This window comes from Perognathus longimembris, chromosome 10 (genome assembly GCF_023159225.1).
Source record: "Perognathus longimembris pacificus isolate PPM17 chromosome 10, ASM2315922v1, whole genome shotgun sequence".
Lineage (NCBI taxonomy): Eukaryota > Metazoa > Chordata > Mammalia > Rodentia > Heteromyidae > Perognathus > Perognathus longimembris.
In genome coordinates this window covers 32,837,086-33,413,801 of record NC_063170.1, presented here as the reverse complement: position 1 = coordinate 33,413,801, position 576,716 = coordinate 32,837,086, and the positions used below count along the sequence as shown (strand labels likewise).

Here is a 576,716-nt window from a genome sequence, read left to right as displayed (position 1 = left end):
CGGCCCTTCTGGCTTCAGGGCACTGCACAAGTCAGCTGCTATGAGAACCTGGGAAGCAGCCCTTATGGCTGCAGTTGAATTCTGGAGAAGCAGCTTGCATTGCAGGCACAAGAAAAGCTTCAAGAACTGAAAAAGGAGAAGCAGCTCATGCAGCAAGAGCCTGTACTGAAATCAGGAGCAAAGCAATCAGGTTTACTTCCACCCTGCTGCAGTGTCTCTCGATCACCCTCTACTGACAAATCTTAGTATACAGTTAGCTGGTAAAAGTAAGCACTTAAATGGACCAGTTTGTTTTTGGGTTTTTTTTGGGGGGGGGGGGGGCGGGGAGGTGAGGGTTGGCTTTTGGGCTTAAATTCAGGGCCTGGGCACTGTCCCTGAGTTCTTTTGCTCAAAGCTAGCTCTCTACCACTCTGAACTAGAGCAACACTCCCAGTTTTGTGGTGATTAATTGGAATCTCAAGGACTTTCCTACCCAGGCTGGCTTTGAAGCTCAATCCCCAAATCTCAGCCTTCTGAGTAGTTAGGATTACAAGTGTAAGCCACCAGCACCTGGCTAGCTCTATTTTTTCATATCAGGCCAGGATGGATAGTTTGTACCTGAATGGCATCTAATTGATAACTAGTAGGCTTCTTCCTCCCATGTACTCCTTTTTATACACATCTAAACTCCTATGCCACAAAATGTTACTTAACAAGATACAGATGTTTCGGGATGCTGATTGTTACGGGGTTAGAAATGTTACGGGTTCGAGGGAGGGGATTCCCCGTCCCTCCAAGAGTCCACCACTCAGAGACAGTCTCAAGCAAAAAGATGGGTTTATTTCGGAAGCAAAAAGTGAACTGCCGGCCAGGGATGCAGCACAGACTCAGGAGCTGCCACGGTGACTCTGAGCAGTCCTCAAATTGGAGTTTATAAAGATAAAAGCATAGCACAGATATAGGAGGTTGACACAGGGGGTAGAGCAAGCAACATTAACAAGCAAGCATGGCACAGACATAGGAGGTTGACACAGGGGATAGAGCAAGCAACAAACAAGTTAAACAAGCCATTTACAGAAGCAGAATTTTGTGGTCAGGTTGACCTAATCTACTCCCCAACATTTCCTACCATGTTTCCCTAATCAAAATGGAGTCAGGGCTGGGGATATGGCCTAGTGGCAAGAGTGCTTGCCTTGTATACATGAGGCCCTGGGTTCAATTCCCCAGCACCACATATACAGAAAATGGCCAGAAGTGGCACTGTGGCTCAAGTGGTAGAGTGCTAGCCTTGAGCAAAAAGAAGCCAGGGACAGTGCTCAGGCCCTGAGTCCAAGCCCCAGGACTGGCCAAAAAAAAAAAAAAAGATGGAGTCAGCTCTACAACACTGATAGCTCATGCCTGTAACCCTACCTACTCAGGAGGCAAAAATTTGAGGATCAATCTTCAAAGCCAGCCCAGGCAGTTAAGTTTGTCAGACTCCTATCTCCAATTAACCACCAGAAAACTGGAAGCAGTACTGTGGCTGAAAGTGGTAGAGTACTAGCCTTGAGCAAAGGAGCTCAGGGACAGTGCCCAGACCCTGAGTTCTAGCCCTATGAATACCGACAAAAAAAAGGTGTTTATTTTAGATATGAAGATATTCTCCTGCTCTCCTCCAAATGAGATAATAGATATTGTATCTACTGTTGGATACTTATATTAATTACTACTATTCAGTCAGGGTCCCAGTGAATATTCTGTTATATAAATACTAAACTGTCACATCAACTTGTATATAAAACAAAAATGGCAAAGATAAAAGTCACAAGAGGGGCTGGGGATATGGCCTAGTTGCAAGAGAGCTTGCCTCGTATACATGAGGCCCTGGGTTCGATTCCCCAGCACCACATATACAGAAAATGGCCAGAAGTGGCGCTGTGGCTCAAGTGGCAGGGTGCTAGCCTTGAGCAAAAGGAAGCCAGGGACAGTGCTCAGGCCCTGAGTCCAAGGCCCAGGACTGGCAAAAAAAAAAAAAAAAAAAAAAAAAAAGTCACAAGAAAGACAAAACAGTCAACAAATACAAATAATTACATATGTAACAGGAAAGTAGGATATAGTTTCTTTACTTGATCATAAGACCATCATATGACTTGATTTATATCTATGACTTTCTTACTCTACCCATTCAGTATTTCCATTCGTCTCAGCCAGAATTTACCTGGTTGGGGATCTTCTTGTTTTATGGGAATTCGATCAGCAAGACACAGAGAAGCCACATTTTAAGAGATTAAATTGGGAGTCTTTATTAAAAAGCCGGTAACTGCAAGTGAACTCCTGTCTCAAAGACTTCCAGCCCTGAATGCAGCTAGCATAAAGCTTATATAGGCCCAAGCCACTTATGGTGCAAGGAATTCAACCTAACAAAAGTGTTTTACATAAGTAAAACAAACCAGGTATAGGGAACAATTAGGGGCTTAGGGCAAGGTGCCAGGATGGGGGTGAGGACAAGATGGCCTTACTTAGACCCAGAATCCATATTTCATTCTAGTAGACAGAGCCAACTATGTACCAAATACCGAGTGCTCAAATTTCCTCCCTTTTTCAATTGCTCTGCCATTCCATAAAGCTTTGTGATAGCTGTGGAAATAGTAAAATCCCTGGATTCAAGAGATTTGTTTTCCTTGCCCCTATACAGAACAACCACCTAGTATACCCTTTATAACAGGTGTCAGTCACTCCAGTTAGTAAGCACATGCCTTTCAGTGGCCTTAGGAGCCCAAAATGGTCATGTGGTTATCTTATCTTTTAGTTCCATGGGACCATTTTAATTCCCCTGGGGATTGAAATCTCCAAACTCAAAGTTTCTGGGAAAAGAAGCAAAAAATTCTACAAGAGGATTATTATTTTGAGAGAATTTTGAGAGAAGCTATAATTTTGAGAGAAGCTACTATCTATTGGCTGATTTGGGGGACTATTTGTTCCAGCATTTTCTGCTGATCTCTAATCTTTTTTTTTTCTGCCAGTCCTGAGGCTTGAACTCAGGGCTTGAGCACTGTCTCTGGCTTCTTTTTGCTCAAGGCTAGCACTCTACCTCTTGAGCCACAGCACCTCTTCTGGCTTTTTCTGTATATGTGGTGCTGAGGAATTGAACCCAGGGAGGGCTTCATGCATGTTAGGCAAGCACTTTATGACTAGGCCACATTCCCAGACCCTCTAATCTAAATCTTATATGACAAAACCTGTCTTTAAAGAGCACTGTTTCTCCAGTGGTCCTGTAACTTATTCTTTAGTAAACTCTTCAAATTTTTAACTAGGCCAACTGCCCCAGGATAAGGGGATATAAGACCTGTGAAATCCATGATTCTGAGACCTCTGTTACATTTCCTCTCCTATGAAATGGATTTTGATTAGATGATTTGAGGAATGTCAAGATGTCGGTTGGATTCCATGTTCTGTGGGTGCAGAGCAATGTTATGTTGTTGGCAGAATGTACTGTCATTAGTAAGAAGCAGGATTCTTATTTTGGAAGGAAACAACAGCAAGAAAATAGGCAGGAGTTGGCCACCAACGACTTACATATCTGATCCTTGCTTCTCAGGAGGCTGAGACCTGAGAATTTTTTTAACAGTAGATAACATTTATTTTTTGATATAATATAATTAAATTGCAATGAATTCATTATATTTTTTATTAATTAAATTTTGTTGACAAGGTGTTGTGCAAAAGGCATACAGTTACATAATAGGGCACTGAGTACATTTCTTGTGATATCTTACACCCTCATTTTTCTTTCCCTTCCCTAGATCAGGTAGGCATATATATAATACCCAGTATACCAATATCATATACAGTAGCCACATGGCGTACATCAAAGGAAATACCAGAGCAGAGGGCTTCATCATATTTTCAATAAAGTTATTGCAGAAAACTTCTGCAATCTCACAAGGGACCCTATCCAGGTAATCGAAGCCTATAGGACACCTGGCAGGCCAGACCCCAGAAAAGCCACCCCAAGGCACATAATATTCAAGACTTCAGATCTCAAGAATAAAGAGCAAATTCTAAATGCAGCCAAAGCGAAGAAAGAAATTTTCTACAATGGGAAGAGGATTCGAATAACAGCAGACCTCTCCACACAAACCTACCAAGCACGAAGTGAGTGGAAGAACACTATCCAAGTTCTACAGGCCAACAATATGCAACCTAGGATTAAATATCCAGCGAAATTGGAGTTCACATTAGAAGGGAGAACCAGATCTTTCCACTACAAAAGCAATACTTGCAAAACTGTTTGGTGTAAATGAATTGAACACCTGGGGGGGAGGGAAAGGGGGGGAGGGCGGGGGGCATGAGGGACAAGGTAACAAACAGTACAAGAAATGTATCCAATGCCCAACGTATGAAACTGTAACCTCTCTGTACATCAGTTTGATAATAAAAATTTGAGAAAAAAAAAAAAGAAAATGGAAGGAGAAAAAAACACTCTTATCCTTGATCTCTTTGAATATGAATGGTATAAACTCTCTGATAAAGAGGAGCAGACTGGCAGAATGGATCCGCAAACAAAAAGTTGGCATCTATCGGCAGACAGGCTGCCAGGAGCGCAGAATTCATATAGTGGGAGACCCCACGGACACAAGGCAGGGTGCGGACGAAGACGCACACCAGCAGCGACGAGAAGTTTGGGTCCACACCAGGTTCGGACAAAGGAACCCAGCACGGCAGAAATCGGGAACCAGGGAAGCCACCACGACACTTAGCCAACCCCTGGAGGGCCAACACACACAAAGCAGCAAAAGTGAGTGCCCTCCCTCCCCCTCCCCCACCCCTGAGGGAACAAAGAACCCCCAAATCAGGCGGGGAAGCTCCCATCAGGCACTGGGAAGTCAGTTTAGCAGGGGAAGGGCCCAGCAGCACCAACACCCCACAGGTTCCTGAACTGGCAGAACCGGCCCCGCCCCCTTCCCAACAGGGGCCGGGAGATGGCTGGTTGTGCAAACCCCACCCGAGGCGCCTGGACCTCGCAGACTCTTACAATTAAAACCACAGGCGCTGGTGGGCAATACCAGCCCAGCAGGGTCACCTGAGCCTGATCATGTCCCCCACTCACAGCAGAGGTGAGGACTGAAGGTGCCAAGCCACACCCGGACAGTCGATCCCACTGGACCCCACACATACCGCCCCCCCCCAACGGACTCGTGGGAGGGCACAAGCACAACCCAACAACCCAGGACTTGCTCTGGGAGGCATATCCCGCCGAAGTGCCTGTTGCAGTGGATGCACAGCGCACAGGAGGGCGGGGCCCCCGGGGACAGCGCCCGCACTGGTAGGCGTACCCTGCACTGGTGGGCGGGGCCACAGCAGCAGCACCTGTTGCCGTAGACACGTCTACACAGGAGGGAGGGGAGAGCTACAAACCAAACCTGAGAAGCCATCCAGATCTCCAGATGCGCAAATCACAAAAAAACATAACTCAGTTCATCAAAGGGCAAGCCAACTCGCCAGCTCCAAAAAACAGCACGACTGAAGAGGAGATGGAGACTAAAAAAGCAAATGAGGCCATGTTAACAGGAATGATCGAAAGCGTCAGAAATGAAATCAGAAAACAATTCCAGGAATTTAGAGCGGAAATCTGGAAGGACACCCAGGAAGCCAAGAAAGAAATGGAAGCAAAACTGGATACAATGCAAGCCTGCTTTAAAGAAATGGAAGCAAAAATGGATACAATGCAAGCTGCCTTTAAAGAAAATCTCCACATCCTGAGAATTGAAATGCATGAAAAAATAGATTTAAAATACAACTCTTTAAAGGAAGAAATCTCCACGATCAGAGCTGATATGACAACCATAAATAGCTCTCTGACATCCATAAACTCCGCAATTGAAACCATAACACAAAGAGTAGACCATATAGAATCCAGAATCTCTCGCCTGGACGATGAAGCAACTGACAACAACCAGAAAATGACCACACTCCAAGAAAAGGTGAAGCTTCAGGGAAGACTAATCCAGGAACTAATGGACAAAGACAAGAGATATAATCTGCACATAATTGGAATAGAAGAAGGAGTTGAATACCAGAGCAGAGGGCTTAATCATGTTCGCAATAAAGTTATTGCAGAAAACTTCCCCAATCTCACAGGGGACCCCATCCAGGTAACCGAAGCCTATAGGACACCTGGCAGGCCAGACCCCAGGAAAGCCACCCCAAGGCACATAATATTCAAGACTACAGACCTCAAGATTAAAGAGCAAATTCTGAATTCAGCCAAAGCAAAGAAGGAAACTTTTTTCAATGGGAAGAGGATTCGAATAACATCTGACTTATCCACACAAATTTACCAAGCTCGAAGTGAGTGGAAGAACACCATCCAAGTACTCCAGAATAACAATTTACAACCTCGGATCAAATATCCAGCGAAATTGGAGTTCACATTCGAAGGGAGAACCAGATCTTTCCACACCAAAGAGGAGCTAAAGGAGTATGTGAATAAAAAACCAGCCCTACAGCAAATATTAAGAGGGGATCCCCACCCAACAGGGATCGTAAAAGACACACAGACAGAATCAGAAAGAAACTTCAATAGCCAAAGTCCAGCAGAAACACAAGCTCACTAAAGACAAGAAAAAAAAAAAAAGAAGAAAAAACAGCCCAACAAGAAAATGGAAGGAGAAAAAACACCCTTATCCTTGATCTCTTTAAATATAAATGGTTTAAACTCCCCGATAAAGAGGAGCAGACTGGCAGAATGGATTCGCAAACAAAAAGTTGATATCTGCTGTCTACAAGAGAACCACCTTACAGCAAGGGACAAAAACAGTCTTCGAATGAAAGGATGGAGCAAGATCTACCAAGCAAATGCACCCACCAAAACGGCAGGTGTAGCCATTCTGATCTCAGACAAGCTGGACTTCTCATTAAAGTCAACTCAAAAAGACAAAGAAGGACACTACATATTAATACAAGGAAAAATCCAGAATCAAAAAATCACGGTGATAAATGTATACTCACTGAACAAAAGAGGCCCTACATATGTCAAGCAAAATCTCACAGAATTACAGAGCAAGATAGACGCAAACACAATCATAGTGGGTGACTTTAATACTCCTCTCTCTCCAAGAGACAGATCCAACACCCAGAGGATTAGTAAGGGAGCTGAGGACCTAAATAACACCATTTCCCAAATGGATCTAACAGACCTATATAGAACCTTTCACCCTACAGAGACCCAATACACCTTCTTTTCAGCAGCCCATGGATCATATTCCAAAATAGACCACGTCATAGCCCACACAAAGAACCTCAGCAAATACAAAAGTATTGACATCATCCCATGTATTATATCTGATCACAGTGGATTAAAGGTAACCCTCAACAACAAAGGATACCACAGAGCCTATACACACTCTTGGAGGCTAAACCCCACGCTGCTATCCAACACTTGGGCCACAGATCAAATTAAAGATGAAATCAACGAATTCATAAGCCACAATGACAAAGAAAACACATCACAAAGAAACCTATGGGACACAGCTAAGGCAGTACTGAGGGGCAAGATCATTGCACTCAGCACCCACATTAAAAGAATGGAAGCAGAGCAGGTGAATACCCTCACGATGAAACTAAAACAACTGGAGAAACAAGAAATGACAGAACCTAAAACCTAGGAGGGGAGAGATCACAAAGATTAAAGAAGAGATAAATCTGATTGAAAATAGAAAGACCATTCAACAAATAAATAAGACTAAAAGCTGGTTCTTTGAGAAAATAAACAAAATTGACAGACCCCTTGCAAGACTCACAAAAAAAAAGAAGAGAAGAGACTCATATTCGTAAAATCAGGGACTCCACAGGAAAAATTACAACAAGTACACACGATATTCAAACAATCATAAGGAGCTATTTCCAAAACCTCTACTCAGCAAAAAACAATAATTTTACAGAAATGGATCAATTCTTAGAGAAGTACAAACTGCCCAAACTGAACCAAGAAGAAATAAATCAACTAAATAAACCAATAACTTACGGTGAGATACAGGAGGTAATCAAGAACCTCCCCACTAAGAAAAGCCCAGGCCCAGATGGATTCACCAACGAATTCTACAAAACCTTTAGTGAGGAGCTAATACCAATACTCCTCAAACTCTTCCGCGAAATAGAAATGGAGGGAGAAATCCCAAACTCATTCTACGAAGCTAATATCATACTCATTCCCAAACCAGGCAAAGACCCAACAAAAATACAGAACTACAGACCAATATCACTAATGAACACAGATGCAAAGCTCCTCAATAAAATATTAGCTAACAGGATCCAGAAACTGATCAAGAATATCATACATCATGACCAAGTAGGCTTCATCCCTCAGTCACAAGGGTGGTTCAACATCCGTAAATCAATCAACGTAATTCACCACATAAACAGAACTAAAATCAAGAATCACATTGTTATCTCAGTCGATGCCCAAAAAGCCTTTGACAAAATACAACATCCATACCTATTAAGAGCTTTGGAGAGAACAGGAATAGATGGAACATTCCTCAAAACAATAAAAGCCATATACAACAGACCAACTGCTAATATCATATTAAATGGAGAGAAACTTAAATCATTCCCCCTAAACTCAGGAACAAGACAAGGATGCCCACTCTCCCCACTTCTGTTCAACATAGTGCTGGAATCCCTAGCCATAGCAATAAGGCAAGAGGAGGACATCAAAGGGATCCACGTCGGCAAGGAAGAAATCAAGTTATCCCTATTCGCAGACGACATGATCTTATATCTGAAGGACCCAAAAAACTCAGTACCCAAACTCCTACACCTAATAAACCATTTTGGCAAAGTAGCAGGATACAAAATCAATCCACAAAAGTCAGCAGCTTTTCTGTACACCAGCAATAGACAAACAGAAAAGGAATTTACAGTAGCCAAAAAAAGAATAAAGTACCTAGGGATCAACTTAACCAAGGACATGAGGGACCTATTCAATGAAAACTACAAAAATCTAATAAGGGAAATCAAAGAAGACACAAGGAGATGGAAAGACCTCCCATGCTCATGGGTAGGCAGAATCAATATAGTGAAAATGGCCATATTGCCCAAATTGTTATACAAATTCAATGCAATCCCTATCAAAATCCCAGCCACATTCTTCACTGAAATAGAGAAACCAATCCATAAATTCATATGGAACAGCAAAAAACCTAGAATAGCCAAAGCAATTCTAGGCAAAAAAAATAGTGCAGGAGGTATCACCATACCAGACTTCAAGCTCTACTACAAGGCCATCATAACAAAAACAGCATGGTATTGGTATAAAAACAGATCGGAAGACCAGTGGATTAGAATTGAAGACCCAGAAATAAAACCACACTCTTACAGCCAACTGATATTCGACAAAGGAGCTAAAGACATACAATGGAATAAACATAGCCTCTTCAACTACTGGTGCTGGGAGAACTGGGCAGCCATATGCAGAAAACTCAAAGTAGACCCAAGCCTATCACCATGCACCAAGATCAACTCAAAATGGATCAAGGACCTCAACATCAGACCTGAATCCTTGAAACTACTGAAGGACAGAGTAGGAAAGACACTAGAACTTATAGGCACAGGAAGGAACTTCCTGAATAGAGTCCCAGGGGCACAACAAATAGGGGAAAGACTTGACAAATGGGACTACTACAAATTAAAAAGTTTCTGCACAGCTAAGGTCATAGCCACCAAAATAGAAAGACAGCCAACGATATGGGAAAGGATATTTACCAGCACAGCAACAGACAAAGGCCTGATATCTGTCATCTACAGAGAACTCAAAAAACTAAGCCCCTCCAAGCCCAATAAACCTATTAGGAAATGGGCAAAAGAGCTAAAGAGAGACTTCACAAGAGAAGATATAAAAATGGCAAAGAAACACATGAGGAAATGCTCAACATCCCTGCTAGTAAAGGAAATGCAAATAAAAACAACCCTGAGATACCACCTCACCCCAGTTAGAATGGCCTATACTCTGAACTCAGGAAACAACAAATGCTGGAGGGGCTGTGGGGAAAGAGGAACCCTTCTCCATTGTTGGTGGGAGTGCAAATTAGTACAACCACTTTGGAGAACAGTATGGAGGTTTCTCAAAAAGCTCAATATAGACCTACCCTATGACCCAGCCATACCACTCCTAGGCATCTATCCTAAACAGCCAAACCCAAAATATCAAAAGGACATTTGTACTTCCATGTTTATCGTGGCACAATTCACAATAGCCAAAATTTGGAAACAACCCAGCTGCCCCTCCACAGACGAATGGATTCAAAAAATATGGTACTTATACACAATGGAATACTACATAGCGATCAGGAATGGTGAAATATTGTTATTCGCAGGGAAATGGTCAGAACTCGAACAAATAATGTTGAGTGAGACAAGCCTAGAACACAGAAAACAAAGGGGCATGATCTCCCTGATATATGACTGTTAACAAAGGGAGACGGAGAGACAGTAGAGACCAAGTCTGTGAACACTGTATATGTGCTTGATACATTGTATATTGCATATGGGTCTACCTGACCTAGACAAGGGATGGAAAAACAGGTTGTAAGATATCACAAGAAATGTACACACTACCCTACTATGTAACTGCACCCTCTTTGCACAACACCTTGTAAAAAAATTTATGTTCAATTAATAATAAAAAAAAAGTTAATCAGAGCTGGGAGGTCCTAGAAGAATAGCTTGTAAGCATGCCTTTCTAATACCCATGTCTGTCTACTTTGCAATTGGGCAGGAACTTGCCACATCTGTGATAGTGGGTAGTAAAGCTGTTTGTCAAATAGGGGTATAGTTAAAAAATCCCACCCCCCGCCCCCCGCATCTGCTCAAAGCCTCAAGTGAATTTTGAGCTGGCATAACTGTTCAGGAAAGGAAGCTTGTGGACCTGAGATCATGCCTTTATTGAGATCTGTCTAAAGGCCTGCAAAGGTAATGTAGGCATTGTTAGGCCATCAGAGATCAATTTCCCCAGCCAGTCAGGAAAATGCTTCTGCAAACCAGAGTGCTACAAGACTACAAAAGACTACGTTGTAGCCCAAGAAAAGATCTGTGCAGTTGTTAAAAGTTAACTATTGTATGTAATTTCCAGTCAGGAGTAAAGCTCCTAATGGACATCTGATCCTGGCAACCCCTTGGGAAAGTAGGCTAAGTAAAAGTCATAGGTTCCTGGCTAGGTAGGGTCAGCATCCCTGAGTCGGCCTGAAGGTACAGAAGATGGATGATCTTCGCCCTTCAGCTCCCCTTTAAGATCAAGATACGGGAGTCATTTTTGAGAAAATGAGGCAGGATAACTTAGAGGCATGGAAAACAGTGGTAACAATATGAGTGGAGACTTGCACTTGTGAGAGATGGTTCTTTAACCAGTCTGTGCAGAAAGTTCCAGGTAACCCAGAAGGTGTGACATGCTATTGGAGCCACTGCCCCTGCCCATTCCATTTGGGTTGACATCAAGGATGGCCTGAGACATCTGGAAGAATCTACATCTTCATCCTGAGCACCTCTACTGTGGTAAAAGCAGATGGGACTTCATCACAAGCAGCTGATTCCTGCTGGATCTGCTGAAACTAAGATTTGGGGGGACATTCTGTGGTAACTTTCCCACTTGTCTGAGTTGACTGACTAGCTCTATTGACAAAATAGGATGGAGCACATGTGGCAGGCTGGAAAGTCGCTCCCAGGCGATGCCTGGGGTGGGAGGTGTGTCCAAGTGTATTAGGGTGTGACCTCAGAAGGGAGGGAGGTAACTGCCTCCAGGTGTGCCAGTTACCTAGGTAACTAAATGGAGATTTAAATAGGTGAGAGCATCTGCGTGGAGCTCTCCTAGGGGTGGACCTCACAGATATCACTGGCCAACCTTAGGCACTTAGAGGCATAGGAAACTGGATTGGCCCATGTGTTAAAGCAGTTTCATTTGTATAAAGAATTGGAGCTATAAAACTGATGGTCCTACTCACCCAGTACACACCCCTCAATGTTAATGAAATAAGGGTTTGACTAGGCAGAAAGAAAAGGGGGATGTTGTAGAGCTGACTCCATCTTGATTATTAGGTTAACCTGACCCCAAAATTCTGCTTCTGTAAATGGCTTGATAACTTATTTGCTCTAAAGTGGGGAATGAAGAGTTAAACCCCATTTCCAGGCAGCCCCGTTTTGTTTGTTTAAACTATGAGCAAACCCAGGGCAAGCTTATTAGGGCCCAGCCAGTCAAGAACTCTAACCACCCCCAGAATGCCTCGAGCCCTGAGCCAATCAGATTTGTACCCGTGTCCCAATCTTGCTTGAACACCTGATTGCTGTAACTTTGTTTTTTGTCTTGCTTAAACACCTGATTGCTGTAACTTTGTTTTTTGCCTTTATAAGCTCTGTGCAATCGCAGCTCGGGGCTTCCTCCTAACCTCCACTGTGTCGGTGGGTAGGAGGAGGCTCGCCTGAATAAAGACTTGCTTTTGCATTTCGGAACATCTGAGTCTCAGTGGCCTTCTTGGTAGTCTTCTCGCGACTTGGCATAACAGCTCTACCCCCTGCGTCAACTTCCTACATCTGTGCCATGCTTGCCTCACTTGTTTGCTGTACCCCTGCATCAAGCCCCTACATCTGTGCTATGCTTTTATCTTTATAAAACCCAATTGAGGACTGCTCAGGGGCACAGTGGCAGCTCCCAAGTCTGCCCTGTGTCCCTGGCCCATCAGCCCACTTCTCAGGGGTGTAGTTTCAGCTCCCAAGTCTGTGCTACGCCCCTGGCTGGGCAATTTGCTTTTTGTTTCCCCAATAAACCCATCTGTTTGCTTGAGGCTGAGTGGTGGACTCTTGGGGGGATGTGAAAACACCCCCCCACAACGATATTTTATCAATAGTGGTCTGTTAATTGTAACAAATGTACTCTACTAGTACAGGGCAGGGAATATGGGAACTCTCTGGTCTATCTTCTATAATTGTTCTTCAAAAAAATATAAGGGATGGGAATATGGCCTAGTGGTAAAGTGCTTGCCTTGCATACATGAAGCCCTGGGTTTGATTTTGTTGTGCCATGTCGCGAGACAACCACCAAGAAGGCCACCGAGACTCAGACATTCTAAAATGCAAAAGCAAGGCAAGGCTTTATTTAAGCGAGCTGCAACTCGGGCCTCGTCCTACCCACCAACACAGCGGAGGTTAGGAGGGAGCCCCGAGCTACGATTCCACAGGGCTTATAAAGGCAAAAAACAAAGTTACAACACTCAGGTTTTCAAACAAGCAAGATTAGGACACAGGTACAAATCTGATTGGCTCAGGGTTAAAGTGGGGTTCACGTGGTAAGGTGGGGTTCACGTGGTAAAGTGGGACCTGACTTCAAAGTCTGGCATTCATTTTTCCCTTTTTCTTTTTGGTACCTTGGGAGCCAATCATGGCTCCATTCTGTCCATTTCAATGGCTTGCATGTCTAGGGGATGATATAGAGGTAAGTCATGGGCCAATAGGGCCCAAAGTAGTATTCGTAAATAACTCTGGTCCCTTGGTTTTAAAGGGGGGCTGATGGGTGAAGATCATCCATCTTCTGTAACTTCTTCAGGCTGACTCAGGGGCGTTGACCTTACCTAGCCAGGAACCTATACCCTTACCAAGGGACTGCAGGATTACTGCCAACTGAAAATTAACTTTCAGCTATACAGACTTACCATTAGCTCCATAGTGTTTAGTATCCAAATGTAAGCAACAAAATAATACATAAACTTCTCAGCTGTGCTCTAAGGGTCAGGTGGCTATACCCGTATTCCTGAGCAAGCCCAAAACTACCTAAAATAAGGGGGTCACCTCCCTTTGGAGTGAGCTGCCAAAATAACATTAACACTAGCCAGGGTAGTAAGGAAAGAAGGCAAAAAGAAAATTATAACAATGTTCAGTTTAACTTTCTTTTCTTGAGGCGAAGGCGAAACGGCTGAGTGGGGTGCTTGGAGACCTCCCATGTTCCACCACGGTAGTCGTCGTCCAGGGCAAAGGGGTCAGCTGGCCTGGCGTGGAAGCAATGAACCCAAGTGGCGATGCTGTGTAGGGTCCCTTCCACCGTGGTTCTAAGGATTTGGGGTTATGCCTTCGGACGAACACCCAGTCCCCTGGTCTGAATAAATGGGGGGGGGGTAGGGACAGAAGCACAATCATATAATGCCTTAAGTTGGGGTCACATTCTTGTGCACGAGCTGCAATCGAGTTTACACAAAAATTCAGCATCATCCAAATCAGTAAGCAATTCAATCTGAAGGCTTTTTTTTTTTTGGCCAGTCCTGGGCCTTGGACTCAGGGCCTGAGCACTGTCCCTGGCTTCTTCCCGCTCAAGGCTAGCACTCTGCCACTTGAGCCACAGCGCCGCTTCTGGCCGTTTTCTGTATATGTGGTGCTGGGGAATCGAACCCAGAGCCTCATGTATATGAAGCAGGCACTCTTGCCACTAGGCCATATCCCCAGCCCCCTGAGCTATCTCCTTAACCTCCCTCTAGTGAGCTAGGATTAAGTCTAGAGGGCTAGATGGAGGTTCCCATGATAGAACGTTACCCATAGTTCTGATCAGATGTTCAGTCCAAAAGGCTACAGAAGACAAAACAACTATAACAATATAAAAGGAGGAAAATACAGGCAAGAACAAGAACAATAACAAGAAAAACTGGAGATCTCCCAAATTGGCCCACACAACCTCCTGAATGGGTGCAGAAGGAGTGGACTCAAGTTGAAAGCGGGGCTCCAGAGGTCCCCCTTCAAGGACAAGAACAAAAAAAACTGGAGATCTCCCAAATTGGCCCACACAACCTCCTGCACGGGTGCAGAAGGAGTGGACTCAAGTTGAAAGCGGGGCTCCAGAGATCCCCCTTTAAGGGTGGGGAGTCTGGGGCAACCCGCAGTCTCCCCAGGATTGCTGAGTAAGCGCATTTGCAACCCCTTCAAGAAATAAGCAAAAGCAAAACAGACAAACAGACGCATTACAAGACAAATGAACAGCGCTGTTTCCTTACCTTCGGAGTCTGGGGTCTCAGGGGTCTCTGGGGCGATCCCAGACGAAACCCCAAATGTTGTGCCAAGTCGCAAGACGACCACCAAGAAGGCCACCGAGACTCAGACATTCCGAAATGCCAAAGCAAGGCAAGGCTTTATTTAAGCGAGCTGCAACTTGAGCCTCGTCCTACCCACCGACACAGCGGAGGTTAGGAGGGAGCCCTGAGCTGAGATTCCACAGGGCTTATAAAGGCAAAAAACAAAGTTACAACAATCAGGTGTTCAAGCAAGCAAGATTAGGACACAGGTACAAATCTGATTGGCTCAGGGTTAAAGTGGGGTTCACGTGGTAAAGTGGGACCTGACTTCAAAGTCTGGCACTTCAATTTCTCAGCACCACATATGTAGAAAAAGCCGGAAGTGGTGCTGGGGCTTAAGTGGTAGAGGGCTGGCCTTGAGCAAAAAAGCCAGGGACAGTGCTCAGGCCCCAGGACTTGGAAAAAATAAGTCAAGTGCTCATGCCTGTAATTCTACCTACTGGGGAGGTTAAGGATTATGGTTCAAAGCTAGTCTGGGTAGGAAAGTTCATAATTTCAATTAATTACTGAAAAAGTCAGGATTGGAACTGTAATTGAGAGTGTCAGCATTGAGTGAAAGGACAAGACCTTGAGTTCAAATCCTATTATTGGAAGAAAAAATCTATTAAAGAGTTGGTATCATAGTTCAGGGGCAAGAGCACCTACTTAGCATATATGAATCCCTGGCTGTGATCCCCAGCACCACAAAGGAATAAAGGAAATCCATTAAAATAATGAAGTGTTGGGCATATCTATTCATTTAGGTCGGTTATGGGGCTTGAACTCAGGGCCAGAGCTCTGTCCCTGAGCTTTTCTACTCAAGGTTAACACTCTACCACTTTTAGCCACAGCTCCACTTCCAGTTTTCTGTGGTTAATTGGAGTGTCTTGGGGACTGTAGAGTTGAAGTAAACCCCATTTTTTAGGCAGTAGCCATTTTGTTGACTGTTCAAACTATGAGTAACCCAGGCCACCAATTATCCCGGCTAGCAGAACAAGCTTATTAGGGCCCAGCCAGTCAGGAAACTCCCTGCTTAACTCTAACCGCCTGGAATGCTTAACTCTAACTGCCCCAGAATGCCTCGATCCCTGAGCCAATCAGATTTGTACCCGTATCCTTATCTTGCTGGAACACCTGATTGCTGTAATTTTGTGGGGTTTTTTTTGCCTTTATAAGCCCTGTGAAATCTCAACTCAGGGCCTTCCTCCTAACCTCCTCTGTGTCTGAGTGTAGGACGAGGCCCGAGCTGCAGCCCGCCTGAATAAAGCCTTGCCTTTGCATTTCGGAACATCTGGCTCTCGGTGGTCTTCTTGGTGGTCGTCTCGAGACTTGGGCATAACAGGGACTTTCCTGCCTGGCTGGTTTTTGTAGGTTCCCCCCCAGCCCCCCCCTCCCGTCCTGGGACTTGAACTTGTATAGGGGTGTCAGACCAACTCCATCTCAGATAAAGAGAGCAGAAGCTGACTCCATCTTCACTAAGATCTCCCCCGCCCCTGAGCCTCAGGGTTGGGAGTGTGCCCTATCTGCTCAGAATCCAGGGAAGGTCCCCTAGCTGTGATAAGACTGTTAACAGCTTGACCACCTGAGTTGTGGAATGTTCAAGGTTAAACCTGTGCCCTTCCATCAAGGAGCAGCCTTACCCCTGCCCCCATTAGTAAGCATATCCACCTGCATCATGTGGGCCCCCCAAATTTGCATGCCAATTCTAACTAAAATGATAGGTTGGTTCAAACAGTTACTGTGAGGCAGACTAACTCCACTGACTACCAGCCTGTGACCTGGCATGCTATGTAAGTGTTGTAACTTCATTGGCCACCTGCGTGTGGCAGGCTTGACCATGTGGTATTTGCTTTTATAACCCCAACCTGAGCATAGCTCTTGGTTGTGGTTTTAGCTCCCAAGTCTGGGCTGTGGCCCTGGCAGGTCAGCCTGCTTTTGACTTCCCCAATAAGTCCATCTTTTTGCTTGAGACTGTCTCTAAGTAGTGGACTCTTGGATGGATGGGGAATCCCCTCCCCAGGACCCCATAACAGAACTCAGGGCCTGAACACTGTCCCTGGCTTCTTTTTGCTCAAGGCTAGCACTCTACCACTTGAGCCACAGCACCACTTCTGGCTTTTTCACTTTATGTGGTGCTGAGGAATCCAGGGCTTTGTGTATGCTAGGCAAGCACTCTACCATTAAGCCACATTCCCTGCCTGCCTGGCTGATTTTGAATGTGCTCAGCCTCTGATTAGGATTACAAGCATAAGCCACTGGTGTGCTCCTCTTTAATATTTATTCATTATCCCTGCAGTCTTGAGACCCTGAACTCTACTTCCCCTAAAACGTGCATGTCCCTGGGTTGCAGGTCCTAGTCACACCTGCCCTAAGGGCTTTGTCCTAGAAGGGGGAAGATTAGCCCTGAGCAGTCCAGGTTAGTCTAGGGCCTAGGCCACTGGGCTTGTGTGCACCTCCATGGGGCTGCCAAGCAGACTAGAGCCAGGGGCTCCTTTTCTGCCAGGCTCAGTGGACCACAGCAGAGGCCTAGTGAACTTGAAGCCATGTCTCAAGTGCATCTGGCAGTGTGCGCCCAGGCAGTGTGTGCAGAGTTGGGTGTTCCCAGCCCAGACTTGCCATCCAGCCCCATCCCAGATCTTGGATGGGCCCCGCGGCGCGAAGTTGGGGTTCAAGAATGATGTGGGTACAGGCGCTGAAAACAGGATGAGTCTGGAGGGGTGGCTCCAAGGAGTCTGGTTGACTGTCCTACACAGGTTTCCTTCCGGTGGCTGAGTAGTGGCACCCACCTTCACTGGAGCCAAGATGGCCTTGTGTCAGCACAAGCACCTGGGCAATGGGAGACCTTGGGGGCTCTGAGAAGGTGGCAGGAAAGAGTGGATCCATGGGGGAATCTCGCAGATCTCTACACATGCTTCACCATAGCCCTGGAAAGCCATGCGACCTCAGCCTGCTGAGACCCGAGGGGCAGGAGGGGGCACCCTCTTTACATTTAATGCTTTGATTAGGGACAGAAAATATATGCGTACTACTTTATTTTTTTTGGCCAGTCATGGGGCTTGAACTTAGGGTGTGTGCACTGTCCCTGGCTTCTTTTTGCTCAAGGCTAGCACTCTACCACTTGATCCAAAGCCCCACTTCTGGCTTTTTCTGTATACGGTACTGAGGAATTGAACCCAGGGCTTCATGTATGCAAGGCAAGCACTCTAATGGGGTCCCCCCAAGGGAGGGGACCACAATGTAATGGGGCCCAAGGGGGGGGGAAGTCCCCCATCCCTCCAAGAGTCTACCACTCAGAGACAGTCTCAAGTAAAAAGATGGATTTATTTGGGAAGTAAAAAGTACACTGATCGGCCAGAGTTACCCCACAGCCCAGACTTGGGAGCTGGGACCATAGGCCCCAGGCCACACTCCAGGTCAAGCCTGCCACTCGAGGTTACAACACTTACAGAGCATGCCAGGTCACATGCAGGTGGCCAATGGAGTTACAGTCTGTCTTATAGTATCTGTTTGAACCAACCTATCATTTTACGAGGCGAGCACTGTACCACTAGGCCATATTCCAAGCCCCTCAACCTAGGGTTCTAGTTAGAATTGGTGCATGGATTTGGCAGGGCTCACATGATGCAGGTGGATACGCCTACTCATGGGAAGGCACAGGTGTTTTTTTGTGTGTGTGTTTTTTTTTGGCGAGTCCTGGGGCTTGGACTCAGGGCTTGAGCACTGTCCCTGGCTTCTTCTTGCTCAAGGCTAGCACTCTGCGCCACAGCGCCACTTCTGGCCGTTTTCTAGATATGTGGTGCTGGAGAATCGAACCCAGGGCTTCATGTATACCTGGCGAGCTCTCTTGCCACTAGGCCATATTCCCAGCCCCAGAGGGCACAGGTTTAACCTTGAACATTCCTGGAACCTTCCATGCCTCAGGTGGTCAAACAGTTTACACAATCTCATCCTAGTGAAGGGGAACTTTCCTGGATTCTGAGCAGACAGGGCACACTCCCAACCCTGAGGCTTAGGGGCGGCGGAGAGCTTAGTGAAGATGGAGTCAGCTTCTGCTCTCTTTAACTGACATGGAGTCAATCTGACACCCCTCAACAACCAAAGAGAGCACTGGCCAGTTCTGACTTCCTTATTACACTACCACTAGGCTATATTCCCAGCCCCTACTTTATTTTTTTTAACAAGAAAAAAATAGGATTCCAGCTCACTGATTGTGACTGTAATGGGGACCCCCCCAAGGGAGGGGCCCACAAAGTAACGGGGTTCGAGGGTGGGGGAAATCCCCCATCCCTCCAAGAGTCCACCACTCAGAGGCAGTCTCAAGTAAAAAGATGGATTTATTGGGGAAGTAAAAAGTATACTGACCAGCCAGGGCCGCAGCCCAGACTTGGAAGCTGGGACCGTGTGCGCTGGGCAACACTCAGGGTTGGGTTATAAAGGCAAACACCACATGGTCAAGCCTGCCACACGCAGGTGGCCAATGAGGTTACAACACTTACAGAGCATGCCAGATCACATGCAGGTGGCCAATGGGTTACAGTCTGTCTCACAGTATCTGTTTGAACCAACCTATCGTTCTAGTTAGAATTGGCACATGGATTTGGCAGGGCTCACATGATGCAGGTGGATATGTCTACTCATAGGAGGGCACGGATTTAACCTTGAATGTTCCCTGAACTTTCCATGCTTCAGGTGGTCAAGCAGTTTACACAATCTTATCACAGTGAAGGGGAACTTCCCTGGATAAGGTGGGGGAGATCTTAGTGAAGATGGAGTTGGCTTCTGCTCTAATCTGACCTGGAGTCAACCTGAAGTTCCTCCACAGTTAATGATGGCACTGGCCAGATCTGACCTCCCTATTACAGTGACCATTGTTCATTAAAATAGTCTGTAATTATTCTTGGCTGGGAATGATTCATGACACAAATTATTTCCACAATTGCTTTATGTTGTTGTTTTTTTCTCCTTAGGTTTCAAGGGATAATTTGACTCCTAACAAAACTCAACCTTTGTCAGTAAGGATTTTTCCTTATCTATCCTTCTACCAGTGAGCCACACACCCAGCCCATGAATCTCTTACCTTCAGTGTCATCCCCACCAGGAAAGACAATGGCAATTCCTTCCACACTGTGCCAAGCAAAGAGCCAGGCATTAAAGGACAGAGAAGTGAGTTAGACTGGAATGGGAGAGAGTGCTGAAATTGTGACAGGACCACAGGCAGTCTTGGCCATGGTGGGTGAAGTTAGGTGCAGTCTTTGGGCAGTGCTTTCCCACTTACCTTTTAGTCACTTGTACTGCTGGGCTCTTCCGTTGTTTTCAGGAAACCATGGCCCAATGGAGGCCATGTGGGAGCCTAACCCCCTGAGGTGCCAGACTTTGAAGTCAGGCCCCACCACGTGAACCCCATTTTAGAATCAAACCCTGAGCCAATCAGATTTGTACCTGTGTTCTAATCTTGCTTGCACAGCTGATGTAACCTTGTTCTTTGCCTTTATAAGCCCTGTGTAATCACAGCTCGAGGCTCCCTCCTAACCTCCGCTGTGTCGGTGGGTAGGACGAGGCCCGAGTTGGCAGCTCGTTAAATAAACCCTTGCCTTGCTTTTGCATTTCGGAGTGTCTGAATCTCGGTGGTCTTCTTGGGGGTGGTCTTGCAACTTGGCACAATATTTGGGGGCTCGTCCGGGATAGCCCCAGAGACCCCGAGATCCCAGACTCCGAAGGTAAGAAAACAGCGCTGTTCATTTGTCTTGTCCTGTAATTTGTCTGTCTGTTTTGCTTTTGCTTATACTTGTAGGGCGCGAGTCAGTTTGGTTTTTGGCCGGAACTGACCAGGAGGGCCTCCTAAATGAGACTCAACCCGCCCACCTTGTACTTGGGTCTGCTCCTTCTGCTTATCTGGCAGGAGGTTGTGGGCCAACTCGGGTCCACTCCTTCTGCACCCTTGCAGGAGGTTGTGGGCCAGCTTGGGAGATCTCCAACTCATAGCTTTTCTTAGGCCTGTGTGTTTTCCTCCTTTTGTATTAATTGTTTTGTTTTTGTAGCCTTTTGGAAGAAATTTGGAAGTAAAATTGTCCTAAATAATTATTGCAAAGTGAGAAAAGGAGAATTATGGCTACCAAAATGTTTAATTGCCATTCCAGCTTCTTTGTAGGTTTTTTTGTAACAGTTTCCAGCAGGCCCACAGAGAAGCACAGGTGATTCCTACAAGTTTGTCAAGATCTAATACTGACCCTTAATAAGTTCCAGGTAAGAGAGCATGCTTAAAAACTACTTCTGTGTGGACCACCTTGTTGCTTATAATTGGAGTAAAGTGGCCCCTTATAAGACTCACTGATCTGAATCTGCGGTTCAAAGCCAGCCCGGGCAAAGAAAGGTCCCTGTGAGAGACTTGTCTCTAATCAGACAGCAGAGTGCTGGGAACGGAGTGGTGTGGAGCTCAAAAGTGGTACGGTGCTAGTCTTGAGCTGGAGAGCTGAGGGACAGCACTCAGGCCCTGAGTCCAAGACCAGTGGAAAGTCACTCCTCCTGGGACAAAAGTGATGGAGCATCCAGAGGCAGTAAGCCACTGCTTGGATGGCAGAGATGGTGTCAGATCCTAGAGTCACTACTGTTGGCCTTTCAAAAGTTAAAGCCAGGAAGTCCTAGAAGAATAGTTCATAAGCATGCCTTTCCAATGCCCATGTCTGTCTACTGGGCAGGAATTTGCCAGTCATCTGTGATAGTGGTTAGTAAGGGTAAGTTTGTCAAATGAGAGGATAGATTAAAATCTTACCCCCCGCATTTACTCAAAGCCCTGACTGGCAGTGAGAATTTTAAGCTCATACATGTGTTTAGTAAAGAAAGCTTGTAGACCTGAGATTGTGTCCTTATTGAGATCTGTTAAAGGCCTGCAAAGGTATATTGTTAAAAATTGCAAGATCTGTCAGCTTACCAATGCCCCCAATCAACAGATTACTAAAGGAGCTCGCCTCTGTGGGAATAGGCCAGGCGTGTATTGGGAAGTAGATTTCACAGAAATTACAAATATTTGCTAGTTTTTGTAGACACCTTTTCAGGATGGGTTGAAGTCTATCCAACAAAAGCATGAGACTGTGAATGTAGTGGCTAAGAAGATCCTGAAAAAAATCCTACCCAGGAGACTGAACTCCTTAGAACCACGGTGGAAGGGACCCTAGACGGCATCGCCACTTGGGTTCATTGCTTCCACGCCAGGCCAGCTGACCCCTTTGCCCTGGATGACAACTACTGTGATGGAACATGGGAGGTCTCCAAGCACCCAACTCAGCCGCTTTGCCTTCGCCTCAAGACTGAGACTAAGGTTATAGGTTCCTGGCTTGGTAAGGTCTACGCCCCTGAGTCAGCCTGAAGAAGTTACAGAAGATGGATGATCTTCACCCATCAGCCCCCCTTTAAAATCAAGGGACCAGAGTTGTTTTTGTGAAGATGAGGCAGGATAAACTAGAGGCATGCAAAACAGAGGTACAGAGACTATTCTTGTAAGAAATGGTGACAGGCCCTTTGGTTACTACATTGGGCCCTACTGGCCCATGCCTTACCTCTATATCATCCCCTAGACATGCAAGCCATTGAAATGGACAGAATGGAGCCATGATTGGCTCCCAAGGTACCAAAAAGAAAAAGGGGGAAATGAGGTGCCAGACTTTGAAGTCAGGCCCCACCACGTGAACCCCATTTTAGAATCAAACCCTGAGCCAATCAGATTTGTACCTGTGTTCTAATCTTGCTTGCACAGCTGATGTAACCTTGTTCTTTGCCTTTATAAGCCCTGTGTAATCACAGCTCGAGGCTCCCTCCTAACCTCCGCTGTGTCGGTGGGTAGGACGAGGCCCGAGTTGGCAGCTCGTTAAATAAACCCTTGCCTTGCTTTTGCATTTCGGAGTGTCTGAATCTCGGTGGTCTTCTTGGGGGTGGTCTTGCAACTTGGCACAACACCCCTCATTTTAACTTGGTTTCCAAGATGGACACACTCCCCCACCCCACAACCTTCCTACTACAGCCTACTAAATATACAGAAAGGTCAATGATAAAAAAGATGTAAATAGGTAGAAAAGACAAGAATGGAGTGACGTTGCCAAATGCCAATTTATTATCTTAATTTCCTGATCAAATTCGACCCTCTGGTGTAGCTAGATCCCTGTCCACCTCCACTCATACTTAGGGTTGTCCTAGAAGGTAAACAGGAAGAGCTCTCTGTCCCTGAAAGCTGTATTTCTTTTGTGTGTGTGCTGGTCCTGGGGTTTGGATTCAGGGCCTGGGTGCTGTCCCCATGATCCTCAGATCTCAGCCTTCTGGGTAGCCTGAAGGGTGTTTTCTTTTTCTTTCTTTTTTTTTTTTTTTTTTTTGCCAATCTTGGGGCTTCAACTCAGGGCTTGAACACTGTCCCTGGCTTCTTTTTGCTCAAGGCTAGCACTCTACCACTTGAGCCACAGCACCACTCCTGGCCTTTTCTGTTTATGTGGTGCTGAGGAATCGAACCCAGAGCGTGATGCATGCAAGGCAAGCACTCTACCACTAAGCCATATTTGCAGCCTCTGAAGGGTGTTTTCTAACTGTTCTAGACTGAATGATCAAACCATCCCCCTGCAGATGCCATCTTGTTTAGAAAACTGGGGAAGTCTCTGGTTGGCTGTTTTTCAGTGAGGTGTGTGATAGGAATTTCACAGTGGGTAGATGTGATGACAGAAAGGGAGACAGGAGTGTGGCTCTGCCTTCTACCACAAAGTCACATGGGGATATAGGTAAAACCCAGGGAATAGCAGTCTTCTCTTCCTTAGTGTTCTTTATAGGGTTTTGCTTATGTATGGCTCTTTTTTCACAAGTTCAACTCCAACCAGGTGCTAGCGTCTCACGCCTGTAATCCTAGCAATTCTGGTAGCTGAGATCTGAGAATTGTGGTTCACAACCAGTCTGGGCAGCAAAATCCAGAAGACTCTTATCTCCTATTAACCAGGAAAAAGCTGAAAGTAGAAGTATGGCTGGAGTGGTAGAGCACCAACCTTGAGCAAATCAAGGCAGGTGAGAGTGCAAGATCCTGAGTTCAAGCCCTAGCATGGACACGCATACACACACAGTTCAACTCTGAACAAATGAAAACATGTACATGGTCAACAAGTAGAGGATGACGCTCTTGTCTACCTCATCAAATAACCATAGGGATAATTAAGAGGACAAGAGACACTGAGAAGTTTGCCAGTTAATATGTGCATAATTCAGTAATTCCCTTTTAAGGAATGTATCCTAAGATAATAATGGGAAAAACATGCCAAGATAAATGTGTAAGGATACTTTCTTAATGCTGATTATAGCAGAAATCCCTCAACATTGCACTGGCTGATAAATTGCGGAGCTTATCTAGGTAAAAATGTATGCAGATTAAAGGGCCAGTAGCATTATAGTTTTGTTGATCTTTCACCCTCAATAGCTTTGATAGCCTTGGCTGCATCTCAGCCTGCTTCATGCCCTACAGTGGAGATTCCAAAATGATCCAGAGGAGCATACCAAGTGTGAGGGAGAGTGAGTGGAATAGTGAACCAACAGCCCCTGCCCCCTGAAGTCATGTGATTTCTATGGATTGTTCAGAGAGGACTACTCCTGAAGCAGTCTTTGTAGACCTTCGTTAGGCTGGATGACCAAAGACAGTGTGTCTAAATTCTTGGGTTTTTTGTTGTTGTTGTTGTTGTTGTTTTGTTTTGTTTTTGGCCAGTCCTGGGGCTTGGACTCAGGGCCTGAGCACTGTCCCTGGCTTCTTTTTGCTCAAGGCTAGCACTCTGCCACTTGAGCCACAGCGCCACTTCTGGCCGTTTTCTGTATATGTGGTGCTGGGAATCGAACCCAGGGCCTCATGTATATAAGGCAAGCACTCTTGCCACTAGGCCATATCCCTAGCTCCAGTGTGTCTAAATTCTTGAGCTCTGATCTTGGTGGTAAGACAAAACATTTCTGTCCAGCAATGCACATGGTCAGGAAATTCCAGCAACTGAGTCTGGTGTGGGTGCTGTTGTTGTTTGTTTTGTTTTTTGCTATTCCTGGGGCTTGGACTCAGGGCCTGAGCACTGTCCCCGGCTTCTTTTAGCTCAAGGCTAGCATTCCACCACTTGAGCCACAGCATCACTTCCAGCTTTTTCTGTTTATGTGGTGCTGAGGAATCGAACCCAGGGCTTCATGCATGCAAGACAAGCACTCTACTGCTAAGCCATATTCCCAGCCCATGGATGCTGTTGTTTTTGGAACGCAGCATCCATTCTTCAGTTCCCTGGTAATAATGGTAGTTTTCAGGTGGCTTCCAATCCCTGGAGTTCAGGAGAGGCTGAGCTATTCTCCCTGGAGTTAGGAGGGTGGCTAGGGGGAGAAGTCCTCGGGATCTCTGCCAGCATTGCCAGAAAGTTCTCTTCACAAGGGACATGCAAAACTAGGGCTACCTCAGGGTTGGTGGAGGGTTTCCATACCAAGGTATGGAAGCTTGTGTGCTGCTACCAGGGAAAGTGCTAGAAGCCCAAATTAGCAGCAATTGAACTCAGGCCAGGTCAGACAAGGAGAAAGAGGGGATTCTAGACTTTGGAAAGGATTATACTGCAGAGGCTGTTTGCTGAATGGACAGAAGTGTCCATTTCCAAGGCTTGCTGTAGTGAGATTAAAATTAGGCCAAGGAGAGCATTGGTGGTTCACACCTGTGTAATCCTACCTACTCTGGAGACTGAGATTGAGAATTGGGATCCAAAGCTACCCAGGTCAGGAAGGTGCAAGAGATTGTTATTTGTAATTACAAAGTCAGACGTGGAAATGTGGCTTAAGTAGTAGAGTGCCTAACTTAAGTCAAAAAGCCAAGCAGTAAATGCCACCACCAAACAGGTTGTTTTTTTAAATCAGAAGCCAATGGTCCAGTTAACTTCTTCAGATCTGTGTGAATCTATGATTGAGAAATGTACTATGTACAAATACAAGAGTGGAAGCACAGAAAGTCTCAGAAAGCTGTTGCAGTAAGGGTGGGGGTCAGATGAGTGCACAGATTAGTAGGCCAAGGGATGAAAGACATTAATATAAGTCCCATAACTAGCTACTGTTCTGAGTCTCAGCCTCCTCTTCCCAAAATAATACTTCATAAGGGTAAGTGTGGCAAGTGTAGTTGTTGAGAATCGTTTTCAGGCAGATCTGGATTTGAATCTAAGTCTGGGTAAGTACCAGCTGTGCAACTTTGTGCAACTAAGTCAGTTAATAGATTGTAGTATTTATTAAGCACTTGTTGCATGTTAACTAACAGAATATTCTAGTTTACGGGGGAGGAAACAGCACTGTCTAGAGATTCAGTCATTTGTCCTAGTTCCAGCAGCTAATGTGGGGTCACAGGGTTTTTCTAATGGCCCTGTTAATGCGTATAATAGCAACATTGACACTTTACAGTATGAATGAGAGGACACAAGAAGTGGCCTGGCACATAGCAAGTGCTTGTGAAATTATGATTAAAATTACTATTATTACATCCTTTGTGTTTTTACAAGTTTCTGCACGAAACAAGCATCATTTGGACAAATCCTTCGAATTGAAAAAAAAAAAGTCCCGAGGCGGGGAGGGGGAAGGCCGGCAGTTCAGAGCGTCAACACGGGCGTGGGCGTGGCTAGGGGGCTGGGCAAGAGCTCAAGAAAAGCAGACGGGGCGGGACCCAGAGTGAGTGGGCGTGGCCAGGGCAGGCGGCGCTTGCTCAGTGAGGCCCGCTCCACCCGGACCGCTACCTCCGCCCACTCCGGGCTGGCCAGCTGCAGGCGGCCGGGACGCCGAGGCGGGCCGGGCCGGGCTGAGCGAGTACACGGCCATGGCCCCATGGCTGCAGCTCTGTTCCGTCTTCTTCACTGTCAACGTGTGCCTCAACGGCTCGCAGCTGGCCGTGGCGGCGGGCGGCTCTGGTCGCGCGAGGGGCGCCGACACCTGCGGCTGGAGGGTAAGGTGGAGGACGACGAGTGTCCACACTGGCCAGGACGCGGGCAGGACGCGGCGCACACAGGTGCTCCGGGGTGGGAGCCTGCGCGCGCGTCTCGCAGCCACACCGGGCCTGGGGTCGGGGTCTCCGACCTCGGGCTGCGGGTCCTCGCTCTTCCGCCCGGGACGCGCGTACGCCGGCCCCCGCCGGGATGAAAGGGGCCGCCGACCTCCGGCTTTGTGTTGCTAATGAGGCGCGGCTGCTGGCGGGGTCGGGTTCCTAAGGGCGGTGGGGTGGAGGGCGACGGGGCGGGGGCTGTGCGCCCCACCCTTTGTTCCCAGCACTTCGCTCCGAGAAGGGTGCGTTTGTGGCTGAGATTCCCCCAAGCCGTGTGGACCTAGAGCAGGGGCCCTTCCGAAGCGAGTTTGGGGTTCTTCCCCCCCCCCCAGACCTCCAGTCCCCGTTTGTGCAAACGCTCGTGAGGCCAAGGAGGGGACTTGGATCGCTGGGGACGGTGCACCCCGTTTTCGCAGTCTCTTTGTTACTTGTGTGTGGGGCGGTCAGCCCACTCAGCCCCGTCTCAAACTTCTCACTCGCGGAGGAGCTGGGCTTCCCGTTCAAACTTTGGCTTCACAAATAGTTACACAGATCTACCCTTCACCCACAACCCCTTCCCAGCTGGTGCTAAGGATGCTTTTTTGTTTGTTTTTGTGTTTTACTGCCAAAAGGTTCCTTATCATAGCCAAGTTCCCCAGACAGGAAGATACTGGGGAGTCGCCCAGACTTTTGCTGTGTACTTAGAGCTCTCTCCCCAGAATTGGGCACTCCTTTGACATTGTCGGAATGGTGGGAGACGGAATATGAGAAGGCATGCCCGAGACCCCCCTCTCCCCTTTCTGGATCCCTTCCTGGGCTTGGGCAGCTGGAAGACCTTCAGATTCTATCTGCCCACTGAGTGCCTCTCACTGAGACCAGGGCAGCTGCCTGGTTTAGGCTCTCTTTTATGCTTTAAACCTTGTGCAAAGAACACAGGCGTTGGCACCAGCAGCCTGAAACAGAGCCTTGGCTCTTCTCCTGAGCAGGGAGAGCCTTAGTTTCCTCGCGTGGAAAGTGGGAGGAAATGGAGGATTTCCTAACTACCCTAAGGCTTGGGGAGGGGCGTGTGCTGGTGTGGAGTAGTTTTCTCAGACCAAAATTGACTGACTGACCTCTTCTGGGAAGCTCTGAAGTGCACACCTAAGACCTAGGACAGATATTACCTCAGGAGCACAAGCTAGTGCCTGCAGCTCACTTGGCCCACATTTACATAGAAGCTGGGTTCAGAAAGCCAGGTTAGGAGCTAAACAGCTGTCCTTAGTCCCTGGAACTACACTGTGGTCAGATAAACCTGTTAGTGACTATATAACTTTAGATAATCTTTCCTTCCCATTTGAGCAAATACCACATTTTCTTATTGTTTCATTGCAGTCAAACAGCACTGCTCTTTTATTTTTTAATAGATGCTTAGTTTCCTTAAGGCAATTACCAGTTGATAACCATCTTGCTGGAAGTTTAGATTTAGATTGATTAGATAACCTTATTCCAAGTTTGCATGTGACTACTGGCTTTGAATCAATCCAGTTGGCTCTCCCCTCTCCTTCCCTTTCTTCTTTCCTTTGGTCTTTTCCTTCTCTTTCCCCACCTGCTTCCCATTTTTGAGACAGACAGGGTTTAGATTGGCAACCAGTCCTCCTGCTTCAGTTTCCTGAGAGCTGGGGTTACAGATGTGTGCCACTGTGATGGACAATTTGCTGCTTAACCGAAGTAGTCTAGGTGACTTCATGTGTCAGCATGGACAGCCTGTGAAGTTTTCAGGCTGTGGATGTGGTAGTGTTCTGTAGAAGTCAAAGTGGTGGGGCTGTTTTGTCCACCTGTGGGAATGTGTTCTCCCTAAACCAACGTCCCCACAAAATTAGTGTTGGACCTTATCCTAGCCACCTAACTCTCATGCTGGCCTTCTTTTCCCTACCACCAGCTCCAGCCTTGGACCAACAATCTTTTCTTTGAGCCATCATCCCATCCCCCTCCTGGAAAAGCATGCAGGACTCGGGACACGTCTCAGATCCCAGGCAATTCCTAACCTAATCCCTGGCTCCTTGTCTCCTGGAATTCACCCTCTTTGCATGCCTACCCCTCTAGCCTCAACCTGTGCCCCTCCCACCTTGCTTTCTTGCTCCTCATCCCTTTATGCTGCCAGGACATGCATTCCCTTCCTCCTGGATGCCCTTTTCTTTCCTGAGACCTCAACACGAGCTCAGGTGATACCTCTTTAGGAAAGCGCTTCAGAATACAATGCTCTTTGCTTCCTTGTACTTTGAGAAAGTATGTGACATCTATCTTTCTCACCAGAGTTGGAGCTTGGTATTTGTTCACTGTCTCTTTTAAGAAGCGAGGGGAAGACCACAGCAGGTCTTCACGCATGTCTCTTGCCTTTTCCTTTCCTACTTCTCCACACTCCTCTCTCAGCTCCAGCATCACTTCCTGCAGGAAACTCTCCCTGCCCACACCTCTCTAGGTAAGATGTCCCAGAAGCTGCTATGTCTTGGGTCTCCACTTGGGACCTTTTAGCTCAGGGACTGGTTCAATTCAGTCTTGGCACTCAGTCTGTAGATGTCAGCCTCAGCTCTGATAATGCATACAATCTAGTTGGGTATGTGGGAACATGGAATAGGGTCCATTATGTGGGATACAACAGAAGTCTATGGGTCTGAGTTTTGCTCAATTCAAGAGAGGGACTGTGGGGTGCAGAATTCAGCCCCAAAAGAAGGGGCAGGGTCTGGATGCTGGAGAGCAGCTGAATGAGTGACCCCCTTGATCACCAGGGGCCATTTGTTCCAGGATCCTTGGCCCCTGTAGGAATGCATTTTTTCCCAGGCCGTGTAGCCCTGCTAACAGGCCCTTCAGAGCTACTCTCAGAGGAGTCAGGAGCTGGCCTGGTTTAAGTGGTCAGGTTTCATAACCTCCTATTATTTGTGGGGTAATTAAGAGGTTGATACCATCTTGAACACAGTTTAGTATTTTAGAAATGAGTTATGGGCATGCTTTCTCAACAACCAGAAAAAAAAAAAAATCTCAGAGCCCTGCCAGAGCAACTCAGTTGCTTGAGTAACATACTGTACCACCTCCCCCAAGTAACGATTTGTAAAACTTCTAGGATTTTAGCCCTCCACATTGATACTGGCTCTTAACTTCAGTTTCTTAATAGTGAAATGGGTTTTGTTTGTGGTGAGTAATCTTTTTATCATACCAGTTACTAGTGAGGAGTTTTCTAACTTCCTCTGTCCTGCTGGTGGAGAAGCATATATTTATGAAACAAAGAGTCATATAGATTTCTGTTTAGTGGGTTTTCCTGCAGTGGGGAGGAAGGGACTTTTATTGCTTTCTTACCTGAATGAGGTACACATTCTCTGGCCTATTATGTTTTCCACACAATTGCTAGCCCACCCCCCCCCCCCCCACCAAATAAGTAAAAGGCAGCACTTCAGGGATTCTGGATTCTAGCTCATCTTTACAATAAGGTGCAGATTTCCCATTTAAGGCAAACACTTCATCTCAAAAGGTAGGGTGGTACTTGGAAAAAACGAAATTCCAGATGGTTAAAATTTAGGTCCCTGATAAAAGTCCAATCCAAGAATTCTCGTTGGCTGTGGGCCCAGGCATGTTTATTTGATTCAGAATTGGATGTGTTTTCATTCACTTGCAGCTCATGGTTCCTCAAGGCCATGTCTGGTTTGCCTGTCCTGTGTCCTTGTCAACCATGTTACACATGTTCTGTGTGTCCCTTCTAAAAATCTTAGTTATAAATGGCTCAGCCCTGGGTTGACATTTTTCTTGAGATGTTTGTAAAGAACTACAATGCTTTTTTTTCCCAGCTGCTTTTGCTTAGGTGATTGGAATCCCTCCTGGTCACTTCAGTCTTTCTTGAGCAACATTTCCTCTTCTCCCCAACTCCATCCATCCAACCACCCACCCATCCATTCCCGAGTCCCTGAGGTGCTTAGATATTGTGCTAGTTATTAGCTCAAAATTTGTTAGTTGTTTGAATGAAATCATTGTTGTACATTTTTCCTTTCAAAAGTGCTTGGGAGCTTGCTACAATGCAGATTCAAGGCTAATGCGACCAGAATGAGAGGGAGATGGAGCCCAGGAATTGTCATTTTAACAAGTTCCTTGGAGGAACTTGCTGATAAGACCTATTGCTTTAGGAGGCAAGGCTTCCACAATCCCGAGAAGGAAGACACATCCTAAATATTTAAAATCAATCAGAGTTTGGTTTTAAATGATTTCGCCAAACTTAGGAATGCAGAGGCTTTGTCAGAGTTCTGGCTAATGAAAGCGGTCAGGCTGGCTGGCAGTTAAAGGGGGGAACCTGGAGAGCCATTTAGACAGGGTATCCTGGCTTGGGTGGAGGCCTCTGCTCTGGGACTGTAGAGAAGGAGCCTGACACATCAACTGGGTTCTCCCCAGGTCAGCTCCTTTGTCTGGAAAACCATCTCAGGAGGGAGTAAGGACAGGATCCAAATTAGACTCACAGTTCAAGATAAAACTTCCTTGCAAAGGAAAGAGAGACATTCAAAGTCTTTAACTTGAGTACTTTTTATGCTTCATTTGGACTACAACATGTTGGGTGTTTTCTCTCTCTCTCTCTCTTTCTCTCTCTCTCCCTCCCTCCCTCCCTCCCTCCCTTTCTTCCTCCCTCCTTCCCTCCTTCCTTCCATCTCAAGCCCTCCTTCTTCATCATTTCTGAACTTTTCATGTCTGTGTCCCAGCAGATATCTGCTTGTGTGTGGGGGCTGCTCCATTAACAACTTTATTTTCCTCTTTTATTCCCTACTGCTTCTTGGAGTTTCGGGTTCTGAAATCTTGGCCCCACTTGCCATTTGTAAGAGTGTGGGATCAGGAGGGGGCTCAGGTAAATTGAAGCTCGATAGATTTTACTGTGGAGCAGACAGATCTCTTTTTCCCCTATCTTCGCTAAATTTGGAGGGTCTTCTGCCCCCGGCAGCCCAGGGGTCTGTCCAGGCTGGTTCCAGCCAGTGGGATGCCTTGTCCTCCTGGGCTATGTTTGTCTTTGCTGCCAGGAAGTTCTGAATGGGACTGACATTTGATTAGGTGACTGATGGCCCTACAACAAACACATTGTCTCCTTGAGGCCCCAGGCCTTTGAAGCTCTTCCTGGTGGGAAGTAAAGAGACTATTTGCTCTGTTAAAATGCCTTGCTATTTCCTCTGTTTAACCACAGGCCACTTCCCCTCTGCCACTCTAAACACCATAGGGCCACCAGCTGATTGAAAAGACACAAACCCTGGAGTGATCACATCCTATTGAAACAGTCTTTCTGCAGACTGAAGCTAGGGCAAGACTCCAGAAAGTACAGACCCAGGGGGAGGGGAGAGATCTGTGAGGTAGCTAGCTCTCCCTGTCTTGTTTAGAATTGAGCCTGTTGCCATAATTCTTAAGTGATGACTTTTTTTTTTCTTTAACAAAGAAGGGGTGTCTAAATTATATAGGAAAAGTAGTGTGTGTATTCCTTACAAAAAAGCAGGTTAAAGTGATTTGATCTGCATACTTTCTCATTGTGTGAGTTAGAAGCTCTTTGGTGTCTGGGAAGGGCATGATGTCAGTTCATAGTAAGCCATTCTGGACTTGTTTCTCTTCTGTGCATTTGGTTTCATGTGCTCAGAAGTTCACACAAGAAGTCTGTAGCTAGAAAATTACCAAGAATGTCTCGAGGAAAACTCCCTTGTCCTTTTCCAAGCATCTTAACAGGTTTAATTAATAATACCCGGCAGGAAACTAACAATTGAACAATTAAAGTAATTACCTGTTTAATTTTTTTCTAATCTGAAAACTGAAACTCTGGTCCTGAAGGTGGCCTAAAACAGGCACAACTCTAATACTGTGTAGTAGAGCCTATTATTTTAACTCCTATAATGCCATTGTTCAAAGTATCCAGGATAAAAATTGCTTCTCTTTTCATTGGTTCCTTGTTTGGAAATGCTAGGGGGAAGGTGGATGTAGCTAATTAAGGCTACAACATTTAAAGGGGGGACTTAATAGGTACTAGCTGTCTTCAACAAATCCTGGAGTGTGACAAAATAAAGATGTGCTGTGAACACACAGTAATTTTTTTCTGAAATGGAAGTGGGTCTATAAATTTTCTGGTTTAACAGCATAAAAGAAAACCACCTTTATGTTGCATATTTATGAAGCATTTACTTTTATGGTGAACCTAATATTAAAAATAAAAATGTCCTGTTTGTACCTTAAGAGTTGAAAGGGCAGTAGACAGCAATCACAGATGGAAGCTTAATACATTACAATTTTATTGTACCTTCTTTCCAAATCGGATCTAGTACACACTACACATAACGCTTCTCATTAAAATTACTGCATTGTAGGGAAGCTTGCTCGAACTTAGCCAGAAAAGCCATATAGATTGAAACATCACCTTTGAAAAGGGGAAAGGAAATTGATAACATTAATTACAATGTTGAAATGGCTATTTACATTTCACACATTAAACACTTTGAATCCTCTGAAATCATGAGGGTGTAGAGCTTTAAATGTAATTCTTTCTTCCCTCCTCCTCTTCCCCAGATTTAAAAAGTAATGGCCTGTGAGTATATTTTAGTACTTGCCTGGTGTGTACACAGCCCTGGATTTGTTCTCTAGAACTGAAGATTTCTTTTAAATTATTTATTTTTATTTTTTGTGTTGGTCCTGAGGCTTAAGTTAATTTTTTAAAATTAATTTGTCAAAGTGATCTACAGAGGGTTTAGTTACAGTTTCATACGTAAGGCAGTGAGTACATTTTTAAATCAAACTTGTTACCTCTTCCCTCATTTTTCTCCCACCTTCCCCTAATTTTTTTTTAAAGCTGTACTAAAGCTGCAGGTAATGGTAAAGTGCCAGCCTAGCACGTGTGAAGTCCTGTGTTTGATTCCCCAGCACTGTTTTAAAAAGAGGTATTTTTTTAAAACAAATGTTCTGTTTTTTCCATTTTGTAGGACGCCCCCCTCCTTCCCCCCACCTGCCAGCTCCCCATAGTAACCCTTTACAAAATACTGGCTGTGGCCCCATACTTCTGAGATGGATTGTTGCATCAAGGGTGGGGGCAGGGGCCAGTTGATGGAATTTGGGAGAGGAAATGGAGGGGTACATTTTCCCAAAACAGGCCATATGGTTTTGAAACCCTTTCCTGGGATTTTATTCTGTCCAGGTGATTTCTGGTTTCTCTTCTCCTGAAATGGCTCCCCTTTTATCGGAGGAAAATACAGTGCAATGCACAGCAAGTGCAGGAGCAGTCCTCCCTACCGAGCTCCTGTTGAGTGACAGTTTATGGCCTCCTTCCTCTGGGATGTGCACATGTGCTGTGGGTGGGGTCCAGGCACCAGCCTTCCAGTTAGGACTTACTGTACCTGCATGGAATCCCAAGCTCTAAATTATTTATTTGGGGATGACTTTTGTTTGTTTTAGTTTTGTTTTTACATTTATTTATTGTCAAAGTGATGTACAGAGAGGTTGCAGTTTCATATGTAAGGCAGTGAGTACATTTCTTTTCCAACTTGTTACCTCCTCCCTCATTGTTCTCCCACCTTCCCCCTCCTCATCTCCCCCACACCATGAGTTGTACAGTTGGTTTATAACATAAAGTTTTGTAAGTATTGTTGCATTGGTTCATCTTTTACCCTTTGTCTCTCCATTTTGATGTTCCCCTTTCCTAGTTCCAGTAAGCATATATACAATACCCAGGGTACCAAGGTCAGTAACAGTAACATCAGGGTTAGAATAGCTACTCTGTCAAGTCTTGGTGACTTAATCTAGGGAACAGACAAACCATAGGATTAATTTCCTGTCCCAGAGGCTCCCCACTCAGGTAAGGCCATGGTCCAGAGAACCCCCCAGAGAAGCATGACCCCACTAACTGCTGCTCTGCATCCTGAAGCCCTAGATGATGACTGAAACATTGCCAGACAGCGTCTGAAACCCTGCTTGGAGGCTACCTTGAGAATTCTGGCTATTTTAATCCATGTCTTAGTTGGTTTCCAGCAACACTGGCATTGTGCTCTGCCTCATTTTCCCCTACTTTAGAGGAGGCTCATCTCCTGCTGTGGGCCTTTTAACTATGCCCATAAAGTCTGGATTTCATAGTCAGACTAACTCCCTGGATTGTATGTGTTACGCCATGTTGACAGAGAGGTGCTAAAGCAGCAGAAAGGGGGTTCTTTTTTAAGAAATTCAAGTAGAATGATTCAGGAGTTGAGACCACCAGGTAGAAGACACACCTCTCTAAGAGGACTTTGAGCAAGATCTCACCAGGAACTGGGGGACAGTTTGTGCAGCAAGCAAGATGTGGGCAGAACTAGAGGGAGGTGCATTGAAGTAAGACAATGATGTGAAAACTATAGGTGGGGATTAGACCAGAAGGTACCTTGAATTTTGCCTACAAATGTCCCTGTCAGGAGTGGTGAGGCTCCAAAGGTTTCTCCAGCGTGTGACAACTTCGTTGAGTGGTTATTGGGTGTCTTCTGTATGATTTCTAGAGCTTAAACTTAGGGTACAGAAACAAACAGTATAAGAAAATACCAGACTGACAGCCCTATTTAAAGTAGCACCTGCTGCTTACTGTGTCCCCTTTACCTCACTGTATTTTTCTCCATAGAACTTTCCCCCACAAGGTGTACAAAATATTTACTTGACTGTCTTTCTCCCCCATTGTATTATCAGCCCTACAAGGGTGAAGCCTTTGTTTTATTCCTTTGTGGCCTGAACTGAATGGTACAGTAAAGGTTCCATACATGTTTCCTGAATGGCTAAGTGCTCTGCAGGACATTAAAATGGGAAGCTAAAGATGGCTCTTTGCAAGAGGATGAGTTCCCTTGGTCTCTATAAGGAGGTGACATGTAAGTGATTACAATAAAAATTTCCTCTGTGATGGGCACTGTTGACTCACACCTGTAATCTTAGCTACACAATAGGTTGAGATCTGAAGACCTAGCCCAAGCAGAAAAGTCGATGAGAATCTTATCTCCAATGAATCAGCAAAAAGCTATACATAGAGTACAATAGAGCCCCAGCCTTAAGAGAAAAAAATGAAGCGAGAATATGAGTCCCCGAGTTCCAACTCTAGCACCAGCACTAAATAAATAAATAAAAACTCTTCTCGGGGCTGGGGATATGGCCTAGTGGCAAGAGTGCCAGCCTCATATACATGAGGCCCTGGGTTCAATTCCCCAGCACCACATATACAGAAAATGGCCAGAAGTGGCGCTGTGGCTCAAGTGGCAGAGTGCTAGCCTTGAGCAAAAAGAAGCCAGGGACAGTGCTCAGGCCATGAGTCCAAGCCCCAGGACTGGCAAAAAAATAAAAAATAAAAATAAAAATAAAAACTCTTCTCTGAAAGTCTCTACTGGCGAATTTTTTCTTTATGTTGGTTAGTCATGTGGGGCTAGGTGCTGAGAGTAGCTCAGTTTATTAATACAAACTGAGGGTTATTGCTACTTTTGCGGAATGCCCTTTGTGGATGAAGGCACTGCAGGTCTGGACTCTCCCATTTAGCAGATTGAGGTGAGGTTCTGTGGCGTGGGAGCATCCTTTGCAGAGCGTTGCTTTTGCGAGAGCTTGCACTGTTCCTATTTCTCTGCCCTATGGATGGGGAAAATATAAAAAGTCACTGCTCAGCACTAAGCATCTTAGTTTTGGACTTGGTAAGATATGAACTAGGTGCTGCCTTGGCAGCAATCCTTACTTTAGATAAAAACTGTCTTTTTAACAGAAGTGCCTGGCTCATTTTTGTCTTCCACTCCTCCATTGTGAATGTGTATCCTTTTTCCTTTTAAGTCCATTCAGATTCAGAGGTGCTCTTTGCCTTCTTTCCGGGCTGTGGATTTGCTGGCCAGCTGTGGTAATGAGTTTTTGCTGGGCTTTGATTTTCGTGCCTTGCCTCCCTGTGGGAGGAACTAGATATTTCTGATCTTACCTCTGCTCATATTCAGATCCAACCAAGCAATCAGTGACTTCCCGGGCTTTTTTTTGTGGGAGACTGTGGGAAAGTCCTGGTTGGCTGGCTATGAATTAATGAAATCCTTAGAAAGCTTCACTAAAGATAGCTCCTGTGGCATTGCCATTTTAATTTGAGGAAGAGGTCATGGAGTTTTACCAGAATTAAGCAGAAAAAAATGTAACATCTGGTTGTGCTAGCAGAAGACCGCTCCAGGGCCTCTTTCAGGAGCTGTGGGGCTCCAAGTATCCCAGATGCCAAGGAAGAGCACCACCCAGACCCTTTTTCTGGCCCCCGTGGACATGCTGCCTGTTTTATTGTTCACCTCCCTGAGTTTTGATGTCATTGAGACATGGAAATTCTACCTCCCATGTCTTTTTATTTGGGCAAATTTCTATATACTGAGCTTTCTTCTTTTTTACTTCAAAGGCTCACCCTTTTAAAAAATTGCATAGTTTTCAAGTAGATAAGAACTAGTGTAGCCAATCATTGCTTTATTTATTTATTTATTTTATTAAATTTTGTTGACAAGGTGTTGTGCAAAAGGTGTACAGTTACATAATAGGGCACTGAGTACATTTCTTTTTTTTTTTTTTTGGCCAGTCCTGGGGCTTGGACTCAGGGCCTAAGCACTGTCCCTGGCTTCTTTTTGCTCAAGGCTAGCACTCTGCCACTTGAGCCACAGCGCCACTTCTGGCCGTTTTCTGTATATGTGGTGCTGGGGAATTGAACCCAGGGCCTCATGTATACGAACGAGGCAAGCACTCTTGCCACTAGGCCATATCCCCAGCCCCTGAGTACATTTCTTGTGATAATTTACACCCTCATTTTTCTTTCCCTTCCCTAGATCAGGTAGGCATATATATAATACCCAGTGTACCAAAATCATATACAGTAGCCACGTGACATACACCAAAGGAAATTCACCTAGAACTTTAAACATAAGGTCAACAATAGAATTTGCTTATCCTTGTCTTATATGATCATACATACATAGCTGTTGAGCTACTGTGATCCACTGAGAGGTCTATTTTAGAGCTTTTTATGCTTAGTAGTTGTTTGGTTTTGGATACATAATGTAAGGTCGCTGACCCAAACCTGTGGAAATACCATTTGACAAGAAGATTTTTGTTTTGCAGACCTGGTCTCTATTGTCGTTCCCCACCCCCCCACCTTAACAGTCATATATCAAGGAGATCATGCCTCTTAATCATTGCTTTTTTTGTTGTTGTTGCCAGTCCTGGGGCCTGAATTCAGGGCCTGAGTACTGTCCCTGGCTTCTTTTTGCTCAAGGCTAGCACTCTGCCACCTGAGCCACAGCACCCCTTCTGTTTTTTTCTGTTTATGTGGTGCCCAGGAATCGAGCCCAGGACTTCATGCATGCTAGGCAAGCACTCTACCACCAAGCCACATTTCCAGCCCCAGGATTTTTTTTTTTAAGTTTTTAGATTACTAAGGATTCTGGTAAATCGAGAAGGATAATGATACATTGCTGGAGAAGATTCTAGGGAAAGGCACAGAGAAGATTTTAAAAAGACCTATGACCTTTAACAATAGAAACACAAGGTACAGTGCTTCCAACCCCTAGCTGGGTAAGTGATAGTGTAATAGGGCACATTATTATGCTTTTCAAAATTTATTTATTTATTTATTTATTTATTTATTTATTGCCAGTCTAGGGCCTTGAACTCAGGGCCTGAGCACCGTCCCTGGCTTCTTCCTGCTCAAGGCTAGCACTCTGCCACCTGAGCCACAGTGCCCCTTCTGGCCGTTTTCCATATATGTGGTGCTGGGGAATCAAACTGAGAGCTTCATGTGTAGGAGGCAAGCACTCTTGCCACTAGGCCATATTCCTAGCCCTTCAAAATTTATTTTTAAAGTCTGGGTCTAGTTTGCACTAAGAGCATGGAATTTTAGCTGAGTTCCAGTAGTTCACACCTGCAGCATGGAAATCCAGAGGTTCGTGGTTCCAAGCCAAACCTAGGGCAGATAAGCCATTGCGACTTTATCTCCACTTAGGCAGCAAAAAGCAGGGCTGGAGTCCTGGTTTAAGTGGTAGAGCATCAATTGAACAAACAAGCTGAGTGAGAGGGCCAGGCCCTGACTTCAGGCCTCAAACCACCACAAAAAGATGAGTATAGAATTTTCTTCATTAAGGTGCTGGGGATATGGCCTAGTGGCAAGAGTGCTTGCCCCATATACATGAGGCCCTGGGTTCAATTCCCCAGCACCACATATATAGAAAATGGCCAGAAGTGGTGCTGTGACTCAAGTGGCAGAGTGCTAGCCTTGAGCAAAAAGAAGCCAGGGACAGTGCTCAGGCCCTGAGTCCAAGCCCCAGGACTGGCCAAAAAAAAAAAGAATTTTTTTCATTAAGTATCAGTAATAGTTTTCAGCATATATTTTTTTGTAACTGAACAAAAAGAGGAAGTTGTCACCCTCCTCACCACCGTAGCAGGCAGCCTGGTCACCTATACCTGGGCTCCCTATACAAGCTCCTTTTTCTTCTATAACTCTGTATCTTGAAAACTTTCAATCCTACAGGAAAGTGGAAAGAACAGTATTATTTTTCTCTTGATCCATAGTAACCATGCTTCACCTCAGATGCTCATTCCAAAATGTCTTCATTCTGAGTATATCAGAGTCAGAATGCAGACAGGCCTCTCCTTTAATTTAGAACAGTTCCTTCACCTTTTAGTCCTTTATTACACATTCTGAAATATCTGGATCATTTTTATGTAGACAGTCCCACAATTTGGATTTTTCATTATTTCTTCATGACTAAGATTTACATATATATGTGTGTTGTCAAGATCCCTTTAAAGGTGATGATGTGACTTTGTTTTATTTTAGTTATCAATGGGTAACAAATACAGATACCATCTTAGACATGAGAAAAATTTATTTTTTCCCTACTTGAAATTATTACATGTACAGACTTAGTAACTGCAATTTAGTCTTGTGTTGTCTTTTTTTTTAATGCAGTGTTTCATGTTAATGTAAAACTTTTACAGAAAATGCAAGGTATCATGTGGTCTCTTGTCATAAACTCTTTCCTTGAAGTCTATTTGAAATTAGCTGTGATCTCTGAACATTAGCAGTACTGTTTAAGGCTTTTGCTGTTTACAAGGGCTTATTGCAAGCAGTTGTTGATGTTGCCCCCAGCAACTAAGAATGAGTTCCTCTTAAAACCTTTATTTGGCTTGGACAGGTTTATGGTTGAGTGTCTCCTCACACCCCAGTCCAGCCATTTCTTTCCTTTGTGTGAAGAAAATATTGAACTTTATTTTCAGGAAAGGCCACTTGACTCAAAGCATGTCCTCAAAGCCAATATCCAGCCTTTTAGTTCTGTGATTGTGTATTGCCTAAATTATTTTATTTGAGTCCCTCACCCATAAGTTTTATTAGTTTAACTCAAGTTGCTATCTACCTAATTACATGGCTATCTTTTTATTTGACCTCCTCACCCCCAGATTTAAGGGCCAAGACATGTAAAGTTAATATTGGTCATTTTTCAAAGTGAGTTAAAATGTCAAAAAAGCGACAAGTTGTTATTCTTAGAGAGTGCCAGGGAAACAGCAGAGACAAAACCTCCATCTTTTATTCATAAGTCCTGGGGGACTGTGAGGACTCAGACAGGCCTGTTTTCTAGGCATTTGTTCAGCTTTCAGCCCTGGGCCTCCTCCCCTGCTGGCCATGAAATGTCACGTTGAGATCAATAGTGTGATACTTAGCGTCTAGAGAATGGACCTTCGAGGTTCAGCTTTGCTTTCTTTTCTGGCATCTAGTGTGAGCTCTCCTCTTTGGCCTGATAATGAAAGAGCAGAAAGCAGGATGGGGATGCTGGCAGGGATGAGTACAGCCCAGTGAGCTGGGCTGGGGCTCCGGTATTGGAATGGACCCTGACACAAAGGCCATGTGAGGGGCACCTTGTGAGGGGTGGCTTCTTGGCTTTTCCTGAGTTCAATGTGCTCTGCGAGAAAGAGACACAGACACACACATAAGACAGAGAAACAGACAGAGATAGGGACTGAGAGAAAGGAGAAGAGAGAGAGAGAAAGAGAGAATCTGTCTAGCATGCTCTGGTCCAGAGAGAGAGAGAGATTTTGTTTCCAGGGCAACGCTCCCTCAGGTCTGGTGGGTTATGACTGCAGGGTGCATTCATCTGAGAAGTCACGCCAACTTGATCCCATGTAGAGGGGGCACAAGGGCAAAGTACTGAGACCTCACAGCTACTCAGTTCCACGTTTTCTTCACATGCAGAAAAATCAGATCGCATTTGCTAAAACAAGCCTAGGATTTGATTTAGAGCAATATTTTTTGATTGGGAGTGATTTATTTCTGGAGGCTTTCTTGGTTGTTAAAGTGGGGTGTGAAGCTATTGGCATTTGGTGGGTAAGGCCTAGGGGATGCTTCTAGATGTCCTAACATGTAAGATAAGAAGTACCTGATGCAAAATGTCCATAGCCAAGGTTGATTTAGGGCTCCCATTTTAGCATGGGCATTTTTCAGCTCCCTTAGCTTTAAATGCTTTTCAGCTTCCTTTCTGTTTAACAGAAGCTAGTGGCCCTATAAGTCTACTCAGGATGGATTGCCACTAAAATCTCTAGGACATATGAATAAACTCTTGTGGTGCTCCTTGAAGATATGCCCTGAATGTAATTACTATTTGAAATGTAAAAGACGATTTATTAGGGCTGGGAATGTGACTTAGTGGCAGAGTGCTTGCCTTGCATGCATGAAGCCCTGGGTTCAATTCCTCAGTACCACATAAACAAAGCCAGAAGTGGAGCTGTGGTTCAAGTAGTAGAGTGCTAGCCTTGAGCAAGAGAAGCTCAGGGACAGTATCCAGGACTGGCAAAAAAAATAAAAAGACGATTTATTTTCACCATAATTTGATCAAAGTAATCTAACCTGCACCTCTGTTTTTGTTGCTTGCTGATGGTCTGTGGATAACATTACATTTTTTTCAGCATGAAACCCAACACTTCAAATCCCTAAAGTAGTCTCGAATTTATGGTTAATAAAAGCATTTATTGTACTGGATGTCATCTGTTATATCACTCTGGGGCTAGAAACTGGCAAGCGGTGGACAGGAAATATTTTCATTTCAAATCGCTTCAATCTTATGGTCTAGGGGCAAAAGTGTCTGATTTCAGGAAAGCTATAATGAATAGCATAGTAATGAATGTATTTTTAGTTGATTAAGCAGGTATTCTCTCCCTTTCAAACAATCTCTCTTTAGTTTGGTGGGGTCTAAATAAACATGTGATATTAAATGATAACATTTCTTCTGTTGGCCTGCCTTTCCTTTGATCATCTTAAATGTTTCAGTGTTTTCCAGGAATCCTAAGCAGAGCCGGTGCAAACCAAGGGAGGTTGGCAAACTCAAGTTTGGACCTCTTTGTCACTGTTTCTTTGTGAGATTTTTCTGAGATAATGCTGCCTTTTTGAAATTCCCCTTTAAATATGGAATTTGGGTAGTTTGTTTACATGTATGAAAATAGAAAAATGAAAACTGTTAAAATTGTTTTTAGGAGTGGGAGTGATTATGGGAAAGAGTAATAAGGGTCAGGTTGATCCAATACATTGTTTACGTGTGTATTAATGACACAATGAAACTCCTCTTGTTCAACTAGTATATATTTAAAAAGAAAGTATAGCTCTCATGATAATAGTTACAAAAAGTGGAATTTGGTATCTTGGGATTATAAATTTAAGGGAAAAATCCCATCTCTGTCATTGCTTTGTTTTGAAAAAGTCTGCAGTTTTATTATGATTGGAATCCTGACTCATGCTCCCAACAGGTAAATTGTCAAGGCAAGAATGTGTGATGTGATGATACATGGAGGGCCCGTCGATCTTCCTCTCTGGCTGTCAGAGCCTTTGAAAGTCCTATCTCAGTCATCACTTCACCAGAGCTTCAGAGCTAGGCTCTGGTGTAGTTTCTTGTTTTCCACGAGGATTCTATGACACAAAGCCAGAAAGGGATTAAGATGAGAGGTCATGTGACCTGGGGTGGTCTCTCTCTCTCTCTCTCTCTCTCTCTCTCTCTCTCTCTCTCTCTCTCTCTCTCTCTCTCTCTCTCTCTCTCTCCTTCTCTCTCTCTTTGCCAGAAGCCAGAGCCTCAGAGTTCTTACCTTGCCTGTGTCTCAGCATTTATTGGATTTGCCTTGTCTTCTAAACAACTGGCCTACAAGGAAACAATGCCATGTTGCAACAAATGCAACACATAGGGGTGGAAAGAGAGAGACAGGAGACCAGATAGATAGCACTTTGCAGAAGACTAAATTTAACCTAGATTAGGCATTTACTCCAAAGATTCCCAAACCTGGTTGAATGCCAGTATCATCTGGGGAAAATACTTGAGCTAAAGGGGGACAATGCCAGGCCATACCCCAGATCTACATAAGTGGGATTTCTAAGGGAAAACCAAGAATCCAAGTTTTGTTTTTTTTTAACAAAAAATGCCAAATCTATGGTTGCCAACAGTAGCTCTGTGTGTGTGTGTGTGTGTGTGTGTATGTGTGTGTGAAGAGTTTGCAAAAGAATGTTCTATGTGCTGATGGTTGAGATGGATAAACAATTTTTTGTTTGTTTTTGTGCCTGCACTGGTGCTTGAACCAAAGCTTTGCACTCTCACTTGGCTTTCTCAATCAAGGCTGGTGCTTTACCACTTGAGCCATGCCTCTACTTCTGGCTTTTTGCTGATTAATTGAAGATTAAAGTCTCATGGGCAGGATTTTTCTGCCCAGGCTGGCTTCTAACCTCCATCTTTAGATGTCAGCTTCTTGATTAGTTAGGATTATAGGCATGAGCCACTGGCTAAGCAATTGTTTATAAATATTTTACTGACTGTAACTTGGAAGAGCATTCTTCCTTACTAAACCAAGTTATCACCTACGTGTCAGATAAGGTACAAATGGCAGCAGATAGCACCTAGGAAGAATTGTCCAGTTAGGAGAGACTATCACCTGGAATTTCAGAAGCAGATGTGGGCAAGTACCGAACTCAACATCAATGATGTCCAGTGGAACTTTCTGTGATGTTGGACATGTGTTTTCTTGTGCTGTCCAATTCAGTAACAGTGTACCACTCTCTTGTGATCCTTGAGTACTTGAAATATGTCTAGCCCATTTGAGGATCTAGAGTTTTCACTTTACATTTATTTAAACAACTGCAGTCAGCCACTGGTTATTCATATCTGTAATTCTAGCTAATAAGAAGGTTTAGATTTGAGGATTGTAGTCAGCCTAGGCAGGAAAATCCATGTTACTCTTATTTCCAGTTAATCACCAAAAAGCTGGAAGTAGAGGTGTAGCTACAGTGGTAGAGTGCTAGCTTTGAGCAAAAAAAGCTGAGATGATGCCCAGGCTCTGAGTGCAAGCTCCAGTACACACAGACACAGTCACACACATAGCACACACAGACACAGACACACACACACACACACACAGACACACACCCTATATGGTTAGAGGCTACCCTGTTGAACATCCCTGCCTCACATGCAGACATGGTGATAGTAATCGCGCATGACTTTGGCTCAGCCCGATGCACAGTAAGCCCAGTGGTACTTGATGCTTCAAGGACAATAGTGAGTCATCCTAAATACAGAGCAGGGGCTGGGAATATGGCCTAGTGGTAGAGTGCTTGCCTACTAAATATAGAGCAAAAGAGAACCTTGCAAGACTTGTCAATGGGTTTGGTAACTACAGAGCAAAAAAGAATCTTGGAATGAAGACTGGCCTAGGACCTGCTCAGGTTGAGGCAGTCCTGCCAAGTACAGAAATTTACTTTTTCTTTTTGAAAAATAGCACTGAGTTTGATTTGTGTGTGTGTGTGTGTGTGTGTGTGTGTGCGTGTGTGCGTGTGTGTGTGTGCGTGCCAGTTCTGGGGCTTAAACTCAGGGCCTGGGCACTGTCCCTGAGCTTTTGTTTAAGGCTAGCATTCTACCACTTGAGCCACAGCAGCAACCCTGGCTTTTCTGTTTGTATGGTACTGAGGAATGGAACGCAGGGCTCCATGCATGACTGGGCAAGCACTCTAGCACTAAGCCACATCCGCAGCTCTGTTGTTGTTTTTTGTTTAACCCAATTTATCACTGTTTGTCTTAAAATATGCAGAGGTTGGTAGAGATAGTGATTAATTGTGGGCTTTTTTCCCCTTCACTGTGATAGGATATTAAAGGAGCCATTGGAGAATCTTGGGGTGCCCTGTGTAGAGATTAGAGCAGTGTAGCTAGGTGGAGATTAGGTCAGAATGTGAGGCCTACCAGTCTCCCTGGATATTTTGTGATTAATAACTTACGATGGGCACAGAATGAGATTAATAAGGAAATAGCAATTAGACCAGTAGATAGTGAGCAGATAGCTTTCATTTTGGCCTGTTTGGAGTCAGGTTACTCTCCAAAGCTCCTTATCAACCCTATGGCTTATCTTCATTAAGTGTACTTTCCCAGTGGGGTGCCAGTGGCTCATGTCTATAATCCTAGCTACTCAAGATCACAGTTCAAAGCCATCCCGGGCAGGAAAGTCCATGAGACTCTTCATTTTCAGTTAACCACTAGACAACCACAAGTGGTGTTGTAGCTCAAAGTGGTAGAAGCACTAGCCTTGAGCAAAAAAGCTCAAGGACAATGCCCAGGCTTTGAGTTCAAGTCCCATGACTACCACCACCACCACCACCAAAAACAAAAAGACTAGTTTCCCAAATGTGCTAGGAAAGAGTGAGACTGAAAGTATAGACTTCTAGTATAACCCAAATGATAACAGCAGTAAGGTTACAGTGTGTAAAGGCATTTGTTGATCAATTTGCTTGGTGGCTAAGGAAAACATTTCATGAGCTATGGGCTTACCTAAGGAGGATGTTCCAATTTGATTTAAAAAATAGGACTTAATCCCCTTTCTGTGGTTGTCCTGGTGCTATTACTGTATCTCATCTGAGTACCCTGGATACTGTATATACTGGTATTAGAACTAGGGAAGTGATAGGGAATATCAAAATCGAGAGACAAAAGATAAAAAGATAAACAAGTCCAAAGCAATACTTGCAAAACCATTTGGTGTAAACCAACTAAACAACTCATGGGGGGGAGAAGGAAAGGGGGAGGGGGAGGGGGAGTGAGGGAGGAGGTAAAAAATAGTACAAGAAATGTACCCATGGCCTTACATATGAAACTGTAACCCCTCTGTACATCACTTTGACAGTAAATAAGTAATTATTATAAAAAAAATAAGACTTATTTGGAAGCCCAAAAGTTGGGCTTACAGAAGATTAATAGAACTGTTCCTTTATTTTTACATATTGAATGTATTTATTTTGCAGTGTTAGAGATTGAACCCAGGGCCTGAAGCACACTAGACAGAGTACTGTACTGCTGAGTTATATCTCTAGCCCTTCTTTTCTTTTCCTTTTTAAAAATGAAAACTTGGGGCTTGGAATGTGGCTTAGCGGTAGAGTGCTTGCCTAGCAAGCACAAAGCCCTGGGTTCAATTCCTCAATACCATATAAATAGAAAATGCTGGAAGTGGTGCTCTGTACCAAGTGGTAGAGTGCTAGCCTTGAGCAAAAAGAAGCCAGGGACAATGCTCAGGCCCTGAGTTCAAGCCCCAGGTCTGGCCAAAAAAAAGTGAAAACTTGACTCATTTGGATCAGCAAAAGGAGGGCATTCTCTTTCATTAATTAATTAATGAATTAATGTTTGTGGGTAGTAGGGCTTGAACTCAGGGTCTGGGCACTGTTCCCTCACTCAAGGCTAATGATAATGATCTACTTCTTTGAGCCACAACTCCACTTCTGGTTTTCTGGTAGTTAATTGGAGATAAGGGTTGGCTTTGAACCACAATCCTTAGACCTTAGCCTCCTGAGTGGCTGGGATTATAGACGTTGAGCCACCAATGCCTGGTTATTTCATAGTACTTTATTTTGTGGGGCTGGGGTTGAATCCCAAGGACTATATACATAATAAGCAAGATCTTTGTCCCTGAGTTACATCCCTTGTCCAAGAACATTGTAAACCATAGCATTTTACAGGTTTTCTTATATTGCCTTTGAAAACGGGTAACTTCAACCTTTTAAAAAAATTTTTTAAAGAATTTAATGAGCATTAAATACCAATTCATCCCCTCCCCAACCCCTGCCCATCATGGGGTTTGAACTCAGGCCTGGGCACCAAGGCTAGTGCTTTATAACTTTGAGCCACAATGCCACTTCTGGTTTTCTTGTTGTTAATTGGAGCAAGAGTCTCATGGACTTTTCCTGCCTGGGGTAGCTTTGAACCATGATCCTCAGATCTCAGCCTTCTGAGTAGCTAGGATTACAGACGTGAGCCACTGGCACCTGGCTTAATTACACAAACATGTCTTGCTGAAAATACATAATCATTGCACTGGTTTTATTTATTTATGGTAATTGTCACTTAAATTTGTTTCCTAAATTTCCAAGTATTTCCAAGGATGGATGTGGTGCATAAAACACATTTTTAGTGGCCTTATGATACTTTAATGTTGCACACCTCTCTTCACCATTTTATCAGCCTTTCCATGATCCTCCATTTTATGAATCATTTGGGCTGATTCCAATATATTTTACTGTAAGAATGTTGTGATGTCTTCATACAAATGGGTTATATACACACACACTCTTACACTTGCCATTTTGTTTTTTTCTTTGACATATTTTCCCCAAAGTGGAATTACTGTGTCAGAAGATTTGTAGCTCTTACTACATGTTTAATGAAGGGGCCAATTTACTTGGGAAGAATTGTGTTTTGAGAATAAAAAGGTGTGTGTGTGTGTGTGTGTGTGTGTGTGTGTGTGTGTGTGTTATGGGGTTTGAACTCAGGGCCTGGACTCTGTCACTGAGCTTCTTTTTGCTCAAGGCTAGCGCTCTACCACTTGAGCCAGAGCACTACTTCTAGTTTTTGAGTGGTTAATTGGAGATAAGAGTCTCACTGGGACTTTCCTGCCTGGGCTCGCTTCAAACTGCAATCCTCTGACCTTAGCCTCCTGAGTAGCTAGGATTACAGGCGTGAACCACTGGCATGTGCATGAGAAAAAGTTTTGGCATACAAATCCCAGCTGTAATACTTGCTACCCTTTATTGTAACTGGTTGTTCTTTTCTTACCTCTTCCTTCCCTTCCTCTCTCTCTTTTCCTCTTTCTCCTCCCTCTCCCTTTTTTCTTCTCTCCTCCCTCCTTTCTTCCTTCCATCTTTTTTTTTTTTTTTTTGCCAGTCCTGGGGCTTGGACACAGGGCCTGAGCACTGTCCCTGGCTTCTTTTTGCTCAAGGCTAGCACTCTGACACTTGAGCCACAGCGCCACTTCTGGCCGTTTTCTGTACATGTGCTGGGGAATTGAACCCAGGGCCTCATGTATATGAGGCAGGCACTCTTGCCACTAGGCCATATTCCCAGCCCCATCTTTCTTTCCTTGAGAATACACAGAATTTATCCCATAGGAAACTCCCTGACTCCATTTTTTCATTTGTAAAGTGGGTTAATAATAGCTTATCTCCCAGGGTTGATTTGAGACTCAAGTGAGATACTGTCATTAAAATATTAGCAGCCCTGGCCATTGCTGATAGTCTTTGTTGTCTGCTATTTTTCTATACACTAAAAATATTGCCACTTATGACCATTATTTACTCTGTTATTTTATTGCTACCGTTACATGTTTGATACTTGGTTTATTTGTGTGCTAGTATTGAGTCTAGAACTTAGGGCATCACACTTGCTTGGCTTTTTTTTTTTTTGCCAGTCTGGGGCCTTGAACTTGGGGCCTGGGCACTGTCCCTGGCTTCTTTTTGCTCAAGGCTAGCACTCTACCACTTGAGCCACAGTGCCACTTCTGGCTTTTTCTACATATGTGTTTCTGAGGAATCAAACTCAGGGCTTCATGCATGCTAGGCAAGTATTCTACCACTAAGCCACATTCCCAGCCTGCTTGACTTCCCCCCCTCCCCCCCAACTCAAGGCTGGTTGGTGCTCTACCACTTGAGCCACACCTTCAGTTCCAGCCTTTTGCTGGTTAATTGGGGCTATCTTGGCTGGCTTCAAACATCAGTCTCAGATCTTAGCCTTTTGAATAGCTAGAATTACAGGCATGAGCCTCTGGCACCTAGCTCCATAGTGGATTTATAAAGGAAGGACTGAATCTTTCCATTTGGGGATTTACCTTCTGAAATTGTTTATTAAACCTAGCAGTAGAGGGTTGGAGGCACAGCTCAGGTGGTAGAGCATCAGCTAATGAGTGAAATGAGTTTGAATACTAGTCTTAGACAAAAAATAAAAATCTTATAGTAAAGCTAAGTATGGATGAAATACGGCCTAGTAAAGTGTATTAAGGAAGATGTTTAAAATATAAATAGGATTTTACAATGTAAATTACTAATTGAATCTTTCTGACTTACAGCAAATTATGAAAATTGTTGAATCTAAGTATTACCATGGGACTTCTGTTTATATTTCTAATTTGATTCCTCACATCTCCCAGTTGTTTTTTTTTAAACATCTCAGCACTATTACTGATTGATTTATTTTTTTATTTTTTGGTGTTTTTTATTGGCCAGTCCTGGGCCTTGGACTCAGGGCCAGAGCCACTGTCCCTGGCTTCCTTTTGCTCAAGGCTAGCACTCTGCCACTTGAGCCACAGCGCCACTTCTGGCCGTTTTCTGTATATGTGGTGCTGGTGAATCGAACCCAGGCCTCATGTATACGAGGCAAGCTCTCTTGCCACTAGGCCATATCCCCAGCCCTACTGATTGATTTAAATACATTGAATTTTCTGCCTCGGGTTCCCTTTGAGCTCCAAATCACATTGGAGTGTTGACAGTCCTGTAGGCCTGGACCTTTCTGATAGCAACTGTCAGGATTATAGAGTATGTGGGGTTTTGTGGAAGGGGCAGGAGAAAGGCCCTGTAGATAAAAATTGATTAGAAGTGAATATTCATTTGGCAGATAATATGCATGTGTTAATTGAAGAAACGGAGTGACTGTTTCGTGATTATGTTCTGCATTTTTACCAATCTGTCTTCTTACTGGAGAATACTAACAGGGGTTTGAATAGTGTGATCCATATACATACACACACATATGCATACATTCTTGCCTCTTCCTTACCTGTTCTAAACAGTGAGTCCTTTCCCCAAATTCCAGGATGAAGCTAACAGGATGTAGCAGCTCTGGCTGAAGGAAATGGCAAAAAGACCCCAGTTGAGCCCCTGTGGTTCTTGCTCTTGTCCTTACCCAGATACTATCCACCTGCCCTGGTTGAACAGTGGTTGCTTTCATAGGTCCCTTGGGAAGGTCCTTGTACATAGTTACCCTATAGAAGAACCTGTGGCTACAGACCCACTCCTCTCTTCCCAGCATGGAGTCTGGAATTTGAGAATATGTAGGAGACTGGCCTAGAGGGAGATAAAAGAAAATGAAAGTGGAGATGTGCTTTAAGAAGATAAAGCAAAGGCTGACTGGGGCTGGGGATATAGCCTAGTGGCAAGAGTGCCTGCCTCGGATACACGAGGCCCTAGGTTCGATTCCCCAGCACCACATATACAGAAAATGGCCAGAAGCGGCGCTGTGGCTCAAGTGGCAGAGTGCTAGCCTTGAGCGGGAAGAAGCCAGGGACAGTGCTCAGGCCCTGAGTCCAAGGCCCAGGACTGGCCAAAAAAAAAAAAAAAAAAGGCTGACTGACCCATGGGCAGGATGGTAGACAAGAATGCCTGATTAGGCTATCAGGAAGATGGACACCTCCAGAAGGGTCTTTGACTCAGGCCAGTGCAGGAAATGGTGGTGAGTGGCTGGAAAAGAGGTCACTTGTTCAGAGAACTGCAGCACCTGTTCACCAGGCCTGGAGCCCTGATCTCTGGGGGGTTGGTGAAGAGCCTTATCTCCAGAGGTCATGCCCTCTGGAAACTCTGAGCTCAGACCGCAGTGCTTACATGTTGACACTGTTGCCACAGGGGTGGGTGGTTTTCAGCCAGTCCTTTCACCTACAGCAAAAGCTGAGCAAACAATATCTTGCTGCTCTGCCCAAAAATGTGAGAGATGTAGGGGTCATCAGCTTCTATCTCAGTACTCTTGCTTGCCTCAAATAGCACATGGCGATGGACACCTTCTGCAAACCTTTCTCCTGATTTGGCTTGCCTTTAACGGCTTACTGCTGGTGGTCCTCCACCAGCAGAAAGCTCTCTTAACTGCACAGCTGTGGCAAGACTCAGAGAAAAGGAAGAGGCAGCAGATAGTTAGTAGGGGACCTTGGAGTGCTATTGCTAAGAATTCTATCTTCAATCCTCCCCCATGCTGGATTACTGCCTTTGCAGAAGCTCTTGGATGTGGATGCGAATCTTGAAGTGGGCTTCACATCTGTCAAAACTGGAAAGGAGATAAACGGTTGGGGCCATCTCCCCCATAGTGATGTGTCTTTGCCCCTGTAGGCACAGGAATATGTGCCCCAAACAAATGGCTTGAGTTCCAACTCTGTATTCTAATTTAGAAATGCGATGCTGATGCCCCTTCTTCCCCAGTTTTCTCTCAGGTGACACTGGGGTGTCTCTTGCATCTGGATCTCACTATCTTGGGCACCTGGCAGCTGCTTCAGTTGCTCTTCGAACCTTCCAAAGTACTGGGCTCTGGCTGTTTACATCCTAGGTGCTCTGTGGCTAAGGGCTGGATTGTCTATGGAATACAGACAGTGTATACAACTTTAAGGCTCTTGGCTAAAGGGGATTACTTGTGTCACTGTCTTCAACAAATAAAGCCTGGAGGTGGCCGGATGCCATTGGCTCACACCTGTGATCCTAGCTACTCAGGAGGCTGAGATCTGAGGATAGTGGTTCGAAGCCCGCCAGGGCAGGAAAGTCCATGAGACTCTTACCTCCAGTTAACCACCAGAAAACCACTGTAGCTCTGTGGTTCAAAGTGGTACAGCAGTAGCCTTGAATGAAAACATCAGGGATAGGCTCAGCCCAGGCCCTGAGTTCAAGCCCCACAACCACCACCACCACCACCAAGAATAAAATTTTTGAAGATCTTAATCACTTGGCAGATCTGAATGGGGACAGCCTCCCCGTCTCCTGCTTTTGACACGGTAGGGATTTCAGACAGTTTGCCCTGATGTTTCTCTGACTTGTGGGAGACAGAAGGGGCATGCTCCTGGGACTGATTCCTTTGATTGGGTCACGATTTTTTTTTTTTCCCGCCAGTCCTGGGCCTTGGACTCAGGGGCTGAGCACTGTCCCTGGCTTCCTTTTGCTCAAGGCTAGCACTCTGCCACTTGAGCCACAGCGCCACTTCTGGCCGTTTTCTGTATATGTGGTGCTGGGGAATCGAACCCAGGGCCTCATGTATATGAGGCAAGCTCTCTTGCCACTAGGCCATATCCCCAGCCCCTGGGTCACGATTTTTGTCCTGGTGTCCTGATGAGGATACCTTAGCCTGGTACAGGGGAGATGAATAAATGTTTTCTAGTTCTGAGGTGATTCTGAACCTTGCCAAAGAAAACCACTTCAAAAAGGATCCTGCCCATCCTGGTGTAAGGTGGAGGAAGGAAGTGGTGGCTGACAGGGAGTTAAACAAACTTGAAGGTAGGTCACATTTTTGACATACCATTTTCCTCTGCCCAACCAGCAGCTGCTCTATACTTTGAAAGGGACTTAGTCACTCATATAAACTTTGGTTTGTGATAATGTAAACTGTTATTAGTATTATCTTTTTATTCATAATATATGCCTGACTCCCTGTCTGCCTTATTTATGCTCTGTTTAAAACACTCATTTACCTTTAGCACCCAGAGCCTCAGAAAATGAAGGCAAACTTAAGACCAGACAATCTGTTTACATATCACCATGGTTAAAAAGGACTCTGGAAAAGAAATCACTAGGTTGAGGAAGTCTCAGTCTCAGTGAAGCTTCCAGATTAAAACTGGAATGTAGTGTTTACAAAACATTTCAGCTTGTTCCAGAGGTGGTGGTTTTAATGCAGAAATACTTGATACTCACTAAAATTTTTAAAAATTTGATTGATTTATTTGTCAGCCATAGGGTTTGAACTCTGGGCCTGGGCACTGTCCCTGAGCTCTTCAGCTCAAGGCTAGCACTCTACCTCTTGAGCCACAGCACTACTTCTGGTTTTCTGGTGGTTAATTGGAGCTTAGAGTCTCACAGATTTTCCTGCCAGGGCTGGCTTTGAACCCAAACCTCAGGTCTCAGCCTCCTGGGTAGCTAGGATTACAGGCATGAGCCACTGGCATCCAGCTTTTTAATTTAATTTTTTTCAAATTGCCAGTATTAGGGCTTGAACTCAGGGCCTGGGTACTGCCTCAGCTTTTGGGCTCAAGGATGGCCCTTTACCCCTTGAACCACAGCTCCACTTCCAGCTTTCTGCTAGTTAATTAGAGATAAGAGTCTGACAGACTTTCTTGCCCTGGCTGGCTTTGAAACACAGTCTCAGATCTTAGCCTGTTAAGTAGCTAGGATTACAGTCATGAACCATCAGTACCCAACTCTTACTTGAAAATTTGACTGTCAGAGCCTCTGAGAGGCACTTGCTTTCCCCCATTTCATTTCATACCTAGTGGGTGCAAACACTTGCCACCAAGGACAGTCTGGAAGTTCAAGAAGTTCTTGAGGCCGAGGCTGGTGGCACCATGGTGATTGGCCTGTTGGCTTCCTCACCCAGAGGCAGGAAGAATGCCCAATTGGTTCTGCCTCAGGTGTTCCTGCCTAAGTTTTCAGCAGAGAGAGAGCAGGTTAGTGTGTGTGCCAAAAAAATCTAATAACCTTTTCCGTTTTTAAATAAAATGTCTTTCCCACCCTTTGTTTCTCCCTCTATAACTCCCCAAAAGAAAGAACATGCTAAAATTTTGAGCACATCTGGACACTGTTTTTGTAGAACTCTTACCCTGAATTCCTAAAAGTATATTGGCCCCCATTTTTCCAGGCAAATACTGGAATGACTCCTTTGTTTATAAGTACTGTGCTTGCCTATTTTAATGAAACTGTAAAGAAAGAAATTGTACTGAAGGTAGAATCCCTAGCGAGGCCCAAACATTGTCCTTTATGCTTCTTTTGAAGTCTTTGAAAAGTGCTCAGTTTATGGTTTGTTATTTTTGGAGGGGGTAGTGTGGAGAGAGGAAGGGATCCTCTCTCCTTTTGTATATCCCTTTTGGAAATGACTTTTTCTGCTTTCTGTGGCTGTTAGAGTGCTCACAGTCTCTGTCCCCTTGGTCTGCTCTGTCCCACGTAGCATGCTTTTGGTGGACATCATGTAGATAGGCGGTTTGTAGTGGGTCATGGAATCTATCCTCCCCTTGTCAGATAGTGTTTGTGTTCTTCTTGGGTGAATCTTCTAAAACTATTGTTGCTGGGAAACTGCTAAGAAAACAAGGATGATCTCTCAGTAATACCATTGGAGACTGGTTCTGCATATGTCTAGAAGTACTTTGGTAGGCATCATCTTAGAGATAAATCAGATTTCAGTGATGACTCCCCCCCCCCTTTAGCATTTCCTCTTACTTTTGGAGAAGGTTCATAACTGTGACACCAGACCAGAATTGATCCATATAAGCCCACCACTGTTATAGACTTGCAAATGGTGGCTATATAATAATGTCCAAAGCATAACGTGAAAACTTATGCTTGTATTAGTGCCCTCTTGTAAAAATTTACCGAAAGAGTTTGGACAGCAATTTAATTTGGTAACTTTAGGCCATATTGATAATGCTCTAGGTTTTTGAACTTCTCTTTTTTTGGTACTGGGGATTGAACCCAGGACGTTGGACTTGCTAGGCAAGCACTTTGCCACTGAGCTACATCCAAGCCCTGAACTTCTGTTTGTGTTGGGGTCTAAGAATAGGTGTTAGTTGTTTCTTTCCTTTTTGTTTTTGTGTTGGGGCCTGAACTCATGGCCTTGTGTTCTTACTTGCTTTTCACTCAAGTCTGATGTTCTATCACTTGAGCCACAGCTCCATTTCTAGCTTTTTCCTGGTTATTTGGAGATAAGTCTCAGGGGCAGGATTTTTCTGCCCAGGCTCTATCCTCAGATCTCAGTGTTGTCTGTGTGGGCTGGCTTTATTCCATGATTCTCAGAACTCAGCCTCCTGAGTAGCTAGGATTACAGGAATGAGCCACAGTGCCCAGTTTGTCTGAATTCTAGCTTTTAGACTGCTTAGAAGTACTGGGTTAAACAACTGACCTTATTAAGAACTAGTATGTGGGTGTTGCTTGCTTCAACATTTTCCTGACAACTTTCTTTCAAAAACCATGAAGAGGGGATGGGAATGTGGCTTAGCAGTAGAGTACTTCCTAGCATGCATGAAGCCCTGGGTTCAGTTCCTCATCACCACATAAACAGAAAAATCTGGAAGTGGCTCTGTGGCTCAAGTGGTAGAGTGCTAGCCTTGAGCAAAAAGAAGCCAGGGACAGTGCTCAGGCCCTGAGTTCAAGCCCCAGGACTGGCAAAGCAAACAAACAAACATACACGAAGAGCTTTCACTGTTTTAGTGATGGATCAGACAGTAAAGTGCAAAGCACATCTTGGGGAGCATGGTGACTTGGATCCCTCTGTGTTCTCCATAGTGTAGGAGACTCGAGTCCTGCCCTGGCAAGACTTCAGCTATGCAGGCTGCTGTACACAGCAGCTGAGCAGTGAGCCAGTGGCCTTCTTATTCACTTATTTTTTTTTCAAATATATGGAATTCTTTTTTTATTCTTCATAAATGCGTTTTCTGCTTTTCCTATAAAACCAGAGGATGAACATTGGGCACAGTGGCACATGCCTATAATCCCAGCACTGAGGAGGCAGGGAGCCGAGGATTAAGGCTTCAAAGCTAGCCAAGGCTAGTAATGAGACCTTATGTCAAAAATCAAAACTGATCAAATAGAGAAAATAACAATAAAACAAATGCAACATCAGCAACCAAAATATCCTAAGGGAATGAGTTTGTATAACAGCAAAAATCCTGAAAAAATTATTAACTTTTAAATAATCCATCAGTATAGTTATTGGCTCATATTTCCTTCCCTCCCTCCCTCCCTCCCTCCCTCCCTCCCTCCCTCCCTCCTTCCCTCCTTCCCTCCTTCCTTCCCTCCCTCCCTCCCTCCTTTCCTTTCTTCTGTTCTTCTGTTGGGGGCTTGAACTCTGGGCCTGGGCACTGTCCCTGAGCTCTTTTGCTTAAGGCTAGTACTCTACCACTCTGAGCCATAGCACTACTTCTTAAGATTTCATATAATCAAAAAGATGATCAAAACATTGTTATGACACTTTTTTTTTCCAGATGTATTTGATAGTTTTCTTGGATTGAAATAATTTGTTTCTTCCTGACCCTTGTTTTGAAACATTGTATCCTAAAAGTAAAATATGGAGATATCATAGTGAAGAGCTAGACTTTTGGGGGGTAATATTGTTCTAACAGAGGAGCTTCAGTAGGCAGTATTGATGTATCTACAAGCACTTCTGTTTTACAAAGACAGAAATTAAGAAGTTTACAGTAGACAGTAACTTGATTTGCTCATTTGTGCTAGGTCTGCTTGTGTATTTAATATCTATAGCCATTGCTGGCCAATCAGAGCATAAGAGAAACTGGATGTGGCATTTCAATGCCATGTCTTGGAAAATAGAGGCCTTAAATGTTAATCGAGGAATCTACACAGAAGTCTTTACTCTTACTTTAAGTGTGTTATGACACTTTTTTACTTGTAGCTTATTTAATATTCCTTATTTTAATTCTATTTTTTTCATACTTTGTTGTCCTTACTTTTCAGTCTTTTTCTCATTGTATATCCTAATTGTGGATACTCTCACCACCCCAATTCCTGTTTTTGGGTTATTTTTTGATGCCTGTACTGGGGCTTGAACTCAGGGCTTCATACTCTGGTGGCTTAACTTTTTTGTTCAAGGCTGGATGCTCCACCACTTGAGCCATATATCTCGACTTCTTGCAAAAAGCCAGCTCATTAATTAGAGATATGGCTCTCTTTAAATAGGCCTCTTGAATAGCTAGAATTACGGTGTGAACCACCATAATCTGCTAGCATAGTGGTTCTGATTTTTAGATTTTTAGTGAGGAGTTGGCAAAAGTTAACCTAAGTCTTATCTCTTTAGTTCTAGTGACTTCTACTTGGGAATATAATAACTGATTTGCAATGAATATAGACAATAGAGTCAAGATGTGAAGAAATAATGGGGGAAAATTAGAAAAATGCTAAGGGAGACTCCCACAGAATCTCTGTGACAATGCCAAAAAGTAGTGACAGTTTTTGTCATGTATGCAAAAATTGGAAGTGGTAACCCAAACTCTTCCTTCCTCTTTGTTAGGGAATCAAGGCTGCCTTGACAATGAGAGGTATGGAATGCAACCCCAGCTATTGTCTTTCTGTTTTGTCAGTGGCTCCTTCAGTCTTTAGGCATTGGGGTTGATTATTCCTTTGACTCCTTTCCAGGATCCCATTTTATTGTTTCTTCTCTCCACCCATATCCTTGTACATTGCCACCTTGCCTGCCACAGAGCCCTTCCCCTGACCCCATGATGGCCAAATACTGGTTTTGCTTGCATCTGTAATGACCACTTTGGATCTTGTCTGACTCAGTCTGAGATGTGTACTACATGCAAAGATGAATGAAACTGTCCATCTCATCTCCTTGAGGAGCAGCATTTATGGAAAGCCAGTGTGTGCTGATGCAGCGCTGTGCAATTGGTTCCAGGTGCTGATGTGTCTGTGTCCCCTTCCAGACTTCAGGGTCCTGGCTCCCTGTAGAAGACACTTCCCAGCCTTCCTCTGTTTTGTCTATTCCCTCTTCCCTACTCCAAAGTCTTTTTGCACTTGGACCTCAACTGTACCTCTTAACACTTTTTTTTCTGGAAAGTATAATGCTATTCATAGTTTCTTGTCTTTTAGCTCTGTTTTCCAAAATGGATTATAAAGTCCTAGAAACAAGTGTCATGCTTGGCCTTATTTTTCTCTCAGATTGTGTAAAATCAAACTGCAAGCTCTTTAGGCATCTGGGGCATTTTCTGAGGTTGCTTATTAGTGAGGAGGAGAGAACCTCAGGGTAGAGTTAAAGGTTGCCTTACTTGGGCTACATTTCTGAGATGGAGATCATTCTTTTCCTTTCCACCATTTCAACTCTTCACTTCTTCTGTAGAATTAATCCATCTTGGTGTTGTCCCAGTCTCTCCAGTCCTTTGGAAAGGGGGGTGGGTACTCAGGTTGTCAGTTGCTGAAATGTGATTTACTGTGTGTGAATGCGTGGGGTGGTGGTGGGGGAAACATTGTAAGACTGCTTTCTGGATTTGCCTATTTCCCTTTTTATTTTATACAGTTCTTTTTTTTGGCCAGTCCTGGGGCTTGGACTCAGGGCCTGAGCACTGTCCCTGGCTTCTTTTTACTCAAGGCTAGCACTCTGCCACTTGAGTCACAGCGCCACTTCTGGCCATTTTCTATATATGTGGTGCTGGGGAATTGAACCCAGGGCCTCATGTATACGGGGCACGCACTCTTGCCACTAGGCCATATCCCCAGCCCCTTTTATACAGTTCTTTACCTGAGGCCTGCCAACTAATCATCAAATCCCCTAGTTTTATGTAATTTTGAAAAAATGTTCTGGAAAATTATAGTAATTTGGTTGTCCTTCACTACAGCATTTGGGATACTCACATCAGTAGGCAACCAACTGAAATCTCAGCTTCTGTTCCCTGTATGCAGAGGCACGTCAGTGATGTAGCTGACACCTTTTCCACAGACACCACAGGATAAAGGGCCAGTGTCACTACTTATCATGACCCTTCCCTGTTGGGAAATGATGATGAATAATTAAAGCCGACTGGACCCTTGGAAAGGAAGAATTTGGCCCAGTGCTCTAAACTCTCACTTTATTAGGCTCCTTTTGTTACTTCCCTTAGGTCCCATGTGTTTTTCTCAAAAGGAATGGTGCTTTTTTTTTTTTTTTTTGTACTGGGTAGAGATTGCTCAGAACAAATGATCTGTGTACGAGGATCTGACTTAGGTCAAACAAGTCTATGTGAAAGGCTGGAAGGGTCAACTTCCAAATGATGGGTATGGGTTCAGGGTTATGGAGGATTGTGAGGTGTTTGTGTATGTACATCCAAGGGCTTGAACTCAGGGCCTAGACAATGTCTCTTACCTCTTGTACTCAAGGTAGTGCCTTAACCACTTGAGCCAAAACAGCTCTATTTCCAGGTTCTTGGTCGTTAATTGGGAGCAAGAGTCTCACAGACTTTCCTGCTCAGGCTGGCTTTGACTTGCAATCCTCAGATCTCAGCCTCCTGAGTAGCCAGGAATACAAATGTGAGCCAATGGTGCTCAGCTTGGAGGATTTTTAGAAGTTTCTTTAACTCATCATTATCACCACTATTATAATTTTTTAAAAAACAAGGTCTTGCTTGTAATCCTAGCTACTCAGAAAGCTGAGATCTAAGGATCATGGTTCAAAGCCAGCCTGGGCAGAAAAGTCCTATTAAGCACCAAAAAGCCAGAAGCAAAGCTGAAGCTCAAGTGGTTGAGCAAAAAAGCTAAAGGACAGTGTCCAGGCCAGCACCAAAAAAAGAAAAAAGAAAAAAGAAAAGGAGCCCAGGTTGGCTTTGAACTTCTGATGCTCTTGTCTCAGTGATGGGATTATAGGCATTCACCACCAAATTCAGCTCTTGGACTTGTAATATTTATAAAAATAATAAAGTCTTCTTCAAAAGAAAAGACTATAATTTTCATAGGAACTTGAAAACCTACTCCTAACAAATCTGTATATGAGAACCACTTGGGTAATTGGGAAATAGCATACAGGAGATGGGCCACCCATACCTCTGTCTCCTCTGTCTCCTGCCCACCAGGCCTTGGATCCTCTGTGCTTCTGTGGTTTTTCTTGTTTTGTTTGTTTGTTTGTTGGTGATGCTGGTATTAAACCCAGGGCTCCATGCATGCTAGGCAAGCACTCTACCACTAAGCCACATTCTCAGCCCCTTCTGTGGTTTTTCTACCTTAGCATTTGTGGGAGTGTACCATCCTGTGTCCTGAAGACCAGAGAGCCATTCTCAAGACAGCTTGCCTCACAATGACCTGGTTCCTCATTCTTACTTTGAAATCAACTCAACTGGAACCTTAAAGTTTTCCTTTAAAAAAAAAAGACTGGTAATGTGGCTTAGTGGTAGAGTGCTTGCCTAACATGGATGAAGCCTTGGATTCCCCAGTACCACATAAACAGAAAAAGCCAGGAAAGGTGCTATGGCTTAAGTGGTAGAGTGCTAGCCTCGAGCAAAAGAAGCTCAGGAACAGTGCCCAGGCCCTAAGTTCAAGCCCTAGCACTGCCCCCACAACCCCTCTCCCTACCAACAACAACAAAAAAAAAAAAAAAAGAAAGAAAGAAAGAAAGAAAAAGAAATTGCAGCCAGGTGCTGGTGGCTCATTGAAGCTACTCTGAAGGCTAAGATCTGAGGATGAAAGTTCAAAAGCCAGCCTGGGAAGGGCACAACCATAAGATTCTTATTTCCAGTTAATTAACAAAAAGCTAGAAGTGGAGTTGTGGGTCAGGTGGTAGAACATCAGCCTTGAGTGAAAAAGCTGAGACCAAGGCCGTAAGTTCAAGCCCCAGTACACACACACACACACACACACACACACACACACACACACACAACTTTTAATCTTTTCTGACAAGCATTTGTTTCACACCAACTTTATGACAAAATGTTACATGGGCTTCTAAGTTCTTCCATATGCTTTGATTTTATAAACATTTCTCCATGGGAAGCCTAATTGGTGTCTTCCTGCAAGAAAAGAGGTTATATAGCCTTTTGCCTGCCCCTACCCTACAGAGAGGAAAAGAGCCTCACCTTCAGCCTTGGTAGGTCACCAGGGGAGGAGATGTACCTCTATATGTAGTTCCATCTACCGTGCTGAGAGACAACCAGTTTGCTTTGCAGTTGACCTCTTGGTCCCAATTTGTGCCCAAAATACTATAGAGGGATTTCAGGGAGACTCATACCTGGGAAAGCTGCACTGCCTGCGTCACCCACAGAAATGGTTAAATCTTAAATCAGCTAAGATGTTCATACTTCACTGTTAAATCATTCTTTACCACTCCTTCTTGGAAAAATTAAAACTGATTACTTTTTGGGAAAAACAATTATTTCCTGGCCTGTCATACAGTTATTTAATTGGTGTGTCATTGTGTATGTGGTTGCATGTGTGTGTATTAATGGCAATTCCATGTGGTATCACTAGGAAGTTAGGAAAGTCTTCTAGAATGATTGCCTGTAGTTTAAGGGTGGACTGCTGGCTTCCATCCTAGAAAGTGGGGACATGTAAAGTTGGGTCATTAGGGTTTCCCGTAGTATATCCTTCCAATTACCTACCATGTTTAAATTAGTTTGGCAAAGTGCAATATTGGAAGTAGTAAAGAAGTCATTTGCCCTTTGGAACTTTTAATACTTATCAAAGATAAACCTGTGAGGGATATGGAATCCTCTTCATGATGGTGTACTTTGTTGAACTTCAGAAGCTTATTTTCCATGCTTGGATGAGATTTGCCAGTGCTAGAAGTCAAAACCACCCAGCAGTCTTCAGCTGGTAAAGATTAGGAGTTCTGGAGCTTTAGGTTTTTAATCCCCATAGTAGCTATAGGCAAATATTTAAAAATCCAGAACCGAATTCAGTGGTGTGTGTTGACCACAAACACTACACTCTGCAAAGGCCATTTAGCAGGAGTGGGGAAATCAGCTGTTTTCTTCATCATCTGGGTTTGTGTGTTAAGCTTGATTCAGTAAAACTGAATCAGACATGGCTATTGGCACCTGTATTCTGAAAAGTGATGGACATTTCTTTCTTAACAGGCTTCCTGTGATAAACAGCATAAATTGTTGTTAACTTTGATGTTGCTGCTCTATAAACTTTATGAGACCCTGCATCTTGCACAAAGTGTCAGGTTTTACTGATTGTAACAAATGCGACACATGAAACAGAACAGTTGGACAGCATTAATTCTATTTAAAACTAAGAGCTCCCAGTCATTCTGCTCTTGGATTTGGAGTTTGGTTTTAGTCACCGAAGTTTCATTCACTTGTTTCATTCAGCAGACCTGTTGGTGTTAAGCTATTTCCTTCAAAGAAGCAGGGCTGGTTGTCACACGGGCATGTGAAAGGCTTGTGGTCTTTAAGGATCCAGAGACCACCAAAACTTTCACCACCAAACTCAGAGATATCTGTTCCTCCAAATAACAAAGCGGAAGCCTAATAGTAGAAGGACTAGAGGATTTAGTGATTTGGGACTCAGCTCTTTTTCAGATCTGATCAGTGTCTGACAGCTTCAGGGTTATCCTCACATGAACAACCTTCTTGAGACTGTCTTGCATTTTGGTCCCCAAACGTGTGAATGGAGCCTCCCCTGTACCTTGGGGGGTTGCTGCACTGGGTGGTATCCTTTGTTCAAGTCCTACTAGTTAATTCAGGGCAGCTCTAGGAACAAGTGAACACTCAGCAAATGAGTTGCATGCTTCCAGGAAAAGCCCTAGGAAATCAGGTTTGGAGACCCCAACTTTGAGACTTGGTGCTTCTCTCAAATAACTAGGCTTGGCACAGCTAGGGGGAACTGAAACTTGTGAATTGTCCCAAGTAGTGGGCCAGACCAGAGGCTGAGGGGAAGGGGGTGGGAGAGGCTTGTTCACATGCTTGTTAACATTTGAGGGTCTTTGACAAAGGAAGTCTAATGCCTTGCCCGGGTCAGCCAGTGATTGCCCCCTGGGAGGCCCTGTTGTGCACAGGAAGTCAGACACTAATGATGTTAGTGGGAGGACAAAGGCGCCCAGCCCAGGAAGGGCCTAATTGCTGTGTCGGGCTCCCAGGCGGCTAGCCTCCAGCTGGAAGGGTCTGGTGGGATGCGCTAAGTGTTAACACCTGGAGGCTGACTTACTGGTGCTTTAAATTGTTTTTTATTGAGAGAGCTAGGGAAGCAGGAACAAACTTGTGTCTGTCTCTCTTTCAAACCCTGGCCACATCTCTGGGGCATTATTTCATGATGCAACATCCAAGAGACTAGATAGAAATGGTTCAGTCCAAAAAACTCAGGCAGTTGCTGAGTGTTGTTTAGCCTGAAGCCCTCCCTCCCTCTGTCCATGGTCAGGGTTTGGTGACTTTTGCTTCATCTCTGAGCTGGCTGATTCCTTCCCTCATGTCCAGAAAATTGTCTGGGAAAGGCAAGCTCTTGTAGAGAGGTGGACACGTGTTGGAAAGCTCACACTATTTTAGATGGGTGGTTGTAGTCAGAACTCGTGGGACAATGTTCCTGGGAGAATAGATGGAAGTCTGGAGCCAGTTAGTGTCCCAGGGAAGTGGGCTTGTGACTGTGAAAGCACCCAAGGGGGATCTTGGTGTAGATCCATTTAGAATTGTGGAATATACACCTGGAGGGGCCATTTGGAAGTGTACATCCAAAGGGAGTGGACAAGTACAGATGTCATTTCCTCCCTCATTCTCAACTGTGGTCTTTGGACTTCGTTTTTTAATCCAATCATGATCATAGACCTGGGGCCCCTCAGAAGCTCTTGGATGGCCTTAAGGAGTGCTAGGAACCCCCAGATATTGTTAGCAAATGTTTCTGAAGAGAAAAACAAAGGATTTTCCTCCAAAGGTGTCCTAGAAACCCAGTTCATTAATAATCACCCAGTCATTGATAGTTAAAAACAAGGAGCCCCTTGCCTTAGGTACTAGTCTTTCAGGCATAGAATTAGAAGCTCAGCTTGCAGTGGCAGGCATTTTGAGCAGATTGGCTGTCTTGGCATTTTTGTAGTTCAACAACAGGAAAGTTTGAAAAGGGAGGACATTGAAGTCTGTCTTCCTCCGAGAGGATGCAAGGAAGCCACGGGTTTGGGAACAGGGTCTAACGTTGGCTTGCTGCTTCCCCTTCTCATTTTAAGGAGTTTTTTTGTTTGTTTTTAAGTCCAAGACTGTCATTTGCACAGACTTAATTATGTCACAGACAGGGAGGAATATTGTTTTCTAACATCTCTTTCACTGTTTGGATTAGCACCAAAATGTGAATGGAATAGCCTTACATAATTTCCAAATGGTAGTTTACCTTGGAGAAGTGTGTGTGTGTGTGTGTGTGTGTGTGTGTGTGTGTGTGTGTAAACGCACCCATTTGCCTGGATCCCCATGGCAACATCACAGTCTCCCATTTCTTAGGCATGTGTGTACTGTGAGAGCAGAATTCCAGATGTGACACAGTGCTCAGAGACTGTCCAGTCCTCAGAAACAGTATTTGAAGTGGGCACAAATTGGCACTGTCTGTGTGGTCCTAAAGCTTTTTACTAGTAATTGTGTTTGGAGCTGAACATTTCCTCTCAGTTTAGGAATGACAATCATGTTTATAGATTTAAGTTTTTCTCTCTATTGGCTAATCACTATTTTTCATTCTTGGAAGAGTCTTTCTTGGGCTTCTGGAGTAGTCTTTGTTGCTTTCACAACTAAGTAAGATTGAGCCACTTGCTGATTTGTTGGGTGAGTATTTCAGTGGTTGCTTCCTCTTTGTACTCAGTGTTTACAGAAAACCAGTTAATCTCTGTGAGTTGTCTGTGTATGCTGCTTAAGCTACAGACTGGCTGCTTGTTACCTTGAAGATGCCGGTTTGCTGACACTTGGTTCTCATTTGAGTCCTGGGAGTGGTGTGAAGCAGAGGGAAAGGGCTGGCCCTCCATCTGCAGGCATGTTTTACAGTCTGCCTTTAACATTTTCAGAACTGGAAAAATGGAACAGTCCTATCTGTGAATAGTATCAGCCATGGGAGAACACACAGCTCAGATCCTTAATAGACTTACAGGAGAAATGAATTGGGCTTTGCTTTTGAAAATCAAGAAGGCCGTGGAGCTTTGTATCATTTTGTTTTCAAACGCATGAAGACAATTGTGTGAGTGCATGCGCGTGTATGTGTGTACACACATGTGTATGCATGCATGAGTACATGTATGCCTGTGTCTGCATGCCTGTGGTGCAGAGGCCTGTGCCCTGCTATCTCTGGACTTTAGTTGAACAGGTATGGTCCAGTGGCAAGGCAAAAAAAAAAAAAAGTAATGTCTTGCTGGGAGCCAGTGCCTCATGCCTCCTAGCTACTCAGGAAGCTGAGATCTGAAGATCATGGTTCCAAGCCAGCCCAGGCCGAAAAGTCCCCATGAAACTTTTCTTTCCAATTAACCACTCAAAAACCAGAAGTGGTGCTGTGGCTCAAGTAGTAGAGCACTAGCCTTGAACACAAGGAGACTCAGGAACAGTGCCTAGGCACTGAGTTCAAGCCCTACAACCGACTCAAAAAAAAAAAAAAAATCAGGAGCAGGGGAGGATATTTTAAGACATAGTAAACTCTGTGTGGGCCACTATCATTTTAGAAGTTTCTGAGAACCAAAACTGTGTAAAATATATGAACACATTTTTATCTTTAATGAATCAATTGGGGAGATTGATACAGGGGAGGGAAAATGAAAAGAGCTAGGGTTTTCAGTTTGATAAGCAGGACACATGGTAACTTGGTTTGCGCCCACTCCATGTTAGAGCTCAGAAACAATTGTCCCTTCAGCTTTCCTTTGGGGAGCGTGAAATTAGGAACATGTGTGTGCTGATTAGCAGCATGTCAGAGATGAATCATGATTATGGCTTTGGTCTGGTGCAGTGATCTTGCTTTGCAGTAGTGATTTCTTTCCTCCCCAAGCAAATCTCTTTAATTAGCTTAAGCTCTCCAAGGGTTTTCTTTTTGTTGTTGTTTTGGCCAATGGAATAATTACTTGAGGGAACCCCATGGCACTCCCACAGAACTCATGTGTTTCTTGCTAGATATCAAAGCCCCCACTTCTCCAATCAGACTATTGGCATCTATGTTTCTGAAGAAGGTTGCATCTAAGGAGGTGGGGAGGGAGGGTTGAGAGGGGAAAGAGGGAAAGAGAAAGAAAAAGCTCCCAGGAATGTGGAGGGAATATATCTTGAATAGATCCAGGCGCAGGCTAGCTTTGTGATTTATTTTCCTTATGTTTTGGATCTGCCAGCATTCTCTTCAGCTTACATCACCTGAGGTTTCTCTGAATTGTTGACTTTTTTCTTTCTTAAGTTAAAGGTTTGCACCCAAGTGAGGGGGATATGTCTGTTTATGTTACCACCCAAATCAGTCCAGAGTCACATGACCTGAGTTCTGCCTTCTTGACCCCTTCCCAAGTCCATTGCTCATGGTTTCATGCTTCACTCTGCTCTCTGTCATCGTTTTATCTCTTCAAGAAAACTTACAGACAGTAGAAAGTATAAGTTGGCCTTACTTTTAAGTAGTTACGAGTTATGCCTTCAAAAAAATCCTCATATGTAGAGGTGTGTGTGTGTGTGTGTGTGTGTGTGTGTGTGTGTCTATGTCTATGTCTGTGTGCGTGCACATATGAAGTAAGGAGGCCATCCTGGTGCCTCTTGCTGGGTGGCTAGAACTTTCCACCCGGGCCAAAAAGCCTAGAGGTGAAAAAGGCTGCTCACTGCATTGCTGATGCCTAGTTCCAGGTGAGCTGGGAAAGCGCTGCCTCATTGATGCAGATGTCATAGACTTAGGAAAGCCTTGCACAGAGAATGCTCTGATGCTGCCTTGAGTACCTCACTAAATGGCTTGAATCTCCCATCTCTGAGTAGCCTCTCAGATTTCCCCTATATGGAAGGCTGCTAGTACCTGAGCTTGAACCTTAGTATCCCCTAATACAGTATGCTTTGGCTTAGCCCCCTTCCAGACATGTGGTTTTTGTCTTTAAAAGCATTGTGTAAGCTTCATTTGGGCTGAAGAGTCCATTTGCAGCTGCCAGCCTCCAATAAAGACTTCTGATTGGATCTTTCAAAATGTGGCTTCTCTGTTTCTCGTGACTGGATTTGTATCTGATTTATTTTACAACACATACAAGTACTGGGGCTTGAACTCAGGGCCTGGTCTCTGTCCTTTAGATTGGCTCTTTACCACTTGGAGCTACAGCTCTACTTCTGGATTTTAGGTGGTTAATTGGAGATGAACCTCACAGACTTTCCTGCCCAGTCTGGCTTTGAACTATGATCCTAAGATCTAAGCCTTCTGAGTAGCTAGAATTAGGTGTGAGCTACTATCATCTGGCCTCATAGTTCTTTCTGATGAATACTTTTCACCCCAAGACTGTTCACTAAATCACTTAGTTGATTTGAATGCAGTTGTGTTAAGACTTTGCTGGGAAAGGGGCACCACATTTACAATGTTGTCCTTCTCCCCCAACCCCTTTCCCAGTTGTGGGGCTTGAACTTAGCGCCTGGGCGCTAAGCTCTTTTGCTCAAGCCTTGTACTCTGTCACTTTGAACCACAGCTCCACTTACAGTTTTTGAGTGGTTAATTGGAGATAAGAGTCTCATGGAGACTTTCCTGCTATCCCTCCTGAGTAGCTACATGAGCCACCAGCACCTGGCAATGTGCTATCCTTTTTGAAATGCATTTTCCAAAATAGCATTTGAATGATTGGAAGTGAACAGAAAGTTGGTATCTTCTGAGGGCTTAGAATCCCCCAAGGCTCCATAGGGAGTCAGCAATAGAATTGCTCCTGCCCTCCACGGCAGCCCCCAGCCTCTGTGGGAGGAATCCTAGCCCATGGCTGACTTTGTGGCCTTTGCTTCTTGCCAATATGGCTGGAGCATGGTATTGGTTTTGTCTTTTGAATTTTCTTCCTTTAGAGCACTTAAAAGTTAACCCACTCCCAATCCCTTCCTGGGTAAAAGATGTTTTTACCATCATGTTTCTGTTTGCTGCTTCCACTCCTGCTTACGTAGAGCACCAAACAAAAGAATTTTGTATCAGACTTCCGGGCCCTGGGTGCTTGCTTCTTTGTTCATCTTGGAACAAATTGAAATCTGCTCATTAGTACAGCAAACTGGAGTGGTTAATTAAGAATGTGGCAGGCTGGGAATATGGCCTAGTGGCAAGAGTGCTTGCTTCGTATACATGAAGCCCTGGGTTCGATTCCCCAGCACCACATATGTAGAAAACGGCCAGAGGTGGTGCTGTGGCTCAAGTGGCAGAGTGCTAGCCTTGAGCAAAGAGAAGCCAGGGACAGTGCTCAGGCCCTGAGTCCAAGGCCCAGGACTGGCAAAAAAAAAAAAGAATGTGGCACCCTGAGGCCACAGCATTGGCATTTATAGGTTTTAAGTAGCAGGCAACAAACAGGTACTTTTAATTGTCAGTTCATTAAATATAAAAAACTGGTATAAAGAAGATTTAGTAGCTAAAGCTTGGGATTGTTTCCTGAAAAACAGTTGACAAAACTGTTGGCTAGCTTTGTAAGTGGCCTTACCTGTTTTGTTTTGTTGTTGTTGAGGAGGGCTCTGATTCTAAGCTCATAAATCGCTGTGGAATACCAAGCCAGGTTCTTGTATGGATAGTCATGTAATCATCTATTTAGGCAAAAAACTACTATTTAATCAAGTGCTGACTATGTGGCAGGCCCAGGAATGTGAGGCAGGAGTCTTGGGAGCTACCCTATAGCCCCATCTTCAGACTCTCCTTCTCACTCCAACCTGGAGTTACTGGGCCTCTTCTCACCATTCTTTAGACTACTTGTCAGCACCGCCTTGCCATCTTGCCCTTATCCGTCTCTACCACATGTATAATCCCCAAGGCTTTGGGAGATGCACCTTATTTGAGCTTTTCTTGTCTCCCTCTGGCATACCCTTGTCAACTGCACTGCAGCTGAGCTTCTCTTAGGTTTTGTTGTTATTGTTATTATTTGTGTTTACCACTATACCTAGTTAATGTATGGCTCCTCCCAAAGGCTGAATAAGTTTATGTCTTGGCTTTAAAGGGAGCAAAGAGTATGGTTTAGAGTTGGAAAAGGGTGTGGGTTGTGGCGACTGGACTGCTTTCTTCTTGGTTGCTATCAGATCTCTGCCATCTAGCAGCAAGGAAGCCTTTAGTTGCAGTTTGGTCTTGTCCCTAAGGAGTCATGGATGCACTTAACATTCTAATAAGGTCACAGAACTTCTCGAAAGTGTCAACTCATGTAAAGAATTCTGGAATCTTATATATGTAGAAAAGAAATGATGGGAGGAAGAAGCTGGAGAAGGAAGGTGAACCAGGGACAGAAAGTCCCAGGAGATCAGGGCTGAGCTAGTTTTGTGTTACTGCTGGTTTATTCCTCAGTTTGGAGAGAGAGAGAGAGAGAGAGAGAGAGAGAGAGAGAGAGAGAGAGAGAGAGAGAGAGAGTGAGAGAGAGAGAGAGAGTGTGTGTGTTTCTCTATAGCTGTGCTTTCCCAAGGCCCACATATATCAGGAATATGGTTTCTGTGGGCATGCATGCCTTCCGGATAAATGTAATGAATATGTCTGTAGCACATGGATGTAATAGAGTTGTGGACCTGAAACCCTGGGCCCCATTAGATATATTCTCTATATTGTCTCTCACTGTAACAATTGCTCATTAAATACCAGGCCTGCATATGGTTTCTCCCTGTTTCTTCCTCATTAAGTGGAAACTTGAGCTGTGTCATTAGAATATTTTCTCATTTAGCACTTCAGAATTAAGATACTTCAGAGAATTCTGTAATTAGTACTGAAGGTACAATTGCAGAAGAGTAGATAAACAGTTAAATCCAAGTTGGTAGATCAGGAACTAACTCCAATGATGGATAAGCTGTATGTTAAGAAAAGATGGGTCAACAGGAGGATTTGGGCTCCTCTGTGGCTGCTGTAATTAAAGGGGGAAGATTGGCTGAGTTTTTAGCCCTGCTATTAAGAGTACAGATGGCTAATAGCCATATCACCAAGAGTTAAGAATTAGACTTTTAAGGTCTTTCCCCCACCCCCTTTTTCTTTTATGACCCACCCTGTGTATTCCAAGCACAGGTATGGGGGCAGTGAAGAATTTTCTCATTAAAAGTAACGACTTATTCCCACACTCATTCCTGGTCCGGGGGTGAAAAACCAGTTTCCTTAGACTTGAGGCATTGCCTATCTGTCCTGGCTTAATAGAGCTTTCTGATGAGGGTGTCTGGTAGGCGAATTTTATGACCAATCAGTGCTCAAAGTGGATCCAAGTGGAAAGGCTCCAGTTGGCAGCTCTGATCGCTCTTCCAATTTTCCTACTAATGAATTATTTAACCCTAAACATAGAGCAGCCTTCCACTGTTGTCTTAAGAAAAGTGTTCATGATTCCCATGGCCTGGAGATTAGGACTCTCTTGGTGTTGGAGGATGTTTCGAGATTGGGGTCGTGGAGTGAGTTCAAGGAGTGGTGGCTGATGCTTAGGGAACTGGAGTGGCCTGGGGTCTCTGCCCTGCTGAATGGGCCTAGACTCACTGGGATTTGGGGCTGCAGTAGTTGGTTGGCTTCACTCTGCAACATGTGTTTTGTTTTTCCACAGGGAGTGGGGCCAGCCAGCAGAAACAGTGGACTGCACAACATCACCTTCAGATATGACAGTAAGTAACTGGCTTCACCACGAAGAAGGGAACTGTGTCAGTAACATGTTTTATACACTGTACTTAATCAAGCCAAACATTGCAGATCCCTGGACTCCAGAATTTTCGGAACCTGTTGAGGTTTGTCAATAGTTAATGCAGCTAATGCTTTCCTGTTTAAGCTACTAAAGTATTTGGGAGCTTAAACAGGTCAAATGGCTTCCAGAGCATTCAGAAACATTCCAGATGAAGATCTTCCCTGAGTTTCTCAGCACATAGCTTTATCCTTAAGAACAAACACAATTGGGCTAGTAGGGCTCAACAGAGGACAAAGGGGCAAAACTCCCTAAAATGCAGGGCTGGAAAGAATCTGGGTAGCCTGAATCTGGTCTGAAGGGGGCATTTTTGGACTCCAGCCCACTGTAGTCTTAAGGAATTCCCATGGAGCACAGCCAGATGTGTTTTTCAAGAACAGCCAAACAGAATGGGCACTGGTGGCTCATGCGTATAATCTTAGCTACTCCGGAGGCTGAGATCTGAGAATTGCAGTTCAATGCCAATCTGGGAACACAAATCCAAGAGACTCTTAGGTCCACCTAACTACTAAAATACCAGAAATAAAGCTGTGGCCTAAGTGGTAGAGTGCTGGCCTTGAACAGAAAAGGCTAAGGTACTGGTGCTCACACACACGCGCGCGCACACACACATTTTTGTGAACATTTTAAAATACTTGCATTTATGTGAACTTTTTCTAAACATAGATTGTATACCAGGTAAATCCAATGTTCCATATTAGCCCAGGGTCTCCAGCAAATCATTTCTGCTTAGACCTGTGTTCCAACTCCATTCCCTTATCTAATTTTGTAATTGTGGCAGCTACCTTGAGTTCTCCATACTTTAATTTGCTAATTGAAAAAAAATATAGGCCAGGTGCTGGTGGTTCATGCCTATAATTCTGTAGTTGAAGTTTCAAGCCAACCCAAGCAGGATTAGCCAGCAAAAAGCCAAAAGCAGAGATGTGGCTCAAGTGGTAGAACATCAACCTTGAGTGAAAAGGCTAAGGGACAGTGCCTAGGCCCCAAGTTCAAGCCCTCAAATTGGCATGGTTGTGTGCGTGCGCACGCACACACACGCACATACACACACGTGCATGTGTGCACACACATGCACACACACAATTTCCTTCTCCTGATATCATTTTAAGGCTTATAAATTAGGTAATACATACACCTGTTCATCTTGGTGGTTGGCCTATAGTGAATGTTTTTAAATGTTACTAATTCATATTAGAGGTCAGTCAAACTGAGGTTTAATACAAGTAACTTTTTTGCCTTTTTTCCTGGCTCAGAGTTTTTCCAAGGATAAGATGAAGAAGAATGCTTTTTCTGACCAAGCATATAGGATCTTCTACTAACTAGCTGCTTTTATTTATATGAAAATATTTGTACTTATGGCCATAATTTATATTTTAAAATGACAAGAGGGAGCTTGACTCACATGTGATGACTCCTGACACCTGATTGAGCTCTTGGAGAGCTGAGTGACTCAGGGCTTAGGTTATGTGTGGGCCTCTAGGATCATCAATACTAAGGCAGGATTTTCAAGGTCATAAATTGCAATCTAACAAATTGAAGATACAAATGTGTATGTCAGGTTCACACTTACAGAGTTGCTGGCTTGAGGATATTTTTAATCATGACTCACAGGTGACATTCAGGCATTTCATGATAGTGATGTGTGTACATGCCCTGGGTAAGTGTCATAATGGTACTGAAAGATTTGAAAGTCGATGATACTTGATTCAGCTAACTAAAGGCATGTGTAAAGAATCTTTGCTTGAGTTAGAAAGTTAATTTCTTTTTTTTTTTTTGCCAGTCCTGGGGCTTGGACTCAGGGCCTGGGGACTGTCCCTGGCTTCTTTTGGCAAAAGGCTAGCACCCTGCCACTTGAGCCACAGCACCACTTCTAGCTGTTTTCTGTATATGTGGTGCTGGGGGATTGAACCTAGGGCTTCATGTATACGAGGCAAGCACTCTTGCCACTAGGCCATATCCCCAGTCTGAAAGTTAACTTCTAATATATACTTTGGTCCTGGCAGATTATGGATATTACATTCAAGAATTCAGAATTTTCCAGTTAACTGCAAATAAGCATTTGCCTCTAATTTAATATAGGTTTTGTGAAAAGATATCTAAACATGTAAAACTTAAAAATATCGTATTGTCTTCGTTGTACTAAATTTTTGTCCATGTGCCAATGCCTGCCTACTAGTCATTACTTTCTTCTTAACTCTTCACCATTCGATTATAATTTAATTCACAGCTTGTATTGACTCCTGGGATATGTGAAACTCAGTTGCATTTTGGTAAAACATCACTTGCATAAAATTTTTTGTAACCAAAATCCAAAACGTTGGACTTAATAACAGGATACAGGCAATATAAAAACATACCTGGCATTTTCCATCGAAAAAGATAGTTCTCTCTTTCATAAGGAAGTTCTTGTTATTGTTCATTTGATTGCTCACTAGTTCTGTTTTAAATAACTAGGAACCAATTACCAAGTTTTCACTAAAATTACTGAACTATAAAAAACAAAACGTGTGTGTGTGTGTGTGTGTGTGTGTGTGTGTGTGTGTATGTGTCTATCTGTCTGTGTGTCTATGCTGGTCCTGGGGTTTGAACTCAGAGCCTGGTCACTGTCCCTGAGCTTTTCTCCTCAAGGCTGGTGCTCAACCACTTAAGCCACAGCTCCACTTCTGGCTTTTTTGGTAGTTAATGGAGGTAGCAGTCTCCTGGATGGGCTTTATTGCCTGGCTGGCTTAGTGATCCTCAGAGTCTGCCTCCTGAGTATAGGTTATAGGTGTAAGCCACCAATGCCAACTCTAAAAATCTTTTTGTTGTTTTTAGCCCAGGCTGGCCTTGAACCCTCTCCTACCGCAGCCTCTGGAGTGTTGGTATTATAGTGTGAACCACCGACCTGATTTTTCTATTTGTCATTTAATGGTATGAAGAAAGATGTCTTTCCATTAAGTAATGAATGAATTTCACAAATCTCCTTGCCTCTCATGACCAGCATATCACATTTCTCCTTTAGGCTCTTGAGGGGGTATGCCTAAGTAAGTTATAGTACATTTTTTAAGTGCATAATTGTATTCATAGAAACCCAAAGAGTGTTACTTTTGACATTAGAAATGAACAAAGATTAAAACATCCAATGATTCAGTTCTGTTTATGCATCTTTGTAGAGCTATGTCTATTTTCTCTTACATTATAAGTAGGATCTTGCCTTTTTCTTTATTGTGAAACTAATCTCAACTGGAGTTTTTGCAGACTGAGTGCAGACAGAGCTTCTACTAGTAGTAACAATATACTCTGTGCAAATGGACAGTTGTGGGACCCTCAGAAGATTCCCTGGATCAGTCAGCAGTAGGGTCTTAAGACCCCTAGTCGATCCCCTATGACAGTAATTCCCTTATTTGTGCAATGTGAACATTAAACGAAATGGTGACATTTTTCTTCATAACTTAAGTTATGAAGTCATAATTTTTGCAGTCAGAATATACAAGGTGAGCTGGAAGCCCAGTGGCTCACACCTATAATCCTAGCTACTGAGGAGGCTGAGATCTGAGGATCATGGTTCAAAGCTGGCCCAGGGAGGAAACTCCATGAGATTTTTTATTTTTTTTGGCCAGTCCTGGGGCTTGGACTCAGGGCTTGAGCACTGTCCCTGGCTTCTTCTTGCTCAAGGCTAGCACTCTGCCACTTGAGCCACAGCGCCACTTCTGGCCATTTTCTGTATATGTGGTGCTGGGGAATCAAACCCAGGGCCTCATGTATACGAGGCAAGCACTCTTGCCACTAGGCCATATCCCCAGCCCCTCCATGAGGATTTTTATCTTGAAGTTGACCATCAAAAAATCTGGAAGTGACACTGTGACTAAAAGTGGTAGTGCACTAGCCTTGAGCTGAAGAGCTCAGGAACAGTGCCTAAGACCAGAGTTTATAGCCTCACCACTGACTCCTCCCCCTAAAAAGTAATTTTTTTAAAAAAAGAAAATAGAAGGTGATTGCAATTTTAATCAGAAGTAGAATTTGGTTTCATTATTAACATTCTTTCAGTTGAAGGATGTAAGTATAACCTTTCAAAGTCAAGCTTTTGTACATCAACTTGGCTTTTTCCTCAGGGTGACTCTACTTCTGAGCCACAACCATCTTTTTTTTTTTTCCTTCTGGCTAATAGGAAGTAGAATATTGCAGACTTTTTTTTTTTTTGCTAGCGCTGGTTTCAAACTTTGATGTTCAAATCTCAGCCTTCTGAGTAGCTAGGATTATAGGTTAGATCCATAAGTACCCACCTGGTAATATGACTGTTTTTAAACTTGGTTGGTGTTTAGGGAAGGGAGTGTGTATAATGTGGTTAGGCCACAAATCAGGACACAAGGAAGTGGGGGTGTTGGAGTTAAAAGTGGGGTGCAGGCAGGCACCTGTGGCTCATATCTGTAATCATAGCAACTCAGGAGGCTGAGATATGAGGATCATGGTTCAAAGCCAGCCAAGGTAGGAAAGTATATGAGATTCTTATCTCAAATTAACTACCCAAAAGCTGGAGCTATGGCTCAAGTGGTAGAGTGCTAGTTGTGAGCAAAGAAAGCTCAAGAACAGTGCCCAGGCCCTGAGTTTAGGCTCTAGAACTGACACACATGTGTGCATGCACCGCCCACCCCCCCTAAATTGAGGGTGCAATCTAGCATATAGGTGCTATGCTTCAATAAGGAAAAATAAAAAGGAATTTTATGCACATGCTAAACGGTTTAGAAAAGGGGATCAGTTAGGCTTTTTTGTCGTCCAATCCTGGGGCTTGGACTCAGGGCCTGAGCACTGTCCTTGGCTTCTTTTTGCTCAAGGCTAACACTCTACCACTTGAGCCACAGCACCCCTTCTGGCCTTTTCTATATATGTGGTGCTGAGGAATCGAACCCAAGGTTTCATGTATGCGAGGCAGGTACTCTACCGCTAGTCCATATTCCTAGCCCTCAGTTAGAATGTTGATTACATAGTTACCTGCATGTGGTAATAGAGGTGGATGACTTTTACATTGTTTTGATCTTATATTTCTTTGCATTTTTTCCAATGGACATTTTAGATGTAAATATGAAGTTTGCAGCTTACTTGCTGAGTCTCTTTGAAATGTGCTAGAAATTTTTCACTCCTAAACGCCCACCTTGCTTCAGTGGCGTACCATGCAGATTTGGACCTTTGGCATGAAGTCCTTTTTTTTTTTTTTTGGTCAGTCCTGGGGCTTGGATTCTGGACCTATCCAGAATCCACTGTCGGGCTGGGAATATGGCCTAGTGGCCAGAGTGCTTGCCTCCTACACATGAGTCTCTCGGTTCGATTCCCCAGCACCACATATATGGAAAACGGCCAGAAGGGGCACTGTGGCTCAGGTGGCAGAGTGCTAGCCTTGCCGGAAGAAGTCAGGGACAGTGCTCAGGCCCTGAGTCCAAGGCCCAGGACTGGCCAAAAAAACCCAGAAAACAAAACAAAACAAAAAAACAAAAACAGAATCCATTGTCCCTGGCTTCTTTTTGCTCAAGACTGGCACTCTGCCACTTGAGCCACACCACCCCTTCTGGCCATTTTATATATATATGGTGCTGGGGAATTGAACCCTGGGCTTCATGTATGTGAGGCAAGCACTCTTGCCACTAGGCCATATTCCCAGCCCTGTCCTGAAATTTAACTGGAGGAGGGTAGGTGATGGTAATGGTACTCTAAATAATTAATCACTCTGCTGCATATTTGTGTGTGTTTGTGTATGTGTGAGAGAAACAGAGAGAGAACAGAACAGACACACAGAGAGAGAGAGAGAGAGTGAGAGAGTGAGAGTGTGTGTACTGGGACTTAAACTCAGGACCTCACACTCCCTTGACTTTTTACATTCAAAGTTGTCCCTCTACCATTTGAGCCATGCCTCCACTTTTTTTTTTGCCAGTCTTGGGGATTAAACTGAGGGCCTAAGCACTGTTAATGAGCTTCTTTCACTCAAGGCTAGCCCTCTACCACTTGAGCCACAGTGCCACTTGTGGCTTTTTCTGTTTATGTGGTTCTGAGGAATCAAACCCAGGTTTTCATGCATGCTAGGCAAACTCTGTCACTATGCCACATTCCTGGCCCCTGCCTCCACTTTTTGGAAATGAAATTCTCATGAACTTTTATACCCAGGCTGGCTTTGAAGCGTGGCTCTCAGATCACAGCCTTCTGCTTAGCTAGGATTACAGATGTGAACCACCAGTGCCCTACTATGCTTCATCTTATATTTTCCTAAACCATAGTCAACCTTTAATGTCATATTTGGTGCTTTACAGGCACATTTTTTGTTGTTGTTGTTGTTGGTCATGGAGCTTGAACTTGGAGACTGGGTGCTGTCTTGAGGCTAGTGCTCTACCACTTTGAACTACAATGCACATCGCGTTTTCTGGCTGTTAACTGGAGATAGAGTCTCATGAGCACTCTTGCCTCGGCTGGCTTTGAACCGCGATCCTCATATCTCAGGCTCCTGAGTAGCTAGGATTACAGGTGTGAGCCACCAGTACCCAGTAGGCAAGTATTGTTAAATAACATGTTCTGTGTAATTTGGTAAGATGAAATTGAAATAAAAATTTAACTGTTCTCATTTTCCCACTTCCTCAGACTGTACCACCTATATGAGTCCAGTGGGGAAGCATGTGATTGCTGATGCCCAGAACATCACAATTAGCCAGTACGCTTGCCACGACCAAGTGGCAGTCACCATTCTTTGGTCCCCAGGGGCTCTAGGTAAGTGGTAAGTCAGCTCCACTGTGGTGAGCTGGGCTGTGTGTAGGCCACTTAGGCAGGCACGTCTTGATGAGCAAAAGCTAACATTGGGTTGTACTCACTTGCTAGACAGATACATAGCTTGAGTTTATACTCTGTGATACTTCTTGTGTTTCCTTGATTGTGATTGAGAGCTGGGTTTGATAAATAATGGTGTGTGATTCATAGCACTGGGGCCTTGGCTTCTGTATAACTAGAGGGGAGGTAGGTGGCAGTGCCAGGAGAGCTCGTGTCCCATCTCAGAACATAAATGTCTTTGGCAGCCAGGAAGTCTCTGTGGCTACAAGGACATGTGGACCCAGCATCGGCACATTTTATAATTTCTCAGGAAAATTCTGGTTTTCATGAGAACCCATGGGATCAATTAATTTTTAATGTTGGCCACAAATTGAAATTTTATTTATGTTGTGCATTTCCATCTCCAAATCAAGAAAACAGAAATAAACACATCTTAACCTAGCAGGATTTTACTTGACTAAATTTTTCTTCTTGAGTAAATTGCTGATACCTAGAAGAAAAGATTGTTCAATCAGGCCTGGGTTTTCCAAGAATTGGCCTTTTATGTTTCTGTTTTTGAGGGTGCAGGTCTCATTATGTAGCCGAGTTGGCTATGAACCTATAATCCTTCTATTATTGATATGTTCTACCATACCTGGCTTGAATCGACCTCTTCAAGGCACTTAGAGACAAGCCTTCTGGAGTCCAAGCTGCTGCTTTGTTCATTGTGAGGTGAAGAGGTGCCTGCCTCATGGTCCATTGAGAGCTATCAGAGGAAAGTAGTTACTGTAACTATCAGAACTTGGGTTTCAGACCTGTACCTCTGACTTGCCACTGATCATAGATGTTTTCAAGCCCTGGCCAGAGGGAAGTAAAATAAAGCCTAGACTTCTTCATTTGAACAGGAATAATCTCAGAAGAACTAGATTGAGGTTAGGAGCCATCATTGGCTCTATTTACCTGACTACATAAATACGTTTGGGTATACTCCCTGTAGTTTTTTTTAAAAATGTATAATTTTAACATTTAAAGATTAAAAAAACCAATCTCTGTGGATAAAAGGTTGATCCATGTAGCATTTATGTGGCCAACACTTAACTGGCTAAAGGTTTGTTTAAGGAATTAGAAAGGCAGCTAAGAGCTGGTGATGGAAGACTTACATACGGATGGTGAGGGCAGAAAGCTGTGTTTTTCCTGGGTTATAATTTATGGCTGGAGTAGATTGGTAAGTCCTGTTAGTTTCTATGGGGTTTTATGGGAAACTCCTTGGAAGGTAGGAAAACGTGTGGGTAAAGGGCACTGACAGAGCCAGGTTCCAATCCTGTGTCTGCCATTTTATTCCTTTGTGATCCTGTAGTCAGTTGCTCTAAAACTTAGCTTCTCAATTTGTTTTTACTGGGCCTTGAACTGTGGGCCTGGTACTTTCCCTTAGCTTTTCATTCAAAGCTGCCACTCTACCACTCTAACCACACCTTCCCTTCTAGTTTTTTGTTGGTTAATTGGTAAGAGTTTGTCTGCCTGTGTTGGCCTGGAACCTAGATTCTTAGATCCTTGAGTAGCCTGATTACAAGCTGGTGAGCTAACAGCACCCAGCTTCCTCATCTGTAAATGGGAATAATTGTAACTTCCTTCTGTGCTTGCTAGGAGGAGTCAATGAGCTTAATGATGAGAGAAAGAGAGTGCACACAAGAATGTCCCTTAAGTTGAGACTATTCTGTAAGATTGCCAATTACTATGACTTCGAGGAGTTAATGTCTTTGTGATAGAGGACTTACATTTGCTGCTCCTATCTTTAGCCCCTGATTTAGCTTCTGATTTTTAGGCTGGATTAAAAAAAAATAAGACTAGAACCACACAGGCTCACTGCAGCTGATTAAGTACTTGTGAGGCACATGACTTTTAATCATACCAGTAACCTCCTATAGTTCTGTGAAAATTGTACAAATTCAATAGTAAGGTTTTATTCAGAAGTCGTTTACTCTCCCTTCTTAATCTCAAAAGACAAAAATCTTATGAGATCCAATAAATCAGTTGGTCCAGAGATCTTGTATCTTGTCATCACATGTGAATCTCTGGCCATGGATGTGCTGGCTATCACATCACAGGAAGCTTTATGATTGAAGAATAGCATGGCTTAGTTCCTGTTTACTGTAGAAGTCTATACCCTTAAAATATGAGGCTCTAATTGTGGCTGTGCCTTACACTAGGCACCATGAAATGTGTGCTTTTCATCAAATAATTATAGGATTTGGAGGATACCTTGGAAAAAGATTTCCCTGGCCTTTGCCATCACTAATTTTTCCCACCTGGTTAATTGCATCCTGTGTCATTACTTTTGCCCTAGGAGGGCAAGGGTTGAAAATGTCTCCTTGTCTAGGGCTCAGAAAGAATGTGAAATCGATATCTTGCCAATTGTGGCCAGCTTCAGGGATCTCCAGCTGCAGTTGAACCATTCTAGTCTCCATGGGATACAGAGCCCAGGTGCTGGCTCTTGTGGCCATCAAACCTTAATCATTTTGAAAGTGTCTAGTGGGATTTGCAGTGGGGAAGCTTGTAGCTGGAGGCTGGGCCAGCGCCTTTCAGCAGCACTGTGGGCATCTCAGGACCTCTGAGGGCTTTGTGAAGACCCCACAGGGAAGCCCTTGGGTGTCTGACTTTCAGCATGATGAGAACAAGAACTGCTTGGTAAATCACATTGGCATTCGCCTACACCATTTAACCTGAAACCTAGAAGCCCCTTGAGTGCAGACACACACACTTTGTTGTGAGTTTGCTCAATCACTAAGTGAAACATGCCAAAAAATAGAGAGCCAAAACTTGAAGTTGAAACGTGACATGCAAGCATTTCCTAGTCAATACTGGGAGTTATTCTCAGTTGTTTAGTGACCTAGGAATTATATAGTCTACTGTTATGATCAACTGTTATTCCAGCCTTACAGTATCCCAGAAGCAATGAGTATTTGTGAAATGGCTAGGTAGAGCAGGCACTAATTATATAAGCAGTGGTGAGACAGAGGAAATCACCTGGCATGCCCCAGAAGAATGCTGGGAATGCACTTTACCATTGTGTGAACTCAGACATTCTGAGCACAGTAAGAAGCCCTTTACCTCCCACGTGTGGGTGGAGAGAATGGGAACCTGGGAGGAGGAAATTGAGTTCAGAAGTAATTAGGTCCCCTTTTCATAAAAGCATTCTGCTTTGCCTAGGCATCGAATTCCTAAAAGGATTTCGAGTAATACTGGAAGAGCTGAAGTCTGAAGGAAGACAGTGCCAACAACTGATTCTAAAGGACCCCAAACAGCTGGACAGTAGCTTAAAAAGAACTGTAAGTCACATCCAGACAATGTGCTTCTGAAGACTGCCATTGTTCCTGGGGTCTGAATGGCCCATTGAAAGGCTGACATTGGAGAAGGAGGAGTTGGGGGTCCATTCCTCCACTCCATTGTAGGAGGATGGGAAGGCAACCCTAGAGCTGCTCTCCACTTGCTGGGAAGCTCTTTAGCACCTCTCCGTGGTAAACACAAGTCCTCAGTTACATTCAGGAACCATCTTGGAAGATGTCTATGCTCTGAAGTGTTATGTGGGCTTATCCTTCTCTCCCCCCCCAGTCTGAGCTTTAATACGAACAAGCCATGGCTTCCTTGCTTGCCAAAGGTCAGACAGAGTTGGGGATCAGAGTTGGGTATCCAAGCCCAAACTTGTCCAGGAAATAGTGACTTAGTGATTCCCCTTGGGTTTTGATGGCTGGTGACAGGCTGTAAGTGGAAGGGTGGGTGGTATCTTCATAATACCATATATGTTTTTGTTCCTTTTTAGAGAATGGAATCTCAACCTTTTCTCAACATGAAATTTGAAACAGATTACTTTGTAAAGATTGTCCCTTTCCCTTCTATCAAAAATGAAAGTAATTACCACCCCTTCTTCTTCAGGACCCGAGGTAAGTGTACATTTTCCTGCCTGGTAGCTGTGAGGAGTTTCAATGATTCCTCAGCACAAACATGTCCAAGAGCCCACCAGATACTGGCATTGAAATAGCAGGGCAAAAAGAAAACATTTAGAAAAGACATCTAGAAATGTATTTTTGCCAGGTGCCAATGGCCCATGCCTGTAATACTAGCTACTCAGGAGGCTGAGATCTGAATGTGGTTTGAAGCCAGCCTGGGCAGGAAAGTCTTATGCTCCAATCAATCCAGAAACCTGGAAATGGCACTGTGGCTCAAAGTTGACAAAAAAGCTAAGGGATGGCACCTAGGCCCTGAGTTCAAGACCCATGACTGACCCCACCCCCGCCGTGTGTGTGTGTGTGTGTGTGTGTGTGTGTGTGTGTGTGTGTGTGTGTGTGTGTGTATGTATACCACTTAAGCCATTGCCCCAATTCTGGCTTTTTCTGTTTACATGATACTGAGGAATTGAACCCAGGGCTTTGTGCATGCTAGGCAAGCCTTCTACCACTAAGCCACATTCCCAGCTCTAAAAATATATTTTTAAAAACTAGGGTTAGGCCCTATTAACCTAACCAGAGACACCCACCCTCTTGGTTTGTTCTAGACCAGAACTGACAGTTAATCTTTTTGAGGATACTGTGACCACCATTAAGGCAGTCAGGTACCAAAACAGTGTGATTTTTGTGGGCTGGAGGTATGGCTAACAGGTAAAACATGCTTACCGAGCATGTAAAAGGCAAATGTGATATTTTTTAATTAAATTTTATTGACAAGGTGTTGTGCAAAGGGGGTACAGTTACGTAATAAGGCAGTGAATACTTTTTTTTTTTTGCCAGTCCTGTGGCTTGGACTCAGGGCCTGAGCACTGTCCCTGGCTTCTTTTTGCTCAAGGTTAGCACTCTGCCACTTCAGCCACAGCGCCACTTCTGGCTGTTTACTGTATATGTGGTGCTGGGGAGTTGAACCCAGGGCTTCATGACAAGAGCTCTTGCCACTAGGCCATATCCCAGCCTCAGTGAATACATTTGTTGTGATATCTTACACCGTCATTTTTCTTTCCCTTCCCTAGATCAGGTAGGCATATATACAATATCCAGTGTACCAAAATCATATACAGTAACCACGTAGGGTATGCCACAGGAAATTTACCTAGAACTTTAAAGATAACGTCAACAGTATAATCCTCCTGTGTCCTTCTATTGGAGTTGTTTTTGCTTATCCTCATCTTGTATTATCATGTGTACATAGCTGTTGAGCTATTGTGATTCAGTGATAGGACCTTTTTATGTTTAGTAGTTGTTTGGTTTTAGATATATAGTGTAAAGTAACTGACCCAAACATGTGGAAATACCATTTGAAAAGAAGTTTGTTTGTTGATTTTTTAAAATGTAGGAAAACACAAACCAAATGTGAATTTTAAAAACACAGGAATAAAAAGTATAAGTGGCTGATCACTGGTGGCTTATGCCTGTGGTCTTAGCTACTAAGGAGGCTGAGATCTGAGGATCAAGGTTCAAGGCCAGCGCAGGCAGAAAAGTCCTTGAGACTTATCTGCAATTAACCAGTAAAAACCCCAGAGTGGGGCTGTGGGGTTATGGTTTAAGTGGCGCAGCACCATCCTTGAGAAAATAAGCTAAGGGACAATCCCCAACACTGAGGTCAAGCCCCAGTGTGTACACACACACACACACACACACACACACACACACAGCCCAAGCCCATGACACACACACACACACACACACACAGCCCAAGCCCATGACACACACACACACACACACACACACACACACACACACAGCCCAAGCCCATGAGACTCTTCAGTTAACTACCAGAAAACCGGCAGTGGCACTGTGGCTCAAAGCAGTGGAGCATGATCAAAGCAGTGGAGCATGAATCTTCAGCTGACTCGGGAGCTCGGGGATAGTGCCGAGCTATAGTGCCGAGGCTGGGAGTTCAAGCCCCATGATCAAAAAAAAAAAAAGTAGATAAAAAAATTTAAGGAGTATTCCCAAGATGTTCTCTTTCTAGAAAGATGTAACATGATTGTACCAAGCTCTGTTATTCTTCCAAATTCTACTATAGTTTATCTCTATAACAACTTTCTGAGGAAAGAATCCTCTCTATAAGTGTGTGATGGGCGTATGTATGAGAAACAGGAAGAGAAAGCCTAGAGCTGGGATTTGAACCCTAAAGTCTAGCTGTAGAGTCCATATTCCAAATAACAAGCCATGCTGGGTTCCAGTAGCTCACCTTTCCCAGCTGTACTATACATGTTGTCTCCTTAATCTTCTAGACCTACTGCTTTCAAACTTGGTATCCAGTCACCCTGAAACCTGCAGTAGTACCTCCTGCTTCCTGATAAGTCTTTCTGACTGACAATCCAAGGATAGTCAGCTGACAGTCCATTTGAAATTCCCTCTGTGATCTTGTTATAGTCCTTTTCTGTTAGATTTTTGGTTTTCACTACAGCTAAAGCAACATTTCCCTTTTTAGAATTCTTTTTTACTTTGTGCCAATAATGGGGCTTGAATTCAGGGCAGGGACTTAGCTTTCTTACTCAAGAATGGTGTTCTACCACTTGAGCCACAGGTTCACTTTTGGCTTTTTGCTGGTTTAATTTGAGATAAGAATCTCATAGACCTCCTACCTGGACTAGCTTTAAAACAGTCCTCAGATCTCAGCCTCCTGACTAGCTAGGATTACAGATATGCACCATCAGTGCCTAGCTAGAAATTTATATTAGATTACTCTCAAGGTTAAAACAATCTCCTGGAGTTACTAGAGCCACTCCAAAATGCTTTTGTGCTAAGACAGCTAAAACAGACCCTCTGCTCGATAGAATCATGAACAGTTTCACTGCCCTAGGCCTGCAGCCTTGAGACTATGTAATGCCTGACAAGCTTTTAAAAGTGACTTTACATTGTTTCCATTCATGTGGTATAAACTACACTGCGTTAATATTTTTATATTAGACTATTTAAATTTTCATGAGATAGAACTGCACTGTGGTGAAAATCATTATTGGATTTTTATATATATATATGTGTATATATATATATATATATATAGTACCTTTGACAGCAGTACCATGTACCATACAGTTATATTTTATTAAATTGTTGGATAGAGATAATGTTAAATTGTTCTAAATTAAAAAAATTTCTGTCTCTTTTATTAGCCTGTGAGCTGTTGTTACAACCAGACAACCTGGCCTGTAAACCCTGTAAGTAGGCTGTTCTTATTTGTGTTGTCCTTGTACTGGTGGCCTGTCTGGGTTGCCTCTGGGCTGACTCTTGAGTCCTCCTCCTCCTAGTCTGGAAGCCTCGGAACCTGAACATCACCCAGTATGGTTCAGATATGCAGGTGTCCTTTGACCATGCTCCACACAGCTTCGGCTTTCATTTCTTCTACCTTCATTACAAGCTCAAGCATGAAGGACCTTTCAGGAGAAAGGCGTGTAAGCAGGTGAGCAGATGTAAAATGGATGTAAGGAAAATGGCCCTTTGGCCCTGGAATCTGAGTGGCACAGTATGAACTGTTGGCTCTGACGGTCAGTAGGTATTGAACAATGGTTATTGCTGGGTATATCTCTTTTACTGTTGTCCTGTTGTCCCTTCCTTGCTGGTTATATCTTCCTCAGCTGTTCTGCTGGTATGGTAGCGTGGAAAATACTAATGAATCAAATGAAATAACTATTTCTTTTTTTTTTTTTTTTTTGTATGTGTGTGATTTGTGGGTTTTGTCTGTTTTTTTGTTTGATACTGGGGTTTGAACTCTGGGCCTAACACTTGGCAAGTATTGTATCACTTAAGCCACTTCTCCAACCCTATTTGTTGTGGTTGTCTTATTTTCTGCACTACCAATGCTGACCTGTTATATGTGTTAACCATTCATCAGGTCTCACTGTGTGGCATATATTAGGCTTTCTTTTCCCTGAGTCCTTACCAGTCCATGAAACAAAGACTACTGTCACACTGTCACTGCCATCTTTCTCTACAGATGCGAAATCTCAGAATCAGGGAAGTCACTTGACTTGTTCAAGGTCATACAGAAACACCACTAATCGAGCCACAAGCAATTTATATACCGTACCATTGGTTTTTTTACCATAGACCAAGTTTAAATAGAAACTCAGCCATCAGAATCTGCAACGAAAGATGATCCGAGGAGTAGGAATGTTTTGTGGAAGTACATAAGATGAGCACACCACTCCCTGCAAGTACCAAGAGAGGGTTTTGTTGTTGCTTTTCAGTTTTCTTTATTGTTGTGTTAGAGTTGATATACAGTGGGGTTATCTTTACATGCATCCCAAAATAAGTTCATTTCCTATTGCATAGTGTCATCTATCTTCTCATTCTCTATCAACCCCTCTCTCCCCTCTCTACCTGAGTTGCATAGTCCACTTTCATCAGAGTCCGGGCCAGCCATTGAGCTCCACTGCTGCACCTTTCCACTCTTTTTTCTCTGATTCTGTGCCCTCCCCCAACCCTTCCTCAGTTGTGCACGTGAATATACTGTATTCAAGGTAAGGAATGCAGAGTCAACAACAACAAAAATATCAAATTAAGAAAAAAGTCCTTTGCTTCCATATCTTTGGAGTTTGTTTTAGTATGTATGTTATTTTATATACATATAAGGAGGTGCTTGGGTATTGCACCTTTGTGATTCTCTCCTCAGATTAGCCTTTTTGGTCCCACTGAATGTGGGTATCTAGCATTCTGTGTGCTTTGTCATATCACAGTGCCTTTCAGACCTAATTTCTTCATATCAGGGGCAACATGAGCCATTTGTCTCTATGATCTTGGCTTACCTCACTTCACATGATTTGTTCTAGTTCCATCCATTTCCCTAGAAATGACAATATTTCATTCTTTATAAAAAAATGGCTGTGTAAAATTCCATTGTATGTTGGTACTCTTACCTATTGTGAGGCATCTAGGTTGTTTCCCTATCTTAGCTACTGTGAATAGTGCAGCATTGAACATGGATGTACAGGTGTCCTTATATCCTGACTTGTGATGCTCAAGATAAATACCAAGGAATGATATGCCTGGGTTGTAGGAAAGGTCTATGTTGAGTGTTTTGAGGAACCTCCCAACTGCTTTCCCTAGTGGTTATACTAGCTTATATTTCCACCAGCTGTGAAGTGGGGTTCTATTTTCCCCACATCCCTGCCAGCATTTGTTGTTGTTAGAATTCAAAATCTTGGACAATATAGCTGGAATAAGATGGTATCTTAGTATTGTTTTGATATGCATTTCCTTTATGGCCAGGGATGATGTGAATTTATTTCTTCTTGTGTTTCTTTGACATTCTCACATCTTCTTTTGAGAAGTCTCTTCTTAACTCCCTTTCCCACTTAGTAATTGGTTTACTAGGCTTGGGAGGGGTTAGTTTCTTTAGCTCCTTGTATATATTGAATATTTGGCCTTTGTCTGATGTATTTCTGGTAAAGATCTTTTCCCAGTTGGTTGGCTGTCTTTCTAGTTTAGTAACCATGTCCTTAGCTGTGCAGAAACTTTTTATTTTAATGTAGTCCCACTTGTCAAGTCTCTCCTATCTATTGTGCCCCTGGGACTCTAATCAGGAAGTTCTTGCCTGTATCTATAAGTTCTGATGCCTCTCTTGCAGTCCTATCATTTGGGTCTGATGTTGAGATCTTTGATCCACTTTGAGTTGATGTGTTAGTGCATGGTGACAAGCAGGGATTATTCACTTTTAGTTTGCTGCATATGGATGTCCATGTTTCCCAATACCAGTTGAATAGGCTATGGTTTTTCCACTGTATATCTTGCGCCTTTGTAGAGCATCAGATGAATGTTAGTATGTGGTTTTATTTCTGAGTCTTCTAATCTGTTCCATTGGTCTTTGGGTTTATTTTTGTGAATGGATGTTGTAGTTGTTAAAGGCTTTTTGTGCATCTATTTGGGTTGATCATGTTGTGTTTGTCCTTGTCTCTGTTGACTTGGTGAATTACATTTATTGATTAGTGTATGTTAAACCAGCCTTGCATCTGTGGGATGAAGCCTACTTGATCATAATGTATGATTTTTAAAATTTGTTTCTGAATTCTGTTAGTAATATTTTATTGAAGAACTTTGTATCTGTGTTTATCAGAGAAATTGGCCTGCAGTTTTCTTTGTTTTGTTGGATCCTTGTTTGGGGATGAGTATGATATTGTCTACATAGAATTAGTTTGGATTGCTCCCTCTACTTCTATTTCATGGAAAAGCTTGAGGAGTATTGGTGTTAGTTCATTTTTAAAAGTCTTACAGAATTCAGTGGTGAATCCATCTGGACCTGGGATTTTCCTTGTTGGAAGACTTCTGATTATTTTCTTTATCTCCTTGCATGTTATTGGCTTGTTTAGCTGGCTTACATCTTCTTGGTTCAGTTTAGGAAGTTTGTATATTTCTAAAAATTCATCCGTTTCTGCCAGGTTTTCCTTCGTTAGTGAGTATTGGTTTTGACAATAGTCTTTTACAATCATTTGTATTTCTCAGATGTTGTAATATTTCCTGTGACATCTCTGATCTTGGTGATTTGAATTTCCTCTCTTCTTTTTGGTCATCTCAAAAGTGGTCTGTCAATTGTATTAATTTTTTTTTCAAAAGAAACAGCTTTCTGTTTAATTGATTTTATATATCCTTTTTTAGTTTCTATTTTGTTGATTTCTGCCCTACTCTTTGCTATATCTCTATTAGTTTTAGATTTGATTTTCCTTGTTTTTCTAGCCATTTTAATTGTGTCATGAGGTTATTTACCTGAGTCATTTTTGTTTTATTTTCTTTATGTGTGTGCAGATATGAACTTTCCTCTCAACAGTGTTTTTGTGATGTGTTTTCATTTTCTTGGAATTGAAGAACTTTCTAATTTCTTCTGTGATCCAGGGGTTATTCAGTAGTGTGTTATTCAACCTCTATATATTTGAGTGCTTTCTGCAGTATGTTTTGTTGTTGAGAACTAGTTTGATTCCACTGTGACCAGATAGGATGCAACAGATTATGCCAATCCTCTTGTATTTGCTTAGGTTCTTTGTGTGTTCTATGATATGGTCAGTTTTGGAAAATGTTCCGTGGGATGATGACAAGAATGTGAATTGGGTCATTGTTGGGTGGAATACTCTGTAGATGTCTCTTAAGTCCATTTGGGTTATGGTGTCATTTAGTTCAGAGGCTTCTTTGCTTATCTTTTGTTTGGTTGACTGGTCCTTTGGTGATAGCAGAGTATTAAAATCTTCCATTATTATTGTGTTGGGTCTGTTTTGTTCTGTAAGTCCAAAAGTGTTTAACAGATTTAGGTGCTCCATTGTTTGGTGCATAGAATTTGACTACTGTGATTTCCTCTACATTGATCATGCCCATTATTAATATGTAATGACCTTCCTTGCCTCTTCCTACTGATTTTAGTGAAAAGTCTGTTTTTATTAGATATCAATATGGCTATTCCTGCCTTCTTGCAGGGTGCATTTGCATGGAAGATCTTTGTCCATCCCTTCACTTGGAGTTTTTCTCTTTGACTGGGAGGTTCGTCCCTTGGAGACAACAAAAGATGGGTCTTATTTTCTGTTCCAGTCTGCTGTTCTTTTCCAATTGACTGGGGAGTTGAGTCCATTAATGTTTAGGGTTATTATAGAGAGATGAGTCATATTTCTTGCCCTTTTCTTGGTTTCTTGTATTCTTCTTTTCTCTTCCTGTACTTAATAAATTGTTTTTCTAATGATTTTTGCCTGATGTGTTTCCTTGAATTTGATTGTTTTCTCTGGATTGCTGTATTCTTTGTAATGCTGGTTTAGTGTTCATTGATTCTTTTAATTTCTGTTTGTTGTGGAAGGTTGTAGTTTCACTATTAAATGTAAATGATAGCTTCGCTGGGTACACTAGTTGGGTTGGCAGTTGTTGACCCTCAGGGCTTGGATTATACCATTCCAGGCTTTTGTTGAGGGTTTGTATAGAGAGATTTGCAGTGATTCTGATTTTCTTTCCATTGTAATGTATAGCTCCTTCTTTGATTTTGCAGCATTTAAAATCAATTCCTTGCTATTTATGTCTAATGTTTTTACTATGATTTGTATAGAAGTGTTTCTTCATGGATCTTGTCTACTGGGAAATCTATATGCAGGTGAGATTCAGCAGGTGAGATTTTCTCACCCAATTAAAATTGGGGAAGTTCAGGCTGGGAATGGGGCTTAGTGGTAGAGTGAAAGCCCTGGGTTTGATTCCTCAGTGCCACATAAACAGAAAAGGCCAGAAGTGTTTCTGTGGCTCAAGTAGTAGAGTACTGGCCTTGAGCAAAAGAAGCTCAGGGACAGTTCTGGGGTTCTGAGTCTAAGCACTATGACTGGCAAAAAAAAAAAAAAAATAGATTGGGGAAGTTCTCTTTTATTACTTTATTGAATAGGTTTTTCAATGCCTTTAGTTTCATATTCTTTACTCTCATCCATCCCAACTATGCATAAATTTGATTAGCTGAGTCTGCCAATTCTTGGATTTCCTTTTGCTAGGTTCTGAGTGTTTTTTTCCATACCTTTGACTTTTTGTTCTAGCCCCTCTATTTTATCCTCAAAATCTGATATTCTCTTTTCCACTTCACTTATTCTGTTACCTGTGGATTCCATGGTGATTAGTATTGTGAAAATTGAATCTTTTATGCTCCCAAGTTCTTTGTTGAGATCAGTTCTCATAGTCGTAATTTCCTCTTTTCATGATTGATTCTATTTTATTGCCATTTCTCTCTTGGAGTCCTGGGTCCCTGGACAGCAAGCACCTGGGTACATACATGGCTGAAAGGAGCTCTATTCAGTCTGCAGCAGGGGCTGGGAAGGTTGCATTTGGTACTTCGGGGTGGGCATGTGCTTTGGAAGGGGTGGTCTCCCACAGGTACACGAGTTGCATTTGGCGCCTGTTTAGCTCTCTCTCTTCAAGTAGCCAATGCTTGGCCTCCAGAGTGTGCACATGCTTCATGGCTCCACACTGGTGAGTGATCCACCAGCAGCTGGGCACTTAGACCAGTCTGCTGTAGAGGGCTGTGGAGACTAGATTGAGGCCCCTGGATGGGTGTGAGGTTTTGGAATGGGTGGGCTTCTTTGTATGTGTGCAGGATTTTGTCTGTGTTGTTTTCAAGCAGGGCCTGGTGTCCTTGCTGATAGCCAGGGCTGTGTCCTAGCAGTGTCCTAATGCATCCCCCTGCCCCCCAGTGTAAGTTCCAGTGACCTCCTGCTGGAAGCCAACAGGTGTGTGTGTGGGGGTGTGGATGGGCCCTGGCCTCTTTGTCCTCTTCAAGTGTGGTGCCCCTTCTTGGATGCGGGAAGGAGGGGTCAGGGTGAAGTTTTGTGGGTCCCTACCATGCTGAGAGTCCCCAGCAGGGTACTTACTGATCCGGGAATTGGTTGAGGACTGACTGGTGGTGCTGTGGCAAATCTCTGTGTCTGAGTGCTGCAGTCTCACCTTCAGATCCAGTATCCCAGGTGGCCATGGGCTGCTCCCTCTGCCAGGCTACTATCACCACCAGATCACTGAGCTGCCAAGCCTCTGAAAGCTCTGCTGCAGTTGGTTGTGAACTGGCCTGTGGTGACCTGGGAGCTCTTTGGATCTGGGTGTGGTGGTGGCATGCTACTGGTCTCTGTCTTTTTCTGCACTGTCTAGGCTGTGCTGTGGGAGCTTTCTGCATCCGAATCTTGGTACTGCAATCCACTCTCAGTTCTAGAGTCTCAGGCAGCCATCGGGCCACTTATGTGGCAGCTAGTTCGAGATGGGAGGATGGAGGAGGGCTATTTGTGTACAAGTTATGAGGTGTTTTTTTTTTTCCCATTTTCTGCGATTCTCTACTTGTTCATATATTTGTTGTTGCTGATATCTTGGGGAATAGTGAGTGTTAGGACTCCAAATCTCTGTTTGTTTGGTTAGAGGGACAATTCCCTATTGTTTAGCCACCATCTTCTTCCCATCTCCAAGAGAGGTTTTTTTGTTGTTTTTTTTTTTATCATTGTGGCAAAACTCAGTTTCATCTTGCACATTGTGATGTGTGTTAGGTACTGTTGTAACTTTTGCTGGCCCACTGGCTCTCACCTCTATCATCGAACCTCTTAGACCTTCTGAGTCTAAGCCCAAGACTGGCCAAAAAAAAAATTCTGACAAATAAAATACATCCATAGTGATGTTTACCCACTCTTTTGTTAAGTAAAAGTATGTGTCGTCAAATGAAATATTCCTGCTGAAGGCATTACCTGCTAAGCAAAGGAGCCCTGTGTTCTCCAGACCTTTTACCAAAGTGAAGTTCAGATCATGTGTAGCAGATATTTTCTTTCTTGCCTAAGTACATCTTCTGAAAATGCGATCAAAACTTGTCTTCTTGTGCTCTAGGGAAAGAGAAAAACTCTGATGACCTTTATCTTCAAGTGCTTTTTGTTTCTTTGTAGGAACAAAATACAGAGATTACCAGCTGCCTTCTTCAGAACATTTCTCCTGGGGATTATATGATGGAGGTATGTACAAGTGCAAGGAGCCCTATTAGTTCTGTAGCATGAAGTTTGTGAACAATTATTACTATTTTTTTGGTAGTCATATGGGAGTTTGAACTTGGCCTTGCACTTGCTGGCCAGTTATGCTACCAATCATACCACTTAAACCACAAATACCCATCCCTTTGGGCCTTAGCTCTATATCTGTCTGTCTATTTAAATTTTTATTTGCCTAAAGTAGTTACATAGAAAGGGGATTTCATTGTTACATTCCAAATACATGTTTACAATATATTCTAATTCTCTCCTTATCACTCTCCCTTCCCTATTTCCTGAAACAGTTTCAACTGTTTTCCTTGTTTGATTTTCATATCTGCAAACAGGTATTTTGGCTGTATTCATCCTCTTTCAAAATTATTCACCCTCTATTTTTCTTTTTCCTTTTCCCCTTCTCATCTCTCTCAGTTAAATTCAAAGTTCTGTGTTTATTCCTGTATAGTTATGTAAATGTGCCTTTTAGATATATATCCCACAAATATGAGGAAAAATACCTGTTTTGTTGAGAGTGGCTTGCCTCACTCATGTCATGGCTTCTAAGTATATCCAGTTCTCTGCAACTGGCATAATTTCATTGTTCTTTATTTTTCTTATTATGTGATATTCCCATATATATTATATGTTATATATGTATATATATGTGTGTGTGTTTGTATATATATGACATATATTTATTTTCTGTTTGGGTTGCCATCTTCTGAGGCTAAGATTCCTAGAGTATTTTTAGAAATGCTGGTTTAATATAATGAATTCCTTTAGGTTTTGTTTTTCATGAAAGGATTTTTTTTCTTTTATGCTGATCCTGGGGCTTGAAATCAGGGCCTGGCCACTGCCCCTGAGCTTTTTTTCCTCAAAGCTACAGTTTACCACTTGAGCCACAGTTCCACTTTGGCTTATTTTCTTTATTTTTTTTTAATACCTCACTCTTTAACAAATAAAGCAACAAAGAAACCTCACAATTAAATGACACCATACACCAAATGGACTTAACAGAGATATATAGAGTATTTCACCCAGTTGTGGCACAGTATCCATTGTAGCCTTTCTTGGAATGTTCTCCAAAACAGTTCATATCATGACAGTCTAAGCCAATATATGAAAATTGAGATAACTTCTTGTATTCTATCTGACCATAATAGAATTATAGAATTTTAAAAAATATAGAAATGGAGCTGTAGTTCAAGTGGTAGAGCTCCAGCTTTGAGCATAAAACCTCAGGGACAGGGCCCAGGCCCTGAGTTCAAGCCCCACCATTGATACCAAAATAATAAACAAATGAATAATACAATGAAGAAATGGCTTCTGATGCAGTTTTTATTTAAGCAATTGAACTCTTCATTTTCAGAATTTTGGTTTGGTATTTTTCAAAGTTTCTATCTCTTTATAAATTTCCTCTCTCCTATTTGTATTGTCTTTTTAGTTCATTAAGCTGTTGTATTCTCTTGTGTATTTGATATCTCTTGTTTATTCATTTGTCCAGTTCAAATTCTTTTTTAATTTGCCCAGTTTTGTTTTTTTAAAAAAACACCTGTTTCATTTCATTAACTATTCATACTGTTGTACTAAGTCAATGCTCAGACTTTGTTCCTTCAGTCTCAGTTAAGTCCCTAATTGTCATATTATTGGGTTTTTTGTTTTGTTGTTTTTGTTTGTTTGTTTGTTTTGCCCATGAGAGCTCATCTGTTCTTCTTTTTCATTTATTTTTGGCAATGCTGCGTTTTGAAATCAGAGCCTCTCTTTTTAGGCAGGTACTCTACCACTTCAGCCATATCTCCAGCCCTACATTGTTGGCTTTTTGAGGGAGACTTGTTGCTTTATGTGTGAATTTTGTGATCTTTCACTGGGGTTTACTCACTTGGGTCTAAGCTTTTTGAGAGATTTAAAATCTCCTGTATACTTTCAGTTGGTGCTTTCTTGCAGCTTCCTTAAGATGGGTGATGTCTGGGTGGTGGTGTATTGAATAGCAAGGTGGGTTTCAGTTGACAACGTCAGTTTCAGTCAATTTCTGTGCTGAAGACACTGTGTATGGGACTCTTGTGAACCTGGATGAGGATCCTTGGTTTCACAGGCTGTTACAGGTGAGAAACTAAGGCCTTATGTTTATGGTAAGTTCTAATGAACTTCCTGCTTCTACTCTGAGTTTTTTGGGTTTTTTTTTTTGGATGGATATAGGCTCCAAGGTATATCTTCATACTCTGTGAAGCCTTCCTTAATCAAGGTGGTAGCAGAAAAGAGATGGGAAGGATAGCCTTTTGGACTATTGCGAGGTGTTTGGTTGTATAGGGTGGGAAAAAGTATGAGCTAACCTTTGTGGTTTAATGGGAAGGTGGCATGAGATAAGTAGAGAAAAATTTAGTTGATATTGTGTTGGGTTAGGGAGTGTGGGAGGTAAATGGAGAGTTGAGTAGGTGTATACATACACATAAATAAGCCCCTGGCAGCTCCAAAGCTCTAGGAGAAGAGAGGAGAAAAACAGACACACAACAGCCAAAAACAAAACAACAACAACAAAAAAACCTTAAGAAACAAACAAAAAACAAACAAATGATGTTCGGGAAATGTAGTTACCAGGTATGAGTTAAGACTGAGGAGCAGGGGCTGGGAATATGGCCTAGTGGCAAGAGTGCTTGCCTCGTATACATGAAGCCATAGGTTCGATTCCTCAGCACCACATATATAGAAAAGGCCAGAAGTGGTGCTGTGGCTCAAGTCGTAGAGTGCTAGCCTTGAGCAAAAAGAAGGCAGGACAGTGCTCAGGCTCTGAGTTCAGCCCCAGGACTGCCCCCCCCCCAAAAAAAAAAAAAGACTGAGGAGCAGGAGTAGGATTGAGGAAGAATAGAATTCCACTTGAGGGCTGGGGATATGGCCTAGTGGCAAGAGCGCTTGCCTTGTATACATGAAGCCCTGGGTTCAATTCCCCAGCACCACATATATAGAAAACGGCCAGAAGTGGCGCTGTGGCTCAAGTGGCAGAGTGCTAGCCTTGAGCAAAAGGAAGCCAGGGACAGTGCTCAGGCCTGGAGTTCAAGCCCCAGGAATGGCCAAAAAAAAAAAAAAGAATTCCACTTGTGCACATAAAACAGGTATGATTGGGGAGGGGCTATAGGTTATGAAGCTGTGGTTCAAAAGCGAATACTAAAAGACAGGTAATAACATCTGATGGGGGAAAATAGATCTTTGTAGTATGTAATTAAAGAATAAATTGTAATTTGTCTTTATCAAATTTACTGAAAAGATAGATCATGCAGCAAAGCAAAAACAACACTCAAGACAACTGAACCAGAATAGGAAGAAAGGCAAGCATATTTATATATAACCAATATGAATTATTCATTGCTTTTGGTTTCCAGGGAACCAAAGCACTTTAACTGATTTATGCCCAGGTACTAGGCAGAATGTCCCAATGGCTCACATCTGTAACCCTAGCAACTTAGGAAGCTCAGTTCTAAAGACTGAGGTTCAGATACAGCCCTGGCAGAGAAGTTTGAGAGATTGTTATTTCCAATAAACCAGAAAAAAACAGGTGTGGCTCAAGTTGTAGAGCTCCATCCAGCCTTTAATGCAAAAGCCAAGTAAAAGCCTGAAGTTCTGAGGTCAAGTCCCAGTACTGGTGTGTGCATGCTTGTGTACGCACTCATACACACAGGTCCTTTGGGTTGTTCAACTGTGATTAATTCTTGATCCTGGATTCTAAGGGAAATGTTCTCAAGATAGTGACTTTTTGTTGCTCTCAGGGACACAGAATATTTTAGTTTCTCCCAATCCATCCTCACACAGCATACTATTCCCTATCTCCCAACTCCTTGAGCTGTCAGTAAGGCTTTCAGCTTGCATGTTTACTTTTCTCACACTTGAATTTGGCAACCCTTTGGTGAGGCCATCTTGTTTTACCTACTGTTTCAGTCTTTGGATTCCTCAGCCAGATGAGCTGGGTGCTGAATCAGGACATCTTGCTGCTTCTCTTCTGCTGTATTTGCTTCTCTGTAAACATCTGGATCTCCTTGAGCTTACAGTTTCTCCTTTCTTCTACTCTATTTCAGTTATTTGTCACATAGCATCTCAAGTTTATCCATGTGCCAGCCTGAACCAAGATCCTCTTTTTTATGCTTCCTGTAGTACTAGAATGACTCGCATATACTTCTGTACACAGCTTATTGGACCAAATGAGGTCTTGTTAACTTTTTCCTTGTCTGGCCTTAAGCTGCTCCCCCTCCCCCCCAATTTCTACCTCCTCAGTAGCTAGAATTATAGGCAACTCTTAATACAAGCCATGGAAGATATATGCAGTTATACTTTTTTTTTTTTTTGCCAGTCCTGGGCCTTGAACTCAGGGTCTGAGCACTGTCCCTGGCTTTTTTTTGCTCAAGGCTAGCACTCTGCCACTTGAGCCACAATGCCACTTCTGGCCATTTTCTATATCTGTAGTGCTGAGGAGTCAAACCCAGGGCTTCATGTACATGAGGCAAGCATTCTTGCCGCTAGGCTATATTCCCCGCCCCACATTTATATGTTTTGGTTCTTTTTTTTTTTTTTTTTTTGGCCAGTCCTGGGGCTTGGACTCAGGGCCTGGGCACTGTCCCTGGCTTCTTTTTACTCAAGGCTAGCACTCTGCCACTTGAGTCACAGCACCACTTCTGGCCATTTTCTATATATGTGGTGCTGGGGAATTGAACCCAGGGCCTCATGTATATGGGGCAAGCACTCTTGCCACTAGGCCATATCCCCAGCCCCTACGTTTTGGTTCTTAAAAAAAAAAAAATCTATACTTGGACCAGGCATTGTGGGACATGCCTGTACTTACAACTACTTGGGAGATTAGACTGCAGCCTGAGTCCAGACAGACAAAAACATATTGAGGCCCTATCTCAAAGAATAAGCTGGGTGTGTTGGCTCACTCCTGTACTCCTGGCTACATGGAAGGCATAGGTAGGAGGATCACAATCTGAAGCTACCCAGCCGTGGCAAAAAGCAAGACTTACCCGAAAAATAATTAAAAGCAAAAGGGCTGGAGAAATGGCTCAGGTGGTAGAATACTTGTGTCCCTGGGTTAGAAACTTCAGTACTGTGGAAAAAATATGTTTATACATAATTAATATTTTATCTTTTCTAGTTCAAATAAATATCTTTATGTAACCATATAGTCCATAGCAATTATTTAAAATTATTGCATTGTTTTCCTTTTAATTACAAAGATATATTTTAAGATTATTGTTAGCTTTAAAAAAGTTTTATTTTAGACCAGGCATTTTGGCTTACATCAGTAATCTCAGTACACAATAGGCAGAAGCAATAGGATCACAAGTTTGAAGCCAGCCTTAGCCACATAGCATAACACTGTCTCAAAAAAAAATCCAAGAGTAGCCAGGTGCCTAGCTACTTAGAAGTCTGAGATCTGAGGATCACAGTTTAAAGCCAGCTCAGGCAGGAAAGTCCATGAGACTGTTATTTCCAATCAACAACAAAAGCTGAAAGTGGAGCTGTGGCTCAAGTGGAAGAGGGCTAGCCTTGAGCACAAAAGCTCAGGGACAGTGACCAAGCCCAGAGTTTAAGCCCCAGGATTGGGCCCCTTAAATTAGCTGGAAGTGAAGCTGTGGCTGAAGTTGTAGAGCACTAACCTTTAGCAAAAATAACTGAAGGCAGTGCCCAGACCTTGAGTTCAAGCCCCTGGACTTGCATTAAACAAACAAGAGTTTGTTTGAACATTATTCAGTGGCCAAGCACTTGCATAGCCTATTCAAGTCTGGATTTGATCCACAGCACTGCCAAACAAAAAACAACGTTTGTTTAGTATTAAAACAATGAAATAGCTGGGCACTGGTGACTGGAGCCTATATCCTACCTACTCAGGAGGCTGAGATGTGAGGATTATGGTTGGAAACTAGTCTGCAGGAAAGTCCGTGAGACTCTATGTCCAAGTGGAGCTGTGGTTCCAGTGGTAGAGTGCTATCCTTGAGGAAAAAGTGCTTAGGGACAGTGCCCAAGCGCTGGGTTCAAGACCTAGGACTAATACCGCCCCCCCCGCCAAAAAAAAGGGAAAGAAATGAGCAATTTGTCCACAGCTCCACTATTGAAACACATGTCCTAACGTTTTGTTGGAAACACCTAGCTCTTGCATGCCTCGGGCTGGGATGGACACATCTGAACACAGTCATGGATGGCCTCTGAGGTATGGTGTGCTATGCCTGTCTTAAAACAACATTACCGTAGATCTTGCTATGTAAACCAGGCTGGTGTCAAACTGGATTCTTGTGCTTCAGCCTCCTGAGTGTTGTTGGATTAGTGTGAGTCACCATGTGTGGCTGAAGTTCATTTGAGTTTGTGAAGTAGTGATGAATATGAGTAGACATGTTGGCCAGTGGCAGCATAGTGAGTGACTTATAGACCTCAGCAGCTCTTTCACCATTTGCACCCATCCCTCACTGCCAGCTGATGAAAAAGTGAAGTCAGGATTCTCCACTTAGAAATAGTTTTGTTAAGGTGTTCCCTCCCTCCTTCCCTCCTTCATTCCCTGCCTCCCTCCCTCCCTCCTTCCCTCCCTCCCTCCCTCCCTGTACTGGTATTTGAACTCAGGCCTTGTATTGGTTGTGCCATACTCCAGCCCTTTTTGCTCTGGAGAGAGTCCCACCTTTTGTTGGCCTGATATATGGTTCTCTCATTTAAAATTCCTGTTGTATCTGGGATGTCAGGTGTGAACCTCCACATCCAACTACTAGTTGAGATGGGGTCTCATGAACATTTTTTTATCTGGTTGGTCTCACACAGTGACCCTCCTGATTCCCACTCCCTGAACAGCTAGGATTATGGGGAAAACTTTTAAAAACAGATAACAGTAATATATCACCTTCTTGTTCTGTTTTGCAGCTGGTGGATGACACTAATACAACAAGAAAAGTGATGCATTATGCCTTAAAACCAGGTAAGAATTGTTTGGTTTTAACCACTGCAGACCCCGGTGTCTGATCCTGTCTGTTCTCTGTACTTGCCCGCTTACATAAACAAAACACAACTCAGCTCCTCCCTCTTAAATGAAGTTCCATCAAATCTGAATTTTTTCTCACAATGGTGTTGGAGCCTGGAAGATCTAGACCAGTGTGGTGTCTGTCAGCTGGACTAAGAAAAAGGCAATTGTTCTTGGGGGGAAAAATGTTTTAAGGACAGGTTTCCTTAGGCAAAATTCTCACTCAGTAATATTTGCTGTCCCAGAAGACTTTGAACTGTTGAATTGTTTTCCATTCCTTCATTCCATTTCCATCATTCTTTAAAGAAAAACCACCAAATCCTTTCATAATCACCATTTCAGCCAGAGAAAGGTGGTTATGGGGTCATAGAACCTGTTAGGTGGCTTATGTTGAAAAAAATGTTTTAAGGGTTTTTTTTTTTTGGGGGGGGGGGTTGTTATTTGTTTGACCCTGTTATACTTCTTAAATTTAAAGCCTTTTTTTGAAATTCCCCAGTGCATTCCCCGTGGGCGGGGCCCATCAGAGCAGTGGCCATCACCGTGCCACTGGTTGTCATATCTGCATTTGCAACACTCTTCACTGTGATGTGCCGCAAGAAGCAACAAGGTAGATCTTGGTGTACTGTGTGCCCCTCCCTCCCCTTCCCCAGAGGTAGGCCAGGGGTGGATGCCAACAGGAAGAAGAGTGCAGCACCTGCTTCCTCCAGGCAAGCATCTGGGAAGCCTCATAGTCTCTTCCTTGCCTACTATAGTTTCCAGAATTAAAACATTCACATAAAAGTGTCTGAAGCCACTAAAAGGACAGATATAACTAAATTCTCATGCTCAGGATAGCAAGGGCATAACAGAAGTGTAAGGTATGAGCAAAGATAGGGAGGGCTTTACAAGAGTCAGGTGTTACCTGGCACTAGTGGCTTACACCTGAATTCCTACTCAGGAGGTTGAGAACTAAGGATGTCAGTTCAACACCAACCCAGGCAGGAAAATCCATGAATCTCTTATTTCCAATGAACTTCCACAAAAAGTTGAAAGTGGAGCTGTGGCTTAAGTGTAGAGTGCTAGCCTTGAGCACAAATAGCACGACAGTGCTCAGGCCCTAAGTTCAAGCCCCGGGACTGACACACACACACAAAAAGAATCAGGTGTCATATGAGAACTTCCTGGGAAGCTGGAGATTATTTATCTCTTGGTCTGGGTGAGGTTACACAGATGTGTACACTAAGACTTATGTACTTTCCCCTGGGTATGATGGTATACTACTGTAGTTCCAGGAACGTGGAGGCTAAGAAGGAGGATTACTTGACCCCCAGGAATGAAAGTCAGCCTAAGCAATGTAGCTAGATACCATCTCAAAAGACAAAAGAAGAAAGTTTACCCTTGTAAATTATATTTCAATGAATATTTTTTTTTAATTTTAAAAGATCATCCCTGTTGATGCTTAGTTTGTCAAGTAGGTAGGTACACTTGGTTGCAACAGCCAATCCCAGGTACTTCACTGACCAGAGTAGCCCTTGCAGCACTTCTTGGTTTGTCAAAGGTGAATTTCAAGTTAAGAATGATTTTTGTATAATCCTAGCTACTCAAGAGGCTAAGACCTGAAGATCAAGGTTCAAAGGTAGCCTAGGCAGTAAGGTTTGTTTGACCCTTCTCTGCAATTAATCAGCACAAGTGGAGGTGTGCCTCCACTTTTTGCCTGCAGCAAAAAAAAAAAAAAGCTAAGAGAGAACACAGTGGCTCTGGTTTTGAGTTCAAGCCCAATAATACTCTCTCTCTCTCTCTCTCTCTCTCTCTCTCTGTCTGTCTCTCTCTCTGTCTCTCACGCACGCATGTGCACACACACGGGGAAGAAAAGACCCGTTTTTGTTTTTGTTTTACTTTTTGATGTTTTGCTGCAGAAACCAGATGTACCATTCATAGTAATGTTCCCAAGGGGCTGATGAATTGGGGACCAGGACTCTACATGAATATTACGATTGTTTGTTCCTGAAATTATCACTGCATTCCAAGTCATATGAAATAAGACAAAATGTTGCTCATAGCTATCATCCTTGCCTTCTTCCCAAATTAGAAAATATATATTCCCACTTAGATGAAGAGAGCGCTGAGTCCACAGCATATACTACCACACTCCCCAGGGAGAGGCTTCAGCCACGGCCCAAGGTCTTCCTCTGCTACTCCAGCAAAGATGGACAGAATCATGTGAATGTCATCCAGTGTTTCGCCTACTTCCTCCAGGACTTCTGTGGCTGTGAGGTACAGAATCCAGTCTCTTCTCTTCTCTTAAGCAGCACATATGCTCCATACTCCCTCTCTACTATCTTTGCCATGCCTCCAGGCTTGCTTCTGTGACACCTGCTTTTTTCTTGTTTTTGTTTTTGTTTTAATTTAATTTTATTGTAAAGGTATTTTACCAACGGGTGACATCTGTCTTTTTTGTGGATGCCACTCCTGGGGCTGGAACTCCGGGCCTGGGCACTGTCCCTGAGCTTTTTTGTCCAAAGCTAGCTCTCTACTTCTTGAGCCACAGTTCCACTGCTGCCTTTTTGGTGATTAATTGGAGATAAGAGTCTCACAGACTCTCCTGCTTGGGCTGGCTTCAAACCACAACCCTCAGATCTCAGCTTCCTGAGGGGCTAGGATTACAGGCGTGAGCTACTGGTGTCCGGCAACACCTATTACCTAGTGCTATAGTTTCAAAATCGGGGCCCAACTTTCATTCTTCTTTTGGTTTGTTCTACTTATCACCAGCACCAAGTGTTTCATAATGATTGGCTTTAACCTTGACCTACTCCTGCTTGAAAATCTCAGTAGCTGGTGGGTAGTTCTATGAGCATTAATAATGCCAGTGGCTACTATTGCAATATGCAACCAGGGTGGGAGCTATCACCCAAGACATCCTGGCAAGTAAAAGAAGTTCCAGGGCTGGGGATATAGCCTAGTGGCAAGAGCGCCTGCCTCGGATACACGAGGCCCTAGGTTCGATTCCCCAGCACCACATATATAGAAAATGGCCAGAAGTGGTGCTGTGACTCAAGTGGCAGAGTGCTAGTCTTGAGTAAAAAGAAGCCAGGGACAGTGCCCAGGCCCTGAGTCCAAGCCCCAGGACTGGCCAAAAAAAAAAAAAAAAGAACCAAAACGTATAAATGTGGGGCGGGGAATATGGCCTAGCGGCAAGAATGCTTGCCTCATGTACATGAAGCCCTGGGTTTGACGCCTCAGCACCACAGATATAGAAAACGGCCAGAAGCGGCACAGTGGCTCAAGTGGCAGAGTGCTAGCCTTGAGCGGGAAGAAGCCAGGGACAGTGCTCAGGCCCTGAGTCCAAGGCCCAGGACTGGCCAAAAAAAAAAAAAAAAAAAAAAGTTCCAGTGAACAGTTAAAGGGAGGAACAGCAAGTAAGGACAGTTCCCTGAGGAAGGTGCAACAATTCCCTAAGAGAATCTTTCTGTCAAACCTTTTCTGTGTGGTAAGGTTGCCCTCTGGTGTAAATAAAGTGTATTTAAGGGCTTGGCCTAATCTCCTCCTGTGTGAATGCCACAAGCTTGACAGATCAGTACCTACCAGAAATCAACTGCAAGCTAACTGGTGGCACAGCACTGACTTCAGATACTGTAGACATATGTAGTGGGTTTCCTCCTAGTCTTTTTCTCTATAAGTGAACTCAAACATACAATATTGTACTTTGGGCACATTGAAATGATGCATTTCTTTCTCCTAATACTTTTACACAGTATTAACAATTCTATATATACTACAGTTTTAAATACATGATTCCTAATATTGATTTACTATAACTGAGTTACTCTGAATTGTTAAACTTCTTAGTAGTTCAATAGTCCCATTTCTGATTATTTCCAAAAGAGAAATTCGTGGAAGAGGAATTAATCAAAGGTAGGAATCGTTTTTGTTTTTGTTTTTGTGCCAGTCCTGAGGCTTGAACTCAGGACTTGAGCCCTGTTCCTAAGGTTCTTTTTGCTCAAGGCTAATGCTCTACCACCTGAACCCCAGTACTACTTCTGGACTTTTCTGAGTAGTTTATTGGAGATAAGAGTCTCACAGAGTTTCCTGCCCAGACTGACTTTGAATCATGATCTTCAGATCCAGCCTCCTGAGTAGCTAGCTGGTGAGCCACCAACGCCAGGCTGGAGGAATCGTTTTTAAATGCTTGTCATATATTCCCAGTTAGCATGAAATAAAGGAACTATAAGGCCAAGTCACAGTGGCTTAAATCTGTAATCCTTGTTACTCAGGAGGCTGTGATCTGAGAATCACAGTTCAAAGCCAGCCTGGGCAAGGGAGTCTGGGAGACTCCAATTTCTAATTAACCATCAAAAATCTAGAAGTAGAGCTGTGGCTCAAGGGGTACAGTGCCAGCCTTGATAGAGAAAGCTAAAGGGTAGCACCTAGGCCCCAAGTGCAAATACTAATACCGGCATGCACATGCGCGCACACACACACACAGAGGAGGATTGAAAGTTATTTTCAACAAGTAGGTAGCTGTTGGGACTTTCCTTGGTTAACATCGTAGAGCAGAAGGAGAACAAGTCATCTCAGAACAGTTTCCCCTTATGTTGCTGTGTCTTAGAGGCCATATTTGGTCTTAACTATAGGGAATTCATTTTTGAACACTAACACAGTTGGCCAGGAGAAGCAGATCAAAGTGTTCTGAGAACATGATACTCTCTGAGAGGCCACATGTGCCACAAAAAACAAACAAATCAGGCTCTTCCTCAATCCCAGGAGAAAAATAATGTTTGCTCACAAGCATTGTATAGATGCCACTGTTGGTCTTTATGAAGAAGGTACTGGTCTTTCCAGAGTGAGTTATTATCCACATGACCAGATTATCCATGTCTAGTTAATTGCCCTCCTCTAGCATTCACCACCTGCTTGACCCTGTACTTGGTCAGAGGTCCTCTTTGTCAGTCACCCTCTAGATGTGAATCACCTAGACTTGTGTATTCTAGAACACTTGGAGGTCATTCACCTGTACCTTTCTCTTACAGCTTATTATTAGCCTTCTCTACAGAGATTTCTCCTTCCACCTGGCAGCTTCACTCATATGCACCAATCCCAGTCAGTTTTCTGTCATTACCCTGTAGTTTTCTTACGAGATAGTCTGTAGTGACTTAGATAAGTTGCCAAAAGTTCAGTGCTTCTGATTCCTCACTTTTAGAGATGCAGTAGTGATGACACCACATGATGTTAAAATAGCTGATGAATGGCAAACCCTTGCAGAGGGTCAGATATTCTGTCACAGAACCATAACTATTTTCCCAAACACTTACAGTTACATGCTAATAATAGTTAAGGGGAAGATGATAGGACCTCCTCTAACATTTACCATCTTATTCCTACATTCTTTTTTCTAGTTATCAGAGTAAGTTGCCTTTTTATCTTTCCAGGTGGCCCTGGACCTTTGGGAAGACTTCAGCCTTTGCAGGGAAGGGCAGAAAGAATGGGTCATTCAGAAGATCCACGATTCCCAGTTCATCATTGTGGTGTGTTCCAAAGGCATGAAGTACTTTGTGGACAAGAAAAACTACAGACACAGAGAAAGCAGAGGAAGTAGCCACAGCTCGGTGAGAGGGGGCGAGCTCTTCCTGGTGGCCATGTCCGCTATTGTTGAAAAGCTCCGCCAGGCCAAGCAGAGCCCATCTGCAGCGCTCAGCAAGGTTATCGCGGTCTATTTTGACTACTCCTGTGAAGGGGATGTCCCCTGTGTCCTTGACCCGAGCTCCAAGTACAAACTCATGGACCACCTTCCCCAGCTCTGCTCCCACTTGCACTCTGCAGACCCCGGCCTCCGGGAGCTGGGCCCCCATCCTGGGACCGGAAGTCGCAGGAACTACTTCCGGAGCAAGTCGGGCCGCTCGCTGTACGTTGCCATTTGCAACATGCACCGGTTCCTGGAGGAGGAGCCTGACTGGTTCGAGAAGCAGCTGGTACCCTTCCCTCCGCCCGCGCTGTGTCGCAGGGAGTCAGTCCTGCAGAAGTTTGACTCGGGCCTAGTTTTGAATGATGTCATCTTCAAACCCGGACGGGAGCGCGAACCCTGCCCGAAGGCCAGGGCGGCCGTTCCAGGGGCCGCTGTGCCAGTGGATCTGGAGAGCAAGGCCGCAGGCCTGGAGGGGGACGCGGGGTCTGGGGGAGACCCTGACGCAGGGCCTGGGGTAGCCCGTGAGGGCCGCTGCGCCCTCTCGCCCCTGCTGCACGCCGTGAAGGCCGGTGGCTCCTCGGACATGCCCCGTGACTCGGGCATCTATGACTCCTCTGGGCCCTCCTCCGAGTTGTCTCTGCCTCTCATGGAGGGGCTCTCTTCGGACCACACCGAGACATCTTCCCTGACTGGGAGCGTGTCCTCCTCCTCGGGCCTGGGTAAGGTGCCCAGGGGGTTCCGGGGCCAAACTTAAAAAGGCCATTCCCCTCCCTCCCTCCCTCCCTCCCTCCCTCCCTTCCTTCCTTCCCTCCCTCCTTCCTTCCCTCCTTCCTCCCTCCTTCCCTCCCCTGGACTCCGACTCAGTATCTGAATATTGGTTTTGCTTGTGGGCCAGTGCCCCCAGCCCCAGGAGTTGGTTCCCCCCCCCCCTTTTCTGTCCCTTTTGTTGGTCGTGGGGCTTGAACTCAGGGCTTGGGCTCTGTCCCCGAGTTTTCTTGTGCAAGGCTAGTGCTCTACCTCTAGAGCCACTTTTAAGTGGTTAATTGGAGATAAGAAAGGCCGGCTTCCAACTGTGATTCTCAGATTTCAGCCTCCTGAATAGCTAGGCTGAGCCACTGGCACCTGGCTTCTACCCTTCCTCCCTCCTTCCTTCTTCCTTTTTTTTTTTTGCCGGTCCAGAGTCAAGCCTCAGGACTTGGTTTCTGTGCCTGAGTTTCTTTTGCTCAAGGCTAGTGCTCTAGCATTTGAGCCACTGCACCTCTTCTGGCCTTTTTTTTCTGTCTACATGGCACGGAGGGCTTCATGTATGTTAGGCAAGCACTCTATCGCTTAGCCACATTCTCAGCCCACTCAATTCATATTTCTAGTTTTTGTTTCTGCTTACCTTACTGGGAAGTGTGAAACCTGATGGTAACTAATATTGATAATTAAGCCCTTTGTAATTCTGTTCCTGCAACTTGTTTGATAGTTTTGATTTACTCTCTGGTAATGAAGATACTCTCTTATTTGAGCTCTATGGTGAGCTGCCCATACCCTGCTTGGGGTATTATACAATATTTAGTATGTATCTTCCTGAACTCCATAAACATGGGAATATTGCAACACATTGAGCTCCAAGGGAGCTTTGGATACTTTTATCTGTAGTATTTACTGCCCTCTAGTCTCCTTTGTCTTTATGACTACATATACTGACCCTGAGGTTCATGAGTACAGTATTCTTTCTATCGTAGGGCCCAGGTAGGAGGGCTGAGTAGGAGAGCCCACTTTCCCCAGAAGCCCCGGCAGGATATTATCCTGTAAGTAGTTGATGACATACACACAAATCTTTGGCTCTTAGGAAAGCTATCTCCCTCAGCTGAGGGAACTAATCTGTTAAGAGAGTAAGACTGCCTCATCTTGAGCTGGTTGAGCTGTCTCTTCATTTGTACTAACCATATAGCTCAAATGTTCTGGCATGGGTGTCAGTATCAGTGAAATGCAATGATTGTGTAATTCTTTCCTTTCTTCTCTCCTTAGGTGAGGAGGATCCTCCTCTTCCTTCCAAGCTTCTTACCTCTGGGATATGCAAAGTAGAACTTGGTTGCTACAACGACACTGATGAACTCCACACAGTTGCTCCTTTGTAATGAAGTGGAAGAGTCTAAGCATTGCCACTTTAGCTGCCACTTCTCTCTGGTTCCCTGGCTCATCTTTGTGCTTACATGGCCTCTTTGGACTGGAAGGCTCAAACAAGGATATTCTGGCCAGTACTTGCTCCCCTCTGCCCTACTCTCCTATGAGTTATCTTGGCAAAGGCTTCATACAGAGCTCTAAAAAGCATGTCCATAGGATCTTACAGCTACTTAATATGTTAAGTCAGTTTTTGGATTAAGAGTGTATTCTGGGAGGTAGTAAGGAAACAGGTGAAGAGAAACAGGAAGGATCATTCCAACTTCATTGAGCGCTGAAAATGTTGTTTGTTCTTTTGGCTACTTTGATTTGAAATGCTTTTAACATCATTACAGCACCAGAAACCCAGAGCCATTCTACTGAAATCTATGTCTTATTACAGATGTTGTTACCATTTGGTTTTAATGAGGATGCTACAGTGCTGTGAATCAAGGGTCAAAAAGTAATTGAATATCCACTCACTCCTATAAAATGCACACTGAATCCAGAATACATTACTGGGTGACATGACTAGTCAAGGTCTGGATTACGTGACCATTCCACTTGAAGTGGGTTTGCTGACCTGTAGAAGATGACAGAACCTCTTAGCTAGACCTGAGTAGCCATTATATGGAGCTGCCTAACAAGTTTTGCGGGGTTATATATACTATGTTGTAGCTCAGATGATAGTGTCTAGAAATTCACTCAGCTGGACTATTTTATTGGAAGTTTTAGATCATGCTTCAGCTGGCCTTCTGGTCTGAGCATTAGGGACTTTATAAATTCACTGAAATAACAACTGGGGAAATGGTGGCCAATTAGTCTGCTGAATTGTTTTGACCAATGACAAACCTCTTTTTAAGAAGGTAGAAAAAAGGGGACTATCAAAAAAGTAAATGTTATAATTTTTGTTGTTGCTGGTTGTGGAGCTTGAACTCAGGGAATAGGTGTTGTCCCTGATCGTTTTTGCTCAAGGCTAGCAATCTTAACACTTTGAGCCACAGCACTACTTCTGGCTTTTTCTGTTGTTAATAGGAGATAAGAGTCTCACAGACTTTTCTGCCCTGACTGGCTTCAAATCTCAGCCTCCTGAGTAGCTAGGATTACAGGTGTGAGCTACCGGTGTCCAGCCTAAATGTTGTTCTATTTTTATGAATAACTTTTCTACAGAATTTGTTTCCAAAGGGAAAATGTGTTTACATACCCTGTGTTGATTAGCATGGGTATAGTGATGTCTTAGTCTCCTTTGTGGAAATCCTGATCCTCTTCATTCCCTACAATGCCTGGGTCTGAGCATCCTTCTCCACCCTGTTTTTTCATGGGTGCTAGATTTTGGCAGCTTGTTTCCTGGGCATTCAGCCTGGGACTATGATTTTGCTCCTTCATCAGATAAGACCAGCAGGAAAGGTAGATCCTGAGGAAGATCCAAGATGGGGTGTTAGGTGAAATGATTTCGAGCTTTCCCTTCTAAGCACATGCTGGCCAGGTGGGTAAGAGAGGTTTAGGCTTTCTGTTGGAAAGAAGATGTTTTGTATATTTTGAATGCAAATGTCTTCCTTCCTGCTCTGAAAAGGCAGCTGCCAGCTTCTTAGGAGAACGTGCTTGTCTGTTCTCTGGCATCAAGTTTCCTGCAGCTGCTCTGAGGGAAAGACAGTGAGCCGTAACATTATCTCCCTGTAAAACTGAGCAAGCATCCCTGGAGAGGAAAGTTGTTCCATGTTGTCACTGTGGAATCCAAGAGGAGCACAAAGCTCCTGTCCTCGTAGGCTGCCCTGATTGCAGTCCTGAGTATACATTCTGTGAAAGAGATTAGTGGGCCCAGACTGCTAAAGGGTGAAAATTGACTTGGAACATTATCAGGGATTTTTTTTTAAACTGAGGCTAAGATTTGTTTTGTGTCCCAAGAGGAGCCTGCGAGCCACTTTTAGGGTAGATAGTCGGCTGCATGTGAAATGAGGTATTTCTGAGAAATGCATAGATGACCAGGAAGGGGGTGAGCATTAACTAGATCTCGAGGTGTGGGCAGAGCACCCACTGTATAACTCACTTGCTATGAAAATGGAAGGGAAAAAGAGTATACATCATGCGTACTTACTTTGAAATATGTTTCTAATAAACGTTAACTTCATCATGCCAAGTAATGAAACTAAGTATGTTTGTTTAACTCAGCATAAGCTGGTAAATTGATAATGAAGTTAAGCATCATTAGTGTCTTTTTTTCCCCAGTCTCTCCCCATCATGCTAGGACTGGGAATAAGTTGTCTTACAGCTAAGCAAAACATCTGTTCTAATCAGAGCTGCATTTTTTTGTCTCATAAATTGTCCCAGGCAATAGAAATGAGAACATAGAATTTAAAAAAGATTCTTCCCAAGTCACAGGTTTTTTGATGCTCGGGAAACAGAAATAGGTTCTAGAAACCATCTCAGAGAAGAAAGACCTTGATCTGAATGAGGGTTTTATGGATAACTTAGATGATGTCCCTGGGAGAAAAGAGCAGGGATAAGCAGAGTTTCAGGAAACCAAGAAGGCTGAGAAAATAAGGAAATACTTGTGTGCTTCAGTTTACCAGTGCTCTTTAGGAAGGATTTGGTATCCAATTCAAACACCTTTACTGGGAGAGTGTACAGGTTGGTGAGAGCCCATGTACTAGGATGAGAAATTAGCCACCAATACCTGGCACTATCTCAGTGGACCCTGTCTGTCCATGTCAGTGTAGAAGCTCCTCCAAAGGACCAAAACTGAGGCTTTTAAGATACACTGATTTCCAGAAAGAATTAGAAATCATTCCAGTGTAGGCTCGAGTATTTGGGTAGGACCCCAGCCAGGTACTACAGTATTTTGAGCCAAAAATGAGATGGGGACTTGAAGTTAGGATATGGAAGTTCTCGTTGGCACATAAATACTAATTGGAAATAGTCCCAAGTTAGAAGTTTTGTGTGTATATAAAAAGGTCTTTTTAAAATGACATGGGAATCAGTATACATTAGTGTATGGATATTTAAGTTCATATGTATTTGTCAGAGTTTAGTCTTGCTACTATATAAATTTTTTGTGTTTTTTAACAGCTTTAGTCTCAGGTATCCTGACTTCTATGCAAACTGACAGGAAGACTATCCCTCTAAAAATGTGAGGAGACAGGATTTTTAGAGCTTTTTTTTTAGTGTTTAATATTTTTTTCATTGAAAGAAACAAAAGGAGAGGGAGCTATTTCCTGGAAGAAAAAAAATGCATACCTCATGGAAAACAAACATGCAGACCCAGACCTCAGCACTAGATTGAGTTTCTCAGGAAGAGAGACTTCACTCTGTATTGGAAAAAGGTGGGCAGTGCCAATGTGAAGGTTACTGGTCTTTATTTTCTGTTGTTGAAGATTACTATCCTTGCTCATCAGATCCTTTGATTTCATGGAAGACACCCCTGAGCCCCAGGTATAAGAAATAGCTGTGTGGTGGTTAATGGAAATAACATACCTTCTAATGGTTAGAGATGGTAGGTCATGCTGGAGACTATGGCAAACTGAAGACCTTTCCAACCGACAAGGGGAAGCTCCTCCAATCAAATGAGCCCATGCAGTATTTTTTTTACCTCATTTTTCAAGTGAAGATGAAAAACTGATTATGTATTGGCAACTAAGCTTAAAAACTCTAGCATGAACTCAAGACCAACAGACTACAGAGATGGACTTAATTTGGCTTGCTTACTCCCAGTTTGTGACCTGTACTTTGTAACATATGAAATAAAAGCCATCCACAATAATGACATAGCCGGTGCCACTAGAAAATAAATGCTATTTTTCAACTGTCTCTTCAAAGAAATTTGATATGATTTGAATGTCTTTAAATGTTTTGAATGCTTCTTTACTTTTATTATTATATTTTTGGTCCATCATGGGTCTTGAATTCAGGGCCTTGGCGCATCCTTGAACTCTTTTGCTCAAGGCTAGTGTTCTACCACTTGAGCCGCAGCTCCACTTCTGGCTCTTTTTGTGACTAGTTAAAGAGTCTCATGGATGTTTCTGCCCAGGCTGGCTTCAACTGCGATCCCCAAATTTCAGCCACTTGAGGAGCTAGGATTATAGGCTTGAGCCATCTGCCCTGGGCTGCTTCTTTACATTTCGTAATACCATTTTTTCCCCCTCTATGTTTTAGCAAGGATTTATTTTAGTATAACAAGGTTAAAATAGGTAGAAATAGTAAAAGAGAATATTCTTTCTGAGCTGGGGAAGTATACTTGGTTGTGTCAGTCTAACAACCCCCAATCATTAGACAATGGTTTTGAGTAGGTAAGATGGGTGAGGCCCACCCAAAACACAGGTAACCTTCCCTCTGCCAGACTATGTTTCCATTATTTGTCTTTACCAATCCACAACAAATTCCCAGATTTTTACCATTTCAAAAGAGAAGGCAAATTTGGGTAAGTACTCCCATATCTCCTGATTTTGTAACTTAATATTTAAAAAGAGGAGTGGTGAGAATGGAGCCTTTTCTGCTCTTTCAGTTTACTTCCTGGTTTTAATTTTTGAGTCTCCCTTTTGACATTTATTGAAAACAATATAATTTTCCTGACTCTTCATCTTCCTGCCCTACTTCATTTCCTCCCTAAGTGACTTTGGCCTCTTTTCATCTTAAAAGGGATACAGAGAATTGACAGTCCGCTTTTTACTGAGAGTGACTGCTGGCCTTGTCTGGAAGATGGAGCCAAAGAGTTTCCCTGTATAACTTAGATGACGACAAGAGAAATTTAGTTGGGTGAAAATTCAGTTGAGAGGCCCGTGATCAAGGCCAGAAGACGGTCAGGCTCAGAAGACACCCAAGTTATTCTCTTGTTATTGTAGGGCTCTAACTCAGGGCCTGGGTGCTTGAGCTTTCTTGCTCAAGGGCTAGTGCTCTACCACTTTGGGCCACAGCTCTACTTCTGGTTTTCTGGTAGTTAATTGGAGATGAAGAGTGGCACACAAGACTTTTCTGCCTGGCTTGGGTTCAAACTGATCCTCAGATCTCAGCTTCCTGAATAGCTAGGATTATAGGCATGAGCCACTGGTGTCCCGCTCAAGTTATTCTTTTAACTAAAAAAGAAGCCAAAGGGTGGGTTGCCAGTAGCTCAAGCCTATAATCCTAGTACTTAGGAACTAAGAATCATGGTTCTAAGCCAGCCTCACCAGAGAAATCCAATAGACTATTACCTCTAATTAGCCAGCAAAAAATTGAAAGTGGAGGTATAATTAAAGTTGTAGAGCATCAGTTGTGAATGGAAAAGGCACAATATACACACAAAAGTCAAAGAGATAACTTGTTAAAGCTAAGTAAATTGTATTTCCTGTATGGATAGTCAGTAGGATTTTTTTTCCTAAAGGAATCATCAAACACTAGGAGATTATAAAGTCGATAGGCTTAATATAGTGAATGTTTGCTATACACAAGGTAGAATACATTTAATTACAGAATATGAATGGACATCTCGTAAATAACAAAAATCCAAATGCTTTGTAAAACCCACAGAGGAGCTTTCCTGTCTTTTAGCTAAAGTTACCTAAAACAGTTCTCTTTCCTCTTTTTGCGCACAAAAGATTTAAGTGTAAGATGATGTTAAAATTTACATTTCCACCTTTGGGCCATTTTTTCTTTCCCCTAGCTGATACTGTGTCAAGCAATATTATATTCTTCAGATTATTGGTATCAAAGTAGTCCCTTTGTCTAAAGCTACAGCCAAGAATTATCCCCCCTGCATCTCAAGTATCTGAAGAAAGGAGCCAAGGAGCAGTTCCATGAAGAGGGTTGTGGAACCTCTGTTATTAACCTGGAAGAGGAGCAATTCCAGGAAAAGTGGAATTCCTATTGCTAACCTAGGTTTAGGGGTATGAAGAGTTTAACTATGGGGTCTCCTTCATCCTCTAGCTATGTGCCACTGAGAGGTCTACGTGGTAGGTGCCCTGGGTGCTAACATCAAGGAGGTCACTGTGTCACTCTATACACCAGAGAGCTGACCCATGTGACTCTGGCTGGTTAGAACTGCCCGAAGTTTCTTCCCTAGAGGAGTTTTAACCGTACCCTTGCCACAAATTAATCTGCCGCAGTGCCTTGGCCCTGAGAGAGGCCTGACCCATTACCTCCCCGGTTCTGACACATCTTCGATGGGAAAATGAGCCCATCTCCAAAGTAAGCTTTAATAAGGAAAATTGTTAGTAAAAAGAGTTGAAGCAAACTTAAGAGGTTAGTTCAGTGGCAGAAATCCAGGGAAGCAGCTCCATTTATCCACATGCCATTTAGAGTTTGTTTTCTGCTTTCATACCCAGGACTGGAAACTAGTGTCAAGATAGGACTGCAGTAGGACTTCTCTCCTTTTTCTCCTTTCTTTCCCCTTGTCCAGCCCCACTTCTATATTCCTCTCTCATGGCCAGCCAGTCCAGGAGAGGAGACAGAAAGTTGACACTCTGCGGCTGGGGATATGGCCTAGTGGCGAGAGTGCTTGTCTTCCACACATGAAGCCCTGGGTTCATTTCCCCAAGCACCACATATACAGAAAATGGCCAGAAGTGGCGCTGTGGCTCAAGTGGCAGAGTGCTAGCCTTGAGCAAAAAAAGAAGCCAGGGACAGTGCTCAGGCCCTGAGTCCAAGCCCCAGGACTGGCCAAAATAAATAAAGTCTTCCTTAAAAAAAAAAAAAAAAAGTTGCCACTCTGGCTAACAGATTTAGAGACAGAAAAATTCCAAAGCTAAACACTTTATGTAGCTTAGGAAATTCTGCTCCTGGCTCACACATGCCAATTTCTGTCACAGGAGAAATGGATAAGGGGTTCCTCAATTTTCCCAGTTACCATGAAAATTAACAGGTCCTTGAGACCCATTCATGAAAAGCATTTCAGGGTGTCTCACAAAAAGGAACTTGACAATGAAAGGTTTAGCAAGGATTTATTTTACTATAACAGAGTTAAAGTAGGGAGAAATAGAAAAATAAGGTAACATTTCCTGCTCCCTATCCAGGAAATGAGAGTTAAAGACTCATAATATCTCTGTTAAGAACATTTTTAATTAAAATGCATAATGCTCGGGAGGATTTCATTTAAACTCCACAACCTACAGGGTCTTACTGGTACATAATTGTATTTTTAGGTGTTGGTGTCCAATTCTGAGTTTGTATCACTACATAAGGAAATAAGCATTTGGAGGAATAAGGCAGAGAATCTCCCAGTGTACTCTCAGTGTACTCTGTGTCTTCTGTTTTAAATGATCTGACTCTTTTTGGAGGTTTCAGACAGGCAGAGGATAAAAGCCTTTCCTGATGTGATAGCTGGAGTCCTGTGGATGCTGGGTCACCCTTACCATTTACTTAGCAGAAAATGAGCCAAAGGAAATCTGACTGTAAGCCAATAGCTTTGATTCTGTTTTCAGAATTCAAGGGCTAAAGCTTAGAAAAGGAGAGAAAGCCTAGACAATCTAACATGTTTCTTTCCAGGCATCATGACAGGCTGTGCCTGAATTATTCCAGATACACAGATGTGGATGATATTCCTGATTTTCATTGATTCTGTAACCTATCCTGTTGATCGGATAGTTCTTTGTATGTCTTCCTTGCAGAAATTCATGCCAGCTGTTTTCTTTATGGCATAGTGGGGAAAGAACAGCTGGTCATCTTACCTGTATTTGAAATTCACAGTGAAATCATCTTCCTGGTGTTTTTGCTTCAGTGGTAAATAATCCACCCACTTAAGCCACTCTTTACAGCTTTTGTCCAGGGCTTCATATTCCTCACTACTCTGTTTCTCAGCTTCATACTGGTTTAGTCACCCATACAGAACATGGAGGCCTTTTATACATCAGTGCCTTGTAATCTAGCCAAGCTCAGGTATCATTACAGGAAAATTTGTAAGTGCCTGGATCCTCTTTCAAAGAAAACTATAGTGGCACTTTTAAAAACTGGTATATCACTTATATTAATTCTGAGAATTAGTGGATTACCAGATGTTGGGTTATTTTCCCCTTTTCCTCTTGGTGATAGTCCTTTGTCCTAGCTTGTGGTTTGTTTTCTCTCCTTGGTGCTTATTGTTGATATGTGTAGCATCATTCTTGAATTTGAGGATATTATTCAACATTAGTTCTTCTGAGTGGCAGCTACCCCACACTCCCAATTTGAAGATCTATTTTTACCCATCTCTAGATTTGCTTTTATTTTGTTACTTACATTATTAAATGGTGCAGGTTTCAGTTTAAGCACTGGGGAGGTGATGCCATTTGCCAAGTGCCACCTTCCAATTGCAAACACATTTGAATCCCTAGGGAGAACCCCTTAGAAGTTTGACCAGTTGTCTTGTTCTTTGATTCTCCAAATTCAGCTAGGCCCACAGATACCTCAAGGGCTTTTCCATGTTCTCAAGGGCTGGAGCTGGGCTGGGAGTATGGCCTAGTGGTAAAGTGCTTGCCTCATATACAGGAAGCCCTGGGTTCGATTCCTCCGCACCACATATATAGAAAAAGCCGGAAATGGCACTGTGGCTCGAGTGGTAGAGTGCTAGCCTTGAGCAAAAAGAAGCCAAGGACAGTGCTCAGGCCCAGAATTTAAGCCCCAGGACTGGCAAAAAACAACAACAACAAACAAAAATAACCAAATCAAGGGTTGGAGCTGAGGCTCTCACTTGACCAGGCTTTGTGTGTCTTTTCATCAGAGTCTGACAGATGCGGGCTGGGGATATGGCCTAGTGGCAAGAGTGCTTGCCTCGTATACATGAGGCCCTGGGTTCAATTCCCCAGCACCACATATACAGAAAATGGCCAGAAGTGGCGCTGTGGCTCAAGTGGCAGAGTGCTAGCCTTGAGCAAAAAAAAAACAAAACAACCAGGGACAGTGCTCAGGCCCTGAGTCCAAGCCCAGGACTGGCCAAAAAAAAAAAAAAAGAATCTGACAGATGCATTCCAATCCTTGTGTATCTGTATTCATCATATAAAATGTCAGTCACTAGGATCCACAGGAGCAGTCTTCTATTTGTTGGCATAGTTGGAAATGGCTGCTTCAATTTTTAGACAAATTGATATTGGATTTATCGTCATTCTCAAGTAAAAAGCTTTGTAAGTCGGTACAGGGATAGAAATTTCTGTCAAAACCAATGTATTCATTTACAGCACAATTTTAATTTTTACTATTGGTTAAATTTTTTTCTTGTACTATGGAAGCTCCTTATTCCTATGTCCAGAGACCTGTGGAAAACAGCTGTTACTGATGTCATTATTTTTGTCTCATTTTTAAGTATGTCCTCTATGGGATTGGGAGAAATACTCAGCACTCCCAGACGGTAGCAGTGTGCTCTGTTTTTACATTGAAAATGTTAGTGACATGTCTTATTTGCATAGAACTCTGTAAATAGGTGTTAGTAGTCCACAACTGACATTTGCAACGTGTTTGTTAGAATTTTTGCATTCAATAAAATGTTTTAAGACGATAGTAGCTCATTATTTTATTTAGAACATCTGACCTATTCCCTACATAGGTGTGGGTCTGTGGCATGGCTTTCAGAAGGTTTGGCCTGGGGACAAGGATGTGAAGATAATCTCCACTTTTTGTAGTTTACACAGGAGTAACCTATTGACCGCCAGTGGGCAGTGGCCTCGTAGCACAATTAACTTGAACACAGAAGAAACGTGACTCTCTGAACATAAGGACTTTCTTTTTGGATTTGAAAACAGCAAACAAACAAAAACACCCTGAAATTTTGGAGCCACTCACAAATCAGAAGAAAAGATGCCGGTTTTGTTCTAGCAAAGCTTGCTTTTTTACACTAAGCCACATTCCCAGCCCATGGCCTTGTCTTAATGTTTCCCTCTCACAGAGCTCTGTCTGCAGACTGGATGAGAGATTCCTGTAGATACAAGGTTGGTTTGCCACATAGGCTCTGTCGAATCCCCAGTGTTGGGTGCCTATTAGTGTCCCATGCACCAGGCCATTGTGACAGTGCAGCACTTTGTTGTCCCAATGGAGCTTGGCAATTGGCATCTACCTTCAGGATGGGACTCATGAGGGATCCAAGCCTAGATGTTTTTTATCTCCTCAGCTCTAACTTCCTTCTCCATTGTTTAGCCATGCTCCTCAGTTTGTCTATTAATCCAAATGATGAGAGCAGAGGAATTGCTTTCTGAGAGGAATTGCTGGCTTTTTTTGTTGTTGTTGTTTTTGCGCCCATACTGGAGCTTAGACTCAGGGCCTTGCGTTCTTGTTTGGCTGCTTTGGTCAAGGCTGGCACTCATCATCTGAGCCATAGCTCCATTTCTAGCTTTTTGGTGGTTAAGAGTCTCTTGGGACTTTTCTGTCAGGCTTGCTTCAAACCATAATCTTCAAATCTCAGTCTCTTGAGTAGCTAGAATTACAAGTGTGAGTCACCAGTGCCTTGCAAAGAATTGCTTTTTTTGTTTTTGTGTTGTCCCTAGACTTGAACTCAAGGCCTGAGCACTGTCCCTGAGCTTTTTTTTTTGCTCACAAGTAACATTGTATCACCTGAACCACCACTACTTTCAGCTTTTTTTGTGGTCAATTGGGAGTCTCACAGACTTTATTACCTTGTCTGGCTTTGAACTGTGATCCTCAGATCACAGCCACCTGAGTAGGGAGGATTATAGGCACAAGTCCTCAGTCATACAGGGTCTCTTCCTAGGAGCTATGATTGCATGTAGATTTTATCTTGTTTTTCCCTTTCTCTTTTTTTAACGAGGTTGTATATAATCAGAAAGTTTTAGTATGAATGTATGTACTTTGCTGGTACTGGACCTTGAACTCACACTCTCACTTGTCTCCTTCCATCCCAAGGCTGGTGCCTCTACCAACTGAGCCACACCTTCACTTCTGGCTTCCTGCTAGTTAACTGGAGATATGCATCTCACAAGCTGGTTTCAAACTGTGATCCTCAGGTTTCAGCCTTCTGAATAGGTGGGATTATAATAAGCACATGTGCATTGGAGCCTGGATAATGGAATATTTGAAGGAGAAAAGGTGGTTGCTCAATCATATTTCTCTGCCCTCCTATGTTTTTTTTTCCTACCTGAGCCCAGGAACAGAGTCTTTCAAGAAGATCCTCCTATCTCCCCAGACTAGCCTCGAGGCCCAACATAGTATTGGGAGCTCTCTTACAATCCTTGTGGGGTAAACTTATGTATTGCTAGTCTACATATACTACTTGCAGACATGTTCCACTTTCTGGAATCCCTGAATTCTAGAACATAAAGTCAAGGAGTCTGCCTTTAGTAATAATAAAATGGCACATAGCTTTTGGCTGTGTACAGGAGACTCATCCACTGTGCCCACTTCTTACTCAGCAGACTGTGTCTTGTCTTCCAACCACAGCTCCCATCCCATTATGCCTGTCTGAAAATTTCTCCCATCCAAGTACTAACCAGGCCTGACCCTGCTTAGCTTCCAAAGTCAGGTCAGATCGGGCACATTCAAGGTGGTAAGGCCATAGACTGTCTGAAAATTTCTATGGTCAAGATCTGTCTTATCTTGGCCATAGTGGCTCCTCTAGCCTCATTTTCTTTTTTTGTATTCATAAACTTTATTTATTTTTATTTTTCCTTTATTGTCAAAGTGAAGTACAGAGGGGTTACAGTTTCATATGTAAGGCAGTGAGTACTTTTTTTTTTTTTTTTGCCAGTCCTAGGCCTTGGACTAAGGGCCAGAGCACTGTCCCTGGCCTCTTTTGCTCAAGGCTAGCACTCTGCCACTTGAGCCACAGAACCACTTCTGGCCATTTTCTATATACGTGGTGCTGAGGAATCGAACCTAGGGCTTCATGTATACGAGGCAAGCATTCTTGCCACTAGGCCATATCCCCAGTCCAAGTGAGTACATTTCTTGTTCAACTTGTTACCTCCTCTCTAATTTTTAGCCTCATTTTTCTATGTACCTTCATGAATTTCCAGTAGTGTGGCCTGGGCTTTCTGGCCTCTGGGCCTCTACCCTGCTCATTTTCCCACTTTATCAGGGCTTAGCCCAGGCCCTTTCTCATCAGATGCAGCCCTCTGGTGGAACGGCACTTCTTCAAATGTGTCTTGCCAAATCGTGCTAGCTATTTGCTCATAAGGGATCTGTCTCCCCCCAAATTTCAGATTATCTGCCTTGGCATCACCACTGTTCCCCAGACCGTGGCAGAGTGTATGGTGTGAAAGTAGACACTCAAAAATAATTGTTAAACCAGGTGCCAGTGGCTCATGCCTATAATCTAGCTACTCAGGAGGCTGAGATCTGAGGCTCCCGGTTCAAAGCCAGGACAGGAAAGTCAATGAGACTTTTATCTCCTAAAATTAACGACCTGAAAACCAGAAGTGGCACTGTAGCTCAAGTGGTAAAGTGCTAGCCTTGAGCTGAAGAGATCAGGGACATCGCCCAGGCCCAGAGTTGAAGCCCCATGACTGGGGGGAAAAAAACAAACAATAGTAACAATAATTGTTAAGCCTAAGGGAGCTCCTCCAGTGAAACAGGATGTAAGGGTGTCAGTGTAAGGTGCTCTCAGAGCCCTGGTACTGCCTGTAACCTGGGTATCTTGTGCTGAAGCTCTTCCCTGCAGGATCAACTGTCATTCCCAGGGCCTCACCTCTGCCAAGCTGCTGTGGTACTGCACAGCATGAGGCTGCTGCGAGAGTTGGATGTCTGCAAGCACTTAGAACACACAGCAAGTACCTAGAGACACCCAATGATTTAAAAACTTTCTCACCCCAGGGTCCTAGAGCATTCTTTATTCCTGATTTTATGTGGCCCAGAGGACCACAGGCATTTATTGCTTGAAGGAATGAAGAAAAGCTTTCCTCAAGTTCCCATGTTTATTTCTTTCTACATGGGTGACCCAGGCCACTGGGCCACAGGCGTGGCACTCGCTAGCGGGTCTGTGAACCTGAAGGACCTGCCCGGGGCTCGCGGAGCTCCAGGAGGCTCCTCGCTCTCCAGGAGGTCCTTGCCTCGGTTCTGGCTCTGGCCTATAGTCGTTCCGGAAAGTGTCTTCGGGGTGTCCTCCGAGCGTTCGGGGCCGGGAACTCGGAGCCCCGGGGGAGCTTTGCACGGCTTTCCCGACCCTCGGAACTCTCCACTGGAGACTTGATCCAGGGGCGGCGGACGTGTCAAGAGTTACCCGGAACAGCGCGCGTGCCGGCGTCCCGCCAGCCTCGCTCGCCCCAGGGGGGCCCGGGCCCGCCTCCCGGTCACGTGGCCTCCTTCAGACCCCGCCCCACCCTGCGGAGCCGCCCCGCAGGCCCCGCAGCCCCCGCAGCCCCCGCCTCCAGCCCGGCAGCCGACGCGGGCGCCCTGCAGCCGGGCCAGCGAGCCTGCGCGGGGTGCCCAGGCGAGTACGGCCGGCCTTCGCCTGACTCTCCACGGACCGCCCAGCCCGACCGGACTCGCCGCCGCGCTCGAGCCCACCTCCCGGCTGGCACCCCGCCCGGGCACGCGGAGCGCCCCGGGCCGCCGCGCAGGTGACCCGCACCCCTCCAGTCACCACCGGCCGCCAGCTCCGGCCCGGGACCCCAGCTTCAGTCCCCTGGCGGCGATTGGGTGAAAGTTCCCGGAGCCGTTTCCGGAGGGCGGCGCCACCTGTCCGGGCGCGCCCCTTTCCAGACTTTCTGTGGCTGGTCAGGGGGCGCAGGGCTGCGAGGCTCTGCGCCAGCGGACTCACTGCGGGGGGCTGCAGGGCCCTACGGCCAGCGGCCCACTGCGGGGACCCGTGTCTCAAGCCGGGGATCGGGAGAGGGCAGGCGAGCGACGGACGCCGAGGGGTGCAGGTGAGCCTGGGGTTGGCAGCCCGAGGCGCGCGGGCGTCTTCTGGGAGGTGGGTGGTCGTGGCCCGCGCGGCGGCGGAGGGCTGCCCTCGCCCAGCCCGCCGGCTCACCGTGGCCTTGAACATGGCAGAAACCGAGCAGCTTGTTGCTGGAGGTCTTGGCTTGCCAGGATTCATTGCCAGGACCAGGCTTGCATCCAGCACGGAGCAAGGATGTGAAGACTGCTAAACAACAGTTCCCCAGAATGTACTACAGGAACTTAATTTTAAGTGTTCCATGCCCTGCCCAGGTGTCACTGCTTTCTTCCCTGAGGCATGGAAAGAGGAGAACCTTGCTGGCTTCGTTTGGTGTCTCCAACTAGGGCAAGTTACACGGCTCAGTTTCCTCACCTATAAAATGGAGATTATAATAATACACCTTATTAGTAGATTTATTTTAATGCCTGTACTGGGGTTTGAACTGTAAGCCTTGTGCTCCGGCATGTCATTTCCACTCAAAGCTGGTACTGTACCACTTAAGCCATACCTCCCCTTCAGTCTCTCTCTCCTCTGGGTTGATTGGAGATAAATCTCACCACCTTTTCTGCCAGGGTTGGCTTATTCAGCAATCCTCAGGTTTCAAGCCAACAGCAGTGGGTATTATTACGAGATGCGTTGCCTGCAGTTTTGACCAGATTGATAAAAAAATAATCAAAAGAAGTTTCAAAAATGTTTAATGTCTGCTGCACCATATTTGATGCTGTTGAAACTCCCAGTCTGTCCTCTGTTCTTTTCAGTTTAAATTATGTGTTTAAATCATTATGTGCTCTGATGAGTGTTTCCTTGCCTTTGATTTTGTGAAAATCTGCCTCAGTGCTCTGATGAGTGTTTCCTTGCCTTTGATTTTGTGAAGATCTGCCTCACAAAACCTAAATGGTGCCCTAGAAGCAAGATAAAAGTTTGGTTATCCTCCCAAGCCAGAAAAGGCACACAACACTAAATTTAGGGGCCAGTGTGAAAATGTGAGACTTGTTGAATGGTGACATGTCTTTAGCAAGTTGGGTGGCGATATGGGGAAAATGAATCAAGCCTCTGCAGAACAGTGCTGAACATGCACAGTGTTTTTTTTTCCTCTCTCAACATGGCCTCCTTATTAGTATAGACCCATGGATACCAAGGATCTGCTGTACAAACTTCCGTGAGGTTAAGGTGCCTTCAGTAGTGACTGGCACACTGTTACTTCTGTGTGTGTTAGTTGCTGTTATTGTTATTCCAGACATCTCGATAGTTGTACACCCTCTCCCCCCACCAGCCTCTTGCTCTCAAGAGCTCTTTCCTTGGGCTCCTGCTACAGATCTGGCTTTATCTATCCAGTAGCATAATGTCCCCTTCAGAGTGCAAAACTTGAGCCTTGCAGGAACCCTTCCTATGCTTAACCAGCCTTGTTCAGTGTTTCTCAGAATGGGGATTAGAGCTGATCTTTGTCACTGTTAGGAAAGGGGGCGTGGACATGGAAGCTCTGGTGTACTGAATGTTTGACTTGCCTGAGTAGTGTGGGAGTCCAGTGGATGAGGTTTCACTGGAATTCCTTACAGCCTTGGGCCCTGTGGCTAGCTGACATCTTCTAGTCTGAGTGTGGAACTTGGTCTATTTACAGGCTGAGGAGCCTATCCATCTATTCCTCTTTAGCTGATTGTCCCTGTATCAGTGGAGTTTCCAGGGGCCACCACACCTCTGTAGTTTGTTTCTTTCATTCACTCCCTCCCTCTTCCCCACCCTTTTCTCTTTTTCTTGTGTGCCTGTGTCAGTACCCTTGAACTCAGGGCCTGGGCACTGGCCCTTAGTTTTTTCTCTCAAGGTTGGCACTTGAACTACACTTCCAGTTCTGGCTTAAATGGTAGTATGAGTCTTATGGGCTTTCCTGCCCAGATTGACATTAAACCTCTGTCCTCCGATCTCAGCCTCTTGAGTAGCTAGGCTTACAGGTGTGAGCCATTGATGCCTGGCTATATTATTTTTTCTTGATTCCACAATAGGAGTGCTGAACCTGGACCCTGGAATCCTGAAATTTACATGAGACACTTGGAGCACATGTGTGTGTTTTTCTTGAGGGCTCCTCTCTCCCTCATCCGATTCTCCAAGAGACCTGTGTGCCTGGGGGTGGGGTGGGGGGGTTTACCCTGTCCAGCGAAGGCCCTTTTTAGGGAGTGGAGATGGTGGAACACAAGTTTCTTTGAACCTTGGTCAGAACACACCTTCAAGCAGAACATTCAAGACCATCTTGAGAATATCTTGGAGAAAGGTCAGATGGGGAAGGAGGAAGCCAGGCTGGGGGTTTAGAGGCTGTTTGCCTGTCAGGGATGGGATGTAGCTGGTGGAAACTTATCAGTCTCAGGGCCTCTGCACTTGCTCATTCCTTTACTCAGCACAGCTTCCAGCATTTCTTTCTGTTCCCTGCACTTTGTAACCTTCAGCTCAGATGTCTACTGAGGAGAGGCATCCCTGACCACTCACATTCTACCATTGTGGTTTATTCATGGAAATTACCCAAGGTCCTCTCATTCATGTATTTATTTCTGAGATTTGGAGATGGCATGCTCCATTTAAAAAAAAAACTGAACATTAATAAGTCCAATCACATCATTGAAATTAAAAAATGACAGTGTTTACTGAACTAATTGTATATATATTTTTGCCAGTCCTGGGGCTTGGACTTAGGGCTTGGGCGCTGTCCCTGACCTTTTGTACTTAAGGCTAGAACTTTACCACTTACAGCAGCACTCAAATGGGTGCATATACACCCAAGCCCCAAGACATTTGTTTTATAATAGATAATGTGGTGGCTATTCACTGTCCCTTGGCTTTTTTGCTCAAGGTTACCACTCTATCACTTGAACCCCAGCTCCACTTCCTGTTTTTAAGTGATTAATTCCAATTAATCACTCAAGATAAGCATCTCAGAGACTTTTCTGCCTAGGCTGGCTTTGGCTCACACCTATAATCCTAACTACTCAGGAGGCTGAGATATGGTAGAATGTGAGTGGTCAGGGACGCCTCTTCTCAGTAGACATCTGAGCTGAAGGTTACAAAGTGCAGGGAACAGAAAGAAATGCTGGAAGCTGTGCTGAGTAAAGGAATGAGCATGTGCAGAGGCCATTGTCTCACACCTATAATCCTAACTACTCAGGAGGCTGAGATATGAGGATCACAGTTTGAAGCAGTCCTGGCAGGAAAGTCTGTGAGACTCTTGTCTCCAGTTAACCAGCAAAAAGCTAGAAGTGGAGCTGTGGCTTAAGTGGTAACCACCCTTGAGTACATAGCTAAAGGACAATATTTAGGCCCTGAGTTTGAGCCCTAGGACAGGCACACTTTATTTATTTTTTTTTGCCAGTCCTGGGGCTTGGACTCAGGGCCTGAGCACTGTCCCTGGCTTCTTTTTACTCAAGGCTAGCACTCTGCCACTTGAGCCACAGCACCACTTCTGGCCATTTTCTATATATGTGGTTCTGGGAAATCGAACCCAGGGCTTCATGTATATGAGGGAAACACTCTTGGCACTAGGCCATATTCCCAGCCCCCACATTTTTTAAATTAAAAAAAAATTGAACTCCCTAAGTGTTTTCCATATCGTCCATGCCACTTTACCCCACTATCAGTACTGAGATACCACTGCCCTCTCCATAACACGCCCTACCCATCTTGGCTGTTACAATCAAAGTGTGTGAGGTGGTGTTTCACATGGTTTTCATTTTCATTTCCATGGTGCCTGTTGATGTTGAACATTATTTCTTGTGCCATTAATCTTTTTTTTTTTTTTTTTTTTTTTTTTTTTTTTTTTGCCAGTCCTAGGCCGTGAACTCAGGGCCTGAGCACTGTCCCTGGCTTCTTTTTGCTCAAGGCTAGCACTCTCCCACTTGAGCCACAGCGCCACTTCTGGCCATTTTCTGTATATGTGGTGCTGAGGAATCGAACCCAGGGCCTCATGTATACGAGGAAAGCACTCTTGCCACTAGGCCATATTCCCAGCCCCTCCATTAATCTTTTGTCTATTAAAAAGTATCCATTTTATTTAGTTTTTGTGCCAGTGCTAGTTTGAACTCAGAGCCTCACATTCTTGTTTAGCTATTTTTGCTCAAGGCTAGTGCTCTACCACTGGAGCCACACCTCCACTTCTAGGTTTTTGATGGTTAACTGGAGATAAGAGTCTTTTGGTTGCTGGTACCTGGGCTTGAACTCAAAACTTCATCCTTGCTTAGCTTACTTACTCAGTTTGTACTCTACCTCTTGGGCATGTCTCCAGTCTGGCTTGTTGCTGATTTTTTGGAGATGAGTCTAGTGGACTTTTCTGCTTGGGCTAGCTTTGCACCTCGATCCTCTTGGGTTAGCTTCCTGAGTAGCTAGTTGAGTCACTATCAACTGGTAATCCTGGTTGATTTGTGAATTTGCGTACATTAAGGCTGCAGTTCTTTTTGAATTACAAATCAGTGGGTTTTGACAAATATACAATGACACATTCTCACCATCCTAATAAGTACATAGAAGAGTTCTATCACTCAAAATTCCTGAGAGTACCCCCTCCACCTCACTTTAAAAAAATTAGCTAGGGGGCTAGGAATATGGCCTAGTGGCAAGAGCGCTTGCCTCCTACACATGAAGTTCTCGGTTCTATTCCCCAGCACCACATATATGGAAAACGGCCAGAAGGGGCGCTGTGGCTCAGGTGGCAGAGTGCTGGCCTTGAGTGGGAAGAAGCCAGGGAAGGTCTTGCTCAGGCCCTGAGTCCAAGGCCCAGGACTGGCCAAAAAAAAAAAAAAAAAAATTAGCTAGTCCCTCATCTCCTAGAATCTGATGAGTGTTCCCTCCTGATAGTTTTACTTTCTCCAGTGCCATTGTTGTGCCAAGTTGCAAGACCACCCCCAAGAAGACCACCGAGATTCAGACACTCCGAAATGCAAAAGCAAGGCAAGGTTTTATTTAACGAGCTGCCAACTCGGGCCTCGTCCTACCCACCAACACAGCGGAGGTTAGGAGGAAGCCCCGAGCTGTGATTACACAGGGCTTATAAAGGCAAAGAACAAGGTTACAACAATCAGCTGTGCAAGCAAGATTAGAACACAGGTACAAATCTGATTGGCTCAGGGTTCGATTCTAAAATGGGGTTCACGTGGTGGGGCCTGACTTCAAAGTCTGGCACCTCATTTCCCCCTTTTTCTTTTTGGTACCTTGGGAGCCAATCATGGCTCCATTCTGTCCATTTCAATGGCTTGCATGTCTAGGGGATGATATAGAGGTAAGGTATGGGCCAGTAGGGCCAAAAGTAATATCCGAAAATAACTCTGGTCCCTCGGTTTTAAAGGGGGGCTGATGGGTGAAGATCATCCATCTTCTGTAATTTCTTCAGGCTGACTCAGGGGCGTTGACCTTACCTAGCCAGGAACCTATAACCTTAGTCTACTTTACCAAGGGACTGCAGGATTCACCTCACTTGAGTGAGCTGCCAAAATAACATTAACACTAGCCAGGGTAGTAAGGAAAGAAGGCAAAAAGAAAATTATAACAATATTCAGTCTAACTTTCTTTTCTTGAGGCGAAGGCGAAGCGGCTGAGTTGGGTGCTTGGAGACCTCCCATGTTCCACCACGGTAGTTGTCATCCAGGGCAAAGGGGTCAGCTGGCCTGGCATGGAAGCAATGAACCCAAGTGGTGATGCCGTCTAGGGTTCCTTCCACCGTGGTTCTTAGGATTTCAGTCCCCTGGTCTGAATAAATGGGGGGTAGGGACAGAAGCAGAATCATATCTTTTAGAGTCCAATTCATTTTCTCTACCTGTCCTGCACTCTGGGGTCTATAAGCACAATGCAATTTCCAATCCGTCCCCAGTGCTGCAGCTATTCCCTGACTTACTTTTGAGACGAAAGCCTGTCTGTTGTCTGACCCAATGGTGGATGGGAAGCCATACCTGGGTAGGATTTCTTCCAGGATCTTCTTAGCCACTACATTCGCAGTCTCATGCTTTGTTGGATAGGCTTCAACCCATCCTGAAAAGGTGTCTACAAAAACTAGCAAATATTTGAAATTTCTGTGAAATCTACTTCCCAATACACACCTGGCCTATTCCCACAGAGGCGAGCTCCTTTAGTAATCTGTTGATTGGGGGCATTGGCAAGCTGACAGGCCTTTAACAGATCTCAATAAGGACACAATCTCAGGTCTACAAGCTTTCTTTACTAAACAGATGTATGAGCTTAAAATTCTCACTGCCAGTCAGGGCTTTGAGTAAATGTGGGGAGTGAGATTTTAATCTATCCTCTCATTTGACAAACTTACCCTTACTAACCACTATCACAGATGACTGGCAAATTCCTGCCCAGTAGACAGACATGGGCACTGGAAAGGCATGCTTATGAACTATTCTTCTAGGACTTCCCGGCTTTAACTTTTGAAAGGCCAACAGTAGTGACTCTAGGATCTGACACCATCTCTGCCATCCAAGCAGTGGCTTACTGCCTCTGGATGCTCCATCACTTTTGTCCCAGGAGGAGTGACTTTCCACTGGACTTGGACTCAGGGCCTGAGTGCTGTCCCTCAGCTCTCCAGCTCAAGACTAGCACCGTACCACTTTTGAGCTCCACACTACTCCATTCCCAGCACTCTGCTGGCTGATTAGAGACAAGCCTCTCACAGGGACCTTTCTTTGCCCGGGCTGGCTTCGAACCGCAGATTCAGATCAATGAGTCTTATAAGGGGCCACTTTACTCCAATTATAAGCAACAAGGTGGTCCACACAGTAGTTTTTAAGCATGCTCTTACCTGGAACTTAAGGGTCAGTATTAGATCTTGACAAACTTGTAGGAATCACCTGTGCTTCTCTGTGGGCCTGCTGGAAACTGTTACAAAAAAACCTACAAAGAAGCTGGAATGGCAATTAAACATTTTGGTAGCCATAATTCTCCTTTTCTCACTTTGCAATAATTATTTAGGACAATTTTACTTCCAAATTTCTTATCTAGAAATGTATTCTTGATTTCCAAAGCCTTTTTAACACTAACACAACACTTTAGCTTTTATCTGCATCAGAAAAACTGAAGCTCACAGGCAATCTGAAACCAGGTGCCGCCCTTTGCTTACGGGCTGCTTGTTTCAAAAGAGCCTTTTTTTTTTTTTTTCTTCAGTCCCAGTTACTGCATGGCATGAAGACCTTTGAATTTAAACTTAGTTTTGCATCATACTGTAGTCTTGAACATGTTCACACTCACACATGCACACACACATACATTTTCAAAAGATCTTAAAGCGCGCTGAATAAGCATCGGCCGTACATTTTAAGACAAAAACCTTTAGCAAATGATTTTAGCATTCTCCAGCCTCATTTTCCAGGGCTTGATAGTTTTAGTAAAACATTTTTAGTCTTAGTAAAACATTTTAGTGCACCAAACAATTTTCTGCTTAAGAAGGCTGGGTGGGGGTCCCCCCAGAGTTCTTTTTGTGGACACTCACACTCTGATTGTGAACCATCGCCTGTACATCTTTCCAGTGAGCTAAAGTCAAGTCCAGGGGAGTGGAAGGAACATTCCCCATCATCCGTTTGTCAGTCAGGCACAGTGCAAGAAAGAAACACACAAAAATGAGCTATCTCCTTAACCTCCCTCCAGTGAGCTAGGATCAAGTCTAGGGGGCTAGGTGGAGGTCCTCAAGATAGAACGTTATCCATAGCTGATCAGATGTTCAGTCCAAAAGGCTACAAGAAACAAACAATTAATACAAAAGGAGGAAAACACACAGGCCTAAGAAAAGCTACGAGTTGGAGATCTCCCAAGCTGGCCCACAACCTCCTACAAGGGTGCAGAAGGAATGGACCCGAGTTGGCCCACAACCTCCTGCAAGAAGGAGTGGACCCGAGTTGGCCCACAACCTCCTGCAAGGGTGCAGAAGGAGTGGACCCGAGTTACACGTTGGAGATCTCCCAAGTTGGCCCACAACCTCCTACAAGGGTGCAGAAGGAATGGACCCGAGTTGGCCCACAACCTCCTGTAAGAAGGAGTGGACCCGAGTTGGCCCACAACCTCCTGCCAGATAAGCAGAAGGAGCAGACCCAAGTACAAGGTGGGCGGGTGGAGTCTCGTTTAGGAGGCCCTCCTGGTCATTTGGAGCTAAAAACCAAACTGACTCACGCCCTACAAGTATAAGCAAAAGCAAAACAGACAGACAAGACAAATGAACAGCGCTGTTTTCTTACCTTCGGAGTCTGGGATCTCGGGGTCTCTGGGGCTATCCCGGACGAAACCCCAAATGTTGTGCCAAGTTGCAAGACCACCCCCAAGAAGACCACCGAGATTCAGACACTCCGAAATGCAAAAGCAAGGCAAGGTTTTATTTAACGAGCTGCCAACTCGGGCCTCGTCCTACCCACCAACACAGCGGAGGTTAGGAGGAAGCCCCGAGCTGTGATTACACAGGGCTTATAAAGGCAAAGAACAAGGTTACAACAATCAGCTGTGCAAGCAAGATTAGAACACAGGTACAAATCTGATTGGCTCAGGGTTCGATTCTAAAATGGGGTTCACGTGGTGGGGCCTGACTTCAAAGTCTGGCACCTCACCATATTCCTGGACTATTGTGATACATGGCCTTTTGGGTATGTATTCTGTCTCTAAAAATTCAGTCATCATGGGGAACCAGCACCTTCTTTATAATAATCCCTTTACCACTGAATACTATTTCTTTCTTTCTTTCTTTTTGTTAGTCGTGGGGCTTGAACTCTTGGGACTGGGCACTATCCCTGAGCTCTTCAGCTCAAGGCTAGCACTCTACCACTTGAGCCACAGAGCCACTTCTGGTTTTCTGGTTGTAATTGGAGATAGGAGTCTCATGGTCTTTCTTGCCCCGGCTGGCTTTGAACTGGGATTCTCAGATTTCAGCCTCCAGAGTAGCTAGGACTACAGGTGTGAGCCACCAATTCCCCGCTACTATTCCTTTCTAAGGTTGATTGCTTATTCTCTTGTTGAAGAACATCTTTTGTAAATTATGAATAGAGTTACTATTGTAAACAGTAAATTATGAATATTTTATAAATTATGAATAAAATTACTATAAACATCAATTTCCCCCCCCCCCCCAAAAAAAAGTATCTTTTGGATTTGTTTGCCTGGGCTGGCCTTGAACCATCATCCTCAGATCTCAGCCTCCTGAGTAGCTAGGATTACAGGTATGAGCCACCAGTACCTAGCAAAATTGTCCACTTTAAATTTGAGTCAAAGTAAAAAAAAGCCAAATATTGTATGTTTTTGCTCATTGTAAGATAGTCCTAAAAACCACAAATATTCATGTATGTATATATATAAATACATACAGATACACGTGTGTGTACCTATATAGTTACCACATGTACATATGTATGCACGTACTGTGTGTGCACCCTCAGGATACGTGCTTTGTAATTACATAGCTTTGGAATAAGTTTGCAACCAGGAAATATGAATCAGCTGATTTTATTCTTTGGCCCTGTGATTTTTCAGATCACTTTGTCGATACGTGCATAAAGATAGTTAAGATTGTGTGTGTGTGTGTGTGTGTGTGCGTGTGCGTGTGCCTGTGCCTGTGCCTGTGCCTGTACCTGTACCTGGGGCTTGAAATGAAGGCCTGGGGGCTGTCCCTGAGCTTTCTTGTTCAAAGCTAGCACTCTGCCACTTGAGCCACACAGCTCTATATACACACATGATCAGAACATAGTACATGTCTTGTTACTGTTGAGTTGTAAGGGTTCTTTGTATATTCTGGGCTTAATACCTTGTCAGATAGGTGATTTTGCAGTATTTTCTTCGAGCCCGTGGTTCCCTTTTCCCTTTCTTGATTGTGTCCTTTGAGTACATATTATTAGTTTTGATGAAGCCGAATGTATCTCTTTTCCTACTCCTACTTTTGGTTCTAGAAACTTGCCTACTTCAAGGTTATGAATACTTATGCTTGTGTTTTCTTCTCAGAGTTCCTTCCTTCCTTCGTTCCTTGGTTCCTTGGTTCCTTGGTTCCTTCCTTCCTTCCTTCCTTCCTTCCTTCCTTCCTTCCTTCCTTCCTTCCTTCCTTCCCTCCCCCTTCTCTCTCCCCCTCCCTCCCTTTCTTCCTTCTTTTCCCTCTTCCCCTCCCTCTTTCCCTCCCTGTCCCCCTCCTTCCCTCCCCCTCTCCCTCCCTTCCTCCCCCCCCCCCCTTTCTTTACCTGACACTGCTCATTGGCTGGTGCTCTACCACCAAGCCACGCCTCCGACCCCTCTAGTTTTAGTTCATTTTTGTATGCAGTGAGGTAGGGTTCCAACTTCATTCTGGAAGAAGTGTTGAGATATTGTCTCCCTACATAGCCCTGGCGAAGTCTGGAACTCACTGTGTAGCCCATGTTGGCCTCAAACTCAAGATGCTCCTGATTCAGCTTTATCCTTTTAAGTGCTGAAGCTTTATCCTTTTAAATGTTACCTGTTGTCCAGTTATTCTAGAGGCTAAGCTGGGAGGATCCCTTGAACTCAGGCATTATGTAGGACTGCCTGGGTTAAATAGTATCATTGTCTCAAAAAAAAGAGAAGGATTAGTCTCCTTCACTGAATCTTGGTGAGAATCAATTGATATCTCCCAGTGTGCAAGTACTGTGTGTGCACCCTCAGGATACATGCTTTGTAATTACATAGCTTTGGAATAAGTTTGCAACCAGGAAATATGAATCAGCTGATTTTATTCTTTGGCCCTGTGATTTTTCAGATCACTTTGTCGATGTGTGCATAAAGATAGTTAAGATTGTGTGTGTGTGTGTGTGTGTGTGTGTGTGTGTGTGCGTGTGCCTGTGCCTGTGCCTGTGCCTGTACCTGTACCTGGGGCTTGAAATGAAGGCCTGGGGGCTGTCCCTGAGCTTTCTTGTTCAAAGCTAGCACTCTGCCACTTGAGCCACACAGCTCTACTTCTGGCTGGTTAAATTGGACTTTTCTGCCCAGGCTGGCTTCAGACCCTGATCCTCAGATCTCAGCTTTCTGAGTAACTAGGATTACAAACATAAGCCACTAGTGTCCAGCATAGCTGACTTTTTTCTTTTTTTGCTAGTCCTGGGGCCCAGGCACTGTTCCTGAGCTTCTTTTGCTTAAGGCACTTGAACCACAGCACTACTTAGGATTTTTTTTTTCTTTCTGTTTATGTGGTGCTGAGGAATTGAACCCAGGGCTTCATGCATGCTAGGCAAGCACTCTACCACTAAGCCACATTCTCAGCCATAGCTGACATTTGGGTAGGAGTTATGTTGATGGCATGGGTTTGGATATTGGGCTTGGGGTTGGGGAGGTGGGAAGGCCTCACCCTTTTGACAACCCTCAGCAAGAAACCTGGTACTTTATTGTCACTCGGCTCCCCTAGTTGCTGAGTCTGCAGAGGAGATGCTCAGAGCCCGCCCTTCAGCCTGCACAGACACGTATCCAGGGGTGTAAAAGAGCTCTCTTTCTTGTTGACAGCAGTGACACAGCACAGTGTGGTAGAGTTTGGGAGCTGGGAGGCATCTGTCAGCCCTGGCTGCCCTTCATGCTGGGATGAGGGAACAGAGAATGGGAGGTGCCTGGTGTCTCGATGCTCCTGCCTTCTAACTTGGAGGAGGTGAGTACCCTGGGGCAGGGTGGCCTACAGCCCTGAAACTGCTGCTGGTAGTTGGTGTTCCCGGTGGAGTAAGGCCCTTGTTCACCCTGTTTTGTCCGAAATATTTTATTGTAGGGAAGGTTTCTCCTGCTAAGATAATCTCTCCCTGCCCAGTTCTCTGCAGTTTGAAGGGTGGAATACGAATAAGAAGGAGCTGGGCATCGTCAGTGGCTCATGCCTATAATCCTAGCTATGCACAGGCTAAGAGCTGAGGATTGTGGTTTAAAGCCAATCCAGGCAGAAAGGTCTGTGAGTCTCTTATCTCCACTAAACTACCCAAAAATCTGGAAATGGCACTGTGGCTCAAGTGGTAAAGGGCTAGCCTTAAGCACAGAAAGTCAGGGTTGAGTTCAAGCCCAGGAATGGCACAAAACAAACAAAAAGAATGAAAGGGAATAACAACACGTATTAAAAATGTTGTTCACAACCCCCACAAGCACTTATATGTTCCAGATGTAACATTTTGGCATGAGCCAGAGGTTTTATTCTTCAGGACAAAGAAAGAAAAAGTGAAGTTGACTGCATTTGTATCATTGGGAACTTTGTTTTCTACCCTTGTAGAGCAAGTTTGAAAACTGCAGTTGAAACTTCAGGTCCCTACACTTCTAGCCCAGATACCAGCTTGCATTTTAAACAAGAACAGTGCTTGTGCACATGCTTGCGTGTGTGTGTGTGTGCGCGTGCACGTGTAATTGAAGTTATTTATTACTGCTTTTTTTTTAAAGACCATTTAAAAGGCAGCATTTTTGGTTTGTTTCTGGAGTGAAAAGGATTCTGTGCAATAGACATTGTTTTGAGATTTTCACAAGAGTGCAGCTTTTTGGGTTAGCTGATCTCCTTTACTTAAGCCGTTACCCTAGATGGTAGTGAAGAGGCTGTGCACAGAAAGCTAGGGGAAGAACATGATGATATAATCCACCCCCAAAGAAGGAAGTGTGCTTCACTCGTGGTTTGGTACCTTGACTCTGGCCCAGCTTCAGAAGACAAAGCTCCGTTGACCTTATGTGACCTCTTCACATGACAAGTCTCCCCAGAGGGCGAGGCGAACCATCCTCTCCTCTCTGCCTGGCTTTAATTTCACTGAAGTTCTGTGCAGTCTTGCAAACACAAGTGGTTTCCTTAAAAAATCATTCACAGTTCATGTGTTCTGGGCTGGGCAGGACCTCACTAATCCTTGGCCTGCTTTGAGAGTCAAAACATGTTTAGATGACTACTCAAGTCATGTGGAGGAGAGAGAGCTGGAAAATTGAGGGAGATGCAAACAGTCTGCGGGAGATGAGTGGAGGGTAGATGGAGATGAGAGCAGCCCTGTGCTGGGATGATAACAAATGCTCATGAAGAAAGTTAAAGGTTGGATGCCGATTTGCTCACGCCTCTAATCTTAGCTACGCAGGAAGCCAACCTGGGCAAAAGAGTCCTGGGAACTCCATTTCCAAATAATCAGCAAAAAGCTAGGTTGGAGGTGAGGCTCAAATGTGCCATCTGTGAGCAAGCAATCTGAGTGAGAGTGAGTTACTGAGTTCAAGTCTCAGTACCGACAACAACTACAAAACCCAAGAGAGTCAGACAGTGCTTTTGAAATTGTACAGAAGGAAGGAAAAAAAATGTTTAGAAGCAGGAGTGGAGGGGTTGGGGACTTAGCTCAGTGGAAGAGCACTTGGCTGCCAAGTGCAAGGCCTTTTTGGTCCTTAGCCCTGAGGAGTGGGATGTGGCTACGTGGAAGAGAAGGTCCCAGAGGGGGCTGGGAAGGTGGCTTAGTGGAGAGTGCTTGCCTAGCATGCATGAAGCCCCGGGGTCGATTCCTCAGTATCACATAAACAGAAAAAGCCGGAAGTGTTGCCATGGGTCAAGTGGTAGAGTGCTACCCTTCAGCTAAAGAAGCTTTGGGAACAAAAGAGGACAGCCTTGGGAGAAAAGCAAGACCCAAGCTCCTCTTAGAACCCCAAAGACAAGGAAACAAAGGACCTCTTCTGAAAATGTCCTATTATTTTTTAGGTGACTCTCTATTCTCGACCTCATATATGGGATATACAGGAGCACACCCAAGGGAAAGTGGAAGGAGGGCACAGCATGAGTGGAAAACAAGTGAAAAAAATAATATAGCAGAAGAGGCCCATCAGCTATATCGGACATTGATGAAAATGAACTAAGCAACGCATAGGCGGTAATGGGAAGGAGGGAATGAGAGAGAAAGAGGGAACAGGTGTTACTAAACAAAAGGAAAGAAATGCACATATCACCCAAATTGGAAGAAATGATTTTGTTGTTAAGTTCATAGAGTTTATAAGCTTTGTAGAGTAGAATGATGGTTTTCATTATTGTGAAGGTTAAAATATGTACTATGAAATATATGTAGTAACTTAAACCCAATTTAAAAAAAGAGAAAAAGCTCAGGGACAGTGCCAAAGCCCTGAGTTTAAGCCCTAGGACAAGCAAGAGAGAGAGAGAGAGAGAGAGAGAGAGAGAGAGAGAGAGAGAGAGAGAGAGAGAGAGAGAGAGAGAGAGAAAGGAGGAGGAGGAGGAGGAGGAGGAGGAGGAGGAGGAGGAGGAGGAGATGATCCTAGAGGAATTCGCTGCCTTATGACTGATCCATTACAGACATATGCCACAGTTAAAGATGGGACCTGTTAGCAATTAGGGTCCAAGAGATTGTGATGGAGCCCAGCAGTTTCTGTTGTCTAGTGACATTGTAGCAATAAGGAAAGAAGACACATTGCTTAAGTTTGGTTGTGATGATGTTGGTATAAACAAACTGCACTGCCAGAGTGTGTGTGTGTGTGTGTCTGTGTCTGTGTGTGCCTGTCCTGGGACTTGAACTCAGGGTCTGAACAGTGCTCAAGGCTAGTGCTTTACCATTCTCTCAGATTTTGTGCTCAAGGCTAGTGCTATACCATTTGAGTCACAGCTCCGCTTCTGGCTTATTTTTGGTGCTTAATTGGGGATAAGAGTTTCAAGGACTTTCCTGCCTGAGCTGACTTTGAACCATGATCCTCAGATCTCAGCCTCCTGAATAGCTAGGATTACAGGCAATGATCCTAGTGCCTAGCTCTGTTTTAAATTCAACAACCATCATGGTGCACCTGTGTAGTCCCTGTCACTGAGGAGGGGAGTGGGAGGAATGCTTGAGCCCCGGAATTTGAGGCCAGCTTGAGCAACATAGTAAGACATCATCCCAATCATCCCACACACAGATGGGCTATTGTAAAACAGTATGTTGTGGTATACTGGAAGCAGCTTCATGCATCTCATGTTTACTCAGTCTCTTGATGGCATTAGAGGCCCATGGAGTTAGTGTGAGTGCTGTCAGTGTGAGTCAGTGTGAGTATAGACTGTTGTTTATTCGCCCAGTCATGGCATCACCTAGCAATGGCAGTTTCTCAAACTGGATCCTGTTGTAAAGTGGGGAGTTACCTCATTGATGGATTGATTGATTGTGTGCCAGTATTAAGCCTTGAACTCAGGGTCTTGCCCTCTCCTTTTTAGCTGTTTTGCTCAAGGCTGGCACTGTACTACTTGGGCCACCACTCTAATTCCAGCTTTTTGCTGGTTAATTAGAGATAAAAGTCTCACGGACTTTCCTGCCTAGACTAGCTTTGAACTGAGATCCTCAGAACTCAGCTTCATGGGTAGCAGGATTACAGACATGGGTCACTGGTGGCCAGCCAGTTATTATTATTATTATTATTATTATCATTTATTGATATATGGTTTATATGTTATAAAACCAGCCTTTTAAATGTGTACAATTCAGAGTCAGGCATGGGTGGCTCATGCCTGTAATCCTAGCTGCTCAGGAGGATGAGATCAGAGGGTCACAGTTAGAAGTCAGCCCAGGCAGACAAATTCATCAGACTTTTTTTTCCAGTTAATCACCAGAAAGCCAGAAAGGAAGCTTTGGCTCAAGTGGGAAACTTAGAGACCACTTCCAGCTCTGAGGTCAAAGTCCAGTGCCAGCACCGGAAGATAAGTAAGAGTGTACATGTGTTTTAGCATGTTCACAAGACTGAACAACCATCATTGCCATTGAGTTCAAGAATGCTTTTACCCACCCAAAGCTTTTAATTTGAAGTAATATAAAATAATTGAAGACATTGTCTGCCTCAGTCCTATCAGCAAATAAGGATGCTGTTACTACTTTCAATTTAAAAATAATGAAAACCCTCTCTTCACCTTAAAATCTCCCTTTAATTTTGCCACCAGTTCTCATCAGTTTAGGTCAAACTTCATGAAAGAACTGTCTGGGGTTCTTACTGTATGTTTTCCTTCCATTGTCTATCACTTTAGAAACTGTGATAAAATACATGTAACATAAAATTTACTATCTTTACTATCTTAGCTTTTATTTTGGGAGGGTGGAGGCAGTACTGAGGTCTGGGCAGTACTGAACTCAGGGCCTGCATCCGCTAGAGAGGTACTCTGCTGTTCATCCATGCCTCCAACCCTTTTTGCTTTAGTTGTGTGCGGGAGGTGGACATTTTCTTTTTCCATTCAGTTGTTGATGACACTCTGGTTGCTTCTGGTTGCTTTTGGTGATTGTCATTAATGCTGCAGATCCATTCTTTGAACCTGTCCTTTCTGTCACACCTGGTTCCCACTCTTCCTTCCCAAACATCCTTCACCCAGATTTCCAGTGACTATTGGTTCATCTCAGTGACCCATACTTTGGTGCCATTAGATCCAGTCACCAGTGGTGCAAGATGAAGCTGGTCACATTCTCTTGCTTGAAAGTCTTTTCCTGGATCTCAGGTCCCTTTACTTTCCACATCGACTTTTGAGATCTCAGTAATTGACAAGCCCTCCTGCAGGTTGTTCAGGCTCAGTGCTGGGGTATTGGGTATCATCTTTGACTCTTGTCTCTCTCATCCTCATCCTGATCAGATTCACTGTATTTGCTTTCAAAATGTGGCCACTGCTCACCGCTTGTACTCCAGCTGCCCTGTCCAAGCCAGTGTTCCCCAAATGCCTTTGCTGATCCCCAGCCCCTGGCCTTCACTCCCTTCAGCTCATTCTTTACTCACAGAAGGGACAACCCTGAGTAGCTGTTGTTTTCTTTACCACAAACCCTAGATCCCTAGACTGGCTACAGTCTTCACTTGATCTGGTAATGTTTCTTTTCTGATGCCTTTTGGTTTTGTTTTTTGGTCAGTTGCGGAGTTTGATCTCTGGCCTTGACACTGTCCTTGAGCTTTTTCTCTTAAGGATAGTGCTCTACCACTTTGAACCACAGTCCCACTTAACGGTTTTCTGGTGGTTAATTGGAGGTAAGACTCAGGCTGACTTTAAACTTTGATCCTCAGATCTCAGCCTCCTGGGTTGCTAGGATTACAGGTGTGAGCCACCAGTGCTTGGCTTCTGATGCCTATCTTAGTTTACTGTTCCCCTCATAACCCAATTCCAGCCAATTTAGCCCAGGTGCTTCCTGATTGCCCACCTCAGGGCCTTTGCACTTGTCTTTCTCCTTCCTGAAAAGTTCTCCCAATGTCTGCAGGGCTCAACCCTTCACTTCTTCAGTCCTCCATGACCAACATTCCTGTCTGCCTTCCCTTCTTTACTTTTTCCCTTTACTGCTATATCATTATCTGGTCTACTTGTGTTTTATTATATATCTTGTTTATGGTCTGCCTCTTTCACTAAAGTTAATTCCACGAGGGCAGGGATTTTCCTTTTCTTTTCCCCTTTCCTCCTTCCCTTCCCTTCCTTCTTCTTCCTTTCCTTTCTTTCTCCTTTGTGTGTGTGTGTGTGTGTGTGTGTGTGTGTGTAAGTATTGGGATTTGAACTCAGAGTCTGGGTGCTGTCCCTTAACTTTTTTGCTCAAGGTTGACACTTTACCATTTGAATTACCCCTCCACTTTCAGCTGTGCTGGTTAGTTGGCTGTAAGAGTCTCAGGGACTTTCCTGCCTGGGCTGACTTGGAACTGGGGTTCTCAGATCTCAACCTCCTGAGTAGCTAGAATGACAGGTGTGAGCTGTTGGTGCTCATCTGGATTTTTTCTTGTTTTTGTTCCCACTGCATTTCCTGCATCTTGCTTGGCATAGGTAATGAATTCCTTGAACAGATAAAGGACAGTTTAGATAGTAGAGACAAAATGCAGTTGTTGCCTGCATTTGTTGAGTTGCTGGGTTTTTAATCAAGCCTTCATGTTTGCTAGGCAAACATGCTCTACTGCACAAGCCATGGGCCAGCCCTTTCTGCTCTGCTTATTTTTGAGATAGTGTATCACTTCCTGTCTCTTCTGGCCCTGACTGTGACCTTACACTTCATGCTTTAGTTGGGATGGCAGGTAGATTCTATTGAAATAGAATCTCACAAATTTTTGCTCAGACTGGCCTTGAACCTAACCCTCCAGATCACAAATTCCTGTGTAGCTGGCATCACTGGCATGGGCTACTGGCACTCACCACTTGTAGACTTTTAAAATATTGTTATTATTATTAAGTAGTTGTACAAAGTAGTTACAACTCCACAAGTCAGATTATAATGTTTCCTGGTCAGTGTCACCCCTTCTTTTGTTCTCCCCCTTTTCTCCTTCCTATCCCTACTCTCAAGTTGTCTAGGTCTTTTTAAACCTATAAATTATTACATGCACTTATGTACATGAATATATGTAGATATATTTTGTATTTTAAATATATATTTGAAATATGTTTAAAATAAAATATTTGTCATTTACATATTACATTTATTTAAATATGTATATGTAATATTTAAAATAAAAATATTAAAATATTTTTCTCATATATATGAATATGTAGACATATATATGTATATACATATGTGTGTGTGTGTGTGTGTGTGTGTGTGTGAGAGTGTGAATGACAGGGAAAGTGAGAGATGAGCTGACCTTCCAATCAGGTATTTCTTGCAAAAACCTTCTTTCCCTCCTCCCAAAAGTTGCTATTGAAGCCTAGTGGCAAAAGTGCCTGCCTCGTATACACGAGGCCCTAGGTTCGATTCCCCAGCACCACATATACAGAAAACGGCCAGAAGCGGCGCTGTGGCTCAAGTGGCAGAGTGCTAGCCTTGAGCGGGAAGAAGCCAGGGACAGTGTTCAGGCCCAGAGTCCAAGGCCCAGGACTGGCCAAAAAAAAAAAAGTTGCTATTGAACTCTTGATGACTTATTGCCTGTGAAGTAGCTGTGTAGTATTGTGGGGAGTTGAGGTAGCAGAGTTGATGTAACAGTTTTGGTTGACCTTGCCTGCTCAGTACTGCTGGGCAACACCCAGTTTGGGTTCTTGTCAATTTCAGGGCAGTGCCCAATGCTGGGCCTTTGTCCTGAGCAAGAGCTGTGGCCAAGCTGGGTTGATTATGGCTCTGGTTACCAGTCCAGGGCTGAATATTGGCCTAGGCAGGGGCTGGTGGTTTCCTCGGGTCCTGATGACTTGCTTAGAGTGTCAGGGAAGGTGATCAGTGATGTCTGGCCCCACAATAAGGATACTTCACTCATGGAGTAGAGTGGACAGGAGCAGTGGGGACAGGGCAGGCCTTTTGGATCCCCTGACCCTGTGTTGCTCCAGGCATCTTCCAACAAGGCCTCATTTCCCACCATGGAGCTAGTCTTCACTCCAAGAAACTAGTTTGTAGAAGTCAGCCTGGACAGTTATCAGCAAAACTATATCTCAGAAATAAAATAGAGGGCTAGAGGTGTGGCTCAACTGGTAGAGGACTTGCCTAGCAAGTCCAAGGTCTTAAGTGCAAATGGACAGAAAAGATATTTTTTTGGGGAAAAAATCACACCTGGGCGCTAGAGGCTCTTAACTGTAATCCTTGCTGCTCGGGAGGCTGCGATCTGTGGGTCACAGTTTGAAAACAGCCATGCAGAAACATCCATGAGATGCTTCTCTCCAATAAACTACTCAGAGAAAGCCAGAAGTAGCACTGTGGCTTAAATAAAGTGCTAGAGCCTTGAGGATAAAGAGGCTTAGGGACAGCACCCAGGCCCTGATTTCAAGCCCCAGGACCAGTGAAAGAAAGAAAAAGAGAAAGAAAGAAGGAAGGGAGGGAGGGGAAGAGAGAAGGAGGAAAGAAAGGAAGGAAGGAAGGAAGGAAGGAAGGAAAGAAGGAAGGAAGGAAGGAAGGAACTAGTTAGTCAAATCCCATCAATGGTGACTTCCTTCCCCACTTTCTCTTTGTTTTAGCTCTTAGTCCTGAGCAAGGTGAGATGTTAGACCGTCTTCCTAAGTGCCCTGTTGGGTCAGGGAGGCTCTAGAGGCAGAGCAGCGTTTCTGTCATCTCTGGGGAACCTGGAAAATGGACATTGTGCCTGGGGTCAGGTGCTGGCACTGCTGTCTGAGAGCCTTGATTTCTTTGACTGTGGAATGGGACTAAAATGATTGCATTTCACTTCAGACAATTGTTTTGAGGGCTCAGTAAGTTAATAAACCCAAGGCCTTGCCAGATGCCAGTGGCTCACACCTGTAATAATAGTTACTTAGGAGGCTGAGATCTGAAGACTGCAATTCAAAGCTCATGAGACTTATCTGCAATTAACCACCAAAAAGTAGGAAGTGGACCAAGTGGTAGAGTGCTCAGGGACAACACCCAGGCCCTAAGTTCAAGCCCCAGGGCTAGCACTAAAAATAAATAAACCTTGGTCCTTAGAACAGTACGTTACCCATAGGGGGAGATCCTCAATGAGGTGGCTGCTTTGGTTCTGATAAAAGAATGTTGAAAGTAGAACAGAGTAAAACAGTTTCCATTGGGTCCAAGAAAGTACCAGAGCTGTATGTCTCTACTTAATGATTCCTGGAGTTGGGCAATGATAGAGGCAGAGGAAGAGTGGAGGTTCTCAGGGACTGGGGAGTGGAGAGGAGGTGGGATCTACCGCCTCCTGGATACAGAGTTTCTGTCTGGGATTTCCAAAAGTATTCTAGAAATGGAGTTATGGTTGTGTGACACTGTGAATGTTGCAGATGCAGCTGAATTGTATGATTATAAATGGTTCAAATGGGCTAGAGATGTGGCTGAGTGATCGAGTTCCTTGAGGTCAGACAGATCCACTTTTGGATTTTTGGAAGTTACTTGGAGATAAGAATCTCACAGACTTTCCTGCCAGGGCTGGCTTTGAACTGGGACCCTCAGATCTCAGTATCCTGAATAGCTAGGATTATAGGCATGAGCCACTGGTACCTGGCTTAAAGCAATAAATTTTATGCACAATTTGCCACAATAAAAAAAAAGCTTAAGAGGAACTAGAGGATGTGAATGTGCACGAATACTATAACTGCTAGGTTTTGTCTTTATAGGTTTGAGTTAAATAAAAATGAAACACAGTGTAAAAATAGGCAAAGGCCAAAAAAGAATAAGTGGTGGTAAAGGTAATGGTAGTGGTTGAAGTGATAGTGGCAGGGGAGTTGGAGGTGACCATGGAAGTGATAATTGCATGGTTGTGGTTATGCTGCTAGTGATGATAATGGTGGTGGTGGTCTTTGGTGGTGGTTGTAGTGGCATGATGGTGGAATTGGTAGTGGTGGTGACAGAGGTGATGGTGGTGGTGACATTGTGGAGGTGGTGGTTACTATGACGCTAGTAGTGACTGTGGTGATCATGGTGATAGTTGTAGTTATGGTTTTGATGGTAACACTGGTGATGGTGGTGATGTGGTGAGAGTGATGATAAGTTGTAATGGTGATAGTTGTAATGATGGTAGTGGTAGTCCTGGTAACAGTGACAGTGGTGGAGGTAGTGATTGGGTGGTGGTGGTGATGGTGACAGTTATATGGTAGTGATGGTGATGATGGTGGTGAAGGTAAGAGGAATGATGGTGACGGTGGTGACTGTTGTGATGCTGACAGTTGCAGTGATGGTGATGGAGGTTTTAGTGGTAAAGGTAGTGACTGTGATAGTGGTCTTGGTGGAGGTTCCCCTGTGGTCTGATACAGCAGCTGGATCAGGCACAGTGCAGGACCCTGGTGAGGTAAGCACTGAGGAAAGGAGATGGTACATACAGTTTCCTCAGTGACTCAGATCTGGTCAGAAGGGCACAAGCCAGGACTCAGGCTCCTGTGAGTCACAGCTCATCTCCTAGAGAACAAAGGAATAGGGCAGGGAGGGGCTGGGTGGTGACTCAAAGGCCACTCTGAGGTGAGCTTCCTCTATCATCCCACTTTGGGGTGGAGCAGGTGAGCTCCCTGTTGAACCTAGTGGAGTAAGGAAACTGGGTCTATGCTTCCCCCAGAAAATTACCCTTTGATTTCCCCTGATTATTTCCCTTGATGGTTTTCTCTGCTCATGTATAACACTCTTGTTAGGTTTAATTCCACATACCTTATGTGGTTTTGGCCTATATAAGCTTTGTGCTGGCTGCATTTGGGGCTGCTGGTCTTTGGGACAAGAGTCCACCTCTGGCTCTCTAGTGAAGACTCATAATTTGGCCTTTTTTTTTTTTTTTTAATAATTTGGCCTTTTAATTGGTGGCTTCTCTGTTTCTTGTGACTGAGTTTTCTTATAACACTAGCAATTTGCCCCAAATTCTTTTTAGCACATGCATATGTTCACAGGTGTGCGCGCATGCGCGCACGTGTGTGTGTGTGTGTGTGTGTGTGTGTGTGTGTGTGTGTGTGTGTGTGCTGGTACTAAAGCTTGAACTCAAGGCCTTGTGCTTTTGGCTTTCTTGTTAAAGGTTGGAACTCTACCATCTGAGCCACACCTTGCTTCTGGCCTTCTGTTGCTTAGTTAGTGCTAAGAATACCAGGGACAGAAATTTTCTGTCTCCACTGGCTTTGAAGTTGATTCTCAGCCCTCAGTTTCTTGGGCAGGTAGGTAGGATTATGTTGTGAACCAGCAGCACCAGGTAGGACCTTGCTCTCTTTTAGCTTTTCCACTCATGGCTGGCACTCTACCACTTGGGCCACACCTCCACTTAGAGATTTTACTAGTTATTTGAAGGTTAAGATTCTAATGGACTTGTCTGCCTGGGATGGCTCCTGGGTCAATGGGATTATAGGTGTGAGCCGCCAGCACTGTTAAAACGCCTCTGTTGAAAACACACATAGCAAAGCTACATTTACTGCACATCTGCTGTGTATGGCTCTTGTGTCAGCTCTCACTTCTATTCTATAGGAGACACTTGACCTTGGGCCACACTGGGGGCAGAGCCAAACTGTACCCTTTTTTTGTTCTTCTTACTTGCCTTTTTCTTTCAAGGCTGATACTCTACTACTTGAACCACAGCTCCACTTCTGGCTTTTTAGTGATGAGTCTGCTTTGGCTAGCTTCAAACCGCGATCTTCATATCTTAGCCTCTTTATTTATTTATTTATTTATTTATTTTTTAAGTTTTTATTATAAAACTGATGTACATAGAGGTTACAGTTTCATACGTTAGGCATTGGATACATTTCTTGTACTCTTTGTTACCTTGTCCCTCATACCCCCCCTTAGCCTCTTTATTAGCTAGGATTATCAGCATAACCATGAAACCCAGATCATTTGGGACTTTTACTTGAATGGGATTGTGGGAATATGTAACCTTTCCTTGGTTGATAGTTCCCTAATTTTTTTTTTTAGAATTGTTATTATAAAGGTGATGTACAGAGGTGTTACAGTTACAGTTCTTTTTGGATAATGTCACTCCTTCCCTCACTGATAGTTCTTTTTATTTGGTGCCCATCCTGGGGCCTGAACTCATGGCCTGGGTTCTGTTCGTAGGTTTTTTTTTCTGGTCCTGGGGCTTGAACTCAGGGCCTGATTCTGTCCCTGAGCTTCTTTTTTTTTTTTGGCCAGTCCTAGGCCTTGGACTCAGGGCCTGAGCACTGTCCCTGGCTTCTTCCCGCTCAAGGCTAGCACTCCGCCACTTGAGCCACAGCGCCGCTTCTGGCCGTTTTCTGTATATGTGGTGCTGGGGAATCGAACCTAGGGCCTCGTGTATCCGAGGCAGGCACTCTTGCCACTAGGCTATATCCCCAGCCCCCTGAGCTTCTTTTGCTTGAGGCTGGCACCCTATCACTTGAGCCACAGGTGCCATTTTGGCTTTTTCTGAGTAGTTTATTGGAGGAGATAAAGTCTCACATACATTTCCTGTCTGGGCTGGCTTCAAACTGAGATTCTCAGATCTCAGTTTTCTGTGTAGCTAGGATTACAGGCCTGAGCCAGGAGCGCCCCAGCCCTGCCAACGTCACTAAGATTTTTTCAACGCTAGCACTTTACCACTTGAGCCGCAGTCCTACTTCAGGCTTTATTTACGTGCTTAATTGGAGATAAGAGTCTTATGAAATTTTCTGCCCAGGCTAGCTTCCAACCATGATTCTCAGATCTCAGCCTTCTAGATAGCTAGGATTACAGGCTTGATAGTTTTCTCTTGATACATGTGGCAATGAGAATGTCAGGCCTGAGGAGCTAAAGACCAGTAACTATGAGGAAAAGAATATTCAGTTAGCCAAGAGCTTGAATCTCAGCCCTTGAAATTCCATCTGTATTGCCAACTTGATGGAAAGCTAACTTATTTGTGGGGTCCCTCTTCAGCTTTTTCCTAGCTAATATCAACATCAAATCAAAATCGGTGGGAATAAGAATCAAGTACCAATATGTGTTCATTATAGTATGAGAAATCATTGTTTTGTTGATTTTTAAAGATCTGTATTACAAGTTTGTATTAAGAAATGTGATGGCTGGAGTTTGCTTTTCTGATTGGAGTTTAGGAAAAAATAAGATTAGACTGAACATGTTGGTGCACAACCATAATCCTGAAGTAGGAGTATCTTGCAAATTCAAGGCCAATCTTTTGTTGCTCCACTGTGAAAACACAAATAGCAGTTACAGTGATTGGGTGCCTGCTGGTTTGAAAAATCCCCAAGACCCTCTCTCCACTTAACCAACAAAAAGCTGAATTAAAGGTGTGGCTCAAGTGATAAAGCACCAGCCAAGCAAGGATGAATCTCTGAGTTCGAACTCTGATACCAGTTGTTTTTTTAAAAGAGGAAACTGTGTATAGTTACTATACATTAATAAAATGATTTATCTATACTTGAATTTGAAAATGGGAGTTTGTTCATTTACGAAAGGCTTACTGCAGACAGACTATTAAACAAGGAAGTCTGTCACAACTAACTTAGCTTAAAACATGTCTGTGAGACATACATAGAGCTGAGAGGATGGCATAAGTGGTAGAGTGCTTGTTTAGCAAGAATGAGGCCCTGGATTCAATCACCTGTGGGAAGGAAGATAGAGACAGAAAATAGAGTCAAAGTAGAGGAAGGAAAACGGACAGTAATTCCTAATGGGCTACTGTTATTTTGGAAGAGGGGGTGTTAAAAATGTTTTGGATTAGTGGTGATGGAATGCATCTGGTGGATATACTAAAAGCCACTGAACCATATACTTAAAATGAATTTTATACCTAGGTGCTGGTAGTTGATGCTTGTAATCCTAGTACTCAAAGCCATCCTGGGCAGGAAAGTCTGTAAGACTCTTATCTCCAAATAACCAGCAATAAGCCAGAAGTGAAGCTGTGGCTAATGTGGTAGAAGGACTACCTTGAGAGAAAAAGCCAAGAAAGAGCACCAGGCCCCAAGTTTTAAGTTCTAGTATTGGCATACATAGAAAAATTATTATTATTTTTTTTTGCCAGTCCGGGGGTTTGAACTCGGGGCCTGAGCGCTGCCCCTGGCTTCTTTGTGCTCAAGGCTAGCACTCTGCCACTTGAGCCATGGCACCACTTCTGGCCTTTTCTATATATGTGGTGCTGAGGAATCAAACCCAGGGCTTCATGTATATAAGGCAAGCACTCTTGCCACTAGGCCATATTCCCAGCCCACAAAAATGATTTTATGATATCTAAAATGTCATACAAAAATGCCTATAAACTATTGCAAGGAAATAAACTAAAATGGTAATGAAGAAAAGAAAGAAAGAGAGAAAGCAATCTTTGCTTCCTTCCCAGGCCAGTGTAGTCTCCTCCATACCCTAGCCCTCTTTCTGGGCCCTCCAGTGGCATCTTACCTAATCTCTGTCCCCAAAGAATATAGACTCACAGTGTCTGTCACTTGAGAAAATTCTGAAACACAAACATAACTCAAAGCCTAGCCATGTCCTCAAAAGCTTGCAGGACTTTCCACAATCTACTTATAATACAACAGGGACAAGATTAGGTAATGCTACCGTCAGATCTGTGGTTTACTGTGGTCTCTCTGGGCTGATAGGAAGACACCATGTTCACTGCCTGGGGAAGAAGCTCAAGGACAGTGTCCAGGCCCTGATTTCAAGCCCTGGGACAGGTGCATACGCACACAGGCACAAAATACTCAGATAGGCATGAGACCTTTTTCATGGCCATTGTACATGTCTGCAATATGCCTATAGACTTCTGTTGGTTGAGGGGGCTAACATCCTTGGCCCTAGGCCTCCATGTCTCCCATTCTGGGAGGTGAGTCTCATGGTCTCCTGAATAGAGTTAGAGCTTGTCTGGTAATAAATAATGTCAACCTGTTGGATCTGTTTTATGTAAACCCTGGGGCCATCCTGACTTTGTGTTTGGAAATAACTGTGCCTCAGGTCCTGTGTCTCGAGCATTCTTCTTGCTATTGGAGATAGTGATTTACGGCCTGAGGGTACTGTGTGCTTTGCAGTGGCTTGGAGACTTGCTCTACAGTGGTTTTGGAGTTGCTGAGTCCTCCCAAGGCCACCATGTTTCTTTAGCTGTGGGGTGATGGAGCTTTGGTAAGCCTGGCTGTGCAGCAGGTGTGGATTGTCTCATCTCAGTGGGGAGGCAGCGCTGTCCTCTTTAGTGTGCTGCATTTGCAGGGGCCCTGGTGGCTCAGTGCTGGTGAGGACATGGAGTGTGTTGTCTGGGTTAGGGTGAGGACCCAGTGTGGCAGGAGCTTGAGGAAGGCCCCTGCCTGTCCTTGGGGTACTCTGGGGAGACCCAAGGGGGAATGAATGGTTGAACTTGCAAAATGCCATTCCTTAGCCTGTGCTCTTTATCCTGAGTGGCTCTAATTTGTTGTCTCATAGACTCATATTTATCTTTCAAGACAGCACAGGGATCACCTCCTTCAAGAAGCCTTCCATCATTCTATCAGGCTGATTGGACTTTCTTCCCCTTATAACTATGTAAACCTTCATTATCTCTTTATCACTGTATGTTGCCACAGCCAAGTTTTAAAACTATGTTATTCTAAAAACACTAGGGGTATCAATGTAATTGAAGCTTGCTGTCATCACCAGCCAGTCTTATGACTCACTTAGGGTTGGGCACAGTGGCTAATTCATGTAAGCCCAACAGTTGGTAATCAGAAGCTTTGTGGTTCAAGGCCAGCTGTGATAAAAAGTTAGGGAGACCAGTGGGACATGGAGGTGTGATGTGAATGTAAAACCCTATCTGAAATTTAACTAAAGTAAAAAGAGCCAGAGGCTATGGCTCAAATGGTAGATAGAGCACCTGCCTAGCAAGTTCTAGGTCTTGAGTCCAACCTTAGCACCACACAGAATTAAAAATAAACAAAAATTAGGTGTCAGAAGCTCATACCTATAATCTTAGCCACTCAGGAAACTGAGATCTGAGGATTATGGTTTGAAGCTAGCTATGGCAGGAAAGTCTATGAAACTCTTTTTTTTTTTAAACTCTTATCTTTAATTAATCACCAGAAAGCTGGAAGTAGAACAGTGGTTCAAGTGGTAGAGCACTAACCTTGAGCAGAATAAGCTCAGGGACAGGCCCTGAGTTCATGCCTTAGGACTGACACAAACATTAATATATATATATATATATATAGTCTTTGTCCCCCCAGTGATAGGGATAGAACTTGGGGTTGCATGCATGATGTAAGCAAGTGTTCTGCCAATGAGCTACATCCAAGAAGAATTGTTTCTTCTTAACCTTACAAAATATATTTACATATGTATAGTATTGTGTGACATGTTGGCCAGTCAGCTTTGGAGGGATGAGTAGAGGCAGGCCAGCCATGATTCATTGTGTTTTCTGATTCCATGGCCAGTTTCAAGGCTCTATCCTGAGCAGTCTGAACATTGAGCAGGAAGGCGATGAGCACCATCTGCTCCCAAGCTGGAATGTGCTCACTCCAGAACGAGTCTGGACCAGGCAGGCTTCTGTCTCCTAGTGCAGTTCTTCCTCGTAGTGCTGTAAGGGGCAGTGTGTTCTGTAATAGGGCCTCTGTCCAACTTTGTTACCTTATATTCCACACTGAGCCATCATTCATTGATCCTGTGGCTCACTGTGAACATGCAGGCAGTGTTTCCCAGAGTGGGACCCTCAGTAGTCTGTATCCACGTAAGTGCTGGTGTCCATCGTGGAAGGCCTGGGGGTGGTCACAGGATGCTTGAAAACTAGTGTGGCCTTGAGCACTGTTTACTAAGGGGACATGGGGCAGGCCTCTGGGAAGGGACTGCCTGGGCTCAAGCCCGCATCCAGCATTGTGGCCCCTGTGGATGCCCCCATGATGGCACAGCCATCTGGGTCATTTGCTAGCCCTGGCTCAATGTAGTGACCCAGCCAAGTGTTCAGGGTGGTGGCTTTGCTTTCGCCAAGGGCTCTGGGTTTTGCTTCTTGGCCATTGTAGAGGTATAAGGTCATCTGGGGCAGTGGCTTGGGGCCTTGTGGTCCCAGGCCAAGTTGTCTAGTCAGCCTTTAGCTCTGAGTGGGTCTGGCCTTGAGGATGTTAGACAACAAGAGAAAATGTATCCAGTTGTCTCCCTGCTCTGGCTCTGATAAAGCCTGGGGGACAGACCCTGACTGTTGTTTGCTGATAAATGTTTCTAAGGCCCATATCCCCCACTCCCAGATCAAGGAGCTGTGGAATTTTGCAGTCTCCCCAAAGGACAGGTTCCTCCTGCCCCTTGAGAGCTGAAAAGATCTTGCTTGGTGAAGAGTCTTGGTTTAGTTGGGCACTGATAAAGGTTCCATCCCTAACCCCCAAACCTTTAGTGTATTTTTTTTAAAGTGATTCAGCATAGGTATCTGACATAGATTATTAAGTGCCAACCACATACCTGGCCCTCCATTGGGATGGGGTTGCTCTGGAAATTGAGTGAGCTCTGGAATCAGGTTGCATGAGTTTGAAGTCAGTGAAATACTCCACGAGTGTGTGTTCTTCAGTATCCTTCAGTGCTAGGTATAATAGTGGTGTCCCCCAACTCTGCCCCTACTTGCAGGTGATGGTTTATGCATGGCTTCCTAGACAGTACCTCTTCTAATCTGGGAGGAAAATCTCTGAAGCCCTGACAAGAATGAATCAGTGGTCCCTTGTGGCTGCGTTCTATAGTTTGGGGATGAGATGTGATGTCCCCTTGCTGTGGTAACTGTGTTGCAGATGAGCTTGGGACACTGAGCAAGCAAAGCAGTAGGTCAAGGTGCTCCGGGCCACAAAATGACCCCTATTGGTCCAGTTTCTCCCCTCACCCTGTGCTGCTCTATTGCAGTGGTATCTCTGGGATTCTGAGCTCAAGTCCTACTATCCACCCATCTCCTTCCAGAATCCACATTATCACTCTTTCCATTCCAGGCCTCACATGCCTCAGTTGATGAAGTTAGCACTGATGGAAGCCAGAGCAGTGGCTCCATATAGGCATCCAGATGCTAAAAATATCTATGTCAGGGTGTGTCCTTTACAAGTTAAATGAAAGTGTGCTCTTGGAATCTCCCTAGAACTGACTCTTTTCAGTGCTTGGGGTGCAAGCATCCTCAGAATCTAGTCCTGCTTGGAGATTATTCAAATGGTGCTTTAATCCAGGAGAAGGCCAGGCCCATGGTGGAGCAAATGGAGGTTGAGAGGCTAGAGATGTGGCCAAGTAGTCTTGTGATGCTCAGTGGTCAAGGAACCTGATATGGCCATGCTGGGTGGAACAGAGGGCAGCAGCTTAGTGGAGTGTGGTAGTCAAGACCCTGAACTGAGCCAGGTTCCAGTGGCTCCTATCTGTAATCCTCTCAGGAGGCTGAGATCTGAGGATCATGGTTCAAAGCTAGCCCAGGAAAGGAAAGCCTATGAGACTCTTATCTCCAATTAATCATAGAAACAGCCAGAAGTGGAGCTGTGGTTCAAGTAGTAGAGTACTAGCCTTGAGCAAAAAAAGTTACAGACAGTGCCCAGACCCAGTTAAAGCCCCAGTATGGGCTATAAATAAATAAATAAACAAACAAATAAATAAGTAAATAAGACTATGGCCAGAGTGTCGATTATTGAGTGGCTGAGGATGAAGAGGCCACTGGAGAGTGACAGCCCAGGCTCCTCACGAGACATGTGCTCAGGGAGTAAAATGGTGGGCGAATCCTCCACACTACTGGAGTGTTCCTTCTCTAGCTCTGCCTTTCTCCCCATCTTCCTCTTCCTCTCTCGTTCCCAAGCTCTTCAGCCTGAATCCTTAAATGTGGTATTGTGTGTATACAGGTGATATTTACCATTCCAAGTAGTCCTTGTGTGGTGAAACTTGGATTTATACTTGGAGATGCTATCTGTGTTCCTTGTTCTGGGCCAGGCCCCCCACTCTGGAGTCCTTGCATTAGAAGATGTTATGACCCATGTTTAGAAGATGTACAGACCCAAGTCTAAACATGAAATTCATCTGTGTGTCCTATACACATACATATGTGTACTGGGTCCAAGATTTTTAAAATCATTTTGTGAATGAAGCACTGTTTTGTGGATGGAATCTACTTGTGGTAATATGTTGGTGCTCAAAATACAGCAGATTTTGGAACACTGTTGCATTTCAATTTTTCAGATTATGGCTACTCAGCTTGTGACTGAAGAAAGGAGAATTAATTTTGGTGGACACCTGGGAGCCCCCTGTCCTATTTCCCTTCTATATAATGTAGCTTTTTTTCTTCTTTTGATGTTTGTGGTATTTGAACTCAGAGCTTCAAGCTTGCTAGGCAGGTACTTGACCACTTCAGCCACATCCCAGCTAATACACTTCTTTGTTTATTCAATAACCATAAATGTGCCAGTTATTGTTTACCTTGTAAATGTAAATGTTGATTCTTTTCTCTCTTTTTTTTTTTAAAGAAACAAAACCTGGACCTGTTATACCGTGTCTAAGGCCAGTTCCAGAGTGATGAATCAGTGCATTTGTAGAAGAATGGAAACAAACAATGAAAGGTAAAAGTAATATGTTAAATTGTATTTTTTGGCACACAAACATCAGTGAAATGCAATGCAGAACATCCATTACACCTGTGTAAGTCAGCGCTTTGGGCCTGGAGGTGGTCCTCAGTGGTAGAATTCTTGTTGAGCATGTGTGAAACCTCCATGTTTGATCCTCAGCTGTGGAAAAGACAAAAAGGAGATAGCAACATTTTATGCATTGTCTTTCACGTATCTTAATTTCTTTTGTCAAGGGAAGGTTGTTACTGTTAAGTAGGAAGGATTTTTTTTTTTTGTCGGTTATGGGAGTTGAACTCAGGGCTTGGGTGCTGTCTCTGAGCTCTCTCACTCAAGGCTAGTTCTCTACCACGTTGAGCCGCAGCTCCACTTCTGGTTTTCTGGTGGTTAATTGGAGATAAAAGTCTCAGAGATTTTCCTGCCCAGGCTGGCTTCGAACCTAAATCCCCAAATCGCAGCCTCCTGAGTATGTAGGATTACATGCATGAACCACTGGCACCTGGCTTTAGGAGGGACTTTTTCTAAGTGTTAGTAATAAGAGTTGGTATAAATGAAACTGATGTAGTAGAGCATTATATATTTCAATACAAAAATATGGTCATTTATTCTTAAGCGCTGTGACATTGGTACATTGTTGTGTCTATGTCTGTGAGTTGTCTGTCCTTAGAAAGAAAGTGGCAGACATGAGCTCTTTCTTCCCACTTGCATCTTCTTGGGTAATCACCAGTTTTCTTTTCTTTATGTCTCTTTTTTACCCCTGCCTTAAAAAAAGTCTTTCCAGGCACTAGCAGCTCAAACCTGCAATCCTAGCTCTCAGGAGACTGAGATCTGAGGATTGTGGTTTGAAACCAGCCAAAGCAGGACAGACTCTTAATCTCCACTAAAGTATAAAAGTAGCTGGAAGTGGAGCTGTGGCTCAAGTGGTAGAATGTTAGCCTTGAGAACAAAAGCTCAGGAACAGTGTCTAGTCCAGAGTTCAAGCCCCAGGAATCACCAAAAAAAGGATTTTTTTTTGTGCCAGGATTATTTTAGCTAGAATTATAACCAATTTAGTTTAATTTTACTACCTAAGAAGTACACGGATATATATATATATTCCTTGTTACAAATAAGGGTGGAATTCTTTCCCTTCCCCTTCCTCTGGGATGTTCATCTTTTCAGATCGCAGTCACCTGGTCTCAATTCCCAGTGGAGTCTGTAAGCCTCTGTCCTAACGGGGCCCCAGTGACAGCGATAACACCCTGGGCCCCTGTGTACCTAGCAGCTCAGGCCTCATTTTCCCTTCTCAAAAGCATCTAATCATCACCCATTCTAGGGGCATTGTGTGTGTGTTTGGGGGGGGGAATCCTTGGGACTTGAACCAAGGGCACAGGCACTGTCCCAGAGCTTTTTTTTTTTTTGTTGTTGTTGTTCTAGGCTGGTATTCTACCGCTTGAGCCATAGGTCCACTTTTGGCTTTTTTGGTGGCTAGTTGGAGACTTTCCTACCTGGGCTGGTTTTGAACCATGATCCTCAGATCTCAGCCTCCTGAGTAGGTAGGATTGCAGGCATGAGTTGCCTGCACCTGGGTTGCTTTGCCTTTTATCTCCAAGGGTATTCAAAGAGGCTGAGGTTAGATTACCCAACTTCAGGAGGTTTTATCACCACTGCCATCACCGGCAACAAGTTGTTGTTGAACATTCACCAGCTGTCAGTCCCTTGTGAATCACTAGACCTACCTATCTGCTTTACTTATAGTGGCCTAGAAGGTAGGGACATGTGATACTGTCACTGTTTCGTGGCCCTAGGTGCCAATCTAAGTAGTAAAAAGAAAAAGAACAACTCAGCTCTCCAGGGAGCCTCAGCTCCTGCCCAGTGTTCTCTCTGGGTACACTGGGTAGTAAATAGAGCCAGGCTGGCTAAGGCTCTCTTGGGGATGTGGTGTTAGGGCCAGCACACCTGTATTTACAGTTGCCATGGGCATGCACAACCAGTCCACTGCATCCCTGGTACTCTGTGAGGAGGGAGGAGAAGATGAAAGTGGAGGCCTTATCCCCTGCCAGTGCATGGATGTGGCTCTTGAGTACCTCCAGCACCTCTACTTTGTGTGCAGCTGGAATTAGCAGCCTCACTCAGGCTCACTAGATGGTTCCGTGGGAAGGGGTTTCCCAGGCAGAACATATTTGTCTGGAGTGTATATGCACTCTATTAGATTATGTGCACACACTGAGCTGTGGAAAGATGGAACATGTTCCTCTTGCTCTTCGTGGGCCTAACTAGTCACCCTGCCCTAAGATATTTAAGTTTAGATCTCCTTTGAAGATCAAGAAATTGTATTCAAGGCTGGGGATGTAACTTTGTGGGAGGCCCTGAGTGTCATTTTTGGTTGTTGTTCATTTGTTGTTGTTTTTTCTTTTGGTGTTGGTACTGGGGCTTGAACTTGGGTTTTATGCTCTTGTCTGGCTTTTTCACACAAGGTTATTCTACTTAACTACCACTTGAGCCACACTTTTGACTTGTGGCTTTTTGTTGGTTTGTTGGAGATGAGAGTCACAGTTTTGTCTGCTTGAGTTGGCTTCAGTCTGGGATCCTCAGCTCGCAACCTCTTGAATAACTAGGATTTCAGGCATGAGCCACCAGAGCCCAGCAAGACCTTGGGTTTGATGCTTTAACACTGGGACAGAGTACAATTTCCAATGCCTTCCTGAGCACCACTTTCTTATTTATTTCAGAGACAAAAATTGGGATCTGGAAGAGATCTTAGACTTGTATTTAATTCCTAATTACACTTTTAAGCAGCGAGACAGAGTGAGGAAGTGATTGCTCAAGTTCAAGTTTCAAATTCACTTGGGCTGGTGTGTGTGTGGGGGGGTCTGGTTCTACCTCTGGCTCTTGCCACAGCATCACAACTCCCTGTCATGGAAATGATTATCTTGTTTTAGAACTAGAGACTGTTTACTTGGGAATACTGGCAAGGAAACTAGCCGGTTCATGGATTAATTGATGGGTTAATTGATCAGTGAGCACTTACTGAGGATTACTGGCAAAAGGATTCATACCCTGTCCATGGATGAATTCCTAGGGAATTCAGTGTCTGATGGGGAAGGCAATTGCTGTCTGGATGAGTAGTGGCCAAGTGGGAAACTTTGAATCTCATTCGTCATTGGTCAGGATTCTGATGGTATAGACCTCCCACAATAGGTTGTTGAGAAATGTCTGGGATTAATCATAATAAAGTACCTGGCACTCATTTATCACCTGATAAAGGCAACAGTCAGTTTTTTGTTTTTATTTAGAGCCAAGAACCTAGGAAGATTTTTCTACCAGGAAATGATAGAGCTAGAAATGATAATCAGTAGAACTTTTTGACCAACATAGGTTTTTTTGGTGGTTTTTTTTTTTTTTTTTTTGGTTTTGTTTTCTTTTTGGTGTGTGTGCCAATACTGGGGCTTGAAATCAGGGCCTTGTGTCTGCACTTGGCTTTTTCACTGAAGGCTGGTATTCTACCATTTGAGCCACACTTTCACTTCCAGCTTTTTGCTGCTTAGTTGGAGGTAAGAGTTTCATGGAGAGTCTGGGAATATGGTCTAGTGGTAGCGTGCTTGCCTCGAATACATGAAGCCCTGGGTTCGATTCCTCAGCACCGCATATATAGAAAGAGCCAGAAGTGTAGCTATGGCTCAAGTGGTAGAGTGCTAGCCTTGAGCAAAAAGAAGCCAGGGACAGTGCTCAGACCCTGAGTTCAAGCCCCAGGACTGGCAAAACAACACAGCAACAATAACAACAACAATTGAATCTCACAGAGTTTTCTGCCCCGGTTGGCTTTGAACTTTGATGCCCAGATATTAGTCTCAGAGTAGCTAGGAGTACATGCGTGAGCCATTGATGCCTGGTTTCCTACACTGATTTTTCTGTTTAGCTTTCCTCAACTACTAGTCTCTGACCTGCATAGGACCAGGTCTTACCTCTTTTGTTTACTATTATTTTCTAAGGGCTTGGGATGTACATAGTTGGCATTCACTAATAATTCTAGACTGATGGGGTAGGGGTGGAATAACAAAATGTACACCCTAAATCCTTGAGGTAAGGTGTTTGGACAAAGCCACCCAGATAGTAGGACCACACATGATGGGCCACCCCACTTTTCCAAGGACAGGGGTTCTCTTGGAAGCCCCACCCACCAAGACTCCTCCCTCTGCAGGATGGAGAGTCTTGTAACCAAAGTTACTTTATTGTGGGCACTTAGTTTCCCAGTATGTATCAACCAAGGAATTATTTCTGGTTTCTTTCACTCCTAGCATCCAAGAACACAGACATTCTACCCAGTGAAGCCCCAGAGAGCCAGCAGTTTTTTACTCTCCACAGGGACTGTGGGTGGATAGTCATTTCTCAGTGCCTCAGTTTCCTCAGCTGTGTGGTGATAGCGTTAGGCAAGCAATAGTTCTGATATTCCCTTGGGTGCAAAGAGGAAAATCTCAAGGGGAGAGATCTGTGCCTTTCCAGTGAGTCCTTTCATCTGAGATAATTGGTTGGGTAGTTAGGACTTCAGCCATGCTGGAGAGGTGGAAAACCTAGAGTCTGTTGTTTGTTCATTCTTTCATTCACCAACCGGTGAACACTCCATTACCCCGGAGGCCTCAACCCTGTGGGAAAGTACTCAGGAAAGTGATCTGGCTTCCCCTACAAGGCCTTCCAATTACAGGCTGTCTATAGATGTGTTTTTCTCCAAAATAGAAGTCCTCTCTGGCTTATCTATTTCAAGATAGTTATCACATGGCTGCCCTATGGGTGAGGGGGGTTGGTTCCATAACCTTTGTGGATACCAACATCTAACATGCTCAAGAGTCTATGCAAGTGACAGTATTTGCATAGAGCGTATACTCATCTTCTTGATTATAGTAAACAATCTTTGGATTACTTATAAAACACAATACAATAGGAATACTACAAAATGGTTGTTATATTATTTAGAGAATAAGGGTAAGAAATACAAGTCTCTGTGTGTTTAATATGGGTGAAATGTTTTCAAGAATATTTCCGTTCCTGAGCTGGCTGCACTGGCAGATGTGAAACCTTCCATGAGCAGGTCTGAGCCGGATGTGAGGCCCTGCTGTGTGACAGTTGAGCTACTTTCCTGTCCTGGGGAGGAGGTGAGGCCTGGTGTCTGGCCCAGGCCTAGCACTTGGCTTATATCCAGCTTTGCTGGGCTGCATTAGTGGGGAAGCCCCAGGAAAGACTTGACACAGAGTTGAGATTTGTTCTAGTGAATTCTCCTGAGTGATGCTCTGTGCAGAGTCCAGCCCTGGAGGGCTGTGCTTTCAATGTTTCCCCTTATCGGCTTCCATCTTGTTGTTTGGCCAGAGCTATTTCAGTCATTGATTTCTATTAGTTCTTTCCTCGCTGCCCAAAGGCTCTGCTTCTCTACCCTTCAGAGGCTCAGCTGCTGACCTTGAGAAGCCAGAAAGTCACATGAAGGAAGAGTGACAGGGTTTGCAAGTCTCCTCCTCCCCACTGGCAGCTGGCACCCTGTGGCCTTGAGAAAGACACAGAGCCAACCGTCCGGTCAGCTCCTTAGAACATAGATTCCCTCCATATATGAAAAGACTTTGCAGGAAAAAAATAAAGAGATGAATCCCATATGTCTTTGTCCAGTGATGGCTGGAGCTCCGTGAAATAAGGCCCTCCTTTTTCTTTATTAGCATATGTTAGTGATCCAGGAGGACATTTCATTGTGACATTTTGTCACATGTTCACAATATATTCCAATCAATCTCTATAGCACTCCCTTCCCCACTTCTTCCTAAGCAATATCAACAGGTTTCATTGTTTTCTTTTTATATATGTAGGGGTGTGTGTGTGTGTGTGTGTGTGTGTGTGTGTGTGTGATACTGGGGCTTTCAGTCTCCTCAGCTTATTTGTTCAATGCTGGTTCTCTACTACTTGAGACTCAGCTCCACTTCTGGATTTTTGGCGGTTAATTAGAGATAAGACTCATCTGGGCTTTTTCTTCTTGGGCTGTCTTGAATCCTGTTCCTTAGATTTCAGCCTCCTGAGTAACTAGGATTTATAGGTAGGAATGACCAGCACCTGGCTTTATACATGCAATCTACTTTGGCCATATACTACCTTTCTCTTTCTCTGTCTCTGTCTGTCTCTCTCTTCTTTCTTTTGTGGTGTATTATGTCACATAAATAGTGTACACCAGGCCTGGGAATGTGACTTAGTGGTAGAGTGCTTCCCTAGCATGCATGAAAACCTGGGTTCAATTTCTCAGTACCACATAAACAGAAAAAGCTGGAAGTGGTGCTGTGTCTCACATGCTAACCTTGAGCAAAAGAAGCTCAGGAACAATGCTCAGACCCTGAGTTCAAGCCCCTGGACTGGCAAAAACAATAGTGTACACCAAATATATTTGAATTAAAATGCAAGCACAGTTAAAATGAATGGTTACATTCATGATGCAATAGATAAAAAACCCCAAACATATTTTTACAATATTCCTATTAATGTGTTTTTATAATGAAAGCTATAATAAAAGAATCTTGTTTTGAGCTTATATATTACTTTTACACATACAAGTCAAAAATTTATCTTTACAGACCAATCTACCCATGTCACAAATCAAAATATCTTTTTTTGTTTTTGTTTTGTTTTGTTGGTTTTGGGGCTTGAACTCAGAGCCTGAATACCATCCCTGAGCATCTTTTTCCTCAAGGCTAGTGCTCTAGCACTTGAGCCACAGCACCACTTCCAATTTTGAGTAGTTAATTTGGAGATAAGAGTCTTATGGACTTTCCTGCCCAGGCTGGCTTTGAACTATGATCCTCAGATCTCAGCCTCCTGAGTGGGTAGGTAGGATTACAGGTATGAGTGACTGGTGCCTGACTTGGATTATTTAAAAAAGGCTGGCTAGATCTTATTTGTGTAATAAATACCAAGCACCTGCTGTGTGCCCATGCAGCTTTGGTAAACGTCTAGACACATAAACTAGAGAAGGCTGCAGTGGGCACAGTGCCCTGTGCTGACACCAGCACATACAGCTCTTGGAGACAGCAGGTAAGACCTGAACATCTGCAAGAGGCTTTGTCTCTGGCCTACTCAACTGGTAGGGAGGGTGCTCAAGACCACGCGCCTCAACAGAGAGGCATCTGGTAGCACCTGTGCCCTGTGTCACCCCTTAATGGCTAGAGGCCACATGCGTCCTGTAAATCTCCCTCCTGGAGCATCTGTGAAAACTTCCTGCCAGGCAGGAGCAGAACTCTTGTTATGGAGGTACGTCAGTGTTTCCAGTTGCAGGAGCCAAATGTTAGGCCAGTGAGCAGTGGGAGGGAAGATATTGTGGGACAGCAGATCAAGCAGATACTGCTTGATCACCTGAGGTACTGCCTGTTAAGGTGTGTTCAGCAGGTGGTAGCTGTGTGATAATGGTTTATCTAGAGCATCCTGCTAGAGGCTGGATGGGGAAGTTCATTGCATCCTTTGAGAGCCACCTAATACTTCAGTTTTGATTTTTTTTTCAGTTTAATGGTGTTGCAATCATAGTAGTTTTATAATACTTGGCTTCAATCCTTATGTGGATCATGTTTTTGTTATGTTATGTCTTGTTTGCTTTAGAGCTGTTCCAGAGGAACTGCTCTGTCAGGCCCTGTGCTAAGGGTGGGTAAGCAGACATTTAACGTGGCCCCTGCCCACACACGTCCTGGTGTGTCTAGCTATTGCCCTTGAGATCATATGCACAGAAAATTCTGGTGGGCTATGATAATGAGGTAGGACTAAGTTTGTGAAGCTATTTGTGGTACTGGGGATCGAACCCTGGGCTTTTCCCAGCACCGTGCCATGGGTGAGTTTTTTCCCCTCCAGTCCTGGGACTTGAACTCAGGACCTGTGCAATGTCCCTGAGATAGGTAGATAGATAGATAGATAGATAGATAGATAGATAGATAGATAGATACATAGATAGATTTTTGCTCAAGGCTAGCACTCTACCACTTGAGCCACAGTTCTACCACTTGGACCACAGCTCTGCTTCCAGTTTTTTGGTGGTTAATTGGAGATTGAGTCTCACAGACTTTTCCTGCCTGGACTAGCTTTGAACTGTGTCCCTCAGATCTCAGCCTACTGAGTAGCTAGAATTATAAGCATGAGCCAGCAGCACCTGGCTCATGGGTGAGTTTTAGTAATGTACGCTCACTTTTTTACCTGACTTACATAACTGTGACCCCTGTGTACATCACCTTTATGATAACATCCACCTCCCACACACAGCACGAGAGCCTCCGCCTCTCCAGTGACACTGTGGAGCAGCGGGCATCACTGGCAAAGGATCAGGACTCGGGATGCTGCAGAAAGGGGATAAAAGGTATCACAACACATGAGTGTGTCATGTGTAGACAGGATGAATGTTGCTAAGTTATAATTGGCTGTTAGAGACCTAACAGCCCCTTTCTATTCTTTGCCTTCAAAAAAAAAAAAAAAAGAAAGAAAGCATTGGCTGCCTTGTATTTTCTGTAAGAGCTCTGTAGACATGATGGCCCAGCAGACATGGCAGAGGAGGACTCCACCTTTATTGTCTTTGTTATCTGCACTCTAGCCCTCACATACAGAGAGCCCACACCCTCAGCCCTTCTCTTGTTGATAAGAGTATGGTCAAATTTGAGTAGAGAATTCTGTGTATAAGGCCCAGGTAGGACATAAGCTCTCCAGGTTGGAATGCGTGGTAGAGGGAGAGTTTTGGGAGGGGCAGGTCTTCAGGTGTTCTGTGTGTGCACGCGCATGTGTGTCTGCGCATGTGTCAGCTTGTGAGTGTAGATGGTGAGTCACTGTACCAAAGCAGTATCATATGTGACACAATCAAATATACCTCATGCCAATTTGGAGGAGGCCTAATTTAAAGCCAAGAAAACCCATGCACTGGGTGCCAGCCCTCATACTGGGTGCTGTGAATTACACAAGCGGTTTCTTGTTATCTTTAAAGTCCAGCAGGGCACAGACCTTAACAAGCCAATTTTCAGTGGTAAATGTGTGACAAGGAAGTGTGAGAAGTTGTAGGAACTTGGAGGTGGATCTAATGTTTCTCTAGAGAGATAACAGACAGAAAAAGGAAGCTCAAGTGAAGGAAGTAATTTAAGAGGGAGCTCTATGGAAGGAAGGGCATATGCAAAGGCCCTGAGGCTAGAAAGGTGTGATATATACTAGATGAGGAGATAATAAGTAGCTCCGTGTGGTGGTTGAGTAATGGAGACTGAGGACTGAGTAAGCCCTGGCCTGGGAGGGCTGGGCCTCATAAGCCTTGTCAGTGAAGAGCTCAGACTGTGTTAAAAGCCCCAGAGGCCACTAAAACATTTTCAGTAGAAGACTAACATGATCAGATGAACATTTGGAGAAAAGACTTGTGCATAGATTGGGAAAAATATTTAGAGGACGATCAAATTCACAGCTGAGAGATCAGGTTAGGGATATTATAGCCATCCAGGAGAGAGTAGTAATAAATACCAGTTGAGAATGAGTGGGTAGATAGCTTGGAAGTTTTTGGAGAGGTAGAAATAAATAAAAGCTGTAGGTTGTAGAAATGAGATTGGATCTGTGGACTGAAGAAATCCATCTGTCATCCATCCATCCATCCATCCATTATCCATTTATCATCTACTCATATGTGCCAAATCCGTTCTGTGAGGCTGACACTGTGTTTGGGGAGGGGGATACAGCACTGAGCGAAGAAACAGGGCAATATAGATAGGTGGTGATTGGTCCTGTGTATACACCAGTGTGGCCAGCCCTGTTACTGATTGATGGTCATGATCTGAAACATGGCTCTCCTTTTCTTTTTCTTTTTTTTTTGCCAGTTCTGGGGCATGGACTCAGTGCCTGAGGACTGTCCCTGGCTTCTTTTTGCTCAAGGCTAGCACTCTACCACTTGAACCACAGCACCACTTCTGGCTTTTTCTATATATGTGGTGCTAAGGAATCAAACCCAGTGCTTAATGTATATGAGGCAAGCACTCTTGCCACTAGGCCATATTCCCAGCCCATGGCTCTCCTTTTCTTTTGCTAGAAAGAGGGGACTTGCTGTCACTGTATTTGCCAGGGCCTGGTAAGTGAGTGATGTTGGAGATAGGTTTCCAGTCATCAGAGATGATGGAGCCAGCTGTGCACCTGCTTGGGTGCTTTAAAGTTTAGTTGTACTGAAGGATGCTTGGAAAACTCACATGGACAAGAAGAGCATGGAAACATGTGGATCACCTTCCTTTTCCTCTCCCTCCTTTTTTCCTTTTGTGTGTGTCCTGGGGCTTGAACTTAGGGCCTGGGCCCTATCCCTGAGCTTTTGTGCTCAAGGCTAGTGCTCTGCCACTTCAGCCACAGATCCACTTCCAGCTTTTTGTTGGTTAATTCAGGATAAGAGGGTCATAGACTTTCCTGCCCAGGCTGGCTTCTAACCCAAATCCCCAGATCTCAGCCTCCTGAGTGTCCAGGATTACAGGACTGATATGGGTTAGCCAATTTTTTACTTTCTAATGTATCTAGGTGCATTTGTTTAGAAATGGACTCTCATTATGTTACCTGTCTGACCCCGAACTTTTGGACCTATGGGTTCTCCCTATGTCAGCCTCCCAAGTAGCTGGGAAGATGGAAGGATATGTTTTTAGAATAATCACTTTGGCTTGCTGAATCACTGTCTCTTATATATAGGACTTTTGTGCCTAAGAAACTTATGGATTAATAACTTCTTTTACTAAAATTGACAAAATTATCCTATTCTCATAGTTTTTTAGATGGTTAAAATATTATTTTTGTAGAGAACAATTTGTTTTCAGACATGTTAATTGTATCAGGTGCAAAATAATGAAATTTTGCTTCCTCTTCTAGTTGGGGATTTTTTTTCTCTCTTGTCTAATTAGATTGGCATTTGCTTCCTATGGCTTAGAGTAGGGCAGGCAGGATAATTTCAGTTTGAAAAGTTGGCAGCTAAAAGGTCACCATGCATGAATAGAATGCTTAGTATATGAAAATACAGTGGTATGGAAGGCCTCCATTGCCCCATGGCTTGGTTTTGTGATTCTCTGCAGTGGTTCCTTTGCTGACGATTTGTTAGGGTTGTTATAAGGAACTGAAGTACAATGCAGTTGGGATTCAGCAGCATAGGAAATGTAATGGCTCATGTAATTGGCAGATCTAAGTACAGATAGCTTCAGGCATGGTTGGACCAATGAGCAGTGTCATTAGGTGTTTCTCTCTCTCTGCTCTGTTTTCTTTGTGTTGGCTTCAGTTTGGTGAAAGCCACCCCAGAGCCTAGGCTGCCAGTGTCCTGCAGCTGTTGGATGAGTGCTTATCATGTCGCAGTCCTGCACAGCTTCCTGCAGGTGCTCTGATTTGTCTGGTGCATGAGCCTCTGAGTCTCTCCTGGAGTTCTGGAACTCAGGGTGGAGGATGAGCCCTAGCCTCACTGGGACCATGGTGCCTGGGGATGGAGGTGTGTCCCAGTGGGAAGGCCAACTGCTATTATCCATCTTTAGAGCATTGAATAGTGGGGCAGAAGTACCTGATGTCCAGGCATCTGGGCCAGAGATCCATTTTGTGGTCTTTGTTGACTTTTTTTTTCAGGTGGGAGGAAAAGTAGAAAGAGACTGAATCCTGACCAACCCAGGGGCCCAGCAAGTCTGACACAATCAGGATTGCCAGCCCTGATGAGTTAGTTGTTCCAGTGAGCTCTGCATAGAACAGGAGTGGAAAGGCACCGCATTAGCCAGTTCCTACAAGTCTGGGTGTCTCCCCCTCACTCTTGACCTTGTATGCAAAAGTCTTAGTTCATTATTTGTTTTGGAGATTCTGCATTGCCCCCTTCTTATAATGAGCTTGAAAGGAAAGACTTGTAACAGCATTTTATTTTGAGACAAAGTTTTACTGTGTAGCTCAAATTGGCTAGAACTGATGATGATCCTCCTGCCTCAGGCCCTTGAGTACTGGGATTACAGATATGCACTACCACACTCAGGTAAAATTGTATCTATGATGGGAAATTAAATATTTTGAATAGGTATTTAGAGAGAGAGAGAGAGAGAGAGCGAGCGAGAGAGAGAGAGCGCCCCTAGTCTGGGCGCTATCCCTTAGTTGTTTTTTTAATATTCTACCCACCTGAGCCATAGGTCCACTTATGGCTTTTTGCTGGTTAATTAGGGGTAAGCGTCTCATGGGCTTTCCTGCCCAACCTGGCTTGGAACCCTGATCCTCAGATCTGAGACTCATGAGTAGCTAGAATTACAGGTATGAGCCTGTAAAGCCTGCTAGTAACAGAGGTTTTTTTGTTTTTTGTTTTTTGTTTTTTTGTGCTAGACTTTGGGCTTGAACTCAGGGCCTGAGTGCTGTCCCTGGGCTTCTTTTGCTCAAGGACAGCATTGTACCACTTTATTCACCGATCCACTTTTTTTTTTTTTAATAGTTTATTGGAGATAAGAGTGTCACAGACTTTCCTGCCTGGGCTGCCTTTGAAATGAAATCCTCAGATCTTAGCCTCCCAAGTAACTAGGATTACAGATGTGAGCCACAAGCATCTGGCCTAGTAGCAAAGTATTATTGATAAAGTTTTACTTGATTTAATTTGTTGTCTCTTCAAATCCTTTTTCCATCTAGCTTTAATTAAGGTAGAAATCTATATGCACACGTGTGCCAACTGAAGGGCTGAGCTCGGTGAGCATCATGTGTGTATGTACCCCAAACCTTCGGGGAGGCACTTGTTCATGCCCTTGTGTTGGCCTTGTCCACCGTGTTCCCTAGCTCCCTTTCTTCCCCTCCATTCCTTACCTCCTCCTAGGAAAACACCGAGGCTGAGGAGGCCTGGCCTGTGACCTCCATGCCATTACCTGCTAACACTAGGATTTGGAGACACAGCCCCTAGGGCCAGGTCCAGAGGGCTGGGAGCCCTGTGGGCAGGGAGGCATAGAAGCCCCTGGCCCTCTGGAGACATAGGTTGGAGAATTTGTTATGATACAGGCTTGAGGCTACCTGGTAGCTACCTAGCTGCCACTCACCTACCTGTGGTCTCTGCCTCCTGGTATCTTCATCTCTGAACTTAGTTGTTCATTTCACCATCCTTTCCCTTGGAAAGTCCTAAAATCATTTAAGAGATGGCAAAGATAGTCGCAATGATGTAGATGCTGGAATTGGACATTCCTGTGTTCACATTCCTGCTGTTTTATGAGCTGCCCTGGGACACTGTGTCCTGGCAACTGGGCGTCACCATGTGCAAGTGTTCAATAGTGCGATGTCATGGACTGATGGCCTGTCACACGCTCAGCATGCTGCCTTCTAGAGGCTGCCCCAACCCACTCACACTTGATTCATGATGGGGAGTGGGTCAGAGCAACTTGCTCAGCAGAGTCTGGCCTTGTGGGGATACCTCAGAGGTCATGCTCACTTACACAAATGAAGTAGTCTTAATGTCACCAGGCAGTCTAACCTTACGGAGTCACCATTGTGTACAGGGCCCATCATGCATCACATATAGTACTGGGCTGCATTTGAAAAGCCAGCATCTGGTTGTGAGGATAGATAGGACATAAAAGTAAACCGAGGGCTGGGAATGTGGCTTAGTGGTAGAGTGCTTGCCTAGCATGCATGGAGCCCGGGATTCGATTCCTCAGTACCACATAAACAGAAAAGGCTGAAAGTGGTGCTGTGGCTCAAGTGGTAGAGCATCCGCCTTGAGCAAAAGAAGCTCAGAGACAATGCCCAGGCCCTGAATTCAAGCCCCAGGACTGGCAAAAAAAAAAAAAAAAGTAAGCTGATATTAATACCCCTGCCTCCAACACAAACATTTTAGTGTAACTTTAGTTTTACAATTTGAAATTCAGTTTTAAAACTATTAGTGTGTATTATATTAAACTGTCGGTTTATATTATATTAAAGAATGGGTTACACTGAGATACTAAGTTTAGTTTTAAAATGAATGATACTGTGGCATTTTAGAATATAGGTTCTTCCAGCTGTTGTCACTCATGCCTGTAATACCAGCTACCCCAGAGGTGGTGATTGGGAAGATCACAGTTTGAGGCCAGCCAAGGCAAAAAGTTGGTTAGACCCTATCTCAACACAAAAGCAGTACGTAGGTCAGGCGTAGTTGTTCACGCATGCCATCCCAGCCATGTAGAAAGCGTAGATAAGAGGATCCTGGTTTAGGCCTGGCTCCAAGCAAAATGTGTGAGACCCTATCAGAAGAATAAACTAAAGCAAAAATAAAACTGGAGGCATGACTAGAGAGTATAGAGTGCTTGCCTTTTGCCAGGTGCTAGCAGTTCACATCTGTAATTCTAGCTACTCAGGAGGCTGAGACTTGAGGATTGTGGTTTGAAGTCAGCCCAGAAAGGAAAGTCTGTGAGATTCTTATCTACAACAAATGACTCAGAAAAAGCCAGAAGAAGCACTGTAAAACATTATTAGCCTTGAGCACAAAGATGCTCAGGGACAGTGCTCAGGCCCAGAGTTCAACCCCCAGGATTGGAGACAGAGAGACAGACAGAGAGAGAGATAGATAGGGAGAGAGAGAGAGAGAGAGAGAGAGAGAGAGAGAGAGAGAGAGAGAGAGAGAGAGAGAGAGAGATTTCCTAGCAAGTATAGGGCTTTGAATTTGAACTCTAGTATACCACCAAGAAAGAGAGAGAGAGACTGAGAGAGGGAGGGAGGGAAGGAAGGTGAGAGGGAGGGAGAGAAGGAAGGGAGGGGAGGAAGGAAAGGAGGAAAGGGAGGGAGAAAAGGAAGGGAGAGAGGGAGGAAAGAAAAGCATAGGTTCAGATGTTAAACTGCATTGGTTCAAATCTTTTTTTAAATTTTTCTTTATTTTTATTATAGAGATGATATACAATGGGATTACATTAACATGAGTAAGATAATGAGTACATTTCTATCATACAGTGTCTTCTGTTCCCTCTCTCTCCCAGTCTCGCTTTCCCATCTCAACCCACGGGTTGTGTACTTCACTTTCATCAGTGTTTAGTGAGTTCCACTGCTGCACTTTTCACTCTTTTTTTGCCATTCCTGGGTCTTGGGGCTCAGGGCCTGAGCACTGTCCCTGGCACTCTACCACTTGAGCCACAGAGCCACGTCTGGCTTTTTCTATATATGTGGTGTTGGGGAATCGAACTCAGGGCTTAATGTGTATGAGGCAAGCACTTTACCACTAGGCCATATTCCCAGCCCACTTTTCCCTTGAGTTCCTACCCTCCCCCCACCCTCCTGAAGATATACATGTGAATAATACACCATACATAAGGTAAAGACAGAATCATCAAAAACTGAAAAAAAGTTATTATTTTTGTTTCCATGTCTTAGAGTTTGTTTCAGTATGTATATTATTTTAGATAAATATGAAGAGGAACTTTGTGTTTCTCTCCTAAGGGTATCCTCTTTTGGTCTTGCTGTATGTGAGTATGTAGAATCCTGTATAATTTGTCATATCCCAGTATGTTTTTTATCTAACTTCTGTATATCAGAGAGAACATGTGCCATTGGTCTCTCTGAACTTGGCTTACCTTACTTAACATGATTTGTTCTAGTTCCATCCATTTCCCTTCAAATGACATTATTTTGTTCTTTCTAATGGCTGTGTAAAACTCCACTGTGGATAAGTAACATTTTTTGGATCCACTCATCTATTGTGAGACATTTGGGCTGTTTCCATTGGCTATTGTGAATAATGCAACAATGAACATGGATGTGCAGGTGTCCTTATCATATCCTGGCTCATAATGTTTAGGGTAGAAGCCTAGGAGTATTATGGCTGGGTTGTAGGGAAGGTCTATGTTTAGTTTTTTTGAGGAACCACCAGGCTGTTGTTCAGAGTGATTCTAGTAGTTTACATTACTACCAAGAGTGCAGTAGGATTCCTTTTCCCCACACAACCCCAGCAACATTTATTGTTGTTCCAGTTTACAATGTTGGCCCATCTCACTGGGGTGAGATGGAATCTCAAGAGTTGTTTTGATTTGCATTTCCTTTATGGCCAGGGATGATAAGCATTTCCTCATGTATTTCTTTGCCATTCTTACCTCTTCTTCTGAGAGTCTCTCCTTAGCTCCCTGGCCCATTTAGTGATTGGTTTATTAGGTTTGGGAGGGGTTAGTTTCTTGATCTCATTGTATATATTGGATATTGGCTTTTTTCAAATATATTGCTGGTAAAGATCTCCCAGTTGGTTGGCTGTCTTTCTAGTTTAGTAACTATGTCCTTAGCTATGCAGAAACTTTTTATTTTAATGTACTCCCACTTGTCTTCTAGTTTTCTTCCTTAATTTCTTCTGTGGTCCAGATATTATTCAGCCACTCTCCATGTTTTTGAGTGATTTCTGCAATATTTTGTTGTTAAGAACTAGTTTGATTCTACTGTGGTCAGATAGGATACAAGGAATTATCTCAATCCCCTGTGTGTCCTGTGATATGGTCAGTTTTGGACAATGTTCCATGAACTGCTAAGAATAATGTGAATTGTGTCCTTGTTTGGTGCTCCATTGTTTGGTGCATAAAAATTGACCACTTTGATTTCCTCTTCATGGACCATTCCCTTTATTAATATGTAATGACCTTCCTTGTCTCTTCATACTGATGTTAATGAAAAAACTATTTGATCAGGCTACTCCTGCCTTATTGCAGGGTACATTTGCATGGAATGCCTTTTTCCATACCTTCACTTGGAGTTTTTGTTTTTGACCTTGAGATGGGTCTCTGGGAGATAACAAATGGATGGATCTTGTTTTTTGGTCCAGTCTGCTGCTCTACTTCTTTTGATTGGGGAATTGAGTCTGCTGATGTTTAAGGTTATTATGGAGAGATGTGTCATGCTTCCTGCCATTTTATTGATTTCCTGTATTTTTCTTCTTTTCTCTTCCTATGCTTAACTAAACTGGTTTTCTGGTGATTTTTGTCTAATGTATTTCCTTGACTTTGATTGTTTACTTCAGACTGTATGCTTCCCTTTAGTTTTTTTGTAGTACTGGTTTAATGTTCATGAATTCCTTTAATTTTTGTTTGTCTTGGAAGATTTTAGTTTCACTATTGCAGTTGTTGATCTTCAACACTTGAATTATACCATTCCAGGTGCTCCTTGCATTGAGAGTTTGTGTGGAGAAACCTGCAATGATTCTGATCTACTTTCCATTGTAATGTAGCTTTCTTTGATTTTGCAGTGTTCAAAATTAACTCCTTGTTTTTTAAGTCCAATGTTTTTACTACAATGTGTTTATAGGTATTTCTTCTTGGATACTGTCTAGTCAGAGTTCTGTGTGCCTCTGGTGGATGAGATCTTCTCTCTTAAGATTGGGGAAGTTCTCTGTTAGTATTTTATTGACTAGGTTTTCCATGCTTTTAGTTTTGAATTCTTCCCCCTCTTCGATCTTGACTATGTATATATTTGATCTCTTGGCTGAGTCTGCCAATTCTTGGATTTCCCTTTGTTATGTTCTGAGTTTTTTTTCCATGCCTTTGGTTTATTGTTCTAATTCCTTTGTTTTATCCTCAACTCCTGATACTCTGTTTTTCATTTCGTTTATCCGATAGCCTAGGTGTTCAACTGTGGTTTGCCATAGGGAAATTGCTTCTGAGTTCTTAGTTGGGATCAGTTCTCATAATGATAACTTTGTCTTTTAATGAGGTATGTAGTGTTTCTGTTTTTCTCTCCACATCTTTTTGGGAGTCCTGTATATTCTTCATTATTTTCTCTTTGCCACCTTGTAATTGTTTTTGGCTATCCCCTTTTATTTTGTTGGCCAGTTCTCTCATCATTTCTTTGATGGTTCTTTTGTCTCATCTCTTCTCCTTCACTCTCACTAGAGTCCTTCCCTGAATTGTTTTTGGCTTTTGGATTTAGTTTGTTGTCTTGAGTGTTGGTGAATCTTGTAACTTTGTGATTTGAGTTCAGGGATTGTTGAGATTGTTCAGGTTACTGTGAAGTGTGGTGGTGGAGTGTGATTCACTGCATAGCTCTCTGTCAGACTTTGTGTTTGGCAGTCTTTAGCTCTGAGTGGTGCAGATAGAGAAATATGTCCTGGTCAGTTGTTGGGGCTCTGGTATGCGGGGTGGTCTGGTGTTCTGGCCTAGGTTTAGGCCCAGTGGTGTATTCCCATTATGTGGTGCTATCTAGTGTCTTGAACTGGTTCTGTGTCTGGGGCAGGCAGATTCCCCTAGAGTCGTAGTGAGGAGCTTGTTCTGGCCCAAGTCCTGATGTGGCATCTTATTTCCAGAGGGGCCTGAGCAGCATTACAGTGCCCTGTTCTCATTTGAGCCTGGGGTAGAAGGGGCTGGGATAGGTGTAGTCCACAGGGAGGGTGGGTTCCCACATGAGGGTGTGGGAAATTGTTCCCACTTGAATCTTGGGCTGGTGCCTTCTTGGTCCCACACTGGCATCTACTGCCCATGTGGTGAGGAGCTCTTGGCCCTGGCTTGGCTAGATTGTACCCAGTGGGTGGCCTGTGCTTGGTCCCAGGCTAATTTCACTGGATGAACTAGTTTATAGTAGGCCTCAGGCTGGCAAGCTCTCCTCGGGCTGGTGAGGCTGGATTCTGGTCTCTGGGGTGGGCATGACCTTTGGGTGCAGGGAGATTATCCTCACTGTCCTTTAGCTGATCAGGTTTTTCTGCCAGCAGCCTGGGCTGAGGAGGATGCAGGGTCCCAGGGCCCACCCAGTATTGGTCCCAGTGGTCTTCTGCTGGAAGCAAACATGGGTGGGGGCAGCAATAAGGAAAGACTCAGGTATCTTAGCTCTCTTCAAGTGTGGTGTCTCTTCTTGGGCAGGAGAGAGGAGTCTGGGCCAAGCACTCTGGGTCCCCACCTGTGCTAGTGCCTTTGGCAGGGGTCCCTGTTAGGGTATTCACAGTTCCTAACATTGGCTGTGGGCTGACTGGCAGTGCTGTGGAAGATCTCTGGGTCTGGATGACATGGTTTCACATTGCTAGTCTGTGTTGCTACGTGTACTAGCTAGAAGCTTTCTGCGCCTGGATGTGTCTGGATGCTGCAGTCTCTCTGGCTGGTCCTGGGCAGCCTCAGGGCTGCTCTCATGGGTTAACTGCACTGCCAGCGCAGGATGGGGAGTGAGGGAGGGAGGCACTTTGCAGTTTTCTGTCCTTATCTGTTAGGTATAAGTTCTTCTTCATTCCTGTGATTATTTATATTTTTCTTGTTGTTGATATCTTGGGGATAAGTGTGTGTTAGGACCCTAAATCTCTGTTTGATTAGAGAGAGCTAAGGTAATTGCTTTGCCACCATCTTCTTCCCTCCCTCTGGTTCAAATCTTTTTTTTTTTTTTTTTTTTTTTTTGCCAGTCCTGGGCCTTGGACTCAGGGCCTGAGCACTGTCCCTGGCTTCTTTTGGCAAAAGGCTAGCACTCTGCCACTTGAGCCACAGCGCCGCTTCTGGCTGTTTTCTGTATATGTGGTGCTGGGGAATCGAACCTAGGGCCTCGTGTATCCGAGGCAGGCACTCTTGCCACTAGGCCATATCCCCAGCCCCTCTGGTTCAAATCTTGATGGTACCTTATGACCTGGTTTAAGTAGCTTTATTCTACTTGCATGTAAATGAGGCTAATAATAGGACCTACCTTGCTAGATAGTTTGGAGAATGAAATGAGAGAAGGTACTACACATCTCCTTGGCTGATGCCTTTTTTCCTTGAGGTTATTTTTCTGGTAGCATCTCATGTACTTTGCCTAGGGCCAGCCTCAGACCCTGATCCTACCTAGGCCTTGCACCTAGTTGGGATAGCATGTGTGAACCACTTACACTCTGCCTATACTCAGCTTGTTGTTGTTGAGATGGGGTCTTTCTAACCTTTTGCTTGATTGACCTCCAGCCTCTGGCTCTTAAGTGTCATAAATGGAGTTGTGCCTTGGTTTTTAAGATGTCACTTCTGGTAGAGAAGGTCACCAAGGTGTCCTGAGCCTTAGTCATAGGAAGAGTTGACCAACAACTCTGACAACAAGGGTGGGCGGCATCTTCTAGGATAGTGGCAGAAAGGGACCAGATGGCTCTGGGAGAAGTGGGAATGGGCCCTTCTCCTGGGTTTCTGTCCAAGGATGACAGTATATGGCTTTCACAGGTGGCTCATCATGGGGGAAAGGTAGATGGTTATCTGGGTAGTGGGTCCCCAGGAGCTGATGTGGGCAGGGAGAGGTCCTGTTCCCCAGGAACCCAGGAGTCTGATCATCCTGAAGTCAGTCCCACTGAGCTACTGCAAGGATGTGGGGAAAGAAAAGGTACTGCTGGCTTGGCGGGCTCAGCCTTTTTATTTTGAAAATCGCTCCTTTCAGTCTCAATGGGTCCCTTGAGCTGCAGGGAAGTGAGCCAGTTAACCCACATTCAGTGAAGAATGGGGTTAGTGGACTCTTTCTTCCCAGGCCCGGCCCGCTTTTGGACCTTTTCCAGGGGTGATACAGTAACTGCCATTTACACAGCCCAGGACCACTGGGACCACTGAGACCACCCCTCCTCACCCCTCCCCTGCCTTTCTCTCCCTTCCCCTCCTCCCACCACCACCTCTCTCCTGCTTCTTGCCTGCCCCACCCAGAATGTGGCCTTTTGCCTGGATGTTTATAAGAATTAGCTGTTTATTTTTGTTTACCCCCCTACAGATTGGGAAGCACCTCAATAAATCTGTATTGTTGGATGTTTTATTTTGCATTTCAGTGACCATTTCACTCTTCCTGGGTGACATCATGAAGATTAGCTTTTGTTTGCTGGCTTCTGTTTGGGGGGGGGGCTTCCCACCTCCCTCCCTGGCCCCACTGTGCCTTGTCTTGGGTTGGGACCCAACAGACAGTGACACAGTGACTTCTTTGTTCTCCTGCTTCCCACTAGCGGATAGGCAAGGTCATTTCCAAACTGGACACCTGCTTATCCAGCCCACCAGCTGCACTCCACAAAGATGCTCCCCCCAGCCTAGGAAAGAAGCAGATAAGAATAAGAATAGGGGGCTGGGAATATGGCCTAGTGGTAGAGTGCCTGCCTCATATATATGAAGCCCTGGGTTCTATTCCTCAGCACCACATATGTAGAAAAAGCCAGAGATGGCGCTGTGGCTCAAGTCGTAGAGTACTAGCCTTGAGCAAAAAGAAGCCAGGGACAGTGCTCAGCCCTGAGTTCAAGCCATAGGACTGGCCAAAAAGCAATCACAAAAACCCACCAACAAGAAAAAACAAAAATAGACCAGAGAGAGACAGAGCAGTACCCAAGGACATTGGCCTCCTGACTGTAGGCATGAATGGGCTTTGGCTGTGACAACTGGGCTCTGAATACTATTGGCTAATGTAAAAGCTGTCATTGCATCATCAAAATAGTCCTATGGGTTAGAGAGGTCTTTGTCTTTGTTTTGCTTTTTGTGGCGGTCTTGGGGCTTGGAATCAGGGCCTGGATGCTGTCCCTGAGCCTCTTTGATCAAGGATAGCACTCTACCACTTGAGCCACAGCTCTACTTCTGACTTTTTAATGGTTAGTCAGAGATAAGAGTCTCACAGACTTTCCTGCCCAGCTGGCTTGAACTCTGATCCTTGTAGGGAGTACAACTGACACCATCTTGATTAGGGAAACATGGTAGGAAATGTTGGAGGGAGTGATTAGGTCAACCTGACCCAAATATTCTGCTTCTGTAAATGGTTTGCTTAACTTGTTGATTGCTTGCTCTAACCCCTGCGTCAAGCCCCTACATCTGTGCTATGCTTTTACTTTTTTTTTTTTTTTTTTTTTTTGGCCAGTCGTGGGCCTTGGACTCAGGGCCTGAGCACTGTCCCTGGCTTCTTCCCGCTCAAGGCTAGCACTCTGCCACTTGAGCCACAGCGCCGCTTCTGGCCGTTTTCTGTATATGTGGTGCTGGGGAATCGAATCTAGGGCCTCGTGTATCCGAGGCAGGCACTCTTGCCACTAGGCTATATCCCCAGCCCATGCTTTTACTTTTATAAACCTCAATTTGAGGGCTGCTCGGGGGCACCGTGGCAGCTCCCGAGTCTGTGCTGAGTCCCTGGCTGGTCAGTTTGCTTTTTGCTTCCCAAATAAACCCATCTTTTTGCTTGAGACTGTCTCTGAGTGGTGGACTCTTGGAGGGATGGGGAATCCCCTCCCTCAAACCTCATAACAATCCTCAAATTTCAGCCTCCTGAGTAGTTAGGATTAGAGATGTGAGCCACCAGAGCCTGGCAGCTTTTTGAAATACTAAGATGAGGCATGTCCATTGTTTATGTGACTTGAAATCCTTTTTGTTGTGCTTGAAAGCAACAGCACTAGTTAGAAAGTAGTTCTAGTGTCTGGGTGCCAGTGGTTCATGCCTGTAATCCTAGCTGCTCAAGGAGGCTGAAATCTGAAGACTGACGTTCAAAGCCACAATGTGCAGTAAAGTCCATGAGACTTTTATCTCTAAATATCCAAAAATGCTGGAAATGGAACTATGGCTTAAGTGGTAGAGCATCTGCCTCAATCCAAAAAGCTAACTTTTAGCACTGAGGGCCGGAGTTCAAGCCCCAACACACACACACACACACACACACACACACACACACACACACACACACACACACACACGAAGGAAGGAAAGAAGGAAGGAAGGAAGGGAGGGAAAGAAAGAACAAAAGAGAAAAAAAAAACGAATAAAACAACAAGACAGTTTTAGGCCATCCATCTACCCCTAATCTTGTGGAATTTCTGGTGTTTGAGTGTCTCTATCATTGTGAGTAGATGTGAATGCCACTGGGCTCCTCCAACAGCAGGGTCCTTAACAGCAGGACTGCCCTGGGGTCTTATGAGGTGCGGATTTATTTTTAATTTTTATTGTTGTTATAAAGGGCATGTACAGAGGGGTTACAGTTGCACAAGTCAGGCAATGAGCACATTTCTTTTTGTCATCCCTTCCCGTGCTCTGTTTCCTCCCTCTCCTCCCCACTCACAGGTTGTATAGTTCATTTTCAATGTAGTCTAGTGAGTACTGAGGTGAGTTTTAAGGGACAATTGGCCACGTGGGAACAAGACCTTTCTCACCTCTGAACATGTGGTCTTGTGGCATCACCCTAGATCTATGGGAGGTATCTGGAACCTGTGTAATTTGGGTAGCAAGGAACTCTTCAAGAAAAAGAATGAAAAAGCACCCTTTCCAGAAGCTACAGTCCCAGGTCTAGGGATACTTTCCTAAGGAGGAGCCCATGAAATGGAAGGTGAGAGGTAAAAGATGAGAGGCTTTGTAATTTCCGTCCCATTAGCTCTGTGGTATATCCATGGAGGCTGGAACAGAACAAGAGTCACATGGTTACATGGTTAACAGAAGGCAAGGAGAGATCGATTTCTAGGCCACATTAGGAAGGGTGGAGTGTTATCTTGTGCCTGTACTCAGTGACTGAACTCTGCAGTTGTCAGTCATTTATTGAATAGATGGGTATGACAGTATTCCAATAAAACTTTGTATATAGACTGGAGAAGCGTGGGATTTGGCCCTCAGGCTGTATGTAGTTTGCCAGACTTTGGTCTACACAATAATTTAAACTTAGTTAGAGGCCTTTTGCTAAAAATTATGTACAAACATATTTTTTTCTTTTTTTTCCCGCAGTCCTGGGGCTTGGACTCAGTGCCTGAGCACTGTCCCTGGTTTCTTTTTTCTCAAGGCTAGCACTCTACTTCTTGAGCCATAGAGCCACTTCTGGCTTTTTGGTGGTTAATTGGAAATAAGAATCTCAGACTGGGGATTTAGCTCAGTAGAAGAGTGTCTGCCTGGCACATGCAAGGCCCCAAGTTTGGTCCTCAGCTCTGGGGGAAAAAAAGTATCTCACTGACTTTTCTGCCTGGACTGGCTTCAAACTGTGATCCTCTGATCTCAGCCTCCTGGGTAGCTAGGATTACAGGCATAATTTTTTTTTTAAAATCTATCTTTTGGGGCTGGGAATATGGCCTAGGGGCAAGAGTGCTTGCCTCCTACACATGAAGCTCTCGGTTCGATTCCCCAGCACCACATATATGGAAAACGGCCAGAAGGGGCGCTGTGGCTCAGGTGGCAGAGTGCTAGCCTTGAGCAGGAAGAAGCCAGGGAAGGTGCTCAGGCCCTGAGTTCAAGGCCCAGGACTGGCCAAAAAAAAAAAAAATCTATATTTTATTATATAACTAGCTGTTAACTTGTATTTATTGTAAAAAAAAAACACAAAAAAAACTTTGAGAACTCTTGGAAAAAAGGAGTTAACGAGTCATTACCATAGGAGTTACCTTCTTGCATTATTATGTATACACACATTGAAAATATAATTGTTATTATTAAGGTGTTGTACAAAGGGGTTACCATTTCATAGGTTGGGTAATGAGTACATTTCTTTTCTTGGACAATGTCACCCCTTCCTTTGCTTTTTCGCAGTTTCCCCCTCTCATTCCTGCCCATTAGTTACAGGGTTCATTTTCTACATAGTATATACTGAATAGAATGATTGCATTTGTTCATCCTTTCTCCCTTCCTTTACCTGCCCTCTTTTTGCCCCCCCCCAAAAAAAAAACAGAAAAAAAGCGCCACCACCAACAATAACAACAAAAGATTCTTGTTTTGTTTTGAGGTTCTACCTGCTGATCCTCATCTGGATTTGACCTTGCCCAACCTAGCATGGCTTGATTAGGTCAATGATACACCTGTCCCAATGTTCTCTCAGATGTGTGTGTCCCTCTCTACACCCCATGAGGGAGCTTGCCTCCTCCCTGGGCACCTGCCAGGGGTCCATGCAGCCACTGTAAGCTTCTACACAACATATAATAACAACATGTCTCAAGATGCGTTGCTTTACAGAATTGCCTTCCTGTCTGCTCTCTACCCTCAGTGGCTGGAGGCCACTGGGGTCTCATTTGTCTCCAGCATGGCTCTTGTGGCTTGGCTGTGGCTATCTCACTTATACAAGTGAGAACAGCAAAGTTTCAGGTCACATAGCAGGTTATTGATGATGTTAAGACTCATTTCTTTTCCCCCTTTAAATTTTTTTAAAATTAAAGATGATGTTAAGACTCATTTCTACCCCCCCCCTTTAAATTTTTTAATTAAAAATTTATCTTTGTTATTATAAAGGTGATATACAGAAGGGTTACAGTTACATAAGTCAGGTAATGAGTACATTTCTTTTTGGACAGTGTCACTCCATCCCCCCTTCCCTCTTTCCCAGTGTTTCCCTCCCATCCCCATCCACAAATTGTATAGTTCAACATAGTGCCTAGTGGGTACCACTACTGCATTTGTTCATCCTTTGTCCCTTCATTTCTGTGTTTACCTTATACCCCTAAAGACAGATAAACAAGGCATAAAGAAAAGAACAGAAAAAAATGCTGTTTCCATTTCCTGGAGTTCATTTCAATAAATATTACTTTGTATGATTAGAGGCACACAGGCATTGCACATTGTGTTCCTCTCCTAAGAATATCTTCCTCTGGTCTATTTATGTGAATGCCTAGAGTCCTGTATAAGTTACCATGTCGAGATGGACTTTTAAGTCTAGCTTCTGAATGTGAGAGCAAACATTGGCTATTTGTGTCTCTGAGCTTGGCTTACTCACTAGGACTCATTTCTTTTTGGTCTTAAGTGCACACTCATCCCATCAGGATTTCTCTGAAATCCCATCAAGACACTGCTGCAACACTTTGCCCCTGCTCTCTGCCTTGCAGCATCCCTGCATCTAGGATGGCAAGTGACCCCTGTGCCCAAATGTCTGCATGCATTGTGATCTTGCCTCCTTAAGGGGAGGCAATCTACAGAATACATGGTGGTAGTCCTGGAAGGTTATATGGCTAGGTGCCACAGTACCAAGCTCAGTGTGCCTGTGGTAAGGTAGCACAATCACAAATGCTGTATTCTCAGGTTGTGTCCCCATCATTAAACAAGACCTGGCTGTATTTGTTGGCTCACTGTCATCATCAGCATGTCCAAATGGGAAGTCTTTTTTTTTTTTTTTTTTGTCTGAGACCAGGACTCAACTCATCACATACTTTTGCTCCAGCCCAAATGGGAAGTCTTTAGGAAACTAAACTTTTAGAAAGAAACAGGTGAGATATACATTGTGGATTGTGTGCAGAACCACCATGTTTCCACAGGCCCCAGGCAGTGTGATGTTAGTTAAAGAGGCTCCAGGTAGTGTGACACTCCCTAACTCCTGAAAGCATTTTGTTCTCAGTTGTACTCAGTGTTTTCTCACTAGGCTGCATCTCCCATTGTGCCCCCCTTTATTAAAAGTGCAGATATGCCCCCACTCCCCTTGACTTCCCATCTGCCAGGAGCTCACTCATCATGGCTCCTGCAAACAGTAAGATCTCCAACCAGAGGGGTTCAGGAGTGTCCCCTGACACTAATCCTGCCCTGGATCTGATTTGGGATTTCCTTGTCATCTCTTTCCAGGAGTTCTCTGGGCCACCCCTGAACATTCTTTTGTCTTTTCTCCATTTCGTTCTTCAAGTTTTACACTTCATTGTTTAGTGGAGTGTGTGTAAATTCAGAATGAGCAGTCTGTGAGTGAGGGCCTGACTGTCCCCTTCTAAAATATCCTGTGTCTCTTCTCCAAGAGAACTCTCTTCTATGGAGCTTCTTCCTAGACACTGGGGACTTGGGGATTCATGGTTCTGGGGAAGCAGATGCTTGCTGGATAGGAACAAAGAGGTGAGTGGCTTTACACAGCTGAAGTTGTCATCGAAGGGACAGGTTGTAAATGGTCAAACTTAATCTTAGAATTTGGGCACTTATGGCCCACTGTAATCCCAGCTATTAGGAGGCTGAGATCTGAGGATCCTGGTTCGGAATTAGCCCTGGCAGGAAGGTCCACAAGACTTTTTTCTCCAGTTAGCCAGCAAAAAGCTGGAAGTGGAGCTGTGGCTCAAGTGGTAGAGTGCCACCTTTGAGTAAAAAAGCCAGGTGAGAGCATAGAGCCAAGTTCAAGCCCCAGTACTATTGCAGACCCATGCATATGCACGCACGCACACACACAAATTAATCTTAGAAATTCTCAAAACCACAGGTTTTTCACAAACAATAGCTAGTACTTGTATGATCCTGCTATACTATAGCAGGATCCTGCTGCGTAGAACTGTGCCTGAAGGACGAGTCAGCACATAACAGAGACACTTGCACATCCACATTTATTGTTTTTTTTTGTTTTGTTTTGTTTTGTTTTTTGGCCAGTCCTGGGCCTTGGACTCAGGGCCTGAGCACTGTCCCTGGCTTCTTCCCGCTCAAGGCTAGCACTCTGCCACTTGAGCCACAGCATCGCTTCTGGCCGTTTTCTGCATATGTGGTGCTGGGGAATCTAACCTAGGGCCTCGTGTATCCGAGGCAGGCACTCTTGCCACTAGGCTATATCCCCAGCCCCACATTTATTGTTTTGATGCTGTGCACAATAGCCAGGTTTTGAAATCAGCCCAGGTAGCCACCAGTGGGTGGTGAGTAAAGAAAGTGTGGTCTGTATACACAATGTGGTTTTATTTAGCTGTAAAGGAGAACAGAATCTTGTTGCTTGCAGGAAACATGGTAAGTGATATAAACCACTCAGAAAAACAAGTATCACATGTTTTCTCCCATTGGTGAAATCTAGAAAGAAAGATTATGACAGTAGAAGTAGGCAGTAAAAATAGACAATAGAAGTAAACTAGAAGGGAAAAGGAAGGGGACCAGAGGAAGAGGTAAACAAGGGTGGCTAGGGGGTGAATATGGTCAAAGTACATTATGTGCTTGTTTGAGAGTATCATAATGAAACCAATTATTTTTCATACCCATTATTAATAAACACTAATAGAAGAAAAGGTATCTTCTAAACCAGGCACAAAGATTCACCTGTGTGGTTCAGGATACAGAGTGCTGCAAAGTTTCTGTATTTAGGTATCAGTATAGTCATCACACTTGGGGACCACATGCAAATCAATTCAGTTGCCCTTTCTTTTTTATTTCTGGTGCCAAGGGTTTGAACTCAGGGCTCATACTTGCTATGCTTTGCTTATCTGGCTGACACTCTTCTCTCTTGAGTCATACCTCCAGCCTGGCTTTTTGCTTGTTATTTTGGAGATGGAGTCTTTTGGACTTTTTTGCCCAATCCTCTGGATCTCAGCTCTGCTGTGGCTTTTAAAAAAATCATTTAAATTTTAAATTGTTATTATAAAAGTGATGTATAAAGGGGTTGCAGTTACATACCTCAGGTAAAGAGTTCATTTCTTTTTGGATGGTGTTACCCTTGTTCTTGCTCTTTCCCCATCTACTGTGATTTTTAATAGTATATCATGGGAGTGCATGTCTGTGAATTCCCACCATTAAAGGCACCTGTGCCGAGGAGCTGCTTGTAAGAATAGGGCAATCTAGAGCTTGAGGTCTGTTACCTGGCTGGCCTCCGCTGCTGGCTGCTGTGTGGCCTTGTGCAGGTTCGCAGCTGTGCCTATGTTTCACCTTCACTAAAATCAAAACAATGATGACAGTACCAGCACCTGACAAGGAGGGAGAACTCCCTAAACATTAGCTGTTGGATTGGGTGCAAGTACTATGGCTGTAGTTGCCATCATCATCAGTGAGATGGTGCTGCTTCCAGAACCAAGATCCCTGTCCTGCCTCCTGGTGCCTGTCCTTCACACTGACTGTGGTCTGCTTGCTGTTTGATCTCCAGCAACTTGGCAGACTCACAGCCACTCTACATACTCAGCCTGTCCAGCAGGCTGACAGCCCTGACCTCATAGTCCCAGCTCCCAGACTCACATTCTTGGCTGAGAGACTGGGATGAGGCATGGGGGGGGGGGGGGCAAGGGGAGGGTATTCAAGACCACCCACAGAGGTCAAAGGGTCTGGGAACTGGCCTTTTTGGTGTGTTTTTTTTTGTCAGTCATGGAACTTGAACTCAGGGCCTGGCTTCTTGTGCTCAAGGCTAGAGCTCTATCACTTTGAACCACAGCTTTACTTCCAGCTTTTTGGTGATTAATTGGAGACAAGAGTCTCATGGAGGGCTGGGAATATGGCCTAGTGGCAAGAGCGCTGGCCTCGTATACATGAAGCCCTGGGTTCGATTCCCCAGCACCACATATATAGAAAATGGCCAGAAGTGGCGCTGTGGCTCAAGTGGCAGAGTGCTATCCTTGAGCAAAAAGAAGCCAGGGACAGTGCTCAGGCCCTGAGTCCAAGGCCCAGGACTGGCAAAAAACAAAACAAACAAACAAACAAAAAAGAGTCTCATGGACTTTCCTGCTTTGTCTGGCTTTGAACCGGGATCCTCAGGTTTCGGCCTCCTGAGTAGCTAGGATTTACAGGCGTGAGCCACTGGCACCTAGCTCATAGGGAACTTTTAAATCTAGGTCTTGATCTTAGAATTTCTGGCAGGCTGGGGTACAGGCCCCCTGCTTGGAGGATCCCCATTTCATTTGTTGTTATTTTTTGTGAGATATTTGGACTTCATAGTTTGTTTGTGAGTGTTCCAGTTGAAATAAAATGAGGAAAGTTTGAGTAATGTGTTAAAGAGGGACATAAGAGCCAGACTTATGATGAATAGGCACCTCAATGTTAAATAGCCTGGTGATGAAAAGGAGAGCAATGGCTTAGGCTAGGCTTCCCTTTTATAGGAACTCACTCTCTTCTCAGTACCTGCCTCCCATTGGGAGTGCCTCCCAGCTCCCTAAGGCCAAGTCTTCTTTTTGCTTTTTTTTTTTTTTTTTTTTTTTTTTGGGCCAGTCCTGGGCCTTGGACTCAGGGCCTGAGCACTGTCCCTGGCTTCTTCCCGCTCAAGGCTAGCACTCTGCCACTTGAGCCACAGCGCCGCTTCTGGCCGTTTTCTGTATATGTGGTGCTGGGGAATCGAACCTAGGGCCTCGTGTATCCGAGGCAGGCACTCTTGCCACTAGGCTATATCCCCAGCCCCAAGGCCAAGTCTTTTGTTTCCAAAGAGAATCCAGAAATCCAGATCTAATGTCATATGAAAAACATCAAAATGAAATGTTGGCGATGGAAGAAAGCTTGCTCATCCATTCATTCATTCATTTACGCCAGTACTGAGGCTTGAATTCATGGCCTAGGCTCTATCGTTTAGCTTTTTTTTCACTCAAAACTGGCACTCTACCACTTGAGCCACACTCCACTCCATTTCTAGCTTTTTTGGTGGTTAATTGGAGATAAGAGTCTCACAGACTTTCCTGCTTAGGCTAGACTTAACTGTGATCCTCAGATCTCAGCTTCCTGAGGAGGATTATAGGAGTGAGCCATTGGAACTTGCATATACCGTTTAGGGTTGAGTTTGTTTTCTCTGCCAATTAAGAATGAAAAGACATGGGGCTGGGGAGATAGCCTAGTGGCAAGAGTGCCTGCCTCGGATACACGAGGCCCTAGGTTCGATTCCCCAGCACCACATATACAGAAAACGGCCAGAAGCGGCGCTGTGGCTCTAGTGGCAGAGTGCTAGCCTTGAGCGGGAAGAAGCCAGGGACAGTGCTCAGGCCCTGAGTCCAAGGCCCAGGATGGCCAAAAAAAAAAAAAGAATGAAAAGACAGGAAAGTGTTTAAAAGCAGGCAATGCAAGTTTATTTTTACAATTGCTATTGTAAAGGTGACATAGAGAGGTTTTACAGTTATATAAGTGAGGTAAACAATACAGGAATTGTGGTTCTGGAAGTGTCAGTTTATTTAAAAGAGAAAGAGGGACTGGGGATATAGCCTAGTGGCAAGAGCACTTGCCTCATATACATGAAGCCCTGGGTTCGATTCCCCAGCACCACATATACGGAAAATAGCCAGAAGTGGCGCTGTGACTCAAGTGGCAGAGTGCTAGCCTTGAGCAAAAAGAAGCCAGGGACAGTGCTCAGGCCCTGAGTCCAAGGCCCAGGACTGGCAAAAAAAAGAGAGAGAGAGAGAGGAAGGAAGGCAAGTTAAAGAAAACTTCGAGGACTCTACTAAGAAAGGGGCCCCAAAGGATGAATCCAATGGAGTCCTCTTTGAGAGCAGGTTTTGTAGTTTGCAGCCCTCCCATATCTCTTTCCTTGGGCTTTGTGCTATTGTTGGATGGCTTGTGTGTGTGTGCTGCACTGGCTCTTCTCATTGGTTGGGAGGGCATCCAGGGCATTTTGGGAAGGTGTTTGAGTGAGGAACCCAAGGCATTATAAGAAGCACCATTTGAGCAGGAATTTGGTGCAAGAAGTGCCACGATGAGCTACACATGTTATGTCTTCCACTTTTTTTGTCTTTTCTTTTGCTGGTCCTGGGGCTTGAACTCTGCACTCTGGCACTGTCTTCCTCTTAGCATTTGTGCTTAAGGCTACTGATCTACCACTTGAGCCACAGCTCTACTTCTGGCCTTTCATTGTGGCTGATTGGAAATAAGTGTATCACAGACTTTCTTGTGGGGACTGGCTTCAGACTATGATCCTCAGATCTCACTCTCCTGAGTAGCTAGGATTCTAGGTATAAGCCACTGACTGGTGCCTAGCATGTCCTTCACTTTTTATCCCCATCTACCTAACAGTTCTTCTTTCTTTCCCTTATTGCCTTTGAGCTAGAGTTAAAAAGACACCAGCTTGCTAGGGGAGTGAGAGATGTTGGTGCTATGCCTTTGAGGTTTGCAGGTATGGAAGCGGAGGCCCAGAGAGAAATGACCTGTCCATGACCCAAGAGCTGGGTTTGAATGCTGATGACTTGGCCTCCCAACACAGACTGCTTGCTTCCACTATGTTTTTGCTCAGATCCCCAAAGAGTTGAGTAGAGTTTCAGTGCAGGTATTGGGGTCATCTAAAGCCTTCTTAGGAGCCAGAGAGTGTTCAGAGAAGAGAGGTCCACCCATTCCCAGAGGAGGTTGTGCTGCACAGGCTGCCCCTACCTAGATCAGTCATGCTGAGAGACACAGGGATTTAATTTTGCTCAAGTTCTATCTGTTCTAGGGAAATATTCTCAGTATGGCTTAGCTGTTCTCTTCAATAATCTGTACAGTTTAAAATATTTCTCAGCTCTTAGCAGAGCTAGGAAAGTTTCTGTGTGTCCAGGAAAGACCAAGCTGGTCTTTGGCATTATACCCTAGCTGCCCAGTGAAACCATATGCTGGGATAAGGTGATAAGAAACAAACACTTGGTAAAAGACCAAAAGGGTCAGAAATAAGTTGTTTCCTGCACCAAGTATGGTGGTGCACATCTGCAATCCCAGCACTGAGGAAGCTGAGATGGGAGGATGGAGCGTTTAAGGCCAGTCCTGGCTACATAATGAAATCCTATCTCAAACAACAGAAAAGGAAAAGGGGGTGGAAAGGAAAGGGTGGAGTAAAGAGGCAGGACTGCATCCTCCTGTTCTAGCTTGCTTGCCCAGTCTTCTTATAAAAAGGAGAGTTTTGAATTTTGCAAGTGATTGCACTATAGATCCCAAACACCAAAGCCAGATCTCTAGAAGGAAGCTGCTCAGGATCCAGGAGCAGCTGTGAGGCTGGGGAGGGTGACTCATGAGCTTCTAAGTTCCCAGAACTCACTCTTCCCTGGCCACCAGGCCAAGGCTGAGTTGGAAGGAGGGGCAGGGTGGGGCAGTGTGCTGCTGGCATGGCCTCTGTTTCTGAAAAACAATCCTGAGTTTCCATCAAGCCTTCATCTCCCGTGGGCTACCAGCAACTTTAAAAACAGGAGGTTTGACAGAGACCAATGGTGGCTGCCTGCTTTTATCTGGAAGGCTGGGTATTCACTGCCTGGGCCCAGGACATGTGCAATGGCTGCTTTTCTGTACCTACCTTTGCTCTAGGACTGCTGCAAGTGCTTCTGAAACCAGCTGTGGCAGGAGCAACTGGTTTTTCAGGCTGTTAAGAAATACAGTGTATGATTTGTGGTGTTATGGAGCCCACTACCTCTAACCCTTAGAATTCTAGAACAAACTGAGAGAGAAGCCATGTAAACAAGTATTTATTAACTTTTTTGGGAGTGGGGAAGGCTTGAGCCCAGGGCCTTCTGCTCATCCTTGACTTGTTTTTTGCTCAAGCCTATCAGTCACTCTACCATGTGAGCCACACCCCCACTGCCAGCTTTTTGGCGGTTAATTGGAGATAAGAGTCTCGTGGGCTTTCTTGCCCAGGCTGGCTTCAGATCTCAGTCTTCTGAGTGGCTAGGATTCTAGGCATCAAGCCACCACCTTACTATATTAGCTTTTTACAGATGAATAACCATACAGTACAACTCATCAGTCTTTTTACTCTCAACGCACAGCCATTGCAAGAGAGCCAGCATGGTCATTGTGCTCAGTGCCAAGGGTTTTTACATCCTGCCCTCTGGTCCTCTCAGGGGGGGTCTCTGGGATGGCTCGAGCTTACAGTCCTAAACCCACATCCAAGAAATTTGCTCTCTCAGTGTCAAGAGGGAGGAGATTCCAGGTGCTAGGCGAGACCTTGGTTCCTTAGCTCCAATTGAGATGGCTTTTCAGGCTCCTTCCTGAGGGAGAGAGCATATGAGAACGTGTGGCAGGCTGTCAGGGCAGTCGGAGCCCTGGTGTTGATGGTGTTACTGATATGGGAGCCTTTTCTTAAAGGCGGATTGTTCAGGAAGTATTAAAAGCCAATAGTTGCTTGTGGGGGTGGGTGAGTGGAGTCCTGTGTTAGAGCCAGCAAGAAATGCCATGTGTCGTGACTGATAGAAATCTGATCACCCCTGGGTGATGCCTGTCAGCATGTGGGCTCCTGGGAGTGGTTTCTCTGATGGCTCTGAAGATGCCACTGACACTGGGGACCAGAGGATGCAGCTCTGCCTAATGAGCTGGTGGCCTGGTGGCTGAAGGTGTGGGGTTTCCTTGAGGGGAAGCTGTTAGCCACTGGATGGTTTGTTTTAAAAAAATGGCAATCCTGTCTTGGGGTGGAGGCTCTCCAGATCAACAGCTGTGAGCGTCACCAGCAGGTGTTGGCATCGCTGGGCTTCTGGGCAATTGACTCTCACGTTACTTTAATGTGTGGGCTGGGGTGGTTTCTATATATACAGTTGCTTTGTGTGGATGAAAGGAGAGGGGGAAAGTGGCCCAAAGTATCTCTTGCTGATTCTGTGTCCCTTCAACATTAATTAAACACTGAGTGTCACCAGGTGCTAGGGAGGGCTCTGTCTATTGTATCTGCAACTGGCCTTTTATGCACACTGTTACAGGTAAGTTACTTATTGGATGGAAGGCTGTATGTTATCTATTTGTCTCTGCTGCTGTGTGCCTGTCACATCTTAACAAAGAATCCTGGTTTAGCTCAAACAAGATCATACTGTGGACAAGGCTGTACACTAGAAATAGTTCAGCAAATTGGAGGGTGTTTTGGTGGCAGGACCTTACAGCCTTCTGCTTATGCACTGAGCTTTGGTGGTGTGAGCAGGTCCAGTGCTGGTGCCCTGCAAGTGCCATCCCCTGCCTAACCCGGGGGAGAGAGGAGCCTTACTGACGTCCTGGCTGAGGTCTCGTGGGCGTGTGGAGGTGGATGGGGCACACAGGCGGGCAGCTCAGGCTGTCTTGGCAGCTGGAGCACTGGCCTCAGTGTGATTTGAGGCTTTGCTCAAGGCTAGCACTCTACCACTTGAGCCACAGCTCCACTTCTGGCTTTTTCTGTATATGTGGTCCTGAGGAATCGAACCCAGGGCATCATGTATGCTATGCAAGCACTCTACCGCTAAGCCACATTCCCAGCCCCTTGCCCATCTTTTAAGGAAATATTTCATAAGTCCATTCCTACTTTGGGAACTTGTTTACTTATTTCGGGGATTGAGGGGACTGTACTATTTTATAGGAAAGTGGTATGTTCATTGCTTGACTCTGTGGGGTCAGGTTTGTGACATACTAGTGTGTCAGCTGGCTTGGAAGGGGATCTGAGGCCTGAAGATGCTGTTCCCTCGCACATTCATCTCTTTATGCCTTGTCTTGGCCACATGGGGGAATGTCAGGCCTCACTGTCTTGAGGACCCAGGGCCCCTCTGAGGGGACAGAAAGGAAAACCTACTGGTCCATGCGGGTACCACCTGAGGAGTGTGGAAAGGAAGCTGTAAGCACTCTACTGCTTCCTTTGCCAAGTTTTCATCTCTTACATATGTGGAAATGCTGTCAGGGTGGAGCCATTAGAAAGAGTCCTCTGAAAGCCTCCTGGGTTTTGTAGTTGATGAGGACATTCTGATGGCTGGCGGCCCCTGTATGGGGACCAAAAACCGTTCTCCAGGCTCCATAGCACCCATAAGGAGGCTTCTATTCTATCCAGTCTGTAGGAACAAATAGAGGCTCAATGGCCACTCCCTGAACCAGTGGCCTTTCAAGTACAGGGGAGGGCGAGAACGGGGCCAGAGCCACTGAGCAGTTGCTTCTGGTAGTGCCCCAATCCCAACAGACCTAGTGATTCTAAACCACAGTGTTCATTCTTAGCCTAGCGCTGGTGGCTCACACCTATAATCCTAACTACTCAGGAAGCTAAGATGTAGGGACCCCATTTCCAAGTCAATTCATGTAGGAAAGTCTGTGAGACTCTTATCTCTAGTTAACCAAGAAAAACTGGAAGTGGAAATCCAGCTCAAGTGGTAGAGCACCAGCTTCGAGGGAAAAAAGCTGAGGGAGTAAGGCCCTGAGTTTAAGCCCTAGTACCAGTGCACGCACACACACACACACACACACACACACACACAGAGCAAGAGTTTGTAGTCAGTCTTCCTCTAGTTGGTATGAGTAATCATTGCTGAAGATGGGTGTGATCCTTTGGGGAGATGAATGATAAGTCACATGGCTAATCTTTATTTGTTGAGCACAGCATATGTCTAGAACTGGGCTCAACACTTGATAGGGTTAATTTTGTTGTTAAAATTGATCCTCACAACTTGCTTATGGTAGATACTGCACCTTAGCCCCACTTTATGGCCTAGGAAGCAAAGGTACAAAGTAGTCAAGTCATTTGCTGAGGGTCACACAGCTAGAGCATGAGAGTCAGGGGTCAAATCCATGGAGAAATATTAAGCATTTCTACACATAGTGATCTCTCTGTTATTGTAGTTGCATACGTGTTGGGTATTCTTCAGGAAAGACTTGATGTCTGGGGAGGGGGTAGGCATAAGAAAGTAGTAAGGGGGTGCTGGGGTTATGGCCTAGTGGCAAGAGCGCTTGCCTTGTATACTTGAAGCCCTGGGTTCGATTCCCCAGCACCACATATACAGAAAACGGCCAGAAGTGGCGCTGTGACTCAGGTGGCAGAGTGCTAGCCTTGAGCAAGAAGAAGCCAGGGACAGTGCTCAGGCCCTGAGTCCAAGGCCCAGGACTGGCGGAAAAAAAAAAAAAGGAAAAAAGAAAGTAGTAAGGGGAAACCAGGTACTGGTAACTCACATCTATAATCTTAACTACTCAGGAGGCTGAGATCTGAGGATCCTGGTTTGAAGCCTGCCCAAGTTGACAAATACAAGAGATTATTATTATTTTTTTTGCCAGTCCTGGGGTTTGAACTCAGGGCCTGCGCTCTGTCCCTTCTTTTGATCAAGTAAAAACACCTTGAGTTAAAAAAAAACAGGCTTGCCTGGCTCTAGTAGCTCATGCTTGTAATCTTACCTATTCAGGGGTCTGAGATCTGAAGCCAGCCTGGGCAGGAAGGACCCTGACGCTCTTTATCTCCAACTAACCACCAAAAAGCCAGAAGTGGAGCTGTGGATTAAGTTGAATGCTAGCCTTCAGCACAAAAACTCAGGGACAGGATTCAGGCCATGAGTTCAAACCCCCAAACTGGCACAGAAACAAAGCAAAGCAAAGGCTGTTCAGCTGCAGCTGGACTGTTTCGCCCCCTGCTGGCCAACCGAAGCTGTGCACTCCTACTGTCCACCTTCTGTGCTGGCTCCTGGCTCCCATAGCCTGGAGTAGGGAAGAAGGACAGTGAAGTGGGGTACAGTCAGGGTTGCTCTTGCCCTTAGGGAAAGGAAGAAAAAAAAAGGCAGGAGTTTGGTTGGGGAGCTTGGTGTCTAAGTCTGGTGTCTAGTAGCCTTGCCAGATAACAAATGGCAGCCTCTTTCTGCTGGGCTTCACTGGCTTGGAGCATCTCTGTCCTGTGTGGTTCTAGGGGATGAATAAAAGAGTGGGTTTTTTTTTTTTTTGCCTGCCCTAGGGCTTGAACTCAAGGCCTGAGCACTGTCCCTGGCTTCTTTTGGCTCAAGGCTAGCACTCTACCACTTGAGCCACAGTGCCACTTCTGGCCGGGCTTCATGCATGCTAGGTAAGCACTCTACTGCTAAGCCACATTCCCAAAATTTGTTTTTCAACTCTTGCGCAGGAAGCCTTGGCAGAATGTGAAAGTTTGCTTGGAAGGCATTTGGCAGTTTGTGATGTTACTGATTTGTTGTTGCATAAATAATTTGAGAGTCTGAAATCTAAACTGTGTACCACACCCTGTAGATTCAGGACAGCTGTAGTGCCGAGTCTTCCAGACTAGGAAGCTGCAGAGCTTTCATGTATATCCCTATCTGCTCCCCTCAAGAAAAAAAGCAGAATGGCTTGAATAGTGAAAGTTGTGCAGTTGGCTTCTCCCAAGAATTCTCAAGTTGGAATGTGAGGACTTAGGAGGAGTAAAAATCAAAAGCCCTCTGATTTCCTGGTGATTGTGGATGATGACAAACTGTCCTGGTGGGAGGGGTGCAGAGCTGATGTTGGGGTCATTAAGCCCTCATCTCTCTCCTTCCCACTGTGGGAAAAGCTCCCTGCCGCCCAAGTGCTGGGATTGTATAAGCATGTTCCACAAGGCTTGACAGCAGCTCCTCCCCTGGACTGTGTGTGGACAAGCTGAACTGAGACGGGGCTGGAGGGAGAGCAGTGCATCCTAAGGGGTTTGTGGGGTGAAGAAGGCATGGCAAAGAGACTGGCCCTGGCCCTGGGGCTGGAGAGGCTGAGCAGATGGGAGGGATGGGAGCTTGGTGGGTGATCTAGTCCTTCTGTGGTGCTGGAAGCCCCCTCTTGGGGCCCCATCCTCATGAGCGTGTCCCCCCCAAAGGGCCCACCTCACTTAGGAGTTTTAATGGGTCTTGAACACTCAGAGAAAAGCACCTGCAAAGAGACTTTGCACTGTGCAAAGAGACTGAAAAGACTTTGGTGTGAGCAAGGGGCTTGTATTTGACATTTGATGGCTTCTTGTTGAGACTGTATGCATAGGAACTGTGACAGGACTCCCAGGGGCAAGGGGGAGAAGCAAAGCAGATGTGGGAGGTAGTGAAGATCTCTCCAGACCCCTGGCTTCCACAGTGGGTTGACATAGGTTGCCAGACTATTTATTTTTTATTTTGGTGCCTATACTGGGGCTTGAATTCAGGGCCTGAGTACTGTCCCTTAGATTTTTCACTCAAGGCTCGTTTTCTACCTCTTGAGCCATAGTTCTGCATCTGGCTTTTTTGGTGGCTAATTGGAGAGAAGAATCTCACAGACTTGCCTGCTCTAGCTGGCCTCAAATCACAATCCTCAGGTCTCAGCCTCATGAGTAGCTAAGATTACAGGCAGTAGGTTCAGATTCTTCCTGAATTGGCTTACCTGGTTTCTAGGTCTGCAAAGTGGGGCTTAGGCACAGTGAGGATGAGGTAGCTGGGGCTTTGTACCCCAGGCCCCCAGGGCCTTGCCCCCTGCTAGCTCAGTGAGTGCTTGGTGGCTTCCTATCACTGAAGTTAGGGCTTGATGCCACCAGTGTGTTACTTGTTTCCTTGTAAGCAAAGGTTCTAGAAGCCTGGACTTGAAAGGAGCTTTTGGAATTCTTAGACCCATCCTTCAATTTGCATTAAAAAAAAAGTAGAAAATCTTTTAAGAACTCAATTTTAGCTGGTTGCGCTCATGCCTGTAATCGTAGCTACTCAGGAGGCTGAAATCTGAGGATCACGGTTCAAAGCTAGATTGTGCAGGAAAGACTTTGGGACTGTGATCAAGGGAATCTCTGGTGCATCTCAAGTTGAGGTCAGTTTTGTGTAAATGACTCTCTTCTGCCCCCTGGTGGCTGACTTCTGAGCATTTTTGGTCTAACCACAGGGAGTTATTGGATGAAAAGTTGTATTATTACCAAAGCTTTGTGAGATTAAAAAAAAATAATAATTTTCTGGCAGTTTTCGAGCTTCAAGGACCTTATACTGGGTAGGCAGGTGCTCTGCGTTCAGTGCCAGTGAACTCAGTGGACTGAGCAGTGAGTCCAGCAACGAGGCTGTTTTCAGGAATTAGGACTTTGCCACAAAAATGCTTTATTTCCAATTAAAGCAACAAGGAGATCAAATATAGTTATTCCGAATTGCATATAATACTTTAGGGTACTAATTGAGATAAAGACATTGTAGGTTTCACTAAGCCTTTGTGATTACAAGGAAGAATGCAGGGGTACCAACCTTTGTATCCAAGGCAGCTTACATATTGAACAGGGAAACTTGGCATTTGAGTTAAAAGGTGTTCATTTGATGACATAAACACCTTCATAGATGGGACATAAAGAACAGGATGCTAATTTTCAGTGTAAACCACAGCCAACTTAATTACATACCAACTTTACTCATAAGCTTTCTTCACAGTTTATCTTTAAAACTGTCTGCTTTTTTCCTTTGGCTTGTAGGGCTAGGTTATCTTCAGAACTGCCTAGCAGGCTGGAGGGGCAAAGCAGTTAGATTTTAGGATTATATTGTAGCTGGCTAAGAGCAGGGCTAGGTTTAATTCCTTTTTCTAATTCCATTGATAAAGATTTTTCCTTTTAACAATTGTAGTCAGAAAGCAAATAATTCTTCCACAACGATGACAGTTTTCATGTATTACAATGAAATTGCTTTGAATATGTTCACATACATACATACTTCTGCATGAAAGTCTTAAGGTGCGCTTAGGTTTCTTAAAAAATTAAAATTGGCCATAAGATTTTTGGAATTCAAATGGCAAAATGACAAAAGATATTTTTGCCCACTGTATGATAGAACCATGTGGTCAAGGCTGGAAAAAACAGACAATATCAAACAAATTACAAGGCAAAACTTAAAATTTAGCCAACAGCAAACAGAGCTTAACAGAATCGCCATACTTAGATGAACATTGATAATAAGAACAGAAAACCTTTAAAACAATTTTGACAAAGCTTGGAGGGAGAGTGGAGCTCCTAGGAAATCCCACCACATTTTTAAGGGGAGGATGCACAATGAAGGTACTGAAAGTAAATGTTTGAGCTAGAGCTATCCAATAGGGAAGAGGTGAGAGGTGAAGTAGAGCGGGGGTTCACTACAATGAAACGGGGGTCCCCCCCCAAGTGAGGGGATTCCTGGTTCCCCCAAGAGTCCACCACACAGTCTCCACCTACAAGATGACAAAAAGACAGATTTATTGGGGAAGTAAAAAGTGAACAAAAAGTGAACCGACTGGCCTTGGTGGAAGCCCAGACTTGGGAGCCGAAACTGCCGACCACGTGTGCAGGATCAGGGCCCAGACTTGGGAGCTGGAGCTGGAGCCGCCTGCACATGTGCAGCCCAGACTCTGGAGCTGGAACCGCGTGTACATGTGGCCTTCCAGCTTGGTTATAAGGCAAACATCACAGGCAAACTTGCCATACGCAGGTGATACAACACTTACAGAGCATGCTAGACCGCACGCAGATGGCCAATAGAGTTACAGTTTGTCTCATAGTATCTGTTTGAACCAACCTATCATTCTAGTTAGAATTGGTGAATGGATTTGGCGGGGCTCACACGACGCAGGTGGATACACCTACTCATAGGAGGGCACAGGTTCCCTTGAAGCTCCCAGGCCTCAGGTGGTCAATTTACATAACTTATCATAATAAAGGGGAGCGTCCCTGGATTGGGTGGGGGAGAGCTTAGTGGAGATGGAGTTGGCTTCTGCTCTTATCTGAGCTGGAGTCAACCTGAGGTCCCTCCACAGTTAATGATGGCACTGGCCATTTCTGACTTCCCCATTACAAGAGGGAGGGCTTTGTCCTTCCTCTAGAAGAGTATACCTTAAGGGAGAAATTAAGAATCCAGATTTTCAATTGAGTAGGCTCAGGAAAGAGAAAAGGAATGGATTCCTGTCTGAAGGCAAAAAGGATAAGTTTGTTTTGGGTATGCTATGGGATTTTTGGGTGGAGAAAAAGAAGTAAGATAGGGCAAAGATCCACAGAAGAAGTTTGCTTGGAACAGTCAGTTTTACTTGGAGAATCCAGACCAGCTGCAGAGAGGAGGAATAAATAAAGGATGGGGAAAAGATTTGGGCTTATGGAACCACTGATCCAGGATGGCTAGCCTTTAAGAGGGAACCTAGAGGCGGCCCCTGAGACCCTGCCTGCAACTCACTCTCAAGGGCACAAGTCAAAGGGCTGTCAGTGGGAATGGAGGCCATGTAATGGTAAGGTAAACGATCTCTGGTCTGGAGGTCAAGGGGGAGATGGGGGAGAGAAAGAAAGAAAGGAAGGGGGGATGGAGATTGCTACAAGGCAAGGAAAGTTCCCTTTCTAGAGGAGAGTGCTGGGAGGCTTATAGCAGAGAAGGACTTGGTGAACAAAGCAGGAGAGCAGAGGGAGTGGACTTCAGTGGGTTCTGTGCTCCAGATGGAGAAAGGCCTCGGAAAGAGGAGGAAAAAGGCTCCATGAGAGGCAGCCAGGAGGCGGTTGGAGGGACCCAGTCACTCCAGGAGCTTTTCCTCTCCTGGGTTTTGGTACCATATGTGTTAGGAAAATGGAGGAGAGCGGAAAAGGAATAGGCTGTACTCAATTGTCAAAAGGCGAGGACTGTTTATTGAGGATCAGTGAGGGGCACAGACCTTCCTGAGGGCTTGGAGATTGTGCTTGGGGATTGGATTTGGGCTTATATAGGGCTTAACAAGGAAGCAGAAAACAGAAATGGGTTATGATCTCTTGGGGGCCCAAGATGATGTCCTGGGCCAGGACACCTGGGGTGAGGGTCTATTGTACCCTGGGGAACAAGGGTGGTGTCCCTGCCCAGGCCCAGATTGCAATAACCTGCCTGCAGACAGGCATGTGGTCAAGCCTGTTCACATGTGCCTGCTACCTTGCCTGACCTGAGGGAATAAGGCAGGAATCAACCCTTCATATTTCATCTTTAGATACCTAGAAAGAATGAGCCTAGGAGGGAGAGTCAAGTTATCAATCCTTTATTTGGGATAAGACTTCAAAGTTGCATATAAAAATGTCCTGTAGAATATAACACTGTAGCCTTTCAGATGATAGGTTTTTTTTTTTTTCTGTTTGTTTTTTCTTTTGCCAGTTCTGGGGCTTGAACTGAAGGACTGCGCACTGGCCCTGAGCTTCTTCTTCTTTTTTTTTTTTGCCAGTCCTGGGACTTGAACTCAGGGCCTGAGCACTGTCCCTGGCTTCTTTTCTTGTTCAAGGCTAGCATTCTACCACTTGAGCCACAGAACTACTTCCAGCTTTTCCTATATATGTGGTGCTGAGGAATCGAATCCAGGGCTTCATGTATACGAGGCGAGCACTTTACCACTAGACCATATTCCCAGCCCCCTGAGCTTCTATTTTGCTCAAGGCTATTACTCTATCACTTGAGCCACAGCTCCACTTCTGGCTTTTTCTGGGATTCTTGGGGAGATCTCCACACTGCTCTGATTCTCTAAAGTGGAGCTCACATGTCACATCCACTCCAGATGTTCAAGTGTACCAGGAAGAAAAGCATACACAAGGAGCAGAACAAAATGTTTAGACTTTGTCCTTTCAGCTGTTCTTTTAGATAATACAGCCTTTTTCTCTTCGACTTAAAAGAAAGGGTGGGTCAATTTCACAGAGACAAACGGTGCATGTTTCCTCACATATGCAGAAGCTAGATCTAAAATATGCCAGGACATAATCAGTTATATAAAACTCTAGGCATTCACACAGTGAGACCAAAGGCGGATATTCTTAGGAGAACACAAAGGTCATGATGCCTGTGTGCCTCTGATTATATAAATAATATTTATTGAAATGGAAACAAGAAGTTTTTTCTTTGTTTTTGTTTTCTTTTTGTCTTGTTTGTTTATCTGTCTTTGGGAACGGGGGACACAGAAATGGAAGGACAAAGGGTGAACAAATGCAGCAGTGGTGGCTCACTAGACACTGTTGAAAATGAACTGTACAACTTGTGCATGGGGATGGGAGGGAAACACTGGAAGAGAGTGAGAGAAGGAATGACATTGCCCAAAAAGAAACGTACTCATTACCTGACTGATGTAACTGTAAGCCCTCTGCACATTCTCTTTATAATAACAATAAAAGATTTTAAAAGCTTGGTAGTGTAGGTTTTGCAAGGCAACCCTCCACCCTCCAGGGTTTTTGCGGCAGTTGGGCTCCTCAGCTGCTTTTTTCTGATTCTGGCCAGCAGAGGGCACTGTGTCATCATCATCTTCCATGCAGACTTCCTTTGGCTTTGTTCTCTTAGCCGCAGCCCTCAGCCCTGGAAAAACTCACTTTCAGCAATATCTTCTTTTGCCTGTACTGTTATTTTTTAAAATTAATTTTATTTATTTATTTTTGTTTATGTGGTACTGAGGCATTGAACCCAGGCCTCATGCTTGCTAGGCAGGCACTTTACCACTAAGCCACATTCCCAGCCCCTTGTGCTGTTATTTTAACATCTGCTGCCAGAGCAAGACATATTCTCCAAGGTCCTTGGAACTCAGACATGTGACCTAAACACCAGGAATGAATACAGGGCAGAGGAAGGCTTCACGTCTTCATGACCCAGGCCTTGCCTCCTCTTGGTACAGAATCCCAGACCCTTATCCACAGCCAGTCCTGCCTTCTGATTCCCGAATGCTGCTCCTTTCTGTATCTATACCTGGAGCCAGCACCTCTGAGGATGCTTGACTGTTCCACTTCCAGTTATTTGCTGGTTGATTGGAGATAAGAGTCTCACCAACTTTTCTTTCCAGTCTGGATTCAAATTTGATCCTCAGATCTCAGTCTTCTGAGTAGCTAGATTGCAAACATGAACCACCAGCTCCCAGCTCTGCAGTGTATTTTAAGCAACTTAAATTAAATAAGGTTTCTAGGCAGAAACAACCTGCCTCAGATTAGTCCTAGGTCATTTTACAGATAAGGACACTGAGGCTTGGAAAAGTAGGCAGTGGTGGAGAGATCTTTCCCTCCCTTCCCTCTCTCTACTACATGGCCCCCAGGTCCTGGTGCTGTACCCCAGAGCTGAGCCTGGAGTGCCCCGGAGGCTGACTGGCTTCTGAGCCCCTTCCCCCCCCCCCCCCTCCCCAAGCTGGCTTTGTAGAAGGCAGCAATGAGGCAGGGAATTGGGACAGGTGTGGTGGGAGGAGGCCGGAGCTGTGGGTCAGGGGCATCAGGGAGGGGCTGTTGCTCAGGTTGTGACTGTGCTTGTGACTGTGTAGGGGTAGCATTAGGAGAGAAGGAGGGGGAAAGGAGCTGTCAAGGGGGCCACTGTAGACTGGCGGGTGAGGTGGCTGGAGGGGTAGGATTAAGGATAACAGGCATTTGTAAGCAATTGGGAATTCAGGCTGAGGGCCCTGGAAAACTTTGGGAACAGAGAAAATGCCAAACTTTTCATCTTGAAAGGCCAGGCTAGTCCTCACTGTACTTAACCTGTTGCTGAGATCCCTACTAGACACGTGTGTGTATGCACGTGTGCGTTCACACGTGCTCATGTGTGTACCACGTAATCCCCTCTGCTGGTGACTCATGCCCCCCTTCCTGTCAGACTCCCGTACCCTGGACAAAGTGTTAAAAGGTGCATCTGGCAGAACTCTGGGGCATCTGAAACTGTGCAGGGCTGAGCTGGTCTTGGGAAAACAGAGATAATGTGCACCACTGTCTCCTTCCAAGCCTCAGAACAGAGCTTTCTTCAGGAACCCAGTTGCTAAGTGGAGCCACTCCTGGAGCTGAGCTCCCCATGGCCTGGCCACGCCCCTCCTGGCCAGGGTGCTTCACGTGGCCCCTTGGTGTCTGTCCCCGCCCTTCACTGAGTGATCATTCTAGGGTCTCTTTCCTACCCTCCCTTGCCTGTGACACTTAAAGTGTATGACACACTGTCCCCTCAGGTGCTGAGTAAAGAAATATGTGCCTTAAATCAGAGTTCAAAATAAGTCATCTGGAAATGGGTACTCTAAAGGGATGGGATGGGGGTCAAGGGGAAAAGGGTTGATTAATTAAGAGGAGAAGAGGGGGAAATTCAGTTAAAAATCCAATGTATATCCCACAAAATTAAGACAAGTGAGGAAAAGTGGGGGGGAGGGGAGAGGGATCGGTGAGAATATTTAAGGGGTGACATTGATTAAGATGCATGTATTCATACACTGCTTTGTTAAATGGCAAAAAATGTGTGCCATGAGCTTGGTCACTTTGGGCAGGGGGGTGGTCCTCAAACTCTTAGCTTGCCTGTTCACCTGAAACCACTGCACCATGTCTCATCTTGGGACCTTGGTTTCTGTGTGTTTTGACGTATGCTGCCCACTTGCCTGTCTGTGGAACATAGTTGGGCCCAGCCAAGATGGCAGCATCCCATTGTGAGGCAGGGGAAGGAGAGCCCGTGGTTAGCAGAGGAACTGGCAGGGGAATAAGTGCCCATGGTCAGCAGAGGATTGGCATCATGGTGGCAGGGCTGCCCTCGCCATGTAGCTAAATAGCTAAAATAGGAGTCTAATTTAAAGCAATGTATTTATGTTAGATTTCCTTATGCTTCTTTGTTTCTCTTTGGAAAGAAAGGCTGGAGCTGGAAAAAAGAAATCTCTGTTCTTCCCAGAACATTTAGATTTCCGGGATTTGGAAGGTGGACTGGGGATTGGGCCATGGTGGGGCCACGAGAAGTCTGGAAGGCTTGCATTCCAATTTCTAAGGCCTGCTGCCTCCTATTTTCTTTTCCTTCCTCCGGAGTCCACTCTGAGCCAAACGAATCCAAAATATTATCCTTTCCTCTATGGCTCTTGATGCTTCAAAATTCATAAAAGTTGGGGTGGGGGAGACTATTCACTCAGTTGTGGATTATGTTGGCAGCTAAAAATGAGCTTCAGAAAATAGTCTTTTAGTTCATTTAGAAAGTATGCACGAATGGGCTGGGAATGTGGCTTAGTGGTAAAGTGCTTGCCTGGCATGCAAGAAGCCCTGGGTTCCATTCCTTATACCACATAAACATAATACTCAGGAACAGTGCCCAGGCCCTGAGTTCAAGCCCCAGGATTTGCAAAAGGAAGAAAAGGAAAGGAAAGAGAGAAAGAAAGTTTTGGCACCATCTACAGTGTTTTATCTTTCTCTTTTAGCCTATACGTTAGTTTGACATGTCATTTTCTACCTACCTTTTTGGGGGAAAGAAATAATGGTATTGGGGCTTAAAGTTAGGGTTCTGTGTAGGCAAGTGTTCTACCACATGAGCCATGCCCCCAGCTCTTTTGGCTTTCTTTAGTTTCAGACTGTCTTTTTCTTCTTCTTCTTCTTTTTGGTGCTGGTCATGGGGCTTGAACTTAGGGCTGTAGATTTTTGGCTCAAGACTGGCCCTCTAACACTTGAATCACTGCTCTACCAATGGCTTTTTGGTAGTTAATTGGAGATAAGAATCTCAAGGACTTTCCTGCCTGAACTAGCTTCACACTGTGACCTTCCGAGTAGCTAGGATTACAGGCATGAGCCACTGGCACCAGCTTGATAAACCTTTGTAAGCCTTATCAACTATCCCATGCATCTGTGGGCTCAGATAATCCAGAGGCTGAGATGGGAAGATCTCCTGAGTCGAGTTCAAGACTAGCCTGGGCAAAAATATTAGAGCCATCGTTATCATCTTGGTGAGAATGGGGGAGATGACTAGCCTGTACCCCCTCTGTCCTGTACATGACAGCCTCTGCTCGAACTTCCCAAAGTAAACGCTATAATTATCCATGTTCATAAGGGATTCCAAGACAAGGGATCTTTGGCCCCAAACCATCTGCTTAGGGTCACTTGCTCCCTAGCATCACCTAAGCATCTGGCACAGCAGCCCCTTCAGCTGTAAGCTGTCTATTTTGCATAACTGCCTCTCTTTGAGCAGCCTCTCTAAGAACCCACAGTTCTGTCAGCCTGAATATGTATAGGCCTAATCCAGCTGCATCAAGAGAACTGGGGAGCCCCCAGCCTTGGGAAATCTTGAGCAATCAGTGTAGGTAAATGGATAAGTTTGTGAGGGCTGCTGCATCTCTGAATTAGAGCTGGGCTGAGGTGAGCATCTGGCTGGACAAAAAGGGAAGGTTGCTATGGCTACCACCATGGCAACGCTGATGCAAGCTCTGAGCTGTTCTCTGTGGGGACCAGCTGGGAGCAGGAGGTGATGAAGTGCCCAAGAGTGTGGGACTTGGGCTATTCTGTGTTTTTCAGTGAACAGTGTTAATAGAACTGTTTGGAGAGTAGTACATAGCTGAATAACATTCCATCTCCCCCAGCTCCCCATTTGGGGCTCTTGTGGATTACATGGTCAAAAATAGTCTTTGCGGGCTGGGGATATAGCCTAGTGGCAAGAGTGCCTGCCTCGGATACACGAGGCCCTAGGTCCGATTCCCCAGCACCACATATACAGAAAACGGCCAGAAGCGGCGCTGTGGCTCAAGTGGCAGAGTGCTAGCCTTGAGCGGGAAGAAGCCAGGGACAGTGCTCAGGCCCTGAGTCCAAGGCCCAGGACTGGCCAAAAAAAAATAGTCTTTGCAACCTCGTAGAGCTCAGAGGCTAGGATCCTGCCTGGCATAACCACGAGGCATTCCCAGTCAGTACCAGCACCCCAGCTTCCTCTGTTGACCTCCCTTCTCCTTCTTTCCACCTCTCCTTCCTGTTTATGTATGTATTTATGTATGTGTGTATTTATTTATTGTGCCAGAACTGGGGCTCAAATTCAGACCTGACTGCTGTTTTTGAGCTTTTTTCCTCAAGGCTAGTGCTCTACCACTTGAGCCACAGCTCCACTTTTTGGTGACTAATTGGAGATGAGTCTCACAAATTTCACTGCCCGGGCTGGCTTTGAACTGTGATCCTCAGATCTCAGCGTGCTGAGTTGCTGGGATTATAGGTGTGAACCACTGGTGCTGGTTTTACAGCCTCCTTTTTCACAGCCCTTACTTCCTCTACAATGCCAGTGAAGGTCTAGGGAATTAATGTGAACAGATAGCATTCTTTCTGACTTGGAAGTCCCTCATGACCCCCACTCCTTTCTGTCAGCTGTCTCAAGGGTCACCCAGAATTGAGGGGCAGGAAGCTTGCAGGTTTCGCAGCACTCAAATCATTTTAGCTCCTTCAGGGCTCCTGGCATTACTCTCCTGCTCCTCTACCTGCATTCCTGCCCGACCTGCCCCAGCCCACCCACCTGCCCCAACCCACCTCTGATTTTCACTTCACAGTTTGGGAATAAACATGTTTTTATATGTCGCCCTGGTTGCTGCCAAAATCAGCATTTATGGAGCTTCTAATTAATTACCTTGGACACTGTGGGAGGTCCTGTATTAGAGTCAATAAACCATTGTAAGTGATGCTTGGCTCATTTAAGAAATTTTGGTGTTTTCAACTGTTAGAATCAACAGAACACGTATTAAGAAACACTCATTCCTGAGGACTCATTTTCAGGATTGTAATTTTTTTTTTTGAGATGTTGGGCTGCCTGCCTACTGATTTATTTGCTGTCGATCATTGTATTCCTGAATAAAATATGAAGGCTCTTCTTTCCAGATAAAAATCCTCATGCGTGCCTGGTAGGAACTAGGAAAAGATGGCGTCTGTAGATATGAAGTTCTTTTTCTCTTTTCTCCTTTTCTTCTTCTTTTTATTGTACCAAGGATTTAATTCAGGGCCTATTAGTTGTGTGTGTGTGTGTGTGTGTGTGTGTGTGTGTGTGTGTGTGTACCTGTTCAGGGGCTTGAACTCAGAACCTGAGCACTGTCCTTAAGCTTATATGCTTAAGGTTTGTGCTCTACTCTCCACTTCCAGCATTTTGGTGATTAAAATGGAGATAAGAGTCTCAAGACTTTTGGGCCTGGTCTGGTTCCAAACCAGCACCCAGCTGAAATGGCACTTTTAGTGAACTATAATATGCATAGAAAAATGTTCTACTTAGTCCTCATGAATCTTTTAAAAAATATTTTTTATGTGGGAGAGGGATTGGTAGGGAAAAATCTGGGAGAAAATGAGGAGGGGGTAACATTGCTCAAAAATAAATATACTCATTACCTGACTTATGTAACTCTAAACCCTCTGTACATCACCTTAACAATTTTTTTCTTTTTTTAACCAGTCCTGGGGCTTGAACTCAGGGGGCCTGGGCACTATTCCTGAGCTTGTCTTTTGCTCCAGGATAGCATTCTACCACTTGAGCCACAGCACCACTTCCAGCTTTTTCTGTATATGTGGTACTGAAGAATTGAACCCAGGGCTTTATGCATGCTAGGCCAAGCACGCTACCACTAAGCCACATTCCCAGTCCCCTCTACCCCCCACCCCCCACCCCCCAAAAAAAATATTTTTGAGCTGGGCACCGGTGGCTCAAACCTGTATGTCTAGATACTCAGAAGGCTGAGATCTGAGAATCAGCCTGGGCAGGAAAGCCCGTGAGACGCTTAATCTCCAATTTATCACAGAAAAGGCTGAAGTGGTGCTGTGGCTCAAGTGCTAGAGTGCTAGCCTTGAACAAAAGAAACTCAGGGACAGTGCCCAAGCCAAGTTTAAACTCTAGAACTAGCACCCTGTAACCGCCACACACACACAAAAAAAAAACCCCACAAGATTTTTTTCCTTTTAAGTATTTGATCTACTTTTATTTTCATTTCTTTTTAAAATTTAATTTTAATTTTCAAGGTGATGTACAAAGGAGTTATAGTTTCAAATATAAGGTAATATAATATAATAAAAGGTACATTTCTTGTCAAGCATTGTTATCCCCTCCCTCGTTTTTTTTGTTACGTTCCTTACCCCTTTAATTCTCCCGCAAAGTTGTAAAGTTTATTTCGAACATTGTGTCCTGTGAGTATCACTGTTGCATTGTTTCACCCTTTGTCCTTTGTCTCACCATTTTTTTGTTCCCCATCACTTCCCCAATTCAGATAAACATATATACAATACCCAGGGCACCAAAATCAAATACAGTGAAACAGGGGCTAAACCAAAGGAAAAAATATGAAAGAAAAAATAAATAACTTCACACAATAATTATAAACAACAACAACAACAACAAAGAAAAATGTTTTGTTTCCATATCTTGGAGTTCATTTCGCTTAGCATCATCTTATGTGATCATATGTACATAGCTATTGAGCTATTGTGATACTCTTCTAGGACTATCTTAGACATATAGTAATTATTACAAATGAGGGAAACCATAGAGTCTATGTTTCTTTGGGTCTAGTTTACTTCACTTAATATGTTATTTTCCAAGTCTTTCTATTTCCTTATGAATGGGGCAGTGTCATTTTTTTTTTTAATACAAGTTTGCTTTAGCTTTTTTTTTTTTTTTTTTTTTGCCAGTCTTGGGCCTTGGACTCAGGGCCTGAGCACTGTCCCTGGCTTCTTTTTGCTTAAGGCTAGCACTCTGCCACTTGAGCCATAGCGCTACTTCTGGCCTTTTCTATATATGTGGTGCTTGGGAATCGAACCCAGGGCTTCATGTATGCGAGGCAAGCACTCTACCACTAGGCCATATTCCCAGCCCAGTGTCATTCTTTCTGATGGAAGCATAGAATTATATTGTGTATATATACCACATTTTCTTGATCCATTCATTTACTGAGAGGCACCTGGGTTGGTTCCATATCTTGGTTATGGCAAATAATGCTGCAGTGAATATGGTTGTGGTGGTAGCGTTAGTATGGCCTTGTTTGTAGTCATTTGGGTAGATGCCCAAAAGTGGGCCTGCTGGATCATAGGGGAGCTCTATGTTTAGCCTTTTGAGGAACCTCCAGAGTGCTTCCCAGAGCTGCTTCCCAGAGTGGTTGAACAAGTGTATATTCTCACCAACAATGTAGTAGCATTCCCTTTTGGCCATATCCCTACCAGCATCTGTTGTTATTAGATTTCTTGGCAGTGGCCTTCTAACTGGGGTAAGGTGGAATCTCAATGTTGTTTTGATTTGCAAAAATATATATTTTTTTGACACAGGGTCCTCCTACATAGTGCAGGCTGCCTTAAACTCCTGGCTCAGGCAATCTTTACCCTCAGCCATCAATAGCTGGATCTCCTATGCACAACACCATACCTAGCTTGTATGCACTTGTATTTGCAGATGTAGAAAAATCAGTGAAGAAGAATTTAGTATTCTTAAGGCTTTGATTATTCATTTTTGTGTGTTGTGTGTGTGTGTCTGTGTGTGGTGTGTGTGTGTGTGTGTGTGTATGTCTATGTGTCTATCCAGGGGTCTGGGTTTCAGTTCCTGAACCTGTTTTGTTGTTGTTTTTTTTTTTGCTGAAGGCTAATGCTCTGCCTCTTGAGCCACTGCTCTACTTCTGACATTTTTTGTGCTTAATTGGAGACAAAAGTCTCTTGGACTTTCCTGCATGCCTTCCAGCTGTGACCCTCAGGTCTCAGCCTCCTGAGTAGCCAGGATTACAGGTATGAGCCACCTGTGCCCAGCTCCAGCTGTACTTCTTAGAAAGAGAAACCAGTCCCAGTAACATTGGCTCCAGATGCGATGCCTTCTGAGCTCTTGACTTTCCATTGCCTTTCTTCTTTTGCTGCTTCTGCAATGGTTTTTAAATCTCTTTCTTTTGGGTATTTGAGCCAGACTGTCTGAATTTCCATCTTGCCTTTGATATCTGCTAGGTATGTGATTTTGAACAAGTTACTTAATCTTGGTTTCTTCATCAGAAAAGTGAATGCTAAAAGTACTTACTCCTGAAATGCTTTTGATAACTTATTGAGCTAATATATATTAAGCAGATGGCTGCTGATGGCTCACATCTGTAATTAGTCCTTAGCTACACCAGATACTGAGATCTGAAGACTGAGGATCATAGTCAGCCCAGCCAGAAAAAGTCCATGAAATTCTTATCTTTGGCTAACCAGCAAGAAACCAGAAGTGAAGGTATGGCTCATGTGGCAGGTGCCAGCCTTGGGCCAAAAGCTAAACCAGAATGCAAGGCCCTGAGTTCAAACTCAGTACTAGTACACACACACACACACACACACACACACACACACACACACGCACAAATGTATAAAGCATGTAAAAAAGCGTTTGGCAGATAGTGAGCACTCCTTTTTTTAATTTTTTTTTGCCAGTCCTGGGGCTTGAACTCAGGGCCTGGGTGCTGTCCCTGAGTCTCTTTGTGCTCAAGGCTAGTGCTCTACCACTTGAGCCACAGTGCCACTTGCAGCTTTTTCTGAGTAGTTTATTGGAGATAAGAGTCTCAAAGACTTCTTCCCTGGGTTGGCTTTGAACCGTGATCCACAGATCTCAGCCTCCTGAGTAGCTAGGATTACAGGTGTGAGGCACCAGAACCCAGCTAGTAAGCACTCTCTCTCTATATGTTAGTTTTCTGAATAATCCACAAAAGCATGGTCTGTCTGACAGAAAGACTGAAGATTCCTTTAGCTCACAAGTCCCAAGGCCATTGTTGGTGAGAAGTTGGGGTGCCCATGCCCTGATCTCCACATCTGCCTCCTATACACAGAGCTCTATGGTTTCTTACTTCAGACAAGCTGGGGTGGCTCACAGACAGCTAGAGTCTGAACAAGAAGTTCTGGTTAGAAAAACACAGGAGAGAACAGGCTCTCCCTAGCGACTAGCGATGGTGCACTAGTCCTGATGGAAAAGTAGAAAATGAGTTCTTCTTCTTCCTCCTCCTCCTCCTCTGGCCCCTCCTCCTTCTTCTTCTTTTCTTCTTCTTTTGTGCCATTCCTGGGGCCTGAACTCAGGGCCTGAGCACTGTCCCTGAGCTTCTTTTTCCTCAAGGATAGTAATACTCTACCACTTGAGCCACAGCATCACTTCTGGCCTTTTCTGTATATGTGTGCTTCATGTATACAAGGCAAGCATTCTACCACTAGGCCATATTCCCAGCCCACGAGTTCTTCTTTTGGGAGGGTCCCAAGGCCTTTTTCTCAGGATGCCCTGCTGCCGTTCTCACTCACTGCCAGCACATGGCCATTGGCAGGGCTGTGGCCTGCGGGGTTGGAGAGCCTGGGAGAAGGGTAAAGCCTCTGTCTCCTAAAAACCACCCCAAACACTTCGGAAGCTTCATTTAGATGCTTTGAATAGTTTTGTTTCAGATTTTTCAAAACACTATACCATAATTTCTGTAGATTATGCCAGTTTACAGCTAATTTAAACATATGAAGTCTGGGGCAGCCTCTTCCCACTAGTGTTTGGGATCCAGAGGTCAACAAGGAAGTCAGTGGGAAATGCCTTTTCCTTTTTCTTTCTGGGTAAATCCCTGAGTGAAGGAAGTGGAAGGAAGACCTCCACACAGGGGCAACGTGGGTGAGCTATTTCTCCTGTGCCATTCTGTCAGAAATGGTAGTGTGCCACTTGGAGACCCTTGCTAAAAATTTTAGTTCGAGAAAGTCATACAGCTAAGTGCTGGACACATTGAGTTCTAGGCAAACTGGTGCTCTTGGAAAGTCTCAGCTCCCCTCCTCATCTCCAGTCCCCTTTCAGTCATCAGGAGCTTCAGCTTTGCAGATGTGCTGGGCGCATCTCTGTCTTCCTACCTGCTCTATGCCCTCTCCTCCATGAAGGATTTCTGCCATTTGGCCTCTAGGGAACCCCTTTTTCTTGATGGGGTTCCTCTTTCAAATAAACTGCTGCCCATTTGCATCTGTATATTTGCTCCTGTCTTCAGATCTGCTCCTCCCATAGGCTTTTGCAATTAGCTAAAACTTTTTAGAGTTACGACGTGTGTGTGTTTGTGTGTGTGTGTGTGTGTGTGTGTGTGTGTGTGTGTGTGTGTGTATGAGAGAGAGAGAGAGAAAGAGAGAGAGACAGACAGATAGACTAGAGTTTGGAATCAGGGCCTGTGCTAGACAGGTACTCTACCTCTGAGCCACACCTCCAGCCATTTTTGCTTGAGATAGTGCCTCACTTCCTTCCCAGGGTGGGTGCATGCTTGGACCATGATCCACCTATTTTAGGCTTCCTGTCTTGATCTGTACATACTACCACACACCCAGTGTCTGTTGAGATGGAGACTTTTCCGCTCAGCTAGCATGGAACTATGGCTCTCCCAATCTCAGCCTTCCAAGTGACTAGGATTACCAGCTAGAATGACAGCCACACACCATGCCCCCAGCTATGGGAGTCTTCTCCCAGGCTAGCTTCAAACCCCAAACCTTGCTCTTCTTGTTCACTTCCACAGTAGCTAGTATTACAGCTGTGAGCCATCGTGCTTGGCCTTGAGAATCCTTGAATTCTTTGATTTCACTTTTCCCTCGCTGGCTCTTGATAGAGCCCATTATTCCCACCTTTAAAAATGTTCATTTTCCTGCTCCTTCTCACCACCTCCCCTGCCACCATCTATGTCCAGGTTCCTGCCATCCTTCACCTGGGCCACTTAGGGAACTTCCTTACCTCCTTCCTGCCCAACATTGCTCTCTAGAGCTGTTCTCTCTCTCTCTATGGCATTGAGAACTATCCTTTTTTTCCCTTCCCTGTGAACTCCCTTTTCCTTTCAGCTCCCCATCTCACCTATGCTGAAATTCACAGGCCTAGCAGTAGTCTGTATGACTCTTACCCTCAGGCTCTGATACTTTCTGTGACTATTCTTTGTTAACTTTCCAGCCAGATTGGCCTTGCTGCCCCTCAGGTATGTAAAGCATTTCCTGCCTCAAGTCCTTTGCATATGCTTTTCTGCTCACCTAATACATGTTTCCTCCTCTTTCCTGTCTTTGTCTTTACTTACTCAATATTTTCTTGGAGAAGCCTGCCCTGAGTCCTCCATATAGAAAAGCAGCTGACAGCCCCCCCACCCCTCCCCCCTCCCCTGCCCTCCCACATGCTATGTTGTTTTCCAAAGAAATTATCAGCTCCTAAGGTAGACTCTGAGAAAGTGGGCCTATGTTGTCTCCTCCCTCCCTCCCTCCCTCTCTCTCTCTCCCTCTCCCTCCCTCCCTCTCTCTCTCTCTCTCTCTCTCTCTCTCTCTCTCTCTCTCTCTCTCTCTCTCTCTCTCGCTCTCTCTCGCTCTCTCTCTCTCCCCCTCCTCTCATTGGTTGTGGGGCTTTGTCAGGGGTTTATAGCCTCCCAGCCTGGCCTGGAAGAGGAAAAGAGGGCTGACAGACTGCCACCCAGCCACCCTCTCGACGGAGGACACACAGACAGCCTGGGAGCCAGTCAGAGCTAAGACTCCTTTAATGGCGGCAATGAGCTGTTCTGTTACATGGGTCGGAGGGCAGCGGAAGGGGAGGGGCACGTGCACTTATGTAGGGGCTGTGAATGGATGCCTGAGCTGTCCGTCAGGGTGGAGCTCCAAGGGATCTCCCTAAGGGGTGGCCTACATCTACATCAGGGTCCTCAGGACAGCCTCTGGGTTCATCACCCGCAGCCATCTTGGTGCACATGTGGTCTGAGGCTATGTTTATTCCATTGTATGTCTTTAGCTCCTTTGTTGAATATCAGGTGACTGTAAGAGTGCGGTTTTATTTCTGGATCTTAATTCTAATCCTTTGGTCTTCCAATCTGTTTCTATACCAATACCATGCTGTTTTTGTTATGATGGCCTTGTAGTAGAGCTTGAAGTCTGGTATTGTGATACCTCCTGCACTATTTTTTTTTTTGCCTAGAATTGCTTTGGCTATTCTAGGTTTTTTGCTGTTCCATATGAATTTGTGGATTGGGTTCTCTATTTCAGTGAAGAATGTGGGTGGGATTTTGATAGGTATTGCATTGAATTTGTATAACAATTTTGGCAATATGGACATTTTCACTATATTGATTCTGCCTACCCATGAGCATGGGAGGTCTTTCCATCTCCTTGTGTCTTCTTTGATTTCCTTTATTAGATTTTTGTAGTTTTCATTGAATAGGTCTGTCACGTCCTTGGTTAAGTTGATCCCTAGGTACTTTATTCTTTTTTTGGCTACTGTAAATGGAATTGTTTCCATAATTTCCTTTTCTGTTTGTATATTGCTGGTGTACAGAAAAGCTGCTGACTTTTGTGGATTGATTTTGTATCCTGCTACTTTGCCAAATTGGTTTATTAGGTGTAGGAGTTTGGGTACTGAGTTTTTTGGGTCCTTCAGATATAAGATCATGTCGTCTGCGAATAGGGATAACTTGATTTCTTCCTTGCCGATGTGGATCCCTTTGATGTCCTCCTCTTGCCTTATTGCTATGGCTAGGGATTCCAGCACTATGTTGAACAGAAGTGGGGAGAGTGGGCATCCTTGTCTTGTTCCTGAGTTTAGGGGGAATGATTTAAGTTTCTCTCCATTTAATATGATATTAGCAGTTGGTCTGTTGTATATGGCTTTTATTGTTTTGAGGAATGTTCCATCTATTCCTGTTCTCTCCAAAGCTTTTAATAGGTATGGATGTTGTATTTTGTCAAAGGCTTTTTGGGCATCGACTGAGATAACAATGTAATTCTTAATTTTAGATCTGTTTATGTGGTGAATTACGTTGATTGATTTACGGATGTTGAACCATCCTTGTGATTGAGGGATGAAGCCTACTTGGTCATGATGTATGATTTTCTTGATCAGTTTCTGGATCCTGTTAGCTAATATTTTATTGAGGAGCTTTGCGTCTGTGTTCATTAGTGATATTGGTCTGTAGTTCTCTTTTTTTGTTGGATCTTTGCCTGGTTTGGGAATGAGTATGATATTAGCTTCGTAGAATGAGTTTGGAATTTCTCCCTCTGTTTCTATTTCGCGAAAGAGTTTGAGGAGTATTGGTATTAGCTCCTCACTAAAGGTTTTGTAGAACTCGTTGGTGAATCCATCTGGGCCTGGGCTTTTCTTAGTAGGGAGGTTCTTGATTACCTCCTGTATCTCACCGTAAGTTATTGGTTTATTTAGTTGATTTATTTCTTCTTGGTTCAGTTTGGGCAGTTTGTACTTCTCTAAGAATTGATCCATTTATGTAAAATTATTGTTTTTTGCTGAGTAGAGGTTTTTTTTTTTTTTTTTTTGGCCAGTCCTGGGCCTTGGACTCAGGGCCCGAGCACTGTCCCTGGCTTCTTCCCGCTCAAGGCTAGCACTCTGCCACTTGAGCCACAGCACCGCTTCTGGCCGTTTTTTCTGTATATGTGGTGCTGGGGAATCGAACCTAGGGCCTCGTGTATCCGAGGCAGGCACTCTTGCCACTAGGCTATATCCCCAGCTGAGTAGAGGTTTTGGAAATAGCTCCTTATGATTGTTTGAATAGCATGTGTACTTGTAATTTTTCTGGTGGAGTCCCTGATTTTACGAATATGAGTCTCTTCTCTTCTTTTTTTTTGTAAGTCTTGCAAGGGGTCTGTCAATTTTGTTTATTTTCTCAAAGAACCAGCTTTTAGTCTTGTTTATTTGTTGAATGGTCTTTCTATTTTCAATCAAATTTATCTCTTCTTTAATCTTTGTGATCTCTCTCCTCCTAGTCGTTTAAGATTCTGTCATTTCTTGTTTCTCCAGTTGTTTTAGTTTCATTGTGAGGGTATTCACCTGCTCTGCTTCCATTCTTTTAATGTGGGTGCTGAGTGCAATGATCTTGCCCCTCAGTACTGCCTTAGCTGTGTCCCATAGGTTTCTTTGTGATGTGTTTTCTTTGTCATTGTGGCTTATGAATTCGTTGATTTCATCTTTAATTTGGTCTGTGGCCCAAGTGTTGGATAGCAGCGTGGGGTTTAGCCTCCAAGAGTGTGTATAGCCTCTGTGGTATCCTTTGTTGTTGAGGGTTACCTTTAATCCACTGTGATCAGATATAATGCATGGGATGACGTCAATACTTTTGTATTTGCTGAGGTTCTTTGTGTGGGCTATAACGTGGGCTATTTTGGAATATGATCCATGGGCTGCTGAAAAGAAGGTGTATTGGGTCTCTGTAGGGTGGAAGGTTCTATATAGGTCTGTTAGATCCATTTGGGAAATGGTATTATTTAGGTCCTCAGCTCCCTTACTAATCCTCTGGGTGTTGGATCTGTCTCTTGGAGAGAGAGGAATATTAAAGTCACCCACTATGATTGTGTTTGCGTCTATCTTGCTCTGTAATTCTGTGAGAATTTGCTTGACATATGTAGGGCCTCTTTTGTTCAGTGAGTATACATTTATCACTGTGATTTTTTGATTCTGGATTTTTCCTTGTATTAATATGTAGTGTCCTTCTTTGTCTTTTTGAGTTGACTTTAATGAGAAGTCCAGCTTGTCTGAGATCAGAATGGCTACACCTGCCGTTTTGGTGGGTGCATTTGCTTGGTAGATCTTGCTCCATCCTTTCATTCGAAGCCTGTTTTTGTCCCTTGCTGTTAAGGTGGGTCTCTTGTAGACAGCAGATATCAACTTTTTGTTTGCGAATCCATTCTGCCAGTCTGCTCCTCTTTATCGGGGAGTTTAAACCATTTATATTTAAAGAGATCAAGGATAAGGGTGTTTTTTTCTCCTTCCATTTTCTTGTTGGGCTGTTTTTTCCTCTTTTTTTTTTTTCTCTTGTCTTTAGTGAGCTGGTCTTTCTGCTGGACTTTGGCTATTGAAGTTTCTTTCTGATTCTGTCTGTGTGTCTTTTACGATCTCTGTTGGGTGGGGTTCCCCTCTTAATATTCGCTGTAGGGCTGGTTTTTTATTCACATACTCCTTTAGCTCCTCTTTGGTGTGGAAAGATCTGGTTTTCTCCTCGAATGTGAACTCCAATTTCGCTGGATATTTGATCCGAGGTTGTAAATTGTTATTCTGAAGTACTTGGATGGTGTTCTTCCACTCACTTCGAGCTTGGTAAGTTTGTGTCGATAAGTCGGACGTTATTCGAATCCTCTTCCCATTGAAGAAAGTTTCCTTCTTCGCTTTGGCTGAATTCAGAATTTGTTCTTTAATCTTGAGGTCTGTAGTCTTGAATATTATGTGCCTTGGGGTTGCTTTCCTGGGGTCTGGCCTGCCAGGTGTCCTATAGGCTTCGGTTACCTGGATGGGGTCCCCTGTGAGGTTGGGGAAGTTTTCTGCAATAACTTTATTGAGAACATGATTAAGCCCTCTGTTCTGGTATTCGGCTCCTTCTTCTATTCCAATTATGCGCAGATTATATATCTTGTCTTTGTCTATTAGTTCCTGGATTAGTCTTCCCTGAAGCTTCACCTTTTCTTGGAGTGTGGTCATTTTCTGGTTGTTGTCAGCTGCTTCATCGTCCAGGCGAGAGATTCTGGATTCTATATGGTCCACTCTTTGTGTTATGGTTTCAATTGTGGAGTTTATGGATGTCAGAGAGCTATTTATGGTTGTCATATCAGCTCTGATCGTGGAAATTTCTTCCTTTAAAGAGTTGTATTTTAAATCTATTATTTCGTGCATTTCAATTCTCAGGATGTGGAGATTTTCTTTAAAGGAGGCTTGCATTATATCCATTTTTGCTTCCATTTCTTTAAAGGTGGCTTGCATTGTATCCATTTTTGCTTCCATTTCTTTCTTGGCTTCCTGGGTGTCCTTCCAGATTTCCACTCTAAACTCCTGGAATTGTTTTCTGATTTCATTTCTGACGCTTTCGATCATTCCCGTTAACATGGCCTCATTTGCTTTTTTAGTCTCCATCTCCTCTTCAGTCGTGCTGCTTTTTGGAGCTGGCGAGTTGGCTTGCCCTTTGATGAACTGAGTTATGTTTCTTTGTGATTTGCGCATCTGGAGATCTGTGTAGGTCTTCCCTCCCTTCTGTGTAGGCGTGTCTACCGCAGCAGGTGCTGCTGCTGTGGCCCCGCCCACCAGTGCAGGGTACGCCTACCAGAGCGGGCACTGTCGCCGGGGGCCCCGCCCTCCTGTGCGCTGTGCGTCCACTACAACAGGCACTTTAGCGGGATATGCCTTCCAGAGCAAGCCCCGGGTTGTTGGGTTGTGCTTGCGTCCTCCCGCGAGTCCGTTGGGGGGGGGCGGTATGTGTGGGGCCCAGTGGGATCGACTGTCCAGGTGTGGCTTGGCACCCTCAGACCTCGCCTCCACTGCGAGAGGGGGACGTGATCAGGCTCAGGTGACCCTGCTGGGCTGGTATTGCCCACCAGAGCCTGTGATTTTAGTTGTAAAAGTCCGCGAGGTCCAGGCGCCTAGGGTGGGGCTTGCACTGCCAGCCCTCCCCCGGCCCCTGTTGGGAAGGGGGCGGGGCCGGTTGTGCTAGTTCAGGAACCTGTGGGGCCTTGGGGCTGCTCTGCCCTTCCCCTGCTAAACTGACTTACCAGCGCCTGATGGGAGCTCCCCGCCTGATTTGGGGGTTCTTTGTTCCCTTGGGGGTGGGGAGGGAGAGGGAGGGAGATCTAGCTTCTTTGTCGGGCTTGGGTCTCTGATAGCTGGTCTCCCGTTGGGGGAGGGGATAATGGGGGACTCACAGTTGCTGCTTTGTGTGTGTGTCCCACGCAGCCGTTGGCCCTTCAGGGGTTGGCGAAGTGTCGTGGTGGCTTCCCCAGTTCCCTTTTTCTGCCACGCTGGGTTCCCTTGTCTGAACCCGGTATGGACCCGAACTTCTCGTCGCTGCCGGTGTGCGTCTTAATCTGCACCCTGCCTTGTGTCCGTGGGGTCTCCCGCTATATGAATTCTGCGCTCCTGGCAGCCTGTCTGCCGATCGCCGGGTTCCCCTTTCCCAGCCTGGCCCTGTTTGGGCCAGGGTCGGCTGGTGGGGGGAGGGTGCCCCGGAGATTCTCCGGCTCCGTGTAGATTTTCAGTTCTTCTTTTTTGCTCCTTTTTGTTTTCCTGCGTTTCTCCACTGCTTCTGGCTGCTGGTTTTGCTGGCTTCTTGATGGGGTGTTGGGTGTTGGAGTTCCCAGTTCAGTTGGAGCGAGTCGGGGTGCCTCCCTATTCTGTCGGCGCCATCTTTCTCCCTCCCCTGTGGCTGTTTCTTATCTTCACCAGTTTGTGTGTTTTACCTGACATTTTCCTGCTCATACTTTTCCCTCAGCCTGGCCTGATCTTCCCTGTTCTTGTCACTGGGCTGGGCTCTTCTCTCTAAGCTCTCATGGGCCTCTTTTGCTCTTGGAGACCTTTCTAGTTTCTAGCCCCTTAAACTTTGGTTGAACCCCTTTGGCATTCTGTATTAGCACTAAAAACAAACCTTGTTGCAGTGTGTGTGTGTAGCTTTTGTGAGGACTTGAGAGCAGGAATCCTGTCACGTTGTTAGCTGTTGTATGTCTAGTGAATGCCATCTTGTATGGAAGTTGCTTAGTCAGCATTGGTGACTAAATTCATGGGCAGTGAGATGTGTAGCAGTGCTAATTAATGTTGGGTGTGAGCTTTTGTGAGGCAAGAGTACTTTTACTGAAACGTGTTGGTGTATATTGTTGTTTTGGAAGCCTTAAAGCTCATTAGATAATCTTAGGACCATAGAAATATTGTCAAAAATCCAACCTTTTTTTTTTTTGTTGTTGTTGCTTTTGCTAGTTCTGAGGCTTGAACTCAGGGCCTGAGCACTGTCCCTGGCTTCTTTTTGCTCAAAGCTAGCACTCTACCACTTGAGCCACAGCACCACTTCTGGCTTTTTCTAAATATGTGATGCTGAGGATTAAACTCAGGGCTTCATGTATACGAGGCAAGCACTCTACCACTAGGCCATATTCCCGGCCATCCAACCTTTCCTTTTTAAGGCATAGATTTCTTTTCAGAAGAACTGGGACTGACAGAGCCGGGTACGCAGTCTGTACAGCCACCCTCATGTTCTCTGTTTGTGGCCAGGTATCTGAAGCTGGGTTCCTTTGTTCACTCTGTGAGGAGAGGTGATGTGGGAGGGGCTGGTGTGAGTACTTGGGACACACAGCATGTGGCAGGAGCTAACCTGCTCTTTGGCATTACCACGTCTCTGATTGGATTCTATTCTTGGAGCCAGGCTTGGAGGGAGTGGTGGGCAATGTGCAAACACATGGTAACGACTACCATGGATAGAGCCTGAGTTGGAGTCCTCATCTCATCCTGACTCTACTCAGTCGACTTTAGCCCCCCTGTTTAGCACACAGGAAAGCCAAAGAGCTAGGTATGAGCTTTGAGCTGGGTGCTGGTGATGGCTCACACCTGCAATCCTAGTTACTCAGGAGGCTGAGATCTAAGGATCTCTGTTTGAAGCCTGCTCTAGCAGAAATAGTCCATGAGATTCTTATCTCTAACTAGCAAAAAGCCAGAAGTGGAGGTGTGGCTCAAGTGGTTGTATAATGCCAGCCTTCAGCAAAAAAGCCAAACAGGAGTGCAATCTCTGCGTTCAAGCTCCAGTACCATCACAAAACAAAAGACATGAACTTCATGTTCAGGGTCACAGCTAGTGAAACATTGTGAAAAGTGAAGTTGGATGACTGAGGTTAGAACTTGATTTCATTTGTGTGATGATAATTCAATCACTATCCCTACGTCTGAGGGCGGGGGGTGGGGGAAAGGGTTGTTTGCTTGTGTTTGCTTTTGAGCACTGGAGATGGAACCCAAAGCCTCCCCTACACTAGGCGAGCACTCTACCACTGAGCTACATTCCCAGGGGCTCAGTTCCTCTTCTGTTTAGATGAACATAATAGTGGTAAGAGGCATTGGGATTACTGTGTAAAATATTAGCACCTGGGTGACTTGGCCCAAAAAGAAATGTGCTCATTACCTGACTTAGGAAAAATGGCAACCCTTCTGTATATCACCTTAATAATAACAATAAAAAATTAGCATCTTGGGCCTAGTGGCAAGAGTGCTTGCCTCATGTACATGAAGCCCTGGGTTCAATTCCCCAGCACCATATATATAGAAAACGGCAAGAAGTGACATTGTGGCTCAAGTGGCAGAGTGCTAGCCTTGAGCAAAAAGAAGCCAGGGACAGTGCTCAGGCCCTGAGTCCAAGGCCCAGGACTGGCAAAAAAATATAAATAAATAAATAGGGCCTGTTAGTTGCTGTTATTCTAATCACCTCGTGGTCTTATTTGTGTTTGGTTGTGGGTGTGGTACGTCTAAGGTTTTTACTCAGGTCTGATGTGCTCCAGAGGCAAGGTGCTGCTCTCTGCTCAGGACGGAGGTGACTGTTGGGCAGCAACAGTGTTTTGGCACACCAGTGACTCAAGCTTCAGGAGAAGTTCAAGCAGGACCTTTTCCAGGGCTGCTTCTCAGCTAACATGGGATCCGAAGGTCAATGTGGACAGATTACATATTTGAGATGGGGGCGAGGTGAGAGAGGAGGTCATGAATTTATTGCTTCATATAAACATCGGGAAAGCTGGTCCTCCTTTTGCAGAAAAAGAAGCTCCTGCAAGGCAGAAAGCAGGTGCTTTGGAGTCTGGAGCCTCCTGTGCTGATGGCCTTGAAGCCACTCACACTACTTTTAAGATTCCTCCATGCCTGCCAGAGGTTCCCCAGGGAGGAGACAGGCAACATGCTGTATTGATCATCACTGTAAAAACCTGGGTCTGAGGCTGAGTGTGGTGGCACATGCCTGTGAGTCCAGCTACTCAGGAGGAGGAAGTAGGAAGTGGGAGGTAGTGCTGTGTGGAAAACATACTTAAAGTAAAAAGGGCTGGGGGCAGAGAGTGTCTCAAATGCCAGAACATTCGTGTAGCAAGTGAGGGGCTCCCGAGCGTATCGGCACCAAGGGAGTGCCAGGTACAGCCGAAGCCGCAAACATCACCTGACGGCCTCCACTGGGGAATTGCTAGCCGGAGAGAAATGAAGACGGATTGGGAGTTGGTCTGACTTTTTGGTTGCATCCAAGTTGCAAGTTGTAAGGTTTTGTTTTATTTTCAGGAATGAAAGGCTGCTTTCTGGCTGGGGTTTTCCTTGTGGGATTTGTAAAGGAGTTTGGAATAAATGTTGCCCCAGAAAACTCCAGCCACTTACTGTCCCTGGGTGATTTCTCCAGGCAGCTTGCTTTCTTGGTAACCAGGGATTTCTTCTGAGCATCTCATCAGCAAATAATGAACACATTGACTTTTCTTTTCTTCCAGGCCTAAACGACAGAGACAAAACAACTTTCCCATGTTTCCCACTCCCAAAGCCTGGAGTTTCAGAGGGGTGAGTGATTGCCTTTGATAGTTCTGCTTGCCACCGTGGGTGGTGGTGGTGGGGAGATGGGGGGTGGGAGGTAGCTTTGCTATTAACATTGTGTCTCACCACTGGGAAGCAGCGTCCCTGCTTGGCCTAGAAAGTGTGCCTTGACACAATGGGCATCTTGTGAAGAAGGTAAGGGGCTGCTTTCCTTGGAGCCTGGAAGGAAAAAAAGAAACACACAGGGTGTGACATGTAGATTTATGCCTTCCTGGGAAGCTTTGCTTTCCAAGTCTATGAACTTTACATGGACTTTAAAAGGAAACATCAGATTCTCCCAGGCACAAAGCAGCAGTCCCCTTGAGGGTTGCGGGGGGCGGGGGCTGTTGGCAGAGCCTCTTCCTGATTCATGGTGGTCTTCTGTAATCATGATGATAATAACAGTTATATACGCAGAAGTCCTACTGTGTGGTACATGGAGTTCTAATCCTGATCTGAGGGGGAAAAAATCTCTCATGTCTATAGAGAATGCTTGGAGCTTTTTGACTGCCCTGCTTGGTCCCTGGGGGTTGGGGGGAGGGGGCACTGTATTCTTACACATGCTGCTACTTGCCCACCTACTTCACCCATAGAACATAAGCATTGATGCTTCTCTGGGAAGTGGTTATGAACATCTCACCCTTCTAAATCTGCCTGAAGGCCCTTCTTTGTTCTTGGTACTTTTGGTTATGGGGCTCTGCACATCCTGAGGTTTAAGATAGGCAAGTCCCTAACTGTAGATGACAAACAGGGAATTGCCACTGTCTCTTGTTCAAAATTGTGTCTTTTCTTGGTTCAGTGCCTGGCATATACACATTTCATTCATTTGTTGAATGAATGGATGTCATAGCCACATGACACAAAATTCACATGTTGACTGGGTTTCATAGTTTTGGCTTTTCAATTTTATTCTGACTAGTTCTTTTCCCATCTTCCGATTGTGTATAGATCTCAGGTCTGAGGTGTCTTATTAAAAATAACCTTAGGGGCTGGGGATATAGCCTAGTGGCAAAGAGTGCCTGCCTCGGATACACGAGGCCCTAGGTTCGATTCCCCAGCACCACATATACAGAAAACGGCCAGAAGCAGCGCTGTGGCTCAAGTGGCGGAGTGCTAGCCTTGAGCGGGAAGAAGCCAGGGACAGTGCTCAGGCCCTGAGTCCAAGGCCCAGGACTGGCCAAAAAAAAAAAAAAAAAAAAAATTATTAAAAATAACCTTAGGAGAGGAGTGGCCCATGTGCAGGTGTACCAATCCAAAGTCACGTACCTTACATTGTTTATGATTTTATGGATGAGATCCCTAGTGTCTTCAGATGGATGATCATGACCATTAGCTGAAAAGAGGTGGTATGGTCAGAACACTTTGGACCATATTGAACACACCATATTAAATGTGTGCATCACTGCAGGACTTCTCAGAGCCTTTGTGATGTCCCTGTGCATGGGTGCTCAGTGAAGAGAACTGATAGAGCTGGAGGCATTTCTCAGAGTCATTGACCATGAAACCTTTTGCTGACTTTTGCAGTCTGTCACACATAGAAATTTTCTCACCCTGTCTTCTTGAGGACCTTGGTTTTAGCACTCTCTTTATCCATTTTCTCACCAGTATTGTGCTCCTTTGGACTTCACAGTGGTCATTAACCAAGGCTGGCAGGCACACACAGGACAAATCACCTCCAAATTTGTCACAAAACTGTTTGGATTTTAGCAATAGAAATCTCACATCTTGTGAAAAACTCAGCTGTTTCCCTTTGCAAGATGTTTTCTAGCTGGTATGCTGGCTCATGTCTATAATCCCAGCACTTGAGAGGCCCAGGCAGGAGGATTGCTAGTTTAAGGTCAGCCTGGGTAACATAGGAGACCTTATCTCAAACCAAGAAGAAAAAATAGGCAGGGGATGAGTACAGTTCTTCTTGCACAAGGAAGGGGTGACATTGTCCAAGTTTTGTGGGGTTTTTTTTTTTAAGTTCAGTTCTGGTTTGTAAAATTAGTTGTTCAATGGAAGATGTAAGATGTGTTTGGTCCATACTAGCTTTAAGTGACCTTCAGTACACTTCATTCTTATTAAAGCAATGACAATATTAATATTTAAAATTAGTAATTCGCGAAAGGGAAATTTACCCTCTAATTATGAAGAATGAGATAGCTGTAGCCAATGCGTGTTGATTTCAGATTCCTATCAGCTCTCAAATCTCCCAAACTGTGCTGAGCATTTTTTGTGTACTTATAATCAAGCCCAGCATTCAGGAGGTAGAGGCCAGAGGAACACAAGTCCAGCATGGGCCACATCGTGAGGCCATGTATCAAAACAATAAGGGCTGTGGATGCAGTTCCTTGTGCTGCAAAAATATGAATAAGTTAATTTGTTTGCAAGCTGTTAGCTGGCTTGAGTGCCTTTGGGTGGTTCGAAACTAGCTGCAGAGTTTGTTTATCTTGGTGTCTTTTTTTATTTATTTATTTTTATTATTTTATTTTTTTGGCCAGTCCTGGGCCTTGGACTCAGGGCCTGAGCACTGTCCCTGGCTTCCTTTTGCTCAAGGCTAGCACTCTGCCACTTGAGCCACAGCGCCACTTCTGGCCATTTTCTGTATATGTGGTGCTCGGGAATCGAACCCAGGGCCTCATGTATACGAGGCAAGCTCTCTTGCCACTAGGCCATTTACCCAGCCCTTGGTGTCTTTTTTAAAATTTATTTATTAATTAAACAGAAATTTTTTGATAAGGTGTTGTGCAAAAAGGGTACAGTTACATCGTAGGGCAGTGTGTACATTTCTTGTGATATCTTACACCCTGTTTTTCTTTCCCTTCCCTAGGTCAGGCAGACATATATACAATACTCATGGTGTCTTTTGCATGGTTTGATTTCTTTTTGCCTCTGGGACTTCTCAATAAAGCTAAACAAACACATGGAAATACACCAAAGGGGGTGGTTGGGGCCTAGCCAGATCCTGGCCTGATCAGTCCTTCTTCACCTTGGAGGAGAATTCCTTTGCACACCATCACAGACACTCTGTGCAATCATTCTGAAACTGAGGAAGGGCCCAGAACACCAGAATGAAGTGCTGGAGGCACTACCAGGCTGGTAGGCTTTCTGTAATGAAACTCGACGCTTAGGTCTGTGGGCCTGTGCTGGGCATGCTACTCTCCAGCAGGGTCCTTACCACACAGCGTTTCTCTGAACACTGTTTTCTTCTTTATGTAGAAGGAAAGGTTTTACAATCTGTGTGCTAGCACACTTGCCATATTTATACACAAGCCACAGGAAATCATTATGTAAGTATTTGCAATCCCATTCCTCCTTAGCTTGTAAAGAAAAAAGGATTCAGAACTGGGACTGTGGCTTAGTGGTAGAGTGCTTGCCTTGCATGCATGAAGCCCTGGGTTCCATTCCTCAGCACCACATAAACAGAAAAAGCAGAAATGGTGCAGTGGCTCAAGTGATAGAGTGCTAGCCTTGAGCAAAAGAAGCTCAGGGACAGTGCTCAGGTCCTGAGTTCAAGCCCCAGGACAAGAAAAAAAGAGGGGAGGGGGGAGGGAGGGACGAAGGGAAAGAAAGAAAAGAAAAAAAAAAAAAGATCTAGCCAGACACCTGTGGCTCACATCTGTATTCTTAGCTATTCAGGAGGTTGAGATCTGAGGATCACAGTTTGAAGCTAGCCCAGACAGATACATATGTAAGATTGTTCACTCCACTTAACCAGCAAAAGCTGGAACTGGGGGAATGGCCCAAGTGACAGAGTATTAATCTTGAGGGGTACCAGTGGTGCATGCCTGTAGTTGTAACTACTCAGGAGGCTGAGATCTGAGGGTCACAGTTCAGAGACAGCCTGGGCAGGAAAGTCTTTGAGACTCTTAGCTCCAGTTAACCAGCAAAAATCCAGAAGTAGAGCTGTGGCACAAGTGGTAGAGCACTAGCCTTGAGCATAAAAGGACAGTGCCCATGCCTTGAGTTCAAGCCCCACACTGGCATTAAAAAATAAGAAAAGGGTCCTGTTTGTTCACCAAGAGTGTTTCCAGGCTACAATTATTAGCCACAGGATGCCCCTGGCCCTCTGCATGTAAGGAGGCAAGGTGCTGGGTGTTTCCAACCTCTCAGCCCCTCTCCAGTACCTGGTGAGATATTGTTGCTCCCTAGGTTCCTGTCTTTCATCACACCCATGCCGGGGCCGGCCGGGACCAGGGGTGGGGGGGGGGGTGGGGAACAGGCTGCAAGCATGTTCCTGGAGAGAGGCTAAAAGCATGGTTTGGGTGGTGGTGAGCATGATGAGAGCACTGATAAGCTGGCAGTGGGACCCTGGGGGCTCCTTGCTCTCAGATGTCTCTCAGTCAGATACACACTGTACATCTGGACTCCATCTAGTTGGGTACGTGCTGAACTCAGAATTTCCATTCTTTCTCCTGAAAATATATTGTACAGCCTTTCCTGCTAGAGGAAGGAGGGAGGAAAGGAGAGATGGGGAGAAATATATTGTACCATTTCACCTGTAAGAGGAAAAGGGGTGGGGGGAGAGAGAGAGAGAGAGAGAGAGAGAGAGAGAGAGAGAGAGAGAGAGAGAGAGAGAGAGAGAGAGAGAGAGAGAGAGAGGAGAGAGAGAGAGAACGCCTTCTATTGACTGTAAGTGAACTAGGAAATGCCCAGCCATGACCTGCTCTATGCAGAACTGTTTTAGGACTGGAACTGAGTTTTTCATTGGATGTTGGCCGTATTTCAGACATTTCTAGTGACTGGGTGTTCCTTTTCCCTAGGCTTTTTGGGAAGAATGTTTTAGATTCTAGGGGTTTAAAGGATATTCTGTTGCAGCCCAACCTTTTCATTTTTAAATGAGGAAACAAAGCCTAGTATATTAGCCAGGACTCTTGGTTATAAGAGGTAGAACTCAGTGAAAATCTGCTCACATGAAAACATGGAATTGACTACTCATGTGACTGAGGTAAATGGAGGCAGGTAGACTTCTGCCATAGCTGTACCCAGGGAGCATTCCTCTCCTAATTGTATCACCCTCAAGGGTTTAACACATTTTTTCCTACTTTCGTGTGGACTTTTTCGACGGGACGCATTGGCCACAAACAGACATTTATTTGCAGAGCACAGAGGGAAATCTTCACTTTAAGAGCATGCAGGTAAACTCTCCATGTATGACTTGCGTTTCTCTGGCCTGGGCTGTGCAGCTGTACCTTGTCTAGTCACTGTAGACATGAGAACAGGGTTCTGTGATTGGACAGGCCCTGGCCAAGCACCCTCTCTCTCTGGCAGGAGCCATGGTTTTATGATTAGCAGTTCTACTAGAGCCACTTGGGCGAGGGAAGGGGAGTGGCTCAGAGCAGGGGCTTGATGCTCTTCCCCAAAGGGAGTCTGCCTCCTGGGCAGACAGAAAACAATTGTGACGACTCTGGAGGGTGACTCAATGTGGAATGCAGAGGACTAGAACCATGCCTTCTGTACCTTCTTCATGATGTACTGGCTGCTCCTTTGGTACCTATTTAGAAGGAAGTTGGCAAAGCTCCAGGGACTGAAAGACTTGAAGGTCAGAATGTGAACAGTGCTTACTGGAGGGATATCAGTGATTCTTGTGGCTGTACTGTCTGTCTATCCTGGAGAAGCCATGAAGCCTTCTTTGCTGGTCACTGCCACCGTTGTGTTTACATCAGCTCCAAGCCAGGCTGTGGGATTCTGGACTTGTAGACAGACAGTATTATCATCCCTCCATATTTGTGGGGTTGGTTTCAGGATATTACACAGATGTCAAAGTCTCCTATGTAAAATGGCACATAGTATTTGTGTATAACTTATGCATACCCTCCTTTGTGCGTTGAATCACCTATAGACTACTTACAATGCCTAATACAATGAAATGCCATGTAAATGGTTGTTATAGTGAATTGTTAAAGGAATAAGAAGAAAAAAATAAAATATGCGTGATGTAGTTTCCCCCCCCCCCCAAAGTATTTTTTAATCTTCAGTCAGTTGAATTTACACCTACAAAACCCATAGATTTTGAAAGCTGGTTGTATTTATCTCCATTTTAAAGATTAGGAAAGGCCTGAGTGGTAGCACACACCTGTAGTCTCTGCTAAAGCGAGGTGAGGTAGATGTACAAGACGTGGCAGAGTCAGCATTTGAATTCAGCCACAGAAAAGAGAGCGAAGTTTAGACTATCCTGGAGACCATCCTAGGAAGTATGTATGCATGAAGCACTCTGCAGAGCCTGGTAAGTGAAGTGAATGCTACAAGGTTAGTTACCTGGGATTAGTGATGTCACTGCTACTATCATTTTCATAACCGCTATTACAAAAAATGTTGACAAATTGGTGGGATTTTCCCCCCCACAAATCAAAACTTTAAGCTGTGGCTGAGTAACAAATGACCACAAAATGAGTAGTGTAAATGAAGTCCGTTAACTCACAGTTCATAAGTTCAAAAGTTAGGCTCAGCCTGGCTGGGGTTTTTGGCTCAGCATATCACGGGACACAAGAAGTCAGTTTGGCCCAGGGTCTTTGCTGGGTGCCAAGTTCTCTTCTAGACTCATTTCAGGGGCTGGAAGAATTCATTGCCTGGTGGCCCCTCTTGGGTCCTCTTGGCCCCTCAGCATCCAGAGGTCCTTGCCATGTGGCCGCTCCCCTTCAAAGCCAGCATGGAAGGATGCTTGCACTCATGTCCCCTCTCACTCCTGCAAGGGCCAATCTCTGCTCGGTGTATCAGATGGCATGAGAACACCAGTCAGTCTCTAAATGGACCGATGCCATGCCCCCACAGTCTCAGGACTCTAGCACTCCAGGGGAAGGTGTGCATGATTTGTGCACACCGAACACGGATTGTGGAAATGTCTTAGAAATCTGTCCACCCCACAGAGACTCTGAGGGAAGCAGCAGGCCCTGGGTCACACAGTGGGGAAGTTGTAGAGTCTGGATTCAAACCTGGTCCCACTTTTCCCCCAAACCTCATTTTGCTGAGTAGCACCTCTCTTCTGTGAGAAATAAATTTTTGCAAAATTCCTCCAATACACGGAGGACTCTTGCTTAGAAGGCTACAACACAAACTTACTGATAGAAGAGAGTTACCAGGTTGGAATAAACAGCACCAAAGAGAAAATACCTAAGATCAGTAATCAAAGTAAAATTGTTCATTCTAGTAGTGTGTGTGTGTGTGTGTGTGTGTGTGTGTGTGTGTGTGTGTGTTTTACTGGGTTGAACTCAAGGCCTTGTGTTTCACAGGTTACGTACTCTATGACCTGACCTGATCTACACTCCTAGCTCTTTTGTTCTGTTTTGTTTTTTCATCTTCCTTCCTTCCTTCCTTCCTTCCTTCCTTCCTTCCTTCCTTCCTTCCTTCCTTCCTTCCTTCCTTCCTTCCTTCCTTCCTTCCCCTGTCTCTTTCTTTCCTTCCCTTCCTTTCCCCAACTGAGATCCTCAGATCTCAGCTTCCTAAATAGCTAGTATTATAGTCGTCAGCCACCACCAGCACCCGGCTATGATTTTTTTTTTCCCCAAACGTATTTTTCTTTTGTGATCTTTTTGTCTCTTTGGGGGACTGTCAGTTTTCACTTAGGATATTGAACTTGCTAGGCAAGTCCTCTACCAGTTGAGCCACATCTCTAGCCCTCTGTTTTATTTCTGAGATATAGTTTTGCTAACTTTGCCCAGGCTAGCCTCTATGCGTCCTATTATCTCCACAATCCAAATAGTGGGATTGCAGGCATGCACAACCATGCCCATCTCAAAAATATGTTAAAATGACAAAAATAATAAAAAAATAGGAATATTAAATGTTATTCATTTAATTCTTTCAGTGTTAGCTACAATTCCTAACATTTTGCAAATCATCCCATTTCCCCAGAAACCTTTCTTCTACACGACTACACTACTATTATCCCATTTCCAAATGGGAAAACTGAGACTAGAAGTATTCCAGGAACCCATAGTAATTAGGTAGTGAGTTAATGAATGATTTTGTTACACCTTATCAGTGGTAATGAAAGCTGAGGTGATGAAAAGGCCTGTGCTTTGGGGATGGGACATTAGCCTGGATGCATTTCAGAACAGTAGGTCGTCTATCTGCAGAGTGAGGATTGACTGCTGTCTTGTCAAGCCTGACAGTCATGAGATGTGTAAAGTGACCTAGGCAATGCTGTCCATGTGCGGAAAACCATAATCCTCATCATGGGTTCTTGATATCAGAAATGAGGGTTTACTAAAGACGTGTTCAATAGATGTGCTTTTTTGGTGCCAGTCCCGACGTTTGAACTCAGGGTCTGGGCACTGCCCCTGAGCTTTTATGCTCAAAGTTAGCATTCCACCACTTGATTCACACCTTCACTTCATACCTTTGGGTGTTAATTGGAGATAGAGTCTCATAGACTTTCTTGCCTGGGCTGACTTCGATCCTCAGGTCATAGTCTCCTGTCTAGCTAGGATTACAGGTGTGAGCCACTGGTGCCTGGCAATAGATGCCTTTTTTATGTGAACTGCCTCTTACTATGGAAAAGCTGACCATGTGTGGTTTGTGTTTTGTCCAGTTGGTCTCATATTTCTCAGAAAGTAGAGCAGCCCAGCCTAGCGTAGCTGCTGATGTGTGAGGTGAAGCCATGTTCTTTTAGGCTGCTGACACCAAAAAATATGCCACACACACTGAAGCTTTTCTTTAGATCCAAAGCAATTCCATTTTCTGGCCATATAGTGTTTAAGTGAGCTTGTATGCCAGGTGTGTGGACTTGTACATTGGAGGCAGATTTATAGCTGCCTGTGTTTATTTTATGTAGTGATCACTTCAGTCAGTCTCTTTTTTAGTTCTAGTATTATGAAGAGTAAGAGATACTCATTTTGGTTTCTAGGGTTCATTTGGAAATCTTAGTTGCAAGTGATAGAAATTCGAACCGGCAGCAGCAGAGTTTTTTTGGTGTGATGGTATTTTTAGAACTTGTTGTTTTGTCTTTTGGTGCCAATACTGGGGTTTGAACCCAGGGCTCATACCCTCACTTGACTTTTTCGCTCAAGGCAAGCACTCTCCCACTTGACCCACACCTTCACTTCCATGGTTTTGCTGGTTAATTGAAGATAATAGTCTCATGGATTTTTCTGCTAAACTTGAAACCTCCATCCTCCAATCTCAGCCTCCTGAGTAGATAGGATTACAGGCATGAGCCAATGAGCACCTGGCTACAGACTTTTTAAATATACAAGAGTCTGGCAAGTATTTCATGGGATGTAACAGATCTTGGAAGCCTCTGAACCAAGTCTCAGAGCCAATGAGGATTCCTGACTCCTCTCTGCTGTTTGCCACATTTGCTCTGGAGACTGGCTTCCTCCATTTTTCCATGCAATGGAAATACAGAGAAATAGTCTCTCTTTTCGGGGAAGGATTTTAAGTGGTCCAGCTTTGTCGGGGGTTTTTAGGCTCCTGCGCTCTCTCCTGTCCTGCAGGAGAGAAGGGAAAGCATACCCCATGCGGATGGGTCCAGGAAGAGGATATGGGGGCTGACAGACCACCACCCAGCCCTCTTCTCCACAGAGGACAAACAGGCAGCCTGGAAGCCGGTCAGAGCCAAACTCGTTTAATTCAGGAAAAGATCTGTTACACAGGTTGGAGGGCGGAGGAAGGGGAGGGATATGTGCACCTACGTAGGGGCCGGGATTTGATGCCAGAGCTGTCGGTCAGGGTGCACGCTCCAAGGGACCTCCCTAAGGGGCGGCCCACATCTACATCACGGCCCTCAGGGCCGCCTCTTGGTTCCTCCCCCGCCTCCATGGACTGCACATGCGGTCCAGAGGCGGGAGGTGGGGCTACTAGCCATGCGGGCGCCAGGGCTGGGAAAAGAGGCGGTGCCAGCTAGAACCTCCTCGTGATGATGCAAGGTGTCCGGGCGGGTGTGCCCCACACAGCTTGGTTCAGGTGGATACTCCTGGGCCAGCCAGCAGTGGCCAGGGAAGAGGACCAGCTGTACCCCCATGGTAACTGCAATGGCAACCATGGTTCCACAGGGGCAACAGTTTCTAGAGAAAGGAGGGTGGCACTAGGCAGATGCAGAGGTCTACAAAATTATCTACAAAAGTCTTCCCCACTAGAATTCTATCTGAAGAAGATCAATGCCTGGAAAGACAAAGTCATCCACCGTTTTTAGCTCATGTAATAAAGGTTTACTGTTCTAAAAGAAAAGTCTTCCTTATTATATTTGGTTGGGGGTATATTGTTTGTATAAATGGAAAAAAACACTTTGTGAAACTATTATATGCAAATAAGAAAGAGGAAAAGAATGCTAGATCAGAAAAAAATTATTCCCCATTGCCTTTTCTCTAGTAAAAGATTATAATTACCTAGACTTCTAACATTTGGACCCAATTCCTCCATTTTTTCTTTGGAGAGGAAGCAGTCTCGTTAGTTACTGCTTTCATCCTCCAACCCTGAGAATTTGACCCAAGAGCAAGAATATCCTGTTTATCAAGAAAAACACATAAAGCATAGTAGTCTTGTGGATGAACTAAAACAGCAGGTGCTGGAAAACTGTTCTGAAAAAGTCTAAGACCATTTCTAGAGTACTAGGAAAGCAATGGAGTTTAGTCAGGGGGTTAAAATGGAAAGTGGCCTAAGAAGCAGACTAGTATTGCATTGGAGTTTGTCACATATATTTCAAGAACTTATTTTTTATTTAGACCAAATTTAGTGTTTAATACACAAACATGGCAGCAGCAGCCTTGCTACTTCCAGAAGCCTCTTATGCTATTTGAAGGTGAGGAGGAGGATGGGGATAGGGAGAACCAAGGAAGAAACCTATTTTTAGTAACTTTCTTTTAGAAGTGAAAATGTTCCCTTCTATCCATGTCCTTCTGTCCTCCATGTTTGGCTTATTGTCACTGGTTATTTGCTTTTCTGTCAGAAGCTAAGTATGGGGACGACAACTTATTATCCTTCAAGGTCTGCCCCTTCACAGCCAGTGTAGCCGATTGGATGGACTAGACAAGGGTTGGCCCATTGAGACTCACTTGTCATTGCCCTTTAAAAGTCTGAATTGGCCTTTTCAGCAAATGAGTTGAGGGGCACCATGAGAAGCAAGTGAGGAAGGTAGGATAAGTTAACACATCAGAGACAAGGCAGGCAGGTAGAAGAACCAGGAAACTTGAATCCTAGGCTTTGGGACGTCCATTTGTTCCATCTCTCCCTCTCTCAAGTAAGAAACCCACAGGCAGAAGGTACCTACATTTTTATCCAGGAGACTGAGACAAGTCTGTGTGGTCAGTAGCTGCTTTTTGCTTATTACCTCAATAAACCATTGCCCACTATTTGTTTTATTTATTTTTCTTGGGCAGAAGACACATGAGCCAGAATGAGTAACTCAGTAGGCAGCCAAGTGAAGTACTTAGATGAAATGCTCATACATATTTTGTGCCTCTGTATATTTAATACCTCCTAGATCTTGTGTATATTCAGTGTATGACATTTAGTGACCTGGACATTAGATATCTTTTGCTTCTCTCAACTAACTACATTTAGCACACACTTGTTGGATTTACTTAGCACTTACATATACTTAACATAACTTAAACATTTTCTATGACTAAGTAAATAAGTTGGGTGGTTTATAAGTGTATAAAATATATTAATTGAAGTATGGATTCAAGAGAGAACTCAAATAGTGTAATTATTTAGAAAGGCAAAGTCAAAGTTCAGCACAATAAGACACCAGAAAGGGGTGGGGTAGGGTCAAGGGGAAAGGGGTGGACAAATGAAGTGGAGAATGTAATCAAGAATCCAATGTAGAAGAAGATAGGAAGATGGCAGAGATGCAATGCTGGGGAATATCTGAGCTCTCCTCAAGAAACCAGAGTTTTTGTGTCCCAGTGAAAAGTCCACATCTAGTGAGCCATAATTGTAGAGAGATTTTGGCCAGAGAGGAAAAATACAGTCATCCTGCTTAAGAAAACAGATTTGAGCACACACTGGTGGCAGCAGCCAGAGAGAGAGCTGAGACAAAGGCCCCAGAGGCAGACTGTGAGCAACTTTTCACCCACGTCCAGCACAAAATAGATGGCTAGTAGAAATCCAGATCCTGGTGGCCACAGCTGGACACAGATCGAGGACACTCTGAAATACTAAGGGAAAGTGTTAGTACCCAAAAGACATCCTGATTCCCTCTCGTAGAACAGCTTCTGGAAGGCAGCCCTCCCCCGTCCCCCACCTGGAAGAAAGCCATCTTTTTTTTTTTTTTCCAGTCCTGGGGCTTGAACTCAGGGCCTGAGCACTGTCCCTGGCTTCTTTTGGCCCAAGGCTAGCACTCTACCACTTGAGCCACAATGCTACTTCCAGCTTTTTCTGTATATGTGGTGCTGAGGAATCAAACTCAGGGTTTCATGCATGCTAGTCAAGCACTCTACCACTAAGCTACATTCCCAGCCCAAGAAAGCCATCTTTGATACTGGCATAGAGTCTGCCAGAGCATCTAGCAGATATCTGAGGCTGAAGAAGCAGCAACTATAGTTCTGTTTTTCAAAAGGGGAAAGGAATCTGACCACTGAGAGACAGCTCCACCCAGGGAAAGGTAGCTTCACCCTGGTAAGAGGAAGCTCCTCCCAGGAAGGTGTAGCATTTCCTAGGTCAGGCACAGTGACAGGCAGTCCCTCCCCTCTGCATCAAACAAATAAAAGGGGTACAGAGATTCCAAGTTTATAAGGCAACTTTATAAGTTTATAAGGTGGTACAAAGACTCCCAAGTTTGTAAGTTTTTCTGCCTTCTCAAAGTGATTTGAGAACCCAATCAAGCTACCAAGCTGCAAGGGAAACTGAATTCCACAAGGAAATCAAAGGCTTCATCAAGAGATTGACAGTAGGGCTGGGAATATGGCCTAGTGGCAAAAGTGCTTGCCTCGTATACATGAAGCCCTGGGTTCAATTCCCCAGCACCACATATATGGAAAATGGCCAGAAGTGGCGCTGTGGCTCAAGTGGCAGAGTGCTAGCCTTGAGCAAAAAGAAGCCAAGGACAGTGCTCGGGCCCTGAGTCCAAGGCCCAGGAATGGCAAGAAAAAAAAAAAGAAAAAAAAGAAAGAGATTGACAGTAGACATCGAGGAGACACAAGGTCCCCCAAGTAAATTGAATATTTTCTTTTCCTCCTCTACCTCCTCTTCCTCCTCCTCCTTCTTCACTTTCACCTTCATCTTCATTGCTGTTCTATTTAGTGCTAGATATACAGCCTCTAGTGATTACTAGGCTTCCTTCTTAATTGTGTGCATACTTAATTCAAGCTATAATTTCAATTTTCTATTTCACAGTCACTCTTCGTATTTTTAATTTTAGAATTATCATTTTATACATATTTTTTTCTGAATTTAAGTCCTGTTTTCTTCCTACTGTTCATTTCCCTTTCTATATTCCTCTCTATTTTTTTACTTTATCTCTTAATCTATCTTTCACATTCATCCTAATCTGTTTCCTTCATTTCTGGTCCTTTGTTCCTTTTTTGTTTTCTTTAGCTTGTTGAACCCTAGTTGTGTCTCTGTGAACTAGAATCCATTTGTGTTTATTTGACTGTCTAAGTGGCTTATTGTTATCCTTGTGGTCCAGATCAGTTTATTGCTCACAACAGATTTGTTCACTAGTTACAACTATATGTAATCCCCACTCCTGAACGACATCACTCCTCCCAAAACGAAGAAAAGTAGAGGCACATAGGGGAATGCCTACCTATAATTTTGAACATCTAACAGGTGTGCAGCTACAGGGCTCTGGATTGGTTCTTGTCTTAAACTTGGGTTCTATTGTAGTATTGGAGTTACTTTCATTTGTAGATGGGCAGAACAAACCATAGAAACACAAGAAAAATGGCAAGTCAAGGAACTTCAACTCCTACTCAAAATAAACAGGTAAAAGAGCAGTCAATGAAAAACCTAGAGGATACTTCTCAAAATGTTCTACAAATACCACTGGTAAATATGCTGAATGAATAGATTGAAAGCCTGTACATGGCTATGTATGGGTGTAATGAGGCTAACCAAAGTGTAATGAGGCTAACCAAAGCTTAACAGGGGAATTCATGAAATCCACAACTAGAAAGCTGATGAACTCCAACCGAAGGAAAGGGAGTCCAATAAAAATATAGCCACTCAGCTAAAGGATTTGAGAGAGAATACTGAAAATCAAATCCAGGAAGTAAAGAAGTTTGTAGATCTAAAACCTTCAACAAAGAAATCGAAGCCATCAGAAATAACCAATTAGAAGGCAGAGAAATAAAAAACAAAGTAGTCTTGAGCAAATTGGATGATGTAGAAGGTGAAATTGAAGATAATCTAGACTTCATAGCAGAAAAACGCAACAATTCACAAGTTGAAGAAACAAGATAGATCCTCACAAGAGCTGCAAGACACAATCAAAAGACATAATTTAAGATGAGTAGGTATTCAAGAGGGCCTAGAGAAGGAAGCTAAAGGGATAGGAAATATATATAACAGAATCCCAGCAGAGAACTTCCAAAACATCCAAAAGGATAGACCATTCAGATATCTGCACAGGACCAATAGAAACCAAGGAAAGGATCCGTAAAGCTGTAAGGGAGAAAGATCAATTACCTATAAAGAAAAGCCAATCATAATAACTACAGATTCTCAGCAGACACCATGAAAGCAAGGAGAGCCTAGAATGAGGTATGCCACATCTTAAAAACCAACAACTACCAACCAACAATAGTGTACTCAGCAAAGCTCTCCTTCATAACTGAGGGAAAAATAAAAACCGTCCATAGCAAGGAAAAGTTGAAATAATATATCTCTACCACACCAGCATTACAGAAAATACTCAAAGACAGTTCGAAAACTAACAAGAACACAATATTGGAAGAGAAATGGCCCCTAAACAGAGCACCAGATGATTATAGTAAGAATTTGTGAGGCACAACCCCTAAGAAGGTGGATAATATGGCAGGAATTACCATATATCTTAATTCTCTCAATATTAATGGAATTAACTCTCTAGTTAAATGACTAGACTGAGTAGTTGGATCAGAAAGGAAGATCCATCTATCTACTGTCTTTAAGAGCCACATCTTGCCCACAAAAACAAACATATTCTGAAAGTAAAAGGTTGAAATAAAATCTGTCAAGCAGATGGCCCCCATAAACAAGCTGGAGTCACAATCCTAGAATCAGATAAAATTGGCTTCAAATTAAAATGAGTGAGAAGAGACAAATAAGGGCATTGCATACCAATAAAAGGATCTCTTCTACAGGAGGCTATAGCAATTCTAACTATCTATACACCAAATACCAGAGCACTCACATTTAATAAATAAACAATACTTACCCTGAAAACAGACATAGATCCAAACACATTGCTTGTTGGTGACTTTAACACACCACTGTCACCTCTAAATAGATCAACCCGACAATAATTCAACAGAGAAACCTCAGAAACTAAACAATTGCAAAGACTAACTAGACTTAACAGTCATCTAACGAATATTTCACCTAGAAGCACCAGAATACACATTCTTCTCAACAGCACATAGAACATTCACCAATATAGATCATATTTTATGTCACAAAGCAAATCTGTACAAATTCAGAAATATTGAAATTATACCCTGCATTCTCTCAGACCAAAATGGAATAAAATTAGAGCTCAAGACCAAAAGATACTACAGAAACTTCTGTTACTTGGCTGAGTATGGCCTAGTGGTAGAGTGCTTGCTTAGCATGCATGAAGCCCTGGGTTCCATTCCTCAGTACCACACACACATAAAAAGCCAGAAGTGGTGCTGTGCCTTCAGTTGTAGAGCACTAGCATTGAGTAAAAAGAAGCTCAAGGACAGTGCCCAGGCCATGAGTTCAAGCCCCAGGACTGGCAAAGAAAAAAGGAAAAGAAAATTCTGTAACTCATGGAGACTGAAGAACACATTGTTGAATCACCAGTGGTCATTGAAGAGATCAGAAAGGAAATTCAAATGTCTTTGATATTTAATGAAAAATGAACACATAAAATACCAGCTCTCTGGGACGTGGCAAAGGCAATACTCAGAGGAAAATTTATAGCTCTAAGTGTCTACATCAACAGATTGGAGAAATTTCAAGCCAACCATTTAATAATGCACCTTAAGCTCCTTGAAAAAGAGCAACAAGCCAAACCTCAATCTAGCAAGCAGAAAAAAAAATAAAATCAAACAGAATTCAATGAATTAGAGTAAAAAAACACCATAGCAAGGATCAACAAAACATAGAGTTGGTTCTTTGAAAACATTAACACAATTGCCAATCTGACCACAAAAAGAAGAGAACACACCCAAACAAATCAATTCAGAGATGAGAATGGGAACATCATAACAGAAATAATCAAGATTCAAATTATTGAAATGGAATACTCTGCATACTTTCATGCTAATAAAGTTGATAATCTGGAAGGAATGGAAGAATTTCTAGCAAATATTGATATACCCAAAGTAAACCAAAATGATTTAAACCAACTGAATAGACTCATACCAAGTATTGAAATAGAAATGGTAACAAAAGACCTCCCATCCAAGGAAAAGCTAAGACAGATTCACAGCCAAATTCTACAAATCCTTCAAAGGAAAACTCATTCCAGTACTCCCCAAACTCTTCAATGAAAATTGTTCTATGAGGCCAGCACAACCCTCATTCCCAAAACCAGATAGGGACCCATCAAAGAAAGAGAACTATAGACCCATTTCTTTAATGAACATTAATGCAAAACTTTTTAAAAATTTGGCCAATCGATTTCAACATCTAATAAAAAAATCATACACTGATCAAATAGGATCATCCAGGGATGCAAAGCTGGTTCAATATATGCAAGTCAATTAATGTAATTCAACACATCAATAGGAGCAAAGACAAGAAACACATGAACATCTCAATAGATACAGAAAAAGCATTTGGCAAGATCCAAAACCCCTTTTTGATGAAGCTCTGGAGAAACTAGGAATCCATGGAATAGTCCTCAATATAATAAAGGCTGTGTGTGACAAACCTACAGCCAGCATTATACTTAGTGGTGAAAAGTAAAACAATTTCCTCTAAAATCAGGAACAAGACAAGTATGCCTTCTTTCTCTCTCCTCTTCAATCTAGTATTGGAATTAACTAGAGCAATAAGGCAAGACACAAACATAAAGGGGATCCAAATAGGGAAAGAAGAAGTAAAACTCTCCCTCTTTGCAGATGACATTATCCTGTATTTAAAGAACACCATAGACTCCTCTCCCAAGTTATTTGAGCTGATCTGAAACTTTGGCAAAGTAGCAGAATTATAACTTTTCTGTATGCCAACAATGAGAAGAGTGAAGCTGAAATCAGGAAAGCAACTCCTTTTATAATAGTGTCAAAAAATAATATAGATAGGAATTAACCAAAGATGTGGAGGACCTCTATAATGAAAACTTCAAAAATCCAAAAAAGGAAATTAGAACAGATCTAAGGAAGTAGAAAAACCTCCTATGCTCCTGGATTGGGAGGATTAACATTGTGAAAATGGCAATACTGCCAAAAGCTATCTACAGATTCAATGCAATACCCATCAATATCCCAACAACATTTTTTAATGAAATAGAAGAAACAATCCAAAAATTCATATGGAATAAGAAAAGACCATGAACAACAAAAACAATCCTTAGCAGGAAGAACAGTGCTGGGGGAAAAACAATACCAAACTTCAAACTCTGTTACAAAGCCATAGTAATAAAAACAGCTTGGTACAAGCTAGTGGAATAGAATTAAAGACCAAGGAATAAACCCACAGTCCTATGGCCACCTAATCTTTGATAAGGGAGCAAAAAAAAAAAAAAAAAAAAAAAAAAGACTGGAAGAAAGACAGCCTCTTCAACAAATGGTGCCAGTGGAATTGTCTACACACATGCAGAAAATTGAAGTTAGATCCTTATATATCACCCTGCACCAGAATCAACTTGAAATGGATCAAAGACTTCAATATACCCTGAAAATATTACAGGAAGGAATAGGGCAAACGCTAGGGATCCTTGGCACAGGTTGAAACTGTCTTATTTTTTAAAATAATTTTTTATTTATTTATTTTTGCCAGTCCTGGGGCTTGGACTCAGAGCCTGAGCACTGTCCCTGGCTTCTTTTTGCTCAAGGCTAGCACTCTGCCACTTGAGCCACAGCGCCACTTCTGGCCGTTTTCTGTATATTGAACCCAGGGCCTCATGTATACGAGGCAAGCACTCTTGCCACTAGGCCATATTCCCAGCCCCGAAACTGTCTTAATAAAGACCCCAAAACAACAAATCAAAGAAAGGTTGAAGAAATGTGATTGCATTAAACTGCAGGGATTCTGTGTGGCAAAGGACATAGCTAGCAAGATATATAGAAAGCCCACAAATTGGGAGAAGATCTTCAGTATAGCTATACAACAGACAAGAGCCTCATATCTGTAATATTCTTAGAGTTCAAAAAGATAACCCCCCCCAAGCAAATGCTCAAAGAAACAACCACCCTATAAATAAGTGGGCTAAAGACTTAAAGAGAGACTTCTCTGAAGAAGAAATAAGAATGGCCAGTAAATATGTGAAGAAATGTTCAACATCTCTGGCCATAAAAGAAATGTACATCAAAACAACATTGAGATTCCACCTCACCCCAGTTAGGAAGTCCATTATCAAGAAAACTATAACAGCAGATGCTGGTGGGGATGTGGCCAGAAGGGAACCCTACTATACTGTTGGTGGGAATGTAAACTTGTTCAACCACTCTGGAAAGCAGGATGGAGGTTCCTCAAAAGACTATAAACAGAGCTTTCCTGTGACTCAGTAATCCCATAACTGAGTATTTGCCCAAATGACCACAAATAAAGCCACACTAAAGCTAACAGTACAACTATGTTCATTGTATTATTATTTACCATAGTGAAGATATGAAATCAACCTATATGCTCCTCAGTAGATGAAAGGATCAAGAAAGTATGGTATATATACACAATGGAATTCTGTACTTCCATCAGAAAGAATGACATTGTCCCATTCATAAGGAAATGGAAAGACTTGGGGGAAAAAATCATATTAGGTGAAGTAAGCCAGATCTAAAGAAACAGGCAGCCTTGTTTCCCTCATTTGGAAATGAACTTAACAACTTGGGGCAAGGGACTTGGGAGGAAGGGATAATGGGAGAAAAAGAACAAAGGGGTAACAATGTTAGACAAAAATTGTACTCATTTCATCACTTATATAACTAACCCCTCTGTACATCACCTTTACAATAAAAAAATTTTTAAAAAAAGAAAAGAATTTAGTGTATATCATACAAAATTAAGAAGAGTGAGGGAAGGGGTGAGTAAGGGAGGGAATGGATGAGAATGATGAAAGGGGTGATATTGATCAAGATACATTCATAAACTTCTTTGTTAAATGGCAACTCCTTTGTACAACTACTTAAAGATAAAAAGTCTTGGGCTGGGGATATAGCCTAGTGGCAAGAGTGCCTGCCTCGGATACACGAGGCCCTAGGTTCGATTCCCCAGCACCACATATACAGAAAACGGCCAGAAGTGGCGCTGTGGCTCAAGTGGCAGAGTGCTAGCCTTGAGCGGGAAGAAGCCAGGGACAGTGCTCAGGCCCTGAGTCCAAGGCCCAGGACTGGCCAAAAAAAAAAAAAAGATAAAAAGTCTTTAGGGGCTGAGAATGTGGCTTAGTGGTAGAGTGCTTGCCTGGCATGCATGAAGCCCTGGGTTCAGTTCCTCAACACCACATATATAGAAAAAGCCAGAAGTGGCGCTGTAGCTCAAGTGGTAGAGTGCTAGCCTTGAGCAAAAAGAAGCCAGGGACAGTGCTCAGACCCTGAGTCCAAGTCCCAGGACTGGCCAGAAAAAAAAGTCCCTGCCCCAAATTGAAATGAATATGCTGTAAAAAAAAAAAAAAAAAAAAAAAAAAGCTCACTTATTCACAGGACTTCTCTAAATAAGCACAGGAACAGAAATTCTTCCATGTGGGATTGGGAATTTGGCTCTGTTGGTAGAGCGCTAGCCAGTGAACAAAAGTATCAGGTACCGAGTTCCCTAAAAATAAAAGAAAAGAAATTCTTCCCTTGTTTCTGTTTTGCACTTCCCACATTTGCCATTTTCCACCCAGGCTTTCAGATTCTGGCATCCAATCCAAAATCTCTGTGAATGGGAGTCCTAGACCAGTGGTTTTGAACATGTTGGTGATAGGCAGTTTAGAGTGGAGCTGGTGAAATTAACACCTGGTTTAGCTGCTGGGGTGGCGCTCTATACTGCTGATACCTGATCTCTTACTTGATGGCACCCTTTGGGAGAATATTGTACAGCTGAGTAATGGCTGGATTCAACAGACTCTTCTATCTGTGTGTTCTAGTACTGGGTCTCGAACACAGGTTCTCATGCTCTGGCTTGATATTTTTTGTTCCAAGCTCCATCACTTGAGTCATACTTCCACTTACAGCTTTTCACTGATTAATTAGAGATAACAGTTTTCATGAATTAGTTTGCATGGGCTGGTTTTGAATTACAGTCTTCAGATCTAAGCCTACTGAGTAGCTAGGATTATAGGCATAAGCTGTGGGTACCCATCTCAAGTTCATCTGACCGTAACATCTGATTTAGGGAAAGAGCAGTGTACTAAGGCTTGTTGTTTTATGGAAAGATGAGGATTTGTTTAAAAGTCTCTCTTTGATTTAAGAGAAGTACAGGGCTGTCGTAGCTGATGCACACTTTTTTATGCAGGCTCACCTAAACCTTGTTGGTTGGGAGAGGAGAGAGCCTACATTCAGTGTACATGATCTAATTTACAATATACAAGTACATACATATGGGGTATGCAAGCATACTAAAATGTATTAACAGAAGTATAGTAATTGCAGCAGATAATTTAAATGGTGAAACTCCTTAGAAAAATGAACTCACAGCCTCAACAAAATGAGTACCAGGAAGCTGGCATTTGATATGGGGGGTCATGGGGAGGAGAATAGATGAATGAGGTGAAGAAGCAGGGTGAGGGGGAGAATGCAGTCATAATACCCAATGCATAGCTTAAGAAACTAGGAAAGTTGAGGGGAGGGGTGGGGTTGTTAGGGATGGGGGAGGATGATGAAAGAAGTAACATAGATCAAGATGTACTGTATTTATAACCTGATATATTGGATGGTAACGCCTTTGTGCAACTTTTTTTTTTTTTTTTTTGCCAGTCCTGGGGCTTGGACTCAGGGCCTGAGCACTGTCCCTGGCTTCTTCTTGCTCAAGGCTAGTACTCTGCCACTTGAGCCACAGCGCCACTTCTGGCCGTTTTCTATATATGTGGTGGTGGGGAATCGAACCTAGGGCCTCATGTATATGAGGCAAGCTCTCTTGCCACTAGGCCATATCCCCAGCCCCGATTTGTGCAACTTCTTAAAGATAATAAAAATATAATTTAAATAAATCTGAGGAAGAAGAAGAATAAATGAAACTTCTCTAATGGCCCTTTTTTTTTCTTTCTTTCTTTCTTTTTTTTTTTTTGCTGGCTTAGAGCTTGAATTCACGGACTTACACTCTCCCTTAGCTCTTTTCACTCAATTGGAGAGAAGAATCTCTTGACTTTATCTTTCTGGGCTGTCTTCAAACCTTGGTCCTCAGATCTCAGCATCTTGAGTAGCTACGATTACAGAGCCTGTAGTATTTATATGAATCTTTAGCAGCAAGTCTGAGTTATAGTAAGTGCTCAGTAAGTCCTTTCTTTCCCTGTCACTCTTACAGTCACCCCAGACCTATCAGCAGGAGCTGCGAGCCACATAGGGTATGATTACCTAGGAGAGGATGTGAGATTTCTATTATACTGGACAAACTTTCCTTTCTTCTTCCATTTCAAACGGACAAATTCAGACCCTGGATTATGGGATACGTGTTTGTATACATCTCCCATTAAACAGAAAATATATCTATGATGAATGTGGGAATATATTACAATTTGGAGAAAGTTTCTCCTTGTTCAGGAAGCACTTGAATGGGTTTTAAATGTCATCTGCTTCTGTACTTGAGCCTCCTCTGGGAATTCCTTCTGCTAGCTGTTGACTTCTGGTGCGATTTATTGATTTATTTGGGTCTCAAATGTCTTGTGAAGGTTGGCGATTGGTTTGGTTCTGAATGTATTTTGCTGGTCTGCATAGTCACAGACTGGTACTGAACTGATCGTTCTTAGCTTCTGCCCCACATTAATTTCCCAATGAAAACTTCCAACAGATGACTACATTCTGCTCATATTTGTGGTTTTGATGTGGGAAGAATTAGCATGTTTTGAGGGACCAATAAAAAATTTTTTGGTGTTACTAGAGGTTGAATTTAGGGCTTCATGCATGCTCGGCAGCTGTGCTACCTCTTAAGCCACATGCTAGTCTTTGTTTTTTTGTTTTGTTTTGTTTTGTTTTTTGCCATTCCTGGGGCTTGGACTCAGGGCCTGAGCACTGTCCCTGGCTTCCTTTTGCTCAAGGCTAGCACTCTGCCACTTGAGCCACAGCACCACTTCTGGCCATTTTTTCTATATATGTGGTGCTGGGGAATTGAACCCAGGGCTTCATGTATATGAGGCAAGTGCTCTTGCCACTAGGCCATATCCCCAGCCCTAAATGCTAGTCTTTTTTGCTTTAATTCTTGTGGAGGTAGGGTCTTTTGTTTAAGCCTAGATTGACTTGGACCTTAATCCATTTTATAGAGTGGTAAATTTAGAACCTGAAGCATTTCATACAGCTGGGATGACAGGCATGGCCACCATATTCAACAAGTGGTTGAAATGGAGTTACGTTTTGTTCAGGCCTGCCTCCAATCATGATCTTTTCAATTTCTGCCTCCCAATCGGTTAGTCAGGACATTCCTACCCAGTTTGGCTTCAAACTGTGATCCTCAGATCTCAGCCTCATGAGTAGCTAGGATTACAGTTTTGAGCCACCCAGTGCCTGGCCCCAAAGATATTTTGATGTTCAGATAACATTTGAAATCACTGACCTCAGTATATCAGTCTGAGATTTGGATTTTTTTTTTTGAGAGGGGTGGGCTAGTACTGGAGCTTGAACTCAGTGTCTCACACTTGGTAGATTAGTGCTCTAGACTTGAACTATAGCCACCAGCCCTTTTTGCTATGTTATTTTTCAGATTGGGTCTTGAGTTTTTCTTTCTGAGCTGGCCTAGAACATGATCTTCCTATTTATGTTTCCTGCATAGTTGGAATGACAGGTGTGTGCGACCAGGCCTGGCTTATTGGTCTTGCTAACTTGTTGCCCATGCTAATATTGAGCTGCCATCCTCTCAATCTTGACTTCCTAAAGTGGCTAGAATTAAAGGTGTGAGCCACCATGCCTGGCCAGGGTTGAATTATTTTTTAAGTGTCATTTTTTAAAATCAGTGTTTCTTTTTAAAGTGATAGCTTAAACTGATGGTGAGTACTTTAAAAATAATTTTATTATTATTAAGGTATTGTACAGAGGTGCTATCATTTCATAAGCCAGGTAATGAATACATTTCTTATTTTTGGATAATGTCACCCTTCCTTTACTTTCTTCCAGTTTCTCTCTCCCAGATAATGAGGTACTTTGAGGCAGACCATCACAAATGGTCAATGGTAGTAATTTTTGGTCATCTCTTGGGAGGGCAGTTGATTAATAGATCTATTTCTAGGATGTGAGTTCTTATAGAAGTCTTGAGATGTGGATTGGGACTTATGCCCAGAAATGTTTAGTGCAGCTGTGTTTATAAAGGAAAGTGGCAAATGTTTAAATGTCCAGCAACATGAGATAATAACATGGCATAACTGTGGCTTGTCCATGGGAGTATTTTAGGCCCTCAGCAGTTGTTAAGGAGAATGTTAAATACTGTCAAATATTGATTGGCTTGTGTGTGCCAGTATTGGAGCTTTAACTCAGGAACTTGCACTCTTGGTTGGATTTTTTGCCCAAGCCTCTACTACTTGAGCCACAGTTCTACCTCCAGCTTTTTTGGTGGTTAATTGAAGATAAGTCTCATAGGCTTTTCTCCCAGGCTGGCTTTGAACCTCAGATCTCAACCTCCTGTGTAGCTAGGGTTATAGGCCTGAGCCACCAACATCTGGAATACTGTTATATATGAAAAATAAGAGACAATGTACATATTAGTAATCCTGGCTATGAAAATCACTAGAAAGGGGGTTGGCTTAGTTGGTAGAGCAGCAGCCAGGGAATGAAAGCAGCAGGTACCAAGTTCGAGTCCCCAAAAGACCAAAGGAAATCACCAGGAAGGATTGAAAGAAAATATGATTTTTTCAGTAAATTATTACAAATATCACTTTGCTTTGCTTTGAAAACAAAACAGAATGTGAACATAATCCTTATATTCAAGGGGAAGAAAAATTCAAAATTTGATATGAAGTCTATATTTTAAGGTTTAGGAATTAAAAATCATCTGTGATAAGGAATATGAATGAATCTAAGTTAGAAATGTAATGAATTGGCCTTAACCCCAGAGTTGTTTAGGTGGAATTTTAAAATATGGTCTTCGTTTGTGGAAGAGTTTCATATGTGAGGACTTAAGGAGAACTTGGAGGAATTTTTGGCTTTCTCTTCTTACAGCAATGAAACACCCAATAAATCTTACTTGGATATTTGAGAGTGGAGGAAAATACCATATAAAACTGTATGCTAGTCAGGTGCCAGTGGCTCACACCTATAATAATCCTGGATATTCAGGATACTGAGATCTAAGGATTATGGTTCAGGGCAGCCCAGGCAAAAAAGTCCATGTGACTCTTATCTTCAATAATAAACAACCAGAAAGCCCTAAATGGAGCTGTGGTTCAAGTAGCAGAGCAGTAGCCTTGAACAAAAAAGCTCATGGATACCACCTGGACTATGAGTTCAAATCCTAGCACAAGAAAAAAAAGAGTAAAGATTGTGTACTCAGTGAAAAGGGAAATTATATCTGAGACAATTCTCATGAATGAAAATGTAAAATATTAATAAGTAAGTCAATTGTGGCTTAATGTGTTGGCACTCTTTATTTGAACAGATTCTGGATGACAATCTTGGGACAATACTTTGGAATATCGCTGGGAAAATTAGAGAAAATGCCCAATTTGAGAATCTGTATATTCTCTGGGTTTGATTATTGAAACTCAGAGGATTACAGATTGCAGATTTGTATCAGGAATTTGTGCGTGATGTTTGTTAGCTTTCCTTCACTGTGACAGAATACTTGAGATAGTTAACTTAAAAGAAGAAAAGACCGATTTGGGATCCCCATTTACAGGTACCCATCCCTAGTCATTTGGCCCTGATACTTTAGGTTATGGCAGCACAGAACATTTTATAGTGGGAACCCACAGTGGAGAGAACTTCTTATCTCATGGTGGCTGGGAAGCAGGGAGATGGGAGGAGCTAGGGTTCCAATGCCTCTTTCAAGGGTGTAACCTCAAGGACCTAACTTCCTTTCCCGGGCTCCCACCACCTTCTTGTAACATCAGGTTGGGAGCAGGTTTGGGAGACATTTCAGATCCAAAGTCAAAGAGGTACTTGGCTTGTGTATGTTTGGCTGTGGAGCGGGGCTTGAACTTTGGGTCTTACATTCTTACTTGGCTTTCTCTCAAGGCTGGTTCCCTCCCACTTGAGCCTCAGTTCCAGCTTCTTGCTGGTTAATTAGAGATAAGAATTTCATGGGCTTTTCTACTCCAGCTGGCTTCACACTACAGTCCTCAGATCTCAGCCTCCTGTGTAGCTAGGATTACAGGCAAAGCCATAAGCTCTGGTCAAGAGGTAACTTGACTTTTAAAAAAGTATCTCCTCCACAATAAGCTTCCCATCATGTAATTTGTATGATTAAAATCTGACCAATTTTTCCTTGGGGAAAGCCTTGGCCAAGCATTAACAAGTTTTATCAGTAATTTCTTCTAAAACATCTCAAGGAGGGAAAAAGCTGGAGGTTTAGACTAGAATAGCCTTTTGAAGCATACAGAATTGGTGCAAAGAGATCATATTTGCTGTCCTCAACACAATAAAATCTCCTGCTGCCTATCCTTCCAGTCTTCATGTCTTTTTTTTTCTTCTTTTAAAGAATATACTCCTCTCATTATCCAGAATGACTAAAGCCTAGCATATGTGCCACTAAAATACTTGTCCCCAATTCACTCACTCTCCTGGCAACACCTGTGGTTCAGGAAGTGACTTCACCTCATAGCTCTTCACATTCCCTACACAGGGCAGGGCACTTGAACATTGTGTCTACCTTAGTAAATGTCTTTCTTCTTCCCTTAGCCATTTCACTTCTATAACTGTTTTCACTTAAGAGAGTAATGCTATTTTATATCTCTGCAGTTTTGTTGGGCTGGGTTGTCAGGCAGCCTGGCCATCAGGAGTATGACTGCCCCTGTCCTGGGCTAGCCTGCAGGACAGTGAGAATAACCACCTCTGAGTGAAGGATGCATGATCAGCTGTGGTGACCTTTGAGGTTTCAAGCGCTTCTGTCTTGGGCTTTCCACAGGCTATTCCTGAAACTTCTAGCCAGGGGAGATGTTCTTCAGTCAATAGCATCTAAACATGACTTTCCTCCCAGGTATTGGTGGATCTTGCCTGTTATCCTGGCTATATGGGAGGCAAGATGGCGAAGACTATGGTTCCAGGCCAGCCTAGGGAAGAAAAGTTCATCTTCCTCATGACCAGTGGATATAAGAGAGACTTTGTCTCAAAATAACCAGAGCAAAAGGGACTGGAAGCATGGCTCCAATGGTAGAGCACCTGCCTAGCCAGGCATAAAGCCCTGAATTCAAACCTCAGTACATTGCCTCCCCACCCCCACACCAAGAAACCAAACATCTCCAGACCAGCATCCTGTTGACTATTGATGAGATTATCTTGCAAATGCTGAGCTTCTTATGAGGAAGGACCTAGAAATTAGAACTTTAAAGATACATCATGCCCACGTGTACTTCTGTGTTTTTAGAATGAACTCATCACTTGTCATGGTTATAGGAATGTAGGAAATGTGAATTTGGGGCAGGGAAGTCTACTTAAGGCCTGGCATGTCTCTCAGAAAGGTTCTCAAAGCTTGGTCTATGGATGTTAGGAAAAAGCACCTGGGGGCTTGTTAGAGATGCAGATCACAGGCTCTTCCCCTGGCCCAATCACGATCAGCATTTTGCACAGATCCCCAGCTGGTTTGTGGGTATCTTAAAGTTTGAGAAACATTCTGTGGTAGGCAGTCAGTCTGGATTCAGCTTGGACATGGTCAACTGCAGAGCTTTTGTAGGAAGTTCTTGGCCAGGAATTGGGGTGACAGAAATGGACACATGGTTTGTCTTCTTGCTAATAACATGGAATTTCAGTTACCCATCACCATTATTCTAGCTACCTGGGAACAAAATAATCAATGCAGGTTCCTTTGTGATTGGAATATAGTGAAAGAGGCTTAAAATAGCTGGCTTAAAATTCTTCAGTCTTTGCCTCACAGGGTTGTCATGGTGATGAGAGAGTGGTGACGGGGCTGGATATTCAGCATGGTATCTGTTACCACAGAAAGCATTTCTTTTTATTGCCTACAGGAGCCAGTGCCTTCTTAATTTCTGCAATTGGAAAAGATACACCCTTCTTTAGGTGTAATTTCCACAGTCAACTGGACTCTCATATCCTCCTGCAGAGGGGCTACTGGGGGAGGAGGAGGTGTCGTGCAATGGTGCAACTGAGGGCTAGCTTAGTGCTCTGGATCAGATTTTCTGAATGTTGAGTTAGTTGTTTGCCCTTGTTGAGTGATTGTTCAGTGTTTCTGAGCCTGGTGTTTTCTCATGTATAAAGTGGACATCACAATTGTATGTCATGCATGGGACCATGGGGAAGATTTCCATGATAATGCACAAAACTGAGCACTGGTGCTTGGCACAAACTATGCAGGTTTGCTATGCTATTGCCTTTGCAGAAATGAGGCAACTGACTATCCCAGGGAAAGTAAGAGGTGGAGCAGCCAGCAAACTGACACTAAGGTCACAACCTCGGTGTTGTACCTCTGGTGCCTGGAAGTCACTGTATGACTCCCTCCAGAGCCTTCTCAGGTCGTGTGTGTGTGTGTGTGTGTGTGTGTGTGTGTGTGTGTGTGTGTGTGTGTGTGTCCTGGTCTTTGAATTCAGGGCCTGGGTTCTGTCCTTTAGCTTTTTTGCTCAGAGCTAGCGCTCTACTACTTGAGCCATAGCTCTGCTTCCAGCTTTTTGGTGGTTAATTGGAAAGCAGAATCTCATAGACTTTCCCACCTAGGCTGGCTTCAAATTGCAAACCTCAGATTTTCTAGGGTCTCAGAGGTGAGTCTTGGCCTCAGTGGGCCATGCTAGAGACCCTCCTTGTAGTGGACATATTTCTCCTTCTCCTTTAAGGTAATCTGGGCAGAGGTGATTTGAGCTCTAAGGTCAGGTGGAGAGAAATTTCTTGCTTTCCCCACCAGTTATCCATGTGATAGCTCTGTCCAACATTACATCACAAGAAGGAAGGGCAAATGTATCTTATTTCTCTAGCAATAAGACAGTCGGGAGGCATACAAATTGAATGTTTTGTTGTAGTTATAGCTCTTGGCATTTAGCAGTTATATTCATGTGTACTTTAACAGTCATAGGAAATGATCCACCAAAACATCCCACAAGTATTAAGTGGCCACAGCCATAAAGATAGTTTAGTGGTTAAATAAATAAGTAAAATCTAGGTATGGCTACCATTCCTGACTTGCTCCTCCCCGCCTCCCACCCCCCCCCCACCCCCGCCCCAAACAGGCATTTAAGTCAGTTGCTGGTGGCTCACACCTATAATCCTAGCTACTTTAGGAGGTTGAGATCTGAGGATCACAGTTTTTTTTAATTGTTTTTTTTTTTTAATTTTTTTATTTTTGCTAGTCTTGGGCCTTGGACTCAGGGCCTGAGCACTGTACCTGGCTTCTTTTTTGTTCAAGGCTAGCACTCTGCCACTTGAGCCACAGCACCATTTCTGGCCGTTTTCTGTATATGTGATGCTGGGGAATTGAACCCAGGGCTTCGTGTATATGAGGGAAGCACTCTTGCCACTAGGTCATATTCCCAGGCCCCTGAGGATCACAGTTTGAAGCCAGCCCTGGCAGGAAAGTCCTTGAGACTCTTCTCTCCAATTAACTACCTAAAAACTAGAAGTGGAGCTGTCGCTCAAAAGCTCAGGGACAAAGCCTACACCCGAAGTTCAAGCCCTACCACTGACCAACAAAAGCATTTATATCTGGGCATGCCACTGCTGTCACTGAAACATTCAGCCTGGGTCAGATTCCTGCAGGATGGACCTGGAATTCCTGCCTTGGCCCTCGCACTTTCAGCCCAACCTTCCCGCCTTGTCCCTTCCATAGGCTCTTTGACCATCGGCTTCTGGAATGAGCTCTGCTGTTCCTGCTTCTCTCCATTGCTCTGGCTCCTCCCCTTTACCTGGCAGCTCCCACACATTCCTATCATTCTGCTGTGCTTCCTGTCAAAGTCCCTGAGACTTGTCCCTCTGTGTTCCCAGGACCGCGGGACACACCACGGTGATCAGTGAGCATTGTTTGCTGGTCCATGCCCTTCTGGCCTGTGAGTCTCTAGGTATGTTTGCATGTGGGACACTTTGAACAGGGCTGGACTCATTCTGTTGAATGAAGAAAGCCAGCCAGTCCTTACACATGGGGCTATACGTCTTCCCTGAGGAGGACTATGGGGAGATCTGGACCAGCAGGCTAGAGGCCATTCCTGTGGCCCCAGCACCTGCATTCAGTCATTGTTCATTCAATCACTGCCTGAGTGACTGTGGTAAAGAAACCCATCATGCTGCAGGCTCAAGTTCAAGTTCCCGTCCCATCTCTACCAAGCTTGGCACATGGGACAGCTTCCTTAGTCCTTCTGAGCCTGTGTCATCCTCTATAAATTCAGGGAAATTAGAAGTTCCAATCTCACTGGGCAATCATTGAATTAAGTAAACTTAAGCCTCCCAACTGGAAAACAGGCTGTTTGTCAGTGGTGATTATCATTAATAGTGAAGTGGAACCTGGCACAGTGGCCCAAGCCTGTACCCCTTCCTACTTGGGTAACATGGATGAGGGAACAGCAGTTCAAGGACAGCCCAGTCATAAAAGTTCATGAGACCCCCATCTCACTCAGTGGCTGAGCATGGTGGTGGGTGCCTGTCATCCCAGCCACAGGGGAGGCACAGGGTCTGGGTGTATACTTGGGATCTCTAACAACATGAGGAAGCACAAAAGGAGGAATGCAGCCATAGGCTGGCCCCAGGATAATATTAGGCCATACACTGAGATAACTGATACAAAAAGGGGTTGGAGTCAGGTGCTGGTGGTGCATGAATATAATCCTAGCTACTCAGACTGATCTGAAGTCAGCAAAATTCCCAAGACTCTAACCAGCAAAATGCTGGAAGTAGAAGAGTGGCTCAAGTGGTAGAGCACCAGACTCAAGCAAATAAGCTAAGCAAGAGCATGAGGCCCTAAGTTCAAGCCCTAGTTTGGCACAAAAAGAAGGGGGGAAGTTCTGGAGGAGTGGATGAAGTGGTAGAGTGAGTTCAATCTCCAGTATTATTGGAAAAGAAATGAAAAGATAAAAGTAAAATGGATTAACTACAATGTGGTAAATACTGGCAAGGAAAGCAACAGGGTGTCATGACAGGGAATGTGATTTGGGGAGGTGGGGGGGGGGTATGGTCCTTCAGGGAAAGCCTCTGTAAGATGAAAACCTGTCTAGCTCTTACATGAAGAGCTAGAGGAGAGTTTTCTGGAGAGAAGAAATAGCAAGTGCAAAGGACCTGAGGTAGAAGAGGAACAGAAGGTATGACCTGAGCTTGGGAGGAGAGTGGAAGGAGATAATGGTCCCAGAGGGAGATAGGGCCAGTCTCTGCACTGCCTGTGTGGGAGATGCCCTCAGGTGCATTTGGTTTCTGGACTACTTCACCTTTCCTTCATCCTGTCTTTGCAGGAATTAACCCCTAGCAACAAAGCCAGTTCCGACTGTTCATCAGAAAAGAAATTTATTTAAGGATGTAGAGTAACTCAGATACATTTGGAAGGACCAGAGAGCCAGGAATAACTCCAAACAATGCCACCATCCATTGCTACCACTGTTGGGAGGGGCAGACACCACAGTTTATAACACCAACACACTTCCAAAACATGGCCGCCCAAGGTCCCCTCATGGCTGCCTCTCAAAGCCAACAGAGGCCTGCAGTGTCCTGGCTGCTTGGGAGTCCCAGCTTCTCAGGCCAAGTGTAGGGTGGTAACATCAAATTGGCTGAGCCTAACTTATGCCCTGGGGCTCTGGCTGCAAGGGAGGCTAAGAAGCCACAGTTCCCACTCTCCTCTCCCTCACTAGATTGCAGGCTCTGGTGCCTGAGCTGGGGCTCCCAAACCTAGTGACAGGATTCTGCCCTAGACACCCGGTTTCATGGATGCTCCCCCTGGTCCCACTGGGCCCCAGAGCATGTGTAGTATACTGGCAGTGACTCTCCAAAGGGCCTGACTGCACAGTGATTGAAAGCAGTAATAAAGTAATAATTTTAAAGTACTGGATTTGGAAGCAACTACCTCTGGCTCTCCTTCCGGATGAGGGTAAGGAACTAGCTTTTAATGATCAGTTGGGTTTGTGCAAATGGATGTTTGTGCAGAGCTACATTTCTGTTGGAAATGCCCTGGCTATTGTCAGTGCTTCTAGTTGCTTCTGGTTCCAGCCAGAACATGAGCTTTATTGTCTGTGACTCTGCCTCCGAGTTTATTGTTTATGTGCATGGTTTCCAGGAAGCTGCAGGAGGAAATCCCTCCACCACACCAGGAAGTCTTACTTAAAGGAACAGTATCCAAGTTGAGCCCTGCCTGGGAAGAGATGCAGCCTTCCCAGCTCCGTTTCTTGGTCCCTTGAATGAAGCCCTTTCCCAGAATCCTTTTTGCTTTGGTGTTCCCCAGTGTGTTGGGAATTCCTTTCTGATTTTGATTTAAGGAGGGTTGAGGGGAGTAGCAGTGGTTATCCAAGCACTCATGAACACATGTACCATAAAACAAAAACCCACTTTCACTGGTGGGTAGGCAAAAGGAGTGCTCTGAGTCATGGAGAAAAAAATGTGCTTTTTTGTCTTTTGGTATGTTTCTTGAGGGTGTTTTTGTAAACTCTTGAACTTTTTAGATGATGCAACCATATCAGAGATGTCAGCATTATAAACAAAGTGCTCAGGGGTAAAGTTATAGAGCACCTACCTAGCATGAGTGCGGTCTTGGGTTCAATCTCACAACAGATAGATGGATTGGGGGGGGGGGCGGTGAGAGAGAGCGAGAGGGAAAAAGAGAAAGGGGGAGGCAGATTTGGTGAGGCATACCTATGATCCTAGCATTCAGAAGGTTGAAATAGGAGGATCATGAGTTCAAGGCCAGCCTAGACTATTAAATAAATGTATGCATTCACATACACACAGGTACACACACATACTTCTCCGGAAAAAGGAGAAGTGTACTATTGCTGATTTCCATTGTGGTATTGTTTTCACTCTTCTCCCCTCCCTCTTCTTCGTCAAAACATCATCATTCGAGCCCTCTACCACACTCCCAGCCTTCCATTGTCTTGTTCTTATTGGCTGCCTAATGGATAGTTCTTTCACATTCAAGGGTAACACTCAACTTGCCTGTTTAAATTTGCTTCCCACTTTCCAACTTGCTAAGAGGAAAATTTGAACTAGTGTCAATAATGACATGAAAAAACTTCCTCTCCTCTTTGGAAAAACTATTATTGTGTTTTAATTTTTTTGTTTTACATTTTATTATGGGAAAATGTGAATCTATATAAAAATAAAAAGAATAATATGAGTGCCTCCATGTCCTCTTCATCCTTTATATTAGTGTCTATTAGTGTCCATCCTTCTTCCTTCAACCCCAGTGGGGAGAATGAGACCATTAGTCCTGTTTTATATATGAAGAAACTAAGGGTCAGGCAGGTTAAGTGACTTACCAGGTCATCTGCCCAGTAAATGGTAGAGCCCTGTCTTAATTTACAATTCATTATGCTAGACCAACAATTATCTCCAAGTGGGAATCTAGAGTCAAAACCACAGTGAGAACCTTTTTTTAAAAAATGATTTTCCTTTTGGTATATCTTTTATCTCAGACATTCAGTTTGTTGAGGGTTTTTTAGTAGAAGCAAATTATTTTTTAAAATCTTCCTGAATATTCAATTTAAATATGAGAAATACCACCCCTTTCCCTATATTCAGATTTTCCACTTCTAAGTTTATTTGGCAATGAGATGCTGAACAGTGAGTCTCACTTCTAAGCAAAGAAGCTCTTTGGTGGATAGATATCAGTTAATCAGTTTTTAAACCTTTTTTCTTCCTACGAATTGAGCAGAGGTCAGCAAGCCACAGAAGTTTTGCTTTTAACTGACAGTATAAGGAAGAGAACTTGACAGTCCCTTGAAAATAACTATACCCAGGGGGCTCATGTTTCTAAGAAATAAATGAGCTTATTTGCAAGCAGGTCCTATGTGCTCCATGCAAAGAAATTGGTGTGGTTTTTTTTTTTTAATCTTTATTGAAAAGGTGATGAACAGGGAGGTTACAGATACATAATTAAGGTCACGAGTACATTTGTTTTTAATCATTGTTGCCCATCCCTCATTATCTCCCATGTACCCCTCCCTTTTCCCCTCCAAATTAGGTTCTTATCCCACATAATGTCAAGTGAGTATCAATGTTGCATTGGTTCATTCTTTGTTTCTGTGATTCCCTTTCCCTTCCATATATCAAATAATCTTATAAACAAGACACAAGGTACAGGAAACTAAGAAAAACTTAAAAAGAGAAAGAGAAAACTACATACAGGACATAATAATAACCTCTTATTTCCATATATTTGAGTTCATGTTGATACCCTTCATTATATATGGTCCTATGCACAAAGCAATTGGGTTATTGAGATCCCCTGTTAAGAATATCATAGACATATTCTAGTTCTTGCAAGTGAGAGAAATCATTAAATCTACTTTTCTTTTGGTCTGACTTACTTTTCACTTAAATTATTTTTTCCAAGTCTTTCCATTTCCTCATGAATGGGGCAATGCCATTCTTTCTGGTGGAAGCATAGAACTCTGTTTTGTATATATACCACATCTTGATCCATTCATCTACTGGAGAGCATCTAGATTGATTCTATATCTGAGTTATGGTAAATAATGCTGCAATGAACATGGTTGTGGTAGAAGCTTTAGTATGGCCTTGTACAAACAAGGTCATTTGGGTAAATGCCCAGGAGTGTGGTTTCTGGGTCATAGGTGAGCTCTATATTTAGTCTTTTGAGGAACATCCATACTGCTTTCCAGAGTGGTTGGACAAGTTTTCAGTTCCACCAACAGTGTAGCAGCATTCCCCTTTGGTCACATCCCAGCCAGCATCTGTTGTTATTTGTTTTCTTAATAATGGTCACTCTCACTGGTATAAGGTGGTATCTCAGTGTTGTTTTGATTTGCATTTCTTTTATAGCCAGAGGTGTTTAGCAGAATTCATGTGTCTCTTGGACATACGTATTTCCTCTTCAGAGAAGTCTCTCTTAAAGTCTTTAGCCCATTTTTTTTTAATGGGGTGGTTGTTTCTTTGAGGGTTTGTTGTTAGGGAATTTAATTTCTTGATATATTTTAGATATGAGGCCTTTGTTGTATGTCTAGTCAAGATCATCTCCCAGTCTTTGGGCTTTCTGTATGTCTTGTTCACTATGTCCTTTGCTGTGCAGAAGCTCTGCAATTTAATATAATCCTGTTTATCCAGCCTTTCTTTGATTTGTTGTGTTTCTGGGTCTTTATTAAGAAAGTTTCAACCTGTGCCAAGGAGCACCAGTGTTTCTCCTATTCCTTACTGTAATATTTTCAGGGTATCTTCTTTACCTCAAGGTTCTTGATCCATATGGAATTGATTCTGGTTCAGGGTGATACATAAGGTTCTAACTTTAGTTTTCTACACGTGTTTGCCCAATTCTGCCAGCACCATTGGTTGAGGAGGCATTATTTCTTCCATCCTATTTGTTTGGCTCCATTGTCAAAGACTAGGTGGCCATAGATTTGCAGGTTCATTTCTGGGTCTTTAGTCAGAGAAATTCTTTAGTGGTACAACCCAGAGACCCAGCCAGGGATGTATTATAGCTCTCTCCAAAAAAGACAGCTTCTCCTCCCCTTCATCCATCATTTATCATTTAGAATAGCTTTGTATATGTCAGATGCCAAAAATGTGAGGAATTTGATTCTAAAAGTTTGGATATGTTTAGAGAGAATTACAAAAAATGCAGACCACAGCAGTGGCTTATAACAAAACAAGGTGAGCGCTGGGGATTAGGCCTGATTAGCAATCTGTGGAAGTTCCCCTGTTGGAACATCATTTATTATTACTTCTTTCTTTATTATTCATTCTTGACTTGGAAAAGCAGGTCCATTCCTACTTTCTTCTCATTATTTGGCAATCTTGTTGAGCTGGGTTATGAAGCAGTTTCTATTCACAAAAGAGTCAGCATTTGAATCTCTTCAACTAAACCACCCTGGCATGGCCTAGAGTTATGTCTGGACCCTTTGTTCACAGTGATGGTGAGGGGGGGCAGGGTAGTGTTCAAGATTGATGGCCCATGACTGTAATCTTAGGTACTTGGAGGCTGAGAGATCTGAGGATCATGGTTTGAAGCCAGCCTGGGCAGGAAGTCCATGAAGTTTGTATTTCTCATTGTCTCTCTGCCTAACAGCACCATGCTGTCCTGCTGTAACTCTCTTCTCAGAATTTGATAACTGCCTCAGAGACTTTGAACCTGTGCAAGATCATTTCTCATGTTAATGGGAAATTGACTGCTTTCACTTGGTCACTAGTACCGTTTTATTTCTATGAAGATGGTTGTTATTTCCTATTTTCAATTCACTTTGAAGAATCATTTAAAATTTTAGGCACCAGATGGATTTGAGTTTCTGTGACATCTTTCTGGCTTTTTAGAAAAGAGCTTAAGGAACCAGAATAAATTTGAAAGGGAAAGAATCACCATTACTTACTGTGTCTCAGTGTTAGGATTTGAACCTAGGACCTTGAGAATGCCAGGCAAGAACTCTTCCACTGAGCTACATCCTTAGCCATTGTTTATTATCATACAGTCTCATTGAGTAGCTCAGGCTGGTCTGGGACTTTCTTTGTAGCCCAGGACATCCTCAGACTCACTCAGCATCTTGAGTGGTGGGATTATAGGTGTGAACCACTAGGCTTGGCACTTGCTAACTTTTAATGAAGAAGGGAATCTGACCATTTTGTGTTTTGCAAATGAATTCTCATCACTGTAACAAATACATCCTTCACTAAGTCTTTGGTGAGAAAACAGTATCTTGGAACTTGTCCTTAGATGGCTTCAGCTGTAATGAATGGCTCCAGTGGTAGCCCAGGGTGTTGGGTACCAGTCTGAGGTTGTCACCAGTTTGGTTTTTTAACCAGGTGTGGGAACACAGGGGCCAGGCTGTATTGAAAGTACCTTACGGGTAGTTTCCCACGTAGAAATAAGTATGATTCAGCTCCACACACTTAAAGAAAACTATCAAACACTGAGAAGTCACATCCCCACAGTTTCATAGGTTTTTGTGTGGTTTTTTTTTTTAACATCTCTCTAATGTGTGGAGGATTTGCCTCTGATGGCTGTAAAGAAGGGCTTTAAGGTGAGATTTTTCTTTCCAAGAGTCAAGTGACTTATACTGTGAGAGATCCTTGTCTTTCCCAATGATTTGGGTCTAGTGTGTCACTTTGTAGAATATCCCAGAGCAGGGATCTGGCTGGTTTTTCAGGAAGCTGTAGGTATGTGGGTAGCAGAATCTCTGAAACCAGACAACCTGGCCCCCTTCCTAACTGGCCTTTACATTTCCAGGCTTTGTGCTGTAGGTAGGTTCACACACTTCCCTTTTGAGTCTCACTCAGAGTACAAATCATTTTAAGGACCATTTTGGAACAACTGTAAGGATCAAACAAACAAAAAAAAAACTCAGTAAGGGGCTGGGAATGTGGCTTAGCAGTAGAGTGCTTACATGAAGCCTTGGGTTTGATTCCTCAGCAACACATAAACAGAAAAATCTGGAAGTGGTACTGTGGCTCAAGTGGTAGAGTGCTAGCCTTGAGAAAAAAGAAGCCAGGAACAGTGCCCAGGCCCCGAGTCCAAGCCCCAGGACTGGCAAAAACAAAAAACAACCAACAACAACACAAAACAAGCAAAAAAAAAACAAACAAACCAGTAAGGGTCATGTTAAAAACATTATGTAATCTGCAGTTATAGGCCCAGTGTGGTAGTAAAGTAGGGCATACCTGTAATCCCAGATACTTGGGAGGTAGAGGCCAGAGTACACTGTTTAAAGTTAGCAAGAAACTCTAAGTAGTAAGGTGTGGTTTACGTAATAGAGCCCTTGTCTTAGCACGCTGAAGGCTTTGAATTAAAAAAAAAATTTTTTTTTTAAAGCAGACCATTGGCGACTCATGCCTATAATATTTGGTACTCAAGAGGCTGAGATTGTGCTTTGAAGCCAGCCTGGACAGAAAAATCTCTGAGACTCTTAATCTCCAATTAACAAACAAAAAGCCAGAAGTGGAGTCCTAGCTCAACTGGTGGATTGCCAGCCTTGAGCAAAAGGGCAAAACAAGAACATGAGGCTCTGAGTTCAAGCCCCAGTTCAGAGGCCAAGAGAGGAAGGAAGGGAGGGAGGGAACCTATAGCTTAATGATGGATGCATATCTGCTCACAGGTGCACTTCCATCATGAGTTGTCAAGTTCTTGGTGCTGGCAGAGGCAAAGCAACATCTTCAGATCTCAGCTTTCTAACTAACAGGATTACAGTGTGAGCTACCAGCAGCTGGCTTTCAGGCTTCTCTTGAGCAAAGTGGAATGTCTGATCACCCTGGGACCAAAAGAGCAAAGCAAATGTTCTTAGTGGTACCCAGTGCCTGTGGCCCTTTACTTTCAAGTCCTTCACAGCCTGGTCCTGAAGGCATTTGGGTCTGTGTGCTTCTGTCTACATCTGCCTTTAACCGGTACCTCTCTGGCAAAGAGGACTGGGGCAGGGCTGTAGGGAACACTGTGTGTGGTCACTGTGAGGGGTGGGGCGCACCCGTGTGCACATGTGTGTATGCAAGCATTGGTACTGAGGTTTGAACTCAGGGCCTCTTGCTTAGCTTTTTTCCATTCAAGGCTGGTGCTCTACCACCCTACCTAGCCACAGCCCCACTTCCAGCATTTTGCTAGTTAATTTGAGATAAGAGTCTCAAGGATTTCTTTTGCCCAGGCTGGCTTTAAACCAGATCTCATCCTTCTGAGGAACTAGGATTACAGCCATGAGAGAAGAGTCACTTTTTTTACTTTATACTCTTCTGTGTTTTAGGATGACACTCAGACATTCAAAAATTCCAGGAGGAAAACATATTTGAATGGTTTTCTTTTTCCTTTTTCTTTTTCCATCATCTTAAATACAGACAACCTTTTTTTTTAATGAACCCCTATTTTGTGGCTCCAAATGAACTTGAACTTTGCAAATCAGGAGCTTCTTAGTGCTGAAGTTTGCCTCTTAGGGTCTTGTCTATAAGGACTAATCTCATTGCTTAAGTTCTTGTTTCTGGTCAGGGTGGTAGAGGTGGCAAGGGAAATGTCTGTGCTCTGGCTTTTCCTTCCTTTCTGTAGGCTGGGCTGCTGTCCCCTGCCCGGCCATCTGCCGGCTCCCCTCCCCATTTCCTCCCTCATCCATTGCTCCCCACCCCAAACCCCACTCAAGTCTCAGCTCTACTACTAAGTGCTGCAGCCCACTGCTTTCACTTCCTCTTTGCCCTGTTTACAGCCAGCAGCTGAAACCTAGGTTGAATCATTCTGGGATTAGTTGCAGTGTGTGTACCCTCTCTTTCCAGAAAAGAAACAAACTGTAGTGTGCTCTGCTCATCTCATATTTCCTTTGGGTGTTCACTGAGTGAGTCTGGCCTTAGAGAACCTTCCAGCATTCCCCATTAGCTCAGATGTCAGCAAGGCTGGCTGATCTCAGGTACAAATAAATGTAGGGCTCCCTATAGAGATGAGAAACTGCCTTTGTTCCCCACTTCACCACTGCCAGTGTGCAACCCCACTTGCTTTGTAAGGTGTCAGGCTTGGGGAAGTCAGGAATGCCGAGGATGCTCTGAAACCAGCCTACTTTTTCTTGGGTACCACTGCTGATGGACACACATTCCTAAGCACTGGTGCGATCACATAGATGCTCAGCCAGCAGCATTCTTATTGTGATTTCACTTCCTTCTTTCTTCAACAGGTGTGAGTTCTCATACTCCTTGAAGTAAGAGCCAAGCCTTTCAAACCTACCCAAGCATTCGTATTACTTACGTGTGTGTGTGTGTGTGTGTGTGTGTGTGTGTGTGTGTGTATGTCCATCCTGGGGCTTGAACTCAGGGTGTGGGCACTGTCCCTGAGCTTTTTTTTGCTCAAGGCTGACACTCTACACTTAAACCACAATGACACTTCTGTCTAGTTAATTGAGATAAGAGCGTCACAGTCTTTCTGCCCAGGCCAGCTTTGAACCACGATCCTCAAATCTCAGTCCTTCTGAGTAGCTAGGATTACAAGTGTGAGCCCCTGACACCTGGCTAGCATCACTTACTTTTGAGGAACTTCCCTATTAAGGCCTTGCCTGCTCTTCTGCCTGACAGTACCACTCAGAGCTGCCCCTGTGACTCTTGCTTTGAGAAGCCTTCTCAGCCTTTGTCCCTGTAAAAAAACAAACTCAGTAGGCACAGTTAATTCTTGGTTCCCTTTGTATTTGTTTGCATATTCCTAGAAGTATGAATGGGGTAAACCTGCTCTCTTATAAGCTCTTAAGTCAAGCCTCTCTTTATGTTAGGCCAAACTTTGCTGTCCCAGTGAACTTGCTTGTGTTGGGTCTTATCTTACACAGGGCTGAGACCGATGAAGTGTTCCAAGATCTGTACATTTGTAAGAAAGCCTGGTGGAATCTCTGCAAATAAATGTTGCAATTAAAGAAGACTCTGGCAAACTAAATTCTACCTCACTTGAGAAGTAAACAAAAAGGAATAATTAAAAACTAGGATGGGCTGAGATCTCCTTAAACTTGAGAGCCTTGGCCATTGTACAGGGAGATTGGGGTGCTTTTTTCTTTCTTTTGGTAGGAGGGGATTGGACTTCAGCATAGTTTTTTTTTACCCCAAACTTTGCAGGTTACTGTGAGATCATCTGCCTTACCCAAAGTGTTGTGACTTTGGGGATACGGTGCTCATCATGGTGAGAATCCCCATCTATGAAATGAGAACGTTGCTTCTGTGATCTGAGAAGAGCAGGAAAGTCTCTTGTGCTCTTGGACAAAAGTCAAAGGGAAGGTTTCCAGAAGTAGTTATTTTGAAAGGGCTCTTGAGGGAAAATGCCAGATTTGCACAAGTAAAAAAACAACAACAAAAAAACCCAAAGAACAGGCGGGTGTGTAGTTGCTTTGAAATTAGACTCAATGTGTGCTTTATATCCTGGGCAGGGCATAAAGCTCAAGGGGACTATTGATTCCTCTTCGCTGTCATCCTACTGTCCCTTCTCATAGTGAGGTCCTCTTGACTGTGTGTTCCCCTCCTCCACGGGAGACAGCCCATCCCCTAGAGCTGTTGGACGCCTACCCTGACGTTAGGTGGGGACCCAGTGAGTCTTGTTTGCCTTTTACAGGCTGAGGATTGTCAGCCCAATCTGAAAGTCTACTGGGCCTTTGAATGCCAGAAGACCAAGCGTGCTGTGAAAGAGCAGCTGTGGCAGGCAGGCACTGAGGTGGTACAGCTCTCTGTTTCTGACATTTGTAACTGATGGCCTCTGTCACTTCCTGTCATGCAGCCCAAGTGGCGGGGAGGAGTTCCTTCAGGGAAACTATGCTCAGCGCTGTTCAGAGAATCCCCTCGGCAAGGCTTCCCCACAGTTAGGGCCTGGGAGTCCGGGTGGATGAGCTCAGAGTGCCCCACGGTGTGGTGCTGCTTCTCTGTCCACACGCAGGTAAGCTCCCTGCAGCCCCCAGGGTGGCTGCTCTCAATGCCTACTCCAGCTTCTCCTCACACCAGGAGCTGGGGTGTGGGAGGGTACATCGGTCCTCACCACCCAAGGAACAGAGCAGGAATGATGGAGCCACATTTGTGCTTCATCTTTCTAAGAATCAGGAAAGTATTTGTGCTTGTGTTGAATACCAGTGTTGTGTGTGGTTGTGATGGCCAGCTTGGTGGCATGGGTTGCTGTCAGAGCGTCCTTTGTCATCTGTGATTGGCAAGGGAAGGGGCTGATCACTTCATGCTCCATGATACTAGCTAGCATTTCACTTTTTTTTTTTTAAACAAAAGGAAGAAAGAGACGGAGAGAAATGTGTAGCTGCCTTGCGTTTTGATGTTACTTATCCACAAAGTGGATTCCAGAGCTTTTTTTTTTTTTTTTTTCCTTTTTTGAATTGAAAGATGGCTAAACTCAGTTTTCAAGGATCATTCCACTTGGAGCAACTCTTTTCTATGTTTCTCTAGCGATGCGGGTATTGAGTTGTCAAGTTGAGGAAGATGTGTTAGATAATCATCAGTGGATGTTGAGACTTTTCAAGCAGAGCCTTGGTGTGTGGTGTGGGTTATTTTGGGGAGAAGTGGCTGGAAATGTTTCATTTCTGTAAGGTGAAGAATGAGTAAGAGCCCTGAAACATATCCCCCCATGCCCCTTTTATTTACTGTGTTTGTTTGGGGGTAGGTATTTGTGTTTTGGATGAAAAGAGAAATGCCAGTGCTCTTTCTATTCCTCTCATCAGAATTACATTTCTGAGACTGTTGTTTTGCAATTCTGGTTCCAATTATTTTTTTGATCATTTACACACATACAGAACTTTGATTTTTCAATTGTTTTTATTGTGTTAAAATTCATCTAACTTATTTGTCATCTTATCCACTTTCAGTCATATAATTCAGTGATAATAACTACATTTGTAATATATAATCATCACCAATATCTCTCCTAGCTCTTTGTTTAGTAAAACTGAAACTCTGCATCCATTAAGCAGTAACTTGAAGTCCCTCCCACAGGCTGAGTGAAGCAGTATTTGTCTTTTTGAAACTGGCTATTTCATTTAGCATAATGCCCTCAAAGTTCATCCAGGTTGAAACATGCACCAGAATTTTTTTTCCTTTTGGCAGAATTATATTCTGATTTTTTTGTATAGCACATTTTACTTATCCATCTACTCCTCAATGTACTCTTGGGTTGCTTACATGTTTTAGCATTGTAAATAATGTTGTTATAAACGTGGATATACAAATATCAGTGTTTGTATGTGTGTGTGCGCGCGCGCATGTACACACATGTGTGTGCTGGTATTAGAGCTTGAACTCAGGGTCTTAAGTTTTCACTTGGCTTTGTTGTCAAGCTTGTCACTCTACCACTTGAGCCATAGCTCCACTTCCAACTTTTTGGTGGTTGATTGGATAGAAGAGTATTATGGGCTTTTCTGCTTGGTCTGGCTTTGAACTATCATCCTCAGAGTACAGCCTCCTGAGTAGCTAAAGATTACAAGTGTGAGCTACTGGTGAATAGCCAGATATTTCTTTTGAGACTCTACTTTCAATTTGGGGGGTGTTATATACCCCAAAATGCAATTGCTAGAACATAATTTTTAACTTTTGAGGAACCACACAGCATTTGTATTCTTTTACAATTCTAATTAATTCCGACTAAAAGTTCACAAGAGTTCCAATTTCATCACATCTTGTTAACACTTGTAATTTCCTGGGGGTTTTGTTTGTTATTATCCTGTGGGTGTGAAGTATTATCACAGTGTAGGGTTTTATGTTACCATTTCTTTAATGATTGGTGGTACCAGGTATCTTTCCAGGTGCATATTGCCCATTTATGTGTCTTCTGCAGAGAAATGTCTGTCTGAGTCCTTTTCCAGGTTTTGAATCAGGTTGTTTGTCTTTTGTTTCTTTTAGGAATTCTCTTTATATTCTGGACATTTATCCCTTATTTGATATACATTTTCCTCCCAGTCTTGGGTTTTGTTTTGCTTCTGTTGCTGTTGTATAGACATGTGTCTTTAATCCTCTAGTGTGACTTGAGTAATGTCAGCCTTTTGTTTTCTCCCATCCCACACACCCATCTATTTGCTCACTTGATGAACCTTTAAGATATGGACATTGGCAACCCTTAAAATTGTTTTCAGGTAAGTGATGTAGAATGTTAATAATAGTATAATACAGTGATAACTAATGTTTATTAAATGCTTACGGTTCTGAGCACTTTTCTCACATTCACTTATTAATTTGTTTTTGGCTGTACTAGAGTTTGTTTTCTTTCATGTTTTTGTGCTGGTAACAGCTTTGAACTCAGGGTCTTATTCTTTCTTTTAGCTTTTTACTTTAGGTTGATGAGCTGCAACTTGAGCCATGCCTCTAGTTCCTGTGCAGGGTTTGAACTCAAGGCTTTGCACTTGCTAGGTGCTCTACCTCTTGATCCATGCCCCCTAATCCTTTTTGTTCCATTATTTTCTGAACAGGTGTCACTTTTATGCCCAGGCCTGAAGTATGATCTTCCTATTCATGCTTTCCAAATCTCTGGGATGACAGGCATATACTCCTGTGTTCAACTTTGTAGTTGAGATAGGCTCTGTGTGTGTGTGTGTGTCTTTCTTCCTTTCTTCCTTTTTTTTTGTCCTGGGGCTTGAACTCAGGGCCTGGGCGCTGTCCCTCAAGACTAGCACGTTAACACTTTGAGCCACTGTGCCACTTAAGGTTTTTGAGTGGTTTATTTGAGAGAAGAGTCTTAGGGACTTTCCTGGCTTTGAACCATGATCCTTCTGAGTAGCTGGGGTTATAGGCATGGGCCACCAGCTCCAGGCTTAGGCTATTTTTCTAGGCTGGACTCAAGCATTGTTCCTTTCAATTTCAGATCTCAGCTTCCTGAGTAGCTAGGATTACAGGTATAAGCCACTAGTACCTGGTTCCAGGTTCTTAACAGTTGTGTCTCTAGCCTCCTGAGTAAGGAGAATTACAGGTATGAGCCATTGTACTCAGCTACCTTGTGAAACTTTTAATAGCATATAAGGACTGACTGTTATTGTCCCCATTTTACAGATAGTGAAACTGAGATTTGGAGAAAATAATTTTCCCTAGGTCACCTAGCTGGCAAAATGCTTGCAGAAATAACATGCCTAGCCTTTAGGGGCCATGTAATGATTTAATTCAGGTCTTCTTTTCAGATCTCCTACCTTCAGCATCTGAAGGAACACCTTGCCTTCCAGGTCTTTGTTAAATCATTCCGTTTTTGTGTGTGTGTGTGTGTGAGTGTTGAATGTGTTTCAGTTAACATCTAACTTAGAGACACCACCCTCCTTGGACTCAGTTTCCCTACTTGTCAAATGGCTATGTCTGCAATCTCATTTCAACTCTGATAGAGGATTCTGTGGTATGCAAATATATTACACAAAAAGTAAAATATAGTGTTCACATCTGCCCTATTTCAAGATCAGATGATTCAACAAGTGTTATTAAGCACACATTTTCCAAAGGTATCCTGAACTCAATGTATTTGACTATCTGATTACTGACTGCTTTTAGAAATACATTATTGAGTGAATTTTGATACCTTGGCTCCAAGTCTCCAGAAAAGGGTCTGGGGAAATTGGGGGCTAGATGTAGGAGGGAGAAAAGAGAAAAGAGAGGGAACCCTTTAAAAATCCTCATGTTCATTCCAGATCCTGGTGGCTCATACCTATAATCATAGCTACTCAGGAGGTTGAGATCTGATGATAGCAGTGTGAAGCCAGCCTGGGAAGGAAAGTTAGAGGACTCTTATCTCTAATTAACCACTAAGAAAGCCAGAGGTGGAGGTGTGGCTCATATAGCTCTAGCCTTGAGCACAAAAGTGAGTACAGTGCCCAGGCCCTGAGTTCAAGCCCCAGAACACTCTCTCTCTCTCTCTCTCTCTCTCTCTCTCTCTCTCTCTCTCTCTCTCTCTCTCTCTCTCTCTCTCTCATTCTTAGGTCCAGTCAGAGTAGTTGTATACCTATGGAAAACAGCAGAAATTGGTGGTTAAGAGTCTGGAGTTTAGAACCGGGTAGGTGTAACCATCCATGAGTCCAAGGTATGTTACCGAACCTCTCTGAATCCACCTTTCTGCCCTGTAAGCTGGGATAATAACTAGTGCCCATCTCTGGGGCTGACCGAAGTCACTCACAACAGTCCATGCTCTGAGCCCTGCGCCATAGAACATGCTAGTGGCTCTTAGTGAAATTCATCCTTTGTGTGGAAGCTTAGGAACAACACCTGTGTCCTCAGAAAATGTGGACCTGGTCTGACATTGTGGAGAAAGAAGCAGCATTTTCCATAGAAGGACTTCCAGTAAAGCTCCTGGCTCAGCTGGGTTGTCACAGCTTGCCCAGGACTCACATTGGTGCTACGAAAGGGAAGATGATTCCAAGCAGACCCTGAGAAAGCATCTTACCATAGATACTCAGATGTGTGACTCACAAGGGACAAAGGTCAGGGTGGTGGTTCTGATGTTGTACTGGGACAGAAACAATGGCGACTTTAGCATCTAAATATAGCCAATGTGGATGTCACTTAGGAAAACCAGTTCCTGGTGCCGGCTGGGTGGGCAGCTCTCTTGGGAAGTGCTCAGGAAACAGGCTGTGGGTGTTACTCCATGCTCTATCTGCCCTCTTTTCTGAATAACTCCATTTTCTAACTCCTCCACATTCCTGACACACTGCCGAGGCTTGGCTGCCTGGCTTATTTGGCCATCTCTTCCCTGCCTTGAGTTGTAGGTGCTCACCTTCTTCCTTTCATCCTGCAGACCCTGAGCTGCCCCTGTCATTGGCAGTGGACCCCTGCCTTACATTCTTTCCACTGCTCTTTGTGGAGCAAACAGTGAGATTGAAGAGTTTGGGGTCCAATTTCTGGGTTCTGCAGCTAACCTTGGGTGATGCTGACCTTCTGGCACCAGGTTCTCCATTAGAGGCTAGAGATACAACTGTTAAGAACTTGGAACCAGGTACTAGTGGCTCATATCTGTGACCCTAGCTACTCAGGAGGCTGAGATCTGAGGATCACAGTTCAAGGCCAGCCTGGGCAGGAAAGTCCGTGAGACTCTTGTCTCCAGGTAACCACTAGAAAACCAGAAGTAGTCCTGTGGCTCAAGGTGGTAGAGCTTTAGCCTTGAGTGGAAAAAACCCAGGCCCCGAGTTCAAGCCTCGTGACCAATAAGAAAAGAAAAGAACCTGGAGCCAAGTACCAGTGGTTCACGTCTGTAATCCTACCTACTGAGGAACTGAAACTTGAGGACTGAAGTTCAAAACCAGCCCGGCAGAAAAGTTCATGAGACTCTTATTTAGAGTTAACCACCAGAAAACCTGAAGAAGAGCTATGGTTCAAGTGGTAGAATGCCAGCATTAATTGAAAAAGCTAAGAGAACATTGCATAGGGCTTGTGTTTGAGCTCTAGTGAGAGAGAGAGAGAGAGAGAGAGAGAGAGAGAGAGAGAGAGAGAGAAGAGAGAAGAGAGAAGAGAGAAGGAAGAGAAGGAATGCAACAGGAGAAATGAGGCCCTGAGTTCAAACCCCAGGACACTAAGAAATTAACAACAAACAAATAAATAAAGTAGAATTGAATCTGTGAAGCCCTTCAAACAGAGCACCTTGTTGCTCACAGTGATATGATTGTGGTTTGTAAGACAAAGAGACCAGAAGTGAACCACTTAGTCCTCCAGTTTACTGGTTTCCCATCGCTGCCTACCAAGCACACTATTGGGTTGGTCTCCTTGTCTTAATTTCAGTTGGCTGCTTTTTTGTTTGGTTGGTTTTGGTGTTTTGTCTTAGACATAGGTTGGATCTGTTTCCTAAAATGCATTCTAATGTATATGGTTGTGCAGTCCATGAACTGAGATGAGTTTATGTTATACCATGATTTAATGCCCCTTCTGTCACTTAGGGGACTGCAGAATTGGTGGTTTTGAGTCCCTGAGACCCAAATGTGGCCTCTGCCGTCCTTAATTTCATCAGGCTTCATCTGAGAATTAGCTTTTTGCCTGACTCTGCACCAAGGGCCAAGATGGCCAAAGTACAAGCCTCTGTAGCTTCTGTTGTCCTCTTGCAATGGCCCATTACTAGCCTGGAGAGGAAGTGGAAAGAAAGCCACAGAATGACCCACTATCTGAAATCTCAACCCCATGAGAAGTGAGAGAGGCCAGGACTGCTCCTTGACTACAGTCTCTGCATATGGGTAAAGGAGATTCTTCTCAACTAGTTCTTGCTAAGTAACAACCACACAGACACCAGTTGTGCTTGCAGTAGTACTGTTGGGAGGGTAGGAGTGTTTACCCCACATGGGTTCCCATGTGGGTCTTCTCTTGTCAAAAAATCCAGAGGGGCAAGCACAAGTGTGCAGCCTAGACGGAGAATTGGTATTGACTCTCCCGCCCATATTGCATTGGCCAGAGAAAGTCACAGGCCCAAGCTATGGAAGAGAGAAAGAGAGAGAGAGATCTTTTTTTAAAACTGAGATTAAGCAACTACATATATTTCACAGTACACGTTTTAACCTTCATAGTAAGGAAAAATCATCATTCTGATCTACAAAGCTTATGAACTCTATGAACTTCAACAATAAAACCATTTAGTCCAGATTGGGTGATATGTACATTGCTTTCCTTTTGCTTAGTATCATCTTTTCCCTCTTTCTCTCCCATTCCCTTCCTCCCATCACCACCCTTGAGTCACTCAGTTCATTTTCATCAATGTCCAAAGTAGCTGCTGGGCCCCTCTGCTGGTTTTTTGTTTGTTTGTTTGTTTGTTTTTTACCCATTTTCCACTCATTTTGTGTCCTCCTCCTAGCTTCCCTCAGATGTAAACATGTATACACCATATGTGAGGTAAAGAATATAGAGTCATCTAAAATTATAAGACAGTTTCAGAAGAGGTCCCTTGTTTCCTTATCTTTGGAGTTTTTTTTTCAGTTTGTATATTATTTTATGTACATATGAAGAAGTGCATGGGTCTTACTAATTAGTACTTTTCTCCCAAGACTATCTTCTTTTGGTCTTACTGTATATTGGTATCTTGAATCTTGTTTACTTTGTTGTATCTCATTGTGGTTTAAATGTAACACCTGCATGTCAAGGAGACCATGCACCATTTGTCTCTCTTTTCTTGGTTTGTCTCACTCAACATGAGTTGTGCTAGTCCTGTCCATTTCCCTGTGAATGCTGTTATTTTATCATTTCTAATAGCAGTGTAGAATTCCATTGTGTACTGGTACCACATTTTTTGAAGGTTTATAAGGAGATTTATTAGTGGCGTATTATCTCTCATGGGAGAGTGAGCAACATGGTGGCTGCACCTTATTCAGGTGGTAGCTTCTCTGGGGCTAATGGGGAAGTAGGTAGGTCTTAATGGTGAGTGGGAGTGGCCCATCATAGTTCTAGGGCAGGGAGTTTAGGTGTGGGTGGATCTGGGGGCTAATGGGAGGAGCTGAGGACCGAAATGGGGGAGGGGATACTAACATTCCCCCATTTGTTTTAAAGGTACCACATTTTTTTAATCCATTCATCTGTAGTGGGACCATCTGGGTTGTTTCCTTATCTTGGCTATTGTGAACAGTGCAGCAATGAACATGGAAGTGCATGTGTCCTTATCGTATCCTGGTTCCTATTGCTCAGGGTAGATGCCTAAGAGTGGTATGGCTGGGTCGTAGAGTATGTCTATGTTTAGTTTTTTTAAGTAATCTCCAGACTGCTTTCTAGAGTGGTTGTACTAGTTTATATTTCCACCAGCAGTGTCTTAGGGTTCCTCTTTCTCCGCATCCTCACCAGCATTTGTTGTCTGAATTCTGACTGGGGTAAGATGGTATCTCAGGGTTGTTTTTGTTTGTGTTTCCTTTGTAGCCAGGGATGGTGAGTATTTCCTCATGTGTTTCTTTGCCATTTTTACTCCCTCTTCTGAGAAGTCTCTCTATACATCCCTTTCCCATTTAGTGATTGCTTTATTAGATCTGGGAGGGATTAGTTTCTTGAGCTCCCTATATATGATGGATATTAGGCTTTTGTTGCATTGCTGGTAAATATCTTTCCCCAACTGGTTGGCTCTCTAGTTTAGTAGAAATGTCTTTAACTGTGCAGAAACTTTTTGTTTTAAAGTAGTCCCACTTATCAAGTCTCTCTGCAATCTGTTGTGCCTCTGGGACTCTGTTCAGGAAGTTCCTGCCTGTGCCTATACATTATAGTGTCTCTCCTACTCTGTTCTGTAGCAGTTTCAGAGTTTCAGGTCTAATGTTAAGGTCTTTAATCCATTTTGAGTTGATGTTAGTGTGTGGTGACAGGCTGGGATCCACTTTTAGTTTTCTGCATGTGGCTGCCCAGTTTTCCCAGCACCAGTAGTTGAAGAGGCTATGTTTTTTCCACTATATGTCTTTGGCTCCTTTTTCAGCTGATTATAAGTATGTGGTCTTCTATTCCTTTGATTTTTGGGTCTATTTTTGTACCAATACCAATCTGCTTTTGCTATTATGGCACAGTAGTAGAGCTTGAAATCTGGTATTATGATACCTCCTGAACTACTTCTTTTGCCTAGGGTTCCTTTGGCTATTCTATTTGTTGTTCCATATGAAATTTTGTGTTGTTTTCTCTAATTCAGTAAAGAATGTCATTGGGATTTTGTTGGGGATTGCATTGAATTTGTATATCATTTTTGGTATTATGACCATTTTCACAATATTGATTTTATCTATCCATGAGCATGGAAGGTCTTTCCATTTCCTAGTGTCCTCTTTGATTTCTCTCTGTGGATTTTTTTAAATAGTTTTCACTAGATCCTTTACATCTTTAGTTAGGTTAATTCCTAGATATTTTATGCTTTTTGAGGGTTGTTTTCATGATTGCCCTTTCTGCTTGTACACTGGTGTATAGAAAGGCTACTGATTTTTGTGGGTTAATTTTGTAACCTCCTACTTTGCCAAAGTGGTTTATTAGTTCTGGAAGTTTGGGAGTGGAGTTTTGGGGGTCATCAGGTATAAGATTATATTATCTGCAAATAGGGATAGTTTAATTTCTTCTTTCCCTATGTGGGTCCCTTTAATGTCCTTTTCTTGCCTTGTTGCTCTAGCTAAGAATTCCAGAACTGTATTGAAGAGGAGTAGAGAGAGTTTGCATCCTTGTCTTGTTCCAGATTTTAGGGGAAATGGTTTTAGTTTTTCCCCATTTAGTGTGGTACTAGCTATTGGTCTGTCATATGGCTTTTATTATTTTAAAGAATGTTCCTTCTATTCCTATTTTCTCCAGAGCTTTTAACATGAACGAATGTTGTATTCTGTCAAAGGATTTTTCAGCATCAACTAAAATAACCATGTGGTTTTTGACATTGGCTCAGTTAATGTGGTGAATTATATTTATTTACATACGTTTAAACCAGCCTTGCATCTGTTAAATGAAGCCTACTTGGTCATAATGTATGATTTTTAAAATTTGTTTCTGAATTCTGTTGGCTAATATTTTATTGAGGAGCTTTGCATCTGTGTTCATCAGAGAGACTCGACTGTTGACAAAGTAATCTACCAGAGATGATTATTCAGTCTACATTTAATTGAGTGTGTACTATGTGGAACCCAGTCCAGTGCTGGGGAGTGGAGAATAGGAACAATAAACCAAAGGGATGAGATGAATTAGCCCAAGGCCCAGCATGTATTAGTTTTTCAGGGAATACACAACGAATGTCCAGCCTCTTGCTCAGGGCCTAATGGTGAGTGATGAGTATCTCACTGGGCTTGTCTCTTTTACTCTTTCTAGGCCCCCTGTTGGGCAGATGCCACCATTTCAGGGCAGAAAACTGGGATCCCAGCCTGCTCTGTTAAAGGCTTGTAATCTCCTAATAGGAGAAAGGGCCGAGGCTTGTGTTCAAACACCAAAGGGTTGGTGTTTATTCCTACACATTCATTGTGAACTCTTCAGGGTACTAACACTGTAGGTACCTCCAGGTAATTGGCCCATCACTGCTTCCCTAAATTCCCAGCCCGCTGTCCTCTGGGTCCTGCGTACCCTTGAGTATGGAATCGCAAGCAACTTTCCCTCCCTGATAAGTTTCAGCTCTTAAGTTCCTCTATCCCTCTTTTAAGAAATCATTCTGATGGAAGAAAGGTTTTTGTTAGGTTCAGAGTCTAACTCATACCAACTTCCCAGAGAGCATTTTCTAAATGAGTGAGACGGTAAGGAAGAAGGTGGGCATATGGCAAGGGTCACAACATATTTCCATTGAAGAAGTAGGAAAGCAGGGCTGGGAATGTATGTGGCCTAGTGGTAGAGTGCTTGCCTAGCATACATGAAGCACTGAGTTCAATTCCTCAGCACCACATACACAGAAAAAGCCAGAAGTGGCACCATGGCTCAAGTGGTAGAGTGCTAGCCTTGAGCAAGAAGAAGCCAGGGACAGTGCTCAGGCCCCAGGACTGGCAAAATAAAATAAAATAAAAGCCAGGTTTAAAAAAAAAGAAAAGAAGAAGTAGGAAAGCCCATATTGCTCACCTGCTTTATGCGATAAATTATATGAAACAGACTCAGAGAGGCCAGTCCTTGCTCAAAGACACACAGCTCACCATTGTAGTAATAAAATCAATGTTTTCCTCAAGCAAATGACCTATGCTCAGATATAATTCCATCTTCTATCATGCCTTTTTAGAATATTGCCCATTTTATGTCTTGTTTTGCAAAACTTAAGTTGTCTTGAACCTCGTGTCCCAAGCAAAAGATGTGGATGCCAGAAATATGTGTGCCATGTCTTTGGGGCCGAGCCCCTTGCCATTTCCACTGTGTCCGGCTGTCCTTGTCCTGAGCTGTGCATAGAGATTTCTAGCTAAGGGATACTGTGCTGAGACCCGGTCAAGCCCAGGGTGGAAGGTGGAGTAGGGACAGAGCAGGGAGGTATTGTTCTGGCAAAGTCCTGGAAATCTTAATGTGGGCCATTCTTCTATTCTTAGTTTTGAAGGCACTTTGTTCTCTGGTGCCTTGTTTTTGCAGCCACCAGGAAATCAGTCCCTGCTTTGGGTCAGCGATGCCACTGCTTCCTGTCTGTGACCGCCCAGGTGGCCGCCCCCTGTGCTGGCTTTATTTCCGGGCTGATCCTTTGTTACCAGGGTGGTGGCAGCTCTCCCTCTGTTTGGTGCCCAGCCTGTCTGTGTAGGCTGGAGCCAGGGTAGGGAGGAAAAACAGACCCCATGAGTCTAGTTTTTCTTTGTATTGGCATTAATTTCCACTCTTTCTGTGTAAAAAAGAAAAATCCTGCCAGGTGCCAGTAGCTCACTCTTGCATAATCCTAGCTACTCAGGAGTCTGAGCTCTGAGATCATGATTCCAAGGAAGTCCAGGCAGAACAGTTTATGAGACTCATCTCCAACTAGCCAGCAAAACCCTAAAGTAAGGAGTGTGGTTTAAGTGGTAAAGCAACCACATGAGCAAAAAAGCTAAGAGAGAGTATCCTAGCCCTGAGTCCACACCACCCCCCCAAAAAAAAGAAAGAAAAAAGAAAAATGCTAAAATCTAGGTATCTATGGGCACTATTCTCAGGAATGGCATTGTCCAGTAGGAATAGAAAGTAAGCTACAAGTGAGATATTAAGTCTCCTAGTCACTGCATTGAAAGAAGTAAAGAGAAACAAGTGAGAATAAGTTCAGTAATCTATTGTATTTATGTCAGTAAATATACATATTAGCATTTCAACATGTAAGGTCTGTGTTCTCACATCCCCTCCAGAACTGCCCCCTCAGTGCCTGGCAGAAACATTTGGCTTATGACAGCCGCTGGCTAGGGCTGAACAGACTGCAGACTGCAGGGGAGCTTGCCATGATAGAGGGAGCTTTGTGCCTTCCCCACCTAGCATGAAGGCCATTTGCCACAGGTGACAGTGAACACTTCAGGTGTTGCTAGGCTGCTGAGGAACCAAACTTTGCCTTTAATTTTACTTAATTTACTAAGGTTTAATTCACTAGGATGTAAATTTTGAGCAGCTCCATGTACCTAGAGACTATCATCTTGGAAAGCACAACTCTAGGCATTTGATCTTGTAGAAAAGATAACAACTTCAACTTTACCACAGCATCCTTTTCACCTCTAGTACTTGCAGATAGTTTAAAAGTCAGGTTACAGAACACTTCCAGGATGGCTGATGGGAGTACGCATTGAAGTAAGCTTTGCCAAAGGCAATTTCACCAGTGTTTATTATATTCCATTCCTTTCCTGGGTATTCATCTGCAGGTTCTCTCATGCACATAGATGGGCTCATATAGAATGACATTCTCAGGCAGGAACCAATGGCTCGTGCCTATAATCCTAGCTACTCAAGAGGCTAAGATCTGAAGATTGAGGTTCAAGTCCATCCCGGGCACACAAATCCTCAAGGCTCAGCTCCAGTTAACCAACTGAAAGCTGCAACTGAGGCCAGAGTTCAAGCCCTGATACTAGCACAACAAACAAACAAACAAAATGACATTTTCTGCAGCAAAAGATTAGCAACTACACAAAACCCCAGATCAATACATTATAGCACATTTTTTAATGTCTTTGCATCTATCAAAAAATGAAGCTATTTTTTGCTGGATGGCCTGGGAAGTTTTCCAAAATACAATGTTTCTTGTTTTCCAAGACACAATGTTAAACAGTGGACAGCAGGACACTTAATATGCTGTCATTTGGGTGAAATGACTTGTCTATTTATGTTGAGAGCTGCTCTGGAGGAATGCAGAACCAATTACAGTGGTTACTTCTAGGAGAAGAGGGGGTGGCAGGCATAGGAAAAAGGGAGTATTGATTTTTTGGTATTAAATCCTGTGCATTTGTATTATGTATCCAAAATTAAGCATCTGAAAAGTAAACATAGAAAATTCTAAGGGAAAGATCAGAGAAGACTTCTTAGTATTGGAAATCTTTGGACTGGTTGTAAAAGATGCACAAGAGTTCTTCTGGCAAGGAAGGGGAAGACCCATGCATGAACCTGTAGGATAGGTTTGTTCATAACTCAATGTATAAGGTGGGGCAGTCATGGAGTGTGGACATGCATGTCTACACAAGAGATGTTTGGCTATTAGTTTGTACTTAACTCTTTGAAGTTGCAGGCAGCTATGGATAGTTGAAGGACGTGGAACAAGGTGACTGTGTTGTGCAGAGGGCTGCTGCAGCAGTGTGGAGAACTTTTGAAACTGAGGCTCTCAGAGTGTGACTCAGGGGGCACTATCTAATGACCAACCACAGAAACATCATAGGAAATGGATTTTAGATACCAATAATGAAATCATCTATCTTCCATGTAGCCAGACATTAAAGAAGTTAGCAATGTTCAAACAATGCTACTCTTCACTATCTTGAAAAATAGTTTTAATATTTATTGATATAATTAGATCAACAAATAATTTTTCAGGTGGGGGAGGTGATCCTGGGGCTTGAACTCAGAGCCTGGGCACTATCCCTGAGCCTCTTTGTACTCAAGGTAGTGTGCTCTATCACTTGAGCCACGGTACCACTTCTGGCCTTTTCTGAGTAGTTTATTGGAAATAAGAGTCTCACTGACTAATTCGCTTTGACAATAAAGGGAAAAGAAAGAAAGAAAAAGTGTCTCACTGCCTTTCCTGCCTGTCTTAGAACTGTGATCCTCAGATCTCAACCTCCTGAGTAACTAGGATTACAGGTGTGAGCTACCAGTGCCAGACTAATACTCTTATTTTTAAAAGAATGAATATTTTTTGCTGTGTGTGTGTGTGTGTGTGTGTGTGTGTGTGTGTGTGTGTGTACACTGGGGCTTGCACTCAGGGCCTGGTGTTCTCACTTGGTTTTGCAGCTCCACCACTTGAACCCCACTTTTGAGTTTTTGCTGGTTAATTGGAGATACTGGTTTCACAGACTTTTTTTCCTGGATTGGCTTCAGACCAGGATCCTCATACATCAGCCTCCTAAGTAGCTAGGGTTACAAGCATGAGCCACCAGCATCTGGCTCTGAATTTTCTTTTCTTTTTTTTTTTTTTTATTAATTGGACATAAATTTTTTTACAAGGTGTTGTGCAAAGAGGGTGCAGTTACATAGTAGGGCAGTGTGTACATTTCTTATGATATCTTACAACCTGTTTTTCTATCCCTTGTCTAGGTCAGGTTGACATATATGCAATATACAATGTATCAAGAACATATACAGTATTCACAGACTTGGTCTCTACTGTCTCTCCGTCTCCCTTTGTTAACAGTCATATATCAGGGAGATCATGCAACTTTGTTTTCTGTGTTCTAGGCTTGTCTCACTCAACATTATTTGTTCGAGTTCCGACCATTTCCCTGCAAATAACAATATTTCACCATTCCTAATCGCTATGTAGTATTCCATTGTGTATAAGTACCATATTTTTTGGATCCATTCGTCTGTGGAGGGGCATCTGGGTTGTTTCCATATTTTAGCTATTGTGAATTGTGCCGCGATAAACATGGTAGTACAAATGCCTTTTTGATATCTTGGGGTTTGCTGTTTAGGATAGAAGCCTAGGAGTGGTATGGCTGGGTCATAGGGTAGGTCTATATTGAGCTTTTTGAGAAACCTCCATACTGTTCTCCAAAGTGGTTGTACTAATTTGCACTCCCACCAACAATGGAGAAGGGTTCCTCTTTCCCCACAGCCCCTCCAGCATTTGTTGTTTCCTGAGTTCAGAGTATAGGCCATTCTAACTGGGGTGAGGTGGTATCTCAGGGTTGTTTTTATTTGCATTTCCTTTACTACCAGGGATGTTGAGCATTTCCTCATATGTTTCTTTGCCATTTTTATATCTTCTCTTGTGAAGTCTCTCTTTAGCTCTTTTGCCCATTTCCTAATAGGTTTATTGGGCTTGGAGGGGCTTAGTTTTTTGAGTTCTCTGTAGATGACCGATATCAGGCCTTTGTCTGTTGCTGTGCTGGTAAATATCCTTTCCCATATCGTTGGCTGTCTTTCTATTTTGGTGGCTATGTCCTTAGCTGTGCAGAAACTTTTTAATTTGTAGTAGTCCCATTTGTCGAGTCTTTCTCCTATTTGTTGTGCCCCTGGGACTCTATTCAGGAAGTTCCTTCCTGTGCCTATAAGTTCTAGTGTCTTTCCTACTCTGTCCTTCAGTAGTTTCAAGGATTCAGGTCTGATGTTGAGGTCCTTGATCCATTTTGAGTTGATCTTGGTGCATGGTGATAGGCTTGGGTCTACTTTGAGTTTTCTGCATATGGCTGCCCAGTTCTCCCAGCACCAGTAGTTGAAGAGGCTATGTTTATTCCATTGTATATCTTTAGCTCCTTTGTCGAATATCAGTTGGCTGTAAGAGTGCGGTTTTATTTCTGGGTCTTCAGTTCTAATCCATTGGTCTTCCGATCTGTTTTTATACCAATACCATGCTGTTTTTGTTATGATGGCCTTGTAGTAGATCTTGAAGTCAGGTATTGTGATACCTCCTGCATTGCTTTTTTTGCCTAGAATTGCTTTGGCTATTCTAGGTTTTTTGCTGTTCCATATGAATTTATGGATTGGTTTCTCTATTTCAGTGAAGAATGTGGCTGGGATTTTGATAGGTATTGCATTGAATTTGTATAACAATTTGGGCAATATGGCCATTTTCACTATATTGATTCTGCCTACCCATGAGCATGGGAGGTCTTTCCATCTCCTTGTGTCTTCTTTGATTTCCCTTATTAGATTTTTGTAGTTTTCATTGAATAGGTCCGTCACGTCCTTGGTTAAGTTGATCCCTAGGTACTTTATTCTTTTTTTGGCTACTGTAAATGGAATTGTTTCCATAATTTCCTTTTCTGTTTGTCTATTGCTGGTGTACAGAAAAGCTGCTGACTTTTGTGGGTTGATTTTGTATCCTGCTACTTTGCCAAATTGGTTTATTAGGTGTAGGAGTTTGGTTACTGAGGTTTTTGGGTCCTTCAGATACAAGATCATGTCGTCTGCGAATAGGGATAACTTGATTTCTTCCTTGCCGATGTGGATCCCTTTGATGTCCTCCTCTTGCCTTATTGCTATGGCTAGGGATTCCAGCACTATGTTGAACAGAAGTGGGGAGAGTGGGCATCCTTGTCTTGTTCCTGATTTTAGGGGGAATGACTTAAGTTTCTCTCCATTTAATATGATATTAGCAGTTGGTCTGTTGTATATGGCTTTTATTGTTTTGAGGAATGTTCCATCTATTCCTGTTCTCTCCAAAGCTTTTAATAGGTATGGATGTTGTATTTTGTCAAAGGCTTTTTGGGCATCGACTGAGATAACAATGTGATTCTTGATTTTAGTTCTGTTTATGTGGTGAATTACGTTGATTGATTTACGGATGTTGAACCATCCTTGTGACTGAGGGATGAAGCCTACTTGGTCATGATGTATGATATTCTTGATCACTTTCTGGATCCTATTAGCTAATATTTTATTGAGGAGCTTTGCATCTGTGTTCATTAGTGATATTGGTCTGTAGTTCTCTTTTTTTGTTGGGTCTTTGCCTGGTTTGGGAATTAGTATGATATTAGCTTCGTAGAATGAGTTTGGGATTTCTCCCTCCATTTCTATTTCGCGGAAGAGTTTGAGGAGTATTGGAATTAGCTCCTCACTAAAGGTTTTGTAGAATTCGTTGGTGAATCCATCTGGGCCTGGGCTTTTCTTAGTAGGGAGGTTCTTGATTACCTCCTGTATCTCACCGTAAGTTATTGGTTTATTTAGCTGATTTATTTCTTCTTGGTTCAGTTTGGGCAGTTTGTACTTCTCTAAGAATTGATCCATTTCTGTAGAATTATTGTTTTTTGCTGAGTAGAGGTTTTGGAAATAGCTCCTTATGATTGTTTGAATATCGTGTGTACTTGTTGTAATTTTTCCTGTGGAGTCCCTGATTTTACGAATATGAGTCTCTTCTCTTCTTTTTTTTGTAAGTCTTGCAAGGGGTCTGTCAATTTTGTTTATTTTCTCAAAGAACCAGCTTTTAGTCTTATTTATTTGTTGAATGGTCTTTCTATTTTCAATCAGATTTATCTCTTCTTTAATCTTTGTGATCTCTCCCCTCCTAGTCGTTTTAGATTCTGTCATTTCTTGTTTCTCCAGTTGTTTTAGTTTCATCGTGAGGGTATTCACCTGCTCTGCTTCCATTCTTTTAATGTGGGTGCTGAGTGCAATGATCTTGCCCCTCAGTACTGCCTTAGCTGTGTCCCATAGGTTTCTTTGTGATGTGTTTTCTTTGTCATTGTGGCTTATGAATTCGTTGATTTCATCTTTAATTTGATCTGTAGCCCAAGTGTTGGATAGCAGCGTGGGGTTTAGCCTCCAAGAGTGTGTATAGGCTCTGTGGTATCCTTTGTTGTTGAGGGTTACCTTTAATCCACTGTGATCAGATATAATACATGGGATGACGTCAATACTTTTGTATTTGCTGAGGTTCTTTGTGTGGGCTATGACGTGGTCTATTCTGGAATATGATCCATGGGCTGCTGAAAAGAAGGTGTATTGGGTCTCTGTGGGGTGAAAGGTTCTATATAGGTCTGTTAGATCCATTTGGGAAATGGTGTTATTTAGGTCCTCAGCTCCCTTACTAATCCTCTGGGTGTTGGATCTGTCTCTTGGAGAGAGAGGAGTATTAAAGTCACCCACTATGATTGTGTTTGGGTCTATCTTGCTCTGTAATTCTTTGAGAATTTGCTTGACATATGTCGGGCCTCTTTTGTTTGGTGAGTATACATTTATCACCGTGATTTCTTTATTTATTTATTTATTTATTTATTTATTTATTTTTTTGGCCAGTCCTGGGCCTTGGACTCAGGGCCTGAGCACTGTCCCTGGCTTCTTCCCGCTCAAGGCTAGCACTCTGCCACTTGAGCCACAGCGCCGCTTCTGGCCGTTTTCTGTATATGTGGTGCTGGGGAATCGAACCTAGGGCCTCGTGTAGCCGAGGCAGGCACTCTTGCCGCTAGGCTATATCCCCAGCCCACCGTGATTTCTTGATTCTGTATTTTTCCTTGTATTAATATGTAGTGTCCTTCTTTGTCTTTTTGAGTGGACTTTAAAGAGAAGTCAAGCTTGTCTGAGATCAGGATGGCTACACCTGCCGTTTTGGTGGATGCATTTGCTTGGTAGATCTTGCTCCATCCTTTCACTCGAAGCCTGTTTTTGTCCCTTGCTGTAAGGTGGGTCTCTTGTAGACAGCAGATGTCAACTTTTTGTTTGCGAATCCATTCTGCCAGTCTGCTCCTCTTTATCGGGGAGTTTAAACCATTTATATTTAAAGAGATCAAGGATAAGGGTGTTTTTTCTCCTTCCATTTTCTTGGTGGGCTGTTTTTTCTTCTTTTTTTTTTTTTTCTTCTTGTCTTTAGTGAGCTTGTGTTTCTGCTGGACTTTGGCTATTGAAGTTTCTTTCTGATTCTGTCTGTGTGTCTTTTACGATCTCTGTTGGGTGGGGTTCCCCTCTTAATATTCGCTGTAGGGCTGGTTTTTTATTCACATACTCCTTTAGCTCCTCTTTGGTGTGGAAAGATCTGGTTCTCCCTTCGAATGTGAACTCCAATTTCGCTGGATATTTGATCCGAGGTTGTAAATTGTTATTCTGGAGTACTTGGATGGTGTTCTTCCACTCACTTCGAGCTTGGTAAGTTTGTGTGGATAAGTCGGATGTTATTCGAATCCTCTTCCCATTGAAAAAAGTTTCCTTCTTCGCTTTGGCTGAATTCAGAATTTGTTCTTTAATCTTGAGGTCTGTAGTCTTGAATATTATGTGCCTTGGGGTGGCTTTCCTGGGGTCTGGCCTGCCAGGTGTCCTATAGGCTTCGGTTACCTGGATGGGGTCCCCTGTGAGATTGGGGAAGTTTTCTGCAATAACTTTATTGAGAACATGATTAAGCCCTCTGCTCTGGTATTCGGCTCCTTCTTCTATTCCAATTATGCGCAGATTATATCTCTTGTCTTTGTCCATTAGTTCCTGGATTAGTCTTCCCTGAAGCTTCACCTTTTCTTGGAGTGTGGTCATTTTCTGGTTGTTGTCGGCTGCTTCATCGTCCAGGCGAGAGATTCTGGATTCTATATGCTCTACTCTTTGTGTCATGGTTTCAATTGCGGAGTTTATGGATGTCAGAGAGCTATTTATGGTTGTCATATCAGCTCTGATCGTGGAGATTTCTTCCTTTAAAGAGTTGTATTTTAAATCTATTTTTTCATGCATTTCAATTCTTAGGATGTGGAGATTTTCTTTAAAGGCAGCTTGCATTGTATCCATTTTTGCTTCCATTTCTTTAAAGCAGGTTTGCATTGTATCCAGTTTTGCTTCCATTTCTTTCTTGGCTTCCTGGGTGTCCTTCCAGATTTCCGCTCTAAATTCCTGGAATTGTTTTCTGATTTCATTTCTGACGCTTTCGATCATTCCTGTTAACATGGCCTCATTTGCTTTTTTAGTCTCCATCTCCTCTTCAGTCGTGCTGCTTTTTGGAGCTGGCGAGTTGGCTTGCCCTTTGATGAACTGAGTTATGTTTCTTTGTGATTTGCGCATCTGGAGATCTGGATGGCTTCTCAGGTTTGGTTTGTAGCTCCTCCCTCCCTCCTGTGTAGACGTGTCTACGGCAGCAGGTGCTGTCGCTGTGTCCCCGCCCACCAGTGCAGGGTACACCTACCAGAGCGGGCGCTGTCGCCGGGGGCCCCGCCCTCCTGTGCGCTGTGCGTTCAGTGCAACAGGCACTTCGGCGGGATATGCCTCCCAGAGCAAGTCCTGGGTTGTTGGGTTATGCTTGCGCCCTCCCACGAGTCCGTTGTGGGGGGGGGGTACGTGTGGGGCCCAGTGGGATCGACTGTCCGGGTGTGGCTTGGCACCTTCAGACCTCACCTCCGCTGTGAGGAGGGGGGACGTGATCAGGCTCAAGTGACCCTGCTGGGCTGGTATTGCCCACCAGGGCCTGTGGTTTTAGTTGTAAGAGTCTGTGAGGTCCAGGCGCCTCAGGTGGGGTTTGCACAACCGGCTGTCTCCCGGCCCCTTGAATTTTATTTTCTAATGCTGTAATTTTTTGTTGCTAATAGCCTGCATAAACAGAAGCTCATTGGAGAGTTCTTAATAAGTCTGAAAAGTCTAAAGGAGTCCTGAGGCCAAAATGTCAACAACTGGAAACAGGAGGTCCTATGTGCTATGACTATAGTTGGGATCACAGTGGACTGTAGGGAAGGAAATAGTGCTCGCTGTCAGTGTGAGCCAGGTAGTAGGAGGCAAGGGTTGGGGTGCTAGAGCTAGATATCCTCTAAATCCAAGGACAAAAAAAGGGAGCTTGGTAGATGGATGGGTTTTGACTGGCAGGCATGTTAACACATATCTTGTATACTAGCCTCTTATAAGTAGCCATTTCCGTTATTTCCAGTTCTTTGCTATTATAAACATCCAGGAGAAATCTCTTAAGTGTTCATGCTAGCTTTTCCAAAAAGGTAGCCTGCTGTCCAATGCACCATGCACCAGAGTCTGCAGCCTGCCCAGAAGCTGAGAGCTGCCTGGCCCTCTCCAGTCTTCCTCCAGCCTCGTGTGAGAACCCTTTCTTCTTTAAGACTTCAATTTTGCCAGTCTGAGGGTGTGAGATGACATCTTGCTTTAACCCCTTCTGCCACATCACTGTACCTTCACTCCTCTACCCCCCAATCTGGGAGGATAAGATGTCAATTGTGAGCTGTAGGCACTTCAGGAAAAAATCTTCCCCTTAAGGATACTCTCCCTCTCTTCCCTTTCTTCCTCCCTCCATCCTCCTTCTATTCCTCCTGTTCTTCCTCTTCCTCCTTCTGTGTCTGTTTGTGTGTATGCGTGTGTGAGCACGCACAGAAACAGATTTACTAAGTGAGGAAGGAATAACAAATTGGAATATTATTCTTTATTTTAGGTAGCAATTTTCCAGTCAGTTGTTCTTGGGGTATTTGCTGGAATTTGGGGCTCATGGATCTTTATTGAAAATTACTGGGGGTGGGGGGATGAGGGAGGAGATAACAAGTTTGACAAGAAATTACTCACTACCTTATGTATGTAACTGTAACCCCGCTGTACATCACCTTGACAATGAAATGAAATTCAAAAGAAAATTACTAAGTTGGACCCAGTCTAAGGTGCCAAGCAGAGCCCTGAGGCTCTGTGCAGTGTCACTGTTTGGACCACCTTCCCTGGACTGCTGCAGTGCCTCCCCCTGGGCCAGGCCCAGCTGCAGGCAGGAGTCAGGGCTCTGTCCCAGGTCTGCAACCTGGAAGCCTGCTTTGGATTTAGTGCTGTGCAGCCTGGGTTTAGGGCTGTGCTTGTATTGTCTTATAACAGTAACTTCAACAAAGGGCTCTGTGTTTTTCCATTTTCTCTGGGTCTTGCAGATTGTGTAGTGAGTCTTGCCTAAGGCACGGTTGTGTCTCTTACAGTAAGACAGGGTGAAGGGTGGGCAGCTGCCTGGACAGCCCTGGCTCTCTGTGTAGGGCCTGCACCCCACCGGCAGTCCCAGAGCTCTTTTTTTTTTTTTTAGTCCCAGAGCTCTTTAGGATAAAACATTCATTTCCTTGCTTCATGTATTTCATTCTCTCTCTCTTTTTTTTGCCTCTCCCCTCCTCTTTCTCTCCATTTGTACACTGACTGTCACACACTTCATATTTGTTACTCTGTAAAATTTATTTGTGACCCCAAATCACAGTGCATCTTCACTAGCACATGCAGTGACAATGGAGCCCACCTCCACTCGTCATGGAGATCCTCTGCCTGCTCACCCAATCTCAAATTGTGAACAGGTGCCTGTATTGGGATCTATTCTGTGGTGTGCTTTCACATTTTAGTACTTTTTATGGTTTACTTCACTGTTTAAGTGGTCACTAAGTGTGGTGCTGATGTACTGCTAGTGTCATAAGCATAAGACAGTTCAATGCCTTGTCAAGGGAAGTATGTGGGTCAGATAGGCCTAGGTTATACATGAGGTACTGGACTAACTGAATGACTAAACAGAAACACACATAACTAAAGGTTGTATGTTGATTGGTTGACCAAACTACTGCAATCAGAAGTGAAATTTTTAGGAGCAGTGGTTTTATATTTACTCAGCATTTATGGCAACTTTAGAGAAAAATAGCTGCTATGAATAAGAATCATTGCCATATGAATTTGTGTCTTTTCCTCTCCCTTCCTCATTCTTTTTATTGTGCTCTTCCTACTTTTACTTTTGTCATTCTGGTTTGCTTCCAGTGGCCATTGGTCCTGCTTGGTATTAGCTTTTTGGCCCTCAATAATACCCACAGAAAGGTAGGTGTGTGTGTGTGTTTGTGTGTGTGTGTGTGTGTGTGTGTGTGTGTGTGTGTGTGTGTGTGTGAATTGTGGGACTGGAACTTGGGGCTGGGCCTTGACATGGTCCCTAAGCTTTTTCACTCAAGGCTGGTGCTCTTCCACTTGAGCCACAGCTTCACTTCCAACTTTTCAGTGATTAATTGGAGATTAAGAGTCTCATGAACTTTCCTCTCTGGGCTGGCTTCAAACCCTGATTCTCAGGCCTTAGCTGGGATTACAGGAGTGAGCCACAGTGCCTGGACAGTAAAGTTTGTATTTATCCATCTGTTTCTTCAGTCTACATCTTTGAATCTAGGATCTTGGCTATGCTTAGACTGAAATGCAAACCGTATGTTTCCAAACATCTCATATAGGAAGGGTTATTTTAATCTGTGATTCTGAGACAAATAGAGGCCCTTGCACTTCTTGAAAGTGTTTTTCAGTCTTAGCTGCTCTCATCACTTTCCTCTCCTCTTAGCAATAATCTCCTCAGCCATGTGTTATTATTAAACATTAGAAGGGAGCATTACCTGTCATCTGGTCCAAGTCCCTGAGATGGAGAAGAGCAAGTGAAATGCCCAAGGTCACACAGGTAGTGCCAGGGCCTTAAGTAATAGATAACAATGCAGGCAATAACTGTTACTGATTATTTTGTTTTATAATTTATGGATCAGGCAAGAAAAAGATGGCATGAATGATGACTTGATAATTTCTGATAAAAATTTATAAACAGATTTCTGAAAATTAGGTGCACTGTAGTGAAACTGGAGAAATATCCAAACAGAAGTTCCCAAAAACTAGGTTTAATTATCTTTTTTCTTTACAGAAGCATTTCATATCTAAAGGTATTTAGTTGTTTGCAATATAGAGGGCCTTCAGCCTTCTCATTTGGATGATTTTCATCATGAAAATATCTGTTGTGATACATCCTGTGGTCATCCCTTGTTCCTAACCATAGAGAACATATATTTGTGAATCTCCTTCAAGGCAGGAATCTCCTACAAGGCCAACCAGGAAACAGAGCGAGCAGGTTTGGCTTCCTGCCATCCCCCCAGAACTACTCTCTGTGTGTCTCATCCAAAAGGAAGGAAAAAGTCTGAACAGAGATAATGTGCCATCTGCAAACAAAACATGGCTGACCCTGTTGGGTTCCCTAAGCACTCCCATTTCCTGTGGCTAAAGTTAGGCCTATTAGATAGGAATTTCATTTTTAATCCATGACTAGGCAGAGGGATTCCGTCCTCTCCCTACAGGATGGGAAAGGAGAAAGCTTTGTCCAGCCATCCCAGGAGAGACCCAGAGAATTCTATACTTCTCATGAGCAGCAAAATGTATGAGATAGTTACCCAGTTGTTTTATGTGACATAGTAGGAGCTACCACCAAGAAAGTGGGGTTTTGTTGTTCTTTTGTTTTGTTTTGTTTGTGCTGGTCCTTGGGCATGAACCAGGATCCCATGCTATTTTAGTTGGCTTTTTCACTTAAGCTGATACTCACCACTTGAGCCAAACCTCCTCTTTTGGCTTTTTGCTGGTTAATTTCAGATAATCTCAAGGGCTTTCCTGCCTGGGCTGGCTTTGAACCATGATCCTCAGCCTCCTGATTAGGTAGATTACAGGTGTGAGCCACTTGTAAGAAAGTGTTTCTTAAGTATCAGTCATTTGTGAATAACTTTGACCATCTCCATAACATCAGAACAAAGATGATAATTTTCTCTAAAAAAAAACAAAATTTCCCTTGACAATTGTCTTTAATGGAAAGTTTATGTTACTATGAAAACCAAAGATCCAACATGATCCAAATCACTATTAACATAAATGTTCGCAGTGGGCTACAGGTGTATACGTACACTCCATGGTAGAGCCCTTGCTGACCACACAGCCATGAGTTCTATCCCCAGCATCACGGATTTTTTGAAAAGGGAATAAATGGAGAAGGCCTGGGAAGCACCTGTGATAAATGGATTGTGATTAATCCAATTCAGAGCACCTGACAGGCAGCAGAGAAAAAAGTAAATTATAGTAATTTAGAAGGTCTGGGGAAAAGGACTCTGTTTAATTCAATTGTGTGTTTCTTGTCACATCTTATTGTTGAAAATCTTGAGAAATATAAACCCTTCTCCCATCTTAGACCTGTGGGCCTGGGGGTTTTCCAGGACAGTTTTTCTGAGAACTGTTCTTGCTAGCCCTCTAGTTTTCTGCCTTTTCTGAGTGTATGAAGCAGTTCCTGCTGACCAGTCCCTGCTTCTGTTGCTAGGATGTTGGGACGTTGAACTGCCCATTAAGAACTAACTGCATCCCAGGGGTTTTACAGATGTTAACAATCTTTGTTACACATCGAACCAGGCACTAGTGCTCACACCTGTAATCTCAGCTACTCAGAAGGCTGAGATCTGAGGACTGAGGCTGAAAGCTCATCTGGGCAGATAGATCTGTTTTGTTTTGTTTTGTTTGCCAGTCCTGAGGCCTGGACTCAGGGCCTGCACACTGTCCCTGGCTTCTTTTTGCTCAAGGCTAGCACTCTGCCACTTGAGCCACATCGCCACTTCTGGCCATTTTCTATATATGTGGTGCTGAGGAATCGAACCGAGGGCTTCATGTATACAAGGCAAGCTCTCTTGCCACTAGGCCATATTCCCAGCCCCTGGGCAGATAAATCTGAGAGAGTTATTTTCAGTTGGCCAGCAAAAAGCTGGAAGTGGAGATGTGGCTCAAGTGGTAGACTGCCAGCCTTGAGCACAAAAGCTAAGGGAGAGCACCCTACATCTGAGTTCAAGCCCCAGTACTGGCACACACATGTACCCATGTATGCACACACACAGACATACATAAACCTTTCTATAGATAGAAAAGTGAGATTGAATTTAAGCAAGTTGACTAAGGCTACTTCGAGTATTGAGCAAAACACAGATTTCTCCTCTGATCTCAAGTGTTTGGGGCAAGAGTGGTCTGTAAGTAGCTGTGGAGTTGCAGGGTGACCCACTGCTATTGGCTGCCAGGGCTAGTAATAGTACCACCAGCTGGCTGGGGCACCACCCTCCCACACACACATATGCCCCACACACTTGCTTTGTTGAGCCTTTTTTCCTTCTTGGAGAAAGGAAAGCCTTTCCTGGCTAAGGCTGTTTCATCTCTACTTCCAAACAAGATAAAGCAAGTGTCCAATAGTAAAATCTTAATAGACACTTCCCTTAGTTTATCAAAATGGCATTAATGAATCCACTTTTAAGACATTGCATTTTCTACTTAAGATTTTCCTCAGGTACTTGCACACACTGTTGGTAATAGTTTAAAACCATACCCTCAGTGAAGAATTTTAATTAATAGAAGTTTTCTGCCACTGTTGACACTAATAATAAGAAGAATGAACATGGGAGCAGTAACTGAATACCAGGTCTGATTCCAAGACCTCAGCCCACACCCACAGCAAACTACTGAACTCTCCCAACCCCATTGCTAAGGAAATGGTATGAGTCTCTCCATTTTGACAAAGAGGCAACTAAGGTTCTAAAGGTGAAGTAACGTACCTTTAATGTTTCCTGCAAAGAAATGATAAAATGAGATGTAAACTCACCAAATCTGTCTTCAGAAGCTGGCCAGCTTCTTCAAGCTACCATCAGTAGCACCCGAGAACCCAGTCATGCAGGATAGTAGTTAAACTTTACCAGTTGCTCAGATTAACATGGTTTCCAGATTGTCTGCCTTGTGAGCATAGTGCAGAGTCTAGGGGGAAAAAGCTCAGTGTTTCAGAATTTGGGGAAAGGGAGTGCGCTTTGAAAATACAGAGGAGCAGCATGGGGACTCACTATGTTGAAAATGAACTATGCAGCTTGTACACAGAGACAGGAAGGAAAAACTGGGGGAGAGTGAAAGAACAGGTGACATTGTTCAAAAAGAAATGTACTCATTACCTGACTTATGAAATGGTAATAACAAAAAAAAAAGACACATGAAAAATTAAATAAAATACAGAGGAAAACAAACACTGTGATAAGTGGAATAGTGGTCCTCTCCCCAATTTGTGCACCCTTGGAAACAAACCAAAACCAGATAGGGGTCCTCTTTTTGCTCAGATATAAATTTATTAAGCTGAAGCTATGGCAAGTACAAAATACATAATCTTGTAGCTAACCTACCAAAGACTGCACAGATGAAAGGAAGGTATCAAAGCCTCTGAAACCACCAAAGCTGTTGCCAGTGAGCAGATAAGTAAGAAAGGGCTACCTTCTGGTTTGAATTTAATCATTATAAATGCCTCATCAGAGCCCATTTGCTGTAAGACAGAAGCTGTACTTTCTCTTAGTGCATCTTTGCTGCTCTGCTCACCTGATTATTAAATCAAAAAGCCCATGACTAAATCACAGGGCTATTAGTTCACACTATTACACTAGCACACTATTAGTTCAATCTCAGTCATTAAAGTGGAGTCAGGTTTGCAGCAGGAGGAAGGCCTACTGCAAATGAGACTGAAGGTATCTAGGTACCCTTGACAGACAACCCTGTAGGACTGGGCTGGTAGACAAGAGTCAGGCTACTTCCTAGGATTCTTGTCATACTGGGGATCCTCCCCCACACTCCATCTTTCAGATACATCACTGACTACTCAATGTCAGCTAGCCACAAAACAATTACACCCACAGCAAAAATAATAATAATTACAATCACAAACAATCACAGGCTCAAATACTTTTTTTTGTCAGTCATCAGGCTTGAACTCAGGGCCTGGGTGATGTCCCTGAGCTCTTTTGCACAAGGATGGTGCTCTACCACTTTAAGCCACAGCACTACTTCTGTTTTTTGAGTGGTTAATTGGAATAAAGAGTCTCACAGGGACTTTTCTGCCCGGGTTGGCTTCAAATCATGATCCTCAGATCTCAGCTTCCTCAGTAGCTAGGATTACAGGTGTGAGCCACCGGTGCCCAGCAATAAATACAACTTTAAAAATATCTTTTGCCATAAGGTTGGCCTCAAATATCTTATTTCCTCTAAACCTTGAAATAACTAAAATATATAAGCTGATAGGTCCTACACACATAAACTGATATATCTCATACAGATAGCATATGAATTCTGGAACTTGTTATACATCCTCAGTAACCATATGTGGAGTGAATGAAGAAAGAAGTGACGTTTGTCCAATGTTACACCAAGCAGCAAAATGATGGCGCTAGATTTTGTATTCAAGTCTTATCTCAAGTCTGCTCTTCATAGTTATATTCATTTTACCATAATTTTAAGGAGTGATAAATATTGTCCGGAAGTGTGGCCTAGTGTTAGAGTGCTTGCCTAGTATGTACAAAGCCCCAGGTCCAATTCCTTGGTACCATGTACACAGAAAAACCAGAAGTGGTACTGTGGCTCAAATGGTAGAGCACTCGTCTTGAGAAAAATAAAGCTCAATGACAATGCCCAGGCTCTGAGTTCAAGACCCAGAACTGGCAAAAAAAAATAGTGATAAATATTAATTTAAAGGAAACATGTATCGTTTTTGATTGATTGATTGATTGATTGAGATGTGGTCTCACTATAGAGTAGACTGGCCTCATGCTCTCTATAAAGCCTAGGGTGACCTCAATCTCTCAATTCTTCTGATTTAGCCTCCCAAATGCTGGGATTACAGAAGTGCATCACTAGGTCCAGCAAAAATCTCTTGTAGTTTTCACATTCACAGAGAAGCCGCCTGGTGATTTTTTTGATTGGAGAAGCAGGACATGGTTTGCCAGTACTTCTAGAATATACTTCCATAAACTTCCTTGCAGGCCTAAGCAATTACTGTGCTGGAGCCCACTGATTCTCTTTCTGTCATTGTTGTTCCTTACCATCCCCAGGTGAAAAGTAGATGTTGGATGAAAAGCCCAGCTAGTCCCTACAATCATTTATGATTTGGTTCAGTTGGTTTTCTTTCTAGCTGAGCTAATATCAGGCTTGGATGACAGGTTCCTAAATCACAGAGACTAAGTCCTATAGCTTAGGGCTGGGGTATGGAAAAGTTCGCTGGTGATTCCTTGAAAACATATGACCTTCCTTCTCAAAGGAAATGTGAAGCTTGTCAGTGCCTCACTAGTACCACAGTCTTTTTTTTTTTTTTTTTGCTAGTCCTGGGGCTTGAACTCAGGGCCTGAGCACTGTCCCTGGCTTCTCTTTGCTCAAGGCTAGCACTCTACCTCTTGAGGCACAGCATCACTTCTGGCTTTTTCTGTATGTGTGGTGCTGAAGAATAGAACCCAGGGCAAGCATTCCACCACTAAGCCACATCCCCAACCCACTGTGATTTCTTTTTAATTTATCTGTGTGGTATATGTGTCGTGGTGTGTGTGTGTGTGTGTGTGTGTGTGTGTGTGTGTGTGTGCACGTGTGTGCACGTGTGCGTGCTTGCGAGCGCACACACGCATGCTAGTCTTGGGACTTAAAATCAAGGCCGGGGCGTTGTCCCTGAACTTTTGTGTTCAAGCCTAGTGTTCTACCCTTTGAGCCATAGCTCCACTTCCAGCTGTTTTGGTACTTAGTTGGAGACAAGAGTCTCACAGATTTTCCTGTCTTGGGCTGACTTCATACCATGATCCTCAGATCTCAGCCTCTTAAGTCACTAAGATTATAGGCCTGAACCACCACCCCCTCCCCAGCTCGTGTCTGTGTGTTTTAAGGAAAATCAAGGCCCCTACTGTAAGGAAAAGACTCTTTGTTATTTCACAAGCAGGAATCTGAGCTTGAACAGATACCTTTTATGTTTCCAAGGAAATTTGAAGTTGAAGCATTTCAGCCTTCAGTGACCTTGGCTTTTGAGAGTTTTGATTTTGTTTTGGTGGCCAGGTGGGTTTATGGAAGGGAAGGATGTCACTATGAGAATACTGGCCTCCTGTATTATTCTTTCTTTGAGTCACCCACTCAGAAGTTACTCTTTGCCCAGTGCTCAGCACAGGAGGCGTGGTGGGGGGGTGGAGTTAGTGATGTACCACAGTCCGAGTGGAGACAGCTGCGTCATCCTTGGCTCACCCTAGAGCTTTGTTTGCATTGTTCTAAGGGGAGTGAACTGTTCATTAGCTTCAGTAAACTTGAGGCTGTAACTGGGCAGGTCCTGGGCTCCTCAGACTGGCTGAGTGTGTAAATGCATTCACACATGGTCCTTTTTGCCTTCGAGCTTCTCCTGGTAGGTGTCTGTGTTTAAAGATACACACAAGGAATAAAATGGCCATTGACTTACTGTGGACAGGGGTCAGGGTCTATAAAGGCTATGTCTAAATATATTCTGTTCTTTACCATCTAGGTTTTAATCATCTATAAAAATTGCTGTTTATTGTTGGTGTCCCATACCCAGAGCAGATCTTTGCACAAATGTGCTTAGGAAAAATGAACAACAATTAAGTAATGCTTTGTGAAATTTTTTGCTTCCAGCTCAGAGTTTATACTTGGCTTCTTTATTGTTAGCTATGTTAAGCCACCACCTTATATAATTTAAAAAAAGACAAGAAAAAAAATTCACGCTCATAATCCAGGCAGTTTTATTTTGAAAATCTTGTGGGTTTCTTAAGAAGATTATTCTGTCCTGGATTAACTGTGATAGCATAATTAAAAAGACCACTAGAGAACATTTGTCTTCTGGACTTGACACTGAGGAATGTGGAAGCATCTGACAGGCACTGGGGTAGGGGCTGTGACACTGTTGTTGAGCTATGGAGAGGGATTGTGCCTGTGGGGAGAGGAAACTCCTTTGCTTTCCCCTCCCCCACCACATGGGGATCACCCCCCCCCCCCAGCATATTGGGATGACTGCCTAGTCAGTATGTATAGTTGACAAAGAATTGAGCCCTAGAAGTAGAACTATAAGATCATAAGCTCCATAATCTAACAATATCAAATGCTAGCAAACATCTTTACATTGATTGTCTATGTCATATGTGATAGGAGTTGCCAGGTTTTAGGTACCTACTATGTATCAGGCTTTGTTCTAGGCACTGTACACACACACACACACACACACACACACACACACACACACACACAGTAGGCTAACATCTCCTTTGCAGATAACACCTAAGAATGTCACATTCTTCATGGCACCCACTTCCCCACGGCCATTCTCTCTCCTGACCTCGAGACATGTGGCTGGGGGAGCACTCACCCACCTGCTGTACTCTGTAATCCTCCTCAATATGGTGCTCCAGGCAGGTGCTACCATACATTCAGGTGGCAAGTAAGATAAGAACTTTTGCCACATATGCTTTAAACAGTGTGTGAAGGGTTTTGTCTTAGGATTTAGAATGCTGAACTCAGAGTTACAATGTTGTTACACTGTAGCCATGTAACTAATGAATGACTTGCTTATTTCTAGTGACCTCCATTTATTAGCTTGTACAGTGGACACATATCATTTGTTGTACATTCCTGCTTCAAGAAGTCACCATGACGACCATGGCCAGAGGATCATGGTCTGAGGCCAGACTGACAAAGTTCACCATATTAAATCTCAACCAGTGGCAGGGCACATTGGTGTAAGCCTGTTATCCCAGAGATTTGAGAAAACTCAGGTAGGAAAATCACAGCCCAGGCTTGTGCCAGGCATAAAAGTGAGACCCTTATCTTAAAAATAACTAGTGCAAAAAGAGACTAGAAGTGTGGCTTAAGTGATTGCCTGCCTGCTTAGCAAGAAGAAGGTCCAGAGTTCAGAATCCAGTCCTGCTACAAAAAGAGAAAAGATAAAGTCAACACATAAGCTGAAACTGGGTGCTAGTGGCTCATATCTGTAATCCACTCAGGAGGCTGAGACATAAAGACCATGGCTCGAAGTCAGCCTGGGCAGACAAATCCCAGAGGCTCATATTTCTCGTTCACCAGCAAAACCCCAGCAGTGAGGTAAAGCTCAAGTGATAGAGTGCTCAAAACAAAACAAACAACAACAAAAAAACCCCAAGAGCACAAGGCCCTGAGTTCAAGCCTCAGTGCTGGCACAATAGAAAAATAACAAAAAACAAAACAAAAACACACAAGCTGGAAGTATGCTGTGACATGTACCTATAACCCTAGCTATTCGGGATGCTAAACCTGGAGGAGTTAAGCCCTGGAATTCAAGGCCAGACTAGATAATATAATAAGACCCTCTCTTTAGTAATTAAGTAATAAGAGTCAGCAAACTGGTTTCCCTGCCACTGCAGTACTGCTTCTTCAATTGTCCCCGGATGGTGAACTGGCAGGAGCATCTGTCCAGATAGCACGTCCTCAGTGTTATGCCAAGTTGCGAAACGACCACCAAGAAGGCCACCGAGACTCAGACGTTACGAAATGCAAAAGCAAGGCAAGACTTTATTCAGGCGAGCTGCAACTCGGGCCTCGTCCTATCCACCGACACAGCGGAGGTTAGGAGGAAGCCCCGAACTGAGAATGCACAGGGCTTATAAAGGCAAAAAACAAAGTTACAGCCATCAGGTGTTCAAGTAAGACAAAAAACAAAGTTACAGCAATCAGGTGTTCAAGCAAGCAAGATTAGGACACGGGTACAAATCTGATTGGCTCAGGGATCGAGGCATTCTGGGGGCAGTTAGAGTTAAGCATTCCCAGCGGTTAGAGTTCTTGACCGGCTGGGCCCTAATAGGCTTGTCCTGGATTTGCTCACAGGGCCTGCTTATCTCAGGTTCGCATGGTGAAGTGGGGTTCGTGTGGTAAAGTGGGGCCTGACTTCAAAGTCTGGCTCTTCACTCAGATATTGCCAGGTAGCCTGGCTCACCTGCTCATAGCTCTGTGCCAGGCTCAAAATGGAGCAGGCCACGTGGAGCTGTCCTTTGGCATGTTTGTTACTGCAGATCCTGGGACAGCTTCCCTAGGGACAGCTCAGGGCCCTAGCATCTCTACATCATTCCTGCATACTGCTTCCATGGAAAAAACACACAGGATCTAGTACTCCACTATCCCACAAGGGCAGGGTCCACTCACTTTTCTTCATGATTTGAGTGATCTAGTTGCTGGCTTGATGAGAAGAATGCCAGACCACTCCCAACCTTCCCCTGGCAAACGTGTTAATCCTTCAGGCCTTCAATCCTCCTCCTCCAGAAGGACCTCCACCACAGTGCTCCCAGAGTCCTCCAGCCTACAGTTTGAGCAGTTCTGGTATGCCAAGTGGTAGAGTACCACCAGTCTTCAGTGAAAAAAAAAAAGGGTGGAATTGAGTTCAGTCACTAGTACTGGCACCAAAAAACAAAGGGAGGGGAATAGGGAGGGGAAGGGAGGGGAACACTTACTTGGATAGTTGGGCTAAGGATAGAGAAGAGAGGTTCTCCTTGTTTATATATGGAATTTTTAAAAACACAGGTGAAAAGTATTTTTCTGCACCTAATTTGGCTGGCTCCCCTGGTCATCAATTTATAAATTTATTTTAAATGTAATTATCTATAGAGAATCAGGGGTGGACACTTGTAATCCTAGCTGGTCAGAAGGTTGGAGTCCATTCTGTGCAAAAGTTAGTACAACCCTCATCTCAAGCCAACAAGCCAGGCATAAATGATATGCCAGGCATATCATATGTATGGTCTTCACTACTCAAGAGGCATAGGTAGGAGGATCACGATTTGAGGCCAACCCCAGGTAAAAATGTTAGATAGATCCTATCAAAAAATAACTAAAAACAAACAAAATTAAATGCAAGGCTGAAGTGGTCTAGTGCTCTAGCAAATGTGAGGCTCTAAATTCAAACTCTAGTTTCTCTCCCTCATCGCCCCCCCCAAATAGTTATCTTTAGTTAATAATGATTTTTTCTGAATTCCAGGGCCTTTGTCCATTTCTTTTTCCAAAATTACCATATATTGATACTACAAGGATGGTTCATTGGGATAATTCCATATATACCTAAAGCATACTGTGAAAAAATTCACCCTCTCTATTATTTCTTGCCCTTTCCCCAATAATATTGGTAGATATATATATATATATACATATATAGATATGGATGTATATGGATATGTATATATACACACATATGTATGTGTATGTATGTATATGAGAGAGAGAGGATGTACTTCAGTGCTCTTTACCTTCTAGAATTCTTCCTTTTCCCTCCCCAGACAGCCTTGCTTTTACCCTCATGTTCCATGGTTATCTTTTTAGCCCTAGATTCAGAATATGAACAAAAAGATGCCACGTTTGGCTTTTTGAGCTTAGTTTATGTAATTTAATGTGATAGACTCTAGTTCCATCTATTTTCTTACAGATTCCTGTATAATTTCATTCTTTATGACTAATACTCAATTACATATAAATGTACCATATTTTCTTTATCCATTCATTGGTTGAAGGGTTTCTACATCTTGGGGATTGTGAATAATGCCACAATAAACATGAATTTGTAGCTATCTTTCTTGTATGGTGATTTATATTCCTTTGGATATTACTCAAGAAAAATCTGGTGATAATGTTTTTGATGAGCCTCCATGCTGATTTCCATAGTGGTTATACTAGTTTATATTTTCACCAGCAGCTCATGAGGGTCCCTGGACTTTCACATTCTCCCCAGCATTTGTTGTTATTTCCCTGATGATTACATCTCACTCTGACTGGAGTAAGATGAAACCCTAATATAATTTAGTTTCATTTCCTTTATATTAAGGATGTTGGACATTTCTTCATGTATTTATTAGCCATGTGTATTTTCTGAATTGTTCGATTTGTTTGCCCATTTTTTACTTGGAGTATTTGTACCTTCAAAATTTTATTGTTGTTCTTATTTCCTAGGCACTTGGAATCCTACTTAGAAAATAATTCCCTACTGCCTGAACCTTCAAGTGTTTCCCTACATTTTCCTGTAGTAGCTTTAGTGATTCAGGCTTTATTTTAAGATCATTAACTGTGAGTTAATTTTTACAGAGTGATAGATAGGAGTCTAGTCCCAGTCTCCATGTAGTTTTCCTAGCACTATTTGAGAAGAGGCTGTATTTTCCTCAATGTTTATATTTCACTGTTTTGTCAAAACCCAGATGACTATAGTGAGAGTTTATGTTCTTGGTCTTCTGATCTGTTCCATTAGTCTTTGTGTCTGTTTTATGGCTACCTAATGAGAAGATATATGTTTCCCCTCCCCTCCTCAGCATTGTTGTTCTGTGACTGTGCCAAGATTCTGGGTGAGCTTTAGAATTAATTCAAACTATCCAACTACAAAGCATCTCTGAAAATGGATTACCTGTATCTCCAAAGAAAATTAGATACTCTTGCCATTTTAATCTGCTACCAAGCTAGTTGAATTCTGACTCTGCTGTCCAAGTTTTTAAATGTTAAATGGAGACATTAGTTACAAAAGATAAAGGGGGCGGGGAGAAATTCAAGAAGAGACTGTAGCATCAGAAATAAGAATAATAATACAAACCAATTATCCTTGAGCTTAGTAGTTTTCCATTATTCTTTGAATAGTTCTCTTAGTTGAAGGTAGACATGGCAGGATTGTATATGCTATTTAACTGCTTGTTTGCTTTCTTCCATGCAAGCCACAGCCCTGTTTACATTTGAGCTTTGTTTTCTTGTTTTGCAGCGGAAGCGGAAGCAGAGTGCTCAGGATGAAGATGCTGTCAGCCTTTGTAGTCTTGACATAAGTGTAAGTTGTGTCCCATCTACCTCCACCCTCAGCCTCAATCCTGAGACGGTCACCCTTCTTTCAGTGATGTTTCTACTGTGCTGTCCACTCCTAAGATCTGACTGTGGAAGGTGTGACCTGAGGAATTTTTTTTTTCCATTTTGCTGAAGAAAGTTATATAGCCAATTTCAGTTTGCAAAGCAAGTTGTTTGTCATGGATGTCATTTCTTTCATAAGTGAATTATGTATAAACCTACTGCTTCTGGGCAGAATCTAGATTAATCCCACTGTGCTGTTTTAGAAGCTGGTTCAAGAAGATGGAACAGGTGTTTGCCTTCTTTGGGGGCATGTTTACTGGATTAACCCTATTTAAGCAACCAGACAGCTTGGCTAAAGAAAACTCCAGCAGCATGGTAGAATGAGTAGTGGCTTTGGAATCAATAGATCTTTGTTGGGGATACTGGGATTTGAACTCAGGACCTTGTACTTGTTAAGCAAGCATTCTACCATTTACCCATGACTTAACAATAGGTCTTAGTTTAAGTGTAGATTTTCATGTTTTGAATTTGTCATGTTTCCTCATTTAGAAAAAAGGATAAAAAGACTTCATTAAAAAATTGTGGAAGGGGGGCTGGGGATATAGCCTAGTGGCAAGAGTGCCTGCCTCGGATACACGAGGCCCTAGGTTCGATTCCCCAGCACCACATATACAGAAAACGGCCAGAAGCGGCGCTGTGGCTCAAGTGGCAGAGTGCTAGCCTTGAGCGGGAAGAAGCCAGGGACAGTGCTCAGGCCCTGAGTCCAAGGCCCAGGACTGGCCAAAAAAAAAAAAAAAATTGTGGAAGGGCTGGGAATATGGCCTAGTGGCAAGAGCGCTTGCCTCCTACACATGAAGCTCTGGGTTCGATTCCCCAGCACCACATATATGGAAAACGGCCAGAAGGGGGGCTGTGGCTTAGGTGGAAGAGTGCTAGCCTTGAGCGGGAAGAAGCCAGGGACAGTGCTCAGGCCCTGAGTCCAAGGCCCAGGACTGGCCAAAAAAAAAAAAAAAATTGTGGGAAAACCAGGCACCAGTGGCTCACGCCTGTAATCCTAGCTACTCAGGAGGTTGAGATCTGAGGATCATGGTTCAAAGCCACCTGGGCAGGAAAATCTGTGAGATTCTTATCTCCAATTAACCACCAGAAAACTGGAAGTGGCACTGTGACTCAAGTGGTAGAGTGCTAGCCTTGAGCTGAAGAGCTCAGGGACAGTTCCCAGGCCCTGAGTAGAAATTGTGGGAGAAGAAAATTGTGTGACTTAACTCACATTTCCTAAGGAGCAGGAAATGTTTCTCTTTCCTATTCTCATTTTAACTATGGTTATACCAAAATTTATTCTTGCTGTTTTTTTTTTAATTGTTATGAGTTGGGCCAGTATTGGTAGATTATGCCTGTAATCCTAATAGGAGGTTGAGATCTGAGGATCACAGTTTGAAGGCACCCTGAGCCAAAGAGCCCATGTGTTGGGGTTGTTAAATTGCCGGGCTTAGCTTTATTCCTCCCCAACATGTGGGGAAGAATCCTGGGCTTATCTATCTATTGGCGGGGGATCCATACCACTCTCTCACACCCCCTCAGGCTGGTAGGGTAACGGACGCAGGAATGGGGTCCTGGGTTTAGCCTTGGGTCGCGTGTGGGTGCGAGACCTGCATACTCGCCAGCCCAAGGAAGACACGAGCACGTGAGATCTCGGAGACCTCTCTGGGACGTTCTACTTTATTCAAATGAGGAGCCCCCCAGATATACCCCCGAGGGCGGGCACAAGAGAGGGATTGCAGATTGGTCACAGAGGGCTGTCCATCAAGTGATGTCAGGGGACCTCCCTCGGGGGCAGAGGCCCAGCCCCCTAAGGATGGGTTCCTGAGGTGTTCTCCATTACACACGTGCTGCCCCAGGAGCAGAGCCTTTTCTTCCTGCCAAGGGCAGGAAGGGGAGGGGCAGGTCAAGGTCAGCTGTGGCCCCTTAAAGGCACAGCTGACCCCAACACCCATGAGACTCTTATCTCCAATTTACAATCAAAAAAGCCAAATATGGAGCTATGGCTCAAGTGGTAAAGTGCCAGCCTTGAGCTAAAAGCTATGGCACAGCACCCAGGCTCTGAATTCAAATCCTAGTACCAGCACAAAAATGTTGTGAGCTAAATAAAACAGTAAAAGTGAAAATACCAAGGGCATTCTGTTTCCTGGTACATGAGCTCGATTGTGTTTTTGGTTAAAAGCAGAAGTTTGCCAAAGAGGCTCCAGTGAGTTGGTAGTTGGATGCTGGTAATGATCAGAGAAAAGTATTCAAGGAGTTTTCAGTCTGGTCCTTACCTGCTTCATCTCAGCAACTTCCTGTCATGGTCTCTCCATTCCTCACTGATGCCACTCTTAAGCTTCTCTCATCCAGGGCAGGGCTAAAATTTGAGTCCTCCTTTATATCCTTTGTATCCTCATCTACCCTTCATCCATTTCCGACTTCCTTTAGTTTAACCATCAGCCACCATGGGTCCATCTAACCATAGGCCTTGGTATTTCCTCTGCACAGACCATGAAAGCTATTGTTAAGAGATAAGAAGGCTCATAAGAATTAAAAATTAACAATGGAGGCACAAGGCCCCAAATTCAGATCCCAGGATGGGGGGAAAAATAACAAGAAAAATTCTTAAGGACCAAGACTGGTGGCTTAGCTACTTAGAGAATTGTGGAATAAGGCTAGCTTAAGCAAAAATGAAGACTTTATATGAAAAGTATTTAAAGCAGAAAGTCCTGGAGGTATGGCTTAAGTGGTATAGTATTTGCCTAGCAAGCTCATGGTTCTTAGTTAAAATCCCAGTACCACAAAAAAACAAGCCTAAGTTCTAGTCTTGGCTTTCCCTATAACTAACAATGTAACATTGGCCAATCCCCTCCTCTCTGTACTTCAGTTTCTCCACTTGTTGGGGCAGCGACCCAACAGTATGTAACTAAAACCAAACAACTACTCAACATATAAAGGTCAAAAATTGACCTCTCAGTGGAATACAATAGCTCAAAAGCTATGTATGTACGTTCATATAAGACTACTGTCGATATATTGGCTAATATCGACATTACATTTAAAGCCCTAGGTGAATTTTCTTGGGCTTGGCCATGTGGATACTGTATATGTTCTTGATACATTGTTTATTGTATATATGTCTACCTGACCTAGAGAAGGGAAAGAAAAACAGGGCATAAGATATCACAAGAAATGTACACATTGTCCTTCTATGTAACTGTACCCTTTTTGTACAACACCTTGTCAAAAAAACTTGTATTCAATTAATAAATAAATTAAATTTAAAAAAAAAGAGCTGAAACAAAAAAATATTAGGGATCGGGTCTCGTAAAACCATTGTGAAAATCTTTTTTTTTTTCTTTGTCAGTTCAGGGGCTTGAACTCAGGACCTGAGCACTGTCCCTGGCTTCTTTTTGCTCAAGGCTAGCACTCTGCCACTTGAGCCACAGAGACACTTCTGGCCTTTTCTATATATGTGGTGCTGAGGAATCAAACCCAGGGCTTCATGTATACAAGGCAAGCACTCTTGCCACTAGGCCATTTTCCCAGCCCCCCATTGTGAAAATCTTAAACTCAGCATCAACTATGTGATGATGTACTTGCATTGGAATAAGCAATGATCTTTTAGGCTTTTTTTTTTTTTTGGTCAGTCCCAGGGCTTGAACTCAGGGTCTGGGCTCTGCCCCTCAGGTGTTTTTGCTCAAGGCTAGTGCTCTACCACTTTGAGCCATAGCTCCACTTCTGGTTTTCTGGTGGTTAATTGGAGATAAGTCTTATGGATTTTCCTGCCTGAGCTGGCTTTGAACCATGATCCTCAGACCTCAGCCTCCTGAGTAGCTAGGATTACAGGCATGAATCACCAGCACCCAGCCTTTTAGCTATTTTAAGTAGTGCAGTTTTCTTTGATGAGACTAGCCAAGATGGAGTAGGGCTGAGCTGGCATCTAACTGCCATATTTGAGCCTCTTTACTTCACCTTGAAGTGTTTATCTGTTCCAGTCTTTGGACTGTCAGGTTGATGGTGTTGGGCTAGTTTTATAGGTTGCCATGGTAACAGGACAGAAGGATGATGATTTTCTAGGTTTTATATTACATATAGGAGATTATTAAGAGGTGAAGCTAATTAACCTCATCAGCAATAGGATTTTATATGTGTTTAGATATTTTTGATCTTGTGAGAAATTTACTTTAGAATTTGAACACTTCCAGGATTTAAAAGAGCCCTCAGCCATCCTATATTTCAGTCCCTTCATTTTGCAAATGAAGAAGGAGCCAAAGGAGGCAGGACTTTAGTCCATGTCATGTCTAAGATCACATGTTTTCCTCAACTATGTATTGGGGTTTATTTTTCAGGGAAACATATCTCTGGATGCTTTTTTAAATCAAAGAACCACTAAACCCCTCCTTATGAAAGAATTGCTTGCAGTTATAATGAGTTTTAGTTTGACTTTTGTTTTGGCCTCAGTGACCTTGCATTCTTATCAAGGTCACTAAAGTCTCAGATAACAAAGTTTCTAGGTAGTGATCTTCCTTGTGTGGCAGTAGACAGTGTTTTCCTTTCTCATGTGTCACATTGTGTCACAGTAAAGAGACCTCACCCCCACCCCCGTCTCTCATGCCAGGACCTGCCTGGCCACTGTCCTTGGCTTTTGTGCTCAAGGCTAGCACTCTACCACTTGAACCACAGCTCCACTTCCAGCTTTTCTTTGATAGTTAATGGAAAATAAGAATCTCAGAGACTTTTCTGCTCAGGCTGGCTTTGAACTGTGCTCCTCAGATTTCAGCCTCCTGAGTAGCTAGGATTATAGGCATGACCTACCAGTGCCTGGCTAGTAATGAGACTTTTCTAGCAGACATATCTACTCTATTATCACTGCAAAGCTATGCTTAAGGATTCAGCTATAGCCGATCTCATTTCTGAATTGCTTGGCATTTTTTTCCTGACTCCTGGCAACATATTTACAGAACCTGGGTTGTTTTCTCCATCTGTTGTCACATACAGGTATAAAAATTATTATATTGCATTATATTATTGTAAGGTCCACCCCCGGGAGGGCTCTGAGAAGATGACCTCCCACCTGTTTAAGTCTGCACCCAGTACCTGCATTACCTAGGTAACTGACCCACCTGGAGGCAGTTACCTCCCCCTTCTCAGAAGTCACAATCCATCTGGCCACACCTCTCGCCCTGCCATAGAGAAAGCAGGGCCCTCCAGTAGCTTTCAGCCCTTCTTTCTAGCCATGCATCATCTCTGCCACATGCCAGCAGTTCAGGAATAACCTTTTCTCTTCTGCCTGAATACCTTATGGTATTCTCCTTCATCAGTTACCTACTTTAATAAACTTTACAGTTATGTTACTTTATGTCATTATATTGTACAAATTATAAGGATCCTGGAAGCTGTTATGAGGATACGAAGCTGCTGCTTTGCAGATTCCACAGAGGCTTAGAGTCACACAGAAATGACAGGGGGTGAGGCAGATAAGACCTTTTGCTATAAATGTGACAATGATTAAATAAATATCTGAGCTCAGGAAATTGATTATCTTAATTGGATAAATGGCATTTGTGTGTTGGTTCCTGGAAGGTGATAGTCCAACCCTTAATCATCATTACTAAGATTGGTACTTTGTTGTAGCTGTTTTAGTCTTGATGTCTCCCACTGTTGCCCAAACCGTCCTCAAACTCTAAGGCCAAGCCATCCTCCACTCAGTCTCCTGAGTAGCGGGGCCTACAGGCATGTACCACTGCACCCTACAAGTTGTTTTGGACCCATGGCTCACACCTATAATCCTAGCTACTGAGGAAGCTGAACTCTTAGAATCATGGTTTGAAGCCAGCAAAGTAAGTCCAGGACACTCTTATCTACAATTAACCAGCAAAAAGTCAGAGATGTGGCTCAAGTGGTAGAGCATTAGCCTTGAGTGAAAAAGCTAAGAGAGAACATGAGGCCCTGCATTCAAGCCATGGTACTGGAAGGCGTGCACACACACCTGCACGCACACACAGTTGTTTTGTGTCTCTTTCTACGTGTAATAGAATGTATCTGGGAGAAAAAAGGTAGGTTCCCTTGGGTGAGTCATGCTAGAACATGTGGGGGTTTCGGAAAGTGATGTTGGTAACTCTTGATTTTTATTTCCTTTAATAAGTGGAAAGACAACTACCAGGTGTGAAGTTTGGACAGGCAGTTGCTAAATGGAGACTTAGGTCTTTGAGGGACGATGACCAGGTTTCTATTGTGCCCCCCCCACTCAATACTGTATACACAGTGGTTTCTTGGCAAATACTACTCAATTTCTTTTCTTTTTTAATACTGTGCTCTCCTAATGTGTATTATTTTAAAGAAATGAATCTCTCATAGAAAAGTGGGAAAGGTGAAGTCTTGCTCTCATTAAAAAGTGAGTGAGCCTGACACCAGTGGCTCATGACTATAATCCAAGCTACTCAGGAAGCTGCCATCTGAGGATTGCACTTCAAAGCCAGCCTGGGCAGAAAAGTGTTCAAGACTTTATCTCCAAGTAATCAGTAGAATGGCACACTGGAGGCATGGCTCAAGTAGTATAGCTCCAGCTGAGAGCAAAAAAGTAGAGCAAAAGTGCAAGGCTGTATGTTTAAGTTTTAGTACTGGCGCACGTGCGCGCATGCGCGCGCGCACACACACACACACACACACACACACACACACACACACACACAAAAGTTCTAATTTGGACATGGTGATGTGCACTTGTACTCCCAGCACTGTGGAGAGTTCATGAGTTTGAGGTAAAGTGAGGCCCACCTGGATTACATAACAAAACATTGCCTTGTGGAGGAAAAAGGATTCATATGTGATTCCAGGATATTTGTGGACATAAGCCCCTGTAGCAAGAGTGCCTTTGGGCCTGGGAAGGTGGCTTAGTTGTAGATTGCTTGGCCTAGCATGCATAAAGCCCTGGGTTCAATTCCTCAGTAGCACATAAACAGAAAAAGCTGGAAGTGGTGCTGTGGCTCAAGTGGTAGAGTGCTAGCCTTGAGCAAAAGAAGCTCATGGACAGTGCCCAGGCCCTGACTTCAAGTCCCTGAACGGGCCAAAAAAAAAAAACTTTTGACAGAGGATCCTTAAAGGGCCTTCCAGCCCACTCAGTGCTGACATCACAGCCCCAGAGACCTACCCTCCCTCCTCCTCCCTCCCCTCACTCCAGCATTTGATAACATGGATGTGGGCTGGCGAGTACACTCCCGTTGATGAAATAATTGGTCTCTATTTTTTTCCCAGCACTTGGCTGAGCCCCCAGCTTCCGGTCTGAATAGAACACAAACTATTCCAGAAAGCATAAAAATAAAAAGGCAGCACACATTTGGAGAACACTTTGCAGAAGCTCCCAGGAGCCGCCTACAACTCTGTCCTCACGTCAGAGGATCTGAGTGGGATGGTTGTGGAGAGATGACACCCCACACAGCACTGTCTAGTTAAAATCTAACCTGTGAGAGATGTTGGGGTAAGGAGCTGAGGGGTACATGAAGCCCCAGAAAACTGAGGGATGAGAGCTCAGATAGGGCAAAACATTCTTTTTATTTACTTATTTTTATTTTTCTTTTGATCCTTTTTTATCTTATATGTAATGCAGTCACATGTGCATCTTCGGGGGGGAGGGTATAGAACTCAGGGGAAAAGGCACAGCAGTGGAGCTCACTGGACACTGATGAAAGCGAACTATACAACTAGTGGGTGGAGATGGGAAGGAGGGACTGGGAGAGAGAACAGAAGACACTAGATGACGGAAATGTACTCATTAACCAACTGATGTAAATGTAACCCCTCTGTACATCACCTCTATAATAACAATAAATTTAAACAAATAACAACACTCAGAACAAAAAAGCAAACCAGGTCTGAGATGGGCATTCAAAATAGTTTCCAGGGCTGGGAATATGGCCTAGTGGTAAAGTGCTGGCTTCAATAGATGAAGCCCTGGGTTCGATTCCTCAGCACCACATATATAGAAAAAGCCAGAAGTGGTGCTGTGGCTCAAGTGGTAGAGTACTAGCCTTGAGCAAAAAGAAGCCAGGGCAGTGCTCAGGCCCTGAGTTCAAGCCCCAGGACTGGCAAAAAAAAAGACCAAAATTCCAAAACTAAAGGCAAAATGAATATACATACATATATACATATATATGTATTCTTTGTATACAGGCCTACCTCAAAGCAGGTGCTGCATTTTTATGTATTTCCTTCTAGGTATTGCCCACACTTCTTTAAATTGTGTGCATTGCTGGGCATTGGTGGCTCATGCCTGTAATCATAGCTATGCAAGAGGTTGAGATCCAAGGATGACAGTTCAGAGATAGGCTGAGCATGAGACTTTTATCTCCAGTTAACTACCAAAAAGCCAGAAGTAGAGCTGTGACTCAAGTGTTAGAGCACCAGCCTTAAATGGAAAAAAGCTAAGGGACAGCACCCAAGGCCCTGAGTTCAAGCCCCAGCACCAGTGTGTGTGCGCGCATGCACACACGCACTCACACACACACACACACATTCAAAATGAAATATTTTAAACATCTAAAATACTTTAAGGCTATTGAAAACCCTCATGGCTTCCAGTGCAACCAAGAAAATATTTCCTTAATTGTCAAGGCAGAACTTTTGCTAGCACCTTTCTTGGCTGTGTTTGCTCTATCTCGCTGCCTTTCCTCTCTATAAACTTGCTGTGTGCATGTATGTATTTTAAGCTAGGCTTTAAAGCACATACAAGTTTTGAACTCAAGGCCTTAAGACAGGCCTTGTTCTTTTACACTTTTGTTTATTTTTCAAGTGTATTTATTCAGGGCCAGCTTGAACCTCTCTTTTCCTATTTCTGCTTTCTATGTAGCTAGAACCACAGGCACAAAGTATCACCCCAGGCCTATTGTTGAGATGGAATTCTTATTTATTTATTTTTCGTAGGCTTGCTCTGCCTTCCAAGGAGCTAGGTTTGTAGGTGTGAGCAGCTGCACCCTACCATCATATAAGAGTTTTTGAATTGGGATCATAACACTAATTTATTCCTACACTCTTTTTCTTACTATAATGAGAACATGTCACCATATCCTAAAATATTCTTCTAAGAACATTACTTTGAATAACCGCAGAGTACTTGGTGTCATAGGCACTCATTTTATTGAACCTTTCTTGGGAATTTATGTAAATTCGGGCTTTTCACTATTATCAGTCACACTGGTGGGCATCCAAGAATATCCTTGGCTAATCTCTTTTAATAGGGGGGATGAAGTCTGAGATATAAAATCTCTGCCTCAAAGGGATGAATAGTTTTTAAACCTTTGAACAGGCTTCTTTATACCCTTCTGGTAGAAAGAGATAGAAGTGAAGGTTAGACCTATTGAAAGTGTCTTGTACAGAAAGCTCACTGGAATCAGGGTTGTTTTCAGCTTTTTCTGTCCCCTCTTTTCCCACTCCATCCTCAAGTCCCTTGCTAAGTCTGTTACGTGGTGAGGACATTTGCTTCCTCGCCCCACAAGCCCTTCAGGAGAGCCCTGGCAGGGGCTGGTCCCTGCCTCTGCCAGTGGCCAGGGGGTAGTTGGTGGCTGAGCTTCCTTTGCCTGCTGGAGAGCCTTCTCCTTGTGAATAGGTGCTGAACCACAACTGGAGTGAGTGGGACCAGAGTTCATATCCTTCTTTCACTTCCTGAGCCTTCCTGAAGCTTCTGCAAGGAATACTTGGGGATATTGTGGTTTACCCCAAATCTGTGCTTTTGAGATCCCTGTGCCATGGCCCCCTTGGGAACATGCAGACAGACGTCTGTGTGGCATATGCCTGGGTTGAGCCCTTGTCTCTCCTCTCCTCCTAAGGATGGAAGTGATGAACTGAGGTCTAGGCTCTACGTAGTGGGGTAGTATCTGCTTCACACTATTAACTGTCTCTGTGTCCTCCCCACTGGGCCCCCTGCCTCCTTCCAGCTTCCATGGGAGCGTGCGTGCATGTGTGTATATGTGTAGGTCCTGGGGCTTGAACTCAGGGCCTGGATGCTGTCCTTTAAATTTTTCACTCAAGGATGGCAGCTTTTTACTGGTTAACTAGAGATAAGAGTCTCAAGGACTTCCCAGCCCTGGTTAGCTTTGGGCCATGTTCCTGATCTCAAGCCTCCTGAAGTAGCTGGGATTACAAGTGTGAGCAGAGGTGAGGCTCTGTGCCTTCAAGTTTCCGGACTCTGTGATGCTCCTAAAGCCTGCACCACGTGGGCCAGCCTCCTTCCTCAGCGCTTCTGCCTTCTCACAGTTACACAGTAGGCCAGCCATTCTGGTTTTCTTCCCATTTCTCCAAGTCATCCCACTTCCATCTGGCCACCAGGAAGTGTCTTTGCACATGCTGCTTTCCCATGTCTAAAACTTAGGCTGCTTTGACCTTCTCCCCACACTTCACCTGGCTCATAGCCACTTTTCCCTCATATTCAACCCCCATCTAAGAGGTGCCAAGTCTTTCTAGTAGTCTCCCCTTTCAGTGTTCCTTCCTCTTGCCATCCTCTCCCATCATCTGAGGTATGTGTCTGTCCTAGCTTTGATCATACAGCGTCCTGATACCTGCTTCCTGCCAATGCTCCCCAGCCAGCTCAGAGCTCCTCACTGGGAAGACTAGGTTTCTCAATCATTCTGTCCCTAGCACATGCCTTGACTCCATAGTAGCTGCTCAATAAATGTAAAATAAAGACCATCTTAATATCTATTATTATGTGTATGAAAGGAAGAGACCAAGAAATATAGGAAGGAATAGACTTTTAAAAATCTAAGACAGGGGGCTGGGAATGTGGCTTAGCAGTAGAGTGCTTGCCTAGCATGCATGAAGCCCTGGGTTCATTCCCCAGCACCACATAAACAGAAAAAGCCAAAAGTGGCACTCTGGCTCCAGAGGTAGAGTGCTAACCTTGAGCAAAAAGAAGCCAGGGACAGTGCTCAGGCCCTGAATTCAAGAAGCCCAGGACTGGCCAAAAAAAAAAAATCTAAGACAGAAGTTGAGATGAAAGTGTTTATCACAGATGGAGAATGCAGGAAGTCTCTTGGACTCAGTCACTCCTGAGTTTACTGCAGTGTGTGTTTGGTTGTTCTTGGCTTCAAAGTCTATCGATGAACTTCACAAAGAGTTTGTCATAGCTGCTCCATAAATCTACCTAGGATGGATGACTGACTAAATGAGTGAAGAATGAGTGTCAGGGTGGGATATTCACATGGGCGAGTCTGAGCTGTCCCATCTTATTTTTAATAGTGTGGATTTCCTGGAGGTGGATATGAATCAGAATTTGGAAAAGGAAAATCCAGATTGCTGGAATCTTAGCACTTTACATACTGTAACTATTGACTCAGGAGTAAGCTAGTTTAAAAACAATTTTTTTTGTCAGTCCAGGGACTTGAACTCAGTGCCTGGGTATTGTCTCTGAGCTCCTTTTGCTCAAGACTAGCACTCTAGGGCTGGGGATATAGCCTAGTGGCAAGAGTGCCTGCCTCGGATACACGAGGCCCTAGATTCGATTCCCCAGCACCACATATACAGAAAACGGCCAGAAGCGGCGCTGTGGCTCAAGTGGCAGAGTGCTAGCCTTGAGCGGGAAGAAGCCAGGGACAGTGCTCAGGCCCTGAGTCCAAGGCCCAGGACTGGCCAAAAAAAAAAAAAAGACTAGCACTCTACCAATTGAACCATAGCACCACTTCCGGCTTTTTCTTTTCATGTGGTACTGAAGACTTGAACCCAGATCTTCATGCACTTTACCACTAATCCACATTCCTAGCTCAGGAGTAGGCTAATTTTTTGTTGCCAAATCCACCATTGAAGATGGCCTATATGTGTTGGTGTAGGTATGTATATACTGAGAATAGTCACTACTGAGTGCTTTTACTATGTGACAGGCACTGTGCTGCTATACATTTTACGAGGCAAGCACTTTTTGCCACTAAGCCATATTCCCAGCCCACTGCTATACATTTTATACCCTCATCTTGACCCCTTCAGAGATAGGAAAAAGAGTACATGGAAGTTATCAGCTTGCCTGGGGTCTGAAAGATAAGAAGTAGCTTAGTTTTTGGATCTGCTGACCAGGCCAATCCTTTCAATTGCTTTGCTAACCAGAGAGGTGTTATTGTTATGTTAGTGAGTAGCCTAACTTTAGTGTGTTCTGGTCAGCCTTCACATGGGCTCTGCTCTCCCAACTCCTTCCTTTCTCACAATGAGCCTAGAGCCAGGGGTGGCATCCTACCCTGTCTGCTGATGAGGAAACTGAAGCCACGGAGATGTAAACAGTGAGCTCCAGGTCATAGTGTGCACATTCAAGCCAGGATGTATGATCCCACAACTTCGCATACTACATCCTAAATGGAAGGAAAGGAGATGAAAGCATTAGGCGCTGAGCCTCTAATGCTGAGTGACTTATAGTGCAGTTAGCTAGTCTTATTAGTAGCAACATAAGACTGGTGTGCCTATGTTTTGATCACCAGTTACTTTCTGGGCATCATGGACACTCAGAGCACGTGGATAGGGTGGTGGGAAAGCTCTTCCATCTCCATGAAGCTGAATGCTGCTCCATTGGTGGGATGTGTTCAGCAAGGTTACTTATCTCTGCTCAGCAGAGCCCTGATAGTTACAGGAGATACCATTTCTTCAGTTTTGTTTCTCCCAGGCTGTTCTGGAAATTGATAACTGGAGAGATTAGCTTTATCTTTGCCAGTGTGGGGTCTTGATGAATTGCATGAAAGATTTTAATAATGTTCTTATTGCTGAGGACCAGCCTGTCATAGAGCTCAAGCTCTTAAGGAACCTGTGATTTTTTTTTTCTCAGTGCTGGGATTTGAATTCAGACTTGCACATTTGCTTGGGTTGTTTGTTTGACTGGTACTCTTGAGTGCTAGAGTGCTTGACTACTTGCCTAGTAGGCACGAGGCCCTGAGTTTGAACCCCTGTCCTAGCAACAACAACAAAAACCCTTTACATATTTAGAAATACACTTCCTCTCTGGCATTCATATTAGACACACAGATATGTACTTACTAATTTTAAAAAAATAAGTATATTGACCAAATTTACATCTCAGCTGCTCTTAAAAATCTGCCTTTTAGCAGGGCACTGGTGGCTCATGCCTATAATCCTAGCTACTCAGGAGGCTGAGATCTGAGGACCATGGTTCGAAGCCAGCCTGGACACAAAAGTCCAAGAGACTCTAATCTCAACTACCCAAAAGCTGGAAAATGGAGATGTGGCTCAATGGTAGAATAGACAGCCTTGAGTGAAAATGATAAGGAACAGTGCCCAAGTCCTGAGTTTATGTCCCCAAACCATCACACGAAAAAGTGTATTGTATCACAATATCATTTTCTCACGCTAGTGTATATTGGACAATGTGTATGTTGTAGTGTATGTTGGACAATGTGAGAAGTTTTTTAAGTGATTTTTCCATCCATATGTGTGTGTGTGTATATATATAATTATGATCAAAGCATATATATGTAAGTATATGTATATATGCTTTGATCATATTTATCCCCTCTATTACTCTTTCTCTTATTCATAATTCTCTCCTTTTCCTCTTTTTAGAAAACCTTTCTTGACATTTTAAAAGTGAATTGTATTATACATGCTTACAGTCATATTCTCCCTTCCCCCTCTTTTCCCCTTCCTCCCTCCCAGTGTTTCCCCTCCTGAATAAGTCCCCCATTTACATTCATATCCAGTTTTTTCCTTTAGATATAGTTTCTGCATATGAGAAAAACATACTGTTTGTCTTCCTGAGACTGGCTTATTTCATTTAAAATCATGCTCTCCAGTTCCATCCATTTATGGCTAATACTCAGTATTGTGTATATACCACATTTTCTTTATCCATTCTTCTACTGATGGGTACCTTGGCTGATCACAGTGCCATTTGACTAAGGTTATTTGCAGTTAGAAGTTATTAGCAAATAATACTTAGCTCATGTTTTTCTCTTTTTTCCTATACTCTAATCCAGTTCTGTTCACCTGAAAGTTATGTAAATAATCTTGGTTAGGAAGTATCATCTGGGCTTCCATTCCTAGCTAATTGAATTTTCCCCCCAAATGGCTTAGTAATTTCATCAAGTCTCATCCGGGGGCTGATAACAAGAGCAGATGCTCTTTTCGTCCTCCTCCTTTACTCAGTGGTGTCTGATACTTATTCTCTGGGAAGAAGAATTTGTAGAGTTGGGGCCATCACTCCTTTGGTATCACTGGACATGTCATTTTTACATTCCTTGACACTTCCATTCTTAGGGAGCTGCTGAGAAATGTGAAGAAGTGAATGTCCAGGAGTCTTCTTGTGGCCTGTGGACTCCTCTTCCCTGATGTGTAAAGTGTGTGTGTGTGTGTGTGTGTGTGTGTGTGTTGATCTCAGGGCCTCACACTCTTGGCTTTTTCACTCATTGCTGGAGTTCCACCACTTGAGCCATACAACTTCTGTTTTGTTGCTGGTAAATTGTAAGAGTCTCTCTGACTTTTCTGCCTGCGCTGGCTTTAAAACGAGATCCTGACATGTCAGCCTCCTCAGTAACTAAGATTACAGATATGAACCACTGGTACCCAGCACAGATGTGTTTATGGAGAGCCCAGCCGGGCCTCAGCACAATGCACCTGCTGTGCATTGTGGAAAGTGAAGCATTTGAACCCGGGTGATAGGCATAGGTCCAGTGCTTGCCTGGGTTACCTCTGGAACTCCTGATTTTCACCTGTTTCTTTCCCCAGCAGGCTGATTTTCCTGCCTGTTTTACAATAAATGAGATTTCTTTTCTGCCTCCATATGTGCCTCAAAAAAAAAATCCATCTCTGACATGAGACTCTTCTACTAAGCACTGAACTCAATCAGTGAAATGATTTCTTCTTTCTTTGGCAAAGAAAAGTCATAGTTTTGTTGCCCTGCTGGTTTATATTCTACTGAATAAAATTTTTCATGACCATAGAATCCATGAGTTTATCCGTTCATTCTGCTTTGATGCAGTCATGAGGTACAGACACTGACTCAGTCATCTGCTGTATTGAGTGCTGCCAGGCATCAGCCATTGGCCACAGAGGAAGCTAAACTTCAGGTTCATGCGTGGTGGAACATGCCTGTCCACTCTTTACACAGCTCCTCGGAAGCCCAGCTCACATGCTATCTCCCCAGGGCTCCCTCCTCCCAGTGGACCTCAAGACCCAACAACAGATCATGTTTTTACTTCTATATTTGCTCACCTGCCACTCTCTTTTTCCTGTGTTCCTGCCATACTGACCCTCCTCCTATTCTTGTACACTTGCACTCCAGGGCCTTTGTACTTGCCACTTCTATGTACCTAGTTATGTTACTGCCCTCTTTCCTTCAGGCTCCTACACAGATGTTCTTAGAAAGGGTTTTTTTAGATCTGTTTACATGAAATAGCACTCATTCCACTTTTGTATTCCCTTCTTTTTAAAACAGTCCGACATTACTTTTTAATTCATAGCCTTTATTTTCACTTGACAGTTTGTTGTTGTTATTTTTGGCAGCACTTTGGGCTTCATGCATGCTAGGCCACACTCTACCACTTGAGCTGTTACCACTCCCTACCCCAAGTTTTGTGATGTTTTATTTTTTACTTATTAATATCAGTTTTTCCACCCTAGAGTGCAGTTTTGTTTTTTGTCATATTCTCAACATCAAGGATAGTGTCTGGCACAAGCTACATGCAATTAACACTCGTCAGATAAGGAATCAAGTGGCCAGCCATTGTTCACACTTAACATTGACTTAGGACATGAATTGTTTACCTTGGCAGCAGCTTAAAAAGGTCCCTCTTCCTCCATACTCATCCTTGCATTCTTTTCACTTGTGGAGAAACCCAATAAAACAAGGCTTAACTGGAAGGACTTTGCGATACACAAATCAAGATAAGTCAACCTAGCAATGAGAGGAAATAAAGAAAGCAAAGTGTCTACAAGATCACAGCCATGGGACAAACTCACTTGTGGCTCAGTTGGTCCATGAGAATGGTAGGAATGGAAATTTCCCTTTTTCTTTTTTGCTAGTACTGGGGCTTAAACTCAGGTCTTGGGCTTTCACTTAGCTTTTGGTCAAGGCTAGCCTTTTACCTCTTACCAGGGTTTTTGCTGCTTCATTGGAGTTAAGAGTCTCAAGGATTTGTCTGCCTGAGTTTGTTTTGGATTGCAAGCCTCAGATCACAGTTTCCTTAGTGGAAATTTTCTCTTTAGTTGAACAACATTCTGCTTTGGAAATCTCAAGTTTCTTTTCACTTGATGGGTGTTTGCTGTGTGTGCAACAGTGTTCACTGTGCCTCCTGTGACAAGGTTGTGAGAGTCGTGCAAAGGCCTTGTCAGTCCACTGTCTTGGCCTGATTACCTGCACTGGTGGACAGGAGCCTAGTCTGGTGATATACAGCAGGGAAGTCCTGGTGTATGGCCTGTATCTCCCCCTTCGATGTGTGCTGGCCATCACATTCAAATGGGAGGGGGCCTTGCATCTTGAGCATCCTCAGCAATGGAGGAAATATGGTCACCACTTTGGAAAGACCCAACACCAGCTGGCCCCACGTGGATTCCCCCCTGCCATCCCTACAGCGTTGCTAGAAGTCTCTGTCCTCTGGAAAAGAGGTGCAGGATGCCTGCTGGGCTGACCCACTCTCTGTGGCTCACCTTTTTCCTTATGCTTGGCTTCTCTTACATAGAATAACATAATAAGCATTAGAGCGACTATGAGCTTCAAGGACTATAGAAGTCTAGAAGAGGAATGGGCCCCCAAATGTGCCTGATGATCATCTTAATCATACTAATGACTTACTAGAAAGGTGTGTGTGTGTGTGTGTGTGTGTGTGTGTGTGTGTGTGTTTGTGTGTTTACATTTGCAGCTAAGCCAAAAGTCACATGATTCTTTTAGAAGCTCACAGAGGCAACTGCACCTTGAACAGGACAGCAGCCTTATCTTGGGCTGCTATAACCAAACCCCTAGGCCAAGTGGCTTGTAAACAATAGAGATTTATTTCTCCCAGTCCTAGAAGCTGCAGGTCTGACGTCAGGATGATTCGTATCTGATGGGGCTTTCTTGGGCCCTCTCTTCAGGGTTTGCAGACTGGGGGCTTCGTGTTGCCTCTCATGTGTGGAAAGAGTAATAAGGCCCTCTGGGGCCTCATTTAGAAGGGCACTAAACTCATGCAGGAGGGTTCTACTCTCCTGACCTAAGTACCTCTCAGAGGCCCCAACTTTGAATACCATTACATTGAGGATTATATTTCAGCCTGTGATTTGGAGCCTTGGGGGGGGGGGGGGCGCAGATTCAAGCATGCATTCCATGACAGACAGAGTTCAGTTCACAAACCAGACTCACTAGCCATCTGTCTAAATGTCATCAAAGCCACAGAAATCAGCCAAATTCTATAGATGAGAAATAAAAGAGGAAGCCTTTTTTTAGTCTGGTTTGGGTATAGTCTTTACACATTGTAGCTGAGAAAAAAACAAACTGGGCCTTTATTGTTAAACTGTCTTCTTTCACATTAAATGCTTCCTATCATTTTTGCCTTTCTGTGTCCCTGAAGTGGGATTTTCCTTAAAGTTGATGGCTCACTGCTCCATCCTTTCTCTTTGTTGTTGCAATCCAAGGAGCTGCCATACCATGTTTTCTGCTTTAAATTTTGCTGTGTTTCTTGATTTCTAGTTAGAAATTAAGGCTGAAATTTAATTTAAATGATTGTCAGACTGTGGGAAAAGGCCCAGCGTGTGTTCTCTCCCCATGAGGACGTAGAGGAGTTCCTGAAAGGAGAAATGAGCCAGCTTCTGGGGATTGTGAGGAATGGGTATGAAAACAGGGATGGCATGAAGGGAGCGTTATTGCCATGTGTTATGTGATGAAAAGCATGATTGATGGGCTCCTGAGAACCATAGTAAGGAAACAAAATTGCCTTTGGATGGGAAGTTTTGTTTAGTTTGGGGGCTTATGCTTCATTTCATGTTGTTGGCAAAGTCACGAGGGAACATTTTCTCAAGTATATGTGGAAATGTTATTATAGTTATTCTGTATAGTAGAATCTCCAAGAAGCAACCAAGCTTCCATAGAAAGTAAGATTTTGAATTCAAACCTCAGTGGAAAGGGAGCCAATGTGACCCTTTCTCTCAAGAAAGTTTATATTTTAAGTGCCATTGATGAGTGGTTGGATTTCTGACCTACAGGTGCAATGTCAAGACAGTAAGATCCTTGAGGTCTTTTTGGGTTTTTTTTGCCAGTCCTGGGACTTAGACTCAGGGCCTGAGCACTGTCCCTAGCTTCTTTTTGCTCAAGGCTAACGCTAACACTCTGCCACTTGAGCCACAGCGCCACTTCTGGCCATTTTCTATATATGTGGCGCTGGGGAATTGAACCCGGGGCTTCACGTATGGGAGGCAAACACTCTTGCCACTGGGCTATATTCCCAGCCCCTTGAGGTCTTTTTGTATTCTTACTGCTTGACCAGATCTGCACTAGGAGTAAGAAAATAAGCCGTGAGAAAGCCAGGCCAGGTTTGGATTTCATGGTACTGACAGAATACTTGTGAATACCCATGTAAAGGAGGCAAGAATGAGTTTTGATCTTGGTGTCAGTCCCAGTTGGTCTGGACCCATGAGAGCAGAGCATTAAGGCAGGGAGCTGGCAGTGGAGCAAAGTTGCTCACCTGAGGGCTACCAGGAAGCGAAGAGAGGGAGACAAGGGCAGGGAAAGATTTAGTCCCTAAGGGAACAGCCCAACAACCTACTCCTTCTTTTTCTTTTTCTTTTTTCTTCTTTTTTTGTCTTCTTTCTTTTTTTTCTTCTTTTTTCTTTTTGGTCTGAGACTTGGACTCAGATTCAGCTCCTAACACTTTTGCTCCATGACTAGTGCTCTACCATCTGAGCCACACCTCCAACCCCAACCCACTCCAACTAGGTTTCACCTCCTAAGGTTCTATCACCTCCCCAAAGTCCATCAAATTATGAAGCCACCAATGGCTTCATCTATTGATGAGGTCAGAGCTCTTGTGATACAAGCGCTTCTCAAAAGACCATCTGTTAGCAAAGCCCGTGACTATTGGACAGCATTTCAGATCTAAGCTGTAACAGAATTTGCAGTTCAGTAATAGAGACAGTGTTAATTAAGAATAGCGTCACACCTGCAATTGTAGCTACTCTTATCTCCAGTGAACCACCAAAAGTAACAGACATGAGGCTGTGGCTTAAGTTGTAGAGTGCTAACCTTGAGCACAAAGCTCAGGAATAGTGCCCACGTCCTGGGCTCAAGCCCCAGGACCGGTGTGTGTGTACACACACAGAATAACATAACAAAAATTTGGTCTCATGAAAAATGGGTCATTCAACCAATGACTTTGACCTAGCCCTGAAAGATCAAGGAAGTCTTCTTTGCGGAAGTGGAATCTGAAAGAAGGAAGGGTGCTAGCTACATCTAGGGAGAGAGTACAAGTTGTGCCCATGACAAGAGCATGTGTAAGGGGCTGTGGTAGGACAGAACATGGTGCTCTGAGGGCAGATGCGGCTGGTGGCTGGGGGATAATGAAATTGGAGTGGCTGGCAGGACCAGATATGCTGGAGACTACTTAGGAACCATAGAAAGTCACTGCTGAACAAAGGGTGTGCCTTGTGGCATTTGGGTTTGTTTCTATGCTGGTAATGGGGCTTTAACTCAGGGCCTTGTACTCTTGCTTTCCTTTTTTATACCTGGCTAATGTCCTATCACTTGAGCCACACCTCCATATCCACCTTTTGTTGGTTAATTGGAGATAAGAGTCTCAAGGACTTTTCTTTCCCTGCTCATTTCTAACCAGGATCCTCTGATCTTACTCAGCCTCCTGAGTAAGCTAGGATTACAGGCCTGAGTCACCAGTGCCTAGTTCTGATTTGTGTTTTGAAAAGATCCTCTGGCAGCCAAGTAGAAAAGGACTCAGGAACCCAAGGGTAAATGTAGATGACAGAGCTGAGGCTCTCTGATTGGCTTTCCTGATAGTGATGTCTTGGACTCAGCTGGCTGTGGAGCAGTCTAATTTTAAAACAACTGAAAGGAACCAAAGCAAGTGGCTCATACCTGTAACCCTAGCTACTCAGGAGGCTGAGATCTGAGGGTTAAAGGTTGAAGCTAGCCTGGGCAGGAAAATTGGTAAGAGTCATCCATAATTAACCAACAAAATGCTAGAAGTAGAAATGTGGTTCAAGTGGTTAGAGCACCAGCTTGAGAGAAAAAGCTCTAAGGGACAGAACTTAACCCCTGAGTTCAAGGCCCAGTAGCAGCACTAAAAATCAAACGGAACCAAACAACAACAAAACCCCTATGTGTATGGTTTGGTGTCCCCCCTAGATGGTTTTGAGGGGGGTGATTAGAAAATGCTTCTCAGCTAGGTTTTATTTTGAATTCTGTCCTATCAGTCATTGTACCTGACATCTTACTTATGTGGGCCAGTTTCCACACCCATAAAATAATGTTGGATTACATCCTTTCAGTGCTATACTTACTCAGGTCTGTGATGTTTTTGCTGCATGAGTTATTCTAGTAGATTTAGAAGGTAACTGCATTGGTTGGTTGTGAAGATTGCTTCAAAACCTGGGGAAATGTCTTCAGTTCCAATATGCAGTCTACTAGAGAGACTCTTATCTCTACTTGACTACCAAAAAGCCAAAAATAAAGGTGTGGTTCAAGTGGTAGAGTAGTAGCCTTGAACCAAAAAGCTAAAGAATAGCACTCAGGCCCTGAGTTCATCATGCCTTAGTATCAGCACAAAAAGTAAGCAAGAGAGACAGAGACAGAGACAGAGACAGAGACAGACAGAGAGCTATAAAGAGCTCTCAAAATCAAAACGTGATTTAAAGGGTAGCAAACAACAAGTTTGGTGAAAACAGCAGAAGGATTGACTCAGTAGGGATGGATGGAAAGTAGGCTCTCTACAGAGTTCAGGAAAGGGATACTGTTAATGCAAGTATGGCTTGTCTTACAATCAAGTTTCTTTTTACTCTAATGTTTTAGGCTATCCAGTTAGCATAGCTTCTGATAGCCAGGTACTGGTGGGTCACACCTGTAATCCTAGCTGGGGGGGCGGGGGGGAACTGAGATCTGAAGATTGCACTTTTAAGCCAGCCTGGGCAGGAAAGACCCAGAGACTCTCATCTCCAATTAACCACCTGAAAACCGGAAGTGGTGCTGTGGCTCAAGTGGTAAGAGCACTAGCCTTGAGCTGAAGAGTTCGGGGACTGTGCCCAGGCCCGGAGTTTGAGCACCATGACTGACCAAAAAGAAAAAAAAAGAAGAATAGCTTCTGATAAAAGTTGTTTTCATCTTTATTTTTGTTATGCCAAGTCGCACAACGACCACCAAGAAGGCCACCGAGACTCAGACGTTCCGAAATGCAAAAGCAAGGCAAGGCTTTATTCAAGCGGGCCCAGCCTGGGCCTCGTCCTACCCACTGACACAGCGGAGGTTAGGAGGAAGCCCCAAGCTGCGATTGCACAGAGCTTAAAAAGGCAAAAAACAAAGTTACAGCAATCAGGTGTTCAAGCGAGCACGGGTACAAATCTGATTGGCTCAGGGCTCAAGGCATTCTAGGGGCGGTTAGAGTTCTTGACCGGCTGGGCCCTAATAAGCTTGCCCTGGGTTTGCTCATAGTTTAAACAGGCAACAAAATGGGGGCTGCCTGAAAATGGGGTTTGCTTTTTTTTTTTTTTTTTTGTACCAGTCCTGGGCTTGGACTCAGGGCCTGAGCACTGTCCCTGGCTTCTTTTTGCTCAAGGCTAGCACTCTACCACTTGAGCCTCAGCGCCACTTCTGGCCGTTTTCTGTATATGGGGTGCTGGGGAATCGAACCCAGGGCTTCATGTATACGAGTTAAGCACACTTGCCACTAGGCCATATTCCCAGCCCCTGGGGTTTACTTTAACTCTTCATTCCCCCCTTCAATTTTTATCTTTCTAAATATGCAGGAAATTATTTTCTCCTAAGGAAAAATAAGTTTTAATTATTGCCTTTATCTTGGGTGTATTATAAGTCGTGTGATCTGGCCCTACTGTCCTAAGCTTTGATAGCCATAGTTTATTTTAAAGGACAAGTGATGTGGGAGACCTTAAATATGATTTTCAAAGAAATAACATTGCTTAGATCTTAGATTATGGAAAGCAAATGGATCAATTGTGGTAGGCAAAGAAATCCTTAGCTGAGCTCTTGGAAAGCCTGTAGACTTCAAAATTTCCACTTTTTAAAAAATATAATTTTATTGCTAAGGTATTTTACAGAGGGGTTACCATCTCATAAGTCAGGTAATGAGTACATTTCTTTTTTGGACAATGTCAAGATTTCCACTTTTATTACAGTAAAAAGTGTCAACACTATCCTGAGGGATGCTATGAAATTTTTTTTAATTGTGTGTGTGTGTGTGTGTGTGTGTGAGAGAGAGAGAGAGAGAGAGAGAGAGAGAGAGAGAGAGAGAGAGAAAGAGAAAGTGTGTCAGGGGTTTGGGTGCCATCCCTGTGCTTTTTTGCTCAGGGTAGCACTCTATAACTGGAGCTATAACACTTCCCTCTTTTTGGTGATTAATTGGAGATAAGAGTCTCATGGACTTTACTGCCTGGTCTGGCTTTGAACTGCAGTCCTCAGATCTCAGCCTCCTGAGTAGCTAGGATTATAGGCGTGAGCCACTAGTGCCTGGCTTTGATTTTTTTTTTTAATGCTCAAGATGGACTAGAATTTAGTTCCTGCTGGTAAATTTTTTTAAATTAATTTATTAATTAAACTTTGTTGACAAGGTGTTGTGCAAAAGGGGTACAGTTACATAATAGGGCAGTGAGTACATTTCTTGTGATAACTTACACCCTCATTTTTCTTTCCCTTCCCTAGATCAGATAGGCATATATACAGTACCCAGTGTACCAAAAACATATAGAGTAGCCACGTGGCATATGCCAAAGGAAATTTACCTAGAACTTTAAATATAACGTCAATAATAGAGTTTTCTTATCCTTGTCTTATATGATCATACATATATAGCTTTTGAGCTATTGTGATCCACTGAGTGGTCTATTTTAGACCTTATTATGTTTAGTAGTTGTTTGGTTTTAGATACATAATGTAAGGTAAAATTAGTTCCTGCTGGTAAAATTATAAAATAAAAAATACAAGTAAATGAGAGGCCGTGTTAATGTCTGGGAAGAGAGCTGCCTGTTCTCCCACAGGGTGGAAGTAGAGTGAGGCTGGGGCATGGGGATGGGGGATAGGGTCCAACAGGACTCAAAACTGTATCTGAGGGCTGGGAATATGGCCTAGTGGCAAGAGAGCTTACCTCGTATACATGAAGCCCTACGTTCGATTCCTCAGTACCGCATATATAGAAAATGGCCAGAAGTGGCACTGTGGCTCAAGTGGCAGAGTGCTAGCCTTGAGCAAAAAAGAAGCCAGGGACAGTGCTCAGGCTGTGAGTTCAAGGCCCAGGACTGGCCAAAAAAACAACAAAAAAACTGTATCTGGAGAAAGGATGTGTTTATGATTACTAATGTAATAAAGCTTTAATGAATGACAGGTTTAGTTTATCAGCAATAAATAGGAAAATTGTAGTTACTAGACTTTGATGGCTTAAGAATTATTTGGGCCTATTTAGCCCTTGAAGCTACTGAGTAAGGGATTGGAGATAATTCTGGGATTTCTCTAAACATTCAGTTATTAATACTTCTTCCAGACAGATGTTAGATTTAGGTCACTTTCTCTCCTTATCTTCATTATTAGCCCTTCACTTCCTTTCTCCCCATGAGCTGTGTATTTAGTGTGTCTTGATGCTTTCCAATGGTTCTATCTTCCAGGAGGGGCAGCTGATGTATGGACGAGTCTTGGGGACTGCTTGGGCCAGATCTGCCCTTCTGCAGCAGGATACTTTGCTGGCCTGCAGCCATCTGCTCTATTAGGAAAAATACACCATTAAGAAAAGATACCTTTTGAAAGCCAAGCAAGCAGTGGGATGGAGACACTGGTCCTTTGGTAACTGCTGTCATCATATATGCCCAATGTGTCCCATCAGCATCTGTAGTTGCTTGCTACAGCCATTCAGCGACAGTCAGCCCCATGCACCTGTCCTGGTGTAAGTAAAGACCCACTCATTGCCACCAAGATTAGACTGTGGAACAAGCTAACCAACATGCTTGAATTCCCATCCCTCCATTTGTGGATATGTGGCATAGAGAAAGCCATTTTGTCCACATAAAGATGGGAACTGTCACATTGCTTGTCTCAATAAAAACTCTTCAGCAATCATAGGAACTTCTCTCTACTGCTACCTTCCCCCCCCCCCCACTTGCTCCTCAGCTCTGTGTGTGTGCGCGCGCGTGCATGCTGGTACTAAGGCTTGGAATTGAACCTCAGGGCATGGGCAGTGTCCCTTTGCTGTTTTGCTCAAGGTTGATGCTCTACCACTTGAGCCACAACTCCACTTTGGGCTCTAAGATAAGAGCCTCATAGTTTTTACTGCCCATGCTGGCTTCTAACTTCAGCCCTCTGCTTTCTGAGTAGCTGTGATTAGGTGTGAGCCACTGATATCCAGGGGTCAACTCCCATTTTGTCATGGGGCTCCTTCAGTTGGGATTCCTCCATTGCCCTCTGACCCTGAGGGTCAGAGAAGTGTTGAAGCAATGACATCCACTTGGGCCACCAAGTCTTGGTGTGCCTGCTTTGTTCCCCCTGACCACTGCTTCTGAGTCTACCCTGGACTTTACCCTCCTGTTTACTGCCCACCTTCCTCCATCTTGGATCCCTCTGCAATTCTGCTTCCAGAACCCAAGCCCTAATGCCACCACCCAGTGCTCATACAGGTTGGACACATTTGAATGCCTTTCCCCCACCAGACTTCCCATTCAGTTACCACCTTCCCTGCCAGCCCCTAATCCCAGGTCCCCTTGGAAGCCAGGTTTCCTGCCCAGGCTCCCTAGGTTGCAGAAGCTGACAGCTGGTGGCATGGTGGCTACTTTGCTTTCTTTCTCCTCCCCATACTGAGTCAACCCACCTTCCTCCCATACGCCTCTGAACCTTCCACTTTTCTTTCATGCCAGTTGCCTTTCCTCTGCCCAGGCTCTTTTCTCTTTGGCCTGCATTTTTCCTGCCATACTCCTTATTTCCAGTCTCTCCTGAGCCCCTGCCCTTGCTGCTGCTCACCCCTTGCACCCGTTCCCCTTGGCTGAAGCCAGTGGCATCTTCTGAAAACACAAAGTGCCATTTCTGTATGCCTTCGGTTGCCTCAGAGAAAGCCTGAGGTTAAGTCTTAATGTGGCTTCAAGAACAAGACCCTGCTCATCTCTTCAGTCTTCCTCCCTTCCCCCCTCCTTTTCCTTTCTATCCCCTTCACCCTCCTCCCCCCCCCTCACAGTACTGGGGATTGAACTCAGGTCTAGTGAGCCTGCTCACCTCCCCTTTTCTGCCTGCCTGCCTCCCTCCCTCCCTTCCTTTTTTCCTTCCTTATCTCTTTCTTTCTTTCTCTCCTCTCTCTGTCTCTACCTCTCTCTCTCTCTCCTCTCATCTTTCACAGTACTGGGCTTTGAATTCGGGTCCTAGTTCCTTCTAGGCTGATGGTCTATAATTTGAACCATACCCAGTCCAAGTTTTGCTGGGTATTTTTCAGGTGGGTTCTTGCATCCCACCCTTGTGGGAACCTGAGCTGTGATCACCCTACTTTCAGGCTTCCTGCTGTCTCTAGGATTGTAGCCTCAAACCCTATGTCCAGCTCTCCTGCCATGGAAAAGAGTCTTTTGAACTTTCCTGCCTGGGCTGGCCTAAAACTCCCACACAGTCTGGGATGACAAGCACGGATTGTTGTATCCAGCTATTGGTTGAGAATGAGTCTTGAGAGCTTCTTTGTCCAGTTTGTCCTGGAACTTCAGTCCTCAGTTTTCAGCCTGGCAAGTAGCTAGGATTTTGGTCCTGAGCCACTGTGCCTGGCCCTGCAGTCTTTATTCCTGTCTTCCTCTCTGTATAGTACCCAGACAGATCTAAACTGCCTGAGTCCTTTTTCTGGGGTCTTCTTGATCATGATTTTTTTTAAATTTACTTTACTGTTATTATAGAAATGAATTACAATAACATGAGTCGGGTAATGAGTACATTTCCATCGTACAATGTATTCTGTTCCCTCACTGTCTCCCAGTCCCTGCTTCCCATCTCCACCCACAAGTTGTATATATAGTTCACTTTTATCAGTGTCCAGTAAGCTCCACTACTGTACTTTTTCACTCTTTTTCCCTCGAGTTCTGTACCCTCCTCCCCCACCTTCCAGAAGACACACATGTGAATATACCATACATAAGGTAAAGAAGACAGAATAATCAAAAACTGAAAACTAAAAAGAAAGGAAAAAAAAAGAAGAGGTCTTGTTTCCATATCTTGGAGTTCATTTCAGTATGTATATTATTTTATATAAATATAAAGAGGCACTTAGGCATTGTACCTTTGTGTTTCTCTTCAAAGAGTATCCTCTTTTGGTCTCACTTTGTGTAAGTATCTAGGATCCTGTATAATTGATCATATCCCAGTGTATTTTAGATCTAATTTCCACATATCAGAGAGAACATGTGTGTTTGTCTCTCTGAGCTTGGCTTACCTCACTTAACATAATTTCTTATCGTTCCATCCATTTCCCTGAAAATGACATTCTTTGATTCTAATGACTGTATAAAATTCCACTTTGTATAGGTATTGCATTTTTTGGATCCATTCATTTATTGTGAGGTGTCTGGGCTGTTTCCATATCTTGGTGCAGCAGTGAACATGGATGTGCAGGTGTCTGTGTCGTATCCTGGCTCATGATGGCTGGGTCATAGGGGAGGTCTATATTTAGTTTTTTGAGGAGCCTTTAGTCTGCTGTCCAGAGTTATGGTACTAGTTTACGTTCCCCCCAACAGTGCAGTAGACTTTCTCATGCTTTTTTTGTTCTCATCTTTGTATGATTGTTCTCCAGGTCTCAGCCTTCCATGACACTTCCACAGAGAGGCCTTCTGTGGCCCTCTCAGAGGAACCCCTTCTGAAAGCTCCCTAGGTTTTACTTGCACATAAGCATCTGTGGTACCTAGAACAACTTTTAGCCTATAATAGATGTTTCACAAATACTTAATAAAAGGAAAGAGAAAAATGAAGGTTCATGGTATATAGACGAGACTCAGCATACTTAAAGGCATTTGTTAGTTTTCTTCTTAAGATTGTTTAGTTATTGAAGGTGGAAGATGTGTGCTTTCTTACACTATCACCAGACTTACCTGTTAGTGGACCTTTTTTTGGTTGGTTTTATTACTGGGCTTTAAACTCATGGCCTGGGCTTGCTTGGCAGGTTGTACTACTTGAGCCACACTCCTAGGCCTTTTCTTTTCTTTTTTTTTTTTTTTTTGGCCAGTCCTGGGCCTTGGACTCAGGGCCTGAGCACTGTCCCTGGCTTCTTCCCGCTCAAGGCTAGCACTCTGCCACTTGAGCCACAGCGCCGCTTCTGGCCGTTTTCTGTATATGTGGTGCTGGGGAATCGAACCTAGGGCCTCGTGTATCCGAGGCAGGCACTCTTGCCACTAGGCTATATCCCCAGCCCCCTAGGCCTTTTCTTAAACACAAAACCTCATGAACATTGAATAGACACTTCTTTTTTTTTTTTTCAAACTGATGTACAGAGAGGTTACAGTTTCATATGTTAGGCATTGGATACATTTCTTTTACTGTTTGTTACCTCCTCCCTCATTACCCCCTCCCCCTCCCCCTTTCCCTTTCTCCCCCAAGAGTTGTTCAGTTCATTTACACCAAACAGTTTTGCAAGTATTACTTTTGTAGTCGTTTGTCTGTTTTACCCTGTGTCTCTTGATTTTAGTATTCCCTTTCAGTTTTCTAGTTCTAATACCAGTATACATGGTTTCCAATGTACTCAGATAAGATACAGAGATAGTGCAGGTACAACCACAGGAAAGGGATACAAGAAGATCATCAATAATAGAAGCTATGGTTACACATAGCACGTTGAAAGTAGTTACAACAGTGACATAACAATTCTTTCCATAACCTGGAGTTCATTTCACTTAGCATCATCTTATGTGTTCATAAGGGTATAGCTATTGGGCTCTTGTGATCCTCTGCTGTGACTTGCCTAAACCTGTGGTAATTATTCCCTGAATAGACACTTCTTATCCCTGGTTTTTACTTTTTTTTTTTTTTTTTTTTAAGTGCTGATACTGGGACTTGAATTCCAGGCCTGAGTGCTGTCTCTTAGCTCTATCACCCAAGATTGGCACTCTACCACCTGAACCAAACCTCTACTGACTTTTTGCGGGTTAATTATAGATAAGTCTCTTAGATGTGGCTGCTTGGACTGGCTTTGAATGGTGATCATGAGATCTCAGCCTCCTGGGTAGTAAGGATTACAGTTGTGAGCTACCAGTGCCTCATGATTTTCACTATTTGACATGGGAGTGTGATATATACATTTTCTGTGAGCAGCCAGAGAAACCATAATTGCAAGGTGTCAAGGGAACTGTTAAGAGGATGAAATGGATGTATCTGGTCAGGGTTTGATGAATCAGGTAGCTCTGCCCTCATTATTGTAAGGTCCACAGGGGAGGGGAGGGGCTCCATGCAGATGTCCATCCCTCATACCCCCACCCTGCCTGTTTTAAGTTTCCACTCAGTACCTGCATTACCTAGGTAACTGGCACACCTGGAGGCAGCCACCTCCGCTTACCTGGCCACATCTTCCTGCCCCTGCCCCTGCCCCTGCCTTAGATAAATTTGGCCTTGAGATGGCTCAGCCCTTCTCTTCTCTTGCCATGTGCTATCTCGGCCACAGGCCAGCAGTTTGGAAATAAACTTTTCTCTCTTGCCTGAATATGCTGTAGTGTTCTCATTCATCAGCTACCTACTTTAACAATTATCAGCTGCATACTTCACGTTTTCTTCTCCAAGTTGACCAAGTTGGTATTTTATTCAAATGGAGTTTTTATAGCACGTTAATCAACTTGTGATAGTCCTGTAGATTATTTTCCTTTTGTTCCAAAACAAAAAGCAACACGCCATCGTTTTGGCCTGTAAAGAGAAAGAGAAAGGGGCACAGTGTTGTAGTGTTGAGCTGATGCATTGAGAAAACAGCAGTTTGGGTCTTAGAGTGCTATATCACCTCTACAGGGGATGTCAGCACAAAGAGGGCCAAGGCAGCTTCCAGCTGTGCCTCCTGCAGACTGCTACTGTGAAGGTGGGTTCTGGGGATCAGGATGGTAGGTCCTCAGGCTCTCTTTTATCTAGGGTCTGATTTACCCCAAAGAAGAGGATACTTACAAGAGGGTACTTACTTAGAATCTGTCCCTAGGAGGAAAATCAAGACATCAAGAGGCTAAAGGAGCAGAAAAACAGGAAGAACACTGTTGATGGTGGGCCCTCAGAGACCCTCATCCCAGAAGTCCAGGAGAAAGTTACTTGTTCCTATGCTAGGAAATGAGTGCTGACTGACCTGTCTCTGTTCTCTACAGGGCATCTATGCTCAAGCAGGATGCCTAGCCAAAGCTGGCATTGGGAAATAGCTGGGGCAGAGAGCACAGGAGTCATTTGTCTGGGACTTATGGGTCTTCAGTGGTAACTGGACCTTCCAGGGAGAGGCCAGGTAACAACACTTAGGGGCAAAATCCACAAAGCTGGAGGGTTCCTGTAGCCACTGAAGGCTTCTGATTCATATTAAATGTCACTCAATAGGCTGGGAATATGGCCTAGTGGTAGAGTGCTTTTCTTGTATACATGAAGCCCTGGGTTCAATTCCTCAGCACCACATATATAGAAAAATCCAGAAGTGGTACTGTGGCTCAAGTGGTAGAGTACTAGCTTTGAGCAGGAAAAGAAGCCCGGGACAGTGCTCAGGCCCTGAGTTCAAGCCCCAGAACTTGCAAAAAAGAAAGAAGGAAATGTCACTCAGTATGTCTTATATTAGAGCTGAATCTGAAATGATTAAATGAAGGTTTATCTCTGGGAAGAGGCTTTAGGTAATATTTAATTTCTCTTCCCTGTCTCTGTCTCTGTCCCTCTCTCTGTCTCTGTCTCTCTCTGTCTCTCTCTCTCTTTCTCTCCCTCTCTCTTTCTCTTGCTCGTCCTGGGGCTTGAACTCAGAGCTTGAGCAGTGTTTGTTTCTGTTTCTGGCTTCTCTTTGCTCAAGTCTAGCTAGCACTCTACCAGTTGAACCACATTGCTACATCCAAACTTTTTTGTTTATGTGGTGCTGAAGAATCTAACCCAGGGCTTCATGCATGCTAGGCAAGCACTCTACTGCTAAGCCACATTCCCAGCCACCCCCCACCCCCCACCAAGCCTAATATTTGTAATAGTTAGCACATCACCTGACATATAGTTGGAACCTTTATTAATCAGCTCTGAGGCACAAAGACTACATTTTTCAATTATCATGCCCCAGCCAGGGCGGAAGACCCTCTAAGGGGGAAACAGGGAAGATGGATGGGCAGGCAGAGCATTTTTAGAGTTCATTGTTCTCTGGATTATAGAAGTAGCCACCCTAAATGAAAATGTGTTTTGGGAAACACTCTTCTATGTTTTGTGCTGTTTTTAAGATTTGTATCTAGAAATTTCAAAAAAAAAAACCCACTTGTTTTTGCTTTGGTAATTAAAGCTCTTATCATTTCACTGAAAGGTGAGGAGGGATTAGTGGGGTTGGTTTAATATCATCTCTAAGGCAACAAGCTTGAGCATTGTGCTTTGTGGGAGGGGCAATATCAGAATGAGAGAGCCCTTCACCTGGAACCAGTGGATGATAGTAGAAGCAGCTAATGCTTATTGATCTCTTACTGTATGGATTGGCATGTATTGTCTCCTTCAGTCCTCAACAACCCTGAGCTGATGTGACTGTCACTGTCTCCATTTTATGGAGGAAAAGAACAGGGTTGACTGGGTACCAGTGGCTCACATTAGTAATCCTAGCTACTCAGAAGGCTGTTTGATTATCACAGTTCAAAGCCAACCCACGCAGGAAAGTCCATGAGACTTATCTCCAGACTTATTCACTAGTAGTGGAGCTGTAGCTCAAGGAGCAGAGCACCAACTTTGAAGGAAAAAGCTAAGGGATAGATAGCACCCAGGCCTTGAGTTCAAGTCCCAGTACTGCCACAAACATAAAAAAACAAGAAAGGAAAAAAAAAGAAGGTCACAAGAAGTAAAGAAACTTAACTCAAACCTGGGGTCTCTGTGGCCAGCTTGAACTCAGAGGTGACCACTAAGTCATGTTAGATATAAATTTGCTCAAGAAAATCTCAGAGAATACAAGGTTTTTTCTTTGTATGTTTGTTTTTTAAATAAAGCACAATTCCAGCTTCTCATGCTAAATTGTGCAAGAAGAATGACAAGTTCCTGACCCCACCCCCCAAAAAAAAGAATGAACTTCTGCTTCTGTGGGTACAGGGCACAGAGGTATGATTTTGTATCACCCCAGGAAGGTGGAGAATAAAGTCATTTCATAAAAGCCCTGGCTCTCATGTCAGCAGGAAGCAAGGGAGGCTTGATTCACTGCAATTAGGATAAAAATAAAGCCCTTTTTAGTGGCTTTACTAAATAAAGAACTGGACACCTGCTGATTGCAATTAATGTTGAGTTCAGCCTTTTGGAAAAGCCACAGGTACATCAAGTGTTTTAAGATGTCTTCATGGGAGGTTTGAATGGTGGCTATTCAGCTGTGTACATGTAGGAGTGTGATCACCACTCTGCCTCCCAGACAACTTCTGTTATAAGTGAATAATACTAAAACACTTTCTTTTCAGGAATAATTCCAGGTCCTTTACATATATTTTATTATCTTAATTATTTAACTTATTTTTAAAAAGCCATCTAGTTTGAGCGCCAGGCATGGTGGCTCCCACCTGTAATCCCAGCTATTCAGGAAGCAGGTATTAGGAAGATTGTGCTGTGAGGCTGGGAGTGGGGAGGGGGGGAAAAGAACCCTCTCAAACAAAGAAGCTGGGTGCAATTGTACATGTCTGTATCCCACCTATGTGTGAGGATCACATTTTGAGGATGGCCCTAGGAAAGAATGCAAGACCCTATCTGAAAAATTATCAAACGCAAAAGGGCTAGGAACATGGCTCAAGTGGTAGAGTACTGTCCTAGCAACTGTAAGGCCCTGAGTTCAAAGCCAGAGTAGTTTCTCTCTCTCTCTCTCTCTCTCTCTTTCTCTCTCTCTCTCTTCCCCCCACCCTGCACACACATGTGTATGTTTTATTGTAGAAATTTTCAAGCATGCCCAACGTTTAAGAGACTAATTGGAAGTTTAGTATGTTGTCCAGTGGTCATGGTTAGCCCTTTTCCCTCCATCCACACAATCCATTTTAGTATTTTAAAGCTTCCCCCATACAGCTATCATTTATTCCACACATGAAGCCCACACATAGTTTAAATATCACTTTGGTGATGTCACTTTCTTGTGTGACTGTTTCTGGAAGCTCCTCAGGGGCAGGTGGCCCTTGCCTGCTGTGTGCATTCTCTACTTTTATAGTAAATGGAAAAATGAACTTAAAGAACATTTTAGCATTGTAAAGTGGGAAGTTGATTCATGTGGGGAAAGCAGACACTGAAGGAAGAGGGGAGCCAGTTCCCCCTCCTCACTGCAGGATGGTACTGTCATGTGGGGCACCGTGGAAAGTCTGTGTGCTTGGGGAGCTGGAAGGAAGGTATGGCATGGGTGGGGCTCAGGCATGAGTTTGCACATAGGAGTCTCAGATACCTTTGATGCAGAAGAAACTTTTTTTCTCAGTCCTGGGGCTTGAACTCAGGGCCTGAGTACCGTCCCTGGCTTCTTTTTGCTCAAGGCTAGCACTCTACCACTTGAGACACAGGGCCACTTCCAGGTTTTCTATATATGTGGTGCTGAGAAATCGAACCCAGGGCTTCATGTATATGAGGCGAGCACTTTACCACTAGGCCATATTCCCAGCCCTGAGAGAAGGTTTTTATAAGAGACAGATGATCTGATTGAGATGGCCTTGTAGAAAGGTGGAAGACTCAATTTGTGGCTTAGCAAAGTCAGGCTCTGGTGGCTGGCTGCTAAATGAATTAGGAAGCCAGGACGATCTCCCAAGAATGAATAAACATTTTATATTTAAATGTATCTTTCTGTGTCTTACTGTGAGCAGCAAAGAAAAATGGACCAACAAAGAAATATAAAATAAAGTACTAGTGTTTGCAATAATGTTATAGGGCTCATTTCAGTTCAATTAAAGTATCAACAGATAGGCTTTCTGGACCATTCTACAATAGGATCTTTTTTGCTTTGACAGTACTGGTGAGCTGGCCTGATGGAAAAATAGAAGCCAATGTGAGCGACTAGTTATATATAACTGTATGACTACAAATTTAGGGTCTTTAGTGGTGTCCATTTATTATGATATACTAATTGGGAGTTGGGGAGTAATAAGCTAAAATGGGGGTGCAATTCAGAATGTGGGTGTCACCTGAGGTTTGACTAGACAAGGATCTGCTTCACGACTCCTACATTTGCTGGTAACTTTCAAAGCCTTCTAGTTTTAAGAGTGATGGCTTTGGGTTCTCATGGCGGGGGCCTAGAAGTCACCTTCAGCTTTGAAAGGCTTGCCATATGGGCCTCTCAGCATGGCCCCATTTTCTTTCTTGGTGCTGGTGGAACTTGAACTCAGGGCTTTGTACTCTGGCTTGGCTTTTTCGCTCAAGTGTGGTCCTCTACCACTTGAGCTACAGCTCTGCTTTCCACTTTCTGGTTGTTAGTTGGAAATAAGAGTCTCATGGACTTCTCTCCCTGGGCTGGCTTCAAAACTAGATCCTTAGATCTTGGCCTCCAGGGTAGCTAGGATTATTGTCATGAGCCCCCAGCACCCAACAGCCTCATTTCTTTAATTCCAGCAAAGGAGAGAGTTGCCTTCATGTACACCCAACCCATCTATGTAATCTAGCAGTGTGCATCTGTGTGTGTGTGTGTGTATGTGTATGCGTGTTCTTGTGTTCATTGTGGTCCCATGCAGTAATCAAGGGATCAGAGGCATGCACACCAGTAGCAGGGATTGGAGGACACCTTTAGAGGTAGCCTGCCGTGATTTGCCAAGACTATGGTAGAGGAGAGGGAGAAGTTGAGAAGGTAAAGACATTGTGGTCTATAGAACTCCCAGAAAGCATTGCTGTTGTCACAAAACCATCCCGTTTTCCTCTTACTTCCTGTAATGGTGGAACATTGGTCCAGAGCCCCCTTCCCATTCTCTTAATCTTCAGAGAATGGTTTTCAGTCTTGCTCTGAGGTTCAGGCCAAACCTGCTTCTTGCTCTGTTGGTTGGAATCTCCTGGCAGCAATGCTTGGTACTGGTTTTATTTTCCTTTTTCTTTCTTTTTTTTCAGTCTGGAAGATTTTGTTCCTTTTATTTGTTTTTAAAATATCATTTGTGGGAAATTAACAAATAGAACTCCAGACAAAATGCTGAGAAGGTTTCAAGTGTCCATTCAAGCATTTTATTTATTAATTTGATGATAATCCACAAGAAAAAAGAATTTAATGGCCCTTAGAAAATCTAACCCTGGGGCTGGGAATATGGCCTAGTGGCAAGAGTGCTCACCTCATATACATGAAGCCCTGGCTTCGATTCCCCAGCACCACATATATAGAAAGCGGCCAGAGGTGGCACTGTGGCTCAAGTGGCAGAGTGCTAGCCTTGAGCAAAAAGAAGCCAGGGACAGTGCTCAGGCCCTGAGTCCAAGCCCCAGGACTGGCAAAAAAAAAAAAGAAAAAGAAAATCTAACCCTGGTATTAGAATAATAGGTCTCCCTTGAGCCATATCACTCAGCCACAATTTGGCAACCTTAAGTCTAAGGTGTGGTGCCCATATTACTAGGATATTTTAAAGGGAGCAAACTGGTTTTGAACATAAACTGGAACCTTATACACAATAGAAATCTCTACTTACTTTCTGCACTATTGAGCAAAATTTGCCATAATGCATTAAATAATTGTGCTTTACCAGTATTCACCATGTCCTGTGCTTTCTTCATGCTATCTTCCTTTTGTTTTTGTTTTTTTAGTGCTAGCACTGGAATTTAGGGTCTCATGCTAGGCAGGTACTCTACAACTGAGCTACATCTTTAGTTAATAGTTATTTTGAGATGGGGTCTTTCTTTTTCCCCGGGCATGCACCTGGACCATGATCCTCTTATTTAATACTTTCTGCTGTAACTGGGAGAGCAGGTGCATGCCACCACACCCCTCTTCTTCCTCCACCAAAGTGGAGTCTTGAGAGAATTTTTTGTGTGGACTGGCCTGGGTCTTCCATCCTTCCAGATTCAGCCTCCCACATAGCTAAAATGACATGCTCATACCACCAAGCCCAGCTATTGGAGAAAGGGAGTCTTCTGGACTTTTCTGCCTAAGCTAGCCTCTAACATCAATCTTCCTAATCTCAGCCTAGTCTCAGCCTATCAAGAAGCTAGAATGATAGGTGTGAGCCACCAAGCTTGGCGCTCTCTCTCTCTCTCTCTCTCTCTCTCTCTCTCTCTCTCTCTCTCTGATTCTGGGGCTTGAACTCAGGACCAGGGCGCTATCCTTAAGCCTCTTTGTGCTCAAGGCTAGTGCTCTATCACTTGAGCCACAGTGCCACTTCCAGCTTTTTCTCAGTAGCTTATTGGAGATAAGAGCCTCACAAACTTTCCTGCCTGGGCTGGCTTCAAGCCATGATCCTCAGACCTCAGACTCCTAAGTAGCTAGGATTACAGGCATGAGCCACTGGCAACATGCTTTTTTTTTTTTTTTTTTAACAGAATCTTGCCAGTAACTTAGAAAGGTAAATATGGCAAGATTGCTTTATTCACAAATTTATTACATGTGAAGTTTGAACAGACATGGTCAAAATATAATAATAAATGTTAAAATCTAAAGAAATTTCAGCCGGGTACCAGTAGCTCATGCCTGTAATCCTATCTACTCAGGAGGTTGAGATCTGAGGATTGTGGTTCAAAGCCATCCCGGGAAGAAAAGTTCCTATGAGACTCTTATCTCTATTAACCACTAAAAAGCCAGTAGTGGAGCCAGTAGCTCAAAGCAGGAGAAAGGGAGAGGGAGCCTTGAGCAAAAGAGCTCAGGGACAGCACCCAGGCCCTGACTTCAAGCTCCACAACTAACAACAAACAAAAAGAAATTTCAAAAAAAATTTTTAATCCCCATGTGCACCTTACACAGCTCAGTTTATATGGAGAAGCTCAGTGCCATGTTATTGTCAGATGAATTTAAACCATTGTGTGATCTGCTAGGTGCCAGTGGCTCATGCCTATAATCCTAGTTATTCAGGAGGCTGATAGCTGAGGACTGAGTTTCAAAGCTAGCCTGGCAGGAAAGTCCTTGAGACTGTTATCTCCAATTAATTGATTAATTGGAGCTGTGGCTCAAGTGGTAGAGCACTATTACAAAAAATCAGGGACATTACCCAGGCTCTGAGTTCAAGCCCAGGGCCAGCACAAAAGAAAGAGAAAAAAGGAGGAAAAAAAAAAGAAGAAAAGCAAGAAAAAGGAAAATTGCTTATTAATTAAACTATTAAAGGGAAATTTTGATGTTCATTAAAGGACAGTGTGTCTGTAGCAGAAGTTGAACCATGTTGCGAGAACAGTTAATGAGGTGTTCACAGTACACACCTCTGCATCCTTAGTGTGTATGGTTATTACTTGGCAGTGGTCTCATTAGAATTAGAAACCCACAGGTACTATGGGTCTGCTGGAATATCTTCATTTGGCCAGTGTGAGGCTGAGATTCAGAGATTCTGTCTGTATGTCCTATTAACTTTCATTGTATACCCAGACTTGCAGAACTAAGGCCAATCCCACACACACTTTGTCATCCATGTAGTATTGTTGTAAGAATTCATGTAGCAGTCTAGAAACTGAAAGGGGCAGAAATTGAAGAGACATTTCCTCTGGTGTGTCATGGATCTCCAAGAGACAGTGGGATAGAACAGGCAAAGGTTGAATCGCATGACATCTTTACCTTTCATAATATAAAATGCAGGCTGGAAATGGCAGCCCATATCTGTAATCTCAGCCCTTAGCTGCTGAAGTAAGAAGATTTAGAGTTTGAGGCTAACCTGGGCTTCCAATGGAGACCTTGTCTCAAAAACAAATTATAGAAATTGGAGTATGTCATTTGTGTACTAAACAAAATCATCATAAAGCCTATTTTTTAGTGATACACATTTTTCAACAATATGTAGAAAGTGACCTGAAATCCTAACACCCTAAATTCATTAAAATAGTTTTAATGAATAGTTGGTGCTATGTTTTATTATTTATTTATTAACAATTCTTTAATTAAAATAGTTTTAATGCACTATGGGAAAGAGTTGAATGTCATCATGAACACTGACGTTTTTATGAGGAAATATTCATGTTACTTGTATAATTAGAAGTTATTTTTAAAGTAAAATGTAAACCAGCAAGGCACTCCACTTCATGTCTGGCTACAACCAAACGTTGCAGTTATTTATAAGTCATTTCAGCAATAAAGAGGGGGAAAAAGTGACCTAAAAATACCAAGTCATCAGCTGGGAAGGTGGCTTAGTGGTAGAGGGCTTGCCTAGGATGCATGTAACCCTGGGTTTGATTCCTCAGCACCACATACACAGAAAAAGCCAGAAGTGGTGCTGTGGCTCAAGTGGTAGAGTGCTAGCCTTGAGCAAAAGAAGCCCAGGGACAGTATCCAGACCCTGAGTTCAAGCCCCAGGACTGGCAAAAAAGAAAGGAAAGAAGGGAGGGAGGGAGGGAGGGAGGGAGGGAGGGAGGGAGGAAGGAAGGAAGGAAGGAAAGAAAGAAAGAAAGAAAGAAAGAAAGAAAATACCAAGTCATCAAGAGGATATTTTCCTTGAGATACTTCTAAATCAGCTGGGACCTTGATGTCTAACTGTCTTCTAAACAGGGTTCTTGCTCAGGGGTCAGCTTGTGGCCAGCTATTGAGAATTCCTTGGTGAGCCCAATCCCAGAGGACATAGGGCCAAGTCAGTGGGTCTGCATGCATCTAGACATCTCAGTCTTCCCACTCTTCCCCTCACACTGAGTAATTTTTTAGGGCTAGATGGTTGTGTATATGTGTATACACAAGTATTTGTGTGCATACTTGCATGTGTGTGTGTGTGTATGTGTGTACTCAAAGAAAGAAGAACAGAAATGGAATTACTTGATGGAGAAGAAAGGGGGAAAAGGGAGGGGGGAACACTTATTTTAAAATAGCACGATTGTAGAGAGCTCCTAGGGATCCTAATGTCCAGGCTGATGGCCTCAGTTAGATACCAGTCTGAAGAGATTTATCAACTCCACTGTGTGTGTGTGTATGTGTTTGTGTGTGTGTGTATGTGTGTATGTGTGTCTTGTGTTCTTGAGGCTTGAATTTAGGACCTTGTCTTCTTGTTTAGCTTTTTCTGCCCCGGCTGGCATTGACCCTTCATCCTCAGATTTCTGCCTCCTGATTAGCTAAGATAACAGGTATGAACCACCTGCATGTCTCATGATAGACTACTTAATTCTTAAGAGAAATGGCATAAGAACTTGAGTGTTTTATCTCACTCTTGAAAGTATGTAAGTGAGGGGCTGGGACTATGGCCTAGTGGCAAGAGCGCTTGCCTCGTATACATGAAGCCCTGGGTTCGATTCCCCAGCACCACATATATAGAAACCAGCCAGAAGTGGCGCTGTGGCTCAAGTGGTAGAGTGCTAGCCTTGAGCAAAAAGGAAGCCAGGGACAGTGCTCAGGCCCTGAGTTCAAGGCCCAGGACTGGAAAAAAAGAACAAGAAAGTATGTAAGTGATACAAAAATTACCTCAGTCTTAAAAAAAGATTCAAGTTGAATTTGCTAGCTGTATATTTGTTTAAATCTATATTGAAGTAAATACATATATAACTATTGAGATAAAAATTTGTGTAACCAAATGACCACCAATTAAGCTGGAAGTAAAGCTGTGGCTCAAGTGGTAGAGCACTAGCCTTGAGCAAAAGAAGCTAAGGGACAGTGCCCAGTCCCTGAGTTCAAGCCCCAGGACACACACACACACACACACACACACACACACACACACACACACACAAACACTGCATGTATCTGCCTACAACTTCAAATCTAGTGGTGCTGGACCATCTTGAGGGAATGTGGACACAGTGTGGTAGACTGTGTGTGGTGGGGGAATGGGGTCTGAATTCAAATCTTGCCTCCATGGCTAACATAGTGACTTGGGGACTTAATACCCTTTTACCTCAATTTCCTCACCATAAAGTGGGCTTAATGACAGCTCCCATCTTGTAAAGTGATGCTTAAAAATGTCAGCAAGAAAAAAAAGTTATTTTTTTTTAATGGTGGGCAGTATTGGTTTTAAACTCAGGGCCTCATGATTGCTAGACTAGCAGAGCTACCCCTCTAGCCCTTTTTTTTCCCCCCCACTGGTAACTTTTCAGATAGGGTCTTACTTCCTGCCTGGACATGCACCCAAGCCACAGTTTCCCTGTTTTTAGGCTCCTGTGGCCACTGAGAAGTCACAGGTGTGTGCCGGCATATGCAGCTTCTCTTGGTAGAAACGGTCTCATGGATTTCCCTGAGTGGTTTCTGTAATCCTCCCAATCTCAGCCTCCACATAACTGGGATGATAGATGTGTGCCATGGTGCCCAGCTATGCACATCTCACTAACTTTTCTGCCTAGGCTGCCTTGAACCTTCATCCTTCCAAACCCAACCTCCCAAATGGCTATGACTATAGATGTGAGCCACAAGTGCCCAGTGAGAAAATGGTCTTTCTTCAAACAATAAAACAACTGCCATTCTCCTGATTCAGTGTAACCTCAGCAAACAGTGCTGCCATTATTTACAGTTGTTTTGAAATTTGGGATATTTTTGTTTTTATTCCTTTAAGTGGTCCCCTGTCGGTCCACTTCTTTTTTCTTTCCACATTCAGTAAGAAAGTTTATTATATTTGAGGAAAACTTAAAAAATAACCAAAATGCTTTACAGTCTTGGTCCACATCTTTAATGAACACTTAGGCTGTAATTCCTGAAGAACCCATTTCACATGGCTCCCATGGCAGGGAGAGGTAAAACACAGATTACATAGTTCCCCTGTAATGCACAGAATCACTCCCAAGAATTTTTCTAATTAAGTGCTCTTGGTGGGGAGGGTTGAGGTCTCTTGAGTATGAAACTATGTAACTAAAGCCTTAGAAACATCTCAGACTGTGGGTGCTTATGTTTAAATTTTATATCAAATGCACCAAGCCCTGCCTGCCTCTAGTACTTGCCTGGCTAGCTTTTGTACATAGGAAAAGGAAGATCGGGTGGCATTCAGATTGTTAACTGCCTTGATGTGGAAGCAGGGAGTGTGAGGCATGCAGAGTTGATGGCAGCAAGCTGGGTAAGTTGTGTCTAGTTAGAGGACACAAAGTCTCACAGCTGGCAGCGAGGTGAAAGGAGCTGGGAGTGGAGAAGAAGGCAGTAAATTCTCCTTCTTGCCATCTCTTAGAGTCTCTTCCATTGCTGCTGCTTTTGTGTGGTGTGTGTGTGTGTGTGTGTGTGTGTGTGTGTGTGTGTGTGTGTGTGTGTCCTTGGGCTTGAACTCAAGGCCTGAACACTGTCCCTGAGCTTTGTTTTTGTTCAAGGCTAGTCACAACTCCATTTCTGAACTTTTCTGAGTAAGTTGTTGCAGATGAGAGTCTCATAGACTTTCCTATCCTGGCTGCTTCAAACCAAGATCCTCAGACCTCAGCCTTCTGAGTAGCTAGGTGCATTGCCATGGATATTTTAGGGCAAAAAATATATAATGAACCATCTAGCCTAACTTGGATCTTATTGCTTTGGACATAGCTTTTGTGTATGCTATATGCTTTTTAAGAAAAAATAATCTGGATTTATTGTGTCATTTTTCTTAAGAATTAAGTGATTTGGCCCTTCCGGGGATGTAGTGAATCTCATACAAGTCCACACATTGTAAGGATTTGTCTCCTTCTACTCAAATGACACAGTGGGCATATCTAGGGATCTTGGTAATTTGCCATCCTGATCAGACAAATCTAGAGGTACTCATGCACTGGGTGGGGGGAGAGGGAGAAAGGGATGTCAACATTTCTGTACCCTGAAGTACTAAGTGTGCTTTAAGGTTGGTAGATTCTGGGTTAGTACCTTCTATAATATTGCTTAATTGTATAGATTTATATCGGGAACTTTGCTATTTCAGTCTTACAGTTTTTCTATCTCAATTTCTTTTTTTTTTTTTGGCCAGTCCTGGGGCTTGGACTCAGAGCCTGAGCACTGTCCCTGGCTTCTTCTTGCTCAAGGCTAGCACTCTGCCACTTGAGCCACAGCGCCACTTCTGGCCATTTTCTGTATATGTGGTGCTGGGGAATCGAACCTAGGGCCTCATGTATACGAGGCAAGCACTCTAGCCACTAGGCCATATCCCCAGCCCCTCTATCTCAATTTCTTAATAAAGAAATATCCTAGAACTTATTATACCTAAAAAAAGAAAACATTTTGGTCTTCATTTAATGAAATAAATAACTTTAAAAAATAGTTTTGTCAGACCCTAGTGGCTTATGCTCAGGAGGCTGAGCTCTAAGGATTGAGGTTCAAAGCCAGTCACGGTAAGAAAGTACACAAGACTTTATCTCCAAATTAATCAGCAAAAAGCTGGAAATGATGCAGTGGTGGCACACTAGCTGTGAGCAGAAAAGAAACCAAGCAAAAGTGCAAGGCCCTGAGTTCAATTCCCCATATGAGCATCAAAAACAAAATTACAAACCTTTTCACTTGATGTCAAATGCTCTCTTGGAGATGTCTCTCCTGTTTTAAAATGAGGTGAGTGAGTTGGCCACAGAAACATGAGCCAGGGTGAAGCTTTCACTCCTGCCATCTCCTGCTTTCTTTATCGACTTTGTATGATGTTCTCTCATGGTGTACTACAGAGTTCCTGGAAACACACTTTTGTGATCTTGTGAGAGAAGAGGCAGATGAGCAGTGCATGCTGGCTGGCTGGGGTGGGGGTGGTAGTTAAGATATTTTTAAAAGCAGATGTTTGATGAGAGTGTATCTGGAGCCTCACCCGTTCTTATCTGGATAATGTGGGAACTGGATGACATCTTTGTCCCTTTCCTGCTCTAAACACACTGGGAACTTATAGAAGGGTGGGCCACCTATTGTCCTCAGACATTTGTATTTAGGATCATTGAATAGTAAATACATCATGGGACACAGTAAATATTTACAGCCCTCTGAATTAGTGTGCTGTTTTCTTGCTGTGGACCATTGTTGACAGGCTCCCCTAAACATTGTGTGTGTTTTTTATTGAGCATGACAGAAAAGTCTGAAGATGTCTTTGTTATATATATAGCCAGTCCTAGGGCTTGAACTCAGGGCCTGGGCACTGTCCCTGAGCTCCTTTTGCTCAAGACTGCGCACTCTACCACTTGTGCCACAGTGCCACTTCCAGCTTTTTCTGTTTGTATGGTATTAAGGAATTGAACCCAGGGCTTTATGCATGCTAGGCCAGCACTCTACCACTAAGCCACATTCCCAGCCTTCTGTATTTATTTATTTAGTCCCCTGCACTGGTCCTGGGGCTTGAACTAAGTGCCTGAGCATTAACTTTAAGCCCTTTTTTTTTTTCTTCTTTTGCTCAAGGCTAGTGATTTACCACTAGAGCCACAGCTCCACTTCCAGCTTTTGAGTGGGTAATTGGAGATGAGAGTCATGGCTTTTCTTTCCTAGGCTGGCTTTGAACTTGTGTCATCAGACCTCAGCCACCTGAGTAGCTAGGATTACAGCTGTGAGCCACCGGCACTCAGCTTGAGGTGGTTTTTAAATGTAATCTCTTTGCTGTGCTGCACACCTGTAATCCTAGCTACTTGGGTCTGATTGGGGACATTTCCTTGAGTCCCGGAATTCAGGAACAGCTTGGCCAATATATCAAGATCCCAGCCCAGAACATACACCAAAAGAGACTGAGAATGCTACTCAGTGATACAGTATTTACCTAGCACATGTGAGGCCTTCAGTTTAATCCTCAGCATTTAAAATTAAAGAAAAGGGTTGGGCACTGGGGCTCACATATTTAATCTTAGCCATTCAGGGGGCTGCACAGTTCCTAGCCAGCCAGGGCAGGAAAGTTTGGGAGACCCTTATCTCCAATTAACTACCAAAAAGCCAGGAGTGGAGTCGTGGCTCCAGTGATAGAGTAGTATCTAGCTTGATTGGAAAAGCAAAAGGACAGTGCTCAGGCCTTGAGTCAAGCCCCAGTAACAGCACACAAAAAAATAAATCCATAAATGAAGAACATATAAGTAAAGAAAAGAAGTGGAGGTGTGACAAGTGCTAGAGCATTAATCTTGAGTGAAAAAGCCAATCAAAAGCAAGAGGACATGAGTTCAAGCTCAGTTTGAACCAGCACACACAAAAAAGTTTAAAGACATTGTTGCAACTTAATAATGTATATTAAATCTAACAATACATTTGTGCTTATAAAAAATAAAGAAAAGAAAGAGTGGAAAAAGCAATCTCTTTGCTTCTGAGTACTAAAAATACTCACCCAAGAATAGGGTGGGCTGCTGGAACTGTCTCATCCACCATTTCCTGTTAGCAACCTGAAGGAAGATGCAGAGGCTGACACATAGTCAAGATGACCTAATGCTGGGATCTGGTGGTTGAAGTCATCCCACAGGCTTCCTGTCAGATGAAATGTTTCCGGGTGTGAGAGCCTGGAGATCCCATGAGGTGTAGGGTTCCTATAACTGTCCCAGATTTTGCAAACAGGGACCAGGCTCACTTGTCTACTAGGAGCTGCTAAGTTACAAACACGGGGAGGGACATTCCTAGGGCCACAGGCTTGTTGCAATGGTGAGTTGCAAGCATACCCAGTCAGCCAGCACACCACACCCTTGAAGGTTTGGGGAGAGGGTGTAGAGTCTAAGAGCCAAACAACCAGGACCCTATTTGTCATTGTTTCATATTTTGGCTAGGCTTTCACCTGGAACAGTTTTAGATATGCAGAAAAGTAGCAGAGATAGAAAATTCCTATTTATCATTCACCCAGCTTCCCCTTATGTTACCACAGTATAGTTGGCAAGACAAAACAAAAAAAAACACAAGACAATGAGTTGGGCACTTGTAATCCTAGCTACTCACAAAGCTGAGATTTGAAGATCACAGTTTGAAGCCAGCCCGGGTGGGGAAAGTCTGTGAGATTCTTATCTCCAATTAGTCAGCAAGAAAGCAGAGGTGGAGCTGTGGCTCAAGTGGGGAGAGCACCAGCTTTGAGGGAAAAAGCCAAGGGAGAATGCAAGGATTTAATACTGGCACAGGAAAAAGAGGCGGGGGGTGGGGGGGCAAGGGAGAAAATGACTTTAATATCTTTCCACTAAGGAAACAACAAACTGTTAAGGCTGAACCTCATAATCTTCTTTAAAAAATTTTTTAGCAACCAAATGCCATGTCTATATTATATAAGGACACATAAACATATATGAAATCTTGCTTCAAAAATATATCCATGCAGATGCACAAAAGTATCTAGTTATATATAAAAAGGCATTTTGCCTTCTTGCCTTTGACACAGGTTATACAAGTGATCCTTTTGCCTTTTGGCATGGTCATGACCATCAGCCAGTATGTTTTGCTCTATTGTGTGGATTTGCTATTTCAGAAGTTTGATAAGCAGGACTGTAGCCCCTGAGTCACACTCGCCAGGCCTGGCCCCAGGAATCTGTGCCTTTTGGTTGTGAGGTCAGCTCATGGTAGTTTTCTAACTCCTGTCTCAAGTCTAAGCCACTAGCAGCAGTGTGATTTCCTTCATTATTGTATTCGATGTGGTTCCAGTGCACAAGGCTGTTGAGCTGTTGTAACTATAGACTGGGCTTTGTGGAATTCCAGGAAGAAAGATGGCTCTTGATAAAGTCCATGAACTTACATCAATTTGCTGGTCTTAGAACCTTTCTTCACACACACACACACACACACACACACACACACACACACACAAACACATAAACATGCTGGTACTTGAGCTCTCCTTTGGTGTCCCTACCCTCAAGCCTGGTATTCTACCACTTGAGCCATACCACCACTTTTGGCTAATTAGAGATAAGAGTCTTATAGACTTTTTTGGTTAGGGTAGTTTTGAACCTCTGTCCTCAGCAAGGATTATAGGTGTGAGCACCAGAACTTTCCCCAGAGCCTTTTTTTTTATTACTTTATTAATCATTATTATTATTACTTCTATTATATCTTTTTGTTTGTTCAGTTCATTTGGTTGGTTGGTTACAGTGCTGGGGATTAGGGTCTTATAAGCATATACTCCACAATGAGCTAGACCCAACCTGGTTACAGTATTTGTTTTGTTTTTTGCCAGTCCTGGGGCTTGGACTCAGGGCCTGAGCACTGTCACTGGTTTCTTTTTGCTCAAGGCTAGCACTCCACCACTTGAGCCACAGAGCCACTTCTGGCTTTTTCTGTTTATGTGGTACTGAGGAATCAAACCCAGGGCTTCATGCATGCAAGGCAAGCATTCTACTGCTAAGCCATATTCCCAGCCCACTGGTTACAGTACTTGTAAATTTCATTTAAGAATAGTTAACTACAAAATACAGAATAGGATGAACTAATCAGAGCCGAGTCAATGGTTTAAACCAGATTTTATCTCAAGCATGCTAATCATGGAAAGATTCCAGTACAATCATAGTATCTCTTTAAAGGAACAGCTGTGTCAAAGCCTTACAAAAAAAGTTTCCCCGGAGAGTAAGGAAAATGTGTCACTTCAGAAAGAGAAATGGTAAGCATCCTTTCAAGATTCAGGGCTAGGGCTGGGGATATAGCCTAGTGGCAAGAGTGCCTGCCTCGGATACACGAGGCCCTAGGTTCGATTCCCCAGCACCACATATACAGAAAACGGCCAGAAGCGGCGCTGTGGCTCAAGTGGCAAAGTGCTAGCCTTGAGTGGGAAGAAGCCAGGGACAGTGCTCAGGCCCTGAGTCCAAGGCCCAGGACTGGCCAAAAAAAAAAAAAGATTCAGGGCTAGTCATAAGCACTAAGAGAAAATTTCCAAAGCAAATAGTGGTATCACTAAAATGTAACAAATATTCATTATTGATCACATGAGATTTTATAACAGTGGATGGATTCTATATAGCTGTCAAAGAAACACAATGTTTGGTAGTGAAATAGCAAAAAAACAAAGACCTCATTAGAGCAGGGCACAGGTGGCTCATGCCTGTAATCCTAACTACTCAGGAGACTAAGATCTGAGGATCTTATTTATCATTTTGCCAGTGAAAAAGACTCTATATTTTAATATCTGAAAATATGGGAGTGAATTTATCTTATATATATTTGTACCCACCAAACACTGTAGTATTAGATTTTTTCAGTTGTTATTTAACTCTGTAAATATTGATCTATATAACATTTTACCTTACCCTCCAGTGGGGTGTTTTGGGTTTTTTTTTGCAGCTTTTTACAAAAATATTGATATACTATGGAAAAGTTGGGAAATAGAGATTTTTTTCTGCAGCATATTTTAAAGGGTACATAATATTGCAGCTCAGTTGTATTAAATGAATAAAGTATATTACTTAAAGTACTTTTATGTGTGTGTATGTGTGCTTTTGTGTGCTGGTACTAGGGCTTGAACTTAGGAACTGGATGCTATCCTTTAACTTTTTCTCTTAAGGCTGGGGTTCTACCACTTGAGCCACACCTCTACTTCCAGCTTTTCTTTTTTTGCTGATCAGTTGGAGTTGGACCACAAGATCTGAACTCAGCTCTCAGCCTCCTGAGTAGCTAGGATTAAAAGTATGAGCCACCAGCTACCAGCTTAATTCTATCTTTTTTAATTAAAACATTTCCTGTGGTGGTTTTATTGGTATACTTTTGTACATATTTAGAGCTGTATTCCCAGGAGTGGAATTAATTGACTTTGAAATGTTCACTTCAATATCCTAAATTGTATGGCTCAAGTGGTTGAGTGCCTGCTTTAAAAATATGAGCCTCTGAGTCCAAACCTTAGTACTACTCATAAAAGAAATGCACTTTGGGACTGAGCATGGTGTTGCCTGCTTGTAGTCCTAGCTACTTGAGAGACAGAGTCAGAAAACACTTGAGAAGTAATCTAAAACGGGAAGGGCTAGAGACATGGCTCATGCAGTAGAGTTCTTGCCTAGCAAGTACAAGGCCCAGAGTTCAACTCTCAATATGGGGGGTGGGGGGGACTTGGAGGTCCTGGCCATTCCAACATTTAGTTGCATGTTAGAAATGGCTTCTCTGAGCTGAGTGCTAGGCCTGTAATCTTAGCTACAGTAGTTTGAAGCCAGCCCAGGCAGTAAAGTCTGTGAGACTTTATTCTCCAGTTAACCATCAAAAGCTAGAAGTAGAGCTATGGCTCAAGTGGTAGGGTTCCAGCCCTGAGCAAAAAAGCTGAGAAGGAAGGAGGGAGGCAGGGAGGGAAGGAGAAAGAAGGAAAGGAAAGGAGCCAGAGAGGGAGGGAGGGAGGGAGGGAAGGAGGAAAGGAAGGAAGGAAGGAAGGAATTACTTTTCTGGCTACCAGAAGACACACTTAACAATCCTGTTGAAGTTGTAGAACGGAGTTGTTCACGTGGCTGTGTGCACACTATAGCAGCTGGGGTGGACTCAAGCAACCAGAGCTAAACTTTCCAGTGACGTGCTGCAGTTTGTCTTGGCCTCATCACTGGAGGCGATGGCCTTGAGGACAGCATTTGCAAAGGGGCAGGCCTCCACAGGCTCAGCCAACACTGCATTCCCTCCCTCCAGCTGCCAGCAGCTTCACAAAATAGCTGATCAATTCCATGATAGTCATCCTTTCTGGGTCCTTATGTTACTTATGGTATCTTTTATCCTCCTGTTCTGCTAGATGAACTGTCTGGACAAACTTCTAGTAAATCAAAGATAGAAAATGAGTTCCACTGACAAGTCAGATCAGCTGAGAGACTGCAGTATGGCTGCAGGAGGACCAGGCAAGGGATTCGTCCTGCAAGACTTGGGTGGTGGTGTGATTTCCTGAGTATGGTAGCAGAGTGGGGGAAATGTCTGGGATTTGTTGCTTGCTCCTACTCCTTCCTTTGTTTGCTTGTTTTGTGCCAATACTAGACTTGAACTCAGGGCCTCGTGCTCTCACATGGCTTTCTTCTCTCAAAGTTGGCACTCTACCAGTTGACCTACAGCTCTTCTTCTGGTGTGTTTGTGTGTGTGTGTGTGTGCGTGTGTGCGTGTGTGTGTGTCTGTCTGTGTTTGTGTGTGCTTGTGTAGGTGCATGCGTGCATGCCGGTCTTCAGGCTTGAACTCAGGGTCTGGATGCTGTCCCTGAGCTTTTGTACCAAAGGCTTCCACTCTACCACTTGAGCCACAACTCTACTTTTAGTTTTTTGGTGCTGAATTGATCATAAGATACTACCCAGGCTGGCTTTGCACTAAAATCCTCAAATCTTAGCCTCATGAGTATCTAGGATTATAGATGTGAGACACCGGCATCCAGCCTCTGCTGGCTCTTATGGTGGTTAAGTGAAAATAAGAGTCTAATGTATTTTGCTCCCCAGGCTGGCTTTGAATTGAGATCCTCAGATCTCAGCCTCCTGAGTAGGTAGGATCACAGGTGTGAGCCACCTGCTGGCAGCATCTCCTTCCTTACAAATACATAGTCTTCTTTGGGGTGATATTGATCAAGATGCATTTATACTCATAAACTAATGTGTTGAATTGAAACCCCTTGTACAAGTACACAAATAATTTCTTTTTTTTTTTTTTGCCAGTCCTGGGCCTTGGACTCAGGGCCTGAGCACTGTCCCTGGCTTCTTTTTGCTCAAGGCTAGCACTCTGCCACTTGAGTCACAGTGCCACTTCTGGCCATTTTCTGTATATGTGGCGCTGGGGAATTGAACCCAGGGCTTCAAGTATACGAGGCAAGTGCTCTTGCCACTAGGCCATATCCCCAGCCCCACAAATAATTTCTTTCTAGTTTTCATTCAGCATTCTACAAGTCCTGGCTTTAATCCCCACATTGGAAAAGAAGTGTTTTATTTAAACTCTTCCCTAAAGTATAGGAGTCACTAGTCTTTCCTAAAGCTGAAGATAAGTAACTTAATTTCTGCTTTGGATCCTGACTCTTCAGTTCTCTTAGGAAAGCATTTGTTTATCTAGTATAAGGTATGCTTTCTGTGAGTTCTGTATCTTTGAAAGCATGAATTGATGGGTGCGCTTGGAGAATAGGCTTCTGGGAGAGAGTGAAGTCAGGGCCATAATGCAGACAAATTCCTTCACATCATCATTGACCTTATACAGTGTCTCTTTGTACTGATTATATCTGGTTGCTTTTTAAGATCTTTGAGAACTGGTTTGCGTTGAGATCACTTTGGCATCCGCAGACACATAGACTATGTCTGATCTATGTGAGTGAGGAAATAAACTGTGGAATAAGTAAACTGCTGAATGAATGAATACTTAGAGTAATCCTAGGATGGGATTTATATTTTGGAACTATTTATTTAAAAAATAATTCCCTAAGTAGTTTCCATTTTCCCCACAAAAAATAATAGATCAAAGTTAGTAGGACATGTTTGTGCAGGACGAAAATATGCAGGTATCCTAAAAAGACCCACACTAATTGTTGGGGTCTCTGGGACCCCATTTCCCCCTATCTCCCAGGGGAAATGCCCGAATCCCAAACTATGAAAGAGTACTCGGCTTTGTCTCCCGCCCGCAGAAGGCAAAGCGTGCTCTTGTGGATAGCGTTTAGCCGAGAAGAGAGTTACCGAAAACCTCCCCCCCACCACCCCTCTCACGTGTCAGAGGTCGGTGCAGAAAGGAAGGCTCTTGGGAGACAGTCTGAGGTTTGAACTGGTCTCACCTGCCCAGGGAGCGGGCAGAAGAATTTATTACGGTGACAAAGGCAGAAGGGGAGGGACTTGGGGTGACTAGCTAATTGGCTGAACTGGGCTGCCCATCAGGTGATGTCATGAAACGTCCTCTGTGGGCAGGGACCACAATCCCCCAAGGGCCAGGCCTCCGTCATTAGACACATGGCCAAACCGAGAGAGGCAGGGACTGCTTGCTTCTCTTCCGGTTGAGGCCGGAAGGTGGGAGGGGTTCCCTCCCACACTGCTCCAGGGCTGGGGGAAGGGCAGCATCTTGGTGAAATTCTTTTTTTTTTTTTTTGGCCAGTCCTGGGCCTTGGACTCAGGGCCTGAGCCTTGTCCCTGGCTTCTTCCCGCTCAAGGCTAGCACTCTGCCACTTGAGCCACAGCGCCGCTTCTGGCCGTTTTCTGTATATGTGGTGCTGGGGAATCGAACCTAGGGCCTCGTGTATCTGAGGCAGGCACTCTTGCCACCAGGCTATATCCCCAGCCCAAAGGGCAGCATCTTGGGAGCTCTGTCGCCCCTCCCTCCTTAAGGCCAAACTAAATCCCCAACACTAATCACACTCCCTCCCTTTCATTGCATTAAAAAAATCACTGATGGTGAAAAACATACAACCTGCCAGTTCTAAAATTGCTCAAGTAGCCTCATGCTTGCCTCTGAAGCTCAGAGAATAGGAGAAGCCTGAGTAAGAAGGCGGTTTCCATTAATCTGAGGTAGACTAAGTGCCTTTTCCTGCAGAATTGTTAGGAAGCTGCAGAAATGCTTATATTGAACACCAACCATTTCTCTAAGAGATGTGGAGTTTTCCACTCTTTTGGAAAACTAGGGGGAGTCAAAATACTTAGGTCATTTTTTTCTCCTTTTTGGACAATTGAAGAAACAAAAACTCAGGCTGTGTGGCAGTGGCTCATGCCTGTACTTCTAGCTACTCAGGAGGCTGAAATCTGAGGATCATGGTTCAAGGCCAGCCCAGGCAAGAAATTGTGTGAAACTCTTATCTCCACAATTAACCCCCAGAAAACTAGAAATGATGCTGTGGCTCAAAGTGGTAGAGCATTAGTCCTGAGTACAAAGAGCTTAGGGGCAGTGCCCAGGTCCTGAGTATAACCCCCATGACTGAAAAATAAACAAAAACAACTTAGTCATTATTTTTTCCCTTTTGGGAAACAGAAAATAAAGAATGAAGTCAGTTAGGGTTGTTTGTTTGTTTTCAAGACAGGGTCTTGCTATGTAGCCCAGACAGGCCTCACATTTACAATCCTTCTACCTCTGCCTCACCAGTGCTGGTATTATTAGCATGTGCTGCCTTGCTAGGCCTTAATATTTTTTTTTATTTCAACAGTTTATTTATGTTAATGACAGGAATATTTTCTCAGATTAATTTTGTAACAGTGAGTGATAAGATAGATGTAGAAAAGCTAACACACATCAGTACATTTCAGAGAAAAAGGGTGTTACAATGGAAATTCATCTATCTTTTTTAACCAATGTTGAAATAAGTAAATTTTTAATAGAAAACTGAATCTTGTTCTTTCATACTTTAAATGTAAAAGTATTTTAATAGAGAATTCCATTTTATGCATCAATTTAGATTACAATAAAGGTACTGGATTATAGAATGTATCAGCAAAAACACTGGTAAATGTAAAAACAAACTAGCTGGAGAAATTTCCACATAGGATAAAGTCAATGATCATGTAAGTTCAACATGATTACAATGACTAAAGCAAAAATACAGAGTATAATTTTCAGTTTCTGGTTTGGCACATATTTTAATACATTTTCAAACATTAAACAATTTTACACCAGTATCTACTAAAACCAATTACCACAATAAAATTCATAAAGCTTAGTTAACTATTAACATCTTAAAAACTAATTCCCACATGAATTTTGTAAGCAAGTATATCCTCTGTGCTGTGTAAGCTGTCTGCCTTAGGATTCTGCAGGATTAAAAAGTATTTCCAAGTTAGTTTAGGCTGAATCCCCCAATTCCTTTGGTGGATCTGGTCAGGCCCTTATTTGCATACACTCATCACAACTTTGAGAAGAATGGAAGGCCTTCATACATGTCAGTTTTTAACTTTATCCAATCATTAATTTTCTGCACAGTTGTTTTTTCTTGACTTAGTATTTTTGCAAGTTTCTTCATCTTTTGTTCATTCCATTCTATATACTTCAACCCTTCTGACTGCAGCTGATCCAGCTTTTCATTTCGACTTTCATCTAGAGGTATATTTTCACACATGACAGGATTGAATCTAAAATATGTCAGGAGGTAACAGACCATCAAGCATTACATGGACTTCTTCTGTATCTGTAGCACTGTTGATAACATTAGAAGGTTTGGTTTTCAAGCTTGTATATGTTGCTGTGTTTCTCACATCACTCTCATAACGCCCAGTGCCCAAGGACACTATGCACTCTAATGGGACATCTGGCCAAAGACATTTACACTCGTGCATTGCCAACGCTGATGGGTTATTCAGAAGCAAGCCTCCATCTTGATTAAGATCGTTTCCCAATACATATTCTGGGAAGTAGCCGGGAGCAGCAGATGAGGCTCTAACTGCTTGCCACATTTTATATTGACAGCCTCCCAAATAATGAGAGTTGATTCCAGGAAAATGACCATAGTTTCTAAACACAAAAGCTTTTGGTGCTATCCCTCTGTTTACTATGGTACTTACAGCAGCTACCTTAGTGCACATAGGATTTCTTGCTGTTTCAATCATCAGTGCAGATCCCATTCTATCCTTAAGAATCTTTTCCCACATCTGACTGTAATAAAATGCATGGCTCCAACTCATTTTGACTGTTCCAAGAATCACATTTTGGGAAAATATGTCTGATCCTAATTTTCGATAAAGTTCCTCACATTCATCCAAAGGCATATGAAACAATCCCAGCATAAAAGCCAAAATGGCACCTGTGCTTACACCACAAATGTAATCAAAGAGCTGATGAATTGGCTTCTGAGTAAGCTCAACTAATTTCCGAAGTGTCTGAAGAGCAACTACACCCCTTGTTCCTCCACCATCAATTGTAAGAATTCGGATTCCTCTCCCTTTCACTGGATCCCCCTAACCAATTAAGGCCAAAGTTTCTCTAACTGCAGCCTGAAGAGTTTCATCTTTAATTTGTCTCAGTCGTAATAAATATGGAATGATTCTTTCCTTGATGGCTACCCCTTTTCCTTCAGGAAATTCTAGCAGATGAAAAGTCAATTCTTCAACTCTAGTAATGCAGAGCTTTGGGTCTATTGTTCTTCTTAAAGCCTGAACTAAGGCCCGAGTTCTATTATCAATACTCACTCTTGGAATAATCTTTTCTCGCTGAAGAGATAAATGCTTTTTATCCCCTGTAGTTTTGTCTTTGCTGATTGCTTGCTCTGTCTTAGTAGACTCTTCCTGTTCCTCTGATTGACTCGTTGAATCATACTTTAACTTGGGGACAAGTCCACCAATATAGCCACCTACTAAAGCTTGTACACCTTCAGTGGGACGAGAAAGAAAGTTAGCAATACTTTGTTTAGTAGAAACTGGAAGGAGTTCAGACACCCCAGTTGGACTTGCAGGCTTCTCTGCCGTGTCTATGGAAGACTGTGAGCCTGCCTTATCTGTAGTAGGTGTAGCAACTCCAGGATCTAAAGAACTAGACTTCACTTCTTCAACCTTGCCAACCTCTGGTTGGTCCTGGACATGTTTCCTTTCCTTTATTTGAGACATCTTCCCTTCACGATTGAAGTAGGAGTTAATGTGACTTGATAAAAAGACAAATGACTCTCCAACTTTTGTGGTTATACTACTTGTGTAATGATAAAGTCTCTGTTTCCCTATGTCTTCATCTTTATCTATAGTGTGGCTTTTCTCTTCTGCAGGACTCTTTTCTGATTATTTGTCACTGTATTTTTTCAGAGATTTAATAACTTAACGTTTTTCTGTTTGAACCAGCCACTATCTGATACTTTTCTTAATATTCGAGAATTTGGTTTAAATTGAGCTAAGCGTGAAATCATTTCATTTTGATAGCCAAAAACAGCCTTTGATACAGAGTTCAAAGTGCTTTTAATACTGAACATACGAATGTTCACTTTTGTAAGTCCTTTGGGAGCAGAAGTGCTAAGTTTCAAAAATCCAATTCGTAAAGCATGGTTGCTTGGAAAGTACCAGTGCTTATCACAAAAAAAGGCTTCATCTCTTGTCCATTTACATCTTACTTTGCTTATATGAAAACTTCTTTGTAGGTTGATATGGCTTATCCTGTGGTAATGATTAGGTGTGCAAACAAATTGCAGTCGCTGGCTTCTCTGCTTGCCCCAAAGACTTCTTGCATTACTAAGGAGGTAAATATATATATCTAAAGTGAAATTAATAGACATAATTTGAAATCATTTATTTTTATATGACATTCTCTCACTTCATTCATGAATGCTTCAGTAAAGAAACATCACAATTCATGGTCTTACCGAGATGTAGGCCGCAATCCTCCGGTGGTGGTGGAGGTGGAGGTGGCAGCAGCGCCCCGGCCAGTCACTCGAACCGCATCAGCCGTGTCAGCTGAGATCCCAACACAAACCAGGCCTTAATATTAATTTCTTGATCTCTGAAAAAAAACTTTTTTCCACATGAAGCCTGTGTAGAATTACATGATTCTGTTTTTCTATTCTTTCTCATTAGAGGTTGGTGCGAACTATGAGTGACTTAGCCCCAGAGTTGTGTGTTTCCTTCTAGGTCATTTTCTATATTGTATAAAAAGGTCCGAAGCCAGATGTGATGGCACATATCTGCAATTCCAGCATTCCAGAGACTGAAGCAGCAGAATCTCAAGAAGAGAGAAATGAAAAGGAAAGAGGAAGGGAGGAAGGGAGGGACGGAGGGATAGAGCCATGACTTCAAATCTTTCTGCTAAAGCTAAGTAAGTCTTCTTTCAAGGGAACAATATGGTCCTTTCACGTGGCTTAGATTTTTGGAAATAGAAGGAGATTAACTCAACAACTGAAAATCTTTCTCTGAAGTGATTTTGTTTTATTTTGCAGTACTAGGATTTGAACTCAGGGCTTTGTACTTGCTAGATAGTTAATTTACTGTTAGAGCCAAGTCTTTAGCCCTTTTTTCCTCTGTGGTTTGTTTTGTTGTGTTTTGAGATGTGGTCCATCTTTATCCCCAAGCTACTGGGATAGTCTTATTTAATGTTTCTGCCATAGCTGCCATGCACTGGCTTTCTTCTGTTGAGATGGGGTCTTACAAACTTTTCCCCCTGGGCAGTCTCAAATTGCAGTCCTTCTGATCTTTACCTTTTGTGTAGCAAGATTAGAATTAGGAGCCACCATACCCACCATTACATAGATTTTGCAGGTGGTCAAGTACCTCCCTAGCAAGTATGAGGCTCTGAGTTCAATCCCCAGTGTTACCAACAGAACAAAGAAAGCATAATTTTACTACTGAAAGAGCTACTCTTTTATTTTGGTCTCTAAAGTATGTAACTGCTAAGTGTGTAACTATGAACACATGAATCAGATGACAGGAAGCACAGATTCTGTTTTCTGACTTGCTTATGTTACTTAATAGCACACATGCTGGCCTCTGACCACCATCCTCAGATCTCAGCCTCTTGTGTAGCTGGGATTACAGAGATGAGCCACCAGGACCTGGTGACTAAAATTCTTTTTTGTTGATATTGTTGCAAGACCAGGACTCAAGCCTGGAATCTAATGCTTTGCTCATTGGCTGGTGCTCTACCAACTGAGCCATACTTCTAATCCCAACTTAAAATTTCTTAATATCTATGTAGTATCAGATTGTTCAACTGGGACATAACCTTATTAAAATAGTATACTATTGTTGGAAAAATACATCATTTTCAGTTTTCCTCCTATAAATATCAATGTGTGTATGCATGTGCTGTATGTGTGTATGTGTGTATGTGTGTGTGTGCACGCGTGCACGTGTTGGTCATAGGCTTCGAATTCATGACCTAGGAGCTGTTTTTGAGCTTTTTTGCTCAAAGCTATTCCCAGTTGAGCCGCAGTTCCACTTCTGGCTATTTTGGGTGGTTAATTAGAAGAGTCTCATGGACTTTCCTGCTTGAGCCAGCTTCAAACAGCAATCCTCAGAACTCAATTGAATGATTACTGCCTAGTACTCTGTGTCCTTTGAAGTATTTCCCATGTAACCATCTATCTTTTCATGGTCAGTTAAGACCATTTTAAAGTGTACAATTCTGTGGCATTCATATATTTGTATTGTTCAGTAGTCTGGTTGTGGGACTATCAAAAAATCATCTCTGTCACCCTCAGTGAACTCTCATACTCATTAAACACTTGTTGCATCTGCCCTTCTCCCCATCCTAGCAACTGCTAACCTACTTTCTATCTCTGCATTTATCTAGCAAGAATTTTCAGACAAATGGACTCAAATGACAGGTGGCTATTGATGTCTCTTTTATACCTCTCAAGCCCAAGGGGAGGCTGGGGAGAGATAGAAATTTGCTGAGTTCCCAGAACTGCCACTCTACAGGATCTGAAACTGTACCCTGTCTACCCTCACCTCAGTATAAAAGGCTCATCTGGTCACCTCACCCTGCTCTCCCCATGGCCTGAGGGCTGTGGATATGAAAACAGTCTTTCTCCATGGCCCAGTACTTCAGTATTGCATTTAGGTGATTGGACCTCTCCCTCTGCCTCTAGCTTATCAAGAAGGGAAGTTCTGCCAGGTGCCTGTGATAGTGCCTGTAAGCCTAGCTCCTCAGGATCCAGACACCTGAGGATCACTATTCAAATCCACTCAAGTCAAGAAAGTCCATGAGATTCTTTTTCTAACTAACCACCCCAAAAAAGCCAAAAGTGAAGCTGTGGCTCAAGGAGTAGAGCACCAGCCTTGAGCAAAAGAGCTAAAGGACAACACCCAGATCCTGAATTCTAGTGCCAGTACCAGTCCTTCCTCCCCCCAAAAGAAGGGAAAATTTTGACACAATACTGCCCACCCCGTAAACACTGTCAGCATCACTTGGAGGACTTGGGTATTTATGATTCTGGTGTGGGATTAGCCTGAGAATTGTCCTTCTCATGAGTTTAGATATGACAGTCTCATGAGTTCAAACATGACATTTGTGCTCTGGTTCTTGGGCCACCGTCTGGGCATCACTGTTCTGCCACATGTGCACCATTGTTTCCCACCACTGCTCTGCAGTGGCACTGGAGAATAATGAAGGGCTGGAAACATGGCTCAGTGGTAGAGTACTTGCCAAGCATCATTGTAGAGCACTTGCCTTTCATAGGCAAAGGCCTGCGTTCTATTCCCCAGTATTGAAATGAAAAAGAATATTGCAAAGTTGAGCAGTTACATGGCTTGGTGAATATAAGGGTTCAATATACTCTGGGGCTAAGGGAGCTCCTAAAGTGAGATCTAAGCTTACATTTCCCAAACACATGTTTTTTAAAAAACACAGCACATCTGGTAAAATTGTTAATGTGGATAACTCTCCCAACATACACACACATTTGAACATTAGAGAATCCATCTCAGGAGTACAAGGGAGGTGTGCACATAGAATTTCTACCAATTTTGTAACAATAAAGACAATGAATAGATGTAAATATCCAAAAGAAGATAACAAATAATTATATAAGGAAAGCTAGATGCAGTTATGCTTTGGACTAGATACATGTTAAATAACACAGAGCTTAAAAAATGCTAAATGAGCTGGGCACCACTGGCTCGTGCCTGTAATCCTACCTGCTCAGGAGGCTGACAGCTGAGGATCCTAGTTCAAAGCCAGCCAGGGCAGGGAAGTCTGTGAGACTCTTATCTCCATTTAACTACCAAAAAGCCAGAAATGGTGCTGTGGCTCAAAGTGGTAGAGCACTAGCCTTGAGCACAGAAGGTAAGGAACAGTGCCCAGGCCCTGCATTCAGCCCCGGGACTGGTACACATGCACATTAAAAAATGCTAAATAGCAAAGATTTATACTAAAAATATTAACAGTATATTCTCTGGAGAAGCTTGAAGTCAATATAGTCGTAAAAGGTAATGATCACCAAAGAAGATTTGCAAATAAATGCCCAATAAAAACCTGAAAAGCAGTTCATTATCAACTGTAAACATAAATCAAAAGAATCAGGAAATAGCACTTCATATCCACTAGAATGGCAAGAATAAAAGGGGAGAAATAGAAAAAGCAAAAGACATGAGCTACAAAAGGCCACGTGTTGTATGACTCCATTATCATGCAATGTCCAGCCTAGGCACATCCACAGACAGTTGTTGTTAAGGACTGGGAAGGGGGAAAGACAGGAGTTATGAAACCCCTCCCATATGTGTTTTGGGGGAGGAATGGTAGAATGTTCTAGAATTCAGTGTGATCATTGTACAACAGTGGAAATACACTAATCATCCCTGAATTACATGCTTTAAAATGGTTAAGATCATGACTTAATGTTATTCTGAATTCTCAATACAAATGTTTGTAGGTAGGACCTATACCTAATTGTGGTAGGGGATTGTAGTAGTACCTGTGGGATGTGCAAAGGAGATACTAACTATATTGGTTATGATGTATTTATCTTATCTGGTAAAAAAAATAATAGCATTGGAAGCAAATTTAATGAAATGTTGAGTCATAAATTCTGGATGTTGTTACTTTGGTGTTTGTTATATTATTTCACTTTGCTATGATTCTTTATATTGCTCTCAAGGGAAAAAAAAACACAGCAGTTGCTAAAGGTCCAGGAATTGTTGAAATGATCCAGGTGTTGGTGAGTCTGTAAAGGACCTGCTGTGACTGGGGGTGTAGCTTAGAGGTACAGCACCTGCCAAGCTAGCTTGTTATCAGGTCCTGGACTGGAGAGAGAAAGAGAGAGGGGGGAAGGGGAGGAGGTAGAGATAAGGAAGAAAGAGAAAAGGGAGAGGGGCTGGGGAGGGAGGGAGGAAGGAAAGAGGGAAAGCAGAGTGAAGGAAAAAGACCTTTGCCTCCCTGCCCCCACCCCCGCCCCCCATGGTTCTGGGCAGTCTAGTCTGCCTTCTTTCCATGTTGCTTCTCAACCACTGACTATTTGGGGAAAAGAACCAAGTCTCAAATTGAATGAGGTTCCAAAATGAGTGCTCTTGTGTGTGTGTGTGTGTGTGTGTGTGTGTGTGTGTGTGTGTGTGTGTGTGTGCATCGGTACAGTACTAGGGCTGGAACCCAGAACCTCATGTTTCCACTTAGTGTTTTCACTCAAGAATGATATTCTACCACTTGAGCTAAACCAGCACTTCTGGCTCTTTGCTAGTTAATTGGAGTTAAAAGTCTTATGGATTTATTTGCCCAGGCTTGCTTTGAACCTCAGTTGTCCTATTTCAGCCTCCTAAGTAGCTAGGATTGCAGGCATGAGCCCAGCACCCAGTACTTTATTATGAAGTACATGACATGACACACGGGGGTCCCAGTGAGTGAAATGGCATGGCTGCTGTGTTTGGCTGGGCCAGGGGTGAAAGCTGGGTGTACAGTGGCCCATGGCTAATGGGCCTCATCTCAAACACAATAGCCCCATGTGGAGCTGACCCTGAGCCCTTTGCCTCACAGGCTTCCTCATTCTTTTCCAAAGGTGATTATTTGCACTAAAAAAAAAAAAATCCCAAAAAACAAAAAAACTGAACCGTGAGTAATCCCATCAGATTATCTAACAATCCTGGCATTTATTGGCTTCTAATAGATAGTAAATAAAACAAAATTCACATTTTTTATATTCTCCTTCCTTTTCCAGGAAAGATTCACATTTACTACAGTGGGCTGGGTGGTGGGATCTCCTTTTCATTTTTCTATATGAAGAAAGGCAAGGAAGCAGGAATCAACTTGACCATCATCTCTGACCTAGGTAATTATCCATAATCTTGAAAAATAGTATCGGTCTGTGAAACCTGGTAATTATGTATCTGTGGATCAGTGGTTCACAAAGGTTGGACTTTTAAGAAAATCTAGTTCTGAATCATAGCCCTGCTATTGTGACCTCACAGAAATGGCAGAGCCTGTCTGAGCCTCAGTTTCCTTATCTAGAAAGGGAGTCATTAGTGGAACTGAGCTCCTGATGGATGGTTGTCATGGAGATTAAAGGAAGTTACACAAAGTTATACAGTTTAGTGCTGCCCCCAGGAAGTGGCCAAACAAGACTGGCAGCTAGGGAAATGGGAAAAAATTGTGTTAAGTGAAGTAAGTCAGGCTCAAAGAGACAAAGGGTACATGTTTTCTCTCATATGTAGAAAATAGGTCTACACTATAGGTAAGTATGAAAACATATACAGGGTCATAAGCATATATATATATATATATATATATATATATATACAAACATATCAACTTAGGTATGGCATACACAGGGGAGACTTGTAAGGCTATAACTCCTTAGAACAACTAACTTACATGAATATCAGGAGGCTGAAACATGTGTTCTCAGGAGGGGAAAGGTCAAAGGGAGGGGGGCAGATGAATGGAGAGAGGAAAGGTGGGTGAATGCAGTCATAATATTCAATGTACACCTATGGAAGTGGAACAGGTAACTTTGAGGGCATGGGTGGGGTTGGGAGAGATAGGGGAGAAGGATGGAAGGAGTAACATTGATCGAGATGCATTGTATTCATAAACAGACTGGTTGAATTGAAGCACCTTTGTATAGCCACTTACAGATAGTTTGTGGGGATTTTTTGGTTTTTGCCAGTCCTGGGGCTTGGACTCCGGGCTTGAGCACCGTCCCTGGCTTCTTTTTGCTCAAGGCTAGCACTCTACCACTTGAGCCACAGCGCCACTTATGGCCATTTTCTTTATATGTGGTGCTGGGGAATTGAACTCGGGGCTTCATGTATGCGAGGCAAGCATGCTTGCCACTAGGCCATTTTCCCAGCCCTTTTTTGATGTTTTGTTTGTTTTGGTTTTGGCCAGTCCTGAGGCTTGAACTCAACTGCTTTTGCTCAAGGCTAGCACGCTACTAGTTGAGCCATAGTGCCACTTCCAGCTTTTTCTATTTATGTGATACTAAGGAATCAAACCTCAGGGTTTCATGCATGCTAGGTAAGCACTCTACCACGAAATCATGTTCCCAGCCCTAAAGATAGTTTTTTTTTTAATTATATAAATTTTAAAAAATGTAGGGGGCTGGGAATATTAGCTGTGATTCCTGTCCCCTCCAACTCATTGCAATAGCAACAAAAGCTCTTATTTTCTGGCAGAAAACATCACTGACATTTGATAGTTAAGCATGCTCTTATTTGCAATGATTGGGAAGTGCCATGTCATTTTCTCTTTTCCTAATTTCTGTAATTCTGCTTGCTTGAACATGAATCATTTAAAGCTCTTTGTCCAGCGAACTATCTTTTGTGGTTTTTTTTCTTCTGATGTCCAGAAGTGGAAAAGGTCATCTTTTGCATAATCTGATACGATTGGGCTAACTCAAGCTGGGCACTGATAACTCATGCCTGTAATCTAAGGATCTCAGTTTGAAGCCAGCCCAGTCAGAGAGATTCTTATCTCCAATTAGTCCACAGAAAGCTGTAAGTGGAGCTGTGGCTCAAGTGGCAGATGTAAACTTTGAGTAGATGAAGGTAAGGGATAGAGTCCAAGTCCCAAATTCAAGCCCTAGTACCAGCATACACACACACACACACACACACACACACACACACACACACACACACACACCAATAAACATTTAATACACCAACTCCATGAGGTGAATTTAGCATTTATCTCTGTCTCCCAGCCTGGATCCTTTTCTGTTTGGCTTTTGTTGTTCTTTTTAATACTGGAGCTTGAACTGAGAGCCTGTGGGGATACTGTCCCTTAGCTTTTTGCTCAAGGCCAGCAAGAGTCTCACCGACTGATCAAGCTGGATTCAAAATTCAATCCTTATATCTAAGACTCCTGAGTAGCTACAATTACAGGCATGAGCCGCCGCCACCTGGCTTTCTTCATTTAGCTTTTAAAAGGAAGCTCTGCTGAAAGGCTTTCTTTGTGGTGAAGCTGTTGGTGAAAGGGACTGAGGAATACCGCACATAGGATAGACAAATGGCCATGTGTGTAGGCTTACATCTGAAGGCCTTTTTCAAGTGGCCAATCATCCCAGGCAGTTACAGAAACTTTGTCATAAAAAGTTCATTATTTATGTCAGCCTTCATTCTGGCAATTAAAATAAGGTGGGATCTAGTGAGTTTGGGTTTTTTCCCTCCCTCCCCAAAGAATATCTCTGGAATTTATTGATTACAAAAAAACAACAACTACTTAATGGTACAGATGAGCTTTTAATCAGGAGGCGCTCCCATCAGTGGTATTTCACTGATCCCAGAACACTTCTAGGTCTGAAACCTTACTGTGGTCTTTTCTCTGGAGCTGATCATGTGACTCTCAGAGAAGAAGAAAGCAAACACAGGACTCTGGGGCTGTGCATTGAGATTTGGGAAATGATTAGCAGTCAGGTAGATGTAAATTGTATGCTTGTATCAGACCTTGAAGAACTGATATCCAGCTTTCTAGTCATGCTAATCACAAATGGCCTTGCAAGAGGATTTCATGATACTTAGAATCTCAATCCAATCCTCAAACTACCTAACCTTTGGAGATTCTTTGAACTATTTTCCCCCATGTATTGTATTTTAGAAAGTCATCTTACATTGTAATGTGTTCCTGTGTATCAGTAGCAAGAGGAAACTATAGGACAGTTCTTGCTTCCTGATTAAAATAGGTGAATTCTTCACACAGGTCAAGGAATGACCAATGGAAAGGAATGAGGTCAGGAGGAGCAAAGCTATTTCTTCCTATTATTTTAGTAGAATTCCAAATAAGAAAGAACGGGAGGAGGAGGTATCTGGGAGAAGTGAGGGTTTCCAATGTTCATGAAAACACCACTCCCAAGAGGCTTTGGTTGCCTCCTTTTACTTCACTAGACCAAATAGCCATAGTTAGCAGACCTCCCTTCTCACCCAGCCATAATTTTCAAGTATACTTTTGTGTTGTTAAACCTTTTCATGAATATTCATATGTGTCCCATAGGTGCCTTCATGAAGTTTTTATTCTTTGTTTTATTAACATTTTATGAACTTAACATTTCCCCAGTGTTTCTTGGCAGCCTAAGTATATTGCTAATATTACATGGTGCTCTCCAGTGCATGTCCTATAATTAAGTATCTCTTATTGTCTGACATTGGGGGTTTCAGTGTAGGACTGGAAAGTGGGGCCCTAGAGTCCCTGCTCTGCCACATGGTCACTGTGTGATCTTGGGGGCTTGTTTTCTTCATGCTTGCTATGGAAATGGTGGTGCTTTCCACAAATGATTATTTAAAGGAGAATGACATATAGGAAACATGTATTGTAGTACATGAATTCATTAAATTGAGTGTCGTGTGTGTGTGTGTGTGTGTGCACGCGCGCACATGCACGCACGTGCAAGCAAGCATGCCAGAACTATGGCTAGAACTCTTGCTCCGCTTGCTTACACATAGTTGGTGTTCTGTCACTCAAGCCATATTTCCAGTCTGGCATTTTGCTGGTTAATTGGAGATAAAAGTCTCGTGGACTTCTCTGACTGGACTGGATTTGAACTATGATTCTCTAAGCTCAGGCTTCAAAGCAGCTAGGATTACAGGCATGAGCTTCTGCTGCCTGGCTTCATGAAGTGTTTTGATGGGGCTGAGGATGTTCACGGTCTGCCCTGGGGTGTTGGACAGCTCATCTGGGCTAGTGTGACTGGCTTCTGCCACATGTGGACAGTGCTAAGACCTTTAAACTTTTGGAAGAAATTGAACATAGGAAGAAGTAAGAATAGTAGCCTAAAATCCTCCAGCTGGAATCATTCCTTTCTTAGTCCAGCTCTAGAAGTCCCTTGCTTAGTCCTGTGCCCCAAGATTACTTGTGGAGGGAAGAAGGCAGATGGGCCAGGCTCTGCCCTCCAGGGGCTCTAGACAGGGAAATGATCTGAAACGTTGTGTCACTACCACAGGCTTACTAACTCAAAAGAAATTGCATGACTAGTAAGTGACTTCAGTAAGCTGTGTGGGACCTCACAAGAGAGGCGCTGTCTCCTGGGGCTGAGCTGATATAGAACTGCTCAGAGGAAAACTTGGTCTAGGATACACATGATGATACTATAGAGAAACTTGAGAGAGTTTATTTTGGACCTAAACTTTTAGAAGCACAAAGTGTGTGTGTGTGTGTGTGTGTGTGTGTGTGTGTGTGTGTGTGTGTGTGTGTGTTATGTATTGCCAGCAATAGAACCCAGGGCCTCACCTGCCAAGCCATACCTCTAGCCCAGAAACTTTTAAGTATCAAGTGTGTCAACTGAGATATGTGGTCAGAGGTGTGTCTTCCTTTTGTTCTGTAATTCATTCAGTGAATATTTATTGAGCACTTATGAATATTTATTGAGCACCGTCATTTTCTGACCTGGCTCCTGAGAGCCTGATTTCATGATTTTCTGACCTGGCTCCTGAGAGCCTGAATTCATGGTAATCCATTAGCTAGGAGTCAGCACAGCAGACTGGATTAGTCTGAAGTCCTGCTTTAGCATAAAAGCAGAAGCCGTTCCTCAAGGCTGTGTTCACTCTCAGTGTTTATAGATAAAAACACTCCAGCAGGTCCACCTCATGTTAGTACTGTCATCTTTCCTGGGAAGAAGAGATTTCTATTATTTAAATGAAAAAAATTAGCCAGTTGCCAATGGTTCCCACCTGCAATCCTACTCAGGATTACAGCTACTCAGGAGACTGAGATCTAAGGGTCACAGCTCAATGCCAACCTGGGAAGTAAAGTCTATGAGACTCTTATTTGCAGTAAACTACTCCCCCCGCACCCCCCACCCCCCCTAAAAAAAAGCCAGAAGTGAATCTTTGGCTTAAGTAGTACAAAAGAAGCTCAGAGACAGTGCCCAGAACCAGAGTTCAAGCCCCAGGTCTTGCACAAAATAAAATTGGATGAAATGAATAAATAAATAATTTTTAATTGATATATATATATATATTCATGGCTATATATATTCATGGCTTCCCCTGCCCCTTGTGGAAGCACTTCATCCTTTGAGCTCTCAGAACTAAGCTGAAAACTTAGGAAAACAAGAATTCCTTAGCTTCCCTACCTGCAGTTGCCCTTTGTTGAGGTTCTAAGTGTGTGGGAAGCAGCTGGGGGCTGGGTTACCTGTGATTACCCCACTGGGAGAAAAAAGGACTGGATCTTGAGACTAGAAATGTCTTATGGCAGAGTGGGTAGCTGAGTACAAAAGAACTTGCTAGTGTTCTTGATTTATCCATGCATCTCCAAGCAGTAGCTCAAGTTCTACTAGTTTGATTCAGGCCAGTTTTCTTTTGAATTCCATTTATGTCCATATCTATTGGATATTTGCTATATGTAATTCTGATCGTTTAAAGAGAAGGGGAATTTGCCTTCTTCCCCATTAGGTCTATCAGATTCCTAATCCAAAAGTTCCTCCAAATTTGCTTACAAGCCACGTGGGGACATCATGACTGCTGTACAAACTCACCTTCGAGACGAGCACTATGAAATCGTCCCTATGATTCCCTGAGTTCCTCTCTTTCCTGTTCTCCCCTTTTCAAGTAAAATCCAGGCAAATTTCAGACTTTTTTGTGTGTATGCTGGTATTGAAGCTTGAACTCAGGGCCTGGATATGGTCCTTTAGCTTTTCCTCCTCAATCCTGGTATCCTACCATTTGAGCTACAGCTCCACTAGTAGCTTTTTGGTGGTTAATTGGAGATAAGAGTCTCAGACTTTCCTGCCCAGGCTGACCTTAAACTGCGATCCTCAGATCTCAGCCTTCTGAGTAGTTAGAATTACAGGTGTGAGTCATCAGTGCCCAGGAAACTTTAGAATTTTTGAGGTGGAAGAAACTGATGGTAACCGGATCTATTGTGAATGATTGTATTCCACTCACTCAACCAGAATCCCAGGACAGAGGCTCAGCTCACGATATCTTCTTGACCTCCTGGGCAGAATGTGTGATTGGTGTTCTGCAGACTCAGATTGAGAAACTAATCCAGAACATTCTGTTTGCTCAAAACAAGGCTTCAGAAAGTTACAAGACTCTTCCATAGTAGTGACAGTCTGTGGGTGAACAGGGATTAAAACCCAAGGTGACTCAAGCTTGCATAGTGTCCTTCTTGTAAAGCAACTTGTCCATTTTGTGGGCACAGCTGTCCCAGGGAATCTGAGGCCCACTGGGGCCATCTGTCCCTGGGCAGGGCTATGGCTGCATAGCTAAGACCCTGACATGCATTTTAGAAAGACAAAGTTCTGCTGTGGCTATTTGCCAGCTGTGTGACTATGAGCAAGTTATTGAAATGTTTCTGACTTAATCTATGGAACAGGGGAAGTGCCCTCTTCCACAGGCTGTGAGAATTCACCAAGGAAATGCTTGCCACATGTTTGTTGCAGGTCCAGCACAGAGCAAATGGCTGCTAGTGTTATTCTCTAGCTTTTCAGCACTCAGAGATGAACTTCCCAAATCACAGTGGCACATTTTGTCCCATCCACAGTTAACTCAAACTTATCTGTGTTTGAAAAATGAATCTGATGTATGGAATTGTTGCCTGGGGAATGTGGCAGATATGTAACTTATTCTTAGAAATGCTTTTTAAGTTTCAGGCTTTTTTGATGTTAGAAGATACCCTTTCCTTCCCTGGCCTAACCACCCAGCTCTGTCTGCCATAGGAAATCTAGCTACTGTTTATAGAATTTTTACATGTTGGCTCCTTTACTCAACTTCTGTCTAATGTTTACCTCTGCTCTTTGAAGTAGGGCCTATTATATCCTAATAGTAGATGAGGAAACTGAGGTTCTGAGAGATTGAGTAACTTGCTTGATTGATGGTTGGAGATAGCTCAATGATAGACCTGGGTTTGTCTTGATGTAATATTATGCCCATAGTGACTCTCGTACTTGAGGTTAACAACTGACAGGCACATGAGTGACATTTCAGCCCCCAGTGGACCATCTGGGAAAAGTTGTGACCAGAGCTTGGCCAGGGTCACTGCAGAATTGCTAGGCTAGTATTTGAACCCATGGATCTTGATTCAGTCATATCCACAGGCTTGAATCCTGGATCCTGGGTATCAGAGGCAGCAGGCTATGCTAATGGGTAAGTGGCCTGTAAGATGTCCTTTTCATAATTGGAACTTGAGATTCTGGAACCAAAAGACTTGCTTTTGAACCCCAGCTCTGACTCTTTCTGGCTCTGGGACTTTGAGCAAGTTGCATGAACATCCTGTGCCTCAGTTTCTCCCACTATAGAATTATACATAGGATTGTGATAAAGGCTACCTGAGTGATTTCATGCAGATTCAAGAAATAGCAAATGACAGACAATTCCCCATAAAATATCAGCATCATTTATTGAGCTCTTCTCATTTGCCCCCATTTTTTTTCCTGGTACTGAGAATGAAGCCTTGAACAAGAGAGTCATGACTTTTGCCCTTGTGGAGCTTATAGCATAATGGGAAAAATAGATGTTTTAATGAAGCTAGGCTGAGCATGGTGGCTCACTCCTGTAATTCTGTCTACATCTACTTAAACCATAGAAGTAGGAGGATCATAGGCCAAGATCAGCCAGACAAATGTAGTGTAATACCCTGTCTGAAAAACAGAACTAAAAGCAGAAAGACCAGGGGCATGGGCCAAATGGTAGAGTGCTTGCCCAGCAAGCATAGGCCCTGAGTTGACTCTTCAATATTGAAGGTGGGGGGAGACTAAAACCACAAGAAAAGAATAATAAAGCTTTTATTCAGCAGGCGACTTGTTATCTATAGGATTATTTAGTTGCTGTAATATGTACTTCTAAATTTTGTAAGTGTACAATATCACCACTAATACTTTTTTGTCACAAGTTGATCTGGAGGCTGCACAGAGCCCCCATGCTCAAGAAACGAGCGGTGCTCAGCCTCTCATGCCAGCAATGGCACAGTGATATCCAAAATATAGCTAAGACAGTCATGCCCCGGGCTAGGAGCCGCACTCCAGAAGGGCACAAAGGAAGTTATGACTGAGGAAAAGCCACAGGCAGCCAGAGCCAGTCCATGAGGAACAGATGATAGCTCTCTGAACTGTCACAGGCCTGGAGGAAGAAGACAGTAGACCCAAATATAGTGTCGCATAGATAACACAGGCACTGGGCCACATACCTATTTTAAGTGACTATGGTATATTTTAGGCCAGTCCCATCCCATTTGTGGCCTCTCTCCATTTTCTACACTTCGACATCTTGCTTACATTGCTGTTGACTGATATGAAAGTGCATTTTCTGAAAGACTTAATATTCTGATGTATCCTATGGAACATTACTACTCTCATCTAACTCAAAACTATAGGCCGCTGATTCCAAATGTGCTGATTTTAGACAGTGATGCTTCTATCAGTATGAAGTAGTATCATTGTTATTTGAAGACTTTCCTGAAACAAAATAGTATAACGTCAAGACAATTCTATAAATGTTCTCTTTTAGGATCACAGAAACAAATTTAAAGATGAAATGCTTTTGCTTGTTTTGTAGTTGAAGCATCTACACCTCAGGGAGGTTAGTTGACCTGCCTGAAGTCACACAGCAGACAATGGTGGAGCTATTGCCTCAAATTTTGGTCACTTTTTCACTGTGCTGCTTCTTTTATATGTCCAACAATCAAATCATATGGGAAATTATGGGCCTAAATTAAAGAATTATCCCTTTGATAGCATTGATGATCTTAGGTCTCTAAATCCACCTCTCCCAATTCATTTTGAAAAGGGAACTACAATGATTTATTTGCCAGGGAGATTAATAGCAAAATAAATTCCCTTGCTATACACATAAAACTAGGAAGTATGTGTATTATCTCATTAAATTATCCACATAGTTTTAAAAAACAATAACAACAACAACTCTTATTTAAGCCCTGAAATTCTCATATGCTCATTTTACAGATAATTGGGGGGGGGGGGACACAAATACACACACACACACACACATACTCACACATCAGTACTGGAGCTTAAACTCAGGGCCTCATGCTCTCTCTTGGCTTCTTTGCTCAAGATTGGTGCTCTACCACTTAAGCCACATCTCCACTTCCAGCTATTGGCTAGAGAATAGAGTGTCACAGACTTTTCTGCTTGGACTGTCTTCTAACTTTGATCCTCAGATCTCAGCCTCTTGAATAGCTGGGATTACAGGTGAGAGCTACCAGTGCCTTTACAGATGATTAAACTGAGGTTTGTTGTCACTAAGGTTTGGACCACTAGGCAGGTGGTCCAAAACCATACACCCAGCTGATGAAAACTTGGTATTGAATCTAGGCATCTCACTCATGAGCTTATATTCTTCCTCGCTCTACCAGGGATTGGAAGGTGGTATGTTGAATATTCAACACAGAAAACTGTACTATAGGGCTAGGGTGTAACTCAGTGGTAGAGCACTTTGCCATGAGCATACAAGGTCCTAGGTGTGATACTCAGCACTGCTAAATAAAACAAACCAACAAAAGCAGTTTTGCTGAAGAGCCAGGTTAGGAGGAAATTTTTTATTCTTCAAACATTGGTGTCATGAGCAATATATTTATCTTATTTTCAGTATGCTAGAACAGACCATGAATTTTGTCTTTACTTTGTGACCTTGTAATATAAACTTCTTTATTAAAAGTTTCTTCAGGCCTGGTACTGGTAGCTCACACCTATTCTAGCTACTCAGGAGGCTGAGAACTGAGGATCATGGCTCAAAGCTAGTCTGAACGGGAAAGTCTGTGAGCCTCTTAACTACCAAAAATCTGGAAGTGGAACTATGGCTCAAGTGGCAGAATGCTAACTTGAGTGGAAAAATCTCACAGACAGCACCCAGACCCTGAGTTCAAGCTCCAGGTCTGGCGTGAAAGAAAGGGAAAGGAGGGAGGGAGGGAGGGAGGGAGAGAGGGAGGGAGGGAGGGAGGGAGGGAGGGAGAGAGAGAGAGAGAGAGAGAGAGAGAGAGAGAAAAGAAAGAAAGAAAGAAAGAAAGAAAGAAAGAAAGAAAGAAAGAAAGAAAGAAAGAAAGAAAGAAAGAAAGAAAGAAAGAAAGAAAGAAAGATCCACAGACAGTGGAAGTTAACTTGGGGAAAGGAAGCCTGAATGATTTCCACTTCCAGCCGGTTGGGTGGCTCGCCTCCTCTGGACAGATAGAAGGAGAACATTGGCAGGCCTGCTCAGCTCCTAAGGTAGAGGCTGGGCTGAACTCCAGAGTGAAGGCAATGGGACAGGGCACTGCAGGGAGAAAGGGCCATGGGGTATGGAGTCCGCAACTCAAGAAACGCTGTGGCACCACATTGCAAGGGGACATGAGGCAAGCATGTCGGAAAAGAATATAACCTGTTATTGTGGACTTTTTTTTTAATTGGTGGGTTGTTTTTATAAAGTTTTATGAACAGGAAACTGAAGCAAAATGCTGATCCCTTTGGGATTTTTAGCTATGCTGGCATTATTTTTATATTTATTTTTGAATTTTGATGACAGGCACTTCCTTTAACACTTGTGGTAGTAAACTATAGTGAGATACCTCAAACCTCCTTTCATAAGAGCAGAGTCCAAATGAAGAGCTTTCATTTCAGATCTTTTCCATAAGACCACAGGACAGCATTAGATCCCTCCCCAACCAAGAGAGAAAGATAGTTCTTTCAGTAACTGAGGGAGTCTGCTGAATGTTAGCCCTTTAAAAATTTTGTAGAAAATATGCCTACCCTGTGGAAACCCTCCAGCATGCATCAAAATGGGTCTTGCTGCAGCATTGAAAACATGAATCCCCTGAATTATACCCCTCCCCTCTCCCCTCCCCCACATCTCCCTGGCCATTGTTTCTGATGGAAAATGGTTCCACCTTCAAGTAGAAACATTGTCAGCTGAGTGTAGTGAATGCACTTAAGTCAACATTCTGGCATCTGGCTGCCAAATATGGAGATTTATAAGCTTATTTTGTTCCTGCAGGGCATTTATTCATTGCCTACCTTGTAAAAGTTATGTCTTTACTGCATTTTTCTGGCACCAAAGCAGTTCTTCTACCTGCCATCACATTTGTTTTTTCTCAATCTGCAGGCAGCTTAGGGTTATTAAAGTTCAAGAAAGAAGCTACATGAGTTTGGTTTTACAATTTTAATTCTCCTACCTCCTTCCCGCTCTCCTCCCACTCACTGACAGATGAGTTTGGCTCACCAGTACTGTCTCAAAGCCAGAAGAAGCTCTCAAGGCACTTAGAAGACTGTGAGATGAAGAACAAGCTAGCCTCTTGGGAAACTGAGGCTGGAGGAGCACTTGAGCCTAGGATTTCAAGACCAGTCTAGGCAATATAGTAAAGCCCTCATCTCAACAAGAGAGGGGAAAGGAAAGGAAAGGAGAAAGGAAAAAGGGAAGGGGAGAGGAGGGGAGGGGAGGGGAGGGAAGGGAATGGGAAGGGAGGTGCCTGTGATTGTAGTTACTCAAGAGACTGAGAGCTGAGGATCATTGTGTGAAAGCTAGTCTGGGCAAGAAAGTCCTTGAGACTTATCTCCAGTTAATCACCAAAAAGCAGGAAGTGAAGATGTGACTCAAATGGTGGAGTACTGGTCCTGAGTGAAAAAGCTAAGAGATAGCTCCCATGCCCTGAGTTCAAGTCCTAGTACACACACACACACACACACACACACACACACACAGAGCTCCTCCCTCCCCCAAAAGAAGCTAGCTCCTCAGGACCCACCTCAAGAGAACAAAGAGTCACTGTACAGAGCACTAGTATGAGCATGAAAAGTTGAAAAATTTTGAAAGCTTAATGTGGAATCAAAGACCTAAGAAGGTACCAGGCATTGGTGGCTCACACTTGTAAACCTAGCTACTCAGTAAGCTGAGATCTGAGGATTCGGTTTCAAAGCCAGCCTAGGCAGACAAATCTGAGAGATTCTCTTCTCCAATTAAGCAAGAAGCCAGAAGTGGAGGTGTGGCTCAAGTGGTAGAGTTTCAGCCCACCCAAACCCCAATACACAGTCTCTCTCTGTCTCTCTCTCTGTCTCTCTCTCTCTCTCTCTCAAGGAAAATGAAGGGACAGGAGAGGATAGATGGGCATGTCACAGGTTGTCTTTGGAAAGAAATAATGTGACATCCCTGGGCCTCCAGTTTCAGTCTTCCTTGGCAAGTTCACCTCATTAAGGAATACTATTCCCCACTAGGGGTGGATAAAAAGCTAAGGGAAGGCTAGGAATATGGCCTAGTGGTAAAGTGCTTGCTTCATATGCATGAAGCATATATAGAAAAAGCCGAAAGTGGCGCCGTGGCTCAAGTGGTAGAGTGCTAGCCTTGAGAAAACAGAAGCTAGGGACAGTTCTCAGGCCCTGAGTTCAAGCCCCAGGACTGGCAAAAAACAAACAAAAAAGCTAAGGAAATGCTAGCTCTTACAACATCTGAAGGGTCCCTCAGCCTCAGTTGTAGAAGACATCTCTCAAAGTGGTTGTCATGAGTTTTAGAGTCTTCAAGTAGTATAAACATTAAGGACATGCATCTACCCTTCCAAATTTCCAGCAGCCCGCAGTGGTTGTGTGCATGAGACTTTGCAGTTCTGTCTCAGAGACAGGAACAATGATCTGTACCTCCTCCATCTGCTCTGATCAGCCCCTTTCAGTTTTCTCTTCATCTGAACAAATATGGATCCACTGTTGACAGATGCCACCCCAGCCACTGGGGCCAGATCTATAGAGATGAGCAAGCTGGATGAGGTCCCTGTCCCCTTGAGGGCTGTGGGCAGGGCGAGTGGGGAAAGAGGTACTCAGTGAGGTGGGGACACAAAACAGGTAGCCCTTTGCCTTGAGGCATACAGATGACCTTGGTGAAGAGAAATTAACTAGGCTAACCTACCATAGTTGAATAACCAAGGAAACAAATGATAGGACATGATAAATGGACAACCAGGCTTTGGTTCATCCTTCTGTTGGGTTGGGTCAGAATTGTAGACATGTGAAAGCTGTGTTTTCTAAGCCTGAAGTTGGTTGTGAGATGGGGGGCGGGGGGGGGGACATTGATGGAAAACAGCAGAAGTTCCCATAATTTGGCTTCTGCTTCATTAACCAGAGTTCTCAGTGAGCACACCTGCCTGTCCCCATCAGCTCTGTAGAACTCATCCAGTGCCACAGCACGCGGACCCCTTCAGCTGATGGGCGGCTGGCTGCCTTGTAGCATACACACACTTCAGGTCTCACCAGATGACACATAGCCAAGAGTCCCTTAGCCTGGTTCTGCTGGTTTGACTCATGCTATAATTAAGGCCTGTTACAGAGCAACCCCCTCTCCCCAGCCCCAGGCCTTTTCTCAAGTAAACGTCTTAAGCCAAGTACTCTCCTTTCATTCTCCACTGCTAATTTTTTAAAAACTTAAATGCACTCATGCCCCTTGGCAACGAAGATAAGCAGGTTCTTAATTGGCACTCTGGATGCTGGATTGTAAATCACATCCCTAGCATCAGAACATGTCTCCTCGTGGGTGGCTTAGATGGCAGTTTCATTGTCTTCCTGATACATCCAGATGTGGAAAGCCTGCCCTTCTGTGAACAAATGAACAGGTCCCTAACCCCAGCCTGAGTTTTGCTTCTGTAGTGCTAGAGATGGAACCCAGCACACGGGTGGGCAAGTGTTCTGCCACTTGTGCCCAGCCCATTTTACTGCTATGACCATTGGGCCATTTACCCCTGGGCCCACCTGGTCCAGGTCATTGACCACATTTCTGATAGGAAGGGAGGGAACAAGGGGGAACAAGGTTTGTGGGAGACTTAGGTAATTCTAGTTCATAGCATCATGCTGTTCATTCTAATTCATAACACTGTTCTTTCAGGGTGTTGATGAAAATACAAATTTTCTGGACTCTACTTCAAAAGGGTCCAATCCAATGGACCCAAAGTGGGGCCCAGGAACAATTCATGAGTTCCTTAGTCAAGTTCACAAGTGGTCTGTGGAGGGGCTGGGAATATGGCCTAGTGGCAAGAGTGCTTCACTTGTATACACAAAGCCCTGGGTTCGATTCCCCAGCACCACATATATAGAAAATGGCCAGAAGTGGCCCTGTGGCTCAAGTGGCAGAGTGCTAGCCTTGAGCAAAGAGAAGCCAGGGACAGTGCTCAGGCCCTGAGTCCAAGGCCCAGGACTGGCCAAAAAAAAAACAAGTAGTCTGTGGAAATGCCCCCCGAAAGTCCTGCAAGTTCTCAGTTGCAGGACTGCTTATACAGACATTGCTGTATGATGTTGCCATTCACATTTCCTGTCACATTTTTATTTATTTATTTATTTTTACGATCTTTAAGTAGTTTTACAAATGAGTTGCCATTTAATAAAGCAAGTTATGAATACAGAATGTCTTGATCAATGTCACTCCTTTTAATGTTCTCCTCCATCCCTCCCTTACTCATTCCTTCTCTTATTCTCTCTTTTTTTTTGTGGATTGTGGGGCTTGAAGTTGGGAGCCTGGACACTGTCCTTGAGCTCTTTTTGCTCAAAGCTAGAACTCTACCACTTTTAGCCATAGAGATACTTCTGGTTTTCTACTGATTAATTGGAGATAATAGTCTCACAGACTTTCCTGCCTGGGCTGGCTTTGAACTGCAATGTTCCTCAGTCTCCTGAGTAAGATTACAAGCCTGAGCACCAACATCAGGCTCTTCTCACATTTTAACTTCTCTAAAACAACCATGTATCTTACAAGGGTTTGCATGATATAATTCATTTGACCACGTAATTTCTTTTTTTACAGCACTGGGGCTTGAACTTAGTGCTTTGTGCTTGTTAGGCAAGCACTGTACTGCTTAAGAGTCCTTTTTTTCTATGAGATGGGATCTTTTTCCCCATCCAGCTTGGATTGTTATCCTACCATAGCTAGGATTACAGATATGAATCACCATGTTCAGCTTTCTCTATTAAGTTGGTGCCTTGCAAACTTTTTTTGCCAAGACTGGTCACACCTCCATCAGCCTGCTTCAAGTATAGATGGAATGACAGGCAGGCACCACAGTACCAGCTATTGATTAAAATGAGGTCTTGCTAGCTTTTGTTGGCTACAAAACACAATCCTCCTGATCTCCAACTTTCAAGTAGCTAGGATTACAGGCACAAATAAATAATAACAGATATTATACAATCAGTGACATCTTAGGTTCAATAAAATACAACACGCTGATTTTGTAGGAAGTAGAAGAGAAAATACCTCTACCCAAAGCCAGTCTTAACATTTCAGATACTAATTCCTCCACATAATGTAGACATATAATCCTACACACATGTAAACATTAGCTACAAGCTGAGAATAAGTAATTTTGGAATAGAGCAAATTTATTGAATTCTTGACCTCCAAATATGTAATACTCTCAAACAAATTCAGTCAATCCATCAGGTCAAAGATTCTCTAATACTAGACAGACAATTTCCTATGGGCTCACTTTTTTTTTTTTTTTTTTTTGCCAGTCCTGGGGCTTAAACTCAGTGCCTGAGCACTGTCCCTGGCTTCTTTCTGCTCAAGGCTAGCACTCTACCACTTGTGCCACAGCACCACTTCTGGCTTTTCCTATATATGTGGTGCTGAGGAATCGAACCCAGGGCTTCATGTATATGAGGCAAGCACATGACCACTCTGTCATATTCCCAGCCCCAGGGCTCACTTAATTTTTTAAGTTAAAAAAAAAAACGTGCTGATGACCACCCATTCAAATTGCACATAATATAGAGTCTTAATATAAAATCCTGATTGATAATGGATTTGACCACACCTGCTATGTAGCTTGCAAATGTTTCAGATCAAGAACTATTGGAACCTTTGGGGCTTTTAATCACTGAGTCTGCATTTTTTCCCCCACAAAAACAACTAAACATGATGGCAAAGGTCCTGAAGAAAATTTGAAAAATTACTTTCCCCATCTCTAGTTTTATTTAATTATATTTCATTAAAACTAATTTTCACTGGACTTTTCTTCTTCCTTCTTTCTTCTTTCAGTACTAGGGCTTGAACTTGGTGCCTCATGTTTTCACTTGGTGTTTTTGCTCAAGACTGACACTCTACCCCTTACTTCTGACTTTGTGCTGGTTAATTGGAGATAAGAGTGTTGGGAATTTTGCTGGCTTTGAACCCTGATGCTCAGATTGCAGTCCCCAAGTAGCTAGGCATGAGCCCCTTGTGCTTAGTTTCCACTGTTTTTGTTGTTGTTTGTTTTGTTTTATGTGCAGTTTTGTTTCTGAAGCATCTTGAGAAACTTTTGTTTCCCCCAGCCCTCTTGCTCCTAGATTCCTCTTTATTCTTCTGTCCTTTTTTGTGTTTTATGAGGTCTGTTGTTTAGCTAAGAGGCAGCCTGGACATTGGAGCGGCTTCCAGGTGTGGCAGTGGTCTTCTTTGTGCTGGGTTTCTTTGCTCTGCTGAATTTAAGCTGACTTCTGACATTGATCAAGGTCTAAGGGGAAAAGATCTTGGAGGTCAAAGCCAACAGATTTCTTGGCTCTGATCTGTCTTCAGCTCCTTTCTCTCTTTAATGGGAAGCTTCTCAGTAGGAGCCCTGCTGGTATGTTGGATTTGGGTGCAGTTGTCCTGGGCATTTTAACTGTGTACACACATCCCTGCCTTCAATTCACTCTCTGGATACCAGTGGGACCCTGGCATCTCCCAGAGGCCATCAGAAAGGTATCTAGACATTGCTAAATGTCCAGAGGGGACAGAATCCATCCTGGCTGTGAGCAAATGACATAGGGAACTCTAGAGGTTGACAAACTCACATGTTTGTGGTATATCACCACAAATTTTCATAGATAATTATATTCGCCTTTTTTTCATTACAGCTAGTAATCTGGAGGATTAGCTCAATGAGGAAAAATATTTTTATAACTTAACCAGTTTTTCAGACTTCTTTCAGAAAACAAGCTCTTTAAGAGAATGTGAATCAAGTATGAATTTTCATGAATCTAGTCAAGTGCCTCATATATTCCCAGGCAGAGGAGATTAATAACAATGTGTGGTTTTAGATGTGATGGGGCACCTCTGGTACCATTTATACTTGGCTAGCAATAAACCCCAGTCCTGATCTCTCAGTATTCTCTGCCAGAACTTTGGGCTTCACCCTCTTCTCACTCCTCATCAAGATTGATGTCACATAAAGGAAGAGCTTTATCACTAACTGCAAATGTCTCCTAAATGGGAAGAGGACAGAAGAAGTGGAACATGGGTGTGCCCAGCATGTTACCTACAAGACCATGTTAAATTAGCAGGTAAAAGAGATGTTCCAGATGCCAGAAAAGCCCAGCTCGAAGCTGGGTTTTGGGGCTCCCGCTACTATCACTTAAGCTTCTTCTGAAAATGTATATCAGAGGTCACAGCTCAAAGGCCACATCTTCAAATGGATCATATTCATTGAGCAGGTGTTCCTGGCATGTAGGCTCTGGAATGGATAAAGAGGTAAGGAGAGAGAGGCAATCATACATCTGACCTGAAGGAAGCTCCCAGTATACAATGGATGGATGGGTGGATGGATGGATGGATGGATGAGCAAATAAATGAACTAATGAATGTTTAGGGGAAAAAAGGAACCTAAATCTGATAAGAACTGTGGCACTGATAAAGCTGTGAGGGTCAACGTACCAGGTCTGTTGGGTTCATGATCACAGCACTAGAATTTGAGGTGCTGTGGACTCAGTAGGTAAGCTCTTGGCCTTCAGCTAGTCTAAAAGGGCCTAACCACCAGTGGTGGACGTGGGTGTGGAGGCCCACCCTCCACCAGCAGCACAAATATCCCTCCCAGCATGGGCAAGAACACAGTCCTGCACTTGGCACCCATTTTGGAAATGCAGAACAGGCTTTTTTATTCCAGTCTCCAGGCTCTTGGCTTGTGGGGAACCCTATCCGGCTGTGAGGCATTTTATAGGATTAGAACGGTTTGTGCTGAAGATGGGTTCTGAAAGGAACTTTGTGCTGTTGCTTTGAGCAGAGCAGCTGGTTAAAGCAGTCTTGTTCCTAAACTCATAAACACATTTACACGCAGGCAGGATGGAGAGTGGAGTGCCAGTCTCCCTCCTCAGGCTGCCTGGATGGCAGCATGCAGGGCTGGACCAGCTGCTCTCAACTGCGGCACTTCCCATGGGGGTGTATTTGGGAACTGTAGTCTAGGGCAGCCTGTTTTTTGACAGGCTGCTTAGAATCTCAGGCAGACCCAAATCACTCTTTGCTCAATGATTGTACTTAAACTTGAGATTTCTTAGGATTTATGGTCCTGGAGATACTGCAGTAAGCAGCCAGATTCATGACTGTGGGACTTGGCTGGGTGACTCTTCTCTTCATTGATAGCTGTAAATACATTTTTCAACTGAAGATCAGTGCCCAGCAAACAAGTTTCACCAGGGCTTAAAGCCCATTCCTGAACTGGCTCCATGTCAGAGTGTTCTAGTTGAGAGGTTGGGCCTGTGCCAGCCAAAAAAGCAGAGGGAAAGAGGAATGGCTCTGCACCCTTGGACTCAGAATGAGGCATGTCCCCAGTGCCTCTGGGCCTGGCTTTGGCATCACTGTTCAGGCTGTTGCTTAGGCTGGGTGCCCTTGGAGATGGGGTTCCCTCTCTCCTTCCCAACCATGGCCAAGTTGCAGGGCTTCTGATAGCACTCACTTTATTCCCCCACTTACCTCCACTCCCCCATCTCCCCTCCCCCGCAAGCAGCATGGCTTCCTTCTTCTTTTCCTGTTCCATGGGTTCTGGGCAGCCAGTCCTCCCTTTACTTCATACTGGATATTTGAGGGAGAACTTCAATCCTAAGAGGACCCTATTTATTCCAGAACCCTCTTGACAGGTTTGGCAATCATAACTTCTAACTGGACCAGATGCTTCCTACTCCCCAAAGGAATGTTTGTACCCTAGCAGGGCAGGAAGGTGGGTGGGTTCAGTGCCAGGCTATGGGTTTGCCACCTGGGATGAAAAAAACATGTACTAAGAGGTTTCCTGCCTGGAAAGTTGGAATGACTGGGGTCTCCCTTCCTCTGCTGGAAGCATGGCACAGCAGACAGGGCCTGCATCTGTCCATTTCCATCGCTCCCCACACCCAGGGAGCAAGAGCTGGAGGGTGTGTCTCCCCAGAGACACTTTAACTAAGGGGAAAAATCAACAGTACAGCCTACAGAGTAACCTTGTAAATAGTAATAGCTTCAAAAAAAAATTCTAACTTTCCAAGTGATATACAAACATTTTTCTTGTAAAATATATTTTCTATACTTTTAAAACATTCACAGTAAGTTTAAAGTTTACTTTGTCCTCTAACTCTAACTTTTTTATCCAAGATGAAATGGGTAGGGTAAAAGTTTACTGTGGACTTTTTCAGACATTGCTCAATGATATTGACCTACAAATTTGTCTCTATAGAAAATATACGGTATTCTTTAGTAGATGTGCTTTTAGCACAAATGGTTTCTATCTGTGCTTTTCTACATTAACCTTTTCCCCTTTTTCCTTTTTTTTCTTTTTTGGGGGGTGGGTAGGGTGGGGTGGGAAGGGTGGTTGGATCCCTAATGAGGTTTGAACTCACTCAGCACTAGCATCTTGGCTTGAGCCACACCTTCACATACCCCCATCCCCTCTCTAGTTACTTATTTCAGTTAGAGTCTTGTGTTTTTGCCAGGAGCTAGCCTGGACTGTGATCCTCATATTTTATCCTTTCTGTCTAGTCAGGATTACAGTATGAACCACTACATCTGTCTTGCTGATTGAGATAGAGGTCTCATTAACGTTTTGCCCCTACAAGCCATGAATCATGACACTCCTGATCTCTGTCCCCAGAGTCGCTTGGATTATAAATCTGGGCCACCCCTCAGGACCTCCTTGTTCTCTGCCCTCTTTGGTGCTGGGAATTGGACCCAGGGCTTCACCACTATTAGCATGCTCTATTTCTGAGGCACCCCCCCCCCACCCCAGCCTGCTGCAACTATTTATAAACCAAGTCCAACACATGGGAGATCTTGCAGCACCACACCCATAGACCCATCTCCTTTTTGACTGTGGCTGAATGACATTCCTAAGGAGGAAAGGTTATGTAAGCTCATCCTATGGATGGCTGTACCACTGTCTCATGGTTTTTGTTGTTTGTTTTTTCTTTTGTTTCTTACTAGCCAGACAGGGGCTACTGCAAGCACTCTCCATTGGTCCTAAGACAATCACAATGTCTATGTTTCTCCAGAAAGGATCCCAAAAAGTGTGGCAGGGCAGGGCCATGTCTGCACAACTGTGGATTGGAAACAGATCCTTCTAGTTGCCCTTCTGTGTGGCAGGCTGCCTCTTACCCTCTCTTTATATTCGGGAGTGGGTTCAGGGTGAGGAGCTAGAGGGCACTGCAAGGGTGGGGTGGGATAGAAATGTGGAGGTGTCTACACAGGTATTTGTCAGAACTTAGCGAATTACACACTTAAAATGGGTGTATTGTGCATGTTCTCCCTGATATTCGGAGGTTAGATTTAAAACACAGCAGAATATGACAAATTATACAGGACTCTAGACACCCTATACAGTGAGATCAAAAGAGGATAGTCTTAGGAGAAAAACACCAACTTGTAATACCCAAGCGCCTCTTCATATGCATATAAAATAAAATACATACTGAGGGGGCTGGGGATATGGCCTAGTAGCAAGAGTGCCTGCCTCATACACATGAGGCCCTGGGTTCGATTCCCCAGCACCACATATACAGAAAATGGTCAGAAGTGGCGCTGTGGCTCAAGTGGCAGAGTGCTAGCCTTGAGCAAAAAAAGAAGCCAGGGACAGTGCTCAGGCCCTGAGTCCAAGGCCCAGGACTGGCCAAAAAAAAAAAAAAAAAAAAAACTGAAATGAACTGGAGATATGGACACAAAGGACCTTTTTCTTAATTTGTCTTTTCATTTTCAGATAACTCTAATTCTTTATTTCGTATATAGTATATACACATGCATATCTGAGGGAAAGTGGGGGGAGGGCACAGAATCAGTGGAAAGTGGATGAAAAGTGCAGCAGTGGAACGCACTAGCTTCATTGGACATTGATAAAAGTGAACCACGCAGCTCGTGATTGGAGATGGGAGAAGGGGATGGGAGAGAATGAGGGGACAGATGCAGAAGGAAGGAAATGTGCAATAACACAACAATAAACTAATTAAACTACAAAAGAAAGCCAGTGCGTTTTATACTATTTGGACTATAACGTTCATTTTAAAAAAAAAAAGGGTGGGGAGCGTGCTTGGAGTCTGACCTGGGAGTTAAGGCAAACCAGAATATTAGCGCCTTTGTTTTTAATGTGGGCTGGCTTTCCTGCCAGTTTTTGCGCAGGCTTCCTTTGAACCTGCCTTCCCTTCCACCAGGGAAGAATGAGTGGAGGTGCCGTAGGTGGAGGTGCCACAGGTCGGGAGGAGGGCGCCCCTCGCCCAGCCTCAGGGGGAAGGCCCGGCCCCATCCCTATCGCCAGGGGCGGTCCCGCCACGTGTGGGCGGGGCTACGAGCGGCCCCGTCCCGCCCCCGGCGCTGGCCCCGCCCCAGCGCCCGGGGCGAGCCGCCGGGCTTGAGGCTGGCTGTCGGAGTACGGGTTCGCTTCGCCGCCGCCTGGCACCGTGGAGCTAGGATCCTCCTTCACTCTGCTGGGATCAGCGGTGACATCCCAGAGGGCCGGCCCGGCAGCCGCCATGGTGGCCAAGGATTACCCCTTCTACCTCACAGTCAAGAGGGCCAACTGCAGCCTGGAGGTCCCCCTGGACAGCGGCGTGACCAAGGACGCCGAGGTAGGCGCGCCTGACCCAGACTCTCCGGGCTCCTCTGCCGGCCGATCCCTCGCCCACCCCTCCCTGGGCCCAGGCTCCCTCTCCTCCCCGTGCACTCCAGGGCTGAGGGCTCTTGCCCCTCCCCCTCCCAGCGTCTGCCCACCGGCGTCCCTCACGCGGTCTCTCGGTCCGTGGGCCGAGCTCGAGCTGCCGCCCCTTCCCCTGTCCCTCTCCTGCGGGGCGGGGAGCCTGCTTGCTTGTCCCGTCTTCTCCTGCACAGCCAGTCCAGCGGCGTCTGGCTGAAGGTGAACCTGCTGACTAGACCAGGAGCCAGAACTTTCCCCCGCTTTATCAGCAGGCAGACATGGGGAGAGCTAACCTCTTGAGCGAGTCTTTCCTCTTGGGGGTCAAAAGGAGGTCATCGGGGACCAATGCAGACATCTCACCTGCAGACTTGGCCTTGCAGCTATTTGGCAGTAAAGACAGGACAGACACTTATTATCCGCTTCACTTGTGGCTAGTGGGGTGGGGGGCCACTTATCTCCTGGTTGGAGCAAAGTGAGTCATTTGAGTGTCTCCCAGATGGGAGAATTAAACCCCAGTGGGTAGGAAGCTGCTTTGGAACGATAGAACTATTTCCTCTTCTGAGAACTTTCCGGTGCCTTAAGGGTTTGGTGAAGGAGACCTCTCATTTGGTGCTCAAATGACCTTTTCTTCCTGTATGTTATTTCTCTGGCAAGTCCCACTGGACTTAAAGGTAGATTGGGTTCAGCTGGTGGAGAAGGCTTGCTTGGATTTCACTACACCACAGCTTTACTAGGTCCAGGCTGTGGTGGACCCCCAGGACCCAGCTCCTCACTGCTGCTCTTAAATGTGTATCTGAAAGAGCTCTACTGTCTCCTTCCTGGCTAGGAGAACATAACCGCCACTGGGGGAGAAGGGGTATCTGGGGGCAGGAGTGTTTCAGGCCTTGTTGTGGTACTTGTGGGGTTCCACCCATCTGTCACCCTGGGGTCTGCTCAGTGTGTGTACTGGGTCGCTAAATTATTATACATAAGAAGATAGCATCAGTGATTCATTGCCTCTACCAAGGTGACTGGGACTCCAGTCAGTCTCTGGTAGACTCACTTGAGCACAGTCTAACTTCTCTCCTCTACCACTGCTCAACAGTTGAATATTTTCAGGTAGAGATTTTGTTCCCAGCAGCTGTTGGCAGTGTGGTGGTTTCTAGTGGCATTTAGATGTGTATTTAAGTTTTCACCAATTGGTAGAATTTAGGCTGATCAGGTTCAGAATGGACATCATGACTTCTCAATGGCAATTTCAAAATTTAATGAGTGGAGGAGTAACCCTTCAAACTCCTTCTGTCTGGAAAGAAGAAAAGCACAGCCAGTTCAGTGAGCAAGTGGAAGCTGGCAAAGGGACAGACAATGAGAATAGCTCTGGGGTCCCTCAGTCCTCTTTTGCTCTTACTGAATCTGAGGGTTTATGTGAACTCAACTATTTTAATCTTTCCTTATTCTCATGTGTATATATGTCTGTGGACCTCAAGTGTTCTGAAACACAATCCTCAAGGGCTAAATATTAGTAGCTAGACCCAGAGGATAAAATATGGCTCCTTTTCTTTTTGTGTGTGAGAATGTCCTGGTATGAGAATAAGGATGGGCATTGGAAGCGTTTTGGAGATAGTTGTTAAATATTATTTAGGTATATCATTGAGATTTTTAATCATAATAAAATATGCTTTGTACACCTTGAGGCAGATATCTCTTAGCTTCATTAATTCAGCATAAAGTCCCTTCTAATAATAGAGATAGGCAGAGTTGGGAAATGAAACCTAAATGCATTTCAGGGGAAGTTTCCTGGTTTTGTTGTGAGCACAAAAGGCAACCAACCAACCTTTGTAGGCCTAGTTTTTTGGTTAGCCTTTAACTAAAATCTGTTTTCTACCAGTAGGTGTCAGCAGTATTTGTAGATGTTTAAACAAAGCAACATTCACTTGTCTGCCTTTTGAAAAACAGGATTATATTTTTCTTTTTTTGTACATTGACTATTAATCCCTCAGAAAATACATTTTAAAGATTGACAGCTTTATTTGTAGAAAGGAGAGTTAATTTAAAAAAAACACCAGATTTATCCACAGACTTTTGCAGAATAACAGGACTTTGACATTCAAAGATACTTGAAGTACCTTGGGGAATACCTGTGCCCCAGACTTGCAGTGGCTGTTTCTTCCAAGTGTGGTAAAGGCAGGATAGTGCCAGCAAGGTCCTTGTAGCATGGGGCCCCCAGGACCAGTATGCTGGAGAAGGTGAACAGTGCGAAGGCAATAATGTGCATTTGATGCCATCTACTTGAGCAAAACTCATGCAAATAATGAAATTCCTACTTGAAATTTAATTTAAATGCTTTCTTTTTTGTTTGTTTCAGTGTTAGTTCCCAGTGAAAGCCAAAAAAAAAAATGATAGGTGTTGAAATTTTATCTTTGTTTTCTTTTCTTTAAAGGATCTGAGACTTTTTACATGGATTATAGAGTGCATATATGATATTTTTTGTCTGTTAGTCTAGTACTGCTTCATAAATTGATATTCTTAAGACAGAGATGTATAGGTTGGATCTCATATGTTTAATAGTAATACCTGTAACTAGCTAGATCCTTCTGGCTCTAATCATTAACCGTGAAATCTAAGGAGCTTAGTACTTTCATGGAGAAACTCAGTATGATGTGAGCATTGTCCAGTTTATTTCTTTTAATCCTCAATACAGCTTTGCTCAGCTTATGTTTTCATATTATCAGTTGCTCATTTTCCATGCCTGGAGGGAATGCTTGCTCACTGTAGACACATGTATTGTTATAATACCTGATCAGTTCCCTAAAAGAAAAACTGTTAATATCATTCATTAAAGTTAAGAATCACTATTTTCCCCTTGGTGAAGTTTGCTTTAAAAAAAAAAAGAAGTCTCAGCTGAGCAGATACCATGGTTAAGGAAGCTAGAGCCTGGAGACAAGCTTTGAAGAGTTTTCATGAAAATCCAAAAGGCACTTCTGTCATGTCTAAGGCTGTATCTAAACAGCTTAATGAACAATTCACTCAACTATTAAGAGTTACCATATTATGTGTGGATCAAGATGAAGCCTGATTTGGTTGGTGGTATATGTAGCCATTGCTTTTTTCTCTATGATTATTAAAAGAGTTCAGTATTGCCCTGTGCTCCAAGGTGTAGATTCTGGTTTTAACTCAGCCAGTATACTTAGCCTGGCCTTGGGAATAATAGGGTGACCCACAAATAACAGACTTCTCCCCCTTCTGTAATGTTACCATGTCTAGTGTCACCCTTGAGATCCCCACCATGATGGAGGGTAGCATAAAGGTGTATTATCCTTTCTGCTTTATGTAGAACAACACCAAAGGGAGGGGACTTGCAGAAATACACAAAGAAAATCAGCTTGAGCCAAGATCTAGGGCCAGATTTCCTGATGGATTTAGTCCAGCATTCAATACCGGTGGCCCTTGTAATGTTTAAGGGTATTTACTTAAATGGGAGCAAAGGGAAGGGTGATACAAAACAGACAACTAAAATATTATATGCTAAATATATAAGCTTTTCTCTTGGAGTAGCAAAACTATGTTTCAAATTATATTTGTTTACATAGAAGACTTAAAAGCAAAGTTTGAAACAAAATTTAAATATATGATCTTGAATACATAACTGAGAAGGTGCCATTGAAGCCTGAGCTACAGGGTAGGGTGAGCTTAATGTTCCTAATGTGATTTATGTATGCCTCATCAGTGAACACATGCATTGGAATGTCACATCCACCTGGGGCTGTGCTTGAATGCCAGCTGGAGAGAGAATGGGTTATGGTTTGCAGTAATCTCTACTTTTCTTGGAATCTGTGCTATACAGCACTGAACTGTTGATCTATAGGGAGTAACTGTAGTAAGGTTCCTAGAGTTTCTGGAGGACTAAATGGATAATTCTCATGAATCATGTGACTGCAGAGATCTTCCTGGGTAGAGAGATGCAGAGTTAATCAGGGAATTATCAGTTGCCAGTAGGATCTGATTTGGGTCACTGGGCCACTATTCTAGGTGGAAAAGTGTCTTGGAGATCATGGAGCTCCTGGATGTACACAAAGTAGAGCCGGGTTTATGAGAGGAAAATACATTGACTTTCTACATTTAAGACTGTTCAGGATACCAACTCTAGAGTAAGACTGCCTTGGTCCCAAAGCCATCTCTACTACCCGCTAATATGACCCTGGAAAAGCCATGATGCCCCTCCAAGACTCAATTTCCTTTTTTTTTTAAAGCAGTAAATGACTTTTATTTTAAAAAAAAAAAAAGTAACTGTGAACGTATAAGCAGGCCTGCCTGTAGGACACTACAGTACAGCTGGAAAGAGATACATTTTTCCAATGTGCCTATGGGCCAATGAGTTCGATAATTTTCAAATAAATTCTTAATACAAACTTCACTGAGTTGGAAAGTTTTGCTGAAAATATTTCTGGACAAAACTCCCCCAATAAACAAAACAAACTTCATGTTGAAAATAATGATAATCTTACTTCCAGGACCATGGTGAGGATAAAGTGAAATAACACATATGTGTGCAGTACTTAACATAGTGTCTGAGACATAGTCCTTAATAAATATTACCAAGACCCTTGCATCTTTTTTGTGTGTGTTGCTGGTACTGGGACTCAAATTCAGCCTTAGGCTTTTACTTAGCTTTTTTTGCTCAAAGTAGCACTTCAGGCTGACTGCTACTTGAGCCATATCTCCACTTATGGCTTTTTTTTTTTTAAACTGGTTAGAGATAAGAGTCTCACAGACATTTCTGCCTAGGCTTGTTTGAACCTCAATCCTTAGATCTCAACCTCTTCAGTAGCTAGGATTACAGGTGTGAGCCACTAGTGCCCAGCAAGACTTCTAAATATTAAAACTGATCTGTAAAGTAGTGTTAAGAAACCCAATCATCACCCTGATTTCCTTATGCTGTGGTACACAGACCAGTGCATTGGAGGCTTAACTATAAGTGTTTTACTTTAATCATGACCACAGTAATCCTATGAGGTTGCCCTATGTTATTATTCTCTTTTGTAGAAGTAGAAACTGAGGCTCCCAGCAGAGTAGTGGCTCCTAAGGATAGCTGAGCTACTAGGTGGAAAAGTAATACAACCCAGTATAACTATGAAGTCTGTACTTTCCCAACCACACATCACATTGCCCCTGAATGACTAAATCACTGGTCTCCTTACCACATCTCATATTAAAGATGAACCTGCCTTCCCCAGCAAACTGCCTGACGGTTGAAGGCTTATCCTTTCCTGACATCACCACTAGTCGGTGATTCTGGCAGTCCACTTCACAGTCCGGCTGTGACCCACGGGGATGAGGTTTGCACATGCGAGTATGCGGCGCCCCCCCCCCCTTTGGGGTTTTCATAATTTCTGCTTTTTGTTTCTCAAGACCAAGGTGATGGTCTTTGGCAAAATTCCACATGCTCAGCTTCATGGTGGTGGCACTGTGAGCTCTTCTGTTAGTCATTTTGCTTATCTACACCACCAGCCTTCTGTGTAAACCAGTAACTGGAAGTCCCAGCTACCATCTTGGTATTTGCAAATTATATCGTTTTTTAAAAGACACCTTGTGATTGCCTATACAATCCTGGCTGAGTGCCACTGTTTGTATAACTACTGAATGAAAATAAATTACTGATCACAACCTAATTTTGCAAAGATTTATGGAAATGTAATTGTTATTAATGGATTGTGTGTGTATGTGTGTTTCTGGAAGAGTTCCTTGTGATGTAGGTTGCCCTGCATAATTTATCAGTGTTGGTAATGGGTTGGTAATAGCTTCATGAAATAAAGAAATTGCTGCAATTTTGTTGCTGTTTATTCTGTGTCACTCATGTGCTGTCAGGAGTAAGGACGAGTGGTTTCTAATTTGTGTGTGTGTGTGTTTAAAATAAATTGACACTCAATATCTTGGTAGAGACTGTCACAGGTTTGTCAGGAAAGGTATACTTTTGACTGGTTGAAAAAGTAGTGTGCTTTTTGTTGTTATTTTTTATGTGTATGCTGGTATTGGGGCTTTAACTCGGCCTCTCAGTCTTGCTTGGCTTTTTCTTTTGCTTAAAGCTAGTACTCTACCACTTGAACTATAGCTCTTCTTTCTGCTCTTTGGTGGTTAATTGGAGACAGGTATCTCACAGACTTTTCTGCGTAGGCTGGCTTTGAACCTGGATCCTTAGATCTTAGCCTCCTGAATAGCTAGGCATGAGCCACCATAACCCAGCAGGAGTGTTACATTTTAAGCCTAGAAAATACTTGTGCTGGCTTCTTGGTTTTCACCATGATGTCTTCCTTTGAGAAAGCAGCTCTGATTACTAGTCAACTTGCAGTACCTTGCAGGAGCAGAGCTCTGTTGAGAACATGCAAACCAGTTCTTCTCCAAGTGCTGGAGACATCCAATCTCTGCTAATATCTCCAGGGATAGAAAACAAATAACCCAAAGTCATGTACACCACCTTTCTTCAGGATAGACCATGAATAAACCCTTCCTGAATTGTAGCATTGCTTTCTGGAACTGTGTGTCCTACAGCCACACTTTCTTATGTATCATCCCCTGGGATAGTGACCACTGCCTTCTCTTGCCCATCTCTCCCATTCTTACCTCCCTGTACACATTACATCTACTCCAAGTGCATTCCTTCTCCTGGCAGATGTTCCTGGCTCCTTGTATTTTCCCAAATGCAGTATCTGTTCTAGATTCTTCTTCTTGCTTATTTCTTGTTGATATCGTGATTGTGCGTGGAAATCATTTGGGTTTCTGGTGGAGATGTGGCCCAAGTAGTAAAGCACCAGCCTTGAGCGAAAAAGACAAATGAGAACACAAGGCCCTAAACTCAAGCCCCAGTATACACACACACACACACACACACACACACACACACACACACATATGCATGCACACACGCACGCACACACACACGATTAGCATCTTTGTCATATATACATACATACACATATTTGCATACATAGTTACATACGTGTATATACATATGTGTGCATATATATTATGCAGATGTAAAAGATATCAGTTGCCATCCATACCTGACTGATGTTGTAACTATTTTTATTGATAGGATAAAACTTAATGCTGAAAATGCAATAATGGTATATGTTAAAAGACTAAAAATGTCACTCAGTATTATTGCACAGAGCCATAAACCCTGCACTTAAGAGTCTGAGACAAAGCAAAGGGTTGAGGCTGGCCTGGGCTTCATAATGAGATCCTATCTCAAATTTTGAAAGACAAGAAATATTCAGATATTTGGACCTAGTATTCTAGCTTTTTGTATTTTTTCTTGCCAGTACTATAGAGTTTGAACTCAAGTCCTCATACTTGCTTGGCTTTGACTTCTCTGCTTTACTTTTTCACCTGGTTCCACCACTTCAGCAATGCTTTCAGTACAGATTTTTGCTGGTTAGTTTGGAGATGAACTCTGGCAGACTTTTTTTGCCTGAGCTAGCCTCAAATAGTGATCCTCCATGTCTCAGCCTCCTGAGTAACTGAGGTTACTGGATGTGTGGCTCTTCTTTTTTTCTTTTTGCAGTAAGGGGGTTTCACCTCAGGTTCATGAACTTGTTAGGCAAGCACTCTACCACTTGAGCCCTACCCCCAGTTTTGTGTTTTATTTAGCTCTGAAGAGAGAAAATGTGGGTCCAGACCTTTTCAAAATGACAATTTTTAAATAATGTTTGTTTTCTATTTGTATATTTTTATTTGTTTTGTTTTGTTTTGGTTTTTTTTTTGGCCAGTCCTGGGGCTTGGACTCAGGGCCTGAGCACTGTCCCTGGCTTCTTTTTGCTCAAGGCTAGCACTCTGCCACTTGAGCCACAGCGCCACTTCTGGCCATTTTCTGTATATGTGGTGCTGGGGAATCGAACCCAGGGCCTCATGTATATGAGGCAGGCACTCTTGCCACTAGGCCGTATCCCCAGCCCTATTTGTATATTTTTAAAAACACATTTCACAGTACTTTTATATTCTTTGACTCATCTAAGTCAAATTACCCTGATTCCAAAGATGAAGATGCCAAGGATCAGAGTGTTTCAGTGATTTGCTCAGGAACACACAGCTAGGAATGGCACAGCTGGAACTTAAATGCAATTGTCTGATTCCAGTGTAGCATCTCTCCCTACTTGCTCACAGTAGCCAGAAAACCCAACAACCTTTGTCCAGTAGCGGGGAAAAGGGGAATAGCTTCCAGTGCTATGTTTGCAATCATTACTAGTAAACAGAAATACCCTATTGTCAAAAAAAAAGTTGAGCATAACTATGTATACCATGAAACCAGCTATTCACCTGCAGATGTGCGAGGTCATGGGTGCAATTGGAGCACTCTCTCCATTTTTTCACAGTGCTCACTAAACTCATAGCATTGGCACCTGTGCTCAGATGTCATCTGGCTCATCTCCTTTGAATCGTGCACCAGCTGAGAGAGGTAGATAAGGCAGGAACTGTTCTGTTTGTCAAACAAGGACACCTTCAGAGAGGTTAGGAGATAGGACAAAATGGTGGCTCCCTCTGCCGGACCTTAAGCACGTGGCATGCCACCATGCTCCTGAGCAGCTGTAAGCAACACTGCCTATCTGGAGGGTTTTCAAGGTGAACCCCCTTAAAATTATCCAGAACACTGCATCAAGTGACTTTACCTTTGTGCCATGTAATGGACGGCCTGTTCTCTGAAGGGCTACCTGGAGGGGAGAAGACTTACTTGATGGTTGTCCCATCAAGTGTGATCTAAAGAGAATCAGCAGACCCTAGTTCCTGTACATATAGGTTAACAGTAACAGTCCCAAGCTCTATGGATATAATGGGTATAGAAGAAATGATGAACAGGTGAAATGTAGCATTTCCTAGATGTTCTTTCATACATACTATTAGAAGTTAGGAACTTGATTGAGTTATATAAAACTGAGAGTCCATGTTATGGCCTTTAGGATGTGTGTGTGTGTGTGTGTGTGTGTGTGTGTGTGTGTGTGTGTGTGTGTGATGGTAAATATTTAGCACTTGCCACCAATTACCTCATTGAGAAGTTGGAGATCTTTTTGGAAAAAGTTGCCGCAGGAGAAAAAGTGGGAGTAAACCAGATCAACAAAAGAGATGGAGCTCAGGCTGATGGCCAAGAGGACCAAGGCTTTCCTCTCGATGTTTTTTGGCCTGAGCCCAAGGCCAGTCACATGCTCCCTTCACAAATCTGTTACCTCATATTGACACACTAACATTTCATAATTCCCAAGTGATGCAGGCTTCTCAAGAATGATCCCAGGCAAATGCAGAAGAGATAACTGAAGGTTACTAGTGAAGAGTCTGTTTTTATTTGCACTGCCAATGGTGGGGATTGAACCTGGGGCCTCCTGCATGCTGAGCACATACTTTACCACTGAGGTGCACCCCAGTCAGTTCTTAATTTTTAACTTCACCTAGTGGAGAGGAATATGTGGACTATCAAAATCTTGCAATGTTTGGGTGGTTGGTGTTGGTTCATTTTCACACACCTGGTGGGCCATCCTATTTTCTGGTTGATGATTTCATGGTTGCTTCTGGGTGTGATCTTGCAAACGGGCTTAGAAACCATTGTGAAAAGGGAAATAAAATGCTAGAAGAGGGGAAAAACTTAAGCAGTAACCACTTAAGTATAACCGCAGAGACCGTGAAGCATCTCCCCTCCCCCCCACCCCCCTCTGCCTTGGCTGTTGGAGGATGGCTTATCTGAGAACTTTGAAGGAGGGAATATCAGAAAAACTAGACCTTGTTTTTACTTCCAGGTGTCTGAATGCTTCCTGCCCAGACTCTAAGGGACTGGGGACAGAGCTTGATTCTAGCATCAACATCAGAGTACCAGGAGCCTGCTTCAGAGATGTGCTAAATGTGGCATCTGTTTCTAAGCTAGTTCTTACAACAGCTCCCCATTGGCTGGGGATTGCGCAAAATGGGCCCAACTTCACAGGACCTCAATCTTTTTTTTTTCTGAAAGAGAGAACTACATCAGATCACTGTGTTCCCAGAAAGTGGTGGCTCAAATGATAGAGACAAGACCCCACATAAGCTCCAATCTCTCCCTCTGTATTTATCTTATGCCAGGTTTCAGTTTGGAGCTAGTGTGGTTTTGATGCCTCTCTAACAGTTGTTAACTTATCTTTGGAACAAGGTATAGACCTCAAGGCTTGGAGCTTCAGACAGGCAGAGCATCAGTAGTATAACAGGATTATTTTTGTGTGTGTGGCCCAGGTGCTGTTCTTGAGCTTTTGTGCTCAAGGCTAACACTCTACTACTTGAGCCACAGCTCCACTTCCAGCTTTTTTGATAGTTAATTGCAGATAAGAATCTCACAGGCTTTCCTGTCCAGGCTGGCTATAAGCCACAATCCTCAGATCTTAGCCTCCTGAGTAGCTAGGATTACTGAGTAGCTAGAACCCTTGGCACCCAGCTCAGGGTTCATTTTTTTTTTAAAGTTAGTTTCTGTTCATGGCAAGATGGTAGTAAATTTTCATTTACAGTGGTGTTATGGTACATTTTTACAATAAGTTTACTTAAGTAAAACAATTTCTGGAAGCATTCAGTACATAATAGTTTGTGTGATCCATACATATAGCAAAAATATATATATTTTTTTTGTCAGAGCAGTTCCTGGAAATTAGAAACAGTGTTAGACATGTTTGCAGGATTCCTCTAGGCTTGGAACTCAAGTTCCCCAAGTTTGAGTCACAGTCATTTGCAGATCAACTTGAAATATGAACATAAAGCATAGGAACCAGGTTTCAGATATTATTAAGACTTTTAAGTAAAAAGTGGCTCCAATATGTCCTAAAAATAATTGAGGCTACATGTTAGTCATATTTAAAAAATTAGATTTCCATCCTAAGAATGTATCTTTTTCCTTTTTTTCTTTCTTTTTGAAGCTTCAAAGAAAGTTTCAAAGTTCTAGCTGAACTAACTGAACTCATCCTCTTCCTTTACCTCTTCTGGTGGGGTAGAAATCAGGCAAGATTACATTTCAACATGGATTTGAGGATTAGATTGAGAGAACTAAGTTCAAATTACCACGTGGCTACTTATAAGCTGAGTAGACCTTGAACTGGACTGATCTTTTCCTTGTCTGTAAAGTTACTTTTTTTTGTTATGAAATGTGAACATAAAGTGGGCATCTGAAGGTCTCCCTCAGAGAAAGCATTGGGTGGGTCATCAGGAGCCACAGCAGCATCTGTTTGGATGTAGATGAGCTGAGGAGAAGCTTTGGCTGGTCATCCCATCCATGGTCTGCTCCCAGGTAACTCTTCTCTGTATAGCAAATGCACTTACAACCTTCCTAGGAATCCAGATTGGCACTGGATGTTATTATCTTTATCAAAAGGTATTCCAAGCATATTGGCAAGATTCACATTTGTTCCTGCCAGGTAGAATGAAAAAAAAATGAGTGTAGAAAAAAATGAGTGTAGTTTTGTAGTTCTTCCAAAAATGACTTGGAAATCGGAAGTATATGAGCTTTAGGTAATGATGCAACTTAGCCATAGGTGCATCTCAGTTCTCGTCATTCAAAAATTTTAACCCTGTATCAACCACAGACACAGACCCAAGGTGAGCAGATGATGGTAGATTAGGTTGCTTTGCAAGAATTCCTCTTGCCTTCTTCATTAGCAGGGCACTTAATTATAAATAAATCCTTTGTTAGAAACATAAAGAAACTCCATTGCACAATAAATACAAGCTGGGGAAGAGCTCAACAACTAAAATGAAAGCCTCAGTGCTCTTTAGTTGTCATTGACTGTGTACTGAGATCTGACTGTTCATAATCCCTCATTTTGTGTGTGTGTATTTGGTGTGTATTTTAGTTGGTTGTGGGAGTGAATTCAGGGCCTGGTGCTGTCCCTGATCCAGTTATTCTCAAAGCCAGAACTCTACCACTTTGAGGCACAGCTCCACTTTTTTTTTTTTTTTTTTGATGGTTTATTGGAGATAAGAGTCTCACAGACTTTCCTGCTCAGGCTGGCTTCAAACTGCAGTCCTCAGATCTCAGCCTCCTGAGTAGTTAGGATTACAAGCATGAGCCACCAACACCTGGCTATCCTCCATGTTCAAAAGCAGCAAGAAAAGACTTGTTTTCTTTCCTCAAGGAACTTCTACTTGGGTTTGACTGATTGTTACTTAAAATATCACGCAGATAGTGATTGTCAGCCTGGGGAAGGGGAAAGCAGCAATATCAAAATGGGGAGATGGCTATCTTGTGAGTCCCTCACATGCTTGGTACCTCCCACTAGTCCCTAGATATGCCCTTAGCACATGTGCCTGTTGGGTACACTTGAACAAGATACCTGCGTACCTGGCTGGAACTCCCTAAGATGCTAAGTGGGTAGGGCTTAAATGTTGAAGGAATAGCTTCTCTGTTTACTACTTCCAGCCTCTTCTGCCTGTATAGTCCAGTTTCCTTCAAGGTTTTCACCTGACTTGGAAAACTTAACAGTTCTGTGTTTAAGAACCCAAGTCCTGGGCTGGGGATATGGCCTAGTGGCAAGAGTGCCTGCCTCATATACATGAGGCCCTGGGTTCGATTCCCCAGCACCACATATACAGAAAACGGCCAGAAGTGGCGCTGTGGCTCAAGCGGCAGAGTGCTAGCCTTGAGCAAAAAGGAGCCAGGGACAGTGCTCAGGCCCTGAGTCCAAGGCCCAGGACTGGCCAAAAAAAAAAAAAAAAAAAGAGAACCCAAGTCCTGCTTAGGAATAGCTATGAGCTCAGTCCTAGCTGAGTGATCTTAGGCACATTCTAAAGGCCTCTGAGTCTTCGGTGCCTGTGTCTGAAATGGGCATTTAATAGCAGTAGCTTTCAAGGGCAGCGCTAGAATGTTATTATTATAAGAAGTTGTGTACCTAGGAAGCCAGTGTGGGGATGGCAAGACAGGTAGATTTGAATGCAAAGTTTGGGTCTTCCAACTAATTACTGGATATGACTGAAAGAAAGTGGTTTCCTTCTCTAAACACTTGCTTCCTCTTCAATTGTATAGGATGAGGTTGCTGTGTGGAATAGACAAGAACATGTGTATCCATGCCAGGTGCAGGATGGCCCCCAGTGACACCACCTCCCCCCCTTCTTTGGGGTACCTTTTACTTCCATAACACTTCAGGGGAGCCACAGATTTCTTGAATCTGTAAACTGACCAGGACTTGGCAGTATGTCATTTATTTAGTAGCAGTTCACCAAGGCTTTGCAGGGCCAAGTGGCCCCTGCCATTCTCCCAAAACAGCCCTGCTGTGAGAAATTAAAAGTTCTCATTAGGCTCCCAAATGTCTGTGCAGAAAGGAGGAGGGCTTGGCCCATAATGAGCTTTCGCTCTACCCCTGCAAGTGCTTGTGAAACTGCCAGGGAAATTTCTACAGGTGGAATGCCCAGCAGTTTTTCTAAATGGGATTTTCCTATCTAGATGGTCTTTGACACAACACACATGAAAACTTGTCCTCTCTGTCACAGATATCTTTCATTTCGGAAATAAATACCATTTTAAACAAAACTGCTTGTGTCCTTTTTGTTTTGTTTGGAGTTTTTTTGCACTAGGGATTGAACTCAGGAACTTGTGCTTGCTAAGGCAGGTGCTTTATCATTTGAGGCACAACTTGACCCCCTTTGGTATTGGTTATACTCAAGGTAGAATCTTGCTATAATCCTCCTATTTGTGCTTCCCTGTGTTGATGGGGATGATGAGCATGCACCACTGTTCCAGCCATTGGTTGAGATGAGACATTGGTTGGTTTGTGCCTGGGCTGGAGCACCAACATTTAAAAAAAATCAAATGCAGCAGTCAGGTTATAAATTGTGTTTACTTCTGCATTTTAAATGAACTGACCTTGTCCATTTTCTTGATTGTCGCCTTGTAAAAGATATGTGTCTCTGAGACTCCTTGCAGCCTTTGTCCAGTGATGCCTTCTTTTCATATCTACATGCTTCACAAAATTCAGGAATGATACATCTTGTCACATATTCATTGATGGTGTTAGAAATAACATGTTTCAAGGTGGCAAATGTTTAATACCAAGAGCCAATGTTAGTCATGTACATTTGAAAAGTAATCTGTTGTTAGTGGGAGTTTTAAATTCCTGTTATTAAAATTAGGATACAGAGCTAAACATGGTGATGTATACCTGTTATCCCAGGCAAGAGAAATGAGAGTTTTTAGACCAGCCTGAACTATATAGAATGAAACTCTTGCTCAAAAGAGAATGAGAGCAAGAAAAGAGAAAAGAAGAGTGGGGAAAGTACTGTAGATTGAATGCTTTCTTACCAAATAAAGCCATTCTTGGGTTCTACTTGAGTACACCCAGCATTTCCTAAAGAATAACATTAAGAAGCTGCTCATCTGCTCATGGGAGGGATGTATGGGGAGGCAAAAGGGCCACTGGAACCCATTATAGATTAACAACCTTGCAGCAGGCTCTGTACTTTATTATTCTGTGCGGCATTGCAGCTGAAAGCCAAAACAGGAAGGCTGAAATTTTTTTTAATGTACCAAATTTAATCAGTCCCAGGTGTTTGTTTGTTTGTTTGTTTTCCTGGTTAGAATAATCAGATTTGAATGTCTTCTGCTCTCAGTTGGAGGCAGAATGTTCTAAAAAAAACTCCATGTGTGAGTTCCCTGGTTCTAAGTGTGAGTAGAGCTATTGAGGACACATAAAGCCAAGCATCTGAAGGGATCACTGCTGCAGAGGGGACAACTGGAGGGTCATCAGGAGCTCCATGAAATATTTTGTTTCCCTCTGTGGAGCTCACATCCCTGCATAGCTTGTCTGCTCAAAAATCACCACTCCTGGCTGGAAATGTGGCTTAGTGGTAGAGTGCTTGCCTAGCATGCATGAAGCCCTGGGTTCGTTTCCTCAGTACCACATAAACAGAAAAGACTGGAAATGACACTGTGGCTCAAGAGGTAGAGTGCTAGCCTTGAGCCAAAGAAGCTCAGAGACAGTGCCCAGGCCCTGAGTTCAAGCCCCAGGACTGGCAAAAAAAAAAAAAAAAAAATCACCTTTCTTGCCAAAGGTAGAAAGCTATTGGGCAGTGATAGGAGATGTTTATGGTTTCTCCCTCTATTCTTGGTGACCTTGGTCAAATGTCCTTTTATGTTTTACCCAGCAGCCAGAGATGGGGTTCCGAGGCGCTGCCTCTTCTTCAGGTTCTGATGGCAGACCTAACTCTGCTTAGCTTGCCTGAGGCGGGTTTGATCTCTCTAGATTCACCTGGACTAGACTATCCTGTCTTTGAGAGATCAGAGTATAATCTGTGCATTCTTTTCTTTTCTTTTTTAACCTGTGTACTTCTTTTTCCTCTTCTGGAAAGGTGAGATAATGCTAAGAGTCAAAAAATGACAGGTGGATGAGAGGACATATGCAAGGCTTTGTGTAGTCCTTTCTGGAAGCCAAAGGTGTAACACATTCTTTTTTGTAGGGGAATTCCACTTTGTAAATCTGACAATGGGTGCTTCTTCTCATTGCCTAATCGCAAATAGTTTCAGTATTTGGCCAGGCTGCAGAGAAGTTACCTTGACCCTGGATTTAGCTGGGGTGAAGGTAGGGTGCATACAGAAATTACTACCCATCTACTAGATCCCTCCTCCCATTCCAGTCCTTATCTTGATTCTTATCTTTCACTGTTGATATTTTCCTGTCCTTCTACAGAGCCTTGGATCCTGCCAAACCACTCCCCATTTTGTACTACCTAGCCAGAGTTTAACTAAACAGATTTGAAGCCATAGAAATAAAGGGAAGGCATGAATGTAGAATCTAAATACTTGGTCTCATAGCAGCCTCAGTAGCTTGAGCAGGACCAGTGGAATGGTTGTGGTGGGTGGTTTGGGAAGCTTGAGGCAAAATCCAGCATTTCAGGGGATGAGAGGGCAGGAGAGCAGGCTGGAGGAAACACTGTGCTGTTCCCAGGATATTAGAAATAAAAAAAGGGCAATTCTCCTTTTCTACGGGATGCCCTGTGCCAAGCGCATTACACACTCATGTGTTCCTGCCCAGAACTCTAAGGTGGTAGAAGTCATTCCCACTTTACAGCAGAACAAACTAAGCCCGGTAGAGGTTACATTGTTGGCTTCAGATCATAGGTCTTGAGCTCAGCCAGAAAGTTTGGCTTCTATTTTATCCTTAGATTTTCTGCAAAGAATGACACATATCGTCCGTCCTGCCTGAGAGGTAAGAATTGAGTCACCGGCCACAGAGGCTTTCAACTTGTTCCTAGCTCTGAGAAAAGTCAGAAAAGGTCCTCTGAGTAGTTCTGAGGTACACACAAATCAGCTTCTAAGCCCTGAGGGGATGGAAGCGCCCTGTGGCTTGCTTCTCACCCTAGCCTCCAACTCAGCCCTAGAGGGAACCATGATGTCCCTTTAACAAAGATAACAAAGGCAGAACTTTGAGCTCACCCAAGAAGCCAATGGTAAGGAACTCTAAAGCCACCGAGGCCTTCCTTGGGGCCCTGTGGCTGTGAGCAGGACTTCATTGCCACCTCCAGGCATCGTTTTTGACGTTATTAAATGGGAATGCTCAGCTGCAGGTCCACTTTCCAGACCTAGGCATTCCTTGCCCCCAGTGCATTATGTCTTGATCCCAGTGAGAGTCTCAGAGACACAATGCTGCTAGCAGCCCTCTTTGTGTTTGTTCTTGGGCTTGATCTATGGGCCTGAGCACTGTCCCTGAGCTCTTCAAATCAAGACTAGTGCTCTACCACTTGAGCCACAGTGCCACTTTCAGTTCTGGTGGTTAATTGCAGATAAGAGTTTCATGGACTTTCCTGCCCTGTCTGACTTTGAACCACAGTCCTCAGATCTCATCCTCCTGAGTAGCTAGAATAACCAGCATGAGCCACCAGCGGACCCCACCCCCAACCCCCACCCCCAGTTTACTTTTTTCTTTCTTTTTTTGGTGCAGGTCCTGGGGGTTGAAATCAGGGCCTGGGGGCTTATCCCTAAGCTTCTTTTGCTCAAGCCTAGCCCTCTATCACTTGAGTCTCAGCTCCACTTTCAGCTTTGTGGTAGTTTATTGGAGATACGAGTCTCACAGACTTTCCTGCCCAAGCTGGTTCAAACCTAGATCCTCAGATCACAGCCTCCTATGTACCTAGGATTTATAGGCATGAGCCACTGGCACCCTGGAGATTTAAATCTTTGGCTTCCTTTTTCTCTGAAAATCTCTAGTGCCCTGTCTGGGCCTGACCAAGATGAGCCTCAGGCAATGGGGGCTGGGGAATGACTGAAAGGAATTCTGCTGGTGTGGGTGTGAGCATTTCTTCTCTTGCCCTGGCTTAAGAAATGGTAAGAAATGGTAACATCCTGGGTAAGAGAGCTCTGATATGGTTCTCTGCTAAACTCCAGTGTTTTAGGGCTGGTTATTAGATGTGTCTAATCTTGGGCCAATTTAACCAGTAGCAGACTAATAAAATAACAAATGTGGGCTTGCTGCCAGGACAAATGTTGACTTTCCCTTCAAATGTTGATGGAAAGGAATAACTTTGAAAATAATTGAGGAGTGAAACCTTAGCCAACACTACAGACTGAAACACTGTTTCTGTTTTATTTTACTGGCACTGAGAGATTGTGTTCTTAACCTAGGCTGCTACCTGCTCTGGTTCTTGGAGAGCCCCATATTTTTACTAAATTATTTTTCCCCTTAGCACATAAACCTTTATTCAGCAAAATAATAATAATAATAATAATTTCTTCATAACAAGAATGTAGGACAGGATACTTTTCCAACATGTGAGCAAAAATTCAATTTAGTAAGAATAAAAGAAATAACCTCAGTGTGGTGTGGTGGCTTTTGCTTGTAATCCCAGCTCTTTGATGACTGGAGGATCACAAGTTCAAGGCTAGCCAGTTCTACATAGTGAGATCATATCTCAAAAAAAGGGGGGTGGTGATAGTAACTTGCTTGAGGTCATCTCTCAGGAACAAAATCATGTCCTGGACTTTAGTCCTCTGGATTTTATAGTAAAATTATTTGCTTCTCTGGGTATACTGTTGAAATCTATCTCAAAGGCTGGATGCTGATGGCTTAGTGTAAGGTCCACCCCTGGGAGGGCTCCATGCAGATGCCCCCGATCTGTTTGTCTGCACCCAGTACCTGTGTTACCTAAGTAACTGGCACACCTGGAGGCAGTTACCTCCCCTCTTCTCTGAGGTCACATCCAATCCATCTGGTCATATCTCCCACCTTTTCCTATATAATCCAGCTCAACACAGTCCACGCTCTCTTTCCTTTTCTCTCTTACTCTCTCTCTTGCTCTTCTTCTCTCCTTTTCCTCTTTTTCTCTTCTTCCTTCCCCTCTGTCTCCCCATGCCTCCATCTTGTATGGACTGGGAGTTTGCTTTTCCCCCAGTAAACTCCTTTCTGCCTGAATCATGTGATGGGTTTCCTTTCTGGTGAACTTTACACTAAGATCTAAGGATAGCAGTTTGAAATCAACACTGGCAAAATAGTCCAAGAGACTCCATCTTCATATAACCAGCAAAAAAACAAAAACAAAAGCTGGACTGGCAGTATGGCTCAAGTGATAGATAGAATATCAGCCTTTAAGGGAAAAGCCTAGCAAGAGTGAAAGGCTGTGAGTTCAAGCCCCAGTGCCAGCACACTACAAATAATAAAAAAGGAAGAAAAAAGAATTTTATTTCAATTGCTTCCCCCTTCCCATTTTGCTCTTCAGTTTATTTGCACAGAAAAGAGCTGGAGTATTTTGCCTGCAAGTATGTTGGACTTGAGGCAGGGAACACCTTGGAAAGTAAGCCAGGACACCACAGAAACCCTGATGTTTGAGTTCTTCACCATTGTGTTGTGTTGTTTTATTGCACAGGGTTTGGGACAGGGACTCTAGGTGTGGCTTCAGAAGCTTGTGCTAACATTCTCTGAGCTCAGCTAGCTGTCTTGACGTTTCCCTTGATCAAGGTGCTCTGAAAAGCAGACAACTGTGACCTCTAGGCTTCTAAGCCATAGGGGCCCACTAGGCTTTAGGTGCCAACTCAGTTAAGAACTGATTCAGAAGGACTGAGTATCACTTTCCCATCCTCAGTCTGTTCAGGGTTTGGGGAAAATTGGAGTGTTTTCCTCTTCTTTCCCTGATGTTTTAGAGAGCCCTGAGCCAGGCAGCAATGTCAGACTCCACTGGCAAAAACAAACCCAAAGGCGTGGCCTCGGTGTTTGAAAGAAGCCAAGACCTAGGGAGTGCTTCCTCATGGACTGTAACTATCCATGAACCTTAGAGCCTTAATTGCAATCATCAATAAACTTCCGTGGAAGTACATAAAGGATCTGTGTCTGAAGAACTTTTGCTCACCTTGTAGGTTTGGAACTATTTAATTCTAAAATGTGTGGCTTAATCAATGAAGCCAGGTTTCCACTGGAATTTGGGTCTCATCATTTGCCTTTCATCTTCTGGTAACAGATGACACCAGGTTAATTAACTGTACACCAGGGGAAAGAGGGCAGAAAAACAATTTTAATGGAAATTTTTGGAATTAGGAACAATCAGTTCATTGTTGTCATTTCACTTCCAAAAAATAAGACAAAGAGTCACTTGCCAGTTCCAAAGAACCTCCCTTTCCTGTCCCCTCAAGCCCACTGTATTGCCCAAACAGTGCCCTGAAGGCCTCCTTGTGGCTGTGTGTTTGGCCTGCTCTGCTCCTCCCTGCCCCTCTTTCTGCCAGCTCCAGTTGACAATGACTCTTGGACTCTGTGCTCGCCTTCCAGTTCTCCCTGTGTAGCTGGAGCCACTCCCCAAGGGTGCCCCCTAAACATTGTAGACAGGAGGCAAATACTCTCTGAATTGGATTTAAAAGGCTACACATAGACACTAAATAACTCCTCAACAAATGTATTCACTGCAGAGTTATCAAATCCTATCATCACAGTAGAGAAAGCTAGGGTTGCCACCTGTGTTCATTTCTTTTTTTTTTTTTTGCCAGTCCTGGGCCTTGGACTCAGGGCCTGAGCACTGTCCCTGGCTTCTTCCCGCTCAAGGCTAGCACTCTGCCACTTGAGCCACAGCGCCGCTTCTGGCCGTTTTCTGTATATGTGGTGCTGGGGAATCGAACCTAGGGCCTCGTGTATCCGAGGCAGGCACTCTTGCCACTAGGCTATATCCCCAGCCCCAGTGTGTTCATTTCTTAAACCTGCTGCAACAAAGTATCACAAGCCAAGTAGTTTAAAACCCAAATGTAAGGCAGGATGCTGTTGGCATACACCTATAATCCTAGCTACTCCTGTATCCAACCAGCAAAAATCTGGAAATGAGGCTGTGGCTCAAGTGGTAGAACTTCAGCATTGAGTAAAGAACACTGAGGGTCAGTGCCCAAGCCCTGAGATAAATCCCAAATGTATTTTGTTCTCTTACTTCTGGAGGCCAAATATCTGAGCAAGTAGAAGCCCCCTTCTTCCCCCTACCCGCCTCCCCCGCCGCCACGCTTTCTTTCTCTCTGAAACCTACACAGGAATCTATCTGCCTTGCCCATTAATTTCTGGAGTTTGGGGGCAGCATTTGGTTTTCTTTGGCTTATAGATGCTTGATTCTAATCTTTACCTCTATCATTCCATGGCCACCTTTTCTCTGTGTTTCTGTCTAAATACTGTTATTATTTTGTGCTGGATCTAGAGCTTGAACTCAGAGCCAGAGCTTTTTTGTTCAAGGCTAGCTAGCTCTGCCATCTAAGCCACAGCTCCATTTCTGGCTTTTGGGTGGTTAATTGGAGATAAGTCTCATGGACTTTCCTGCCCAGGCTGTCTTCAAACCATCAGCCTCCTCAGCCTCCTAGGATCGCAGGTGTGAGCCACCAGTGTTTATCTTCCCCTCCACTTATAAAGATACTAGTGGTTGGATTTGGGGCCCACTCGAATCATCTAAACTTGGTTATATTTATGAAGATCCTGTTAGCAAATGGGGTGCTTATTCTTTTGTCAGGGCTTAACACCCATGACAATACATTTAACCAAGTGTTAAGGTGAACATCACCAGACTTAGCAACATCATATGTTCCCCTTATGAGTTAATGAGAAGGCCACATCCTTTTGTTGGATTCTTGCCAAAATGCAAATAAAAATGTTGTTCTTCATTGTGAGGAATCATTACCCAAGTCAAAACTGAGAATCATATAAAATAACTGAGCAGGACTCCTCAAAAGTGTCAAAGCTAGAAGTGGCGCTGTGGCTTAAGTGGTAGAGCACTAGCCTTGAGCTGAACAGCGCAGGGACAGCATGCAGGCCCAGAGACAAAAAAGAAAGCTTAGGGACAGCACACAGGTCCTTAGTTCAAGCCCCAAGGCTGCCCCCCCACCAAAAAAGTGTCAAAGCTAACTACAGTATTTTGCTATAAGAATAGGAAGATTAAAAGATTGAGGAACTGTTACAGACTGGAGGAAACTGAAGATAAGATGATGAAATAAAAAATCTGGCTTTCAGATTGGGTCCTGGGATGGAATAAAAAAGACATAATGAAAAACCTGGTAAAATCACAATAGCTTATTTAATATATCTTTTTCTAGTGTCGTTCACATCTCCATTTTATAAAGTACTGTGGTTATGTAAGATATTAACCTTAGAGGAAGTAGGGTAAAGGATGCATGGGAGCACTCTGTTCTATTTTTGCAATTCTTCTATGAATGTCAAATTATTTCAAAATCAATATTTTAAGGAACGGGAGAACATGAATATATTGATGAAATGTCTGCCTGTTCTCACAGACAAAGGTGGAAAGGAGGAATAATATTCAGTAAAAGACATACATACCCAGTGTTTGAGCCTTGTCCTAGTTTCTTTAGAGAGATTGCTGGTCACAATGCACTGTGCCATGTGCTCATTGTCATTATCTTGTGGTCAGAGTGGCACAGCAGATGTGTATAATCCAGCATATGTGCCATGTTTTGCCTCTGCCACTTGACATATGCCACCATAAGCTCCTATTCACCTGTAAAATGGGGAGAATGACATCAATTTGTTTAGAGAATGTTCTAAAGATGATGTGAACAAATGTATGCAAAGCTCTTAGCCCAGTGCCTACCACAGATTAAAATTCCAGTAAAGCACAGCTCTTACCACAGAATTAATTTTCACTGCTCTAGCATAAGACTGTCTCCCAATTTCACTAAAGAAACTGAAGAATTTGCCTTAGAGCACACAGAATAAGAGCCAGCTTAAAATAAATAGATGTATACAGCCCACAAAATCATTTGGTACATGACAAGACAGACAGACCTGTAATACCTTTTGTCGGCTGCCCACTGTCCATCTGCCTTTATGGATAATTTTGTATGGCATATAGTGATAGAAATGTCCAAATGGCCCTTGGCAGAAAAAAACGGTCCCCTACTCCTACAAAGGGAAGAAGGAGCCTATTTGAAGCAGAGTTTAGGGCTTGAAGGAAGCAAAGGCAGGAGTACAAGTACTAATCAGTGGTGAATGAGGGTTGGGATGGGCTAGGCAGTAGAAAATTTAAAAGGAAGGGAGAATATAAGAGAATATGGTGACCTCGAAGTTTTGGAAGATGAGGATCCTGGTGAAAAGCAATGTGAACCACTTCAGTAGTCAACGCTATTGCAGAGTAATGAGCTACACAGAGTGCTATTGATGAGAACAGGGTGGAGGTGAGGGTCAGGCGTGGATGGTAGGTCTTAGCCTCCTTGGAGGAAGACAGTGATACTGTAGAAATGGAAGAAAGGCACCAATTGGGAGGCAGTTGTGGAAGAAAGCAAAACATGTTCACCAAGTAAAATAAAGACAACACGATCAGAGAACTCCTGTCCTTGGACAGTCTGATCTTCACAAATGTTCACTCTAATTTTCACAAATAGATCAGAGTTGACTCTACTGGTTTGTTTTATGTTATGGAGTTCAGAAATCATGAGCCTGTTGATGGGTTCCTAATGAAAGCAATAAACAAATAATATTAATAGAGTAGAACAGAATTCATGGAATCCTGCTGCAGGGCTGGCACTGCCTCAGGGGACTACCACCCTTAACATTTAATATAGTGAAGTCGTTCTCTTTTCAGTTTCCCAGCTGTGTGCATCTTCTATAATGTAGTCCCTAATGCTTGAGAGTTACTGAAATTCAATGGGGGTGTTTTCTTTTTTATTTTACTACATTTCTTCTGTTCTGAAAGGTACACGTCTCTGTAGTATCCTCCCTCTTGGGCCCACAGTAACAACTGATGCAGAAAGCTCGGATGACACCTGCCCTTTCTACCTCAGTGTTTATTGGTACACTTGCAAAACAGTTTTCTGTTAATTAAAAAACACTTTTTATTGTGAAGAATTTTTACATATGTCCTAGGCAGGATTGCTGATTGAGTCTCCTTTGCCCAGCACCCAGTTTTGACAATAATCAACCTCAGATCAATCCTGATTTCTCCATTTTTACCTACCCTACCTTCATTTCAAAGTAAATTCCACAAGCACTATTATCTGTTTTTTTTATTCGTATATATTAGTGATCAGAGAAAGTTGGTATTAAGTTTAGACTGATTTGTTTAGAAAGCAAAAGGAGCATAATGCAGTAGGATATGGTAGAACTATGTATATCATCTGCACATCCTGGGAAAATTGTAAAAGTCACTCTTGTGTCATTGGCTGGAAAGGGCAGTTCCAAGATGTACAGCACAGTAAAAGCCAAGCTGAGACAGCACCATTGGCCAGCAATGTGACCTGACTAGTCAGCAGGCCAAATGTGGTAGATTTCCTGTGAACCTCTAAGAATGAATACTTTCTATATATTTTAGTAGTTGTAAAAGAAGAGGCCAGGTATTGGTAGCTCGTGCCTCTTAATTCCAACTACTCAAGAGATAGAGATGGGAAGGATTATGGTTTGAGGTCAACCCAGGCAAAAAAAAGTTAGCAATACTTCATCTCACTCAAACAACCAGACATGGTGGCACATGCCTTTCATCTCAGCTCTACAGAAGACTTTAGGTAGGAAGATTGTGGTTCAGGCTATCTGAAAAAAACAACTAAAACAAAACAAAGCTAGAGGTGGTAGCTTAAGTGATAGAGTATCTACCTAGCAAGCATAGGGCCCTGCGTCCAAACTCCAGTGCTGCTGAAAGCAAAAGAACAGAGGCTGAATGGCCCACAAAGACTAAAATAGTTACTGCTTGTCCCCTCTTACAGGAGAAGGTAGCCAGCCCTGGTATAGGTATCCAACTTTGGAATCAGCCTACATGGACTTAAATCCTGATCACCAGTTTCTTGTTTGACTTTAAGCAAATGGATTGTTCTGCCCTTTAGTTTTCCCTTTTTAAAAGTGAGCATCAAACTCGTAGGGATGTTGGAGGAGTAATGTCAAGCACTAAAACAAATTTCTGTGACCAGTATTAGTTCATTCTTATTTACTTAGGCTAGTTTCTCCATCACTATGAGTATAACTTTCCATTTAACATGAAGCTGATGAAAGCCACCTAGAGGGTTACTGGTAGCTCCCTGCTATTTCTACTTGCTTGAAAGCCATGTTTGAGGCTTAGTGAAAGTAGATTCTCAGAGATGTGGACATAATGTTTATCATCTTTTCACTGCTTCTGACCATACTCTGGATACAGAAAGTACAGAAAGATGGGTAATAGGTTCTTGTGTGTCACTTCTATTATAATGGCCCATTTATATTTTATTTCTTATTTTTTGGTGCTAGTCCTGGGGCTTGAACTCAGGGCCTGAGCATTGTTCCTGAGCTGCTTTTGCTCAAGGCTAGAGCACCACCACTTGAGCCACAGCTTCACTTCTGGCTAAGTAGCTATGATTACAGGCATGAGCCACTGGCACTGGGCTATGTCCCTATTTTTAAAGGAAAAAAAAATATTCTAGGTTATATTGATGTGGTAGGCATTTTCTTATATCATACAATCTGCTTTGGCTTTTGCCTCTCATGAGGAAGAACAAAGATAAAAGTCATTATGTTCCCTAGTGAGGGAATATGAAATCCATTTACTTTTTTAAAAGTTGTATTAAAAATGTCCAAGCACCAGTAGCTCATACCTGTAAGCCTAGCTGTTTAGTAGGCTGAGATCTGAAGGTCTCGGTTTGAAGCAGGCCCAGGCAGGAAAGTCTATGAGGCGTTTTTCTCTAATTAATCACCAAAAAGCTGAAAATTGAGCTGTGGCTCAAGTGGTAGAGCACTACCTATGAGCAGAAAAGTTCAGGGACAGTGCTCAGGCCCAGAATTTAAGCTCCAGAACTGACACACACAAAAAAGTTGTATTAACAATTAAGGTACATAGAGTGCTATATTCCCATTTGTTTATAACTTAGCCTAAGATATATTTTCAATTGTGAAATGGATCCTCTGGATAAAAAGACCTCTGTGCTGCCTGTTTTTATTCTCTTTCCCTTCCTTCCATCGCTTCCTTCATGTTTCATTTCCTTCTTTTTAAAAATCATTTTCCTGTCCTCCTAAATAGATAGAGGAAGGATAAACATCTCATAAAACAGTCAATAGAAGTCATTGTGAGTTCACAGCACACTTGGTATAGAAGGGAACTTTTTCTAGATAAAGGGTGTTTTATCCTCTGCTCTTGGCAAGAACAATATATACAGATTAAGTCACTTTAGAATCAGGAATTAGACTAGTGTATTTACTACCTTGGCTTATAATTAACAATATACATACAGGGTTCCTAGCTAGTGCAATAAGACAAGAAAAAAAAAAAAAAGTTATGAAGCTTAGAAAACACGAAACAAATACGTTGTTCAGAAAATTTTGTCTACATAGAATGCTCATTGCTTTTTCTGCCTTTTTGTAAGTTCTTTAGCAATACCTCTAGCCCTCTCCTAAGTTCATGTGTCTGAGATGTTGTGTATACTCGAAACAAGGTGCTCTTTTTCCTGGGTTTAGCATTGACCTTGCCCAGGTTGGTCTGACAGCTTGAGTTTTTGAAGTAGGAACCTTCTCATTTCTCTGCAAAGCAACTAGCAAGCCTTTGCTAGTTCTCAGTACAGCTATTTAGATAGAATTTGGAAACATTTTCCCTGAGGACTTTCTTTAGACAACAGTAAAATGTAGCTGGAGACAGACTGAGTAAATGGAAAAGAAAAATCTAATTAGGCTAGGAATTGCTTTTTAATTTCCTATTGTTCCCAAAGACCTCAAGAAGGACACCATAATTCTTTCTTCTCATGTGAATCAGGCATAGATACTTCCCCACTCAACTCCTCTGGGTCCACTAACCTGTAAGAGTTCTGGTTTTGAACCTAATACCTGGCTGCATTACTGGATCATAGCACTAATTCAAATAGCAGTGGCCTCTGAGTCAACTGTTCATTACTTGGGAATGTCAGGTTACCAGAAAGCAGCCTGATGTTTACATGCATATAGGCATTGCCTTTGGGGAGCAGTTTTAAAGGTGATCAAGTAGCAGCCCTGTGCTTAGCATGCAGAAGAGCTGGTTTTTGTATTGAACCTATGTCTTGGAGCTGTGGGGATAACACGTCCTACTAGGTCATGTGAAATTGGCAGCAAAGTCAACAGAACCTTAGAACAGATGACACAGCAAGTGAAAGGGAGCTAGCTCATCCCACAGCCTGCCGAGCATGCAGCACTCCCTACCCCCTTTCAAGCAAGAGAACTCAGCTGGTGTTTGCCCTTCAGCCTCCCATTCTGATATGGAAATTTGTGCTTCAGCAGCTTTAGCCATTAAAATGAGGCTCAGAGTCTCTGGGCTCTGAAGTACATGTGGGAATATCTGAGACCCAGTCCTGTTTCCTCCCAGGGAGTCATTGCTACAGCTTAGTTTATGCTATCAAAGGTAGAGCTGTGACAACCTTGGTATTTCCAGACCAAAACAGGAGCCATTTGGAGAAATTCAGAAGATGCCTAAGAGGCTTTGTGTGCGCACGCGCACGTGTGGATTTAATATGCCAGTGGTGCAGCTGTGACGTGATTTTCTTTTCTTCCAAATCCTCTGTGGGTGCAGATGCTCAGGATCCACGCACTGGACAGAGCTTCCTGAAGGGCAGGCACAGCAAAGGGGCTACTGGAGCTTTCTTTTCAGCACTTCTATCTGTAATTCAACAACTCATGTTGGGAGACTTATCCTTTGCAGTTTGGAACTGAGCCTTCCTAGTATTCTGAGGGTTTCCTCTATCTCTTCAGCTTAGTACAGGATCCAGGCAGCTCTGCTGCAGCCTGGAATCAATTTCTTGTTTTAGAAAAGTGATCGACTATTTTGAGAGATCATGAAGTGACTCTTAGCCATACTGTGGATTTTTTTTTGTACTTCTTTTTTTATGTAAGTTTAAATTTTTTCTATTTAATTGCCAGCGAACTTAGGAACAGTCTATTTCAGAGATGACTTTTAATTTCTGAGACTGGCAAGGGCATACTATTACATGAGAGCATCCCAGTAGAATTCCAAAGTTACCAAGGATTTTTCCAAGTACCTGCTATGTTGCAAATGCTCTGCGGGGATGGCCTGAAGAACTGGAGCTTGACATTTCTCTCAACAGAACTTGAGAGCAATGGCTGAGAAGGAAAGATGAGCATCTAGGTGCTGCATCAGGAAATGTTTGAGGTTTGCCACCATTGTCTGCTTTGGCTTTTTCCATCCAAATTTGGTGTTTTCATGTGCTACCCAGCAGCTACAACAGGTCAGATGTCGCTTAGGAAGACAAGGGTAACTGTTCTCTTTGTCTTTTGTAAACTGTTGTGTCTGTCATCTCTCTCTTTCCTTACCCTGTTGTTTTTATTTATGTAATTCTTGTCTGCAGTCATTGGAACAAGTAGGCTTCCTCTTACCCATCACCCAATTTCAGAGTAATTTGCAGATGTACAAATAATACTTCCTGCAGAGGTGATTTTCAAAATTAGTGGCTATAGACAGTGTAGAAATGACTGGTTTTTTTCCTCCTGTATCGTTATTTTTGCTTTCAGGTTTTTAAAAAAATTTATGGATATTAATATGTACATTTGAAATGTATTGTAGATACAAGGATACTTTCTTAAGATCCCATCAATCTTTTTTTAAAAGAGTAACATTTTAGTTGATTGGATTAAAAATAATCTTAAGTGCTTTAGAAAAGCCATTGCTTAAAAGAAAAGTGGCTTCAGACAAGGTGGGGTAAGGTTTTTAAAAGGATGAAACCAGAAGCATAAGAGACTTGTCAGTGCCTAGCAAGGTCATTGGAGGGGAACTCAGAGGTCCCTTTGCTCTGCTGGGGTGGGAAGAATGGCTGAGCAAAGTGGAAGCTTCTGAATCGAAGGCTTCCAGATCCTGGGGCTGCTTCTGTCCACATCTGTCACTCTTCCTCTATTCCTAAGTCAGGTCCTGTCATGGAGCTGGTGTGAGACAGGACCCCATTTACATTCCTTAAATGGGTTTACAGCCAGCCGATGATGCAATGGAAGAGATTGTATGATCGAGTTGCTTGTGTTCAGAATTGACCTTGACATTTTTTTTCCTCTCTCTCTCTTTTATAACCCTACAGGAACCTAGTAATAAACGGGTGAAGCCCCTTTCCAGAGTCACATCACTAGCAAACCTCATCCCACCGGTGAAAGCCACACCACTAAAGCGCTTCAGCCAAACCCTGCAGGTAAGAAAGTCACAGTGACTCCTGATTGGGAAGGAAAGAGCATCGTTGTCCTGCCCACAATTTCTGCTGGTTTCAAATTGACTTGAATCAATGTCAGTTTCAGCATAAGATTGAGACTGAAAGAAAGAAAACTGTTTCAAGTGGCTATGGAGAGGCGGGGGCAGGCAGGTGGGGTCAGAACCATTTCTCTTGGATGTCTCCTTACAGTTGTATTTCTGGGCCCTACTCAGATATGCTCTTGCAGGGTTTCAATTTTAAATGCCCCTGGCTCCTAAGGAAACCAGCACATAGTGGGAGCTGGAGGGTAACAGAACCTGGGGGCAGCAAACTGCACTATCAAAAATAACTCCAGCCTGCTACTTTAAAAAAAAACTGGCCCGTTGGGCTGGGAATGTGGCTTAGTGGTAGAGTGATGGCCTAGCATGCACAAAGCCCTGGGTTCGATTCCTCAGTACCACATAAACAGAAAAAGCTGGAAGTGGCGCTCTGGCTCAAGTAGTAGAGCACTAGCCTTAAGCAAAAGACATTCAGGGACAGTGCCCAGGCCCTGAGTTCAAGCCCCAGGACTGGCAAAGAGAGAGACAGAGACAGAGACAGACAGAGAGGGACTAAAAAAAACCCTGCCCATTAGCTAAGAATGATGTTTACAATTGACTGATTCATTTTAATGTGTGATTATTAGAGCTTGAACCCAAGGCCTGGAGCTTTATCTGCTCAAAGCTGGCACTCTACCACTTGAACCACTTTTGCTGCTTAATTGGAGAGATAAGAGACTTCCCTGCTTGAGCTGGCTTCAACCTTAATCATCAGATCCTAGCCTCCTTAGTAGCTAGGATTATAGGTGTGAGTTACCGTGTCCAGTAGGGATTTTTTGTTTGCTTGTTTGGTTCTAAAATTGTAAATTTTATTGTAAAGGTGATGTACAGAGGGGTTGCAGTTACACAAGTCAGGTAATGAATACATATCCTTTTGAACAGTGCCACCTTTTCCTTCATTCTCTCACAGTTTTTCACTTCCCAATTCCTGCCCTCCCAAAGTTGTATAGTTCATTTCCAACACTGTGTCTAGTGAGTACCACTGCTGAATTGGTTCACCCTTTGTCCCACTGTTTCTGTGCTTCCTCTTACCCTCCTGAAATCAGATAAATATATATACAAGACAAAGGGTACAGAAAAGCCACAGCTCAACCATGTTCACCACATCATTACTTACCATAGCTAAGATACGGACAACTCAGATGTCCCTCAGTGGATAAATGGATCAAGAAAATGTGATAAATATACACCATGGAATTCTATGCTTCCATCAGAAAGAATGACATTGCCCCATTCATAAGGAAATGGAAAGACTTGGAAAAAATTATACTTAATGAAGTAAGCCAGACCCAAAGAGACATAGGCTGCATGGTTTCCCTCATTTGTAATAATTAGAATGTGCCTATAAATTTACAGGTAAACCCAATGGATAGTAAAAGACAAATACACTTGGGCATGATTAATCAAACAGCATTAATATGTATATATACTGTAAAATAGTAAATATCTGCCAATTTTTTTAAACATGCAAAGAGGACTTAGCCCTTGTGAAACCAAACTATCAGATAACCAAAGATCTGGGGTTTGAACTCAGGGCTACTCATTTGCTGGGCTCCTACCACATGAGCCAGCTTGCAACCTGTTTGGGGTAGTTATTTCGTAGTTAAGTGAATTTTTCAGCCTGAGCTAGCCTCCAACCTCTATCCTCCAGATTTCAACCTCCAGAGTAGTTAAGATTACAAACATGAGCCCCCAGCACCTTCCCACCGCATCCTCTGAAATTGTTTTTCTGATTTTATCTTCCTACCCTCACTAAATACTATTCCCTACAGTTCTGCATAAGGCTAATGAGAAATACATTTATTTTACATTCAAGTTTCAGTCTATGGTTATTTCTTAGTTAACAAGTATTTATAAATGTTCTTAAACTCTTGATAAATTGTATTTTTTAAAGTGAGAATTGAAATTGCTTAAAGCCTTGGACCCCATATGATAATCATGCAAACACTCTTTCAGGGTAAACCTCAAAGTCACACCTTGAAAAGCTTATCCTGATTAGCTGATTAGTCTTGAGTCTGCCATTTCTCATCTGTTCAAATACTTTGGCTTAAAAACATTTGATCTTTGCTTTCCGTGTGTTTGAGAAAATTGTAGACCAGAACCCAAGGCATGGACCATGCTGTGAAAAAATCTATGACTTGAGAACTCTCATCTTTTTTTCTTTGGCTAACATACTGTGAGTTCTCAGGGCCTGCATTGTTCTTGCTGCTTTCCTCTGGACACCATCCCTCTGTGATGCTCAGCCCCACCCTGCCTGTTCTGTTCATTCTGCTGACAGTTTCTCGTAAGATGAATTCCTCACTTTAGCTATAGGTTTGGCTCTATTTCTTCAGGGCTTAGGCCACTGCACCTCTTGAAATCCCCTGATTTCTTCTTGGGAGAGAACAAGAAATTAAAGTCAAGTGAAGATTTGCAAAGCTAGCAGAGAGAATGTTTACCTGCTTATCCTTCATAACCAGTCCTTCTGCCCTGCGGACAAGTTCATCACAGGCTTCCCCAGGAGGATTTATCACCACCCAGGCCCTGCACATCTGGTCTCTTGTTGAGTTCTGCTGTTTGAAAATTCTTTAGCCTATCTGCTGTATTCAACCTTTCCTCTCCATCCTAGTGACTGTCGTTCAAGCTCAGGTAGTTGTTTCCACCCTTGATTATGGAACTCACACATGTTACCTTCTCGTCCCATTGTTTCTCACTTGACTGTCTACCCTGCACCCAGGAAGCAAGCAGTTAGTAAGCACATCCTGCACCAGGCTCTTCTTCCTGCCCTCATGTTGCTCTGCTTGACATGAAGTTGCCTTCCGGTAGATTCATGGCCATCCTTGGCCCTAGGTCTCTATGTGGTAGTAGTGAGTGAGTTGCATCTTACTTGAGCCAACTATACATTATTAGCACAAATTAATTGTATAAAAGGAGGTTCATTGTGGTATTTACATATTACATTTGCATATAATGTACTTTGATTGAAATCAATCCATCTATATTATTATTTTGACCTCATCCTTCCTTTTTTAAAAAATAAAAACATTTATACTTATTAACTATTTTAAATGTGCATACACATTTGCACAAATCCATTGCAGAATCTTCGAACATTATCCTTGTTCAATGTACCTTCAATATAACTGGTAAGGAGATTTCTAGATAAGTTTTTATTTTCTTATTTTGTAGTAATTACTAACATCACTCATTTAAATTTAAAAACAATCTTATTGGCTTATATTAGTTATATAAGGAAATGTTTCATTGTTACATTTCCACATATTTCCACTGTTTCTGATCAATTCCACCCCCTCTATCATACTTCCTACTCCTCCTCTTTCTAAAAAATAGTATACACTGATCAAATTCACCCTCTCTGTATTACTCACTTAATCCTATCCCTCTTCCCTTCTGCTTAACAATTTTCAACCACACTCACACACACACACACATCATTACCCTTTCCTTTCCCCTACTGTTCCTTGTATTATTATCATTCTTAAAACTATCGTTACTATTTTCTATTGTTGTTGTTGTTATTGTTGTTATTCAGGTCTAGATTCTGAATACAAACAAAAACATGTTTCTTCCTTTTCTTGGTGGTACTGGCGTTTGAACTTAGGGTCTCATGCTTACTGAGCTTGCTTATTACTTAGCTGGTACTCTACCACTTGAGCTATGCCTCCAGCCCTTTTTTTTGCTTTATTTTTGTTGCCCTTTTTTTTTTTCCTGCCTGGACTGATTTTAAACTTTGATCCTCCAGATCTTGACCTCTTAAGTAGCTAGGACTACAGCTGAGACCTTTTTTTCTTTCTGAGCTTGCTGGCCCACAGGTTTTTATGTTTGTGCTCCTTGAAAACTAGTTCCCAACACCACAATATTTTTATTTTTGGAAAAACCATTTTAATATTTATCTTTTAGACATGGTAAATAGATAACTCTAGTCTACATGTATGAGACAGAAACAACCACGCTAGAACAAATTGTTTGCCTGAGTGTAGTGGTATATAACTATAATCCCAGCACTGAAGATACTGAGGCAGGAGAATCACGAGTTTAAGGCCAGCTTGAGCTATACAAAAAACCCTATCTCAAAGAGAAAAAAGGAAAGAAATAGGACAATTATTCATGATGGTTATGCACACAGGCAGACGGAACTTGAGCAATGTGCTAGTGGGGAAAGGAGCTCACCTATGGAAATATGCCCCTCAGGTGGTCCATGTGACACAGCATGCCTAAGTGTTACGTACCATGCCTTCAAAGTCTTTCTTTTGGCTATCTGGCTAAGTTTTATTTCCTTTCTTTTGTTCTTGAGGATTCTATATAGGAGACACTGCAAGAAATAGTTGATCACTTAGGAAATCTGTGTTGCTCTGGAAAACTGGAACAGAAAGAACTGTTATATTTGCAGGATAACCTGGGAAGCATGGAGAATGTCATCACCCCTGCCCTCCCCTCACCCCCAGATGCCTCCCTATAACCTACCTTGGGGCATATGTTGCAATTTCTGCAACATTATTTCCGGCCCTAGCATGCCAGTAATTTCCTCCTGATTTTATCCCTTACTGGCTAGACTGAGAGACGGTGCTAACATAGCCTGAGGATGTAAGTCCCAAAGTGAACCAGCTTTACATCCATCCTTCTTGTGTAGGTTTCCATGCCATTTCTAATAGGGGTGCAACACAGAACAAGGGATGTAAGGCTGGTTCGAGTCTCTTAGCATCTGTTCACCATGACTGGAATGTGTACATCCTTTCTGCCTTTTCAGTTTCGAAAATGACTTGAGGCTGGAGTAGCTTGATTTTCTGTTGCTGTATTCCTTTCCCCTGTCTCCCTGTACTTAGAGTTGTGTGAATGCCTTTGGATATCCAGTTATGCCTTTAAGATTGGGTCCCTTTAATTATAGGCTAAAAGAAGCCATAAGTCCAAACCTGATGCTTTCATCAATACTGGAGCACTTAGCAGTTCTTCCTCTGGCCCTTAGGAGACTGCAGTTAGCCCACGACATTGGGGAGTTCTGGGTTGGCAGCCTGTTCCAAAGAGAGTGTGAGTGGGCCTTGCAGTGAGACACTGTAGGATTTGTTCTGTGTTGCCTCACTTATACTCATATGGGTTGGGGGCTTGGGCTTCAGCACAAAGGGAGCATTTGTGAATACTGGGAGGGAGCCTGAATCCACAGCTCTCTGTTCTTCTACAGGAAGGTTAGTGCAGTGTGGTCAGTAGACAGAATCACAGATGTCTGGCTCCCTTTGGGCCTGTAAATCCCCTCCTGGGCTCCTTGAGAGGAAAACCTGGCCCAGCTCTGAAAGAATATGGTGTGTACTCTTCTAGGGAGTGGGGGAAGCAAACTCCCCATAGTCCAGCTGCATACTCAGCACTGCTTCTCTGTGCACATCTGTGCACAGCTGCTGGGCACATCTGAGCCAAGTCCAGTGAGCCATGGAATGCTGTGCTATTAGCCCTTTGTTCTATTTGGACAGGAACCTCTTTTTTTTTCTGTTATAAAAATGTATGCTCATCACGGAAAAATACAGAAAAGGAGAAAGAAAAGAACATGTCTGTCCTTCTACTCCATAATAACCCCTGCTAGTATCTTAATCATTTCTTTCCAGTATTATTGTGGGCATAAATATATACCTTAGATAATCTGAGCTCATCTTAAAGTGACATGTAATGTCTTAGATACTGGGTTTTTTTTAAGTAGTAAATAATAATAATAGTCGCTATCATTATTAGAAAAGGTGTCTACTGCTGCTTTTAGATTCTCAGGGGCCAAGGGTGGGTACCAATATGATGTTGGGGCACTCACTGCCCTTCCTCAACTGATACAATAAAATATGCATCTCCTCCCTTAGTTGTTGCCCTTTCAGCAAGAATTGTTCGGCTAAACAAGGATTTCTGGTAACTATAACCTTTCAATGGTCTTTTTTTTGGCCCTTAGATCTAGAAGTAGTTGGTGTGTGTGTGTGTGTGTGTGTGTGTGTGTGTGTGTGTGTGTGTGTGTGTGTGTGTGTGTCTGCACACACACACACATGCACATATGTGTGCACTTGTCCTGGGACTTGAACTCAGGGCCTGGGTGTTCTCCCTGAGTTTTTTCAGTTCAAGGATAGCACTCTACCATTTGAGCCACAGATCTACCTCCAGGTTTTTTTTGGTGAGTAACTGGAAACTGTTGTCCTCCTCCATTACATAAAAATTACAAATGAGTAAAGAATGAATAAATGGACTATATACTAGTGCCTTATCTATTTCTATTCAACTTGAATTTAAAGAATAATGATGTTACTTTTACAGCCAGAAATGAATATAATTTATGTGATAAAATACATTAGAGAGAAGAGAGGCTGATAATGGCCTAGCTTTTGTTTGTTTGTTTTGGTAGGGGGCATCAAGGATAGCTGCCTACCAAGGAATGGCATAGGGCTTGAGGAATTTGTGTTGGGTTTGGGGAGATTCAGAAATGGGTAAGATCAAGGGGATTGTGATATCCAATGTCATCTAATATGAGGAATATAGGAAAAGACCGCCCAAGCTATGTTCTTAATTCCATTTCTGGCAACCATAATTTTCTTCTTTAAGGACCTTGACTAATGTCCTTTGAGCTGATGTTGCAAATTTCTCATAATTAACAAAATATTTGATCTCTAGATACTTGACAGACATGGAGATGAGCTTGGGCTTGTGTGTGGGAATGGATGCACATGTATATGTTGAAGGAAGCAACTGGAAGTCAGGCCTTCTTACTATCTAGGAAGGACAGGTGTAGCTGAAAAGTAACGTGTGTTCTGTGTCAAGAGGAACTTGGGATTCTTGCCTATTCTTCACTGTTCCTGGAATAATAAGAGACCATTATAAATGGTTGTCTGGTAGATTAAAGCCTGTTGTTTTTTAATATAGTAATAAAGACTAAATCTCTTGCTTCTTAAGGACTTACAATGGGGCAGCTCCCATCCAGTGGGTAGGCCTCGTGGCATCTCCAGAATTCTGTGAGGTCAACTTCATCATCACTTTATAGAGAAGAGACCTGTGCTCAGGGCCACACCGCTAGTGGGTGCTGGAGCTGGGATTCTGAAGGATGTTCAGGACACCGCTTGTCATAAGCTCCTCACAAAAAGTCAAAGACAATGGTTTGCCAGGATTGCAAAATAGCCATCCAACTTGCCAAATGGCACATCCCAGCTGTCCCTTACTTGCTCATCTCTTGGGTGGGAAGAGTCATTATTTCTAGCTCTTGGGACATTTTATCATGACCATTAGCATGCAAGGGCCATTTTGGGGTACCATATGAGGATAGTTGGACAGATACCTCAAACCCCTAGAAGTCTTCTTACCTTTTGACTAACACTGATAAAATTTTCTTTACACCTAACCCAAATAATGTCTTCAGCTGTCCTTTAATCTATTCAGAAATTCTGAGCTGCAGAAAGATTTCTTCTTATTCTGGGTCTTTAAGGTTTGAATTTATTTATCATAATTGGCTGGGACCTCTTTTACTTGTGTCCTTATATTTATAGTGCTACTTCTAAATCCGTGTTTATGGGTCTTACATTATTTGTCAGCCAAATTTGTTTTTTCATGGTTAATGTCTCTTCCCTCTAGAAAGTCTGGAGGTGGGGGCAGAATGTCGAAAACTAGGGATTGGAAAATAGAAATTCCACCATCCAGGGGAGAAATTCCTGTTAACTCTTTGTGTGTGTTGTTTGTTTTATTTTAGCAGTACTGTGGTTTGAACTCAAGGCCTTCATATTTCTAGAGAGACACTCTACTATTGAGCCACACTTCCAGCCCTTTTTTTTGCACTGGTTATTTTGAGATTGGGTCTTGATTCTTTCCCTCCAGACTGTAATCAACCTATTACATATTTTCAATCATATTTGGGATGACAGGTGTGTGCCACTATTTCCAGCTTATTCTACTGAGATGGACTGTCTCAGACTTTTCTTCCTGGGGTGACCTGTAACTGCAGCCCTCTGGATCCCAGCTTCCGACATAGCTGGAATGGCAGATAGGTACCACTGCACCTAGCTTTTAATTGAGAAGGGGTCTTCAGTATATGCCCAGGCTGGTCTTAAACCTCCCAAAATCTAAGATTATATGCATGAGCCATAGGCATGCCACCAGTGCTCAGCTCCACTTTGTATTCTAAAATTAGAACTCGCTTCTCTTATTTAATGCTGATTTCTCTTTCTTAAGCTTTTCCCCCAAAATTTAAACAAACATAACTCTGTTTTATGATTACATTGTAATTTATTGAATACCCCTTGATACTTCCAGATCTTTTGCTTTTAAAAGTTATACTGACTTGTTTTTCTCTCCTTATAAGCTATTGTAATAAAGATTCTCCAAGGAGCTTTTGGTGCAAGTATTCAGAGTTGTATGTCATGTTGTTAATGGATGAAAGCAACCATGAGCTGGGTACTAGTAGCTCATTCCTGTAATCCTAGCTACTCAGGAGGCTGAGATCTGAGAATTGCACTTCAGAGCCAGCCAGGTTGACAGATCTAAGATTATTATTTACAGTGAACCACCAAAAAGCCAGAAGTAGAGCTGTGGCTCAAGTGGCAGAGTGCCAGTCTTGAGCTAGACCACAAAAGCCCCAAGTTCAAGTCCTGTATGGCACACATGCGCATGCACACATATTCACACACACACGCATGCATGCACGCAAGTGCACACACACACACACACACACACACTCACACACTAGGAGTTTTCCCCTTATCCATGATTTCAGTTTCTATGGGTTCAGTTACCCATGGTCAAAAATAATAAATGGTGCATTCCAAGAATAAACAATTTGTAAGCTTTAAATAACTTATTATAGTGTAGTTTTATTTCTCATTGTTAATCTTACAGTACTTCATAAATTAATCTTTCTCATAGGTATGTCTGCATTGGAAAATAAGCAGTACATTTTAGGTGCTGTAGTACTATCTGGAACTTCAGGCACCCACTGGGGATTTAGGACATATCTCTATTGATAAGAAGGGACTGTACACATGCTAGCACTAATGTGATACTAGCAGTGAATTAGTAGTAATCCAACAGGGGATCCTAATGACTGTCCATCTCCTGCTGACTATCAGGCATTTGTCTAAGACTTTGACATACCATAATCTATCAAATCTTCACTGCATCTCTGTGAGATCCTTATTGTCATATCCTTTATACAGATAAGGATACGGATCCAGAGAGATGAGATTTTCCAGCATTCCTTAGCTATTGTCTTGACTTGAAGCCATTTTTGTTATACTTTAGAGTCTTCATGCTCAACCCAGATCTGTATTTTGGAGATGAACAGCTGGACTCGGTTCCTAGTCCTACAATTATCTCATGACAGCCACTTATTTCGCTTGTTCTTGAGTTTCTTTTTTTTTTCTTTTTTTTTTTTTTTGCCAGTCCTGGGCCTTGGACTCAGGGCCTTAGCATTGTCCCTGGCTTCTTCCCGCTCAAGGCTAGCACTCTGCCACCTGAGCCACAGCTCCCCTTCTGGCCGTTTTCCATATATGTGGTGCTGGGGAATCGAACCAAGAGCTTCATGTGTAGGAGGCAAGCGCTCTTGCCACTAGGCCATATTCCCAGCCCTTGTTCTTGAGTTTCTTGACTGTGAAGAGTAGACCTTGCCCCTTGCCCATCCCATTTAACACAAGGGTCAAATCTGAACAAGTTCACACAGTGGAGAAGTGTTATTTCTCACTTTAGGCTAATTCTTCTAATCACATCTTGCAGGGGTATCCCCCAAGGTGCCTTTAAAAAAAAAATCTCAGCCTGGTTCAACCTACTGTAATAGCCACCTAAAAATGTAGTTTTCTCTTGGAGTCCTGTCCTAAACTCCAAACCATTTAATAATGAACCATCTGTTACCAAATAGCAATATAGTCAAGATGGCAAGTGAATTTGCCTTGCCTGGACTGTCTCATTTTTTGGAACATGTTGTCTTTGGCTGTGGAGACTGTTTTTGGAAAAGGATGAGGGAGCACCCCACTGAACAGGCAGCTTTAGCAAATCAAATCTGTTCCTCTTATATCAGCCTGCTGGGCTTCCATTTCCTCTGGCATGTGTCAAGGGCTCCTTTCCACCTGACCAACAGGCCTCTCTGCGCACACAGCTTCTTCTCCACATGCCCAGCTCGGGCTAAGTATGGACACTGATTTCCTGAATCTGCATTATCTGTGTCCCTTGTTTTAGCTGCCAGCAGTTATAAGCTTTGGGTTATTATTATTACTGTTATTAATTTACTAGAACAGGTTCCCTCATGGAAACTCCTGACTGTCCTGGAACATTTTTCATTTTAGTCCCAGAATGCTCATAGACAGACAGGTCTATTTACCTGTTTCTGTTTTCAGCCCTCCCAAGGCTGTCATTTTGAGGTGGGCCTCTTGTTTCTCTGGACCACTATCTCACTCCAGGGAACAATGGTGGTGTCTGGAGACATTTTGGTTCGCACAGCTGAGATGAGAATGCTACTAGCATCAAATAGTTACAGGCCAAAAATGTTGATAAACAATCCTATCATGCAGATAGCCCTGCCCCAAGTAAAGGATTTTGTGACTTACAATGTTCAGTGACAAGGCTGAGAAACTTCCACAGACTGAAAAAGTATAGGAAGTTCATCTATTTGGGCACGTACACCACACCACACTACTGTAGACTTGGATTGTCATTCTAAGTTCCCCTATTGGCCTATTTCATGGAGGTTTCATCAGGGTTTGAAGCTGGGTTTAAATTCAAAAGCCCCATTCATTAGCTGTATGACCTTCAACAAAATATTACCTTCTCTGAGCCTCAAGTTTCCCCATCTATTAAATGAGAGTGAGAGTCCTTACCTTTTGGGTATAGCAGAGTTCTAAAGCTGTCCTAACTGTGGCCAGCTTAGAGGCCCTCCAGTGTGCCAGTGGCTGTTGATCCCATCAGTGAACAGAGCAGATAAATATCCCTGCCTTCTATTGGGAGCAAACAGACATGTCAGGAACAAACCAGTCTAACCAGACACTGTCACATATACCTGTAATCTTTGCACTTGGGAAACCAAAGCAGGATTATAAGTTTCAGGCCAGCCTCAACCACATAGCAAGAATCTATCTCAGAAAGAAAAAAAAATTTCAAGAAACAAACCATTCTATAAATAAGACCATAGACACATAGTAAACGTGGAGAAAAAGGAAGAAGAGAGTTGGGTGGATAGTGTGGCGGACAGTAGCAGTCCTGTGGGTGAATCCTCTCAAGAAGAGGTTTTTCTTGTAGTCAGAGTGATGTGGCTAGAAACAAAGAACTCTCATCATGCTGGTTGTACTGATGACTAGTTTGGGTATAGTTCATGGTGCATGGTCAGTGCTGTTATAAACACCTGCCCATGTCCTAGGTGATGTCCCAGGATTAGCCCAGCCAGCTGCTGACTGCACATCTAACCAGCATTTTTTATTCTTCTTTTGGAATTAAGAAACTTTCAGCCTTCTCCCCCTTTCTGAGTGGAGTAAGACAAAACAAAGTGTTTAGTTTAATCTGCCTAATGCTAGTCTAAATCTGAAGTTTGACTGGTCAAAGAGCAATCATCATTAATCAATCTACTTTAACCAGATTTCTGTCACTAGAAGACAGGAGCTAGGTGTTGTCATAATGCATGACTCTGTGGAAGCAGCAGGTGCAGTCCCCCATTGTAGAAATAGGTCTGATTTTGGACCCCACCATCTGCTAAGACTGCTAAGGTACAGTTTCTTCACTAGTAAAAATGAGAGCAAAGCCAGGCATTGGTGGCTCAGCCTGTAATCCTAACTACTCAGAAGGCTGAGCTCTGAGGATTATGGTTTGAAGCCAGCCTGGGCAGACAAGTCCAGGAGACTCCTATTTCCAGTTAACCACAAAAAACAAAAAACAACAAAAAAACAAAACAGAAGTAGAGCTGTGATATGCTAACCTGGAGCACAAAAGCTCAGGATCAGCACCCAGGCCTAGAGTTCAAACCCAAGGAGTGGTTAAAAACAAAAACCAAACTCACACCTTGCAGGGTGACAGGATTAGAGAGTTTGAATTCAAAGGTCTAAACATCTAAGGACTTTCATTGAAACCCTCTGTAGTACCCTGAACCTGCTTGATAAAAAGAATAAAAGGGGGGAGGGAGATTCTTAGTGATGGAACTCACTTCACCTAGTTCACCTCTCCCTCATTTTCCCCAAACTACACCAAAGATCTTCAGCTTTCTGAAAAATGTCTCAATAAATGCCTAAAAATATGCTCAATCTTTATTCCATTCAAAATCCAAGACTGGAATTGAGGTATAGTGGCTTTGCCTGTCCAATTGATAAGCACCTTGTTAGTGAGAGTGTAGCTAATGTGCACCGGGGGACCTACAGGTGAACAGCCTCTGTGAGGGCATTTTGGCACATGCCAACATCATAATGATGGTGCTAGCGTTGCTTGGGAGCTTGCCTAGCACATGTGAGGTCCTGAGTTCAGTCCCCAGCAGCATAAATAAGCACATAAATAAAATAATATGTTGATTCTTCTTAGGCTAAGGAATTTTACTCCAGAAATCTGCTTTACAGAAATGCTAGTACAAAACACACAAAGAATGTTCACTTTGACACTTTTTTGTTAATAGCCAGATGCTTGAAATGATTTTAATATCCATCAGTTGGGAGTTAATTAAATCAGCCTGGTTCACCCAGCCCTTAGGATACTGACTGTAAACTATTGAAATGAAACATGAAAAGATACTGTTGATAAAAAGAGAAGACATTCTGTTTTCTGTGAATGCATAGAAAATGTTTTGAAAGTTCTATAACAAACAGCAATGCTTCTAGGAAGTGGCTTGTGGGAAAAGATGGGATTTGCACTTAATATTATATATACTTTGGCAATACATGGAATTTGAAAGCTGGTGTAAATTACTTAAATTTGTGGGGGGAAGTCTGAATTTGGTGGAGACTGAATATGGAATGAGAAGGGTGACTCTTCCAAGTGAAAGTGGAAAGTGTTGCATTTCAAATTCTCTGTTGTGTTTTCCTTTGTGTTCTTTAACTCCCACCCCAGCTGCCAGCAGGACCACAAGGGGGTTACTTGATGACTAACTGGGCTCCTTTGACCTTTTGGTGGCTGTGGCTAATTGATTCTGAGTGCAGGCCATCTGTAGCCACTTAGTATAGTTACTGTTTATATAAGGCACTGTGTTTGGCGATTGTAGGATTCATGGGATGCCGCTGGTGAACTTATGTATTTGGTTGTAGTTACTTTCTTGATCTCCTATACAAAGCTGGCCCTTTAACCAGCCCCAGAGCTAATGGAAGCCTGTGCCAGCTGGAAAAACTCCTGTTGCTACTTGCAAACAGCCAACTTCCTGCTTCCAGAAGACTCTGGGAACACCAAGGCCCCTTGCAAATTTCTTGTGTTTTTCATGTATTTGTTTTTCTTGGATGATAAAAAAAAAATTATAACGTAGACTAGAAATTACCTGTAGTGTCCATGGCACTAAAACAAAGAGAATTTTATGGCATTTTATTTATGTCTTGGTTCAAAATTATATAGTGTACATCTACTTATGTATGTGTGTATTTAGTGCTGGTTTTGGAGTTTGAACTCAGGGCCTGGGCACTTTCCCTGAGCTTCTTTGGCTCGAAGCTAGCACTTTACCACTTCTGGCTTTTTGGCGAACACTTGTTCCCTCCTTCCCTTCACCACTCAGTCACTCTGGCCTTCTTTCTGTGTGGCCATTTCTTCTCTCCTGTGACACACAGGTTCTTCTGTATGTTGAGGGAGAGTTGCAAAAAGAAGGTTCTATATTGTAGCATCTCCTGCATTTACAGTCTTAGAGGAATAGACTTCTCATTTCTCTCATAAATCCTAAAGCAAATTTGGGGGAATTAGCACCTCTTCCAACAAGGATAAGGTAATTGTCTTATTGGTCAGGGCTGGGGAAGCCAGACACCTAAACTGTAAACATGGGGACGCCAAAGATCATGGGATCCTGCTCTTAGAAAGAGAGAGGGAACAGGTGTGCTGGCTTGTTTTGTTTTGATGGTTATGCACCACTGTTGTCCCTTGTCCACTGGAAAGGAGAGCTCATGGTCATGGGCAAGCAGCCTGCGTGTAAGCCTGACCTGCCGTGCTCTGCTTCTGTTACTACAGAAGCACTTGGTGTCCAGGCCAAGCAGTGGATGCTCCCAGCTCCACACATGTTGCCAGGGGCTCCCCGTCCAGGTTTCCTCAGCACGTAGGCACAGACAATGCCCTGCTTCCCAAAAGCCTTGTAGCCCTGGCTCTCTTGTGAATATACAATTTAGGTTCTGACAGACCTACAGGAAACTTCAGAGGATCCACCCAGACCTGCAACTGACCCTGTCCATTATGCTTTGTTTTCCTCATTGTTCAGCGGTCCATTAGCTTCCGCAGTGAGAGCCGCTCTGACATCCTTGCCCCCCGACCCTGGACCCGAAATGCCACCTCCTCAAGCACAAAGCGGAGAGACAGCAAGCTATGGAGTGAGACCTTCGATGTGTGTGTCAACCAGATGCTTACAGCCAAGGAAATCAAGCGTCAGGAGGTACGTCGCAGGCTCAAGAAACTGGCAAAGATGGACCTGCCACGGGGTCCTGCAGGCCATAGCCAGGACACACCTCCTCTTAAGAGCCATTCTTCAGGTCCTGCTGAGTGGCCTCCAGTAGAAAATGAACCAAGACAGGGCTCAAAGGGCAAAGTGAGGCCCTGAGTTCAAACCCTAGCACCCTCAAAACAAATTGAGGTGAAAATCTTGAGTTTACAAAGATGTTGAAACCAAGTGTCTAGACAGAAATTCTGAACGTAACAAAAAAAGCCATTTTAATTATATCTTGATATAATTTTAGAATATGTATAATTATATAATATGCAATTATATTATATATTTCATTAATATAATTACATAATATATTATGATATAATTTTAGAATGTTCTATAAAATATCCAACTGAAGGAACTTCTATTCAGCTTGGTAAAGGAAAATTTCTTCTTTGTGGAACATAGTTCATTTCATTCCTTGGAAGTTTTCTGTAGCCACAGCCTTTAGCAGCTGTGATATTAAGTTGAAGAGAGGACTTGTTGTGTCCCCTCTAGTGACACTCTTAAAATGTGGATGTTTCATTGAGAACGTGACATTAACAAGAGGGACATTTGAAAACTTTCCAGGTTCTCTGGACCAGACAAAAAAATTCTTTTAGGAATGTGTGCATTGGTATCAGGGCCTGAACTCAGGGCCTTGCACTTTTGCATTTTTGCTCATGGCTGATACTTTGACACTTGATCCACACCTCTCCAAGTCCAGCATTTTGCTGATTAATTAGAGATTGAAGTTCTCAGACCGTTCTACCTTGCTTCCAACTGAAATCCTTAGTCTTGGCCTTCTGAGTAACTAATTACAAGCATGAAGCTACCAACACCCAATTTCTTCTAGGAATTTTATTTGTGGACCTATTTGTACCCAAGTAAAAAAGTACAGGTGCCAGACTGCTCTTTCCCAGTAACATTTATAATGTACTAATTTAGAAAGAATATGCACTACTAGGAACTGTCTTAAATACCTGAGACACTATTCAGCTATAGAAACACCGGGGAGAGCGCTCATCAGTGGGTTTGGCCAAGTGAAGCAATGTGAAAGTAGGACACAGTACACTACCATGTGTATGAAAATAGAAAGATGAATGTGTGTGCATGTGTGCATTTGCTTATGGAGCCAGGAACTGTTTCTGGAAAGTTGGCCAAAGAATTAGCAGTAAAGCTTGTTGCCTACTAGGGGGAGCTGAAAGAAGAAGGTAAGGGGGAAAGATTTTACCATGTGCCCATTTATGCACTGTAATTGTGTACTGTGCAAATGTATTATCTATTCAACATTGAATAAAGCCTTTAAAAGTTATACATGATTAGGCATGGTGGCACATGCCTGTAATTCTAGCTACTTGGGAGACAGATTCAACAGATTATGATTTGAGGCTAACCCAAGGGAAAAAGTTAGCAAGACCTCATCTTAAAAAAGGGGTGGGTGGGTGGGAATATGGCCTCGTATATATGAAGCCCTAGGTTTGATTCCTCAGCACTACATGTATAGAAAAATCCAGAAGTGGCGCTGTGGCTCAAGGCTACTAGCCTTGAGCAAAAGGAAGCCTGGGACAGTGCTCAGGCCCTGAGTCCAAGCCCCAGGACTGGCAAAAAAAAACAAAACAAAACAAACAACAAAATAAAACTAAGCATGTCATGTAAGCTACACAGGAAGTATAGATGGGAGGATTGTGGTTTGAAGCCCCTGGCAAAAACACAGGACCCTATCCAAAAAAATAACTAATACAATAAAAGCTGAGAGCTGGGCACCTGCAGCTCATACCTGTAATCTTAGCTACTCAGAAAGCTGAGATCTGAGGATCTCAGTTTGAAGCCAAGCTGGGCAGAAAAGTCCAGGAGACTCTTATTTCCAGTAAACTACTCAGAAAAAGCTGGAAGTGGCACTGTGGCTCAAGTGGTAGAGTGCTAGCCTTTAGCACAAAGAGGCTCAGGGACAGTGCTCAGGCCCTAAATTTAAGCCCCAGAACTGCCCCCCCCCCACAAAAAAAAGGAGCTGAGGGCATGGTCAAGCTCTTGGCCAAAAAGTGTGGAAGCCCTGAATTCAAGCCCCAGTACTGCCAAAATATAATAGCAGTAGTAGTAGTGATAGTGGTGGTAGTGGTAGTCGTTTGTACTATAATGCATTCACCAAAAATCTATTGGTTAATGTAATATTTTGATGTATTTATTTGCTATTTATTTCTATTTTCCAGCATACATCTTCATATCTCCAAAAGGATATTTTGGATGCTAATGTGCTGATTGATGACTGTCAGCCCTTGATAGTTTCAGGTGTGGGCTGGTCACCAGTGAGACAGGCAGGATTAAAGGGGGTGAAACTTTGAGCCCCAGCCCCTAACCTCTGGTGAAGGAAGAGAAACTAAAGGTTGAATTGGCAGCAAGTGACCAGTGATTGACTCAGTCGTGTAATTATGAAGTCTTCATCAGAAGGATGACGTTTAGAGCTTCAGATTGCTGAACACCTGCAGGTTCCAGAGTATTGTATACCTGGAGAGCGTAGGACTCCACATCTCTCCACAGTACTTTCCCCACCCATTTCCTCACCTGGCATTCATCCACATCCCTTATAAATGAGCCAGCATACATAACTGCTGCCCTAAGTGCTGTGAGCTGCTATAGCAAACTAACCAAACTTAAGGAGAAAAGGTATGGAGACTCTGATTTATAGCCAGTTGATAAGATACACAGATTAAATAATCTGGGCTTTCAATTGGTGTCTGAAAGGAGAACTGAGCCCTTCCTTGTCAAATCTGCTGCTGTCTCCAAGTTAGCTAGTGACAGAGTTGAAATAGAAGAAATCCAGCTGATATTGCAGAACATAGTGCTTGCTTAATATGTAGGAACAACACCCCCGTCCCCCCACACACAGACAGTAGTGTCAGGAGTCATCTGACTTGTAGTCCTTCGACCATTTGCCAAGCATTCACATTCCCAAATGAGAGTGTTCTGTGCATCATAGTTCTTTAAATGATGATGGTTTAATAGAACCAAATTAGAAATGGTCTATTTATGTACTCTCATACACAGTGAGCTCCTGTCGCTTATTAATTATACCTGTGGGGCTGTAGAATGAATTAACATCACTCAATTCCATTTACAGTAATAAAATGTTGGATTCTTGCTGCTATCCTGGCTTCAGGACAAAAGCACATTGAGAATGCAACCTTCTGTTGAATAGAAGGGATGCAAACTGTGGAGGCCCTGTTAATAACACAGGGAGAGCATTACTTAGGACAGGCTCTGAAACATATCTTCTGATTGCCACTCGTAACAAAGACGTAGGATCCATGGCTCAAACTGTAATTTTTTTAATTATCTTTTTGTTATTAGTGTCATTTTAAGTACTTGTAAAAAGAGGTTTCAATTCCACAAGTCAGATTATGAGGATGGTTCATCTGTATCATTGGTTTTACCTAAAATACTTGTCTCTTATTTGGCTTCATCAAAGTTCTGTAATATAAACAACTGACTTGCTGAATGGGAAACCAGTAGAAACTCTGTTTCCCACAGAATAGCTCATTATGCAGAAAATTTGCATTTTAGAGTGTGTGTGTGTATATGTGTGTGTGTGTGTGTGGTATGAGCTTGAACTCAGGGCTAGGACTTAGCTTTTTTGCCCAAGTCTGGCACTCTACTACTTGAGCCATAGCTCCATTTCTGGCTTTTTGATGCTTCGTTGAAAATAAGAATATCACAGCCCAGGCTGGCGTTGAACCCTGATCCTCAATTCTCAGCCTCTTGAGGAGATAGGATTACACATTTGAGCCATCATTACCTGGCCTTGGTTTAGATTAATTAACTTTGTGGGTATTTTTCTTATTTTAAGCAGACTTGCAGCTTGAAGTGCTACAATCAGCAGTTTTAATTTGAGGAAGAGTTCAGTAAATAGATTTGATCTTTTCCTGCAGGCAATCTTTGAGCTTTCTCAAGGAGAAGAAGACTTGATAGAGGACTTGAAATTAGCAAAAAAGGTAAAGTCAACCCCAGCCTGGCCTGTGAGTCACCTCCTACTATTTTCCTCTGAGCAATTTCATCATCTCAGCAACACCCTCTTAGTGACCAAACCAGGTCCTCAGATACTGTGAGGAACCCGTAACCACAGAGCAATCAGTGTGGAAATGGCGGAAGTAAGAGGGCAGAGTAGCTTCTGCACCTGGCACTTCAGGGGTCACCTTTGCGTATTTCTCATGAACCTCAAAGCAAACAGCAGAGTAAATCAGAGTGCCCCTGAGGCAGGGCTTTATGTGTATTTCCTTGTCCTAAAAGTCTTACATGCAGGATTTCTTTGACCACAAGTAGCATTGTTTGAAAGAAGAACTGCCTTAGAAACAAAGGCATTTGAATCTTGAAAGGGGATAAAGTGTGAAGTAAGCAACTGTGCACTATCATAACTCATGGCATTTTATAAGGGAATTCATTTTCTGGTTTGCTTATTTGTTTCATTTTTATGTTTTATTTGTTCGTTTGTTCGTGCCAGTCCTAGGATTTGAACTCAGGATCTGGGCTCTGTCCTTGAGGTTTTTTGGTTTTGTTTCTTATCTCAAGGCTAGAGTTCTACCACTTGAGCCAGGCACCAGTGGCTCACGCCTATAATTCTAGCTACTCAGGAAGCTGAGATCTGAGGATTGTGGTTCAGAGACACACTGGTCAGGAAAGTCCATGAGATGCCTATCTCCATTTACCCACCAGAAAACCAGAAGTGGTGTTGTGGCTCAAGTGGTAGAGCACTAGCCTTGAGCTGAAGAGCTCAGGGACAGCACCCAGGCCTAGAGTTAAAGCTCCACACTGACACACAAAAAAAAAGAAAAAGAAAGGCTGGAGCTCTACCACTTCAGCTACAGCTCCACTTTTGCCTTTTTATTTATTTATTTTTTTTGGTGCTTAATTGGAGGTAAGAGTCTCATGGACTTTTCTACCTGGGCTGGCTTTGTGATGCTCAGATCTCAGCCTCCTGAGTAGCTAGGATTACAGGAATAAGCCACTGGTGCCTGGCTTGTTTTTTTTTTTGGTTTTATTAGTGCTGGGAACCAAACCTAGAGCATGTTAAGCACATGATCTTTTACTAAGCTCTACATAGCCCCATCTGGAAAGTTGTTTCTTAACGTGTGTGGAAGAAGGAAGCACATGCTTTGTATCAGTTATATCCTTGACAACAAACCTGCTTCCAAAAACATGTGCATTCCTCTCAAAATGGGAAGAATCTGAAGTATAGACATCCTATAGTCCAGAAGCTCAGTACAGATTGTTTGATCTGATATTAATGGGCCTCTTTGGTGAACCACAAGGATGGAAAGAGGCTTTCCTTCTTTAAACAGTCGTCAGTCCAGCTTTCTGTTAATATGAAGCCAACTTCTAGCATTCCTGAGATGACAATTCAAGTTTTCTTGAAACACCAAGAAACCAACTGTATGGTAGTGTTATGCCCAAGTTGCGAAATGACCACCAAGAAGACCACCGAGAGCCAGACGTTCCAAAATGCAAAAGCAAGGCTTTATTCAAGCGGGCCGCAGCTTGGGCCTCGTCCTACACTCCGACGCAGCGGAGGTTAGGAGGAAGCCTGAGCTGAGATTTCACAGAGCTTATAAAGGCAAAAAACCGAAGTTACAGCCATCAGGTGTTCGAGCAAGATTAGGATACGAGTACAAATCTGATTGGCTCAGGGCTTGAGGCATTCCAGGGCAGTTAGAGTTAAGCATTCCCAGGTGGTTAGGGTTAAGCAGAGAGTTTCCTGACTAGCTGGGCCCTAATAAGCTTGTTCTGCTAGCCAGGATAATTGGTGGCCTGGGTTTGCTCATAGTTTAAACAATCAACAAAATGGGGGCTGCCTAAAAATGGGGTTTACTTTAACTCTTCAGTAGGACTGAAGGAGGAAGCCAGAGAGGACCAAGGTCAACATGCTGTTCATATGTACCGAATCCTCTTCCTGCATCAGGATTCCCCCAATTCAGGCAGTCACTGATGGCTCACACCTGTGATCCTAGCTATTCAGGAAGGTGGTGGTTCATAATTCCCTAGCAGAAAAATCTGTGAGGCTTCATCTCCAATTCAACAGCAAAAAGCCAGATTGGAACTGCTGCTCAAGTGGTAGAGGACAAACCATAAGCAAGTAAGCCAAGTAAGAGTGATGAGCCCCTCCCTGGGTTCAAGCCCTAGTAGTGACTAAAAAACAAAAAGACTCTCCACATTATACTGCTGTTGTAGCTCAGTGGTAGAGCTTTTGCCTAGCATGCACAAGGTCCTGAGTTCAGTCCTATACACTAAGGCAGACAACGATTTCCTAAGCGTGAGCTCCTTCAGATGCTTCACAGCCATCCTCTGACATACCATAATCTTGCCTTCTCTGTCTGTTCAGTCACCCACTCTCCCATCTTCCAGGCACCAATCACAATGTAGTTTTCTGCCACCCCCCCCATTTGTACTGGTGTTTAAGCTTTATGCTTTATAGGTAGTCAATATATACCACTGATTCATGCCCCAGCCCTCAATTCTTCTGCAGTATTTATTGCTTTTCCCTCTCCCTTCAGAACTTCTCCTACCCACTCTAGCTTTAGCTTTCCAACCCTCTAGAGTGCTAAGAACTTGATCATTTTTTCTGATACATAGCATTTCTCCTATTGTCCATCTTGAACTGTTTTCAAAGCATATATTTAATTTTGCATACATTAAAAACAATCTTCTCAATTAACTTTATAAAGCCAGGTGAGGGCAGGAACTGTGATACCTCTGTCTTTATATGCTTTTTGTTGTTGTTGCTGGTGGTCATAGGGCTTGAACTCATGGCCTAGGCACTATTCCTGAGCTCTTTTGCTCAAGGCTAGCTCTCTACCACTTTGAGTTACTGCATCACTTCCAGTTTTCTGGTGGTTAATTGGAGATGAGTATCATGGCAGGCTGGGAATATGGCCTAGTGGTAAAGTGCTCGCCTTGTATACCTGAAGACCTGGGTACGATTCCTCAGCACCACATGTATAGAAAAAGCCAGAAGTGGTGCTGTGGCTCAAGTGGTAGAGTGCTAGCCTTGAGCAAAAAGAAGCCAAGTACAGTGCTCAGGCCCTGAGTTCAAGCTCCAGGACTGGCAAAAAAAAAAAAAAAGCACAAAGAGTATCATGGCCTTTCCTGCCTGGGCTGGCTTTGATCTATAGTCCTCAGATCTCAGCCTCCTTAGTAGCTAGGTTTACAGGCATGAGCCACCAGCACCCAGCTCTGTCTTTATATTGTCATAGAATTCTATGTATAACTATAAACTCTTGTTATTTAATTACCTTTAATAAGTTTATGGGATTGACAAAGGTTGTGTTCTCTTTATTTGTCAATAGTAAGGTATGACAATTCACTTTTTCTTTATCTGTGAATGTACTGAAAAGGCCTAATAGTTGATTTTAAATAAAGGATTTTTTTCAAGCTATGGGATCTTGTTATTTTGAAAACATAATAATTAAATCTCTATACTTAGCATTTGTGCTACTTCATAGAAGTGAGCTATCCTGGGGGTGTGGGAGGAATCTTTGAAAAGAAGAAAAAGAAACTGCTATGGTTTATCAACAACCACAAAAAGCTGAAGGTAGAACTGAATTCTCCTCTCTCCCAGCCACACCTCTGCCATTTCCACTGTGATATGAGAAAGTCATGTGGGAGAGCCATGGGGTCTATGACTCACATAGTACTTCCTCTGGTTTTCAACATTTGTGTCCATATCTTATCCTTGTGTAGGCCTATCATGACCCCATGCTGAAACTCTCCATCATGACAGAACAGGAGTTGAATCAAATTTTTGGAACACTGGACTCTCTGATTCCTCTACATGAAGGTATAATTTTGTTCCCAGAATGAGTCATGACTTGCAGCCTTATTTGAGTTGTCTTATAACAAGTCAGCGATTATGTAATCATGTGAATAACCCAGAACCTTCTTCCAGCCCTGTTCAAAATAAGCATTCTGTTTGTTTTTTGTCAGAGCTCCTTAGTCAGCTTCGAGATGTTCGGAAGCCTGATGGCTCAACTGAACATGTTGGTCCCATCCTCGTGGGCTGGGTAAGCAAAGCTCTCTGGTCTTGATGAAAATCGATTTAGTTGTTTTGTTTTGTTTTCAGTTTGGGATTCAGTGTTTGGGATTGAACTCAGAACCTCATACTTGAGGACAGATTTTAATAATTTACATGGAGCCAGGATCAAGGGGCTCATGCCTGTAATCCTAGCTACTCAGGAGGCTGAGATCTGAGGATTGTGGCTCAAAGCCAGCCAGGACAGGAAAGGCCATGATTAATACAGTATTAATACATGATTAATATTGCATTTAAAAAATTTGTTTTCTTTATTGTCAAAGTGTGGTACAGAGGGGTTACAGATGCATATGAAAGGCAGTGAGTACATTTCTTGTTGTACTTGTTACCTCCTTCCTCATTTTCCCCCCTCCCCTTCCCCCTCCCCCTTCCCTTCCCTTCTCTCCCCAAAAGTTGTGCAGTTGGTTTACACCAAATGGTTTTGTAAGTATTGCCTTTTGAGTGGTTTGTCTTTTTGTTATTTGTCTCTCGATTTTGGTATTCCCTCTCCCTTCCCCAGTTCTATCTTATCTTCAATTAACCACCAGAAAACCAGAAGCACCGACAAAAAAAAAAAGTCCCATCTGAGTTTGAAGTGATTTTTTTGTTATGAAGCAAATTATGAAAGTAAATGTCCTTGATGACTTCTTCCAGACAGGAGTAAGTCTCTTGATTCCACCCAGTGTTCCAGAAAAATAGGTAGGAAGAGCCAAAACAGCACAAGGAAGTATTTCCCTGTTTGGGGAGTACTGAGAATGTTATTAAGTCCTACCACCAACCTGTAACTTCCCTGTCTCTGTGTTTGTACTTTAATCCTTCTAAAACCTTCTAAACCTCCTAAACCTTCTAGTCCCCACTGGTACCAAATGGAAATGCAGAAAGTTGTTGGTATTTTTTCTCTAAGAAGATAAGTGTTTTGATGTGTTTTTTTTAAATGTTAGATCTGGTTTCAAGCCCAGAATGGCTAGCCTTTGAGAGGGAACCTGGGATGAGAGGGAGCAAACTCTCGAGGGCGCAAAAGGTTGGGTCATTAAGACCAATTTTCTAGCCTCTAAGGCATTTTGGCTTGAGGAGGAGACTATGTAAAGATTGAAGGAGACATCTCCAGTGTCCCAGCTCGTGAGACCGTGCCACCCCACTGAAACCAGGGAATCTGGTGAAGATGTGGAGTCTCAAGAGGTGGTGGTGGGGGAGGAATTGCAGAAAGTTTTAATTCTTGGTCTCTTACCATGTGCTTCTCAACTACTCCAAAATCTTATAGAATTTCATGTCTCAGCTAATGTTTTAATTCATGAATCAATTTTAGCACCAAGGCTGAAATAGCCAAAGGGTATTTGAAAGACAAGTAATGTTCTAAGATGAATAATTTAGAAATGGGGCCTTTAATATTTCAGGAGAGGTCATTCATCTTTAAACTTTGGACTTTCATGATATTATAAGCCACAGCAGATGTTTCACTTTCTTTAGTCCACAAAGAAATTTCTCTAAAGAGAGCCAACCAACTGGAGTTGGGAACCATCCACTGAGAAGAGTTATTCCTTAAACTTGCATAGTTTGTAGAGTGCTTTGATGAGAAGCAAAGGGGCAGGCATCCAATGAACAGAATGACTGCTGGTTTTGAAGAGACAGTAATGCTAGAATATATACTGTATGTCCTTCTTTTAAGACCATATGCAAATTGTGAAATTGTGTCAGCAACACAGATTGTAGGAATTTTCCCAGTTATGAACTTTTTAATTTTTCTTTTTTGTCGATCATGGGGCTTGAACTCTTGAAGAGCCTGGGAGCTGTCCCTGAGCTCTTCAGCACAAAGTTAGTGCTCTACCACTTGAGCCACAGTGTCACTTCTGGTTTTCTGATGGTTAATTGTAGATAAGAGTCTCATGGCCTTTTTGCCCTAGCTGGCTTTGAACTGCAATCCTCAGATCTCAGCCTCCTGAGTAGCTAGGATTATAGACATGAGCCACCGGTGCCCAGCTCCAGTTATGAACTTTCTTATACATATTTATCATGTTTGTTAGGAAGTTAGTTTGGGCTGGGGACATTTTTGTACTCCTTTTCTGTACATACCCATCACACTACTATCTAGCCTATGATCGTACATGGGGACTCAGATTAAAATTAAACAACTGGTCTGTTGTTGCCAAACTCTGTGAAAAATGGTCCTTATTTATCAGCTCCAATGATCTGGTAAATGTTTTCCCTCTTCTAACTGCAGATGTGTTCTTGTGAGTGGGAACTGTAAACCAAGGGGTACATATGTTTAAGTTCTCATCTTTTAGCAGAACAAAGTCAACAACTTTGTGGACTTTGAATGAGAAAAGTCAGAGCCTGTTAAACCCAAGAAAATTTGATTTATTTCCCCCTAAAGGGGAAGAGTGAAAAAAAAAACCCTTTTAGACAAGTGACTATCCAAATGGGGCTGTGCCGGCTGGTCCTTTTGACCTTAGAATGAATCCATTCCTTTTGCTTTAAAGACCTTAAACAGAGTGGTTGCTTTTTTTCAGGGAACCTCCCTGGTTACTGAGGATCAGTGTCCCCTTTCCTAACAGGTCACTTTGTTTGAGCAAGCCTTTCCCAGCACAAGAAACAACTGCCCAAGTGACTGATCATAGTAATAAAATAATTTATATGTGCTCCAAAGTAGCAAGTTCTCATGATAATTTGGGTTCTGATTAAATTTTAAATCAAAGAGAGAACCAGGGTGTATGGAAGAAAAAAAGATTTTTTATGTCCATTTTCACAATGTTAGAGGGTTGGAATTTCTTTTGAAAAAGTGAGAATTCTATTCATAGAGAAAGGTACTTCAGAGTTCTGGTGGAAGGTTAAGAACAGGCCTCATCCTCCAGCTGAGTAGCTTTGCCTCCCTAAACCACAAGTTCTTCAATCAAATATAGCAGAAACAAATAATAATAACAACTAGTTGTTACTGTTTCATAACCAGAAACAAGCCCCAAGCTATATGTTCTGTATGCTGTATTTTGCAAAAGGTGAGGAAGATATTAGTACAGGCATTTTGTATACGGAGAAAGATGTTATAAACAGCTGTTGAAATTTGTCTTTCAACCTGATTTTCCATTTCAAGTCTGCCCTCATCACCACTAAATTTTAAATAAGTAAGTGTGGTTGTATTTGGAAACCAAGATATATACAGTCTTCCTGTATCTAATTAAGATCCCATATGATCATCTCTAGTTGGACGAGCTAGATAGTTTAAACCAGTCATGCCCAGGAAATGAGTACCATGTCAGGTGTCAGGTGTGATCACACACAGAAACAGAGCCTCGCTTTGTTGCCATGGTAGCAGGTGGCAGGATCAGAGAGACTAATGAACCATTGGACAACAGTATGGCCAGAGTTCCTTGTTAGTTTACATCGGATGGGTTCTGCTAATTTGTTTCTTCATAATGAAATTGGTTGTTTCCAGGTCTTTTAAAAGGCAAGGAAGGGGAAATGAATTTAAAAGAGCCAGAGGTACTTTTTAATTAACTTTGAAAATCTTAATTACAAGCACCACATCTGGTGTGTGTGTGTGTGTGTGTGTGTGTGTGTGTGTGTGTGTGTGTGTGTGTGCTTTCCAGTTATTACTTTCAAATAAAAAAATGGAGGGGCTGAGAATGTGGGTTAGTGGTAGAGTGCTTGTCCGGCATGCATGAAGCCCTGGGTTCGATTCCTCAGTAGCACATACACAGAAAAAGCCAGACGTGGTGCTGTGGCTCAAGTGGTAGAGTACTAGCCTTGAGCAAAAGAAGCTCAGGGACAGTGCCCAGGCCCTGAGTTCATGCCCCAGTACTGGCAAAAGAAAAAAATAGTGGAGGAACAATTTCTGAAACTCTTAACACAAATCAAAGTAATAGACAATATGTAATATTACATATTGTATATACATATTGTGCGTAGGGGTGTGTGTGTATGTGTGTGTGAATATACATGGAAGGAATGTTAAGGTTACTAGTGAACCTTTTAAGCACTACTTCCCCAGTCATGTTTTTTTTGTTTCAGTCAGTGAGTTTCAGTCACTTCAATACAAAGTGTGGAAAAAGCAGTAGAATATATACTTTCTTTTCTTTTCTTTTTTTTGCCAGTCCTATGCCTTGGACTCAGGGCCTAAGCACTGTCCCTGGCTTCTTTTTGCTCAAGGCTAACACTCTGCCACTTGAGCCACAGCGCCGTTTTCTATATATGTGGTGCTGAGGAATTGAACCCAGGGCTTCATGTATACGAGGCAAGCACTCTTGCCACTAGGCTATATTCCCAGTCCCAATATATAAACTTTCAAATGATGCTGCTTTATTTTTAAGCAATGTTCTCAAACCATCAAATATTACATAACCTTGTAATCTATTAAACATTTATCTATTAGTTCACTGGGAACATAGAGTGTTCTATCACATGCACAGAGTACTGAGGATGTAGAAAGAATGAGACACTCCCTGATCAGGTCTCATATTGAATCCTCTGCAGTGCGGGTGATGTGGTAAGCACAGTGTCCTAATTGTTGTGGACTAGAGGAAGAAGTACAGCTAGACCACTGGCTTCATGTTACTGCAATCGCTAGCTTCAAGTTAGAATGCTGAGCCCCAGGAGTCATTAAGAGGGTGCACTAGAAAAAGGGATGAGATGCTCTTTACTTGAGACTTTGATGGGTTGTTTGCACAATGTGACTGATGGGACATGTTAGGGAAACTAATGTTTTGATGGAATGAAATCAGAGGAGTTAAAATTTCTCCAAGTCTTTAAGCCTAAGTTGTTCTTTTGCATTATAGTGTGATATGGACCATAAGATGTAGCCCAAAATCTCTCCTAGCCTGTCAGAACTAATTTAAAAGATTTTAATACATGATTCCTATGTTTACTTTTTAACACTTTTGCTTTAACTTCTTAAGGCCCATTATAATTGACAAGCCTTAGAATTAGGTGGTCTCAACTAATGTAGAGGTGCTTGCACTGAGCTACACCAGGGGCCTCACTGCGGAGCCAGACCCAATACTTCACATGTGGTGTGTGTGTGCCACATGTGTTTCTTTTTTCTTTTTCTTTCCTTTCTCTTTCTTTCTTTGTTTCTTTTCTTTGCCAGTCCTGGGGCCTGGTCACTGTCCTTGAGCTTTTTATTTTTTTCTCAAGGCTAACACTCTACCACTTGAGCCACAGCACCACTTCCAGCCTTTTCTGTTTATGTGGTGCTGAGGAATCGAACCCAGGGCTTCATGCAGGCTAGTCAAGCACTCTACCACTAAGCCACATTCCCAACCTCTACATGTGCTTCATAGGAATAATTTTTTTTAAAAAAAAAAGGAAGGAAGGAAGGAATCCTATTAGTCAGACTTGGCTACTCAGAAGGCTGAGAGGTGAGGAGTGCTGTTCAATGCCAGTCTGGGCAGGAAATTCTGCGAGACTCTTACTTATCTCCAATAAACAACTAAAAAAAATTAAAAAAGAAAAAAACAGAAGTGGAACTGTGGATCAAGTAGTAGAATACTAACCTTGAGCAGAAGAAGCTCAGGAACAGTCCTAGGCCCTGTACCCTCTCCCACCTATCCCCCCAAAAAAGGAAAAAAAAAAAAGAAATCCTATTGTAAACAGTAGGTAGGTGAGTGGGTGGGTGGACAGATAAATGTCAGGCTGGCAGGGTATGGCTCATGTGAAGTGTGAAGCTCTGAGTTCAAACCTCAGTTTTAACAAATATGGAACAGAAAAAGTAACTTTTGTCTTATTGGATGTCTTTGAAAGGATTAGGAAAAATCTGCACCATAGGTTCATGCAGTAATCCCAATTCATTTGTTTCCAACTTAGATTGTCAGGAAAATCAAATTGTGATAGGGGTCTTTACATTAAAGAAAATAATTGTACAATGGTTTAATGGAAGCCTGCTAGGGCCTTAAGAACCTGTGCATTTCTTCTCTTTGGAGAATTCCACAATGTCATTTTCTCCAGCCGTGCAGATAAAGCAGGGCTGGCCAGATCTGGAGACTGGTTTGGTATTTTCTTAGTCCCAGTGAGTAAGTGGTAGCTTGTAGCTTCAGAGCTAAACTATTTTAACTCCCAGCCTTCTTTTCATGCCTCCCTTTTAGCTCCCTTGTCTCAGCTCCTATGACAGCTATTGTAGTAATCAAGTGGCCGCAAAAGCCCTGCTGGACCACAAAAAGCAAGACCATAGGGTCCAGGACTTCCTTCAGCGATGTTTAGAATCCCCCTTCAGCCGCAAGCTGGATCTCTGGAATTTCCTTGATATTCCAAGAAGTCGTCTGGTGAAATACCCTCTGCTTCTTCGAGAAATCTTGCGGCACACACCAAATGATAATCCGGATCAGCAGCACTTGGAAGAAGCTGTAAGTTTCCCTCTTTCTCTCTTACCTGGTCATGTCCCCATAATCGCTATTGGATTGGGTTCATACATACTACATACGTGCGAATGAATGGCTTTATGTGTACTGCATACCTTGGAATGTTGGGCTCCAAGCCTGGTACTTGTTTTTATTTTGCAAGTCACCTGTCCTCTCTCTGCTGCAATTTTTCTAACCCATAAAACACAGCATTACTTGAAATATACTTCAAGGCCTCTTTGGTTCTAAAATTTCTTGACCTTGCATCAATGACTAATCTGGTCTTCTAATGCTGACTGTGAGGATTGTAAATTGATTCGCCCTATCTAGTAACAACATGGGAGTTTGCCTTTTAGTATAGTCCCAAAGCCCATGTGTGCAGGTGACATCTGTTTAAGATCTAGCTCCCCATAGTTCCCATTGCAGTAGGGAGACTAGTCCAACTTCTTGCTAACCATTAGGATCCTCAGTCAGCAAGTATTTATTGAATATGGGGTCAGGTGATATGAAAAATACAGATTCTTCCTTAGAATTCAAGTATGAGCATTCTACTCAGAGCGCTGGCTCTCTTTAGCACAGGGAAGAGCCGTGGGCATGCCAGGGGTACAAGTGGCTTGAGCACAGGTGTAAAGAAATGCCAGGCCAGGCTCACACCTATAATTCCAGCTATTCAGGAGGTTAAAAATCTGAAGACTGAGGCTAAAAGTCAGCCTGGACAGACAAAGCTGAGACAAATCTTGCCCTGGCAGGCTTTGAACTTTGAACTTCAGATCTCAGCCTTCTAAATAGCTAAGATTACAAGTATGAACCACCAGCACCTGGCTTTGCTTGCTCCCTGTTTTAATTAGGCACAATAGCAACAGGATATTTATAGGTAATTTGAATATCAAAAGTTTTGAACCTACTGAGCAGAGTGTCAGTTGTCTCCCACAGAGGGGTTTAATAATTATGAGTAATACCTACGACAAAAATAGTAATAATTACTGACATCAAGTATCTTTTAAAGCAGTTTTAAGTAATTGCCTTATGGATAACACTCATATTATAGGCAATACTCACAACTTATGAGAGAGCAGGGAGATATTGGGGGTGGGGGGTTGTTTCCTGCTCCTCAAGCAGAAAATGGGAATAAAATTCCCTTACTGGGATTATTTTTTAGATTCTTTTTGGACCAGTTGAATAGCTTGCTCAGGTCCAGAGCCAACATGTGATGGAATTGATATTCAGCACTCCATTCATGTGGATTCCATATCCTGTATCTTTCTACACAATAGCCCTGTATATTGATGTGGAAAACTGGCTAGGTTTTTGGACCCAGTTGCCTTTGGAATTACATATGGCTGTCTCATTACCAGGTGGGATTTGTGGTGAGACCTCTCTGCTGCCATGTAGCATAGATTCAAATGAAGAGTGCCTCCTTATTCATGAGGTGTCCTAGGTATCTGACAGGCCCTGGATCCAGCATGGACCAGAGCCACAGACACCGGGGGTGAGGCCCACTCACTTCATCATGTCCTTTGGTTACTGAGAGGGGTGTGCTTGAGTTCTTCCTCTTCTTATTTCATCTTAGCAACTGTGTGGTCTGCAAGAATAAAAGCAACAGTGAGCACCAGCTACTCGAAATCATTAATTTGTGAAGCACATGAGCCTATTCTCAGTTTTATTAAAAAGACACCTTTTTAATATACAACATGAAAGGATGTTGTCCTCTTTATAAAGAGAAAGGTCCTGTGACCTAAAGTTTTAATTTAACCAACAGATGAATAAGAATGCAATATGAAAGAGTGTGTAGGTTACTAGTTTCCTTTGAACATAAAGTGTAAAGCCATTTTCAAAAGTTGAATCTGTATATAACTGCACAAAATCCAGCATACTGCATTTATTTAAAAATGTCTGCAAAGCAAGCCCATGTATAGTCTGGCATATTTTCCCATTCTTCAAAATGAGCAGAATTATTTAGCTGTGTACTCCTGGGATCATCATCAGTATTTGATAGAAATAAACCCCACCATACTGATGTAGATCAACTTGTATGTTCCTTGAGTAAATTTTTGTCTATACAAAGGGGAAAAGCCTGGTGTAAACCAACTGAACAACTCATGGGGGGAGAGGGTAAGGGGGAGGGGGAGGGGGGAAATGAGGGAGGAGGTAACAAACAGTACAAGAAATGTATCCAATGCCTAACATATGAAACTGTAACCTCTCTGTACATCACTTTGACAATAAATAAGAAAAAAAAAGGATATCACTTTACCACTTGAGCCCCCCCCCAAAAAAGGGGGGGGGGAAGCCAGAGGGCTCAGTAAATTGCAATAGGAGGTTGATTACATTCAGTTCTCTGATGAGATCTGTTAGTTTCTTAATAGTGTTTTGAGGAATAACCGAGATGTTTTGGCCAAGTGCCAGTGCCTCATTTCTGTATTACTTAGCCTTTTCAGAGGCTGAGATCTGAGGTGGTTCAAAGCCAGCCCAGGCAAACAACTTTGAGGGACTCTTTAGTCCGCTGTTAACTACTAAAAAGCATGCTCTGGGAATATAGCCTAGTGGCAAGAGTGCTTGCCTTGTATACATGAAGCCCTAGGTTCGATTCCTCAGTACCACATGCACAGAAAAAGCCAGAAGTGGGCGCTGTGGCTCAAGTTGGCAGAGTGCTAACCTTGAGCAAAAGGAAGCCAGGGACAGTACTCAGGCCCTGAGTTCACACCCCAGGACTGGCAACAAAACAAAACAAATAACTACTAAAAAGCCAGATGTGGAGATGTGGCTCAAAGGGTAGAGCACCTGCCCTGAGTGAAAAAGAAAAAAAGTCAAAGCAAGAGCATAAGGCTCTAAATTCAAGCCCAGATACCAGTATAATAAATGAATGAATGAAACGGTTCCCCAAAAAGAACTTTTTCAAGTAGAACTGAATATTTATATGTTAGAATTGCTGTTTAGTGGATTGAACTCTAAGCATTGTTTCTGACAGAAAATTATCTTGCAAATCATCCCTGCTCCATCCCCAGCACTGCTCCCCAACTGCTTTAAAAAAAAAAAAAAAGGAGAGGGGGTGCCAGACACTGGTGGTTCATGCCTATAACTCTAGCTACTCAGGAGACTGAGATCTGAGGATCAAGGTTTGAAGCCAGCTGAGGCAATAAAGTGTATGAGACTCTTATTTCCAGTGGACCACCAAAAAAACCAGAAGTGGAGCTGTGGCTCAAGTGGTAGACTGCCAGTCTTGAGCAAAAAAAATCTCAGGGATAGCCTGAGTTCACACCCCAAGACTAGCACAGACACAAAAAATCCTGGAACTCAATAGTCAAAACAGTTCTTCCTCTGAACAGGCAGCCCTAATGAACACTGCTGTTGTTGCTCCATCTCGAGCTGATGGCATTGGGACACAGGAAGCATCTAGATTCCAGATTTCAGATTCCACTGTGAGTGAGGATGGTGGTTCCAGCACCTAGCCTCTGTACAGTTGTATTTCTCATCCTCTTTTTCCAGTTCCTTCCTTCAATATGAACAATAAATTTCAGTTTGCAACAATGAGCTTAACTTAAATGCATAACTACCTCGACAGTTGATTACTGGCAATCTGCTGTATGTAACTTTATACCTCCCTGAAACTTTGCAGAATAAATCTCCCTCAAGACCTCAGGACATGATGTCAGGAAGACATAAATATAAAATATATTTTCAGTAAATGAAAGTGGGCACAGAGTTACTGTTGCAAATGTATACAAAGTCTGTAGAGCAACAGCACTGTTTCCATTGTTTTGTCTGTGTTTTTTTTTTTCAAATACCAGTGAAAGAGCAGTATTTGAAGGTAGTCAGAGCTGCCTAAGGAGCCATGGGAGCATTTGAATTTATGAATCTTCATGTACTATGCCAGCTGTTAATTTCCTGAGTTCAGTTAGGCAGTGAACACATCATTCTGTCTGTGGTACATATCTTTTTGGTTTCCTGAACACTTTCAGGCAACTTGGAAAATTGACTCAAATGCTGGCTCATGACCTCGTCTGCCCTAGTAATACTTAACTGGTAAGATAAGCCATATCCATCAGTGCTAAGATCTTTAAAACAAGGTGTTTGTTTTTTTTTTAATTTTAAAGGGTATGGCTCCATTTCTGTCTGAAGAACATAGTAAAGTAGACATAAAGCAAGTTCTTGGAAGCCTCCATAGGCCATAGGGACCTACTCTCATTTCCTTGAAACCACTATAACACGGAAAGGCACTCCACAAACAAACATTTGTTAAATTAATTTGAAGAATGAGTCATGACTTTAGCCTGTTTTGTGAAATTTGTTTTTGTTTTGAAAGTACCAATGAGAGTTATGAGTTTCATAGATCCCCCTCTTCATTTCCAAAATTTTGTTGGTAGCATTACTTAAAAAAAAATAAGTTCCAGCACCATGTGTAAGGGTGGACTAAGATTAGGAGAGTTGCCATTTGAGGCTAGCTTGGGCAGAAAATTCTGAACACCCCTATTGTTGAGCACACTCGCATATTTATCTGTCATCTTAGCTACGTGGAATCTGAGACCAGAAGGATTCAAGTTTCAGGTTAGCTCTGGAAGAAAAGTCCAAAAGTTTCCATCTAAGCAGGAAACCTAAAATAGGTGGATCAGTCTTGATGGTAAACAGATAGGAAGTAAACCCTATCTCAGCATGAGGCCAAGCACTGGTGGCTCACACCTGTAATCCTAGCTACTTAGGAGATTGATTTTTTGTTTTTTGTTTTTTGGGGTTTTTTTGGCCAGTCCTGGGGCTTGAACTCAGGGCCTGAGCACTGTCCCTGGCTTCTTTTTGCTCAAGGCTAGCACTCTGCCACTTGAGCCACAGCGCCATTTCTGGCCTTTTCTATATACGTGGTGCTGAGGAATCGAACTCAGGGCCTCATGTATACGAGGCGAGCACTTTACCACTAGGCCACATTCCCAGTCTGAGACATTCAAAGCCAGCCCAGGCAGGAAAGTTTGAGACTCTTATCTCCAATTAACCACCAAAGAGCCCCAAAGAGAGCTGTGGCTTCAGTAGTAGAGTGCCAGCCTTGATTGAAAAGACTCGGGAACAATGCCCAAACCCCGAGACCTTGAGTACCAGCACATGTACATGTACAAATGCAAACACATACTCACACACACATAAAAAAATGGAGGCACATGGCTCAGCAGTATAGTACCTGCCTTGAGTACAGCCCAAAACACCACCCCTCCTCCTCCTCCTCCTCCTCCTCCTCCTCCTCCTCCTCCTCCTCCTCCTCCTCCTCCTCCTCCTCCTCCTCCTCCTCCTCCTCCTTCTTCATTATCAGCATCATCACTTATTTTTCACTATTTTTATCCTAGGTGGGCCTCAAACTCAGATCATTCTGCCTCAGACTCGTGAAAAAAAAAAAAGTACAAGCTTCTTTTTTAGCCTTTGATAAACCCAGAGCAACTGGGTAAACAGGACTAGAGGATGACTTTTCTACTTCCAAACATATTGGGCAGATCCTGTAGCAATGGCTGATCTGGTGACTGCATCCCACAGATACTTTTAACACAGTACCAGACCAGGTCTGAGTCAAAACTTATTGGAGAACCCCACTTTTCACCAAGATTGACTTTTTCTGTTAAGTAAATATGACCAAGAACTCACCTGTGCTATTGACATGGATAACAGCATTATATGCACTGTCCCATCATGGAATCAGCGTCTTTTCTTTCCAAACATTCATTTCTTTGTTTTAAACAGTGTCTAACATCTAGACACATTATCCATGTGATAAAATGCCACATCAAAATAAATGACCATCCATCATATCTGTTTTTTTTAATGACACCACTTTGACTTTAACTCACTTGAATGTGCTATTGATGTAAGTGAAAATGTACATGTGTATATTATCCCTGTTATTATCCTAGCCATTTTCACACCCCATTTGCAAACATTCTTTATACAATAAATTGGGGTACATATAAAGAGACTTTGAGGGCTGGGAATATGGCCTAGTGGCAAGAGTGCTTGACTTGTATACATAAAGCCCTGGGTTCGATTCCCCAGCACCACATATATAGAAAAAGGCCAGAAGTGGCACTGTGACTCAAGTGGCTGAGTGCTAGCCTTGAGCAAAAAGAAGCCAGGGACAGTGCTCAGGCCCTGAGTCCACGCCCCAGGACTGGCAACAAAAAACAAAACAAATAAAATAAAGAGACATTGAAAGTAGCTTTCAAGTCTCCAAAATGACGTCCTCCTTTGGATTCCTTCTTTCCTTGGTCCATGTTGTACTGGAGTCTTTTGTCATTGTTTGAGATATGTGGTGTAGGCTGGTCTGGAATTCACTACACAGTGCAGACTTCCCTTTAACTCTTGATCTTCCTATCTCAGCCTCTCAAGTGCTAGGACTGCAGGCATGTACCACTTATGCCTTCGGTGTCAAAGACTATCTTGAAATCTCTTCCCTTCATATAAAATTATTAGTAGTTCTATATTTGTATATGTGTAGAAATATATGTGCATATATAGGCAAGGCAAGTCCTGCACCAGAACTGTGGCAATTTTTTTGATCTTTTATGATTCTATGAAGTGAACATTTTTTTCATATATAGCTGTATACATATAGATATATATGCGTAAATGTATATATGTATTTGTACTAATATATATGTAGTATGTTTATATATACACACTCAATATATATGAAAATAATTTTTATTAAAAGAAAGAATTCTTTTCACTTTTCCCAAGTCAGAACTCCCAATATCAGAAGCTTAGCATTAGATGTGCTTTGTCTTGGTGACTTGTAGGCTGGCCCTAAGAGGTGTGTGGATGATTTACTTACTTTTCCTGTATCTCCTCCTTCTTTTGTTCTGTAGATAAATATCATCCAGGGAATTGTCGCAGAAATTAACACCAAGACTGGGGAATCTGAATGTCGTTACTATAAAGAGCGGCTTCTTTACTTGGAAGAAGGCCAAAAAGACTCCCTGATTGATTCTTCAAAGGTCCTGTGTTGTCATGGTGAACTGAAGAACAACCGGGGTGTGGTAAGTAGTTACTCTCTTGAGATCTTGTTTTGGGCCTTCCCAGTCCCTGATCCATTTGATCAGTATTTCTTCTTACTATTTCTCCCCTATCTACGGCCATATTTTTCTTTTTCTATTTTTGTGTGTGTCAGTCCTGGTACTTGATCTCAGGGTCTGAACACTGTTCCTGAGCTTTTTTGATCAAGGCTAGCACTTTACCACTTGAACCACTGCTCCATTTCTAATTTTTTGATGATTAATTGGAAATAAGAGTCTTATGGATTTTCTTGCTCAGGCTGGCTTTGAATGATGATTCTCAGATCTCAGGCTCCTGGGTAGCTAAGATTATCATTGTGAGCCACCAGCTCATCATAGATCTCCCAGTTGTTTGTTTTACATCATAGGAATATATATACATATATATTCTTTGATTTTTCTTTTTTTATGATAGTGGGTTTTGAACTGAGGGCCTTGTGCTTGCTAGGCAGGTAGGTACTCTACCACTTGAGTCATGACTCCATACATCTTTTAAAATATTTTGTTATCATGGGCCAATATATATTCAGAAAGAATTTTAGAAACCAACATAGGTTTGCCAGCTTTTTATTTTGTTAGATCACATCCTCCAAAAACAAATATATAAGTTAATATTACTCCTTCTGTTTTCTTGTTGTTGCTGTTGTTATTATTAATTATTGTACTTAAGAAGAGATCTTGCCATGTAGCCCGGGCTGGCCTAAAGCTCCTTGCCCCCAGCATTCGCCCCTCGGCTTTCCAGGTAGCTGGGACTACAGGCACACCCCATTACATCTGGTTATGAGTCCAAGTTTGATGTCAGAAAAAAAAGGGTAATTTTAACAGGATTTTTAAAGAATTTAATCTCAGAAAAACAGATCGCTCTTAAATTCAATGCATTTAGCTATGAGAAACTCTTCTTTCTCAAGTAGTAATCTATCCCCTGACTGGCAACTGAGTAACTCATGCTTTTGTATTTTGAGGTTTTTTTTTTATTGTTGTTGTTTGTTTTAAATAATAACCTATCTTCTAGTAACATGCAGATCTCCTCTGAAGCACTTACTAATTCTGTTTGTATTATAATTCTGTCAGTATCTGTCATTATACCATGTCCTTTTAAAATGAGGAGTGTGTTTTGTCACTGTCCAGAACCCATAACATGCTGGGCACTCATCAAAAACACACTTGCTGAAAGGATAGCATAGAATTATAAGAGACTTAAAAACTCATTCACTTCACCAAGCTATTGTGTGTCTATTATTATCATTACTTTTAAGTTTCTGTGTTCAGATAGCCATGAAGAGAGAGGGTCTCTATTTTCATTGTGTTTGTTTTCAGTTTCTAGGCAGCCTTTAGAATGAAAGCCAAGAACTCTTAAGAACTCTTCACAAGTTGGATACCAGTGGCTCACACCTGTAATCCTATTTGGTAGGAGCCAGCCCAGAAAAAAACAATGTACAAAGATCCCCTTTTGTTGTTGGTGGTGGTAGTTGTGAGTTCTTTTGCTCAGAGCTAGCACTCTACCACTTTGAGCCACAGCTCTACTTCTTGTTTTCTTTTGGTTAATTGGAGATAAGTCTCATGGACTTTTCTGCCTGGGCTAGCTTTGAACCATGATTCTCAGATCTCAGCCTCCTGAGTAGCTAGGATTACAGGTGTGAGCCACCAGTACCCGGCTTAAGAGACTCCTTCTTAACTGGTAGAAGTAAAAAGCTGGTAGGAAACAAAATCCATGAGCCTCCATCTCAGTGGGAGAATTTGGTTGTGGTGGTACCTGTCAGTCATCTCAGCTACAGAAGCCAAAAAATAGGATTGCAGTTCATAAATGTACCCATGCAGAATGTGAGACTATCTGAAGAATAACCACTGTATGTTGCAGAACCTATATGCATGGTTCAACAGTAGAACATGTGCCTAGCAATCATGAGGCCCCAGTAACTCCCCTCCATACACACACCAGAAACACACACACACACACACACACACACACACACACACACACACACACACACAATACCTCTTCAATCTAGGTAGAACTAGAAATGTGACACAACTGGTGGTTGCTGAGTTTAAACCTCAGTACTACTGACTGATCAATTGGTAGATAGATTCAAATGATAAAAACATGCTAAATAGAAAATAAAAGGCTGGATATATGGTTCAAATAGGAGAGCACCTGTCTACCAAGTGCAAGGCTGTCAGTTTAAAAACCCAAAACCATCCCCAAAATAATTAATTTCAAAACAGAAGTCTTCATTCTAGAAGAGACTGATTACCTTTGCTCATTCAAGGGACACCTTTTAGATTGTGACAGAGTATTGCTTGGAAAAGTTCCTTGACATCAGTAACTACATCTGTTGCCCATTATTGGGGCTGCAGTGGATCCAGCCAAGTAGTGGTACTGTGGGGCCCATTAGACCTTCCTCTGTTTGCTGTGGAGTTACTGATGGCCTAAAGCACAGGAAACTTCCATAACCTGACACTGTGCTCCTTGAAGGCTCTTTCTAAGAAGGCCTGTGGGAAATAGAAAGAAGCACTTGGGAGCGGAGGGTCTCTTTATACACTACTCAAGAGCTGAGGACTCTCTAATTTAAGTGTCTTGGGCATTAAAGCTGAACTCTAGTTCATGCTCTAGACAGTTTTGAGAATAAAGGCAGCAACTGGGGTGGGAGGTCTGTTGGTTTTTGCCCCTAGTAGAGTTGTAAAGGTCATTGTGAATAAAATCCTATGTTAGAAAAACAAAAACAAGGTAGAATAGTTTAAGGGCATAAAGAACTGAGTTGTAATAGGAGAAATTGTCAGTGAGCATCTATAAATGAGGGATATAATTATGTATTTGTGATATATATAGATACATAGCTGTAGATGTGTATTTATGTGTGTATATCAGTCTTTGGGCTTGAACTCATGGCCTGGGTGTTATCCTTGAGCCTTTTTTTTTTCTTTGCTTAAGGCTAGCTCTCTACCACTTGAGCTGCAGCTCCACTTCCAGCTTTTTGGTAGTTAATTGGAGAGTCTCACAGATTTTCCTGCCTGGGCTGGCTTTGAACCGCAGTCCTCAGATGTCAGCCTTCTTAGTAGCTAGGATTACAGGCATGAGCCTCCAGCATCCAGCTAGGGATATTTTTTTAAAGATTGTTTAGACAATTGGAGTTCAGATTGTCTGTTTTCTGCTAGAAAATTTACTGAAGGAGAAGCAATGTAAAATTTTTTAAACACATTCTTTGCTTCACCATCACTCTAAAAATAGCCTTTCACCCAACTCTTTTTTATTTTACGGTTTTCCTGTCTTTTTATCTTCTTTTGTGTTGCTAGAGATCTCACCAGCTCTTTCATCTACTAGGCAAGTGTTCTACCACTGAACCACATCCCCAGCTCTTGTTTTGAAATTTTATTTGGGGAGGATTTGGGTACTGGTGTTTGCTTTATTTTGGGTAGTACTGGGGTGTGAACTCAGGGCCTCATGCTTGCCAAGCAGGTACTCTACCACTTTTTGTTTTGTTGTGAGACTGGATCTCACTATATATCCCAGGGCCTCACTGTGATTCATGACTTCAAGGGTAGCCTGGCCTCACATTCATGATCCCTCCTGCCTCAGCCTCCCAGGTGCTGGGATTATAGGCATATTCCACCATGCCAGACTTTTCAGCATTTTTTAAATTATATTTTATTTTCATCAGCCAAGAGTCAGTTGAGTTTTATCTCTGCAGTTGAAGGAGAGCATAGGAGACCTATAGATTTCTTTTCTCTCAAATATGAAATGATTAAATATGTAGCATATGCTTCCCTTGCTTCAAATCAAGATTCTGAGTCACCATCCCTACCCTTCTGATAACCCCCTTTGCAACTCTGACATTCCCAAATGTTTTCAGGAAACCAGAACCTAGCTATAGTGCTGCAGTTCTTTTCATTGCAGCTTCTAAGCTTTCAGCCTGTGAAATGGAGTCTGGCACTTAGAATCGACTGTAGCAAATTTGTCCCAGCTCCACTCATGATAACAAGCCTTCATTTGTTTTTTTAATTTTCTTTTTTTGCTCACACACACATTAGTAGCCCACTTCCCCTAGTCTCTCTTATGTAGCCTAGGCCAGCCTCAAATTTGAGGCTGTCCTCCTCCTGCCTCCCAATGCTGGGATTACAGTTGAGTAACATATTCCTCTCAGCGCTGTTAATCCACCTTTGAAACAGCATCTCTTCAGAAAACATGAAGTGCTGATACCTTTATGAAGAAAACTTCTCTGGCTGTTTTCTGACTGTTCCCTGTTGGGACTACAGGATGAGATGATATCTTTTGTGTTTGAAAGAATAAATGTTTTATGAGTTTGGGAAGCAAAGATTAATATTAGGTTTTGCTATACAGCTCCATCCTTTATAGCCGATTGCTAATTCTGATTTCATAGAGTACCAGGTTTATACACCCAAACCAGGGAAGGCTAACTTTTTCACTCTGTTCCCTTTATTCGATTCTCCTTTTTCTCTTAGTTGACCTGGAGGCCATGTGTCTGCGTACATTGTGAATTGCACTATAAATCAGATATTCAGAGTTAATAGCCCTAGCTACAGGTATTTGTGAACACAAAGGCTTTTTTTTTTTTTTTTTTGGCCAGTCCTGGGCCTTGAACTCAGGGCCTGAGCACTGTCCCTGGCTTCCTTTTACTTAAGGCTAGCACTCTGCCACTTGAGCCACAGCGCCACTTCTGGCCGTTTTCTGTATATGTGGTGCTGGGGAATTGAACCCAGGGCCTCATGTATACGAGGCAAGCTCTCTTGCCACTAGGCCATATCCCCAGCCCACAAAGGCTTTTTTTATATGTGAGTATGCCAGTAATGGGGGTTTGGACTCAAGACCTTGCATTCAAGCTTGGCTTTTCAGTTCAAGGCTGGCCCTCTACCACTTGAGCCACACCTCCACTTCTGGCTTTCTACTGGTTAATTGGTGATAAGAATCTCACTTTCCTGCCTAAGCTGAGCTGGCTTTGAACCATGACCCTCAGGTCTCAGCCTCCTGAGTAGGATTACATGCATGAACTGCCAGCCCCTAGGTAGGAAAGCTCTCTCTGGGTGCCAAAGCAGAGTTTATTGGAAAGAAAATTACACACACACACACACACACACACACACACACACACACACACACACACAAACAAACACGCATGCATGCATGTCTGGAAATGGCTCACACATGCCCAACTTTCGTATGCCTAAACATGGATTTGAGCATAAATTCATAATCCACTATGAACTTGCTACATGTGGCCCTCACACTGTAGAGGCCCACAAGTCCACCAGGTATTATTGTCTAAGAAACCATGTGGATGTTTTTCTTTCTAGAAACTACATGTTTTCCTGTTCCAAGAAGTGCTTGTGATCACTCGAGCTGTAACCCACAATGAACAGCTCTGCTACCAGTTGTACCGGCAGCCAATCCCTGTGAAGGACCTCCTGCTCGAAGACCTGCAGGACGGAGAAGTGAGACTGGGTGGCTCCCTACGAGGGGCTTTCAGCAACAATGAGAGAAGTATGTATGAGTGATGTATTGCAGAGTTGGGGTAATGGGGATTTGGAAGCAGTGACTACTAAAAGAGCCACAGATTTGGAGTCAAACCTCCATGTCAATGACTGTATAATCGGTTTCCCATCTGTGACAGGGATGTATACTACTTTCCTTGTAAGGTTGCTATGAGGATTAAGTAAGGTACTGTTAAGTGAATCCATCTGCCCATAGCTAGTGCTCTTTGTACTGCCTTTGTGATAAAAAGCATGCTTCAAAAAGTGTCCTTGCCTTGGATAAAAGCATGCTTACTCCCACATGATCCCTTTGTGGTACCAGTTCCATACTGGTGGGTTTTGTAGTTAATTGGCAGACTTCTCTCTTACGAGACTGAAGAATGGTCAGCTGGAGGCCAGGCGCAATGGCATCACTATAGTCCCAGCTCTGGAGAATGAATCAAGAGCATCATTTATGTGAGGCCAGCTGGGCTACATAGGGAAACTAAAACAAATACACCCCCCAAAAATAAGCAACTGGGATGATCATTCATCTGTAACAAGCTTCTCAAACTTGACTTTGTAAAGGAATTACTAAGAAAGTGGAAATAGCAGTAACTATCAAGTTTCTTCGAAATGTTGAACACTAGAAATGAGTGTACAGTGGAGAACTAAGCAGTGAATTATCTTGCCCATAAGGTGCTTGCAGTGCTTATGAGATAAAGAAGGTTAGTTCGAACATTAAAACCCAGTAAGGAGACACCTATGGTTAGTGCAGGAGAACTCTTAGATATGATAGAAAAGTGTTCGTTGAGAATGGAACATTTAAATCTCCTGGGTTAACATAGGCATGACATTGTCAAAGTGATTGATATGTACCTCCTCGTCCATGTTTATCAGTCCTTCAATTCCAATAGTAGTAGTGGTTGCTGTTTTAGGAATAAAACGTTATTATGCCAGGTACCAGAAGCTCACACCTATAATCCTAGCTACCCAGGAAGCTGAGATCTGAGGACTGTAGTTCAAAGCCTGGCCAGGCATGAAAGTTCGTGATACTCTTTTTTTTTTTTTTTGGCCAGTCCTGGGCCTTGAACTCAGGGCCTGAGCACTGTCCCTGGCTTCTTCCCGCTCAAGGCTAGCACTCTGCCACTTGAGCCACAGCGCCGCTTCTGGCCGTTTTCTGTATATGTGGTGCTGGGGAATCGAACCTAGGGCCTCGTGTATCCGAGGCAGGCACTCTTGCCACTAAGCTATATCCCCAGCCCCGTGATACTCTTATCTCCAATTAACTACCAGAAATCCATAAGTGGAGCTTCAGTGGTAGAGCCTTGTACTACTAGCTTTAAGCACAAAAGTTTGGAGACAGTGCGTAGACCCTGTGTGCAAGCCCCAGGACGGCACCAAAAAAAGGGAAAAAGTAAACCTTATATTTCTTGAGTACTGTGGGCCAGGCATTGTATTAAACTGTTACATATATCACATTTGTAAGGCAACTGAAGCAGTGAAACATTGGTCTTCCTCTGCCTTTGTGGCTTGGCCTCTAAACCATGTAAGGCAGTGGCTCCCAGTCTCTTGGCTACAGGGGTAGTTCAGGGTTCTGACAGCAGATGCTCTGTGAACCAAGCACTGCATGAGGCACATGAGGCCCATTAGATACCTATTAATGTTGTTGCTAGGTTGAAAAAGGTGTCGTCAAGTCCTGGGACTTGAACCAGGGCCTCAGTGTTAGCCCTGAGCAGGCTTTTATTGTTGTTTTGCTGGTCCTGGGGCTTGAACTGTAGTCCAGGATCTTCCCTGAACTTCTTTTTTGCTTAAGGCTAGCACTCTACCACTTGAGCCACAGCATCACTTCTGGCTTTTTTGAGTAGTTTATTCGCAATAAGTGTCTCACAGACTTCCCTGCCTAGGCTGGCTTTGAACCATGATCCTCAGATCTCAGCCTCCTGAGTAGGTCCTGGAGCTTTTTGCTAGCACACTACCTCTTGAGCCACAGCTCTACTTCCAAAAAAGACATCTGACATATTGTGCACTATCAGTTTTTAAATGCCTATTACTCCTGTTGAGATAATAGAAGTGTAATTTTATTTGTAAATGAAACTAGATTTATACCAGCTCTTTGCAATCATTGAATATTGAGTACACAGATACTTTGGTGCTAAAGGTTGTATTGTAGGCATGTTTCAGTGTTACAAAGAGCTTCTTATACTGGAAAGAGTTCTGTCTTGGGGCGCTTCTGGTAATTATAGACTATTAGACACGTTTTTAAAGCTATTAAATCAGAGACTCTAAGGATAGGACCCTGGAATCTGTTTTGTTTTTTTTGCCAGTCGTGGGGCTTGAACTCAGGGCCTGAGCACTGCCCCTGGCTTCCTTTTTGCTCAACGCTGGCATTCTACCACTTAAGCCACAAGTCCATTGCCAGCATTTTGCTGGTTAATTGGAGAGAAAAGTTTCAATGGACTTTTCTGCCCGAGTTGGTTGAATCATGATCCTTCTCCTCCTAAGTAGCTAGAACTATAGGTGTAGGCCACAGGTGCCTGGCTCCCCAAGGGATTTTGATATACAAACAGATTAGGTAACCAATATCGTGTTCAGAGCTGATATCCATGTCCTAGCTTCTGAGAACAATGGAACACCTGAGAGTTAGGCCCAGTTGACTCCAAGTGATCAATAGTAACAGTGAGATAGAGCAGAGCTATATTCTAGATAAGAGGGAAATGTTTTGTGATCAGTAGTGTCTACCATGGTTCCCGGGGGTTAGTGTCATATGAAGTTGACCTGGGGAAATGACTCTTTTTACATGTATTTTTCATTTACAGTTAAAAATTTCTTCAGAGTCAGTTTCAAAAGTGGATCCCAAAGTCAGACCCACTCACTACAAGCCAATGACACCTTCAACAAACAACAGTGGCTCAACTGTATCCGTCAAGCCAAAGAAACAGTGCTATGTGCTGCCGGGCAGGCTGGGGGGCCTGACTCCGAGAGACCGTTCCTAAGTCCCACCACCGGAAGCAGGGAGCACCAAGGCGAAACAAAACTTGAGCAGATGGACCAATCAGGCAGTGAGTCAGACTGTAGTATGGACACGAGTGAAGTCAGCCTTGACTGTGAACGAATGGAACAGACAGACTCTTCCTGTGGGAACAGCAGGCCTGTGGAAAGCAATGTCTGACAGAAGGGTGTGGCCTTCCTAGAAGTAGACCTGTGTCTTACCTGTACAGTATTTGCATTCCACACATGGAATAGTCTGGAGAAGCACTTTTTTATCTTTTTGTGACTGTTGGCCTGGTCTCTTGTATCTCTGTACCTTTGTCCCTAGTACTGTAATTGCCAATCCGTCTGTGTCAGCTGAAATCAGAGGCAGCCATTACCCTGTACTGTATATCATAAGTGTCTGGATGAATGGAGAGGTACTGGAACAAGTTACTTTTCAGTTGTCCTGCTGGATTTCTTCGAAGTAGAAAGAATAGAATCTCTAAACTGCTGTCTTTCATAGATCACTTGAAGAGCCCATCTTCCATTCTTCTCTCGTGTGTTCTAGTTCTTCGCATGGCAGCCAAATGCCTGGAATGCAGAGAGCTTAGCAAACATGGCATCAGGATGACAGTTCAGGGAGAGCTGGGAATGTCCAGCCCTCCAAGTAAACTTGGCTCTGTGGTATTCAACCAGAAAGCATGAAGCATCCCTGGTGAGTCTAAAGGTTTAATTTTGCAAGACGGAAACATTGAACCTTGGCAACTTCATCCACTACAGGCTTGATGCAGTAACCTATGAGGACAGGAGATAGACGCTTCCCTTAGAAGGGCCCAGAAAAAGCAGCTGCTGGCTCTAAATCTTGAACTGAAGCACACATGGCCTCAGGAGGTGTTGAGCATGGTCAGTGCTAACCATAGAGAGCTGTTTCTACTCTACATCATCTGGAGAGAGCCCGAGGGCCTGGGGAAGTGTGCCAGAATAACAAGGAGGCCCTGTCTTCGAATTTTTTTTGTTTCACTTGCCTAGGCCACTCATTTTACAGTGTGGTGGAAACAACAGGAAAAGAGACTCTGACTGCACTAATGACTCTGCTTACAAACATAAGAAGCTGGGCAAGATGGCACTTGAGAGGCAGAGGCAGAAGGATCAAGAGTTCAAAGCTAGAGTGGTCTACAAAGCGAGATCTTGTCTCAGAACAATAAGCCGGTGTGGCTGGCTCATGCTTGTAATCACAGCTACTCAGAAAGCTGAGATCTGGAGGATCACAGTTCAAAGCCAACCTAGGCAGAAAAGTCAGATTTCATCTCAAATTAACCAGCAAAATGCTGGATGGGGGTGTGTGACTCTAGTTGCAGAACATGAGTCATGAGCAAGCAAGCCAACTGAGAGAGCTTAAAGCCTTGAGTTCAAGCCCCAGTACCAACACACACACACACACACGAAAATTCATGAAAGGAACGATTAGGGAAAAGCACTTCTTCCAGGCCTTCTGTGGGAAACATTAAAAGAGAAACTCATTGGCTGAATCCTTCTGTGAAAAGTCAGAGGTTAGAATTTCTTGCTTTGCCATTGGACCATCAGTTTGTATCTCTGGTTCTATGCTGTAATCAGAAATGTAATTACATTCTCCAACACCAATGTCATTTAAATGGGTTAATTAAGATCAGTCAGCCAAACTGGCAGCTTTTTTGTCCAGCCTTGATTTACAGAGCAAGTGAAGTGCAGATCTTAAAAAAAAAATTGGGACTGTGTTTGGGAATATGGCCTAGTGGCAAGAGTGCTTGCCTCATATACATGAATCTCTGGGTTCAATTCCCCAGCACCACATATACAGAAAACGGCCAGAAGTGGTGCTGTGGCTCAAGTGGTAGAGTGCTAGCCTTGAGCAAAAAGAAGCCAGGGACAGTGCTCAGGCCCTGAGCTCAACCCCCAGGACTGGGAAAAAACAAAACAAAATTAACAAAATATGTGGAAAAGCTCCCTACAAGTGTAAATATTTAGGATGTCCTATGCAAAATTATACCCACACCAGCACTAGTAGTGATTCTAAATTATTGCCAAAAAATAGTTAGTTTTGTAATCTTCTGTGTCTTTCAAGTTTACAGAAAAGCAGCAAATAAAATGTTGTCATTTTATTATGAATATATATGTATATATGTAATGTGGACTCAAAGATGCTGTGTGACAAGATGTATCAATATAGAAACAAGGTATATTGCATTATTATTTTTCAAAAAAAAAATAGTATGGTCAATTTTACCCTGTCAAACTTATTTCTGTATTTATAGATTTTAAACAGGGTGAAACTTTTCTAATACAAGTTTATTTAAAACTGCTTTGTTTCTCAAGTTAATGATTTAGCAAGAGTAAAGCTGCTGCAGACAGAAGCAGAGGAAAGCTGAACAAAAGCACTTGGTGATGGGAACTGAACGAGTCCTCTCTGCAGAACCATTGGCCACTTCAGCAGACATTGATTGGCCTTTGGGGAGAAAGTCAATGAATGTTTTGATTAAATGAATGTTTGGTTTTTGTATAGTGGCCTTAAACTTTTCTGGAAGCATTTCAAATAAATTACATTTTAAAATGTTATTCCTCCTGTGTCCCGTGTTTGCTCTAAGCTGCCAAATTTCAGCTGTCTTCTTGAGAGTTGGATTTTTTTTATGAAATTTTTTATTAGGGTTCCCAAGTACAAACTTAGAATATGAAGCAAGTTGAAATAAATGCTTTGGGTAGGCATCTGTGACTCACACCTGTATCCTAGCTACTCAGGAGGCTGAGACTGAAAGGATTACAGTTTAAAACTAGCCAGGACAGAAAAGTCGTGAGACTTGATATCTTCAAAATGACTAGCAAAAAGCTAATAAACTTATGCCTCACATTTGTAGAATGCAAGCCAAGTGAACAAACTGAGAGCCTGGGGCCCAAATTCAAACCTTAGTTTCAAGGAAAAAGAAAAGAATGTAAGAGAAAAGGAGGGAGAGGAAGGAAGGAAGGACGGACGGAAGAAAGGAAAAGAAATGCTTTGGTTAATCAAAGCTGCAACTTATATATTTGAATGCTATTTTTCACCATTCTTTACTCATTTATTTATTCAGCTTTAAAACTTCATGCTATATACAGAATTAAGTCATAATTGTTATAGAAAAGTAATGAGAGCTAGAAGTATGGCTCAGTGGTAGAACACTAGCCTAGCAAGGGCAAGGCTTGAGTTCAAACCCTAGTACCACCAAAGAAAAATGAACAAAAATAATTTGAATCTCACTGCTACTATAGGTGACAGATAATGAACTTAAGAATGAATAAGAGAATGCGAATTTCCCCTTGAATTTCTTATTGGAATTTTAGTCACCTGTGCATGAAAATGGTATTATTACTTAGCAGAAAGAGTAGTTTTTAGATTGAAAAACAAAGTTCTAAGCCAATTCTCTATTACACATTAGTCCAGTAAGGCTCATGGTTAATTTTATTTTTTATAATAAGCCCCCAGTGTTTCAACATATTCCCAGATTAGACAAGATATTCACATAAATAACAAGTCCATACTTCTTCCCAAATACATACTCAGTTCTCCTTCCTTTTGTCCTTCTGGTCCTCCTCAGGGCCACTCTGGATCTTCTCTCCATCTTCCCCCACCACAGTTGAATAGGCTGTTGATACTAGTGGATGTATGATTGCCAGGATATTAGAAATGCATTTGTACTGACATTTTGTAAGTGAGTGCCAGTAACTGAGGGTGAAATAATTTTCTTCATTCTGTTCTGCAGATGTTATTTTATACACAACTAAATGGAATCCTTGCAGTCATGAGCAATGAAAAGAGCCAGATGTAGCAATTTCGTGCAGAAGTATTGTGTGGTTTCAGTTTTGAGGTTGTGGTCACCACTACTGACAGTTTTAGTTTCCATTCCCAGCACAGTCTCCAGCAGCTAAGAATTCAGACTCTTTACAACCACCATGTTGTTTCAACATGCATGGTTACAGAAAGCTGTGACCCACCATCTTGGCAGGCCACCAGATATAGACAGGAGGAGGGTCAGGGAGAGGAAGGAGGTCGAGAAGAGAGAAAGGGAGGCAGCAAGCCATGGCTCCTGGAGCAGAGCAGTGCTGGGCTGAGGAGAGCTTGGACCTGCAGAGAGGAGAGGCCTGCGTTGCACTGAGAGGCCTGCAGAGAGGCAAAAGGCTTGGGCACAGGCGAGAAGCCTGCAGAGAGGCAAAAGGCCTGGGTGGAGATGAGAGGCCTGCAGAGCACCATGAGGCCTGCGGAGAAGCCAGTAGAGAAGAAGAAAAAAACTCACCCTCTTGGAGTCTGCTGCTACTCGTAGTGCTGAGGTAGGCAAGAACAAGGCGGTTGCAGACTGACTAATAAAACACCTTTGTCACCTTTAACCATGCCTCCATGGATTTTCTCGCTCCAAGGTCATTAAACTATGTAGACATGTTCCCCCTTGAGGTCAAACAGAAGACCATCATGAACAACAGCTGGGTTAGCACCCCTAGCCAGGGTGATGAGGATCCAACACCTAGCACTACAGAAAATAGTCTCACCAGATGTAAAACTCCCCTCCCACTGAGCTGAGTTAGGTGTCCATGGCTCACACCGTAATCCTAGATACCAAGGAAGCTGAGATCTGAGGATCACAGTCTAAAGCCAGCCCAGGCAAGAAAGTCCACGAAACTTCTCCAATTAAGCTCCAAAAAACTGGTAGTGCAGCTGGTAGTGGCTCAAGTGGTAGACTGCTACCTTTGAGCAAAAAAGCTCAGGGGACAGCACTCAGGAACTGAATTTAAGCCCCAGGACTAGCAAGAAAAAAAATCTGAATGATAGCCTTAAGATGACCTTGCTACAAAAAGTCCAGCCCAGGAAGCTTCTTTTTCTCTGTAGACATGAGTCTCTCCTCTCCTACCCAGAGATGGCAGAGTCTTGTTACAACATGTGACCAAGAAAGCAAAGCAGATCCTGCCATTACAAATATCAGTCCTGGAAGCCCCTTACACCCATGGACCTGGCTCAACACTAATGTTCAGCCTGGGAAACCCACTCTGCTATGTTAGTCCACCAACAAGGACCTGCAGAAATCCCAGTAGCAGAGAGAAACAAATCACATGGAAATAATGCTGGAAAGGATCTGAAAAATAGTCACTGGAACCCGATGCCATAAAATTGTGATCTGCATGCTAAACCTAAACAAAGTGACCATTAAATGATTTAAACAATAAACTGAGTTTGGTGTCTCAAACCTATAATCCTAGTTGCTTGGAGACTGAGATCAGGAGATTCTTCTTTATTTTCCTGTGGATCGCAGTGTCTGAGTTCTGTTGTTGTTAGGCTGGTGTTTTGTTTCTGTGTTGAAACAGCATCTCATTATGTATCACTGGAATGGTCCTGAACTCTCCATCCCCCTGTTTCTGTGTCCCAATTGCTGGCATGCAATACCTCACCTTACGTTTCTTTCCCAAATCTTTTTGATATTTGTGCTGAGGTACATCGCCAGCTTTGGGGTTTTTTAAATTTATTTTTTAAATAGGATCTCACTTCCTGCCCAGGTACACACCTGGATACAAATGCCTGTGTTAAGCTTCTCATCACTGCATCTAGCTCTCATTTAAGTAAAGATCTCGTGAACTTTTCTACCAGGCTGGGCTGTGAACTGAGATCTGCCTAATCTCAGCCCCAACTTCTGCTTCCCAAATGGTTAGAATCACAGGCATGAGCTACCTAGCTCTGAATTTTATTTTATTTTTGCTGTCTAATTTTATTAATGCTTCCGGGGGGGGAGGAGAGGGGGAGGGAGAGAAAGAACAAACCCTGTCTCAAAAAAGGGACAAATGGTGGAAAGAAGGAAAGAAGAGGTGAGGGGGGCTAAAGGGCGAGGAGGAGAGGGGAGGGAAGGGGAGGGAAGTTGGTTTGGCCAGCAGGTCTATTGGGTCCATTGGTAAAAGAAAGGGATACAGTATGGATGAGGATACAGTAGGGATGATACAGTAGGGGTGAATATGGATAATATAAAGTAAGCCAGTCACAAAAACACATATTAAATGATTCTACTTGCTTGACTGCCTTAGTCAGATTTTAAAAGAAAGTCAAATGGTGGTTGCCAGCCTCTGAGAAGAAGGGTATGGGAATTTTTCTTCACTTAGTATAGTTCCATTTTTGCAAGATGAAGAAAGGATTGGAGATGGGTTGTACAGCAATGTGAACCTATTACTGAACTGCACACTTAAAATTGTTAAGATGATAAAATTTCTGTTACATATATTTTACTAAATTTAAAGGAAAAAGAGATAGAAGCTTTCTGCTATGTTTAACTTGATATGCAGGTGCAATTACTATCTCCACTTTTCAGATGGGGAAAACTCAGGCACAGAGATACAATATATTTTTTAGAAGAATCCCATTGTATCTTTTTTTTTTTTTTTTTGCCAGTCCTGGGGTTTGAACTCAGCCTGAGCACTGTCCCTGGCTTCCTTTTGCTCAATGCTAGCACTCTACCACTTGAGCCACAGCACCAGTTTTGGCCTTTTCTGTTTACCTGGTGCTGTGTGGTGCTGAGGAATCAAACTCAGGGCTTCATGCATGCTAGGCAAGCACTCTACTACTAAGTCATATCCCCAGCTCAAATATGTTCATTTAAACACCCAGGCCTACGTATCTAAAAACACACTGGATACATACAATTATCTGGTCTCTCCATGTCAGCCTGGATTCACATCATGGTTTAGAAATGAGGAGAATCTCTTTAAATTCCAAGTCAGTAGGTGATTCTTTACAAAATAGGAACTAACAATGATCTTTACTCACTAACTTACGAAGAAACAAAGCTCATTTAGTTTTCTGTACTGATTTAAGTTTCTGTACTGATTTAAGTTTCTGTACTGAAATGTAGAAAAAGTTGGATGCCAGTGGTCCATGCCTATAATCCTAGTTACTCAGGAGGCCGATATCTGAGGATCACAGTTAGAAGCCAGCCTGGGTAGAAAAAAACAAACCTTTAAGACACTGGAAGTGGAGTGGCTTAGAGCGCCATCCTTGAATGTAAAAGCCAAGCCAGAGAATGAAGCCCTGAGTTTTAGCCCCTGTATCAACACAAAAATTAATATAAAAATGTTTTTTAAATAAAAACCTAAACTACACAAATATTGAAAAGTTAAAACTTCTTCATTCTTTATTCTTGGTACCACTACAATTTACAGGGAAATATACCTGATGTAATAAAAAGACAAAGAAAACAGTGTTGTAGTACAACAGATAAAAGACATCAGGAATGTACATCTAATTGACAAGGCATTGCATTATTCAATGGTTGCACTTTTTTTTTCCTTTTTTTTTGTTAATTAAAAAAAATTTTGACACGGTGTTATGCAAAAGGGGTACAGTTACATAATAGGGCAGTGTGTACATTTCTTGCGATATCTTACACCCTGTTTTTCTTTCCCTTCCCTAGATCAAGTAGACATATATACAATACACAGTGTACCAAAAACATATACAGTAGCCACGTGGCCTACGCCAAAGGAAATTCACCTAGGACTTTAAATGTAACGTCAACAATAGAGTTTGCTTATCCTTGTCTTATTTGAACATACATACATAGCTTTTGAGCTATTGTGATCCACTGAGAGGTCTATTTTTTACCTTTATATGTTGAGTAGTTGTTTGATTTTAGTTACATAATGTAGGGTCGCTGACCCAGACCTGTGGGAAATAATGGTTGCACTTTTTGCAAATTGTAGTTATGACAGTCCTGAACAAGATTTGTTCTGACAATAGATCATTACTCCTTCTGCGGCAGATTTCACAGTTCTTCTAATGCATTTGGGATTACTGTCTCAAAGTAACCTGCTGCTTTCCAGACAACTCCTCCTCTCTCAAAAACTGTAGTCCTTTTGCTGTCCTTTTTAAAACTATGCTACCATATCCACCATCAGATCCATTACCACCACCATACAGACTACCAAGAACTTCTTCCACCAAAACTGCCCCCTTAATGAGAGCACAATTTCCTTGCTGTTATTCGCTATCATTTTCAAAATTATAACAATTCCTACCACCACCAAAATCTCCCCCTTCATTAGAACCATATATCCTCTCCCACCATAACTGCAATACTACTCACCACCAGGTTCCTACAACGTGGTCCACCATAGCCTCCTCTATTGTTATAACTAGAACACCGCCATAGTTGCCACAATCACCTCTTCTAGAACTACCTTTGCTGCCACCACCTTCACCTCCATACCCTCCTCCTCCACCACAGTTTTTACCATGTCCAAAATTACCTCCACCACTTCCAGTTTCATCCAAGACCAATACAGTTGCCCGATCCACCTCTGTGACCCAGAAGACTGCATCTCTTATTCACAAAGGGCCTCTTTCACTTCATTATTATATCTCTTTAAGTATTTTTAGACAATCTAGAAAATATTTTTTAAAAAATTAAGTGAAGTTTTTCTGCCCTCTTCTGGAATGTTTGTGTATAACCTCCTGATGTGCAAGGGGACATTTTAATCCTGGATTTCAGTATTAACGTATAAAGTTTAGTATGTGCCAGCCCAGTGTTTGGTACTATTCTCAGAACCTAAAGTTTCAATAAAGTGTCATAGGTACTCTGCAAGTTTCTGATTCAAATTTATTTTCTAAATATATTTTTAACTATTTTAATTTATCATAAAAACAAAATTGTGCCAGGGATCTGTGGCTCACATCTATACTCTTAGTTACTAAAGAGACTAAAGTCTGAGTGATTATCTCCAAATAACCAGGAAAAAGCCAGAAATGTGTGTCTAGTGGTAGAGAACCATCCCTAATTGAAAGCTTTTCTGAAAAAGCAGAACCCAGAGTTCAAGTCTCAGTAAGGTACTGTGTGTGTGTGTGTGTGTGTGTGTGTGTGTGTGTGTACATGCATCTTTAAATATAATAGCAGGGCATTAGTGGCTCACACTGGTAATACTAGCTACTCACGAGGCTGTGATATGAGGATTGGTGTTCGAAGTCAACCTGGGTAGAAAAACTCTTATTTCCAGTTAACAAAAAGTGAGAAGTAGAGATGTGGCTCAAGTGATAGTGCACCAACCTTGAGAAGTGAGAGACTGATTTCAAGCCCCAGTTTTGGTACACACACACCCTTATCTGTAGTCCCAAGTATCTATAATTTCCAGGTTTGGAATTTATTCATTCATTTGTTATTTAGTTGTGTTACTGAGCTTCCTGCCTGTTGGGGCAAGTAGGTTCTACTACTTGAACCACACCCTCCCCTCCCCAAGCCTTAATATTTACAGGAAATTCTACATTGCTGAAAGCAATGCAGTAGGGGGCAGTGTAGGAAAGCACAGTAACTATTATTGGTTACTGTTTTGTTTGGGCTGTTTTTTGTTGTTGGTGGTGGTGGGTTCTTCATTCTGTGGTGCTAAGGATATAACGTAGGGTTTTGTACATGCTAGGCTCTACTACTGAGCAAAACCCTATTCCACTATTAATTTCTTACATCTCTACATTTTCCCCTTGACATTCTCTTACATTGTAGTATAACCTTGGTTTACATCTCTGCTGACAATCATCAATGGTGGTGCTGAAGTACCAGGCCGAAGACACCCCCCAAATACCACCAAGGAGCCGAATTCGATGCAAGGACAAAAGAGTCGTTTAATTCAGCTCGAGCCAGACCCACAACCTTCCCTGACTCAGCAAGTATGTAATTGTGAGTCCCGGACCTATTGTTCAGCAGGGTTTTTATTGACAATAGGGTAGGGGGAGGGACAATCATAGCAATGGCTTTGCGATTGGGTGGCGGTTCACGGGCTTACACTTGACTGGTCAGCAGTTCACGGGCTAGCGCACGATAGGACAGTATTTCTTGGGCAAGCTCTGTCTCTGACTCATTGGCTAGGGGTGTGCTCATTTCCCATAAGGGCAGGGACTTTCTAGCTTAGCAGTTGCAGGATAGGGTAAATCATACATAGCATCGGGAGAGACCGAGCCACGTGAGGTCACTAGGGCATCCGGGCAGGATGTGTGTTTCTTTCTGATTGGTTGTTCAACCCCCTTTCACAGTTTCCAGGAAACCAACACTCAGGCCTAGCTCTCCTTGTTTCATCTGAGGCCTGACATGGCGCAGACTTGGCTCTCTCAGAGCAGTTCTAAGCTATCTTTATCTAGATTTTGTCTGTCCTAACTGGTTTTATTGCCTCTATTCTACCTAAAATTTACCCTCTAGGAAAAAGAGTGAGACAGATCCCTCTGAAATGTTAGAGAATTTGCCTGTATGCACATGGCTGTGTGTATAATCCCAGCACCACCAAAAAAGGAATAAAACATGGCTACTTAAGAGGCTGAGATCTGAGGATTATCTGAGGTTGGAATCCAGCCTGGGCAGAAAAGTCTGTGAGACTCTCAGTTCCAGTTCCAATTAACTAGGAAAAGGGCAAAGTCAGAACTTTATTTCAAGTGGCGCAACACCAGCCTTGAGTGAAAAAGCTAGTGACAGTACTCAGGCCCTGAGTTCAAGCCATAGTACTAGTACATGTACACATACAACACACACACACACACACACACACACACACACACATTACACAGTACATTTGATTGGATCAGCCTTCACCTTCTCCTAAAATCATTCAATTATTTTCATTTGCTAACAGGATCAAGTAAATCTCCCTCCTGTAATGATTCTGCTGGGGCTTTAAAGAGGGTTCCATCTACTTGCAGCTTTACCTACTTCACCATAGCAGTCAAGTTTCCCAGAGTCAAACCTTTTCATTGTCTCAGTGATAGCTCTTCTTTTTTTCTCTCACAGAACTCCTTACCTAGATTCTTTTTTTTTCTCTCACAGAACTCCTTACCTAGATTCTTTTCATGCTCCAGGGTACTTCTTTCTCAACATTTTCCTCACTCAGAGGCTGTCTCCAAAAATGGCTTTAGGAGGGCTGGGGTGTGGCTCGGGGCAAAGCAAGGTTCAAACTCTGTGCAACCATAGATGGATAGAGATAGATAGATAGATAGATAGATAGATAGATAGATAGATAGATGATAGGTAGATGACAGGTAGATAGATAGATGGTGATAATGATAGGTAGATGATAGATGATGATCATAGATAGATGAATGATAGATGATGATTATGAAAGATAGATCATAGATAGGTGATAGATGATGATAGATGATGATGATGATGATGATTGATAGGTAGGTGACAGTGGTGATAGATGATAGATGATGGTGATGATGATAGATAGATGATCATAGATAGATGATGGATTGATACGTAACTGAGTGAAGCTGTGCAACCTGTGAACAAGACCTTAGGAGACTGAGTGTACTTGTGAGCAGAAACTGTGTCTTACATCTTTTTTTTTTTTTTTTTTTTTTTGCCAGTGCTGGGCCTTGAACTCAGGGCCTAAGTACTGTCCCTGGCTTCTTTTTGCTCAAGGATAGCACTCTGCCACTTGAGCCACAGTGCCACCTCTGGCCATTTTCTATATATGTGGTGCTGGGGAATCGAACCCAGGGCTTCATGTATATGAGTCAAGCACTCTTGCCACTAGGCCATATTCCCAGCCCCTGTGTCTTACATCTTATCCCCTGCATCAAATACAGTTCTTGGTAAGTACAAATTACTTAATAGCCAGACTTGCTAAATCACTAAATGAATTATCAAATTGATACACAAGTGTGATACTCTCCAGACAGTATAGAAACAAGGCCAGGAATGGGAAAACTTGAGCAGAAGAGTTTACTGAAAAGTGAAAGAAAAGGCTTTCCTGAAGACTGGGCAGGGGCCACTTATTTATTTGGGCTCTTCATTTGGAGGGGGGGATCTTCTTGGAAATCTCTCTTTCTGAGTTAGAGCCCACCCCCAAGGTCTACTGGTTGGTTTGAATTTGTGACAGAGACTTGTTGAGGCCAGCCCACCGGCAAAGGGCCTATTGTTCTGTTTGAAAATCTGGACAGGGGCTTAACTAGGCAGGAGTAGTTTGGGTACTTGTCTAGAAGGGAAATAATCCATTTCCAGTGCCAATCAGGACTGTCTCCGCATCCAAAAGGGCTTCTTGGTGGGGATGGGTAAGCGTAAAAGAACACTGACGGGACACTTAGCTGAGGCTCACAAATGTTGTGACTGATGATGGCTTTTCCCATCACAATCATGAGTGCATAGTAAGCTAAAAATGATCATTGTCCTAGTGTATTTTCCTGTGTTTTCAATTCCTTATTTGGATTACTTTAAAAATAGCTTACAGTGTTGGGAGAAAGGATACCAGTGAAAGTAGGAGGCTGACATGATAAGAATATGGTTGAAGTAGTATAAAACAATGAAACTTGTTGAAATTGTTTTAAGAAGGGGAGTGGGTAAGGAAGAGTCATAGAGGTGTAAGTTTGGTTAGGATACAATGTACGCATATATGGGAATGTAAAAATGAAATTCCCCTCATACAAGAATATATGCTTTAAAACAAAGACCTAGCAGATTTACAGGATACAAAGTACATATATATGAGAATGTAAAAATAAAACTCACCTCATACAACTAATGTATGCTTAAGAACAAAGACTTAGCAACTTTACAGGATACAATGTACATATATATGGGAATGTAACAATGAAATTCCCCTCATACAACAAATGTATGCTTCACTCTATGGTTTAGTGCCTGGTACTTGTAGAAAAAATATCCAAATTATTGATGCCTTAATAAAAAGAATGTGGTCGAAGAGAGTATGGAGAAAAATAGTCACTTTGGGGGTGAGTAGAACCTAGGGTATCAATATCCGGGATTTCTGTAGAAACCCTACCCAGGAATTCTTGAGGAACTGAGATTTAATTATATAAGTTTTTGCTGTTGTCATTAGTTTATGCCAGTTTTAAGGCTTAGACTTAGGGCCTATGCTTTTTCACTCAAGGCTCACAGAGTTTCCTGCCCAGGCTGGCCTTGAGTTGCAACCCTCAAATCTCAGCCTCCTGAACAGGTATGATTACAGGCCTGACCCACCAGTCAGTTTTTTGTTTTTGTTTAGAAAAAAAAAAAAAAGAGTTGGTCCCATTTTAGCTTCCTCTAGGTAAGGGAGAAAATAGAAGTCCAAGATCAAATAACTGGCTGATTCAGTATCTGCTGAGGACCAGGCCCTGGTTCAGATAGAGCCTTCTCACTGTCTACACCTATGTCAGGAATCCCATTGGTAAGCTTATTAATCTCATTGAGGGCTCCACCTCAGTGGCTTAAGCACATCAAAAGCTTCTACCACAGCACCCACCACCCCATCAAGAACACAGCAAAACCAGTAGCCAGAAGCAGTGGAGAAATGCAGGAAAACAAAAAGGAGCAAAAAAGAAGAGCCGAAAACCTTCACGGAGCCAGAGAATCTACGGGGCACCCTCCCCCCACCAGCCGACCCTGGCCCGAACATGGCCAGGCTGGGAAAGGGGACCTGGTGATCGACAGACTGACTGCCAGGAGCGCAGAGTCCAGACAGCGGGACTCCACGGACACCAGGGAGAGTGCAGACCAAGACATACGGCGACGGCGGCAACGGGAAGTTTGGGTCCACACTGGGAACGGACTTAAGTGGCTGGGGAACCCAGCGGTGCAGAAGGGGAGAGCCGGGGACACCACCATGACCTTTCACCACACCCGAAGGACCAACGGCGGTGAGGGACACACACACAATCCAGGACCAGTGAGTCCCCCATTACCCCCTCCCCCAACAGGAGACCAGCTATCAGAGACCCAAACCCTACAAAGAAGCTAGGTCTCCCTCCCTCCCCCTCCCCACCCCGAGGGAACAAAGAACCCCCAAATCAGGCGGGAAGCTCCCATCAGGCTCTGGGAAGTCACAGGAGTTTAGCAGGGGAAGGGCAGAGCAGCCCCAAGGCAGCCCAGGAGCCTGAACTGGCTGAACTGGCCCTGCCCCCTTCCCAACAGGGGCTGGGGGACGGCCGGCAGTGCAAGCCCCACCCGAGGTGCCTGGACCTCACGGACTTTTACAACTAAAATCAGAGGCTCTGGTGGGCAATACAAGCACAGCAGGGACACCTGGGCCTGATCACACACACTCCCCCCTCGCAGCGGAGGTGCAGTCTGAGGGTGCTAACCGGCGCCTGGACAATTGATCCCACTGGGCCCCACACATACCGCCCCCCACAGCGGACTGGCGGGAGGGCACAAGCACAACCCAACAACCCGGGGATCGCTCTGGTAGGCACACCCCGCTCAGGTGGGCGTGGCCAGAGCAGCAGCACCCGCTCTGGTAGGCTTGCCTACACAGGAGGGCAGAGTTCTCCATCGGCCCATACCCACTCAGTTTGGCGCATTTTGCACAAGTGGGTGGGCCGAACCTCAACAACACCAGCCCCGGAGAGGTCCACACCGGAAGACGAACTGCCTGAGAGGTGAACTCCTCTGACCAAGATACAGATTGGAAAAAAGAACCAAAGAAGAGATAAGCCTCCACGCCATGCTGAATTAGTGACCAACAAACCCCCAAAAGGGGCACGCTAGGGTCAGCACAGCACAGGGGCAGGACACTGTCCCGCAGAGAAAGACAAAGAACCTACCAGCCCCCAAGTGCAGGGAGAGTGACCACCTCAGCAACAACCAAGAAGGTCACGCTCACCCATTGGGAAGCAAGGTCCAACAGCAAAACCCAAACCCAGAGCCAGGACACCAGGGCACAAGGCTCCCACTGACGGACCAGCGGGAACCACCACAAAACCAAACCAGGGAAGCCACCCACAGATCCCCAGATGTGCAAATCACAAAGAAATATAACACAGTTCATCAAAGGGCAAGCCAACTCGCCAGCTCCAAAAAGCAGCACGACTGAAGAGGAGATGGAGAATAAAAAAGCAAATGAGGCCATGTTAACAGAAATGATGGAAAACGTCAGGAACAAAATCAGAAAACAATTCCAGGAGTTTAGAGTGAAAGTCTTGAAGGACATCCAGGAAGCCAAGAAAGAAATGGAAGCAAAAATGGATCCAATGCAAACCTCCGTTAAAGAAGACCTTAACATCCTGAGAAGTGAAATGCATGAAAAAATAAATTTAAAATACAACTCTTTAAAGGAAGAAATTTCCACGATCAGAGCTGATCTGACATCCATAAATAGCTCTCTGACATCCATAAACTCTGCAATAGAATCCACAGCACAAAGGATTGACCATATGGAATCCAGAATCTCTCTCTTGAACAATGAAGCAGCCGACAACAACCAGAAAATTACCACACTCCAAGAAATGGTGAAGCTTCAGGGCAGACTAATCCAGGAACTAATGGACAAAGACAAGAGATATAATCTGTGCATAATTGGAATAGAAGAAGGAGCCGAATACCAGAGCAGAGGGCTTCATCATATTTTCAATAAAGTTATTGCAGAAAACTTCCCGAATCTCACAAGGGACCCCATCCAGGTAACCGAAGCCTATAGGACACCTGGCAGGCCAGACCCCAGAAAAGCCACCCCAAGGCACATAATATTCAAGACTTCAGATCTCAAGAATAAAGAGAAAATTCTGAATGCAGCCAAAACGAAGAAAGAAATTTTCTACAATGGGAAGAGGAGCCGAATAACAGCAGACCTCTCCACACAAACCTACCAAGCGCGAAGTGAGTGGAAGAACACCATCCAAGTTCTACAGGCCAACAATATGCAACCTAGGATTAAATATCCAGCGAAATTGGAGTTCACATTCAAAGGGAAAACCAGATCTTTCCATAGCAAAGAGGATCTAAAGGAGTATGTGAATAAAAAACCAGCCCTACAGCGAATTCTAAGAGGGGAATCCCACACAACAGAGATCGTACAGGACACACAGACAGAAACAGAAACAGAAAGAGCAGCTCACTAAAGACAAGAAAAAAAAAAACGAGGAAAAAACAGCCCAACAAGAAAATGGAAGGAGAAAAAACACTCTTATCCTTGATCTCTTTGAATATAAATGGTATAAACTCTCTGATAAAGAGGAGCAGACTGGCAGAATGGATCCGCAAACAAAAAGTTGGCATCTGTTGTCTACAAGAGACTGACCTTACAGCAAGGGACAAAAATAGGCTCTGAATGAAAGGATGGAGCAAGATCTTCCAAGCAAACGCACCTACCAAAACAGCAGGTGTAGCCATCCTGATCTCATACAAGCTGGACTTTTCATTAAAATGAACTCAAAAAGACAAAGAAGGACCCTACATTTTAATACAAGGAAAAATCCAGAATCAAGACATCATGGTGATAAATGTATACTCACTGAACAAAAGAGGCCCCACATATGTCAAGCGAATTCTCACAGAATTACAGAACAAGATAGACGCAAACACAATCATAGTGGGAGACTTAAATACCCCACTCTCTCCAAGAGACAGATCCAACACCCAGAGGATCAGCAAGGGAGCTGAGGACCTAAGTAACACCATATCCCAAATGGATCTGACAGATCTATACAGAATCTTCCACCCTACAGAGACCCAATACACCTACTTCTCAGCAGCCCATGGATCATACTCCAAAATAGACCATGTCATAGCCCACACAAAGAACCTCAGCAAATACAAAAGTATTGATGTCATCTCATGTATTACATCTGATCACAGTGGATTAAAGGTAACCCTCAATAACAACGGTTACCACAGAGGCTATACACATTCTAGGAGGCTAAACTCCACACTGTTATCCAACACATGGGCCACAGACCAAATTAAAGATGAAAGCAATGAATTCATAAGCCACAATGATAATGAAAATACATCACAAAGAAACCTATGGGACACGCTAAGGCAGTACTGAGGGGCAAGATCATTGCCCTCAGCACTCACATTAAAAGAATGGAAGCAGAGCAGGTGAATAACCTCACGATGAAACTAAAACAACTGGAGAAACAAGAAATGACCGAATCTAAAATGACTAGGAGGAGAGCGATCACAAAGATGAAAGAAGAGATAAATCTGATTGAAAATAGAAAGACCATTCAACAAATAAATAAGACTAAAAGCTGGTTCTTTGAGAAAATAAATAAAATTGACAGACCCCTTGCAAGACTTACGAAAAAAAAAGGAGAAGAGACTCATATACGTAAAATCAAGGACTCCACCGGAAAAATTACAACAAGTACACACGATATTCAAACAATCATAAGGAGCTATTTCCAGAACCTCTATTCAGTAAAAAACAATAATTTTACAGAAATGGATCAATTCTTAGAGGTATAAACTGCCCAAACTGAACCAAGAAGAAATAAATCAACTAAATAAACCAATAACTTACAGTGAGATACAGGAGGTAATCAAGAACCTCCCAACAAAGAAAAGCCCAGGCCCAGATGGATTCACCAATGAATTCTACAAAACCTTTAGTGAGAAGCTAATACCAATACTCCTCAAACTCTTCCACGAAGTAGAAACAGAGGGAGAAATCCCAAACTCATTCTATGAAGCTAATATCATGCTCATTCCCAAACCAGGCAAAGACCCAACAAAAAAAGAGAACTACATACCAATATCACTAATGAACACAGACACAAAGCTCCTCAATAAAATATTAGCTAACAGGATCCAGAAACTGATCAAGAAAATTCTACATCATGACCAAGTAGGCTTCATCCCACAGTCACAAGGATGGTTCAACATCCGTAAATCAATCAACGTAATTCACCACATAAACAGAACTAAAATCAAGAATCACATTGTTATCTCAGTTGATGCCCAAAAACCTTTGACAAAATACAACATCCATACTTATTAAAAACTTTGGATAGAACAGGAATAGATGGAACATTCCTCAAAGCAATAAAAGTCATATACAACAGACCAACTGCTAACATCATGTTAAATGGAGAGAAACTTAAATAATTCCCCCTAAACTCAGGAACAAGACAAGGATGCCCACTCTCCCCACTTCTTTTCAACATAGTGCTGGAATCCCTAGCCATAGCAATAAGGCAAGAGGAGGACATCAAAGGGATCCACATCGGGAAGGAAGAAATCAAACTATCCCTATTCGCAGACGACATGATCTTATATCTGAAGTACCCAAAAAATTCAGTCCCCAAACTCCTACACCTAATAAACCATTTTGGCAAATAGAAGGATACAAAATCAATCCACAAAAGTCAGCAGCTTTTCTGTACACCAGCAATATACAAACAGAAAAGGAAATTATGGAAACAATTCCATTTACAGTAGCCAAAAAAAGAATAAAGTACCTAGGGATCAACTTAACCAAGGATGTGATGGACCTATTTAGTGAAAACTATAAAAATCTAATAAGGGAAATCAAAGAAGACACAAGGAGATGGAAAGACCTCCCATGCTCATGGGTAGGCAGAATCAATATAGTGAAAATGGCCATATTGCCCAAATTCTTATACAAATTCAATGCAATCCCTATCAAAATCCCAGTCACACTTTTCACTGAAATAGAGAAACCAATCCACAAATTCATATGGAACACCAAAAGACCTAGAATAGCCAAAGCAATTCTAGGCAAAAAAAAAAAAAAAAAAAAAAGCAGCGCAGGAGGTATCACAATACCAGACTTCAAGCTCTACTACAGGGCCATCATAACAAAAACAGCCTGGTATTGGTATAAAAACAGATCGGAAGACCAATGGATTAGAATTGAAGATCCAGAAATAAAACCGCACTCTTACAGTCAGCTGATATTCGACAAAGGAGCTAAAGACATACAATGGAATAAACATAGCCTCTTCAACTACTGGTGCTGGGAGAACTGGGCAGCTATATGCAGAAAACTCAAAGTAGACCCAAGCCTATCACCATGCACCAAGATCAACTCAAAATGGATCAAGGACCTCAATATCAGACCTGAATCCTTGAAACTGCTGAAGGACAGAGTAGGAAAGATGCTAGGACTTATAGGCACAGGAAGGAACTTCCTGAATATAGTCCCAGGGGCACAACAAATAGGGGAAAGACTCGACAAATGGGACTACTACAAATTAAAAAGCATCCAACAGTATGTAACTAAAACCAAACAATTACTCAACATATAAAGGTCAAAAATTGACCTCTCAGGGGAATACAATAGCTCAAAAGCTATATATGTACGTTCATATAAGACTACTGTCGACATATTGTCTAATATCGACCTTACATTTAAAGCCCTAGGTGAACTTTCTTGGGCATGGCCATGTGGCTACTGTATTATGTTCTTGATACATTGTATATTGTATATATGTCTACCTGACCTAGAGAAGGGATAGAAAAACAGGGCGTAAGATATCACAAGCAATGTACACACTGCCCTACTATGTAACTGTACCCTTTTTGCACACCTTGTCAAAAAATTTGTGTTCAATAAATAAATAAATTAAATTTTTAAAAAAGAGCAAAATTTATATTTTGAGCATTATTACCATGTTTTTCCTGAGAGAAATTCAGAATCTCAAGAGGATGGACTAATCACCAAATAGCGCTAACCACAAATAGAATTCCTTTAGATAAGTAACCTAAAGCCACATTTTCTTCAATTAAATAAATGTCTGGTGTTATGTTTCCATAATTTATGTAAATCGCAATCAATCATAGATCCAACAATTACCCTATTTAAACTTGGCTGACTCCCAAAGACTTCTTCTAAGGAAATTTACAATAATTAGTTGTCCTTCTTACCAGAGCCATAGAAGAATACTAAAATTTGAGGTTGTATTTTTTTGTAAAGCTTTATTTTTACAGATCTCTTCTTTAGCCAAGATCTATACTTTACATTAAGGGGGAAAATTAGTTGGGTAAAATTTGTTTCACTGGGGAATATAATGGAGGACATTTGAAATATTGTATTTAAAGCCAGCCAAAATAGAATTTAATTATTATTATTATTATTTTGCCAGTCCTGGGCCTTGAACTCAGGGCCTGAGCACTGTCCTTGGCTTCTTTTTGCTGAAGGCTAGTGCTCTACCTCTTGAGCCACAGTGCCGCTTCTGGCCGTTTTCTATATATGTGGTGCTGAGGAATCGAACCCAGGGCTTCATGTATACAAGGCAAGCACACTTGCCACTAGGCTATATTCCTAGCCCATCTAATTTACTCAATAAAGAAATAAGTTTGCTTGAGACAGGCCATATAGCCCAAGCTGAATTTGTACTTAAAATCCTTTTGCCTTAGTCTCCCAAATGGAATTTTTTGTTTTAAATAGCTGAAATGGAATTATTTTGGGAAAGAAAACAGAGTAATTTATGCTCTTAACTTACCAGACTTTATGTTCCATGGTTTGTTTGCTTATTATTTCATGCAGGTATTGGGCCAAAAGTGGCAATGTTTCTCTGGCAACTGCTGAGAAGACTGAGGTAATAGTATGAAAGCACTAGATAATATATGCAGAACTGGGATGAATCTGCTTCATGTACAGCTCAGCTGAGGGTCTTATAGCAGGGTGGGCCCAACAAATATTTAACGTATTATTCAATAATTCTTTCTATATGCTTACTCCTTTTCTTCCAACTTACTTATCCTCTTTCAAACTGAATAGTAAGGGGCTGGGGATATGGCCTAGTGGCAAGAGTGCTTGCCTCGTATACATGAGGCCCTGGGTTCGATTCCCCAGCACCACATATACAGAAAATGGTCAGAAGTGGCGCTGTGGCTCAAGTGCCAGAGTGCTAGCCTTGAGCAGTAAGAAGCCAGGGACAGTGCTCAGGCCCTGAGTCCAAGCCCCAGGACTGGCCAAAACAAAAACAAAAACAAAAAAAACAAACAAACTGAATAGTAAGATGAGTTATCCTCTCTAAAACACAGAGTCCCAGACAACTTACTTCTGCCCTCCCTTATTATAGCAGTATAAAAATTATTTTTCCCTTAAAGTTTTTGTCATATTTCACTAACTTTTGCAGTGTATTACTTCCTCTTGAATAACATTTTTCTGTGTAATTCTTGTTCTCACCACCAGCATCCCAATTTATAGACCTCCATCAGCCAAAACATGCATTACTAGAAACCCAGGCCTTTGTTAGGCAGAAATGGCAGTGGTGTAAATGACCCTGGTGAATCAGCTGCCACTGTCATCCCACCAAATTATTAAATCCTTTAGGTTTCAGCAAACCTTGGATTTGCCAAATGATGTTTATCTGTTTGCTCAAATGCAATAAAGGATACTTTGAGTTTGCCACAGTCTCTACGATTTGTCTGTTCAGGTTCTTTTTGAACTACAATTCTCAGATTTCAGCCTGAGTAGCTAGGATTACAGTGTGAGGCACTGGTACTCATCTTACATCCTAATATATATTTGGAAGAAATCCATGTTCCCAAATAATGGATCAAGTTTGGTTCAAGTAAGTCACATTCTAGAAAATACTTAGTGGAGATAAGCCCAAATCATATAATATGAGATATTATGAGTTTTTCTTTTCTTTCTTTTTTTTCTTTTTTTTTCTTTTTTCTTTTGGCTAGTCCTAGGGCTTGAACTTAGGGCCTGGGTGGTTGTCTCTGAGCAAAAGGCTCAAGGATAGCATTCTACCACTAGAGGTGCCACTTCTGGCCTTTTCTGTTTATGTGGTACTGAGGAATTGAGTCCAGGGCTTTATGCATGCTAGGCAAGCACAATACCACTAATTCACATTCCCAGGCCCTAGGTTTTCTTTTGCCAGTCCTAAGGCTTGAACTCAGCACCTGAGCACAGTCCCTGAGCTTCTCTTGCTCAAGGGTAACACTCTACCACTTGAGCCACAGCACTACTTCTGGCCTTTTCTGTTCACATGGCACTAAGGAATTGAACCCAGAGCTTTAGGCATGCTAGGCAAGCACTCTAAGCCACATTCAGAGCCTATTAGGAGTTTTTCTGTCAAAAAATAGCTGATGTATTTTTGACCCCTGTAGTAAAAACATTCAGATTTGATTTGTTGAATTGAAACTCCATTTTACAACTACTTACAATAAAAACCTAAAAAAAAACTATAGCTCAATAGTAGAGCACTTGCTTAGCATGCCCAAGATCCTAGATTCCCAGAACCCTCAAACCAAACCATACAAACCCAAAACATACTATGCTCCAGGTGGGCCCTGGTGGTACCTAGGTAAACAAACCCAGGCACCGTTCATGAATTCATGAAGTGGAACTGAGTCTAGTGGGAAATACAGGGCCTTGTAGCATGCTAGGTAAGAGCTCCATCACTGAACTACAATGCCAGCCCAAGTCAAGGGATAACAATTCTATGAAAACAAAACCGGGGAACTCAACATAGACTAGGCATGGTGTGATCTAGGAAGTTTAGGACCTGAAAATTAGGTGGCATGAGGAAGATCATGCTATACTAGAAAAATAACATGTGCTAAAAGTAATTGTGTGGTCACCAGAATCTAGCCTGTGTGCCAAACTGATGTATCTAGAGTGGACTTTAGAGAAGAATGGTATACAGAAAGGTAGACAGGACTGAAAATGTGGCTTAGTGGTACAGTGCTTGCCTAGCATGCATGAAGCCCTGGGTTTGATTCTTCAGTACCACACAAACAGAAAAGGCTGGAAGTGGTGCTGTGGCTCAAGAGGTAGAGTGCTAGCCTTGAGCATAAAAAGCAACTCAGGGACAGTGTCCAGGCTCTGAGTTCAAGCCCCAGGACTGGCAACAAAAAAAAGGGAAAGAAAGACCTATGGTGTCCCTCATAGGGTATAGTTAGTACACGATATCTTTAATCACTTTGCTCAACACATAAAAGTCTATAATTCCTTTATACTTAAACTTACGGACACTTCTGAAACCGCTACATTGGCTTTCTGGCTTGTTACTGTTTCATTCTGTTTTGTGTTTGTGAGAAAAGATTTCACTATGTAGCCCAGGCACCAAACTTGCCATCCATCTTACCCAGCTTACCATTTCACTCTTACAAGAGGTAGTAAGTAATGGCAACAGCCTCTCCGAATACTTATTTCAATCTTCTTTGCCTTTTTAAGGTGTAATTTTTAAAGTAATGCATTCTTAAGGGAGAGATGGGAAACGAGGTTGGAATAGTGCACATTTGTTCATGTGTGGAAATATCACAATAAGCCCCCACCTTTTACAACATGTCAGTAAAAAAAATGCACTTGATATTCTTTAAAGTACTGAGTGAAAAATGTTACTACCTTTTTTTCCAGCCCTTGTTCCCTTTTTATAGGCAATCAATATTGCTACTTATGTGGTCTTCCAGAATAGTTCTATACACATGCTGTGTGTGAGAATTAACATCTTTCTTATCTTGTTGTGCCAAGTCGCAAAACCACCACCAAGACCACCGAGACTCAGACATTCCGAAATGCAAAAGCAAGGCAAGGCTTTATTCAAGCGAGCTGCAACTCGAGCCTCATCCTACCTACTGACACAGTGGAGGTTAGGAGGGAGCCTCGAGCTGCGATTACACAGGGATTATAAAGGCAAAAAACAAAGTTACAACAATCAGGTGTTCAAGCAAGATTAGGACACAGGTACAAATTTGATTGGCTCAGGGCTCAAGGCACTCTGGGGGCGGTTAGAGTTAAGCATTCCCAGTGGTTAGAGTTCTTGACCAACTGGGCCCTAATAAGCTTGTCCTGGGTTTGCTCACAGGGCCTGCTTATCTCAGGTTCATGTGGTAAAGTGGGGTTCACGTGGTAAAGTGGGGTTCACATGGTAAAGTGGGACCTGACTTCAAAGTCTGGCACTTCATTTCCCCTTTTTTCTTTTTGGTACCTTGGGAGCCAATCATGGCTCCATTCTGTCCATTTCAATGGCTTGCATGTCTAGGGGATGATATAGAGATAAGGCATGGGCCAATAGGGCCCAATGTAGTAACCAAAGGGCCTGTCACCATTTTTCACAAGTACAGTCTCTGTACCTCTGTTTTGCATGCCTCTAGTTTATCCTGCCTCATCTTCCCAAAAACAACTCTGGTCCCTCGGTTTTAAAGGGGGGCTGATGGGTGAAGATCATCCATCTTCTGTTACTTCGTCAGGCTGACTCAGGGGCATTGACCTTACCTAGCCAGGAACCTATAACCTTAGTCTACTTCACCAAGGGACTGCAGGATTACTGTAAACTGAAAATTAACTTTCAGCTATACAGACTTACCATTAGCTGTATAGTGTTTAGTATCCAAATGTAAGCAACAAAATAATACATAAACTTCTCAGCTGTGCTCTAAGGGTGGGGTGGCTATACCCGTATTCCTGAGCAAGCCCAAAACTACCTAAAATAAGGGGGTCACCTCACTTTGGAGTGAGCTGCCAAAATAACATCAACATTAGCCTGGGTAGCAGGGAAAGAAGGCAAAAAGAATTATAACAATATTCAGTATAACTTTATTTTCTTGAGGCAAAGGCGAAGCGGCTGAGTCGGGTGCTTGGAGACCTCCCATGTTCCATCACGGTAGTTGTTGTCCAGGGCAAAGGGGTCATCTGGCCTGGAGTGGAAGCAATGAACCCAAGTGGTGATGCCATCTAGGGTCCCTTCCACTGTGGTTCTAAGGATTTGGGGTTATGCCTTTGGACGAACACCCAGTCCCCTGGTCTGAACGAATGGGGGGTAAGGACAGAAGCAGAATCATATAATGCCTTAAGTTGGGGTCACATATTCTTGTGCACGAGCTGCAATCAAGTTTACACAAAAATTCAGCATCATCCAAATCAGCAAGCAATTAGTTAAGGTCTCTTTTAGAGTTCGATTCATTCTCTCTACCTGTCCTGAACTCTGGGGTCTATAAGCACAATGCAATTTCCAGTCCTTCCCCAGTGCGGCGGCTATTCCCTGACTTACTTTTGAGACAAAGGCCGGTCCCATCCACCCAATGGTGGATGGGAAGCCATACCTGGGTAGGATTTCTTCCAGGATCTTCTTAGCCACTACATTCGCAGTCTCATGCTTTGTTGGATAGGCTTCAACCCATCCTGAAAAGGTGTCTACAAAAACTAGCAAATATTTGTAATTTCTGTGAAATCTACTTCCCAATACACGCCTGGCCTATTCCCACAGAGGCAAGCTCCTTTAGTAATCTGTTGATTGAGGGCATTGGTAAGCTGACAGGCCTTGCAATTTTTAACAATATCTTCAATAAGTTGATCTCCTTGTCTAATTTTCACTTTGGAGTGTCAGAGCAAGTCCTGCATTCTTCGGGTTCCCATGTGAGAAGCTCAGTGGATTCTCTTAAGGATCCCCTTACCCAGCCCTTGTGGCAGGATGTTTCCCTTCACAAGTTTTCCACCAGTCATTGTTTCCTTCTCTGTCCAGGGGTTTTGTGGGCCATGGGAATTTTCTTTATCCACTCCAAGCCTTCTTGGGAATACTGGGGTACAGGAGGCAAAGCTCGTGGCCCTGGGTCTACTAAAGTCAATACTTTTGCTCTTGGCTGAAGGGCTGCTTCCTTGGCTGCCTGGTCGGCTAGATTATTTGGTGGCTTCATATAGAAGCTTGGCCATCTCAGCAAACCCAGGTATCCATAGCCGGCAAAAGCCTGCTGTTGCTGTTCCCAGGAACTCTGACTTGTCTGGCTGATTTAGGCACAGGGATTTTCAGCAGTCTCTTTACGTGCATCTGACAGCCAACGCTTGCCCTCTCTTAATATGAAGCCCAGATAGGTGACTTCAGGTTTACAAATTTGTGCCTTTTAACATTCTAGTTTGTAAAAGCTTTTTTCCTGACTGGCTGGGGAACTGATCTTTGATGACCTAAAAAGTTACCTTTGCAGGCCTTTAACAGATCTCAATAAGGACACAATCTCAGGTCTACAAGCTTTCTTTCCTAAATAGATGTATCAGCTTAAAATTCTCACTGCCAGTCAGACCTTTGAGTAAATGCGGGGGGTTGAGATTTTAATCTATCCTCTCATTTGCCAAACTTACCCTTACTAACCACTATCACAGATGACTGGCAAGTTCCTGCCCAGTAGACATGGGCATTAGAAAGGCATGCTTATGAACTATGCTTCTAGGACTTCCCGGCTTTGATTAACTTTTGAAAGGCCAAACAGGAGTGACTCTAGGATCTGACACCATCTCTGCCATCCAAGCAGTGGCTTACTGCCTTTGGATGCTCCATCACTTTTGTCCCAGGAGGAGTGACTTTTCACTGGACTTGGACTCAGGGCCTGAGTGCTGTCCCTCAGCTCTCCAGCTCAAGACTAGCACCCTACCACTTTTGAGCTCCACACCACTCCGTTCCCAGCACTCTGCTGGCTGATTAGAGACAAGTCTCTCACATGGACTTTTCTCTGCCCGGACTGGCTTCAAACTGCAGATTTCAGATCAGTGAGTCTTATAAGGGGCAACTTTACTCCAATTATAAGCAACAAGGTGGTCCACACAGAAATAGTTTTTAAGCATGCTCTCTTACCTGGAACTTATTAAGGGTCAGTATTAGATCTCGACAAACTTGTAGGAATCACCGGTGCTTCTCTGTGGGCTGGAAACTGTTAAAAAAAAAAACCTACAAAGAAGCTGGAAGGGCAATTAAACATTTTGGTAGCCATAATTCTCCTTTTCTCACTTTGCAATAATTATTTATGACAATTTTATTTCCAAATTTCTTATCTAGAAATGTATTCTTGATTTCCAAAGCCTTTTTAACACTAACACAACACTTTAGCTTTTATCTGCATTGGAAAAACTGAAGCTCACAGGCATTCTGAAACCAGGTGCCGCCCTTTGCCTACGGGCTGCTTGTTTCAAAAGAGCCTCTTTTTTTTTTTTTCTTCAGTCCCAGTTACTGCATGGCATGAAGACCTTTGAATTTTTCCTTAATGCAAGAATCACAATTAGAAATACTTATCCATTCAGCTTTCCAATATATTAGTGAGAAACATTGGCCCATTTTGCCATTTTCCTACATACATAGAGTTAATGAGAGTTTACTTCTATCCCCATTAGTTTAGTATATATATATATATATATATATATATATATATATATCTCCTTTTAAATCCAAATTTCTGACACTTAGCTCTGATTTTTTTTAAATTTTAATTAAAGAACCCTGAGAAATCCTTTTTTAACTCGTTCCTCTTTAAAACAATGCAATAATACCTTAAGCATTTGGTAATGCCCAAACTTGATGACCATTTGAATTTAAACTTAGTTTTGCATCATACTGCAGTCTTGAGCATGTTCATACTCACACATGCACACACACACATACATTTTCAAAAGATCTTGAAGCGCGCTGAATAAGCATCGGCCGTACATTTTAAGACAAAAACCTTTAACAAATGACTTTAGCATTCTCCAGCCTCATTTTCCAGGGCTTGATAGTTTTAGTAAAACATTTTTAGTCTTAGTAAAACATTTTAGCACACCAAACAATTTTCTGCTTACGAAGGCTGGGTGGGGGTCCCCCTAGAGTTCTTTTTTTGCGGACCACTCTCACTGATTGACTGATTGTGGGCTGTCACCTGTACATCTTTCCAGTGAGCTAAAGTCAAGTCCAGGGGAGTGGAAGGAACATTCCCCATCATCCGTTTGTCAGTCAGGCACAGAGCAAGAAAGAAACACACAAAAATAATCAGGCACAAAGACCAGATATCACTTACAGACTTAGGGAGCTGCGGCTTACAGGTTCGACTGTGTCTCTCATGCCCCTGTGAGGGGGCAGACCACACAGTCTTGAGGTTCTCTCTCTCCCGTTCCTGTGTAGGAGCGGACCAGACAACCCCGAATATAGAGTGGACTGGACGGGCGCCCATTAGAAGGGCCTACCGGTCCAGTCCTTCAGGTTCAGGGTGGTAGTGGGAAGCCTGAGCCCCCTGTGGAGGGCTTGAGGTCCTCCAGGACTGCCCATATGAGCGTGTCCACTTCGGCTGGTCCTTCACTACCTACAGGTTCAGATTCAGGCGGCTGTTCAAAACAGAAAACAAAACTACAAATCACACAGACACAGACACACAGAATGAACAGCGCTATTTTCTTACCTTCGGAGTCTGGGGTCTCTGGGGCCATCCCGGACGAAACCCCAAATGTTGTGCCAAGTCGCGAAACCACCACCAAGAAGACCACCGAGACTCAGACATTCCGAAATGCAAAAGCAAGGCAAGGCTTTATTCAAGTGAGCTGCAATTCGAGCCTCGTCCTACCCACTGACACAGCGGAGGTTAGGAGGGAGCCTCGAGCTGCGATTACACAGGGATTATAAAGGCAAAAAACAAAGTTACAACAATCAGGTGTTCAAGCAAGATTAGGACACAGGTACAAATCTGATTGGCTCAGGGCTCAAGGCACTCTGGGGGCAGTTAGAGTTAAGCATTCCCAGTGGTTAGAGTTCTTGACCGACTGGGCCCTAATAAGCTTGTCCTGGGTTTGCTCACAGGGCCTGCTTATCTCAGGTTCACGTGGTAAAGTGGGGTTCACGTGGTAAAGTGGGACCTGACTTCAAAGTCTGGCACTTCAATCTATATTCTCTTTCTCTCACTCTCTTTCTCGGGAACACTGAGATTTGAATTCACAGTGGATCTGGAGCTGGGAGAGGTGTCTCATGCTTCCTAGGAAAGTGCTCTACCACTTACTTGAGTCAAGCTTCCAGCTCCCATCTCTTTATAAATGAAAAGCCAAGTCAGGCAGTTAAACCAAGGTCCACTTCTAAAACTCTACGAGTCCCAATAGATATCTATGTTAAAATTACTTTTGCATTAGGGTTTTCTGTAACCTCCCTGGATGTCTCAGCCCACCAGACACCCACTCTTACTTTCATTATTAAAATAAAGAAACCTATTTAGCTTTTACATCAGAAAATCAGGAATTAAGGGCTTTGCCAAGAGCAAGAGTGATCAATGCATTTTGTGGTTATCAAGGATTGGAGGCCAACTACCTGGGTTAAAATATTGGTTCCATCATTCAAACTCTATAGCATTAAGAATTTACCCATTTTAAAGATAAAAAAATGAAATACCTGTCCTATATAAGTAATATAAGCCATTTTATCTGTTTCTTAATTTGTAAAACAAGGACATTAGAACCTTTATAAGGATTAATGAGATAACACAAGTAATGCCCTGAGAAAAGGCTGTCATACTACAAAGTCTTCAATAAAGGTGTTTTTGTTTTCTTTGCTAGAGATTGAACACAAGGCCTTGTGCATTAATTTTTAGCAGCTCACTGGTTTTTGTTGTCAGTTGTCGGGCTTGAACTCAGGGCCTGGCACTGTCTTTGAGCTCTTTTACTCAAATTGAGTGATCTACTACTTTGAGCCTCAGTGACATTTAAAGTTTTCTGGTAGTTAATTGGTGATAAGAGTCTCATGGGCTTTCAGATCCAGGCTAGCTTTGATCCATGATCCCCATATCTCAGCCTACTGAGTGGCTAGGACTATAGGCCTGAGCCACCAACACGTTGCCTGTTTTGTTGTTTTTCAGTACTGAGGCTTGAACTCAGGGCCTCCAGTTCTCACTTGGCTTACTCTCCTCAAGGTGAAGTTCTTACTACTTGAGCCACATATCTACTTCCGACTTTTTGTTGGTTAATTGGAGGTAAGAATCTCATGGACTTTTTTTTGCCCCAAACTGGCTTCAAACTGTAATCTTCAGCCTCCTGAGTAGCTAGGATTATAGGCCTAAGCCACAGCCTGGCCTCCCCCGCGACCCTCCCCCGCCCCCCCACCCCCCTGTTTCTAAGAAATGAGGAGATACCATGGATATTTTGTTTCTAGGCTCTTACAGGAAATTGTGGTTCTGACATGTTATTTACTGTTTCAGGTTGTTCTCTAAATAAATTCTTATGTTGCTGCTTTTTCCATTACTGATGGTAAAGGACAACAGACTTGACCCATGTCTTCACCCTAGGCTTCTACTTTTCACCTTTAGTAGCTCTTGTTTCAGAGCTACATACATCTCTGGTAGCCCCTCCCCCCAATCCCCGGGTATTACTGGGTATCTAGATACATACACACTATAAACAGAGTAAGGGATAGGCTGTGGAGCTTACTTACAGCGTTGATTTTTCTGTCTTAGGTGAGATTTAGCAAATTTCGATCACCTTTTCTGCCTCTCTTGAGAGGAGCAGTTATTTCATCTTTAGGTTTCAGCTTAGTATTTCCACAGATGCTTGTTTTAGATATGTTCCCAACTGAGGTGTAAATGTGACAGAAGTAACAATGTCCATTTGCTTCAGTTATATATATCCTTAGCACCTAGCAGTGTTTAGTCCCCAATAAACTATTTCTAATTTTCAATATTAGTAACATTTTCAAATGAAATTTAAGTTAAAATTATATTTTAGAGCTTCCCATTTTTTATACCTTATAAAGTAATACACTGAATTTTCACTGTTTTGTTTGTTTTGCCTATTAGTTTTGTGCTGATACTGAGTCTTGAACACAGAGTTTGGTGCTATCCTTGAGCAAAAAGCTCAAGAATAGTGCTCGAACACTGGAGACACACATCTTCTTCTGTTTTTTGCTAGCTAATTGGAGATAATCTCATGGACTTTTCTGCCCTGTCTGGCTACGATCTGTGATCTCAGATCTCAGCCTCCTGAGTAGCTAGGATTATAGGCATGAGCCACTGGCACCCATCTTAAAAATGTCTTTATTAGCATATATTATTTGTTCAGGGATGGGGGCTCATTGTGACATTTCCACACATCAAACTCACCCTCTTTATCAGTCTCCATCTTTGCCTTGTCCCTACATTTTTGGTCAAAACTTTTCCCCAAATTTTATGTCACCTTTTGGTAGTAATGGGATTTGAACTTGGCACCCTAACCTCAATCAGGTTGCATGCTCAGCAGGTGCTCTACCACTTAGGCCATACCTGTAGCCTGATTCTCTGTGTATGTGAGTACATGCACACTGTTCCTGGTTCTTGAACTCAGGGCCTGGGCATTGTTCCTGAGCTTTTTGGCTCAAGGCTAGTACTGTACCACTAGAAACACAGCTCCACTTCCAGATTTGGGGGTAGTAACTTGGAGATTAAAAAAAAGTCTCAAAGACTTTTCTGTGTGAGCTGGCTTCAAGCCTTGATCCTGAGATCTCAGCCTCTGGAGTGGCTAGTGACAGGCATAAGCCCCTCAACCTAGTTAAGGGTTCTTCCCCCCCCACCCCCTTAATCTTTAAGTAGTTGTACAAAGGGGTAGCCATTTAACAAAAGTTTATGAGTACAACGAATTCTGATTAATGTCACCCCTTTCAACAAAAGGTTACTTTTAAAACATGTCAGTTTCATTAACCTAGCCATTCTCATTTTTCAACTTTTAACTTTTCAAATATTTTTTTGCATTTTTAACTAGTCAATAATTGATTTACATTCATTTTCCCTTGATTTCCTGATTCAAACAGAAGGGGCAATTGGTGAAGGCTTTTCCATATTAAATGTTAAACAACTTTCTTTTTGCTGTTGGGACTGTTTTTCAGCAGCAACCATCGGACAAGGACTGCAGTTTTATTACAATTATCTTTTTGGCTTATCCATTTCTTTAGAGATACAGTTTAGGAACAGAGATCTGGGTCCCAATCTTGATCCTGCTTCTTGGGAAAGCTTGAGTAAAATATCCTCCTTCATAAACTGCTAAAAAGTGCAGGGCTGCTGTAAAGATTAGGTCTTAGAGAAGCAGTACTTTCTGTGGGAATTACTTGAACTCAGCATCAAATCTTGATTTCTGTTACTTTGTTCCATATCTTGCAACAAGTTGTACAAAATAGTATCTCCCTGGTATGTTATTTTGATGATAAACGGAAACAAAGTAGGTCTAGAGCTTTGTCTAGTGCTTACCATATTAAAAAAGCTCAGCAAATTCAGCTTTTACTCCTACTAACCCAAGTTTATGCCAACTACATAGTAACTATGAAACACACACAACTTGACTGGGTACTGGTGGCTCACATCTGTAATCCTCACTTCAGGAGGCTGATATCTGAAAATCCTGGTTCCAAACCAGCCCAGGCAAGAAAGTCCATGAAACTCAACAAATTTCCCAAAATCCGGAAGTGGCTCAAGAGGCAGAGCATTAAAAAAGCTCAAGTACAGTGCCCAGTCCCTGGATTCAAGCCCCAAGACCAGTACAAAACAGAAACATTCTCTCTACTTACCAAGTTTTCTTTCAAGTGATTATCATCAACTAGCAGTGTGTGTATTATAGTTACATATAGCCCCTACAGGAAAAACTCAAAAAAGCCAAAGCTGCCCTCCCCTCAAAACTAGGTTGTAGGCGGGAGCTGGTGACTCACGCCTGTAATCCTAGCTACTCAGGAGGCTGAGATCTGAGGATCACGGTTCAAAGCCAGCCCTGGCTGGAGAGCCCATCAGACAACTGATGACTCAAAATGGTAGAGTACAAGCAAGGGAGCTGAGGGCTGGCACCCAGGCCCGGAGGTCAAACTTCAGGATTAGCACACAGACACAGGCAGACAGACACCCCGCCACCGCCACCCCCCCAAAGGAAAGCACAGCAGGCATTAGGTCTTGAGGGCAGGTGTCTCCCAAGCCTTGAATCCTAGAAAGGGGGATCTGGTGGAAATGGAGGAGGGCAGGTGGCCCGCCCTGGCCTGGCCTCCAACTTCACACACACCTGTATTTCCCCCAACATCACTCCTGGGCCGGGGAGGTGGTTTTTTTTTTTTTTTTTTGCCAGTCCTGGGGCTTGAACTCAGGGCCTGAGCGCTGTCCCTGGCTTCTTTTTGCTTAAGGCTAGCACTCTGACACTTGAGCCACAGCATCACTTCTGGTCATTTTCTATATATGTGGTGCTGGGGAATTGAACCCAGGGCTTCATGTATACGAGGCAAGCGCTCTTGCCACTAGGTCATATTCCCAGCCCCGGGGAGGTGGTCGTAACCGCAGACAGAAGGTGCCTGACCGGGAGGAATGCGGCCCAGCCAGCCTCCGGTCCGCCTCGCTCCGAAGGCAAGGCCGGGACGCCCTCCGAGGGCCGCAGAGGACCAGCTCGGCAACACCAGCCACGGCGTCGAGGTTGCCGTCCTGCCTGGCGCTCGCCCCTTTTGGCGGGCTCCTTGCCTCCAGGCTCCGCCCCCGGCGCAAACGGTGTGCGTCCGCTAAGGTGGGAGCTGCCTTCCCACTGGCGGAGCGGCCCGACAAGGCCCGCCCTCTCCCGGCCCCGACGCGAGCACGTTGAGTGGCTGGAGTGGGTGGGGGTGGGAGTGGGGGTGGGGACTGGGGTGGGGGAGGGGTGCGGGCCGAGGAGCCGCCCGGGCCGGAGCCGCGCTGCGCGGAGCCGCACGTTAGACGCCCATCTTGACGCTTTCCACTTAGCCGTTGGTCCGGGGGCGCCGCCGGTGGCCTTGGTGGCCTGGGGTGGGGGGAACTCGGCAGCTAGGCGGCAGAGCCGGCTTGCTGCTCCTTCCCCCCAGCCTGTCGGCTTTGCGGGCCGAAGCTTCGCGGGCTTCCCGAGCGGGCGCGATGGCGTCTGCCTTGGAGACTGACCCCACTCTGCCGGCCGTGGCAAGCTGGGAAGACGGCGCCGACGAGGAGATGCAGCCGGCGTGTCTGGGGCTCGAGTCCTCCGCACAAAATGGCGGCGGCGGCGGAGGCCTCAGCAGCGCGGAGCCCGGCGGCGGCGCGGGGCCCGAGGACGCCCCGAGCCCTGGCCACGAGCTGCTTCCCGACTCCGTGGAGCCGGGCCTGGCCGCGCCGCCCAAAGGCCCGGAAGAGCCGGAAAGGCCCGTTAGGAGGACTTTTCAGATCCCCAGGAAGAGCAGAGAAAAGAAAGGTGGTGCCTTCCCTCCTCCCAGCCCTCCTCCTCTCTCCTTCCATCCTTCTCGTTAGGACCGCTCTGTCTCCTTCCCGCACCCACGTTCACGCGCGCCTGCGGCCTGGCGGCGCCCGAGGACAGCCGTGCAAGTTGGAAGTAGCTCAGGTTTGAAGCTTGTCTGTAAGGCTGCCGCGCCCCGAGAGGAAAGATGGTGCCCGGCGCCCTTCCCCACCCCCGAAGCAGAGGAGCCGCGGTGTCCTCCTACAGATGCTTCTGAGACGTCTCCTTACGGAAGTAGCCCCGTGGCCACGGATTCTCGGGCTTGCTTTCTCCAAAGCCATTGCGTGCTCTGGACCACAAGTGCTTCTCTCTATGGAAGTTCTCCAGCTCTCTGTGTCTCCTTGCTTGATGTCAGCATCTTCCCTTATTTAGAAATTGTCATTAGTAGATGTGATCCATGCACACTTATTTTCCATCACACTTCATATCCATTTTTTCTTCTTGGTTCTCAAGGCATTAGATTGACTAGATCTGTCTTTAAATCCATACTTGGTATGGTTTCCCTTGTTTTCCTTTTTGAAGAATGGGAAGGTGGGTTCTAATTTCCCTGTGGGGGAAAATTCCTTTATACCCCAGAGTCTTCAACTTGGTCTTGAACTTAAGATTCTAAGAAAGTCTAGATTTAGTTTTTGAGGCCAATATGGAAAGTTATACCAATTGCTTACTTAAAAAACAACATATATATTTAACATATTTAATATCCATTTTAAATATTCTGGATTTGGTTTAAAGTTCTTCCTTGTAGACCTACTTCGCAGTTTAAATTTTTTTCTGTAGCTTACTTCAAAAAGCTTCCCTCCCCCCCTCATTTTGACCCAAGTTTCGTGTATTTGCTTAACTTCAGTCACACAACTTTGGAGCTTTTATTAATTAGTTAAGGGACAAAGAAAGTTTCTGTTTGGATGACAAAGCCAAGGAAATCATGATGTGGGAAACCTGTGGACAAAAAGGAAGCTAACCTTTGCCCCATGAACACGAGGCGTGTTTCTAGAAATATCTTTGAAATTAGTTTTATTATTTTCAGGTGTAGGTCACAATAGTCAATTCTTCTGGTGTGTTCAGTGAAGTTGTATGGCTGTGGAAGATTAATGCCCGGTAGAAATTGCTACTTGGTAGACAATAGGTTGGGAGTATAGTTTCATTATTATGGTAGAGGGGTTTAGTATTTTTCTTTCTCAACTTGATAAGCCTTTTGAAGTTTTTGTTTTTGTGGTGGTGGTACTGCAGTTTGAATTGCTAGGCAGGCATTCTACCACTTGAGCAATGCTTTCAGCTCAGGAATTAGGATTTAATGCCTAAGAATATGGACAACCATGATACACCTTTTATTTACTTTTTGTGCTGATCCTTGAGCTTGAACTCTGGGTATTGTCTCTGAGCTTTTATGCTCAAGAGTAGAGCTCAGAAGCCATGGCTAGCTTTTTGATGTCTAGTTGGAGATGAGAGTTTCAGGAATTTCAGCCCAGGCTGGCTTTCAACTGTCAGGTCTCAGCTTCCAGAGTTGCTTGTATTACAGGCTTGAGCCACCAGTGGCACCTGTCTACTTTTATTAAAAAAAACAAAACCACACTCTTGTTAGCCCTGGGGAATAGGTCTAGAAACCCCTAGAAAGTTGTTTCAAATGTGTTTTTATGAATTACATAAACCAAAATCTACAGACTGTTCTAAAATAGATTTCACTTGAACACACTTAAAAGTGGAATGGGGAATTAGGAAGTATGAACCTTGTTTTTTTTCTGGATTATGATTATTTTTGAGAAACAGTTCATACTTTCTGTTCTGCTTAGAGATAAATGAGTTATGAAAGGGGTATAACACTGGACTTTTCATGTTTACTGAAAATAATTTTTAACTTGTCTATATTCTGAGCAGTAGTTGTTCAAATAATGCAATAGCAGTTTAAGTAGGACTCTTAAAAATTAAATAAGCAGCTATTTTACCACTGCCACAGACCTTATCCTACCTAAGCTGAGAGATTAGTGCATCAAGTTCAACTTTTTGATATTTTTAAAATGAAGTATAGGTACTGCTAGTTTAATACTTAGAAAATCATCAGCTGGAAAACTTGAAAGATCTCAATATGTATGGGTTTGGATAGATATTTCTTAGCCAAAGAAATGACAATCTTTATTGTGAATTTTTGTTATTTTCAATAGATATGTCTTTCAATTTTTTAATGGCATGGGCTCTACAGCCAAGGCCTGCCGTTTTGCTTCCTCTAGTGCTGGGATTGGAGTCATAATTATGATGTGCCAAAAATATGTCTTGTCCAACTTTTCAGTATCAAAAGTTATGTTGTATTCATATATATTTTAATATTACAGACCTTTGTGCTCATTTGCTAGGGAAATTTTAATTAGGACATTTCTTGTTTTTTAAGCACCTTACAGGTAATATTATGTGTTATAGTTCCCGATAGCATCCAAAATACTTCCTCTTTAGTGGTAATACTAGCAGATACATAAACTTTAACAAATTACAGGCATTGTTCTAAGCACATTTCATATATTAACTATCTCTAGAATCCTCTATGGTAGACACTACTCCCTTTTTACGGATGAGAAAGTGGAAGCACTGAGGAGTTAATGAATTTTTCATTCAACTAGTAAATGGTCGAGCTGGAATTTGAGTTTGAAGGCAATACTACTCAACTTGTAGCAAGGTTGTTATTTTTAGTGGACACATGTCTTAAGTGGTAAGAGTGCCTGCCTTGAGCAGAGAAGCCAACCTATGGCTATTTGCCTAAAAGTTCAAGCCCCAGTACCAGCTCAAAAAAAATTTTATGACCTTGAATTTAAGGCGGCAGCTTTTGGGTTGACCAGTTCATGTGAAGTTTTTTTTTTTTTTAAATAAGTTTAGAAATACTACTTAATATGCATTCAACCTTGGATAATTTTGAGATGGAGAAATTATGTTCATGGTGAACATGAACATATGTTCACCATGAACATAATTTAGTTAGTAATGACAGACTGAATGAAAATGATGTGTTGACTGGAAGGGTATATATTTTGTTTTATTTGTTTTTGTGCAGGTACCAGGTCTTGAACTTAGGACGTTCTACCACTTGAGCCATAGCTCCATGTCTGGCTTTTTGATAGTTACTTGGAGATAAGAGTCTCACAGAATTTTCTGTCCAGATTGACTTTGAACTTCCATCCTTAGATTTCAGCCTTCTGAGTACTTAGGATTACAAGTATAACCCACCAGTCTTGGCTAGAAGGAAGGTATTTTAGAAGAGTATATATGCTGTATGCTGTAGTAGTCAGTGGTGTGAAGAGACACTGTCCTTCCACTTAGGAATTGTAGAATGTGTTATGTTAGTAGATACTTTTCTATTTCTATCTTTTATTCTATATCTAGTATGACATCAAAGGGAAAGTTAATGATACACTGGATATAACTTTTCCCTTCAACGTTCTTGGGAAATGGAGTAGTGGTGACATACTTTCTGAAAAATGTTCATTTTGGTCAATGTTTTCTGTAGAGTACAGTGGAATCTCAGATTCACTGGTTTTGATACTAGTTGAGTCCAGGAGGGTTAATGGCAATTTTTTAATCTTCCAGTATTTCATCTTTCCCACAAAGTTTGCAGTTGTCTTTTGGAAGCCACTGGGGCTAAGCCTCATCCTGTTTTTATGTGTGTGTGTGCCAGTACTGGGACATGAAATCAGGGCCACTCACTCACATGGCTTTTTGTTTACTGCTGGCAGGCACTCTTATCACTTGACCCATAACTCCACTCTCGAATTTGGCTGGTTAATTGAAGATAGTCTCCAGACTGTCCTGCTTGGCTGACTTTGAACCTCAGTCCTCAGATTTTACCTGAGTAGCTGAAGCTACATATGTGAGCCACTTGCACCTGGCTCTACGCCTCATTCTTAAAAGAAATTTCCATGCTGTTTGAGTGTTAGATATGATTGGGTTCTGAAAACAATGAGTCTCCCTACATAGAAGTAAACATAAGCAGGGAATTTCAGCAGAATCTGGTCATCCCCATAGAACATTTTATAGGTGCATACAAATTGTAAGTAATGGAATTAAATTTTTTCATTGGCCCCTTCACAAACTCCCAAAATCAAATTGGACTGGTTCGACTTGATCTTCCTCAGTGTGTACATTGCTAATTCTACACTATATTCAATCTTGTTGACTTAGAGTTTCAAGAATTAGTGTTTCATATGTATGTAGTAATTTTTTAAAGTGATTAATTCTAAAGGAATAGAACTCTTATGTTTTAAATCATTAGAAATTAATCATTAGTAGAGCAGCTGTTGACTCAGAATTGCAGACCACCTTTGATCACTAACCTAACTATGCTAATTATTTTCTCCTCTTTCATGGGTTATTTTAAATCAGAAAACTTTAATTCATACTGTTCACTTCTGTCTTTCAAAAGTATTAACGTTTTTGTTTATATGCATAGTATTTCTTACATGTATTACAGGAAAATCTGCATTAATATTAAATTGTTGTAGCTGTTCTAGGAAAGTGATCCTTTGATTAGTAAGACTACTACTTGAAGCTAGGTTCAGATGTCTCACACATGTAATCCTAGCTTTGAGGATCATGGTTTGAAACCAACCTGGGAAGACAAGTGCAAAAGACTCTTCAGTTAACCAGCAAAAAGCTAGAAGTGGAGGTATGGCTCAAGTAGGAGAATGTCAGCCTTGAACAAAACAGCTAAATGAGAGTGCAAGGCCCTGAGTTCAAGCCCAGAACCAGCACAAATAAGAGGCTTGACTACACATATACATAATCTTAGAAGTCAAATTGCTTGTTCTTTTTGTTGTGTTGTTAGCTGTATTGATTGGATCTGAACTCAAGGACTTTACTCTCCACTTCTGTTTTGTGGGGTTTTTTTTTGCTGGTTAATTGGAGATAAAAGTCTCAAGGATTTGTCACCTCTGATGATTTTAAACCTTGATTCTTAGTTCTTGGCCTTCCAGGTAACTCGGATTATAGGCATGAGCCACTGGTACCTGGTAAATTTCTTTGCTCTTTTTATAGCTTATTTCCTATGGCTATATTTCCTGGATGTTTTTCTGATCCATAGAACGAGGAACCAATCATATATCTCTAGTTCTTGATTGGATTGGAATTGATGTGGGGAAACTGTTCTTCCAAGGGCCTTTGGGGTATTTATAATGTCATTTGTAAGTCTTACAAAACTATCAATACAAGCAGATGTGACCTACTGTGTGGCAAATGCTTTGAGGCTATTTATATAGCAGGCACTGGTTTTACTTGCAGGTTTGGAGCCAAGTAGCTTATATTTTTTCCTTTTTTTGCTGGTCCTGGAGCTTGAATTGAGGTGTTTTGTTTTTGCTCAAGGCCAGTGCTCACTTGAGTCATAGCTCCACTCCTGGCTTTTTGCTGGCTACTTGGAGATAAAAGTCTTACAGACTTTCCTGCCCAGGCAGGCTTGGAACCATGATCATCAGCCTCCTGAGTAGCTAGGATTATAGGTGTGAGCCATGGGCTCCCAGTTAAGGTAACTTAATTTTGACTCCCAACTCCGTTAGACATTAAAGTTGGGCAGTTTGGAGGAATGGGTATTTGTTTGTTTTTATACTGGAGCTTGAACTTACTAAGGCCTTGCATTTTCAGGCAGGCACTGTACCACTTGAGTCATATCTCTAGCCCTTTCTGCTTTTGTTGTTTTTTATTCATGTGGATCATATGGAGCTTGAACTCAGGGCCTGGGCACTCTCCTTGCGCTCTTTTACTCAAGGCTAGTGTTCTACCACTTTGAGCCACAGTGCCACTTCTTTTTTTCTGGTGGTTAATTGGAGAATTAAGAGTCTTACAGACTTTCCTGCTTGGGCTGGCTTTGACCCATGATCCTCAGATCTCAGCCTCCTGATTACAGGAGTGATTACCAGTAGGATTACAGGTGTGAGCCTGCTTTTGGTATTTTTTTTTGGCCAGTCCTGGGGCTTGAACTCGGCCTGAGCACTGTCCCTGGCTTCTTTTTTTGCTTAAGGCTAGCACTCTGCCAACTTGAGCCACAGCGCCACTTCTGGCCTTTTCAGTATATGTGGTGCTGAGGATTCAAACCTAGGGCTTCATGTATATGAGGCAAGCAAGCACTCTTGCCACTAGGCATATTCCCAGCCCCTGCTTTTGTTATTTTTATTTATTAAATTTTTTTTTGGCCAGTCCTGGGGCTTGGACTCAGGGCCTGAGCACTATCCCTGGCTTCTTTTTGCTCAAGGCTAGCACTCTGCCACTTGAGCCACAGCGCCACTTCTGGCCATTTTCTGAATATGTGGTGCTGGGGAATTGAACCCAGGGCCTCATGCATGAGACAAGCACTCTTGCCACTAGGCCATATCCCCAGCCCCAACTTTTGTTATTTTTTGAACAGGGTTTCACATTTATGTCTGAGTTGGCCTGGACTATGTAACATTGCACTAAGCCTTTTACTGGTTGAGATGTGCTCTCATGAACTTAGGGGTTAGGTTCAAACTTTAATTCTCATGGTATCCTTTCAAATACCAGAATTTCAAGTGCAAATGACCACACCCAGTGGTCTTGATGATTAAATGAAAGAATGCATGTGAAACTCTTAGTATTTGAGAAGTAATAGTATAGGTTATTCGAGGAATAACATTGAATAGTGATTTTAGTAAGTGAAATGGCTGGTTCATGTGAAATATCCTCTTAGCTTGGATAGTCACAGGGCTGTTTATTGCCTCAAAAAATGACACATGGAAATGAGAATATATATGCTTTCTTTAAAAGAAGTGACAACAGCCCAGTACCTGTGGTTCATGTTATAACCCTACCCTCTCAGGGAGGCTGAGATCTGAAGATTGAGGTTTGAAGCTACATAGGACCTATACATCTAACCAGTTAACCAGCAAAAGCCAGAACTAGAGGTGTGTCTCAAGTGGCAAAGTGCTAGCCAGTAGTGCGAAAAGCAGAATGAGAACTTGAGGCTAGGTCTTCAAGCCTCAGTATTGACACCAAGAATAAAAACAGGGTTTAGATGTATGGCTCAGCTGGACTATTGCTAGCCAGTGAGCAAAAACATCAGGTACAGAGTTCTAGTCCTAGCCACAGACCAAAATAATAAGGTAATTGCTAAGGGCACATACAGTGTTAAGAGACTTTATACTAGAGACACAGTAGACCACAAAGGTATGTGCATTCAGAAGATGATGAATTGCAAATGTTAACTACTTTTTGAGGAAAATTGAATATTCTAGTGCAAATTTATATTTCACTACTTTTTGCTTGTGATTAGACTGATGGTGGAAAAAGTGTTGGAGCAGCTTAAGAAAGGGAAATAATTTTTAATGTGGTTTGTAAAGTTTAGCAATTTGAAGCTATATATTTTGTGCATTTAGATACAGGAAAGCACTTTAGAAACAAATTATGCATAATATTCAAATTTGTTAATCAGATGGCTTGTGTTTTTTGTGTGAAAACATAGACTTATTTAATTTTTCATAGTTTAGATTCATTTGTTACTAAGATAGTTCTGGTTTATCCTATCCTCTGGTTTTCCATAAAATATTTGAATTGAGATGATAATATTTCCAAACATTTTTTTGAATTTTATTTTGCTTTATATATTACTAAGTTATTGAATCAGTAAAGGAGACTTAAATGACAATCATTTTGACAATTGAAGATTATATTTGTATTTAATATGAAAATACATTTTAGCTGGGCACTGGTATCTCATGCCTGTAATTCTAATAACTCAGGAGGCTGAGACTTGTGGATTGCAGTTCAAAGCCAGTCTGGGCAGGAAAGTACATGAGACACTTAATCTCCTGTAAAAAGAAATATATATATATGATATATACTATACTGTACTATATATGTGTGTGTATACGGCAGAAGTGGAGCTGTGGCTCAAGTGGTCTAACACGATCCTTGAGCAAAAAAGCTCAGGATCAGTGCCCAGACACACACGCATGCACACACACACACACACACACACACACACTATACATGCCCAGCTTAAGACATATGTATGTCATATATATATATATATATATATATATATATATATATATATGTCTTAAGCTGGGCATGGTGGTGTGTGCCTGCAATCTCAGCCCTCAGGAGGCTGAGGCAGGAGAATTTGAGGCCAGCCTGGGCTACATACAGCAAGACCAATCATGACTCAAAAAAAAAAGTCTTTGTGATATTTATTTTCATCTTTTCACTTGTTTCAGTCTACGTGAAAAAAGAGTAAGGTGTTCTTGCTTTCAGGGAGTTTACAATTGATTATTGAACACATCTACAAGTTATGAGTACAATCCATCTTGATCACTGTCATTCTTTCCATCCTTCTCCCCATCTTTAAAAAAAAAATTGCACTGCAGTAACTAGGTTAGCTTCTTTTCTGTGGTTGCATGTGTGCAGTCCCAAAGTAACCACTGAGTATTACACAAGTAGAACACTGCTTTCCTTAGTGACCCAAGAGTATCTAAATTGGCATTTGTTGATCTTTTATATTAATTTTTTTTTTTTAGTGGAGATAAAAACTAGGTGTCTGTGGCTCACAGCTATATAATTTATCCCAGCTACTCCAAAGGCTGAGATCTGAGGATCATGGCTTGAAGCAACCAGGGTAGGAAGTTCTGTGAGACTCTTACCTAATTAACCACCAGAAAGTCAGGAGTGAAGCTGTGGCTCAAGTGGTAGAGCAACAGCCTTGAATGAAAAGCTTAGAGACACCATCTAGGATCTGAGTTTAAGCTCCAATACTGGCAGAAAATAAATAGAAATGAGGATAATGAACCCAATGTAGTTTCTATGCATTGTTCTGTCTATAATGAAAACTGGTTCGTGTGTGTGTGTGTGTGAAAGAGAAAGAGAACCACGGTTTGAACTCAGGGCCTCTTATTCTGCTTGCTTGCTCATAGCTGGTACTCTACTACTTGAGCCACACCTCCCGTCTGACACTTGGCTGGCCAATTGGGTATGGAGTCTCATGGACTTTTCTGCCTGGGCTGGCATTGAACTGAATGAAAGTGATCTCTGCCTCCTGATATCTAGGATTATAAACATGAGCTACTGGCTTTTTCATTATCTGAGACAAGGCTAACTCTGCAGTATACTAAGTATAACTGACATGTCTCAAAATAGTCCTGATCCCCTTTTCACTTTAATTTACTAAACCTTTATAATAGAAGAACCTACCTTTAGGGTGGAATAATCCTACCACTAATAATATTGTTTTTTTTTTTTATTTTTAGCACTTTTTCAGCCATTAACTCCAGGTTCTCGAGAATTTGAAGATGTTTTAAATATTCTTCATTCATCTTACCTTGAACAAACCTCAGTTACAAATTTTAACTACAAACGGGCTTGCTTAATACATAATGAGCTTTTGGAAAAGGAGGTATGTTTTAAGTTGTTAAGTACGTGTGTGTATGCACATGCACGCATACACGTGTCCATGTGCACCTGGGACATGAACTTGGGGCCTATGTGCTGTTTCTGAGCTTTTTCACTCAAGAGTTAGCACTCTACCATTTGAGTCATAGTTTTACTTCCACCTTTTTGCTAATTAATTGGAGGTAAGAAAGAACGTCATGAACTTTTTGCCCTGGGCTGGCTTCAAACCCAGATCCTCAGATCTCAGCCTCCCGAGTAGTTTAGGATTATAGTCAGGAGCCACTGGCACCTGGTTTATAATTCTTTTTAGAACCAAGTAGCAGTCTGTTACAAAACTTATTTTTTGCCCCTAGAAGTACTAATTTTGGGGGGAAGCCAAATTATGACAGGGTAATGTTTTAAGTGCTATCTTTTTCTTTGCAGTGTTGAGAAATGAACTCAATGTCTTGTGCATGGTAGGCTACATCCTAGCTCTAAATATTGTTTTTCTAAATATTGTTACCATAGCAATGTGTGTTACAAGTGTTTATTAACATGCAGTTTTGTGAAACAATTTCTTTCCTGAGATCAACTTGCACTGGGATAGCTTATGTGTACTGATTTGAATTATAAAATCACACTTTTTTCTCTTTAATTTTGGGTACAAAGCAGTTGAATTAAATGTCTAAATTGGGGGCTATGAGAATGGCTTAAGTTGTAGAGTGCCTACCTAGCAAAGGTGAGGCCCTGAGTTCAAACTTCACTGCCCTCCCTAAGAATCTCTAAATTAAAAAATAAGAAGTCAGATGTTACTTTTGTTTTTAGGATTTGCTCAGTTTTTCCTTCAATTGCTTGGTGGGAAGTTCATGTTAATATCGTTAGTGAAAATTTATTTAATGAAAAAGTATGAAATAAGGGAAAAGTTGGATATATTTAGTTGAAGTTTCATGTACAAAATCTGTACTGAGTTTTGATTTAGGAAAAGGCACCATTATATTGTTATTCTGTTTGTTTTTCCCCAGTCGTGGAGCTTGAACTCAAGGCCTGAGCATTATCCCTGGCTTCTTTTTGCTCAAGGCTACCACTCTACCACTTGAGCCACAGCACCACTTCTGGCTTTTTCCATATATGTGGTACTGAGGAATCGAACCTAGGGCTTCATGTATACGAGGCAAGCACTCTACCACTAGGCCATATTCCCAGCCCTATATTGTTATTTTGATACAGCACAAATGGGATTTTGGAAATACTTTTAGCTAGGCACAGTGGTTCAAACCCGTAGTCCCAGTTACTTGGAAGGCCTTATTCAGAAGATTGTGATTTGAAGTCAGCCGGGCATAAAAGATGCTTATCTAAACCATTGCTGTTCAAATACAGGAGAAGCACAATTGCTGGGCATAGTGATGAGTGTGTGCCACTCATCTCCAGTGACTCTAGGAGTCATAACTAGGATTCTAGTGAGAGTATAAAATGAGACCCTGCCTTGAAGTAACAGTGGAAATGGACTAGAGGTGAGACTGAAGTGGTACAACAGTTGCCTAGTAAGCATGAGACAAGAAAGAGAAATATATGACATAATGACTCTCTAATGGATGTGAAATATTACTAATTTTGTATCTTTACATGTTGATTAAAGGAATACTATCAGAATTTAACTGAAAATATCCTTGAAAGGCAGTAGTGATACTGACATTTAGAAAAAAAATCAAAACCGCAGTAGTTTGATGTAGTTTCGTGGTATAATTGGGATTCTTTGTTAAATTTTATATGAAAAATTACTCAAGTTCTATTACTGAATAGTAGTGGCATAATACTAATGTAGAATGTTAGGTATTCTCTGTCTCAAATCACCATCTCTGAATCATTTGCTAAAGCCGGCAGATCAGGATTCATTTGAACAGTTCCAAGAACTATACAAGTTTATTTTTACCCTGTAAGAATATATGCGCTTATATTAACATGCCTAAGAAGGAGAATAATTATAAAAAAAGTAGAGCATTAGCTGTGTACTGGTGACTCACCTATAAGCCTACCTGCTCAGGAGGGTGAGATTTGAGCATTGCAGTTCAAAGCCAGCCTGGGCAGTAAAGTCTGTGAGAGTTATCTCTTATCTCCAATTAACCACCAAAAAGTCAGAAGTGGAGCCATGGCTCAAGTGGTAGAGCACTAACCTGAGCAAAAGAGCTCAAGGATAGTGCTCAGACCCTGAGTTCAAGCCCCATTATGGCAGAGGGATGGGGAGGGGGAGGGGGTAAAGAGGGATGGAGGAGAAAGAAGTGAAAGGGAGAGAGAAAGGAAGGAAAGAGGAGAACTTGTCCTTGTCCTGATTAAGTTTATAGGTTTAAATATTGGTCATTTATTGACCACCTACCATATGGAGTACACCATGTTAAATAAAATGGGTGATTGATTAAAGCATGAATTTATAACTTTTGGGAGTATTGCAGACTTTTTTTTTTTTTGTCAGTTGTGGGGCTTGAACTCTGGGCCTGGGTGCTGTCCCTTAGCTCTTCCAAAAGAGCTCAAGGCTAGCACTCTACCACTTGAGTCACAGTGCTGCTTCTGGTTTTCTGGTGGTTAATTGGGGATGAGAGTCTCTCAGACTTTTCTGTCCGGGCTGGCTTTGAACTTTGATTCTCAAATCTCAGCCTCCTGAGTAGCTAGGATTACAGGCATGAGCCACTGGCACCCAGCTGTATTGCAAATTTTAAATAGAAGTTTAGTTTAAATTAACAAGGGGCTAGATGCTGGTAGGTCATACCTCTGTTATTTAAGCTACTCAGGAGGCTAAGTTCTGAGCACTGATGTTTGAAGCCATCCAGGGCACAAGTCTGTGAGAGTCATTTCCAGTTAACCTCCACAAAGCTAAAAGTTGAGCTGTGGCTCACATGATAGAACACTACCCTTAAGCAAAAAAGTCAAGGAAGAGCTCAAAGCTGCAGTACTGGAACAAAAGCAAAACAGCAGATTAACAGGTGCTAGATGTTTATTTAACTATGATATGAATAAAAAAGCAGTGCAAATGCGGAAAAAGAAAATTGAATTGCAGAAAGTATAGGGAAAGAAAAGATAATTTCTACTTTGATTAGTTTTAGATGTTGGGAAAATGTTGAAACAATTTTTGAAGAAGATTCTTGACTTGGCTTAATAAAATATGGCAAGTAGTTATTACAGATTGGGTTTCATTTTATTTAGTTTACAGAGAAGCGAAGAGAACTGAAGTTTGATGGTCGTTTAGACAAGGAACTTTCAGAGTCCTATGCATTTCTCATGGTTGATCGGTATCAGGTGAGTTTAACCCTTTAGACAAAACAATTTGACAGTGTTCTCTTGTAACTAATTTCTCATAAACTAAAATTTTCTTGGTAGATAAGAAAAGATTCAGATGGATAAATATTCAAAGGGATGTTTTTGTAATTTCTTTTTCAAGTGTTCTGTTTTTTTCTCTGATCAATCCTATTTTATTCACCTGGAATGTGCTTGGTAATATGTTTACCATCTAGAGCTGCTGATTATGTTATTGTAGCCATATTTTCCTATTTTAATTTATTTTTTCTTTAAATATTTTGCTGTTTCTAATTCCCTCTAAAAAAGAGAATGGTTGAATTGTAAGAGGATTAAAAGACTGTCTCATAACTAGAATAAAGATGGATTCCTGATACAATTGCTTTTTCAGGCTAATTTTTATACTAATATATAGTCATAGCTGGAATGTCCATAGGAGAGTTCTTTAATGTAGAATACATATAACTTAAAAGTTAAATTCTAGGGGCTGGGAATATGGCCTAGTGGCAAACCCTGGGTTCGATTCCCCAGCACCACATATACAGAAAATGGCCAGAGGTGGCGCTGTGGCTCCAGTGGTAGAGTACTAGCCTTGAGCAAAAAGAAGCCAGGGACAGTGCTCAGGCCCTGAGTCCAAGCCCCAGGACTGGCCCCACCCCCCAAAAAAAAAAAAGTTAAATTCTATTTAAAACAAATTTGTAAATTACTGTTTCATGTTTTCAGTGTTCTGATAAAATACTTTGTTTATTTAGGTTCAAAGCATATGTGAAAAAGGATTGCAGGTGGGCCAGTCTAAAATAACGATTCTTGGCAGTCCTTCCATGGGTAATTGCTTTTTCATTTATATTTACCTAATATTAAGTCACCATTTAAAAATACACAGGTAGCTGGGCGCCAGTGGCTCATGCCTGTAATCCTAGCTACTCAGGAGGCAGAGATCTGAGGATCGCGGTTCAAAGCCAGTCCTGGCAGGAAAGTCTGTGGGACTCTTATCTTCAATTAACTGTGGTAGAGCACTAGCCTTGAGCTGAAGCACTCAGGGACAGTGCCCAGGCCTAGAGTTCAAGCCCCACAACCAACAATAAATATAAAGTAAATAAAATAAAAATACAGGGGCTGGGAATATAGCCTAGTGGTAGAGTGCTCGCCTCGTATACATGAAGCCCTGGGTTCGATTCTTCAGCACCACATATATAGATAAAAGCCAGAAGTGGCGCTGTGGCTCAAGTGGTAGAGTGCTAGCCTTGAGCAAAAAGAAGCCAGGGACAGTGCTCAGGCCCTGAGTCCACGCCCCAGGACTGGCAACAAAAACAAAACAAATTAACAAAAATAAAATAAAAATACACAGGTTCATGCCCTACAACTAGCAACTCAGGAGGCAGAGCTCTAGAATTTCAAGTCAACCCGGGCAGAAAACTCAATGAGACTCTAACCTGGAAAAGCCAAAGTAGAGGTATGGTTCAAGTAGCACTCCAGCCTTGAGCAAAAAACCGCGTGAGAGTAGGAGGTCCTGAGTTCAAGCCCATCCAATGTAACACACACACAAAAGAAAAGAAAAATACATGTAATTTTGTGGTAGTCTTTGTACTTAAATTTGTATAGACTTTATCATGTTTCAAAAAGATCAGTTCCTGCTTCTGAAATTTATAACCATTTTATCTTTTGTTACCAATATTGTTTGCTTCTAATTGGTCAGAGATTACTTTTTAAAATGTTATTATGTTAAGTGTGGTGGTACATTATTAGATTACTACCTGGGCAAAAATAGAAGACCTTTTCAAAGAAATAAAAGTAATATGAGTAGGAGATAGAGCTCAAGTGATAGAGCACTTGTGTTGAAATTTCAAGGCTGAATTCAAACTCTAGACTCTTCCATTCCTGTCCCAGAAATGTTCTAGTCCAAGCGATTTTATAAAATTTGTTCACTTTCATTTTTTCTCCTCATTTCATTTTACTTTGGTTCAACGTCTGAGGTCTTGACTGACCTTTCATTTTCATCTCTTTGTAAAGATATCAGATATACCAGGCATTGGTGGCTCACATGTAATCCTAGCTACTCAGAAGGCTAAGATCTGAGAATAATGGTTTGGAGTTAGACCAAGCAGAAAAGTCCATGAGATTTTATCTTCAATTAGGCAGCAAAAAGCTGAAAATGAGGTTTGGGTCAAGTGGTAGAATGTCAGCCTAGAGCAGAGAAAGCCAAGTTGAGAGCTCAAGACACTGAGTTCAACCCCCAGTACTGACACACAGGCATGCACAAACACATATGTGCACGCATACACAAATCATAGCTTGTATCTCTATTCTATTATTGGATAAGTATTTGGATTTTTTTGTATTTCTTATTCAAACTGAAATTATATTTCTCTCTTTAGGTATTTATCTTTCTAGATATGCTGATTTGTTGCAAGCTAATCCTTTGGAAGCTGGGGCGATAGGTGATGTTGTTATTTTTAAAATAATGAAGGTAATTTTAATTTATACAGACATGTGTCAAAGATAATGTGTGATTTAAATTTTAATTTTAGGAGCTTAAGAGTGATGAAAAGGGGGCTGGGAATATGGCCTAGTGGCAAGAGTGCTTGACTCATATACATGAAGCCCTGGGTTCGATTCCCCAGCACCACATATATAGAAAATGGCCAGAGGTGGCGCTGTGGCTCAAGTGGCAGAGTGCTAGCCTTGAGCAAAAAGAAGCCAGGGACAGTGCTCAGGCCCTGAGTTCAAGGCCCAGGACTGGCAAAAAGAAAAAAAAAAAAGAGTGATGAAAAGTCCATATGAAGCTATTTTTGAGAGGTTTACTTGTCATCTTTGATCTGTGCTAACCATACTTAACAGTTTGTTTTCCAAAGAAATGATCAGCAGATTAATATGCCAGTGATGTAATTTAGATTAGTGAAGTTTTTATTAGTAGAATTTCTGTTTACTTGTTATAGTATTAATTTCATATAGTAAAAAATCATGTTTGGATAGACAATAGAAGATTTTTTTTCTATTTTAGGGTAAAATAAAGAGTGTATATGACCCCATGAGTATTAAAAGCTTGGAACCTATGTTAAATAAAATTGCTTTGGATCCAACACCAAAGCATGAATGTCATGTGTCAAAGAATGCCAGTAGAATTACATCCCTTTTGGCTTACAGAGCGTATGAGCTTACTCAGGTAAGTGCCTGGATCCATTTTAATGTTACAACCTATTATATCTATTTTGTTGTTAAACCTTCAGAATATCTCCCTTTCAGTTTTCTCCTTTACTATAGCAGTTCCTGGTTTTCTCAGATCCCAGTCTTTCTTACTGAAGCTGGTTAACGGTTTCCAAGATGGCTCAGAAATACAGTGGTCCCTGAAGCCTGGTTTTGTATAGACATTGAAGTTTAACATGCCTTATAACATTTTATTTTTTATCAGTCATGGGGCTTAAACTCAGGGCTTGGGCACTGTTCCTGAGCTCTTTTAGGCTGGTGTTCTGCAACTTTGAGCTATATAGTGCCACTTACGTTTTTGAGTGGTTAATTGGAGATAAGAATCTCATAGGGATTTTTCTGCCCAGGATGGCTTAACGCCACTATCCTCAGATCTCAGCTACCCCCTTACTCAGGGAGTGGCTAGGATTACAGGTATGAGCCACCAGCACCAGGCAACATTTTGAAATTTAAGTTTTTCTGGTCTAAAAAGATCTTCTTGTTAAATAAAATACGGCTGGTTTTTCAAAGAAAATTTCAGGCTGCCTGAAATGTATACATTTATAACATGTATTATTGATTTAATAATTTTATATATCAACCTTAATTTGTAAACTTAGAATTAATTTTTAAGGTTTATCAGGCATAATATAGAAAACTATACATTAATTTCTTTCCTCCCTTCCTAAAATATTGTTAATTGATACATACTAATTATACATATTTTGTGATATACAGTGTGACATTTCAGTATATGTATTCAGTGTATAGTGATAAGGATAATCAGGCATATATATCATCCCAAACATTTCTTTCTTTCTGTTGGGACCATTCAAAAAGTCTATGTGGGTTGATGGTGTCATAGAAGTGCTTGCCTAGTAAGAGTGAGGCCCTGAGTTCGATATCCAGTACTATTTAAAAAAAAAAAATCTGGGCACTGGTGGCTCATACCTATAGAGATTTGAGGATCACAGTTCAAAACCAGCCTGGAGACTCTTGCCTCCAATTAACCACTGGAAAACCAGAAGTGGTGGTGTGGCTCAAAGTGGTAAAGCGCTAGCCTTGAGCAAAAGAGCTCAGTGACAGTGCCTAGGCCATGAAGTCAAGCCTCACAAATGACTAAAAACAAAAAGAAACTGTAATTGGGTATCAAATTCTAGTTACTTAAGAGACTGAGATCTGAAAGATCTTGGTTTAAAGAAAAATGAAGAGTTAGAGGTGTTGCTCAAGTGGTAGAGTATCAGCCTTGGAGGAGGATTGGGAGGTTAAGAGTATGACAACCTGAATTCAAGCCCTGTATCAGCACACATAAAAAAAAAGCTCTTCTAGTTAATTAGTAACAATTGTTATCAACTATAATTACCCTTCTGTGTTATACAACATTAGAAGTTATTCTTAGCTGGGGAATGTAGCTGAGGTGGTATGTTCTTAGTGAAGCCTTGCCTTCAGTCCTCAGTGCAACAAAAAGCAAGTATTTCTCCTGTTTAATTACAGCCCCACAGGGTCTTATCTCCATCACTTCTTCACCCATGCCTATTATTCTACTCTCTACTTCTGTGAGATTAACTTTAGCTCTCACAAAAAGTGAGAACATGCAGTATTTTGTTTTTTTTTCTGACTGATTTCATTCAACATAATGTCCCCATTTGCATCCATGTTACTGAAAAGAACAAAATTTCATTCTTTATGATTGAAGATATGTATGTATGTATGCATGTGTGTATACGTGTGTGTATTGCTGGTAAAAGGCCTTATATAACTCTTGCTTTTAAGTTGAAATGAGAATTTCACCAGCTTGAGCTGGTTTTGAACTGTGGCCCTAGCTTCCTGGTACCTAGGATTATAGGTGTGAGCCTCTGACATTGGGCTTTTATACATATATTTTTATTCATCAATGAACTATATATAGTCAGTGTAATTATTTTAAATGTAAAAAATGTTCAAAGGTATTACATGTACTGATGCATTGAAAGTAGTGATATTAGCCTCTCTAGAAATAGTTTCTTAATTTTTTTTATCTATTTAGTTTTTATTGTGTTAATATAAAATAAAATTTATTGTTGTTCCTTGGAGAGGGTATAGGCTTGAATGTAGAGGCCTCATGCTTGCTCAGCTTACTTACTTAGTGCTGGAGCTCTTGTACTCATTGCTTCAAGCCTGGCTTTTTGCTGGTCCGTTTAGAGATGGAGTCTCATGGACTGATTTTCAGTCCAGGTTTTCTTTGAACTAAGATGTTTCAGGTCTTAGCCTGTTGAGTAGCTAGAATTATAGGCATGAGCCATCAGATACCCAGCCCTCTTGAATAGTCAATACAAAAGATGTGTTTTGGGGGTTTTATTCTTTACTATGTCAGTGGGGAGAGGAGCAATACTAGATTCAAACCAGGGCTTGGTGCTGTGCCTGCTAGACTGTCACTTTGCCACTTGGGCCACATCCCCAACCCAGTTGAGGACTTTTGGGATAAAGGGAACTTTCAGAGGCATCAATCAGGATTACTCTCTGAATAGTAGTGGCACTACTGGTAGATATGAATTATAGTTGCGCATGCATGTGTGTGTGTGCATGTATGTGTGTATATGTGTTGGTCTTGGGACTTGAACTCAGGGCCTGGGCACTGTCTCTGAGCTTTGTTGCTCAAAGCACTCTTCCACTTGAGCAACAGCTCCATTTCTGTTTTTTTTTTTTTTAGTGGTTAGAGATAAGGGTTTTATGGACTTTCTTGCTGGGCTAGCTTTAAACCATGATCCTCAGATCTCAGCCTTCTAAATAGCTAAGATTACAGGCATGAGACACCAGTGCCCAGCTCAGATGTATTGTTCTCTCAAAATAATATGCAAACTGGTAGCTGGGATTGGTTTCATTTGTGTCCTTAGTATTTTACTTTTAGGATCAAGTTGGCTTTTCTGGACTGAGCTTTAGGCTTAGGCAGTTCCATTTGTAATATTTTCATTAGGAAATAAGCTACACATCCCCTATAGTTAGCTTCTCAGAAGTAAACTTGAAATACCTAAGAGTAGCACCATAAACTCTGATATATATTGAAGTAGATTATTATTATTTGTTATAATAATAATGATTAATAACTTATTAGTGCTGATACCTTTTTGAACTCGGGGCCTTGCAATCTCAATTGTCTTTTTCCATTCCAAGCTAGTGATTGATCTACACTTCTGCTTCACCCCCGCTTCTGGCTTTTTGCTTGTGCACTGGAGATAAGGGTCTATTGGGGGTTTGTCTGCCCTGGCTGGCTTTGAACCAAGATCCTCAGGTCTCAGCTTCCTAACTAGCTAGATTTATAGGCTTGAGCCACTGGTGCCCAGTAGAAGTATGTATTACAAAGTACATATAAAATACTAAATGTATTTTGGTTAAGTGGATAAGCTTTAGCTTAAAGCAATTTTCTCTCAGAGGTACCTAAATAATTTTTTCTCAAAAGGAGAAAGATAAATATAAGATTCCACTTTGTATCACTAATGTATTCAAAGAAGTTAATTTTGTGTTCTCTTATTTTTAGTATTATTTTTATGAATATGGCTTTGATGAATTAAGGCGGAGACCAAGACACGTTTGTCCATATGCAGTTGTATCTTTTACTTACAAAGATGACATACAAACTCCCAAATTTGTATCTTCGTTAAGGTAAGAATTAAAGAGTTTTAAGGTTGGGAAGAGATGAATTTTACAGATCCTCCAGGATGATGTTAGCCTGCCATGTTGTCCCACCCTTCCCTTTTACATTTTTCTTGAAATCAATTGGATATCTGATTGGCCATTATGACATTACATTGCAAAACAAAACAAGGAAAAAGAAACAGTCAACCAAACAAAAAGAAAGTGCAAATGGTCTGTGAAAGACAAATTATTGAATATAGAAATAGAAACTAAATTTTACTTAATATACTTCTTTGTCAGTTTTTAAAATTGAAATTTTGTATATAACTTTCTTAAAAATTAAGCTAAAACTAAATCATGTGCTAGTCAGAAGCCTAGTTTTGGGGAGTTTAAAAAGTTTCCAGGTGATTTTGATTGTCAGCCAGTGTTTAGTATCATTGATGATTTCTTACAAGCTCTAACATAAAGTGGCTAAATACCAGTGAGCAAAATTATTCCCTTTTCCTCCATGTGGTGATCCTAAGCTGTTTTTTATTTGTTTGTTTTGGATGGTATTGAAGATTGAACTTGGGGCCTTGGCAGACACTGTACTACTTGAGCCCCCTTTTATGTTGGTTATTTGTGAGGTAGAGTCTAGACTTAATGTCTGGACTAAAAATCCTACTTGTGCTTCCCACCAGCTTTTGTGCTTCTGCTGTAGCTAGGATTAGAGGTGTGAGCCTCCATCCTAGCCATTTGATTGAAGTGGAAATTTGACAACGTGTTTTGAGAACTTCAGAACCAAGATCCCTTAATCTGTGCCTCCTGAGTCTAAAGACATTTTAAGCAAATGAAAAAGTAAATTTAGCCATAAAGGTGAAATGGTCAAACGTCTGTTGAGTTCCTGTACATATTGAAAATAACTTAAGATATCTATTAGTTTAAAAACAGTGTTTTTAAAAATTGTTTTTGGTACTGGGGCTTGAACTCAGGACCTTTCTCACTTAGCTTTTTTCCACTCAAGCCTATCACTACCTCTTGAGACACACCTCTACTTTGGGGTGTTTACTGGCCAGTTGGAGATAAATCTTGCAGATTTATTTTCCCAGTCTGGCTTTGAACCTCGATCCTCAGATTTCAGCCTCCCAAGCAGCTAGGATTATAGGTATGAACCACTAGCACCAGTTTGTTTTCTTTACTTTGATTCTGGTCTGTAGTTCCACAGTTAAGTGTAGATAGACCATCCATCCTGTACCTTGAGTGTATTATCAATACTAGGACCCCCTTGTTGTTCTTTCTCTTTACTAATTATTTGTATAGCTGTTTTCCTCTATTCCTGCAGGTCACTCCTTAAAGGTGACCGGTCATCTCAATAAGGCCTTTTTTTTTTGGTCAGTTGTGGGACTTGAACTTGGCCAGGGCATTGTCCCTGAGCCTCTTTGTGCTCAAGGTTAGTACTCTGCCACTTGAGCCACTGGTGTCTGGCTAATAAGGCTTTTCTGTGTGCGCGCGCGCGCGCGTGTGTGTGTGTGTATGTATGTGTATGCTGGTACTTGGGCTTGAACTCAGGGCTTGAGCCCTATTCTTTAGCTTTTTTGTTCAAGACTGGTGCTCTACCACTTGAGCCAGAGCTCCACTTCCAGCTTTTTGGTGTTCATTGGAGATAAGAGTCTCAGATTTGTCCTGCCCAGGCTGGCTTCAAATTAAGATTACAGGGTTAAGTCATTACAACCCAGCTTTCTTTTCTTTTTAAAGTTTGAAAATCCCTTATAATTTGTCTTTTTTTCTGCATAGTACTTAAAACTGTCACCATATGGTAACTACTTGTTTATTGTATGCCTTTTTCATTATTTTGTAAGCTATTTGAAATCAGGTATTTTGTTCTGTTTATCCTTACAAATCTGTTAACGAAACTTATGGGTAAATAGTGGGAGCTTATAGATAATACCTCCTTATTTAAAAAAATGAAAATATTATACTGTTTTTTGAATAGTTAGTAGGTTTGTGAATCAGTGTCCTGGCTTGTGTTCTCTTCAGCCTTGAATCCCCTTACACAGATTGGCATTACTCTGGCCCGGATTACAGGAGGTAAATGAGGCCTCTGAATATTGTATCTTTTCACCTTATCACTAGGACACAAGATTTTTTTTAATGTATCTTCCGTCATCCTGTCTTAGCAAAAACCCTGTGGTTTAGTGTCCTCACTTCTTTGTATGCCAGTAAGAATGAGGCATTGTTCTACTTGAATATTCAAAAACGATGTTATTTATCTTTTACAGATTATATCATTTGTTTTGTGTGTTTATATTTCTATATGTCACATGGACAAATATTTTGTTCAACTATCCTCTCAATTAGATGTATAGGTTTAACTTAGCTTTTTTTTTTTCTTTTTTTATGGTACTAGAGTTTGAACTCTGGCTGGTACTTGGTAGGCAGTGCTTTACCTGCTGAGCTTTACCTCAACATTTTTAGTTATTTTTTTCAGATACTTAGTTTACCTTTTAGATCTTTTTTTTCCCTCCCAAATAGTGCCTTGGGTTTTTACCCAAACTGGCTTAGACCACAATCCTCCTATGTATGCTTCCTGAGTAGTCACAGGTAACTTTCACTCTGCTCAGTTTTTTATTGAGATTGGATTGTGTCAACTTTTTGACTAGACTGGACTTGAAATGTAGTAGCTAGGGCTACAGGTATGAGCCACTTCTCCCAAGTTAGGCAAAGATTTTTTTTTTAATCAACTTTTAACCTGGTTGTCCATGCTAATTAGAAGCTCATTGGCAGCTTTAGATTTCTTGGTTAAAACCTGTATAAGCTGTGTTTAAGCAGTCTTTTAGTAATATAAATATTCTTGTTGAAAAGTTTGAAAACTATTCTACTTTGTTCTTAATTAAGATGCTTTTAATTCATGTATGTATATTTCTTCATTAGAGTGAAAAATTATGTCAGTTTTTCAATCTTGAACAGAATTTATTGTACGAATATACTTATATATAAACATATATATACATACATTCTTGCTATATACATGTTTTAAGTATATTCCAGTATTTATATAGATATTACTTTATCACCAAGTAAATTTATTGATTTAGAGGACTAATTTCTTTTGTGCTGGTTCTTGGTTTGATCTCAGGGGCTGAGTCCCATCCCCTACCTTTTTTACTCAAGGCTGGTACTCTATCATTTGAGCTATAGGTCTGCTTCTAGCTTTTTGGTGGTTACTTATAAATAAGAGTCTCAGGGAGTTTCCTGCCCAGGCTGGCTTCTAACCTCAATCCTCAGGTTTTATCCTTCTGAGTATAGAACTGACATTTTCTTCCCTACCTCCTTTAAGTTTGTGTACATATGGTAATGGAAGAAAGTGTGTGTGTGAGTGTGTGTGTGTGTGTGTGTGTGTGTGTGTTTTTATTAGTACTGGAGCTTAAACTCAGGACCCAAATGTTGTCCCTTAGCTTTTTTCACTCAAGGGCTAGTGTACTTACACTTAAGTCACAGCTCCATTTCCAGGGTTTTGATGGTAAATTGGAAGTAAAAGTCTCATGGTCTTATCAAATGTCTTTTTTTTTTTTTTTTGCCAGTCCTGGGGTTTGGACTCAGGGTCTGAGCACTGTCCCTGGCTTCTTTTTGCTCAAGGCTAGCACTCTATCACTTGAGCCACTTCTGGCCTTTTCTGTTTATGTGGTGCTGAAGATCAAACCCAGGGCTTCATGCATGCAAGGCAAGCGGACTCTACTACTAAGCCATATCCCCAGCCCTAGTAAATGTTTTAATGAGTAGTTAGAAATGGAATTTGTTCTTTCTGCTTTTATTTTCTTGTGCAGTTTGCCATTAAAAATAGCACTTATAGGGCTGGGATGTAGCTCAGTGACAAGTGCTTGCCCAGCAAGTGCAGCATCCTGGGTTTGATCCCTAGTGCCAAAAAAGAGAAAAAACAAAATAACCAGCAAAAAGCTGGGCTGGAAACGTAGCCTAAATGATAAGAATGCCAGACAAACAAGAAAGCTGAGCACAGGTCTTGCGTTCAAACTCTAGTACAACTATAAAAAAAAAACCCTGCATAATATTCAGAATCATAAGCCATTATAATTCATAAAGTCACTAAATAAATGTATAAGCCAGGCACTGGTAGCTCATGCCTACAATCCTAGCTACTCAGGAGGGTTGAGATCTAATGATCGAGGTTCAAAGCCAGCCCAGGCAGGAAAGTCTATGAGACTCTTATCTCCAATAAACTACTCAGAAAAAGCAGGAAGTGGCACTGTGGCTAAAATGGTAGAGTGCTAGCCTTGAGCACAAAGGCTTAAGGACAGAGCCCAGGCCATGAGTTCAAGCCCCAGGACTGGCAAAAAACAAAACTAAGCACTTGTGGCTCATGCTTGTAATCCTAGCTACCCAGGAAGCTGAGATCTGAGGATGGTTATTTGAAGCCATCCTGGGCGGGAAAGTCTGTGAGTCTTTTTTTTTGCCAGTCCTGGGGCTTGAACTCAGGGCCTGAGCACTGTCCTTGGCTTCTTTTTGTTCAAGGCTAGCACTCTACCACTTGAGCCACAGTGCCACTTCTGGCTGTTTTCTATATATGTGGTGCTGGGGAATCGAACCCAGGGCTTCATGTATACGAGGCAAGCACTCTTGCCACTAGGCCATATTCCCAGCCCCTGTGAGAGTCTTATCTCCAATTAACTACCAAAAAGCTGGAAGTAGAGCTGTGGCTTAAATGGCAGAGTGTTAACCAAGAGCAAAGATTTTTCTCAGGGACAGTGCCTGGGCCTCTGAATTCAAGCTCCAGGACTGGCACCAAAAAATGACAACAGTTAAGGGCTTGGGTTGTAGCTTAGTGTAGACCAGTTGCCTAGCATTCATAAGGCCATGGCATTGCAAACAAACAACACTTATATCAAGGTCCCAAATGTTAACTTTCATGTTGTTGCCAAACACTAATATGTTTTCTTTTTAAAAATTTATTTGTAGATCTAACAGCTTTAATGCAGATAGAAACATAGGTAAGTTATATATTTTTTTAGTTTTATAAGTTGAAACAAGTTTCAAATAGTAAAAGATGAATAAGTGTTTTTAGTTTTGTAATGAATAAAAATCTGAAAAAGCAAGTTTGTGTTCTAATATAGAATCAACATTTTTTCATCTGCATAAGGGTCTTTTTAAAGAAGAAGCATTTTAATTGAAAAAAATGATAAAAATATTCGAAACAGATAATTTTATTATTAAAGATAAAAAGATTACATGCCTCAGATTCCACCCTCCATTCTTGTCTTTTTGAAGTAGACCACATTGTCCTCATAATGTTGGAAACCTCAGCCTTCCTAGTGCTTGAGCATTATCAGTGTGGGATACCCATGGTTGGCTTACTTGCTTTTTAAAATTATTAAGTTCAGCAGTGGTTTTATATTTCAGAAGGTAAAGATGGGGGCTGGGAATATGGCTTAGCGGTAGAGTGCTCGCCTTGCATGCATGAAGCCCTGGGTTCGATTCCTCAGTACTACAGAACCAGAAAAAGCTGGAAGTGGTGCTATGGCTCAAGTGGTAGAGTGCTAGCTTTGAGCAAAAAGGAAGCCAGGGACAGGCCCTGAGTCCAAGCCCCAAGACTGACAAAAAATAAAATAAAAGAAAAAATCTTGAAAGGTAAAGATGAATGCATTACAGACAGGTGCAAACAGTAAATCCTCTTTTACAACCCAGAACTCATTGTTGGAGGAATATGATTCCTACAATAGTTGGCAATTAGGGAGTTTGTTAGCCCATACAGGTTGGCTCTGAGAATAAAGTTGATGTAAAAGCTAAAAACAAAACAAAAGACAAGTTACAAGCAACATCAACATTGTCTTAAGATTCTTCACAACAAAAATGAGCAAATAGATAGGTGACATTGTAGGCTTTCATGTAGTTAACCATATTTAGTATAATTTCCTTTAGGGGAATTAAGAGGGCAGTGATTATATTATTGTTCCTCATACAAATATGTTACTCATTAAAGTTGGTATGATTTTTTTCAAAGCAAAAGGTGCTTGAAGCTAAAATCTCAATATTTGGATTTTTCCAAAACGAAAATGTTACTTCTGTGTTTTTTACACTTAAACCTTATTTCTAGGTATTTTTCATTTCTCATATATTTACTTCTCAAGCAATTGATCAAGCAATTGATCTCTTATTCTTTTCATTTAGATAAATACAACTATACCTTATGGAAAGGACAGCTCTTAAATAAAGGAAAGCTTCTGTGCTATATTTCTTTAAGGTCATCTACTCGTGCATTTTTGCCTATCAAACTGTAAGTATGGAACATTTTAAATAACAATTGACCATTGCAGTTCTCTTAGTATCTTTACCTTCTTTATCTTTTTTCACATTTAAATTTTACTTTGTTCCCTAAGAAATTAAAAATGAGTATCTAGGAATTTAGGTATGAGTCACCAGCCCCCAGCTGAAAGATAGTTTTTGAAAGTTTTATCCTGATTAGATAGATGTTTTTTTCACTCAGTTTTGCATCTAGTAGACATAAAAGTTAACTAGTTGTTTGTTGAAAAGAGCTTTGATATGGTTAGTTAAGTTAGATCTTTTCAGTTCTGTAGCTCTGAAATAGAATAGAAAAGTTTAAAATGATCTTTCATTAACGCCAAAGTAAACATTAGAGGCCATAGTGAAAATTTTAAAGTTTAACAGTTTGTAAGTGAGGGCTGAGGGATGTAGCACAGTGGTAGAATGAAGACCCTGGGTTTGATTCTCCAGCACTTCAAAAAGGAAAGTTTATACTTTAATTATCTTAATAAGATCATAATTTTTATTGTTGGTGGTTAGTAAAGTTGACATATTATAGGATTAGCTTCTGGCTTAAGGGTGTGGAAGGTTGACAGTGTTCCTAGGAATCTATTTTCCTATATATAGTTATCTGAGCATTTTATATCAGTACTCTTTAGAATGAAACATGTTAGTAATGAATATACATTTTTATTTTCCACCAATTGTATATATTTGTCTGATGGAGTGGAGAAGAAAGTGGGGAGAGAGGGAAGGGAGGAGGGAGAGGGAAAAGCATAACTATTAGAATTTACAGTTCAGGTATGGCAACATGCTTTTCATTTTTTTATTTTCTTTCAGTCCTGATAAGTTAGATGTTGAAACAGTTATGAGTATTGATCATCTGAAACAGAAAATTCCTCCAGCATTGTTTTATAAGGAAACCTACTTAGGTCCAAATGAAGGTAATTTAATTTAAAAAAAAAAATTATCTGAAGGATTTGACTTGGATATTTACTGTTTTTTTTTTTCTTCTCAGTTTTGAAGAATGGAATGTATTGTAGCCTTTACGAAGTTGTAGAAAAGCCAAGAATTGGAAGTAACTTGGAGAGTTTACTGCAAAAACTGGAGAAAGAAAAACTTGTGAGTGATAGCTGTTTGAATGCTCTTTATCTTTCTTGGAAATATCCATGATCATTTTTAATGGGGTTTTAGACCCCAGGCCCAAAAGTTCCAGAAGTCCCAAGTAGGTCAGGCCACTTGCCTCCATATGCCAAGGAAACATGGCAAAGGGCAGAGATAGGAGATTTATTACCTTACAGCCAAGGGAACGTTGCTGTTATTCTGCAGTATACCTTTAGTCTCTTCAGAAGTACAGAGACATTGACTTCACTTTAAATGGGGGTGATGGGAGAAAGGTATGTGCATAGGTGAAAAATAACCATTAGCTCAATCTTTGTCCCTGGAGGAGTTCCAGAAAAGTTACCACTTTATCACTGGAACAGAACAGGAACAAACAAGATGGTCTCCTGAGAATTTTGACTGTTTGCATTAATATTATAAAGCAGAGGACACTGCTCCGTTTGACAAGGGTCAGTTTGCCTTGGATACAGACGATCAGAATCTGCATTTCTATTGCAAGCAAGTGATTGATTGCAGCAGAGAATAGCTCAGGTCAAAGGGCATAGCATAGATTCAAAGTTGGGGAACTTTTAGTTAGTTGACAGGACCCAAGAAAAGCATCTTTTTGTTTTGTTTTTTGGTGCTAGTCCTGGGGCTTAGAATTGAGACCTTGTTGTTGTCTTTGAGTTTTTGTTTTTTCTTGTTCAAGGCTCGCCATGCTTTTTTTCCTCCCCTTTGCTCAAGGCTCCACTTGCAGCATTTTGGGTTTTTTTTTTGTTCTCACAGATTTTTCTGCCTGCGAACTGCAATTCTCATAGTTCAGCCTCCTGGATATAAGTATAAGCCATCAGCCTCCAGCACTGGCAACAGATGCGTATTTTTAAGTTGCCTCTTATAATATTAATATTTCAATGTTTTTGCCGCTGAAAGTACCACCATAGGTCTCTCTCTGTTCTATTATTATTTATAATTAATAGTTAATATTAATAGTTATAATTAATAGTTAATAGTTATAATATTAATAGTTATAATTAATAGTTATTATTATTTTACCATGGCTATCACTCATTGTTTTGGCCATTGCACTAGACCAGTCTTTCTTATGAAGTATCTTTATTTTACTTTACAGTTATGAATGTGATCATCAACAAATGAGTATTGTTATTTGGGGGGGGTAGTACCCCAAAACTCAGAGAGGTAATTTACCATTTGAGCCATGCCTTCCCCTGAGCCTGATTTTCTTTTCTTCTGCATGATATATGTATAGTTTATTAAAGAGTAAAACAAAAGACTTTATTTCTTTGATTTTATGGAGTGATGAATAAAGTTATTTAGATGTAGTTTGGTCTAGTAGAGACAGTAGCATATTTGAAGATCCAAAACCAAGAAACTTGATAGTGAAGAGAGGGAAAAAGTAGCATGAAGCTTTGTCATGTAGCATCATTCAGGCAGTAAGTAGGCTAGTGTTTGGATTTGGCCTTTAGGACAGTGGGTTTTAAGGGAGAGGAATGAGGGCTTGAAAGTATGTGAAAGTCAGATTTGTTTTGAAAGTCTGCCTTGGTTACTGCAGAGTATAAATTAAAGGGAAATGGTAAGTTGGATGAGAAAAGGAAGAATGATAAAAGATCTATGAAAGAGATGTTTACTTGGTTAGTACCCAGTTTAATAGGTAAGGGGTAGATGTAGTTTGGATTGAGAGATTATGGTACATTGGTGAATGAATATGTGATGCCAATTTTGTGTGGTTTAGCTGAAGAAGAGGAGGTGTGGTTGTGAGGTTTGTTTTCTTTATGCATGAACATTTCAGTGGAATTACAGTGTGCCATTTAGAAGTTTTTCAACTTAAAAAAATTCAAGATATATTGGCTATATAGTTTTACATTTTTAAATTATTATGATGGTGATATGTACAGAGGGGTTATAGTTGCATAAGTCAGGTAAAGGGTGCTTTTTTTTTTTTTTTTGCCAGTTTTGGGGCTTGAATTCAGGGCCTGGGCACTGTCCCTGAGCTTCTTTTGCTCAAGGTTAGTACTCTACCACTTGAGCCACAGCGCCACTTCTCGTTTTTCTGTTTATGTGGTTCTGAGGAATGGAACCTGGGGCTTCATGCATGCTAGGCAAGCACTCTATCACTTAGCCACGTTCCCGGCCAAGAGTACATTTCTTTTTGGACAGTGTCACCCCTTCCTTTGCTCTCCATTTTTTCCTCCCATCCTCACCCATAAGTTATATAGTTCATTTTCAACATAGTGAAGTTTTTCCACTTCTAAAGTTACTGTTATTCCTCCTCATTTTATCGAGCCTCATTTTTTAGTTGTCAAAACATAAGTGAACATGCTTTATATTTATAACATTCTACAATGTCAGAATATATTGAATGACAGCAAGTTCACAAAGCTACAGCAATTTCCTTGACAGTAATTCACCAAGTACTATTGTGGTCACTTGATAACCTAAGCTGTTGATAACACAAGTTTTTTTAATTGCAATCTTAATTACTAATATCAGCTCAGATCATACAGTATACAATAATATAGAGGTTGGCTAGCAAAGAGTTACAGCTACTGCATATGTTCAAGGAGCCTATTCTCTTAGGCTGGAGCAGAGGGTGGATACAGTTGCAAAGAGAATCAAAGAATATATGAAAGTAGCTGTCCAGAGCTATCAAGGCCCAATGGTGTCACAATGCAGAGTCCCTGAAGTACAACGCTATTGAAGTACGGAGCTGATTTTAGGCAGAGTGGTGTTCACATGAGGAGCTGATTCTCTGGCTTACTGGATCCACACAGTTGGCAAGTGTGTCATCTCCAGAGTGAATTAATTGAGCTGTTGATTGAGCTGAACTGAAGTCTCAGAGATAGTCAGGTACTTGATGCTTGACACATATACAGGATGGTCTCAGTTAGTGTGTACCACCCTGTTCCAATGCTCCATGTATCTCCTTTTATCTGATTAATATGAGAGTTGATGAAGTAACTGGGTCTGGTGTGTTCAGTAAGTTCATATCTGGTGTTTCTGATGTGCTTTGTGCCAATGATTGTATATTGGCAAAAATAAATTACCATTTGGTTCTCATTGTATGCTTACAGATAGCAGTTGTTTACTTGCACATGCAAAGTCATTCTGTTTTGAGACTTACACTCAAGATAGAGTATCTTTACAGAGTATAGTGGGTCAAAGCTAAAAGTGCTGTTATACCCATAACCCAGAGTAAACCCAGCCTATTTATTCTCTTCACTGATTAAATGGAGATTTATATCAGTGATTTTCACTGAGAACCTGCAATTTCTTTTGAAATGGCTATGTAGGTTCCATTGTGTGCACATACATGTGAACTTAATCACTCCATAGTTTATAGATTGGAATTGGAACAGTCTGATTGTATACAAAATTTTATGGGTAGGTTAGTGTGTATGTGTGCGTGCGTGTGTGCGTGCGTGTGTGTGCATGCGCATGCTGGTCCTGGGCTCTGTCCCTGAACTTTTTTTGCTCAAGGTTAGCACTAGTGGTCTATGAAGAGATACTAAATTATCCGCATCTGTTCAGTTCTTGTGTTTCAAAGAGTATTACGAGTTTGTACAGTGCTTGGCACCAGTGGCTCACTCTTGTAATCCTGGCTAGTCAGGAGACTGAGATCTGAGGATCCTGGTTTGAAGCCAGCCCAGGCAGGAAAGTCCTATGAGATTCGTATCTCCAATGAAGCACCAATAAAGCCAGAAGTGGAGCTGTGCTCAAGTGGAGCTGTGGCACAAGTGGTAGAATATAAGCCTTAAGCAGAAAAAGCCCCGGCCCTGAGTTTAGGCCCTAGGACTTGTGCGCGCACTCCCCCCCGCCCCTTTTACACCATGTATTTATTTGCCTGTAAGTCCAACTCTACAAAGTGGCTATGGTGCTGGACTATCTCAAGGAATTGTGGACACTAGAGAGTTTGTACAATAGGTGTCCTATCAGGAAATGATAGTATTGGATTCCTAAAAATAAAAATCAGAATAGGAAAGGCACTGGCATTTTGTCCTCCACCTGAGCCAAATAGTCTCTTAAAGTGCTTAATCTTCTCTAATTCAAGTAATAAAGTAAAATCTAAGATCTGAAAAGGATATTAACATTCTATACATGGCCTGTACTAAAGATATCTAGATACTTTGTGTAGCTATTCCCTTTCCATAATATCACACTGGGGATTGTCTTAGCTAATTACTTTCTTTAGGGAAATACATTGAAGATGGTTGGGTTCTTAGTAATTTTATCTGGAGAGAGAGAGAGAGAGAGAGAGAGAGAGAGAGAGTGTGTGTGTGTGTGTGTGTATTTTCTGCATTAAAAACAGATTTTGTGAATATTTCACAGTAAATTTGTTCTTTTTTTCACCTAGTTAGTCCTTACTCTCTAGGACAATGGATTAAGAGGTTAATTGTCTTAGATGAGTTAGTTGCTTGTTACAAAGGCTTGGGACAAGAACAAATGCTAGTCCTTTGCTTATAGAGAAAATGGAAGCAGCTCTTCCCCTTACCCTCATCTTAAAGTGTCTCTGACAATATATTGAACATTAACTCTCTTTTGTTATAATTAAAATCTGTTCAGGATGCTGGGCTCCAGTGGCTCACTTCTATATTCCTAGCTACTTACGAAGATGAGATCTGAGGATAGCATTTGGAGCCAGCTTGGACAGGAAAGTTTGTGAAACTCTTTACCTTCACTTAACCAGCAAAAAGTCAGATGTGGAGCTATGGCTTAAGTGGTAGAGCAGTAGCCTTGAGCAAAAAAGCTAAGGACAGCCCAGTCCCTGAGTTCAAGTCCTAATACCAGCACAAAAAAACCCTCTTAGACCAGGAGACATCTCCACATTCCTGGAAACACAGGTAGGCCTCTAGTCTTGGATCTACTTGCTCTAACTTCTTTCTCTTCTTGGCGGGAGGGTATATAAACCATTGGAATTATTGTAAATTTGGGATTATATCAATCTGTAAATTAAATTTGGGAAAATGATTGGTAATAGTATCTGACAACAAAATTATATTTCTTTTTTTTCCCCCCAGTGCTGAGGAATGAATTCAGGGCCTTGTTTTTGCCAGGCAAGTGCTCTTCTACTGAGCTAAATCCCCAACCCCCAAAATTGTTTCTCAGATACAAGTTTTGATCATGTTTTGTTGGATTGATCTGATAGCATCTTACATTTATTGTTCTATTAAGTTTTTGTTTTTGTGTCAGTAATGGGGCTTGAACTCAGGGCCTGGGTGTTGTCCCTTAGCTTTTTCCCCTTAGGACTTATACTCTGATATTTGAGCCACATTTCCACTTCGGGCTTCTAGCTAGTTAATTGGAGGTAAGAGTCTCATAGACTTTTCTGCCCATGCTAGCCGTTAGCCTTGAGCCATGATCCTTTAGCCTCCTACTGGCACCTATCTGGCTAGTAGTCATTCTTGTCTTGATTTTTAAAAAAAATTTATTTTTGTTTCTGCACTCACTGGGGCCTATAGTCTTATTTTATAGCTCTGAAAACCAGGTCTCCTTTGGTACACTTCTTGTCTGAAGTAAACAAACCTAATCCCCAACTGAGTTTCCGTTAGAGTCCAGAGGCCGTAAAGAACTGATTTCTCAGCTTAAAGGCAAGCAGGAGAAGATACTCCCTTTTATGTAAAGAGAAAGGACAGCCTTCTATGCTTTTTTTGGTCATGGGGCTTGAACTCAGGCCCTGGGTACTATCTCTGAGCTCTTTTCTGCCACTTTGAGCCATAGTGCCACTTCTGGCCTTTTCTGAGTAGTTTATTGGAGATAGGAGATAAGAGTCTCATAGACTTTTCTGCCTGGGCTTGGCTTTGACCCATGATCCTCAGATCTCCGCCTCCTGAGTAGCTACAGGTGTGACCCACTGGTGCCCAGCTAACACATGATATTTATAAGTGATTATTTGTGCTTTTTATTAGAAAACTCCTCATCTCCTTTTAAGTAAGTGTGGTGGAGTTTTGCCTACAAATTCAGGAGTTTTATATCTGACATAAGTGGGATGGAACTGAAATGTCATTTTCATATGGTCCTTGTCTAATTTTTATATCTAGCCAGTATAACCTTCTTTTTGGGGGGGTTGGTTGTGGAGCTTGAACCTTGGGCCTGGCTGCTGTCCCTGAGCTCTTCAGCTCAAGGCTATAGCTCTCTACCACTTGAGCCACAAGCGCCACTTCTGGTCTTCTGGTGGTTAATTGGAGATAAGAGTCTCATGGACTTTCCTGCTTGAGCTGGCTTTGAACTGCAGTCCTCAGATCTCAACCTCCTGAGCAGCTAGGATTACAGGCATGAGCCACTAGTGCCGGGCTGTTGTTGTTTTTTAAACCCCTGTTTTAAACCCCCTGTTTTGTGCTGTTTTGAACCCAAGATCTCTCGCTTGCTATGCAGTTACCTTATCACTTGAGTCATATCCTCACACCTTTTTTGCTTTTTAGCTATTTTACAGGTTAGGATCTTGCTGAGATTGATCTCAGATTGCAGTTCTATCTGTGGCTTTCTCAGTAACTTTAATCACAGGTGTGCCACTATGCGTGGTTATTGTTTCTTCCTTTTGCAGGATAGATGGTCATCCCTTTTATAAAATGGTATTGCATTTTCATATGTCCTATAGCCATATATGTGTAAATCATCTGTATATTATTTATAATACCTAATACAGAATTAATGCTATGTAATTATTGTTCCATTGGCTTAGAAATAATGACAAGAAAGAAAGTTGACATGTTTATTATAAATACAGCCATCATGATAAACTACATAGGACACAAATGAGACTTAAGGTGAACAACAATCAAATATGGAGGTTTGGGAAGGGAATAAGGACCTGTAATGGTGGGAAGCTACAGCTGGGCATGCCTACAAAACCCTTCACATGCATTCATTGTAATGCTTTTATCTTCATTATTTCTGCTATTAGCTCCCCTATACTTTTTTGAAGTTTGTTTTTTTGGTTTATTTCTGACCTAATAGGTTAGAAAAAAGTGAATAACTGTTTCAAATATTACTTTATTTTCATTCCATATGCTTAAATATGAGGTATTTTCATTGAGTTCTAAGTATAGTTTTCATTATTATTTATACTTTGATCAGTGACATAGAGGTCTTTAATTTCTGAAGAACTATATGGGGACATCCTTGTATTTTTGTTGTTGTGGTGGTTTTGGGGTCAGAAATGAGGCTTGAACTCAGGGCCTGGGCACTGTCCCTGAGCTTTTTCACTCAAGGCTAGCTAGCACTCTACCACTTTGAGCCACAGTACTACTTCTAGTTTTCTGGTGGTTAATCGGAGATTTCAGTTGCATGGACTTTTCTGCCCAGGCTTTTTTTTTTTTTTACTTTTTTATTATTTTACTTATTTATTTGTTTATTTACTTATGTTTTTTGCCAGTCCTGGGCCTTGGACTCAGGGCCTGAGCACTGTCTCTGGCTTCTTTCTGCTCAAGGCTAGCACTCTGCCACTTGAGCCACAGTGCCACTTCTGGCCTTTACTATATATGTGGTGCTGAGGAATCGAACCCAGGGCTTTATGTATATGAGGCAAGCACTCTTGCCACTAGGTCATATTCCCAGCCCCCAGGCTGGTTTTGAACCACAATCCTCAGATCTCAGCCTCGTGAGTAGCTAGGATTAAAGAAAGAGCCACTAGCACCCACTTATTTTCTTAAAAAAAATTTAATTTGATTGCATTGTAATCTGAACAGATGTTAATTTTTTTGGAAGTTGTTGAGACTTGATTTAAAGTCTGAGTTGTTTTGAAGGAAATACTCTTTGTTGTGTACTGGATACATGAATTTTTTTTTTTTTTTTTTTTGCCAGTCCTGGGCCTTGGACTCAGGGGCTGAGCCCTGTCCCTGGCTTCTTTTTGCTCAAGGCTAGCACTCTGCCACTTGAGCTGCAGCGCCACTTCTGGCCATTTTCCGTATATGTGGTGCTGGGGAATCGAACCGAGGGCTTCATGTATACGAGGCAAGCGCTCTTGCCACTAGGCCATATCCCCAGCCCTGTTTTTTGTTTTTGCACAGTGTATCCTAGCACCTGTTTTTGTTAAAAGGTCAGTTCTTGGCCTATGTATTTTCTTTAATAGGTCATCTTTTTTTCTTTCTTACCACTTCTTTATTGTTGATTTGTTTTCTTTTAGTCTATTAAAATTACAATATCTAGATGCAGATTTATTATTTATCCAGTCTGATGTATGCTCTTCTGTATCTGTGAATTATACCTTTATTTCTTGGATGATATTAACTTATATCTCTGATTATACTTCTTTATTCTTTGTTATCTTAGTTTTTGTTGTTTTGTTGTTGTGCTTGTTATTTTTTGTTGGTTTGTTTTTTGTTCAGTCATGGTACTTGAACTCAGCCAGCTACTGTCCCTGAGCATTTTTTTCCTCAAGGCTAGCACTCTACTTCTTTGATCTACAGCTCCACTCCCAGTTTTCTGGGTGGTTGTCAGTTTAAATATTGTAGTGTAGTTTCCGTAAGCTGCTTATCACTATGCAGTTGCCTTTCCTGAAATGTATATATACCAAGTTAGGCTCTTGTTGGCGTGTCTGTCCTTAAAAGCCTATCTTTGGTATACTCTCAATGAACCTTCTTTGTCTTTTACCACCATCAACAATGTGTATTTTTCCATTCTTGTTTTGTAAATCTCTCAAGGAACTTTTCTGTCTTAATGTAATTGTTGATATTACTTGTTATCCAATTAAACATTTCTCCTGATTAAAGGCTTTGTATGACTTGTCTCTCAACCTAACTAGTAGGTTAAATTGTATGACATGTAAAAGGTACTCATTAAATATGTGTGGAATTAGATAATGGAAACATAGTTCATTCAAGATTACCCTGCTATAAAGACAGTATTTTAAAGCATGTCTTATAACCAACACTGTCCATACACTGTCTTAGTATTGATAATGTCTTCTAAATTGATGAGGGACATTCTAGAAGTCTTTATATTATAGCCTCAGAAAGAAATTAACAAGATGGTTTCATAATTAATTGCAGAAATTATTTCAATACTGTTGTGATTACATTATAGGAACAAGAAATTTTCATTTGCTTGTATTCTGTTAATCAGCAGTTAGAGCCTTTTTTTTAATCATGCTGAAGTAAAAAGGGTTTTTAATTCAGTAGCATTAAAAATATTACAAACTTTTGTTGGAAGTCTGGGCCTGGGCACTGTCCTTGAGGTTTTTACTCAAGACTAGTTCCACATCCAATTTTGTTGATTGCTAATTAGAGATAAGAGTCTTAAGACTTTCATGCATAGGTTGGTTTAGAACTGTGTTCTTAGCCTCCTGAGTAGCTAGGGCAACAGGCATGAATGAGCCTGCCTGCTTTTTTTTTTTTTTTTTTTTTATAATTAGCAGAAAGTGCTATTTGTCTGCCTTACAGCGAGTGATATTAAAGCAAATATATCTTCTTCCCTCTTCCAAATATTCAGGTTCTCGTTAAACCTTTGAGAGACCAAGGATACCTATTTCTTCTTTCTCCTTGGCAGATGGTTCCTCCGTATGGTAGGTAGTTGCTGTTTAATTTTTACAATTTAAACTTTAAAAAAACACACCAAGTTGCTAATGAATTTGACTTCTGTTTTATTTGCTAATAAATTTGGCTTCTGTTTTTATAGAACATCATACAGTCAAGTCTCGAGTCCTACATGCCCTATTTCTATTTCAAGAACCTAGAACCATAATTACTTGTAAGTTCTTTAAATATTGAAATATAATTACTAAGAGATTACTACATTTTACTTGGATTTTTCAGGTGAAAAACTTACATTTACCCGCATTTTGTCTTTTTCTACATCATGTTTTGGGAAATAACGAAGTTTTATTTAAAGGAATTAGCAATATAAATATGTATTTTAAGACTTTTTCTTGCTATCAAAGAAACCCCTCTTTTGTTGGCACTGAGGTTTGAACTTAGGGGCCTGTGCTTGGTTGGCAAGCACTTTACAACACTTGAGTTTTCCCTCCTACTCTTTTTACTTGCATTAGTTTTCCAGATAGGATCTCACAGTTTTGTCTGCTTTGGGCTTCAGTCATCCTACCTCTCCCTTCTGAACAGGAGTGAACATGTCCACTTTTTTCATACAGGGTCTCATTAATTTTTTGTTCTGACTGGCATTGAGCTGCCATTCTCATATCTCTGCCTCTCAAGTACCTGGGGGTTATATCCAACTGTGCCTGGTAATTTTTTGTTGTTTTTGTTCTTTTAGTGCTTTCACTCTGAAGTTTGATTATAATTGTTACAGGACTATAGGTTATGAAAGTCTTAAGTAATTTTTTATTTCTTAAATGTACTCAATTTTGTGTTCAGATTTTAGTGACTTTCAAGTGTCATGTGCCAGATTAAGTATCAAATCATTCCAAACAAATAAGAATTTTGAACACTAATCTTAGAGAAAATTTAATAAAACAAATTTATATTAAAAAATAAAAGATCCTACGCCAAGCACTGGTACCTCATACTTGTAATCCTAGCTACTCAGGAGGCTGAAATCTGAGGATCACGGTTCAAAGCCAGGCCATGACAGGAAAGGCTGTGAGACTCTTATCTCCCATTAATCATCAGAAAATGGGAAGTATCACTGTGGCTCAAGTGGTAGAGTGCTAGCCTTTAGCTGAAGATTTGCTCAGGGACAGCGCCCAGGTCCAGAGTCAAGCCCCGTAACTGACCTGCACCACTCCAAAAAAAAAATAGAAGTTCCTACAGGGTCTGGGAATGTGGCTTAGTGGTAGATTGCTTGCCAAGCATGCATGAAGCCACAGGTTTGATTCCTCAGTACACATAAGCAGAAAGAGCCGAAAGTGGTGCTATGGCTTAAGTGGTAGAGTTCTAGCCTTGAGCAAAAGAAGCTCAGGGACAGTGACTAGGTCTGGAGTTTAAGCCCCAGGACTGGGGCAAAAAAGAAGATCCAACAAATTGCTTACTTGTGGATTAAGGTTGAATCTTTTCAATTTGGGTATTTACTTGCGTGTATTTCTCTTTATGGAAAAGATATGGAACTAAAATTGCATTATAGAAGTGGGGAGAGGAGAAAAGGGAGGGGAGGGAAAAAGGAGAGGAGAAAGACAATGGGAGCATGCTATGCATGACTACTCTCATCCTCCTTAGATTTTGCTTGCTGCAGTTTGAATTGCCTAGGGATAATAAAAATGAAGATCTTCAAAGAGTGGGTGTTTACTGTTTACAATGTGTTCTGCTCTTTTCATTTGTTTTAGTTTCTTACTGGAGTGTTTTAGAAGCATTTATTATGGGTTGCATACTCATCAGCTGAGAATTAATGTATTAGTGTTGTTATACATCCTTGACACTTTGTAAGTCTATGATTAGTTCCTTAACTAATAACATGATTTGCTTTGTTTTATTTGCAGCACAAAAAGGTCCAACCAATGCAACACCACAGGATAGGCATGAGAGCTTGCCAGATGTGTTGAAAATAACTCAGTTCTTACAATTTGCTTTGATTCAGTGTCGAAAGGAATTCAAAAATATAAATACTATAAATTTCCATTCTGTTGTTGAGAAGTATGTAAGTGAATTTTTTAAGCGAGGTTTTGGCTCAGGTAAACGAGAGTTTATCATGTTTTCTTATGATGCACGACTAGATGATAAAAAATTCTTATACTCAGCACCAAAAAATAAGTCCCATATTGATGACTGTTTGCATACATATATTTTTCAGCCTGAAATGTATCAGTTACCTATTTTTAGATTGAAAGAGCTATTTGAAGAAAATAGAAAACTTCATCAGTTTAGTCCACTTGCAGATTATGAAGTTCAAGAAGAAGAAATGAATGGCACAAAAATGAAATTTAGAAAACGGAATAATTCAAGGAGTGACACTATAAAACCTAGAAAGCAAAAGTCATCTCATTCTTTGGATTATGATGAGGATAGAGTCAAAGAATTGATTAACTTAATTCAGTGTAGGAAAAAAAATGTGGGTGGGGACTCAGACACTGAAGATAAGAGAAGCAAATCCGTCACGAAGAGGAAACTTGAGGATCTACCTGAAAATATGAGAAAACTCGCCAAAACTAGTAATTTACCTGAAAATTGCCATCTGTTTGAAGGTAAAGTAGCAAGCACATTGCTCATATATAAGAACCAAAATTACACAAAATGAGCTCTTTTTCTCTCTCGTACAAGGATCTGCATATTAAAAAGTTGGGGGCCAAGTAAAAACTGTCTCATGTTTTTAAAGAAAGTCATATTGTCCTATATAGCTTTGCCCACTCCTTTACGTGTATGTAACTGTTTTCACACTATTGCAGACTTTGGAAGGGACTACACTACACATAACTCATGAAGCCTAAAATATTTACTGTGACTCTGAACAGAAAACATTTGCCAACTCTTGGCCTGATACATCAGATTTCTGAATTGTTTGGTTTAGGATAGTGTGGCAAAATTTATACTCAGCTGTTATACTGATCAGAGCTCTTAATCTTTTATATCCCTTATCTTCATAAATATTTGTTTAGAACATTGGGTTCGTACAGGGTGTTGCTTAATGAAAGAGATTTAAAATGAAATTCTTAGAAATTTAGGATGACTAACTTTTTCTACTTTTACTTGTTTGCTTAGTTTGTTGCTTTGCTTTGCTAACTCTTGTTTCAGTTGACTGAAATGATAGATCCTTGTCTAAGTATATTATAAGTATTTGAAGCAATTTAAAACATGTTTTTCTTGTAGGGTTTTGGATTTTAGCACTGCTAGTCCATAAGTACAAAATAAGTTCTTTTGCATTCCATGACCTTTGGTGTACTAGTATTTTACATTAAAAAAAAATCTTTGTTTGTTTGTTTTGTTTTTTTGCCAGTCCTGGGGACTGACCTCAGGGCCTGAGCACTGTCCCTGGCTTCTTTTTGCTCAAGACTAGCACTCTACCACTTGAGCCACAGTGCCACTTCGGACTTTTTCTATATATGTGGTGCTGAGGACTTGAACCCAGGGCTTCATGTATGTAAGACGAGCACTTTTCTGCTGGGCCATATTCCCAGCCCAGTATTTTACATTTTTGTGTTAGTGTTCATTATTACTAATTGTGACAGACCTGAGAATTTCTCTTACTTTTTTTATATTTTAAACTTCAAATAATTGTACAGGAAGTTATTTAATGTATTCATTTATGTGTCCAGTGATTCTTGATTAGCATGACCTTCCATCATTCTCCCTCTTCTCCTCAGACTTCCTTTATTTTTTATTTTATTTTTATTTTTTTTGACGAGTCCTGGGGCTTGGACTCAGGGCCTGAGCACAGTACTGTCCCTGGCTTCTTTTTGCTCAAGGTTAGCACTCTGCCACTTGAGCCACAGCGCCACTTCTGGCCATTTTCTGTATATGTGGTGCTGGGGAATTGAACCCAGGGCCTCATGTATACGAGGCAAGCACTCTTGCCACTAGGCCATATCCCCAGCCCCTTCCTTTATTTTTTTATTGAGACATTTTACTTGCCTTCTTTTCAAGTATACCTCTAACTTTGTTGGATAGATTAGTGTCCACTACACTCTTTCATGTTCTCAAGAATCCATACTTATGCCCTGTATTTTTGCTTTTCTGTTCTTTCTTTATGCTTTATACTATGCTACTTGTAGCCATCATTTGTTGCTTAAAATTTTAAATTAGTTAAAAGCACATTTCACCAGCCATATCATTGTTGGCCAGCACAGACAAATAACATTTCAATTATTGCATAAAGTTTTATTTGATCCTGCTGTTGTTTACAGAAACTTTCAAGTCTTTGCTTTGCTAGATTTGTATGACTGTATTTCCTTGTCCATATTGTCATCTCCTTGGTGACCTTCTTGGCTTATTAATTCTATGGCTCATGTTAGTTTTGTTAACTGGCATCCAGTTTCATCTTCTATATTTTTCAAGTCATTGTTAAATCCAGCCATGCTTTATGTTCTTTTTCACATTCTTTAGTTAAGGGTCATTTCCCCTTCTTAGAAAGTGTCATGGTCAATCTTTTATTTCTTTTCTTTTGAGGCATCTTTCATTTTTCAAGTTTTATATTTTTATTTGCAAGTTCTCTTTTCAGAATTATTCTTCTTATCTGTCTTCTTTATTTAATTGTAAAGACACACCTGTGATAGGTATTCCTCCTGTTGACATACAGTGTATTTTATACTATTGACTTTTGTCTTGAGATATATATGTGTATGTGTGTGTATATATGTATATATTTTTTGCTGGTGGTGCTTTTTGAGACATTGTTTTGCTATGTACAGTCCAGTCTGGCCTCAAATTCATGATCTTCCTTTCTCAGTCTCTCAAATGTTGGGATTACAGGTGTGTGATACCATACCCTGTTTGACCTTCAGAATGTAAGTGCTGTCTGTGGACTTTATATAATATACAGACTCAGTTCTCAGTTCTATAATCTTCAGTTTGTAAATGAAAAATCCATTTTAGGTAAGTTATATTAGGTTACCTAAAGTTGGATAAATAGCAGAATAGTTGGATAAATAATAGAATCCATACTTTGACTTAATTCTAACCAATATTACTGAATTCCCTAGCACAGAGCACATGCAATAGGCATTGAGTAAATAAAATATCCATTTTGGGTGTTAGTTTAATTGGTAACAGACAATTATTATTATTACTGTTATTATTATTTTGGTCAGTCATGGGGCTTGAACTCTGGGCCTGGACACTTGAGCTACAGTACCACTTCCAGTTTTCTGGTAGTTTGGAGATAAGAGTCTTATGGACTTTCTTGCCCAGGCTGGCTTTGAACCACAATCCTCAGATCTCAGCCTCCAACTGAGTAGCTAGGTGTGAGCCACTGGCACCCGGCCTGACAATTCTTTATATGTGAAAAGGTTGTGGGTGAAAACCATCAACAATTTAAATACTAGGGAAGGGAGAAATGGTGGTGGAAGAAGTATAGATTAAACTGAGAGCAGTGGCTCTCACACTGGATTTCTAGGTGTTTCTCCCTTGTTTCTTTTTAGTCTTTTTTTCTTTTGGTCATTTTGTACATTTTTGTTTCTTTTAAAACATTGCTCTTGATTTGGTGGTAAACTCACTCATAAAATAATCTTTAGCTGGGCATGATGGTACACAACTGTAATCCCAGCTGCTCCAAAGTAGAGGGAGGAGGATTGTGAGTTGGAGGCCAGCCTAAATAAATATAGCAAGACTATCTCAGACAAAAGTGAGAAAAGGTGGAAGGGTTATCTTGAATTCACCCCCAGTCTAATTTTAAAGAAAAAAAGAAACCCTCTATAACCTTGTACTCCTTTTTAACTTGGAATCAGCTTTTTGAGGTTTAATTTATATACAATGTGCTCATTCTAAGTATACATGTAGAGGAGTTTTAATCGTTATGTTACCATTACTCCATTATATAGAATGTTTTTATTACCTCCAAAAGTTGCTTGTGATCCTGCAGATAATTTTTCCCACTCTACACTTTTATATTATTAGTCATAATTACATAGAGTTGTAATTAGACTTCAATTCAAATTAGTATGTACTCCATTTCTTTTATATTTGCTGTGATACATTGTACCCTTTTACATAGAGAATCCTAATGCCACTCGAGCTTTTACCTAATCATGTTCCAGCATTTTAAAGTACATTACTTTTTTTGTCAGTCATGGGATGAGGCTTGTACTCGGCCTGAGCCCTGTCTTTGAGCCCTTTAGCTCAAGGCTAGCATTCTACCACTTGAACCACAGCAACTACTTCCAGTTTTTTGGTGGGTAATTGGAGATAAGAGTCTCATGTACTTTTCTGCCTAGGCTGGCTTTGAACTGCCATCCTCATAGCTCAGCCTCCTGAGTAGCTAGGATTGATTACAGGCGTGAGCCACCAGCGCCCAGTGCACATGACATTCTGAATGCTCTCTTTGAAAATGTATTAAATATGTTGGCACTGGAAATTAGCAAAATTTATACATGCTGGGAACTCTGTCTTAATATGTTTTACCGCATACTCCCTTTTGTTTTGGTGCAAGTTTGATGGAGATTTCTTCAGTATCTCTAGTATCCTAGCTTTATTATGAATATAAGTGTTCTTGTCATTTAAGATAGGGTTTAACAATCTTCCCCCCACCATGCCAGAGTTACTTGTAATCTTCCTCCCCTCCCCCATGCCAGAGTTACTTGTGCTTTGCTTGTTTGCTCTTTTGGATTCTAGTACTTGAATCATATCTCCAGTCCAGCTATTTGCTGATTATTTTGGAGAATGTGGATTTTGTGAATTTTTTTGTTTAGGGTTGGCTTTGAATTATGTTCCTCTTATCTCAGCTTCCTGAGTAGGGATTATAGGCATGAGCCGCTGGGGCCCAGCAATTAAAGAACAGTCTCTTCATAGTCTACACTAGCTTTGAGACTGTGATAATCCTGCTTTACCTTCTGAATGCTAGGATTACAGGTGTGTGTTACCACACTTGGCCTAAGCTTTAGATGTTGAGTGTAGCCAGTGCCTTACAGACAAAAGTATTGAGGAAATAGAAGTAAAATTAATTTTAATCCTATGTAAGTATTTTAAGTGTAGTTTATATCTCCTAACAATTGGAAAAATAAATAATGCAAATATTTATTCTTTGTGGACTATCTCATTGTGATTTGGTAGTAAAGTTTAATAAGGTAACTATAGTTAAGTTTAATTTTTAAAGTTAACTTGTAATTTTAATTTAATTGTTTTGGTACCAACGACTGAATTCCTGGCATTTGGCTTTCTAGCCAAGCTCTGTAGTATTTGACCTGTGTTCTAAGTTCTTTCACTGTCTTAGTTTGTTTTTCAAATAGGATCTCATGCTAACTCCTGAATATAGCTGTAATTACAGGTTTATATCACCATGCCTGGCCCCAGTTACAATTATTAATATATGTTATCTATATTTACAATGTAATGCATGAGTTCATTCTTCCTATTAATGAAATGGTTAAATTATGATATACTAATTTTCACTTAGTAAGAGTTATATAGCCTTTGTGTAAAATTTTGGGGCCATATTTGTATATGGTTGTATATTTGTAAAAATCTATGCCTAATTTGAGTTTCTACTTTGGGGAGTGGAGGTGGTCATGGGCTTGAACTCAGGACCAGGGCCCTGTCCCTGAGCTCTTTTTGCTCAAGGCTAGCACTCTACCACTTTAAACCATATGGCCACTTCAGTCAGTTTTCAAGTGGTTCATTAGAGATAAGAGTCTCAGGGAACTTTTCTGCCTGGGCTGGCTTTGAACCATGATTCTCCGATTTCAGCCCGCTGAGAAGCTAGGATTACAGGAGTGGGCCACCAGCACCTGGCTGCCATGGATGTTTTAAAAGTAATTTTCAAATAGTTTTAGCAAGGATTTATTTTAGTATACAAATAGAGTTTAGCCAGTTGCCAGCGGATCACACTAATAATTCTAGCTACTCAAGGAGCTGATATCTGTGGATCATAGTTGGCAGTTAGTCCAGTAAAGGTCATGAGGTTCTTATCTCCAAGTAGCTACCAAAAAAAAAAAAAAGCTGGAACTGTGTCTTAAGTGGTAAAGTGCTAATCATGAGCAAAGAAGCTCAGGGAAAGCACCCAGGACACACACACACACACACACACACACTCTCTCTCTCTCTCTCTCTCTCTCTCTCTCTCTCTCTCTCTCTCTCTCTCTCTCTGTTTAGGGACAAATAAAGACTCCATGGCAGTTGTTATCTGCTGCTTTTATTCTTTCTGAGCTGGGGTGATACATGTGGCCATGTTGTCTAGCCACTCCCAACCAATTAGACAGTGGTGCTATGTGGCCAAGATGGATTCTTCTCATAACAAAATATATTTGAAACATAATTTTTATAGTGCATTTGATTTGTTAACATTTTTATAGGGGCTTTGAAACTTCAAGAAATAACTTTTTCTTCTTTGTTCTCAGAGTTTCCAGAGCCTGTTGTCTTACTTGGACATGACGGTGACTTGAGACTACAACAGCAAGATACCTCTAACTCCAATAATTCTAACGTCAATACATTGTTTAATTGGCTCTCAGAAACACTTGCAAATGCACGCCATTCTGATGCATCCCTGACAGACACAGTGAACAAAGCCTTAGGATTGAGTACTGATGATGCTTGTGAAGAACTGAGACATGAATATGAATTAAACTGTACAGAAGATAGGAAAGACTATGTGCAGTCTACTTGTGCAAAAATTGAAAGTGTGCATTTTAAGAATGCTCAGAGTCCACTGCTAGAAGTTGACACATCTTTAAAGTTTCCTGTTACTATTTCCACCAGTGAAGTAGGCACTGACCATAAGCTACATTTGATAGAAGTGAGCATATGCTTTTTGGTTATCTTTGTTTATATTTGTCAGAAAGTGTGTATATGAGAGAGAGTGTGTGTGCGCACTTTGGGGTATTTGTTTGTTTTTCTTTATTTAAGAACTAACAAGTACTTCTAAGTAAAGATGTCTGTCCTGGAGGGTACTTATAACTTCCTGTTACCAAGAGATAAATGCTGAAGTAGTTGTTTTCCTCCCTGCTTTAGGATTTATATGTAGTCTAAGGTTTCCCTGTTGTGATGAAAGTAAGGCTGGACAATGTTTGTCAAAAATGGCACATTGGGAGTTAATTCCATATTGTTTCATAATAAAATTGAGTCCTCAAAACTTTGGCCACTTTCTGCTGGCAGTAACAAAACTCAAAGGTGAAGCAGATGAAGCAACTGAACTCAGTGCACCAATGTAACAAATAAGGTTAGGTACTTTGTATTTCTCATGCAAATAGGAATCCAATTTAATTATGGTGTGTGTTTAGAATACTGATTTCTAGCTGAGAAACAGTGTTGTCTCCTAGAAGAAATGTCTGCATCAATTGATAACAATACTAGATGGCACCATGTTCCTAAAGGCTTATTTCTAAATTATTCTCTTTTTTTGAGTAAAAGTCAATCCAAGCCATTCTCCATGTAATTTTGAGATGCTTATTTTGGGAGTGAAATATTTAGAGGCTTATATGATGAGGAATATATAGTAGGCATTGAGATATTAATCTGTTATGAATACTTTCTAATATATTTAATACATAGTTGACAGAGTGAGCTGACCAGTTTTGTAACTAAATTATGCCCCTTCATTTTGGTATTGTCTGTGACTACCTTTACCTTACAATGACAGAATTTAGGCCCACAAAGCCTCAATTATCTGTTGTCTGGTTCTGTATCTTAAAAGTTTATCAATCACTGCATTAGATTATTACCAAAGTAATATCTGGAGTCTATTATATAGACTATCTAGTCTTGTATTGTTAATTTATTATATTACTGTTACTCTTTTCTAATACTTAAACTGAAGTTGGAATTCCCTGTGAGAAATAGTTGTCTGTTCTTTTTAAATGACTTGAAAATAAAGCTATTGAATATGTACTTGAATTTTTAGGATGCAAATTTAACTAACGTCAGTAATTTTGAAGAATGCAGTTTGTGTCCCACTGATCCCATTGAACATGGATTCCACAGACAACAGTCTAAGTCAAATGATGTTGAAGAGACTGAAATACACTGGAAATTGATTCCCATTACAGGTAATGCAAATATCCCAAGAAATGCATAGACCATTGGGCAAAAATAGTTTGGCAGCTATTTAAAGATTATCCTTTAAAAATACTATAGTTTCTCTGTGTATAAGTACGTGGTCTTAATACTCCCAGGTTGTATTCATCTTTGTTAAATATTTTTGGAAATGCTTTCATGGCACTACTTTGCTATTCATTTCTTTAAAGACCTTTATTTAAAATTTAGAAAGGAAAAAATGAGCAACTTGGCTGAACATTTGCCTTCTTGTAACTTAGAACCTATGAGACCTTTAAGGATTCTAAGAATTTTCAAGACTAGAGTTTCCATAGGATTTAAAACATTGCTCTCTTCTTGCTAGAGAGGGCAAGAAGCCTGGCCATGATAATAGCAAGGGAATTGGTACTCTTTTCTGAGCTGCAGAAACCAACTTGAGTGGGACACATAGAAAAGTTGATAGCTAATGATTATCCTAACAATTCTTCGTTTAAATACTTTCACACTTGATTGTCAGTCATTTGAAGCAGTATGTCTGGGTGTTGATAGGCTTTCATCACCTGAATGGAAAGGGAATCAACTTCCCATTTCTGAATAACTCTTCTCTTAGGCAAAAGATAGAATGTTCTGATTTCTTAGCATTTGCGGTTATGTGAAAGGTTCTTAATAGGGGTCAAGGAAAGAGAGTCTACAAATAATGGTTGCTTTCCTTCAGGAGCAAATGCAAGAAGTCCAGAAGACCATATCGGGAAACATGGTGAGAAACAAGCACCAGGTGAGAAGGCTTGCTTTGCTTCAGAATTATTCAGAATTGCTTCTTGCATTTTATCTTTCTTCATTAGTAGGACATTGCTTTAAAGTTCTAAATATAGAGAATTTCAGACAGTATCATTTATATTTAAATCATTAACCTGAATTATATCAAATATTCTTATTATGGAGTTTTTAGGGAAGTCACCAAGTATTCATGGATTATTTTCTTCACTTACAGTAGATTATGGTTTGGGAAGTTTTCCTAATGCATTTCTGAAAAATATCCAATGAGAATCTCAAAAGACTATAATATATAATATCTATATAGTTGGTTTAAGATAATTTTATGCAGACATCTCTCGATGTTATTTTCCTGCTTAAGAGTTTGATGGGGATAGTTTTGTTTATTTCCATTTTATGTAGCTTGTATCTTATTAAAGAAATCTTGTTTTCTTAAAAAAAATATTTGCTTGTTTTAATTGATACTGAAAACCAAATGACTTAGTAGATCTTATTCTTTTGGAATTAAAAAAAGAAAAAGTTTATCTCCTCCAGAAAATGATTTATAAAGAACAAAAAGAATAACATACGGCATACAGGAAAGTATATATGCTTATAGAAGCCTAATATATGTATACAGTGTGACCACCACCCAAGACAATTGCTTACAAAAAAATCATGATTATGGGTATTCATGTATAGGTTTCTTCTAAGTTGAAACTTTCTTTGAAATTTTTGAGCTAGGCACTGATGGCTCATGCCTGTAATACTAGCTACTGAGGAGGCTGAAATCTGAGGATTGAAGTTCCAAGATAGCCCTGTAGGAATGTCTGTGAGACACCTTTTATCTCCAATTAGCCACCAAAAAGCTAAAAGTGGAGCTGTAGCTTAGAGCAAAAAGCTCAGGGGCAGCACATAAGCCCTGAGTTCAAGCCCCAGGACCAACACACACGTTGGTGATTGTGAAATCATATAGTAACAATCCTGCCACATAAAATCAGGTGATGATTATGTGCATTTGTGTAAGGGATTTGTTTGGTTAGGGTTTCTTTTTTTTTTTTTTGGCCAGTCCTGGGTTTGGACTCTGGGCCTGAACACTGTCCCTGGCTTCTTTTTTGCTCTGCCACTTGAGCCACAGCGCCCCTTCTGGCCGTTTTCTGTATATGTGGTGCTGGGGAATCGAACCTAGGGCTTCATGTATGGGAGGCAAGCTCTCTTGCCACTAGGCCATATCCCCAGCCCCTGGTTAGGGTTTCTTATTATGGAAATTTCACCAACTGGGTTTAAGTTACAATCGAAGAAATTAAAAAATATATATATATATATTCCTTCAGTAATAAGCTGATTTTCATCCCTGAAGGTTATATATTTTAGAAGCAGGTTTTTGTTTAAAGATTTAAGACCAGGCATGGTACTACAGTTCTTGGGAGATAAGGTGTGAGGTGAAAGTACATGAGGTTTTGAGACTAGCTTTTCCAGGCCAGCTTGGAATACATAGTGAGGATTTGTATTTTAAAAAAGTAAAAATCAGTACATTTAAGAAATATTGGTTGTCTCTATCCCATTTTTTTAAGAAGGTAATTCTTTTTTTTTAATCAAATGTTTGACATGGCACATAATTTTAAGTTAAAAAATACTGAACAAAATAATCCATTTTAATATTTTTCTCCAATGGCTCACCCATTCACCCATCGTTACTAATTTCTTATAATGCCCTTCTGGACTTGAACTCAGCCTGATACTTGCTCTATAGGCCATTTAGCACTTAAGCCATATCCCCAGCCTTATTTTTGCTTTAATTTTTAGATAGGTTCTTGAGGTTTTTACTGGGGGGTGAAGGGAGTGTTTGTTTTTGTTTTTGTTTCTGGCTTTAGACTGTGATCCTGCATAGTTGGATCGCAGATGTACACTAATACATTCAGCTTATTTGTTGCGATAAGGGCTCACATTTTTTTGGGCTGGTCTTGGACCAAGGATCCTCCCTATCTATATCTCTAAAGAGCCAAGGTCAGGGCTGGGAATGTGGTTGGCAAGAAAAGAAAAAAGGGCAGGGCCAAGGTCAGATGTCACCATACCTAACATCTTTGTGACATTTGTGTGTTTGCTGAACTGCATGTTAATGTTGTAGATTTAAGGAGCGTATTTGGGACATTGAGTAATCCTGGATAATTTTGTATAACTTGGGTTTTGTTTTGTTGCCAGTCCTGGGGCTTGAGCTCAGGGCCTGAGCACTGTCCCTGGCAGAGGCTAGCACTCTACCACTTGAACCACAGCACCACTTCTGGCTTTTTCTATATATGTGATGCTGAGGAATTGAACCCAGGACTTCATGTATATGAGGCGAGCACTTTACCACTAGGTCATATTCCCAGCCCATACTTGGGTTTTGTTTTGCCAATTTTATACAGTTTTAATTCTACGCAACTTTTTTTGCTTTTTTTTTTTTTTTTTTTGGCTAGATGTGTTATGGTCTTTATTGTCTAGTGATTCTTTTTCCTTTTTGGAGATAAGGTCTCACTGTTAGCCCATGTCGCAGCACTCTTTTTCAACCTCCCAAATACCAAGGTTATAGGTGTTTGTCACTACCCCTCACTATTTCACCTTGTTTCATTAAAAATGGACTTAAGGTACATGTTTTGATCTTACGTATTGAGCTGAATGTCACCAGTAAAAAGTAGTCCCGTTAGCATGGGTTAACTGAAACATTTCTTTATCTAAAATTGGAATCATTTTCAAACAAAATCAAATTACTTAGGAAAAGTATTAGTTTAATTTATCTTTGTTCCCTTCTTACCTTACTGAGCTTTTTTTCCTGACAAAATGAAGTCCATAATATTGCAGAAAATCTACCAGCCAACCCCATATGTGATAGCCAGTGTGAAAGTAGGTAGGATTGATTTTTTTTTTAGATCCTAAATGTTTGATAGTTACTCCCACAGCATTTGTTTGGCATTATTTCAGTTGCCTTATACATAATTCTAACATTGAGGTAATATCATTACCTAGTAAGGAATATAGAAGTGGATAAAACCCAATCTTCAAAGTGGTAAGGAAGCAGAAAAGCAAATTACTTAGCCACTGTTGATGCAGAATTGGCATTTTTTGCACCTTGCACTTTCTTTCGAAAGCAGAGGAATGTTGATCTGCTTGCTGAAATCCAAAGCCTACCCCACAAGTAGAGAGCATAACAAACAAGGCTTGCATTTGAAATTTTTGTTGTTCAGTGCATAATTAGTTCAAATATATAATTGACCTTTTTTTCTGATTTGAGGGTTTTTGTTGTTTTGAATGCTGTTGTTTTTAGATTGTTCTTGTAATAGTAACCTCTTCCTATGTAGGTATGAAATCGCCAGAAGAGCAACTGGTGTGTCTGCCACCACAGGAAACTTTTCCAAACGACCCGCGGGTAATAAATAGACAGAGAAGTTCTGATTACCAGTTTCCATCCTCTCCATTTACAGACACACTAAAGAGCACCAATGAGGATGACATATTGACAGGTCAGGTGGTGACAGTTGAAGAACAGTGTGTGCCAGCAGCAGAGCCTCCAGCAAAGAGTGAAACTACAGAGAATACAGTGTTAGGAGAGTTCATTGTCTTTTCTAGGAAGATAGAAGAGATTCTGAAGCGAACGAATGTTTCATATATTAGTACAATATCTGCACCTGTCTGTACACCACAAAAGAAGATGCAACAACTTTCTGAGTTTGTATATTCTAAGACTTCCAAAGCTGGTGTACAGGAGTTTGTAGATGGTTTGCATGAAAAACTAAGTACTATTATTATTAATGCATCAGTCAAGGGTGGGAATTTGCCTCCCATCAATCTTAATGATTCTGGTACCACAATAACATTCAATACAATGGGAAGGCATGTCATATCAGTTTCCTCAAGTGACTTCAACAATAAAGACCTCCTTGAGCCATTTTGTAGTGATGGATTAAAAGACATTGACTCTAATGAACAACATTCCTCTTCAACTTTGACTGAAATAGAAATGAACCAGCCACCTCATGCTACAGAGCTAATGATGACTTCAGACCATATTGTACCTGGTGATATTGCTAGGGAACCATTAGAAAAAGAAATAACAAAATCACCTAGTGATATAACTATTTCTACCCCTCCAGCTCTTTCAAATTTTATAAGCCAGTTAGAGCCTGAAGTATTTAATAGTTTGGTTAAAATCATGAAAGATGTCCAGAAAAATACTGTGAAGTTTTATATTCATGAAGAAGAAGAGTGTATGCTCTCTAAAGAAATAAAGGTAACTATATGGAATGTAATATTATTTATATTGTCTTGTCTGACCTTTATGCAATGGAATTAGAAAAGGTGACCATACATTTTTATAATTTGACAATTCAGAATAGAATAAAAGATTAGTAAATTGAACTAAACTCAGAACCTGTGATACAGTACTTTAAAATTCAGTTTTACTTTATATAAAATTTAAAGAACATCTTTAGGTGTAGCGTTGTAATTCAGTGACAAGAATACTTTCCTAGTATGTGTTCAACCTTCAGCATAGGTCAAAAAAATAAATAAAATCATCCTGTGTGTATGTGCCGCAAATATTTTAAAACTTGATTCAGAGGTTTAAAATGTGACTTGTTTGGTTTTCTGTTTTAATGGAGAAAGAAAACTACAGAGCTAAAGTAAGTTGCCTGTGTTCACCTCATATAGTGTTTTATTGGTCAGGTAGAACAAAACTGTCCAAAGGTTGTCTAATGATGCATTCTCTTTTTTGTGTGTGTCCCCTATTGTGCACTGTTCCTTAGATTTTTTTTTTTTTTGCTTTCCCGTGTAAGATCCAGTGCTCATCTACTGATACATTCTTTGGTTGCTTTTGATACCTTGGCCATATCACAGTTTTCTGTAGCTTTTATTGATCAAAAATGTGATAGTCTTGATTTCCCACTCATGAAAGAAAATTCACTGGAAGGAACATTTGTCTACCAGCAGGGATTGGGAACTTTTATTCTGCTAAAGGGCATTTGGATATTTATAACACCATTGCAGGCCATATGAAATTATCAGTACAGGTGTACAGGCAATAGGCAGTTGACAGCAGGCAAACACATGTCTGTTCCATCATGTGCTAAATGATTTTGCAGGCCTTTGGGCTAGATGTTTATTCCCCACCCCTGCCGATGTACACTAATCGGTACTTGGTTTAAGCACACACTTAGGTATGGACATAGAGATGTAAAATTAGACAGCAATAGGAATATGAATTGCAGCACATTGGAATAATATCTGGTTTAGTATTACTAAGTAGTACTCATTTATAGGATTTTAATGCCTTGAGTTTTAAGTGCTTATTCTCACTTTTGGTATTTACTTAACTACAAGTGGGATTTTTGCTTTTTTTATTAGCAGAAGCAAAGGAAGACTGTAGATAGGTTTCTCATAAACTAGAGTAGCTCAGAAACTCTTACCCGTTTATCTTGCATTTCTAATGTTAAATTGATGTGTTCAAAAAAGCTTTTTAAAAAGAATTTTTATATTCTTGTTATTATAAAGATGATGTATAGAGGGGTTACAGTTTTATAAGTCAGGTAATGCGTACATTTCTTTTTGGACAATGTCATTCTTTCCTTGGTCTCTTCTAGTTTTTCCCTCCCATCCCCACCTGCAACTTGTATAGTTCATTTTTAACATAATGTCTAGTCAGTACCACTGCTGAATTTGTTCACCCACACAAAAGCATTTCAGTGCTGATTTGTTGTTTTTCTTCCACAGGAATATCTTGTCAAATTAGGCAATACAGAATGTCATCCAGAACAGTTCTTGGAAAGAAGATCAAAACTAGATAAACTGTTGATTATTATCCAAAATGAAGACATTGCAGGTTTCATTCATAAGGTAGTCTTATGAAGTCCCTATTTTATTTCTGAATCTTACTGTCTATAGGACTAAAACTGTTAATAAAAATAAGCTAAGAAAGATAAATCTTAAGTACCTACCCGTAAATTTGCTTGTGCAAGTGAGTCATTTGTAGCTCTGTAAATCTCTGTAGTCCTTTTGTCACTCAAATTAAGTCAAATAACAAAAGCACTGAATCTCTGAATGCTAGGGGATGTGCTCTCAGATACATTTTTATGTCTACCTTTTCTCTTGGATTTGGTATTCAGTCAGTCTTCTGGTTTCTTGACTGCCCTAGCATATAATCGTTTGCCCTGTGTCAAATACTGATTACAGTCTTAGGTTACAGATAGGTTACCATTTGTCCATTTTGTGTTTTCAGATCTATTTTAAACTAGTGTATTTTAGGAAACAATACTGGATATATTATTGGTGACTTGCATCTGGCAAGTCACTAACATAAGTGAACTATATTGCATTTTATTAGGCTTTCCTCTTAGATTACTTCATATTGGAATCCTTATTCATCCTTAATTGTATTTTTGTTTTGTTATTTAAAACAGGTACCTCGCTTGGTGACTTTAAAGAAACTCCCTTCTGTTAGTTTTGCTGGTGTTGATAGTCTGGATGATGTTAAAAATCATACATACAATGAATTATTTGTATCTGGAGGTTTTATTGTATCAGATGAATCAATTCTAAATCCAGAAGTTGTCACAGTTGGTAAGATTACTGCATTCTTTTCAGTATGTATTGCCTCTTGTCTTTTCTAGTTTTTCTTTTTATGTGTGTTTGTGCACATGTGCTGGTACTGGGGCTTTAACTCCAGTCTGAGCTATTCCTTACCTTTTTTGCTTAAGGTTGGTACTATACCACTTGAACCACACCTCCATTTCCAGCTTCTTGATGGCTAGTTGGAGATAAGGGTCTCTCAGATTTGATTGCCTGGGCTGGCTTTGAGCCAGGATCATCAAATCTCAACCTCCTGAGTATCTAGGATTACAGATGTGAGCCATTGGCACCTGGTTGTTTTTTGTTTTTTGTTTCCTTGATTTTGAGTAAAAAACTGAGGACTTGTTCTTTTTAATGCATTATCTATATTGTACCATTCCTAAATTATCTAGTGTACTTCCATCTTTTCCTGAGATTTTATCACTTCTTATTCCGGAGTATTTGCTTAGTCTTTAGAAATAGGTGCCTGGAGCCTGTGGTAGAGTGCTTGCCTCCCATACGTGAAGCCCCGGGTTCAATTCCTCAGAACCACCATTCATAGAAAAAAACCGTAAGTGGCACTGTGGCTCAAGTGGTAGAGTGTTAGCGTTGAGCAGAAAGAAGCCAAGGACAGTGCTCAGGCCCTGAGTTCAGGCCCCAGGACTGGCAAAAAAAAGAGGTGCCTGTAAATGAGATATGAAGTACCTACTCCTACAATCTGATTCTTTCTACTACTGTTATTGTTCTTAGTTTTTTGTTTGTTTTAAGGCATAGACGTTATATTCTTAAAATAAGTTAGGCCTATGTGGAGCTTTCTTTGGGATGAATGAAGCTGTAAGAAAGGAGGTTTTTAATTAATAACAAGCATTTCTACAATTTCGTTGTCTCTACAGAGAGCCTTCAAATTTTTTTGACATTCCTTGAAGAACTTAGCACTCCAGAAGGAAAATGGCAGTGGAAAGTACACTGCAAGTTTCAGAAAAAACTGAAGGAACTGGGCAGGTAAAACTTAGAAAATGACTGATAGCTTTTAAAATCATAAAATTGCGGGGGCTGGGGATATGGCCTACTGGCAAGAGAGCTTGTCTCGTATACATAAGGCCCTGGGTTCGATTCCCCAGCACCACATATACAGAAAACGGCCAGAAGTGGCGCTGTGGCTCAAGTGGCAGAGTGCTAGCCTTGAGCAAAAAGAAGCCAGGGACAGTGCTCAGGCCCTGCGTCCAAGGCCCAGGACTGGCCAAAAAAAAAAAAAAAATCATAAAATTGCTTTTTCTCATTTTTCCCCATTTGTGGATTATGAGCACGGCTGTTTTCACAGGTATCAGTAGCTGACTGCTAGTGTAGATACTGAGTTATTCTAGCCTTTTTAAGAGGAGATGGTATTATTGTTTAGACAGACCTTTGGTGTAGTTCTGGTCATGAGTAGGTAACTTGGATTTATGTTTATGGATCTAGGATGATCACATGGATCATTCTTTTCCTCTTTAATTGAAGTGCATATAACATCTAGATCAGGCTTTTGTCTAAAGGCTACTTTATGCTGCTAATCTTAATTACAACCATACATTGGAGAAGTGATTCAACCCGGTATAATTTGATTGGGGGTTGGGGGTAGGGAGAAGAGACTCTGTCAATGCCTAGAAGTAATTCCTGGAATACTGGTTTACTTGAGGCTCCATGAACAACTGGTTAGTTTGAGATGCTGTATTCTTCCTAAAAAGGTTTCGATAAAATGTTATTGCAGATTCCAGAAACTAGTTCAAAATTGTTTTACAGTCAGTGTTTCCTAAGCTTAGATCATAGAACTTTTATGTAATACCTTTTGGCACTTTGTGCCATTAATCTTTAGGAAATGCAGGGCTAAATAATTTTATTTGTTTAGCTTTGTGTAGGATTTTTACCTTTTAGAACTTTGTTATCTTCAAAGCCTTTGAAGTAGGCATAAAGCAAATTTTTTTAGACTATAACTACTGAGACACAAAGATGTAACTTCTAATAATAGCAGGGCCTTAATCTTCTGTACTGTAATAATTTCTATGAACCATTGCCTTTTGCCTTGCAATATAGAAAGTTTTTTCTTATGTTTTTCATTAAGGTCCAAATTATAAAGCTAAAAATATGTAATTTATCAAATGCCTAGTTGAGGTTCAGACACCTCTACCAACAACACACACACACACACACACACACACACACACACACACACACACACATACCAGTAACGGGGTTGCCCATAAGTGCAAATGTAGATAACTCTGCTTAATTTCACAGGTTGAATGCCAAAGCTCTTAGTCTGTTAACACTTCTGAATGTGTATCAGAAGAAACATCTAGTTGAAATTTTGTCATATCACAGTTGTGATTCACAAACTCGAAATGCTCCCGAATTGGATTGCCTTATCAGACTTCAGGCTCAAAACATACAACAACGACATATCATCTTTTTAACAGGTAGAGGGTATTCTCAAATTTTGAGGAACTGAATGAATGGGTGTGGTTGATTCTGAACATGTGGAAGAAAGGGGCTTGTTGAACATTGGACAGGCATTATTTGTCCATGTATATATTCTTAGTTTTGTTTTTTTTAATTTAGAGAAGAATATCAAGATATTTTCCAGCTACCCAGAAAATGGAATAGTAGTTGCAACTACTGAAGACTTTATGCAAAACTTCAAAAATCTTGTGGGCTATCACAACTTAATCCCAGAAGAAAATCTCCCATCGCTTGGTGCTACTGAGAATCTTGAGTCCCAGTCAGGTAACTTTTCAGTAGCTTTCATTTACTTTAAGGTAGACAGAATGGTTAATCAAATAGTGAAATACTTACTTTGAAACCACTCACTCCAGTGTATAAGTCTCAGGGGAAGTATTTTGAGGCATTTGCCATCCTAAAACAGCATATACAAGATCTGCTCATTATACTTGTAGTCAATAAAAGTTGTTAAAAGGCTGTGTGCATTTGTCTGTACTTGTAGACTGTGCATACTTTGGAATATGCCCTTTATCTTTGAAGGTATGTAAACTTTATTGACTACTACTGTCAATGAAGGATTTCAGTTTAGAAAAAGTAGGGAGCCAGATATAAGGATTTAGCATTGGGGTGCTAAATCTCCCTCTGTGTAGGAAGCAATATTACAAGACAATACAGATCAGTCATCTCACAGAAGGTGAAGAGATGGCCTCTGCTTTTGTTCCAGACTTTATGTAAAATGAAGGCTGTTAAAATTGTTTTTGAAAAGCAGAGATAATCAAACATTCAATAGAACTAATTGGTTTACTAATTCAATAAAGCTACATGTCAAAACTTTTATTTTATATTTGTCTTATGAAATACTGAATTACCGTATAACTTTAGATGCTGTTTTGACATTAACCCCTTTGGAGCTGGGAGTTGGGATTTCCCAACATTAAACGTGAACACATTTCGCAGAAGCTTGTAGCATCGGATTATCTGGACATTCACATCTAGTGTGAGTGTTGTGACTAAGTGAACTTGTGGCAGAAGACCAAGCTTTAAGGGATTGTGGACTTGCAGATCCTGACGCATTATATTGTGTGAGTAGTGTATAATTTTAAAACTTAAATATACCGTGTATTTCAATAGAGGAGGACTTTTTGTGTTTTAAATGTAGCTCTTTTAGAAAACGATGAAAAGGACGAAGAGGATATGTCTCTGGATTCAGGGGACGAAATCTCACATATAGAAGTATTCAGCAGTTTTCATTCAGAAATATTGGCGAAAGAGACCAAAGGATCAAGTGGAACAGATCAGAAAAAGAATATTCAAATTGAATTGCAATCGTCTCTTGACGTGCAAAAAAGTTTATTAGAAGATAAGACTTACCAAATTGATTGTGAAGAGAGAGCTCCTATTCATATAGTTTGCGCTGAAGGAGAGGACAGCAATTCAGAACAAGATTCCTATAGCCATTCTTGGGTTTGTCACAATGAATTGAGTGTGTCCCATCAGGTTAGTCATTTTAATGTTCTCACTCATCAGACATTCTTGGGAACACCATATGCCCTTTCATCAAATCAGTCTCAAGAAAATGAAACATTTTATCTTCTTACAAAACGCTTCACTAGAGAGAAATCTCCATTAAGTTAAGGGGAATAAAATGATTGTGCTTTTTTTTTTTTTATAGGTTGTTGTGAACTTTGTTTCTTAAAAGTGAACTAACAATTTATACTTCATTCTTTAAACAAAAGGTTATCCTTTCTAAAATGTTTTTCCCTCTTATTTAAATCATGATGGCCTGTAACATCTGAAGCATCTAAAACTGAAATAAATATATATTTTTTAACATATTGTACTTGAATTATCTCACGTTGGCACGTTTTATCTGTGGCACATTTGTTACCCCGTAGTTGCACTTCAAATTGAAGTCTGTTTTATATGTAAAATTAGATGTTAATAGAAGTAAACAGCAATGGCTTTACTTTTATTTCCTCTCATGGTAGATTTTGCTGAAACAAAGTGTCAATTATTTATTTTAGATAAAGCCTTTGTATAGTGTTTTTACACAGGTATAAGCCGTTGATGTTAATATTTATAGGATTTTGGCTCTATACCTCAAGATGTATCTTTGTAACAGTGCAGTTTCATCTAGGTAATAAACTCATGTACATAATATCAAGCAGCATTATTTTTTGAAGTTTCTGGGGAATTAGGATTTTCGGAGCTTCTATGATTCTTGTTTTAAAATTCATAATTAGTACTTGTTTCTATCAAAGGCACCGGACAATTTGCAACAGTTTTAGTTTATAGACTTAGGAAATTGAGAATACATTTTAGATATGACTCTAAACCATGGTGCAGTACTATTCACAGATAAGAGTGGCTGCCTGCTAGCTCAATATGAAAACTGCAGTTTCTAAAATAAATGCTATAGAAAGTATCCTAGGGGCTGGGAATATGGCCTAGTAGTAAAGTGCTCGCCTCATACATGAAGCCCTGGGTTCAATTCCTCAGCACCACATATACAGGAAAAGCTGGAAGTGCTGCTGTGGCTCAAGTGGTAGAGTGGTAGCCTTGAGCAAAAAGAAGCCAGGGACAGTGCTCAGGCCCTGAGTCTAAAGCCCAGGACTGGCAAAAAAGAAAAGAAAAAGAAACAAAGTAGTGTAAATGCAATTTTTGGTATTGCAGTAAAAGTGAAGATTTGGTTGTGCCTGTATTAGGGGTTGAACTCAGGGCCTTGTGCTCTCACTTGGCTTATTCAAACTCAAGGGTATCTGGAAACTGATAGCCTATAGATCTCAGCCACCTGTAAGTCATGAGCCACCAGATAATTTTTTTAACAGTCCTTTTTATACCTCAAGTTTCTAAACAACAAGTGCGAAAGACAGTAGGTTAAACAGGAACTCCAGACTGTTTATGGTGAGGAAAAAGTACAGAATTTAAATGACCAGACTGAAGCAACAGAAAATTTTTTTTACTAGGGCTTTTTATTTTAGTTTACTTTACAAAAGCTCTTAATAACTTAAAAAAAAATCAAAGCATTTTACTACATAATGTGCAAGTTTTATATGAGCTTTTGAAAAAGAAATCTAGGCTATTTAAAATACAGTTGAGTGATGAGCACTGTTTAGAAGACAAAAATGACTTTCTACATTTAAAATGAAGAACTAAAATTCTCTTCTTGATTTGCAGCTAAAGACATGAAATTAGTTTCCAACTCCTTTTGCTTCTGGAGAAGGCCCTGAAAAAACATTGAAATATCCAGTGTTTATTTTAGTTCTGCTAAGTGTAGGAACTATATTGGGGGGTGCCCGTTACATCATACTCCTTCCTCCATGCTCTGTAAGTAACCCAAATCAGTTGCATAGAGTTTCAGGTTTTTAATTCAGAGGTAGGTTTATGGGCACTTCACAAAGTCCTTATCATTTTCAAATGAGTAAAAAAGCCAGAGTATGGGATGATTTTCTAGTTTTGGGAAGGGAAAGAATGGATAAGTAACACGAGTCAACTTTTTAAAGCAAATGGGGGGGAGGGCTGTTTAGAAGGTCGTACACTAGAAAATGACTGGACTCTTAAAGAAAAGTTTATTTTACAAAACCAACTTAGAACTAAAGTCCAGGTAGAGGTTTCAAAGATGGCACAAAGTTATCATAATCTTGAACATTAGATATTAACCTGTTTAATGAGAGAGCAAAACATTTGGTGAGTCTGTTAGACCCAATCATTTCATACTGAAGTATATTCTTTGGGACAGACAACACTGTTTTAGGCTGCCAGCACATACTTATGTATTTTGTCTTTGGTTTTAGGACCTTATTGATCATGTTTTGATGTTTAAATGTACATACTTCTTAATAATAAAATTATCTCAGTATAATGACTGTTTCATGATTTCATACTAAAAAATCTTTTTAGACAGGGTCCATGCCATCTTTGAATTTGTGATATTCCTTGCCTCTTGGGTGTTGCACATGTACATCACCACACCAAAAAAATCTCATACCTGTCGTAGTTCTGAAAGTCCTTTAAGAATTGCTTGTTGTCGATCTCTGTTCTTTACCAAGTTAGGATTAAGAAGTGGATCTCTGACAGAGCCAAGAGCAAGTCGTTGCTCTTGGCTACAATCTGAAACCAGACAAAATTTATAAAAGCCAAATATCTTTCTGAATAGTTTGCTGCAAGACTCATTAGTAAATCTGTTTCCTAGAAACCCTCTACATACTCTAAAAGTCTTTTAGGTTTATTAGACAAAGCTGAGATGCTTTGTAGAACCAAGGGTAGGAATTACTAATTTTGAATTTAGAGTTGGGGGTTCACAGATCTTCAATTATGTGGTTTATTTACCGTGATCAGTCGAAGGCCTAGACAAGGGTGCATCTGGATCCAGATAATATATCTCATTTGTCCGAACATAAGGAATAAAATTGGATGGTTCAAACATCACAGGTGTTTCGCCATCTTCTGACACTGTTTCTCTTTTGTAGCTGTTTTTTAGTGGTAAGTGTAAGGTATTAGTCTGAGTTTGTTGAGTTCTGGTTTTCACTGCTGGAACTGGTGATGACTGTAACCTATTTTTTTAAATAAAAGCACAACAGACCAGGAGGTTTGAATAAGAAATTTTAGGTTTTAAAAATAAAACATCTCTTTTAATTACATCTCCAAAAACTGAAAAGTAATTATACTTTGAGGAATATCATGTAAGGAAAGCTAAAGTCTAAAAGTTTCATTTATGAAGCAGGGCAAGAGAAGGGTATTCACTTGAGTTTCTATTAGCTACATATATGTCCTCAATACAAAGGGGAGAATTAATACAATTCTGGATAGGCTAGCAAGTCTGGTTTCTCCATAGATAATTTCTCATAAATTAATGTCCTTGCCACCTGAAACAAGGCCAATGAGGCAGCTCAAAACCAGCTGGCTCATACACAAAAGACAGATTAAAAAGCTAAAAGTACCTACCATTCTTTTCAACCACTTCTTTTCCTCCCTGATTCAATCCAAGCATAATGCCAGTTTCACTGGTCATATATGAGGCAAATAAAAACTGCTTAGCTAAACCTGAAGATAGGAGAATGTCATCCAAATGTCTTAAGCCCAGTCCAGCTAAAAGCTATTTTATCCCTTAAGCCACTAACCTTCATCTGGTAAGTATACTCCGTTCACATTTTTATCATTATACATCTTTGTGCCTAACCTTGGGAGTCATGTGTTCTGTACCTATGAAAGTAATCCACATACCTTTCTTCACTGATTGAATTTGAATTAATTTTCATAGGTTCTTCTTCCTAAAAGGATATGTAAGTATAGAAAAGCGTGAAACCACATACCTATGTTACTTGAAATCTATTTCTAATAGTGTTGGTCAAAAAGATATTTTCCCACAGTCAAACACATCTCATAATTCCTTGTCTTTTAACTGGCTACTTATATAGACAGGATTTTTGTTGTTGTTTTTGTTCATTGTATATAGTTATTTCTCTTGTTGTGTAGCCCAGTCTGGCCTTGAACTCATAATCCTGCCTTAGCTTCCCAAGTGCTGAAACAAATTACAAGTGTACACTACCATGCTTGGCTAAAATAGGTTTCTTGAAGTTTAATGTTTGTTTCTGGTGGTTCTAGGAATTGAACTAAGAGCCTAAACTTTGCTAGCCCATTGCACACTCTACCACTTGAGGCACACGCATCCTTTTCCTTTTTTAATCTCATCAGATGGGGTCTCACTTCTACCCAGCCACCTTCTTATACTGCTGGTACCTGCTTCTATCTGCTGTTACCTGGAATCACCAAGCCCAGCTTGTTTGAGAGATTCTTTTCTGTTGAGGGCCAAGTAGTAAATACATTTTGTCAGCTTTTGGAGCCATATTGTCTCTATTGCACCTACTCAACTCTGGTCTGGCAGCATAAAGTCACTCACAAATGATTCATAAAACAAGCATGGTTGTGTTCCTATAAGCCTTTGTTTACAAAAAAATGGACAGCAGATTGATCCCTAACAAAATTTTGTAACTCATTTAGACAACAGCTCTATCAAAGCATGCATGTCTTAGAGAATTGAGGGTTTTTTTTGTGTTTTTGTTTTATGAGTTCTGGGGCTTGAATTCAGGGCCTAGGAACTGTCCTTGAGCTTCTTTTGCTCAAGGTTGGCACTCTACCACTTGAGCCACAGCACCACTTCTGGCCTTTTCTGTTTATGTAACAGAGGAACCAAACCCAGGCCAGGGCTTCATGCATGCTAGGCAAGCACTCTGTCACTAAGCCACATGCCCAGCCCCAAGAAATGTGCTTTTAATTTAGAAATTCATGCATGTTTAAAAATGGAATAGAAGAACTTTACCTTGTTCACTAGATGCCACCTGATCTTTGACTCAGTTTCAGGATAGGATGAATGAAAATGTTCTGGCGAAGTGCCTCTATTTTGAGAAAGGTGTTCAGAATTATTTCTCTCTACCAATTGAAGCAACTCCATCTGCCTTCTTACTTTTTTTTCTTCTCTCTGCTTTTGAAGCTGTTTAGGGTACTTTTCTGATGCTGGAACATACCTTTTGAGAGGTTTATTTATATTCCAAGCAGGCCTTTTAGGGCATTTCTTCAGGAGCTTTGTTTGTTTCTCTGTTATGGACTGATTACACTGGTCATTACACCAGCTATTTTCTTTTTCTAAGTTGGCTATTCTATCCTGACTTAGTCCTTGCTTGTCTTTTTTAGTGTTAAGCTGTCCATCAAATTCTACAGAAATCTCAGGAGAAGAACAATGTGTATTTTCCCTTTCTATCACTGATCCACAATGTGATAATGTGTTAGTGAAATTTCTTGTATTTAAGTCATCTAAAAAAAACAAAAGATTATTACTTTTTAAGCATAAAGATAAAGTTTACTACTTTAATAATTTTTCTCAAATGTTAAACAATTTTATTAGTTATACTTTCCTAATTTTAAAACAAACTACCACCCCTTATTACCCACCCCTGTGGTAACCAGTATGCTACTTTGTTTCTATAAACTCAGTACTGTAGATGTAAATTGAGTCCCCCATGTAAATGGAGTTATATTTATTGTTTTGTAAATGGCTTAATCACTTGCCATAAAGTCCTCAAAAGCTAATTTAAACAATAGCATGTATCAATTTCTTTACTAATGCTAATTCCACTACTAGTATATAACACCTTTTACTACCATAATCAATTAGGCTATGAATGTACTATCTCTTTGAGACCTTACTTCACTTTTCTTTTTTCTTGTGCTAGTACTGAGGCTTGCGGTTTTGTGCTCCTGCTTGGCCTTTTTGTTCAAGGATGGCACTCAAGTACCTGAACAACACTTCCACATTTAGCTTTTTGCTGGTTAACTGAAGATAAAAGTCTCGGGGATTTGTCTATCAGCCTCCTTTTTAGTTCGGATTACAAGAATGGGCCACCAAGTCTTAACAGACTTACAATGCCCAACCCAAGGCATTGCCTAATTACTTAAATTAATTGAAAACCAGACAGAAAAGATGCTCATAAAATACAATTCAGGAGGAAATACAATTCAGAACCACTTAAAATGCCACCCATATAACAAGTATTGGAAATCACAAGGAGAAACTAGGACCCTGGACAACTGCTTTGGAGTCTGAACAGTCTGGCAGAATTATCACATGATCCAGAAATTCTATGCTTCTGTCTACACAAAATCTGTACATGAATGTTCAAAGCGACATTATTCACAATAGCCCAAAAGTATAAGTAAACATAAATCATTAAGAGAAAATGTGGTATTATATATACAATAGAATACTATTCATGAATAATGTATTTACTACCATTATCCTAAATCAGAGTAGCCAGACATAAGAACATTTTAATTCTAGTAACATGAAATGTTCTATAACATGAGATTCCTCTGCTGACTATTAATGGGTTACTAGATCTGAGTGTTGGAAATGTTCTAAAATTAATTGTGGCTCACATATTAGGAATATACTGAAAAATGTTTAAATTATTCCCATTAGAAGGGAAAATTTTGTGGAGGAGCTGTAGCTCAATGGTAAACCACTTGCCAAACCTGTAAGGTCCTGGGAGAGGTAAATTTACATGACTCATCTGAAATAAGGCTGTTGCAAAAAATTAAAAACCAAGAGATGCATTGGGGGCTCATTCTTGTAATCATAGCTACTCAGGATGCTGTGCTAGCCAACTGCGGCAGAAAAGTCCTTAAGATTCCCTATCTCCAGTTAACCAGCAGAAAGCTATGGTGGAGTTCAAGCCAGTATCATTTTTTTTTTTAAAAGTGGAGGGATAGATCATTTTATTCTCATAAACCTCAAAGTTTTACACTTAAAATGGAACTAATAGTGCTAATGCTTTGGCCTTAAGGAAACAGCAAGTAAAATTTCTATGTGAATACCTGTTTGCACACCAGTATCTTTCTTGGAAGAGATGGTAGAACTGATACACGTATTCATTTTGCCGACAGCTTCATCAGAGTCATGTCCTGAACTTGAAATGTTAGTGGATACCCTATCATCCACTTGCATTGCATCTACTGGCAATGGGAAAAAAATATTTTTTAAATGATACACAGTATTATTAAGAGAAATTATGTACAGGAGATTGGGAATGTAGCTTGGTGATAGTATTTGCCCACCTTTCAAGACTATGTGATTCAGTACTGAAAAATATATGCATGCATGACAGTATATGTAACATAGGACAACTGGAATGAACACTGCAATAAAAATTTCATTTAGGGCTGAGAATATGACCTAGTGGTAAAGTGCTTGTCTCATATACATGAAGCCCTGGGTTTGATTCCTCAGCAACACGTATATAGAAAAAGCTGGAAGCAGCGCTGTGGCTCAAGTGGCAGAGTGCTAGCCTTGAGCAAAAAGAAGCCAGGGACAGTGTTCAGGCCCTGAGTTCAAGCCCTAGGACTGCCCACCCCCAATTGTTTTTTCATTTAAAGATTCTTGCATTCTTACCCATTACTGAATTTACAGAGATCACTCAGTAACTGCTTTGTTTGTAAAAAATGTGTATCATTTTATCAGTGTCAGGATTGCTATAAACAATATGTAGGAAATTTTGTGTGCAAAAGACACTGAAAATGACTTATTTTAGCTGAAGTGCTGAAAATCCTTTTAATATTATTATGTAATAATGTTAAAAACAGTTAAAATCTTCAAAAATTATAAAATTTTGGTTAATCACTTACCACCAAGATTTTTCACCAATCTAGAAGTATCATGTCCTTTTTGAGCCAAGTCTCGGATTCTCTGTTCTTGTTTCAGTCTGTGTGCCAATTCCTGTGCTCTCTGCATTTTTTGGAATAGCTCATTTGTCTTGAGAGTCATGATTTCCTAACAGCACAGACATGTATACAGTTATTAAATAAAATTGACTACTCTCACTTAGTACTTCCTAAGCTTTCCTGGGTATCAGACACTTGTCTAAACCCTTGTGGTACAAAGCTAACAAGCCAAAGTCCTTCCCTTTTGGAACTTACATTCTAATATTTTCTATGGGAAATAACAAAAAATCTTTCTGCTCATTTCAGGCTTACTAGTGTTCTCTAAGTTTTAAAAACAGGCAGCCAATTCCATAATTCTATTAAGATTATAGTAAATTTTCAAAGATAGAATACAGCATGTGTGGACTTTTGCAGTACAAGTAAATATACTTTGATTTCTCTCATGTGCTATCACACAAAAGTAGCAGCCTTAGATGATTTATGGCAATGATGGGAACCCATACCACATGTCCCTTTACCAGCCAGTATTCAGTAAAGAATGCCAAGTGGGAGTAAACAAGAAAATGTTCTATTGATAAACTTTTATTCTTTGGAAACTGAATGTTACTATATGATCTACTCGTTGTGAGTTGGCTCAAGCATGGCACCTGACAATAATCTACTCACCATGTCTAAATCATTTAATAGAAAAGCTCTCCTAGCTACTGAGATACTCTTTGAACTGGCTGTTATTTTAGCAAAGAGGACCACTAATAGAGCCACAAACTTTCATCAATTCCAGCCATTTTACAAAAATGAGTTTTTTTATTGGTAGGTATGGATAGCAATGCCAATCATTTCTCTTCTATATGTAATTACAATATAATCATGGCTTACAAATGAAATATACACACCCCTAATATGAAGGAGATCATAATCACATATTTGGATGACTAGCATTATGCTATAACTCATCTTGACATCTTTCATTAGTACAAAGGCCAGTCAATACAGCATTTGAGAACTTCATCATGTGAAAAAAAATTTTTAAGCTCCTCTCTTATTTTCCTTTTTATCCAAAGTTTTATTATCTCCAGTTATGTTTTCACCAGTTAAAAATACAGTTTGTATTGTTAGCCACCAGTGGGTCATGCCTGTAATCCTACCTACTCAAGAAGCTGAGATCTTGGGGGCTGGGGATATAGCCTAGTGGCAAGAGTGCCTGCCTCGGATACACGAGGCCCTAGGTTCGATTCCCCAGCACCACATATACAGAAAAAACGGCCAGAAGCGGCGCTGTGGCTCACGTGGCAGAGTGCTAGCCTTGAGCGGGAAGAAGCCAGGGACAGTGCTCAGGCCCTGAGTCCAAGGCCCAGGACTGGCCAAAAAAAAAAAAAAAAAAAAAAAAAAAAAAGAAGCTGAGATCTGAGGATCTTGGTTCAAAGCCAGCCTGGGCAGAAATGACACATCTCCAATTAACCAGCAAAAAGCTGGAAGTAGAGGTATGGCTTAAGTATAGAGTGCCAGCCTTGAGCAAAAAAGCCAAGAGGCCCTGAGTTGAAGTGTCAGTAACTTCAAAGTTATTATTCCTCTGAAAACATACATTGTTAATTCTAAAATGCTAATAGTTAAATGTAAATACCCACTTCCTTTTGTTTTTGCTTAACGATATCTTCTTCATACTGCTTCTGCATCTCTTCTCGTTCTCGTAATAAGCGTTGCTCTTCTTCTTGTTCTTCCTTCCTTCTTTGCTCTTCTTCCAGTTGTTTTTTTCTGCGCTTTTCTTCCACCTGCGCCGTGATTGCTTTCTAGTCATAAAAAAATACAGAAATCATAATCACAAAAATCAGAAGAGCATTTGCTTTGGTGATGAGAACAAATTGAAGTTTTATCAATAGTTACATTCCAAGTATTATGTATGTGAGTAAAATTAAAATGACAAATTTGTAATTCATTTGATCTGTTTGTCTGATTAAGCTGTACATTTTTTTTCCTCTTCAACTCTACTATGGCCATTAGAACTGATAGAAAAATAACTGAATGAAACTTAAGGTATGGCTCATAGAGCACTTACCTACCATATACATCAAGCTCTAGGCCTGATCCCTAGCACCTGAAGGGGAAAAAAAAGACAGAAAAGCAACTGAAGAAATAATCTCAATACTTTAAATACTGCTTGTTAAACAGCAGATCCTCTAATTCTTTTTTCTTTTCTTTTATTTTTATAGGTCTTTAAACTAAGGGCTTTGTGATTTCTTTGGTAGGTGCTCTACAGAGCCATGCCTGCAGACCTTTTTTTGTCTTGGTTATTCTGAGGCAGGGTCTGGCCATAATAGTCTTACTATTTTATGGTTCTCACAATAGCTTCGATGGCAAGTGCACAGCACCATGCCCAGCTTCTTCCACTGAAATGGAATTTCATGATGGCTTTGAAATCTGATTCCTCTAATCTCAGCCTCCAAAACAGCTAGATGCTCTAAATTAAATATACCATATTCATGATTAAAGTGCTTCAAGAATTATGCAGCTTGGTGTAGTGTTGAATACCTAGTACCTGTCTGTAGTCTTGGCCATTCAGGAGGTTGAGATGGGAAGATGATCTGAGCCCAGGAGTTAGGAGCTTAGACAAAAAAGTAAGACCAAATGGCAATAACACACAAAACAGAACAGTTTTGAGTTTAGAAGGGGACAGAAAAAGAACCATCACAAGAAATAAGTCCCTTAAATATTAGACTAAGGAATTTTAATGTCTTAATATCTGCTAGATTTCTTAATCAAAATTCTATGTCAACCCCCATATCATTCTTTCTTAAGAATTATCAGCCTAAACAGAACTCTGGGGAAATAAACTGATGAAGAAATAACCAGTACTAACCTAAAAACAGTAAAAAATGCACATATAGAACTTACATGTTAAAGACTACTGGAGAGCAATGGCACAAACACTAACACAATCCAAGGTGGGTAGGGATTAGCTTTATCATAGAATGGAACAGGACCTTGGTTTATAAGCTTATACCAAAGTGATCATTTCCATTTACTTAGGTGTATATGTTAACCATTACTAAGGTAAAACATGTTTTACAATGTAATACCTGATGTTCTAACTGTTTTTGTCGCCGCCTGTCCCGTTCCTCAATCTGTGCTGGGTCTAAGAGAGCAGTCATAGAACGAAGGAAGCTGGCAAGACATAAAAATTAGCTCAACAAAATAAACGCTTGAGATATACCTACTAATCATTTCTATTTCACACAAAAATACCAGCCTAAAACCAATTAGACATACTACCAATTCTATTAAAACACACTCTTAAATCAGTAAATACTTAAGAATGGACTTACTTTGTTTTCTGACTGTTTGCCACAGCAACATCGCTAACAGGTTTTACTATATGCTCTTCCTCTGAAGGTTCAATGTGACTTCCAGGAGTAAGAGTATATACACTGCTGACATCAGCCAGATCCTGAGTGTCAGGGGAGACACAGAAGTACTCCGGGTGTTTTGGTGTGAACTGAGATGACAGCCGAGACTGAGAACCAGGATGATTCTTTAATGAATCAAAATGCACTGCCCATCTGTCATGTTCCTGACTCTGATGGTGACAAATAAGAATGCCTAAGAATGGTTCCAATTATTCCAATGAAAAATCCCAAATTTACAAATCAAATATGAAAAGTTAGCACTGAGCCAATTAAGCCTCATAAAAATAAACAATAAAACTGCTTTGATTCCTTATATATTTAGCTACCTAGCTTGGAAAAATTGAAACATTTGGGAAATTCTAAAAATTTTAAAACAATAGGTTCTTATGGGCAAATGTGGAGTGCTTTTGTCTTGATAGGCAATTTCAGAGGTTTATATGATGAAGTGTTTTGAAAATTTTTTCCTTTAGCTCTAAAGTCTTCTTAAATTACCTTTGAATATATATATTTTCCTCTGTTTTCTTTTGCCAGTCACCTTCTTTTTTTTTTTTAATCTAAACCTTCAATCCATATTCTCTGCTGTTCTTGTTTCACAACACTGAAAGGATGTTCCAACAGTACTGTTTCCTAAACAGCAATCCTCAAACTACCCAGAAAGTTCAATTCTTTTTTTCTAACTACTTTATAATTGCAAGTTTTGCCAGTTATTCAGACAAATTTAACACAACACAAAAAAGGAATTTATCTATAGTGGAAATATGTCAAACAAAACTCAATTTTAGTATTGATAGGTACATTTTCATCCTTACAAAAATTTTAAATATACGAATACAAGAATACAATGCACTCATACTGTCAGAAAAGGAAATTATCATTTAATTCTCTACTTGCAGTTTAGGGGGAGGGAAATGGGGAGGGCGGGAGTTGGGAGGGGTAAGGGAGGAGGTAACAAGTTGGACAAGAAATGTATATGCACTAAGAAATCACTGAAAATAAAACGCAGTTTAACAGGATGCCAGTGGCTCACACCTATAGTCCTAGCTACTCTGGAGGCTGAGATCTAACGATCAGTTCATTACCAGCATAGCAGGAAAGTCCCTAAGATTGTTATCTCCAGTTAATCACTAATGACAAAAATGGAGGGGGTGAAAAGGCTACCAGCGATAGGCTCTGAATTCAAGCCCTAGTACCAGCACACACACACAAAGCGATCTATAACCAGTTAGTAAATAGTCCGCATCACTTCAATGGCACTGAAGTTGAGAGCCCCTCCCTTGCTGTTGATACTATCCACTGCCAACCCAGCCCACCTGCCAGACAGAAAAGGATCCAAAGAATGAGATCTTCAAGATGAATAGCATAACAACTTAAATCACCTTTTAAACTACTTTGGATTTAAAAGCAGTGCCCTTTGGAACCAGAAAATCAATACAGTTTTAGCATACAGTTTAAGACTCCATTTTTTTTTCACGTTTGTTTGACATCCTAATCGTTGGAGTTCATGTCTATTAAAAATCTTTTAAATTAGAAGGTGCTGGTGGCTCACACCTGTAATCCTAGCTACTCAGGCTCTGAGACTGAGATCTGAGATAGTGGTTCGAAGCCAGTTCCAAGCAGTCTCCATGAGACTCTTTTATCTCCAATTAACCATTTAAAAACTGGATGTGGTCCTATGGTCCAAGTGGTAGAGCCTTATGCACAAACAGGCTCATGGACAGTGCCCAGGCCGAGTTCCTGTCCTACAGCCAACAAAAAAAACCTTTTAAATTTACATATGTATTCTTTAGATTTATATATATTCTCGGTGTGGTCATGCACCCTTGTAATTCCAGCATTTGCGAGGTGGAAGCAGGAAGATCAAGAGTTCAAGAGTCTGGGCTACATAGAGAAAACCCTGTCTCAAAAAACAAAACAACAAAAAGTTAACTCCTAGTCCCATGTTATTTATGGTAAATTCTTCTAATTGAAGTAGAAGGAAAAATATCATAGTTTGTGGATAAGTAGTTAATACCAAATACCAAAAGCAGCCAAAACATTATACCAAAACCTGAGACCAGAAGTGGGGCAGTCTCTGTTCCTATTAGGTGATGACTGAGAGAATTTTTCATTTGCTTTTATTTTACTTAGATTGTTGTCTCAGTTCTGGGGTTCTACATTGGGATTTTATGCTGGATTCAATTTCTTTAAAAAATGTAGTATTCAGGGACTCATGCTCTTGCTCTTGCACCATCCTTTAGCTTTTCCACTCAAGGCTAATGCTCTATCACTTGAGCTACTTCTGGGTTTTTTGCTGCTTAATTGGAGATAAAGAATCAGGTTTGTCTGTGCAGAGCTGGCTTCTCGGATTCCAGCCTCCTGAAAAGCTAGGATTACAAGTATAATCCACCAGTTCCTGGCTAAACTCTTTATCTGTATTAACTATCATTGTATGGTTCACCTCCACATAAAGCATGACCTATAAAGCCATGCAAACTAATCAATAATAGATGACAGACTGCCACGGTGGCTCATGCCTATAATCCTAACAGGAAGGTGACAAATCTGCAAGACTCTAATTAACCAACAAGGAACCGAAGTAGAAGTGTGGCTCAAATGACAGAGAACTAGCTGTGACCAAAAAAGGCAAGTCAGAGCTCAAAGTTTAGAGTTCAAGCCCCAGAACCAGTATTACCACCAAGAACAATAGACTTTTTCTGTGGATTTTTAGTAAAACTAACTTATTGCTTTTAACAATATGTAAAATTGCTTTAGAGATGGTAGAAAAAAATGCAATTTGGATTTTATATTTTTTGTTATCATAAAATTATTAACAGTCTAAAACTCATAAGAGCTGGTCAGTCCTACATGACAGAATAGAGTATCTTATGGAATTCCTCCTGTCTATCTTGGAGGGGTTCCATAAGATACTTACCTAATCAGGCCATGGTGCTGAAAAGTTTCACCATTTTTACTGGGTAAAGTGTAAATGTTCATGAGAAGGGATTATGCATGCAAAAAATGAACTAAAATTTCAAATTATAAGAAGCTATATAATACATTCAGCAAAAACTGGTGATAAAAAGAGACTCACAATTACTCCTTAAAGGAAAATAGGTTACATCAAACAAGTAATAAATTATAATAAGTTTAAATATTGATACTTAGGACTTACCTCTAAAATCTGGCTATCTCTAAGTAGTGAGTACCCATCAGCCATTGTAACCTGACAAGGAGACTGTAACCAAACATTTGAAGAGTCAGCAGAAGTCTCAAAAAAAAAAAAAAAAAAAGAAGAAAAGAAAACAAGAAAAAGAAAAGGAAGGAAGGAAGAAAAACATAATATTTACAAAAACACAACCTTGGTGTTCATGGGGGCTGTAGACATGGTGCAAGTGGTAGAGCCTTGTAGGCCTTGTAAGTGCTTTCAATCCCTAGAACTGCCACAAATAAATACATACATACATACAAAATAATACATAGAAGGCACACTTATGTTGACATGGTTTAGTGGTTGATAGGTATCATAAGGTTAGTGTCCAACTTCTGTGGCATTTAAAAATACCACAATCAGCCAGGTGCTGGTGGCTCATGTCTGTATTCCTACCTACTCAGGAGGCTGAGATCTGAGGATTATGGTTCAAAGCCAACCTGGGCAGGAAAGTCCATGAGACTCTTATCTTCAATTAACCACCAGAAACTGGAAGTGGCACTGTGGCTCAATTGGTAGAGCACTAGTCTTGAGCTGAAGACCTCAGGGACAGCTCCCAGGCCCAGAGTTCAAGCCCCGTGACCAACCAAAAAAAACAAAAAATTAAAAAACACCCACAGTGCTTCTTTATAGGAGCCTAAAAGAGGTTGGGTCTCCTAACTTACCAGTTACTAACAAAGCAGTTCAAGTCATAATTAAATTCAACTATTATAAACCTTACACAAAGTTAAGCCAGGTGCTGGTGGCTCATGTTTATAATCCTAGCTACTTGAGTTGTGCCTCAGTGGTAAAGCACCAGCTTTGAACCTCAGCATCCAGGCCCTGAGTTCAAGCTCCAGTAATAACATACACACACACACACACACACACACACACACACACAAAGTCCCCCAAACCAAAAATTGAATTAAGATATAATGGTAATATGTATAATGTTAAGACATAAGCAAAACACTTGATTTTGGTACACTTACCTTAGACTGGTTAAGAATTTGAAGTTTTTCCCATACTATTTTATCACTCTCAGGTTTTTTCCAAGGATGATTCCATTTTTCAGAAGCTTCTTTTTCCTTCTTCTTTAAAGCAACCTGTTCATCTGTAAATAATATCCTCTTTTTAAATAAATGTACAAAAACTGTAAGGAAAGAATCATGTAAACAAATCATGACCTTAAAGAATGCAGATTGCCAACAGAGGTCATCAAAATTGATTTTAAGGTGATATAGCATATAAAAAGAATTGAGGAAAAATTGCACTGTCTTTTTAAAAGATGCAGAAAAAGTCTTTTACAAAATTTAACACCATTAGAAGCAATACACTGAAAAAAGAATTTAACACCATTTAATAATAAAAAGTTCTGAAGTAAACAGGAATGCACTTTAATATAATAAAGGCTATGTATGACAAACCCATCATACCTCTATACATCATTTCCTCTAAAGCCAGCCACAGGTGGCTCCTGCCTATAATCTTAGCTGTCTTAGAGGCTGAGATCAGGAAGACTGAGGTTTGAGGCCAGCCTGGGTAGAGAAGGTCACAAGAATTCTTGTCAACAAATAGCTAGGTGCTGAAGTGTGTACCTGTCATCCTAGGTACATCAGAGGATTATAGTTTAGAAAAAGTCAGAAGACTCCTTGTCAATGGAAAAAACTGGACTTGGTGGTATTCAGTTTTCACCTCGGCCTAAAACAGGCAGGTTGTGGTCTAGGCACGTGACCAAGTAGGAGTGAGACTTACTTCAAAAACAGCCAGTGAAGAGCTGGATGCTGGTGGCTCATGTCTGTAATCCTAGGGGGAAGGGGAGGGGGAGGAGGGGAGGAGGAGGAGGGAAGGGGGGGAGGGGGGAAGGGAAGGAGGAGGGAGTAAGGGGGAGGGGGAGGAAGGGAGGAGGGGGAGGGAAGGGGGAGGGAAGGGGGAGGAAGAAGGAGGAGGGAAGGGGAGGAGGGAGGAGGAGGGAAGGGGGAGGAGGGGGAGGGAAGAGGGAGGAGGAGGAGGGAAGAGGGAGGAGGGGGAGGGAAGAGGGAGAAGAAGAAGAAGAAGAAGAAGAAGAAGAAGAAGAAGAAGAAGAAGAAGAAGAAGAAGAAGAAGAAGAAGAGAAAAAGACTGAAAACTAGACTGAAAACTCCATCACTCATCCTACACGATAGCCAATGCAAAAATGGATCAAACAAAGGTCTTACTTACATAAGACCCAACACATTAAAACTACATCACAAAACACAGAAAAACATTTTAAAATGTAAGTATAGGCCATTATTATTTGAATAAAACTCCAACTGAATAGGAATTAAGAGTAAGAATTGATAAATAGTAATGTATGAAATTAAAATATCAGAATCAAGACAATACAAAGAATTGGAGATATTTAATAAAGGATTAATACTCAGAATATAAAAATAGCTCAAACACCTAAATTAACAAAAGAACAAATAATCAAATGGGCAAATGAACAGGTCTCAGAAAGTACAAATGGCTAATAATGTTCAACATCCTTATCCATACTAGACATATTCCATTCTACTCCAATCACAGTAACTCTTATAAAAAATGAACAAATAAGAAATGCTGATTTGGATGCAGGTAAAGGAACCATATACACTTGTGGTGGGAATGTAAACTAGTATAACCACTGTGAAAAACAGCATGGAGGATCATTTAAAAGTCAACAACAAAAACCCACTAAAAATAAGTTAGGTGCTGGTAGTGCCTGTAATCCTAACTACTCAAAAGGCAGAGTTCTGAGGATAACAGTGTGAAGCCAGCCTAGGCAGGAAAGTCCATGAAATTCTCATCTCCAATTAACCAGCAACAACTCAGAAGTGGAGCTGTGGCTGAAGTGGTAGAGTGCTAGCTTCGAGCAAAATGAATTCAGGGGCAGTGCCCAGGCCCCAAGTTCAAGGGCCACAACCAAAAAAAAAAGGCCAATGACAGCTGAGTTCAAACCCTAGGACCAGCACACAAAAATAAAATAAAAAATAGTACCAGGGGCATGGTTCAAATAGTAGAGCACTTGCTTTCCAAGTGAAACATCCAGAGTTCAAACCCCAGTAATAAAAAAAAAAAAAAATCAGCCCCCAAACCCTAAAGATAGCTTTAAACCAGCTTATAATCTACTCTTGGGCAAAGAATCAAAGAAATCTAAGTCAGCACATAAGAAAAGTACCTTCACACCCATGTTGTAGCATTGTTCACAATAACCAAACTGTGGAATCAATTTACGTGTTGGTGAATAAATAAAATGTAGTACACATATATGTGTGTATATATGTATATATATATATACATATATACACACATATACATGTATATGTATCCAAATACATAGCTATATACACATGCCACTGAGTATTATTTAGCTATAAAGAAAAATAAAATTATGTAATTTACAGAAAAATGGAACTACAGATCATCATGTTTGGCAAGATAAACCAAGTTTAAAAAGCCAAGTATCACATTCCTTCAGTCACATGTAAACTTTATTTCTAAAATGATGATGTTGATAATGCTAATCATGATGATGGGACATGAGTGTTAAAGAAAGACTGTTGGAGATGGAGGATTGGTGGGAAGAAGTGAAGGAGAAGGTGCTAGCTAGGGGATGAAGAGGACTGAAGTACATTATATACACAAACATGAAGACAGCATAATGAAACCCACAAAACACTGTGAAGGGGGAGAGATATGGGCATGGCCAACTCACAACTGTAATCACAGTTACTCAAGAGGCTGAAACTGAGAGCACTAAATTATAAGGCTAGCCTAAGCAGAAAAGTCTGATAGACTCCATCTCGCAATAATTAACAACAACAACAAAAACCAGGCTGGAGGTTCAAATAGTAAAGCATCAACAGAGCCAACAAGCTTAAGTGAGTTCAAGAACCTCAGTACCACCAAATTTAAAAAAAAAAGAAAAAAGGAATGAAGGAAAAGAAAAAGAGTAGTAGATGGGGATGGAGGGGTGAAATTGTTCACACATCTATGGAATTATGAGAACCCTACACTATTGATATATAGTAGTAAAAATTAGTTACTAAGGGAGGAGATTCACAAAACAAGGAAGAAATTTTAGGGTATGGATTTTTAAAAATATCAGAACCAAAATTAAGTATAGCACAAAAAGAGGAATATGTATTAAGAACATTTTTATTCCTTTTATTGAGAAAAAAATAAATTCTCAGAATAACTTGCGTTACTCTGAAATTCCAGTTTTGTATCTAATTCATTCAGTTATCATTAAGAATTGAAAAATACAACTCTAAACTTTAGTGTCAACTTCTAGGTATGGGACTGTGGACAAGCTTCTGTTAATCTCTCTGAACCCTGTCTTTTTTTCTGTAGACTGGAGGTAATTACTATTGCCTATTCAATATTAAGGGTAAGGTCTAGACAAAGCAAATATATTACTCATTACTTTTCATAATTGCTTATAAGCAAATATATACAACCTCATATCTAATAGGTGGTCAAAAGTAAGTCATGCATCACCAATACTTGTTGTTGTTGGTCAAGGGGCTTGACCTCAGAGCCTGGACCCTGTCCATGAGTTCTTTTGCTCAAAATACTCTACCACTTTGAGCCAGAGCTCCACTTCCGGTGTTTTGTTTTGTTTTGAGTGGCTAATTGGAGATAAGGGTCTCAATGGGGCTTTTTCTGCCTAGAGTAGCTTTGAACTGTGATCTGCAGATCTCACCCTCCTGAAGAGCTAGGATAACAGGCATGAGCCACCATCATCAATACTTCTGGCCTCATCAATACTTCTTTAAACATAAAATTCAGAGATGTAGAATTCAAATTCCAAGAAAACTAACAAGAACATGACTTAAAAAGAATGATGTCTTTTGCCAACAGATCAAATTTAAAAGAACAAACAAAAAACTATTTGCTTAAGATAAGAATTGAAACATAAAATACCTCAGACATAAAGAAGTAGCTCTATATTATTTTAATAATTTGGCAATGCATTTTGTTAAGTTAAATGTGTTAAAAGAAAATAGAGTTGGGTGTAATGGCATACATCAATAATCACAGTTACTTGTGAGGTAAAGATAAAGGAGTATTGAGAGTTAAAGGCAGCTAAGGAAAAATGTTATTTAGATCCCAACTTCAATAAATGAGCCATGTGTGGTGACATACACCTGGAATCCCAGCTGTGCAAGAAGTATGCAGGATGGTTAGGGCCCAAGGCTGGTTCCTGGCAAAAGCCCAACTATATTGAGAAATAACTGAAGCAAAACAGGTAAGAGTGTGGCTCTAGGGGTGCAGTGCCTGCTTCACAGCATGAGGGCCTGAGTTCGAAACCAATACTGACAAACAAAACAACAACAAAAAAAACCCTGTGATCAACACACACCAGACTAACACAAATATAAAATCTTCATTGCTCTGTTATCTTCACTTCCAATATGAATTCATTCCCTTGTCTACTGGTTTTTGTTGTTGTTTTAACCAGTACTGGGGCTTAGACTCAGGGCCTTTCTCTCTCAGCTTTTTCACTCAGTGTTGGCACTTTACCACTTGAGTCACACCTGCACTCAGGCTTTTTGTTAGTTAGTTATGAGTCTTATGGATCTGTCTGCACAGGACGTCTTTGAACCTGGACCCACAGATCTCAGCCTCTTGAATAACTAGGAATTATCCCCTAGTGCTGGGCTTCATGTTGATCATTTTTTTATCACTTGGGCTAATGCATTTATGGTCATACTTGTGTTTGAACTCAGGGCTTGCTAAGCAGGCACTCTTAACACTAAGCATGGGTCCAGCTTTTTTCTGACTATTTTTGAGATGAGTGAGTCTAAGTCTTTCTTCCTGCCTGGACAATGATCCATCTATATGGGCTTCCTGTTATAGCTGGGATGACATATGCTCACCATCACACCCTTTCCACTGCAATGGAGTCTCACTACCATGTCTGCCTGAACTGAACTAAAATGGGGATCTTGCCAGTTTCAGTCTCCCAGGCTGCTATGATAAGCACATGCCACTGCACCCAGCTGAGAGGAATTCTTTTTTCCTGGTATTAGTACTGGGGCTTAAACTCAGGGCCTCCTGCTCCTGCTTAGCTTTATCACTCAACGAGGGCACTTTACCACTTGAGCCATACTTACTTTTTGGTTTACTGGAGAAAAGAGTCTTAAGAGATTTGTCTGGCTGAGCTGGCTTTGAAGTAGGATCCTCAAATATCTGCCTCCTGAATAACCAGGATTACAGACATGAGCCAGCAGTGCTCAGTGAATGATGATGATTATTATTATTTTGCTGGTCCTGGGGCTTGAACTCAGGCCTTGGACACTGTCCCTGAGCCTCCTTGTGCTCAAAGCTAGCACTCAACCACGTGAGCCACAGCACTACTTCTGGCTTTTTTTTGAGTAGTTTATTGGCGATAAGAGTCTCATGGGGCCTTTTCTGCCGGGGCTGGCTTTGAACCACAATCCTCAGACTCAGCCTCTGAGTAGTTAGGATTACAGGCAAAGCCACTGGCACCAGCTGAATTATGTTTTAAATGAGGCTATTCTTAAACCCACAGGATTTCTGTAATGGAAAAATAGGAAAGAGGAAAGTTTCAAGAATTTTTGCTTGAGGGCTGCAGCATAGCTCAAGTGGTAGAGTGACTACCTAAGGAAGTTCAGGGGCCTAAGTACAAACCACAGTACTGGCAAAAAAAAAAAGATAATATTTGCTTCAGCTACAAGGGCATCATACAACATCAAACAAAAAAGACAGAGTAATGTGAAACCACAAAGCTTTTTATGCATTTACAGATGTACACAGATATCTAATGTAATAATAACTGAATAACTCGTCAAGGTTAATGAATCACCCTCTAGGTTTCATAAACCAACAAAACTATTACAGAAGGTATAAAAATTACCAACCTAGCTCTTTCCGCCACTGGGCTCTTTTTGCTTCCAACAAACTTTTATCACGTTCTCTTTCCCCCAGAGTACTAAATATGTCAGCTGGTTGCCATTTATTCTTTCTAAGGTAAAACACACACACACAAAAGGAAACAGAAACTGTAACACTATATATTTTATATAGCAAATTCCATAAATGTTAATAAGCTTTTAAGAAGCAAGATCTTTAAAGTATTTCACATATAGCAAAACCATATTCCCAAGATGATCCCAGAAATACCAGTATGAGGTTACATACATGACAGTTTTCTGCTCATATTGTTCTGATGCCTCCTGATTTTTATTCAAGAGAGATTCATTGTCATCTAGTATGGATGAAACAGTCTTATTTTTTGGTAGTAAGCCCATGATGTTCTCATCCTCTGGCTCATTTTGAAATTTCTTAAAATGGAGACTATCCTGACCTAGGAGGAAATAATGTGTATTTTTAAATTAACACTAAATTACATTATTAAAATTCCTTATCCTGTCATATTTCTATACAGCTTAAAGAAGTCTTATATATTAACTATAACAATAATCCTTGATGTGAGTTTCTGTCCAAAAAAGAGGCTGCTCATGGCCAGAGCCACACAACTTCTTGTATCAATAAGAAAACAAACAACACCAGAACACTTTTTACTCTTGCTAAGCATACTTTCACAAATTATATGATAATATAAGTCACAACCGAAAGAGAATAAACCTAAACGCTCATTACCTTGATTGTATTCTTTTTAAAAATCTACCAGTGAAATCAGAGAAAAACTTTTCCCCGTGTGGGTACTATGCCCCCATCTTAAATCCTTGTTATTCAGAAGGTTGAGATCCAAGGATTATGGTTTGAAGCCAGCTGGGACAGGAAAGGCCATGAGACTCTCATCTCCAATTAACCACCTAGAAACTGGAAGTAGAAGGTTCAAAGTGGTAGAGTGCTAGCCTTGAGGGAAGGAAAAAAAAGCTCAGGGACAACACTCAGGCCCTGAGTTCAAGGCTATGACAAAAATACCTTTTCCATGAACTCTATGGCCTGCCTACTTACAATAGCTACATCAAATGTTCTGTAAAAGGCTCATGCTAGCACCATAACTTTTCTAGCTTCTTCTCAAAAAGAGAAACCATAGCTAATATAACATCTTCCTATCATGTGAGTGGATAAAATGTGCTTTAACTGTTAATATTCTTTCTCATGTCAAGTTATTTTTTGTTGAGCTAGTAATCTACACTGAAAGACAAAAATCAATATCCATTATTTTAACATAGAAAAGTATCAATTAAAATAGGGAAAATTATTCCACTGTCAACTGTCAAGCTCGCTAGGGAAGCCTAAGGAGACTGACGATTTTATTTTTTCTGCTATAAAAATTCTATATTTCAGCTGGGGATATGGCTTAGTGGCAAGAGTGCTTGCCTCGTACACATGAAGCCCTGGGTTCAAATCCCCAGCACCACATATACAGAAAATGGCCAGAAGTGGTGCTGTTGCTCAAGTGGCAGAGTACTAGCCTTGATCAAAAAGAAGCCCAGTGCTCAGGCCCTGAGTCCAAGGCCCAGGACTGGTGCCACTGCCCCCCCCCCAATTTTTTTTTGATATTTCTCTTTTTTTAATGATTATTATTTTCTTTCTCTCTGAAGTGACCCCTCTTCTGAAACACTTACAGTTTTATATATGTGTATATATAAACACACATACTATATATATTTCCCCTTCTTTCATATTTACAATTCCTTAGATCAGAGATGAAATTAGAAGGATTTTAAATATCAGACAGAGCCCTGACATTGTGTAACAGAAAGTATGTAACACACTACAACTTACATAAGTGTATTTGACATTGGCTAAAGGATTAAAAGCAGATCTTAGCATGAATTGAAGGCAGAACATGTACAAGTACAGGGAGCAATGTCTATCAGCAAGTGAAGTGAAATCTCCTTAAGCAATTGAAGGGAAATCTCCTTAATTTTCATTTGCAATACTATTTAAAAAAAACCACTGTTTTATATAATTACCTTAAATGTTAAGTAAAGTCTCCTAATTTCTAAAATATGTACAATTTTCTGTATTAACATCTTTGTGTGGGGGGTGTGCTAGTTCTGAGGCTTGAACTCAGGGCCTGGGTGCTGTCCTTCAGCTTCTTTTGTTCAAGGCTAGCAGAATACTCCTTGAGCCACAGTGCCACTTCTGGCTTTTTCTGAGTAGTTTAGTGGAGATAAGAGCCTCACAGACTTTCCTACCCTGGTTAGCTTTGAACTATGATCATTAGATCTCAGCTTCCTGAATAAATTACAGGTGTGAGTCACCAGCACCCCATTTGCATTAATGTATTTAATAGAGTACACAGAGACTAGTTTTCTTAAGGATAAGAATATTTTGAGCACTAATCTAAAATATGGCATAACTATAAAAGAAATTTTAGGTAACAGAACAAGTTCTCTAAAATGATACTTTTAAAGACGTTAAATTGAAATTTATGAGGCAGTTACATAAAAACCAATCAATCAAAAATTCTAAAGTACATACTGAAACAATATTCAACAAAACAAAAAAAATCTTACTTTTTTTCTCATTGTTTTCGTTGTTAGTCAGAGAAACAGATCCATTTCCTTGGTTTATAGTCATCAAAATCTGTTGTAATTGGTCTTGTGTTAGACACACCACACTGCTATTCATGTTTTCAGTTATGTTGTGTTTTTTGTGAGGCTTCTCTCTAATTACTAAACCTGGATTTATGGTGTTTCTAGTCTTCTGTATATTAGGGGCTACAGATGATACTTCTGTTTCTGTATGAAGACAGTCTTTATCTGCATACTGCTTATAAAAATCCTTAGTGGGTGAAAGTGTCATTCTATTTTTTTCACTTTTTAACTGTGAAGTTTCTGAACCAACTGTCTTCCTTTGCAAAAGTTTTTCACTTGCAATATAAGTATGTTGTGTTGACTTTAGAATGTGTCCAGCGTGCTTTGCTCCTAAAGGACATTTTGTAATCTTGCTCTTATTTCCCATCTGTTAAAAACAAAAACAAAAACAGAAGTGTTTATTCTTTTCATGTACTGCTATTCATGGAAAAATCAACTGGGTTTTTTGTTGTTGTTGTTGTTGTTGTTTGAAACAGGGTCTGATTATGTAGCCCAGGCTGGCCTAGAACTCACAATACTTTTATCTCAGCCTCCAGAGTGCTGGAATTAAGACATGTACCACCATGCTAACAATTTTCTCTCCCATAGTGACACCATATCCTGACCGTGTCCCTACAGCTGTAGCTTCTCCATAATCTCAATTTCAAGCACTGAACATCTATTTTTTTCCATCTTCTATTGTTTCCAACTCACTTCCTTCCATATCCCAATTCTGACCATCTTCATTTGTGTCTGTTGATCCTACATTCCTCTGGCTCTCATTTCCCTTCTTAACAATCTTAAGCCTCATTTTCCATACTGTGCCCTGTTCTCTGTCAGGCATACTTAGCAAATCCCAACTCTGGAAAATATGACTTTACAAGTCTATAACTTCACCCACAGAGAAAAATACCCATGCTAACTGGTTTCACTTGAACTTATAACCAAGAACATCAAATGAGCTCTAAATGCTACAAATGAGCTCTAAATGCTACATGTATTTCCTAAGTCCAATTACTTCCTTATTCTTTAATAATTATTTAACCTTCTTTTTCCCAAAACCCTTAACAATTTTTCTCTCCTTCCTCCTCTGAGCTGGAGACTTTAACATTAATACCCGCAGAAGCCACCTGCCCTCATTACTACTCACACAGTGCTTCTCTTAAGGATCTCTAGCATTTCTTCGCTTTCCCCAGAATCAAATTCTTTTACCAGTTGATGACAACTGTTTCCACACAAACATGCTATTATTTTAGTATCTTAAAAAATTCTTGATTTCATTTTGTCTTTCCATCACCTAAACGCCCATTTTAACTAGGCTTACACCCCAAACTGCTCAGTTGCTAACAATTTCTACTTTACTAAATCTAGTAGGCAAATTCTCAAATCTTCATTTTATTGACCCAGAGCAACATCTGACACAGCTGATTACTCTTCCCCGCTTGAAACACATCTTCTCAGTTACTCAGGCCAAAAGTTTTGCAGTTATACTGGACTCCTTTCTTATATACATTTACTTTGTCATCAAACACTGTTTAGCAGTATCTTTAAAATATATCCTGAATCTTACCACCCCAAACATCTCTCATTACTCCTCTATTTCAACATACTGAGCTCTCACCTGAATTACTACAAAAAGTTCTAACTGGTATGGCTGTTTCTACTCTTGCTTGCCAGTTTATTTTCAATATGGAAGCCACAGTGATTACCATACTACATAAGCCGGATTATGTTCTACCTTCAAAAGCCTCTAATAGTTTGTACCTTACTTGGAGACAAAGTTGAACTTATTTTGGTACCCTGTGTCTTGTATATATGCCTATCTGATTTGGGGAAGGGGAATAACAAAATGGTGAGACAAAAGGTGAACCAATGCAATGGTAATACTCACAAGATACTACACTGCAGATGAGCTTTACAAGTTGGGAGGGGAGAGTTGGGGAGAAGGGAGAGAAAGACAAGAGAGGGGGTGACAATGTTCCACAAGAAATGTACTTGTTGCCTTACTTATGTAACTGTAACCCCTCAGTACAACACTTTTACAATAAAATTAAAATTTAAAAGGTGATGAATGGGGAAAGTTGAACTCATGGTGATCTAAAAAGCCCTGAGGCTGGGGATATGGCCTAGTGGTAGAGTGCTTGCCTCGTATACATGAAGCCCTGGGTTTGATTCCTCAGCACCATATATATAGAAAAGGCCAGAAGTGGTGCTGTGGCTCAAGTGGTAGAGTGCTAGCGTTGAGCAAAAAGAAGCTAAGAACAATGCTCAGGCCCTGAGTTCAAGCCCCAGGACTGGCAAAGAAAGAAAAAAAAAGCCCTATTGATCTTTATCTCTTTCTCCCTGCCACTCTGCCTCTTCATCTGTTCACATATAACTTCATTTTTCTATCAGCTTCCAGTACTTGAGTTTTTGACTTTGTTTTTTTTAAACTCGACATGGACTTAGCACTAGTCAATCCCTACTCCTAAGATTTTATTTATTTTTTAGTTGGTCATAGGGCTTGAACTCTGGGTCTGGGAGTTGTTCCTGAGCTCTTCACCTCAAGGCTAGCACTCTACCACTTGAGCCACAGTGCCACTTCTGGTTTTCTGGTGATTAATTGGAGGTAAGAGTCTCATGGATTTTCCTGCCTGGGCTGGCTTTGAACCGTGTTCCTCAGATCTCAGCCTCCTGAGTAGTTAGGATTACAGGCAGGAGCCACCGGTGCCCAGCTTCTCCAGATTTTATACAGGTCATTCCTTTACCTCTTTCCAACTGCTCAAGTATCTCACACTCAGTGGGGGCTAATGTAACCGCTTGTTCTATATAGTTTCCTGCCTTGTCTAGCAACCTGTCTCTGGTGCTGCTAAGCCCTTAAAGTGGCCACACTTCTTCCCTTTCGTGTCTCTTGTCAGCTCCTCAGCATCTATTTAGCTTAGTGCCTGCACCACACCTTCCTAATATAAACTCCACAGGGCAGATTGTCTCTTTGTTCACTCTAGACCTGTCCTCAGTACCCACTACATGGGAGATACTCAGCTCTTTATCTCTTGCTCTCAAAGTAGCTCCCTTTTCTACAATATTTCCTTTCTATGGCGATATTGTTCTAATCTCAGGCTAGTAACCATGGAGTCATCTTAGATCTTTATCCTTAAAGATCCTCATTAGCTTAATAGGAAATATCAATTGTATCTTTCTCATCTTCACATAAGCACAAGCCTAAATTTGGGTTTTAGTGACCACTACTATAGTTTACCTATTACCTTTGTCCTCCATTAAATCCACTGTACATTTTTGTAAACTCAACTAAAACAACTCAATCATCACTCAATTAATTTAACTTAATATTAACTGTTGCTTTTAGGGTACTCGCCCTATCATAAAAGTGTTGAGGATATAAATGATTAAACAAGGGAAGGTGGAGAGAGCAAAAGGGAAGAGGAAGAGGGTAGGATAGAGAACTTGACTGAGAACAGCCCTAGGTTTAATCTCCAGCACTCTTTGCCCCGCCTCCCATCCCAAAAGGTTAAGACAAGACCCCTGGGGTCAAAGAGTAGAGTATATGCCCTACACATATTCATCTGGTTTATCATTTCCAAATTTCCTTCCTTCAAGAAACTCTAATATATAACCAACTAGTCAATCATAATTAATCCTACTTTCTACAACAAACCCAAAGCATCAGCTCTTTATTATCTTCTTCTCTTTACCCTGTTTAATCTTGGCTTTAAGTCTGTTGTTTAGTTACTAGAGCTTGGGTCTCTTGGTCTCACTCAGCATTTTCACACATGGCTGGCACTCTACTGCTTGTGCCACGCACCAGTCCTTTCTCTCTCTCTCTCTCTCTCGGTTCTTTTTTGTTTTTCAGTTGTTGCCTACACTAGCTTTGAATCTGATTCTCAGATCTCAACCTCCTGAGTAGCTAGGATTATAAGAATGAACCACTAGCACCTTGTTGGTTTTAGCTTTCTGATAATATGAAAATCTCAATCTAAAATATCTTTTTAGGGATGGGAATGTGGCTTAGTGGTAGAGTGCTTGCCTAGCATGCATGAAGCCCTGGGTTCGAGTCCTTAGCACCACATAAACAGATAAGGCTGGAAGTGGCGCTGTGGCTCAAGTGGTAGAGTGCTAGCCTTGAGTAAAAAGAAGCCAGGGACAGTGCTCAAGCCATGGATTCAAGCCCCAGGACTGAAAAAAAAAAAAAAAAAAAGGATAGATAGGTCTTTTTACTCTTTCATGCCTGCAACTAGTTTTATGTAACTACTTGTCCAAACGAGGGTTGACAAATCATACCTGCTATGAATTAGACCATATGAGATGAACAATAGGCAGTTTTCCCATCTAAAGGAGACTATCTGTACTCAAAGCCACCACCTTATACTGAACATAGCCTAGTTGTCAAAACAGGAGCATAGCCTAGTTAAGATCATTCATATTTCAAGAAAAAAAATTAAAAGCTACACTTTACATGAAATTTTCCAATTTTTAAACACTAGTCACTCTAGATTTTTTTTTTGGGGGGGGGGCAGTCCTGGGCTTGGACTCAGGGCCTGAGCACTGTCCCTGGCTTCTTTTTGCTCAAGGCTAGCACTCTGCCACTTGAGCCACAGCGCCACTTCTGGCCATTTTCTATATATGTGTGGTGCTGGGGAATCGAACCCAGGGCTTCATGTATATGAGGCAAGCACTCTTGCCACTAGGCCATATTCTCAGCCCCATTCTAGATTTTTTTAAATCACATTCTGGATCAAGCAAATTATCAGCAGGTAAATAGTACTTAAAAGATGCTTTTGGCCTGGAACCATTTACCCCTAACAAGGATTCAAAACTGATGGGGAGTAGAATAAAAGTCAGGCATCCTAGACCTCTCCATTTTGTCTCTAGTCCTTTGTCTTCAGCCATTCTCTTCTGAACTACCTGTGAACACATCTATGACATGAAACTGGTTTTTGGGAGGGGCCTTTTTTTTTAACCAGTCCTGGGACTAGAACTCTGGGCCTGGGTGCTGTCCCTGAGCCTCTTTGTGCTCAAGGCTAGTGCTCTACCACTTAAATGTAGATGAGTCTCACAGACTTTCTTCCTGGCTTTGAACAACGATCCTCAGATCTCAGCCTCCTCAGTAGCTAGGATTACAGGCGTGAGCCACCGGCACCCAGCTATGGAATTGTTTTAAACTACACACAGTTCTATACCTAAGGCAAATGTATATATCCCCTAAGATGTACATCCCACAGATGGCTGACAATGTACTGAAATACTGTGTTTCCTACGGTTCCTTCATCATGTCTCTTTTCTTTGGTCCAGAGATGAAGGGAAGGTGGAGTGAGAAAAATGGAAGAGGAAGAGGGTAGGGTAGAGAACTTGCTTGAGACCAGAATTCAGTACTTGATATTTTTGCTCATTGGCTAAGTGCTCTACCAACTGAGCCATGCCTCTAGTCTCCTCCATTTTTAGCCATGTCTCTTTATTTGGCATATAGGGACAAGTGGTCATGCCTAGTCTGATTGGGAACCTGGAGCCAGGCTTTCCACCCAACAGCCAGTTTCAAGTAGCCTGCACATGCTTAAGCATCTGGATTCTATCACCTCAGTTAGTCTCCAACCACTGCCACCTATACCAAATATGCCTTTCCTTTGACATATATGGCCTTTTCTGGGTAATAATTGGGCATTTCAGTTTTCTAAGCAATTTATCTGCTCGATTTCAATGCATTCCCTTAACATATTGGGAAAGCTTTTCATTGTCTGCTATCTTCATTCCTTGAGCTACTAGCTAAGTAAGTTCAGTAGTGTATCAAACTCTCCCTCAATTGTTGCAGTTGGCAATTAACCAGTTTTGCTGTTCAATATGTCCTAAAAACATAAACTGGATCATACCTACTTGCTTGTTAAAAATCCTTTTATGGCTCCCTACAAGTAAATTAGTTCAGTCTTTGAGGATACACTGAAATTCTTCACATCATCACTTCCCTGAGCTTTATTTCCACATCACCCAGAAGTACACACTATTCCCCACATTCAGCTTATATTTTATGATTCCATGTTCTGCTTACTACTTTCTCTAATCTTATAATTCCCAACTTCTTTAAGTATCTTCTTCATCTTTTAAATGCTAACTAAAAGTTCACCACATTTATGAAGCATTTACTAGGTGTCTCCAAACCAGAATGAGCTGCTTTTTCCAATGTTCTCTTTTTAATAACTCTGTACAGTACTTGCTTTTTTCTACTTATGTTATAGTTATTTAACTGACCAATGGTAACTCTCCTTGTAGAAAGCAAAGACTTTCTGCTTATGTTTTGTTTTCTCTGAAAAACAAGTAAAGACAAAATGGAATCTCATGTTCATACTAGGCTTTTACAATGACCGTAAGTACTTATTAGTTTACCAACTGGACTTCTAATTTCACTAGAATTTGCCACATACAGATTGCTCTATAAACATTTATCAAATAATTAAAGGCAATAATCTGGCATGTGATCAATTTCAAAGACTTTACAGCTTAAAACTAGAGGAACAATGAAGGAAGGCCATAAAAATTGATGAACTATCATATCAAGATTTACTAACAGCTGGGCACCAGTAGCTCATGCCTATAATTGTAGCTACTCAGGAGGCTGAAATTTAAGGATTATGGTTCCAAGTTTGCCTGAACAAGAAAGTCCATGAGACTTTTATCTGCCATTAATTACCAAAAACCCAGAAGAGGAACAGTGAGTGGCTCAAGTAATAGAATGCTAGCCTTAAGCAAAAAGCTTACAGATAGCACCTAGACCTTGAGTTCAAGCTGCATGAGTTTTACATTATTTGCTATTCTGAATCATGTGATAAAAACTGTTTACCTGTTTCCTACCAAGAACTTGCACGTAAGGACCACCCCCCCCACACACACACAGAGCAATTATGTTCAGGTGACTGAACAATGAAAAGCAACCTGCCCCAAAACTGAGTGAGATTCATTTTAACTGACTGAATAAGGTCTTTTTGTCATAAAACTCTTTCGTGGAACGTGTTTTAAATGTTTCTCTTTTGCCGAGTTTGAATTCTACCAATATTTTTAATACTACAATGCAAAGTATTTTATTCTAACTTCACAATTTATATGGGTCCAAGCTCTGCAGAGAAACCAAAGAATTTCAAATGTAAAATGTGCTTCTTAGCACTAACATATACTTCCTTTAGAATATCACAATTTGCATATGTAGAAATATTCATGAAAGGAGAATACAGTCTGCCTTCTCTGAGGGCCATGAAATCACTTCTTCATTGGCCCAAGTTGGGTGGTCATGAAATTCTACAGTGCTATAATTCTGCATCGCCTAAGATGGACATAGGACATTATTGTGTCTGGAAAGCAAACCTTTACATGCTGTCACTAGTTTCAGATTTTTGCATATCATTAAATAAGCCTTAAACCTCCCTAATTATTAAAGTTCATATTTTAATATATGTCCAACTGGGCACAGGTGGCTCACTCTGTAATTCTAGCTACTCAGGAGCCTTGAGAGATGAGGATCTCACTTTGAAGCCAATCCTGGCAAGAAAGTCCTGAGACCTTTAACCACCAGAAATGTAGATTTGGATTTGTGATTCAGGTGGTAGCATGTCAGGCTTGAGTGAAAAAGCTAAGGGGGCACTGCTTAAATCCTGAGTTCAAGCCCTAGTAGTGGCACACACAGAAAAAAAATTACTATATGTTCAAGAAGAAAACTGGTCAAAGAACCTTCTGAGTCTGACTTGGTTGCTTGTGAACCTTAAAATCACTCTCATAAATTCAGTTTCATCACCTACATTTGTAAAACACAAAGATCTTTTAAAATGGATTGTCTATTGCCACTTAAAATGGAGCTTAAATATTATACACCGAGGTTTCAAAGTAAAGAATTTTAACTTTTCTTCCCCGTGGTTTTACCCCTGGTATCACTGTAACTGATTTTAGTATCCTGGGTATTGTATATACATGTATTGGAACTAGGGAAGGGAAGGGAAATATCAAAATGGAGAGACAAAGGATAAAAGACAAACCAATGCGACAGCAATATTTACAAAACTATACGCTGTAAACCAACTGTACAACTCATGGGGAGGAAGAGAAATGGGGAGGGGGGAGGCAGGGGGAAATAAGGGAGGAGGCAACAAGTTGGATAAGAAATGTACATACTAGGGCTGGGATGTAGCTCAGTGGCAAAGCACTTGCCTAGCAAGTGCAATGTCCTGGGTTCGATCCTCAGTACCAAAAAAGAAAAGACCAAAAAAAGTATACACTACTTTACATATGAAACTGTAACCCCTCGGTATATCACTTTGACAATAAAGAAATAAATTGTTTTAAAGAATTTTAACTTACATTTCATTTTAGAAAAATGTAATTGATAATTACCGTAAGGCAGATTTCATCCTAAAACAGTTATAAGGTTCTAGCACATTGCTTAAAAACAAACAAAAAACAACTACTGGTGTTCTAGGCCAACTATCAGTGGCTCACGCCTATAATCCTAGCTACTCAGGAGTCTGAGTTCTGAGGATTGCAGTTCAAAGCCTGACTAGGCAGAAAAGTTCATGAGACACTCATCTCCAATGAACTATTCAGAAAAAGCTGGAAGTGCTGCTGTGCTTGAGTGGTTCATTGCTAGCCTTGAGCAAAAAGCTGAGAGACAGAGACCAGCTCAGAATTTGAGCCTCAGGACCAGAAAAAAAAATTAAATTCCACTTTTAAGTCAATATAATACCAGTGCAATCTTCCCCCAGTTTTTAACTCCAAGAATAGTGTAAATTCCTTTAAAACTATTATATCCATTCTATTTAAATAAAGTTTAAAAGAAACCTAGTTTAACATAGTGGCCAAAAACATTAAAATATTAATACTCAAAGTTTTCTTTTCTTTCTTTTTTTTTTTTTTGAGACAAGGTCCAACTATGTTGCTGAGGCTGGTCTTGAACTCCTAATCTCAGGTAATTCTCCTGTCTTAGCCTTCTAAGCAGCTAGGACTACAAGAAAAGCCATCAAAACTGACAACTTTTTTTTTTTCTAAATTTAAGTAGCTGTACAAAGAGGTTACCATTCAGTGATGTTTATAGGTACAATACATCTTAATATCTCCCCTTTCATCTTTCTCCCTTTTCCCTCCCAACCTCTGTCCTCCCTTCAATTTTCATAGTTTCATAGGATATGCACTGAACATTATGACTGCATTCCACCTTTCAAATTTTTGAATGTTTCACATTTCAACTAATTTTTGAGACTGTCTTATGTTAGTTTTAGAAGCTGCTATTTATTCCTAGTCATTAGTATATAATAACCTAAGAAAATTGTAACCTCACTTATGAAAAATACATCACTGACCTTTTAGCTCAAATGTGTTTTCCTAATTGCACACTAGAGGACAGGCATTTGACAAGTGAAATCAATGACTACTGTCAACCATTATTTTATTCATGCCCCAAAAGCCAAAACTGAAAGCCAACGGACTCTGGTCTACTAGACTATTCAAGGTACAAAATGCCCGTGCAAAGCTAACATCACCTCATTGCGTTTTACAGCACACAAACCACTTTCATACACATTAGCTAACTTAATGTTAACTGGACTGTCTGAGGTGAAAACTAAGATGACCATTTTTCAGATGAAACAGTATCTCAGGCAAGTTCACTGAGCTGTCTGATATTTCATGGACAGTAGACTATTGTCTCATGCATCTCTCCACCTTTAAGAAGGTCAATAACTGTTGGTCCCACCTGCAATTCCAGCACGTGGGATACTGAGACAGGAAGAGAGAGTTCAAGGAAAGCCTGGGCTACATAGAGAGACTTGTCAAAAACAAAAACAAAAAACAACCACAAGAGGAAGCGGAGGAGGAGGAAGAGGATCAATAACTGACTGAAAATATTTGCTAATGTTTTCTCCTTTCTGGCTGACCTAAAGAAGGAAGCTTCTAGAATATACATACTTTATGGACATAATGCTTCCCTCTGCTGAAAGCCCCCCTTTCTAAGTCACCCTTGGATCTCAAGTCTTGATTCTCCTTTCCTGACAACCCCAAACATGACAACAGGGACCTTCTTTCTCAGCCTCTTCCTCATGAAGTTCTCTAACCGGTGTCATGGTTGGCCATGAAGACTCTTGAGTTACAAGCCTACACTAAAGCTTATGCCTTCAGTCCAAGTGCTGAAAGCCCAGTAGTCCTGGAATCACCCAGGTGCTTTGTGATAACAGACCAAAGAAAACCAAAGGGCAAATGTCTCCCATGCTTCTGGTTTACCCATGGACATATGGAAATTTTTTTTCTTGTTCTGATTCTACCTGGATATTCGCTATTTGAAATAAAATTTGGGAATTGTTGTTGGTAAAAAAAAGTTGCTACTGGGGCTGGGGATGTGGCCTAGTGGCAAGAGCGCTTGCCTCATATACATGAGGCCCTGGGTTCGATTCCCCAGCACCACATATATGGAAAAACGGCCAGAAGTGGTGCTGTGGCTCAGGTGGCAGAGTGCTAGTCTTGAGCGGGAAGAAGCCAGGGACAGTGCTCAGGCCCTGAGTCCAAGCCCCAGGACTGGCCAAAAAAAAAAAAAAAAAAGTTGCTACTTAATAACATTATCAAATCAAAATACATTACCAAAATATTATGTTAATGTTATATTATGTTACTGGAGTCTAAATTCAGGGCCTCATTTTTGCTACTATTATTACTACTACTACATACAGCTACAGTATTACAACACTTAGGAGATCAAAAATTCTAATATTAGATATTAAAGGGGAGAGAAATATATGGAGAGAAATCATTTTTATATGTAGCTTTTGGAATTACTTTGATAGCCACCTTCTTATCAAATGGTTAATCTTCTGGGTACTCAAGCAAGTCTTCTAACTTGATTAAACTTACACTAAATGAAAAACTATCAAGGGCTCAGAATAAAGGAAAATTTGTCATCCAAATAGAATTCTATCCACAAAGAAAGTCATTGAGATACTGAACAGTGAAGAAAAACTAGATTATTGTGAATTACAAAAAACAGAAAAAGATGATGAAATATTCTTAATGAAAAAGATGGAAAAAGAAATCGGCGGGGGAAGGGAGGAGAGGGTGAGGGAAGAGGTAACAAGTTGGCTAAGAAATATACGCACTGCCTGTAACTCTCTGTACATCACTTTGACAATAATGAAATGAAAAAAAATCAAGAGAAAGTAGCAATATACACAAAAACTAGTGATCATGAATGGTGACGCATGGCTACAACCCTAGAGGCAGATACGAGAGGATGTAGAGTTCAGGCCCAGCCTAACTGTTTGGCAAGACCCTATCTATCTCCAAAGCTCAAGGGCTGAGGATATAGCTCCAGTGGTAGAGGGCTTGCCTACTATATGTAAGGACCTGGAATGGATCCCCAACACTGTGAAAATAAAGTGGTAATATGTTTTCTAGAAAAAGGGCACAATACATTCCTAAAGGAAAATCATCAATTAAATTCAATGTAATTTTTTGTTTGCTTGTTTTGGTGCCAGACCTGGGACTCTGGGCTTCTTTTGGTCAAGGCTAGTGCTCTACCACTTGAGCCACAGCTCCACTTTCAGCTTCATGGACTTTCCTGCCTGGGCTGGCTTTGAGCCATACCTTAGATCTCAGCCTCCTAAGTAGCAGGATTACAGGCATGGGCCACTGGTACCAGGCTCTCAGTGTAATCTTTTAAAGGAGAAAGATGAATGTTTGTAAGAACTATGCAACAAAAAAAAGCAGGAAAGTCATTATTTAGTAAGTTTAAAAAAATGAAGAATTGTGATCCATATTTTCTTTTAGGTGTAAGCAAGTGGAACCCAGTATAAAAAAAGACCTAGGTCTGAATAACTATTTTTAACGTTTCATGCACTAGTTATCATATTTAATTCAAAAATAAAATTAGGCAGTCCCTCTGTTATATTTGCCACATTTTAAGTGATAAATCTCCATATGACTAAGTGGCTACTATACTGGACAGTACTGATTTTAGAACTGTTCCATTTTTACAGAAAACTATTGAACAGCACTGATGTAGAGAAAAGGGTTCTTTTGTGCTTTCTAAAAGATGTTATTTCTGTGAAAAGTCCAGCTTGAAAAAAGGTAAGAGTAACTCTAGCATCCTTCCAAACCCCAAAGAGCAAAGACATTCCCCAAGAATTACTTTCAAGCCGCTGAAAAGTGCAATTTATGTTTGAAAACAAGTCAGGTCAAAGTCATATGGCTTACCTTCACAGAAATTTTTGATTTATGTTCTACGAAAGAAAACAAAAATTACTAAACTATCAACCAAAAAGCATAGTAGGGCAGTAACATAAGAGAAAATTTTAATTAGTATTAAAAATGTTAAGATAAAAAACATTAACCTCAAAAGCATTAACTAGGAATCCTGCTTGCATGTTCCAAATTTTACAATGTGATTCAAGTATTTCTTTCAGCCATTGTCCCCAGGTAAAACTATAAACAGAGGGCAGGGCTCAAGACAAATAGTGTGGAAAACTATCAAAGTACATGGAGTTTCCAAACTAATATTTAAAAATGACATTATCAACCACTATAATTTTCTCAAACAAAATATTCTTTAGATGCAAAGAACCTAATTACCTAAAATACCTGCATTTTTATTAGGTAGTACTAGAATACTTGCTATATGCAAACATTGAGAACCAATAAATATTATACATGAAATCTATCAGAATACTAAATTTTATTCATCTGAATATTGACAGCAGAAAGCACTGATGTCTTTTGACCTTGCTTGGCTAAAATGAATTTGAAGACGTGGAGAAAATAGCTTTTTCAAAGTATTTAAATAACCCTTTATTTCAAGTAACAATATTGCTAAATATCATAAATTCTATGTAGGAATTTTGAAGTTAACAGTTTAGATTTCCAGTAACAGCATACCATATGGAGACAATATTATCCTGGGTTTTCCATGCAGCAGTTCAGTTTCCAACTTTAAACCATCTCTGCAATATAAAAGAAGGTGTGTCATTATTTTAAAAAAGCAATGTTTTAAATGGCCTGAACCTTGAAAGTATATCTAGTCCTTGAAAATATCGGAATATTATACACCTCAGAATAGCCTTTTAATTTAAAATGTTTTTCAATCCACAAGAAAAAAAGCTACAGGGAGAAAATTTTTCTTTAAAACATTTCAATAATCCAAGCATCAGTCATCTTAAAAATGCAATCTGATTTTTATAGTTCGTAAGCAATAAATCAATCCTATTGTCATACTATCTGGTTTATTTGGAGGGGTAGGGTGGAGGGGTTGTGGAGCTTAAACTGAATCCCTGGGCACTGTCCCTGAGCTTTTTCACACATGGCTAGCATACCACTGAGCCATAGCTCCACTTCGGTTTTCTAGTGGTTAACTGGAAATAAGAGTCTTAAGGACTTTCCAGCCTGGGCTGGCTTTGAACTTTGATCCTCTAGATCTCAGCCTCCTGAGTAGGTAGGATTACAGGTGGCTTCATACTATCCTTTAACTTTCGGTCTAGACTGAAAATAAAATAATGCTGTTACTAAAACTCCTCCATTAGGTAATAGAACAAGGCTGACCTAGCTAACATTTATTGGATTCACAATGATCCCATTTGATTAACAGTGTGTGGGATCCTAAAAACTAGTTAATAATGTCACAAAGGTTAGTTACTTCTTGAGTATAGAGCTCCACTTTTAAGAAACATTTTGAATAATACATATTCACATTTAGTGACTCTTTTGCTACTATAATGACAATATACACTTTGGCTACTATGATGGATCCAATGCCAAAAGTATGAGCATAAAAAATGGTACATACTACAAACAACACTTGTGCATTTGTTATAATCCTAAACAAAAATTATACTTGAAACAAAAATAGCATTCCACATTGTAAAAAACAAAAAGTGTGCCAACAGTAACAGTAGGACAAAAGTAAGCTGAAAAGAGAAAACAAAATCCAGCATCAAGGGAGAAGGGCTGGGAAAGGTCTGAGTGGAGAAGCGGCCCAGGTAGGAGAAAACGAACTTTACCTCAGTATTTATTTACCACAACCAACTGGGCTGCGAGCAGGTAGCTCACACCTGTAATCCTAGCTATTCAGACGGCTTAGATCCGAATCGCAGTTCAAAGCCGGCCCAAGCAGGAAAGCCTGTGAGACTCTTATCCCCAATTAACAAGCAAAAGGCAGAAGTGACGCTGGCTCGAGTGGTCGTGTGCCATCCATGCGCGGAAAAGCTAAGGGACAACGCCCGGGTCCTGAATTCAAGACCCCAGTATCAGCACAAAAAAAAAAAAAAAAAGAAAAGAAAAGAAAAGTAAAGCAATACAGCGGAAGGAATGAATTACAAGTGTCTCCTCGTGGCAGATCCTATATGTGTTGGTCAAATTTAACCAAAGAAAGAGAGGTCTTGCAGGAAGCCACTCTCAATTCTACCCTTTGCTAGAGCGCAGACCGATTTACTACGAAAACCCGGATTCCAGAACATCGCATTCACTCATCTGCTGAACGTCACGGGTGAGGTCGGGCGCAACGGTTCCCAGGGACAAGGGGCATTTTCTCCCATCAGTAGAGGGAGCACCCTGAGTGCCCGGCACTGCTGACCCCGCCGGGGATGAACGCGGACAGCGCCAAGGTGACTGAGGAGCGGGCCGGCCTCCTCCCCGAGAGGTCGCTGAGCTCGCCACTCCTCGGCCCCTCTCCTCCCGCTAATCAGTGGCGACTAACGTGACAGAAAGCGGCTCCCGACGGCTCCCTGGCGGAGCCGGGAAGAAGGGGCCCGCGGGGTTGGGGAGACCGAGCGCCCTCCCCTGCCGCTCCACTGCTGGAGCTGGGCCCGGCGGCACGGGCACCGAAGGTCCCTCGCGAAAACCCCCAAGCGCCAACCCTGTCTCGCTCGCGACCACCCTCCGCGCCCCACGTACCCCAAATTCATGGCCCGATCACCTATTCTCTCTATGGGCCGTTGTTGTGTACCTCGGTTGCTGGCACCGCTCAACAAGCATTATTCCGATTGGATGGGGCAGAGCAGGCGAGTTAGTTGAGTCGACCAATCAGCGTATAGGATGCTGGTGGGTGGGTTCAGAGACGCTGGGAGTCCTTCGCCCGCCCCGGAAGCGGAAGCATGGTAGAACGGGTAGAGCGGGAAGTTGAGACCTACTGTTGCTTGTTGTAGTTGCGGCATTCAGAGAAACACCTTCCCCCTCGAGTGGAGTTGGTAAAACCGGGAGGACAAAAACTATAAATGCTTTCGTTTACACTCGGTGTACCATATTTTATCTTTGGGAGATTTAGTTAAAAAAAAACACAAAACTTGAAGCACATGGTGTGTGCCCTGCTGTGAGCCTGATACATTGTAGAGATTGAGAAGGTTGGAATGGCATTAATCAAGATGCACTGTACGTGTTAGGTTGAATTAAAAACCCCTTTGTATAACTACTTAAGGATAGATGCTTTAGCAGTCATTACAAATGGCTCAGTAAATGTAGGTGTGTGTGTGTGCCAGGCGTACACCTAAACGTACGTAAACGTACGCTTATGTCTACTACTGAAGAAGGGACGCATATTTCTATGGAGTAGCCCAGTGCCAAGCTGCTGTATAGGCCTTCAGATAACAGCCCCTCCAATTAGGGGAATACGTATCTGAGACATTCTATTCCCAGACCTGCTTAAGGACGAAGGAAATGTTTTAGGGTTGCTTGATTTTTATTTATCTATTTTTTAATTTTTATTTTTTTGCCAGTCCTGGGCTTTGGACTCAGGGCCCTGAGCACTTCTCCCTGGCTTCTTTTTGCCAGAGGCTAGCACTCTGCCACTTGAGCCACAGCGCCCCTACTGGCCATTTTCTATATATGTCCCCTACTGGCTGTTTTCTATATATGTGGTGTTGGGGAATCGAACCCAGGGCTCCATGTATAGGAGGTAAGCACTCTTGCCACTAGGCCATATCCCCAGCCCTCTTGCTTGATCTTGATCTTGATAAGCTTATCAAGAGCACCCTACTTTGGAAATGTTATTTTTAAGTTGTGCCCACTTATCAATACCTTGCTTGAAGATACTAGTCTTAAGTTTTTGTTATTATCTCACTTTGAAATTGTAACCCATTAGCTCCATTAGCTGCCTAGATGTATTATCTTACTTTAAATGTGTTATCCTTTAACTGTCAAGATATAGATTTTCCTATACTATTATCGTGTACCTTACTAAGCCATCTGCAGCCACCTGCTTGTGGTTTTTGCCTATATTAACCCAGTTTGAGGACTGTTTGAGGTCATAGTGTCAGCTCCCAAGTCTGCACTGTGTCCCTGGCTAGTCAGTTTTTACTTTTGTGCTTGCAATAAAGCTTTGTTCGTGTGCTGGACTTACTGTGCTCGGACCCTGATA

The 576,716-nt window shown here is 42.4% G+C and overlaps 4 protein-coding genes, 1 long non-coding RNA gene and 1 pseudogene across 29 annotated transcripts; 4 read left to right on the top strand and 2 right to left on the bottom strand.

Moving 5' to 3' along the window:
* The first annotated feature begins 26,824 nt into the window (after window positions 1–26,824).
* Il17rd (interleukin 17 receptor D) lies at window positions 26,825–107,537 on the top strand. Of its 3 annotated transcripts, none has more exons than XM_048355779.1 (13): window positions 26,825–26,988; window positions 70,395–70,452; window positions 77,127–77,252; window positions 80,496–80,614; window positions 81,106–81,226; window positions 84,415–84,459; window positions 84,550–84,701; window positions 91,654–91,719; window positions 98,614–98,668; window positions 99,207–99,317; window positions 100,800–100,963; window positions 104,116–105,088; window positions 106,386–107,537. In XM_048355779.1, exons 1-13 carry the CDS (start codon window positions 26,863–26,865, stop codon window positions 106,493–106,495), a joined length of 2,226 nt encoding a protein of 741 aa, XP_048211736.1. In that variant the 5' UTR covers window positions 26,825–26,862; the 3' UTR covers window positions 106,496–107,537. The 3 variants fall into 3 exon arrangements, with proteins under 3 accessions (XP_048211736.1, XP_048211735.1, XP_048211737.1); XM_048355778.1 differs by having other exon boundaries at window positions 100,779–100,963; XM_048355780.1 differs by lacking the exon at window positions 84,415–84,459 and having other exon boundaries at window positions 100,779–100,963.
* A 12,287-nt stretch (window positions 107,538–119,824) lies between these two features.
* On the top strand, window positions 119,825–446,606 carry Arhgef3 (Rho guanine nucleotide exchange factor 3). 11 transcript variants are annotated; one of them, XM_048355789.1, is made up of 14 exons: window positions 119,865–120,112; window positions 120,390–120,505; window positions 150,845–150,937; window positions 214,775–214,841; window positions 290,592–290,654; window positions 400,748–400,855; window positions 415,298–415,468; window positions 419,425–419,487; window positions 423,227–423,323; window positions 423,470–423,546; window positions 429,626–429,883; window positions 436,714–436,884; window positions 442,210–442,396; window positions 445,185–446,606. In XM_048355789.1, the coding sequence occupies exons 3-14, from the start codon at window positions 150,894–150,896 to the stop codon at window positions 445,535–445,537; spliced, it is 1,659 nt and encodes a 552-aa protein (XP_048211746.1). In that variant the 5' UTR covers window positions 119,865–120,112; window positions 120,390–120,505; window positions 150,845–150,893; the 3' UTR covers window positions 445,538–446,606. The 11 variants fall into 11 exon arrangements, with proteins under 11 accessions (XP_048211740.1, XP_048211746.1, XP_048211744.1 ...); XM_048355783.1 differs by lacking the exon at window positions 120,390–120,505 and having other exon boundaries at window positions 119,825–120,112; XM_048355787.1 differs by lacking the exons at window positions 119,865–120,112; window positions 120,390–120,505 and adding an exon at window positions 120,152–120,262.
* LOC125358559 lies at window positions 342,343–345,038 on the bottom strand (annotated as a pseudogene).
* A 31,780-nt stretch (window positions 446,607–478,386) lies between the features above and the next one.
* Window positions 478,387–547,970, top strand: Tasor (transcription activation suppressor). Of its 9 annotated transcripts, XR_007212327.1 has the most exons (25): window positions 478,387–478,920; window positions 488,184–488,329; window positions 491,500–491,592; window positions 492,342–492,414; window positions 493,965–494,056; window positions 494,591–494,752; window positions 498,287–498,411; window positions 503,335–503,366; window positions 504,544–504,649; window positions 505,477–505,580; window positions 505,655–505,758; window positions 515,179–515,251; window positions 515,365–515,436; window positions 517,115–517,816; window positions 523,616–524,013; window positions 525,118–525,262; window positions 525,964–526,023; window positions 529,340–530,268; window positions 531,747–531,869; window positions 532,433–532,592; window positions 533,474–533,582; window positions 534,855–535,033; window positions 535,176–535,340; window positions 535,938–536,137; window positions 547,656–547,970. XR_007212327.1 is itself a non-coding variant. In XM_048355769.1 (24 exons), the coding sequence occupies exons 1-24, from the start codon at window positions 478,611–478,613 to the stop codon at window positions 547,664–547,666; spliced, it is 4,473 nt and encodes a 1,490-aa protein (XP_048211726.1). In that variant the 5' UTR covers window positions 478,387–478,610; the 3' UTR covers window positions 547,667–547,970. The 9 variants fall into 9 exon arrangements, 8 of the variants coding, with proteins under 8 accessions (XP_048211726.1, XP_048211724.1, XP_048211723.1 ...); XM_048355769.1 differs by lacking the exon at window positions 535,938–536,137; XM_048355767.1 differs by lacking the exons at window positions 535,938–536,137; window positions 547,656–547,970 and adding an exon at window positions 536,215–537,215 and having other exon boundaries at window positions 523,616–523,701.
* Window positions 538,020–575,357, bottom strand: Ccdc66 (coiled-coil domain containing 66). Of its 5 annotated transcripts, none has more exons than XM_048355772.1 (18): window positions 575,258–575,357; window positions 573,248–573,312; window positions 572,570–572,595; window positions 560,306–560,753; window positions 558,009–558,174; window positions 557,729–557,832; window positions 551,831–551,952; window positions 550,821–550,916; window positions 547,589–547,839; window positions 547,343–547,427; window positions 545,894–546,055; window positions 544,233–544,377; window positions 543,426–543,563; window positions 541,375–541,865; window positions 540,279–540,325; window positions 539,385–539,608; window positions 539,044–539,165; window positions 538,020–538,281 (listed from the first exon to the last, which is right to left on the bottom strand). In XM_048355772.1, exons 1-18 carry the CDS (start codon window positions 575,266–575,268, stop codon window positions 538,195–538,197), a joined length of 2,790 nt encoding a protein of 929 aa, XP_048211729.1. In that variant the 5' UTR covers window positions 575,269–575,357; the 3' UTR covers window positions 538,020–538,194. The 5 variants fall into 5 exon arrangements, with proteins under 5 accessions (XP_048211729.1, XP_048211730.1, XP_048211731.1 ...); XM_048355773.1 differs by having other exon boundaries at window positions 543,426–543,560; XM_048355774.1 differs by having other exon boundaries at window positions 550,821–550,883.
* Window positions 564,683–566,975, top strand: LOC125358561. Its single transcript, XR_007212329.1, has 3 exons — window positions 564,683–564,845; window positions 565,064–565,352; window positions 566,084–566,975. It is a non-coding gene; the product is annotated as an uncharacterized LOC125358561 (long non-coding RNA).
* Window positions 575,358–576,716: the final 1,359 nt, after the last annotated feature.

What these genes read in the sequence shown, in the direction of transcription:
- Ccdc66 (XM_048355772.1), bottom strand. An exon ending in AAATTCTTAACCAGTCTAAG is followed by an intron (nt 550,917 to 551,830) that starts GTAAGTGTACCA and finishes TTTTTTTTTGAG; the next exon opens with ACTTCTGCTGACTCTTCAAA. An exon ending in TTAAGCAAAAACAAAAGGAA is followed by an intron (nt 544,378 to 545,893) that starts GTGGGTATTTAC and finishes CTGTGCTGTTAG; the next exon opens with GAAATCATGACTCTCAAGAC.
- Il17rd (XM_048355778.1), top strand. Translation starts at nt 26,863, where the DNA reads ATGGCCCCATGGCTGCAGCTCTGTTCCGTCTTCTTCACTGTCAACGTG. An exon ending in TTGGTCCCCAGGGGCTCTAG is followed by an intron (nt 77,253 to 80,495) that starts GTAAGTGGTAAG and finishes TGCTTTGCCTAG; the next exon opens with GCATCGAATTCCTAAAAGGA. An exon ending in ACAGTAGCTTAAAAAGAACT is followed by an intron (nt 80,615 to 81,105) that starts GTAAGTCACATC and finishes GTTCCTTTTTAG; the next exon opens with AGAATGGAATCTCAACCTTT.
- Arhgef3 (XM_048355781.1), top strand. Translation starts at nt 255,654, where the DNA reads ATGCAGCCCAAGTGGCGGGGAGGAGTTCCTTCAGGGAAACTATGCTCA. An exon ending in TTTGTAGTCTTGACATAAGT is followed by an intron (nt 290,655 to 400,747) that starts GTAAGTTGTGTC and finishes ATAACCCTACAG; the next exon opens with GAACCTAGTAATAAACGGGT. An exon ending in GCTTCAGCCAAACCCTGCAG is followed by an intron (nt 400,856 to 415,297) that starts GTAAGAAAGTCA and finishes CTCATTGTTCAG; the next exon opens with CGGTCCATTAGCTTCCGCAG.
- Tasor (XM_048355764.1), top strand. Translation starts at nt 478,611, where the DNA reads ATGGCGTCTGCCTTGGAGACTGACCCCACTCTGCCGGCCGTGGCAAGC. An exon ending in GAAGAGCAGAGAAAAGAAAG is followed by an intron (nt 478,921 to 488,183) that starts GTGGTGCCTTCC and finishes TTTTATTTTTAG; the next exon opens with CACTTTTTCAGCCATTAACT. An exon ending in TCCAGAAGTTGTCACAGTTG is followed by an intron (nt 532,593 to 533,473) that starts GTAAGATTACTG and finishes TTGTCTCTACAG; the next exon opens with AGAGCCTTCAAATTTTTTTG.